A 571,450-nucleotide genomic window follows, 5' to 3' on the forward strand; every position below is an offset into this window, starting at 1 on the left:
ATTCCCCAGCCAGCCATGCTGGCTGGGGAATTCTGGGAGTTGAAGTCCACACATCTTCAAGTTGCCATGGTTGAGAAACACTGCTCTAGGCTGTTCGAAGGACCCCTTTCTCTTCAGGCATGGGTGAGAGCCTTTCTCCATTTGGGAGGAGAAATGGGGCTGTACTTGCACTTCAGCTCCTGCTTGAGGAGCAGGTGGTGGTGGTGGCCAAGAAGGCCTTTATCCCATGTGGTGGCTGTGCCCATTCCTGGATCAGGAGGGCCTCCAGACAGTCGCTCATGCCCCACTCACCTCCTGAGTAGACTATTGCAGCGTGCTCTTCACGGGGCTGCCTTTGAAGACCACTCGGAAGCCACAGCTGGTCCAGAATGCAGTGGTGTTGACAGTAATGGGCATGCCTACCCCTCTTGCAGTGTTTCCCAGTTGGCTTCCAGATGCCATTCAAGGTGTGGCTGTCACCTATAAATCCTTCATGGCACAGGGCCTGGTTGTTCGAGGAAACACCTATCTGAAATAGTTTCTGCCTGCTGAGTAAGACCAGGCAGACTGGATGTGCTCTGCATCCCATTAATTAAGCAGTATCATCTTGTGGGACCCAGAAGCACTCCTCTGTCTCAGGACCTGCCCTCTGAAACAACGTTCCCCCAGAAATCCATAGGGCTCCTACCTTGATAATTTTATGTATTTATTTGTATTTCAAATTTCCATCACCGCCCATCTCCCCCGAAAAAGGGAGATGCTCCAAAAGTCCTTGAAAAGTTGGCTGTTCTCCCACACCTTGGCTGAAGGTGGGTGTCAAGCCTCTTACAGGCCTTCATCAGTTTGAGGAATGGCCTTTTGCAAACTTACATGATTATTTTTACTGTTTTTATTATTTTTGTACACCGCCCAGGGTCTTACGGAATTAGATGGCCTTTTCAATCAAATAAATACCGATTCCCACTCTGGCAACAGGCTGGGACAACCAAGTCTAGACTTGGTACAAGTTGCGCAAGGTAATTCAAGTCACCGGGATCAGCGGGGAGGATAGAATCGGCCCGTAGGTAACTTTAAAGCTATACAGAAGTTGCAAGAGATTTACTGAATATCATCTTTCTTGGGGAAATTGTTTCATAAACAGAGAAGAAACGGCTAAATAACCTTTTGGGAGTGACTGGTGCAGTTATAATGCACCAAGCATTTTTCATGAATTTATTGTTGTGCTTTAGTAAAGTATTTCAGTTGTTAAACATTCCACCAACCGTGAAGATACCAGAGATGCAGCCTGCTTGTTATTACTGTTTATTACTGATGGCATTTCCATTGTTACACTGCGCTGGAGTAACAGATGGATTTCCAGGTTCAACCACAGCGTGGTCTTAGATATTACAAATAACATTCATGTCACATTCAACACCGGTAGGAACCATCTTTGCCAAATGGGCATTAATCAGCGCTCCAGTGGGACTGAGCCCCATGTAGCATCCTAGATCCCCTTTCTGTGCATCAAGACCCCTGTTTGTACTTTCTGATATTTCCAAAGAGAACTCTCAACCTACTCCTTACTTGCTGGTTTTTCTAAAACTCAGTCAGTGCTTTTAGAAAATAGCTTTGCCAGCAAAAGGGAAGTAAACGTTCTGGAGTATCAAAAATGTTCATGAAATAAACGTGTTTGCTTGTAGCACAGTGGAAGAAACCTGCTAAAGGACTGCAGTGTGCATTTGTGATCTTTTCAAGTGCATTAAAAAGATGTGTGCGGAGAGCCAGATTTTGTCGGGGGGGGAGGGGGAAGGGGGTGAGCAGGGCAAATATAAATGTACTTATCAGGGGTGAGAGCACGTTCCCTCAGTTAAAAAACTATTCAGATTAACAACGCTGGTGCTAAATTGGTGTTCTGCACAGCTTGGCCATGAACTGAGAAAGAGGACGCTTTCAGACAGAAGGTGTTATGGAAAAACGTAGTTGAAGATCTGATTAGGGGAGGTGACAGATGTTAACCGGAATGGATGCTGTCTCATGAGAGCAAACCAAAGGGATCTGGAAACCAGTTGCTGGGTTTCAATTTACCTTTCAGTCTCTGACCACCAGCTGTTCCAGGATCTGTTATGTTCTCTATGCTGCCTTGTGGAGCTTGCACGCAAGAGTGGGAGTGAGTAGGAGACCTTCTCAGTAGACACCCCAGGAAACTGGCCTCAAGCGATGCTCTAAGAAGTTGGGGGAAAGGGTGCCCTGCTGCTTCCCCTCCCCATCCCCCCATGCCAATTTTGATGTGCCAGTCTTTTTCCTCTGCTGCTACTGGTCAGATGGCCTGTACCTGGGACGTTGCTTCTGCCCATCAGAGAGCTGAATCACGAAACAACCTGCCCCAATTTTTAGATATTGCCTTCCTCACTAACCTAGCATTTCCCTTCTGGAGTTTGGAATGAGCTTCACACTCCTGTCCTGTCCTTTGGAGCATCTAGGATGAAACTGCAGCTTGGGGTGCTTAAGCCTCAGAGGAAAGCGGCTGTAAAGACCGTGATCCTGGGGTAGGGAAAATGTCTTCACTCAAGCAATGCCTTGCAGAGGCAGGATGTTCCATTAGGTCTGGATCCATCAGTGCCATAATTTAAAAAAAATATGTAACCATCGTTTCAGGTCTCTCCTAATTGGCTTTCGGCCTACTCCTAACACGTCCTGTACAGTTAAAAAGCAAAGTAAAAAATGCTGCTTTGAGGAAATGCTAGATTGATAAGACTTAATGATGCCAGGAATTCCACCTTTCGCTAGTCCTGATTAAAAGTTTAGGAAAAAGTATTTCCACCTTTAGACAACATCATGCCAACCTTTTTGCACTTTCAAAAAACCCACAATTCCTTTGCAACAGACAGTGGGGTGGTGCAGACATCTGAGGTTCAAGCATATTACAGGGGATGCCTTGGGGGAAAAGAAGGGGGGTCCCAACCCAGACCACTGTGCTAGGAAGTTCCAGGAGAACTCCAGCATGTGCCAAAAGGGGCATTACGCCCCAACAGATTTTCCAGGGAAGGGGACTGCTCTGCCACCTTCTGATACCCTGATTTTCTTTCCCTACGTTGCAAATTCAGACCTGACATCTACTCCAAGATGCTTGGCTGCCATTGGTAAGGAAGTAGCTGACTTTCCATGGACTGGCAGGAGGCAACCAAGTTAGGAAGTTGGACACGCTTAGGCAGCCAAACCTGTGACCTGCTTTTCAACCATGGGTTTGAGGCCAGAGCACGGAAGAGCCAAACAGGATGCTCGCAGAAAGATCAAGTTTTGCACACTGAAAGTCACGCTGGCCCAAATGTGGGCCTGGCCTGGTGTGTGTTGTCCCTTACTTTTCTGCTCGTGGGGGTTCTAGTAGCTCAGCAAGTCACAGGCTATGCTTGGTCTCAAGCACTTTACGACATGGAGCATGCAGAGTATCGGAGAGAGCAGCAGCAGAACAGCTGTTGCGGTTGGAGAGACTGAGCAAGCCGGTTGGACTATTGCTGTGATCTGGAGGAAAAATATTGGGGGTGGGTGGGAGAGCTGCTGGACTCTACAGAGGTAGTCTGATGCTTTGGGATCCTTTGAACTGACCCCCAGGTCCCTAGCCACAGAGAGGGTGGTTGCGGTGCATGGAAGCTTTGTCCTAGGAAAAACAAACTGCTTGAATCAGGATCAGGGCAGAAATGCTTAATGCACCTTTCCAACGATGATCAAAGAACCGTACCGTAGGATGAGAAGCATCACAGATTAAACGTCTTGACGGTTTAAGGCAGTGTTTTCCCAAACTCGGCAACTTTAAGATGTGTGGACTTCAACACATTGACTGGGGAATTCTGGGAGTTGCAGTCCAAGGTTGCCGAGTTTGAAAAACATGGTTTAAGGGAAGGGGAAACACTGCCCAGACAACAGAATCACAGCCCACAAAACAGCAGCCCATTCTGCAGTTAGGTCAGAGTTGATATGAAGGATGAGCTCCCTTAAATTCAAATGAAACTGCACCCCTTGTAGAACGCTTGTAAAGCGGGGCAGAACATCACCTCCACATATTTGCCTAAGACCGTGTTTCTCAACCTCAGGAACTTTAAGAGGTGTGGACTCCAACTTCCAGAATTCCCCAGCCAGCCGTGCTGGCTGGGGAATTCTGGGAGTTGGAGTCCACACCTCTTAAAGTTCCTGAGGTTGAGAAACACTGGCCTAAGCAATCTCCAGCCTTCCTAAAATTTTGCCTCTGAATGGGATTATAACTACAGTTTCTCAGCCCTGCCAGGGTCCCCAAGGGGATCACTTAGGAATGGCCGTGCAACCTGCCAGAAGTCCCACACAGCCAGAGGCCTCCAAACTACGGAAGGCGCCCTCCCACCCCAGATGCTTGGGCCAAGTGTCTCAAACAGCAAATGTGAGGGCAGTGCAGCACTGGCACAAAAGCCCCCCCCCCACCGGGCATCCCGAGCATCCCTCTCTGCTGCAAGGAGCTGCTTAGGTAGACCTCTGAGCCTGGCCCCCTTCCTCCAGCTGTGGGGGCTATGACAGCCCTCATCAAACAGCCATGATGGCTGAGGATAGGAACTGCAGCCTGAAACAGCTGAAGGAGTCGGCTATGGCAAAGATGCCTTCCTGTTAGGAAAAACACTTTTCCTCTGGCTTTCTGCATCCTGCTGGAGCACAATCTGGTCTGCAAGTTAGCAAACGTTCCTCTTACTAAAAAGACCATTCAGAGAAATGGGCAAGAGAAAGGGGGTGGGGCGTGTTCTTACACACAGATCCTTTTAAGGAGCTGGGAAATGCCTTTTGTCTTTTCAGCCCCCCTCCCCCCCCCATCAAATCCAGGTTTGCCATTCTGGCTACCAACTCGGTTTCTCTGCCAACATTCTCCCAAGATTTAAAAGGACAGGCCTAAGGCTTTTCTTCCTTTCTGGCTCCCCTGCCAAATCTCACAAAACAGGGGCTAGGGGAGGGAAGTTTAGCAAGGGAGGATAGAGAATTTGAGGTGGGGGGTTGTCTGGAGAAAAATTAAATAAAAATGGCCTCCTCTGGCACACAGCAACCAATACAACAAGTAAAACAAGGCAAGGGGTTAATTTTCCCTTTTACGAGCGTGGCCGGATCCCATCAGGACGCTCAGCCTCTGGAAAACCCATCACCAGCTTCTCCCAGAGGGGACGGAGCAAAGCCCTGGCATCAAGTCTGGGCACACACCAAGCCACCTGCTCTGCCTTCCTAGCAGAGAGGAAATTTTCAGAGTGCCTCCAAGTTGGCAACGAACGGAAGCCAACCGTTTCTCTCTCCAGTACTCGCATCCAGGAAGAAAAGGAAGTTCGCTTCCCGGTGCCAAGTTGCAAAGATCCTCCATTGCTTTAGCTTCCAAGCAGTGGGAGGGTCTGTCCGGCTTTGCTGTCAGATCAGTCTTGGGAGAAGAGGCCACACACCAACCTGCAGCTTCTCGACCGTCACGTGGCTGCTCCCACCACGTCCTCCTCCTGCTCGTAGTCCGAGAGGTCGGCTTCCATGCTCTGCTTTGCCAGGAGCTCCCGCCGGGCTTGCAGCCGTGCGCATTTGGGGCAAGGTCCTGACCGGAAGCAGCCCTTATGGTAGCAAGCTCTGCACTCTGCGCGGGAGGCGGAGAAAAGGAAGGGGTCAAGTTCCCAAGAGGAGCCAAGGACGATGTGGCCTGCATCGGTCTCCCAAGATCGGCATTTCCTAAGGGAACTAGGTGCCAGACCAGGGTGGTGGTGGTGGTGGAGTAATCTGCAGATCAGCCTAATTTTAGGTGGGGTGCCTGAGAAAGAGGGACCTGGGTTGATAGGTTTCCATCAGCTTTTCACTCTAACTCCTGCCATGATCAAATGCTGCTTGCTCCCCAAAACTAATGGCCCTTATAGGCTGCCTGGGCTTTAGAGCAGGGGCTCTCAAAATCCCTGATCGAGAGGGGTGGGGCTTCTGACTGTCAGCTGAAAAACCCCACCTTTCCTACTTAGGGTATAAAGGGGGAAAAACCCACAAGGACCACATGCACCAGCCAGAGTGCTTCTATCTTTTAGATACTCCATTCCAGCCACAAATGGCTGAGGAAAAAAAACCCTTGTGGGTTTTTAGTCCCTTTACTCCCTTGCAAGAAAGGTGTTTTCTCTTTAGCTCCACGGAACCCGTCTGAGTCCTCGCGGAACTATGGAACCCAGTTTGAAAAACCTGCTCGAAGCAGTGGGTGTTTGAAAGGACTGCAAAAGCTCCTGCAATGGAAGGGAGCCATCCCAGACACCAGCCGCTCACGACTGGGCCTGGCAGCCTGGAGGGGAAGCGAACTGTCTGGTTGAACCTGGCACGGGCTTCGACAAGCCGCCAGAGTCTCCAAGCAGGAATATGGGCTGAAGCAGCTTCACAGGTTTTTTTGCTCTTCCCCAGGGAATTCTAAGAGGAGCTGCTCTTGAGACAGGAAAGAGTCAAGTTCTTTCCCAAAACATTTTGGGGGAAAAATAGTTTACAATTCCTGGGATTCCCTGGGAAAAGCCACGACAGTTCAGAGGAGAGTAGGAGATTTGTGGCTGTTGGGCTTCGGGCAACCATGAGCGAATTGCCAGAAATTATCCAGAAAAGAGAGCTAGCTGGCACTGGTATGTTTAGAAACAGTACCGCACCGAAACATTGGAGAATGTGCTGAAGACAGCCAAGAGAAGCAGTGGATGCTTCTGGCTGGACGCGGCGGGAAACCATATTGCAGCGTGTGGACGTCTGGCCTTCCTTAGGCCACAAACGAAGGCTGGCTAAGCTCCCCTTAAGGGTGTCAGGGATGAGCTCTCCCGTTTGATCACTTACCTTCGCACGTCCTGCACTTGTTCAGCTCAAAGGGGAAGAGGATGTCGTCCTCATTCTGGCAGAATTCGCAAATGAAGCCCTTTGCCTGGCAGAGCTGGGGGAGAAAACAACGTGGAGTAACACAGCAATTCCACCTGGGTTGCGGTCAGCCGGTCTGAGTTTCTCTCTGCCCCATCTTATACTGCATAAAATTGAGGTGGGGTTCTTTAGGGACTTCTTTCTCACACTTTCCTCTTTCTCAACATTTCTGCCAGCCTCTCCTGAGTGGGCTTTTCCTGCCTTTCCCAAGATCATCTCTCACTTCCTTTGCAGTTCCACTTCTAAAGAGGGAAGCCTGCAATGCCGTCTCCCCTCCTTCCGGAAGCAGTTGCCCGCCAGCCATGTTGGGATTCAGCTCAGGCAATCAGCACGGAACAGCAGCAACGTATCTGGAAGGAGCCAGGCTATGGGGAAGACGGTTTGTATCTGTACAGTACTTGAACGGGGTTCCTGGATCACATGCCCCAGCCAGAGAGCACCCCTATCTTTTAGATATTCCATTCCAGCCACAAATGCTCGTGCACAGGAATCTCTTAACCAAAGTGCAGGAGCCCTCTGCAGGTAGGTCTCACGTAGTGCGGTTAATACACCCCTGGAAATGGTCACGTTGTTCCGATTTGCACCGTTTGAAGCAATAGTTCTACGGAACACGGGAGTTGGTTCCAGCTCAACAGAAATAGGCAATTATACCTTTCCAGCATAAATGTTTATATGTTTAGGGATATATGATCAGGGATTAATGTAAAAGAGGATGAACAACATATCCAAAGCATGCCTGCTATCTTCAGGATCCTGCTGTAGTTCTTCAAAATAAGCCTCTTTGTTTTTGAGCTTTCCTGGAACAGAATCTCCCTTTTCTCTATTTTGCCCAAACGACGATTAGCACCTAAAACCCCAGTGGCAGCTGCATGCGCTAGCCTCAACCGCTCGTGCACTAGCCCTGCACTGACTGAATTTTGGTTCGCATTAAACGTGATCTGATACCAATTTATAAATTGCACTAAATCAAATTTTGCACTATAGGTAGTCCTCAACTTACAACCATTCATTTAGCAACCATTCAGAGTTATGATGGTGCTGGAAAAAAGTGACTTACAACCGGTCCTCACACTTATGACTGCTGCAGCATCCCCGTGGTCACATGATCATGATTTGGGCGCTTGGCATCCATCGTGCATTTATGATGGTCGCAGCGTGCTGTGGTCACATGACCACGACTTTTGACCTTCCCAGCTGGCTTCCAACAAGCAAAGTCAATGGAGAAGCCAGGAAGGAATGTCTCAAATTGCTGTCACGTGATGCCTCGCTTAACAACCGCGGCAAAAAGGTTGTAAAATTGGGTGTGGTCACATGATGCCTCACTTAATGACCACACCACTTAATGACAATTTTTCCCTATTATGGTCATAAGTCGAGGACTACCTGTATTTGAACTCACACTAATTGTGATCTACCTGTAGTTTATCCACTGTTCATCATACTTCAGCTTAAGTAGACCCCAAACTTCTCAAGCACTAGGAAGGGCTACATCCAACTCAGTGGGAAAACAGAGAGACAACAGAAACGGAAGAGGGGAGAAAGGAATCAGGTCTGAGCACTTACCATGCATTTCTCAACATGCATTTCTCCCACCCGGAGGAGCTCTGTCAAGTGGGGAACAAGCTCCCCTCTCTTGGTGGCGCTCAGGTCGTTTAAGGAATAGAGGTGAAGGTCCTCTGTCAGGTGACCGGGCACGGCATCAAAGGCGTCCAGAAGCCTGGGGGGGAATAGCAGCCGTGTGTTCAGCAGCAGGACAACCATGTCTCTCCCATGCTGGCTGGGGAATCCTGGGAGCCGAAGGCCACACGTCTTAAACCGATCAAGGTTGAGAAACCCTGGCGTACATCTCGATCTCTCTGCTCTCCTGCTCCTGCTCCCTAACAACTGCTGTCTTTCAGCACCTTTGAATCGGTGTTGATTCCTGGTGTGTGCATGGACAAATCGGCGCGGTTTTCTAAGCCATGTTTTTGGAAGTGGCTTGCTCTCGCCTTCTTCCAAGGGCTGAGAGAGAGGGACAGGCCTAAAGTCACCCGGATGGCTTCTGGGCTAAAGGCCGGACTAGGACTCAGGATTTCCTTAGTCCAGTGCCTTAATCACTAGGCCAAACTGGCTCTCATGGAGAGGACCGGAGCCAAATCTGTATACTTAGATCTTCACACACCATGTGGCGGTCGGGGCAGGGAGGCTCTATAGCGGTGCTCCCTGGAACGTGGGATTTTCCAGCCTGTGCGGGCCTAGCAACAATCAGTTCTGAGTAATCTTCATGCAGGTTTTTTCATGCTCCCTTAGATCCAAGCTCAGGAACAGCCTGGAATGTGGTTTGTGCTCCACTGGGAAGGATGGAGGTATCCGATAAACCAAAAGGCTATGCTCTATCTAGCTGCAAGCACCTGCCCCAGAGCAGAGCTGGCAACGTGGTACCCTCTGGATACTTTACATTACATATCCCACCATCCCTGACCAAGGGTCCTTCTGGCTTGGGCTCACGGGACCAGTAGAAACCCTGAGCACTTTGAAGGGTGCTGACATTTAATGGATGATAAGCAAAGGGTCATCTCGGTCCAGCATTTTATTCCTCAGGGTGGCCACCGAGGTGCCTCTGGGATGCTCCCAAGCCCCTTTCCCACTGTTGTACTCCTGCGACTGGGGTTTTTGGAGGCAGGCTGCTCCATTCCAGTGATAACAAAGAGTCCTTGATAGATCTGCCCTCCCCGACTTTATCCAATCCCACCATGTCTTGTGGGAATGAACCCAACTGAGCCAAGAAATGCTTTGGTTTTTCCAAAATCTCCTCCCTATCAGTTTCATTGGCTCATCTCTGGTCCTCAGGTTTACAAAGGAGAGAAAAGCTTCTCCCTGTCTGTTTTCTTCAGCCATGCATGGTCTTCTCAAGCTCAATCATGTCCCCATAGCTGCTTTTTTCCAAACAAATGGATCCCCCATTCTAGCCCTTTTCTCATGGGGAAGGTTTGAGCCCCTGCTAATTTTGGCTACCCTTTTTCCGGTTCTGTTAACACCCTTTCAAATCAAGAAGAGTCTAGTAGCACCTTTTCTGACTAACAAATTTTATTCACAAGTATAAGCTTTTGTGAGTAGCAACTTATGTAAATGTGTAAATCAGAAAAGTCCTACCCAACTCCCGATTTTTGACTGCCAGAGACTAACCTGGTTTGTCTCCTACAATATCCTTTTCAAATGTTGCAACTAAAACTGTAGATGGATATATCATATCTGTGGTAGTATCATCCAGATGATAAATCTGCATAAGGACATTACAGTGTCAGCAGTTCTATTATTAGCCCCTTTCCTAAAGTTCCTGAGCATGGAATTTGCCTTTTCTCATAGCTGCCATGCACTCAGTCTACCTCTTCACTGTGCTATCCGCTGGGACACCAACTCCCTGCTGCTTCTAGCCTGCTCTCGCTCTACGATGATGATGGGACCTCTGGGATCCTTACCCTTTAGCTAGGCGACACGTCTTGAACATGTTCTTCATGTGGTACAGCTGGATTCTCAAAAGCTGGAAGAGAGCAAGAAGGCATGAATTCAGGGGAGAAAGTGGTTTCACACATGCTGATCATTTTAGAAGAATCAAGTGAGTGGTTCCCAGTCCCACCATTTCCATATCCCAGTAGAATGCATGGTTCCATAGGAAAGGAAAATCTGAACACATGTAGGCATGTTTAATATAAGATGTGATTCTGAAGAACATCAGACAGTTAAGGTGTGTACAGTCGGTCTAACTATGACCTGCATAAACCTGTGAGCTACATTCTGAACACATCTGAAGGACACCAGGCTAGGTAAAGCTGGTCTAGAAATGTCCTTCTTTTCCACCTCTTCCATTTGTCTCATGCACACTTTGAGCAAAACCACACTCTCCGTGAGCTGGCTGAGGGGACTTTCCCTCTTCTCAGGATTTTCTGGGAAGTTCTGGACTGAGAACACAGAGGAGGAACTTCAGCCCTCTCTGAATGGAATTTGGTGAGAACTTTGGACATGCCTTGGCCTCAAGCGAACGTACGTCCTAGGTGTCTCGGCAGCAGAGAATTGACTCAAAGGGTTGCCCCAAATTCCTGATGCCTTACCCTGACTTGATTGAGAAGCTTGACCTTACGGTAGAGGGCAGAGTTAATGTCCTGCACATTGAAGAGGGGATCATTCCAGATCTTGTACAGCAAGTCCTTGGAGAAGTTGCTGACGTAGTATTTGCTGAAGTCCCACTTGCGAAGGATGCGGCTTGGAATGACCACCTGCGCGTTCTCGTGACAGCACTGGCAGAAGTATTTGCCCAGGTACTCACAGTAGCGCATGCGTTTGATGTAATCTGACAGCCGAGGTGAAGGAAGAGAGAAAAAGGAAGATGTTTGAGAGAGCAGAGAGATGCAGATGGCGCATTTTGGCTCTGCCTGTCCATGAGCATTGCGGCTCATTACCAACTTCAGCGTGTTCTAGAACTAAGGGAGACTTTTGGGAAAAGGTCTGACACTAAGGGGTCTGTCTGTCTAGGTAGGGCTGCCCCGTCCACCCCAGTTCCCAGTTCCTCCAGAAGTTCTTCAGCTTTTGTTTTGTTTTTCTTGATTTCGGGAGCTGAAGTCTGAACATCTGGAAATTACAACGACGTTCTCCCTGAATCTGGGAAATCTTCGGCGTGGACACTGCCTAACCCTGGAGCAAATATTCCTGACCCCGGGTGTGAAGTTGCTTGCTTTCTACCTTCGCTGAATGGCATCTTTTTCACAGGGACCCTCATGCTGGCTGGGGAATTCTGGGAGTTGAAGTCCACACATCTTAAAGTTGCTAAGGTTGACAAGCACTGGCCTAGGCAAAAGTTGGGCCTTCAGAACTCACCCAAGTCAAGAACTCACCAAAATCTGTCCTGATCCCACAGCCAGCACAGCGATAGTTCTGCTTGGCTACTGCTGCCTTCCTCCTGCGAAACAGAAATTCAGGAAGTTACGGGGGGGAAAAAGCCCATCTCTCCAACTCACTTCTCAACCCTCGAGAGGTGAAGTTCTTCACCAATGGATGTTGTTAGCTTGATGAAGGAATGTTTGAGGGCATGTCCTCAGAAACAAAGTGGGTGGAAAACAAATTCCCCAGACGTCCCCAGTTTGGCCACTGGGATGATCTGCAAATGCATAACTAATTCCCTTCGTAAGAGTCCTACCGGTCATCCACCTCTGGGGAACTCAATGGGTCAATGAGTAAGTTTTCATGCAGTCCAACACCCTCTCCCTCTATCACCAAGTGGAATCTGGAAGACTAGAGATGTGCAAAACATTTTGAATTCAAGCTGAGATCTGAAACACCTCGTTTTTGAGTTTGAAATGCCCTGTTCTGAGTGTGAAATAGGCTTTCTTGTACATTTCAAAAACATTTTGAGTCCAAAGCATAATTTTGAGTTCTTATGGCCTCAAGACACTGGCAAAACAGCTCAAAACAAGTCAATTTGGAACAGGCTATTTTGTTGGAAACCACTTTTGGACTATTTGCTTATAACTGGAAAAAAAATGAAGTTTTGATTTTGGGTTTTGACAATTAACTGGTTTGTTTTGATAGAAATAATGTTAATAAAGGTTTAATTAAGAGTAAGAAATTCAGTTAGTTTAATAGTACTTATATCTGTATTGGAGAAGGTCGGAAGTCACCTTCTTTGTAATTTTCCTGCTATTCCTGCACTTTTTAATGTTTTTGTCTTTTTTCTTTAATTCTGTATCCTGACTTCTTTGTATTTTAATCTTTTCTGAAACTTTAATAAAGTTCTTATTAAAAAAAAAGAAATAGACTATTTTACACTCAAAACCGGATGTGTCAAATGTGAAACATTTTGCATGCTCCTATGGAAGAGCAGATAAACCTTGACTGAAACCATTTCAATCAATGCTCTCAAACTGCGGTTGAATGACTACTGGTGATACACCACAGGACCGCAGGTTGTCCTTGGTGTGGGCGTCTCCCTCTTTTTCACTCTCACTTGGGGGATCCCCAAACCAAGTTAAGATTTCAGCCTTCTCACTCAAAACCTTCCAGGATTCCGTAAGATTTGGGGGATGTCGTTCAGTCTGGGACATTTGCTATTTTTATTTAATGCTGGGGTTCATCCAGAGAGGTTAGGTATGCCACAGTGCCCACAAATGCCAAAATGCTGATCTCTGCCTTGTGGGGCAGTCTTTAAAAGCTTTTGATGATAGTCCACATAAGGGGAAAGGTCAGGACCCACTACTTTCGAGCTATTCCAGTCTTCATTGGGAATAACTGGAGGACTGGGCCCACTCTGGATAAGATAGCTTCTTATATTGCTTCCATTCTTCACTGTGCTTCCTAGAATTGGTTAACACTTTCTGTTGCTTTGAGCAGAACCTGGTCAGGACCCAAATGAGCCTCTTGGGGTGACACCCACACCCCGCAACATCACAGACCGCAAACAGTCCTCCTTACGTTGGTGCTGGGTGGATATTGAAGATTATCTGTGGGCGTGGGGGCGCCCACTCCAGGTTCCCCCGCACCCGGATGCGGAGCTTGTAAATATCTGCATGTTCTCCGTCATCCGGTGAGATGGGCACGGAATCAGGAATGGGCAATAGCTGTAACAAGAAAGCAAGTATGACGCCCACGATGAGAACCGCCACCGTTCTGTTTTGTAGTGGCCTTCCCCAACCTTCTGCCCTTCAGAGGCATTGCAGTTCCAAGGCCAGCATTTCTTTAATTAATTTAGTTATTCAAATTTATTGGCCGCCCAACTCCAGCGGACTCTAGCCAGTGTGATCTAACTGGGAATCTAACCCAACATTTTTCAAGGTTAGAGAATGCTGCTTGAAAGCAAGAATGGCTCAGAGCAGACTCATCCTTCCCCAACTCAAAAGGCACAATTTTCTCCTTGCCAGAACCTTAAAGAAGCCTTCGGATGAGATGCAGGTTTAATGAATCTGACGGTAACCCAAAGACTCCAAGTTTCTGCTGTTCATGGGAAGACTAAAACAGCCCAGCTGTTATTCTACATCCAACAGAAAATCATCAGCATGGGCTTATTCATGCTTACAATAGACTAACATGACAACCACATAATTTCTTATTTATTTTTGGAATGTTCAAGTAAGGCTAGGTAAACTCTCTTTAAAAACATATTTACATTTGGGGCAGATTTTTAGAATAGAAAAAGCCAAAAAATAACAGGGAGTGTCTGGAACTTTTTGACAAGTTTCCTTTGGAATTAAAGTTGTCGTAATAGCAGCTCCCTTACGAATAGGGTTTCTGTGAATTCTTTAATTCCGAGCTTTTTAAAAGGAAGAGGAAGGATGACATCCCAAAACGGAGAAAAGGAGCATTGTGGGAAAAAGCTGAAATGCAGAACTACCAGTCACAGCGAAGACGTATTTGCAAAGCTGATGCAGGATTGAATTGGAAACAGCTCAAGTTAAAACAGCTACGGCAAGGCAGGGGGGATCCTTGCCTACGACCACCCTGTCCAGATTCCACACTAGCGTTGTTAGTTGTTTTCAACAGTGTGAAATCCCCCCCCACTTTCCCCATGCAGAGCAACAGCTTTGGCTCAGCTTTTGCGATCCGTCAAGGTGTGTAAACAGGGCTGTTTGCTTTTCTAAAAGCTCCTCTCCCACTTCTAAGGGTCTCCCATGACTGCAGCGCTCCTAGAAGGCCACCACCTCTGACATCTTCAACGTGAAACAAAGCCTGCCACGTTCACAGTCCACTCTTAACTGGGTTACTAAATCCACCCGTTTTCTGGATTCAGACCAAACAGCGAGCCTCCAACTAATCAAGTGGCCTGGATTGACATAACATACTAAGACACACAGGCGCACACACACCCCTAAGTTAAAATTAGCAAAGTTTAGCATGCGGTGTGACTTCATTGTCCAGGAGCATGAGGTGTGCACACCGTCTATGCTGCACAGCTGCAGATACGTTAACTAGACCTTTGCTCCTGAGCTGCTGATCCATCACACCGCAAAAAGTTTTCAAATTGTATCTGAATTCTTACATGAGGGGTTTTGGTCCAGGGATGCAATCTGAGTGCGCATATTTGCAAAGCTCAGAGAGAGAGATGATTCGGCTGCTGGTTTCCCCTGCAAACGGCCCTGGTTACGTGCCTGATGCCCTCCTCTTCCGGGATGGAGCTGGTGCTACGCCCCACATCAAACCACACCAGGACTCCCAGCGCATCTCTCGTGCGCGCTTCAGAAAAGCTGTTAGAGCACACGGTCAGCACAAGGCCCGGGCAAACGCCCCCCTCGGGACATACCAGCAGTAGCTTTGCGGAAAGCCGTCTTTTCTTATACCACTTGGGGTGCTTAAAAAGCTTTTTAAGAAACTTTACTGGACCCTGAAAACCAACACAAAATATTCTATCATGGTGATTCCCCCCCAAAATCTTCTGAAGCTCGCGGGGAAGAGATCTGCTGTGGAAAGACTGCTGCTGGGATGACGCGCTGACCAGGCACAACTGAGGGAGCGACCTGCTCCTTATCGCACACAAGGGGGCATGGCCGAGTCTTGAAACCCCAGGCCTCAACTGCGCAGACCATAAGCCGCATGAAACCGAAGAGCGAAGGGCTGTGACACAATCTCCCCATTAGGAAAAGGGGCCCAGCGTTGCAGCTGATGCATCCTTTCCAGGCTAAGAGGAGGGAAGTAACAGAAGCAATTGACAATGAAGCAGTTAGCAGTTTTGGAATGGCCCCATCCAACAGAACGGTCGCAGGCACAAGGCTAATGACGAGGGGAGGCTGACTGTGTTCTTCAGCTGCTCCAGAATTCTCCAGCCAGGCAAAGAAGACTATGCCTTGCTTGGGGGGTTAAAGGCATGTAGAGCTGACCTTCGGGAAGGTGTGAGAGAGCCGTTAAGGGGGGACGTGGAAAAGAGCGAGCGTGGATAGGAAACATGAGGAAGAAACTCAGAACCGTAGTTTGGTTTAGCGTAAGATGGGACAGAGAGTAACTCAGGCAGCCTTTCCTGATTCTCTCAGAGGCAGTCCTCGGGTTAGTACCATTTGTTCAGCGACCATTCAAAGTTACGACGGTGCTGAATGAACGGTACTTACGACTGGTCCTTGGGGTTCTGGCTGTCCACGCAGTCCCTGCAGTCGTATGATCGTGATTTCCGATGTTCCCTGTTGGCTTCCCACGAGCAAAGTCAATGGGGAAGCCGGCAGGAAGTCGGAAGTCGGGATCGCATGAGATCCTCGCTTGATGACCCACACCCTCCTTGGGTTCCGATGGCAACTGGGACTGCCGGAATTGCTGTTGCTAGGCGATGCGGTCAGGTGACATCACACGTTATGACCGCATTGCTTAGTGGCAGAAATTCCGGTCCCAAGTGTCGCCGTAGCCCAAGGACTACCTGTGTAGGCTACAATGGTAGAGTAGCATTCCTGGAGCCCTGTCAGCCTTCTCAGGTGGACCAGATAGGAAACATAACCAGAGTTAATTCTACTTTATTGCAAAGCCACCTTAATAGAATCTTGCAAGTACAAATCTGAAAGTACAGTTCTCCCACTGCCTCCTTTACAGCCCGAGAAGCTAGGGAGGGTCCCTTCTGAGCCTCTTGCCCCATCCACTATCCAGCTGCAGGCTACTCTGTCTCTTATCTGGCCCTTCCCTCGGCAGCCTCTCTTCGCCCCGTCTCCCAAGGTCTTTCCCACAGACCATTACAAGTCCCTGCTTGACCTGTCCTACCTCACAGGGCTGAATCAAACAATTAGGATTTCCAAAACCACCGAGGGGAATCGCGCTTTAAGATATCCAGTAGCAACCAGACTAGGGTAAATTACGGAGGGGCACGACAGCTGACCTTCTGTCCAGAGAAGGGGATGTGACATCTGGCACGAACCTACCTTCTGTGGGGCATCATGCTCGGGCACGAGCCACTCCAGTTCTGAGGCTGCGGGCAGCTGCATCCCTTCAAACTGCTTCAGTAAGCCCATGGCTACGGCTTCTGCCGAGTTCGAGTGGAGGAAGGTGTGGTAGCCCCTGGGAGAAGCAGACGACAACCGGCGTGAAGCCACCAGAAAGAGCATCCCGAGACCAGGGTTTTGCAACCATGGCAACTTTACAATGGGTGGACTTCAACTCCCAGAATTCCCCAGCCAGCCAACCTTGACAAGCTTAAGATGGGTGGACTTCAACTCCCAGAATTCCCTGGCTGGGGAATTCAAGTCCACCCATCTTAAAGTTGCCATGGTTGCAAAACACTGTAAGGCACTTTCCCCTGACTTTCCCCTACAGCCAGGATTGGGAACTTACTTACTTTATTTGATCGACTGACTGACTGACTGATGTCTATAGCCACCCATCTCAACAAGTGACTCTCCTCCAACTTTCCTTTCCGGGGAAGCTATTGGCGGGGTGGAACCAGGCAAGATCTCCCCTTTCCTCTTTCTTCTCTCTCTCTCTTCCGCTCCTCCTCCCAGTCCAATCGGCTGCCAGGCCATTTCTCACCATGGGCCCAGTGCTGGAAGGTTTTCCCCCTGCCCTACCAATACGAAACACCCCCTCCCATGCATCTGACCACACTGGCTCCCCTCCGGTCTTAACTGCTGTTGCCACTCCTGCATGTTCCACTTTGGGGTCCCCCTGTGGGGCTTCGCTATTACTTCCTGCTGGGGACATCCTGTTGCAAGATGGAGGAGCAATTGGAGGCCCTCCGGTGAGCCTTGCCCTACTTCCACAAGTCACCTTTTAATTATTTTATTAAATTTATTAATTTTTTTAAAATTTAATTTAGTGAGAGCCAATCTGGTTTAGAGGTGAAGGCACCAGGCTAGAAACCAGGAGGCTGTGAGTTCTAATCCTACCTTAGGCATGAAGGCCGGCTGGGTGACCTTGGGCCAGTCACTCTCCCTCAGCCCAACCCACCTCACAGGGTTGTTGTTGTGGGGAAAATAGGAGGAGGAAGGAGTATTAGGGATGTTCCTCGCCTTGAGTTATTTCTTAGAAAAATAATAAAGGTGGGATAAAAAAATAATTTACCTCTAGCTAACTTGGATCCAGCCTCAGAATAATTCTGAACAGAACTTCTGCAGGCTGGCATCTAGGAACCTCCCCCGCCCACCCAACCCCCAAACTTCATACCCACCAGGAGTAGTCAAGACCCTTGTCATCCTTCTGACCTGATCCTTCCAGAACTAGCCACCAAATGGGGTTTTTTTCCTGACCCTTACAGGGAATTGGACTAATGATCCTCAGGGTCTTTTTCCATACTGTGATTCTGTGGGTAGTTCCCACCTATGTTTTGGCTCTCAACATCATGCAAGTTGGGCTGGACTGAGGGAGGAGAATGAAACCTCAGCAGCAGGCATACATACGTGGAGCCGGAGGAAATGAACGACTTTTTGCTTGGAGTTCTGTTCCTCTTGATGTCTGCATCTAAGTTGCAACAGAGTGGAGATGAAGAAAAGTTAGAGTTGATTTGATCTGATTTAATTTAATTTTCAAATTTTGCCACCACCTATGCCCCCCCCACAAGAGGGACTCTGGGCGGTTTACAATAAAGACAATTAAAACAATAACCATAAAATATAAATACAAATACATAAAATATAAATAAAATTATCAAATATAAATATAAAAACAAGAATTTTTATATTTGTATTTGATAATTGGGATCAGATTTGATAGATCCCTATTGATTTAGTGAGCTCCTAAACAGGTCCATCACTGACTGAAGATCTGATAACCCTACCAGGGGTGTTCTCAACTCAAGAGGGACACTTCCAGAGTCAAACCCTCAGGCAGGCAGGTCCTTGCTTTATGCTCACAGAGGACAAGGGTACCGACTTCCTTCTCCTCACCCTGGCAGATCCATGGACACCCATCTAGGAAAGGGTCATGTACGCACAGACTTTACCCAGTTCTGGACCAGGAGTTCTGCTCACATAATTCCAGGGGCAACAGAGCAGATGAACTCTGGATTTAGAGGGACCCTGACTTCATGCCAGCAAGGCAAATTTGTTATCCACACTTGAAAAGTCCCTCCGTCAGGATGGGCAACCTGCCAGGGCAAGGGTTAGAGATGTAGAAATGGGATTTGTAGTATCAGCAGTAGTAAGCAATGGGGCCTGAGAAAGAAAGGAGGCTGAGAGCTGAAAGGCACATCTGCAAGGTCAGCATGGCTGTCAGCACGCATTCGTCTGGAATGCGAGACGGAGGAAAAGAGGTGTCAGAAGGTGGGAATGGAAGGCAACCATCAGCTAGTTAAGCAAAAAGAGGAATTGTGGAGTTGGATGTTATGGGAGGCTGTAACGGCTGGGAGGGGGGAGAGCTGCACGATAGATTTAAATTTAGTGCGTTGCGCGCATTTTTTTTTAGCCTGAGCTTTGCGTTGGTTTGGTTACTTGTGCTAATAAAATAATTCTTTTATATCCTAAATGGCTTGTATGAAGAGCTTCTGAATTAGCGCTTAAGAATCAGAATCATTACTCCCTCGTGTAAAACGTTTTAGGGCGGCTGTGGGCACCGGACAATGCAAAACTTGATCCTAACCTACATTTGTAAAAGCAACAGCAGCAAGGGTCACCTCTATAGAACAAGACATACAATTTACACAGAGCTATGCAACTACAGGCCCGCAGCAGTCTTTCAACTGTCGGTGACCTACTTTAGCTTACACTGAAATCGTTCCGGCTCCGTGCAACCCAGTGGAGGCAGGTGCTGGGGATTCTGCCAAATGTGAACTCTAGAGGTAAGCATCAGGTCAGCCAACTCCCATCCCGGCCCCTTCCGCATACACGGGAGTTCCAGCCTTAAGACACCTGAAAGGTGCCGGGTGGGAGAAGACATCTCCTGGACCTTCCAGAAAGTGACCTGACCCGTTCTGCCTGGATGCCAAGGCCGATACGGACTTACCAGTGCTTCAGAAGGGTAAGGTTATTACCTGAAAACAGCGAGGCCATTGAGACGGACAGGTCGCTCTTGGACATGAGGATCAGGTTGGATCCTTCGCTTCCATCTGCATGACACGGGGGTGACAGAAGGGGTGTCTCAGCAGGAGGATAGAAGGACCAATTTTAATACGAGAGGGGCGACCAGAGGGCCTGGTGCCCAGCAGACTAGCACTTCCTCAACCATCTACTCCAGTGTTTCTCAGCCTCGGCCACTGGAAGAAGTACGGACTTCAGCTCCCAGAATTCCCCAGCCAGCATGTGTGGACTTCGACTCCCAGAATTCTGGGAGTTGGAAGTCCACACAGCTTAACGTTGCTGAGGTTGAGAAACACTGCTCTACACCACCCAACCACCGGGGGGAATTTTCAGGAGGCTTCCAAGAAGGCCTAGAATTCTACAGACTTATTTGAAAAATACAAAACAAGAAGGCTGAGCCCACCAACCTTGAGCCCTTAAGGCCATTTCCTGCTCACTTCTTGACTGACAGTATTCGGGAAATAACCTCAGACTCCCCTCTCTATTGCTCCTCTGGATGTTTAAATGTGACGTCTACCGAAAGCCCTGTACATCAAGTAATCATCAGATGCTAAATAGAGGCAGATCATTGACATCTGCTTCAGTGGCCCCTCTAGAATTAGAGAAGCTCAGTAGAATTGGAAGGGCAAGGGAGCATGAGAAAGAGCAGGCACACCTTACAGTTTTGTAAGGACCGAACCACTCCTTTTGCAGGGGAGGGATGGGGGGGGTCCTAAACAATAAAGTTGCCCAAATAAAGGTGGGGGGAGTGAATGGAAGTGCCTCCACGGTCTTTAAAAGAGGCATTTATGCTTGCTTTCAGAAATGTAAGAGATTGTCAACCATACCACTATGAGACAAGAAGAGTCAACCCTACAGTGGGCCTACCCACGTATCTCTAGTCATTTCTGCCCTACGTAATCTCCCATACCAGGAGACCAAGTACCTACCATTTTCAGGACTCATCAGGTACTTTCTCAAAAAACAAAACAAAAAAAACCCCCACCCCCATCTGTGATGTCTCTGGCTCAGGTGATGGACTGGGAAGAGCAACTGTCATTCTGAGTGGGCAATATTGTGCTAAATGGACCTCGATGGTCTCCTTACAAGGCTTCTGTTTCATCGCCCTGGGTAAGGCATAAAGGAAGGGTAGCACCATTCCAGGGATGTTGCCGTACCTTGGATCTCATACTCATCCACCTCTTCTGCAGAACCCGAGTCAGAGGGACAGGTTGACTCTTGGGAGCTGAAATACGATCCGCTGTCCGTTGCCTTCAGACCTGGAAGACCCATGGAAGAGTGGGAAAGCTCGCGCTACATGACCGTGAAGATTCTTCACGATCATCAACAGGACGTAACACGTAACTGGACGAGAGCGATAGAGCTATCAGTATATAGGCTTTTATCCCAGTTTCAAACTTTCCAGAGTCTGTGTAGATGCTGCTGCTCCTTAAAATGGGTTGGTAGATGTGCCCTTAAGTGACCTTTTGGCCACCTTTCCATCTGGCTATTGCAATTATTAGAGATGGGCCATTTGGTGCTTCCTGTCTCAGAAAAGGGTTTATTTGAGCTGGCCATAAAAAAACATCAGCTAAAGTGACGAGGGAGAATTGGGGGAAGAATTTATCATGGGAGCTGAGAATCATACGCTTCTGCTGTGTATGAGCTGAGTAGGGTCAACACAGGTAGTCCTCGACCTATGACCACAATTGGGACTGGAACCTGTGTCACTAAGTGAGGTGGTCGTTAAGTGAGCCATGCCCGATTTCACAACCTTTTTTGCCTGGCCGTTAGGTGAATCAAGTGGTTGTTAAGCAAATCTGGCTTCCCCCATTGACTTTGCTTGTCAGAAGCCAGCTGGGAAGATCACAAATGGTGATCATGTGACCCTAGGGTGCTGCAACCATCGTAAATACATGCTGGTTGCCAAGCGCCTGAATTTTGACCACGTGAGTGCAGGGACACTGCGACGGTCATAAGCGCGAGGAACAGTCGTAAGTCACTTTTTTCAGCACCATCATAACTTCGAACAGTCACTAAACGAATGGTCATTAAGTCGAGAACAACCTGTACGGGACTCCAGTCTTCAGGCTGACCCAGCCCCTCCAAGCTAATTACCAAAAAACGGGAATTTCAGGAGACAAGGGAAATTGGCCAACATTCATCCTAAGAAGGGAGGCTCTTTCATCTTAACTCCCTGTCCTGCGTCAAGGGGAGAAAGTCTGCCCTGAGCGTGGGAGAAAATACATTTTCACACCACACCTAGTTGAACGCTGGCATTTGCCCCCAGCAGTTGAGCTGTAGTAACAGCAGCCAATACGAATGGTTCGGAATGGAGACTGGATGGGTTTACGGAGGACCAGGCCATCAACAGCCGCTAACAGAGGCGGCTGTTTTCCAGCTCCTGAAGCACTGACAGCAGGACCTCAGAACTGCTGCTGGGAAGACTCACTAGAAGGGGACTTCTGCTCTCCTATCCAGCCTGGTGAGCTTCTCAAAGGTATTCAGTGACTCAGAAGACTGGGACAGATGAAGGAAGGACCTGAAAAAACCAGCTCCAGGCTTTTTCCTACATTTGTACGCAGAACCGGCCCACCGAGGAATAGTGAACCTCTCCAGGACGAGTCTCCGAAGCACTCGATGTTTCAGGAACGTGATCCCAAATCAGGTTTCAGAAACAGCCTGTGGTCTCTCTGATGGCCTCAGCCCCAGACAAGGCTTTCTGGTGGCGACTGAGCAACGTCCCAAAGGAAAGGAAGCACTCACTGTCAGAGCCCAAATCCTGGCACGCCGGGTGGAGGTAGCGGGTCCGGATCTGCTGCCGGCGGATGCGGATCTTCTGCTTGAGGTCTTGTATCACCTTGTCGCTTTCTTCCTCCTCCTCCTCTATCCGTCGGTTCATCATGTTGCACTTCATCAGCTCAATGGCAGCAATGAGCGATTCGGAGATGCTGAAGTGAGCATTTTCCTGGGGCAAAGGGAGAGAAGCCGTCGAACTGTCTACAAAGCAGACAGTTACATGTTTAAGGAGGAAGAAGGCAAGAAGTATGGGTGGAGGGGATGTTCAGCGCAGTCCAGTTTTCCTTGCTGATGCTTGGGCCGATCCTCTCCCTCCCAAACACATGTTATTCCAGGCATCTTCTGGAATCGGGGCTGCAGAATTTGGAAACGTGCAGAGTAAAAAGCAGCATGAAAATTCCACATGGCCTGTGAGTTTATGCAATGGCTTGTGGGAATGACCTTGGGAGACTGGGTGAAGAGTTGCTGCCAAAGCAATGGCCAGATGAGAGAGGGCAGAGCCCACAGCTGGAGAGTGGGCGGGGCAAGAGGCTCAGAAGGGACCCTCCCTAGCTTCTCGGGCTGTAAAGGAGATAGCGGGAGGACTGGACTTTCAGACTTGCAAGGTCCTGTTAATGTAGCTTTACAGTAACGTAGAATTAGCTCATCTGGCCATGTTTCCTGTCTGGTCTGCCTGGTAAGGCTGACAGTTTAAGACACATAAAAGTTGTATTTTTAGCTTATGACCAAGACCAGGACATCTTCCTACCCAGCTGCTCTACAAAAAAGCAAGTCTCTAATTTATATATTCCGCATGGTTTTTATTAGTTACTGAGGAAGATGGATTAAATTTAAGTTTATTGAAATACATAGCCAAAGACCAAAAAAAAGGAGAAAAGGTGGGGAAATGAATCAGAATAGAAATATCCAGTAAAAAATTATTCGTATCTATGATTAAGGATACCCAAAGCACAGTCAGATCCAGTAACTTCTTACACTCACTGCAATGGCGCAAAATTTGGCCACGATTCTGGAAACTTCCCACGCTTGGTCCTTTAGTCCAGCGTTTCTCAACCTCAGCAACTTTAAAATGGGTGGACCAAGTTCCAGAATTCCCCAGTCAGCCTGCCGGCTGGGGAATTCTGGGACTTGAAGTCCACCCGTTCTTAAAGTCACTGAAATTGAGAAACCCCGCGTTAGATAATAGTGCACAATTGGCATGGGAGAGCAATCTAAGTAATTTATGATAAGAAAGGAGATTTACTCTGCACTCCAAGGATGGCAAATAGGGCGTTGCAAAAGTACACACACTACTGTTTTGACTTTGGAGTCTCAGCAGATACATAAATGAGAATGCCATTAAATGTCCCTAACAGCGCCATTCTGGCAAGAGCATCCAAGTGTGCCGGCACGAAAGGCCTTCCATATGACAGAACAAGTAGGTGATACACAACTGTTTAGGTACAGGTAACCCTTGCTTAACAATCATTTAGTTAGTGACAGTTCAGACTTACAACGGTGCTGAAAAAAACTGACTTATGACCGGTCTTCACACTTACAGCTGTTGCAGAGTCCCTGCGGTCATGTGATCACAGTTTGGACGCTTGGCAACTGGTTCGCATTTATGACCGTTGCAGCGTCCCATGGCCATGTAATCGCGATTTTTGACCTTCCTGGCCAGTTTCTGGCAAGCAAAATCAATGGGGAACTGTGTGATTTGCTTAACAACCACATGGTTCACTTAATGCCTGCAGTGATTTGCTTAACTGCGAAAATGGTCATAAAATCGGGTCAGATTCACTTAATGACCGCTTCACTTAGCAACCAAAATTCTGGTCCCGATTGTGTCATTAAGCAAGGACTATCTGTATACTGAAGGGATTGTGGAAGATTGTTTGGCTGGTTCTCTCCATTTCTCACCTTGCTGTTTCCATATTAAATTTTAAAAAGGACTATATTCCTAAACTAAAGCCAGAAATCAGCTGCATCCATAAAAAATGATGACACCTGTTCAATGAATCATCATGCAAGTACCATTCAATTACACATTGGTGTCATGACCTCTGACACATGTATATTAAGTCATGCAATTTGCACAATGGCATCATCACGCATGTGTCATTATTGTCCCCTCCACCGCAGGTTCCTATGTAAGAAATTCTGAGAAGAAATCAGCAAGAACAGGTTTCTGTGACTCCTTTCTGTGGTTCCCACCAGTTTCCTGATCGACCTATTTGCCTCAGGATTCACTCGGGCCTACCTTCTCCAAGTCTGCGCAGCTGCCAAAATCTTGTTCTGACAGGTAACTGATCAGGGACTGGCCTTCCAAAGGCCTCCGGAACATGCCTTCCCCAGAGTGCAGGTACTGTCCGGTGTCTGGCATGGGAAGGAAAAAAAGGAAGTTGTTTTCAAAATCTTAGATGTTTCAAGAAGAGGAGGAGGAGGATGACGACGACAACTCAGGTCTGGGTTGTCGTTTATTCGTTCAGTCGCTTCCGACTCTTCGTGACTTCATGGACCAGCCCACGCCAGAGCTTCCTGTCGGTCGCCAACACCCCCAGCTCCCCCAGGGACGAGTCCGTCACCTCTAGAACATCTTCAGCAAAGGATCGTTACCTTGCCGTGGTGCTGGAGCTTGAGCACCTCAATGATGCCATGAGCTAAACCGTGAAGGGCCACCCAAGACGGGAAGGTCGTGACAGAGCGGTCAGACCAAATGCGATCCCTGGGGAAGGGAATGGCAACCCACCCCAGTATTCTTGCCGTGAAAACTAAATGGATCAGGTCTGGGGCGAGACGCCAAATCAATGAGAAAGTTTTGGGGGAAATGTTGATTTGACCTGTGTCAGCCACTCGCTCCAAAGGTTGGGAGAAGAATCATGGTTCTCTGTGCAGCGTGGAAGAATTCACCTCCCACAGCAGGACTGAAATCTGATGAAACAGGACTGAAAGAAGCCCCGCAGGATGCCGTTATGCCACATGTGGACAACAGGCCACACCAGCTGTGCTGAAAGTATAGGCTACCAGGCTTTCTTCTGGGAACCACGAAGCCCAGGTGGCAAAGGCCCTGTGTCTCCGCATTAAGGCCAGCAACACTTTGCAACGTCAATCCTCATTTCATTGCAAGAGCAGCGATATTCCCCCGTAAAGGCAAGGACCACCAATGAGAAGTATTATAGCCCTGGGCAACGTCTGGTGTGGCAGAATAATGTGGGTGGGGGAATAAGGCCTCTGCTTTATTCATTGATCTGCGTGAACTTCTCTCTTTGTGCACAGAAATATCTGTTCCTGTCTCCCTTCTCTCCGCAACCTGCATCCAAGATGTAGGTATAATCCTGCATCGGGCCCTCCTGTAAATAAGCCTTTCACATACATATAATTTTCCTCCTGTTGAAACTGAGCAGGGGTGAACTCCTGTATCTTGGCTTTGAGAATTTGGCCAATTCTGGACTTGGGGCAGCTGGTGGCAAGACTATACTGTAGGAACTTGTCCCACCTTTTGAACTGACTCCGAAGACAAAAGCTGGAAATTCAGCCAGGCTTACCGTATTCCACGTAGACCGATCCAGAAGTGCTTCCCTCTTTACTCTGCATCGAACAGGACATGTTGCCCTTGAATTGAGAAATGTCTCCATTGGACTCTAGGCACAATATGTAAAACAAAAGAGACCGTCAACTGCTGTGATCCACGTGGGGGGGAAGCCCACAGAACTGAGTGGGAGAAAGTGAGGAAAGATGGAACTATCGTATCAAACCAGAAGGAAAGAACACAAAGGTTGGGCCAACAGAGGCTCACAAGACGTAACAGCAGACACGTACAAGCTGTTGTGATGCACAATTTTTCAGAAAGGCGACTGGAAAGGTTCAAAAAGAGGTTGGTTGCTAATATGGGCCAGTTGCTCCAACGGATGACAGGCTTGGGTTCCAGAGAACCAACTTCAAGTCTCATTTTACGCTCAACACACAGCCAAGTTTTGCTCTGCACCTCGAGAGAGAAAATTCGAAGCACCTGCGCCCCAGAGGAACTGCATGGATTTCAGCATCAGCACAAGGCATCCATGCCCATCTGCTGGACCCTGCCGGACCTGAAGGAGAGGGCCAAGCCACTCTTTGGAGTCAACTCTCAAGGGAATGATATTTAAATGTGCCCAAAGCATCCTCACGCCTTCTCTGTTGCTGCTGCTGTCGGGCAAGACAACTAGAGCCCGCACAGTTGTGCACCCAAGAGAGCACATTTCCTAGGGCATGTGCCGAAGGGCTACTCATTGCAAGGCGGTTTATTCCTTTGCTTGCACACCGGCATGGAAATGAATCAGCGTGTTAAGCAATCAGCTAAACATGCGGAAGCATCCTTTGAAACGTGGGGGTTTCCTTCGCTATTGCCACCACCGAATGCAGGACTAGGGAAAACTGGGAACGTGCCTGAATATGGAAGACCTGCATACTGGGGTGGAAGGCACCCAGAATGCTTCTGCCCGCTGTATCGTTCTCTACGTTCAGAAATACCACAGTACGTAGCAGCACTTGCTGGCCTCAAATAGCAACGCTGGGTTTCGCTGGGATGGGAGAACACCAGAAGCCGCACGGGTGCTGGCTAGGTGGGGAAGCCAAAAGAACATCCCAGGAGACAGTGATGGTGCATGTCCATGAAGTCACCAGGAACTGAAGCCTACTTATCGTCACACTCTTTTTCCCTTGAAAGAGGGTTTAGGCAGGTAAGTCTGATGGACAGCAGGAACAACTGCAGAGAGAGACCTCGACTTATGACCATTCATTTAACAACGGTCCAAAGTTACAACGGCCTCAGAATGGGCGCTTTATGGCCTGTAAAGCACTTCTGAGCGTCGCAAAATGTCCCACCGCCACCCCCGCGGTCACACGATTGCATTTTGGGCGCTTGGCAACTGGCTCACATTTACGGCCAGTTGCAGCGTCCCACAGTCACGTGGTTGTGCTTTGCAACTTTTTTCGCCATTTTCCAGCAAAAAACGCCCATTGGGGAAGCCAGATTCGCTTAACGACCGCCGTAAAAAAGGTTGTCAAATCAGGTCTGGTCACATGGTGACCTGACTTGCGACCATAATGACTTATGATGGAAATTCTGGTCCCAACTGTGGTCGTAAGTCGAGGATTACCGGTACTGTAGGATTTTATGGCGTATATAGAGTACATGGTTTTAAATGGGGGTGGCGGGGGGCTGATAACTGGGTCACACCAGATGACGTCTTGCACAGCAAGAGGCACATTTTCTTCGGTGAACATCTTCCTTTAGAGACTCCCAGCTTGCCTTAAACATTGCTCAGAAACTACACTTACTACTGCGGGGGGTAGCAATTGCGCCAAATCCTTTGAAGGTGTCGCCAATCGTGTTTTACACCTAAAAAGTGCAAAGCACTGAGGGCCAACCTCCTCTAGTCAACCTGCTCCCCCACATCCCTATAGTTTATGAGGCTAAGAGCACCCGCCATTGTTCCCAACGGCCCTCTCTGCTTCCTTTCCTCGGAGCAGGGTGCAAAACCCGCAGCTCTCTGCCCGCCCGCCGCCTCCCAGGCCCCCTTCAGTCCCCTCAAAGCCCCCAGGGCTGAATTTTGGATACATGAACTACTGCAGCAGTTTGTGAATTACGGCAGTGCAACTTTTAAATGTTGTTTCCCCGGAGCATGAAACACTTTCCTGTTTTCTCATTCCAAAAACAAGAACAAAGAACACAAAATCCCAAAGGCCGCTGCAGCAAAGTCACCACCATGTCTCTTGTGGTGGTTGAAATAATCGTTGTCAAAAAGGTAGTCCTGATTTGCAAAAAGATGGGCCTCCTCTTGTCTTGGCAGCCCCCAGCCCTGACACTCTTAGGATGCCCAAGGCCGTTTTTCCCCCCCCCCCTGATCTGGCTTCTGACAAGCAATAGTTATCCTGATGCCAAAAAAAAAAAATACCTGGATACTTCAACGTTTCTTTTCATATAGCTGGGCCCAGGATCCACACGGCATGCGTACCTCCTCCCACACTGACCTCTTTCTGAAGCTTTTTTTGTGAGGCTTTTCCAGACACAAGCCTTCCCTAAGGTTCCCAAAATCTGTGCTGATCCCAGACGGCCGTAAGTCTGGAACCGGGCAGAGCTTGAGATCTTTCTTCCAAGGGAAAGGTTTACAAGCTTGAACTGAGCATGAGTTTAACCTCCATTCAGCCCAAGTGAGCTTTAGTTGGTGCTATTATTGGCATAAAAACAGGAATGGTGCATACAGTGAAGTGAAGGCGATGGAAGGAGAAACAGAGGAGAGCGCATGCTGGGAACAGCCTTTCCCAACACGGGGCCCTCCACCAATGCTGGACTACAGCTCCCATTAACAGCAGCCTGAATGATGTAAGCCAGCACAGGCTGAGAGCACCAGTTGGGAACTTACGCCATAGAAAATGCAATAATAAAAGGATAGAAGGGAATGAAGGCGAGGATGACACTGGTGTCAAGTCTGTGGGTTTAGAAGTTCAGTCCACACTTGGTACCATTTCATGGGACTGATCTCTCACCCGTGGTCAACTTGCAGCCCTTGATAGAGGAGTGTTCCATGTGCAAGCATGCAGAATATTCATGCAGGGAAGAAGTGGTCTTTTCTAAATTCCCAGTGGGCAGACATGCTTGCATCCATGATGTCATGGGACCCTATAACCTGAGTCTTCCTCATCCAGGAGAGACATCATATGAAAATGATCCTTTAGAACAGTTGTTTTGACAGGGCAGATCCTCTGGATGAATTAACATGGTTGGCTTCCCAAAAGTCTTGTTGAGAAGGGCTCCACAGGGGATTAATCTCTAGGGGGAAAAACCCCTGCTATGTGGGAAACGGAGCTCGCTCCAGGTCAAAATGCTGAGCTGTGGTGACTTTTTAGGGCTTTAATGACCAAACTCCAAAAGGCCCAAGACCTCCCCGCATCAGTCTTGTCTGTCATACCACCATCCAAGTAAGGAAGGCCTCTATTTCTTTGCCTGAGTGGCTGTATAACCCCCCCCACACCTCAATTCAGCCAGAAGAATCTCCCTGAAGGAGACAACTGGGCTACAAATGCCAGGCCAGGTGAGAATCCTCAAGGCGCCACTGGGCCATTTCTCGGAGGAGGAGGAGGATGGCTGACGGCAAAGATTTCGCAAAGGTTTTTGAACTCAGCACAAGGAAATACTGATGGGGAGATGGGGGGGCAGGAAGAGAAAGGAAGATGGTTGCAACATGCGGTTCCCAAACCTGCTACAGGGTCTTCTATTATAATGCTGATGTCCCTGTGCCCTCCTGAGGACACGCAGCGAAGCAGAGGACAATGTTAAGAGAAAAATAGAATAAAAGTAAAAAGGACAGTTACTTTCCAAGGCAGAACCCTATTTGGCTCACTTTGGGGAGCATAATTGTTACCTCACACAGATCCGGCCACTTCACATACCACGAAAGCCCTTTTTTTAAGATGAAGTTTCCCAGGTCACCACAATCGTGGTACTCTGCAGCCATCATCTCTGCCCGTCTCTCCGTCTTTTTTCAGTGACTGTCTAGAGCAGTCTCCCCAACCAGGATGCCCTCCAGGCGAGCAAACTTCAACACCCAGAGTCCTCGGGAACGGTCCTGTTCGCTGAGGAATGCTGGGATTTCAAGTCCACACCTTTAGAAAGCACATCGTGCAGGGTGGAGCAGTATTATCGAACTACGATTCCCATCAGCCCTTGCCAGAAAATTGACAGTGAGAATGGATGAGAACTCAAGTTCAGCACTATTTGAGGGAGGGGAATTTCCCTGCTTCTGACACAGATTATTTGGGAAATGTCTTGTAAAGAGGGAAGGGACACCCCCAGATTAGTTAAGGGGACGGTGGACTGAGTATTCCAAGGCAAACAAGTCTCAGACAGGCTTAAAATGCAGTACACTGCAACGTACTTAAACTGGCTACTGCATTAACCCATTTTCTGAGTCCACACAGTATGTTGTGCCATGAATAAGCCAAATGCATAAAGCCACAAAAACTTTAACCCAGATAACAAATGTATCTGTTGTGCAGTGCAGCTGCGGGGCCTTGAAGGAACCTGATTAAGCCTGTGGAATGGACCTGGTCTTCCTCTGTCTGTTTCATTTCCCTTCGGTTAGCTTTTTAAAGAGAGGCCTTTACAACCTGGAAGAGAGGCGTGCGACAATCTGCCACAACTGGAGACGCAGAGGTAGGAGGAACTTTTTGACCTGGAAGTGTGGCCGAGGGGGAGGGGGAGGATCTGATCGGCCCCCAGTCCAGCTCTGCTATTCAGAGACCACCTACACAAGCATCTAATGCAGTGTTTTTCAAACTTAGCCACTTTAAGGTGCATGCACTTCAGCTCCCAGAATTCCCCAGCCAGCATGCTTCAAGTGGCCAAACTGGAAAAACGCTGACCTAATGCGTGGCACGCAGAATGGCACTTGAGAGTAGCAGAGACGACGAGAGCGTCCTTCCCGTTTCCCCCCCTTACCGTGAGCTTTTGCAGAAGCCACGTTGGTGTCTGAATGGGAGCGCACATGGCTCCTTCGGGGCTTCCCTTGGAGGCTGGAGGTTTGTCCCTCGGAGAAGCTGGACCTGCGCGGGAAGGCGGCCTTCCGGCTGCCGCTGCCTCCCTGGTCCCCCCAGGAGGACACAGACTCCTGCTTCTGAGAGCTGCTGGATGAAAACAGGTTGGAAGTGCTGCTCCCAGCACTGTTCGAGGTGGCAGTGCCAGACTCATCGGGGGTGTCGCAGGCCCGGCTTTGCCGGCCGAGGTTCCCAATGGCTAGGTATTCTGGCCCGTCGGTCTCATCCTGGCTTCCAGGACAGGAGTCAGAGTTTGGGTGGGGCAAGATGCCAGCGCTCATCCCAGCAGCTGGGAAGCTGTCGTCTCTGGGGCCAGAGATGCCGAGGTGAGGAGGAGGAGGAGCCGGGTGTTGGGGGCACCTGCCTTCCAGATGCCTGTGAGCAGAGCCCCAGGGGGCATTTTCCTGAGCCTGGCAGGGGCTGCCGAATGCTGAAGGACTTGATAATCTCCTGTCTAGAAAGAGAAGCAGAAACAAAAAAGGAATCCGCCTTATTCTCGGGGAGGATGTGGCTACAAGAAAGTAATTGTTTGAGTAGGAGCATTCTGGAGCCTGCAGTGAGCCCAACAGCAGAAACTAACGAAGGATGGACGATCCACGCTTTGTGTATCACCCCCAGCACCCCATGTGCAACCCCCCAAGTGGGAAGCACCAATATTTTCAGATCCAGATTTTCCGGCTGGGAGGTTTCGAGGGCCATGGTGACTTAAGCCTGGCGGAAACATAAGGCACGTAGCGCATTCCTTAAACAACCCAGAAGGTCCCCTCTCCAGTGGGGGAAGACTGTTGTTTTGTATTGTTTTTGTGTTTTTCTATTGTTCTTTGATTTTAACTGTTTTTAGCAATTTGCAAACCACCCAGAGTCGCCAGGAGTCAGGCAGCATACAAATTTAATAGTACATCATCATCATCATCATCATCATCATTATTATTATTAAAAATGAGCACCTTAAGCTTTAACAAACTCCGCCTCCGATTCTCCCCCTTCCCTTCATGTGCAAAAATAGGAGCCAAAACTGTGGTGCAGTCCATTTCAATGCCTAAAACAAAGCCTGATTTCCAGTCTGTCAAAGTTCACAGCCCCTTAAAAAGCCTCCAAAACTACTGGCAACAGACATTTCATGCTAGAGAGGAGGCTGGGAGCAGCAGAGAAAATTCCCTGCCAGCAATTGCCTTACCACTATTATCCAAACCTGGCATTATCCAGATTAGAATATTACTGCCATCTACTATATACAGAGGGGGAGCCTACTTCTAAATTTCAGTTACTGTAACTTCAAGCACTTAGACCAGTGTTTCCCAACCTCAGCAACTTTAAGATGTGTGGACTTCAGCTCCCAGAATTCCCTAGCCAGCATGTGTGGATTGCAACTCCCAGAATCTCCCAGCCAGAATGCTGGCTGGGGAATTCCAGGAGTTGAAGTCCACACATTTTTAAGTTGCTGAGGTTAGGAAAAATTGAGTGAAACTGTTGATCGACTGAAGTCCCATGGAACACATCCCACTGGGTTTAGAACAGAATGGCCAACTTCCGGGGATTCCCAAATATCCCAAATAAACACCAGTTGTTGGTCTTTCAAACCCTCCAGACAAACAAAACAAACTACTAATCCAGGGTTTCTCAACTAGGTTCTGTGGCACCCTGGGGCTCCCCGAGAGGTCACTAGGGGTTCCCTGGGAGATCACAATTTATTTAAAATATTATTTCAAATTCAGACGACTTCACATTAAAGAGGTAAGCTTCATTCTTTATTTTCAGTTTAGGAACAGTGTTAGTGCATATCTACAGGCCTTCCCATGAAACGAATATCATAATTTAGTAACTTCTGGCCTATCTTTGAGCCTGAATGGGCAGGGGTTCCCTGAGTACTAAAAAGTATTTCAAGGGTTCCTCCAGGGTCAAAAGGTTGAGAAAGGCTGTTTAATCTATGTAAATATATGGTATCCAAGACCTTCTCTGCAGGCCCTTCTCCAATCACCTTCCTTGGAAGCCAGCCAGGGGTTGGGGGCCTCTCCCTTAGGGAAAATTTATTTTATTTTATTTATTTATTTTCTGTCCCGCCTTTATTATTTTTAGAAATAACTCAAGGTGGCGAACATACCTAATATTCCTTCCTCCTCCTGTTTTCCCCACAACAGCAACCCTGTGAGGTGGGCTGGCCTGAGCGAGAGGGACTGGCCCAAGGTCACCCAGCTGGCTTTCGTGCCTAAGGTGGGACTAGAACTCTCACACCACACCTGGTTGGCTCTTGGGCTGAGAGAGGGAGTGACTGGCCCAGGGTCACCCAGCCGGCTTTCGTGCCTAAGGCAGGACTAGAACTCACAGCCTCCTGGTTTCTAGCCCGGCGCCTTGACCACTAGGCCAAACTGGCTCTCAGAGAATTTATACTGCAACTAGGCCCAGAGATCCTACTCATCTGATGTCTGTAGTGAACAGTTTTAAGCAATAAATCAAGTAGTGCTTTCTCGCCCAGGTCCGTAGCAAACGGCAAACACTAATGCTGCTTTAAAAGTTTTACTCCAAAACTTCTGAAGTTTTGGAAGAGCCAGCTGAAACCCAAAAACACAGAAGAGGGCATGAAGGGGAGTGTCATCTTCCTTTGGCTTTTTCGTCATCCTGCTTCCCACAACTGATAGTCAGAGGCATCCAGACACCAAACCCGGCAACGTACACCAACCTCAGCCTGAACTCTGTCTGTGCCGCAGCAACCGAGTAGCAGAAAACAGACGGCTTTAAAAAAAACATTTCCCTAACACGCGAACGCTGATGGCTTATCTTCCTTACCTGGGATGTTGGCACAGGCAGAGGGGAGATGGGAGAAGGAGCCAAGGCACCGGTGGGCTGTGCTTGTGGCAGCAGGGGTGGAGAGGGACCCCAGAAATGCCGTGAGACTCTTTGTCCTGGGCTCGGAGGCCTCGCCTTTCCTGGCAAACTGAGAGAAGGGCCAAGGTCAGGCAGTAGCCACAGGGAGGCCTGGGGGAGGACAAGGGAGGGAAGCAGAGACACACCGCCTGCATCGTTTCACATTCAGGGAACGGCTCCTGCGCCGACTTAACAGGCTGGCCATGGGGGTCATGCGCCACAGGGCCTTCTGGCACACGTTCCAGGGCAGGGCTTCTCAACCTTGGCAGCTTTAAGGTGTGTGGACTTCAACACCCAGAATTCCCCCCCACCAGCTTAAAGTTGCCATCGTTGAGAAATGCTGACCTAGAGCATCAGGCAGGCCCTTCTATGCACTCTGGCTCTACCCAGAGGTATCTTCCTTTCTTTCTAAAAGAAGGTTTATTGTCCTACTTACCTACTGAAGAATTTTACTCACCCTAGGCGAGTAGGTAAGAGCAAAGGTGAGACAACTGAGGAAAGGTGCCTAGGTCCCACTCCTTGAGAAATATGGCTGCCTGCATCCAGCCCTGGCCAACCATGTTGGAGTGGCATTGCAACTGCCTTTTGACAATTGACTTGCAAGACCCGGCAGTGCAAGGCGCTCCTTCAGAAGACCTCTCCTGAATCCTGAACGAGATATTGTGTGAAGGAAGGCAGCAAAGGGAAGGAAGGCCCCAAAGCCAGGCCAAAGACCCAACCCAGGAAGAAATGAGAAAGTCCCTTCTCACTATAGATGCATCTATCTGAGCCAGCAGCCGGGGGTTGTTCTGCTCCACAGCCTCCAAGCACTGCAACATGACGGTGACGTGGGCGTCGCTCAGTAGAAAAGCTGAATCTGCAAAAGGAAGAAAGGAAAAAGGAGGGGGGAATCGTGCCTTTGGTCCTGCACTCACAGGATGTTGCCTGCAGGATTTTCATTCCCAGGGTCTCAGTCCTGTGCTTTGGAACAGATCCCTTGGGGAAGGGAAGAGCTATCCATCCCAGACTTCCAGGAGAGAGAGAGAGTGTCTCCACGGCTCACTGCTGCTATCTAAATTTGTGATGTGATCCAACAGGACCCAGCAGTGCATCGTCAAGAGAGAAGCAAGAAGATCCTCAGCAAAAACAGGAACACCCAAACAAGCATTAACCCAACACCCACCCACTCAAAGAAGACACCCAAGGTTGGACGGGTCTCCAGTCCAGAGATAGGAGCTGCAGAGAATGCTGGGTAGGGAATGTTTTCCGATGGAGGCCCACTTGGAAATCTGAGACTCACATACTGGCTGCCACTGCAGACCTTCCTCTTCACTATATGGCCACCCTGATGGCTAGAGTAAAATATTGCCCCCCCTCCCACCCCCCTCTGCTTTCTATGACACCAGCGAGACCTTGGTAGGGCACAGGCACGGAATGCAAGAGGGTCTTCTGCGCTACAAAAGCTACCCAGAGTCCATGGGAGTGGGTGGTTATGCGGCAATAAATTTAAATAAATTTTAAAAAGCTAACTAAAACCATCATCATCATCCAGCTTCCCATTTAACTGCATTTTTAAGAATACTTTTTAAAATGCAGTCTTTAAAAAAAAAGTCAGATGAGACAGAGAACTTGGTGGGTATCAAGGGAGATGTCTGGATGTGCGGGGCATGCTGTGGAACCAGGCTGCCGATTCCTGGGGTACAGCTGGCATTGGCCCTGATGAGGGCTGCGGTCCAACCCATTTGGAGGATGCCAAGTTGGGAAAAGAGGTGGCTAGTTTGAAGGAGTTTGGGCCAGGGCCCTGGCTCCTAGGTAGGCTAAGCACAATGCTGGTGGGCAGGGGTATTCTGGATTTATCTTTTTTTTTTTTAAGTGACCAGCTAAATGACAACACCTATGCAATCTTAGTTGATCTTGAAAAGCTAAGCAGGGTTGGACCTGATTAGTCCATGGATGGGAGGCCTACAGTTAAGCCCAGGACTAAAGACTAGACTGGGAAGTTGAGAAAACACCTCAGAAGCAGGGATGGCAAACTGCTCCCACACTGCGGCTGAGAAAACACCACGGAAGCGTCAAAGAGGACCAGGAGTCAAGTCCAACTCAGAGAATTACATTAAACAGGAGAAGGCCTAGAAAACCCTTGGGTGGGAGAACACCATGGCTAGGCACGAGATTGGGAATTCAAAAAACTGCTCCAGGAGCAGGTAACTTCCACTTCCATATTGCCACCAACACCTTCCACATAAAGCAGCAGATAGAGACAGGTGGCGGATTGGCAAAGAGCATCAAAGCCCAAGTATGGGATGTTTGCAAGCCCTGCTTCACCGGCAGCCTGCCAGGGTGTGATGAACAGATGGCAGCTTCTCACAGTTGGTTCCCCACCAGGAGAGAAAACGCCCAGCAAATTCTGCTGGGCAGGGAAGAGGAGCAGGAGACGGCAAGGATGGCCAGTTTTCTCTTACCAGTGTAAAATTTCCGGATGTACTGCTTGTTCCCCAGCAGAGGCTTCAGCTGAGCTGAAAGGCAGTGGAACTGCAGGCTGTGCTGCAGCCAGAGCTCTGCGACGGTGCGCTCTCCGGCCTTGTCAGAATCCTGAGGCCCGTTCCCATGCAGGTGGAGAAACTGGAAAAGAGGAGCCAGATTGCAAGACAACACAGGCCAAAGTCAGTGGGAACGCAGCATCCACGGTGGAATGGCCCTTTCTGGGTCTCCTGCCCCCTCAAAAGCCAGAGGGCGGCTCTTGTTTAAGGGGCCAGGAAAGAAGAGGCAGTGAGGACAAGAAAAGGCTGGCTACCAGCTCCAGTTCCTCACCTGCCAACTGGAAGGAGGGTTCACCTAAAAAGAGGCGTTTTCTGCTGGAAGAAAAGGTAAATCCCACTCGTCCTTGGCCCAGGACATCAGCTGGCCCCTAAGCTGGGCAGCAGGCTGTCCCTCCTAGAAACATCACCATCCTATCTCCCCATTTATTAGCCCCCTCCTTCAGCCCTAGCATCTAAGGTCAGGATTCGAGAGGCGACAAGGCCGGCTTGCCGTCGCTTTAGGAGAAGGAATTCAGTCGGAGACGTTCAGGGATCAACCGCTGCAAGAGATCCCCCACGCTTTCACGTTTGCCCGTGTGCAGCTGGGCAAGCCGTTCCCAGATGAGGGGCGGAGGGTGAGATCCAACGTACAGCATCTACCTCGCTCCCCTGAGGATTTTTTGGAGGAGCCCTGAGCCGGGGAATCCAGTGTTTCTCAACCTTGGCCACTTTAAGCTGCGTGGACTTCAACTCCCAGAATTCCCCAGCCAGCCATGCTGGCTGGGGAATTCTGGGAGTTGAAGTCCACGCAGCTTAAAGTGGCCAAGGTTGAGAAACACTGGTCTAATCTCTGCCTTTTACATTCCCAAGCCTCAGATCAGCACCTCTGCCAGGGAAGAGCGTCTTGTACACTTAGCCTTTCGAACAACCTTTGGAAAAGTTTCAAAAGCAACGACCTTCCCACTCACTAGAGGAGAACAGCAAAGCCTCTTCTCTGTGGCTTCAACCCAGCTCCTCCTGCACCCAATGGCCCAAATCCAAGCTTCCCTCCCCACATTCCCCAGGCGCTCACCTTCTCAACATGATGGGCCGCATGTGGGCTCAGCCGATGCACATCCTTCACAAACTGCCAGTAATCCGCCTGTCGGTGATGCACCTGCCAGGAAACAGAGGAAGATTCAGATTCCTCCAATGGCACCGGCTTAGAGAGCCAACGGCAACCTCGCACGGGCTGCCGAAACGCCACCGGGTGGAGAAAGAGGAAGGAAACGAACTGCTTTACAGCCGCTGAATATAAATGGCAACAGGAACGATTACTGCCAGCAGCAAAAGAAGGCAGCCCTCCAACTTGTACAGGTAGTCCTCGCTTAACAACCATAATTGAGCCTGGAATTTCGGTTGCTAAGCAAAGAGGTCATTAAACAAATCCGACCCAATTTTACCACCTTTTTTGCGGCGGCCATTAAGCAAATCACTGTGGTTGTTAAGCGAACCATGTGGCCATTAAGCAAATCACACAGTTCCCCATAGATTTTGCTTGCTAGAAACTGGCTGGGAAGGTTGAAAAAGGCAATCGCTTGACCATGGAATGCTGCAACGATCATAAATGTGAACTGGTTGCCAAGTGGCCAAATCGTGATCATGTGACTGTGGGGACGCTGAGACGGTCTTAAGTGTGAGCACCGGTTGTAAGTTGGTTTTTCCAGCACTGTCGTAAGTCTGAACCATCACTAAGCGAATGGTCATTAAGTGAGGACTACCTGTATCTTTTTCCTCCTGGCCGAAGATCAGTTTGTCCTTTAGGCAAATCCTAATGTAAGCAAGCAATTATTTGTTTATTGTGTTTGGATCCCACTTTCTCTCTGAGAACGTGAGGTAGCTTAAATGGGGTTCTCCTCTAATGTTATATCCCCACAACAACCCTGCAAGGTTGTTTAATCTGAGGGAGGGAAGGACTAGTCCAGATTCAACTCAAAAAGCTCTGTGGGGCACTGGAACGTGAAGCTGCATTTCCCTGGTCATCTCAGCCACTGCACCGGCTCCCACAGTGGGTTTATTTGGGTTTGGCTGGTAGAATTCATTACTGGACTGAATTTGCAACATTACGACAATCAGAAAACAGCCAGAAAAACCATGAAGTACGATGAGAACAGAAAATGGCAGGGCAGAATTGTTCTGCTTTGTTCCAAAAGCCAGAACAAGAAATAGTGAATCGAATTTGCAAGGAAGGAGATTTCGGTTGGACTTCAGAAAGAACCTCCTAATGGTAAGAGGTGTTCAACAAGGGAGGCGAAGGCCCCCCCTTCACGGAGTATTTCAACAGAGGCTGGATGGTCATCTGCCAGGGACACTGTGGTGGTGGATTCCTGCACTGGGCAGGGGTTGGACTGGGTGACCTCTAAGCCTCCTTCCAGCTCTTTACATGCTGATTCTTGACTATGAAGCAGGAGTCTTTGATTTTCCTTAAATGTGCATACTGGCCAAAATGTGCTTAAACTGGCTGGGAGTATCCTCACCATTAGCTGGGAATGCTGCACGTGGCACAGGTTTCCAAGGCTGGAAATCTAGTCGACACCTTCTTGCTGAAAAGCATTAGACTAAAGTCTTGGCTGGCCAAAGCCGGGACGGACGGCAGAGGTCAATGCCCAGGATCACCATTTGGTGTTCTTGTACTTTTAATTTCTGTGTCCTGCCTGATGCTGCTTACCCTGAAAGGAACTAGCATGAAGGCATGTGCTTCTACTCCGCAGGTTGCATGACGTGTTCTCCATTCAGACCTTCCATTCAACTGGAAGAGTACATTCAAACAATGCCCTGAATCTATCTCACTATTTCTCTCTGCGCACATCTATGGGTACAGCCACCTTCAAGCTGAGCAAAATTCCGATGGGTTAGATGAGCGGATTTGTGCAGGGTGCTTTGGTGTGAGGCCCAGCCTGGGCAAGCAAAGAGCTTGAGGTAGACTGGCTTGTTATCTTAATGTGTAAGTGTCAACCACTCTTCCCACCTTAACACAGGAAACACTCAGACCATTAAGCCATGTGGGCAAGAGAAAAAAGGATTAGAACTTTGTTTCTGCCATATATAGGCTTTGCCCCTTACCTTCGGCATGGCTAGATTTCTTCATTAACAAGTGCGATAATTGTTGCAATAACATTGGCTTATCAAGAGCTGTGACCCTGAATCACCACCTGCAAAGCTTCTCGTTCCAGTACTGGACAGAACTGACATACTGTACAGAAGTGACTGCCATGATTTTCTTCCAGAATGGATTTTGGCTTCCCAGTCTGGCCTTCAGGGATTCTTGACATGGTGGGAACAGTCTTCATTCAAACCCAAGTCAAAACTCACGTCCAAAGTTTGAGAAACCACTAACTGGTGACTTTATCTTGTTTTGGCTCCTAAACGCAAGCCTTTCAAACATTTATTTAATCTAAAAAACACTCTGCTGAGATGCCAAGTATATCCTTGGCATCGAAGTTTTCAAGAAGTGGCCTGTCCTCCTTATCTGCTTCTCTAATTCTATGGTAGGTTCCTTCACTCTTGGGGAAGGAGAGTCATGGCTCATCTAGACAACTGCATACTATCAGTGGTATGATTGAGAAATAATAGGCAAGATCACAGCTCACACAGCCATAAACGATCTCTCCTCATTACACAAAAACATTAAAAACACAGCATGCTAGAGGGTTTTAGGTCTCTGTCCTTTTTGATCCAGATGCCTTGTTCTCTGCTCACAACCTTACGCTATCATTCATACCTACTGTCTTTAAAACACAATCCCTAGGAGAGTTTTGGTTCATCTTTAAATCAAGAATGGGAAGCCCAAAGGCTAAGCCGCTCTCTCTGTGGCTTCTGAGGGCCCTCTTCACGCCCCTGAAGTATCGGAACAATGGAAATCAGCACAGTGTGTTCTATTTTTGAAAGGCTTAATAAGCTTTACCTTCTCTCCTCTCAAACTGAAAATAATGGTGGGCATGGAAAGCCACACTTCCACCTACTTTAATGACACTGGGGGCAACAATCACCGCCACCAATACTGGCAGAGAAAAAGTGCAGTTCCTTCCCCTGATTATTTCAATTTCTACAGCCACTCATCTCAAATCCATGGCTGGATGGCTAACAACTGTTAAAAACATCATAAAACACAAATACGACCGCCCAGAAGGGCAGCCATCAAAACTGTGCAAAAAAAAGTCGCCTACCTTGTCCAGGATGAGACCATGATATAGGATGCTATGCATATCCCTGCAGAGCCGCTCCAAGCCGCCATATTTAGACCAGACGTTGGGATTATTGATAGACACTAAGCCTTCCACAGTAGTCTTCAGATTACCCAACAGTTTCCAGTGTTCTTTCCTGAAAAGTACAAACAAGCATCAGCCAGCCATCAGTTCTATAGCCCAGATGGAATACCATCCCCTTAGTAAATCAACCCAATAAGCAGAACACAGCCTGACTTATTCGCTGTCAGCAGAACCCTAGCCGTGAATTCAACATACTCTCTTCTATGCCATGAGAGGCAGAACTTCAGCTTCTCTGCTGTAGTTTCATGTCAGGGGTGTAGAGCCCTGCACTGTTACTGAACCACAATTACCAGCATCATAAACCGGGACTTTTCAGCAACATCTAGAAGACCATGGCTTAGTCTTTTTTCCCTTCCGAGAGTGGTCTACTTAAATTTTCAAGAGTGATAGGCATCATTCATTCAATTAAAAAAAGCATATATTATCCCTAAATTCCAATGTTTCAGCTTCAGCTTTTTTTTTTTATCCCTTCAAGTCAGTTTTTGACTCCTGGCGACTGCCTGGACCAGTCCCTGCCGTTTTCTTGGCAAGACTTTCAGAAGTGGTTTGCCCTTGCCTCCTCCTTAGGGCTGAGAGAGAGTGACTGGCCCAAGGTCACCCAGGTGGCTTTGTGCCGAAGGCCAGACAACTGGCCTCACGGTCTCCCGGTTCCTAGCCCAGTGCCTTAACCACTGCACCAAACTGGCTCTCTTTCAGCTTTATCAGATTTTAAAACCCAAGATTAATAAAGATCTAAAGCATGGGCAGCAGCTCTCCCCCGCTTTGAGTTTGCCCAACCCTGCACTCACACAAGCTTTAAAGCATCCCAATGCCCTGATGGCATCTACCTCTGATTGCCAAAAATGACACTGATGCAAATTATTTTATCCATAGAAAACAATCCAAAGTGGTCAGTTGGCTCCACTGCACAGTATCTAGATTGTGTAGGTTATAATCAACCCAACTGTTTGTTTGTTTATTTATGCATTTATTCACTGCCCAACTCTGCCTCATGGGGGATTCCGGGCGGTTTACAATAAAACAAGGTTAAAATTTAAAACCATTCAATACAGCAATACAATAAATAAAAATGTAATAAAATCTAAGTGGCGAAAGGTCCGTGAGTGTAACAGGCCCCTCAAAGTCACTTAGGGCGCTAGCCATCCCCAGGTATAACTATTCCCCCTCCCATTCCCAGCCTGCTGACAAAACCAGGTCTTTAGTCTTTTTCGGAAGTCCAGGAGCGAGCGGGCCTGTCTCACCTCTGGGGGAAGGATGTTCCAGAGGGCGGGAGCTACAGCGGAGAAGCCACACTTCCAGGACCCTGCTAGATGGAATTCTTTTACGGATGGGGCCCGTAACATGCCCTCCCTGCGTGAGCGGGTGGGGCAGGTCAATGTAACAGGGATGAAACAGTTGGCTCCACCTTACAATATCTTGACTGTGCAGGCTGTAATCAACCCAACTGTTCCACAACGTTCATCTCCTCAAGGGATGGCTTGGCTGTATCTCTAAAAATAGAACTATATCACTCTCAAGAAAGTTGAGAGAGACTGTATCCACCCTTCCAGTTTATTCTTGTCCCTTAAGAAGACTGGGTCAAGAGAAAACTACTATTTTCTTCCTAGAAGGCAGAAGTAAACAGTGAAGGGAGGGACAGGAGGACGTCTTCCTTCATGAGCCGAGAAGAAGTCTCAAGCCCTGCGTTCTAGCTGGAAGAGACAGACATAATCCTTTCGTTTCTCTTTCCCATCAGGGCCATCTTTAATGACCAAGAATGCAGCTGATCTCACTGAGCCGGAAGAAATGCGTTGGGGGTGGGGGGGGAGACAGAGAGAATAGAAAGGGCAAAGCAGTTTAGAAGGGAGTTTGTTCTTATCCATGTCCCTGGTACTTCCTGAATAAAAGAAGCCAAAGAGATGGGTCTCTTCCCCAAGGAAGTTTAATTTGACAGGTAAAAATGGAAGAAGAATGGCATAAATTAAAGGGAATGCACCTCACCAGATTATCATCTATTCTTTAGCTTGCATTGCTCTTTTTTTAATCAGTAGCTTTTATCCTTGAATAGTCCTGTGTGGTAGAAGGGCAGCATTACCAAAGGAGCAGCAATGTATCCAGTGTTGGCTTTATTTAAACTGGGATGAAAAGTTAAGACAAGGATTAAAGAAATCTAAAAGGGGAGGGAGCAACTATGATGTTGTGGAAGCAAGGGAGAACAGACGGAGGTGTTTAAGGGGGCAAGGCAGGGTGGCCACCTGCAGATGGTAGAATTCACGATCAAGGGCTTTGTAAATCAAGAGATGAGTTCTGGCCAGTTGTGAGCATGGTCTATTGCAGGGTCTCTCAAACAGGGTTCCCTGAGAGGTCACGAGGGGTTCCCTGGGAGATCACGATTTATTTAAAAAAATATTTTAAATTCAGGCAACTTCACATTAAAGAGGTAAGTTTCATTCTTTATTTTCAGTTTAGGAGCATTGTTAATGCATCTAGACAGGCTTAGCCATGAGGCCAATATAGTAATTTTGTAACTTCTGGACTCTATTTGAGCCTGAATGTGCAGGGGTTCCCCGGGGCCCGAAAAAAAAGTTGAGAAAGGCTAGTCTATATCTAGAAGCATCCTCCAGTTCCTTGGGATAAGAACTGCTTTGGAAATTCAGAAGTAGACCCCCAGAGACCAAGGAAAGAAAGGGGGGGGGGAAAAGAGCCAGTTTGGCCAAGTGCAGTGTTTCTCAACCTCGGTGACTTTAAGATGTGTGGACTTCAACTTCCAGAATTCCCCAGTCAGAATGCTGGCTAGGGAATTCTAGGAGTTGAAGTCCACACTTCTTAAAGTCGCTGTCATGACCCCATTGCAAGGCACAAAAGAGCCTCACAACGTGGATCATGATCATCAGAAAAGAGAGGAAGAATATAATCAAATCAATGCTCAACTAATCACCCAAGCACCCACACCCATGAACTGATCTACAGCTTAATAGAAAGACATCACAAGGTAATTCAGATAAGCATCGATGACACAGGAGGATTCACGCCTTGTGCCCCGGAGGACGCATCTGCACCCACAGGACAAAGACGGCAGCCGGGAAAACGCCCAAACACCCATCAACATCTAAATCTCCCGTCAGGTCAGGGGAATGGGGACAATGGAGGGTGGAGGAGCACGGGGTCTGGCAAGAGGGTATAAACAGGACACCATGCCACCGCATCTCCATTCCCGTTTTTCTTTCTGTCACACACCGTTCCAATAAACCGGAAATCCTTAATCCCTATTGAGTGAGTCCGTGTCTTATTCGGAGCGAGGCTGACCCTGACAGTCGCCGAGGTTGAGAAACACTGGTCTAGTGGTTAAGGTGCTGGGCTAGAAACCTGGAGACCGAGAGTTCTAGTCCCGCCTTAGGCAGGAAAACCGGCTGGGTGACCTTGGGCCAGTCCCTCTTTCTCAGCCCAAGCCCCAAGCAGGGTTGTTGTTGTGGGGAAAACAGGAGGAGGAGGAGTATTAGGGATGTTCCCCACCTTGAGTTCTTAGAAAAATAATAAAGATGGGATAGAAAATCTAAAAAAAAAAAATGCTGTGGACAGACCAAGAAGAGCAGCTGTCTTAGCTGACTGTTTTTATATGTATTCAGAATGACAGAAGACCAACCAGGGGAGAAACCTCTTGTCCCTGCTGTTTTTTATATGCAGTAGGGACAGAGAAAGTGTGCACATTTCGTGTGCACACAAGTCAGTAAAAGTGTTATGTGTAGAGGCAGACTCCTCTACCTCCCTTTAATGGTTCTGAAAAGGCACCAAACCACTGAACAACAGATAAAGCATTCCTGCAACCTGCCACCTCCTTGGGAGGAGCAGCTTTACCAAAGAGCAGGACAGACCTTTTCTTCTCTGCACACCACATCAAATGCCATTGCAGCAGAGAGAAACTTAGACGTGAGGAACCCTACGGGGCAGCCTTTCTCAACCTCTGGACCCTGGAGGAACCCTTGAAATATTTTCCAGGCCTCAGGGAACCCCTGCACATTCAGGCGCAAAGATAGGCCAGAAGTTTCAAAATTATTATATCCGTTTCATGGGCAGGCCGATGTACATGCATTAACAGTGTTCCTAAACTAAAGAATGAAACTTACCTGTTTATTGTGACATTGCCCAAATTTGAAATGATTTTTTAAATAAACTGTGGTCTCCCAGGGAACCCCTAGTGACCTCTCTTGGAACTCAGGTTGAGAAATCCTGCTATGGAGACTGACTTCTAGCCGTGTGCCTACTTCTCTGCTACCTATTACTGCCTATAGGTAAACCCTAAAGTAGAACAGCTGTCACAGTGGAATACCCCTTTGCTTGTTTTAAAGCCAACACATTAACCAAAGAATTTATGTGAAAGTGATTTCTTCCCCACCACCACTTTTTAACCAAAAAAGGACATTCAGAGTTGCTTAATAAATATGTTTGGTTGGCATAAAGTATCTTTCCAGTTGTACTTAACTCCTGGTGGCTTCACCCACACCCCCATGTTGTTTTCTTGGCAACAGCAGGAAAGTGGGTGGCCACTTCCTTTTTTTCTAGGATGTTTTCCGAGGTCCCGATCCAGCTTACAACACTGGGGCTTTCTGACAGCCACCCATCCAGATTTTAAGCCAGTCTGACCTTGCTTAACTTTCGAGATCAGACAAGGCTCGGTTTACAAGCCAACAAAAGCATAATAAAGCAAATAGCAAAACCGCTCCCCAAACCCCAGATAATACCATAAAATATACATTCGAAGAAAGCAATTATCACCTGCTGGTCACATACATTCAAAGTTAAGTGGGTGCGCCTCTCCTGGGGCGGTGGAATTCTGCTGCACAATCAGAGTTCTGCTGATCAGAGGGCCCAGGTCACGAATCTGCATTTGCAGAATAGAAAAACATGGAACTAGGCCACTCCTGCAAGCTGAGCAGGCAATAGTGTGCATGGTCATGCGTGTTTCCTGGTTCCCAAACAGGTGGGTTTAATGACATGCACCTTTAAACTCAGGGTCGCCCTGTGAAGATACTCCTGCCAAGGGTCCAGAACTGCACACTGCAGAATGGACACGTTACGGGGGGGCTCTCTTTACCACCGTTACCTCCCCGAGACCCCAATCAGCTTCTGAGATGCCCTTCTGTTCTATTTGGATTAAGTTCCAGATCTGCTGCCTACAAATTAGCAGGTAACAGCACCTTTCGTTACCTGAAATAAGGCAACGGGAAACCACTCACTCAACAATGCTAGGACCACTGCATGCATTCGCTGCGAGCTGAGTTTGACTCAAAGAAGCCTGCATTTTTGCCCACGTGCAGTTCTCTGCTACTCTCAGACTGAGATGACAATGCTGCAGCCACGGCTAAAGGAACACAAGAGGTAGGCAGAAGCCACACCCAAATACTCCAAGCTGCATCCTCCAGCAGTTTCCTGCCAATGCTTCAGAGCACGGCAGGTGCTTGCAGGCCCTCCAAACCATCAGGGGTGTGAGAAGAAATTAAAAGATCTCTCCCTCCATTCTGTCTTCCTCAAATGCTACTCCCCCCCCCCAATTGCTTCCCCTTCTTGAGCAAGGTAAAAGGTTAAAAGTTACAAAATAGAATGGGTTCAGTGCAAAAGGGGAAGCAAGAGATGAAAATGTGTCAGATTCCTCTGGCCAAAGGGTTCGCAGAACCCCTTATCGGAGCGTCTTCCATCACTTCCTTATCAATGTCTTAGACTCTCTGTCACCGGATGGGAGGGGGTGTGAAGTTGGAGTGTGAATTGACAAAAGGTTCCCTTCCGAACTTAGCAGAGCCCATCCAGGGAGACCTTCTTCCCCAGCCAAGCAGATCTCTATAAGCGAATTACAAAAGGTCCCTTCCAAGGTGGACAGTCCAGGCTAGCAGACAAAGCCACAGCCCTGCAGGGAACCCAGACAGCCAGGACAGGAAACACCAACAGCAGGGGGCCTGGCCACAGAGCGCCTCCTCTCGGAACCCTGGTAAGCTGCACTTTCCTAGACTTCCTAGAGAGCGCCCCCTGCCAAGAAACCGGCCAAGTGCACCTTCTCAGAAGTTCCTAGAGGGCAGGAACACTTTTGCGTAAAGCCCACCTATATAAAGAGCTTGTGGGGGAAATACAAGGGTGGCCACCTCCGACGGCTGATTCCTCTGTACTTCAGGCTCTCGGACAACAACATTTATCTCTGTTCAAGCAATCGCCTAAGAACTTTCATTCCCGATTCGCAACGGACCTGGTAAGATTTTCTTCCAACAGGGGCATCAAACATCTGTCAACGTCTTCCAGGAAGAATCGAGGCAATGTAAAAGAGATACTGTACTGGGACACAGAGTTTGTGAGAAGGATTAAGAACGCAAAAATGGTCAGGCTGAATCAAAACAAGAACCAGCTATTCCCCAGGCTGGGGAATTCTGGGAGTTGAAGTCCACATAGCTTAAAGTTGCCAAGTTTGAAGAATGCTGATGTAAAATTTCTGGGCCACGGAGAGCCTCTCTTAAAGCTACTCAAATGGGCAGCCAGCACTGTGGCCAAGAATGCCGTTACGTAAGCACATGCCATCTAAAATATTCCAATTGATAGATTTTACATATATAGAACTTAAATACAAATATATTTCGTTTTCATAAATTTTATATGTAGCTTTCATACAGTATATTAGAAACCTCTGCACTTGTATTATGGCCCCGAAGCTGTCTTGTATTCCCGAGAAGAGTTTTGTTGGCTTCCTTACTCCTCCTTTCTCGCAGGCCTTGGTCGGTAGCTGTGCCCACAGAAACACGATAAGGGGCACATTCCGAGGACAGCTTCTCCAGAGGGAAGGCACAGTTTGAGATCGGGCAAGGTGCCCCGCAAGGCTGCAAGGAAGCCGCTTATGAGGAGTGACGAGAGAGTAACGGAAGGGAATTCCTCACATGGAATAAGGTTAAGGTGGATCGTGGGGAACTGAGCAAGGGGTGGTCTTCTGAAGGAGGAGTTGAATGGAAGGTACGTAATGTGCGGCAAGGAGGGGGTCCTGCGCAGCCGCCCACCTTACAGCTTGATGTTGTTGCTTTTGCTCTTGGGTGAAGCATAAAGAACTTAATTTCAAAGGAAATTTAAAAATAAGGAAATATTAAAAAATTCTAACACCTTCCATCTATCCTTAATCTCTGTGCTTCTCAGTTTCGAGGCACCCTCTGTTGCAATTCAGAGATGGACGCTTTGAAGAAACCACTTAAATTATCACTGCAAAACCTCAACAAAGCACAGTTAAAGCATGCACAACTCTCTAACCCAGGGGTGACCTTTAACTGGCACAGAAGTCTTCCCTAGTCTAAGGGGGAGTCTGTCCAAGCTCTGCCGCCCAGCATCTTCTCAGCCCAGCATCTTCTCAACCAGCGGCGCCAAGGACTGCAGCTGATTCCTCCTCCTTCCAAAACATTGCATCACTCCCAAACAACAGGTCTTTTCAAAATAAAGGCTGGGGGATGAATTGCAAGAGATTGCATGGGTCTTCCAACTGTTGTGACTCCCTGCTGTCAAGAGACAAGGCTGTGCCTCAACTTGCCAAAGGAGCAGCAATTAAACCTATGGCCTGGACTCCTGTCCTCTAGTCCCTTCTATGATGTACAAGAGGCTGGTAACCCTCTCTCCAGAGAAGGTAATGAATGCATCTAGAGCAGCGGGTCTCAGGACCTCTTTACATTCTTAAAAATGACTGAGGATGGCAAACAGCTTTGATTTGTGTGGGTTATATCTATAGATCAGACTTTCTCAACTTTTTGACCCTGGAGGAACCCTTGAAATATTTTTCAGGCCTCGGGGGAACCCCTGCCCATTCAGGCTCAAATCGAGGCCGGAAGTTACAAAATGATTCTATGCGTTTCACGGGTAGGCCTGTAAATATGCATTAGGGTGCTTAAACTAAAAACAAAGAATGAAACTTACCTCTTTCATGTGAAGTTGCCAGAATTTAAAATATTTTTTTAAATAAATTGTGATCTCCCAGGGAACCCCTGGTGACCTCTCATGGAAACCTAGGACTCCATGGAACCCTGGCTGAGAAACCCTGCTATAAATATTTACTGTATTAAAAATTAAGACGGAAAATTTTAAAATATTTATTTGACTTTGTGGACCCTGAAAGGGTCTTGGGGACCCTCAGGGATCTCCAGGCCACACTTTGAGAACTACTGATCTAGAGAAACCCAATACTCATCTACTCTGCTTAGCTGACCTCTCAGTCAGACGTTCTTTGCTGCCTTCTACAAAACCACATATTCCGGAAATGCTAACAAATCAAAATCTGGAAAAAAAAAACCCCGTTCCTAAGAAAGATAAACTGAGATAGACTGATTTTTCACACCTCTCTCCCAAGGTGAGAAAGATTAACTTTCTGAACATGTGGACATTTAACACTGATGCAGCTCATAGGTGATTTTAGGAGATGACTTGCAAGTTTTATGTCCCAGTATTACAGGTTTAGGCACATTTGATATAAAAGCCGCCAAGGCCATTCTTCTTCACAAGCATATTAAAGGTATAATGGCCTGCCAAAAACATTTCCGCTCTAAGAAATGCAGCGTTGCTTGGGACAAAGCAGATAAGAAAAGCACATTTCATGTGTTTGCTGCCAAAAGGATTTAATCTGTCAATCTTCCAGTAGTGGATGTCATGTTATTGTTTCTACATGCAAGTTACAAAATAGGCGCATAATAAATATACAGACATGCTACCATATAATTAATGCTCAAATCCAGCATCGAGCATAACAGAAGAGTCCACCACCAACATTCCTTCCTTCCATCACAAATGCTGCCATGTTGTAATTAAAGGCATAGTAGTAAAGCCAGGTGAGGAACTTTGGTGTGGATTTGGGAGGTTTGTGAGAACAAGCTGAAGCTCGGTTCACACCAGACATACATGCTGGTTAACAAAACACAGTTCCTTTGTTCACATAACCTGTGAGGCCCAAACAAATACACCATATGAAGGCTTCATGGGACGGCCTATTTCATTCCATATGCGTGAAGGTGGAATTCCAGCAAAATGTTGAATCGCCAACTATCCAATCCATTTTAGTCCAGCACAGGGCGCATGCCTACCACTGAATCATACATTATCCAGGCTAGGTTCATTCCAATACTGAGCCACAAACTAGCCACCCACATTTTAAGCCAAGCATGCGATGCAAAGCATTCAGATTCTACTGCCATGGGAGCTGCATTCCCCACCCTGAAAAACCAATCTGTTAACTTGGAGAGGCTTCTGTTCTCATAAAATTTGTCAGAACATTAGTGGCAGCAGTAGCCAAGATCACCTTTCATCCGTTTCAGGAAAAGCTGACGGTGCTTCCCTAGCAACTTCCAGAACAGGGATGGGGGAGGATGGCTTGGAAACCCCAACCGACAGGGAATGTGGCAGCTCACATCCTTGCCAGAGTCAGCTCGCCCCCCCCCCCCCCGATCTACGCCTCCGGATAGGAATGCAACTCCCAGGTGGCCGACCCGTCAAGACAGAGCCAACAAGCCAAGAGACAGCAGATGGAGTCCAGGATGCTGGAGGGGCTGAAAAGTTCAGCAAACCTCTAAGAGCCACGCAAGAATGTATCTGACAACAAGGAGGAGAAACCTGCAAGACACACGTAGACAGAAAGGACCTTCCAACCCTTCGTGGCTGTGAACCGTCCTCCATTCCATTCCATTCTTTATTTAACACTTAATTACTGCCAAATCTGCCAGGGACTCTGAGCAGTTTATAATTAACCATTAAAACACCCCCATGCTACAGAAATAAATACACACCTCCTGCTAAACCATCCGTAGTTAAGATAAAATTCAAATTAAACATAAGCCCTTCTTGTCCAATAAAACCGTAACAACAAAAACTGATGGCAAAACTGAATACCTTCTAGAAGAGCTGTATCTTTACATCTTCCCAAACAATTTTAAAGATCCTATATCTGATTCCTGAGCCATAACCCAGAAAGCCCACTAGCTGGCCTTCAGATCCCCAGCCATAATCTGATCTCGGCACTGAAATCCTGATTTCCTCACATTAATATGGTCATCAAGAGGAATATCGCAAATGGCAGAAAGGCTGGTTGGAAATTATGGGATTTGTATGGAGCACCTCCCGTTGGGGACGTTTGCTTTATTTATCTGTAGCATGAGAAGAATTATATTCTTCCCAGTTACTTAGTGATCCAGAATTTCTGCCAAGAATTCTGAAAGGGACGTTACGGTGTCTGCCTCTCAACTCGAGAAAGCCACCTACTGAGTTGTGATAAACACAGCCTGCTTTGAAAGCAAGTGCTTGGTTTCCTAGATGACAAGCCGAACTTGGTTTATGTCGTCAGATTCATTCTCACAACACTGACTTTCCTAGGAAAATGGAAGCTTAGCTGTATGGGAGAAAGGAATCTAATCTGACAAGGAGTTTTATCATTCTTTGTATGTTGCTGTTTTTACTGTTGTTGTTTTTGGAAATGTAAGCCACCCAGAGTCATTTGGAGTAGAGCGGCCTCTTGATTCCATAAGATAAATAAAATAAAATAAAATGCCACCCTGAACCAAGCAGGCAAAGGAAAGGCCCAGAAAGCTGAAACGATTAGCAGGGAGAAAACTGGCCTCCAACTCAGGACAATGTGGGCTGCCACCAGTCAAATAATCTACTTTCCATTTCTAGTCATGCTGTCAAATCAGCGATTTGTGTGTGTGTGTGTTTTTCTTATTAAGACAGCAGAAATGGACTCAGGGGATTAGTTCCTCATTCCAAAGAGGGCCATAAAAAAAAGTTCCCGAACAGGCCAAGGGTAGATCTCTCCCAGCTTCCTATTTTTCACAGTGGTTAATCCCTGGGAAGTCCATAGCAAGAGATGAGAAAAGCCCCCTTTTCTGGCTCAACTGCCATTTGGGTGCATTGCTATCCAACCTGGAGAATGCACACAGCTATGATTCACAGTTGCTGATGGGCCACACTTTTTAAAATGTTTGTTTGGAAAACAGTCATCAGCGTCAAGCGCTCTCCAACCCTTCCCAAAGGGCTTTAGTCTAATGGGCTTCCTCCTCTCCTTGACCTGCTAAATCTGCTCAGGCATCCGCGTGGAAGTACAGCGATAATAATTTATTAAACCCAAGCTGCTGGAAGTCCAAATTCAGGGGGTGCCAACAAATAAACAATGGGGTTTCACCCAGCTCCTCACAAATCTTTGATCCTGAATGCCATTTCTATCAATAAAACGTTAAAAAGTAGAGCAGGAAACATTGGCGCCATCTCTCAGTGCTTGTCAGCTTCTAAAACGTCCATACACCCTTACCGCCCCCCACCACCACCACCACCCTTGCCGTGCACGGGATTTCTTGTGTTTTGCACCGGGTGGATGGTTCCACCTTTTGCTACCGCAGGTATTCTTGAATGATCAGAGTAAATAATCACTGATTATCATCATATATGAGAGCCAGTTTGGTGAAGGGGGCAAGGTGCCGGTTCAGAAGCCGGGAGCTGGAGCCCTCCCCCGGGCACAGAGGCCAGCTGGGCGGCCGTGGGCCCCTCCCTCTCTTCAGCCCAACCCACCTCGCAGGGATGTTGTGGCCGGGAAAAGAGGGGCGGGAGCACTGTGGAGGCCGCCTGGGAATGCACTAAGCGAAGGGGGAGCATAAATCTAATCATTCTAGCTTATGCTGGCTATCTGAGGCTTTGCCCCGTGTTCCTTCCCCTCTGGAGGCTGTTGTAGGGAGAGGCTCCCAGGGGTAATCCATTCTGTCCTCAAGCCCCCCGTGAGTCTGCCCCACCCCCTGGCGTCAGCCCCCCAGGACTGTTACCCAGCCCCCAACGAGTCCCCCTCGCCTCAGCCCCCCAGCAGCCCCCACCCTTCGCCGCAGCCCCCCAGCCGAGCGCCCCCCCGGCGGCTCCCCTCCCCCGATCCCGCCAAGCCCGACCTGCTCTCCTCCTGCTCCCCGACCTCCATCCCTGGAGGGGGAGGCGTCACTCAGGGGCCCACGACCACGCTGCCCGCCCGAGCGGCACCCAGCCCGAGGCCTCCGCCCGCTGCCATCGCCGGGCCCCGGGCGGGAAGCATCTGCCCGGCGCCACCTCCCGCGCCGTGCCCCCGCCCCTCCGTCACCGCCAAGAACTACAGCTCCCGGCATGTCCTCGCAAGCTTCCGGTCTTCGCGCCCCTCCGGGCCACGCCCCCTTCCCCGCCCTCCGCCAATCCAGAGCGACGCACGGGTACGTGGCGAGGCCCGCGTTTGGAAGGGACTTCAACTCCCGAGAGGCCTTTGCGGCCCTTCCGGCCCGGTTTCTGCCCTTGGCTTTCCGATCCGCCGACGACCCGCGTAAACGGGGCTGGAACGCGCGGCTGTACGTTGTGTGAATTAGGGGAAAGGGGTTCTGCGCAGTACGTCCCATAGCAAAAATAACCTGCACATACCAAGTACCTGCAAAGCTATTAGAAGCACGTCTGATTATCGGATGGCTTGCAACATCCTGCAAACTGATAACAGGGTTAACGTTTCACAATGTTTACAAGGGCGGTAGGGAAATCTTGGTTAGCGGAGGAGTTGTGAATGTTTGTTTAGTTGGAGCTGTTCGTATTTTGTTTTTGATTGGTGATGCTTTGAGTGCTAGATGGGGAGAATGGCCAGCCTGTACCTTGAAGGTAATAAGTACTGTTGGAGGGAAAACTTGCCAAGGGTTCGTCCGGAGCCAGGAATGAAGAAACACGGGCAGTTGCTTGAGCAGAGGTAAAAGTTTATTGTCCGAGCGCATGTACAGTGTGTGCTGGTTGGAAGGTGGCCACACCCTCCAGCCCCTTATTTCGGAGAGCTTGGCTGTTGCTAGGCAAAGGTGTTCCCACCCCCTAGGAACTTGAGAAAAGTCCAGTTTACCAGATTTCGGAGAGGAGGTGCTCTGTGGTCAGGCCCCCTGCTGTTGTTTTTCCTGTCCTGATCTCCTGGGTTCCCTGCTAGGCCGTGGCTTGGTCTGGTCTTGTTCAGTCGTTGTGTCCAACTCTGACCCCGTGGACCATAGCACGCCAGGCCTTCCTCTCCTCCGCTGTCTCCCAGAGTTTACTCAAATTCATGTTCATTGCATTGGTGATGCTATCTAACCATCTCACCCTCTGCCGTCCCCTTCTCCTTTTGCCTTCAGTCTTTCCTAGCATCAGGGTCTTTTCAAGTGAGTCCTCTTCACATTAGGTGGCCAAAGTATTTGAGCTTCAGCTTCAGTACCTGTCCTCCCAATGAACAGTCAGGGTTGATTTCTGTAGGATTGACTGATTTGACCTCCTTGCAGTCCAAGGGACCCTCAAGAGTCTTCTCCAGCACCACAGTTCGAAAGCGTCAATTCTTCGGTGCTCTGCCTTCCTTACAGTCCAACTCTCACAGCCAAACATCACTACTGGGAAAACGATAGCTTTGATTATATGGACCTTTGTCCGCAAGGTGATATCTCTGCTTTTTAATATGCTGTCTAGGTTTGCCATAGCTTTCCTCCCAAGGAGCAGGCGCCTTTCAATTTCATGGCTGCAGTCACCGTCTGCAGTGATCTTGGAGCCCAAGAAAATAAAATCTGTCACTGCTTCCATTTCTTCCCCTTCTATTTGCTGGGAAGTGATGGGACCAGTGGCTTTGTCTACTAGCTTGGATTGTTCACCTTGGAAGGGATCTTTTGTGATTGGATTATGGAGATCTGTTTGGCTGGGAAAGAACAGTTTACCTGGATGGGCTCTGCTAAAGTCTGTGAATGAGCAACCTCTTGTGTTCCAAGGTTTCTGACTGAATCAGAAGGGAATCTTGTGTTTAAACAGTTGGGCTTCCTTCTACATTTTAATCTCTGGCATCCCCTTTTGAAACCCAGTCTATTCTGTGACTTTCAGCCTTTTATCTTGCTCAAGGGGAAGGTAACACTGCAGGAAGCCAGAGCTCTGGGGAGAGAAAACATAGAGGGCAGGGAGAGATCTTAATTTCTTCCAACAGTACATAAAACATATCTTTGAGCTACTCGGGCCTCATAAATCCAGCCAGCTGGGACTGACAGTGTTATGTAAGGTCAAAGTCCTTGGGAATAATTCCAGTAAACTACAGTAGATCCAAATAGAAGTGAGGATTTATTCAATTAAGGCATTTTTAATCTGCTCTTGGATCCCAGGGTGTCTCACACCCCCCCCCTAAGTATATAAGAATAGCCCTCTACCCATACCTTACAGTCTAAAATAGCACACAAGGAAGAAGTGATGGGAATGAAAGAGGAAAAACTGCAGTAGCAGGAACTGCTGCTAAAAGTTCAACAGTAGCTTTTCAGAAAGTGAAGAACAAGGAATTCAAAGAAAGCTGAAGCTGTCTTTCAGTACAACTAGTGAACTTGCGTTCTAGTCCTTCTTTCTCTCTCATGGTCTCATGAAGTAGCTAGAGCCCAGTGCTCTGGGCCTTTCGTTCAGCATTAAGTAGTTAGTTATTATAAATAATACTGCTAATTGAGCTTTGTAACTATTTATTTGTCAAACTTCAAGGCCAGCCAGGACTCCAGAATGACTCTGGGCACCTTCACAAGATTAAAAACACAGTATTATAGACCAAACAATTGCCTAATGTAATATAAAAGGCAACTGGTGTATCAGGGGAACCGCAAATCACCACCACCACCAGCAGCAGCTACCTCCATGTCACCCACAAGTTGAAGGGGGACTAACAAAACACCTTGCCCCAGGCCTTCACTGTGTAAACCCATAAAACTACAACAGTTGAGTAAACCATGATTCAATTCAGACAGGTGAAGTGAGTCGTGTAAACCTGTTTTTCTCAACTTTGGCAACTTTAAGATGCGTGGACTTCTTAGGATGCTGGCTGGGGAATTCTGGGAGTTGAAATTGAGAAACCCTGGTGTAAACCCAGCCAAAGTCAAAGCAGCTGCCTTATCAGGCTGGTCCCGGTAGGAGCGGCTGCGCAGAGTCCTCCACGCCTGCAGAGGGCGCCGTTCAACTCTTCCTCGCCGCCGAGCGCCGCTGTCCCCGCGCATGCGGAGGAGCCAGAGCAGCAAGCCGCCTCGTCCCCACTCGGCGGCTTCGCGCACGCGCCCGAGCAGTTGACTCCCTCCGCCGCGACCCGCAGGCGCCTGGCGCGACCGGCGCATGCGCCGAAGACGGAAAGGGACCCCCACCCCCTCCCCGTCGGCTGCTTTGCTTCGCGTCTTGTGTGGCGACGAGAGCAGCGGCGGCCATGAGCGGATTCGGCGCTGGGGCGGCCTCGCTCCCGAGCAGCGGCAGCGAAACGCTGGAGAAGATCGACATGTCTCTAGGTGAGGCGCGGCGCTCACCCTCGGCGCGGAGGGCGGTGGCGAGCGGACTTAGAAGCGGGGGGGGGTCGGGCCGAACCATGTGGACATGGGCGAGGGGCTCTCGGGCCGAACCATGTGGGCGCTGGCGGGGGGGTGCGAGAGGGGCTTCCGGGCCAGAGGAGGGCGTGGCCCGAAGGAGAGGGTGACGGGGAGAGGGAGAAAAAGCCTTTGAGTCCAGCCGTACCCTGGTCACTTCCTTGTTCGGGGTCAGCTGACTTTGCCGTCTGAGATTTCCTGGTGGTCTCCCATCCAGGTATCATCCAGGTCCAGCCTGCCTTGGTTTTCAGAGAGCAGCCAGGGCTTGCTTGCTGCTCTCTGCCCTTCGGTTTTACAATCCGTGCCTAGAACGGAAAAGACCGGGCTGGCCTTTGCGCTGTTAGGGTGCAGCCACCATCCGTTTGAGTCTTACCGTTCCTGGCAGCGTTGGGGCCGAAAGCCGCCGCCGAAAACGGCCTAGACCAGCTTTGGTATTTGAACCCTGCTTTTCTGTGCGTGGATACCCTAAATTTGGGCTTGTACGGCACCCCGAGCCTGTGTTCATGCTGAATGTTATGCTGGGACAGATAAACCGGCTTAATAATGTGGCATCCTTTCCTGAAGGGGTGTACTATAGATGGTGGTTGGGTTTTCTACAGCAACTTAAACCACCAACTGCCCAGCACATTTTAGCCCGAGCTAGCCGGTCATTCACAGGTAATGAGAGTGGTTTACGGTATGGAAGGCAATAAAGGCAAAACAAACCGTTATAAAATGCAAGACTGTAGCCGATAAACCCCCAGTGCAATGAAGATGGTCGAAAATCTGTTTATTTTAGAAATCTACAGGCAGGTAACTGGGTAGGTCAAACAACTGATGTAAGTGAAAGATTTGTTGAAATAAAGACTTTTCCAGTAAGAATCTAAAGAAAAAGAACCTGGCGGGTGTCTGCAGGATCAGGGGTAGGAATTGTCCCATATACTTATTAGATTTATGTTACTGTTGTTGTTATTATCCGATTTTTATCCTGCCTTCAGGAACTTGACAGCATGCACAGTACTCCCTCCTCCCATTTTCCCACAACCACAACCTTGTGAAGTAGGTTGGATTGAGAGAGTGACAGCCAGGGAGCTTCTGTGGCTGTGTGTAGAGAACCACTGAGATGGTTGGAGAAGGAATGCAGCAGGCAGCAAAATCTGAATTAAGCCCAGGAAAGGAAGAAGGTGTTAGAAAGAAACTGAAGATTTCCCTGCCTTGATTCTCTTTGGTATAAGAAGGAGGGAGCGGGAAATGCCCTCCGTTTTTCAATATATTTTACCATAGCCTAGCTCAGTGTTTCTCAACCTTGGCAACTTGAAGATGGGTAGACTTCAACTCCCAGAATTCCCCAGCCAGCCATGCTGGCTGGGGAATTCTGGGAGTTGAAGTCCACCCATCTTCAAGTTGCCAAGGTTGAGAAACACTGGCCTAGATAAATAAAGTAAGGTTCCTGTATTTTTTGTTTTGTGACCTGGCCTGTCTTGAAGGGCTGACGTTGAGGGGGAACTGGAACTAGGCCTTCCTACTCCTATTTAAACACCTTGAGCACTACTGCCCCCAAATTTCTTAGGGTAATCTCTGAATTGGCCCCACCATAGGTCAGTTCCTTCCTGAGTCTCACATAAAATGGGTCATTGGTGCTCCAGTGAAACTGACAGATGGTTATGATTTGGCTCCAAGCTCTCAAGGGCTTGCCTTGTAATATTTACATTTTAGGTTGAACATGGAAACAAATAGGCAGCTAGTGATTATGGAATAATACGTTCCAATTTCAGCTTCCCTGATGATAATCTGGAGTCGGCTTTCAGAGCCAGTTAAGATTTCAGGACTCTCCGCGCTGGAGGCAAGGGTGGGTTCTTCAGGACGGTGTTGAAATTCCTAGGCGATGGACCACAAACAGCTTAAAACCAAGAAAGTGCTTTTATTACGAACTGTTTATAGTACTGTATAACTTTTCTTGCTTATCTTAGCAATAGTGAGCAGGGTCCAGAATGATGAAATCAGTATTGTGGTGTTGTGCCACAGGCTCCACCCCACTGGGGCATGTGTCATGATGTGTGGAAATGGGGTGGGGCTTGTTTCATGATTCTGCTTTCATCAATTGACCCTCCTCCTTCCCACCACCTTGGAGGCAGAACTGGCAATAGTTGTAAATTATTGTATGCAGTGCTTTTCTTCTCCACATCCCTAAAGTGAAGCCACAAACTTCTTAACGTGGTTTCTAAGTGCTGAAGTGATTAATTCACCAAATTAACATTTTTTTCCCCTCCCTGTGCTGAGCTTGACTCATCTCTTCTACTTTTATTCCCTCTTGGAACAAGCAGCTTTGTCTGTTTTAGTGATGGAATGTGACCTTGGAAGATGGGGGGAAGAGATGCTGCCTAGGGAATGATCAGATAAGAGAGAAAGGAGCCCACAAAAGAGTAATGGCCAGAGGAAGAAACTTGGGAAGGACCCACCTAATTACTCAGGTGGTAAATAGGGAGGGCAAGAGATTTATACTTTCAGACTTGTTGTTGTTTATTCGTTTAGTCGCTTCCGACTCTTTGTGACTTCATGGACCAGCCCACGCCAGAGCTTCCTGTCGGTCGTCAACACCCCCGGCTCCCCCAGGGACGAGTCCGTCACCTCCAGAATATCATCCATCCACCTTGCCCTTGGTCGGCCCCTCTTCCTTTTGCCCTCCACTCTCCCCAGCATCAGCATCTTCTCCAGGGTGTCCTGTCTTCTCATTATGTGGCCAAAGTATTTCAGTTTTGCCTTTAATATCATTCCCTCAAGTGCACAGTCTGGCTTTATTTCCTGGAGGATGGACTGGTTTGATCTTCTTGCAGTCCAAGGCACTCTCAGAATTTTCCTCCAACACCACAGTTCAAAAGCATCGATCTTCCTTCGCTCAGCCTTCCTTATGGTCCAGCTCTCGCAGCCATATGTTACTACGGGGAACACCATTGCTTTAACTATGCGGACCTTTGTTGTCAGTGTGATGTCTCTGCCCTTAACTATTTTATCGAGATTGGTCATTGCTCTTCTCCCAAGGATTAAGCGTCTTCTGATTTCCTGACTGCAGTCAGCATCTGCAGTAATCTTTGCACCTAGGAATACAAAGTTTTTCACTGCTTCTACATTTTCTCCCTGTATTTGCCAGTTATCAATCAAGTTTCTGCCTGAGAAAGACTTTAAATTGCAGCTTGAGTGTTCTCTCACCACTTCCTTCCCCTGCCTTCATCTTCCTTTTGCTTTCCACTCTGATGCAGCTTATTCTGCTAGCAGGGAGAAAGAGGTGGGGATGGGAAATCAGGCAGTTTAGGATTTTTTGCTGCCGTTCTTCGATGTGCTGTGTTTGCTCCTTCCTTCCTGGCAGATCCTTCTTCCTCTGCATGACCCCAGCCCCCCACTTGTCCTGCCTTTTCTCCAGGGGCTCAGCATGCTCCACCATCATCCCAGGCCAACTTTTTTGAGCCGCAACTATAGTGGTTCTCAGCAATAACACACAGCAGGGGCAGGAGCCTTGAGAAACAGCAGCTGCCCTGAATTCTCCTGCGCATTGCCTTAAAACCCCTGCCTTCCTCATTTGTCACCCTTGTGGCTACATGCAGGACTGGACATCCACCTAAGCCAGCCTTTCTCAACCTTTTGACCCTGGAGGAACCCTTGAAATGTTTTTCAGGCCTCGGGGACCCCCTGCACATTCAGGCTCAAATCTAGGCCAGAAGTTACAAAATTATCATATTCCTTTCATTGATAGGCCTGTATAGATGCAGTAACAGTGTTCTTAAACTAAAAATAAAGAATGAAACTTACCTCTTTCATGTGAAGTTGCCTGAATTTGAAATAATTTTTTAAATCATGATCTCCCAGGGAACCCCTAGGGACCTCTCACGGAACCCGAGGGCTCCACGGAACCCTGGTTGAGAAGCCCTGGCCTAGGCAAAAGAGAAGACAGTTGCAGGATCAGCAATCACTGTGATGAAACAATCATGTGATTAAAAAAAACCCCACAGGCATTCTTATAAACTGGGCACCCTCTCCCATTCCAGAAAGGCAGGGCCATGAAGAAAGCGTTGCAGGAATCGCAGTGATAACAGGTCTGACTTCTCCGATCAGGGCTGTCCAGAAATCATCTTTGATGCTGGAAGAAGGAAGTGCTGGAACAAGTAGACCTGCCAGGCCCAGGCCAAGAATCAGTCCAGCCAAACTCCAGTTCTTTATTTGCTAACAGTGTACAGATAGAAGCTTGCCAGACTAAAGCAACTCTGCCTAACCTGAGGGGAAATAACCTGGGACAGCTCTAGGGCGGGTCTGTCTGAACCTCTTGGTTTTCCCACAACTGCCCTCTGGGCTGTGTTTCCTCTTATCTTGTCCCCCGTCTTGGAATGTGCTCCCTCCTTCCTGAGAACCAGCGGCACTGCCAAAACCCACCACAAGACCGTACAACCTGCTCCTTTAAAGACAGCACCTCCTTATTAAGAGCAGGATGCCTTTTTTCCCCTTGTCTCATGGCTGGATCTGGGATCATGACTTCCCCTCCGAGTTCAACTTGCTTGTTACCTGCAGGCGCGTGTAAGTTTTGCATCCAGCCTTGGCTGGATCCCATCATGGGAATCTTATCCTCTTGTATCCAAGAGACAGGCATTACATTTAGGGAAATAAAGAAGGCCTTGAACAGCTGAGCTTGGAAAGTTCTGGGTGGGTAGCTGCTAATTAGACTAAATCAATCTGGACTGGATGAGCGAGTGGTTGATTTTAGGCACTTTAGTAGGTTGGCGACTTAAAGAGTTAAAGATGTTTTGTTCTTGGAGACTTCTAGGATAATAGAAAAGAAGAGAGCAGTCAAGATTGGGGGGGTCCGCAAAGAATGGATTAGTTGTGTGATAGAGGCGCTATAACTTCTTGGGATTGAGGCATCAGGTCAGGTTTTCGGGGGCATTGCCTACCAGGATATATTGAACGTGAGCAAATGACCTTGCTCCTGCAGTCACATTCTCCCTCTCTCTTGCGCTGACATATGTGCCCGCATGACGAAACCTCTGTGCTGTCATGTCCCAAGCCAGAGTTCCTCAACCTCAGCAACTTTAAGATGTGTGGACTTCAACTCCCAGAATTCCCCAGCCAGCCATGCTGGCTGGGGAATTCTGGGAATTGAAGTCCACACATCTTAAAGTTGCTGAGGTTGAGGAACACTGCCCTAAGCAGTGCTCATCCTTCCCTCCAGGGTAGGGGGAGAATACTGCCACACGGTTGTTCTAATTGGTGTCTTTCAGCCACTTCCAGTGGTGGAGGGCACAGACAATCTGTGTCCGTGTGGCAAGTCACAATTTGTGGCAGCTACTCTGAGGTGGAAGTACGCTACAGTGGCATCTAGGTATGAGCACTGGATCCATTTTATACACAGTGGCGCTTAAATGTTTGGGAACCCTTTTGAATTTTCACATAGAATTTTTATTCAAACTTTTTTAAAAAGATAAGAACGAATATAGTAGAAACTAACATAAACTAAAGAAGAACAGAGAAAAAACAGAGAAAGCAAGAAATGCAAGCAAAGAAAAGGGGAACCCTTTTAAATTTTCAATATTTCTGCCTAAATATGATCTAGAATGGGATCACTGTTCCACAGAAGTCCTAAAACTAGATGAGGAGAACCCAATTAAACAAATGAGTCAAAAACATTATACTTGTTCGTTCGTTTATTGATGAAAATGACCCAAAGCCTTCGTTTGGGTGGGTGGGTTGGGCTGAGAAAGGCCCAAAGTCACCCAGCCAGCTTCCCTGCCTAAGGGAGGCCTAAGACTTTCGGTCTCGCGGCTTCTAGGCCGGCACCTTGACTGCTACACTAAACTTGCTCTCCCACTATCCTTCCTTCGGCGCTTACACCTTGTGGGTTCTTTTCTCCCTTGCAGGTTGGCTAAACTCATATCAATCAGCTGTCAGCTGTATCACCGGGTTCTGTGTAATACCAATTTGAGAATCCTCTTTATATCCAGGATCGTAATTTGCTTTTAATCAACCAGCTCCCTTTGAATTTTCGGCGTGGGGAAGAGAGGCATTGCATCACGCTTGAGGGCCACCAAGATGTGGCAGGAAGCACGACCAGATGAGCTAATTCTACTTTATTGTAAGGCTACATGAACAGAATCTTTCAAGTCCGAAAGGACAAATCTTCCATCGGCTTTTTTTTTTACAGCCAGCTCAATTAGGGTGGATCCTTCCTAAGTTTCTTCCTCTTCCCGTTAAGCTGCTATGGACTCCTCCCTCTCCTATCTGATCCTTCCCTAGGCAACATCTCTTCCCCCCATCCCTCAAGGTTATTCCCACATACCATTACAGTTCTTCTGCCCACACCTCCCATGCAGGCTTGTACACCAGACTATCCAGGACTCACCTGCTCCCTAACTGACGGTTGTTGTTATCTGTCTACCCATTTTTAAAAAATGATGATTCTCCCTTGGGATTACAGGATTTTTCAGTCCTGGTCAGCCCCCTGTACCTGGACTAAGAATACATCTAGCTGCTTCGATTTCTTCATACTCCAGCCAACGCTTTAACTCTGACGTGCTTACGGCCAGCCCTGTTTGCGGTATGAGATGTTGCTTCTGACATTAAACGTCACAGTCTTTTCCCCTGGGATAAGACTGCCTTTCAGATGGCCCAGCAGCCAGATTTACAGTTCTCTCTCTGGCTTGGCTGCAGCTTCTGTTTCTAAGACCTGCCATCTCCCAGCCACCCAACTTTGCCATTGCTGCAGCGATTTATATCAGTCTGCTGATTATTTCTTTTTCTTCTTCGGGCAGGGAGATTAGAGAGCTACTAATTATTTTAAATTTTGCTTTTGCCCTTTTGTCTTTCTCATCCTCCTATGCAATCCACCTTTCCACAGTTCTTCAATGTCTTCTGTGGGGACCCACCTAAACCCCTCCGTTCTGTTTTTATTGTAAGAAAAGAGCTGGGCTAGTTTATGGTGCAAAACATCAGGAGGAGCCTGGTAGGCTCCTTCAGATCTGTTTTGGGTGATTCTTGCTCCCTCTTCTGTCTCTCTCAGCTGTTAAGAACCATTTGTTCTACTTTTATTTTTGTTTTATTTTTGGCCTAGGATTGTGTGATTCGACTCGCTTCCTCTTACCATTCTTATATGCTGTCCCTTCCAGTTGAACAGATGTTTACCAAAAGCTGAACCTAAGCATTAGGCTAGCATTTCTCAACCTTGGCAACTTTAAGATGTGTGGACTACAACTCCCAGAATTCCCCAAGCCAGGAAGTGACACCCAGAGAGAGGTGCAGAACCGGTACACCTCCACCCCCAAGTGCTCCAGGAAGATACTTCACAGATAGCAAAAGCCAGCCGGAGATCCCAGAAAATCAAGAGGGTCGCACTTTCCCTGCTTCTGGTTTGCGATAGACCATCCCTCCCACCAGATATGTCGTGATATGGATGACCAGGACCGTCTCCCGGCCAGCTATGAATCTAATCTCAAATGGAGAGAAGCAGTCTCTTTCCTCTGAGCGCTCCGGGAGTTGCAGTGCCCCTTTTTCCCCACCAGCTTGGCTAAATTTGGAATATTGGTCACTGGTTGTTAGCTGTTAAAGCCAGATGATTTCAGAGACGGTTTCTTAGGTAACAGCCACACCACCTCCTTTAAGCCAGCAAAATAAGTCCGCTTGCACGAACGAAATACTAATAACCTGGATGACTTTGGAGGTGCAGAATCTTTAGAGGTCCTTACAAGGCAAGTCAGAGAGGGTTTGAACTTACAAGTAGTGATATGAATACAGGTAGTCCTTGACCCACGGCTACAATTGGGACCAGAACTTCTGTTGCTAAACAAGGCAGTCGTTAAGTGAGTCGTGCCAGATTTTTCAACCTTTTCTACCATGGCCGTTAAGCAAATCATGTGGTCATTAAGTGAATCCGGCTTCCCCCATTGACTTTGTTTGTCGGAAGCCAGCTGGGAAGGTTGGAAATCGCAATCATGTGACCCTGGGATGCTGCAGCAGTCATGAATTCACGCCAGTTGCCAAGCACCAGAATTTTGATCACATTACCGCAGGGTCGCCACAACGGTCATAAGTGTGAGGACCAGTTGCCAGTCACTTCCCAGCACCGTTGTGACTTCGAACAGTCGCTAAACGAATGGTCATAAGTCGAAGACTACCTGTCAATCCAATTACTTTATTCACTTTCTCAGTAGATGTTATTAGATTGTAGTAGATACTCTCAATATTGCTTAAGGCACCATCAAGTCTGCACAAATTTGAAAGATTTTGTCCACAAGAACCACCCAAACTGTTCACGGTGGAGTTCAGGTTGAACCTGGGCACCAGACTGAAATATACTGAAGACCAGGTCATCTGCCTGATAATCTGAACAGCTTGCTAGGACAGTTCTCTGTGGAGATAGTCAAGGATGGGGCCCAAGACCTCTTCTCTTTCCTGATTGCTGACAGATCTTACGATGATCCCTGCGTCATACTCATCCCTGAATCCACACCTTAGTTATTCAAGTCCTTTACTTTATGCTTTGTACCTCATGGAGTTGTGTGCAAAATGAGAAGGAAACCCTGTATTCTAAGCTTCACCAGGCTGCTAATAGGTTATTTGGTCAAATTAGAGGCAGGGGGAAAGACCCACAACTGCCTGGAATCCAGTAGGAGCAGAGGTTGGACTCAGTGGCCTAAGCCGTCCTGTTCAGCACAAGAATTCTGTTGCATGAGAGATGGAGAGAATCTGAAATGGACAGATCCATCCACCCTAGTTGAGAGTATGTAAAGCATTGTGTTGCCCAAAGGACTAATTCAGATTTGACCTGGTTGTGAATTTTCCAATTATCTTCCCGGAGACAGTTTTATCTCATTCATTTTCCAAAGTTGACAAATAGCTCCCTCCCTTGAGCGGCCTGAGATAAAATATATGGCTGTAGAAAAGATTGCGAAGATGAATTTGCTAAGTTTCCTCTGGCATCTCTTTCTAAATTTTAAGTTGAAACAAGGGCACCCTCAGAGATTTCCCTAGGAACGAAGAAGGGAGGCTTAGTGAATTACAATAGCTTTTGTCAGAGAAAATTGGGGCACTCAGAATTGCTGACAGAAGTGACTGTCTTAGTGTTGGCAAGTGTAATAAATTTTCAGTTCGGGGATCTTGAATTGGCTCTTGTTCTCTGTATTTAAATGTTAATTCTCCTGCTTATGCAGGAGGATTTATTTTAATTCTGCCCTTCGCTTTTCAGCGTTGTCAGAGCAATGGAGGAGTCAGAGAACCTTGAATGGAAGAAAGAAAAGGCCCCGTTTAGTACGCCTTGATGTGTCTATGTGTAAATTCTTCCTTGAACTCTATGAATACTGTAGTGGTATGGAAAAGTCTTATAAAATCAGTGTTTCTCAACCTTGGCCGCTTTAAGACGGGTGGACTTCAACTCCCAGAATTCCCCAGCCAGCTGTGCTGGCTGGGGAATTCTGGGAGTTGAAGTCCACCCGTCTTAAAGCGGCCAAGGTTGAGAAACACCGTATTAGATGCAGCTTGGTTTTTCTTGCCAGGGTTGTAGATGCTGATTTACCTGCAGCAACTTATTTAATTGTGTCGAAGATAATTTCTGGACTCCTATCTACTTGCTTTGTTCCGCAAAACTGGCCCTGCAGCTTTCCTGCCCTCTTTTTTTAAAAAGCGTTTGTGAAGAGCATGCTTTGGTAGAAAAATAGAGCTACTTTTCACTTCCAGCGCATGGAACCCCAAGGGTCTGTCAGGAAGCCTTGAGGTCTTCAGCCATCATCTTCCTTTGCTACTTGAGTGCCTTCAACTGAACTCTTCCAGCACCGCGTCTCTCTGGCCCACCTGGGCACGTGATGTCCATAAAAGCGCAGAATGAAAACCACGTTTTCAGGAGGCTGCCTTCTCCCTGGTTTTGGAAGGTTTTTGGAATGGATCACTTCAGCTCCTGGTCTGCTTCCGCCACTCTCTTCCAGCTGTTGTGGTCCGTGGTTTCTATCTTGAGAACTTACGGCCGAGGGCAAACCAGCAGAGTGAAAGGGTTAAAGTGGCAGAACCCTTCTGTGGTTGATCTCTTGGCGTAGCCCAGAATAAATAGATCCCCGGGGGTGGGGTGGGGGCACTGAAGAGGACAGAAGGCCGTAGGTCGCTGACTTCTGATTTATAGTCTGGGAAGGGCTGTGGACAATCTTAAGTGGTACCTTTGATGAGTGGTAATTCTAGCTGGAGAGTTCAAGGTTTAATTTGAATGGTCAGTATGGATTTCGGTGCCAGATTGGGGTTGCAAATGTTTACCGGTTCTGGGAACTGAATAAAAACTGCAGGATTTCGTGCACGTGGTGGAAGTATTTTGGCTTCTTTGACTGAGAGACATCTTCCGTGCCAAGCCACTTTATCTTTCACAGATGATATAATTAAGTTGAATAAGAAAGAAGAGAGGAAGCAGTATTCCCCCAAGATGAAGAGGGGAGTTCAACAGAACGGCACACGACAGTTCAGGATGAGGAGAATGAAGTGGGGGATTCAAGAATACCCAGGTAAGTTGAGTCTGGAACATGGTTTGTTTTCACAGAAATGAGCAGGAAACAATTTAAGGCCTCCCCTTTCTGGCAGATAATAGATAGATAACTCCTAATCTAATTGGTGAGTGACATATACCTCAAAAGTGGAATGTTGCGGGATAAATCAATGTTTCTCAACCTCAGCAACTTTAAGATTGTGTGGACTTCAACTCCCAGGATTCCCCAACTGGTGTCAGCCCTTCGAGGTAGCCCAGACTAGAAGCACCAGCCATGAGTACTAACACTACTTTTATGGTAAGGTTACAGTAACAGAATCTTGAAAGTCTGAAAGCCCTTCTGCCCTCCCTCCCTTTTACTTTCCAGAAAACTAGGGAGGGTCCCTTCTGAGGCGCTTCCCACGCCCCTCTCCCTTGGGAGACAGGGAGGCTGAAGCCTAGGCAACCCTCATGCAAAAGGTGTCTCAGCCCAGAGGCTTCGGCCTCCCGTCTCCCAAGGTCATTCTCACAGCCCACTACAGGAGCTTATACCTTCTGGGTTCATTCTGTCTCCCTCGCAGGTTTTGGCAAGAACCACTTAGGACGTCGAAAGCAGGTGTCGGGAAAGAGGCGCACCTACAGCACGAAGACGGGCTTGGCCGCGAGGAAAGCCATGGGAGCTCGCAAAGGCATCAGCCCCCTCAACAGATCACCTCTCAGCGAAAAGGTGCTGCCCAGGTTCAGTGCCGTTTGGGCAAGGCAGGAGAATTGCTTTGGCGTCCTTGCGTTGTTCGGTCGTGATGCCTCTCTGCACCAGGGGCATCCGGCCTACGTCCTTCCCAATCGCAATTGCACATGCTCCTTGATAGGTTCTTCCTGGCAGCTGGGTTTCGCACGAACAGTAGCTGCTAGATTATTGTCAGAGGGAGCCCTGAATAGAGCACATTGCAGAAATGCAAATGAAAGGTGGGACCACTGTGGCTTGGACAGGGGTAGGCGGCCTTTTTGGACCAGCAGATTGGAATGATTGGGACATGTGGAGGGCCCACTCAGAAAAGGGCCAGCGCAGGCGATTGTTATGTCCCTAAATCAGTGTTTCTCAACCTCGGCAACTTTAAGATGTGTGGACTTCAACTCCCAGGATTCCTGGGAGTTGAAGTCCACACATCTTAAAGTTGCCGAGGTTGAGAAACGTTGCCCTAAACGGTTGCCTGTCTCAAAAACCATTTACTTCAAACTAACTGCCTCCTCGGGTTGCTGTTTGTCGTCTTCCTAATGGTAGAGCAGTTTGGCAGGAGAGCTGGTAATCCAGAGAGTAGTGGTGTTCCTTCATTCAGAGGCTGGGCAGACCATCTGCTAGGGATGCTTGAACTTGGACTCCTGCACTGAGCAGGGGAGGGAGTCCATGGCCTCGAGGAACCCTTTAAGCCCAAGGATTGCATGACCCAGGGGGCTCAGTGTGTTGCCAAAGCGGTGCTGCAAATAACGGACAGGGCTAATGCTTTACAATGTGTCCTAACAGTCAGGAATCACCCTGAGGCGAGGAGTAGGTCTCTAGTGTTTATTACTGCTACATAAAACAGAATCCTAACAAACGGAAGAAGCGTGGGAAAAACCCAGACAGATAAACCCCAAAAGTTACGGCGGGCCTGATCTGTGTCTCTTTGAATGGCTGCTTAGTTCCTCAGTCCTACGCGTGCGTTTCCCCCCCTGGATCGAGGCCCCTTCCAGCTCGCCATCAGTACTCATGACACAATGTGTTGAATTCCTACTTACAGCAGAGTTTGATGGGTGTCGTGGGGAATGTCTGGGGCACCAGTTACCCATCCCTGGCTAGATTGTCTTTAGCTAGGGACAGTTGCAGCTGGTGTCTCAGCCAAAACTGGACCAGCTGGACCAACCATCAGGTTATGAACCCCCTTCTTCTGGGAAAGTCAGCCGTATCCAGGCGAAACTGCTCTCCAATTTCCTGGCCCTCAAACTGCTGATTTAGAGCTATGAGGTTTTATGGAAACTACTGATTTTAAGAAGCTTCCCTCCAAGTGAACGAACATAAAATGAGCGTCTTGCATTCCTAGGGTAGGACTCCTAGGGAAGGTTGCAATCAAAACTCCTAATCACAAAAACAAACATAAAATAAATGAGGACTCAGATGATGATAGAAGTGTGCAAACTAACCTGGCTGTGATGTAACCAGAAAGCCTCTCACTTACGCTCCCATCAGGGGACTGTGGTGGGAGGGGGTAGGTTTTTGAAAGCCTGGAGGATTGCCTCCAGGATGCCAAGCAGGGAATAAGCACATCCTTTTTAGGTTATAAGCAATACAGGATTAGTGCAGGTAGTCCCAAGAAGCGAATCAGCAACCGGATCGTGGTAGTGACCGCTGTGGAATTATCTGCAGATGTGGCCTTCAGATGTTTCACCAAAGCAGCTGGAGACATATTTAGGCTTGTGCATCGTACATCGTTGACTTTTTCTTTCCAACAGGTTTAAAACTGCATAATACGATCATAGAAGAGTGGGAAATTGTGGCGGTAAAAGTAGTTTAAATGGACGTACACAGATTAGCAGCAGATGATCAGTAGGGAGAAGTTCTAAAACCACTTTGCTAGCCAAAGGCTCATTAAAAAAAAAAAAGGCAGGCTAAGTGACTTTAGTCAACGGCTTTCTGCCTACACTGCAGCCATAAACATGCGTGGCGCAGAACAATGCATGGAGTTTCACAGATTGTATTGTTTCTTGTTTATGCGGAGGAACCAGTTCAAAATAAGGTGTGGCCTGGCCAGGGAGCAGATTCTAACCGATGGGCAATTTCAGTCCCTCCTCACAAGCTTAATGAAATGAATGCAAGAGGCCCGAAAAGCCCATTGGGGTTTGGGTCCCTGCTTTGCCTAATTAATAAAAAGGGCCAGTGTATGTATCATGTATGTGTGTGTGTGTGTGTATTAAATCATACAGTCCTGGTCTCTTTTTCCACTCGGTGGGATGACTCAGGGCTCCTTGCTCAAGGGAAGAAGGTCTAATCTTACCTAGGCTAAGTAGGGCATTGTACAGTGTCTGCTATATTGATGCTGCTATTTGGCACAGAGTGATTGCCCAGAGCACCCTTTCTCAACCTTTTGCCCCCCCGGGGAACCTCTGCACATTCAGGCTCAAAGATAGGCCGGAAGTTACCAAATTATCATCTTCGTTTCATGGGTAGGCCTGCATATATGCATTAACAGTGTTCTTAAACCAGGGTTCCTCAACCTTGGCAACTCTAAGCTGGCTGGGGAATTCTGGGAGTTGAAGTCCACACATCTTAAGAGTTACCAAGGTTGAGGAACCCTGTCTTAAAGTCAAAATAAAGAATGAAACTTACCTCTTTGATGTGAAGTTGCCCGAATTTGAAATAATCTTTTTAAATAAATCGTGATCTCCCAGGGAACCCCTAGGGACCTCTCGCAGAACCCTGGCCAAGAAACCCTGACCCAGAGCCTTGCACCAGGTATCTTCTGCCTCAAAAAGAGCTGCTTTCTAGCAGGTTTATGAAGGAATAATATTGAAATCCCACAGCAATAATGATGTGAAGGTCCTGATCAGGTTTAAAGAAAGAGCTCTGCATTTTCCTGCCTTATTGGCCCTCCATCTCTGCATTAGAAACATTTCTATTTAGAAACTCTCTTGATCCTCAAAGGCATTTCTCCTGCCTGATCTCCAGGGTGGGATGTTGCACTGGTCTCTACTCTGGAGCTCACGATCTGGTGCCCTGTTTTGTTAGGGCGTTTGATCTTTGGTTTCTCTGGAAACAATACGGGCCTGACTTTGCATATTTTCCTAAAGAACATGCAATGGAACTACTCGGTTTTGAAAAGGAGGACACCCGCCCAGAGGCAGTCCGAATTGCAGAGAAAACAAGGGGCTCGTCTCCGAAGGCCAGCCTTGTTAAATCGAAGGTAAGCGACCTTGTTGTTTCGGAGAAGCTTCCTGCGGCTTGACCTTGGGGGAAGCCCTCGGGCACCAGGGAAGGACTTGCTTTTTGGTAATCAGGCAGTCCCTGCGTAAGAGCCACAAACCTGATTTTCTGCAGTTTTGAACAGAATATCAGCACCATTTGGAAAAGTGAGTCAAATTACCATTCTCTTTCCCAGGCTACTAGAAGGCCCCATTATGCCCAATTTTAAAAAGCAGCCACTATTGAGTTTGGATCAGCCTCCTCACAGAGCTGTCGGGGAAAGGCAAGGAATGCTGGGCACGCTGCCTTGAGCTGCTGAACAAAAGGCAGGATGTAAATCTGACACAACATGTCCTTAAGCCTGGACACAACTGAAGAATGCATGTGGCCATCTTGGGCTTTTACATAAGACAAGGATATATAAGTGGGATCTTGAATGATAGGTTAGATTAGTGCATGCCGGGGGAGGAGAGATCCATTAAAACCATTATTGAATACTTGGGCAGAAGCTTAAACTAAAACATTAGTAAACCTTGGTTGGTTGTTTCTTTTTTTACTTCTAGTCAGCCTTCCTGCCTTAAATAGGTTACTTTAACATAAGCTTCATGAGGTAATAAGTCCCACTGAAGATACTAGGAATAGATTCAGAGTGGCATGCATAAGATTCAAGTAAATGCTCTCTTCCTTTACTTATATCCATTTAAGGCACTGATCTCTCAAGTGGATCTTGTTCCACCCCTTGGACTTTTGGCTTTGTGTCAAGGCAGCTCTGTTTAGGAACTCTTGAATGCGCAAATATTAACATGATACACCGTATGTTAACTAAAGCTGCAGGTAGAAATGTACTGTGCCTTCCTTTTTTGACACAGAGGAATGAAGACCTAGCATGGAACATTTTCTGCAAAAGGGATGGGCAGTATAATTCTATGGACATAGTAGCTGCGCAGGTTAGCTTCCTGCTCACCACTATGAGTATGAAACAGGGCTGTTCTTAGCTAGTTGTGGAAATGGGGGGTGTAAAGTCCACGTGAACTATTCCATTCTGCCTTCCTTGTAACTGTGGCGGGAGTTTGCCACTGTGGTGGGTGGGTGTCTTGTATCTGGTGGTAATTTCATCTTTCACACACACACGCCAAAAAAGGATAATACACCAGCCTATTAGAATGTATGGCATTGGTTTGATTGGTTCCATAGTTACCGTGCGTGGGCAGTGTTGTGACGGGAAGCATCTCAAAAGGTGTGTCGGCAAATTTGCTGGTAGTCAGCTTTGATCTGCCCTAACTTTATCTCTGTGGCTGACAAAACTTTAGATGGTGACCCCCTCAGGGCAGGGAACTCCCTTCTGTCATATTCTGTAGCAATATGATAATTAGTAAATGATACAAGGACAAATGGTTATTATTTTGCTATGTTTACAGGCCTAGCATACAGTCGCTGTCTGCCCGAATTGGGAATAAGTTATACCAGCAGAAAGATACACGCCAAGCAACGTTCCTCTTTCGGCGGGGCTTGAAGGTATTCCCCTCCCTGCGTTTCTTAATTGCAGTGTTTCTCAATCCTGGCAACTTTAAGATATGTGGACTTCAACGCCCAGAATCCCCCAGTTCAGCCACTTGCTTGTTTGCTATCCTTAGGTGGCTGAATTCCATTTTTTATTCCTCCCCCTCCCAGGTACATGCTGGCTGGGGAATTCTGGGAGTTGAAGTCCACACATCTTAAAGTTGCCGAGGTTGAGAAACACTGCTGTATTGGAAGGACTGGCCAATCTAGGGAAAGGCTCAACAAAACATGGGTATCTGTTCATTAAGCCAAGTTCTTCTAAAGATGCCACTGTTCTGCAGATCTTAAGATCTTGTCACCCAGAGGTTGGCCCCTGTTGGGGGCATTTTCCATGAATGTTTCCTGTTGCCTCATATTTGTCCTGTTCAAAAATGACTTTGTGCCAGAAAGCATACTTTGCCCATTGAGAGCTGGAGCACAGTTGGTGTCTACGGCTGGCAAAAGACCCAAGTGGGTCACAATTGGATTAAAGAAATGCATATAAAACACTGGATAATTCACTGGATTGGGGATATCCACAAGGTATGGTTTAAAAAAATGATGATGTCGGTTATGACAGTGCAGCTGAAGTGGAGCTTCGATTGCTCTGTCACAGCCCCCATCTTGACTTTTTTGACCTGTGGACACCCTTGACTGAATTATAAAGCTGATGAACTTTGAGGATTCCTGTCTGGGGGTTGTGCATCTTCGGGGCAATCTTGCCTTCCCCGCTCCAAACAAACTGGGAGGCGTGGTTAAATTTGAGCAGCTTTCACAAAAGCCCATAAGCATCTAGTAGATAGGGGGAATCGCTGCTCTGCTGCCTTTCCAGCTGACAGTCCCAGACCATTTTTCCCCTGCATGCTTCAGCTTGCTTGCCTGCTATCCTTGGGTGGCTGAATTCCCTTTTTTGTTCCTCCCCCTCCAGGTGCAAGCACAAGTACATCCAGAGGATGACCTCAGCAGCCAGGCAGCCAAGAGAACTCATCCGTAGGTGTTCCAGAGAAATTGGCTGAGCAATTACAGAAGTGTAACTCACTCTCTTTTGCGGGTAGACCTTAACACTGGGTTTTTCTAAGGGCTGGTGCGTCTCTGATTCTTGCGAACAAATCAGAGAATGCAGCCTGTGTCGGAAGGAGGAGATGGTGGCAGCTGGAGAAATGAGGTGTTAAAGGAGGGGACATCTTTGATCCCATACTCTTGATTGCTTTGTAGAATTGTATCCTTCCTTCTGGAAGTGAATATTTTGTTTGGTTTCTGTTAGGTGGTCATGGGGCTTTGCTAGCAGGGGAACCTTCTGTATAAGGTGGCCATTGTATGCTCTCTTACTTAAGAGCCCATTTAAACTACAGGGGACTCGCTTCTCAAACATGCCAAGGATCAGCCTGTAAGCAGCTCTTAAGTGGGGTTTTAAAACGCTGCAGGGAGCTTGATACAGTAGGTCCCCGTTTTAAGAATGAGTTCCCTTCCTAAGTCTGTCCTTAAGTCGAATTTGTATGTTAGTCGGAACAGTTATTTAGCATCAGTTAGTCAAATGTTTAGAAGAGCCTCGTGTGGCGCAGAGGGGTAGGCGGCAGTATTGCGACCGAAAACTCTCCCCGCGACCCGAGTTCGATCCCAGCGGAAGCTGGATTCTCTCTTGGGCACCCGGCTCAGGTTGACTCAGCCCTCCATACTTCCGAGGTCGGTGAAATGAGCACCCGGCTTGCTGGGAAGGGTGACGACTGGGGAAGGCAATGGCAAACCTCCCTGCTATAGTCTGCTAAGAAAACGTCGTGAAAGCGGCATCCCTCCAAAGGGTCAGACATGACTCGGTGCTGGCACAGGGGACCTTTCACCTTTTTTCAGTCAAATGTTTGTCTAAGTATATAGTATATATTTTACCTTTCCATGCATGTGAAACACATAGGAAACACTTCCAAATACACTAAAACATCTTAAACCTAATAATACACAAGGTAGTGTTGCGTATTTAACCCGAAACATTGTCCTTAACTCGATTTTTTAATGGAATAGTTGTCATGCGCTGCCTGCCTCTGAATAATGCTCAGACACTGGTTCGATGGATCAGGCTCTGGTTTATTCACAGCGCAGTTACAGCGTCGGAAGAAAAAAGCTGAGAGTGACAGGAGCGCGCCGGTGCGGGGTTTAAATACCCCGCGCCGGTCAGCGCCCCCTCACTCGCGGTCACGTCACCCCCCTTTGTCCAATACGTTGCCCTGCCGGTGGGTGAGGGGTTGCGAGGCCCCGCTGGCGTTCCGGGATCGCCCATCATCGGGTTTTCTATTCATCCGGTGATTGCTGTTAGCTGGGCGATCCCCGTTGTATTGGCGCTGATGGCTCGGGTGTGCTCCGTGATCCGTTTAGTTATTGTTTGTTGGCCGTTAGTCGTTGTGAGTTGATGGCTACTTATCTTGAGCCCCTTCTCCTGTTTCCTTGCTATTGTCATGTGTGCCATTGCGCTGATGACTTCAGCTCAACGGCACTCATGACAATAGTCTTTACAGCAGTCTGTTCTTAACTAGGAGTTGTCTGTAAACCGGGACGTCCTTAAACCGGGGACCTGCTGTAGTTTGTTCCAGAAAAGAGAAGTGCCTCACTTGACCCTGAGAAGTAAATTCTGTGCGTGTTTCACATGCCTGGTTTGTGTTTTTAGGAGGGAAGAAAAGTGTCCCTTTGGGAAACAGGTTACTCTTCAGCAAAATCAATCGAAGGAAAGCTAGACCAGAGAGCTGTATGTCGCTTAGTGTAAATGGGACTGGGTTTAGAAATTGACTCAATCTGTGCTTTGTCTTTGGTGGTCTGGTTAACAGGGAAGGGGTGCTGGTTCTCTTTAAAAAAAGGAACAAAAACAGAAAACCACCTCTCTAGTCCAGAACAGCTGTTATCCGATGTTCTGAAGAGGCACCATGCCATAAAAACAACCGTTTGGGCTTTGCTGTTCTTTAAAAAAGAAGTCCTTTGAGAAGAGTTCGGGCCCTAATGACTTCAGGGACATGTCCATGTGAATCTTCTCAGGGAAGTGGTTTGTCATGGTCTTCTTTGGGGGTGTTTTTCTACTTCTCTGACCAGCCTATAACCCCAGGATTTCTAGGTCATTCTCGGTCGTTGTAGATCCCTGCTGAGATAGGAAAGTAGAGTTAAGAAAGACAAATAGTGTGGTATAGTTAGTGGAAAGCAAGTAGTCTGGGAAAACCAGTCCTTTTAAACCAATTTCCAGCATCATAAGTGCTAACACATACAAACACAGACACAGATGTGAATGATGCTGTTTACCAGTGTCCTCTGTATTGTTATGAATTACAGCAAAAAGTATCAGCTAGTGAGATTTGTGTGACACGCAATGAATTTACTGTAAATTATTTTGAAATCAATGAGTTGTGCTTCCCAACCAGATGGCGAACGTCCACCAGAAATGGAGGAATTTTGACCATATCCATTGACAATCCCGGTGCTGTTCCCTCTCCAATGTGAGTAAAACAGCTTTATTTTCCATTAGAATATCCTGCAGAGGCTCGGTAGCAAGGATATTTGTGGCTTGATGAAAAGAAGTAGACGGATGATGAGCTACCATAACCATCACCTAAACCAGGCTTTCCCAACATGGTGCTCATGTATTGGATTTCCAACCCTGCAGTCCTCATCAGGCTCTTTGACAGATGCCCCAAACCAAACAGGATCCTCCAAGCACAATTCTCATAGAAGTTTAGCAAGAGTAATTGAGAAGAATGGGATGGGTCCCAAGAATTCCAGCAGATGAACTATTTTCCATTTTGATTATGTCCCATCAAGTTGGTGTCACCTCTTAGCAACCACAGCGATAGATTTTCTCCAGGAGGATCTGTCCCCAGCCTATCCTTCAGGTCCCCCAACGGTGAACCTTGCTGCTGGTCTTCCACGTCTTCTCCTTCCTTCCACCTTTCCCAGCATTATGGCCTCCTCCAGAGAGCTGGGTCTTTGCATAATGTATCCAAAGTATGATCATTTGAGCCTGGTCATTTGTACCTTGAGTGAGACCTCTGGGCTGATTTGTTTCATGATCCATTTGTTTGTTTTCCTGGCTGTCCACGGTCTTCTCAGGAGCCTTCTCCAACACCAAAGTTCAGAAGGGTCAAGACTCTTTCTATCCTGCCTCTTCAGAGTGTCATGGGGAAAACCACTGCTTGCACAATTCTGATCTTTGTAGATCTTTGTAAATTTCCCATTTAGGACTAGTTTATCCCCATGTACATTTGGGCAGAGACTTTGATTTTCTTCCTGACAGCCTTCCTGTGACCTGTCTGGGAGGTGGGTCTTTTCACTGACAGCGGAGAAGATGGCTGCTTACACAACTCAGTCCTGGAACCAACCAGTATATCTCCCATGTAGTGGGTCCATAGGGGCCCCAAGTTTGGGAAGGCTGATTTCAGCCCAGCATCACCAGTGGGGTCTTCTATTAAAATTCATTCTGCTTCCCTTTCATGGTTGGTTTAATAGTCAAATGTTGTCTCCTGTTTTTGTTTTTTGCTTACTTATGGTGAAACGGACGTTTTGTTGAAACTGTTCAGGGTGCGATCACAATCTATTTTCGTTCTACAGCTCTTTGAAGCCGAGACTAGCCAGCACCCCTATACCTCCCTTTCTCATGAAGAAGGAGCAGTCAGAAGAGAAGAAGATTCCCAAGGGCGTCCCTCTGCAGTTTGATATTAACAGTGTTGGAAAGCAGGTTTGTTGCTCCAAGCTGTCCTTCATCCAAAAATGGGCGTGCAGTGCGGTTAACCCATGATAAGCTTGGGTTTCTGCATTGTGTTTCGGATCTTGCTGCGGGGTTGCAGAGCCCGAGGTCTTCCTGCTTCAGCCATTCTCGGCAACTTCCACGTTTTAAAGGAAGCTGGAAGTCTGAGATAGCATTTCACAGCCAGGGTTTTGCTTTCTGCCAGTCTGCTGTTTTTATTGGATTTAGACCACACCTTCCATCCCAAACCCCAGCCACATTGGTTAAATATAACCAAGTAAAACAAAACGTAAAAATCAATTCATTAAAAATATATATAGTTAAGAATAAATTAATAGGTATTGTTATAGTTAATAATAATTTTCACCCTTATTTATATTTATTTGAGTAATTTTATATTTGTATATTCTATTTATATCGTATGGCTTTGTTTTAATTGATTATTGTAAACCGCCCAGAGTCCCCTGATGGGAGGAGATGGGTGGGGACTGACTGACTAAATAAATAAATAAATAACCCGTCCTCCTAATTTGTCTTCCCCCTCAACAGCTCATTCATTTCTTTTAAGGGAAATCGCCTCCTTCTCTGTCCTTTGTATTTGCTGGGCCTTTGTCTGTGCCTTGAAAGAGCCTCCTGTACTAAAATTTATCCGGGAAAGATTAATCTCCCCGACCCCCACCCGGTCAGGCTTACAGTCTCTCTCTTACTCTTAACCTCACAATTTCTCCTTAGTTGTCAATATGGTATTTTTCCTTCTTCCTTCTTCTTTCCAGCCGCATACTTGCAGATGAGAATCGGGGGGTTCTTGCCTTCCATTCTACGGAGGGTTGAGAAATGCTTTCCCTTTTTTAGCAGTGGCATGCATCTTCTCTCTTTGTTCATTCTCCCACCAAGTTTGTTGGAATGAAGGAAGCCAGGAGAGGCTTCTACTAAGATCTGGAGCAAGATTAGTGCTGCTTGCTCACCCTAAGGGCCTGTTTGATGAGAGGGAGGAGGGCATCCACGTCAAAGAGTCACATTCTTCCGACCTGGCCTGCTGAGCTGCTTCAGACAGTGAGTCAAAGATGGGAAATCGGCTACTTCCCTGTTCAAATTGCCTGGTAGTATGTCAGGATCTTCAGGATCTCCCCATAGTTACGGCATATAACCGGAAGCCAGTCATTTGGCTTTGACAGACCATCCCACAGCATCATAGAATTACAAAGTTGGATGGGATCACATGTCTAGTCCAACCCTCTGCAGTTCACAGGAAAACCAGCTAGCCATCTCTGAGAGGAGATCAGCCTTAAAAACCCGCAATGACGGCGAACCCACAAGCTCCGTAGGTTGCCTGTTCCACTGTTGGACTGTCAGCCCAACAAGACAGACCAGACCAGACTAAGAAGCCACTGCCCTATAGATCAAGACTACTATTGTTACAACAACCACGGTAACAGAATCTTGCAAGCCTGAATGTGCTTCTCCTGCCCTCGCTGTATCTTCGTGTGAACTAGGGAGGGGCTTGTCGGAGACGTTTTCTCACATTACTTCCTTGGCCCGGGCTCAGTCCCCTCTTATCTGACTGTTGCCTTGGTAGCAGTTCTTCCTGCTGTCCCTCAAGGCCGTTCCTGTGTCCCATCTTCTACATGGATGGGTCTTAACCACAAGGAGGGTTTCCCTTGGACTTAAATAAAATCTAGGTAGCTGCAATGTATACCTGTTAATTCTAGCCCTAGCTTCTGCAGTGGTGGAAATATTCTTGACCATGTTCCCTTTATAGGGCTGAAGATGGCTATCGCTTTTCCCCTTGGTCTTCTTTTCTCCAGACTGAACGTCCCTAGTTCCCAGCTTGTCCTTATAGGCACATCAAGTTCCTGGGTCATCTTTGCTGCCCTCCTCTGGACCCTCCCCAACCTGTCCGTATTCTTCTGTAAACGCACCCAGAATTGTCTGCAGGAGTTTTACATTGCTTCAGTGCGTATGCAGTATTAACATGCAGGAGAAAAAGCCATGAGTTGGTTACTTGTGCCCCTTCGGCCTGCCTGACTGAGTGGGGTGGAGTTTGTAATAATTATACTAATTTCCCTCTTTCCTGCTTTACAGACAAGCATGACCCTCAATGAGCGCTTTGGGATCCTGAAGGAACAAAGGACAGCTCTCGCTCAGAATAAGGGCAGCCGTTTTGTGACAGTGGCCTAGGAGGAGGCCCTATCTGAGAGGGGTCCTCTTTCTAAGGAGTGGACAGACTGTGGTCCGGAAGTCATGGGAGATGCTGGACTTCTATGTCGAGGTGCCGATGGAGCTGAATCCCTCCCTCCCTCATTTACCGCTCTTACTTTAAATAGTTAGAAGAGAACCCAACCCTCTTATGATATAACAAGAAAACGCTTGGTAAATAGAGTCACATTGCCTGGATGTGGGAAGATCCAATTAGCCCCAGCAAGAAGGGAGAAAGCATATTTACTTTTTATTGTTCTTGTGGTTGTTTTTGAAGCTACCAATAGGTGTTGATGCTCCACCCAGCACGGCAAAGTTGAAAAACTGTACAATTACCCTCCAGCCAGAGTTAGCTTTAGTCTTGGGCACAGACCTTCCAGGGGAGAGCAGCCCTTCCTCCCCTCTTGCAGCTTTTCAAGCTGTTTCCACTGGAAGGTCTCCGTGCGTCCCATTTTCCTCCAGCTCACCCAAAGGCTGGAAGCAAGAGTGACCTGGGGACTGTGGGGGTGGGATAACTGCCCCGCCCCGCCAAGATGGTGCGATGGCAATCGGGGATCAAAACCGAGGCCAGCCAGAACCCGGTCCGTACGCTCGCGAAACAAATGTGTGGGTGTCTACCTGGTAAAACGTTCAACCAACTTGAGTTAAATTTTGTACTTTGATAACAGAGCAAGCTGCTGGTTTGCTTCAGTTCGTCATCAGCCTAAATTAGTCTTGGATCATTTAACATTGCCCAATGAGTTTTGATGATTGTTGCTTTGTTGTGTAGTGAAAATGTGCACTTTGTGACTCCTATACTTAGCAGTAGTTCCAGCAAGTGAGCTTTGTGGGAATCAAGGGATTTTCCTGTTGTATCAAGGGATCAAAAGTTGTGGAGTCAACATCCCAGCATACACCCAACCTCTTTGCATGTTTGATTTTTACTTCAAATGAGGTAATACTTGGAACCCTGACATGAATAATGGAACTGCCTGCATAACATCCTGGGTTTCTGGACTTAAAATATTCACAAGAGGGTACTGATTGCTTGGCCTCGTCCCAGAAGCCTGATACGTGTAACTCTGTTTATGAAGTCTCCAGTTTGTTGTGGAGTCCAAAGCAAAGAACTTTTGGGCAGTCCTTAGACCAGTTTTTAAATAGTCATGTGCCCATGATGACTAATGTTCTTCTTCTTCTGATTTTTTTTGAGCTACCTTCTATATCATTACAATGGGAAAGGTTTGGGACATTTTTTTAAACTTCAGTGCTAAAAATTGTGTTGAAGTCTGTTAAAACTGAAGTAGACCAGCCTTCCTTTAACCTGGTGTCCTCCAGATGTGTTGGACAATGTCATGGACATTATAGGAGTCAAAGTCTAACCCATCTTGCGAGCCCCAGATTGGAGAAGACTGAAATAGACTGTATGCTGAGAATCATCCTGTGTTTGGTTTGTGCCGGGATGCCGTTAAAACAAACAAACCTTTTGCATCAACATGGATGCAAAACATTGATGCAATGCATCTCAAGGAAGCCAGTTTGTACTTAAGGAGAATATACTTTAAACTGTACCTTTGGGTATTTTTTTTGAGAAGTTAATACATTTGGATCTATTCTAAAGCTGTTGGACTTTTTAAAAATAAAGAAGTTACAAGTTTGCGGGTGTGCATAGTTGTTACTGTATTTGGCAATGGCCTATATTCCGCCCTGGGGGACTTAGGAAAAATTGCTCTTAAAACTTCTGTTGTGCTGTTTAACTCTCTGAATGGGGGAGTGGCCGTTTTGTGAAAATTTTCAACTCAGGCAGCTAGAATTGTTCATTTCGTTCTTTTAATTAGTGACATTTTGGCCCAGAGATGGGATTTCAGTGGAGAATGGAAATGCAAGATAGATCAGCTGAAGAAAATGCTTGGGCTGAGTGTTGATGTCCCATCTCCTTACTGGACTATTTATTTATTATAACACTAATTTGCAAATGGATCCTTTGCGGTGTACAATAAAGCCCCCAGAGTCTTTTGGAGTGGGGCAAATATAAAAAAATCTAATGAATAATAATAATAATAATAATCCAAAACAAAGATAGTAATAAAGAAACAATGCAAAAAACTTTAAAATTGTCAAAATGTATCATTAAATTACTGTAACCAAAAATAATTGGGATGCTGATGATAGGTCTCAAATCAATGCCCTTCTGGGCAGCTCCGTTTTTAAGGCTTTTCTACCGGCTGGTAGCAATGGAACCATCAGATAGCTGGTGGGAGGCTGCTCCATCATGTGGGTGCCAGTGATGAAAAACAGGAGTTTCTTGCTTTCCCCACATGTCCTCTGGGGGAGGAACTTCAATAATCTCTTCCCAAGAACTAGATCATCCTGAATGCCAAGCCTTGTAGGGCTTTAAAAGTCTAAAATCACGATGTTAATTGGACTGGGAAGCCTATTGACCACCACTGTAGTGCCCTCAGCACTGATGTTAAAGGTGAATAGCATCTGCCACCCACCAACAACTGGGCTGCTTCATTTTGGACCAACTGCAGCTTCCAAATACAGCCCTTCCCAAACAAGGCGATCATCACCTTCCTGATCCAGGTGATAACCTCGCAAGTGGGGGCCCTCCTAGAACTTGGCCCTCCTGTCCCTTGGAATCCACAGGATGAAAGAAAGCCCAAATAATCTTGCAAGACTCTAGCCCTGTTTTCTCCAAAAGTTTTGCCCGTGCATCCAAGTCTTGAGTAATCTGTTGGCAAAAAGTTGCCCCAGACTATCACAGCATCCTGTTCCACTGTTGCTTAATTTCCCAGAGCTCAGTAAACTGAGGAGCAAACAGGAAGAGGTTACTCAGGAAGAATCTCATCTAGGTTTCTAATCACTGCTGAATTCCAGAGTTTTTTTTAATTTTCTTTAAATTGTTTTTTTTTTTAATTTACCACTGAATTCCAGAGTTAAATCAGGTGCTTGGCAAAATTGCCTTCCATATTGGCTAGGGAAATTCACAAGCACTTCTTGGAATTCACCTTCAGATCCATAAGGCTCCTTGGGAAGACCAGTGTAATGGGTCCTCCAGGTGATCCAAGGGATGGGTGGAGTGTGGATCTAAGGAGGGACTGCCTATGTGTTGGGCCTGAAATTATCTGGACATGCTCACAGAGGCCACGAATTCCTGAACTACTCAAACCATACCCGAAAGCTCTTTGTAGAGAAGACTTCTATTTTTATATATTGTAATAGGTAGAAGGAATAACCTTGAGGAACAAGAAGAAGAGCTGCAAGGTTAGATAAAAGAAATCTGAGTCCAGGGCAGAAATGTAATTTGAGAAAGTGTCTCAGACGTGACCCTCCTTAGTTCTCATGAAGATAAAGGGGGAGGGGGGAAGTACATTCAGACTTGCAAGACTTACTATAACCTCATCATAAAAGTAGTAGCAGCAGCATTCAGAACTTTGGTGTCCTGGTCTGGTCTACCTTGACAGGCTGACACCTATTTACATCACTGTGGAGGATTAGAAACTTGATTTTTAAAACAGATTAGAAGCAAGAGATTCTTCACACCCACATGATAGGAAGCAAGCCACGCTAGTCTATGGGGGCAAAAAAAAATCAAGCCTCACTTAACATGACTCAAAGACACTAGTAGGACAGGCCAATTTCTTTAGCGCTAAGGGATTGTGAAACCAAGTTTTCTACTTAAATGTTTTGCCATTGTTGGGTATACATCACCTTTGTGGAGCTCAATAAGGATCGGGATGGAGTGGATGCAACCCTGGATTAACAGATGGGTGGAGTTTTGGGACCGAATCAATGGTTTGTTGCCTGAAGTGCAATGCTAGTCCGTCCAAGGGACACCTTGGAAAACTCAGTGGCCAGTTAAGAACCAAATGGTTTCGTTTTCTGTAAAAGTGCCTATTTTGGCTCTGCAGCTGGTATGAAAAAAATTGCAGGAGTTTCTGTGATTCCAGCAGTTTGCAGACCATTTGTTTTACAGACTGCAAATGGGGTGGGGGTGGGGGTGGGGGTGGGAGTCAGAAACTCTTAGCATGCTAGCAAAGGGAGCATGGGGTTTTGCTGATGCATTTGGTATTCTTTTGACCATACAGCTATTGAAAGCTTTTGTGTAAATCGGTGTTTCTCAATCTCAGCAACTTTAAGATGTATGGACTTCACCTGTCAAAATTCCCCAGTACGTACATCTTAGAATTGCGGAGATTGAGGACGCTGGTCTAAATGTTCAATATTCCATGGCTAAGAAAGCATAGCAGGACCGTATATGCTATATAGCGAATTCAATGCCAGCCCAACCAGCACATTGAGGGGAGGAGCGTTTCTGCTGCAGAATGGAAAAGGCGGCTCTGCATTTAAAAAAAATCCATACGCCAGGGTGGAAAGGTGAGAAAAGGACTAATTATACCTAACCCACTTCCTTTGTAAGAGCTGTTGGCACAGATCCACAGAAACACAGAAAGAACCCCGTGTCTGCCATAGTCTTCCCACGTTTGCTGCTATCATCTGGGTTTCTCCTTTATCGAACACTCAGTAAAATAACCTCTTTCCTGTTTTAGTTGCCAACAGAATGTAGGCAAGGAACAGGGAAGGAAGGCAGAGCCAGGTTAGAATGCCACTCTGAACCACAAAGTAATCAGCCACATTTTCAGCGAGTGTACTATGTGAACCCAGCTCGCGTGGTTTGATTGTGGTTCAGTGGGTTGGGCAAACCTAGGGAACTGGGCTGAGTAACCCATAATGAGTTAAGAAATGGGTTAAGTTAACCAGGGGTTACCGTGTGCAAATGTAGCTTTACAACTGATCTTCATGGTCCTTCTCAGCCGCCTCCTCCTCTTACCATGACTTTGGGAAGTAGTTGCAAAAAAGGGGACCTTCATTTGAATCAAGGTCCCTCTGCTTGGTGCGACGGTGCTGCCTGGGCCAGTTTGCTTTCTGCGACCTCAGTGACCTCCATCTGATGGGCATCACCATCTGGGCAAGCCTGGGGGGCTTCTTGGACAACAGTGGCCCTTTGGGCTGAAATGCTGGCGGAGGCTGTCTGGGGGCAGCAGGTTGAGTTATTCGCGTGCCCACTTGCACTCAGCCCGGCACAAAGGGGCACCATCACGATTTCTGCCGCCTCTTACCCCACCCAGCCCATGAACGGGACGGCAGACTTGCCCTACTTTTCTCCAGCCCTCTGGACCACAATTCCCAGAACCCTCGCGGCCCGTGGTGGTTGATCGGAAGCGCGGCACTCCCTCGCGCAGGCGCCCCTCCGCGCGGGAGGCCGCCTTCCGCCCTTCGCCGTCCACGCGGGCCCGCCCCCGGGCGGCCGCGGCGCAGGCGCAGAGCGGGGGGCGGGGAAATGGCGGCCGCGGTGCTGGCGGCGGCGGCGGCGGCGGCGGCGGAGGGCGGCTGCTCCGGTGGCGGCTCCGCGGCGCTGATGCCGGCGGCGAGCGGGATCCTGGCGGCGGGGGGCTGCGGCGCGGCGGGCCCGTCGTCGTGGACGCGCTCGCTGGAGCGGGCGCTGGAGGAGGCGGCGGCCAGCGGCGCCCTCAGCCTGAGCGGCAGGAAGCTGAGGGACTATCCGCGGGGCAGCGCGGCCGGCCACGACCTCAGCGACACCACGCAGGCCGGTGAGCGGGGCGGGCGCGCGGACTACACGCCCCATGGCTCCCAGCCGCCGGGGGAGCCGGGGGCGGCGTTCACGCGAGCCGCGGGCCGCCTCAGGCGCAGCTCCGCGACGTTGGTCGTTTCGGCGCGGCGGGGTGTCGTGGGAACCCCCCAGAGAGGGCGGATGCGGGCAGCAGGAGAAGCGCGTCGTGAGAACGCGGCCCGGGTCCTGCATATCCCGCCCCCGGAGGTCGCTCGATCCTGGGGCAGAGCGGAGGGCGGCTTTTGGGGCGCCGGGCCCAGACCGGGAAGCCTGTGATGGTCCCGGGTGCGGGGGAGGCATGCCCGACCCGGACCCGGACCCGGACCCGCCCGGAGCAGCGGGTGCATCTCCGCGGACCGAGGGTTTCATTTTGTGTGTTTGTTTATTTACGGCTCTCTCTAGCCACCCTCAAAAGAAGAGTCTCGCCATCAAAAGACCCGCCATCGTCTAACGTCGCAGAGTAACGTTGGAGTCTGAGCCCCCTCCGCCGGGGAATGACTGGATCCAGCGGGTTTTACTTCTGAGTAGAGGGACCGCCCCCTCCCCCCTTGCTTCTTGAGGCTTAAAGCACTGTTTCTCAACCTTGGCAGCTGGAAGATGTGTGGACTTCAACTCCCAGAATTCCCCAGCCAGCACATGCTGGCTGGGGAATTCTGGGAGTTGAAGTCCACACATCTTCCAGCTGCCAAGGTTGAGAAACACTGGCTTAAAGGGTTAAGGCTGCAGCCTTCCCCGGCCACAAACTTCCCCCGAAGTCAGTGGCTTTGATGTCTGCGTCTAACATGCTTAGACTCAGGCCCGGGACACGTGAATTCAGGAACCCGTTTAAAATCTGCGACCCAAGCTTTTGGTTCAGGACAGCATTTCTGCTTCAACTGCAGAAAAAGCAGCAGCAGGTTGTCAGCAAATGTGAGAGGGTTTTGTTTACGCAGGTCTTGAATATTTATAGGGGTGTGTGTATGAATAACTACTGTGCTCAGGAGTAGCTGTCTGTGCAGGTATCTGTGCAGAGCAAAAAAGCAAAAACAAAGCGCCTTGCATGATGGAATAAGCGGTGGAGAGAGAAAGCTTTTATGTCTTTGTAACATAAGAGTATTTCGACGCGTTTTTGTTGGAAAACTTTCCCAAGGGACCAAATGGCAGTGGTTATGTTTTATGTAATCAGGATCGCTCAGCTTGACCACACGTAAACAGAAAGGGAAGCAAAAGGAAGGCCAGCTGGCCGGAGGAACCTTGAAGTCTAAACTTGACCAAAGAGAAGAGGGCGTGGAGAAAAACTAACAACCAACCGGCGATTAATCTGGGCAACTGCAGTTAGTCATACATGCTAAAGTTTTGATTCATTTGATGGGCTGTAAGACGTTCAAGCTTTTCTGTTCCGTGGATGCACGTAAGACAAGGAATTAAAATGATGCACTTGCTGCGGATGAGTACACACTCCTATTTCAGGGAGAAGGGAGAGCAAAGCCCTTTTCTAATTTTGTAACTGCAGAAGTCAGGAGGGAATAGCCCCCTAGCTTTCTGCCGGCGCTTGCCCCCTCCCCAGTTGCAGGATTAGAAGGCAAGCTGGAGGATTGGAAAGATGTTCACCCCTCCTCTTTTCCACCACGGAGAGGCCGGAAGTGGTGGAGGGTGGAAGGGAGTCCTGTTCTGCTGCTGGATTATGGTCTCTCTGCTTCATGCATCAGCTAAATCCTGTACACATTCTGCCTCTTGTTCTCACCGGAAAGAAAAGTACTCAGCCACTGCTAAAACGAAAGTGCTGGAGGAGGTTCTGAGCCCTTTTCTTGAGCATCGGATTCAGAAAAATATCTCTATGTTTGGGGAGGGCAGAGACATCATTTTCTGGTAAAAATTGCAGACTCCTGGTAGTCCTATCAAACTTACGTTGCTGGAGATAAGAAGCTTCCATATACCAACTGCTTGAGAAAGAGACCATTTCTGTTCAGCAAGTACAGGTAGTCCTCGTTTAGAGGCCACAATTGGGATCCACAACTTGGTCATTAAGTGAAGCAGTTGCTAAGTGAAACTGACTGCGCTTATGATCTTACTTCAGCTTTCCTTTGCTTTACAGACCTGCAAAGGTCATAAATAGTGTTGGTCATAAAGTTACTTTTTCATTACTGTTGTAACTGCACACAGTTGCTAAACGAGGCAGTTGCTAAATGAGGACTACCTGTATTGTGGAATATAAGTCTGTCTGGATCTTTCTTCCACACCGATTTGGATATAGAGAATTACACAGACCTGTTGTCATGGTTCTGCTAGGAAGTTCTGCAGAATAGCTGGGGTGGCCAAAATTTTTATCAAGGTGGAGTACTTAAATGCACTTTAAACATAAAGGGAGAACTTGAGAACTAAATAGGACCTCTTATGTATTGAAAAAAATACATAAAGTTCTATCAGAAATGTTTAAGAAGTTCTGTGCTCTGCCATTGCACATTCTATTCTTAGTAAGGCTTGACTGCGTTAGTAACTGCCAATTTCACAGTATGTTTACAAAAGCAGAGAAAGGGGATTTGAATGTGGCAGCCAGTATTTAAGATGGACAAAACAATGCAAAGAGGATTGAGTGCTAGCAGGTGTGTCCAAATTAGAACAAGTTGTCAAAGCAGGATGAGCAGAAGAAAGAGGGGCCCTTTTGTATCAAAAGAGGAAGGAATATAATGTTAGAGATAATTAGTATGAAGCTTCTCAGTCTGTACTGTCAAATAGATCCCGTATTACGTATGGCTGCCAATTTTTGAAATGTATAAAAATACTGGGGGGAAATGGTCTGTTTCATAGCTTTAAAGCAACCCTAAGAAAAGTTCCAGTGAAGAGTGTCCAGATGTGATTGGGAAGGCTGATGTTTGCTTATAGATTTGCAGAGTGATTTATATTACATTAGCCAGAGGTGGTGAGTGTTGGTGAGGACAGGGTAGGCAAAGTGGGGAGGTTGCTTTGGAAAAAAAAATAATCTTGTCAACCAGATGTTCAGTTCAGTTACTTACAATTGCCGTTCAGGAGTTTGCTTGATCGTTTTCACTATTTATAGTTTCATTTTAAAAGAAACCAGAATGCCACAGAAGCTTCTATAGCAGATAATGTAAGAAACTTATTTCTAAGTGATTCCAAGCCATATACCCTTGACTAATCCAACATCGGTGGCTTTCCAGAAGCACTCGGTGCATATTATCTATTTATTTAGATAATCCTGAGAGTGTTAGTCTCCTTTTAGCAGATGGGCACCGAAGCTCATAGAGAATGTTGATTTGGGACTTTCCGTTTCATCAGGCAAGCTCAGAGCGGCTGCAGAAGTTTCTGAGTGTGCGTACAGCCCGGGTTCCAGAACTGAGAAAGCGGATGAAATGAGTCTTCAGCTATAACGTGCAGCATTTTACTTGACTATAAATTCGCTGGAGTCCACAATAAATTTAGGACAGAAAGGCAGATTCCAGTGATTATTCTGGGTTGGTAATACTGTGGCCTGCCCTTGGTTTAAACTTCGCTCTTGTCTGCGTTCATCTATTCAGAATCAATGGCTGGGTCTGTTTTCTCAGCCTCTGGTGATTTGGACAGAATATAATGTACTACCACTTCCTTATTTAAATCCCATCTGATGTAATTGGTGGGTCGTTGTATGCAGTGTGATTGGGTGTCCTGGAAGGTTTTTATGTGGCTCAACCCCCTCCCTGGTATGCTTTGCAGAATTTATAGCAAAGCATTAATCAGAATGAGGCATGTTGTGTTTTCATAGAGAACGGAGGTACAAAACAAAGTTCTGCAGGGAAAGAGAGCTGGCTGTTTGGCTGTTTTTTATATATGCTAGTCAGTCCAGAATAAAAATGCCAGCAATGATCTTGAAATCTGTAGTCATTTCGAGAAATATTTTTCCCAGAGCAGAATAGTAAAATACGTTTTTAAAAAGAGGTGTAAAATATAATGAATGTTGCCTTTGATACTACTACACCCCCTTCCCCTGTCTATTTCATCTCCTATTTGGAGAAAGTAATGAGGGATTTAAATAAATAGAGATATAAATAAATAGAAATAAAGAGAGCCAGTTTGGTGTAGAGGTTAAGACAGCAAGCTAGAACCGGGGGCCGGTCACTCCCTCTCAGCCCCAGGAAGCAGGCAATGGCCAACCGCTTCTGAAAAACCTGGCCAAGAAAACCGCAGGGACTTGTCCAGGCAGTCTCCGAAAATCGGACACGACCGAACGGATTAGAAAAAAAACTAGATAAATTAAGTCTGAATAAATAAAAGAAAGGAATATCAGTGCCATTTAGCTAAAACTTCTGTTAATTCTTTCCCATGCCTCTTATACATGCCTCCATGTATAAATTGATATGGAGTGGAACCATTGGGTGTTTCTATTGTTTTCTCATTGATTATGGGCCATCAAGTCATTTTTGACCCCTAGTGACCACATAGATTTTCTCCACGTACATAGATAGGTTTTTCTCATTAAGCCCAGTTTTTCTTGTTTAATTTTGAATTATAGTCTTCTGTAAAGCTACAAGCTATTGTGTGTGCGTTATCCAGTGGATGCTGAAGAAATACACAATAATAGAGATTAGTAGGGTGAATGAATGCTGAAAAAAGCTGAGGTAGATCACCTTTAATATGTAAGTATTTGTTTCATAATGCTGAAAACAATTCAGGGAGGTTTATATTGGGCTATAACTGGCAAAAATAAAGCCTTTAACTGTCACTTCTGCTAAGTAAGAATTGCCTTCGGGTCCCAGAAGTTTATAAAATTTGCTGTTTCTGTTAGTTTTTTATCTTTAAAACGTTTTTAATAAAATTTAAAGAGTGGCCCTGTTTCACAAAAGGATTGTGTGCATTGCTACATTTAATAAAATAATTAAATCTACATTTAATAAAAGTCATAATATTTATTGTTTGTTTATTTATTTTTCAAATTTCTATTACTGTATCTCTTCCAAAAGGAGGTCTCTGGGCAGTTTACAATAAAATCAAGAATTAAAAGCATATAAGTTACAATATAACAAACCAGTAGATAAAGATGAAATAGATACAAAATCCAAGAGGCGAAGATCTTATTCACTGGGGAGAGATCTACGGTACTAGCCACCCCCAGGTAGAACTGTTGCCCCTCCCACCCCTGTAAGCAGGATGCATGGTGGGGTGGCATTTGTGTGTGTGTGTGTGTTTCATTTATTATTTATTTTCTATCCCACCTTTATTATTTTTATAAATAACTCAAGGCGGTGAACATCCCTAATACTCCTTCCTCCTCAGAGGCAGTCATCCAAACTCTTCTGCTACCAAATTCACACGAAAAAAGGCCCTACTCAGAAAGATGCGTCTGGTCTTAAATGTAAACATATCCTCCTCACTGGGACATGAGGCCGAAGAGCCATAAAATGCTGTGAACATAGCCGTGAAATGCTTGTGTGCAACATAGCAAGTGACTATAAAATAAACTGAAATCACATTCCCTTTACCACACGGTTACCAGTAGTAACCACAACTGTTTGGATACATAAAGCAAGCTATCTTTCACAGTAGAAGTCATAACAATACTGCATGAGGTTAATAGATCTGCGATTAAATTGAGGATTTCTTCTTTATTTTCAGCTTCAGTTATATCGACCTAGCTCTGTTTTCTTATCTTAAACATCATTCAGTTGAAAACAAGATTAGTTAGGTTTTGGAGGAGATGAATTAGGACCTCATTATATCTCTTCCTTTTTTGGACATGCCCATTCTCCATCCCTATTAATCAGTACAACTCCATCCCATAAAAAGTTCCAGAGTCTAAAACTCTTCTATAAAATTTAGAATAAAGCATTCTCAGCATATGTAATTTGGTTTGTGGTGTATGTTTAGAAATGGAGTCTGTATAGGCATCAGTTGTTGATTACATTTATAGTCCAGCTTTTTCCAGTTAATGGTGGATATGTCTGACCAATTTGCATATTACAATAATCAGAATTCTCCTGAATTCTGGCATAATGGGATACAGGTAAAATAAACCTGCTGATTCTTGTTGCTTGATCACTCCCTCCCACCTCAGTGTAACTGTAAAGCTTGGCTGGTTACTTGTTTTGCATTATATTTGAATTGAAATCTGTAATATGTTCCTTTTTCAATACATATGTGAAGAAGTTATATGCCTTGTGATTACAGCTTGTCAGAATTGTCCAACTAACAAATTTTATTAAATGCATAAGTTTTTGTGGGCTGCAATGAGTTGGAAATGGTACTACCAGACTCCTTCTGATAGCTTGTCAAAATAAGAATAAGCCAGGGATTCTGGTTTAGTTATAGCTGCTAAAGTTTAAAAAAAAATCTAGTTATTCTTAGTTGTTCCTGCTCAATCAAGTGTGATCAGACTTACACTTCCTATCCTTGCTTGATTCTCACAAGCTGATAATTCAGAAGAATTCTCATTTATGATATTAAATAAACCACAATGGACTGGGTTCACACAGCACACTAAGTCACAAACAAGCCACATTGTGACTCAGCCTAATATCTCAAGCAGACTAGGGCTGCAGACTAAACTAAAGAGCTGTGCAAGGATCTAAGGGTTTTGAATTTATTCTAAAGCTGATTTATTTATCAAACAAAACCAATTTATTTGATGTAAACATTTTTCTTGAAACATTGTTCAGTCAAAATACTAACGTTGCCATGCGGTGGAAAGCTTGTAAGTAAATAGCGCAAAAGTAGTGTTGGAATGGATGATGAAGCTGTTAAACTTATCAGTGATACTCCATGTGTTCACTTTGGATGGTTTATTATACTTTTATGAGGAAACTCGTCACCCAGGCTCCCATTTATTGCAATTTTTCATTCAAAAGTTGATGTATCTTCTTAGAATCATTTGCCCTATGTATCCCACTACATATGTAGAACAAAAACTGCATTTGGAAGCTAGGCATATTTGTTCACTTAAAAAGTTAAAATATTTGCAGTCTTACCCTTGACTGAAACTAGTGACGGCACTTTGTTGACCTTGGCAGGTCTTTAAAAAATAAGCAGGATCAGATCTTGATATTCTTGGGTGGGAGACCACCAGAAAATCCCAAAGTTGACAGCTAGACTGGGAAGTTAAGGAGGCAAATGATAAACCCCATTTATAGGAGGAGACTTGAAGACATTGAAGACCTTCCCTTTTGGGTCTTCAGTGCACTTTATTCATAGAAATTAACCTGCGATCTATGCAACTTCAGAAACAAAACAAAACAAAAGAAAAAAGAAGGCAATGGTCATTGAAGGAAATATTGTGCTCTAACTATGATTTTTTTGAAGGTTGTGCAGGGAGATCTAGCCATTATTTTGTCCTTGGCGTTCTTTTTGCCTGTTGCAAAAGCTGCAGCTTCTGCCTCTTTCCAGCAACTGAATAGCAGCAATATCTGTTGTCCGGAGTCAGCCTCAGTCAATTTTATATTTTCTGGTTGCTGGATTTACTATACTTTGCCATACGTCAGGCTGCCCTTGAAAACTGCCATGCTAGTACCACTACTGTGGGAATGGCATTGAGTAATGGTGTGCTTCCGAGTGCAATTCAAGGCGCTGGTTGCTACCTGTAAAAACCCAGTACGGCTTGGGGATTAGATGTGGAAGAGGCCACCTTTCCCAGGTAAATTTTGCCCACCCATTCTGGGCCATTGGTGCCTACTAATGGTTCCTTCCTCTCTCAAGAGCGTGACGGAATAGAAGATGGCTCCTATTCTCCTGGCCTCCAGAATTGTCTAGGGAGTTATTTATTATAATGTATATTAATTCAGTTTTATTTATTTTACTAGGCCACTGGGCTGTTCCAGTCATCAAGTAACTCTGAGCATCTTACAATCCTCCCTTACGTAAACAAGATTAAAACAGCAGAAACAGCCAGCACTAACAATTGCATAATGAAATATTGTGTAAAATGTATTTTAGACTTATGTACCACCTAGAGTCCCTTGGGATTAAGATGGCCAAAACATTGTATAAACAAATACATTGGAAGGTTGCCTAGCTGGCCCAAGCTATCTCTTAGACATTGCAGAATGGTTAATCTTTTGTTTTCTCTTCTGGGCAATTAAAAGATAAATGCCTCTTCCCTATTTTTCCAGGTTGCAAAACCATCTTTTAAATTGGGACAGCCTGAGGCCCATAAATATATGCATTCCCTAAACCACACTTTTGTTGCCTGCAAAACCCAGCCCATCATAATTTGTAGCAATTAGTTGCATGGTTGATGTAGGAGAGACTTAGCACTGTGGTATACATGCTAAAGTGAGTGTGTAATAAAGCAAAGAAAATGTCAGTTTCTGCCTGGAAAATGTGGAAAATCTTGGTCCTGCCTATATGTTTGCAGGGTCTTCTCCAATTTGCAATCCCCACCCCACCCTGCTGCCTTGGCTGTTCTAAGAAAGCACGGTGCCCACCCACCTAAAGGTGCCCCAGTCCTGTTTGGGGTGGTTGTATTTATTAAAAACAAAACACAACACAACTTTCATATGCGTTTGTTCAACTTTCAGCGATGCAAGGAATAATACATTTTTGTCCCTTACTAATGGCTCTAAATGTAACAGCACCAATTCACTTCAGTTTTTTCTAAAATTTAATTTTTTAAAAAATTACTGATTAAAAATAACTTCTGCACTTTTGATTGATTATGTCGTAGCAAGTTGGTGTTGACTCCTAGCAATCAGATGTATTGATTTTCCTCCCGCTTCAGCACTCGTCCTGGTGAATTTATTTATTTATTCATTTATTAATCAAGTTTATCACCGCCCATCTCCCAAAAGGGACTCTGGGCGGTTTACAATAAATATGTGAATATTGGAACAATTAATAGAAAGGAGCACAGTCTGTCCTGAGTTTGCAAAGAGGTAGAGCTAAGTTGCCTGCATCAAGCGATTCATTATATTAATGTGTGAAAAGGCCTGTTACTTTCTTTGTGGGTATTCAAAGTACATCAGGGCTGAAAGAGGCCAGAATCTGAGCAAGTCAGAATCTTTCCCTCAGGACTAGATTGCCAGGTAAGAAAATGCAAAGAAACAAAGCCAAGATTATAAACCAGTGTAATCTAGGATAAAATTGATTCTCACCGCTAAATACAGTGATCTGTTAAAGTAACCTGAATGTGAAATAAAAACATACCCAGTAACCATGGAAGGAAATTTTCCTTGTAGTATGTGTTTGTCTAGTTCAATCACGTTGTACAGTTTTCCACATTGTTTTAATCCACAGTTTATTTTAATCATAGATTGCTGGATTCTAGTGTTGAACACAAAACTTAATTTCTGCCCTGTTGTTCAGTCACACACCACACAAAGCTGAAATCAAAGAAGCCTATCCTAATGCATAGCACTAGCTCCTATACGCTGCCTAGTTTTTCATTTGTTAAATTTACATTTGAGCTTTCTTCCGAGGAGCTCACAAGAGCCTGGAACAGTGGTTAGTGCTGAGAGATTTTAATTGCTTGATTCACCTTTATAGATGAGTGAGGATTCATAGGTGAGTGAAAATCTGATCTCTGAGCTTGCCAATCTTAGTTGTGGCTAATGCCCCAGGGAAGTTACTTGGCATTGAGAGAAACAAGAACAGGAGCAACAGACACTATCAACTCTGTAGTCCAGCTGCTTACAGTCCTTGAATTCTCCAGGCCCCAGGAGGACAATATTGTACAAAACTCCAGTAGTGCGATCTCTCCCTATCCTCAGTCTTCTTTGGCGAATGTCTTGAGGACGGGCAAGGTTCTCTTGTCCTGATGTGCTGGGCTTCAGAAAAGGTCAGTGATCTTGGAAGACCTGGGGAAAGAAGAGTGGAAGGTTCGTGGGAGGGAAGGGTTTCTAGAGGCCACAAATTATGACAAGGTATTCAGCCAAGCCAAAATCTGTGGCCTTCTGCCAAGATCCTGAAGTTAAGGCCCTTTCTGAACGTTCTCCAGGTCTTCTGAAACTGGTGAAATCATTTGTTTTTATGTACGTGCAAAATATGGGTAGATAAATTCTCTTTTTATGATGGAAAGCTGGGGTCCACTGGCTGCAGCAAATTTCACATTCTCCAGAACTCCTGCGTGTATGTGGGTTTCATGACGATGTCCTGTCCTGAGCCTGGCTTGGAGAACTGGTTGAAATCACAGTCTGCCTGTATAAGTGTAAACACAAGGCACCAATCAAAGAAGAACCTGTCCTCTTAAACCAACTCACGAGTTCTTATGTGACATATCTACAGCTGAACCTTGCTTTACATTTCATTTCTTTTATTGACTTAAAGTTTCTAACCCGCACCAATCCTAATATACTCAGGGCGGTGAACAACATGAGAAAAAAATTTAAAATATATGATTGATTGATTATGTGCCATCAAGTTGGTGTCATCTCCTAGTGATCACATGGATATTCTCCATGACAATCTGTGCCTAACCTTGTCCTTTGGGTCTTCCAATAGTATGCCAATTACCACTGTAACTGAGTCCATTCACCTTGCAAAAAAATATAATAAAGTATAAATAGATAAGACTGTTTAAATGTAAAATATTTAATATAAAACAGATAATTTAATTTCCTAGTATAGTGCTCCCTTAGTTCAAGCCAATACAGGTAACAAATACAGGTAGTCCTCATTTAGTGACTGCCTCAGACAGTGACCATTTGCCATTACGACAGGGATGAAAAAGTAACTTTGTGACCAATGTCCGCATTTACAACCTTTGCAGGTCTGTAAAGCAAAGGAAAGCTGAAGTAAGATTGTAAGTACAGTTTCACTTAGCAACTGCTTTGCTTAATGACCAAGTTGCTGGTCCCAATTGTGGCCGCTAAATGAGGACTACCTCGTTGCTGAACAGAAATGGTCTCTTTCTCAAGCAGCTGGTATTTGGAAGCTTCTTATCTCCAGCAACGTAAGTTTGATAGCCTTTGTCATCTTTTTCATTCATAAATTTCACTGCCATATCTTCTAGCAGTGACTTCTGTTATTTTGTTCTTACTGAAGTGCTTGGGAAGAAGTGTATTTCCATCACTGGAATACTGGGATTCTATTATATCTTTTCTATATCTACTTTCTAATACCATAAATCATGTTAGGCAGCTAGGCAGGATCACTAACTGCCGGAGGGCTGAAGAGACTGATCCCTGAGTGAATCCGTACTTATATATATATGGTAATATGGATTTCGCTATAAGTTCCCTTACAGGTATAAAGAAAATATACCCTAGAAGAAAGGCAGCATATAAATACATGAAATAAATGGTATTAAAAATCTTTTAATTAAATTTTAAAGACATTAAAGATTAAACACTGCCCAGAGTCGCTCTTTGAGGGAGATGAGCGGTGACTAGATTTGAAACGTAAATAAATAAATAAATAATCCTATTATTACCTTTAAAGTTGGATGTTGCTAGAAAATGCAGTATACTGCTGTTTACAGAGGCAAATTCGTAATGTGATTGTTTCACAGAATGCATTCATCTCTTTGAAATCAATAGGAAGTTAATTAGTCTAAAAATCTTGTAGAAGTAAAGGATGCTGAATAGAGTAATTGCCCGATGAGATTCGTGTCAGTATCATTTTTTACCCTTTCCAGGAGTGGCAGACATTGTTTTAGTACCACTAACTCTAGCTCAGAATTTGTAGTAATTGTGTGACTACTATATAAATAGGAAAGGTTAATTTTACAGCCTTGAAGGTTTAGCCTACCTATCTATGGCTATAATACATAAAATTCATGATGGACGGTTTGAACAAGAGACCCTGTGCAGTTTTGGGTAGCTCCCTTTAAATAAATGCAGAGCAGTAGTTTCACATTTGAAAGTAAGAAATGCAGAAACTAGTATTCGCCATTGTTCAAGATAGTGCAAAGTAGTCAAACTCCCATAATTTTCTAATTACCCCATCTTTTCCCTTGCAGTTACAGTAAAACCAGATTTCTCAAATGTTCTTTTTTTTTCCTCACCCTGCAGTTTCTTTGAGGTGTGTGTGTGCTCAGCTTTCCTGTTTCTTGCAATAATCTTTCTTTAGGTGTTGAGAGGAACATCTTGCTTCCTGCCTGCTGATGCAGTCACGGCTGGCTGGTATGTTAGATGGTCCGAGTTAGAAGTGCCTGCAGATTTTATTCTGCAACTGGGAGACTGTGAGTTCTAGTCCTGCCTTAGCCACAAAGCCAGCTGGGTGATCGTGGGCCAGTCATTCTCTCTCAGCCTTAGGAAGGAGGCAATGGCAAACCACTTCTGAAATTTTGCCAAGAAAACTGCAGGGACTTGTCCAGGGAGTCACCAGGAGTCACTGCTGATTTGAGAGAGCCAGTTTGGGGTAGTGGTTAAGGCAACAGGCAAGAAACTGGGAGATTGTGAGTTCTAGTCCTGCCTTAGGCACAAAGCCAGCCAGGTGACCTTGGGCCAGTCACACACACAGCCCTAGGAAGGAGACAGCGGCAAACCACTTCCAAAATCTTGCTGAGAAAACTGCAGGGACTAGTCCAGGCATGAAAATTCCCTTCTCACCCCGTGAGTGGTATGAGTCTTCCTCAACCTTGGATCTTCTACCAAGATTCAAGTGAATTGTTTTCTGTTCAGCAGATATTCCATAGTGCTGTTACGGTCTTTTTAAAGTTTCTTTTGTGCACGTTATGACAGGGAGAAGAGTGCGCCATATTTATATAGAGTTTTCAGTGTATCAACTGGAATTTTTTAGATGGTCTAGTTATGCCTTATTTTATAGGGCTGGTGAAGGGTTCTGGTTTGGGATTCTGGATTTACTGCACAGGTTTCATCAGTGACAGTAAACTGGCTTTTGCAGTGCATTGCTTCTGATTGCAGGTGTAGGCTTACACAATTCATCACTTCTCAGTCTCCGTTTGGATCCAGGTGTTCCCTTTACAGGTAGCCCTCACTTAACAACCGTTTAGTGATGGTTCAGACTTACAACGGTGCTGGGAAACCGACTTGCGGCTGGTCCTTACCCGACCGACACAGCATTCCCTGCAGTCACACAATCACAGTTTGGGCGCTTGGCAGCCGGTTTGCATTTATGACCATCACAGCATCCTGTGGTCACATGATCGCCATTTTTGACTTTCCTGGCCGGGAAGCAAGCAAAATCAGTGGGCAAACACACACGCACACACACACACACCATGATTCACTTAACAACTGTGTGGTTTGCTTAACGTCCGTGGCGATTCACTTAATGGCTGCTGCAAAAAGGTCGTAAAATCAGGTCGGATTCACTTAATGACTGCTTCGCTTAGCAACCGAAATTCCGGTCCCAATTGTTGTTAAGCAGGGACTACCTGTATCTCTTTTCCCTTGTTACTGCTATATATGTTTTCCAATTTGATGCAAGTCTGTTTCTTCCTGAGGTTAAAAGTTGAGTGTACTTAAAACATGCCTGATGCTTTAATGAAATCCTACTCTATTTCAGTGTAATCTAATATTTATACAGTACAAAGGAATCTGTTGTCTCTGTTTTTCAAAGAGTTGCTGATTATATCATTCTTGTTTTTCCTTTTAAATTTCATTCTTTCCCGAATCTTTTATGGAGTTAGTCTTCTCTGCAAAACCTGCCTGAACATCTTTTTAAAAAATGCAAAGCGTAACTAAGAACAATTTTTGTTAATGGCATCTCCTCTCATTCTGGGACATTGGGTATAGATGGCTGAGTTGGTAATCCAGGCTATCTGCGAACCTGAGACTGGAAAAGGCTGTAACATAACGTTGCTTTCTCTGCGTGTTTTCAGAAGAAGCTTCTCTTTTGAAACAGAGTTCCCAGATGACCTTGCGTTTACTCCTGTATATCTGTGTGGTGAGCCAGCTGGCAGTTTATTAGGAATAAAAGAAAACTTGTTCAAGCAATTTTACACGTGTCATGATAGTAATACTTTTTTTATGGGACTGGGGGCAATTTCCTTCCCATATTTTGAAGTTATGCATTTTTCTTACGCCATGCTGAAAGAATGTATGCAAAGTAGGAGAAGGTATATCATATCTCTGGCTGTTTTTTTCTTTCTTTTCTTGTTTTTTGCTGGTGTTATATATACATTTCTCAGAAACTTGGCATCCTGGTCTCGCTTGAGCGCCTGTCTACAGTAATGAAGCATCAGCTGGAGAGATTACAAGCCTTAAAATTCACTTGTGACAGTAGCATAAATCAGTCGGGTATCCTTGCATGGCTCGTAGATCATCTACGGTAGCCAAAGATCAGAATCGTGAGCTGCAGCTCCTGAAAGGGTATGCCTTTGAATAAGAGTAGTTAGGAAAGGTATTGCCAGACTCCTCCTGATTTTTTGCTATCCTTGCTTAGTTATGCCTTTTATTGTAAAGGTGAAAAAAAAAATCTTATCTCCTTCTGCATCGTATCTTCCTTAAATCTGTAATTATCTCACATTTTCCCTGTGCATGTTCTTGAGTGTGTTAGTACTCAGCCAGCAGAATTCTCTTCAAATGTAAGTAATGTCAGTGGCTGTCCAATGAATTTCATGGGGTTTATTTTTTTTTTAAGTTGGGGTTAGAAATGGAATAAAACACAGTACAGGTAGTCCTCGTTTAGCGACCATAATTGGGACTGGCAACTGTCATTAAGCGAAGTGGTCACTAAGTGAAACCACAACCGTGCTTACAATCTGATTTCAGCTTTCTTTTGCTTTACAGACTTGCAAAGGTTGTAAATGCGAAGATTGGTCACAAAGTTACTTTCTCATTCATTCATTCATTCATTCATTCATTCCAATTTATATCACTGCCCATTTCCCCCTAACAAGGGGGACTCTGGGTGGTTTACAAAAAAATAACCATTTAAAACTTGAACGTATAAAATTAACCATGTAAGCAACCAGGATAGTAAAATAATAAATATAAATATAAAATCCAAATGGGGGAGATTACATTCAGCAGGGAGGACTGTACACCACCAGCCACCCCCAGGAAGAGCTGTTGCCTTCCCATCCCAAGCGAGGTGACAGAACCAGGTCTTCAGGTCCTTCCGGAAGACCGGGAGCAAGGGGGCCCGCCTTAACTCCAGGGGCAGAATGTTCCAAAGGGCGGGCACCACTGCAGAGAAGGCTCGCCATCTGGACCCTGCCAGGTTGAATTCCCTTGCCGACGGGATCTGTAGCATGCCCTGACCGAGTGGGATGGGTCGATGTTATGGGGATGAGACAGTCCCTCAGGTAGCCTGGTCCCATGCCATGTAGGGTTTTAAAGGTCATAACCAACACATTACCATCATAACTGTGATTGGTCGCTAAACAAGGGCTACCTGTATAATGCCAGAAGCAGTTAAGCTAGGTCTTTCCCAAAGCACTGTGCTGTTCCCTGTAGAGGGAAAGAAATGCGGTAACTACCGTGTAGGTGTGAGTGTGTCTCTGAGTGGCCCAGGTGGGGGACAGCCCAGCAGTCCAGCCACCATTTTCTTGAAGTGCCTGACCGTAGTAAAAGCCTTCTGAGAACCCAGCTTCAAGAGAGGTCAACCCTCTGTCTAGCACCTAGTTGGCCAGAGGCCACCTAAGTGACTATGCAGCAGCGTGGGAGGACTGGCATCAAGACCCAGAAGGAAGCAGATACAGAAAGGAGTTAGATTGCAGTGGGATGAGGATGCAGACATTTAAAACTATAAAATAGAGAGTTCTGTATTGTAGATAATGTAGAATAGAAGATGGAAAAATAAGATTTAGAGAACAAAATAATCAAGAACATTTCTAGAAATAGGAAAAAAATGTATGTCTTTTGATTATAAGGAAATCTTGGGTATTATTTTTGTAACAAAAATCCTATTTATTTATTTATCATATTTCTTCACCACCCATCTCATGTAGCAACAACCCTGAGCAGTTTAAAAGAAACCATAACAAAGAAACTCTTTAAAAGAAACTTTCTTTCCCTGCCTCTGTTGGGTGCCATCACAGGACAAATGAATGGCATTCCCTGTTCCCCATTCTTGTGAAAGGCAAAGTGGGTATCCGGCACAGGAAATAGCAACTGTGTTTTTTTTTCCTGAATTGGCCCATAATTCACACAATAACCAGTGCATTATTCTGTGCATGAATATTTGCTTCTGGCTTTTGGTTTAAAGACGATAAACGGACAAGCTTCTTTATATAGTTAAAATTTTGAAATGCTTTTTTCTGTTAAAACGTTCAAAGAAACAAAGAGCAGAATGGGAGCCACACTTGTACATATAAGGCAGAAGAATAAATAATTTAAACTTCTAAAGTTTGAAGCAGTGAATAATTCTGTATAACTAAAGCTAAATTGAGATTCCTTGGGCATTGAGCCAGGATGTTCCATGAGCCATCACTGCGCTAATGTTTATGTGAAGTGAATTTTGATCCCTGCCCTATGGGGAGATGGAGGGGGTGTATGTGCACACTCTTCTGTGTCCCCACCTCCACTGCTAGTTTTTTTTTTTTAATTATTTGTATTTCTTTGTTGTTCTAAAAGTTTTTGGCTGCCCAGCATTTGGTTGCCCAGTAGGTAACCATATAAACTGAAATAAATAAATGAAATCATAGCAACAGTGGGTGAATAAAGTTAGAAAATTCTTAGAACGCTTAGAGTTGGTTAACTAGAGTTGGTTAGAATGATTAAGTCTTGCTTAAAACAACAGACTTGGATTTGTTCCTGGTTGCTGAGAGCGAAGGGAATTTTCTAGGCAAGGATAACACTCTTGCCACTGTCAGATTTCTCCTTGCAATGACACTGGGAGAAGAACCTTGGTGTATGGTTTAGACGTTGGGTGGGCTTGTATATAAGAGGACTGTCTTTAAAGGTTTAATTGCTTGTAATTGTTAGTTGCCACATATGATCATTGCAAAATGTGGAAATGAACTGTTTCTTACACTGCTTCAGTATACAGGAAAGGCTCCCAATTTGGAGCCTTTAAATCTTTTATGTGGAAATATTGGGAGGGCTTCATTTGTTGTTAATAACAGCTTATTATCAAAACAGACTTGCACAATCTATTGATCACAGCAAAGCCGTGATTTTACTTACAGCGTTTTAACAGTAAATGGAGTTTTAATCAATGCAAGATGCAGGTGATTATTTAACTGGCTGTAGTCTTTTAGTGATCCTTGAAGGTGACTGTTTCAATTTAAGTGTCTAAATTTAAACTTGAGTTAGTAGTGCTTATTTTACTTTCTCTGAATGATTGCTTGGGCATGATTTCCTGAAAGCTTGTCTGGTCTATTTAATTCATGTCACAATATTGATTTTTTTGTGTGCTGTAATAGTAAGTTGGCGCCATTCCATTTCTTTTCTAGGCGTCTGCTAATCGTCCTATTGAAGGCTGGGGGTGATGGGGGAGGGCAGGAGGAGCGTACTATAATGGAACCTATTTTATAAATGATTGTGTCAGCAAGAGGGATAGAGCCCTCCGAAGAAGATTAGACCTCCGGCCACTGACGCTTCTTCTCAATAGCTGCTATTCTTTTGAAGATATTACGTAGAGTCTACAGTAAAATAAGGCAATTTCGTGACCTTGCCAGGTCACCAAAGCTCACTGCATAGAGCCAGTGTCTAATGCTGGGGAATAAAATTCTGATATTGATCGCGGCCCTTCTGTTTCTTTGATATTTGTAGACAAACATTCATAGGAAGAAATCCTGGACTAAGAATTTCCTAAATTTTTATTATCTGGAATGCAGTTTTGAATTCACAACTGTCAGCGCATACTTAGTTATTTGTTTGCTAGATATATATCCTCCCTTTCAAATAGGAGCTCAGGATGGCTTACATAGTGTGTTCTTCCACCCCCCCACCCCCCAGCAAACCTGTGTGGTAGGTTGGGCTGAAAGCAAGTGGGGGACCTAAGGTTTCCTAGGAAGCTTCCACTGCTGAAGGTGTGGACACCTGGGTCTCTCCAGTGCCCGTCCAACCTTAACTACTCCATTACTCAGACCTTCATGCTGTGGGTAGCTGTCATCCTTTCAGCTGTGGGATAAAGCGGCTTAATATTGCTCTGTCTTTTCCAGTCACGTTGAGTTCGGGGATGTAGGAGTGCTGATGGATTCCCCCCCAGCTTAGCTGTATTGTGGGTTACCTTAGTGAATTTGGATGCCTCCGTACCCTTTCTTTTGGAATAAACTCAGTTCTAATATTGCGTGTGTGTGTGTGTGTGTGTGTGGTATGTCCTGCCTTCCTAATATGTATACATCAGGATCATTACCTGTGGTTGGAGGTGTAATAGGTAAATGCTGGGCCTTCCTTCTCTGCTCTGGATTCAGTGCCCTGGCGTCATCTCGGTAGCAATATCTTTCAAGACCCACGTGGGCTTCTTTTAAAATCCACAGGTGGGCTCTTTCACATAAGAATCATTGTTCGGGACAATACTTTTTTAAAACCACAGCCTGTGACTTGAAGTTGGTTAGTTTCATCAAATAATGGTTGAGATTAGCTGCAACTAAAGATTTGGGCAAAATTAAACTGCTGTTGACTGAAAACAGAAACAAGAGCTTTTGTTACTGTCCCCACAACCATCCTGGAGAAGAAAAGGGATATGCATATGGAAACCATGTTTTATCATAATATTTGAACAGGCTCAATATGATGTAATTGTTGTGACAGGTGCTCATGTTGGCTTCTTCGACCTGCGAACAGATTTAATCTGTTGATATTTAGTATACTGAAGAAACTCTTGTTCGGCAACTGTTCGTCAGGTGACTGTTCTAACACAACGGTGGTCTTTGTTAGATTCTCCAAACTTCTTTGACTTAATCTACTAAAACTCTTCTTTCTTTATCATGTATAATCCACATGTTTTTGGTAACACGCATGCATATTTAAACACTTATGCTTCATGGTAGACTTCACATGCATTATATTTGATATGCATCTGTGTAACTAAAGCAAAACTAGTCATATATGACTGTGGCTGATTGCAGCTACTGGGATATAGTACACCTTAAAGCCTCAAGAGACTTTATGAGTTGGAGATGATCTACTCCATGCTCTGATTCAGTGACATTGTTCTAAATGTTTGCTGGACGTCCTTTTGAAGTATTATTGGTACATTTATCTCCGTGACATCAGTTCCCATTAATTTTGTTTGCAACTTTATGTAAGCAGACTCACAAAAATCTTTTTAAAAAATTCCTTCCCAGAGATTACGCGCTTATGCGTGCACACACACAAACACTCACACAGACACTTTTCCTGCTATACAGAAAGGTTCTGGGCCTTGTTTTTCCAAATAGCCAAGAGATTTAGATATCTGTAGAATTCTTAGAAATAGCAGGGGCTGTCCTGTTCCTCTAAAATCTGGCATTTAGTCCTACCAAGTTTTGTAAGCCAGATGAGGCATACAGTTCACTTTTCTGCTGTATTGCAGCATTTATTTATTTAGTTCAGCTTATTTTAGCCATCTTGGCTCCATGCTTTTTCTTTTCCTGAAAAAGAAATTTGCTTAAACTCTTGGCTGGGAGCCTGAACTGAATGAAGGGTGATTTACTAGCTTAATAGAAGGTTTTGCTGGAATTCGTTAAGGAGCAGGAAAGATTATAAATCCTGAGAAGTGGGGAAAGGGCAGGAATTTGTAATTTACAGGATAAGAATGACTTTATAACATAGCATCCAGTTAGTGATGAAGTAGAATTTGGTATTAAATGCCTCCTAAGGCCCATGGGGGCCTTACAAGGTGGCAGCACCTAGCTCAATGCGATTCTAGAAAGCTGAGGGTTAACCCAGGTCAGTATTTGGGTGGGAAACCACCATAGAATCCCAGGGCTGAAGGCTAGACTGGGAAGTTGAAAAATGCCCCAGAAATGACAGAGGCAGGCCACATCTGAATTGCTGTAAAAAAAAAAAAAAAAGCCTACACATGTATGTCCTTGTACTTCATGAGTTCAGCGAAGACTGACCAAGAATCAAGCAGGTAATGAGGAAATTTTAACAAAAGCCCACCACAGTGGGCTTATCAACAGTAAAGAAATGAGTAGTCAAGAAATATGCTGCAGTCTAGCACTACTCAGATGCCACAATGTGTCTAGATATAGACCAGAATCATGTATTCCCTGTGATGCTCTATGGAAGCAAAAGTTGGACTTTGAAGAAGCAGGTTAGTGAAGAATATTGATAGTTTTGAACTCTGGCATCGGAGAAGGCTCTTGAGAGTACCACGGATAACCAAGGAAACAAACAGACAGATCATGAAACCAATCTATCCAGAGTTCTCACTTGAGGCGTAATTGGACACATTATATAAATCCCCAGATCCCTTGAGAAGTCTATAATGCTGGGAAAGATGGAAGGAAAGAGAAGAAAGGGACGACTAGCAGCAAGAGGGATGGACTCAATTTGTCAACCCTCCAGGGTAGACCAAACTTGGAAACCAAAGTCACGCATGCTGATACTACTTTTATTATAAGGTTGTAGTAACAGAACCTTGCAAGCCTGAATGCACTTCCCCCCTCCTTCCCTTTATCTTCATGAGAATGAGGGAGGGTCATGTTTGAGACACTTTCTCAAATTACATTTCTGCCCCGGACTCAAATTCCTTTTATCTGACTGTTGTCTTGGTTGCAGCTCTTCCTCCTGTTCCTCAAGGTTATTCCTGCTTCCCACTACAGTTATAGCAGCGATGGGTGCATCGTTGGAAGACATGAAGGATCAGGCTGGGGGCAGATCATCCTGGGGAAGATCTTTCTGTGTGGTTGCTAAGAGTTGACACCGACTTGATGGCACCTAATCAGTAAACACAGAACACAGAGTAAACTCCATTTCATCCCTGTAGTCCTGAATCCTGTGCTTAAATGAATTAAATATTTACTTTAAATTGGCATAGGGTCAGAATATTTTTCTTTTTTTTAATCATGGAGTTGGCAAACTGTTACGCTATAACAGCAGGAATGTAGAACAAATTCAAATTATAATTTGGCAGTTTAAAGAAAGAATTATTAGTTGCATGCTCAAAGCCTTGTACTTAAAATATGCATGAGAATAAATGGAACACTTAGCAAATGGTTCATTGTGGAGCAGGGAGTAAGACAGGAATACATAACTTAACAAACAGTGCCCTGCTGGATTGGACCTCTGCCCTATCTAATCCAGCAGTCTGTTCTCATTGTGGCCAACCAACTGCATAAGAGGCCCACTAGTCTCTCAGCAGATGGCCTTCAGAGATGGTCACACTGCCGTCAAGGCTAATAGCCGTTGATCCCCATAACTTCCATGAATTGGTCCAACCCTTTTTTGAAGCCATCCAAATGGTATCCAATACATCTTGCACGATTCCTCTTGGTTGTTTACTACATTTGTGGGAAAATGTATGAGGAATGTTTTGTGATGACATTAGAGGTGTTCTAGAGGGCGTAAGGAATGGGCTTGAAGGACAGAAGGAAGCCCCACTACCAAGGTAATGATCAGACAAGCATAGCTTGAGTCCATTCCAAGAAACTAATTTGAGGAAACGTCTCGGCCCTTCCCTAATTCACATGAAGATAAAATGAGGGAGGGGGGAAGCACATTCAAACTTGCAAGATTCTGTTACTATAGCTGTCCCAATAAAAGTAATATTAGACCTGTATGGCATTGCTTTCTTGGTCTGGTCTACCTTATAGGGTGGGCAGATGTGTTGATTGGAGCTGTGAATATCTGTGTATTTTTGTACACAGATGATGCTGATTGTGGGTTGAGATCCTGAATATTCAGTGCAGTGCAGTGAAGATTAGATGGGTTGTATGATGATATGGACCTGGAAATTAATGAATCAGACCAAAGATACTGTGCTTGATAGGGAAAATAAGTTATATATAAATGGTGAACAGTTAGAGAAAGTAGATGAATTTGTGTGTCTTGGTAGAATATTTACTGAAGGTGGAGAAATGGATTGAGAAATCTTTGATGTAAAATGCTGGAGAGGTAATGGGTAGCACGTTGTCCATTACAAGGAATGCATGTTGAAAGAAGCAAAAATGGCTGTGTATAAGAACATCTCTCTCTCTGCTTTGTTATATGGAAATGAGAGTTGAATATGTCAGGAGAAACATTCAGCTAAATTGAATATAGTGAGAATAAAATACTGAAGTGTGTTTTAAAACAAAAAGGGTAAGCAAGAACAAATGGGAGCTGAGTCAATGTGGATTGAATACACAAGTGAGTGATCGCCATGTCATAAGTGCATTGCAGTGGTGTGGTCGTAGAGAGAATGAATGTGGAATGAATTGCAAAACAAATATATGAAGAAAGAGTGAATGGGTCAAGAGGAAGTGAAAGACTGAGAAGGTAGTGGTTTGATAAAGTTGATCAAGTCAAAAAGAGAGAGAAAGATCATGGGCCCCGTCGAGTGGAAGGTTAAGGGTTTCCACCTCCCCTCCCAGACCTTTCCACCTCCCCTCCCAGACCTTGTGTGGAGCTGCTTGTACATTGGCCTACCTTCTTGCCTTGATGCAGCCCATTAGTAGTAATTGCTACCACCACCTCTCTGTTGGGGTGGGTGGGTATGCCTTTACCAGGCATCCTCCCCACCACCCAACTCTGGCATAAGGGACTGATAGGGGTCCCACAACCCAAGTGACTTAGTGGTAACAAGGAAACAACAACATAATCTGTACTCCCTCCTCCTCCTCCTCCTCCATAAGGATATGATCAGCCGCACAAAGGTTAAATGCTTACTGGGGAAAAAAAAGAAAAAGGAGAATACAGACATTCTTTTGGAACTTTCAGTAGTAAAGGACATAAAAATACAGAGCCTTTCCAGAGAATTTACACCCAGGGGGGGAAAAATAGGGGAAATTTAAAATTAGAAGATTCTGAGCAAAATATGAGATGGCATTTGCTAAATCAAGGAAAACTGTGTTGCCCAGAGTATGCAAACCTCACCCAAACACCAGGCTTGCGTGGAGAACATATCAGACCCCAATCAGAATGAATCAATTAAGGTACCTAGTCATTAAAGCAGACTCAAGAGCACACACGGTTGAATTAAAGCATAAAAGCTTTTTTTAGATTTCTGGCTAAAAATACCCATCCCCTAGGGACAGAATAGTTTTTGAAGGGAAAGATCCACCTTGATCCCCTGGACCTATCCGCTGTCTTGCAGGTTGTAGCCTTTTTTCAGAGATTCTTGTTCGTTGTTTCAGTCCCCTGGTTTTCTGAAGCTTGGATTTAAAACAGCCAGTTTTCCTCTCAAGAAAGAGGAAGAGCTGAGGGTTTTTCCATGGTCTGTGTGCAGGAAACATTAACTCTTCTGCTTGAGATGAAGGATGTTGGTTCTGGGTCTGGAAAGAGAGATGGGAGTCTGGAGTGTCGGTAAATGCAAGCTGTCTGGGCTGCCTTTAGGAAGTTTAAATAAAAGGCAGAGTTTGAATTGTTGTATGGATGTGTTGGAAGCAAAGCTATGGAGGGGGTATAGTGAATGGCATTGGCGTAAAGCATTTGAAATATCAGCCATATTCACGTTATCATATACTTTCTCTAAAACCAGGATATGTGCAAACACTCAGATTCTTGAAAGAGAGTGGGGTAAAATAATTCTAGCTGGAGTTTGGATGATCTCAGCTCTATGATTTTATGAAACTAGTATTAGCTGTATTTCCTTTTCTTTTTTCTTATGTCTAGCTTTTCATTTCTTTTGCTTAATACTTCTTAATCTTTTTCTACACTTCGCATAAAGTTGTTTATCCTGAAGCAGGAAAGTGTGGTGGGTGAGATTGATGCATACTTAATCTCTTTTCATCAGGATATAGGCCATGAGTTTGTATTCTGTTGTTAATGTTGTTTATTTGTTTAGTCGCTTCCGACTCTTCGTGACTTCATGGACCAGCCCACGCCAGAGCTTCCTGTCAGTCGTCAACACCCCCAGCTCCCCCAGGGACGAGTCCGTCACCTCTAGAATATCATCCATCCACCTTGCCCTTGGTCGGCCCCTCTTCCTTTTGCCTTCCACTCTCCCCAGCATCAGCATCTTCTCCAGGGTGTCCTGTCTTCTCATTATGTGGCCAAAGTATTTCAGTTTGGCCTTTAATATCGTTCCCTCAAGTGAGCAGTCTGGCTTTATTTCCTGGAGGATGGACTGGTTTGATCTTCTTGCAGTCCAAGGCACGCTCAGAATTTTCCTCCAACACCACAGTTCAAAAGCATCCATCTTCCTTCTCTCAGCCTTCCTTATGGTCCAGCTCTCGCAGCCATATGTTACTACAGGGAACACCATTGCTTTAACTATGCAGACTTTCTTGTCAGTGTGATGTCTCTGCTCTTAACTATTTTATCGAGATTTGTCGTGGCTCTTCTCCCAAGGGTGAAGCGTCTTCTGATTTCCTGACTGCACTCAGCATCTGCAGTAATCTTTGCACCTAGAAATACAAAGTCTTTCACTGCTTCTACATTTTCTCCCTCTATTTGCCAGTTATAAATCAAGCTGGTTGCCATAATCTTGGGTTTTTTTGAGGTTTAGCTGCAAGCCAGCTTTTGCACTTTCTTCTTTCACCTTCATCATAAGGCTCCTCAGTTCCTCTTCGCTTTCAGCCATCAAAGTGGTATCATCTGCATATCTGAGATTGTTAATGTTTCTTCCAGCGATTTTAACTCCAGCCTTCAATTCCTCAAGCCCAGCATGTTGCATGATGTGTTCTGCGTACAAGTTGAATAGGTAGGGTGAGAGTATACAGCCCTGCCGTACTCCTTTCCCAATCTTAAGCCAGTCCATTGTTCCGTGGTCTGTTCTTACTGTTGCTACTTGGTCGTTATACAGATTCTTCAGGAGGCAGACAAGATGACTTGGTATCCCCATACCACGAAGAACTTGCCACAATTTGTTATGGTCCACACAGTCAAAGGCTTTAGAATAGTCAATAAAACAGAAATAGATGTTTTTCTGAAACTCCCTGGCTTTTTCCATTATCCAGTGGATATTGGCAATTTGGTCTCTAGTTCCTCTGCCTTTTCTAAACCCAGCTTGTACATCTGGCAATTCTCGCTCCATGAATTGCTGAAGTCTACCTGTAGACTTAACAACAAGTCTGTTGTTAATACTTTTCATTTATTAATCTTTTGCATCCTTTAATATGAGAGTTGCCTTTGACCAGATACTGGGGCATCTGTTCAGGACTACTTTCTTAATCACAGCTTAGCAATAAGAAGCAGATCTTAGACTGTTTAATGCCTGCTTCCACTTCAGCAGGTCCAATCTGTAAAGGGCAGCTTACTGTCCACTCGGCTTTCATAATGGTTAAGGACAGGGAAAACTATCTCATAGACAGGGTGGGGAGTGATGTGCGCAAAGTGCTGTTTTTTTAAACAGTGAAGAACCACATTGATGTATAGAAGAAGTCGATGAATCCACAATAACTTTAAGAATTAAACCTGAAAATCAGCAGTACATTTAGGTTGTCATTAGCTTTGTTTGCACTTCGTAGCACGCATGTGGGATGCCGTTCTCGAGAATTCCTAATCAGCTTGAAAGGTAGTGGGACCTGATCCCTCAGTCCTTAGGTCAGGATTAAATTCAGATGTCACTGGAAGAAACGGGCCCCTTAATATGACCTCAGGTTCACAAGGTTTGACTGCACCCTCAACCATTCTAAGTCTCGCCTGCTCCTTTGATTGGAGTCAGAACAACAATGCTTTCCTGAAAGAGTTTCCTTGCACTTTTTCAGTTTTGACCTTTCTAATGTGTAGAACTAATATAGCTGGTCTGCCATATTTGTACCCCAAACCTTATACAAGAATGTATATTATCATTATCTTTTGTATTACCACCGTTACTGTTACTATTATTCAATGTATATCCCTCTTTGCTATTGTGATGAAAACCGAAGAACTTTGTTATTACCTTCCCCATCCCCAGATACGTGTACATGGTCCAGCTTCAAAAAGGATTTACAGAAGTTTCAAATGATATTTAAAACATGGCAGGCTTCTGTACTAAATTCCAGCGATAAGGTAGACAATATTTTCGTAAGAACATCTATATTTATGGCTAGGTCCTAACCCGAATTATTGTTGGTGCTACGTCACTACATTTTAGCTAATCGTGTTTTTACCTGTGAGAATTTTCCATGATGCAACAATATAAGGCACAGCACAGTTGAGTATTTAGCATTTCTCTGGATTAGCCTCGCAGCCAAAATGGGAAAACTCTTAACAAAACAGTGAACAAACCTGGGGGTTGGTCTAGAAGTCACTATTAGCCTGTTCATTTAATATCTGAATTAGAGCTAGGTTTTATTTATTTATTTGATTAAATTTATAGGCTGCCCCAAACTGTACAACTCTGGGCACCTTACCCAATGCAACAATAAAATACAGTAAAAACACAGTATCATCCAGAAGAAAGTCCAGAAGCAATCAGCAAGGAATGAAACAACCAGAACATCCCACAAGGGGGGTCTCCCACCCCTCTAACCCAGAGACAGAGGACAGAGCCAGGTTTTAGGGGCTCAATTATACAGGGCCAGAGTGGGGGCTGCATAAATCTTGGGCAGGATGGTGTTCTAGAGGGCAGGTGCCATGACAGGGAAGGAGCGCGTGGCGCTCTTCACTGCCGACACACATTTTTCTCAGGAACCAGCCATTTTGTCCTGGGAGACTGGCTCTAAAGTAGAAGACAGTTTTCCACTGAGACTACAGAGTTAATAAAATTGCCCACTTACAATGACATAATTTCCAGCACGTGCTGTGGCATTATAATGCAGTGTGCCACAACAGTATAGAATTTTTATATTGGTGAAAATAATTTGCTTTCTGTTATGAGTGAAACTCAAGGCAGGCTTGACTGGACCATTTCTCATCTGGGATGCATTTGTCCCGAGAAAACTGTCTGAATATGTCTTGCAGAAATGTGGCTTTTGCAGAAGCACTTAATGGCCTGTTAGCAAGTTTTGTGCTGGTCTTACAGTCCTGTTATAATTGAAGCCAGGAAATGCACATTTATTCTGATACTGTGTTCTTGAAATAGTTTGGTGCGTGTGTCTGCTTGACAGTTCTCGTTGAGGGTTGTGTTTCATAAAGCAAGAACATAACATAAAATATGGGATCCTACACATCTGCAGTATAAGCTATTTGCCGACAATGAAAATACGTTTTGATTTACAAGTAATCTCTGATTCTTACTCAGTTTTTGAGAAAGAAAAATTTGAGAGAGACCTTCCTAGATTCTCCTAGTAATTAACATTCAGGATAATATCTGTGACTGTATAGGTGCAATCTGAGAATAAAAGAGTTGGGCCAGAGAAATGCTTTTGCTTCAGAAGTGGATTTAAATTGTGTAGCTTTAAAATCATCCTAACATTCCTACCTTGAGCAATGAGAAGGAAGGTATGAGGTCATTCTACTCTTCTATTTCAGGAAGTCCTCCAAGCATGGGGCTAAGCAGTATTTATTGCAAGAGACTTTGTTTAAATCCTTGCGACACAAAAGAGGAAAATATTCAGGCAGATCAACTATTTCCCGATTTGATCCTGAGACTTGCTGAGTTCAGAATGGAATGATGGATATTTATCCCTCTGCCTCCTCTCCTGCTCAGGTCCTGTAAGCAGTGAAGCTAAGTCTGCAAAAGACAAGCATAGCAAAGGATGGAAAAAGAAAATAAGGATCAAATGAAGAACAAAGAAGTCAGGCCAACATTGTCTGGAATTCGGGTTAGAACGCTGAGCCCAGGAGTATGGGAGAGAGGAGTATTCAGACAGATGCCTATCTGTTTATTTGATATATTTATCCTGCCAGCCACTGAAGGCTGCAATAGCCCTCTTCCAGCTTCTAATGCTGCCGTTTAATGTGGGTGAGCGTGAAATGAGAAACGTGTTTTGTTTCAGGCTCAGAACAAAATAGCCTCATTTAAATTGTTCCACTGCAAGGTTCTGAGTTTGCTGTGTTCCAGTGGAAGAAAACATCAGTGTTTTGAACGTGTGGTCCATAAAACTCAATGGGAATTCAGAAAAAGCCCTTGCTGCCTTGTGTTCCAATCCGGAAGAATGGGTGGTACGACAGTCCAGGCTGACTTCTGTCACTGAACTTCCCTAAAACTTGACCAAAAGTATGATTTTAAGGCCAACTGAAAAGGCCTGTTGGCTTTGCTTCCTGACAAGGATAGGAGTTGCAGTCTAGCTTATCTGCAGGGTATCTTGTTGGGGAAGGCTGGTTTACAGTGAGCGAGGTTTTACTTTTAGGCTAGATTTGCCATATTGCCCTTAGCTATATGTAATGTGATTTATTTATTTTTGGAAGCCTCAGATTCCCTTGTTGCAGCCCATAGTCATTATGTTGACTATGACCAGTTAAAACTAAATTTCGTTGTGGAATGGAATTATTGTTGTTATTACTTCTTGATCGTTACGTGCTCACTCTCCCTTTGTTGGGTTTCATACTGTTCATTCCTTCTCTTTCAGATTTGTCACGGAATAGACTCTCAGAGTTGCCGTCAGAAGCTTGCCAGTTTGTTTCCCTCGAGAGCTTGAATTTGTACCAGAATTGCATTCGTTATGTTCCAGAAGCCATTCTGAACTTGCAGTCGTTGACATTTTTGAATATCAGGTAATCGTGTCCCACCCCCCCCCCCTTGGCTTCCCAGGTTGCAGCGGGCTGGGCCCAGCAGGACGCTCAGGTTGTGGGGCCTTGGAAGGAGAATGTTTCAGCGAACCACTGGACTCGTTTCTAAGCAGGATCGGCAGTTCTTAGGCTGAGCTGAGGGCTTGCCTGTAGGAGGTGGTCTGGCTGTCCAGGTCACATTTGCCTGGTGCCCACGTGGTGGGTGATGCTGGCAGAGTTCAGAAATTTTCCTTGAGATTAATTGAAGGGGATTTGGTAACACCAGATTCTCAGGTTTAATTGAAGGGGATTCGGTAACACCAGATTCTCAGGTTTAATTGAAGGGGATTCGGTAACACCAGATTCTCAGGTTTAATTGAAGGGGATTCGGTAACACCAGATTCTCAGGTTTAATTGAAGGGGATTCGGTAACACCAGATTCTCAGGTTTAATTGAAGGGGATTCGGTAACACCAGATTCTCAGGTTTAATTGAAGGGGATTCGGTAACACCAGATTCTCAGGTTTAATTGAAGGGGATTCGGTAACACCAGATTCTCAGGTTTAATTGAAGGGGATTCGGTAACACCAGATTCTCAGGTTTAATTGAAGGGGATTCGGTAACACCAGATTCTCAGGTTTAATTGAAGGGGATTCGGTAACACCAGATTCTCAGGTTTAATTGAAGGGGATTCGGTAACACCAGATTCTCAGGTTTAATTGAAGGGGATTCGGTAACACCAGATTCTCAGGTTTAATTGAAGGGGATTCGGTAACACCAGATTCTCAGGTTTAATTGAAGGGGATTCGGTAACACCAGATTCTCAGGTTTAATTGAAGGGGATTCGGTAACACCAGATTCTCAGGTTTAATTGAAGGGGATTCGGTAACACCAGATTCTCAGGTTTAATTGAAGGGGATTCGGTAACACCAGATTCTCAGGTTTAATTGAAGGGGATTCGGTAACACCAGATTCTCAGGTTTAATTGAAGGGGATTCGGTAACACCAGATTCTCAGGTTTAATTGAAGGGGATTCGGTAACACCAGATTCTCAGGTTTAATTGAAGGGGATTCGGTAACACCAGATTCTCAGGTTTAATTGAAGGGGATTCGGTAACACCAGATTCTCAGGTTTAATTGAAGGGGATTCGGTAACACCAGATTCTCAGGTTTAATTGAAGGGGATTCGGTAACACCAGATTCTCAGGTTTAATTGAAGGGGATTCGGTAACACCAGATTCTCAGGTTTAATTGAAGGGGATTCGGTAACACCAGATTCTCAGGTTTAATTGAAGGGGATTCGGTAACACCAGATTCTCAGGTTTAATTGAAGGGGATTCGGTAACACCAGATTCTCAGGTTTAATTGAAGGGGATTCGGTAACACCAGATTCTCAGGTTTAATTGAAGGGGATTCGGTAACACCAGATTCTCAGGTTTAATTGAAGGGGATTCGGTAACACCAGATTCTCAGGTTTAATTGAAGGGGATTCGGTAACACCAGATTCTCAGGTTTAATTGAAGGGGATTCGGTAACACCAGATTCTCAGGTTTAATTGAAGGGGATTCGGTAACACCAGATTCTCAGGTTTAATTGAAGGGGATTCGGTAACACCAGATTCTCAGGTTTAATTGAAGGGGATTCGGTAACACCAGATTCTCAGGTTTAATTGAAGGGGATTCGGTAACACCAGATTCTCAGGTTTAATTGAAGGGGATTCGGTAACACCAGATTCTCAGGTTTAATTGAAGGGGATTCGGTAACACCAGATTCTCAGGTTTAATTGAAGGGGATTCGGTAACACCAGATTCTCAGGTTTAATTGAAGGGGATTCGGTAACACCAGATTCTCAGGTTTAATTGAAGGGGATTCGGTAACACCAGATTCTCAGGTTTAATTGAAGGGGATTCGGTAACACCAGATTCTCAGGTTTAATTGAAGGGGATTCGGTAACACCAGATTCTCAGGTTTAATTGAAGGGGATTCGGTAACACCAGATTCTCAGGTTTAATTGAAGGGGATTCGGTAACACCAGATTCTCAGGTTTAATTGAAGGGGATTCGGTAACACCAGATTCTCAGGTTTAATTGAAGGGGATTCGGTAACACCAGATTCTCAGGTTTAATTGAAGGGGATTCGGTAACACCAGATTCTCAGGTTTAATTGAAGGGGATTGGGTAACACCAGATTCTCAGGTTTAATTGAAGGGGATTCGGTAACACCAGATTCTCAGGTTTAATTGAAGGGGATTCGGTAACACCAGATTCTCAGGTTTAATTGAAGGGGATTCGGTAACACCAGATTCTCAGGTTTAATTGAAGGGGATTCGGTAACACCAGATTCTCAGGTTTAATTGAAGGGGATTCGGTAACACCAGATTCTCAGGTTTAATTGAAGGGGATTCGGTAACACCAGATTCTCAGGTTTAATTGAAGGGGATTCGGTAACACCAGATTCTCAGGTTTAATTGAAGGGGATTCGGTAACACCAGATTCTCAGGTTTAATTGAAGGGGATTCGGTAACACCAGATTCTCAGGTTTAATTGAAGGGGATTCGGTAACACCAGATTCTCAGGTTTAATTGAAGGGGATTCGGTAACACCAGATTCTCAGGTTTAATTGAAGGGGATTCGGTAACACCAGATTCTCAGGTTTAATTGAAGGGGATTTGGTAACACCAGATTCTCAGGTTACTGCAAAATACAGACACTGTAGGATGAATGCCGTGTTAGTCTGTGATAGCAAAAAAGCTGGGGTCCAGCAGCACCTTTTCCGACTGACGAATTTCATTCAGAGGCATGAGCTTTTGTGAGCTCCTGTCGTAGGCAGCATCTGATGACATAAACCGGAGCTCACAAAAGCGTATGTGAGCACATTTATTCAAATGCGTTAGTTGGAAAACATGCTACCAGACTCTGCGGAATGCAGAAGTCACTTTTTTCCTGGTTCTGACTTCACACTCACGATAGCACTTCTGTATTAACTAAGCTGTTTCGAGTTGGTTTTGTGGTCATAATTCAAGGTGCTGCCCTTACTGCTCAAATCCTGAACAGTTTGGGCTAGGATATCTGAAACATTGCCTCTTCATTTTAACAAATATGCCTGAAGTGAAATACCTGTTTTGAAAGCCTTTCTGTGTAGGGTCCTGTGCAAAACAGCACCAACTGTTTCATGTTCAAAAAAGCCATTTTAAGTGACCTGGGTGTGAAATAAAACTCACGTGTTCCACAAGTTAGCTTTGAGGTTGGAACAAAACATGCTGCTTTCTTGTGCTTTGTCCCAGAACAAAACTTGCCTGTTTTGAGCAGTGGCATTTCAGATGTTCTAGTTGTGCAAAGCACTCTTAAAACAGGACATTCGAAATACGACGTGGGCCGTTTCAAGCATTCTGAGTGTGAAACAAAATGTGTGTGATTTGAGTGTTCTCTTGGTGGAATGTGGCTGGCCCAACTTGTCCAGCTGGCCTGAGTGGGTCTGTTTGGTGCCCTACCTGAAGCAAAACATACTTCTCCTGCTGGGCAGATTCCCGCTTCCAAGTGGAGCTTAGTGGTGGCTGTGCAGGATGCACTTTCTTCTGATGATTCCCCAGCTGTGGAGAGCATGTTAGACCTGTTCTTCATTTAGCTGTAGGCAGGCGGTTAAGAGTTTCGCTTCGTTTTGTTGTTTTCATGTGGTCATGTTAGGAATGCTCTCAACTTTTAAACTTTTCCTTTTTGTGGATTTAACGCCCTGTTTTCTGAAGCTTTAAATTGTAAGCTCTTGCGAGGGGTGTAGATAAGCAATTCTGGTTTTGCACTTAAGTTTTCATACCTCATTATCCTCCAGTGAACATTTGGGATCCCTGCTGACTTGATTGCCGGGTATTATATCTTATAGCACATGTGCTTTTTGATACCCTATGTTAGGTGTCCTGTATAGCTCAGCTAGTGACAGAATAAGGAATCAGAGTTTGGCTTAACTCGATCCTCTGGCAATTTATTTGTGCCTTACTTCCTTTGTCTTTTACGGCAAGTTTCCTCTTAAAAAAAAAGAAAAAGGATGTGAGTCAGAGGATGACTTCCGATTGTTGTTCACTTCAAAATGTTTGTTTTGTACTGCTAGTTGACCTTGGATAAACATGGAAGGTTAAGGAATCTTAACCTAAAGATTAATCTTAATAACGATTCCTTTTATTAAAAACAATACATTTCACACTGAAAGGATCCAATGGCATGGTGTGCTCCAGTTGCTGCTGGCGCATTTCCATTCCGAATGTTCCTCAAGGAGCCGTCCTTTAGTGATCCACTAAAAAAAGCTCTGAATTTCAAGCTCTGTGATTGGGCGTTTGGCTTTTCCAAAGGAACCAGCTGGGTTATCCTTCTGCATTTCCCCTGGCTGCAAAAACAGATCCTGGCATTTCCTGAGACGTGGGAGCGCACTGTAGAAGGAGGGGCTCTTGAACGCCTGATGCTAAGGCTGCCCTGTTGTCTTCAGCCTCCATTTTGCATTGCATAAAAGCTAGCAAATGAATGACACACAAAATGTTTGTGGATCAATAGCCCGCTTTGTCACATTCCTTTATTTTTATATTCATTTATCCAGTTTATTACCCACCATAATCTGCTAGGACAAATAGACGTTATATAAAACATCCATGGCAAATTTAAATAATGTATCACTAAATAACAGTCCCCCCAACCAAACATTCCCCCCAGCCAACAAAAGAGAGTTTGATTCTGGTTGGACAGTCTGGTCCTGGGGATATCTGGGTAGCAGGCCATATAAGGCTGTACAGTTCGAAGCCATCACGTTGCATTGTACCCAGAAGCCTATGGACGCCAGCGCAGGGCTCAAAGAGAGCCAGTTTGGTCTAGTGGTGATGGCACCGGGCTAGAAACCGGGAGACTGTGAGTTCTAGTCCCACCTGAGGCACAAAGCCAGCTGGGTGACTTTGGGCCAGTCACTCTCTCAGCCCTAGGAAGGAGGCAATGGCAAACCACTTCTGAAATCTTGCCAAGAAAACTGCAGGGACTTGTCCAGCAGTCTCCGAGAATTGGACACGATTGAACGGATATCTATCTATCTATCTATCTATCTATCTATCTATCTATCTATCTATCTATCCCTTCTCGCCCCATGGGTGGTGTGTGCCTTCCTCAACTTCTGGTCCCCTACCAAAGGCCTGGCAGTTTGAGGGTTCTGCGCAGGATCTCAGCTGCTCCTGGCACTGCACCCTTCTGGGCGGAGAGCTCTGAGGCTGCTCCTGGGATCTGTGGGAGCCCCTCTCCCAGCTTGGGGGTCACAGCCCCGAGTGCCCCTACCACCACTGGGACCACTTTGGCCTTCACTTTCCGCATCCTCTCTAGTTCCTCCTTCAGGCCTTGGTGCTTCTCCATATATATAGTATCTTGGTGGCTAATCAGTGGGCCACTGCATTTTGAGCCTTGAGTGTCATATCCTGCAACAGGAATAAATATATTTTATTTACAGGTAAGGATAGTAAAAGGAGAGCTCAGAAGAAAATAAAGCATAGAAGGTACAGATCATGGTAGTTACATTTAGATGAAAAAGTATATAGAAATTTTTCGGCAAGTGCTCAGCTGCCAGCTTTCAGCTGCATGAGTTTCCTCTTTATAAAACAAGTAGGAAATCCTTTTGCAATTGGAAGCCACAGGGCTACGGGAAACTCGGCGGGGCGGACCTGGAATTTTTAGCTACCAGGGTTTGTTTTTGTTTTAAAGTTTTTCTGGGTTTTAGTGAAATAATTGTGATTATCTTGTTAGATGCCTAAAATACCCCTTTCACTAGATTTTTTTTAAAATTTAAAACCTTACTTCCTTAATCGGGAGGTTTCAACAACCTTGTCCTGGGGCAGGGGCTACAAAGAGGAGCTTGAGGATACAAACAGGTTATGGCTCAGCGATTGCTCACCTGGTCACTCAAGGACAGACACAGAGTTAGGTTTGCAGGCTGAGTATTTAGGTGATCCATGCAAACTTGTGGAACTAATCCACAAAGGACTAGAAGTAAAAGAATAAAGATGAAGCAAATCCCTAGCCAATTTTTACTGATGTACATTTCAACAAGGTTGTACTCACAGATCACTTTCAGGGTTAAAGAATCATTGTCTTAATGGTTAATAAAACATGGCATACCTATCTTTTTATCAACGGATAGGGGGAAAAAAAGTGTAACAGCTGTTCCTCTGGGGCAGTTTTGCCCCAGCTGCTGCAAACTCAAAGTATGCAGACTTTAGGTCGGTGTTTCTCAACCTTGGCAACTTTTAAAATGTGTGGACTTCAACTCCCAGGATTCCTCAGCCGGCAATTCTGGGAGTTGAAGTCCCCACACATTTTAAAGTTGCCAAGGTTGAGAAACACTGTTTGAGATTCTTGAATTTTGAATTCCCTGATTTCTCGTCAAAAGCTAGTCAGCAAAAATGGGGCTGATTCGTGGTACAAAAATTGTGGACAGAGAGGAGATCCTGGGTCACAGTTGGAACCAGGAATTCCATTCAAGTGGTGCATCCTCGGGTTCCAGGTCACTCCCAAGCCTTTGTGTGCAGCGCTCCCTCTGCGAAGGCTTCTCTCCCGCACACAGCCAAGCTGACCTTGAGGAAGACCAACAGTGCTCTACCGTGTGACTTTGCACGGGGGGGGGGCTGCTTCCCAATGCTTGCATGGAGCACTCTTCAGGCAGGCGCATCATCTGAATAGGACTCTGATTATCTATTGAAACTAAATGCAAGAAGATTCGGGACTAACCAAAGAAAGGACAGAAGGTCAGACTGGAATCTGCTGCCATCAGGTGTGGTGGTAGCTGTGAAAAAAAAAATTGAATAAATTCATGGTGGGTTGAGCTAGGAATCTTGCTGTGGCTGCTTATGACCTCCTTTACCATGTGCCTGGCGATGACAGCGGAACAGGATGATTGTCTCCCTCTCCATGCTAATGACTTCCTGAATGCACAAGGTTGGCCCCGAATGAGACAGAAACACTGGATTGGATAGATCATTGACCTAATCTGTCTCTTAATCCACTGACAGAAGCTTGGGGCCATCTGTTTTTACCTAAGTTGTGTGGAATTGGAGATCTGTAATCTTTGGACTCTGTGTACATCAAAAAGGGAGAGCTGGGGGTCCATGGGCGTGGTTTTGGTATTGATTGTGTGGGTCGCTTTGCTTTATTGCCAAGTTTTGTAAGTTTGTGAGGTTCCTACAAAGTTACTGATGGATGGACCTTTACTTGGAATGACATCTCTTTTGGGAGATAAAGCAAGCAACTCTCTCTGAGTTTCTGAAGTGTAAAAAACCCCCAAACAAATTGTAGATGGCATGGCCTCTGCAGTCCTGTGAATCATAATTTTGAGGAGACAAGGAGAATGTTTACAGTATTACCCTTGTTTCTTTTTTAAACCACATAAATAAAATAAATAACTGCCCGTGAGTTCAGGAATTCAATTAAACTGGACAAAAATAAATAGTTGCTACTCTTCCTTTAGAAAAAAAAGGTGATTCACTTGTTGAATTCATGTGCCCAAAATGAGCTGGGGGCTTTGTATTCTGAAGTGGTGAATATGCATGTCCTCTTCTGACATCTTATTTCCTTTTTCTCCACTCCTGAAAAGTCGTAATCAGCTCTCAACGTTGCCGGCCCACTTGTGCAGCTTACCCTTAAAAGTTTTGATAGCAAGCAATAATAAACTGGTCTCCCTCCCAGAAGAAATTGGACAGCTCAGACATCTGATGGAGCTGGTAAGTGCCACAGTCTTTTACTAATTCAGCATTTGATTCTTTATTATGTGCTGCTTTAGGGATTTAGATTTTATAGGTGAATTATTTTTTTCACAAAAAATTGAGTTAATGGTAAATAAAGATCCTTAATATTTTAATGATTTACCAATAATGGACAGAGTTCGTCATGAATTAGCAGTATTTCATATGTTGGAGCAATTAGATTAAGTATTTCTATTTATAGCAGGGTTTTTCAACCTTGGCCACTTTAAGATGTGTGGACTTCAACTCCCAGAATGTGTGGACTTCAACTCCCAGAATTCCCCAGCCAGCATGGCTGGCTAGGGAATTCTGGGAGTTGAAGTCCACACATTTTAAATTGGCCAAGATTGAGAAACCCTGCTCTATAGATATCCTGATGTTCATTTAGGTTACCCACTCTGCATCCCAGAACTGTTGTTTACTGCCATTAATGTACCCTGATTCTAGTGGTGAAGGCACCAGGCTAGAAACCAGGAGACGGTGAGTTCTAGTCCCGCCTTAGGCATGCAAGCCGGCTGGGTGACCTTGGGCCGGTCACTCTTGCTCAGCCCAACTCACCTCACAGGGTTGTTGTTGTGGGGAAAACAGGAGGAGGAAGGAGTATTAGGTATGTTCGTTGCCTTGAGTTATTGATAAAAATAATAAAGGCAGAATAGAAAATAAATAAAATAAATGTGCTGCATCTCTGAGCTACTTAATAACGAGTAGGATATGTGCCAAATTCTTGTTTTTTAATTAGTTTTACAATAAGTTGCTAAAATAAGCATTGAGCTTGTTTAAACAGTGAGATGTTGATCCGTGAAAGAGAACTGCAGGTCAGTTTTAATCATACTTAAAGGTAGTCCTTGGGTAATGCTGGTAATCGGGACTGGATTTTCCGTCGCTAACTGATAAGATTGTAAAGTGTGACATCACTTGACTGCATTGCTTAGCGATGGCAATCCTGGCAGTCCCCATTGCTGTCGTTAAGCGAGGTTCGTAGGTTGTTAACCATGTACCTTCTTGCAACTTTCTGCCGGCTTCCAACAACCAAGGTCACTTGGTTGGGGAGGCTGACAGGAAGTTGCAGGTCCTAGGCAGCTCACAAACAGGCTAGCGGGCTGGGTGGGTGAGGGTCTGAGGGGTGGGTGTGGTGCCAGCGGGGTGGGGCTTGGGGTGTCTGCTCTCAGGTACTGATCGGTCTTGGTCTTGCTTTATTTCTGTTTCCTGAGCCATGCAGTCCAGCCACATTTTCCTCTTGATATTTCCAGCTTTGGTATTCCAGTCTCCAACCACAAGCAGCACATCCTGCTTCCACATTCTATCGTTTGTCTCGATGGCAGCGTGACTGCCTCCGAAGGCCACCCGCTGAGAGACTGGTGGGCTTCCCTGTGCAGTTGGTTGGCCCCGGTGAGAACAGACTGCTGGGCTTGATAGGCCAGGGCTCTGATCCACCAGGGCACTACTTATGTCCGCATGATTTCAGACTGGAGTTGACCATAACACTTGTCAACCTCCTCTTTTTCTGCATCAGTGGTCGAAGCCTAGAGTTGGAGGATCGTCCTATTAAAAGGCTGTCCATAAAGTCTGATTGCCAAAATTTGGTTGTTGACTGAATTGTACCAAGAACTGTCCTTGCTGTATCCTTCCTGGCTGCGAGAGCAATTTCATTTGTTTCTCGTGCCCTGAGCAGTAAAGAATTTGATCTTCAGGCTGAAAGCGTCCAACCCTAGTCCATCTCAGTTCACTGATGCCTAAGATGCCAATGTGTGGTCTGTTCATTCCATCTTTTTCCATGTCAAGCTTTCCCTTGTTGACCGTTCTTACATCCCAGGTTCCTGTGTTTTGTCTTTACCGCTTTGTAAATGTAAGCTACGCTTTCTTTTCCCGCGTGGCAGCATCAGCAACCAGGCATCACAAATCCAGCCACATCAGAAACATTAGCAGTGCTCCAAAAGACCCTCAGCTGTGACTCAGTAGCATGTTGAGTGCCATCTGACCTGAGGTGCCCGCCACCCAGCCCTGTACTGTTAATCACGGCATGTTGTCTGTCCGTGTGGTTTTCTTGTAAAGTAGGGGAGTGGTTTATAGTTGCCTTTTCCTGCGCAGTATGAAATGGTGCCTTTGCCGCTGTTGCTAAAGTTCCACCTCCAGCATCGTCTTGTATCGCCGTCGCCCAGTGTAGGTGCCTGCCTGCTTCGGCCGGGATGATCTTCACGCTTCGGGTGACCCGGCTGGGGATATATGCTCTTGGCGTGCACTCCCAGCACTTTTCGTTCATCCCTCCCAGGAATGTGCCCCCACCACAATGAGGCAGCGTAACATGGCGTGCTAATTGTTAATCTGGGGATTGCGGGGAGGCATAGCATGTTGTATAACCCAGGCTGTTTGGTCGGGTGAATGTTCTTTCTTCCTTTGTTTGTTTGTTTATACGGCCGCCCATCTTGCAAAACACAACCCTGGGTGGCTCATCACAAACGTAAAATCAAAAGCGGTCAAAACAAGGAAACCAAGAAAAACTAGGGGCCTAATCCATCTTCTCCATCCCTTCATCTGTGCTATCCCCAGACTACATTATGCAAATCCAGAAAATATTTAATTTAATAACAAGCTAAACTATGTTGTGTGAATACGATCAGTAGGTTTTCTATGCCACAATCAATTCTTCTGGTATTGAGTCCTGTATGGATATGTATTGCTGCTGTGTGTGTTCTCCTAATAAATCTAGATTTAGGCAGTTCCATTGCACACAAACCTTCATGTATGTTATTTTATGTTACATTATTTTATTTCCATGGTTAATAGGCTGCTCCATTCCTAAAGACGGAGTGGCTTACAACATAAACTTAAAATATAAAGGGTCAGTAACATACATAGCAAGGCCCTGATGAATACCATTCAAGCAGCTGAATTGTGTGTATCAGGGCCCTGCTATGTATGTAACTGACCCTTCAGAAAGGAATTTGGGGACATTTGACTTCAGGCAGCTGAATCTTCAAATCTTCCCAAATATCTTTCTGAAGAGCCAAATATATAGTACGGAGGGGTTGGTCCAAATATCTGGTGATACAGTGTTCCGGAGATGGGAGGCCATCGCTGAGAGAGGTCGGGAACAAAGTCCAGCATCTGACATTACCTCAAGCTTCTAGTAAGTTCACTGCAGACTTGAAGAAGGTGATGTCAGGATATCCCGATCCTGGGTCATGTAGATCTTCTGCCTCTAACTCAGTTAAAGAATAGGAAATGGGAATCTTAAAGATTGTAGAACTGGGTTAGGCTGGGATTTGTCCCCAAGAACTATATCCAAAAGGTGATGAGATAGATTTAAAGCTTGTGACTTTCTTTTTACAGAGAAAACTCTGAGCCTCTGAAGGGCTGTTTCCCACCATGAGAAAAAAGGTGAACATTATTGAATTGACTGCACCTCTGTTTTCCAGGATGTAAGCTGCAATGAAATACAAACAGTTCCGCCCCAGATTGGCAATCTAAGTTCCTTGCGGGATCTCAACATCAGGAGGAATCACTTGGTACATTTACCTGAAGGTAAAAACACATGCACACACAGGCAAGAAAGTTTTGTGTCTCTGCTCTTTTGCTGAATATTTGTTAAAATGTGCTTGTTTTTAGATGTGAATGCCTTATTTCTTCCATAACTAGCTGACCTATAACATTTTTTATTGTGTTGTCTGTGTATGTGTGTACACCTGCAGAGCTTGCTGAGCTACCTTTGATTCGGTTAGATTTCTCCTGCAATAAAATCACAACAATCCCAGTTTGTTACCGGAACCTCAGGCACTTACAGACAATCACCTTAGATAACAACCCCTTGCAGTCTCCCCCTGCCCAGGTAATGTACAATGAAGCATCAAAATCTACATTTTGACTGAAATGCGGTTTCTCTAAATCACAGTTTCTCGACCAGGGTTCTGTGGCACCCTCGGGTTCCGTGAGAGGTCCCTAGGGGTTCCCTGGGAGATCACGATTTATTTTAAAAATTATTTCAAATTTGGGCAACTTCACATTAAAGAAGTAAGTTTCATTCTTTATTTTCAGTCGAAGAACACTGTTCATGCATCTATACAGGCCTATCCATGAAACGAATATAATTCTGTAACTTCCAGCCTGTATTTGAGCCTGAATGGGCAGGGGTTCCCCAATGCCTGAAAAACATTTCAAGGGTTCCTCCAGGGTCAAAAGGCTGCTCTAAACCAATCACGTTATTTCACTGGAGAAAGCCTTGCTTTTAGCTTTAATGCAAACCTTCTGGGGTTTTTGCGCTGTAACATTATTGTTAAAGTGTGGCATTAGATGTATTCTTCGTTCATTAGATGCTTAAGATAGAACTCACTCTGGACAGGGGAAGATCTATGGAAATTCACCCTGCTGTTTAAATCTCAGAACCAAGAGGCTAAAAATGGCTGTACGTTCTGTTGTTTTGCTGTTGCTATGAGTTGTGGTAATTGATGCTCTCTGTGCAAGTGTATAATGGCTCTATTCAGAAATTTTGCTTAACTAGAATACAGTAGCATGCTTATGAGGCATGGAGCCACCCCCAGCAACTCTATATGTGCCAACCCAATTCTGTAAATCCCAAAACGGCTCTTGCAGGCTGCAGATTGTTAACCTCCACTTAATCAGTCAGAAGCCCTCAAGTATCATGCAGCGTGGCCCAGAAGAGTCAGCTGAATAACCAATTTAAAAAAATTATTAAATCACACGTGAGACTAATGGCATACGGGGGAATCAGATAAGCAGTTGGCAGTTTATGGGGAATGTAGCACAAAGGGTGTTTGAAGCTAATGCTGTTGGAGGCAAACTGGAGAATGTAGCACATTCAGTTCAGTGAGAGAAAGATGAAGCTGGAGAAGGAGGCAGAAGGGGAAGAAGAGGTCATCACAAAGAAATCCAGAATTTTGGAGGCTTCCACAGCAGGGAGGGAGAGGAAGGTACCAGATGTAGCCCCCCCCCCTCTCTCTCACACACACACACACACACACACACACATGCTGAAAGGAACCACCATTTGCACAGGTACCACTTTGCTAAGGAAAACCAGAGATAGCGGTTCTGGCTTGAAAAGAGAAAAGAAGGGAGTCATCTCTCCTTTGCAGGGCTGGGCTGCTGCTGCCCAAGTCCTGGCCCTTGCAGTCAGCGTCAGACGGACCCTCCGATAGTCAGAGGACAATGAGGGCCCCTGTGGATAGTGCCGGCCAGAGCGCGTTGGCTGGTCCACTCAGTGTCCTGGAGCCACGGTTCTCCTGGAGCCGGAGGCAAGGTCCAGTTCAAGGGTGGGTCATGGTCTGCTGCCCCGTGGCCTGATTCTGGGCCCAGCTGAGCAATTGTGACTGTAATTTATTTAAGAAATACTTTCCACAGTTTGTGGCAGTTTACAGCAGTGTTTCTCAACCGTGGCAACTTGAAGATATGTGGACTTCAAGTTGCCATGGCTGAGAAACCCTGGTTTACAGTAACATTAAGGAACAGAATAATGTCTCAGTGAATAAATGCAACACTCTTAAAATTGTATGACCACAATAATTACTGTATAGCATAGAGATGACCTAAAACTGTGAGTTTTGAATCCCGGGAGGGAAGTACCATCTCTCCACCAGGAAAATCCCATGCTTTGTACAGAAAAGGAAGAATATCTTCTAACCTCTTTCACAGTTTTGTTCTGCTTTTGTTAGCTCTCACAGTAAATGCAGCAGGCTTTAGTACTAGGATTGCGTTGAACCATGCCCTTTTATTTAGGAAAGGTTCTCCGGGTAAAGATGGTTTTAACCGCCTCCCGTCCTATATTAAACTGGATCAAATTTCTTCCCTTAAGAACCATGCCAGAGCATGGTGCTGTAATCTTCTGAAACACTACAAACTTTGTTGTTAAAACCAGGATTTAGATTTTCAGCGGTGGTTTTATATCTGAGTCCCCCTGAATCTGTGGGCCTGATATTTTTTAGTCACTCTGGGGAAGGAGGGAGTTGGATATTGGCTTTGCCTAACTTCATAAAAATAGGTTTAGGTTTAATATACACTGCCTTGCTTTCAAAATGCTTTGCTCTTTTTTCTTTCAGATATGTATAAAAGGAAAAGTACACATATTTAAGTACCTGAACATGGAAGCGTGCAAAGTAGTGCCGGACCTTCCAGATTACGATAGGCGACCAATGGGGTTTGGGTCCTGGTGAGCATCCCCACGTTCCAAATTCACATCGAACTTTTAGCCCTGATTCTCTGTTGAGGCATTTGTGCTATTTGGGGCGGGTTTGCTAGACAGCGTTGCTCTGGGTTCTTAACCTTTTGTGTGGAACCGCGTCGTTCTTCTGGCCGGATCACAGGTGTAAATGCTGGCTTCTGCCCCCGGCATCCAGCTGTGTTGTTCGTGGCAAGCCCTGTTTTGGCTCGGCCCAGCAACGGCATCTCTTGGGCAGTCACGTCGCGAGTTGCTGGATTGAGATGACGGGTGCTGGGAGGGCCGCTTGTGTTGGCCGGATGCACGCGAGGCAACTAGGGGAGGCGAGAAAAGAGAAGCAGCACCGACGCAGCGATCCTGCCAAGTCCTGCTAAAGGGCAGCGACTTCGGATGGGGCATTGAAGTCTGTGAAGGAGAACCGTGTCAGCCCCCAACCAAAGCACAGACACTCTTGCGGGTTTTTTCTGGGGGGCTGAAAAGGGGAACTTGAGTAACAGAAGATTTCAGGGTGAGGCCAGCAGGTGTGTTTTCTGGAGCTTGGAATTTTTTAGTCTTAGGTTGCTACTGTGTGTGTGCCTGTCAGCAGCAGAGAGAACGTAATGCTGCCACATCTTTTCTTGAGATGGTTGTCTACCTCCCTCCCTCCCTCCTCGCCTGTAGTTCCTGTGCTCCTCCCTCCCTAAGTCACAGCATAGGGCAACCAAGGGCCTTTCAGAGAAGGCTAGTTTGAACCGGTATCTCAGATGGCAGAATCGAATTTGGGCCTCTAATGAAGTTACAGGCAGTCCTCACTTAATGACCATTCATTTAGTGATGGTTCAGACTTACGACAGTGCTCACGCTTACAACTGTCACAGTGTCCCCACGCTCACATGATCACGATTGGGGCACTTGGCAACCGGTTCGCATTTATGACTGCTGCTACATCCCATGGTCACCATTTTCTACCTTTCCGGCCGGCTTCCAGCAAACAAAATCAATGGGGACCCGCATGATTTGCTTAATGACTACGTGGCTTGTTTAACAGCTGCGGTGGTTCGCTTAATGACTGCTGCAAAAAGATTGTGAAGGGTTGGATTCACTTAATGACCACTTCACTTAGCAACCAAAATTCAGGTCTTAATTGCGGTTGTTAAGTGAGGACTACCTTGAGGGAATGATATTAAAGGCAAAACTGAAATACTTTGGCCACATCATGAGAAGACAGGACACCCTGGAGAAGGTGCTGATGCTGGGGAGAGTGGAGGGCAAAAGGAAGAGGGGCCGACCAAGGGCAAGGTGGATGGATGATATTCTAGAGGTGACGGACTCGTCCCTGGGGGAGCTGGGGGTGTTGACGACCGACAGGAAGCTCTGGCGTGGGCTGGTCCATGAAGTCACGAAGAGTCGGAAGCGACTGAACGAATAAACAACCTGTATATCTAATTTTAGTCTTAATAAAGAATTGGCTACACACCTGGTCACACAGAGAAGGGCTCTTAGAAGTTTAAACTCAGCTGGTCCATGCAGCAGATGACTTGCTAAGTAGCTCTGAAGATTTTAACTGTGGCCATTTTGTGCCCGTTACTGCTGTGAGTTGCCAGTCGATGGGTGGTGTTTGTCACACTTCAGGCTTGCAAGAATATAGATCCCATTTGTTCAAATCATTGTATTAAGGCTTGAAATACTGTTTCTAGATCTTTGAAAGGCCTGGCTTGCTTGACGCTGATATTTTTATTTATTTATTTTTTAAATTTTAATCCCTCCTTTATTATTTTTACAAATAACTCAAGGTGGCGAACATACCTAATGCTCCTTCCTCCTCCTATTTTCCCCACAACAACAACCCTGTGAGGTGGGTTGGGCTGAGAGAGAGGGACTGACCCAAGGCCACCCAGCCGACTTTCGTGCCCCAGGCGTGACTAGAACTCACAGCCTCCTGGTTTCTAGCCCAGAGCCTTGACCACTGGACCAAACTGGCTCTCTAAATATTGGCAATTTTCCAAGAGTGGTAAAGTGTAAAGGAGCCTCTTGAAAATAGTATGACTTTAGCCCAAACGTAGAAACAGTGACGGTCTTGGCAGGGTGCGGCCTCAGCCTGTTTCCTGCTGCCTGGTCCCCTTACAGCCTCCAGGCACGGAGACAAGACTTCCAGGATGTCTTCAGTGGCAATGGGTAATTGAGCATCAACAGCAGACTGATAATACCTCACCCCAAACGCCAGAGACCCTCTCCCAGAAGCTTCATGGAAATGTTGAGGGACCCCCGTGACAGCCCACACAGGAGCATCCCTCCCCAGCCCCCCAGGGAACAGAACCTCTGTGAAACGGTGCCTCTGGTCTCTGGCCCCTGCAGGGTGTTCAGAAGAGCACTGTGGTTGAGGTTATGGAAGGCCACTGAGAGGCCCAAAGGTTCCAAGTGAGATGGTACCCCACACAGGTCCCAGTAGAGATCGTGAACTAGAGCAGCCAACAGGGTATCAGTCCCAGGCCTGGGTCTGAAACTGGACTGAAAGCAGTCCAGGTAATCTGTGTCCTCCAGGGTGCTTTGCAACCATCCCAAGAGGTGCACAATAGCCCTCCCTAAAAAGGCAAGACCAGGTGATGGATGATCTACGTGGGGATGGCTGCTATAGACCACCCCTCCCACACTTGGCCTGTTTTAGATTCTCCTGACACTTGGGCTTTTTTACTTTTTTACTCTTATTTATATTTATTTATTAGAGTAATTTTATATTTGTATATTTTATTTTTATTGTACGGTGGTTGTTTTAATCAATTATTGTAAACCACCCAGAGTCCCTCGCTGGGAGGAGATGGGCGGGGACAAATTAAATCAATCAATCAATCAGGGGCAGCATGTCATGAGTGCCGTTGAGCTAAAGTCATCAGCGCAATGGCACACATGACAATGACAAGGAAATAGGTGAAGGGGTACAAGATAAGTAGCCATCAACCCACAACGACTAACGGCTAACAAACAATAGCTAAACGGATCACGGAGCCACCCAAGCCATCAGCGGCAATACAACGGGGATCGCCCAGCTGAAAGCAATCAGCAGAGGAATGGGAAACCTGATGATGGGCGATCCCGGAAACCCTCACCCACCGGCAGGGCAACGTATTGGACAAAGGGGGGTGACGTGACCGTGAGCGAGGGGGCGCTGACCGGCGCGGGGTATTTAAACCCCGCACCGGCGCGCTCCTGTCACTCTCAGCTTTTTTCTACCAGCGCTGTACCTGCCCTGCAAATAAACCAGAGCCTGATCCGCAAACCAGTGTCTGAGTATTATTCAGAGGTAGGCAGCGCATGACATAAAGCTGAGAGTCATAAACTCAGCCTCGCCGAGCCCCACCGGACGACAACGAGCCGCGGGAGGAGTAGACGGCGAGAAGACCAGCAAGATGAGGCCGGAGCAGCGCGGGCAAGGAGGGCGAGCCGCGCGGCAAGAGACAGAGGAGGACCGACCAAGGCCAGAGGCACCGCGGACTCCCGGAGCCATGGACGCCCACCCCACCCGACCCGAGCCTCAGCTCCAACCCCAAGGGGAGATGGCGACGGAGGCAACCCGACTGCGGGAGGGAGCAGCACGACTTCCGAAACCAGCGGAGGACCCCGCGCCCCACATCGCACCCCAGCAACGGGCGTGGAGCGACAGCCCCACGGCGGTCAACACGGAGGAGGACGACGGAGACACCCATCAGACGGCGGAGGAAGCGGACCCGCGGCAGAGGGACGATGAACCCCGCCGGCAACCCACCCCCGAGGACGCGCCAACGGAACCGGCCCCAGCGGCGGCGCGGGCTGTGGACGAGGAGGCACGAGCGGAACTCGCGGCCATGCGGGCTCAACTGACGGAACTCCGGACCATGCTCCAGGCGCTTATGCCCCCTGCGCCACCCAACGACGTCCCCGCACAAGCCCACACCCCGAGCGAAGCACCGAACCCACACGGGCCAGCGGAGGGTCAGCAGACGGCACAGGCGGCCGACACCACACCCCGGGAAGCGAGAGGCGGGGCCGCACAAAACGCCCGGGCCCCAAAGGACTTCCCCATCTTCTTCGATGGGACCCCCACAAAACTCTCGTTTTTCGTGACCAACGCTAGGGAGTTCATGGGGAGGCACGGACACTCCTATGACTCCGAGGCCGACAAGATCGCCGCCGTGGCGATCAAACTCCAAGACAGGGCGGCGGACTGGTACGTCCAACTGTACGAGTCCAGCTCCCCCGCCCTCGCCACCTTCCCTGCTTTCATCAATGAGATGAAAAACTACTTCGAAGACCCCCTAGCCAAAGTAAGGGCGAAAAGCGCACTCCAAAGACTTAAACAGGGCACACGGACGGTCCCTGACTACGCCCTGGAGTTCAAAGCCCTCGCGGGGAAGGTCAGCGACTGGTCCGAGACCACCCTGCTGGAAATGTTCAAAAGGGGGCTCAACCGCGACGTCCTCCAATGGGCCCTCTACCGCGACGACCCAGAAACGTTACACGGGTGGATCCACCTCGCGGGGAAAGCCGAACATGCGCACCGCACCTTCCTCATGACAACCACGGAAGACACAAACTATGCCGGGAAAAAGGTACCCGCACCACACGGGGGGATGGCCGGCCCCATATACCCAAAAAAGAAGTTCAACCGGGAGCCCTGCGGGAGGTGTGGCAAATTAGGGCACAAGACGGCGGATTGCTTCGCCAACCGACCGCCGACCAGCGCGCCCAAACCCACTCCGAAAATTAGCCCCAAACCACCCAACCCGGGGCCGCCCCCTCACCGCCGAATGACCGTGGCCACAGCGACACCAGAAGAGGGCTGGGATGCTTACTGGGGGGAAGAGGACAATACAGACCCCGACCAGCCGGCGGGAAATGCTCCCCGCTTGCCCTGAGACGCGTGGCGAGGCAGGCGGTGGGACAGCAACGCGGACCACCTCAACGAAACGACGAAAGCCCCGTAATATTGGCAGCAATTCAACTCTCTGCCGGCAACGGAGCCACCACGGCCGCGGCACTAGTGGACTCTGGGTGCTCAAAAAACCTCATCCACCCCGACCTAGTCGCCAAACTCGACCTCCGCTGCTTCCCCCTCCCCACGCCGCTGGCATTCCACCAGCTGGACGGCTCTACAGCGGGAGGGAAACCAGCCACGCTACAAACCGAGCCGGTCACCCTGCAAATGGGCACTCACACCGAGCGCACATCGTTCGTAGTCACGCACATCGGACGGCCCATTGCAGTCCTGGGGATGCCATGGCTCGCGACAAACAACCCGCGGATCAACTGGGAGACCCGCACCTTCACATTCGGCGACGGCGAGTATCGAGCACCAGTTCCAGCGGGCAGAAGCAACCCCACGGTAGGACGAGCGGAGGCGACCACACAAGACAACGCCGCTACCACAGCAGACCTACCAGAACAATACGCCGACTTCTCCGAGGTCTTCGGAGAGGCAGAAGCTGACCAACTACCCCCCCACCGCAAGACGGATTGCCGGATCGACCTACTGCCCGACGTCCCCTTACCTAGACCAAAGATCTATTCGATGACCCCGAAGGAGATGGCAACCCTCTGGGAGTTCATCGATAAAAACCTAGACAGGGGATTCATAGAGCCAGCATGCTCACCGGTCGGAGCCCCCGTCTTATTCCGGGAGAAGAAAGACGGGACCCTACGGCTCTGCACCGACTACCGGGGCCTAAACGCGGCTTCCCTGTCCAACAAATACCCCTTACCCCTGGTGAAGGACATGCTCGCCCACCTGTCCACGGGCAAAGTCTTTTCCAAATTGGACCTTCGCGAGGCGTACTATCGCATCCGAATCAGGGAGGGGGACGAATGGAAGACGGCGTTTAACTGCCCCCTAGGCGCTTTCCAGTACAAGGTACTGCCCTTCGGACTCGCGGGGGCCCCTGGGGTGTTCATGCAGCTCATCAATGAGGTACTGCATGAACATCTGTTCAAAGGGGTCCTGGTCTACATCGACGACGTCCTTATTTACACAAAAACGCACGAGGAACATGTAACCCTAGTCAGGCAAGTCCTCGACAAGCTCAGAAGGGCGCAGCTCTATGCAAAGCCTACAAAGTGCGAGTTTCACAAAGAGCGCCTAGACTATCTGGGGTACCGAATCTCCGGGGACGGCATCGAAATGGACCCCGCAAAAGTCGAAGCGGTGCTAAACTGGGAGCGGCCCCGCAACAGACGGCAACTACAGAGCTTCCTCGGATTCGCGAATTTCTACAGGTCATTCGCCCGGGGGTTCGCTGAGATAGCCCTCCCCTTAACGGACCTCCTCAAAACCAAAGGGGTGGGGGACACCCGACGCGCCAAGAACCCAGGCACAGTGCTGAATTGGACTCCCGCGTGCCAGACCGCATTCGACAAGCTGAAAGCACTGTTCACTACGGAGCCAATCCTCGCGCACCCGGACCCAGAACGGCCGTTCGTGGTCCAAGCCGACGCCTCAGACTTCTCCCTGGGAGCCATCCTGCTACAGAAAGACCCCACGGGACTCCTGAAACCATGCGCCTACCTGTCAAGGAAGTTCTCCGAGACAGAGAGGCGATGGCACGTCTGGGAGAAAGAAGCCTTCGCGGTGAAATCGGCACTAGAGACATGGCGACACCTACTCGAGGGAGCCACCCAACCATTCGAGGTCTGGACTGACCACCGGAACCTCGAGGCCCTACGAACGCCTAGACGCCTTAGCCCAAAACAGGTCCGATGGGCCCAATTCTTCAGCCGCTTTGATTTCCAGCTGAAGTTCATGCCGGGCAAGAAGAACTTCCTGGCCGACGCCCTCTCCCGACTGCCCCAAGACGAAGAGCCCGCCCCAGACACCATTGGGACGGTCCTATCCGCCTCGCAACTGGGGATGGCCGTGACCACCCGAAGCGGCGCACGGAGGCAGCTCGACTCTACGGCGCAGCCGACGGCGGGACAACCGGCGACGGAAAGAAGCCAACCGCAACTACCAGGGGGAATGCACACGGACCTCGCCGCCGCCCTCAAAACCGACCCCTGGTTCCTGGCAAACCCCGACAAGGTAACGATGGCACAAGACCTGGCATGGGGGGAAGGCAGAATCTACGTCCCGGACTCGCAACGCCAGGCGATCTTGCATAGGTCACACGACGCCAAGCAAGCGGGACACTTTGGGTTCCTCAAGACCCTACACCTAACACGGCGCCAATTCTGGTGGCGAGACGTAAAAACCTACGTGGCGTCCTGCCCAACGTGCGCTAGGGCCAAACGGGCACCAGGCAAACCCGCGGGGCTATTGCAACGGGTGGCAGAACCCTCCCGCCCATGGGAGGAAATCTCTATGGATTTTATAGTGGACCTCCCACCCAGCCAGAAGAAAACGGCCATTTGGGTGGTGAAGGACTACTTCTCAAAGCAGGCCCACTTCATCCCCTGCACGTCGGTCCCATCCTCACAACAGCTAGCCAAACTCTTCCTCATCCACGTGTACAGGCTACACGGATGTCCCGCACGTGTGGTGACCGACAGGGGCACACAGTTCACCTCCAAATTCTGGCGGGCCTTCCTGAAGCTGACGGGGACCCAACAGGCCCTATCTACGGCTTGGCACCCTCAGACGGACGGAGCCACTGAGGTTCTTAATGCCACCTTAGAGCAATTTATACGATCATATACTAACTACCACCAAGACGACTGGGCTGAACTGCTCCCGTTCGCCGAAGTCGCATACAACAACGCCGTCCACACGAGCACGGGGAAAACTCCGTTCGAAGTAGTCTCGGGGCGCGACTTCGTCCCCATACCGGAGCTACCTCAACCCCCGGAACCCCAGGTGGACGCTAGCGACTGGGGACGGAAGATCGCGGAAGCATGGCCAGTAATCACGGCAGCGCTGAAGGATGCACAGGCTGCCTACAAAGAGCAGGCCGACAAGCACCGGCGCCAACAACCGACGTTCCAGGCGGGGGATATGGCCTATCTATCCACCAAGTTCCTAAAGTCAACCCAACCCTCGAAAAAACTGGGGCCTAAGTACATCGGGCCGTTCCGAGTCACGCAAATAGTGAACCCGGTTGCAATACGCTTGGACCTGCCACACAACCTCCGGAGACTTCACCCGGTGTTCCACACCAGCCTCCTGAAACCGGCAACCACCTCCCGATGGCACCCAAGCACGCCACAGCCCACACCGGTGATGATCGACGGGCAACACCACTTCGAGATAAGGGACATTCTCGACTCCCGCAAGCAACAAGGAACTCTACACTATCTGGTCAGGTGGAAACACTTCCCCCACCCGGAATGGGTGGCGGCGCACAACGTTAACGCGCCTGACCTGACCAGAGCATTTCACCGGGCATACCCCGACAAACCGCAACCAAGGTCAGCAAAACCAAACCCCCCCCCGCAGGCCCCCCCCGCCTCCCGTGCCCCAAGGGAAAGGGCCCCCCCAAGCCCGCGACTTGGGTGGACCTTCCCCCCCCCGGGACTCACTCCCCCCGCCCCGGGCCCACGGGGTGGTGACAAACGTTCGCCAGCACCCTCCCCCCGCCCCCCGGCCGCGGGGGAGTGGCAAGCAAGTCAACAGGGCAACCTGGGGGCAACGCCCAGGAGACACAACAAAGGCGACGCACTTTAAATAAGAAAAAGAAGGGCCCTACCTGGAGCTGAGAAGCACCCGACCAGCCACGCCTCTCTCCTCGCCGAACTGAGCCAAACAAACAGGGTGTGGCTGGAGCATGCGCACGCCAGGTCAGGACCCGAGCATGCGTACCATGGACACACCCTGGGAAGGCACGTGGTAGAGGGAGGAGCAAAGGGAGGGGCGACAACTACTCCGGCGGGAACTTTGAAAAAAAAAAAAAAAAAAATGTGGCGTTTTGACAGCTCCACGGGGAAAACCCAGAAAACCGGGGGAGAACACTATTCGAAAAGGGGGCAGTATGTCATGAGTGCCGTTGAGCTAAAGTCATCAGCGCAATGGCACACATGACAATGACAAGGAAATAGGTGAAGGGGTACAAGATAAGTAGCCATCAACCCACAACGACTAACGGCTAACAAACAATAGCTAAACGGATCACGGAGCCACCCAAGCCATCAGCGGCAATACAACGGGGATCGCCCAGCTGAAAGCAATCAGCAGAGGAATGGGAAACCTGATGATGGGCGATCCCGGAAACCCTCACCCACCGGCAGGGCAACGTATTGGACAAAGGGGGGTGACGTGACCGTGAGCGAGGGGGCGCTGACCGGCGCGGGGTATTTAAACCCCGCACCGGCGCGCTCCTGTCACTCTCAGCTTTTTTCTACCAACGCTGTACCTGCCCTGCAAATAAACCAGAGCCTGATCCGCGAACCAGTGTCTGAGTATTATTCAGAGGTAGGCAGCGCATGACATAGCAGGACCTAGAGAGGGCCTCTTAAGGGGAGAGTGCACCACACCCTCCTTCAAAGCTGTGGGCATAACCTCCTCCTGAAGTGAAGTGTTGAGGACTCCTGGATCTGGCTTGTCGCACCTCTACCTGCTCTCCCAGAGTACAACTCTCAGAATGCTGAGGCAGCATATGACCAGTGGCACTGGATGAGGAAGGCCACTAATTAACAGCCGCTGCACATTCTGCATCGTGGTCCTCGCCAGAAGAGCAGAGTTAGAATGGAACTGTGTAACTTTGGAAATGCAGACAGAGAGAAGCCTGCCTCTTTCACACATTTGGTGTCAGCTACTTGGAAGCGCACGAGGCCCACACTATGAATCTTTGCAGTGCATTTCAGGCCATTTATTTATTTATTTATTTATTATTCAAATTCACTTACCGCCCATCTCCCCCAAAAGAGGAGATCCCTTCCTGAGATCTCCTCTGCTTCAGACTGCAGTATTTTCAGAGACACGATGCAGTAGAAATTACCATTATCGCACATATTATTCCTCACACCAGTGATTCTTAAACCAAGGGACAACCAGCCAGGGAATTGTTAGCAAGGCCTGGGTGAAGACAACTTGTCTGCTTGCGGATTTCCCTAGGGCATCAGGGACCGTGGGACAGATGATGCTTTGTTAAATGTCCACTGGCAGTGCGTCGGATATGTCAGATATGCCCTTTGTTACACTGGTGCTGACTGAGGCTATTTCCAAAGAAGAGATCTCTAAAGTCATAGCATTGAGCTGCCTGGTCGCTGCACACAGGGGGAGAGGCTGGTCTGTTTCCTCTTGCTCAGTACTAACAGCCCTGTGTCCTGACTCTGCCTGGGGATGTAGCCATTTCATGGATAACAGCCACACAGTGGGCATGCCAGGAGCTCACTTGAGATGTGTTTGCAGCTTTTTGTGAATTATTGATGCATAATACTAAAGTGTTATGGCCAGATATTATTTGGTCTACTATTTTTTTTTAATATCTCAGGGCAAACTTGGTCTAGCTTTCTGAAGTCCACTTGACAGCTTGTGTTGACAGGCACTGCAGCAATTTAAACATACCCCAAGTTGGTTGACTAGCCTGTGCACTGCAAAAAAGGCTTAAGGCTTGCCATGCTGTTGTTGAATGTTTTATTCCTCCAAAAGTGCCAAGCGAAGGTGTGCACAATGTTCGGAAATCAAACCACCTGGAGTTTAAAATGGGTTGTTCTCACCTTGAAATGACACTGCTGTGAGTTTGGAACAACTCTGGGCCCTTTTGAGCTCACAGACCTTTGGGGACCTCTGACGCCAGAGGCTCTGCTGTTCCTCGACCTAAAGAATGTGCCCGGTGTTCAGGTTGGGTGGCCGTACGTGCTCTTTAAATATTAATTAACGACCGTTTAGATAGGCTGAGATGGAAGGGAGAAGGTGTAATGCGGCTTTTCATAGCCTTGTATCCATCACCAAGTCCAGGTTTTTGAGCTTCTAAGACCAAGGCTGTGCTGAACGGGAACTAGGAGTGGTAATTCAGCACTGTAGGAGGGTACCAAGTTGGGGACAGTTGGTGTGGTAAAAGGGAAGTATAGTGAAATGATGGCAATGTCTGGAAGATACCACTTGGCTGATACCTTGCACAGTTCAGCCATACTTGTACACTTAGCAGACCAAGGTAATAGAAATGCAGCAATAGTTGTATACCCGAAATGGGGGGGAAAAAACCTCGTTTGGAAGAATGAGGCCTCTCTTGTAGGATCATGTTCGGCATAGAAAGCACCCTGAAAGGGTCGAACGTGCCTTTTGTGTTTCTGTCTAATATCAGATGTTTCCCAAAGAATTTCTCCTTTCCTTCTGTCTTTGATAGTCATGAAGACCTGTATTCTAGTCGGCCATATGGAGCATTGGATTCAGGGTTCAACAGCGTAGACAGCGGAGATAAGAGATGGTCAGGAAATGAGGTAAGTGCACTTGGTTTGCTTTTGTCTGGCAGATAATTGTAGTATATAGGGAAGTGGGGAGGAAAAGGCGGGGTAGGTAGAGGAGCCACATTTCAGAGGCCTGTAATCTTGAAGCATCTTATTTTGCTTGTGCATAAGGCCAGCATGTCACTTCTCTATCCAAAATTGCAAGGAATGTGAGGCTCGGGCTGAGAAGCAATTAATAAGCAACATCATTTATGCCGCTTACCATAAGTTGAGCAGGCATGGAGCTAAAAATATTTGATTCAAATAAAACTGTTGTCAAAGGCAGTTACAAGGGGAAAAAAAATAAGGGCCATTTCACAGTTTTTGTGTAATTCATTGAAGTAATTCCCTTTCAGGAGAGGTTTTGCTGCTAATAGAACTTAAATTGAACGAAATGAAATTGTTACTCTAATGGTGTGAATTTGGAAGCAGTCAGTTGAGCTACTTGTTGATAGGAGCAAAATGCACGATCCATGTTGAGTTGCTGTTCAATCACACCCAAAGGAACAGTGTTCTTTGAAGTGGGTCCCAATTGTCCCTAGTCTGGAGGTGGACTTCTGCCACTTTTCTGACATCCAGTTTTATGTGTCCTAAGAAGTTCGCCGAACAGAGCTAAGAGATAAAACCTCTAATTCTAGAATTGAGTTTGACTAGTGGGGAAAAGCCCATGTGAATTCTCCAATGAATCCTGCACACACTGCTTAGTCTGTGTGTATTTTAAATCTCTCCAGTGACTTGAGGGTGCAGCTTTTTCCAGGAAAGTGCTGGAGTGGTAAAGATTCTGTCTCAAAAGTTTAATCAAAGCAAAAGGGTTTGACCGCTGGCTTTATTTTTAATGAAGCCTACAGATGAGTTTTCTGACCTTCCCTTGCGAGTAGCAGAGATCACGAAAGAACAGAGGCTGAGAAGAGAGAGTCACTACCAAGAACACAGAGGGAACGCACTGGTCGCAAATGGTGGAGGTAATAGCTCTCATTTGCTGGCTTCCTTTCAAATGCATGTTTTTAGGTGATTTGTGTCTGAGAATTGCATATACGCTTAACCAGACCACTGCTCCTATTTTTGAGATGAGAAATTCTGACAACTATGGCCTAGTGGTTAAGGCACCAGGCTAGAAACAAGGTGTCTGTGAGTTCTAGTCCTGCCGTAGGCATGAAGATGTGTGGCTGGTTGACCTTGGGCCAGTCACTCCCTCTCTCAGCCCAAGAGCCAATCAGGCGTGGTAGGAGAGTTCTAGTCCCGCCTTAGGCACAAAAGCCGGCTGGGTGACTTTGGGCCTGTCCCTCTCTCTCAGCCCAACCCACCTCACAGGGTTGTTGTTGTGGGGAAAATAGGAGGAGGAAGGGAAAATAGGAGGAGGAAGGAGTACTAGGTATGTTTGCTGCCTTGAGTTATTTATAAAAATAATAAAGGCAGGGTAAAAAATAAATAAATAATTGAAATATTTGAAATATTTTACCCTGCCTCAGGGTGCCTTGAAAATTAAAAAAAGCACATGAGACTTCAGACTGGGCTGCTTTTTTCAGCCACCCCCATATATGGGAAATAATCTGTTAAACGAATGGTCTGCTAATACCTTGAAAAAAATTGGATGATTTCAGCTGCTTTGTTATTTGCTTTGGGTTCCTTGATGTAGTGGTTTGGCTCTGGGGATAATCGTCGGCCCAGTCAACCACGAGATGAAATAGAACTGTGTTTTATTGGATCCCTCAGGCAGCTCTCCTTGCTGGCTTCAGCCTGGTTGCATCCTCACTTCTCGGCTGCTGTGCTTCCAACACTCCACTGAAACCCTAAAAAGAACAGCCCTGAAATCAGCAAAGCATCTACTAAATCCTGGTCTGGCTCCCATGAGTCCTTGGTTCCTACAGGAAACAATTTGTTGAAGAGAAAAAGCCCTATGGCTTTTGGACCTGGCCAATCCAGTAGAAAGAAACTTGCTTACCTCTTCTTTGCTTAGCACATTTTCATGTGTTTTTAACAATACCAGGAAACTTCTTTCTCCATTTTATGTAGTTTGTTTCTCATCCAATTAAAGGTGACTCTTAAAAGAATGGGAGTCCTCAATCTCTTTAAGTGTTGGGTGAAATACAGTACTTTTACCGTATAAGTTTTACCATGACATTAAAATGGGGAAACCTCGTAGGCTTTCAGGAACAATGCTGAATCAAAATGCCCAGTTCTCATAATGAAACAAGAACCATTGAGATATGACTTCTAATTCTATACGCTTAAGAATATGTTCCTCAACTTCTTCTCTTAACGATATTTTATAACCCTTGCTTGATGTTTCTTTGCCTCCATTTAATATATCGTATTTGAAAGTGATTATGTGCCATCAAGTCAGTATCAGCTCTTAGCAAGCTCTTAGATTTTTTCCATGACAGTGTGTCCCCAAGAATCTGAAGATTCTTCAGATCTTCCAGCAGTGCACAGGTGTTGGAAAGCAGCAAAGCAGAAAATAGAATTGCAAAGACCTTGATTGCACAGATAAAAGTTGGATGCTTGAATAAGCATTCTACAAACAATAGGCCATTTCCATTAGTTCTTTTGGTGATTCGGGTTGGCCAATCTGGGATCTTCGTGCCTGCTGGTTTCATATTCCTGAGTCTCCCATTAGTTTACAGAGTCACTTGCAGAGTTTTCTGAGCTCAGAGGTCCTGTAAAGCAGGGGTCCCCAACCCCCGGGCCGCAGACCGGTACCAGTCCGTGGCCTGTTAGGAACCGGGCCACACAGCAGGAGGTGAGCGGTGGGCGAGCGAGCGAATTTACAGCCTGAGTGTTTACAGCTGCTCCCCATCGCTCGCATTACCACCTGAGCTCCGCCTCCTGTCAGAGAAGGCGAGCCCATTGGCTGCTATCTCCAAACAGCGCAAAGAAAAAAGAATAAAAGGTCAGGAAAAAGAGGAACCGCTTGAATCATCCCGAAACTGTCCCACCCCCACGTCTGTGGAAAAATTGTCTTCCGCGAAACCGGTCCCTGGTGCCAAAAAGGTTGGGAACCGCTGCTGTAAAAGGTTGTTTAAAGCCCTTGATGATAAAAAGCTGGATCAGCCCACATTCTGCAAAACTTAATTTTAGAATTGCCCCCAAGTGATAATCCTGTTACTCCCAAATGATTGATAAATCAAGGTTTCTGTGCCAAAGCAAGGATTATTCCTCAACACCGACCCACCCCTGGGCTCTGCCTGCGAACTGCTGTAAAACATTCATTTCTGGTTACATTGGTAGCCATTAAACCCTCCAGCTTGGCAGGTTTTTCTTTATCCTCAGTGGATGAAGTTTATCTTTAACAGTGAAAGTTTCTGTTTTGGCAGCACTGCTGTTCATAGAGACCCAGATAAGGGTTTTGCAGTGTTTACAAAAGCTAGCCTGCAGCACAAGGTTTCTCAGCCTGATCCTGAATGAGCATCAAAACCTGGGGGTTCCTGTGCGAAAGTGATCCTTATGGAGACTTTGGCTGCCGCATGATCCCGCTTGGCTCTGCTGCCTGATCTCATGACTCTTTCCCTCCTGTGTGTCCAGTGGAGCAGGATCTGGATCAGATCGACTATATTGACAGCTGTGCCACTGAAGAAGAGGAGGAAGAGGTGAGGCAAGCCAAATGCACGGAGCCAGACAGCCTCAGCTCACAATTCATGGCCTATATTGAACAACGGCGAGTCTCCCATGAGGTGGTGCTTCCTTTAAATTGGTTGGTGTGTGTCCTTGCATGCAAGCCCCGCGAAAGGCCCTTTGCTGTCAACTGAATTAAGTTCTCTTGTCTGACGGTTTTAATGAGCAGATTTGGAACATTGCTGATTTTCTAACCGTCCTTTGAGCAACTCAAGTCCTACTGCGGGGTCAGTGGACTTGACGCATTGCTTCTCATGTGCTGCCTTTGACTGTAACCAGAGCTTTATGTGATTCTGCCTGATAGGCCATGCCCAATGTTGCCTAATCAGCCATCTCTCTGGGAACAACATCTGTAAAGTGGAGGTGGGGGCAGTTTTGAAAGATGCTCTGTGCCTGATAGTTACTTTTCCTGGCTAATCTCCCAACAGTGACTTTTTGGAGGAACAGGGGAGCCAAATGTTTAATACGGCAACCCTTCTAATTAATTGTTATGTGGCCTTTGGTTTGCACAGAATGGCTTGGATGTCATTGTAGTTCTAATCTTACAGCTGTTTGTTTGTTTGTTTATATTTCTAATTTAGTCCCCGCCCGTCTCACTCTGGGCGGTTTACAATAAAACAAGAATAAATAGTCGTTAATACACAATGTTGTCTTGGGCTTTAGCAGATAAGAACCCCTATTGCCTTCAGTCCTCAGCTGGGATACTATTTACAGTTCTATTTCAGATTCTTACCAAGAGCAAATGATGCTCAGCAGCCTCAATCATGGTCAAAGCCAGCAAAGAAAATAGATGCATACTTCAGGGAATACAACATCGTGCTGCTTCTTATGAAAGGGCTCTCGGAATGTGTACAGGCAAAATTGTCCACATGAACTATGGAGTGGGTGTGCTACTGTACATCTCAGTGACTTTAATGATGATGACTGTTGTTTTGCGTGTCAAATTACCTGTTACCTTAATAAGGTAGCGGTGAAGAAAACAAGAATGGTGAGGTATGCAGCCCAGCCTTTTCCAAGATGAGGCAGCTTCCGCATTGCCCGTTCTCAAATCCCAGAGTGAAATTAGTTTGCCACGAACTTAAAAAATAATGAAGAAAGAAGGTACCTTTTAAGGAGAGGCTGGGGTGCCTCTCTTCAGGTTCAAAAACATTTTAGAGAGGTGTGGGGTGGAGGATTCCTAGGTCACAAGCGTGCCCCACCCATGTGCTGTCACAGGAACTTCCGAAGCCCAAGGGAAGGCTGACGTGAAGATGTGCTTCTAAACTGCAGCTTTTCTTTCTGAGAAATAAAGTCATTCAGTCGGTTTGGGAGTTTATTCTTAGAATGCAAGCTTGAACAAAGGACTGTTGTGTCCATAACAGTTTTATTGGTTGATATTGGCCGTAGGGTATTTGAATGGAAAAGTTCCAGTGGCTCCAGTGTCCTCGCTCCTGATGCTCAGGCGCCTTTGCTGGTCCTACTGAAAGATGCATCCCTTTCCTAGAAATGGAAAAAAGATGGCCCTGTCTTGTGTGTTCATATAATTAAATGCAAACCTTGGCAGAAACAAACTAGAGCCAGATAAGAACAGTCTGGTTGTGTTGATGGCACTGCAGTACTTTAAATACTAGAAACATTTGCCAAAGTGAGCTTTTCAAAAGTCTCACAACGGACCAAGCTTTGGTCTTGCTGAGGGAGTTCAGCCATGCTGGAAAGGCTTATCTTTGATATATGGCGGCTTTCCATCTTGTTTTGAAGGGGGAACGGCTGCTCCAGGGCCTGCCCAGTTGGTCCTCCAGTGGGGAGAGGTCCTTGCCGGCGTGTGTTCTCAGCAGTAATCCTGGCTCCAGGTCAACAGGTTTTGGGATGAGTGTTTACAGCGACGCCTCTTGTGCACCTTTAAGTATATATCTGAGTAACTGTGGAGTGGGAATTGAGGAGCCAGATAGCAATTGTTAACACCTAGTAGAAAGCTCAGATTAATGGCCCCTGGATTTGACATTGAAGTCTGTTCGTTATTGCAGTTTTTAAAAACAGGCAAAAATATTCTTGCCTGTAACATATTCCCCCCTCCCGAATAGGAAAAGCCCATAAAAAAAGTATCTTTGGCTACGGTCCCGCTGTGTAAAGCCACTGAAGCAGACATGTATGTAATACTTTGCTTTTTCACAGATATAGTTAAGCTGGCATAGCCAAAGTTTTCACAGTGTTTTTGTGTGCCATCTGAGAGTCAGTTCGGTCTAGTGGTTAAGGCAACGGACTAGAAACCAGGAGGCTGTGAGTTCTAGTCCCGCCTTAGGCACGAAAGCCGGCTGGGTGACCTTGGGCCAGTCCCTCTCAGCCCAACCCACCTCACAGGGTGGTTGTTATGGGGAAAATAGGAGGAGGAAGGAGTACTGGGTATGTTCGCCACCTTGAGTTATTTATAAAACTAATAAAGGCAGGATAGAAAACAAACAAAATCTTTTGGTGCTAGCTTTTATATATAGTTTTCACAGAGAAAGGAGGGACACATAGATTGCTGTGTTTCCCAAGTGCGGACGCATAAGCTTTGTTTTAAAGTTTCTATAACTAATTATAAGGTGATTTTGCAGCTTTTGGAAGGGGATGAAATGATAGTATGCGATTCAATATTCACTTTTATTTCCTTGCCCTCTAAATTAATGGAGGAGACTCAGTGGTTTTGGCTTCTTAACGGTTCAGGCATATTGAGGGCAAAGTGTCCCCTGCTGTGAATGTCTGGATGGTAGGAGATGAAACAGCTCTTAATAAGCCTAAAATCAAATTTAGGAAATGTTAATGTAATGCATTTGCTCCTTCACGGCTCTAGTCTGCAACAAATACAGCAGGAGGCCTGGATCATCAGGCTGCAAGCTCTGCACGTGATAATCTTTTGCTCTGCTTTAGAGTCAGCATGTCCTGTGCCCAAATTTTTGTCTTTGTCATTGTCTAATACGGAGCTGGACTAACCAACTCCTTTGGGGCAACGTTTCTCTCCCCTGGTGACTCTTCCAGGGTCCCAGCGATATTTCGTTTTACATCCCATCCCTGCACCCAGGATCCAACCTAGCCTCCGTTATTCTCTTAATCTTAAGTAGTTGTGAGACTTGCTGTTCCTTAATTACCCGGATGATCTTTCAGTTGAGTGGGCCAGCCTTTCTCCTGAGTCTTTTGTTCACTGTGGGATAATATCACCATGTCTGTTGCCCAACTTAATTACTACTTGTTCAGAAGTTGGGGCTCAAAAGACCCTTTGTATTTCTTCTAATTTCCATCCTTGCAATTGCAGTAGCTCAGATTCCCCCTGACCATATATTACTTCTGCCAGCCCAGTAATGAGCCAAAAGGAAGACATCTCCGCTCAAGGCACCCTTCAGCAGCACACCCCGGGCTACTGAAACACAAGTTCCCTTTTTAAAAAATCAAACATGGTCAGCAAGAGAACACTAGTTCTTCATTAAACAATGAATGGAATCATTGCAAATGAGTCGGTCGGCTGTAGAGTTCAGTCTACTTGAAGAGAATACAGCGATGAAACCCCCATTTTTGAGTTTGGAGTGGTCCGTTTCTGGGCTTGGACCACTCCCGGAACACATGGAATCGCCCATTTCAATGGTGGAACAATCTATTGTGGAGTTGGAGCGTTCCAAGTTGGAATGTTTTGCACACCTCTAGCTCTCGTCGCACCGAAGCCTCTTAGAATAGAGACGTTTGCACGTGCTGATGTCCCGCTTGTGAAAAAATCAGAACGGGCTTATGGAGATCTGGTGAGAGGGCTCCTGCGGGAGGAATATAGCAACCAAAGGACACCATTTATTCAACAGGAACAGAGGCAGTAGAAAGAGAGGAGGAATTGCACTCTAGGTTGAAAATACAGATTGGTTTAATAAAAATAATAAATACGAATACGGTTTCTGATACCGTAGATAGCTTCTAGTTTAAAATAAGTCGAATGAATTATTGGGATCTACTACTGCCCACCCTACCAAGGAAAAGAGGTGGATGACGCCTTCCCAAAGGAAATTGGAGGTGCTCCGAAGAGACACTAGTAGTGATGGGAGACTTTGATTATCCCGGTATCCCTTGGAGAGAAACACTGCACAGTGTGACCTTCCGGAAAATTCCTGATTTGTTCATCTGACAGCTTTCTCCTTCAGAGCATGGAGAAAAGCACAAGAGGTTCAGGCTGTTTCGAGAGAAGTGTTGTTCCCCGGTCACAGGAAGTAATAGACTCACTCTCTTCTGACCTTGTCAGACCCCCATCTGAAGTGTCGTGCCAGTTCCAGGCACCCAGGTTTTAAGACGGATTTGGTCAGACTGGAATGCTCTCAGAGAACAGCAATCAGAATGAAGTTAAGTCATTTGACAAGACAGTGAATGAACTGAGAGGGCTGAAGGGAATATACACTGCGTGCACCATTATGAGGCAAGTCGTATTTTTGAGGAGGAATTTCATTATTGAACAACGACAGTGCTCTCGGTCAATCCAAAATGTTAATAAACCTCAAACCTGAATATTTAAGAAAGTAAAAGTGAGGTTTTGGCGTTCCTAGGAGCATATCTATGTGTGCACAATTATTGGGCGACTAAATGAAAAACGAAAATTCCCCCATCTTGTTTATTTTCATCTGTTAAAGTGAGAATAATAAACAAACAACTCAAAATTTACAAATAAACATTTCTGACATTTCAAACAGAAAATCAGTGACCAATATAGCCGCCCTTCTTTGCAAGAACAGTCATAAGCCTTCCATTCATGGAGTCTGTCAGTTTCTTGATCTGTTGGCGATCAACTTTTTGCGCAGCAGCAACCACAGCCTCCCAGACGCTGTTCAGAGAGGTGTACTGTTTTCCTTCACCGTGAATCTCCCGTTTGAGAAGGGCCCACAAGTTCTCAACAGGGTTTAGGTCAGGTGAGGAAGGGGGCCATGTCATTATTCTTCCATCTTTGAGGCCTTGAATGGCTAGCCACGCAGTGGAGTACTTCGATGCATGCGATGGAGCATTGTCCTGCATAAACATCATGGTCTTCTTGAAAGATGCAGACTTTTCCCTTACCACTGCTTGAAGAAAGCGTCTTCTACAAACTGGCAGTAGGTTTGGGAGTTGATTTTGAGTCCATCTTCAACCCGAAAAGGTCCAACTAGCTCATCTTTAATCATACCAGCCCATGTCAGTACCCCACCTCCACCTTGCTGGCGTCTGAGTCGAAGTGGAGCTCTGTGCCCATTACTGATCCAGCCACGGGCCCATCCATCTGGTCCGTCAAGAGTCACTCTCATCTCATCGGTCCATAAAACCTTTGAAAAATCTGTCTCCAGATATTTCTTGGCCCAGTCTTGCCGTTTCAACTTGTGTGACTTGTTCAGTGGTGGTTGAGTTCCAGCCTTCCTTACCCTGGCCATGTCTCTGAGCACTGAACACCTTGTACTTCTGGGCACTCCCGGTAGGTTGCAGTTCTGGAATATGACAGCACTGGAGGATAATGGGTTCCTGGCAGCTTCACGTTTGAGTCTTCTCAAATCTTTGGCAGTTAATTTGCGTCTTTTTTTCTCAACACGTTCCTTGCGACCCTGTTGACTATTTGCAACAAAACGTTTGATGGTTCTGTGGTCACGCCCCAATATCTTAGCAATTTCAAGAGTGCTGCATCCCTCTGAAGGACTTTTTACAATTTTTGGCTTTTTTGGCCCATTTTGCCTGAGGAAAAGAAGCTGCCTAATAATTATGCACACCTTGATATAGGGTGTGGATCTCCTTAGGCCACACCCTCCCTCATTACACAAATACATACCACCTGATACGCTTATATCCAATAAGCATGCAGGTTGATACCGCTCGGAGGTGGAAAATATGCATAAAAATGATGATATGGTCAAAATGCTCACTTGCCTAATAATTGTGCACACAGTGTAATTGTACTGGTCAAATAGCTAAAAGGATGTCACTCTTTTCTCTCATTCCTGAGAATATTCTGCAGAAAAGCAGATTTAAGTTTGTGGTTGTTGAGTTGTTCACTTGTTTCCATCACTTTGTGAACCAACGGGCATTATTTTGCCACTGTTGTGTGTCAGTAACGGTTTCTTCAAGTTCTTGTAAGTTCTCCCATCAATGATATTATCTAGCCACTGTTTCGGTTGACCTCTTTTTTGATTGGCTTTGATTTTTCCAAGCATCTGGGTCTTCTCCTTGCCTTTGCATGATGTACCCAAAATATTTGTATTTCAACTTCACTCCAGTGAAGTTTTTTTTCCAGTTTTACTTCATTTAGTATTGATTTTTTTCTTCTTCTTCTTGTGGCCCAAGGCATCCTCAACGTTTTTTTTTCGAGCGCCACAGCTCAAAGGCATCGATTTTATTTTTTCCACTCTTTCTGAGAATCCAGCTTTCACAGCTGTATGTGAAAGCTGAGAAAATTGTGGCCTTCCTTGTCAATGTGATGAAGTTACAGGGAGTTAGATCCCAGCTGAATGCTAAGAAAAATGTCCTAAAAGCAAGGGCAGTGTGACAGCGGAGCCAAGGATCCAAAGTGGTGGTCAACTTTCCGTTATTGGATGCGTTCCACAGAGGCTGGACAGTCATCAGTCAGGGACGCTTTAATTTGGACTCCTGTCCTGAGCAAAGGGTTGGACTCAGCAACCCAAATGACCCTTCCCAACTAACGATTCTCTGATCCGTCCTCTACCTCTCTAGGCGGGCACTGTGATGATGAAGGGCAGAGTTTTAGGCGAGGAGGCACCATTGTTCTGCGGAGGAGATGACGGGGACCCAGTGCACCGATCGCCGCCTCCTTCGCGGACCAGGCACTCGGTGCTCCCTGCCTCCCTGCACAGAATGGTTGTGGCAGAACAGCCATCCCGTGTTGGGAGAATGCCCAACTTAGCTGAAGCACTGCTCCCTTGGCAGCGTTCCAGCTAAAGCCATTCTGCCCAACCTCAGCCGCGATGTCTTTGGGGGACGTGTGGGCCAGTGAGATAAAGCTGTCTGGGCCAGCTGCCTTGTGGCTGCTGCTCTGGAAGGAGGCACAAGACGATCAAGCCAGAGACCCCTTGTTTATAGGCAGTTGTAGGTTCTGCCGCTTGCAAATCCAGCTCTATCGCTGAGAGGAATCCTGGCTTGTAGGAGCAGCTTCAGCAGAAGGGAAACTTTTTCTGGCAGGATACCTCAGCACTGCTGCAAAAATGTAAACAAACCCATTTTAGGACCATGTTACACAGCTTATTTTAATTCCGCCCGCGAACTGAAGATGGCAAGTGAGATATGAGCACCTACTGTACACACAGCAGTGCTGAACTTAGTGCAGCTGGCAGGTCAGTGGCACTAATTCGTACCTAACGTCAGTCAACTCAACTCTCCTCTTGCCTTGCCTTGCCATTCCTGAAAAATAGCGGACTCATTTCTCTAAGGGGAGGGACGTGGGAGAATGCTTTGCCAGTTTTGAAGAAGTAGATCTATGGAGTGAGAGCCAGGTTGGTGCAGTGGTTAAGGCACCAGGCTAGAAACCGGGAGACCGTGAGTTCTAGTCCCACCTTAGGCACAAAGCCAGCCGGGTGACCCTGGGCCAGTCCCTCCCTCTCAGCCCTAGGAAGGAGGCAATGGCAAACCGCTTCTGAAAAACCTTACCAAGAAAACTGCAGGGACTTGTCCAGGCAGTCTCCGAGAATCAGACACGAATGAATATATATATATCTATATTAATTAATTAATTAATTAATTCATTCATTCATTCAAATTTCTATCACTGCCCATCTCCCCCACAACAGAGGGACGCTGGGTGGTTTTAATCTATGGAGGTCTTGGTGTTCTCTGAGCTGCACACTGATGATGTTAGCTAGTTGGGTAATGAAATGTCTGCAAGCCAACAGCCAAGCTCAGAGAGCATCAAGGACTCCACAGTTCGACTCTGACTACAGAGATTACCTTCTGTTGGAAGTGTCTCTATGTCCAGAGTGCCTTTAATAATGTTCATAGTTGCGTCTCTATATTTACGTCCCCGCTTTAAGGCTGTAGACGAGAGTTGTTCATGAGCAGGGTAAGTGGCCATTTGTAAACTAACATACAGAAAGCAACTGTGCTGGACAATTTTTGTCCAGTCTCCCACCTCCCCTTTTTGGGGTAGGTGGTCAAGAAGGTGGTGGCGTTGCAACTCCAGAGGATTCTGGATGAAACGGATTATCTGGACCCCTTTCAGTCAGGTTTCAGGCCCGGTTATGGGACGGGAACAGCATTGGTTGCACTTATGGATGACCTCTGGCAGGAGTGGGATGGAGGCAGTGCATCCATCCTGGCTCTCCTTGACCCCTCAGCGGCTTTCGATACCATTGACCATGGTATCCTTTTGGGACGGCTCAGGGGGTTGGGGGTGGGCGGTGTAGTCTTACGCTGGTTCACCTCCTTCCTCCAGGGCCGATCCCAGTCAGTGTTGATAGGGGAGGAGAGATCGGCCCCGCGGCCCCTTCTTTGTGGGGTGCCACAGGGATCAGTACTCTCCCCTCTCCTTTTTAACATCTGCATGAAACCGCTGGGTGAGATCATCCGTCACCAGGGGATGAGCTATAATCAGTATGCTGATGATACCCAATTATACATCCCCATCCTGGGTGAAGTAAGTGATGCAGTGACTGCCCTTTCTCGGTGCCTGGGGGCTGTGGGGGCCTGGATGGGGGACAACAGGCTTCAGCTAAACCCTGGTAAGACGGAGTGGCTGTGGATTGATGGCTCCTCAGCTTCTGGGAAATTGTCATCTTTAATTCTGGATGGGGTTGCACTGCCCCAGACAGACTCAGTGCGTAATCTGGGGGTTCTCCTGGACTCACGGCTCCTGCTTGAAGAGCAGGTGGCAGCCATGGCCAGGAGGGCCTTTGTGCAACTTTGTGTTGTGCGCCAGTTACGCCCCTTCCTGGATCAGGAGGCCCTCCGAACAGTCACTCATGCCCTGGTCATCTCCCATATAGACTACTGCGCTTCTCCTGGTCCAGAATGCAGCTGCATGGGCCATTTTTGGTGCCCCTAGGTCAGCACATATAACACCTTTGCTACGCAAGCTGCACTGGGTGCCAGTTTGCTTCTGGGTCCAATTCAAGGTGTTGGTTATGACCTTTAAAGCCCTACCTGGCATGGGGCCAGGCTACCTGAGGGACCATCTCCTCCCCATCATATCAAACCGTCCCTCCTGGTCAGACAGAGAGGGCATGTTACGGACCCTGTCTGTAAGAGAATTTCATCTGGCAGGGTCCAGGAAACAGGCCTTCTCTGCAGTGCCCCCCGCCCTTTGGAACATCTTGCCTGGAGGTGAGGCAGGCCCCTTCACTCCTGACCTTCCGGAAGGCCCTGAAGACTTGGTTCTGCCGTCTCGCCTGGGGCGGGAAAGTGGGTAACCATTCTTGGGGATGGCTCGCACCCTAGAGGCCCTCCCACCAGCTTGGAATTTTATAGCCTCTTGGATTTTATATTTATTTATTGCATTTTATAATTGTTACGTGTTTGATTTTTATGAGATTTTAACGTTTATGGCCATAGTTTGATTTTATTGCAAACCGCCCAGAGTCCCTCTTTTGGGGGAGATGGGTGGTAATTAAATTTGAATAATAAACAAACAAACAAACAAACTTAAATTCATTATCTGCTTGCTGAAAAAGTTTCTTTTTTATTCAGATATTTTAAAGACTAGGTATTATCAGTTATTATCAGACGGGGGAGCTTTGCAAGTGTTCTAAAATGTTGATTTTAGTATTCTGTTTTTTCTTTTGTGAAGGGTTCACTGGTAAAACCTACAAACAACCGAGAGTTTCCTAGGTCAGAAGATGCAAGAAAATACTTCCATCAAAATAGGTGAGAACTTTTATTTTGTAAGAGACAGTTTAAACTTCATGTGTAACACAGGATTCCCAGCCTGCATTTTTAAGACCCAATCCCCAAATTAGTGTTACTCAGGAGCATCATGTTGTAGAGCTCCTAATTCATTGTGAAACTAATTGTGAAGTTCCTTCTACTCTGTGCATTGCATCTCTCTCTTTCTTACCTTTAGAAATACCACATCTAGCCTCTTTTATTGGTAGCTATGGGTCTGAAAGGAGATACGTGCTAAAGCAGGCTATTTATTTCAAATATTTGTCTTCTGTTTGTCATGCGCTAGGTCCCCTGGCAGCATGCACCATTATAAAAAAGTCAACTATAGTACAGCGCATAAATGCAAAGCAGCAGCCAGCACACTTCTTTCAGCAGCAGGATTCAGCAGCTGAGGTCAGGTGGACAAGCTGCCTTCTCCAACTCTGCCTATCTGACCACGGATAACAGCAGCCCTCCCTAGAGCTCAGATGGGTAACGAGGGAGGTGTCGTCCTGGCTAAACTGATGGCTTTTGGTCCAGGAACAGAGTCACTGCTATAGCAACTGGTAAATACACGCCTTGTCAGCCCAGGCACTCACTCCCGGAATAGCTGACAACTCTGTGAGCATTGCCAAGGGACTATGCCTGCCTCTCAGCACTGCAGCCCCTCCCAGACAGGCAGAGCATCTCCTTCCTGGATCCAGAAACCAGCTGTCCACGTGATTTCTGCCTACAGACCACAATTGGGACTGGAATTTCAGTTGCTAAGTGAAGTGGTCATTAAGCGAATCAAACCAGATTTTACGACCTTTTTTGTGGCAGTCATTAAGTGAATCATTGCAGGCTTAAGTGAACCATGTGGTCAGTAAGTGAATCACGCAGTTCCCCATTGACTTTGCTTGCCAGAAGCCGGCTGGGAAGGTCAAAAATGGCAATCACGTGACCATGGGACGCTGCAAGTCATAAAGGCAAATTGGTGGCAAAGCGCCCAAATCGTGATCACGTGACCGTGGGGACACTGCAACAGTCGCAAGTCGTAAGTGGGTTTTTTCAGCACTGCTGTAAGTCGGAACCGTCACTAAACAAATGGTTGTTAAGTGAGGACTCCCTGTATTATCCCCATCCCAGTTGATCATTTCATCCCAATACTACACCCAAACTAGCATAGCCTTGCCTGCTTAAAAGGTAGAGAAAAGAAGCATTTTAATTCAGGGCGTGTGCAAAACTGCCCCATCACATTTGAAAAGGCAGCTACCAAAGGAGGAGAGAAGGCGCATACATCGTGCGCGCGCCAGACTAAGCAGACTGGTTTGGTTGAAAGATGGGCAATGTTTTCTCTGCAACAGGTGCGACTGATATAACCTGACTACCTTACTGCCTTTTTTTGAGGCAGAAAAAGGAAATCATAGTCCAACAACAGAGATGCCTTCTGATTCACCATATATGGCAATGTTGCTTCCAGCTTTTTACAATGAGCAGGGCTGTATGAGGTTTCCCACGGGGACCTCCAGCACGCCTTAAGGCACCGGATGGGGGAGAGCTGGCCTTGCAAGCAGGGTTTCAGAAATGATTATTCAGCTTGCTGGAATAGAAAGGATGATTGAATACGTTATTCCCTGTGGAATGTTATGAAACGGAAGCCTTGAAAAGGGAGGATACTGCCCACCCCATACCTGATTTCAGATGTAACAAGAGTTTGCTAAGAGCAAATGAGGAAGTCAAGCTACGGTGGAAGAGTTTTTAATTACCTAACCAAAAATGGTAACAATGGTGCCAGTCCTGACCCAGGATCTGAGAAGCTTAAATTAGAACAAGCAAAAGTGTGGGATGCTGGTCTAAGATGGCCTTTTATTAACAATCTGTGTTGGGTATCAGTATAAAAATACACCAGGTCAACCAATGCAGGGTAAAACTTCCTTAATCCTTGATGTAATGCAAGTCAGATCTAGGTTTTACTGTATCTGGAAATAGTGGGAGGTGCAGCACCTGTCAGAACTGATGCAGAGACCAGCCATTCTTGTGGTGTGCTTGGTGAGAACTGGTTTTGCTCCATAAACTTTTAAATACTTTCTGGGGTGCTGGTCTGTCTCCTTTCTGCATGCTCAAATTGTTTATCTGTAAATAAGCAAAAACCATAAACGCATAGCTTCTGTGATGCCCACTCCTCATGAGAGGATTACGTGTAGAAACGCCTGCCCCATTCCCACAGTTTTTTAAATTGCAGTGAAAGGGGGAGCATGGGCCAGTTTAATTCAGTAGTGGTATGTCCAGCTGCCATACGAAGTTGAGGCATCTGCCAGCTTTGAAATCTGTGCTTCTCTGTTACCTTACTTTAATGGACAGGCTTACCAGGAAAACTAATTTTCTTAAGAGTAATACCAGGAGTGTATTTGGAATTTTGAAAGCGAGATAGCAAATGTTTTTAATATTTTGCAGGTTTTTTACTTCAAGTGCAAATACACTTTTAAAACTGATTTGATTTATTATGTGCCATCAAATCGGTGTCAGCTCTTAGCAATCACATAGATAGGTTTTCTCCAGGGCAACCTGGCCCAGTCTGATCCTTCAGATCTTCCAGTGGTGCACCCATTGCACTATTTAAAACAGTACTTAACACATTTTCTTTGTCAATATTCTCCATTCAGCTGGGTCCAGCTAGTGATGGGTAGCTCTCATGGATTACTTCAATGTGAAATCCGGTGTTTCCATAGAAATCCCATCATTGTTCGTCTTTAAAAATGCCATTTCCCACAGCAGCTGGTTTCGTATTGCTGCTCAGTTAAGATGCTGACTGAATCATAAGACATAAACTCTTTAAATCTGGTTCTCTTAACTTTGCTGAAAGGACTTGTCTTGAGTGGAAGAATGACCTTGAATCTAATGCTATACATTTATTTTTATTTGTAAGAGTTATATATCACTTCAGTCCAAATTACATCGAAATGTACATTGGCAGTAACACATGACCAATGTAAAGCAATAAAAACAGTACATACAATGTAGAAAGTCAGTCTCCAAAGGCCTTCCAGAACAGCCAGGTCTTAAGACCACGAGAGTGGGGACCATCCTCTCCCTGGTGGCCAAGGTATTCCAGAGGAAGGGAGCTTACATAGAGAACACCTGCTTGTGTGACCTCTCATGTTGAACCTCAAGATAGGTGGGGACCTTCTCTGTCCACTCAGATCTGAAGGTCTTGATCTGTTCGGGAAGGTGGCCTCTCAAACACCTTGGCCCTAAGCCATAAAGGGCTTTATTGGTAATTGGCCAGCACCTTAAATTCCACTCAGGAACATGTTGGTAGCCAGTGCAACTCACTTAGTAGCAAGGTTGCATGGTCGTAACAGGACACTCCCATAAGCAGATGGGCCGTTGCATTTTGTACCGGTTGAAGTTTCCAGGTTGACGTTTCTTCAAGGGCAGCCCCCACGTAAAGTGAACTTCAGTAATCCCAGTGAAAGAGGACAAGGCCTGAGTGACCATCCTCAGTATACCCTGTCCTAGCTAAGGCTACAACCAGCACACCAGCTGGATTTGGCAAAGGGCTTCTACCTGATCTTCCAGAAGGGGTCATGAATGCAGGAGGACCCCCAGTTGTGGGCCTGGGGAAGCACTGCCGCATCAGAAGCAAAGCTGGAACTAACCCAGGGTCAGTAGGCCTGTGTATGAATAGCTACCCTGCCCTCTTTCCTTTTCCCAGACCCTGATAGCCCCCACTCACTAAATGTTAGTCGCTAAGAAAAAATGGATGAAAAAGAAGTCACAAATGCTGTGAGAATGTTGAAAAATGGGGAGGCGCCCTGTGTGGATGGTACAATTGAAGGAGCATTGCCATCTAGACCTGACTTGTTTACGGAATGGTGTGTGACTCGTTTAATGCCTTTGTAAAGACTGCGACCGTGCACGCCAATTAGAAGAATGCTCCCTTACATAAAAGAGAAAGCGGCACACAGCGGGGGGGATAAATTTGTTAAGTGTGCCTGGGAATGTGTTAAACTGTAAGATCTGAAAAATTAATTGTCCAAGACTAAGACAGCTGTTTTTTACAAGGAAAGTGAAGTGATGATTGCAAGTTGTACATAAATGGTAAAAAAAAAAAAAAACTGGAGCGAGTAAATGAATTTGCGTATGTGGGTCTTGGTGGAGTATTTACTCTAGATGGGAAAATGGAGAAATTATATGTAAAATACCGGTAGAAAGGTCGTGGGGTGTTGTGCAGTCTGTCATAAAAGGTTTATTGAAAGAAGCAAAAACGGCTTTGACTCAGAGCGTGTGTCTGCCCACTTCGTTGCGGGGAAGTGAGAATTGGGTACCTTAGGAGCAACATCAGAGGTGAATGCAGTGGGAATGAGGTACCTTGAGAAGTGCGTGTGGTCCGACAAGAAGAGACGGGGTGAAGAACGAATGTGGATTGGGTACAAAGGTGAATGATCTCTAGTCAAGAGGTATGTTGAAGTGATTCAGTTATCTGGAGAGAACACATGAGGACTGGTTCTCAAAAGAAATATCTCAAGGAAGAGCGAGTGGCTGGAAAGGAAGGGGAAGATGGAGGAAGTCATGGTTGGAGGGAGATGACGAAGTTTTCGGAAAGAGAGAAGTTTGAAGAGCAAAAGACTGTGTGTAAAGCTGTGCGTAGACATGGTGGAAACAAGGATAGAAAAGGAGAGAGAGGTACAGTCAATGAGGTTAGTATAAACTAGGTTTTTTTTCCCTTATGTCAAACCTTCGATTTCTTTGGCTTTACAATTTGTTACTCCATTTCTGCACTCTTCCTAATGTTTACAGCAAAAGGGAGTAGCATAACAGATACGTGGTATCTTGCGAGCATGTTTTATCTACTCGCGTCGTAATACTCTTTCCATAGACTTATTTCTGTGGTATTTATGTGTTTGCAGAGATGCAGATGAATTAAAACGACCTGAAAGTCTGAGTTTAATGCACGACAGGGAGAGGCAGCAAGGATCAAGGAGCTGTTTAGATCGGTCAGAGAGGTAAGGATTTGAAGGGAAGAATACCCTTTGCTAAATAAAGCACGAGTCACCATTTTACAGTTTGTTTGTTTTTTTTAAATACTTTCAATAACTTTATCATCTGCCCAGAGTTTTGCTGTTGGGCAAATGACAGGCATAATGAATAAAGAAAACTTTGAATGCTAACAATTCATACAGTTTCTGTGCAGGGCTGTGTGATGTGTGGTAAGTCCTTTTTCCCAGGGAGTGCCCAAGCCTGTGGCTTAAATCACTGTGAGCATAATATAAATCAGTGTTTCTCGACCTGGGCAACTTTAAGACGTGTGGACTTCAACTCCCAGAGTTCCCCAGGCTGCCATGCTGCCTGGGGAACTCTGGGAGTTGAAGTCCACACGTCTTAAAGTTGCTAAGGTCGAGAAACACTGGTGTAAATGCTCCATTCTGTGGAACATCTGACATGGCTTAGAGTTGTAACACCCCGTGTTTCTCTTGCCTCCTATAAATTTCTTTCTTCCTCCAGAGGCTGCAGAGACTCGGCTTACTTTGTGTCGTTGTCCAGTACTCACAATCAGGTAACAGGCGTTTGGTGTGTCTCTTGTACATTTGGGAACATGCTGCCATCTGCTGAAGGATGCACCTTGTTGCTTTCGTTTCAGCGCATTGTCCCAAATGACTTTTCTCCCCCAGACTATTCTCATGGAGGCTGATCCACACAGAAGGCGTGAGCCCTTAGTGGAGTGGACTCGGAGGGAAGCCCAGCTGGCAGCGCTGCAGTATGAGGAGGAGAAGAGGAAAGCGAAACAGATTCAGAAGGAAGCTGTTCTTGATTTTGTCAAAGTAAGGACCTTCTGAAGCCACATCTGTTGGCTCAAGGGCCACACCAGGGCAAAAGTTGCAGGCCCAAAATGGGTGAGGCGATTTGAGGAGAAGGCTTAAGGCAGTGTTTCTCAACCTTGGCAGCTTGAAGATGTGTGGACTTCAACTCCCAGAATTCCCCAGCCAGCTCATGCTGGCTGGGGAATTCTGGGAGTTGAAGTCCACACATCTTCAAGCTGCCAAGGTTGGGAAACACTGCCTTAAGGAATTCTAAGGGCTGAACTAAATGCCCGAAGCTTCTGCAAGGCTGAAAGCACAATTGTGTCCCTTGAAACTCCAAGTAGATATACAAAAACATTCAAACTCAGGGGAGTGGGGGTGTCTGGTGGCCACCAAATGGATGTCGGCAGGCTATATGTGGCCACAGAGCCACTCTTTCTCCATCCTGTTCTTAAGAGGTAGATAAGATTGCAAGCCTGCTTTTTATACAGACTCTCTCGCTTGGCTGTTCAGGTTAATATCATTAAAAACCTGGCTAAAAACTGTAAAGCAGTAACTGTAAACGGCTTTTGTGTTAATGGATGCTGAGTTCTAGGGCCCAAGAAGTTCCCACGTGTTAGAGTTTTTCAATCCCTGCCTGCTTTTCTTGACCTCCAGCCTGTGGCTTGATAAGAGTCAGATACCTCTCATTTGACAACAAGGTTGCTGGGGATCACTGCTCTGGCCATGGTGCAGGTAGCAGAAATCTGTGCAGGTGCAACAGGGTTGATCCCTGGTCGGAGGGATTCTCTTCTGACAGACGGGCACCTTTGGAGATTTGGCTCCTGATCAGTGTTTTTTATGCAAAGACCCCCACCCCATTCGGAGTATAAGTCACGCCCCGATTTGTTACGTCTCCAAGAGCAGGCTGAACTCAACTGCCAACTGACAGAAGTGGGTTTTTTCCCTTATCTCTTAACCCCAATTGTGTTTCAAAAAGTGCTTAAGATAATTGCCCTAATAGGTCCTTCCCTTCGCTTGAGGTCTAGCATTTTACCATAAATTAGTTCACCAGTTGTCACCCTGTTCTTTGGAGCATTCTCCATCCCATGCTGCGTGATCCCTTCCAGGAGTGGCTTAAACCCTCCTGGGGCAGGAAAGGAACAACAAAAATGGTGGAATTGAGGAACGTGGGTTTCAGCTGAAACCTAGGAAACCATCTTACATTGAGTTGGAATATTGGCCTGTTACTGTCAATATTACCAACGGAAGAGAATCTCTGTAGCTCAGGGTTGAGCTGTGGAGTCCTTGGTGCTCTCTGACTGGTCGCTGGCTGGCAGATGTTACCCAACTAGGCAACATCAGGGCTAGAAGAGAGTGGGGTTAGCCCTCTGTCAATACTGGCCAGCAGAAAGCTTGCCAGCTTCAGGTAGAGATCTTTCTCTTTCCTACCAAGAGACGCTGAGGAACATCTCTATGCAAAGGTCACGCTCCACCATTCAGCTACTGTTTCTCCTGGTAATGGAAGCTGAAAATGGTGGGCAGGGGGGAATGACTGAACTCATTTAAGCCACAAATTCTGCACAACAATTAAAGCGATTTGTTTTGCTTGAAACAAGCCCTCTGTGAAATTTCCAGAAACGCCACCCGTTTTATCATTCCCACCACCCTCACCCTACTAACTCGACGCTGTCCTTAGTTCACCCTCCCTTTCAGCAGCTTCTTTTTATTGTCCCCAAAGCAGAAGGCATCCCAGAGCCCACGGAAGCCAGGCTGTCTGGAGAACGAGGTAAGCATGGGCAGGCATTCACTGCTGTTTTGTCTTTGCTACCGAACTCCTCACAGGCAGACATTAGCCCCTCAGGGCTGTGACGATAAGCCCACTTCCCGGGGAACGCCCTCCCTGGGATGTCAGCGGAACTGCCTGAAAAGCAGATGGGATTGGCGTGAAAGCGCAGCACGGGCTCTAACAGCAATGCCTTTGTTTGCTATCAAGCCCTCGTTCCCCTCCTCGCGCCTTTATTTTAGATTTTTTTCCTTGAAATGGTAGTTGGAGCAGACAGTCTACTGGAAGTACTCAAGAGAAGATGCCGGTCCTGTCCCAACTCTTTAGCCATTTCATTAATAATGAATGCTCCTTTTCTGATGAACGTCATGGTTGCTCCTGAGATCTAGGGCGGTTGGCCACTAACCACCAGGCTGTTCCATTTACGCTGCTTGACAGCCTCAAACAGCTCGGCTCTGTTTGCTGTACCTCCTCCTTCCCTGCACATGCACTTGCTTCAGAACACACCCTAATGGCTTCACAAGCATGTGCTCTTCTCTGAATTCACAAGCAACCACAGTATGCCTGAAACCTTGCAAGACCTCAAGGCTGACATTAGTTGAGTCTCAGCTCCAGTCTCTCCCTGCTGACATTTGCCTTTTCCCTGCAGTAAGCTTTTGTACACCCATCGGACAGATTTTTTTTTTCTTAATTTTACTAGTGGAAAATGGTTTTGACGTCACGGGGTGGCCGATCAAACATTTAGCCCAATACAACACAAATATATAGGAAAGGGTTTCCAGTAGTCTGCTCCCTATGACTCTGGCCTGATTTCAGTTGTCCTTTTTTTTTTTTTTTCCTTTCATGGTTGGTCCAGTTCCTCCCAAACTGTGTCTGTGTGTTTGTGTTCCTTCCTAAATATTGCCTTGTTCTTGGCTGGAAAGATTGGAATTTTCTGAATTGTGCTACATTTGGGGGGCAACCCCAGCTGCGGAATCAATTGCAGATGGGTTAAACGCTGAGACGTATTCAGGAGCAAATGGGGTTTCCCCCCCTCACAGTTTCGTTTATACTTGGCTGATTACTGCCATGTGCCTTCCGCATAGAAAGCCTTGTTAATTCCAGATGTCTGTGCTTGTCTGCATATTGTGTTGTGGTGTTCTCTGTTTCTGACATTGCCATCTCTCCCGCGTTCCCAGTGTCCCTTTCCATCCCGAAGGTCTCACCACACTGATGATAGTGCCTTGCTGGTGGTAAGAATGCTGCACGCAACAGCCTGTTTATCTGTCGGCGTCCTAGATCAGAATTAGCATGCCCTGTGGACTTTGTTCAGATTAGGCAGCGCATCGGTGCAACCCCAAATAGCATAAAACATGGCTGCCCTGTTTTTTTCCAAAGAACACCTTTCTGGTAAATCCTTATTTTAGAGCTGGCTGCAGCCGACATTCACAGCTACATTTTTGTGAGCTTTTCAATTCTGATTCGACCCTTGGAATCTGCAAGATCATTGCTAGGAATTTGTTTTGTCAATACGTCCTCCTGGAAACATAGCATACCAATCAGCTTCAGAAGAGCTAATGCTATAAGCTGCAACTTAAATTCCTATCCATCCCATGGACAGTTGGTGGATAGCCCGTTCAGTACAAGCGCTAGGGATGCACAGTTTTTTTTTCCAAGTGCAGAGCTTTTTGAGCTTGAAATGGGGTGTTCTGAGCATCCTTCAAGTGTTTTTTTTTTTTTTTTTTTTTTTGAGCTCAAAATACTTCTACACTGGTTGGAACCTCGCTGGGGTGCCCCTGCCAAGGTAGGCGCAGTTGCTTCAAATTTAAAACAGTGTTCTGGGCCCAAAGAGGGGTTTTTAAAAATCAAAAACATTTTGCATGTCACTAACAAGTGCCCAAGTGTCCAGTACATTCCAGCTGTTCTGCCCACCACCTACTTTTGGTATTGTGATATGGCAAGTTAGATTTGGAATGGCTGCCTTCCCTGTGCTTGAGTGCAATACTCTATATCAGTGTTTCTCAACCTTCGCAACTTTAAGACGCGTGGACTTCAACTCCCAGAATTCCCCAGCCAGCCATGCATGGCTGGCTGGGGAATTCTGGGAGTTGAAGTCCACGCGTCTTAAAGTTGCGAAGGTTGAGAAACACTGCTCTATATTTATCCAGGTCATCTTCTGAAGACGTGAAAAGACTTTCACTGTAGGTTTTCCATGCGTCCGTCCGTGCGTATGTGCGTGTAGAGTTCATTTCAATCACTGATGTTTATCACTAGTTTTGTTGATAGTCTGTCTAATGAAGATTAAAACACTTTGTTGCCTCACTGTTTAAATCAGTGGCGCGATCTCTCTTTCTAGCACAGGCCCCATTTTTAAGATTGTCAACATTTCACGTAACACTATTTCCATGTTTTATGCTATTTCCTTCCTCCATTGGGAACTTAAAAATAGCTACTGAAATCCAGTTTCTTTGCTGTAGAAAATAGCTCAGCTCTGCTTGTTCCTGCATGTTTTCGGCTTTGCATGCTTTCAGTGTTATTGCTGGGGTTTTTTTTGTCTTCTCTCTGGTTAAATGCTATCATATTGTCAGCTCAGGTGCTCTCAGCCCAATCCAGGAAAGGAAAGGAAAGGAAAGGAAAGGAGAGGAGAGGAGAGGAGAGGAGAGGAGAGGAGAGGAAGGAAGGAAGGAAGGAAGGAAGGAAGGAAGGAAGGAAGGAAGGAAGGAAGGAAGGAAGGAAGGAAGGAAGGAAGGAAAAACTTTCACCTTTGGCTAAGTTGCTACATTTCAGCAGTGCATTTCCTTGTGTGCACTGCAAGAATAGAAAGGCTAGAATGTGGTTCCAGATTTGAGTGAACAGAAAGCTGGTTTAGTCTTAGCCCTGATTAAGCTTGATAGCAACTTGCATGAACCCTCTGATACAAACTGCCCCCCCTTTCCTAAATATGGTTAAGGTTTACCATGTTCAGGAAAGCGGGGCCAGTTCGTTTCAGAAGGCTCACGGAATCCAGTATAGACTACTGAATTAAGAAACTAGTTGTATTACGGTTGCATTGCCTTTATTTATTTATTTCAACATTTATAAGGCTGCCCATCTCAGACAGTGTGACCCTGGGTGGCGTACAACATAAACACACAATAATCATAATAAAAATAACAACAAACAATGAATATATAAATGCATGCATGCCTTTGAGTCAGTCTTGACTCCTGGCGACTACCTGGACAAGTCCCTGCAGTTTTCTTGGCAACATTTTCGGAAGTCGTTTGCCGTTGCCTCCTTCCTGGGGCTGAGAGAATGTGACTGGCCCAAGGTCACCCAGCTAGCTTTGTGCCCAAGGCAGGACTACAACTCATGACCTCCCAGTTTCTAGCCCAGTGCCTTAACTGCTACACTGAACTGGCTCTGTCTTTATAAATACAAGAGCTAAAATGTAAAATGACAACCAAGCACTGAGCAAATCCAAATCTCGGAGGGGGACTTCTACCCAACCGACCCCAAATGCCTGGGGGAAGAGCCAGGACTTCAGGGCTTTCCTAAAGGCAGGGAGAGTTGCGGCCTGTCATATGTAAGGGGGAGATTGTTTCAGGGAGCGGGGTTAACCGCCAGACAGGCAGGCTTCCTAGGTCCCATAAGATGACAAGACTTGAAAGAAGGAACCTGGAGCATGCTCTCCCTGTGGGAGTGTGTGGGGTGGGCAGATGTTCGTGGGAGAAGGCGGTCCCTCAAGCAGCCTGGTCCTATGCTACGGAGGGCTTTAAGGTCACCAGCAGCACCTTGAATTGCACCCGGAAGCCTATCGGGAGCCGGTGCAGCTTGTGGTGTAGAGATATTGCTTGGGCAGAACGAGATGCCCCCGTAACTCACCCAAGTTGCTGCCCCTGCTGCATGAGCAGGGCCTCCTGGTCCAGGAATGGGCACAACTGGCGCACAAAACACAGTGGTGCAAAGGCTCCCTTGGCCAGAGCTGCCACCTGCTCTTTGAGCAGGAGCTGTGAGTCCAGGAGGACCCCCAGGTTGCGCACCAAGTCTGAACGGGGCAGTGCAACCCATCCAGAACCAAAGATGGAAACCGCCCCTCCCGGATCTGGGGGGCCTAAGACCCTTGGCCACTCAGTCTTAGCAGGGCTGAGCCACGTCCTGTTCCTCCCCATCCAGACCCTCACAGCCTGCAGGAACTGGGAACACACCTCAGCAACTGGGGATGTTTTGCACAGTCTCGCTCTCTGGATAGTCCTTAGAATGACAAAAATGGTGTTGGCAGGTCTCCACCTAAGCCATCCTCTGCTTCTGAACCAGCCTCGCTAATTCTGCTGGTAGCAGAAGAGTTAAATCTCCCCTCTGAATTCTAGTTTAGTGTCACTTTTTTAGGATTCTCCTGGGAAGCATGGTAGGCCGTGAGCCCATCTTTCTTCCCTGTTGCCCTGATTTTCATGTACTTTGTTGAAGAAGGATTTATGTGGACACAACTGTATTAGATTTGCTTGGTTGACTACCCTGAGATTTGCAGTTAGTGGTAATGTGGTCTTATTATCTCAGCCCGCTTATGCATATGTCCCGGTTGGTCTTTTTAAGGGACCATCCAGCCTTAACTTCTCTTTCGCAAATGCTTTTGCGATAGATGGGACTTGGGCACCACCAGCCATTTCCAGCACCAGGTTTCCAGATTTCTCTCGGCACTTTTGTGCTGGGGAGAGCATGGCAGGGCTCACCCAGCATAAGGGAGTATTGTCAGCGCTCCGAGGCTGACCTTTATTTTGCGCTTCCCTTTTTACATCACAGCGACTGGTCGGCCAAGACGTTTCTCCTGCCCTGAACAATGATCTTAGCTCTTGGGTAAGGAAGCCGCCTGAAACCCGATCTGGCAAGCCAGCAGTAGGGCGCTGCCCCCGGTCCTTGCAGCCAGCGTGACGTTCTGCCATTTGCACGCACAGAAATGGGGTTGCAGGCTTGGTGCCCCTCCCTCCACCCTTGAGGCCAACGGCAGGCTTCCTGGTTGCCCGTTGTTGCTGTGCCTAAATTAGCACTTTGGAAGCATTGTGTGCTTTTAGCTGCAATTAACCCCGTCCTTCCCCGGTTGTGCCAAACTGCATTGCCATCCTCCGTGCCTGCTCAGGACTAATGTTTGGGGGGTGCGTTTTTGCAAACGCATGAGGGTGAAGGAGGAAGCACTGGGGATGGATTTGAAGGAGGCACTGACTGGGGCTCCCCTGCCCCACCGCCAGTGCGTCCGCAGGCAGCACGGAAAGACTGCCAGAGAAGGGCCGATGCAGCACCACCCTGGCACTGCCGCTCCGGCTCAGACTGTGTTGCATAGGGCAGGCGGCTCCGGAAGGTCTTCTAAGGAGAACCTCTCAGGCAGGAGGGCGTTCCGTGCTGAAGGGATGAAAATTCGCCTTAATAAGACCTGCCTCTCACCGTTACCAGTTCAGCTTGGAAAGAAGCGTGGTGATATTTGAAACCACACTGGATTCAGGTTTCGCTTCATTATGGTTTCACCTTGATCCCTAAGAAGCAAAGAGGGCTGTGTTTCAGTCAGCGTGCATGTTCTCACAAGGAGAAGCAGCAGAAGCGGCTGATTTTATACCTTGCATTTCAGCTACAACAAAGGCAGCAGCAACAGAACGCAGGAAGCAAATGCCAGGCAGTGAAGTTCTGCATTTTTCAGGCTGGGCGTTGAAGATAACAGGGGTCAGGTCAAAAAGCTAGGGCTTGTGAAAAGATTTGAAAGGAACTGCCTTTCCTGGCTAATCTTCAGGCATACCTTTTCAAATCCTCATTGAAGGTACAGAATCTCACCCACCCCATTCCTTGCTGGATGAGTTTCCAGGTTTAGCCCTGCACCAGCCAGGTGGCTGTTAAAACATACCCTAGTAACGGAACAGCTGCTTGGTTCTGGCTTGCTCCTTCATCTCCAAGAGGTCTTTTCCTTCTTCCTGTCTTGAATTTCTAAACATTTGGTGCCTGGCTGGCTTGTCTTCTCTCATTTACTGTCCTTTCTGGCATGAAATATGTCTACCCTTGCATGCATGCAGATCCACGTACAATTGGTGCCTGCTGCAGTGCTGAATACCCGAGAGGGCACTGTTGGGTCGTGCAGTGACATCTCTCATTCCTGTGAGGAGGCCTTTGTCTGAAACATGTTCACGTGCTGCAGTTCTTCCTGGTTAGATAGACCCCCAGGAATTGAGCAGCAGAGGTTCTGGGGCCTCCGAAACATCTGTTGCTGCATGGAAGTTGCAAGGGGGGAGGGGACGGTTCCGATGCATCTCTTAACATAGGAGGCATCTCGTTTTCCTTTGTGGAGGCCAGTAAGAGCAGAGTGTTCTGTCCATACTGGCAGCAAGGGAGGTCACATTCCTGGGTGGAATTAAGAGCTGCATGGTGGAGAAAACCAAGACCATCCCTGCTTTATCCATGTTTGGTTGACTTCACTTGCGCTCCGCCTTCCTGATCTGCACAACTCAGATAGGACAGGCTAAAGTTGGGGACTGGCGTAAGGTCGTCCTGAGGTCTTCATGACTTAGTGGGGATTTGACCCTGGATCAGTCCTGGTCTACCTCTGAGTCCTACCTCTCCCTAGTAGCAGAACAGCCTTGTGGAGAAAGGGATCAGGGATTGTTTGAAGAAAAGCAGGAGCATGTTTGCAGTAATGCTGAATGTGAATAGTGAAAAGGTGCAACTCAAGGTGGAAAGCGGGGGTTGGATGGGAAGAGCCCTTCTCAGGGACGGAGATGTCCAGTGAAGTGTGTGGCTGGCCAGACTGGAAAAAATCCTCCCTGAGATTGTGAAGATTCGTTGTCCGAGGACTCAGGAGCTGCTTAGCTAGATTTGAGGCAGTGCAGGAGTAGCCTCCTGTTGTCCTCTGTCTTGCACCTTTGTCTTCCACAAGAGATTGCCTGCCTTCCTCCCTCTCTCTTCCTCCCTTTCTCTCTCCTCTGCCGTCCCTGACAGAGTGGAGCAGCCTTGAGCCTATCTTAGGCCTTGAAAGTGACAGTAACACCCACACCATTAAAAGGAGGCTGGGGACACTCAACCAGGTGAAGCGTGGAGTGTGTGCGTGTGCAGCCCTCAGGGCTGGGGTTTCCTGATGCTGAGGGCAGCTGTGGTCACAGCTCTTGCCCTGGCCTGGCCTGGCCTGGCCTGAGCAGTTTCAAAGGAAAGGCGTAGGAAGCTTTCAGGGTCCGTGTAAGGCAGGGCGAGCCACCTTTCTGCAGCTAGGAGCCACTTCTGAATGTTCATTTCGGTTTAAATAAATTATGAATGTATTAAAATGCTTTAAAAAAACACAAAATATAGAACATGGCATCAAAATTAGTGTCATTAAAACCAATCAGCAGATAAAAGCTTGGTGAAAGAGAGACGTTTTTGCCACTTTCCTGAACACTCATTCTTACTAGCTATTGAGGACCACAGAAGGTAGGGGGACAGGCTTTTTTCTTTTCTTTCAATATTTTGGGTGACGAAAAATTATTTTTTGTAGTTGCATGAAGCCTATTGGAGGCTGCTGGTGTTAATTCTCTTTCGCTTCCCGCCCCTATCTGAGAGGAGGTCGCCCTGTTACAGTGTGCTGGGATCTGCCTGAGCTTGGCCAGGGGATCTTGGGAGGCCCCTGTGGTCACTGGCCGTGAGTTGCCCACCCCTGACTCAAAGGAGTCCAGATCCTCTCCCACCTAGTCTGCGTTTCTATTCAGTGGTCTTTCCAAGTCTGCCTGCTGCCTCTGGAGGAGATCTGGAGGGGAGGCAGGTAAAGCTCAGTGCAGTTGGGAAGAGTGTGACCTCTTCCCTGTTGGATCAAGCCGGGGCCCAGCCTCTCCTTCCTGATAGGAGCCACCCAAAAGCCTCTGGGGAGCCCACTGGGGGATGGGGGAAGAAAAGCCCTCCCTCACTGCTCATTCATCAGGCTGTCGTGTGGCTGTGCAGGTCGGTTTAGCGCAATGCATCGAGCTGTGTTTGAATCAGTCCTCCACAAATCAGCCATTTGAATCAGTGGCTGCCATTACACAGAGTGATGCTTGTTCTTGTTTTCTTCAGTGGCACTTCTTTCTAGCCTTCCAGGAGAGGGAGAAATGGCGCTTCCTTGGCTTCTGCGTGATCGTATACATTTCAGTTCTACTCCCCATCTTCCTTCTCCCTAAACTGAAAAACCACACATGCTTTTGCTTTTCCCTGCGAGGGAGCGCCATAAGGAATAAGCTACTCAATCATCTTGGTTGGCCAAGGCACTCGGAAAGATCGCAGGACTTTGGTTTCTGTCTCCCCTTCAGTCTCAGAACCACCCCCGACACGCTTTTTGAATTTCCCTGCTTGCTGGAAACACGTCCCGCCTGTTCCAGAGCGAACATCTTCAGCAGATTTGTGGGCTGTGTTTATGACTGGTCCCTCCTTGGTGATGTTGTGTTTCTCATTAGGTTAGTTAGCAGAAGGTATGGATTCAGCTTTTCTAAAAAACTGGCCCCAAGTATAGAGTCAGGGATGGACGTTCTGTGACGAAGAAACATGCGTTGGTGGACCTGTACCATCCTTCTCCACCTTGGTATCTCGGATTTCCGCTCTCGTCCGCCCCAGCCAGGTCAACATTGGCTGGGGGTGATGGGAGTTGTAGTCCCACACACCTGGAGATTGTCAGGTTGAGGAAGGTTGGTATGTACGTTTGCTGTCTAACACTTCATTATTGTAAAATTACGTTCTGCTGTCAATGGAGCTTGAGTAGGAAGGTCAGCTGACGTCTTGTAACGATGGCTATTGACATATACATATACGGTGCAGCCTGTAATCAATAATTAGAAGTCTCTAAAAGAAATTGTGGAATTAATTTTGCAACCAGAACGGTCCCAAAGTGTTTTCTTTGTACTTCTCTGGCTTTGGTGAAGGTCTTGCATATAATCAACGTTGCTGCTTTATTTTTTCGCAGTAATTAGGACCTGCTTTTCTATGGCTGGCTTAGCAGAAGCTCTTTTCCGTTGTGGCTTTTGTTCCAATACATTCAAACTCAAGAGAGAGTGGGACGTTGCTCTCCATTATTAAATTACCAAAAGAGTTAGCTCCTTTTTTTAGAATGTCCTCTTAAGAGAATCAGCTGTCCCCAGCTGCACACCACTTTGCCTTTCCTTTTCCAAAATGATATTCTTGATGTGCTGCGGTCTTCATTTGTTTGCTGAATGTCTGGCAGCTTCATCTCTCTCCCTTCAATCCACAGAGTGATGACAGATCCAACATCTCACCGAATTCACCTACTTCTCAAACAGGTAAACAAGGAAGTGGCCAAGAGCAGATTCATAAGGAGGTCAGAGAAGGGCGGTTGTCAGGGTGCCGGATCCCATCCAGTGCCATTGCAGGCCCTGGGAGGGGGTTAAATTCCTACAGCAAACTTTGGAGTCGATATGAGACCTCCCAATGAATAAGGCCTGGCAGGGTGTGGAGACTTGTTTCTGGGCAGGCCAAATGCTGTGCTGACCTCCCATATCTTTCAGGGATGTCATTTAAGATAGTAGTTGCAACCCATCCGTTGCTGCCTGTCACTTGGAACGAGACTGGTCCCCAGCCCCCCAACATCGCTGTTCCCCAAATGCCTCTTTGCTCCATATTGACCAAAGACCTTCTTAAGCTCTGGGAGGCATTTGGCTGGAAGCTGTGCTTCCCAGGTACCTCCCCCGCCTCCTGCCAGAAAGAAGGAAAGGAGAAATCCCTTGTCCCTTCTTAGTACAGGGGGAAAATTCGGGGCAGCTGAGGAGAAGCAGATGGAATGGCAGGCGGAAGTGAGGAGAGTGGCACCGGGCGAGGTGGGAGGACGTAGCGTGCGGCCGGGAGCTGAGCAAAGAGGGCGGGGAAGCTGGCTTGATGTGGCGAGAAGAAGGTGGGAGATTGAGAGGCAGGTGGAGAAGACTCTACAGGGCCAGCACGAGGGGGTGCTAGAGATGAAGGGTGCGCCAGTTGCACGTGGATGTTGACTGAGTTCATTAGTATGGAAGAACCGGAGCTTCATTTGGCACAGCAGAATGCCGACTTCGTTGCATTAGCTTAGCAAATACACTAAAGCCAGGGGGGCTTTTCTCAGAGGGCTACAAAAAGACAGCCCAGGCTCTTCTGGAAGGAGCCAGTTTTGCCTCAGAACTTTTTCCTGTTTGGTTCTCATGGTTTATATTGTCACAGTAAGGATTTTGCTTTCCTCCTCCTCCTCCTCCTCCTCCTCCTCCCCCCCCCCCCATTGTTGCATGTCTGCATTTAGTTCACCTTTCTGCCCTGTATCCTGGCCCTGCTGCTGCTGCTTCCTACAGAGCAACTCCCCAGCGTCCGGAGAGCTTCCTTTTTCGAAATGCTGCCAGGGAGGAAGCAAACAGAGGTATGTTGGACAGCTGGACTGGTGTCAGCATTGTGGCTCAACAGCGGGGCCCAGCATGTGTCGCTTTAGGACGCTTGGTTCTAAAGTGGAAAACTAAAAATAGCTGGAAACGGTCAAATAAGAGCCATCTTGTGTGAATGGAGGGTGTGGATTTCAGCTGTTGTCTGAAAGGTGATTTCTGAAAGCTAAGACATTTCGGATACAAATTCCTATAGTGGTGCAAAGGATCTTAAAGGTTAATGTTGGTAAGAATCCAGAACATTTTTTACTGGGACTTATGGACAGTGAATTAGAAAAGATTCCTGGTGATTGATACTGTATAACAAGATTATCGTATGCACTATGATGGAAGAATAATGATACTCCCACAGTGGAGGAATGGATTGTGAAAATAGCAGCATTAGCAGAAATGGCAAAACTGACCTGTTTGGCCAGAGAACAAACAACAAAAGCCCTTTTGAAAGCCTGGAAACCTTATATGGACTTTTTGCTGAAAGAAGAAAAAAATGAATTGATGATTTATGGATTTGAAGATTAAGAAAGATGTGGGCTAAATGAGGGGGTGAGGGGATTTGTAAAATACTTGAGGAGGAGGAGGGACAATACCGATGTAATTATCTCTTGAAAAGAAGGTCAGAAGCATAATATTGCTTAACTTTAGTTTCCTTTTTCTTTTTTCTTGCATTTTTCTGTTCTTCTCATTTCTTTTGGTTTGCCTTTTATTATACGAAAAAATTTAATAAACATAAATTGAAAAAAAGGAAAATAATTTGCAAAATATTTGCTAAATCCATATAGGTAATCCCCAGTTTGGCTCTTGGTGCCGAAAAGGCCCATGCTTCACTAGCCACATACCTCACCTCAGAAGGCTGGGAAGTGCAAGGAGGACCTTTGAAATGGACCTTTGTTTCCTAGACTTTATCCCAGTTCTGAAATCATGGATGACTCTGAGAAACACACGTGTCTTAGGATATGTAGAAAGCAAGAACACCTCATGTTACAGTGGTTAGCAGCATCTGTGCACACTTGCCATCTGGTTCAGGACTGGGAGAATTGGTATTTCACAGGGATTGCTGTCTGAGGGCCTGGCTACACAAAATACTGCTGCTTCCGTGGCTGAGTTGTAAATACCAAGAGCAAACCCGGTTGCCAGGAGCATCTAATGCAGTGTTCTTCAAACTTGGCAACTGTAAGATGTGGGGACTTCAACCCAGAATTCCCCAGCCAGATGCTGAGGAATTCTGGGAGTTGAAGTCCCCACATCTTACAGTTGCCAAGTTTGAAGAACACTGATCTGGATCATTAGTGAAGATTTTCCAAGCTCCTTCACTGGGCATGAAAACAAAGCATATTGTTAAAGGAATGGTTTCCATTTGTCTTACGGTCTCTGCCCTATTATGGTGGGGATGGCAGGGATGATGGTGGTGATAATGATGATTCTTGACTTTTCTAGGCGTTACATCACTGCCTGCTTCTGCATCGACTCCAGCTAATCGCACGGAGGACGCCGGTGATCACCATAGCTCCACGTTGCAGGAAGAAGAGGTCTTGGTGATAGAGCAGCTGCGAAAAGTATGTAGCTTGATTGCGCTGTAGAGGCAGTTATTTTGCTTGAACAGACGGTTAATCGACAGTGTGGTGGCTTTTGTTTTTGGCTTGCTGTGATGTCCAAACCCGAGAGGGAAACAAAAGTGTTTGAGACACAACATATGTTTGCCCATCACACTAAACCAGTGTTTCTCAACCTCAGCACCTTTAAGATGCATGGACTTCAATTCCCAGAATTCCCCAGCCAGGAATTCTGGGAGTTGAAGTCCACGCATCTTAAAGGTGCTGAGGTTGAGAAACTCACCTAAACCAATACTGAATATAATATGTCAGCTCAGCTGGTTGCATATTGTAGTCCTCTCCGCACCAATGTCCTTCATGTGTGTTGGATCAGCTCCGGTGATCTCCTGGCAACATGGCTGAGGAAATAAGAGTTGAAGAGTAATTAATTTAGATCATGCTGGCTGGGGAATTCTGGGAGCTGAAGTCCACGCATATAAAGCTGCCAAGGTTGAGAAACACGGATCTAGAGAATCATCAGTTTAACAAAAGCGAGGGCTCTGTTCCTCAGGGACCATTTGGGAAGTTCACATGGAAGGCTGAAATAGCATCCTATCCCGCTGAGCGCAAGAACTGCCTGTTTGTGAAGCCCTGTGCGTCAAAATTTGTGGAAATGGGGAAAATGCTCCCTGTCCTAAGAAGATCAGGCTGAAAAGCTGGGTGGGAGGGTGGGTGGGACAGGGGAAGACACTTCATGCCATTTTGAATTATTTTGGGAGGAATACTGCAAACTGGGAGCAATGCAGTGGACTGAATCTTGGTACCCTTTGTGGGCCGCGCTGTACTGCAGGATGCATCCTGTCTATTTTGGGGTGGAGTGAACAGTTGTCTTTCAAGCTGGCCTTGGGGACTCAAGGGTAATATGGGAGAGCCCAGTTACCCTCTCTCCTTGTCAAGTTGCTCTGCATTCTCAGCATATCCCAGTTTGATTCATGGCACATCTGTCCTGGCATAATTGCTTTCTGGGGTCACGGTTAATTGAAGGGGAAAATTTTGGAGGGCTCTCCAGAACACAAGCCATAAAGCAGGATAGGACCTTTTCTGCCTGCCTGCAGGCAGAAAAGCAGGCTGCATGGGATGTCCTTTGGCACCCAGCGATGATGGTGATGATTGCTATTGTACGCTGAATATTCCCTGCCACAACCAGGGCAGCTGATGGACGCAGATGGGTGCAGCCCCATAGAGTTAAAAGCCAGTGGAAACCATTGCCGGGCCCACTTGCAAGGCCTGGCTGAAGGGGAAAATCCAGGTTCCTTCACTCCCAAGCATGAGCCTGGTACAGCTGATGGCTCAGGGCCTGATAGCTTTTGACTCTTCACTCTCTCAGCGACATAGTTCTGGTGGCGGAGGCAGCTCTGAATATCTCCCTTGTCCTGCCCTCTTTTTTCAGAACATTGAATCCCGGTTAAAAGTGTCTCTGCCCAGCGATCTCGGAGCAGCCCTGACGGACGGCGTGGTGCTTTGCCACTTAGCCAACCACGTGCGGCCTCGTTCCGTTCCTAGTATTCATGTGCCCTCACCAGCTGTTGTAAGTATCCAGTGGGTGGTATCGGGTTGGTTATTCCACTTCCTTTTTCCTTGGGATTTTTCTCAGCTCCTGTCTTGAAAGCCCCTCAGAGTGACGTAAGGAGATCATAGGTGTAGCTGAAAGTTAAAAACGGACAAAACAAGCAGAAAAAAAAAAGAACAAGCATCGCACGACATTTTTTATTTTATGTATTTATTTGTTATTCCAATTTCTATCACCGCCCATCTCCCCCTAACAAGGGGGACTCTGGGCGGTTTACAAGAAAATTAACCATTTAAAAACATGAACGTATAAAATTACAACATAAGCAACCAAGATAGTAAAATAATAAATATAAAATCCAAACGGGGGAGATTACATTCAGCAGGAAGGACTCTATGCCACCAGCCACCCCCAGGAAGAGCTACTGCCCTTCCCATCCCATCCCAGGCTAGGCGACAGAACCAGGTCCTCAGGTCGTAGCGTGCCCTCTCTGCATGACTGAATGGGATGGGTCGATGTTATGGGGATGAGACAGTTCCTCAGGTAGCCTGGCCCCATGCCATGTAGGGCTTTAAAGGTCATAACCGACACTTTGAATTGGACCCAGAAGCAGACTGGCACCCAGTGCAGCTCGTACAGCAGTGATGTCACATGTGCCAATCTTGGGGCACTCATAACTGCCTGCGCGGCTGCATTCTGGGCCAGCTGAAGTGCTGCTGAAGCAGGAATGGCTAGTTGGCAGTGCTGCAGGCTTCTCAAAGGATAGGAAGTTGGGGGGACAATGTATCTCTGAGAAGAAAAGCCTCTCTCTGGCTGTTCCCAGCTTACAGGTCATCCTTGCTTAATAGCCACAATTGGGACCGGAATTTTGGTTGCTAAGTGAAGCAGTCATTAAGCAAATCTGACCTGATTTTACAACCTTTTTTGTGGTAGCTGTTAAGTGAACCACGTGGTTCCCCATTGAGTTTGCTTGCCAGAAGCTGTCCAGGAAGGTTGAAAATGGCGCGACCACGTGACCACGGGATGCTAAGACGGTCATAAATGTGAACCATTTGCCAGGAGCCCAGATCGTGACCACGTGGACACTGCGACAGTCATAAGTGTAAAGACTGGTCGTAAGTCCAAACCATCGCTAAACAAATGGTTCTTAAGCGAGGACTGCCTGTAATTGTTGCTGACAAAGATGCCAAAATGGAATCGGTCAGGTCCCCACTCCAGACAGTTTCCAAGTATGCCAGTGTTTATCTCTCAACTATCTCTTAAAGTTGCAAGGAAACTATTATTTTAGAAGTTGTAACTGTAGGGAGAATAAGGAACAAACAAGGATTGAGTCCCCCATTGGGGGAGATGGGCGGTGACATAAATTTAATAAATAAAATAAATTATAGTGGAAAGGGCTAAAAAGAAGTTGGCAAGAAAGGGAGGGCTGAAGATCTATAGGAAAAGGTGTATTATAGATGCCCCTGGTTTCTACAGCTCTTTCTCTTCAAAGAGGCTGCAGTGAAGTTCAAGTCTTCCCCAGGGCAGTTGGCTCCTACTCTGTTTTCATCGAGAATTCTGACTAAGGGGTTGCTGCTGATGAAAAACATCAGGAATGATGTTGGCAATTTCCCCATCTAACAAATTTTATTAAAGGGCATAAGCTTTGGTGAGCTGCAGGTCACTTCATCTGATGCAGTGTTTCCTAAAGTGTGGTCCAAGGACCCCTGGGGGTCCCCCAAGACATTCTCAGGGGGCTGCAAAATCAGAATTATTTGCCAGACGTTGAAAATGTTTGCAAAAATTTTAAACAATGTCACTCTTCTCATTATTATTTTTTATTTGTTAAAAAATAATAGTTTTTTCATGAAAAATGTTTTATGTTAATATCTAATGGGTTTAATGTTGTTATTTCTACATGATTTAATAAATGAATGTTCCACAAATGCATCAATTTTACTTTTTTTAATAAGTAACTATCAATAAATATAACCATACCAACAACAGCTCTTTTGGGGGTCTTCCGTAATTTTTAAAAGCGGGCGGGATCCCGAGAGCAAAACAATTAAGAAACAGTGATCTGATGCATCTAATGGAAGTTTATGCCCTTTAATGAAACGTATTAGACTGAGGCTCTACTACGAGGCTCCCCCGATTTTTTTGCTGCCGTAGACTAACCATGCTGCTGCTGGTGAATACTGCGTTCCTCTTTCTCCCTTCTGCAGCCTAAACTAACCATGGCCAAGTGTCGACGGAACGTGGAAAATTTCCTGGAAGCCTGTCGAAAGATAGGGGTGCCTCAGGTATGAGGGGAAGCCTTCCAATTTATCTTGGTGCTGTGCAGATTTATTTCATAGGCCCAAGGTTTTTGCTAACCTCCCGAGAGCCCCACGGTTCACGGCACTAGCTTGGAATGGAAAACACCCCAAAACGACAGCTTGTGCATCAAAAACATTTGGTATGGGAGAGAAGGAGCACTGATGCTCCTGGCCTGTTCAGGTGCATCTACGCCACCTGGGAGGAACTTCTTACAGGTGCTAGTCACCTAGTGCATGCTAGATATCTTGGACTACTGCTCCCATTGTCCCCAGCGAGGAGAGTATTTGGCCATGCTGGCAGGGGGGATGGGAGTTGTAATCCAACACATCTGATGGGCAGCGAAACAAAGAAGGGCGTGCTAGGTTTTAGATCGAATTTCCATGCTGTCTTCTGGTTGACAGTAAAATACAGAGTAAAATTAGGTACGGTTGCCTCTCGCCAGCACGGGGATCTTGTTTCTAATCTGTTAATGTTTTGTTTCGCATCTTATGGTCCTTGTAAATGGAAGGTGACGCCCGTGACAAAAATTCCGGTGCATGGAAAACTTCTGCACTAACCTACTCCAATTTGGGGTGTTCTGAATTCCTTCTGGGCGCTCGGGCCTCTAGGAGTGTCAGCAGTTGGACAAAAGTGGGGGGTGGGAGGGCACTTGGAGCAATTCAGAATACTCTGCCTGAAGCTGCCCAAGCAAAATTTCTCTGCATTGCAAGTGCGTTGGTGTGAATGCCAGGGAGCCCTGAGTTCCAAATTCACAAATCCGGTGCATTTGTTCCATGGCATTGTCCAAATTCTGAAAAGACCTGAGCTAAACTTCTGCCGAAGGCTGAAATCTTAGAGATTATTTTGGTCAAGATCCTGTGGCATTTGGTCTGGTCTCTGACTGTAGACGTCCAGGGACAAAACCCTGCTTTGCAGCTGATTTGGGGACTGCCGTCCTCGTGTCCACTTGGGGGCTTCGTCCTCTGAATGGGCACTAGGGTGGGCTTCAGCTCAGAGCATCCAGGCAAGGCACCCCTTCCTGTCCCGTGGCTTCTGCGCTCTGCTTGCTGTCCTCTCGAGCAGCCCTGTTCATGCAAGAATTTGGCAAGGGTCCCTTTCAAAGTCTGCGTATTTTTCATGACTCCCAACAATTTTTGGTTGGATGGGAACACTTATTTTGGAAGCGCACTGCTCTGGCACTTGGTAGCTCTCCTCTTTTTGCACCTCAGACCATTACTTGCATCTTCACTGTTTTGGCAAGAAATCTCTGAGATTACCCTGAAGAGCCAAATGTACTGAACTACAAAAAGCACATTGCTTAAACTTTGCATAGGATTCCCATCATTTAGTTATGGGTGCTTAACGACCTGGCATCTGCTTGCACCCAATAAGCTAACTATAGTTTGTTTTCTCGTGGCTCAGTCTATGGGAATTTTTTGGAGGTGGCTGCTATTATATTTTGCTGCCTAGATTGATTAACCTTGTTTTATCGTACTAGCGGGTTTTATAGCTTTACTCATTTTTCATTATTGCAAGCCACCCCCTCCCCGCCCCTGCCATGCGATTGGGGTGGAATAGCGTCCTGCTCTCTCTGTTCCATGCAAATTGGGACCTCTGACCTTGCAGCCCAAACACCAGGCCCACATCTTGCCAGTCAGGAGGTACAAGCAGGGTCCTGGGACATTCAGGATGCACTCGCCCTGCAGCGCGCAGAGTTCCCGCAAGCGGTGTGATGAAAATCTTCCCTGTTTGCTTTATAGAGAGGGTTGGCCAGAAGAGAAAGCCGAATTGCTCCCCCCCTCGGGCTCCAGCACACCTCCCCCCCAGTAGCAGAGTGGGCTGGGGTCCCTCCGGTTGACAGGGACGTGTATCAGTTGAGATAGGGGGCCATGCTGAAGTACCTTTGGTGACATCAGACTGGCCATTTCCAGAGTGTGCTCGGTGGAGGCGTTCCTCGCCTGGAGCCACTTGTTTGCATCCCCGTTGTTTGCGACCAAGCCATCCTCGTGTCTTCTGCTTTGCCTGTTGTACCCCTCCTCTGCCAGCAGAAAGGGGGGGATGCCCAAGAAGTTGGCCTTAGCAAGGACAGCAGCAGAGTGCGGGAGGTGGGGTCCCTGCGCAGGATTCTGCAGTCAGAGACCAGCTTTGTGTGACAGAACAAAAATGGGCTGTAGTTCCTAGATCACCTGTTGATTCCAGTGGAGGCTCTTAAAACACCTAGCCATTTTCCTAGAAAAAGGGCCCATTACTACTCTTTTGAGAGCCAGTTTGGTGCAGTGCTGAAGGCACCAGGCTCAAAACTGGGAGACTGTGAGCTCTAGTCCTGCCTTAGGCACAAAGCCAGCTGGGTGACCCTGGGCCAGTCACTTTCTCTCAGCCCCAGGAAGGAGGCAATGGCAAACCACTTCCGAAAAACCTTGCCAAGAAAACTGCAGGGGCTTGTCCAGGCAGCCTCTGAGAATCGGACACGATTGAATGGATTTTAAAAAAAAAACTAGCCTTTTAAAGTACCTAGCACAGTATGTATACAGTACTGATGTATACACATAAGTAGTGGTTAAAAAATGGAACGTTGCAATGTGGCGAGTAGATTCCCTTGGGCGGCTTCACAAAATCTCGCATGGATACTGATCAAACTTCTGCTAACCTTTTTTTCTGTCTGTTTTCCCTTCCTGCTCACATCATGGACAGGACAGTCTGTGTTCCCCTTCTGACATTCTCCAGCTAAACCTCAGCATTAAAAGGACTGTCGAATCTCTTCTTTCCCTGGGGACAGATTCGGAAGAACCCAGTCTTGTCTTCCTTTCCACCCAGCTTTGTGCTTTTGCAGCATTTTACTGCACTCTGATGCTTATGGTCTGTGTGCTCTATCGCTGGGCCTTTTTCCTCTGAGAAAAGCTCAAGCTGGCCGTGAACATCCTGGGGTTCGGAGGAGGTACGCTCTTTCTGACCCACCAGCAAACCTGCTCTGTGAGAGTTGCTCCTCCGGCGGAGCAGGCCGTGCGCCAAGCACCCAGGACAGGGGTCGGCAAACCTTTCCTCTGGAGGGCCAGGTCCCGCCCTGCAGGTGCAGCTGGGAGGTCTGCCGGCCGACGAACAGGGCAGCCGCTGGGTGGTGCTGGCCCACCAGCCAGGACACCGCTGATAGGCCACCACCGTCCAGGATGCCCTGGCTTCTCCCCTCACTCCGGGAGCTCGGCTGAGGCTCAGGGCTGGCAATCTGTCCCCAGCCATCCATTTTTAGCCTGTGGGCTGTACAACACAGGGTGGGCCAGATTTGGCCAGCAGGCCGCAGTTTGCCGACCCCTGATCTAAAACATGGTATGGTCTTAAAAAATCTTGCTGCATTAGACTGGAATGCTTTGTGGAAAAGAGAAAGAAACCGGTACGCATGAATTTATTTTAACTACATGACTAGGTATTTTTGTAGAACGGGACGTTTACCCCGTTCGGTTCCTTGGAAGACAGGGTAGAGACACTAATGGTAATTTAGCTGTTGGAACTCATGGAATGTTGGAAAGGACCAGACACTTTGCTGGGAGAAGAAGGTGCTCTGCCATCTTCCTCATGTTCCACCCGGATCTTTTTTTATTTCTCAAGGCTTAAGCAACTACAGGCTTTTCTCCAAGGTCTGGGAACACCACCCCTTTAAAAGATAAAAAAGGCCCTTGCTCAGGGCTTTCAGAGGCCTCTGCATCAGAGTTCTTCTTTCCTGCTACACGTGACACCCTCCGGAAGCTGTTCAGAAATTTCCCTTGTGTCTCCGGATACCACAGCATTTGCGGCGCATGCTCTGTGAAGCAGCAGCAGATGCTCACAGCTTGGGCACAGGCCCCTCCAGCGGCTTTATCAGCACAGCGTTAGAAGAGGAAGCTCCTGAAAGGTGGTTTCTGTTCCAAATTTAGAGAGGCCTCTTCCTGAGCAGTGACCCTTGGATACCCCTTCCTTTTTCCCCTTGGCAAATGACCCCGGAGGGGAAATACTTCTCCGAAGAGAACAGCTTCTGTTGGCTTTGTGCCAGCTCTTGAGTGCTGCCTCGGCCCCCGGGGAGAACCCCCTGCCTCGCTTTTCCTCCGAACTGAACCCCTGCCTACCTGTGCACAGCTACGCCAGCCTCTTGGTCAATCTGAGTCAGCCACCAGGTTTACCCAAGAGGTACCTCGGATCACGGAGAAGTACGGGTGGCCTCGGAGCCCATCGTGTTCTTTTTCAAAGAGGGCGGCTTTTCCTGTAAGAGCTGTGCAGCTTCCCACTAAATGCTCCAGCTGCATCCTGTCTGAAATAGTGTTCATGCTATCCACAATCTGTTTATCTATACTGGTGTTTTTCAAACTCGGCCACTTTTAGATGTGTGGACTTCAACTCCCAAAATTCCCCAGCCAGCCATACTGGCTGGGGAATTCTGGGAGTTGAAGTCCACACTTCTTAAAGTGGCCGAGTTTGAAAAACATTGCTCTGTACTGGTGCTTTTATGTTTCTTGAACTGTTCAAATTGAGATCCAAACCAATATGTAAAGTGTATAGCAAGCAACGCTGCATTTTACATTCCCAGACCTGACTTCCTCTAGCGTTTTCCCTTTACAGGCAGTCCTCGGCTTACGACCACAATTGGGGCCGGAATTTCCATTGTAAGTCACTGTGATTGTAAGTTGAGTTACTTGCGTGACTGGGTCCGATTTTCCAACCATTAAGTGAAGGGAGGCAGTCATTAAGTGAATCCAGCTTCCCCAATGGGCGTTTTTTGCCAGAAAATGGCAAAAAAAATCACAAAACGTGATTGTGTGACTGTGGGACACTGCAACCGGTTGTAAACATGAGCTGGTTGCCAAGTGCCCAAAATGCAATCATGTGACCACAGGAGAGGTGCAACATTTTGCAATGCTCAGAACTGCTTTACACGCTGTAAAGCACCCATTCTGAGCCCGTCGTAACTTCAGACCATCATTAAACGGTTGTAAGCCGAGGACTACCTGTACAAGGAGGTTCTGGAGAATGAAACCAGGATTGGAGAAAATGAGTGACATCCCAGGTGCCCTATCAACTCTCCTCTTTCTTTATCTGAAAATAATCCCACAGGTGTTCAAATTATTCTCTGCTGTCCTAAAGGACAATAAGATTTACAGACCTATGCACAAACACACCATTGGGAACAGGGTTTTACGGTGCTGAATTCCTTTGATACCAAAGTCCAGGACTCTCTGCAGCCTCCCCAGAGCAGCCTGGCTGTGCTAGAGAATGACACAGCTGCTTTAATGAGTCGCAGAAAGACCTTGCATTCACCTTCCTGCATTGCTTCAGTCAAATCCGAAGCTTTGCACAGCCCCAGCAGACTCCACGCTTGCAGAGAATAGACACCCTGCTCGGAGGGGTGACAGCTGTGGTGGTCCGAAGGCTGCTTTGAGGGGCTTTTGAGCTAGCAAGTGCTCTCCCTGGTCTAAACACCAGCCTCTGCTTGGAGAAATGCTCCAGGGTTCATTCTTCGTTAGGCAGCCTTGCAGAAGAATCGCCGGGCTCCTCGCTCGGCCTCCGTAGCTCAGGTTACCCCCTGCCCCCGGCTGAACCTTTCTAGCCTCTTGTGCACTGTGCTCTTGTCTTTCTCAGGGATCCCTTTTCTCTCCCTGGGCAGGAATCTGAGGGCACAAGCCGTTGCCTTCTGCTCAGGCGAAAGGGCCAGGCTGTCCTGATTGGCCTGGCCAGGCGGGCTTCCATCGAGGCAGGCCTCTCCGGGCTTCCCTCCAGGCTCATCCGCGCTGTTTTGCTGGCAGTGATAAGCTCAGCCAAGCCAGGGCAGTGAGTCTGCTCTGCTCTCCCTCGTGCAGAAACGTGCACATTTAGGCCTTACAGCAAACTCACCATCAGCCCTGGAGTGAGCTGCTTGCACACGCAAGCGGGGTTGTTGAACGTCTGCAAACAGGCGCGTGGGAAGTGCAAGCCGCCTTCACTTAAACTCATTGCTTAGTTCCTGAACTGCGTCATCAGTGGACAGATGACTGTCTGGGATGCTTTACGGCCATTGATTCTTAAATGGGAAGCTTTATGACTAATGGATACCCTGCTTTGTTGGGCAGCCAACAGACTTTTCTGCACATCCAGTGAATTATAATTTTACCAATCAAAGTGAAAATTTGTAGCCCAGGGTTGAACTGTGGAGTCCTCGGTGCTCCCCGAGCCTTGTTGTTTTCTTGCAGACGTTTCATTGCCAGGCTGGATTCGCACTGAAGATGTTGCCTAGCCTGGCAGTGAAACGTCTGCAAGAAAACAAGGCGCCGAGGACTCCGCAATTGCAATTTGTCTCTGAGCTGGATCCTTGGCTCCCCGACACTTGATTTATTCCTGCTAGCCTTTGTGGGCTGAAGCAGGCAGCTTTACTTCTCTGGGACTAGCTGAGTTTTGGTTTTGTCCCATAAGTAGTACCATTCTATCAGTTTTCAATCCAGATTTAGGATATTAAGATATTTTCCGGAAGTTATATATTGTTGGACGTGAGGGCGGAGTTTCCTTCCTCGGCTTGGTGCCTGCTCTGTAATTCAGAAATTGCACAAGCGGGATCAGTGGGAGAAAGTCGCCTCTCGCAGTCAAGCCCGGGGGAACTGAGAGAGGGCTGCCTGGAGCGTCTCTGTGCTGCCACAGAGGACGAGACCTCTGCTCCAGCAAGGGCTGTCCGTTGCATCGCCGGAGGAGTGTGGGCAGAATTGTTCTGCCAGCTGTGGGGAAATGGAGGCAATGGATTATACAGGCCTTGAAGCCCTCCTCTCCTCGGGTGGGTCTTCCACAATCCCGCTCCTCCTGAGTTTTTAGCAGGGAGGGCTATCCTAACATTTCCACCACGGTCTCTTAACTGAAAGTCAGGTTTCGTAGGGAGCTGGGCCCCACACAATATTCCATCCCTCCACTTCTACGCAGCCACTGTTGGTTTCTTCTAGACCGCCCTTCTGCTTGCTGCCAGAGTGGCACCACCATGCTGCTGCTTTCACAGTCCCTTTGGCACCCAGTTCCCTCAAAAGCTTGTTTCGGGCCCTTCCTGGCCACTGAGGCCATTGCGTAGCAACTGTCCCCTCTATGCAGGGCCTTGGATACCAGCTCCTGAGATACCTCAACGGAAGGGTCCATTTCAGATCTTCAGGCAGCAGCTCTTGTCCCGCTTTCAAGTCCAGCTTCCTTCTGGCCCAGAGAGAGGGTTCTGAAAGGGGCCTCTGTCTCGCCCAGAGGATTCTGAGACCTTGCACTAAGCTAAGAACGAGAACCTCCCTCTGTGGCTTAGCGTGGGGTCATCCCAGCCCGGCTGATGGTGGGAATGTGTGGAAGAACCAGACTTCACAGGTCTCCAAAGAGCCTCTCGGCTTTTTTAGGATCAGCAAAGATTCAGGATTAAGCAAAGGGTGAGGTCAGCCTTGTACATGTTTGTACAGTTTGCCAGAACTGGTCCTAAGTTGGAGAAATCACTGTCTGTCTTGGGAAGAAGAAACCTTTCTAGATGGAGATGTTTTCAAAGGTGGTTTATAAGAAAGGGGTGCCTGTGTGAATCTTTGACTGTGCAGGGAAAGAAGACCCACACGCCTCCCGCTTCTCCACACTGATGAGTTACGCAAGAGAAAATGCTTCTCTGGCTTGTTGGCTTGATAGCTGATTCTCCATAAAACCCATTGCTCAGAAGAGTTTGGCTCTTCCTGAACGCTGGGCTTCCCCCTTCCTTCTCACCTCCTCTCTGTATACATGTGTTGCCAGTCTGGTGGGGCTCCTTTGCTTTTGGTGTATTGGTTCAATAAAGTTCTTCTCCCCAAATCTGGCTGGCTGGTCATTGTTCCCATAGCCCAGCTGAGTCCAAGGTGGACAGCGGTGTCTCCGGTCAGGAAGCGGCCTGAGCAGGAGAGCGTAATCTGGTCTGCGCAGAAGATGCCCCACTCGTGCACCCCTGCCACGCGCAGGGAAGGCCTGGGAGGCTTATGCTCAGGGGGGAACCTCCTCTGACTTAAAAGGAAAAAAGAAGAGGAATCAAAGCTTTGAGTTGGGAGGGGAGGCTCTAGTGCTGGTTAAGATTGTTACTGGTTTGTTGATTTCATTCATACCCTGCCTTCGGTTGGGAGCTCAAGACAATATACAGGTAGGCCTCTCTTAACCACAATAGGGACCGGGAAACTGGTTTTTAAGAGTTGCGGCCGTTAAGTGAGTCACCACGTGACTGGACCTGATCTCACCACCATTTTATGATGGTCATTAAGCAATCTCCAATGGACGTTTTTTGCTGGAAACTGGCAAAAAAGGTCGCAAATTGCAATCACATGACCATGGGGGTGGTGCGACATTTTGTGATGGTCGTGTGAATATAGATTGTAAAGCACATTTGCCAAGGCCCTCATAACTTCAGACCATCGTTAAATGAACAGTCGTTAAGTGAGGACTACCTGTACATAGTGCTCCCCCCTCCCATTTTCCCCACCCCAGGGCTAAGAGCACCCCTGACCCAAAGTCTCCCAGGGAGTTTCTGTGGCCAAGGGAGGGCCAGAGCCTGGTGGTCCCAAGACCCCCGGGGGTTGGAGAAGGTGGCTTGCTTTCCCCAGCATTCTCCGCAGGGATTCAGACCAGAGGGAAGCTTCTGGGGGGGGCAAGGGAGGCGTCTGTGTTCCGCATTAGAGGCACCCCCTACACCAGCATCCCATTCTTAGTTCACCCACGCCCTGTCTTAATTTAATTTGGCGTTCCTTTTTCCTATTTATTTTTCATTGTCATCCCTTTTCTTCCCCCCTTTGTGTCTGTGTTTGTTCCCCCCTCCCCTCTTGTAGGAGCGATTGTGTTTGCCTCTGCATATTTTGGAAGAGAGGGGGTTGACGCGGGTGGCAGAGACTGTGCAAGCCCTTCTGGAGTGGGCCCCCCCCAAGCAGCACCAGCAGCACCAGCAGCACCTGGGGGCTGCCTAAGGACCCCGAGCAGGCCTGCTCCTCTCTCCTGGGCCGAGCGGAAGGACCCGGGCGCCGGTGCGGCGTCTCCAAGCACAGACAGTGTGTTGTGTTCAAAGAGCGACAGCTGAACCCAGAATTCCTGGTGGGAATCGTTGGTCTTTATTTCTCCACTTTTTTGGAGGTCCCCGAGGTTTCCATTGAACCGTTAACACTTTGTAAAGGGGGTTTTGCTGGGGAGGAGGGAACGAGGGAGCTGTTGGCTTCGTATTTAAGTATCACCATTGGGAAATCTGGGCAGGGAGAGGAAGAGAATGACTTTTTATCCCACAAATATACATGTTAAGAGATTTGAGGTTCCTGGTAGGTTAAACACGGGGGGAAATGCTGTTTTGCACTTCTGCTCTGAACAATCCCGTAGAAAAGACCAGCCCCGGAAGGAACCAAGCGACGCTTCCTGGCCAGTCCCCCTGAAGCACCCTTCTCTTTAGCTCATTTTGTTCCTACCATCATCATTCCCATCGGGATGTTTTTTATAGGGATACTTTTTAAAAATGTGCATTCCTCTGGCACTCCGGGTCCCAAGACGTGTGAGAAATTCAGCAGGACGTCGTTCGACTCTGAATCAGCCATTTGGATTCCTGAATCTGAGAGCACCTGGTACGACTTTAATATCAGCCCTCAAACGCTTTTCCCTTTGGCAGCGGCGCCCTGGAGCAGTGCATCATGAACGATGCCTGTTAACCGAAGAAGGAAGGGTGGTGGTGCAGGGCAGAGCAAGACGCCCTTCTGCGTGCTTGAAAGAACAGATTTAGGTGTCCTTTTCTTCCACGCAGCCAACCCAATCCAGCTCTTCTTTTTCTTCCCTGCCCTTCTTCCCCTTGTTGGCCTTCCTTGTTTTTTTAATTAGCTTTTTTCAAAATGTACCAATGAGATTGCAGACCACACTAGCACTTAACTCAGGGCAGTTTGGAAGAACTCCCAAGGGAACTGGGCACGGCTTGGGTCCGTTGGAAAGGCGGCTGCAGTTCCTTGGATCTGCCTGTGGCGTGATTCTGGCCGGGTGGGAAAGTCAGGCCTGGATAAAGGTGGCAGCTTTTCTTGCTGTCTGCCTGCAGCAGGAAGAATGCCAAGCTTCTGCAGGCTGATGAGAGTTGCAGCTTTGTTTTTTCCAACGCTGCCTGGGGGATTCTGGGAATTGAAGTCCCCACATCTTAAAGACGCCAAGGCTGAGAAACACTGCCCTGTTCAAATAGACCCTTGTTCTTTCACGCAGCTTCCGTGCTAATCGGACAGTTCCAGGTAGAGCCGGTTCTTGTGCTGTGAGCGGAAGAGCGTCTGGATGGGTTTGTGACGGCGCTGTTGTACTGCAGGGGAAGCCGGTGTGATCTCTAAAGGAAGCTGGATGTTTAGGGTGCCAGGGAAGTTGTGTGCCGTTGAAGTAGTTTGCAGCCCATCGTTCCTGGCCAGGCAGCAGGAGGTGAAGTTTTGGTGGGCCGATTCAGCTGCCGGGGAATTAAGTCCCTGTTCTGGGCTGTGATGCTCGAGGATTTAAAATGCTTTGCAAGTGAATCCGGTGTGTTGCAGATGTGTATCTTGGAATAACAAGTGAAGCCAAAGTTAGTGGTGGTCTTTCATGACAGATGGGAAGCGGGGAGGAGGTAAGAAAAAGGATGGTTAGTTGGAACGGGTTTGGGAATTGATAAACAGGACTGTAACTTATTGTTTTCTACTCGGTTGCAGCCCCCCACCCCCACCCCCCGTCGCTTCGCTGCAACACTGCTTGTTTCAAGCTCCTGTTTGTTTCTCTGGACGACGAATTGGAAATGTTTCCAGGGCATCCCTCTTCCTTCCTTCCTTCCTTCCTTCCCCCCTTCCCCTTCCTTCCTCCACACCCATAACTATTTATTTTTATTTTAGTATCTTTCTTGGCATTGCCACGTTCCTGTATCAGTGTGATGCACTTAATATATATATTTTTTTTTTACGCTTGCCTCCCACCACTCCTTAAACGCAAAAAGAAAGTGTTCAGCAAAAGGAGAGCATCCGGTTGCAATGATGTCTTGTGTTGTGTTGTGTTGTGTTTGCTTTTGTTTTGTTTGGGCTGCTTTAGGCTTGCAGGTGCCTGAAATTCTGATCCAGGGCACAGGCTGCCTCCAGTGTTTTGCAGAAGTGGCTTTGTAAAGAAGAGGTCCTGAACAATGGCGTCAGGGGCTGTAGAAGCCCTGGAGGCCCCCGCCGTTCTCCTTTGGAGCTAGCAAAATAGCTAGTCCTGCTATTTGGGGGCCTTCAACTCTGACAGTGAAATACGGTTTTTGAAGGGGTATAATGCAGTGTTTCTGAGGTCTCATTCTGTAGGATTTAGATCCCTCTTGGGACGGTTGAAGTTGCACTCTGCTGTTCCTTCTCCCTGCTTTGCAAGTTCTCAACAGTTTGCTTACTAACCTGTGGTTTTCGTGTTACTTGCACAGAGCTAGGCCTACTCAGCATGAGCAACTGCAAATCCAGTAGATATTGGACTATTCATGAAGGTTCGCATTTTACTCCCACACTCCTGCACTTTATTTCACAGCAAACCGGTTTTGGAGCATTTGAAGTCATAACCTCTTTCCTTTGGGGTTTATTCGGGATGCGCAACATGTTTTGAGTCAGAAACAGCTTGTTTCAAGGGTCAACTGAGCTGTTTCAGGCCTCTGGGAAGGATTTTGAATTCAAGATAGCCCTGCTCTTGAGCGTGAAACACCATTCCAAGCCTGAAGCACTTCCAAGCTCTCAAAACAGACATTTGGAGCTGGTTTGGGTTGAACTCGGTTTGCCCCTGTCCGAGAGCTGCCCTTTGCCTGGGCAGCTTGGGTTGCGGGTCTTAGGCTTGCTTGGAAAAGAGTGTTCTTTGCAGCTCAGATGCGTAGATCTGCTTTGGCTGCAGCAAAGAGGGAATGACGGAAGGAAAGGACGCAAAACAGCCGTTGTCTGCATCGATGCGACCGAAGCCCCAGCTGGTGCTTGCCCGCTGGAGACATGGGCGAGGCCCAGAAAGGGGAGGTGATGCGGAGGAGGCAGAAGCCGGCCACAGGTGTGCAGGTGCCCTCCTGGCTCTGGTGCAGGAACAGTAGAAGGCATTCCTCAGGTGCAGCGCATGGGCTGCCTGAGCAGGATGCAATGGCCAGGCAGAAAAAGGCGCCATCCACCTCTCCCCCCCTCCCGCAGCGCCTGCGTGATGAGCGTCTGCTGCACCTGCTTCTCTGCTCAGGTTGGGGCCAGCTTTGCCTTCCCCAGCTATTAATGGCATGAAAGGAAACTTCTGTTCAAGCTACTTGACTGTGGTGTTGTTATACCAAAAAAGAAACCCTCAGAACAAAATCCCCAGCCCCCCTTTTTTCTTGCAAGTTTTAAATGGCTTGGGAATTTGTGTTTTGCTATGTTTATGTGCAATTTTTCTTATATTCGGTGAAAAAAGATTTTAAAGAAAGTGTATAGAAGTTGTCTGAAGCAGCAGCAACAGATGATTGTCCTGTTATGAAGAGTATGTCCCCCCCCCCATGTTTGCTGTTACATTACTTAAATGCTATGATTTTATCAAGGAACCGTGAATGCGGTGAATATTTGGAACTGACATGTAGGAGTCTGTCTCTGCCTGAACCTCGCTGGCTGAGGGCAGTTGCACCCAAGGGCTTCCCTGCTAATGCCCTTCAGCGCCCTTTCCTTTCTGAGTGTGAAAATACCTCCCTGCACACTTCACCCCTTCTCTCCGCCGGACGTCTGAAGAGCAACACAAGATACTTCCCATCCTGATAAATGCGTGACCACGTTACCCCACGTGACGAGGGACCGAGGCTGCCGGAAACAGCCACGTGCAGTGAGTGCTCGACAGGCGAGGTGAGTCAGCCCAGCATCTCCCACCTGCGAATGCTGCTTGTGTGTTGCTCAGTTGCTGCTCATCCAGGCAACCTCAATCCCCCCAAATCCCACCAGACAGCACGGGTCAAATGCCACGGAGCTGTGGGGAAAGCAGACCCACGTGTTCTCTTGGATCAGAGCTGGCGATACCTGCTAACAATCCCTGCCTGTCCTAGAGATGCTGGCAGACGTGACCGATGGAGCGAGTTGCTTTATTCCCCCAGAGTTGCCTCGGGGGGGAGAGTTTCGGCTTTTGCCACCGGCTAATCAGACCAGCTCAGAGCCTCCCAGGAGTGGGGAATCTGCCCCAGAGCACTCCTGAAGTTACAGGCGGCGATAGCCAGAAGGAACGTGTTTTGCAGAACGGCCTCTCGTCGGAGTGAGGTTCACGGCAGAGCAATTCCTCGCAAGGCGATGCTAGAATAGAATCTTCCCGCGTCCCTTCTGTCATAACTGGTGCTACCACATCTTGGGGAAATTAACGGCTTTCTTTTAAAACCCTGCAAAGTGTCCTTTGCAGAATTTTTGGATGTTGTGGCTTTCGGTGCCCTGCAACTTGCATTTTCTCTTGGGCTGGCCCTTGGCCAGAAGGTCAGGGCTTCACTCTTGTTGTTTCTACACTCTGAAGTGTAATTCAGCTTTCCCCAGCTAGTGCTGTGCAGATGAGCTGGGCCACAACGTTCTTAATTCCCGGGCAGTCGCTGGCTCAGAATTAAGGGGATTTGTGATCCATCACATCCGGAGGGCACCAAGTTGGGAAAAGCTGGTGTAAGTAGTAGCGTAGCCAAAGAATTTTTAAAGTATGTCCTATATTTGTATGTCTGTAAATACATTCCATAGGTTTCAAAGACTATCAAATACAAATGGCATAATATCATGGGTTTTATTTTAAATTGCCTGTATATGTTACCAGTCAATTTCTAGCACATGTGATATAATAAACTCCAAACCTGGGTGATTTGAAATAAAGGTTTAAGCTTTAAAACCTGCCTCTGCAAACAGAAGCATTTATTCTGAAGCAGGTTTATCTGGCCTCTCAGATGTCTTGGTTTCTGTCAGAACTTTAAATCGGTTTTGCTATTACTAAGGGCTCCAGAACGATTTTACAATAAAGCTGAAACCCCACACTCACCTTTTCAAGGGGACTGTCAAACAGACCTTGGTTTTACGCTAAAGACAGCTGTGTAACATGACTGGCGGCCTTTGGGGCAAATGCCCAGGTTGCTGACGCTTTGGGAAATGCAGCGATAATATCCAGTGGACGAACGGAAATGATCTGGTGGTGAATTTTCGTTCATGGTCTTCAGACAGGATCAGTGGTCACCTGCTGGAGATCCTCGGCGGACCCTCTGCTGAGGAACCTTTGAGGTTCCTTCCAGCTCTGTGGTTCTGTGGCTATTAGGATTGCACCTTCTGCCCTTTAATTGAAAAGATACTTCGGACAGAAATTCAATGAAATGTGTTCTGAGTGACATTTTTCTGTAGACATTTCCAAGATGGTGGAAATCAGAGACCATCGAGCTTCACGTACAGCAAGCTCCACTGGACTCTTTGAGAAAAGCAAAACACAGGATTTGCACCCTCTTTCAGAACCACCAATGCACAGTCTGGGCTCCCGCTCAAAGGCATTAGGTGTCTTCGTGTCCCCTTTCGCAGCAAGAAAAACAGCCCCCAGCTTCAGTGCCCCAGGATCAGCCCTCCCCAAACGAAAGACACAAGTGCCAAAGGAGATCATATTGCTAATTATTTCTAATCCTCTGGGCAAATACAGAGTTGCCCCCTTCCCCGACATGCACAAGCTGAACGTGAGGATGCTACCATAGATGGGCTCTCTTCCCATCACTTTTTCTTCTTGGGCCCGGGTTTCCCTTTGCCTTTCTTCCCTTTTTCTTTGCCCGTCGGCTCTTCTTCCAGGAATTTTTTGAGATTTCGGTAAGGGCCGAGGAATTTGCGGACCATCATGCCTCGCCACCATGCCTGCAGCTGAAAGACAGACGGGGATCAGCGGAAAAGGTTCCCTCCCCTCCCGCCCACCACAGCCGGCTTGGCGCAGTGGACTCCTTCGAAAAACAGCTGGGCAAAAGTCCAGCGCTCTGCCTGGCTGGCGCCCAGCACCCGCCCTATTAGCCACCTGCCTGCTGCAAGGCAGCCACCAGCTCAATGCCCACACTGATGCCCAGGCTGCCAGATCCAACCCATCTTTGCTCCTGCGATTGACCCATCCAAGGAGATCCTCTTGTGAGACCCACTTCTATGAGGGGAAGGGGGCCGGGGCCAAGGGGCACAGCTTTTCCGCTGGGGCACCCACGTTACAGGAAAGCCTTCCTCCAAAAATGAGGCTGGCCGTTTTGCCAGTGACCTTCCGGAAGCTTTTAGAAGCAGCTCTCCTGGAGGGCCTTTGGGAAACAATTACGGTTGTCAGTACCTGGGGGTCTTCTTTCTCCCCCCATTAGGTTTTACAACAACACTGTTGTTACGTGTTGTGCTTTTCCTGTTTTGTTAGGCTGTACAAGTTTTCCACTATATTTTTGTGCGCTGGAAGCTGCCCCAAGTCTAGAAGATTTGGCCGCACCCAAATTTCTTCAGCCATAAAGAAAGAAGAGCTAGGTGGGCTTCAGCTCGCTAAGTTTTCCATCATCGGGCAAATTCACAGCTCTTGTCAGAATTTCCCTCTCCTCGTTCCAATTTCTGCCACGCTGAGAACCGCTCTGCCTTGTTCTTTTGGGGGCAGCTGTGAAAACACCTTTTACTGACCTTTTCAGAAAAGTGACCGTTTCTGCTTTAGGAAAGAAGAGAGTACTTTGTACAGTGTTTCTCACCCTTAGCAACTTAGCATAGCTGCTTGGGGAATTCTGGGGATTGAAGTCCACGTGTCTTAAAGTTGCTAAGGCTGAGAAACACTGCTGTGCGAGGTTGGAAACATTCCCACAAAGGCTGTAAAGCAGATATGGGTCACTTGCAGCAATAGATAAAGGCCCAGAGGCCGCACTTACATGCCAGTATTAGGAGGGGTCAGTTCTTTGCAGCTTGGCTCGCACAGACTCGGCCCGTTCAGCTGGGGCCAGTTTATGGCGAGAGCCTAGCAAATGGCTCCTTTCACCGCCCGGGTTAAGTGGGTGCCTGTCCACCCTCGGGAGGGAGGGGCGGGCTTCCTTCCCCTTGCGGCCCCGAAGCCAGAAGCATCGTCTTACCTTCAAGAGGCTCTTCATCTCCAGCGCATCTTGTTCGACCTTCTTCCTCGTGTTCTCCTTTTCCTTCCGGTCCTCAATTATCGCCTGCTCGCAAGCAAGGCACTGCAAAAAGCAAATTTAGAGATGGGCTTTGGGTCTCCTCTTTGAGAACCTGAGGCCTCCTATCTCGACAGACGCTTCACTCTCCGTCTCTTGGTCCTTTGCTCTGCTTCCATGTCTCTAATGATGGGCTTGCATTGGTGTATTCTGAAAAGCCTTCATCGGGGTGGCCACAGGACACGGTCCCGAAAGTCAAGATGTTGGCCATGGCGGTGCAATGGAAGCTCCACCTCTTTTCTCCGTCACAAATGCCGCCCACATAAAAAGCGGGTCACGCCAGCGTGGCCACCATCCTGACTTTTTTTAACAGCGCTCTTCAGTTGCCCCGGGCCTCCTTTCACCCCGAGCCTGCTCTCCCCTCGTGTCCCGCCCTTCTCTGCAAGTGCCAGTCCTGCTGCTCTGGATCCGAGAAGGTGCTCCTCATCGCCCACCTTTAAAGGGGGGCAGGTTGCAGACAGGGACGGCGGACGTGTCCTCCCTACCTGCTTGGCCAGTTCCTGCAGAGCCGCCTGGTCCGCTGCTCTTGAGGACTTCAGGCTGTTGAGTGCCTGCTGTTTGGCCTCTGTGTCCTTCTCGTACCTGTCCATCCAGTACTCCAGCTTCTCTTCTATGCCCTGTGGGTGAGATGTGTGTGGTCACTGAGCACAGGGTTCCTCAACCTCAGCAGCTTTAAGGGGGTGTGGACTTCAACTCCCAGAATTCCCCAGCCAGCATGCTGGCTGGAGAATTCTGGGAGTTGAAGTCCACATGTCTTAAAGTTGCCTGGGTTGAAAAATGCTGAGTTAGCACTTACATTTCCCCCTCAGCATCCCAGGACGTGGCTCAGGCTATGTTACAGAGAAAGATACACCCTTTGGGGTTGCGAGAGCGGTAAGTAGCAGATCAACCATCCGGTTGGGGCAAAGGTGCAGGAACACAGATGCCTGCCTTCACTCTCCCTATCAGCTGCCCCCTCAAAAGCTTCCCTTTGACTTACACAGACACACACACACACACTGTCTCCATAGAACTTTGCTTTTTCTCACCTCCCACACTCAAAACTGCTAAGGAGCCAGCGCTGCGTTTTCTGCTGATGGCAGAAAAATGCATTTGTTCTCTCCACCTCCATCGCTGGCATCTCACCAGCTCCACTCCCCCTTCCCCACCATGTCATTTAATACCGGGACGGCCAATTCATCCTTGCGTTGCAGACTACGGACCCTCACCATCCAGGCTGCAGAACCACAGTAGCCCACCTGGCTTTCCCCAGCCTGGTCACCTGAAAGTCAGGTGGACTGACTCCCAGAATTCTGACCAATGGCCATACAAGGTCAGGAATTTTGGGAGCTGAAATCCACCCCTGGAAAGTGCCAGATTGGACAAGCTAGCCAAGACAGCAACCAGAGTTTGCTCCTCTGCCCAACAGGCAGCAGCTGCCTGGTTCAACTCGTGACTCCGCTAACGAAGTCCGCTCAGGTATGTTTCAACATGGCAGCATTTAACGGGGTGGGTATTTGTTAATGCTGTCATGATGGTGATGGTGAGCAGGAGGGGGCCCCTATCCAGGGGGGGAAATGCATGCATAGTAGAATTTGAGCAGCCATTCAAAGAGAGACAGAACAGACCCGCCTTGACTTTTGGGGTTTATCTGTCTGGGTTTTCCCAGGCTTCTTCAGTTTGGTAGGATTTTCTGTCTACTGTAGCAGTACTAAAACACTAGAGACCTATTCCTCGTCTCGGCGTGGTTCCAGCTTGTCAGGACGTGCCCTGTGGTTTATCTGCAAGAGTGATAGGAGGACATGTCTGAGGCCTGTGAAAAAGGAGCATTTGGTGGAACCTGGGGAAGCTTTGTAAATGTTAACTGTCTTTTAAAAGGGACTGAAATTTAAAGTAAGGCTCTGCAAAGATTTGTGTGCATTTCCAGCACACGCACAAAGAGCCACATTTGCAGGCTTCTCTGATCAAGATGGGTTGTGACAAGTGCAGTGGGGCCCCTGCTGCTCTTGAAGGAAGGAAGGTCTAAGTCAGTGTTCCTCCACTGTGTGTGGACTTCAACTCCCAGAATTCCGCAGCCAACATGGCTGGCTGGGGAATTCTGGGAGTTGAAGTCCACACATCTGAAAGTTGCCACAGTTGAGAAACTCCGGTCTAAACATATCCAGGTTTAATAAAGGTGAAAGAGGGAAGATAGGGCTGTCTGAGGGCTGCATCATGACCAACGAATCTGTACGAGAAAAAATCGCCTTTCTTGCAACCACTTGGAGAGGAATGATGTCAGAGTTGCAGTGATCACCAACCGTTTGCTGCTGCTTAAGGAACATCTCAATGTCCAGGTGGATTTTGATCTCTTGGTCCATTTCATTCCGCAGCTTCTGTAGTTGGGGGGGGGGGGAAAGAGTTGGCATCAAACTGGTGATCCTGGGCATCCCGTCCCGCTTGGTACGATACTGGAGGGTGGAGTATGGCAAAGGGTCAGGGTAGCTATAAAAATACTATCTGAGCACACCGTTGTTCAGCGAGGCCCTTAAAATGGCCTCAGGATATGGTCAAGGACTAGAAGAGGAGAAAAGGAAGAAAAGACCTCGAGTCCACCAAAAGGACGGTGGATGAACCCTTGGGGCAAGTGCCCTAGGTAAGTGAGCTGGAATGAACGAGAGCAGAAAAGTGCAGGATTCATTAGGGAGTCAAGAAAAAAACAGGAATCTTCATGATGATAAAGCAAGAACCCACCACGCTCAAGGAGCTGAGGGGGATTAGTTTATGTCAGGGTTCTTCTGCCAGCATCTCCCAGTACTGTGGGCTGCAACATGGGACCCGGCGAGGACTGGGTGACAACCACCCCTCGCCCCAGATTAAAACTTCTGGAAGCAGCGCTGGGCACAGGAGCACAGCTCCGGGGTAGAATACCAGCAGCGAGGGGAGGGTGTCCCTGATGTCGTCTCTGGTAAGTCTACTAAAAGGATTGAGTAGCAAGAAAGGGAGAGTCCCCGAGGGATAGCCTAGAAGTAAGCCAACTTGGGGCTTCATGGACGGACAGACAGACAGACTTGGTAGCTGCCAGGGTCCCTCCCTCAGCCAGCTCAAACTTGGGCTGAAGCTTCCCAAATGGTAGAGCTGGCAGCACCAACAACTAACCTTGATTTTGTTTTAATGTATTATTTCGTGAAACAAGGCCCTTAGTCAACTACAGCAGTACAGACATTTAATAAACAAACAACTGGGCACTACAGCTGAAGCGGACTGCCCTTGGACAGAACAACGTTGCGATGGCTTCTCTGCTCCCTTAGCGTAAACCCAGTCCCACCCTTCCCACAGCTTAATTGGAACCCTTCTTTGCACTTCTCATGCTTGGTGTGACGTGGCAGAAGACGACTGGCATTTTCAGCATCCCTGTCCTGGGAGTCCTAGCTCCCAATATAAAGAGCGCTCTGCGAGGAAGTCAGGTCAGCCCCGGCTTGCACTGCAAATTTAGAAGAACAAGACTCCATCCGAACAGAGTCTGGCCTCCGAGACTTTTTTTCCCCCAGCACAAGGCTGTCTGGTGCATTTCTAATCATTGGGTCCCTCTGGAACAGGAACTCAGCAGCTGGTTTCAGGCACTGCGGTAACTTGGTTTGGTTGGTCCTGCCTTAACTGGGGTGAAACCGGCTTTTGGGTGTCTAAGCCACGCTGTGAACCTACCCACCCTTCGTATTGCCTTAAAAAGCCTCTGCAAGGCACAAGAAGGCAGCCTCTGCCCTGCGTTCACCTGGAACAGGATCTGCAGCTTTGCTCTGGATCCAATTGGTTATGTGTGAAATCACTGCTTACGTTCAGCAATCAAAGAGTGCAGCCCAAGGCCAGGATACCGGCCTTGAAATTGTATCCATCCCATGGATTCAACTATAACCTAAATCACAGTTTGCTTGGATAGTGAAACTAAAGGTTTCAAGCAGTTGGTAAATTAAAACCACTGGACAATGGGAGAAGACAGCCCCTGGGTGATGAGAAATTAAGCAGCTTTTCACCTAGTTAGCCTTTGGCCGGGAGACCTCTTACAGGATAGATTTAAAAGTTTATTTAAAAAAGCCCAGAAATAGGCAATAAATTATTTGTTTTGCTGCCATGAAAACTACATGGAAGTGTCCATGAAGTCACCAGGAACTGGCTTCAGGGTGGACATGTTTTAATTATATAGGCTTGTTGGAATGATTAAGCACACATTAGCAATGATAGCTAATTGGAGACTCTTGTGTCCAAGGGCACGATGTGCCACTGCGTAACAAAAGCTAGGGACAAACAGAGGAGGTTTATGGGTGCCCGAACTCAGCTCAGGGCTGGGAAATCCCAGCTTCTTATAGCCAAGAGCAGGAATGCAGAGAATGTAAACAAGCAGCAGTCACCAGCGCCCACTATGGTTGAGACTCAAGAGGAAATCCTCAAGGACAGTGGGGCAAGAGAGCAGGAAGCATTGAGAACTGACTGTGGATAAATCCCGACTGACCACTGCTTAGAAACGCAACTATCTATCAAGGTTGCCATCAACTGGAACACGATAAAGTTTGTCCTTGTCTCTGTGGGAGCTTGCCAGTTGCCGCTTTCCCTGTCGTATCAAAATGGCTACCAACAGAAAGTCAGTGAGGGAAGAGCCAAACTCCCATGTGAAGGGAACCCCTGGGGGATGAGCATATAAGAGGAACGTGGATAAATCTGCTGAAGGTGAAGCTTCAGATTTCCTCAATCGGCTCAAACACCTCTTCCATTAGCCATCCTTTGCCAGCATCATGTTAGGCTTGGGTGTATGTCTCCCCCAAGAATGCCCTCCCCCTCTAGCAAGGAAACGCCTACCTCGATTTCATTTTGCAGATCGTTCTCTGTCTCAGAACACTTCTTCTGCGCTTGAGCTACCTGGAGCTCGGCATCCTTCTTGACATAGCGATTCTCCATGTCAGTTTTGGCCTTCATCTCCTGAAGCTGGTCTTTGAGGTAGGCAATCATCTCATTCCGGCTCTAGGACATAACCGGCGGGGAGAGCAGGGCAATGAAAGGGAAGGAAAATTAGACATGCTAGTCAGCTCCCTCGCCAGATGTGTCCATCCAGACTGGACTAGGGTCTGTTTGCTTTGCAAGAGGAATGCGTAAACTTCCACCTCAGTGTTCCCTGTTGGAAGTTTGGGTGTTACTTTAAGAAGAGGACAGCCTGAGTCAGGGCTGGGACACTTTCAGTGGGATGCCAAATTCTCCAATGTGCAAACAATTCTTTTATTTGATAAGGCAGTTTTATAGGAGGCATAATTTTCTTGGCTGGAAATTATTTAGGTCAGGTCTGGTTGCCCATTTCAGGACTGATAGCGCCTGGGAATAGGTTTTGAGTGACGCTATTCAGGGTGGGGAACATCAGACCTATTCAGCACTCTTAAGTTTTAAAAAAGGAAGCCGTCAAGATCAGCCATTATAACCTTTTGGCTTTTAAAGGCAACAGGACCCAGACTATGCAGTATAAGTGAATGACCCGTACGAATTTTAGGGAAGAACCGTAGTCCAACAGAGTAAAATAGTAACTGAGTGAACCACACCAGGCAAAGAAAAAAACTCTGGAGGGGAAAAAAGATGGCTTGCTTCTCCAACATATCTACAACACTGGCACACTGGTGAAGTCTGATCTGTTTGGTTTGTAACGCCACCTAAACGTCAGTTCTGTAACGAGTGAATGCATCCTGCTGCCTGGTTGCCTTTTGGGGAAGCTTCTAATACGCAAAGTGGACAAGGAAAAGCTATTGTCCCCTTCCCAAAATACTAGAGGTCAGCCAATGACATGGAATCTTGGAAGCATCAGGAGAGATGAAAGGCAGTGATTTTTAACACAACACATAATTCAGCTGCGGTGCCGACTGCCAGCTTGGCTGGATTCCCAAAAGGGCTGGAGCGCTTCGTGGAAGCCCTGGGGATCCGCGGCTCGTACCTATGATGGCGTAGGAGTGCCCCCGAAGGCCCCCTCCTGGGAGACCAGGGAGCTTCCTTGGGCAGTTGGTGGGCCAGTGGGAGAACAGGCTGCTGGCATAGATGAGCCAGGGGTCCCATCCAGCAGAGCCCTGCTTCTACTCTTAGAGACCATCATAAGGCTATGAGACCATCCCAACAGCCAGAAGGATGAGTCCTTTTACTTAATCAACAGGAAAAGAGACCCGTTTTCAGGCTTACCTGGACCTCATGATCCTTTTCCTTCTTGACCTCGCTGAGCTGTTTCTGGAGACTCTTTATCTTCCTCCTTCCCTTTTCCTCCCTGTAAATTGGGGGGGGGGGGTTGAGAAAGAGGGAAACCTTTTTTTTTAAAGCTTTTGGCAAGAAAGAGAACTTCCCAGGAGGTGGCTGAAGTTCAAGGAAGAAAAAGGCCACTTCTCTGCCCCCGTTAAATGTTAGGAGAGTTATCGTCCTGGGCTCCCGATGCTTCCCCAAGGGATGCATCGTCTGCCTTTATAGTACTGTCAATTTCCAGATATACCAACAGGGCATCAGTGAGCGAAGTACTCTAAAAATCCATTTTAGGGGAATGCCTTTACTAGGTGAAAAATAGAGACATGTTATGAGCCGGGATGGGGATTCTTCCATGCCTCTCCAATGAAAGGATCTTCTGTTCCATCCAAATCTGACCACAGGAGAAAGGGTGGTTTCAGCCCTTCTCCAGCCCTCCCAGGCGAGACAACCAAAGGTGCTCTGGATCTTCCTGTCCAGAGACCAGATCTGCAGAACCAAGCAGAACTTTGGCAATTCTGAAACGCAAAGGGTAACTGTGCAGTCTTGCGCCCAGGGAAGGTTTTCATGGGACGTTCCCTTATTAAACCAGCGAATCCACATCTCTCCATTTAAAACAGATATTTGGGGAAAAGAAATACAGGGAAAAGAAAGTGGCCATCTTCCAAACACAGTATGCCAAATAAATACGGTCATCCTAGCTAAATTACACTTATTATCTCCTTGAACAAGCTCTTGGATTCCAGCACAGGTTCAAAATCGATTGCAGAGAACATGCTTGGCAAGAAATCCCCTGGGGCTCCTGAGCGAATGTTGTTAGGAAGGCCTGCCTTGCCCCTTCCTTGTAAGCACCACTTTACAGCTTTAGAAAGTGCACAGGATAAGAGAAAAACAGCCAGTTCCTTTGGCCCATCAAGAAAAGTGCTCCATCTCTCCAGTCGTGCCAAGAAATCAGAAAATTACCCGGCAACTGAGCCCTTCTTCCTATCAACATGTGGCTGAATGATAAAGGGGCTCGCTGGCTTTAACTCCGTGTGCCATTCTATTAAAAGGATTGTGCACCAGAAGCTCTGGGGGAAATAAAAGGATTTCCATCCGCAGGCCTTTTAGAAGGGGGTCAATCAGGGAGCATCATTTTGCCCGATCAAAAATTAAGGTGCTTCTTATCTTCCGATCTCCTCATCAAAGAAACATCAAAAGAAGGCAAGGAAGGGTATGTGAGATAGGAGGGCTGCCTGGCCATTTAGCTGGAATGCAGGAAGAGCTGCAGGCCCTGATTCGGCTCCACCTGGTTCTGTGATGTTGCGGTTCTCTCCAGGACTGGCCCTGAAGCAGGAGGGGCTTGTTATGCCTTTTCTGAAAACAGAAAATCCAGAGGTACTTGAACCCATTTCCCCAGACAGCACTTTTATCCCACAAATAAAAAGTAGGAAACTCTCAACTTCCTATCACTTGTGGAAACCCGTTTCAGACCTCCACTGCTCCCCAAAGCAAATGCAGGAAAAGATAGCAAGCAACCCCAAGACTGAGGAACCCAGGCTGAGTGGGACTTATGTCCCGGCTATGTATTTATGGCAACTGCTGCATCGCATGCCACACGGCTCTGGGCTGAACCTCGCAGGGTTTGGTTTGACGGGAGAAGCAATGTGTTTTATCAAGGTGGTCAAAATGGTCCACGTGCTATCCATCTCAAGCCTGAAACAATATGGGTTGCAAAACTGTCCTGAGATCAGAACAAAAGCCACTGCTCTGAGTCCTGAAACAAGGCATTCCAACCTTAAAAGGGATCGTTTCAAGTATCCGCTGAATCTGAAACAAAAGTGACCTGAGAATTGGAATTAAACCCCAGAGCAGTGTTTCTTAATTTCGGCAGCCTGAAGATGTGTGGACTTAAAATTCCCCAGCCAGCCATGCTGTGAGTTGAAGTCCACCCATCTCCAACTTGCCAAGGTTGAGAAAAAAACTGCTCTGGAGCAACCCTGAACTTGTTCCAGTGGAATACAGCCAACTCAACCGATCCAATGGAAGGTTTTGAGCAGGACAATTTTGTTTCAAGCTCAAAGCAAAGCACATTTCCCCTTACACACACACACACACACACACACACACCCCTCCATGTTTTGACCTGTCCTTCAAATGAACTGCAGGTTGTGTCTCCAGGAGAGACCTCTACCAGAGAAGCAATGAGATTCAGGACAGCTCCTCCAAGATGGAAACAATGACCTGAGGATCAGGTTCTGAAGGTAATTCTTCTTCTCCTTTTCCAGATTCACGGCTAACTGCAAGGAGTGGAAGGTCCTCAGCATCAGCATTTCATCCATGGTGTCTTCAATCACAGTGCTCGAGTATTGCCTGTCAGGAGAAGTCAGGAACTGGTTAGCTCAATGGCCAAGCAGAAAGGGGGAGAGGGTCTTTCCAGACATCGGCAGGCCCACAGATCGCTCTGCAGGGGCCATGTCTTCAGCAAGGAAACCTCTGACGGCACCACAAGGATGATCCCAAAGGAGCACCCAGGCCTCCAGGCCTGCAGGGATGTTCCTGAGGTCCTTAGAGACCCCCACCACCCTTGATGGAAAGCACACTCTGGAGAAGAGCATCTTAGCAAAATGCTTTCACTGGGAGTTGCACTTTTCAAGCATAGCGTAAGCCCGCAAGCTCAGGCCAAAGGATTTGCACAACATACTACAGTACGTTGCAACAGGCTGCATAACTTGTGATTCAGGGTGCTATGGAAACCAGTCCCTGCCTTAACATGTGTGAACCAGGGCATCAAGTTAAGCTGTATATAATTTATCCATTTGGCCACAAGGTATTAAGGGAACACAGCGGCTGTTCCGTTAGCCCAATGTGAGTGGGATGAACACAGCCCGTGGGTGTTCCCCACCGGGGGAAGGTCGAATCTGCGGTTGACTTTATCCCTCTCTGTGGGCGTTCCAGCTGCATCTGGCTGCTGCTGTTGGAGAAAGGATGTCGGATTCTGTATCAGTCGGCTTGATCTGGCAAGCCTCTTTTTATGATGGTTCAGTATGAACCCTGCCATATCTGCTACAATCAAATATCTAAAGATCTCTGGGATGCAGACAAATCAGCTTATCCCGTGACAGCTTTCTTCGGAACACCTGAACTGGCCAGTACAGGAAACAGGATGCTGGACCTTTGGCCTGGTCCAGCAGAGGTGTCTTGTGTCCAGACCAGCTGCTCCAGCCTGGAACCTTCCAGGACAAACTCCCATCGTCATCCAGCAGGAAACCGCGGGAGGATCCAGGGGAAATTCCAGGATAGGAACCAGAATGAAAATAGCAACAACGGGGATGCAAAGGCAGCCACCCAAGATCCATTTGCAAACCAGGATTTATACTCAGCAGTAACCCTACCATAGGGCAATATAAAGCAATGAGAGCTCAGGAAAGGGGTCTGGGGCTGGCAGAGGAGGTGAGGGGGCAAGAGGACCCAACCCACCAGGAGGTTTCTGGAATCACGTATCCCACCTGTCAGCTTGAACCTTCTTGAGGACATCTGTGGACAAAATGCTCTGCTTTGTGGCCATGGTGAAAAGGTGGTTTGCCCTCTTCAGATCAGTGCTGGTCTCCATCAGCCGCCGCCGAAGTTCTGCTACTTTGCCGATCTCGGTGGGAACCTTGGCCTGGATCTCTGCTCTTGTGTCCATGAGGTTCTGGTACTTCACGCTCAGATCCTTCTGGTTCCCAAGAATGTCCTGGATCCCTTGTTGATCAAGCTAAAGAGGAGCCAAAGAGAGACAGGTGAAGAAGGACCCAAAGGGATTGGAGGAAAGCGCCCTGTGGAACGATACCCATACATAGGCAACCGGGAGCACATGGTCCCCTTTCTTTTTATTCCAGCTGTTGGAAGCAAACATCAATGGAAGGTCACTGCCTTTCTAGAAGCACTTGCTTAGCTGACATGGGATTAGGGGGATCCTTGATTTGGCTCTTATTTGGGTGCCAGCACAGATGTTTCTTCTTGAATGTCTCCTGCTGACTGTTGCTGCATTGCTTATGCCAGCCATAACATGGTGCTCAGGCTCATGCGGGTTTTCATTTAGCCAGGACCTAGGAAGCTGCATCTTCTATGAGTCAAATTGGGGATCCAGCTATCCCAGCATGGTCTACTATGGTTCTTCACAGCCTCAACAGATGGGTTGGCACCAGATGCCAGACTAAGCTAAAATAGGTTTACAGGTTTTGTGGTTCAGCATGTTGTGGGAAACCCAACCATTTTCTTAGTGTGTTCTGAGAAGCAGGACTTCATGTTGAGCCATAACGAGTATTTTTCATCAAGTTGCTCAGCAGAATCCTGGCCATCTCTGAAATTTTTCCCCACTATTCTTTCTTTTCACACTGGGCTCTGCCATCTTACTATTGATTCTAACTCCCTCCTGCTCCCACCAAGAGATGTGTGGACCCCCTTTATCCCCTTCTGCCTAGTCCAGTCTAGCAAGAGATGTGTGTCGACAGTTTTCCTGAACACTGAGAGTGAAGGACAAACACAACTTCCAAGGCTTTAAAGGTCAACACTGACCCCTTAAATCTTGCCCTTTAAGCAACTGGCTGTCAGCCTGGATCTTTCAGCCCAGGGATCACACAGTCCCTGTCCCTTGCATTAAACAGCCTAGTGGATAACATATGATTGGCAATACTCCAGATGTTGAAAAATGGTCCTCCAGCTCCACCTTCTGGACTTGGCCTGATAGGAAGCACCAGAACCCTGTAAAAAAGTGCCCCAAAGCCCAGTCCTGCCAGGTAGTCCGGAAGGTTACCATGACCGATGGTATCAAAAGCCACCGAGATATTCTGGAAGGAGCAGGACTCCATTCCTGACGTCTAGTTTCTAGTATACATAGGTCATCTGTGAGGGTGACCAAACCAGCTCCAATGTGTACTAGATTTCAGCCAAATGCCTGACGAAAATGGATCCAGAAAATTTATTTATTTCATTTTTATCCCATCTTTATTATTTTTATAAATAACTCAAAGCAGTGAACATACCTAGTACTCCTTCCTCCTCCTCTTTTCCCCACAACAACAACCCTGTGAGGTGGGCTGGGCTGAGAGGGAGTGACTGGCCCAAGGTCACCCAGCCGGCTTTCCTGCCCAAGGCGGGACTAGAACTCACAGCCTCCTGGTTTCTAGCCCGGCGCCTTAACCCCTGGACCAAACTGGCTCTCATTCTGAGGCAGCTGGAGCTGTGAGGGCACCAATATTTCAATCTCCTTTCCCAAAAATGGAACATTAGAGATGTTCTAATTCTAAGTTCTAAAATTAATTCATTAGTTAATGCTCTACTGTTAGAGAGAGATGATTGCACCAGTCTCCTGGTTTCCTCAATCGAGCTTTACGTCTATCTCTGTTAGATGGGGAGGGAGAGACACGACTCTCATAAGGCCCCAATCATCTCCTGTGGTCTGATTAATCAGCCAGGAGGACCAAAGGGTGACCCTCGCCTCTCCTTGAGATCCACGTCCCAAAGAGTCCAAAGTGAGAGCTTGCGTCCCTATGATCTGCCCCAGTTCTGAAAGTCAAGTCTTGGTGGATCCAACTGATTTTGTCTGGAAAGAATCACGAACATGACCCATAGCACATCACCAACTATTCTTGCTCCCTCCCTCTAATGTCTTGGTGGAGAAGATGCCATGCAACTTAGAGGAGGAACAGAGGCCAAAGCACAGCTGGGACAGATTCAAGGCGGTTACTGAGGACATGAAATCCTGACCCCCTGGCTGAAATTTCCCAGGGCAAGGGGCCTGAGTATTCGCCGCTGAGATCCCCATGGCTACTTCAGAAAGGGGGACCATTTGCAACAAGGTGGAGGGAACACTTATAGCGTCCCTCCCGTCCCGGCCACAGCTGCAAACAGTGAAAATTGGCAGACTGTTGGATGGAGCTTCTGGTCAGCGAGATGGAAGTCCTGTTGACCGCAGGGCCTTCCTCTCCCCCCTCTCCACTTCCCCGGCCTGCTGTGCCACAGAGGAACCTGGCACCCAAGGTTGGTAGGTGTTGTGCCCCCTTTCCCAGCCAGATCTCTATTAGACCTGCCAGGCCAGTGCCTTCATCCGGGATGAAATCCTGAATAACAGATGTTTCCTTCCAAACATCCGTCCGCCATCCTCTCACAATCCGGCACCCCACTTACGTTCATGACGTCTTTCCGTCCCTCGTAGGAAACAGGCATGATGTAGCCAAGGATGGCCAGCTGGTCAGAGCAGTCCTCAAGGAGAGCTGAAAGCCGAATGGTGTCCAGGGGGAGCAGCTTCTTTGAGGAGTTCTTGAGCCAGGACCATGACTCCCTAGCCCAAAGGAAGAGCAGGCATTGCTTAGGGAGCGGAGAAGATGGAAAGTGGGCACCCATCACCATTTTTTCCAGGTTTTTTTATCCTGCCTTTATTATTTTTTACAAATAACTCAAGGTAACAACATAAAGCAAAATAATAAGAACCACCACCACAACGCCAAAACCAGTCTAAACATCTGGCTGTGTGACCAATAATAATAATAATAATACTCCTGTGAGATGAAAGGTAAAATCTCCTTTGCGTCAAGCTGGACTCTGTATTTATTCATTCATCGGGCGGGGGTGGTGGTTATGCCACCTCAGTTGCTGCTAAGGAGCTTGGAAGCAACAACATGCAAACATGTAACAATGATCAGACCAACCATCAGAAATTATCACTGTTTCAAACGTAAGTGCAGACTATACTTACAAGGCTGTGCAGGTAGTCCTCAACTTACAACCACAATAGGGATCAGAAAAATCGTTAAGTGGTACGGTCATTAAGTGAGGCATTGTGGCCACACCTGATTTTACGACCTTTTTTGCCGCAGTTGTTAGGTAAGACATCGCGTGACTGACTTGAGACCTTCCCTGCTGGCTTCCGCATTGACTTTGCTTGTTGGAAGCCAGCTGGGAAGGGTGCAAGACGGGGTCATGTGACCCCAGGACGCTGCAACCATCGTAAATGTGCGATGGTTGCCAAACGCCCAAATCACTATCTTGTGACTACGGGGACATTGTGACGGTTGTAAGTGTGAGGACCGGTCATAAGACTTTTTCCAGCATCACCATAACTACGAACAGTCAATAAATGAATGGTCTTAAGTCAAGGACTATGTGTAATTCCAAAACAGGGCTCCATTATGCCATCAGACAAGGAAAACTGATCCCTCTCGCCCCAGCTTGCCATGTTTTCAAAAGCTCCTGGAATATTACAAAGGAGGAGGGGTGCCACAGGACGGGCACTCCTGCAGCAAATGCTGGCCTCTTGCGGCACCAAGTGCGATGTTTTCTGAGGCATAGTAAGGAAGCGGTTTGCCACAGACTTTTAAAAAAAAAATTCCCAGGGCCTCCTACAGCCCTAGGATCTCCTGGTGGTCTCCCATCTGAGGACAACCCAGGGCTGATCCTATGCTAGCTTTTTGAGATCAACCAAGAGCTGCCCCTTGGCCTAAAATGTCCATGTTGCACTGGCCGTGGCTGTTGATTTTGTACACTGCTTAGAGTAGCCTTGACTGAAGCAGTTTATAAATTCACAAATCAAATAACTAAAATAACTGAAGTTTTCCTTGGCAACACGGTGGAAGCGGTCTGCCACAGCCGCCTCCTGGGAAGTTAGCCTGGGGTCTCCTGGTGGTCTCCCATCCAAGGATCAACCCAGTCGGACCCTTCCTCGCCCAGAAAAGGTCGGCGACGGGCTGCCACCTAGCCTGGGCGAAAGGCCGCTCCCGACCTAGCGAGGGGCTCTGGGGGACGCCGAGGTCGCGCGCTGCTTCGGGAATTTGGGGGAACTCACTTGGAGGCCGGCCGCGGGGGGGAGGGGGTCGCCATGGTTACCCGAAAGCTTCCGAAGGGGCCCTGACTGAGAATTGGGCAACTAAGCAAACTCCTGTAATTTTTAGGACGGCCTTTTAAGTTCTCCTAGGGCGCAAATGTATCCCTGGGCGTGCGAGAGCAGGACAAAAAATGGCTTAAAAACAAGCGAACAAATAACAAGGCGAGGCGCCTCCGGAAAGCGCTATGGCCTGAGCAATTTCTGAGAGGCAAATGCGGCGGCCGCCTCATTAGGGACCGGCGGGGGGCCTTCTCGAGTCCCTATCCCAGCGTGCCCCACGCCCGCCTTCCCTTTCTTTCCCGCCGCCATTTTGGGCTGGTGCTGCGGAGGTGAGAGCCGGAGCGGCGGCCGGGAGGCGGCGTTGGCGGGGAAGGGCGAGGAGGAACGGCCGCGGGGAGCGGGCGGAAGGGCCGGCCGGTGGGAGCAGGCGGGTCCGGCGGCGGACAGAGGCAGGATGGCTCGGATGCCGGCTGGATGCCGGCTGAGGCCGTGCCTGGGCTGGAGCCGCAAGATCCGCTCTAGGAGTGTGGGATGACCCTCGCTGCCTCTGCCGTCCGAGCAGGGGCGGCCGGGCCGCGGGCCTCTCCTCGGGCCTGAGGTGGGCCGGGGTGAGTAGGTGGTCGGGAGGTCCCTTCCGTGTCTCGCAGCCTTGATAAGACGAGAGCCCCGCTCTGCTAATACCTTGTCCTCAAAGGTATACTGCCTCTGGACCGGGAGGCTCCATTTAGCCCCCAACTGAGTACAGCCTTTTAGTGATCTTCGTGGGCTCTTACCTGACGAAGACTCCTGCCTGGGGCTCGGGAAAGCTGTTGCTAGTTAAGAGTAGACGGTGCCACAAACGCTTGTAACAGGAAAAGAGGCAGCCCGGTGCACACGAATCACACCCCTCTGCGGATCAGACTCTGGTCCACGCAAGCGGATTCCGCGGCTACATTGGTGGCGGCTTTTTTTTTAAGTGTCACAAAAATATGCAAGGTGGAATTTCGCAGAACCCGGAGTTAATTTCTAGAATACGGCGTCTTCCTGCAACTTAATTTTTGTACAGAAACGGGATGGGGAACCAGTGGGAGATCCCGAGCAGTTCTTCCGAAGACGACTGGATTTGGGGAAGGCTGGCGGAGGCCGGGAGAGAAGCCCTTTTCGGGGATTCAGGTTCAGTGAACACGCAAAGAGGGCGCAAGGTTGGGCCTAGTGGCCCTCTGCTCCCGTGACAGGGCTGTGCACATGAGCTGGCTTGTTCATGGTGGAGGTTAAGGGCATGTGGGAGTGCGAACCCTGCATTTAGACAAGTGTTTCTCAACCGTGGGCACTTTTAAGATGCTGGGACTTCAACTCCCAGAATTCCCCAGCCACCCATGCTGGCTGGGGAATTCTGGGAGTTGAAGTCCACCCATCTTAAAGTTCCCAAGGTTGAGAAACAGTGATTTAGACTGTGAATAAGTCCTTTTCTAATAGGCTAAATTCAGCTGCCAATGCACCCTGAGAGAGAGATTTTGGGCAAATCAGTGCTTTTTATTACAGCTGGATTGCAATATCAGTCGTGCCCTTACCAAGTTTATTAAGCTGATCTCTGTGTATCTCCCTAATAGCTTCCTGTTTCTCCACCCTTGTGTAGGCCTGCTGGAGACAGGACTTCTGAGGCAACACCATGACAGGCAGGTAGGACATTGCCCAAGAATCGTGCACATTCCTCTGCTTTTTTCAGTCTGTTGCGACTTGCTTTATTTTACATCTCCCACCTCCATGCTAGTTGCATTTAGGTTGCTTTGAAGCAGCCTTTCTCAACCTCTTGACCCTGGAGGAGCCCTTGAAATACTCTTCAGGCCTCGGGGAACCCCTGCAGCTTCAGGCTCAAAGATAGGCCGGAAGCTATAAAATTACTATATTCATTTCATGGGTAGGCCTGAATATATGCACTAACAGTGTTCTTAAACTAAACATAAAGAATGAAACTTACCTCTTTAATATGAAGTTGCCAGATTTGTTCACTAGGGAACCTTGGTGACCTCTCGCAGAACCCTGGTTGAGAAACCCTGCTTTGGAGTGTCATCAAGCCCCCTCACTAGATTAATCAGAAACTTTAAAAAAAAAATGAAAGTTTTCTATTGGTTAAGTTTGCGCAGGGCCTTTAACCAGTCAACCAATGACCTAGTGGCTGCATTAGTACAACATACTAGTCTTGATTAGTATTTGGTGCTGTGCAAATCCACCCCACTTGTTCCTTTATTGGTTGGCGTATGGTGAGAATGGGTTTGTTTGGGAACAGTTAAGCTTGTTCACCAACACAGTTACCGTGTCTAAAATTCTGTTTTAATCTTCTTGTTCCCTGCAAACCGGGAATGAAATCAGCTTTAGACTGTGATGACAGTGGAACAAGAAACCAGGAGATAAATTTGCTTGTAATGGGAATTTTTCTGTTTAGTTTGGCCCCTCCACTGAGAGGATGGACTGTTACCTGTGCTGTTTTGTCATATTTAAAACACAGCTCATGTATCTCATATGGAATGGGTTCACACGTCATGCTAAGCCATTTTTTAAAAATTATGAATGCTGAATGAGCTGCGCTACGTATTAAGGCAAAATCTGGGCCCGCTGCTGCTTGGTGCAGTATGTGAGCCCAGCAGCCAGTAGCCGCCTGCTCCTCCGCATTGCGTTGTCCTGTGGGGGGCCGCGGTGGCTAGAGTGTCACTGTGTGGGTGCTTTGTTCCCTAGGTTGTGGTGCAAGGCTACTTTTGCTGGCTACAAGCGAGGCCTCCGGAACCAGAGGGAGCACACTGCTCTGCTGAAAGTTGAGGGGGTTTACTCCCGCAGTGAGACAGAATTCTACTTGGGCAAAAAATGTGCCTACGTGTACAAGGCAAAAAAGTGAGTGCCTGATGACAGTGCTTGTTTTATGCTCCCATCTTTTCTTCGTGCGATCTTCGTGATGAAATGCCTTGGTCTCATTACAGGCATGGACTTGGTGCTCAAAGAGGGGTCAGCAGTTCAGTGCGCAGTTCTGTTGTCATTAAGCACAGGGGGTGGTGGATGTGGGGATGAATGAAGCAGGTCCTGTGGGTTTATTTGTTATGTATGTGTGTTGTGTGTCACAAAGCAGTCAGGAGTTGGCTGTATGGATGATCACTAATACTCAGCTTAATGCATTTTCTAGTGGTGGGACAGAGGGTAAAATGCTTGCCTGCCGAAGGCTCAGCTGGGCATTTCCGTTGAACGGGGTGAACTGATGGGAGGAAGGGGCTGTCTGCCTCCGGGCCAGGGAAGAAGCAGCTGAGCGAGATGGGCGGTCATGGCCCTTGACGTTTTTCGTAAGGCGAAAGACGCAGAAGGCGTTTTGATTGTTCCTAAGGTTCTCCAGAAAGGAACAAGGTGATCTTCACGTGACATGCTAGACTTCATAGACCGGTGTTTCTCAACCTCGGCAACTTTTCAGACGTGTGGAATTCAACTCCCAGAATTCCCCAGCCAGCAACGCTGAAGTCCACATGTTTGAAAAGTTGCCGAGGTTGAGAAACACTATGTTAGACCAACTGCAACTTGAAAGGGAATCCTACTTTAGCACATTTCAGTGGTTTGGGGAAGGGGAGGCTGAACATGGGACTTTCCAGGAAGGCGTCTTTTTTATTGTGCAAATTCCCAGCGTGGCAAACACAGTCCGTCTTCTCTTGGACTTTCAGATCAGAGAGATACGGATGCCTTCAAGTTGCCACGGTTGGGAGACGCTGTAAGGCAGTGGGCATGTACCTGCTGCAGTCCGAGTGGAAGCTCCTGGTCTGAAGTTGGTGCTTTGGTTCTTTGCGGTCTGTTTTTTGATGCGTTTCTTGGTGCAGACTGCAATTGAGGCAGAGAGTTAACTTCTGTATCTCGCCCGCACAGTTCTAATAACCTTCAGAGTGGTTACTGCGTTTGGCAAGGTATCTTAATGCTTGCTCCTACAGAAGCCTCGTGGTGGTCGTGGTTTGGCAGAACTCCACAACCAGGGCTCAGCGAGGAAGAGGTGCTTTGAAAAACGCAGGAGCCCAATAGCTCCTTAAAGCAGCTGTGCGCTTCCTCAGGCTCCCCTGAGTCCCTGAAAAAAGACGTGGCTGCTTTGAGGAATCTCATTAAAGCTGAATTATCTGCATCTGTAATGTATACCCAATTGAAGAATGCTGTTTCAGATATTTGGTCCAATTGTAGGGATTGCCAGGGTTTAACAGAACGTCTCTTTATTTTGGTCAGCAACACGGTGACGCCTGGAGGCAAGCCCAATAGGACCAGAGTCATCTGGGGGAAGGTGACCCGTGCCCACGGAAACAGCGGCATGGTGCGGGCAAAGTTCCGCTCCAACCTGCCCGCCAAAGCCATTGGACACCGGATCAGAGTGGTGAGGATGGGAGCTGCGTTCTCCTTTCACCAGGGTTTCTCTGGGTTTTGGAACTCTGTTTTGAAGGTTTTTAAAAACAAATGCAAAGATTGTGTATCTGAACTGTTGTTTTTTAATTCAGTCCAAGGGAGCAGAGAGTTAGCTTTTCTGCATCATCTGTTTAGCAAATGCGTAATTCAACCTGTGAGAGCCAGTTTGGTGCAGGGGTTAAGGCACCAGGCTAATAACAGGGAGGCCATGAGTTCTAGTCCCACCTTAGGCACAAAACCAGTTGGGTGACCTTGGGCCAGCCACTCCCTCTCAGCCCTAGGAAGGAGGCAATGGCAAACCGCTTCTGAAAAACCTGGCCAAGAAAACTGCAGGGACTTGTCCAGGCAGTCTCTGAGAATCGGACACAACTGAATGGATTAAAAAAAAAAATTCAGGCTGCAGTTTCCCTTGGCTGCAGTGGGTGACACTTTGGGATGGGGGTGGGGTCGGGGCAGTAGTAGGAGAGGAGATGCAGAAAGTTTGTTACAGGAAGCTTCTGCTTCTGCCTACCTCTTGTAAGCATTTTTTTTTTCCTTTTCACAGATGCTGTACCCATCCCGAGTCTAAATACAGACTGCAAATAAAATTCAAAGTATATTTCACTTTTGTATACTTAATCTTGTCTTGCCTTTTACTTTCTGTCTGTGAAGCTCAGACACCGTAAGTAATTTGTCCTTTAAATGGGGCAGCAGAGGGTTGTTTATGGCTAACAGAAACGTTAAAATAAGGAGGTGTTCCCCAGTAGTTGCCTCTCTCTCCTAAAGAGTGGTTGTATGTCCACTCAAGCAGTGGTTACAGTTTTCCATAGTATGTGAGTAGAATAAGTTCTTCAGCTTATTTGTCTCATAAACTGCTCTCGGTTTATTGAGAACCAAAGAGCTGTAGGGTTGGAAAGGACCACAAGGACCATCTTGTTCAACCTGGCACCATGCGCAGAAAAAGAATTACGTTGTATGGATTAGAGATGACATGGCATAAATTCAAAATGGGCGCTGGCCTTTGCGACTCGTGCCCAATTCCTCTGTCATCTGGCAGTGAGAAATTTGCTGTTCCCTGGAGGCGTTTGCAGAATATCCCAGGGTCCGTTTGGTGCTCCACACAATTCGGCACCGGGAATGTAGCTTGGTGGCCCAGCGGAACCGTTCCGTCTTTGGTTTGCGCTGTCATGGATCAGGAGACACTAGAAGCCCCGAGCATCTCCTCTCGGCAGCCCCTCCGTGGCGTGTGATGGACGAGGCTTCCAAACGCTGCCACGTCCCCGAAGCAGGTCGAACCTTGCCTTAGACGTTGCGCTCCTGCTTCCTGGCTCCTTATTTGCACTGGGCTACTTTGGAACTTTAAAATACACAGCCCCCCCTGGAGAGCAGGCTCTGCAACTTTGCACGTCCACTGGAAAAAAAACCCAAAGGGAAAACGGCAACAGGAAGCGCTCACAGTTTCTCTGTTTGCTGTTGGCAAAAAATACCGAACCGCCATCCAGTTGCCTCAGAGCCGAGTGAGTGGGGGACTGGGGGTGTCTTTCAGCTCTGCGACCTGCAGGGGGGGCTGTTTCCATTGCTCCAGCTGCTGCTGCTCAGTGGTGAACCACAAAGTTTAACCTGGATTGCAAGAGCAACATTTGACTGTTAGCCTGCCCTTTGCTGCATCTGGCTGTGTCCTTCAGTGCGTTCAGAGGCGCTCTTGGTTTTCCTGGGGGTTCTGGCTGGGGAGGATGGGAGTTGCATCCAACCCAACGCGGGGTGTGAGCACGGGGGAAGATGGTGCAGGGCAATGCTGAAGCCCCACGGACCTGGCCAGGGGCCCCCATCTTTGCCCTCCAAAGCCAGGACAAAGGGGAGGGCCTGTGGCCAGAGCCTGCTGGCGTGGGGCTCAGACAGACGGCGGCCGAGCCCAGGGGGAGATGCGTCAGGGGAGTCTCACTGGAAGCCCTGCTGCCATCTCGGCTGTCGTCTTCTGACTTCCTAATCCGGTCTACAGTCCTGGGATCTTTGGGTGGTCTCCCATCCAAGTGTGAGCTTTAGTTGCCCCTTTGGTACCAACAGCCCCCTTTTTTTCTCTCTCTCTACTTACTCCTCGAATGTCTTGAGTGATCAAAGCCATCGGGAGGCTGGAGGCCTGTTGATCCACTTTGTTACTTAGCCATTCCTGCAAGATGCCCTTTTTAGATCTTTCAGGGTTCTGGGAGGATGATTGTGGTGTTATTCAGGAAGGTTTAAAACAGCTCGCAGCTTGGGCAGTCTCAAGGGATTGTCCCAATGCACGTCCATACGATCTGACACTAATAAGGGACATCATAATCCACGCAAAGCAGAAGAGCTTAGGGTAAGTTTTTTTATTAGTCAGTCTGCCCTTAATAGTTAAGTATTATGATTTGTATGGTTTACATCAGTGTTCCTCCACCATGGCAACTTTCAGATGTGTGGACTTCAACTCCCAGAGTTCCCCAGCCAGCATGGCTGGTTCAGGGATTCTGGGAGTTGAAGTCCACACATCTTGAAGTTGCCATGGCGGAGGAACACTGACTTAGACCTTCCTTCAAGAGCAGCAGGGGCCCCACTGCACTTGTCACAACCCATCTTGATTAGAGAAGCCTGCAAGCGTGGCTCTTCGTGCGTGTGCTGGCAACACACACAAATCTTTGCACTGAGCCTTACTTTAAATTTCAGTCTCTGAAAAGACAGTTAACATTTACAAAACTTCCTTAAGTGGCCAAGGTTGAGAAACACTGGTTTACATGGTCTATGTCTCTTACTGGGCACGCTGGAAACCAGCAAACTACTAGCACCCATTTCCTGTGCATGTACTAACCTGGTCAGACCACACTTTGCTTTCTAGCTAAGACGGGCCAGGCGCCGCCACCTCTCTGAAGGCAGTTGCAATTTCCAAACACATCCCGCGCGTTGCAATCTTCTAACCTTTGCATTGCTGAGGCTTGGATGCCGTTTTCATTGCTGCAGCCCTTGCTGCGTCAGACGCAGCGGCCAGCTTCAAGTGGCCGTTCCAATCCGGTCACTCTCCTTTGATCGGCAGCTGATTATGGGGCTGCAGATCTTTTGACATTTTGGTGTGCCCTCTGCCTTGGGATTTCGGAGGAATTCGTGTTTTATGTTACAGATTGTCTGCACTGTTCTGGGGTGTTTTTTTCAATTGGGTGCAGTTGTAGAATTTGATTTTAGTTGTAAATGTTGATTTTAGTGGGTTGGTGGTTAGGTTGGGAACTAATTTTATTAAGTGGCAAGCAACTGAGCTTCTGGGGAGTTAATCAGCAAAGAAAAGCAAACAGGTTTGGGGTGGACCTTGGTGTTTATGTTCGCCTTTCCCACCCAGCCAATTGGTTATCAGTATGTTGGAAGGAAAGGCGGTTGGTGTCAAGGCCCTGTGTTAATGTTTAAAAAGGGGGGTGGAGTTTCTAAGAGAACTCCCCCACTTGCCGTGTATCTGGGGGGTGGGGGACCAGGACAGTGACTTCTCCCATACTCCCTGGTAGCACCACCCTTTCTGCTCCTTTGGCCCCAGGTGCAGCGTAAAAACAGGCGGAGGTTTGATCGCAGCATTGCGGCAGCCCCCTTGACTTCCCTGCTCACACCTTGCAGATGCCCCTGGTTCACGTACCCTTTGCTGGAAGAGAGCAGGATGCAGCCCCAAGGTCCCGAGGAGCTAAAGCTTGGGAATACTTAGTGTTAAGTGATAAGGCATGCAATGTTATGAAATAAAATAATAGTGCTTGCAAAATTACAGGAATCAAGTCCATGCTTTGTTTTGGGCAGTGACCCAGCGGGACTGCAGAGTTTTCCTCTATTCCTTTGCAAAGCTGACCCAGGCTCCGGTAGGTCCGTGGCTGATGTGTGATGCTATTGCTCTGGATCCAGAGCAGGGCAGCAAAGGACCTTTTCCCAGCCCGGCCTCCCCTGGACATCGTTTACACAGACAGGCGGCCCACCCTGAACCCGGCCAGGCCAATGCCGGATTGCAGAAAGCACAGCTCCGTGCCCGCGATTCCAGGCTGATGCCGTCGGTTTCACTGGGATTTATTTGAAGGGCAACGTGGGTCAGGCTGCAGCCTTAATCCTCCCATTCTCTTTGGGCAGCAGAGACAAAGAGGGGCAGGTTAGATTTTTGGAACGGTGAAGGAAACCTTTCCAAGCTGGGCTATTTGAGAAGGAAGTGCTAAAGGTTGTGTTTGCTCAGGCAAACAGGCCAGCCTGGCTGCTCACGTTCCGTTGGGCGAGAGATCTGGGAAGCTCCAGGCAGGGGGTAGAAGAGGAAAAGAGGCTGTTTTCGGACAGCTTGCTAAGCCCCAAAGCCCAGCGAAGAAACAAACAGGTCCTCCATCTTACTCCTCTGTTGCACACCACTCCCTGACACCAGCTTCCGCCTTGTGTCTTCTGAACCCAGATCAGCTGCTCTTCTGGGTCACAGGGACCAGAATCAGAACTCGATGCTTACAAACTTCAGGTTCCTAAACCTCAAAGAGCAACTGTTTGGGACCTCTGCAGAGGAAATCCAAGTTTGACAGCAGGGCTGTGTGATGCGTGCGTCTGCACAGACTTCTTGCCTGGACTTTTCCTCTTCAGACACGGGGTGTAGCGTGGCGGGAGGGGGTGTGTGTGTGTGCTGAACCCTGGAGTGACATTACCCACAGAGCAGAAGGATCTCACAGCAGGGCTGGCTGGGTTCCCTGCGCACAGAAGTTTGGAAGGTTCAGGCATGCTTGGTGCCCGGACAGGAGACCACTAGGAAATCCCAGGGATCGACTGGGACATCTCAGAAGGGAATGCCTTGTTGCGTCCAGAGTGCTACCGAAAACGCTACACGTGGGTGTGAGTGTTCATTCACACGGCGTTCTCCATGGAGGGGCACCAGAGTGCGGCGGGGCAGCAGCCTCCTTTGGAAGCCAGGCAGACGGGACGCCCTCCCCAGCCCGCCGCTCTCCCAGCCCCGCTGCCTCAGGAGGACGGCCGGCCGCCGCCGCCGCCGCCGCCTCCAAGGGGCTCAAACGCGGCGGCGGCGACTCGTGCCCGGCCGGCCTTCCCCTGGAGGCGGGCCCTGCCGCGCGGCTAGAAAAGCGCCCGCCGGGGGGCGCAGGCGGCGGCCGGCCATGGAGCCGGAGGCGCTGCGGGCCTTCCGGGCCCTGGTGGAGCGCGTGGGCGGGCGGCAGCACCTGCTGCTGGTGGGCGAGGCGCGCGCCGGCGAGCTGGAGACCTTCGCCCGCGACCTCTTCGCCGAGCCGGCCAAGGACGAGCCGCCCGCCGCCCCGCCGCAGCCGCAGCCGCAGCCGCAGGAAGAGCCGGCGGCACCGGCGGCGCGCCGGGCGCGGGTGCGCGGCGGCGGCCGGCCGTGGCGGGGCTGCCCGCTGCTCTTCGCGCTCTTCCGGGCCGGCTCGCTGGGACAGCCGCGGGAGTGCCGCCGCCTGCGCGAGATCCTGCGCGACGTGCGCAGCCAGCTGCCCGTGGGCCCGCTGGCCGCCGTGGTCGGCGTGGTGCTGCTGCCGCCGCCGGCGTCCCCCTCGGAGCGCGGCGGCGGAGGCGGCGCGGAGGCGGCGGCGGCGGAGGCGGCGCGCCTGCGGCTGGAGGCGCTTCTGCGGCGGGTCTTCCGAGAGCGGCGCCACCCGCGCCCAGGGCTGCCCGACACCCTGCAGGCGGTCGCCTACCGGCCGGGGGACGCCCAAACGGCCGCCGCGGCCAGGGAAGCCGCCTGCCGAGCGCTGCGAGCCGCCCTCAAGCTGCGAGCAGGTGCGACCCGGCGGGGACGCGGCTTGCCCGCCGTCCGCGCCCCGCCGCGGAGGCGCGTCCGAATCGCGGCGGCCGGGTCTGCCCCCTCGGGTCCCCGGCAGAGCGCCCTCCGGGGAGGTCGCGAGGCGCCGGCCTTGCAGAGGGACCCGCCGGGGCGCCCCGAAAGCGGAGGCGGGAGCCGAGCGGGGGTCGGGGAGAAGCGCTTCCCCCCGAAGAGGCGCGTTCCCGGCCGGCGCGCAGAGGGAGGCGGCCGGCTGAAATTGAGAAGGGCGGTGGGGTAGACCTCCGGAGGGTTGCCCGACCAACGTTCAGGGCGCGGGTTTAAAACGTTTTTTTTAAAATGTTGCACTCAGGAAAGCAACTGTCTTAATTTTGGGTGGAGACGCTTAAACCTACCAGTCATTGGAGTCTTTCGAAAAATTAACCCATTGGCCGGATTCACGCAGGAGTATGTTGGCTCGTGCGAACCCAGCCAGTGGTGGTTTATTCAGTAAACCAAGGTTAAATAAGGCATTGTGCAAGAACACAGATGGTGGAAGCTTGTTGGAAACCTAGGGATGAGTTAGAAGAGGAAAACAAGAGACTCGGCGGACATTTTTTAAGTTGACTCTGAGATTCCTGTCCCTGCTAACAGAGCAGCTCCAACATGCTTAACGGGAGCAGGTAAATACCTCGTAAATGCATTTACACAACCTCCTAAGCTTAGCGAGCGATGGGCTTCGCTAGTTTAATGCCGTAGCAGGCGATGCCAGCCCAGGTCATTTGGTTAATTTTGAGAATATATATGGTGCAGACCCAGCAAATGGAACAATTCGGCTTAAGTAGGTTGTGTGAATACATCCAGGAACACGGACATACCTGCTAGGGCAGCTTGCTCCCTAATGCTTCACCTCCCTTGTTGCTCTGGTAGACTTTTTTGGAGGGAAGACCGAGGCTGCGCATGACTTACTGGAAGTGTTTCCATCCCAGCTGCTGGAATGATAGCTCAGCATGGCTTGTTACCCAGGCTGGTGACGGTGACCTCACATCCTGCAGTGACTCTTGCAGAGATACAGCAGGCAACCCCCTCTCCGGATGAGGATCCCATGACGGGATCCCATTATGCACTGCAGTCGGGGATGCCCACGGGGTGTGTGTGTGTGTCGGAATAAGACCGAGTAACTTCCTCACCAAATTTGGACTGAGCCAAATGCAGGATTCACACCTTACGCCAAAACAGAATGTAATTTCCATGATTCGGCTTCATGCAATTCCAGGGGTTGTATTTGTAAACACAGGCTGGATGCGTATAACGTGCCGAAATAGGTCAGTTAGACACTTAGCAGATGTATTCACACAATAGGATGAGCTTTATTAGTGCTAACCATGGTTTGATTTTCCGTGGCTTAACCTTTTGTGTGCAAACCCAGCCTATTCAAGGTATTGTGTGAACCTGGAAAATGACCCATGTTAGCAAACTCTGTATACGCATACATGGTGTTCTGTGATGCCAGCCGTGGCTTATGTACTAAAGAATGCGTGAATCCAGTAAATATATCTATTTACACCATTAACATATCTGACTGGTTTTACCTCTTTCATTTCACAGAATCCCAAAAGCAGAAACTCCCTGCCTTCTTGTGGTGCATCCCTTGGGGCAGAAGGGACGAGCATTTTCACACAGACGCAAAGTCAAATGAAGGTAAGGGGGCCTTGGGAACTCTTGGGTGCTGCAAAAGAACGCCGTATTTTGGCTGCATTCCCACAACATGCTTAACCTGGATACTGAATGAACCCATTTTCTGGAATCACAATACAATGGACAATAAACTGATTAAGCAAATCCCTAGGAAGGACGAAAAAAGCTAAGCACTGGAAGGTGAGTTCACACAAAGCCCTCAGCTGTAATTGGACTGTTTGGTTTATTTATTCATTTCACGATTTATAAAGCCGCCCAACTCAGTGTGACTCTGGGCAGCGTACAACATAAACATGCAATAAATCAAGAATTAAAAAAACATACAACAATAAACAGGCAATATATAAATACAAAATCTAAAAGCTGGTTGTGGCCTAGGGCAGGTTGTGACCTCAACCATTAAGATTTAGTGAGATATGGAACAGGCCATTATGGTTTGCCCAAACCAGGGTTAAGCCATGGTTTAGTGTGCTATTACCAGAAGTAGCCCTGGGTGGTCTGGAGCTCAATTAGAAGACATACTTTATCAGCAGAAATCCCCAAGTTCTTTCCACAGTGAGCTCTGAAGGCCTTTTCAGTCAATGTTTCTCAACCATATTCACTGTAAGATGTGTGGACTTCAACTCCCAGAATTCCCCAGCCAGGGAATTCTGGGAGTTGAAGTCCACACATCTTAAAATGGCCAAGGTTGAGAAACACGGTTCTAGATGATTAATGCATGTAACACTGGCCTTTATAATGCCATACCCTGAACCAATGCTCTTTTTTCTCAGCGTAGATGCCCTACAAGACATAGAAGAAGCCATCGCTTTGACCAACATTGCACCCAATGGGAACTGTGAAGAGGCCTCTGGGGGGTTGGACTCTTAAGAGCCCCCAGTTTGTTGCTGCTCGGGGGGGCTCTGTGTTCTTCCCATCATCTTTCGGGAAGTAAAAAGCTCAAGCCTGGGATCATCCTCACGGGCTCCGTGAAGGAAGCAGCTAGCGGCTCACCTGGTCTGTGATCGTATGCTCTGGAGCCGGTTTTGCAGAAAAGACGCTGCTTTGCGTCCTTTCTTCATCCTTGTTCCGTGGACAGCCAGATAAGCAGATCTTTCTATTCTGTTCTTAGGCCCACAAAGACGGGTGCTCTCTTGGCAGAAAGGATGCCACTGGGGTTCCCGAGTCTCACATTTGAAGAGGCACCTTCCACACGTTGTGATGGACACGGGACAACAGAAATGTCAGCATATCATTCTTGCCAGATCTGACTTGTCCGTCTTTTTTTTTTAAACTTGTCTGCTTTGTTCTGGAATCACTGTCTTTAGAAATCATCTGCAGGATCAGAAATCTTTAAGCTTGGAAGTAAAAGAGAAACAATTGATGGTGGTTTGGAAAACTTTCCCCTTTGTTCTGTCCCTGACTGTGGTTTCTGACCGTGGCAAAGAAATTCTGCTACGTTCTTAATGAAGATACACGTGGAACCGTATGCAGTTACTCACCCTTGTGGTTACTCTGGCCCTTGCTGTGTTTTGGAAAACTACCATACACATGGTCAAAGCTTGCAATATGTTCATCAGAACAAATGATTATGCATTTTTACAGACATGATTAAAGCCTGCAATACATTTTGCAACAAAATAAATTTGTCATTGTCCTCAAGAAAGGCTTCCTAGATGCTGTATTTAGTAGGCCCATTCTTTACTTTTATGATTTCTTTGAATCTTGGTGAGATAGTAAGGTCCTAAACTCCCATACCTTATAATACCCTGTGGCAGAAAGCAGACACACTGGGATAGGTATGTAATCTTTGAAAGAAAACAGCTTTCCATGTCTGATGGATGATTTATTCATTTGTTTACTCAAGGGACCATCATCTTCCAAAATGCTTCTTTTTGCTTATGACAGCAGCATTGGTTTTGGGGAGGTTTTTTGTTTTGTTTTTGGTCAGACCATATTGCTTCTGACTCATTTCTGAGGTATGGGTTCAAAGCAGATTTACTTAAAAGCATAGTATAGGGCAGTGTTTCTCAACCTTGGCAACTTTAAGACACGTGGACTTCAACTCCCAGAATTCCCCAGCCAGCCATGGGGAATTCTGGGAGTTGAAGTCCAAGCGTCTTAAAGTTGCCAAGGTTGAGAAACACTGGTATAGAGAGAGAGAAATGAAATACGCCGTTGAGGTCCTTGGGTTGCTTCCTATTGAGCCTGATTCAGGACAGTAAGATTGTAACCTGGTTTATCTGATAGACCCCAGTTTGGGAAAAAGATGTTTTTAAGAATAGTCACACAGAAGGACTGGAAGGAAAATTAAGAATCCAGTTCATTTAATAATTTTAATGTTTTCAAGCATCCCACTCACTGCTTCTCTCGCAGATACATTGGTGAAGTTTTAAAATGCTTATAACTTGTTTACTCACGATGAACTTAGCCACTGTTTACTCAACCCAGTTTTCTGAGTTTGCACAGATGGGCTTGCATAAGAAGCAAGCCAAAAATGTGGTTTCAATTTTTTGGGTTGTGCAAGTCCAGCTACTGAATTATAGCAAGAGAGGGGCAATGTTACAGAGAGATCCCATAATTTGTTCACCAATTTAAACTGTTTTTCAGGGACGATTATAGCAGATAGGTCCCTCAGCAATGGAATTTCTTTAATTGAAGCTGGTTCCTGATAAGTTTTGTAAATGTTTGACTGGATTCACCCATCGTATTTGAATTGGTTGTATTGAATATACTGTGGTGGTTGTGGTCACATAACACATAAGCCCTTTAAGCTTACAAATCAAAAGAGAATGGCTTCATATTTCACTGCAAGCTGTAAGGTGGTACATTTGAATTTGGCTGGTTATGTTCCATAAACAGAATATCCACCTTCTCCCTTTCTCTTAAGAGAACTTTGTGCCTTTGGGCAGAACTTTTTAACGCATTTTCATGGTGCACCTTTTGGATTTCTGTCTGATAAGCAGCCATTCATGGCATTGGATCCTTGCCAGTTCAATGGCTACTTAGAGCTAATCCTCTTTCAAAGAAAGACTAAACAGCAGATGGGAATCCTGGGTGTTGTAGCTGTTGCTAGTTTTCCAGAAGCATTTGTCCTTGCTTGTTAGACGGAGCTGCATGGCTAATGGCTTGGTATCTGAGGAACCACCTCTCCCCATATAAACCTTTCTGGCCATTAAAAACTATTGCAAGGCATGTGGACCGTTTTCCTGCAACACTCCTACCTAAGAACACGGTCCCCTCTCACTTAGCTATCCAACGGGGGCAAAATACACCTCTTGAACTGCTATGAACTGTGACTTCATTGACAAACTTTGTAAATTGAAGACCCAGTCCGGCTGGGTTCTGCAATTTTATTAGCAAGTACCCCTATCTCACAGGAAACAAATCCTGTGTTAAATGATAGCTATAAGCAAAGAGCATTTTCCTGTGTTCTCTAGAGAGCTTCTGAGGGAGCAACGGAAAACTCTAAGGGACTGATCTGTTTATCTCTGGCATATTTCACTTGCTTGCAAACTGCCACAAGGTGGCCTTATTTGGTGTACAAATATGACGAATAAACCTGTATATTTATAAATAAAAAGAGTAAAAAATAACAAAATAAACATATTGCAAAATACTAACCAGCCTCCAGTAACTTTCTTCTAAAGGAAAACAAACCCTAGAAAACAGTTTGCAAAGCTGGAGTAACAGGCTGTGTGCAACAGCGACAGAGATCACACATCTCAGTGGCTGGTTTGGTTTTCAGTATCATGGGAACTTGGCTAATTATGGCCTACAGGTAGTCCTCGATTTAGGACCACAATTAGGACCGGAATGTCCGTCGCTAAGCGGTGTGGTCGTTAGGTGAAACATCTTGTGACCACGTTGCTTAGCAATAGCAATCTGGACAGCCCCAGTTGCCATCATTTTAAGTGAATGTCCAGTCGTAGGTGAGGGAACTTCCTGCTGGCCTCCCACAATCATGTAAGTGGGGAAGCCAGCAGGAAGTTGCAAGTCTCAGGAGCTGCCAGATTGGGGAGGGAGTGAGAGGATGCAAGTGGCAGTCACATGATTGCAGGACACTTGGCAACCGGTCATATGTGTGAACCAATTGCCAAGGGCCCAGACCGTGATCGTGAGACCTCAGGGGTGGCGCAATGGCCGTAACTTCGGGCACGGGTTGTAAGGCCCTTTGTTCAGTGCCGTTGTAAGTTTGAATAGTCGCTGAACGAATGGTCGTGGATCAAGGACTACCTGTATTTAACAGTCCTTAGACCACAACTTAGCGTATGAGGAAATGCTACTTTGGAATTGGTTCAATAAATTACTGGTTTTTTCCTTCAAAATCATCTGGGACAATACAGGAAAACCTTAGAAAATTCTTCAACAGGCAGAAATAAAGAGTGATATATCCTTGATCAGAAGAAAGTCATGCCAGTCAATTAAAAAAAAAATCAGAACCAGGCAAGTACACGTATCATCGCCTGGACTGTCTGGATTCATTCTTGGAAGAGTGGAAAACTGCTTAGCTAGCATTGCCTTTTTTGCCTCTCCTTTTTTTTGGCTTCTCACCATTCTGACTTCATGGTTTTGGTCTCGCCCTGTGCCAAATCCAAACAAGGCAAACTGCATCAGTTGCACGTGTTATGTATTATTATTAAGTTGGCACCAGTGTTGCATTATGCTTTGCTGGTTTTAAACCTCTGGGTGCTGCCCAGAGAGACTACCGTGACATGCCTGGATAAAGGGTTTAAACAAATAAATAAATACATTCACACCGCCCACTCTGAGACTTGAAGGCTGAGGAGCTGCATTGATACAACAATCTAAGCTTGGTTTGGTCTGATTTTTAGCGTTAGTTTTAGTCCCAGAGCCACAAATTGTGAAAGGGGTGGCTTTACAAATCTTTTCAATAAATAACAAATATTGGTTAGTTTTTCTTGGGGTTTTGCCCTTTGTGTGAATCTAGCCTGTTTCACAACCTCAGCACCTTTAGGATGTGTGGACTTCAGCTCCCAGAATTCCCCAAAAAAGGGAATTCTGGGAGTTGACATCCACCCAGGGAATTCTGGGAATTTAGAAATCTTAAAATTTCCAAAGTTGGGAAACTCTGGTTTACTGTGTTCTCTGAACTCCCACTAAGTGAATTCAGATTAACACAGGCAGTTTTTACAGTACTAGAAAGCTGGCAAGTTTTATGAACGAGGTTAGTGGCCTCTGTTAATAAAACAGAACGAAAACGCAGAAATTCGCCTCCCAAGACCAAGCCAGCCAGTCTGGGAGCGCTCCTATGCGATTATCAGCCGTAGGGCAGGCAGAAACTCAACAGGGACAGCTTCACCGACCTGCTTTAGCAGCCTCAGCGTCGCCTTCCCCTAACACCCCCCTCGCCTCCGCCTCTTTTGGCTGCTTCTCTTTCATCTTCCCCGCCTCTCGAGCCCAAGGCCGTCCGCAGCTTTCCAAGCAGGCGTTTGCAAAGGGCGACCCCACTCCCCCGCCCTACGGTCGCTAAGAAACCGGGCCCTGAAATGGGCCTGTCGCCGTCGAGGCTGTAAAGCGTCACTTCCGGGTTTGCTCCGGAAGCGGCGAATGCGCTTGGTCACGGGCTGGAAGCGGCATCTTCTCGGAAGTCTCCCTCGCTGCGCCCCTTCTCCGCCCCGGGAGCGCCGAGCCGGCCGGGACCGCGACCTCACGGCGCCATGATCACCTCAGCCGGTGAGCGAGCGAGCGAGCGAGCGAGCGGGCGCCTGCCCACCCAGAGGGCGCCCCGGACCCTTTCCGCTGAGTCAGGCAGGGCCCGAAGCGACCCCCCGCCTTTCCGGGGCGCCCGGCCCGGCAGCCGCCCCCCGCGGTCGCTCCAGCGGTGGCGTCGAAAGCATAAGTGCGCCTGGCAGGCGGTGGGCGGTTTGGGGTTCCCAGCCCCGCGTGAACGCAAGGGGTGGGTCGCCCAGCGGGTTACCTTGGCTCTCGGATGACCCCACGCGTTGAGGCCGTGTTAGACTCCGGGCCGTAAACGGAGGGGGCGGCTGGGTTCACACGACATGCGTGACACGCCAAGGCAGGTGATCGTCTTTACCTGACCTGGTCACGTGGGTGGGGCGAATAGTTCATCAGCTTCGGGGGGTTGTCCTAGTCCGGGAAATGGGGTCAATGCATTAAACTGAGGCATAGTGAACTGTATCGCGTGAATGCAGCCCTTGCCCTGGTAGTATGTTAGCTATAGCGGGTACGGCTAGGATATATTCAGCTTCCTCTGATTACCCAGCCTGGTCCCTCTCTACTTGTTTTGGGAACAGTGGAGCCCAGAAGATCCAGACCAGCTGTTCCCAGTCTTGTGCCATTTCGATGTGTTGGAGCTCAATTCACATAATCTTTAGCTTGTGGGAAGACGGGAATCAAAGTCTTAGATGTCTGGGACGGCCCAGAGTGGGGAAGCCTGGCGCACCTGAGCATCTTTTTAAACCAAAGTAGACTTTCCCAACCTGGCACTGTGCTAGCTGAGAATTGTAGTCCCAGTGCATTGAGAAGGCACCAGGTTGGAAGCCAGAGGAGCAGAGAGGACTGGGTGCTAGGAGGAGAAATGTATTTATTACCCCGGACAATTTTTTTTTACAAATCTGCCGGATTTTCAAAAGCCTTGAGAAGTGATTTTCCTGTCTTGTTTTTGGAACCCTGCAGTTAGAACTGCCAAGTGAGTTGTTTAGATTTACAAACCTGTGCTTTTTACTTTTGGTGTTCCTAGAAAGCATTAACAACACTTCATAGCGTTCTTAGTTTTCACGAGGAGGAGCAGTTTCCAGCCCTTAGAAAGTGAGATGCCTTTAATCATAAAGGCTGCACATAAAAACAGGCCACATGTGATAACCTGGTGATAAATGAGTGGATGGGAATTAACAGAACTTGAAGTTAGCTCCCTTCTGATATCATTTTCTGTCTTGGGGCCATTGATTTGCAGTTAAAGGATACCTCTTATTTAAGACTCCACAACTTGCGTCCAAGTAAGCATGCTTAGAATTGTTGTCTAGGTCTTGTTCATTTCATTTTAGTTGATATTAGAATGTTGTTTTATGGTTGCTTTGACTGCAGTTTTCTTGGCAACATTTTTGGAAGTGGACTCCCATTGCCTTTTTCCTAGGGCCGAGAGGGAGGGACTGGCCCGAAGTCACTCACCCTAGGGCAGGACTGGAACTCAGAATCTCCCAGTTTCTAGCCTGATGCCTTTATCCACTACAGCAGCTGGCCCTTGGCTTGCCGGTAGCTTCTTCCTAAGGATGAGAGAGAGGGACTGGCCTGAAGTGACCCAGCACAGGGGACTGGCAGGACTAGAATTCAAGGTCCCCTGGCTTCTAATCCGGAGCCTTCACCACTAGACCAAACTGGCTCTGTAGAATCAGAATAGTTGGTGATAAAGTTTCTTTGCTATTAAAAGGTTGCACTAACTGTAATTATCAAAAATCAAGTTCTCATGTCTAATTTTGTAGATATTTAATCGCACTTATTCTCTTTACTGTAGCAATACTGAAATAACCCTGTTTATTTTAAAGTATAAATTCGATATGATGGTTAATACTTTTTTTTTTTTTTTTTTGCAGCTGGAATTATTTCCCTTCTGGATGAGGAAGAGCCAGAACTCAAGGTGGGCTTGTAAGCTTTTGGTCTGAGTTCAGAATAAAAGTACATCAGCATCTGAGGGTTGACTTACAATATTTTTAAAACTTAAGATTGTCCCGGGTGTTACTTTTTACTGGCTTAAGAACTCGAGATTGCTGTCTTCAAGTCTGTACATACTCCACTTTTAAACAGTGGGATTTTCATCATCAGCAATGTTGCCGCTATTCTTAAAACAATTGGATAGAGGATGTGAATGGAAACTGAAATACTTGATATTTGGATTAAGTTAATATAGTTCTCAAAATCATATGTTGGAAGTAGCCACAAGCGCTTTCATATCTGAGCTTAGTGCAATTAATTTAGGCTGTAGTGTCATCCTGTTGAACAACCAAAAGTCTTGATAAACCACTGATGCATTCTGGTATCTGGTGATAGCAGGATGGATTCAGAAGAGACAACTGTGGGCAAGAAACCAACAAATATTAAAGTCTCTGAAAGTAGCTGTAATAGTAACAGCCATTTTGAACAAGGTAGTCCTTTGCTTGTGGTGAGGAAGAGGTCTGAACGAAGAGGAGTGGGGGTATTCCCCAACTGCTGCACAGTTGGCCACACATGCTTACAGTTTTGTAGTATATTCAGCACACTTCTGGTTGAAAACATGAGGAAAAGTTGGAAGAAGTCATGCAATGTCTTTGCCACTATCTACAATCTTTAGTAGGACTCCTTTTTGAGAAAGATATATCTAGTCCAGCTTCCCCAAATCTCTGCTCTCTGCTGTGATAGGACCGTGACTCTCAGACTTTGCCCACCCAGCACGGTGGTCATAAGTAAAGGTAAAGGTTTCCCTTGACATTAAGTCCAGTCGCGTCCAACTCTAGGGGGCGGTGCTCATCTCCGTTTCAAAGCCGAAGAGCCGGCGTTCGTCTGTAGACACTTCCGTGGTCATGTGGCCGGCATGACTACACAGAACACCCGTTACCTGCCCGCTGAAGCGGTCTCTATTAATCGACCAGATTTGCATGTTTTCGAACTGCTAGGTTGGCAGGAGCTGGGACTAGCAACGGGAGCTCACCCCGTCACACGGATTCGAACCGCCGACCTTCCGATCGGCAAGCTCAGCAGCTCAGCGGTTTAACCTGCAGCGCCATCCGTAGGCTGATTCTCAGCAAGATGGTTCTCTTCCTGGGCAAATATTACCGAGAAATTTGATGGTGATAACTTTTTCACCCTCTTTGGCAAGTGCAAGGCCACATGTGCCAATATGGAATTTGTGCCAGAGATGGTCTTACCCTTTTGCCCTACCAGCCACTTGCTGGAGTTCTGTGTTCTTGCAAGTCTAAATGCGGTGGTTTTCATTCTTTTCACAGGAATTTGCTCTCCACAAACTGAACGCCGTTGTCAATGACTTCTGGGCTGAGATCTCTGAATCAGTGGATAAAATGTAAGAGAAAAAGGTTATGTCTCAGATTCAGAGCAGTCAGTTGAAAGCCTGGGGTAAAATGTATCTGTTGTTTCTCTGGGATGCTTCCTAGGTTGAAATGCTAAAGGAAACGATGTTCACAAAGGGCTGTACCAAACCCGTCCTTCCTTCCTTCCTTCCTTCCTTTACCCACAGTGAAATTCTGTATGAAGATGTTGGGTTTCGTAGTCGGGAGTTTGCTGCTTTGGTGGCCTCCAAAGTGTTCTATCACTTAGGAGCTTTTGAAGAATCCCTGAACTATGCCTTGGGAGCTGGCAACCTTTTCAACGTCAATGACAATTCTGAATACGTAGAGACCATTATCGGTAAGTCTGTGCGCTGCAGCTGGAAAGGGCTTTGCCCGGCTGTCCTAATTCAGCAGTCTGTACCAAAAGGTTCACAAAATACTCAAACGTGTCTCAGCCCCGTGGCTTTTATGAAAACGGGAAAGATGCTTCGTGTGTCATACTATTTTATGTTAGAGGATATTTAATACGTTTTAATGCACTTAAATGGAGATGCCAGCTAGGTCTTCCAAAGAATATTGAAATACATGGAAGCCTAGTGCTGAAAGAACAGGAGGTCACCCTTAACTTGGGTATTGACAGTTACGTTGGAAAAAAGCAGCCCTTTGTAATTGTTTTATGTATTGTTTTTAAAGCATGAAAGTTGAGATTGGCAGAAATGTTGAGTTCTGAACTCAGCATTAGAGGCACATATAATCATCCTCTTGCGTGATTGATTAATAGACCCAGTCCATAAGACTTTGTGTCATGTTCATCGTTTCAATGTTCTGTATACATCGTAACGTTTCGCATGTCACTTTTCTAACCCGTGTTTGCGGGTTGGAAATTTCCAGCCGTGCCGGGCTGTAATCTTCTTGCTGCAACTGTGGAATGTATGTTTGGGTTAGTGACTCGGTTCAAGGTTACTTTCTCAGGCCGATGTGGGTAATGGTTGCTAACACCTGGGAGGGGGTGGTTGCTAGGAGGGAGGAAGGGCGGGGCTGGTTTTGAAGCGAGGGTTTTTAGTTTGTATTTGGCGCGCTTTTGCTCATTCTCAGCTTTCTTTGTTTTGCATACTATTCTTTCAATAAATCAGTTTTCATAAAGAATCCCCTTGTGAGACTGAGTATGTCAGAATAGGCAACCATTACACTTTGGTTGTGTTTATAGATTCCCCTTCTTTTCAGATGACAGTAATCACAATATAGTACTGAGAAATGTTTTCATCAAACCTTTTGGAATACAAAGCTTTTTTCAAAACGTAACTTTCAGATTTTCCTCTAGGTTATCAGGCATGTTCGTAATTAGAACAGATCTGTAAACATTAGAGAATGTTAAAGAATTTTGCTCTTTTCCCAGCAAAATGCATTGACCATTACACCAAACAGTGTGTGGAAAATGCCGAACTGGCTGAGGGGGCCCAGAAAGCAGTCGATCCTCGCTTGGAAGGGATCGTAAACAAGATGTTTCAGCGCTGCTTAGACGATCACAAGTACAAACAGGCCATCGGCATTGCCTTGGAGACCCGCAGGCTGGATATCTTTGAGAAAACCATTTTGGAATCGGTAGGTGAAAGCGGGGTGATGTGAAGAGGTACTGTTTAGGATATTTATATCATTTTGAGGGCATTGCATGCTTAACTCTATTTAGTTAGGCAATTTATATGGCCGCCCATCTCAGGGCAGCATACAAAGGGAAAAACCACAATGTGAACACTGCAAATTATAACGTCTGAGGTCACAAACAACAGTTGCAACTGATAAGGAAACAGATTAACTGGCAGAGTCCCCGTAACCTCCCAGCCAAACGCCTGGGGGAAAGCCAGGGCTTTTAGTGCTTTACAAAAGGCTAGCAGAGTGGGGGCCATCCGGATCTCTGGTGGGATGCTGTTCCACAGGACAGGTGCTGCTACAGAGAGGATTGCTTGAAATGGGTGGTCCAAAACTCAACCATTGAGGTGGTTCTTGAGATCCCTTTGTGCTTTCGAAAGAGGTGGGTGCTTCAGCCAAGGAAGACAAGCCACTCTTGAAACCTTATATTAGGTTGCCTTGTTCGCTGTGGCAAATAGAGCAGGGCGCTGTACTAACATTGCTGCAGATGTCAGACATGTGGCTTCCTTTCACGTAAATAAACGACCTAAGTGTGGAGCTCTTGAAATGAGTCTTGTTGGTTATCCCGAGTCAAGTCGAAATCACGTGACTGATTAAATAATGTGACATCTTTTCTTAGAATCGTAGGCCATTGAGTCTTACCCCTGCTCAGCAAAGGAATGCCAGTCAAGGCATCCTTGACAGAGGGCTATCCAGCCTCTGCTTGAAGGCTTCCAACAAAGGGAGCCCACGGCCTTTCTGGGCCCACCGTCTAGCTGCTTTTACCGTTAGGAAGATTTCAGGTAGAAAATGAGCGTAATAACTATTGCATCGTGTTAGGTGATGTAAAGGTGGCAGACAGAATTGTGAAGCGCTATCTGTGTTGCAGATTAATGTGGGTGAAGTTAACAGGGCTTCACCTAAACCATCTAGTGACTATTGTGTGCTGTGTAACATGAACTGTAGACAGCTTGTGCACTTTGGAAATGAACACTGCGCCATACCTCAAAATGTTCCCCATCCTGCATTTAGAATGAGCTCTAAATCTACGTGATTTAGAGCATGTTGGTAATTTTGCTATAGGAATTATTACTGAAGCCGTTTTAGAGAGAGTTTCTTGATTTCTCTTGACCCAGTTCACCTTTTGTCACAGGAGATAAAAGTTCTAACCAAAGGATTGTTAGAACGTTGTTAAAAAAAACGTTGAAAATGGGAGAAAAATAATGTGACGTTTTTTGTTTTCGATAGAATGATGTTCCGGGAATGCTGGCCTACAGCTTAAAACTTTGCATGTCTTTGATGCAAAATAAACAGTTCCGCAATCAAGTGTTGAGAGTTTTGGTTAAAATTTACATGAACCTGGAAAAACCGGATTTCATCAATGTGTGTCAGGTAATACGGTGGGTCTTTATAGGTGCTTGTACATATGGCTGCAGTGGGGGGGTAGGCGGGGATGAGGTAGAAGTTGGCCAGATAATGTCATGGTTAATACTCAGATTGAGGGGTACAAGTAGAACGTCAAATACAGACTATATGGGAAAAAAAATGCACGCTCACTGATGAGTGTGCAGTGGTGAGAACTTCCTTCTAGCACAGATAACTCGGGGCCATTTTGCAGTAAGGGATAAGAAATCATTGCTGCAGCAGTCTTTTGAAGCCCAGCATGAGCTGGCCTCTGACTTGGTCTTTGGCCTCCCTCCTCTAGTGCCTCATTTTCTTGGATGACCCACAAGCCGTCAGCGACATCTTGGAGAAGCTGGTGAAGGAGGACAACCTTCTCATGGCTTACCAGATCTGTTTTGACTTGTACGAAAGTGCCAGTCAGCAGTTCCTCTCTTCGGTGATTCAGAACCTCCGCAGTGTTGGCACCCCCATTGCCTCCGTGCCTGGATCTACCAACACGGGGACGGTCCCTGGGTCCGAAAAAGAAGGGTAAGGCATGTATACTTACATACCCATCATGCTGTTCCCTTTAAGGATGAGCAGTGTTGTGCAAAGAGCAGAAAAGGGGAACAAAATCACATGTTTAACCGGGGCTGTTGGCGGTGTGATAATAAATTACAGATAACTTTTTCCATAAGACCCTGCAGCCACTGACATCTCAATCCAAGTGTCTTCCATTCCCTGTGAATGTAAAATGATGCTCCCTGTCTGAAGTGATTCTTTGGAGGGGAAATGTTTTCTCTTTATACTGGGCATACATTGGGTAAACATGGTACCCAATTCTTGGGATTATCCTGAAACTACACTGACCCTGCCCTGTGATTCACAGTTCTTAAATGAATGTATCCTTTGCATTTACACAAAGCCATAAGTCGATCCAAATGTAACACCTAAAACTTCCTTTAGCCCAGTAGTTTAAAGCTAGAGTTCCTTCTGGTAGATGGGCAGCTATGGATGGATGGATGGGTGGAGTTGTGCCCAAATTTACCCTAGATTTCTCAGAGTAAGTCATTGGGCAGTTCACCTGAACCTAAATTTTAGTGCTGTCTGCATCTGAAAGGGAGAGTTAATTTGAAGCTAGCCCTTTCTTCTGCCTCCAGACACAGGAAGAAGCAGTTCAATGCAGCCTGGCTGTGCTTTTCTTTCTGCCCAACAGATGAGGACAGTGAAACAGGGAATAGAAAAGGGCTTTCTCTGACTTTGATAGGACCACCATGGATTTTCCCCAAAAGTATAAGGAAAAAATATGGGGAAGTGGCAGCTGCCTTGGTGTCTGCCACCCACTCAAAGTGGTTCTTGATTTAATCTGGGTTGCTGAAGGTTTCTTTGCTCAGATGCTGTCAGGTCCCTGGGAAAACCATGTGGCCAGGAGTGACAGTAGCCCTAGCCGTTTGCATTGTGCAAATCGGGGCATTACCTCCTTTGAATCAACTAATCAGTCTTGTTTCCTGGCATTTTCGCCATGTGCTACTCTGGTGGTCGAGGTTATTACAGTCAGCAGAATCTCCTGGTTTAATAAGTCTGGATGCCATTGGGAGGTGCAGGGGTTAGTTCTCTTTTCCTTGGGTAGCATTCAGCTGTCTTGATACAAATTCCCTGTGGTAGGAAAACAGGATTCCCTTGTTCCTTCAGGGGAGGCTCATAGAAGGTTTAGGCCTGTATGACGAGCTTCGTACCTCCTGGATGGTTCTGAGAGGGCAACAGTGCAAATGTTTGTTTTCCAGAGAGGTGATGGAGACAGAGGAGAAGACAGGTAGCCCAGCTGCTACAGTGAAGTCAGCTCAAACAGTAAGTGTTGCTGCGCAAAACCTACTCACTGCATTGATGGCGGTCTCTGCGTGTTGCCACACAGTCCACACTCAACCCATCATGTTAAGCCATTGGGATCTGTTGAAGGACCACAGTTGGCTGGGTACAGACAACACGCTGAAGCTGTAGACTATAGTTGGTAAATTTAGTTCTCTGGGTTTCTTTGATGCCAAGTTCTTCCAATTGCCTTTGCTCATCCAGTAAGATCAGGCCCCTTTGGGTTCCTTCACTCAGGGAATGTCATCTTCAGGATCCTCTTCGCTCCCATCCCCCTCCCCCCAATGACCTCCCCACCCCAAATATGGGCTTCAGAAAAACCACTAAAACATGCTCTTTTCGCCAAGCCTTGGGGGCAGAGGTGTCATGAGGTGTTCCCTCTTAAAGTGTGGTGGTCTGTTTTTCATTTGAGTTTCTTTATTGTTCCTGGCATAGTTTTGTGAGTTGGTTGTTAGTCATTTGATCTAACCTTATTTTATGGAATAAGATAAAATACGGATATCAAAGCCACTCTGAGTCAGTGATGACTGGAGGAACATTTAAGCCCATCAAATGAATCAGATAAATAACAATGGTTTTGTGTATTACTTTCCATGCATGCATATGAAGAATTCAGGAACGAAGGACCAGATTCCCAAAATGATAAAGATTTTAAGTGGGGAAATGGCCATTGAATTACACCTGCAGTTCTTAATACGAAACAACAATACAGACCTCATGATTCTAAAAAACACGAAGGTAAGTTTGTGTGTGTGTGTGTGTGTGTGTGTGTGTCCTCATTTTGTGGCTTGCCCAGAAGTTGAATAACACACCTTGAAAGGCTTGCAAAAGGTTGAGGATTCTTTTCTTTCATACTTTTCTTCTTCCCAGTGGTATATTTCAAATATAGATAACAACAACTTCTTTTTAAATAATGCGAACTCGAAGAAGAAAGTCTGACGGGCAGTACTCAGGGTTGTTGCCGGGCACCTTGGTAGTCCACCCATCTCACTTGATGTCTGCAGCCACATTATCCTCCATGGACAGAATAAGATGAGTGATGGCAAAATTCCTGCTTTGGAGAAGATGTTAAGATCCTTTGAGAAGAGTCAGAAGAGATCTGAGTGACTTAGGTGGCCCAAAGTCATTTTCCCCCCCAGGACTAGATTTCCCCAGAAAACTCTGGAAAGGTTTTGGGCTGGTGCTCTTCACAACCCCACCTGGCATTTCCATAGCTTTGCTTAACATGAGAATCTGAGGCACTCAGAGGAAGCGAAGACTCAAATGCCACATGTGCATGAAATAGTCCTTGGTCTTTGCAATGAGGATACCCTCCAATTTCACTCAGTTTTAAATCAGTCTGGTTTAAAACCTTTCAGGGTTACCCATAGAAATAGCAGCTGTTCCCCTTTTTAACTATTTAGTCCAGTGTTTCTCAACCTTGGCAACTTTCAGATGTGTGGATTTCAACTCCCAGAATTCCCCAGCCAGCATCTGGGAGTTGAAGTCCACACTTCTGAAAGTTGCCAAGGTTGAGAAACACTGGTTTAGTCCATTTGCAAGTGGCTGGGATTATGGCTTAATTTCTCCGCATGGAATCTCTAAGTTTGATGGAAATTGTCCACCCCGTACAACATGAAAAGTAAGGCTCCTTTGTGTATCTTGATGCTCAATATGTCCAAATTCATCAATTTTTTCTTAGGAGAACCATTCCCTATTTTTTAATTGAACTGTTGTCCCAGACTGTCAGCCTTACCAGGTGAACCAGAGAGGAAACAGGACCAGATGAGCTAATTCCCCTTTATTGTAAAGCTACATTAACAGAATCTTGCAAGTCTGAAAGGACATTTCTCCCCCCAGCTCCTTTACAGTCCGAGAAACTAGGGAGGGTCCCTTCTGAGCCTCTTGCCCCACCCACTATGCAGCTGCGGGCCATGTTCCCTCTTATCTGACTGTTCCCCAGGCAGCATCCCTTTGCCCAGTCTCCCAAGGTCTTTCCCACAGACCAATCGACAAAACATTTTTAGCATTCTCTTCTAAAAGATTACGTTGTAAGGTAATTGTAACAGGTAATTATAGCAGACTACTCTAGAAAACATCGCAAAAGCGGCATCCCTCCAAAGGGTCAGACATGACTCGGTGCTTACGCAGGGGACCTTTCACCTTTCACCAGTCTTGGCCCAGTCACAGAAAAGTAGTACCATCCTGAATTTACAATTTTCAAAAAGAAGATGTCTCCAAAATTCCCACCATTTTCTCTTTTAAAATCCTTTGTTTAGCTTTTCAAGATTCAGGTAAGACGTAGGGACTCAAACACTGTGTAACAAATGATATTTTGCCACCGCTTTGTTGTGTCTTTTGCGTTGTTATGACCTTTGGCTCTCCTGTTTCTCCAGGATGCGGTGCGGAATTCTGTGTGTCACACCGCCACAGTTATCGCAAATTCCTTCATGCATTGTGGAACAACCAGTGATCAGTTCCTTAGGTAATAGCACGTAGCGGAGCAGGATAAGGATGCTTCAGAGGTGTGTTGGGCTGATGGAAAGTAGGCTGGAAGGGAAGGAAACCTGTCAGCACCTGCTCATTCGAGCATTCACACACACACAGTCAAGAAACTGGAGTTCTTTGAACTGTTTTACTGAAGCGTAATGAACGGTACAGGAGGCAAGCTGCGAATAAAGACTTCCCGCCAAAACCTACTTTAAACTACATTCCCTTCGCTAGTCCCCTTTCCCACGAAGCGTGTCGCTCCCCCTCCCATCCAGATGGTATCCCTGTCGTATCTCAACCTCACGTCCTTGATGTGCTCATAGCCAAAACAACCCCTTACATTCCAACTTCACACACCCCCTCCCATCTCCTTCCCATCCTGCAACCTGTGAGAATGACACGATGGGAGATGCCCTGATAAGGGTTTCTGTGAAACCCCTGATCAGGGAATCTGACAAAATGTACATTCGCATGTGAACCAGGAACAGACTTGCTGGGAATCGCTGCGTGGTGCCTGGGTCGGAGCAGTCTGTCCTTTCTAGCGGGTGTAAGGCATTGTGGGCAGGTTGGCGTGGAATGGAAGGGGGAGCAAGCGTAAAGAGCCAAGAGGCAGGAAACAGGACGTTGATTGGTAGCTCATCTCATAAATGGCAACTCCACCCAGGTGGCAAGAAACTGGGGAAGAAGTGTTTCAGAGTGTTCCAAAATCCGCTGTAATGAATGTACATTGGGTTAGAAATTCCTCTTGCCGTTGCCAAGATCTACCCCAGACTAGCATTAAAGACGTTTTAGAGCTGCCCGCGGGACTTGTTTCCTTGATCCTGTCCAGCTACATCGGTCTTCACAGTGGGATCAGTGATAATTTTATCTGTTTTTTTAAATTACTGTTTTTAGCATAATTCAGGGCAGTTTCTCTGCTCTTCTGCATGGATGCAGTTTAGTGCCTTGTTCCTGCAGATCTGACTGTTTTGAACGTTTGTGAAATTCGAAGAGGATCAAATGATGTCATGGAAGTGTCCTTTGCCCTGAAAAGAACTTGGCCCAGACGCCTGATTCAGCACTCAGACAAGACTCTTAGGCTCAAGCTTGGCTCCACATGCTCCAACATGATACAGCCAAATGACAATCTTGGCTGTGTCCTGGGATGGAGCCACTAGCAAGAGATCGGTTGCATTTGGGTTTGCGTTTTTCATCCTGTAGCACGACGTTTGTGTAGTTCAGAGCCAAAGACCAGTGAAGCCAGAGAGATAAAATGGGGCCTCTTTGGCCTCAGCTGCTAATATCTAAGCACTGCTAGGCTTTTCTGAACAACCCAGGTTAAATTTTCCATTTTTCTTTCTGCAGAGATAATTTGGAGTGGCTTGCCAGAGCTACTAACTGGGCCAAGTTTACTGCTACCGCCAGCCTTGGTGTCATTCATAAGGTAACAAGGCCAAGTTATTTGTTGCACTGGATTTGATTTTCAGCCTTTCTCAACTCCATGAACGGGTGAAGTCCCCCTGCGCAGGCTGCAGTTCTGACCCAGCTTTCAAACAAGGGTGATGTAACCGTTATGTACGCTGGAGAGCTTTCTCCCGTGGTACGTAATTAGAGTACTGTACACTTTGTGTTCATTGCACACCCCTTCATAATTTGGGAGCTTTACACATGTTTATTATCACGGGAAGAAGCTTTACAAGTGGAGTCCATTTATATTCATTGATACCTATATCCACATGTGAGTCCATTTATATCTATGTGATCCTGGGAAAAGGGGCGGAGGGAGCTTTTAATGTGTCACTTGTGGATGTTGAGAGGAAGTATATGGCTCTAAGGTGTAAGCAACTATCAGGCTTTACATTTTGAAGATATTTTATTTAGTTGAATATTCTATTTATATGCTACCCAACTCAAATACAGGGTAGCCCTCGCTTAACAACGCCCTGTTCAGTGACTGTTCAAAGTTACGTCAGTGCTGAAAAAGTGTCTTTATGATCAGTCCTCACACTTAACAACTATCGCAGTATCCCCATGGTCATGTGGGATTTGGGCACATCACAACTGGTGGGTGTTTATGACTCTCTCAGTGTCCCATGGTCACATGGTCGCCATTTGTACCCTTCATAGCCAGCTTCTGATAAGCAGGTTTGAAGGAGAAGCCAGCAGTAAAATTGCAAGTTGTGGTCATGTGATGTCTTACTTAATGACCGTGGTGGAGGTGAGGTCATAACTCTATCACAGTCACATGATGTCTCGCTTACCGATCGCTTTGCTCGGTGGTGGTTGCTGGTCCCAGTTGTGATCGTTAAGCGAGGACTGTCTGTAGGGTTTTCGGCAGTTGACAAGATATACAGGCTTTCAAAGTGAATATTTGTAGCTCAGGGTTGAACAGTGGAGTCCTGGGTACTCTCTGAGCCTTGCTGTTTTCTTGCAGATGTTTCACTACCAGACTAGGCAACATGTTCAGGCTGAAGATGTTGCCTAGTCTGGCAATGAAACGTCTGCAAAAAAACAACAAGTCTCAGAGAGCACCAAGGACTGTACAGGCTTTTACATCCTTTGAAAATTATAAATAAAAGTTCTATAGTCAGTTCAGTCGAACAATGCTGATGAACATTAATGGAAAGTAAAAAACTTTAGTACATTGTTCCCAACTCAGCAGTCAACACATTCAGACTGAAGGGTATCAGATAAGCTTATGTTGTATACTTACCCATTTTCTTTCTGAAAACATCTTGCTGGAATTAAAATTGCTAAATAGAGGAAAGGGAGGTCTTGTTAGATCCGCAATGAAAGTAGTGTTGCCAAAGTTAATGTGGTGGCTTCCAGCTTTTAAAAATGGTTCAACAAAATCCTCACAAAAGAAAGGTGCTGGCAATTAGCAGTAGAGTTTTTGTTTTTATCCTCTGCTTAAGAAGTACCTTTCTGGCCCTACTTCTGCCTAATAGAAACGATAACTTTAATACATTGCCTTTCCTCCCAAGAGTTCAGTTTAGCTAACAAAGTGAAGCAACAGGCCTCAACAGTATACATAAGTGAAAATAATGATTTCAACAATTGTAGACTATTTATTGACTTGCTTAATTCCTTACTGCATTTATAAGGTCGCCCAACTCAAAAGAGCGTGGCTCTGTTGAAAGCCACATCCAGCAAAGTAGCAATTTACAGGGCAGGTGCCTTTCTGAAAACGAAGATTTCTGGAAAGGAAGGAGGAGGAGAACGACCTTTCATAATCCTGTTCTTTTCTGCTGGATTTCTAGGGTCATGAGAAGGAAGCTCTTCAGCTGATGGCAACGTACCTCCCCAAAGACACGTCTCCGGGGTCAGCCTATCAGGAAGGGGGCGGCCTCTATGCCTTGGGGCTCATCCACGCCAACCACGGGGGCGATATCATAGACTACTTGCTGAACCAGCTGAAGAATGCCAGCAACGATGTACGTGCTGCCACCCCTGATGCAGGGAAGGCAGGACCTTAGGTCGGGCAGGGTGGTGTTCCTTGGTGCCATGTTCACTGTTTCAGTGTACAGTATAGATCGTAACGTTTCACATGCCATGGCGCTGAGGTGCGTTTCTGTTTGGGAGGGAGCTGCTGTGAAACCTTGTGCCAAGCTCTCTATCTGTGTTCGTTTCAATGGAACGTGTTTGGGTTATGTGCTCGGCTCAAGGACTTTTCCCGTGGACCATCAGGAGCCGTTAGGAGCACCTGGGATTGTGAGCCTGGGAAGATTCTACGGGGGGAGGGATCTTGTTTGCACCGAGGGTTTTTAGTTTGCGTTTGGCGCGCTTTTTCCATTCTCAGCTTTCTTTGTGATCCTGCATACTATTCTTTAATAAATCAGATATCTTTGTGATCCTGCCCATGAGTCCGATGGTGTTTTAGAATAGGCAACCCTTACACTTGGGCTGCTGGGACTTGGCTCAAAGCTCTGTTGCCTGTCCTGGAAATTAAAGGTGGAAAATAGAGTCCTTAAATCACAAAACCATTAAGAAGCACCCATACCCAGTTTCCTTTTCCAGCTTCTGGAAATGAGGTCGCAGTGAATGAAGAGGAACAGAAGGCTAGGAGGAAGGAGGGCAGGGTGGTGTAGCAGTGAAGGTGTTGGACCAGGGGCAGGGAGAGTCGGGTTCTTGTCTCCCCTCAGTCACAGAAGCTCCCGGGGGGGCGCTTTGGGCCAGACCCCCTCAGCTCAGGAACCAGTGTGGAGTAGTGGTGCAAGTGTTGAACTAGGAGCAGAGAGACCGAGATCGTAGCCCCTCACTCACAGAAGGGCTTGGGCCAGCCCAGCCTACCTCACAGGGTTGTTGTGAGTCAAAATGGCAGGGAATGTATGTCTGTCACCTTGAGCTCCTGAAGGAAAGGAGGATTTTAGGCTAACAAATTAAAAAAACAACCTGTGGTGCAGTGGTTAAGGTGTTGGATTAGAACTGGAGGGGCCCAGGTTCAAGTCCACACTCAGCCATGGAAACTCTTGGAATGACTTTGGACCAGTCACTCAAAGAGCGGTTTTTTCCTCCTCTTCTGGGAGTAAAATGAAAACGGATCCCTGTAGAAACACCTTGAGCTCCTTAGCACAGTGTTTCTCAACCTTGGCAACTTGAAGAGGTGTGGACTGCAACTCCCAGAATTCCCCAGCCAGCAAAGCTGGCTGGGGAATTCTGGGAGCTGCAGTCCACACCTCTTCAAGTTGCCAAGGTTGAGAAACACTGTGCTAAAGAAAAAGTAGACAGACATCTAACAAATCAAATAGCTAAAATATGCCCATTTCAGAGTTTCAGACCGTTGGCAAAGTGCTTGCATTCCAAAATATGAACGGTATTGAAAGTGAAACAAGGACGTGAAAAGTGGTTTCTCCAGCTGCAAGATTTGGTTGCATTCTTTCTGGGAGTTGGAAAACACAAATGTTCCCCTTGCTGTTTCTTGCAGATCGTTCGGCATGGGGGAAGCCTGGGGCTTGGCTTGGCTGCCATGGGGACAGCGCGCCAGGATGTCTATGACCTCCTGAAAACCAACTTGTATCAGGACGATGCGGTGACAGGTCAGTTCCTGCTTCTAAGACAACCATATTCCCAGGTGCGCATGGCCTTGTGTTCATGAAGGTGGTCGTCTTGTCCTTGTGATGCACCGTTCAGCCTATGTGAAGACTGTTATGATGGCAGTGGAATTTCTAGTGAGAGAAAGCTAGCATGCCTGGCAGAAGCCTAGGCTAGGCCCTTCTCTCTGCCATGCTACAGATCTGCTGTAGGGGATATTTAAGAAGATGCAGTCATACCTGCTGTCTGGACTTTTTAAAAAAAATTAAGAGTTTTTCCATACGCTAAAAGACAAATTGAAAGAAAAACAAAGAAAAGGAGAAAAAGGAAGTGCAAGAAACGAAAAAAGAAAAGAACTAAAGTTAAGAAATATAATTACAGGTGGTCCTTGCTTAACAACCATTCGTTTAGTGATGGTTTGGACTTACGACGGTGCTGGTAAAACTGAGATGACCAGTCCTCACACTTAGACCATTGCAGCATCCCTGTGGTCACATGATCACAATTTGGGTGCTTGGCAACCGGTTCGCATTTAGGACCGTTGCAGCATCCTGTGGTCACGTGATCTCCATTTTCTACCTTCCTGGCCAGCTTCTGGCAAGCAAAATCAGTGGGGGACTGCATGATTCTCTTAACAATATATGGTTTGTTTAACGACTGCGGTGATTCACTTAATGACTGCTGCAAAAAAGGTTGTAAAATCAGGTCGGATTTGCTTAATGATTGCTTTGCTTAGCGACCAGAATTCTGGTCCCAGTTGTGGTTGTTAAGCGAGGACTACGTGTATTAGAAGTTTATGATATTTCGTATCCAAGTGTTACTTGACATTTCAAAGTAGTGATGTCTAATAGTGTTTCTTAATGTGAATCCTCTTTCTTGTCTCTTTTCCCTTTGAAGACTGCTGCATTCTTACACAAAGGATGGATTCACACAACATGCTTACCCCAGGCTAATATAAATGCAGTTGCTGTCTTTGCTGAACTTGCTGTGCCCAAATGCATCCTAGTGTGGCTTAATTCCCAGTTTCTACGATGCACCATGACTGGGTTTCCACAACACACCCACACACTACCCAACTGCATTTTCGCCCATCTGAGAATGTTGTCTGAATCCCGCCAAAGCCTGCCATGTGAGGGGTTGCTTGCTGGGTCAGTCTGGTTCCTCCTCTGGTGCTCTACTGAATGCAGATTTAGTTTGGCAGCACGGCATTGCTGGAAGAATTCAGTTTTTAATTCAGAATCCAGACTGTTGGCTCATCTTTCCCAGAGGAGAGCCAGAGTGGTATGACGGGTGAGACGTTGGACTGGGGCAGATCCTAGTTCGGGTCTCTCCTCAACCACAGATGCTCACTGGGTAACTTTTGGACCAGTCTCTCTCTCTCTCTCAGCCCAGCCTACCTCACAGGGCTGTTGCTGTGGGAAAAAATGGAAAACTTCAACAGGTACAAAATGCAGTGATTTTCTGTAATTACAGGCATGGCCAAAAGTTTTGGTGCCCCTCCACTTTTCCCCGAAGAATCCCAGTTTGCAGCGAAACAAATTGAAACTGACACAAATAAATGGCACCCACCCTTCTGTATTCCATGGTCCATAGAGCAGTCGCTTTGCTTTTGATTATGATTTAGCATCAAAATGCTGGTTACTACTTACAGAGCCCCGTATGGTTTAGGGCCTGGAAGCCTGTGCCCGCCCAGTCCGTGCCAGCAGACAGTGCCTGCTCTGGCTCCCACCCTAACATTTATTTATTTTATTTATATAGCCGCCCATCTCAGACCAGTGACATGAGGGGGCACGAAGGCTGGCATTCTCTGGGGGAGGCTCTCCATTTCTGGAACTGCTTGCTACCTGAAGCAGGGGTAGCTCTCTCTCTCATGGCCTCATTCAGAAAGCTTCTGAAATTTGACTGTTTGGGAAGCGAATGATTAGATCCATGAAGGATGAGTATTGGTTTGTAATGGATTTACAATTGCATTGACCTTGTGTTGTTTTTGTGCACACCACTTAGAGTCTTTCAGGTCAAAGCGGTCCATAGATTTTTATTCTGCTTTATTCTTTCCCACCCAAAAGGTGAAGCGGCGGGTCTGGCCCTGGGCCTGGTGATGCTGGGATCTAAAAACGCTCAGGCCATTGAGGACATGGTGGGCTACGCCCAGGAAACCCAGCATGAGAAGATTTTGCGGGGCTTAGCGGTTGGCATTGCCCTGGTGATGTACGGCAGAATGGAGGAAGCTGATGCCCTCATAGAAAGCCTCTGCAGAGATAAGGTGATTGGGGCCCTTTCAGCGGCAGGACTCACTTGATGCTCCTGTTTAGAAGGAATGGTTAATGTTTGGCTTTTGCCACTGAGCATCCGTCCCCAAACAGGCGCCCTCTGGAGGACAAGAGCTGTGCTGGCTGGGATTCTGGGAACTGCAGCCACAGCAGTTTGGGTAGATTATGGAACATCATGCCCACCTTTCCTCCCTAGCAACTGGCCTCCAAAGCAGCTGTCAAAATAATAATAATAACAATAATAATAATGCCTCCTAGATTATGTTTACCTGACCTAATCAATTATGGTGTGTTTAGGCCTACAGCTGAGCAAGGCCGAACATTCTGGGAATGGATTGTTCTATAGAAGATTCTGTTGTTCTTCATGCCATACCAGCTGTTCCAAGGATGGCCTGGGGTTTTCTGGAAGCTGCTTTTCCAAGATTTAGTGGTGTTCCTACCCTGAAATGGGCTTGTTTCATCCAGAACACCATGAACTGGTTCCAGTTGAGAGTATTAATTTCCAGGAAATGGCTGAAACATGCCTTTAATTGCTAGATTGCGCCTTCCGAAGTTCTCCTGAGTATTCTGTCCCTGGAACATTTAAGTTTTGCACATACTTAGTTACACCTGTCATGGCAGTAATTTCTTTTTCCAGCCTCCAGATATATAGGTGGGGGTCAGGACATCTTAACTTTTCTTAAGACAAAAAAAAAAAGGATGCAAACAGAGGCTGGTCAGTCATTGTCCTGGGATGCTGGGTGCCTTGGTTCTGGTTGCTCTTGGAAAGAGAGTGGAGAAGAGGAACTAAGATGGTGGGGGGCTTGAAGGCTAAATCCTATGAAGAACAGTTAAAGGAACTGGGTATGTTTAACCTAAAGAAGAGAAGGTTGAAGAAAGACACAAGAGCTGTCTCCCAATACTTGAAGGGCCGTCCCAGGGCAGAAGAAGTGCGTTTATTCTCCAGAGCACCCAGGGGCTGGACAAGAACCAGCAGATGGAAGCTTTACAGAGGGAGATGCAAACTTGAAATAAGGAGGAATTTCCTGATTATGAGAGCTGTTAAGCAGTGGTCATGTTTCAAACAAAGATTGGATGGCTGTTTGTCCGAGATGGTCTGAGGATTCTTGCCCTGGTCAAGAAGACCTCCGGGATCTCTTCCAAGCCAATGATTCTATGCCTTAATTTGGATTTCTGTATATACTGGGGGATGAACTCCATGGCCTCAGTGGCTTGTCACCTCTCTAGAATTCTAGCCACCATTGGTGGGCAGCAATACTGGGCGAGATGGGAAACTTAGCTGCCCATGGTCTGAAATGTCAACTGGCATGGCACACATGGGCACCCATGGTTAGAGCCTGACTTGGCTTAGCTTGTTTTCACATGTACTCTGTTAAGGCCAGGCCTTAAAGCCATTGACTCCTTCTGGTGGGAGGAGATGGGCGGTGACAGATTTGATAAATAAATAAATGAGTTATCTGCGACCTTTACATAGGCTTCTGACGCAGATCTATATTAATCCTGCGTTGCAGGTGGCTGGAAGAATGTTCCTTGCTTAAGCTTCTCTAAGGGGTGGATTTTCACTTTAGCTGAAAATGTGTCAGCTCTGTTGCATATAGAGGTAATCTGCATGGCCGGAGTATTTGTTTATTTGTTTGGTAGGTTTATATAGCCACCCATCTCACATGCATGACTCTGGGTGGCTTACAAAGTTAAAAATATGAAAACAATACAAAATAAAAAAAACCCTAACAAATATTTAAAAAAAACAATAAAAACTATTAGAACCATAAAAATATAATTTGGAAGAAAGCCCCGTTAATTTCCCTAGTGCTGCAGCCACTTTGCCGGCTCCCTACCACCATTCCCAGATCTCCAGGCCAGATGACAAAGCCGGGTCTCCAGGCCCTTCCAGAAGGCCAACCAGGTCAGGGCCAGTCTGACCTCAGGGGGAAGGATATTCCAGAGGGCAGATGCCAAGGCAGAAAAGGCTCTCCTCCTGGGTCCCGTCAACATGCCCCTCCTGCCTGACCTGATGGGACAGGTAGATGTAATTGGGGAGAGGCGGTCCCTCAAATTCCCCAGTGCCATGTGATGTAGGGCTTTATAGGTCATTACCAGCACCTTGAATTGGACCTGGAAGCAAACTGGTACCTAGCGCAGCTCGCGGAGCAGAGATATAACGTGCCGATCTGGGTGTGCACATAACTCTGCACTGCCACATTTTGCACCAGCTGAAGCTTCTGGTTACTCTTCAAGGGCAGGTCCATGTAGAGCATGTTACAGTAATCCTTGTGGGGAGTGACCAGGGTGTGAGTGACTGAGCACAGGGCCTCCCAGTCCAGGAATGGGTGCCGCTGGCGCACAACCAAAAGTTGTGTAAAGGCCCTCCTGGCCACGACTGCTACCCACTCATCGAGGTGGAGGGGTGAGTCCAGAAGGACCCCCAGATTGCGCACCAGGTCTGTTTGGGACTAGGTGGAATGTAGTGCTGCATTTTAAAAATAAGTAATTTTGCAGCTTGGGAAATATGTGGTAAATAGAGTTGGAAAATGAACTTGCAGGGAAACTGACTTCCAATAAATCTGTTAGTCCGTCTTAGCTCAGTCATGTCTTCTCTGGCAGGGCTTTGGATAGGGCTCTTCCTAGGTTTTGCTGGAGAGTGATCTGTGGGCAAAACAGTTGCTGTGCCAATGAATTTTGCCCCCCTTTCCCCCCCAGTGAAGTTTAAATTGCTTTCCTTTTCCCAGGACCCTATTCTCCGTCGTTCGGGGATGTATACTGTCGCAATGGCTTACTGTGGCTCCGGAAACAACAAAGCGATCAGACGTCTGTTGCATGTTGCGGTGAGTGCTCCTTGCTCTGGAGCAGACCGTAGGAGACTTGGGATAGCAAATGGAACCCTTGTGTGAGTCTTTGTAGAGTGGGTTGATTCCAACATTATGCCAATCCCATTTTGAGCTTCTGGAAGGCAGAGAAATCTGCAAGCTAATTCTCTGTTAGTGGTAGTAATCTGAGTTTACTCTCCTTCCTGGGATATACCTACCTCATCCTGGAAGGCTGTGAAAGTGGTACTATTCCACTCAGAAGCATCCAGGCATTGAGGTCAATTGTATGGAGCCAGATGTTAGGATTGTTTCTGTTTTTGCCCACCTCTCAGCTGCCTGGAGTTTCATTCATTTATTTATTAAACATGTTTCTATGTCATTGCAATCAAAAAGACTCAGCAGCTTACACAGAAAAGGTACAAGTTAAAATATCCATAGTGAAAAAGAAAAGCCGTAATGCTAAAACAGTATAGAAGTAAAAACTGCTTAATATAAGATAAACATAAGATAAGATTAGAGCGACAATACTCACATCAGGGGAAGGTTCTTCAAAACAGCTTGGGCCTCAGCAGCAAAGAAGGAGTCAGCCTAATCTTCATGAGTTGTTAGGAGGAGCCAACTTAAAATTGTTGTAAATTAATAATTCTGCTGCAGAAGCAATATACCTAACGCTGCTGTGTCTTCCAAATATTGCACTAAACTATGGTTTGAAAACCCATGTTAGATTACAATTACTAATTTGGCAGCTAGTTGCTTTTTGCCAATTGGAAATTAATCAGAGGGATATTTCCTTATCACTGGTTTAGTGTGGTCACGGAAGCGAGACTCCGTGTTTTAATACTATTCATCATCAGTTTTCAGATTAGCACTGAAGTGACGCATTAAATAGGAAACAAAAATTACCTTTTGGAACCAGCCCATGGCAATCTTATTCCGGCTGAACATAATCGGAATGTTTCAAGTTCTGTTGATGAACGTGACTTGCTGTCCCCTTTAAAGCCAGATACCTAATAAATGCTCTACATGAACGATTTCCCTATGTTTAGTCTCCTCTAATTTCTGCTTTTTTTCTTTTTCATAGGTGAGCGATGTCAACGATGATGTCAGACGAGCAGCTGTTGAGTCTCTGGGCTTTATTTTGTTCAGGTATGATTGCTGTTTTCAACCAGCTGGTAGTATCCAGAAAGTTTTATCTGAAGTTCTAAGTATTTATTTTGTTTCGTACTATGTACAGTGATGTGGTTTTTGCTGATATGGGGGTTGGAAGCACTCTTCTCACATCCAGGGATGGTTTTCAAGTAGTTAGATGACTGTGCCTCGGTGCTCTGGCAGAACTTTGGTGCCCAAAGATACTGTTGCGTTCCCACTGCTCTTTCACTTCTCTAGGTAGTCACCAGAGAGGACGTTAGAAGGTCAGATGACACATTGATGACACTGACCTCTGTTTCATCATAAGCTCTGAGTCAGGAGAGGCTGTGCATGTTCTGAGCTAGGGCCTGGATGCAGTCATGGGCTGGATAAAGCTCTTGTCTGTCAATCTATTTATCTAGATAGCACATTTTTCTGCTGTCCTCCTCCTAATGACTCATGGTGGTTGAGACTTAATCCTGACCAGGTGGAGATTCCATGGTAAGGTCTCTCCCAGTTTTGGGAACTGAGAATTTCGCTTGTTCTAAACGGAGTTCAGTTCAATTAGAAGAAATAAGTATGCAGTTTGGAGGTGTTCCTAGAACTGTGGTCCTCCACAGAAGTCAAGGTGGCTTCCTTGGCCAGGAGTATCAAGCTCTGATTGGTATGGTAGCTGTGCCCTTTCCTGGATAGGATCGGCCACCGGTCACTATTGTTCACGCCCAGGTAGCTTCATGCTTAGCTTGCTGCAAAGTGCTCTAGGTAGGGCTGCCTTTGTACCTGGTCTGACAGCTGCAGCTGGTTGCAGAATGTGGCGACCGACTTGTTGAGTGAGCATCTGGCTGTGCGTCACCTGTGAAGCAGCTAGAATTGTGGATTGTCCGTCAGAGATCACTTGCAGACACGGTGTCTTGGGGGGGGGGGGTGCCTGCTCTTTGAAATGCTCTCCCCTGGTATTTGAGGAATGCCTGCTGTTACATCACTTCAGGCGTCCCTGAGAGCCAGTCCAGTGTAGTGGTTGAAGTGCTGGGCTAGAACCTGGGAGACCACGAGTTCCGGTTCTCCCGTAGGCACAAAAGCCGGCTGGGTGACTTTGGGCCAGTTGTGCTCTCACAGGGTTGTTGTGGTGGAGAAAATAGGACGCAGGAGCCTTATGGACACCACCTTGAGTTGTGCAAACAAAGGCAGGTATAAATCTGATAATAAATGCCAAGAGCCATCTTTGTGTTGTCTTTATAGACCTTGTTTGTGTGGACGGTAGAGACAGATTGGAAATTATTTCACCTGCAGTCCCATCCATTTGAATGCGTGTTTTCTAACTCTTGTTTTTGCATTGGCTTGTTGTTTTAAATTTTAATTGTAAACCGCTTTGAAACCTTAGCATTCCTATTTTTCTTAAGCGTTTATATTTTATGAGAATGGTATGTAACGTTTTAAACCGCAAATAATGCATGAAGTTGGTTTTCGTTTCACTCAAGGACTATGCGGCGTTTGTCAAATGTATAGGTCAGAAAGAAGCGCTCTTTGTCTCAGTTTTGTTCTTGGGAAGATTCTTTGTGTCAGGAAGAGGTAGACTTAAATCCCGTGAGATTAATTCCTTATGACCCCCCAAGTTCACAGGTTGGCCAGGCCACCTGGAAACATACTTCAAATGGAAGAACAAGGCATGTATGGGTTTAATGATGAATGCAGAACTGGGGAGGGTGGAGGCCAAGTGAATTCTGAAGAAGCTCCCGCATCTGAGACTTGCTGCTGCAACTTGAGAATGACTGTCACTGAAAATTCCTGCTGCCAGCACCGGATCTGAGTGCGTGAAAACATTTCATGAGGTTATAATGGATGCTGCAAATCAGATCAAGGTTGGCTAATATTAAGGTGGTGATGTGCAAAAAAATGTATTTTGACCAGGTTCTGCATGGAGAAAAGAAAAAGTATACAGGTAATCTTCGTTTAGCGACTGCAGTTGGGACTGGAAACTCGGTTGTTCAGCGAAGTGGTTGCCAAGTGAAAAATCACGTGACCGTGACCGCGCTTAGGATTTTACTCCGGCTTTCCTTTGCTTTACAGCTTCAGAGGGATATGACCCCAAACAGCCGGGTGGGCCCAAAAGGCAGGGAAGGTTTCTGGAATTCGACTCATGAGGAAGCCGAGGAAAAGGGCAAATCTTATCGGTCTTTTTCCCCGCTCTCCCCCCTCTGGAATGCTCACCCCCGTGCTGGGATAATTAGCAAGAAGGGAATTGATGTTTGTGTTTCCTTTCATTGGAGAGGAAGGAGTTACAAGAGAGGAAGCAGGCACACAATAGGATATCCACATTGATACAGATGCCCTAGCGCCAGCTGTTTGCCTAGCAGGCTCCAGTGCAGTGTTTCTCAAGCTGGCACCTTTAAGATGTGTGGACTTCAACTCCCAGAATCCCCTACAGCATGTTGCTGTAGACATTCAGAGTGAATTAAAAATGGATTAGTCTTAAGAGGTGCTACTGGATGCTCTCTGATCTTTGAATCCTCAAGTCTTAGCAGGAAAAGGAGAGTTCCAAGCATTCCCAAATTGCCTAAATGGGAAGATACATTTCTAAGCAATCAGTACATCATCTTCCTGCTAATTAGCTTAGTGTTCAGGGATATTAATACTTCTTAAAGTGCAACGTAACAGTCACGTATAGGATCAAGAGGGGACCCTAGCCATCTCCTTTGCAAATAGAAGGTTCCCAGGAATCTCTAGTTGAAAGAAGCATCAGGAAGCAAGTGAAACTGGACATCAACGTCCATCAGAGCCACTGGAGTTGAACTGGGTGAGTCCCCTCTTGGAGTTAGTGGGTAGGCTTTTACACAGCGCTGAGCCACGATCCACTTGATAGTCAAAGTCAGCTCAAGACTGCCTTTAGGATCCCAGCAAAGTGTGGTGAAAGCAGGTTCATCTGGCCAGGGATTGCCTAATTTCTCCTAAACTGACTTTGAGGATAAATGAAGGTTGCCACCATTCCAAAATGACAAAGTTCTTCTACTAAGGTTATCTCGTTAATTCTTCTGGTAGTGCAGCTTCTTAAGGCCTGGTGGGGCAAGTTACATATTTTCCATTTCTTTCATTCAGAACAGAAGTTGATGAATAGCTGAAACTTTATATAATAATAACACAAGTTGTTTCTGTTTAGAAGGGACATCAACAAAAACTCCATACTGGTTTACTTTGTCATAAGGATTACCAGCATTTCTCTTTTAGTTTCTTTCTTAATATACTGTACTTACTGTCTCATTTTCCTTTGCTTTTCCACTTTCCTCACACCTTGCCCTCCAAATTCTTTGCTTTCTGCCTTCTTCCCTGTAAAAAGTGTCCAGATAATCCCTTACTAGCTTTCCATACTGCCTGATTTCAAAGCTATTAAGCAAACAAGAGCTTGGTGTGATGTGTGAACTCAGCCAATAAAAGGGAATTGGACTTTCCACAATCCCATACCATCTGTTTCTCTGTGGCTTAGAGATCTTTGAGTCTGGTCCTTCCTTAATATTAATAACTCAATATATGTAGATGGGGACCTTTTTTTCTGAAAGAATGGAGGACTTGGTTGGCATCCCTGATTATTCTTTCTTGAAAAGAAAATTTATAATTTATCAATGAAATCATCTGGGCTGGCCACCCACTCCTTATGGTGATGTCTCAGGGAATTTTACAGTGAAATGAAAAGACCAAAATATAACATTAAAAATCTAAAGCAAACCAACTTGTGGTCCAGTCAGTCATTGGCTCCAGAGGAACTATCCCGTCTTCCCCAATCTTCTGCCCTCCAGAAGGAATGGGATCTGCTCCCTTGACTCCTATGCTGGCTGGTTATTGGGGGCATGGGGTGCTTTTATCTGTCTGACTGCTTTCTGGTGTATTGTTGTTGGTTTAATTGATAGCTCCTCTGGACTTCCTGTTGATTGAAGCCAGTTCTGGTCTGTGGTTATTTTTGAAGGATGGACACCATCAACTGTGAATTTGTTTGTTTTGGGGTTATAAATGCATCCTGCAAATTGTCCCTTTCCTTTCTCTCCAGTTTCAGAGAGCGTGTCTCATAACTGGTTTGGTCGTTTCTGTTATGCCCTGTATAGGCAGCAGAGGTCTCCTCAGAGCTGTTGTGTTAACCGTGTGGCATGGCTCAGCCATAAGTGACTGTTCGCAAAGGCAACCAATGGTATTTATGTGTGTGTGTGTGTGTGTCTGTGTGTATACACAGACACACACACACGCAGAAGGCACATTCCACGCACTCCTTCCATGTTTCCAGGCATTTTTTTCCAAATAGGTTGTGACAGAACATTTTTGTTCTGTGATCTCATAGAGCTTTTACCCTTTGGCCAAGAAGAAAATCTTATTTGGAAGTTGAGGACTTCCTGCCAGACATTGCTACTTTACATCTTCTGAACATGACCCTTTGGTTCTGTCTCTCCCCAGTCAATGACATACTTTCTATAGTTGGAAATTTTCATGCCCGGAAGCGTGTAACTAATTCACTGTAATTTTAATCATTGGTTCATGTTTAATTCCCCAATAATCCATAATAGGACAAAAAGTATTTAGCATCTATTCAGCACTTTCAACTATTCAAAGCACTTCTTGTACATTAGGAAAGATGGGGGAAATGTCTGTGGTAAACTGTGCCGCTTTTATATTTTATTTGTTTATTTAGCAAAACAAGCAGTAAATAACTAGTTTATTTAGCAGCCAACAAAAACATGGATATAAAAATACAATACTAAGGAAATCCATGAAACAACACCAACTACTTGACAGCATGAAAGGGGACATCTGTACTGGGTTCCACGAACATCCTAGTCCATGCGGGAGAGAAAAGCCAGGCCTTTAAATACACTTGTGTTCGTGCATGTGTGCGCATGAGTGCATATGCGCACACCTGTGTGTATGCGTGTACTCAGAATTCCATTCCATTCATTTGAATTTCTTAAAGGAATCCAGAATAATATGAGGCCAAGTCCTGCAAACTGCACTGCGATATTCAAAAAAATGCAGTGTTTGGTTGCAGAGCCAAGTTCCTGGAGCTGTGCACCAGCCGGGAAATGTAAAGCAGTTCGTTCTGTTTCCAGGTCTACAGCACTTGGATTCTTCCCCATCTCTAACTTTACCTTAGTAGTTTTTACCATAACCTTGGAAAGTCATTCAGTCAGAAGAAGTTACTGCTTTGAGAAGGAAGAGCAGATGTTTTCTGGAGAGGAGCAGAGACTTCACTTACTCTGCCTTCTTGGGAGGGACCAGCTACGAGGAGTTTGAAGTTTCAGAAAGTTTCACGTAACACAACCATTGCTAACGTGGTACCATCTAGATTACTGGACTGAGACTCCAGAATCCAGGGTGGTGTCTTGCCTCAAATTAAGCAGCCGGGTTCTAATATGCAAAGGAATTTTCATACCTTTTTAAACGCCAGCTGGTGTTCACTGTCCCGTAGGGATAGGCCTAGTGATTGCCGCTTGAAATATTTGGGAAGAATGAAGTCTAAATGCATACTTTCTCACCCGAACTGTAGCTGCAGCCTCTGTTTGCGATTTGAGGTTTTTATGGGGGTTGAAGACAACAATCCAAGCCCAAATTGGGAGTTGGCGAAATCTCCCCCTGCCCCTGGATAGAGTGGTAGGAAGCGGTGGGCCCTGTTGCAACGGCCTCGTATCAGAGCCAGAGCGGGAGTCACTCCTCCCTCCCCTCCTGTCCTTGCCTCCACCGGAGCCCCTGGTTGAAGCGGGCAAAGCAGCAAGCTGCTGGGCGGCTGGCAGCGAGGCATTCGGGTGACTGGCAACCGGGCGGGCTGGCGGCGAGCAACCGGGTGACTGGCAAGCAGCAAACCTGGGATGCTAGCCCGGCCTTGGCAGGGCGGCAGAACCGGGCGGTGCGGTGGACTCTGTTGGCCGGAAGAATCTGGCAGCGGTAGATCAACCAGCTGGCCAGGGGCGTTAGGACAGAAGGCAACGGACAATGAACAAGAGGCTGGAATTGAGAATCTGGCAGACTGGGGGGTTGAGGCACCGATGAACTGCAGCACGATAAAGCAAGCCGGGCAGTCTTGAGGACATCGAGATAGAGACTATAGCAAATTAACTGACCATCCCTCCCTAACCGTCCCAGGATATAATTAGGCTATTAGGGATCCCTAAATGGTGAATGGTGGGCCCCCTCAGGTTTGGATGGGTAGTGCGAGAACACTCCCCTTCTTGAGTGAGAGGCAAGAGGTGAGGAGTAGTGGTTGGGCAGCCCCCCTGCTGACTAGTGAGAGAAGCTGAGCGGGGGCACAGGGTGTGGGTGTGGGCGGTGGTTGGGCTCTACTAGTGCCGACAGCATGAGCTGGTGCACTGGGGGGCCCCCATCGCCCTGTGATTGAGTCGAAGTGCGGTTGTGTGAACGAGTGGAAGGGTCCCTATCCTTAACCAGTGATCTTAGGAGTCCAGGAATGGGGGCTAATGGACCTCGAGATCCCGGGGGTTGAAGGGCAGGGCAGGTGATTGAGGTGGTGACAGGTAGGGGTCCATATGATGGGAGCCAGAGGGCGGGTCATCATAGAGGAAGACGCCCCCGGTGCTTGTTACCTGTGGCGTGTTCCGGCCCTCTGTGCTTGAACCCGGGCCCTGGACAGCAGACTCGTGGTTGTCCTGACTTTCGGCTGCTGCTCTGTAATGCCAGGTCAATAAACAACAAGGCCCCCCTCATATGTGACTTGATCACAGAAGAGGGGGCAGACCTGGCGTGTGTTACTGAAACCTGGCTGGGTGTTGAAGGAGGCGTTGCTCTTTTGGAGATAATGCCCGGCTGGGTTTCGAGTCTGGCATCAGCCGCGACCTCAGGGCAGGGGGGGAGGGGTGGCTGTTGTCATCCGAGAATCCCTAGTGGCCGTCAGGGGCCCTGCTCCACAAGTGGCCGGGTGTGCGACCCTGTTCTTCAAGCTGGGTTCCCGAGAACAGTTGGGGGTGCTGCTGCTGTACCAGCCTCCCTGCTGCGTAGCGACCTCCCTGCCTGAGCTGCTGGAGGCCGTCTCAGGTTTGGCAGTGGAGTTCCCCAGGCTTATGGTGTTGGGGGACTTCAATCTGCCTTCCTTGGGGCGGGCCTCGGAAGCAGCCCGGGAGTTCATGGCAGCCATGGGCCTGTTCCAGATTATTCAGGACCCAACTAGAGACAGTGGCCTCACCCCGGACCTAGTTTTCTTGTCGGAGCAGCGGCAAGATGACCTGAGGGAAGAATTACAGCTTTCCCCTTTGTCATGGTCAGATGGCCCTGGTGGCCTTGAGATTCTCTTATGCCACCCCCCTCTGCAGGGAGGTAGGACCCATTCGATTGGTCCGCCCCCGGCGACTGATGGACCCAGCTGGGTTTCAGAGGGAGCTAGGGGCTATACCCGAGTCTCTCCTGCACAGTCCAGCGGAGGCCCTGGCTGCTGCCTGGAATAGGGAGGCAGCCAGAGCCTTGGACAGGATCGCGCCTGTGCGGCCTTTCTTGCCCACTCAAACCCGGCACTCCCCGTGGTTTACGGAGGAGCTCAGGGTTTTGAAGAGGGTTAAGAGATGCCTAGAGTGCCGCTGGAGGAAAACAAAAGCCAAACCCGACCAAACACAAGCTAGAGCCGCGATTAAGGCCTACCTTGTGGCGGTAAGAGCGGTGAAGCGCCAGTACTTCTCCGCTCTTATTGCATCCGCAGATTGCCGCCTGGCGGCCCTGTTTAAGATTACCCTATCCCTTTTAGGGAAAGGGGAGTCAGATTTCCATCTACAGGGCCATGCAGAGGAATTTTCGTGGCACCTGCAGGATAAAATAGCTCGGATCCGGACCAAGTTAGACTCCAAGCGTGAGACGGGGAGATACCCAGGGAACGTACTTAGCAGGCTATCTGGGGCCAGTTCGATCCTGTTGAACCCAAGGAAGTGGACAGGGTCCTTTGGACTATAAATGCTTGTTGTTTATTCATTCATTCGCTTCCGACTCTTCATGACTTCATGGACCAGCCCACGCCAGAGCTTCCTGTCGGTCATCAACACCCCCAGCTCCCCCAGGGACGAGTCCGTCACCTCTAGAATATCATCCATCCACCTTGCCCTTGGTCGGCCCCTCTTCCTTTTGCCCTCCACTCTCCCCAGCATCAGCATCTTCTCCAGGGTGTCCTGTCTTCTCATTATGTGGCCAAAGTATTTCAGTTTTGCCTTGAATATCATTCCCTCAAGTGAGCAGTCTGGCTTTATTTCCTGGAGGATGGACTGGTTTGATCTTCTTGCAGTCCAAGGCACTCTCAGAATTTTCCTCCAACACCACAGTTCAAAAGCATCGATCTTCCTTCGCTCAGCCTTCCTTATGGTCCAGCTCTCGCAGCCATATGTTACTACGGGGAACACCATTGCTTTAACTATGCGGACCTTTGTTGTCAGTGTGATGTCTCTGCTCTTAACTATTTTATCGAGATTGGTCATTGCTCTTCTCCCAAGGATTAAGCGTCTTCTGATTTCCTGACTGCAGTCAGCATCTGCAGTAATCTTTGCACCTAGGAATACAAAGTCTTTCACTGCTTCTACATTTTCTCCCTCTATTTGCCAGTTATCAGTCAGGCTGGTTGCCATAATCTTGGTTTTTTTGAGGTTTAGCTGCAAGCCAGCTTTTGCACTTTCTTCTTTCACCTTCATCATAAGGCTCCTCAGTTCCTCTTCGCTTTCAGCCATCAGAGTGGTATCATCTGCATATCTGAGATTGTTAATGTTTCTTCCAGCGATTTTAACTCCAGCCATGGACTCCTCAAGCCCAGCATGTCGCATGATGTGTTCTGCGTACAAGTTGAATAGGTAGGGTGAGAGTATACAGCCCTGCCGTACTCCTTTCCCAATCTTAAACCAGTCCGTTGTTCCATGGTCTGTTCTTACTGTTGCTACTTGGTCGTTATACAGATTCTTCAGGAGGCAGACAAGATGACTTGGTATCCCCATACCGCTAAGAACTTGCCACAATTTGTTATGGTCCACACAGTCAAAGGCTTTAGAATAGTCAAGAAAACAGAAATAGATGTTTTTCTGAAACTCCCTGGCTTTTTCCATTATCCAGCGGATATTGGCAATTTGGTCTCTAGTTCCTCTGCCTTTTCTAAACCCAGCTTGTACATCTGGCAATTCTCGCTCCATGAACTGCTGAAGTCTACCTTGCAGGATTTTGAGCATTACCTTACTGGCATGTGAAATGAGTGCCACTGTTCGATAGTTTGAACATTCTTTAGTGTTTCCCTTTTTTGGTATGGGGATATAAGTTGATTTTTTCCAGTCTGATGGCCATTCTTGTGTTTTCCAAATTTGCTGGCATATAGCATGCATTACCTTGACAGCATCATCTTGCAAGATTTTGAACAGTTCAGCTGGGATGCCGTCGTCTCCTGTTGCCTTGTTATTAGCAATGCTTCTTAAGGCCCACTCAACCTCACTCTTCAGGATGTCTGGCTCTAGCTCACTGACCATACCGTCAAAGCTATCCCCGATATTGTTATCCTTCCTATAGAGGTCTTCTGTATATTCTTGCCACCTTTTCTTGATCTCTTCTTCTTCTGTTAGGTCCTTGCCATCTTTGTTTTTGATCATACCCATTTTGGCCTGGAATTTACCTCCAATGTTTCTAATTTTCTGGAAGAGGTCTCTTGTCCTTCCTATTCTATTGTCTTCTTCCACTTCCGCGCATTGCTTGTTTAAAAATAATTCCTTATCTCTTCTGGCTAACCTCTGGAATTTTGCATTTAATTGGGCATACTCCCCCTATCACTGTTGCCTTTTGCTTTCCTTCTTTCTTGGGCTACTTCTAGTGTCTCAGCAGACAGCCATTTTGCCTTCTTGGTTTTCTCTTTCTTTGGGATGTATTTTGTTGCCGCCTCCTGAACAATGCTGCCAACTTCTGTCCAGAGTTCTTCCGGGACCCTATCTACTAAGTCCAGTCCCTTAAATCTATTCTTCACCTCCACTGCATATTCCTTAGGAATAGTGAGCTCATATCTAGCTGATCTGTGGGTCTTCCCTAATCTATTTAGTCTGATCCTAAATTGTGCCAGAAGAAGTTCGTGATCTGAACTACAGTCAGCTCCAGGTCTTGTTTTTACCGACTGTACAGATGTCCGCCACCTTTGGCTGCAAAGGATGTAGTCAATCTGATTTCAGTGTTGTCCATCTGGGGAAGTCCATGTATTAAGCCGTCTCTTAGGTTGCTGGAAGAGTGTTTGTTATGCACATTGAGTTGTCTTGGCAAAATTCTATCAGCCTGTGTCCTGCTTCGTTTTGTTCTCCCAGGCCATGCTTACCTGTAATTCCAGGTGTCATTTGACTGCCCACCTTAGCATTCCAGTCTCCCGTGATGAAAATAACATCTCTTTTAGGCGTGTTGTCCAGTAGGTGCTGCAGATCCTCATAGAACTGCTCTACTTCAGCTTCTTCAGCATTTGTGGTTGGGGCGTATATTTGGATCACTGTGATGTTAGATGGCTTGCCCTGAATTCGAATTGAGATCATTCTGTCGTTTTTTGGGTTGTATCCAAGCACTGCTTTAGCCACTTTACTATTAATTATGAAGGCTACTCCATTTCTTCTGTGGTCCTCTTGTCCGCAGTAGTAGATCTGGTGGTCATTTGATGTGAAGTGGCCCATTCCAGTCCATTTCAGTTCACTGACTCCCAGAATGTCTATCTTTAATCTTGACATCTCACCAATAACCACATCCAATTTGCCCTGGCTCATAGATCTTACATTCCAGGTTCCGATGGTGTGTTGATCCTTAGAACATCGGATTCACCGTTCACCACCAGCACCGTCGGCCGCTAGCCGTCCTTTCGGCTTTGAGCTAGCTGCGTCATCACGTCTGGGGCTAGTTGAGCTCATCCTCTGTTCCTCCCCAGTAGCATTTTGACCATCTTCCGACCTGGGGGTCTCATCTTCCGATGGTATACCGACATATCTCTGGTTGTACTGATCCATTTAGTTTTCACGGCAAGAATACTGAGGTGGGTTGCCATTACCTTCCCCAGGGATCGCATTTAGTCTGACCTCTCTGTCATGACCTTCCCGTCTTGGGTGGCCCTTCACGGTTTAGCTCATGGCATCATTGAGGTGCTCAAGCTCCAGCACCACGACAAGGTAACGATCCTTTGCTGAAGGTGTCGATCCTTAGAACATCGGATTCGCCGTTCACCACCAGCACCGTCGGCCGCTAGCCGTCCTTTCGGCTTTGAGCTAGCTGCGTCATCACGTTTGGGGCTAGTTGAACTCATCCTCTGTTCCTCCCCAGTAGCATTTTGACCATCTTCCGACCTGGGGGTCTCATCTTCCGATGGTATACCGACATATCTCTGGTTGTACTGATCCATTTAGTTTCACGGCAAGCATACTGGGGTGGGTTGCCATTACCTTCCCCAGGGATCGCATTTAGTCTGACCTCTCTGTCACGACCTTCCCATCTTGGGTGGCCCTTCACGGTTTAGCTCATGGCATCATTGAGGTGCTCAAGCTCCAGCACCACAGCAAGGTAACGATCCTTTGCTGAAGATAAATGCTACCACGTGCCAATTAGATCCATGCCCCTCCTGGCTGGTGAAAGCAGCACAGGAGGTGACATGTGGCTGGGTCCAGGCGATGGTAAACACATCCTTGAGAGAGGGGGTGTTCCCAGCAGCCTTTAAGGAAGCGCTGGTGTGCCCCCTCCTCAAGAAACTGTTGCTGGACCCTACTATACTGGACAATTTTCACCCAGTCTCCCACCTCCCCTTTTTGAGGAAGGTGGTTGAGAAAGTGGTGGCTTTGCAGCTCCAGAGGATTCTGGATGAAACGGATTATCTGGACCCCTTTCAGTCAGGTTTCAGGCCCGGTTATGGGACGGAAACGGCATTGGTTGTACTTATGGATGACCTCTGGCGGGAGCGAGATGGAGGCAGTGCATCCATCCTTGCTCTTCTTGACCTCTCAGCGGCTTTCGATACCATCGACCATGGTATCCTTCTGGACTGACTTCGGGAGTTGGGGGTGGGCAGCGTAGTTCTGTGCTGGTTCACCTCCTTCCTCCAGGGTTGGTCCCAGTCGGTGTTGATAGGGAGCGAGAGATCCAGCCTGCGGCCCCTCCTTTGTGGGGTGCCGCAGGGTTCGGTACTCTCTCCGCTCCTTTTTAACATCTACATGAAACCACTGGGTGGGATCATCCATCACTACGGGGTGAGGTATCCTCAATATGCAGATGATACCCAATTATACATCTCCATCCTGGGTGAAGTAAGTGATGCTGTGGGCACCCTTTCCGAGTGCCTGGGGGCCTGGATGGGGGACAACAGGTTGCAGCTGAACCCGGGGAAGATGGAGTGGCTGTGGATTAATGGCTCCTCGATTTCTGGGAAATTGTCATCTTTAATTCTGGATGGGGTTGCACTGCCCCAGACAGACCCGATGCATAACTTGGGGGTCCTCCTGGACTCACGGCTTCTGCTCGAAGAGCAGGTGGCAGCCGTGGCTAGCAGGGCCTTTGTGCAACTTTGTGTTGTGCGCCAGTTATGCCCCTTCCTGGAGCGAGAGTCCCTTTGAATGGCTACTCATGCCCTGGTTATCTCCCATATAGACTACTGCAGTGCGCTCTACATGGGGCTACCCTTGAAGAGTATCCGGAAGCTACAGCTGGTGCAAAATGCAGTTGCGCGGGCAATCTTGGGTTTCCCAAGATCAGCACACGTCACTCCTTTGCTCCGCGAGCTGCATTGGTTGCCAGTTTGCTTCCGGGTCCAATTCAAGGTGTTGGTTATCACCTTTAAAGCCCTGCATGGCATGGGACCAGGGTACCTGAGGGACCGTCTCCTCCCCGTCACATCAGCCCGTCCCACCCGGTCGTGTAGAGAGGGCAAGCTACGGACCCCGTCTGCAAGAGAATTCCATCTGGCGGGGTCCAGGAGGCAGGCCTTCTCTGCAGCAGCTCCCGCCCTTTGGAATATCCTTCCCCCGGAAGTGAGATTAGCTCCCTCCCTCCTGGACTTTGGGAAACAGCTGAAGACCCAGTTCTGCCTGCAAATCATAAAGAACTTTTAACCATCGAGGTTTTTATATTTATTCTCTCTGTATTATAGGGTTTTATAGTTCTATATTTTTATCTATCTTTTATTGTAAACCGCCCAGAGTCCCTTTTGGGAGATGGGCGGTGATAAATTTGATTAATAAATAAATAAATACTCCCCACCCCCCTTAGGCTGTACAGTAGGGATATGGGAATGCTGCTCCCAGAATGTTGTACTGTAATTCTTCTCCTGGAACTGGCTGATCGGAACATTCCACAAATGGTTTATATATTTCCGGAAATAGGTCTTCTGGGACTGGAAGTGGTTCATGGTCTGGCTAGAACCGGAAGTGTACCTTGCAGAACGGTATAAACCACCCTCGAAATGCTTGGATAGTCTGTTTGGGGGAGAAAACATTGGCTGAATGGGCTACTTATTTCGCACAGAACTACAGTGTAGCAATTCAGACCAAGCATCTTTGCTAGGTCTGCTTTGCACGTCACAACTAGCAAGCCATAGTAACCCCCAAAGGACCCCCTTAACCACCATTTTTTCTTCGGAGTTTGCGGTAGGCCTGTTCGCTTGGTATAATCCAGTGCTTCTCGACCTCAGCAACTTTAAGATGTGTGGACTTCAACTCCCAGGATTCTCTACCCAGCATGCAGGCTAGAGAATTCCACACATCTTAATGTCGCTGAGGTTGAGAAGCACCGGCATGATATTTTATTGAGGCAGTGTGGGAATTGGCCCTTCCTCTGATGGTCAGTTCCAAAACCGGTAAAATTGACCCCATGATAATCTCTGTGGAGGAAGTAATGATTAGTCTCATGGATTCCATCCAGTTGTGGAGGATTGAGTTTGAAACCTTGAAGGAGATGTCCTCAAGTCCTAAGAGCTTGTACTTCTGACTATTGGTGGAGTTGGGGGTGGTGGTGGGGAATGTTTGTTTATCGATTTATGTGATTGCCCACTCACCAATGTGATTCTGGCCAGCAATAAAAAAAAAAAGTCTGATTATATTGACGTGCCCAGATCCTCAGAAACTGCACAAACAAGTAGGAGAATCAGAACAGAAGATGGGAGGGCACTGTGGGAGGTGCTTCTGAGCACAGGGTTTATTTTTCAGCAGCTCTGTTTCCCCTCGCGCCTCCTGGACTACACAAATCTTCCTTGGCCGTTGCCGTTGATGTTGTGAGGTTCTGCTCAGCCGGCTTGGTCGATAAAATATTTATCGTTGTTGGAAAAACACCATTTCAGTGAGTTCAGAGATCTTGTGGGTGGAATCTTAAAAAGCACTGGGAAGGGGGAGAGTCCTCCATGCTCAGAGCCTGCGAAGGTTGGGCAGCTAGGCGAAGATTTTGCCTTCTGTCTTTTTCAGATTTTTTTTAAAGGAAAAGAATGGCAGCCATTCCCTGGGAATGGGATGGTCTGTTGCGATTTCAGCTCACCTGATGCTGCTCTCTTTGCAGTGTAGATGGAGAAATGGGGAGACATGGACATTCCAGCCTTCTGTCGCCAAAGTTTTCTCAAACATCTACAGCAGTGTTTCTCAACCTTGGCAACTTTAAGGTGTGTGGACTTCAACTCCCAGAATTTCCCAGGCTGGCAGGGGAATTCTGGGAGTTGAAGTCCACACACCTTAAAGTTGCCAAGCTTGAAGAACCCTGATCTACAGACTTCTTCTGTTTCGTATTAGAAAATCATCATTTAAGAAAGGGGAGAGCATTTAACCATCCAAGTCTTTCTCAACTTGGGTTCTGTGGAAGCTTAAGGTTCCCAGAGAGGTTGCTAGGGATTCTGCAAAAAAACCCACGTTATTTAACTTTGTGCCCCATGCAATGCTAGCACTAGCAGCGGGTGGAATTTTTATGTGCCATGACTCAGTTGCCGGCTTGCCACTTCGCCATTGTTGTGAAAATAAAACATGGATTGTGTAGGTTTGAAGTGAATTGTATTGTGATGTTTTTGTATTTTTGGCCTGAAAGGTATTTCAAGGGTTCCTTCCAGGTAGAAAGTTTGAGAAAGGCTGATCTAGAGTGGCAGATAAGCCTCGGCAAACTGGTCGATAAACAGGTCATTGGGATGAGCTCTCATTACAGAAAATTGGATTGGGATTATGGGAGTTGTAATCTTTAAGGAGTTGCCGAGAGGTGCGCAGTATGCACCCCTGCCCACTTGATTCACCATTCCCCCTTTGGATCCAGTTCTGTGCACACCTCTAATAAAGAGATCTTTGACCAGATCTATCAAGTTTCTTGCCGCCTTCTGTTAAAGAGAAACACATTGATTACATGAATTAAAATTATTTGTCAGAATTCAGAAGGAAAGCAGTGCAATGTTCAGTGTAGCCCTATCACTTCTCAAACTCCAGTGCATGCATTTGCTTTTCATGGATAAATTGAAGCATTTTTGTTGCAATATAAGCAAGGGGAAGGGGAATAATAAGACCAGGGTTTAGGAGAAGTTACATATATTCCCTTTCCTCTCTATCACTTTGCCCAGAAGAGAGCCAGTTTGGTCTAGTGGTTAAGGTGCTGGGCTAGAAACCAGGAGTCTGTGAGTTCTAGTCCCGCCTTAGGCACAAAAGCCGGCTGGGTGACCTCGGGCCAGTCCCTCCCTCTCAGCCCAAGAGCCAATCAGGCGTGGTATGAGAGTTCTAGTCCCGCCTTAGGCACAAAAGCCGGCTGGGTGACCTCGGGCCAGTCCCTCCCTCTCAGCCCAAGAGCCAATCACGTGTGGTAGGAGAGTTCTAGACCCGCCTTAGGCATGAAAGCCGGCTGGGTGACCTCGGGCCAGTCCCTCCCTCTCAGCCCAAGAGCCAATCAGGTGTGGTAGGAGAGTTCTAGACCCGCCTTAGGCATGAAAGCCGGCTGAGTGACCTCGGGCCAGTCCCTCCCTCTCAGCCCAAGAGCCAATCAGGTGTGGTAGGAGAGTTCTAGTCCCGCCTTAGGCATGAAAGCCAGCTGGGTGACCTCGGGCCAGTCCCTCCCTCTCAGCCCAAGAGCCAATCAGGTGTGGTAGGAGAATTCTAGTCCCGCCTCAGGCACGAAAGCCGGCTGGGTGACCTTGGGCCAGTCCCTCTCTCTCAGCCCAAGAGCCAATCAAGCGTGGTATGAGAGTTCTAGTCCTGCCTTGGTCATGAAAGCCGGCTGGGTGACCTTCGGCCAGTCACTGTCTCTCAGCCCAAGAGCCAGTCAGGCATGGTGTGAGAGTTCTAGTCCTGCCTTAAGCATGAAAGCTGGCTGGGTGACCTTGGGCCAGACCCTCTCTCTCAGCCCAGGAGCCAATCAGGTGTGGTGTGAGAGTTCTAGTCCCGCTTAGGCATGAAAGCCGGCTGGGTGACCTTGGGGAAGTTACTTTCTCTCAGCCCAACTCGGTGCAATGTAGACCAGCCTCCTTGTGGTGCACCCCGGGCAACGCAACTTGTCCTGGCTAAATAGTCTGCACATCTGGCTGCTGGACCTCACAAGGCTCTCCCAGCAAGAAAAGCAGCATGAACACCCAACAGCTATGCCATACGATTTAAAAAAAAAAAACTTTGCCCAGAGGAGGGAATGGTTGATCTCTTCTCTCCCGAACTTCAGCACCACCACCACCACAAAGGATTGCCGAGCTATGGAGCAGCAAGTACAGTTTCAGTTGTCTAAATTAACAGAAGTGGTCAGTTGGGTTCCATAAAGGTCCAGCCCAACTCACTTCTGCTCAGACAGGCTGACATGTTTTTCTTGGTTTGAAATTACTTGATAATACCTGGCCTCTTGACCCTTGGGACCTGAGACCAGTAAGAGGCTTGGACATCCAAGACTAAAACTAAGCCTGATTTAAAAGGACGCTTGTTTGTGATTGCTCCAGACCTATAAGCAGTTGGCACTCACGAATTAAGTCCTTGCCCAATTAGTGATATCATGTGCTGCGCTGCTGTTGATGGCTTGACTTATAAAAATATGTTCCCTTGCACACTTGTTAATCCGCAGCATAAAAACAAGAGTTTGCTTCGGTACCATAAAAGTTTTGTCTCCTAAAAGTGAAGCCGGTTAGGCAATGTAAAACAATCAACGACATAAAAATAAGAGAAAATGCAGTAAATTGTTGAAATCGAACTTAACGTGAGAAGCTCTTGCAGCACAGCAAAATACAGTGTGAAATAATATAAAGGCTGGCTCCACGCTCTCCTGTTCTAAGACTAAAGTGATCTAAATAGTTTAGTCTGGGATTAAAAAAAAAAAAAAAAGCTCCCTGTGACCAGGGCATCCACAATTGCCTTAAAAACTAACTGCCTTTTCTGGAATTTGTAGAAGGGTATTTCAGAAAGAGAATGGGACTGTTTTAACATAACTCAGTAGAGGTGGTGGCTCCAGCGTTATATCCGTGAAATGGTTTCTGATCAGAGTAGATGCCTATTCTCTAGGGAAGAACTCCTTTTGAGCTGGTGACATCACCACCCCAGTGGAGGACTTCCCCCCCCCAGACTTTCCATTAACAGTGAGTGTTGCAGAAGCATTAAGTACTGATGACCTCACAGGAAAAGGAAATCACATTTTGAGACTCTCAGTAACGAAATTAAAGTGACCCCATGAGTATTGACCCAGATGTTTTTGACAAGATAGTGCAGATTGAATTCAGGCAGACATTAGAGAAAACAGAAGCATGTTTCCAATATAGTCCCACAAACAAGGGATGGCAGAGCCAGGAAATTTGTGGTGCCTGCTGGATGCATTGTAGAATAGGATGTATGCAGAGTAAAGGATTTATATGCATACAGCTCAAACACTTGCTTGTTAGTTTTATTTCCAGCCTTGCTTGCAAGAGCTCACGGCTGCTTACATAGGATCTCCCTATATTTTTCTCCACGCAACAGAAACCCTGTGAGGTTGAGCTAAGAGAAAGTGATTCACCCCAAATCACTCTGTGACCTTCAGTGGTTACAGATGGACTTGAACCTGGACCTCCTAGGTCCTTCTCCTTCTCCACTACATCATATTGGTTGTAGAGCAGAATTCAAGGAATATTGTTAAAGACTCAGGAGCAGCCTCAGTTAAACTGAAGTCCTCTCTCTCTCCCCTTTTTCTGAAGGTGCTACAAATCTCTTCATGTCTGAACATTTAGTCTTTGTCCATTGATGACTGATTTTTTGAGTTATAGGCTACCACGCTGTACTAGCTCTGGCATGGTAAACTGGCAGCCATGCCAGGTCAATAGAGCACCAATGCAGATATAAGGTGCTGCCAGCCTTGAAAGGGTTATTTGTCACTGCATACAATGGGGGAGGCCAGTCCCTTCAGAAAAACACACCGTTCCGAAATGAGTAAATCCATTTAACTGTACGGCGTGCCACCCCCTTCTCCAACATGAAGTTGCGTTTTCAGAATTTCCAGCCACTATCAGTTCTGATTTTTTTCCTGAATGTTGTAAACTACTGGGGAAAGTGAGATGTTGATACTTCAAAAATTAAGAAGTCTGAAAGTTAGTCATCTGACTGTAATTCTGAATTGCAACCAGAAGTGCTTGGCTAGATTAGGGACCAGAATTTTCTAGATTTTTGAATGCACAGAGTGTCGTGTAAAGTGGCTTCTGACTACTTTCCCACTGATCAACCGAGCCATGGAAATTGAGGGTCGGTTTAGTCTTTCCTGCGTCTCTGCTCCATTGCACAGGGGACAGTTTGCATTGGAATGTGGGGGGGGGAGAAGGGAAGCCCCCATTCCCACAAACCTGATGAAAATCGTTTTCCTGGTTGCTCAGACCAGCTGGTGGGAAACAGGCAACCACAGTTGAAGGATGCAGTGTCCCCTTTCCCGATGCTCGGCGCTCTCCAGCTGAGCCACAATAAAAAGTCAGCTTCTCAATCGGAGAAAGAGAATGGAGCATTTTTGGAAGTGCAGACCGAGTCCTTAAGGCACTTCAGCAAGAGCTCCCCAGTAGACGGTTCAGCCTTCGAAATGTCCTCTGTTCTTGCTTGAGTAAGTAATGGAATCAGGAAATGTCTGGAAGAGGCTCTCGCTGACCGTAGGAACATTTAGTTAATTAAGCAGAGTCCTCCTCCTGCTTTTTTCCCCCAGGAGCTCCATCATCAGAGCCTCGGAGAGATAAATGAAGCCCCAAGCTCTGCCAAGGGAGGGGTGGCGTTCTTTCCTTTCCGTGTTGTTTTTAAATTAACACCTTCTCTCCCATCAGAACAAATGGGAGGGAATGAATCTGTTGTGGCTCCAGAGCTGGTACTGGTTAATAGTTGGCTTGGGGGTCCTCTGATGCTGAGGAGAGGTGGCCTGGGAGGGTCCTGGTGAAGGGGCTCTGGTCTCCCATTTAATTCTTTCACCTCCTCTTCCTTGGGGGAGGAAAAGTAGAACACCCTGAGTTTCCCATTCCTCCTACCCATCCTTTAGGGCTGCACTTTTTGAATTTAGACTCCTGTCAGGTTTGTAACAAAGATTAACTCTGCTTTCCTAGTGTAATTCATGCATCCGCGTGGGTCCATTTGAAATAAGACTCAACAATTTAAATGGGTAAACTCTGAGTTGGGTGCTACAGGATCACCTTTCCTTGGGTTGCCCTCTTCTCTGATTAGAGTGAGGAAGTATTTTTAAACTCATAATAAGGGAACACGTTTACTTTAAACCTCCCAGAGTCACTGGGAGCCGGGCAGCAAATACATTTAATAAATAACAACAACAACAGTTAACTAATAACATGAAATATATGTTATATAGGTAGTCCTCACTTAACAACTGCAATTGAGACCGGAATTTTGGTTGCTAAGCAAAGTGGTCATTAAGCAAATCTGACCTGATTTTGCAACCTTTTTTCTGATGGTTGTTAAGCAGATAACTGCAGGCATTTAGTAAACCATGTGGTCATTAAGTGAATCATGTGTTTTCCCATTGATTTTGCTTGTCAGAAGCCAGCCAGGAAGGTCAAAAATGGTGATCACATGACCACAGGACGCTGCAATGGTCATAAATGCGAACCAGTTGCCAAGCGCCCAAATCGTGATCACGTGACTGTGGGGACACTGTGATGGTCGTAAGTATGAGAATGGGTTGTAAGTCTGTTTTTCAGCACCGTCTTAAGTCTGAACCATCACTAAAGGAATGGTTGTTAAGTGAGGACTGCCTGTAAGGGCAAAGATCAAGGTAAGGATTCAGGAAGTCTACGTGGTAGAAGGTGGCATTTGATCTGGCAAAGAAGCAACTTCAGAATATTCTACTGCTTTCTATAGAGACAGACTAGGTTTTCATTTGGTTAAATTAATGTGGTCTAAACGGGGTGTGTGTGTGTGTGTGTGTGTGTGGAACATTCCAAACTCTATCTAGCAGTTGAGAATTCAGAGCAAAGCTAGAAAAAGCAAGGCCCCGAAGCCGTAAAATGTAATTGAATTGGAAATTCAGTAACATATTTGATCAGGGCGCTACCCTTGGGTGTTTATGACATTGCGCTCAAGGCAGGAGTTCCTTGACACTTGTGCTTAGCAGTTTTATAGTGATTTGATTGCAATAAAAGTGTTGTGGAAGAATTTATTTAATTGCGTGGCCCTTGAAGACTGAAGTGGTTTCCCATTCAAGGGAGTGCTTGGAATCTGGAGAGCGGCTGGTTGAAAAGAGGCAGACAGTTACTGTAATGAAGCTGTAGGCGCTCCTGAATGCTTAACCGCATTACTGGTAGCGGGTAATGTGTTCACGTCAACTGTTGAGAAAAAACATGGGTTGCTGGAGAAAGAAGCTTGTCATTTGCAGCGAGGACATAGCACAGAGCATTTGGGGCAAGAAATACAGTAAGTGCAGGTAGTCCTCGCTTAACTACCACAATTGGGACCGGAATTTCGGTTGCTAAGCAAAGCAGTCATTAAGCGAATCCAATCCGGTTTTACGACTTTTTTTGCCATGGTCATTAAGCAAATCACTGCAGTCATTAAGTGAACCATGTGGTCGTTAAACAAATCACATGGTTCCCCATTGATTTTGCTTGCCAGAAGCTGGCTGGGAAGGTAGAAAACGATGATCACATGACTGCAGGACACTGTGATGGTTGTAAATATGAACCGGTTGCCAAGTTCCCAAATTGCGATCAAATGACCATAGGGACGCTGTGGCTGTCGTTAAGTGTGAGGACCGGTCGTAAATTGGTCTTTCCAGCACTGCCATAAGTCCAAACCATCACTAAATGAATGGTCATTAAGCGAGGACTATCTGTAAGAGGGAGATCTCTCCCACCCTCTTGTACCATAACCAGAAATCATCTGTTCCTTTCTGTTTTTTGTTTGGTTGGGAGAATAGTTGCCTTGTTTTTGCTTTAGTAAACTTTGATGGCCATTGCTACATGACCCTGGCCTTTGGGGGGGGGGGCATTCCACTGCAAATACCAGGTACCATACTTGTCCCAAAGAAAGAAGATCCTAAATGTAAGATGCATTCCTTGTCCATCCTCACCAGGAAGTATATAGAAGAAAAAATTTATAAATGCAGACAAAACTAGGGTTGCCAACTCCAGCCGAAAACAGTCCTGGAGATTATCCCTCCCCAGGAAATGGGGGTACGCCTTGCCCTAGTCTTTACCTACATTTATGGGTGTGTCTATATCTGCCAGAAGGCCAGGAGAAAAGAAGGATTGGGCAAATAAGCACTGATTAAAATTTATTGACTGCAAATTAAGATACCATATCTATAATCTTACTTGACTCCTCATCTGCATGCAGCAGCCATTCTCTGCCCCATACACAAACCACACTTTCACCCACAAGGACATATACACTCATTCCCTCTCCCATTCCATTAGAAACAGCTCTCCACTCCCCCTCCCAGGCAGAAAAAGGGATGGGGAAAGGCCCAGGAGAAAATGATATCTGTACTAGGAAGGAAATGAATGACAAAGGGTCAGCTGGATGGGAAGGAGGTAAAATCAGTGAGGTCATTACAAAGTATTTTGCAGGTCTTAAAATAAGCACATCCTGGTTTAAAAAGCAAAGATAGCCTGTCCAACTCACTCCCACCAACCTGTGATATGGTCTTTGCTGTTTTGTGGTCCTCCGCCCCCCCTTAAATGCAAAAAGTTGTCCCCCCGCCCTTCTAGTGTGTTTGCATTGCTCAGGGAGAAAAGTGATTAAAACCATTGTGACCATTTTACAGAAAAACAAACAAGATTTGAAAAAACTGCAAAACAAATTAAAAGCAGGTCGGTTGTGTGTTCACGTAACATTTATGCTCCCCAAAGAATAAATGCCTTCCCAAAGAGGAGGTCTTTAACATTCAGTGAAAGTCAGTCTGGTGTTATATTGGCCTCATGAGGTAGGGAGTTTCCCTCTCTTAAATCCAGGCACTGAAAAAGCACTTGACTAATGCTGGCTGGGGACTTCTGAGAGTTGAAGTCCACACATCTTAAAGTGGCCAAGGTGGTGAACCACTGATCTAATGTGAGGGCCCTTGTCTGCCAGTTTCAATCTTGGTTGCAGGATGTGTTAGATTTTAACGCTGATGCCCAGACTGTTTATTTTTATTGTTCTTTTCTGTATTAAACAGACCAAAATGAGCAGGTGAATTATTACACCACAAAGCCTCTGCTCTTGTTTATGTAGCCTGGCTGGGGAATTCGGGGCGTTGAAGTCCACACACCTTGAAGTTGCCAAGGTTGAAAAACCCTGATCTGAAAAGACCTGAACAGAACTTCTTCTGTTTCGTATTAGAAAACTGTCCATCATTTAAGAAAGGGGAGAGCATTTAACCATTCAAGTCTTTCTCAACTTGGGTTCTGTGGAAGCTTAAGGTTCCCAGAGAGGTTGCTTAAAATTGAGAAACACTATTCCAGGGCCTAAAATCTTTAACTTTTCAACTCACCCAAATACTTACAAAGGCACTATTTATAGCAGAGCGATTCTCATCCTTCCAATAATGGCCAAGAACATTCATATTAGTGGTTGTCCAACACTGTCTTGATTCTGCTTGAGATTTTCTGCTAGGTGGGGTAATCAACCCATCTTGTTAACACGGGACATTTCCCCCTGCTTCGGTCAGAAAGAGCTTGAATATCAGACAGTTCCTTTGGATGAGAAATGGGTTTTAAGATAGTCATTTTACACTGAATCACCAAAATTAAAATGCCACGTTAAAAAAAAAGCCTTCTGGAATGATTCCATGTGACACAAGAGGTGCAGTTTGAAACAAAATTGGTGCATCGGCGCCTTCTGCCTGGACCTTTATGAGTCTCGTTGATTTATGTTCTGTTTGTGCTTAATAGCCCAAATGTTTGGAATTTGGAGCAACATTTTTTAATAGAGGGAGAAAAATACAGATCTCAGATGGCATCAGTTTATCTCACTGCATTCTAAAGTGGCTTTAAATTAAATAAAGCGTTGTGGAATCGGGCAGCGTTGAGCTTCAGGGGTAGTGACTGTGGTCTAGACAACAGATTCCCTTGTATTTCGCCAGCAACTGTGGCTGGCATCTTCAGAGGCAAGGTGGTCTGCTACAACAATGCCCTTGCACAAATGATGTAAAAGGATGCAAATGGTGTAATTTGTCATTTAACAGGCATTCGGGAGCAACGGACACCCTTTCCCTTCCAGTTGATCTGTTAATTTGAGCTTTCGTTGTCCTGAGACTGAGCTATGTAATTATACCCATGATGTGCCCTGCCTGGAACTGAAACTTCGTATGGGATAGAACATGGAACATTCCCTGTCAAGTTGTATTTTCACAAATCCCATATACTGGACAAGGACGGGCTGTGAAACGGCTGCTGGTCTTAACTAGTCTGGGTCTCCCATCTCACTAAACAGTAATGAACTTTTTTTGTTTTGGCACAGTGCACTGTGTGGCTAGCGAATCTCGGGTTCTAAATCATGCCATCCAGATAGACCAAAAGGTTTCTGCTGGCTGATTTGATTAACCCTATATTAAGCTGCTAGGAACCGTCCCGCCTTTAGATGACACACTGGACTGTGGATAGGTAGCTTGGAAGCCAGGCCCCTCTGGCTGCTTATGGGAGGAGTGCGTGTGGTGCATTGATAAGTGCATGTGGTGCATGTAAACACAGTCTCGTGTTTTGCATGTGCCAGATCATGGTTTGTTTTAGCCAGTTTTTTTTTTAATGAATTAAAAGTAGCTGGTTTTGCACAATGCACTACCCAAACTGCACTGTGGCTTTGCCTGTTGTGTGAAGCGGCCAACCTCTGCATATATTTGTTATTTATTTGTTAGATGCGTACCACAGCTTGTCATTCATACCTCTTTTCCCCCATAATAACAGCCCTGTGAGGTAGGTTGGGCAGAGAGAGAGAGAGGTCCAAGGTCTTCCAGGAGCTTCCACAGCTGAGGGTAGACTTCAGCCAGGTCTCCCTGCTCCTCGCCCAACATCCTCACCCCTCCGCCACACTTCTCACACTACATTAGAGTTCGAGGTGGACTGTGTAATGCTCCCTACTCCTATTTTCCCCACAATAACCCTTTGAGGCAGTCTGGGCTGAGAGAAAGGGACTGTCCCATAGTCACGAAGGGGGCTTCAGTGGTTCGAGTGGACTTGAACCTGGGTCTCGCCGGGCCCTTGTCTGATGCCGTAGCTATTACACCTGTCCTGGCTCTCTCACTGTAGCCACCAGATGCAGGGCGTCGGGGGCCAGGGGTCCTGGCAAGCACTGGCTTCCTGGAGCGTGCCCTGGGCATTTGCCAGTTTTGCTCAGTTCCAAACACTAGCCAGCTCTTCTAGCCAAGATGGCAGTTACTGTCCGGGCATGAAATAAAACCACAGGGTTGCATCAGGCGATCCCAGCCGTCCTTGAGTTCGTTTCTGCTCTGGTCCCACTTCTCTTGAAGAGGCTGGTTAAAGGGAGTTGACTGTAGAGAAGCAGACGGGCAGCCTCTGTTTAACCTTTAGATAAGGAATACCATAAAGTCACTCGGATGCCCTCTTACATGCGCAAAGGTCGTGGGAATTCCAGGCTTGTTTTGAGCAGGTGCGCTTCTGTGGCTTGAAAAGCACTCCAGGTGTCCCAGGGCTTCACAGGTGGTGGTTTGACTGAGAGTCGTTTGAGCCACACGTATGTTTGGAGGTGAGGAAGATTCCCACATCTTTCCAAAGCCTTTCTCCATTTTGTCCCTTCCCTCCCTGTAATCTGGATAAATCATATTACTGTTCAATAAATCCAGTTGACGCTGAAACCATTTTCCCCCCCTTGGCACTGAAAATAAGGTTGGGGCCGGCTCTGCTTCTGGCTAAAGGTAGAGAGTAAGGAAGATGACTTGGATGGAAATAGGCAAGAACTATTACCTAGGCAGAGGGGAGCTGGACGTTCTTTAAGTCCAGAGCAACGAGATAGCATTTGAAAGTAGCTCAGGCAGATATCTTTGAGGACTCGAAGGGGGAGGAGGCGCAACACGATCAGACCTGCAAGGTTCTGTTATCATAGCCTTTCTCAACAAATGCAGTTTTAGCCTTCCTGGGCAGTTGATTTCCTGGTCTGGTCTGCCCAGTGAAACTGACACTATTTTTTTTTCCCCTTGAGAGACATCTCTGCCACTAACCCTTAACTTAGTTGATGTAATTTTCACCAACTTTGCTTAGGAGGTTGTTTGATCCTATTATTTTTTAGTAGGTAAATGAGGGTGTTAAAAGCCTAAGTGTTCACAGAAATCATGCTATTTCCTTCTGAAAGTTTTTAAAGTTGCAGGGCCTCATTTATTCTCCCTGATAGATCTTTATGTGATGCTGTATAGGAAGGAACAGGGTTGGTAAGAGTGTGTGGTTATAGTTGTGTTTGCAACACAGTGCAACCACAGATGAAGAGGTCTGGGCCCCCACCCCACCCTGCTGTCATCTCAGGGGTACATAATTTTCTTTCTTTCTTTTAGGATTTCAAGAATAAACTGGTATCATAGACAGGAGGCAGAACAATACCCAAAATAAAAAGATAAAATATGCTTGTACAGGTAGTCCTCGCTTAACAACCACAATTGAGACCAGAATTTTGGTTGTTAAGCAAAGTGGTCATTAAGTGAATCCGTCCTGATTTTACAGCCTTTTTTGCGGCAGTCATTAAGCAAACCACATGGTTGTTAAGCGAATTGTGCGGTTCCATGTTGATTTTGCTTGCCAGAAACTGGCTGGGAAAATCGAAAATGGTAATGGTCATAAATGCGAATCGGTTGCCAAGCACCCAAACTGTGATCATGTGAGCATGGGGATGCTGTGACAGTCGTAAGTGTGAGCACCGGTTGTAAGTCAGTTTTTTCAACACTGTCGTAAGTCTGAACCATCATTAAATGAATGGTCATTAAGTGAGGACTACCTGTAAAACATGATGGCTGTGGTTTTCTGCAGTCCCTTGAGAGTTTGGATTGTGATCATAACAACCCCCTCCCACAATTTACTGTTGAGCAGTAATGGTTATTCTCTCCCAGAACCCTGAAGCACATCCAGATCTGCAGTTTTAATCCTTATGGCCAGCTTTCTCCACTCTGCTGCCCTCTTCTCGTCCTCCAGTCCACATTTGGAGGGCACCAAGTAGAGAAGGGTCCTAGCTCTACAATGCAAATAGACTGTCTGGCTCCTTTTAATGTGTCACCGTAGGGGGACTGTGTTCAGGCAAACATTGCTTGGGAAAGGTTTTTCAGAAGGTGGAGTGCATATGAAGCGGTCAGTTGTTTTTAGAATATGAAGAGTGTGTCATCAAGGTGAATTTGTGACCAAGGTGAATTCAGTAAATTTGATTTTAATGGCAAAGCTCTCGTTTTGTGGGAGAGATTCAGATTAAAGAGCATGCTAATAGAATTTTATTGTTCTGTTTGCATGTAAAGAGAGGCCAATTTTCTCCCCCAGTTGCTTACTGTATGGCTTTGCTGATCTCACAAAGCTTTTCAGCAACAGAAAAGTTGATGAAATCTCTTCTGTTATTTCAGGAAATGCGGAGTGTGATTAAACACTCATTAAATTTCCATTTTGTTTTTGCACAGTGCTGTGAAATAAACATTTATAATACATCAGTATGGAACGAAGCAAATTGCTGCTGTAATTTTGAAACGTGCATGTATTTCAGACCTGCTGAGGATAGGCACAGCTGGTTTGAATTAAATGTTCTGTTGCCTGGTCCTGCTCTCTATTCCTCAGGAAGAGTTGGGCCCAAGAAGCTATAGCACAAATGCAGAAAGTGTTTGACTTCCTCTAAATTTGTGGTCGACCAATCTCCATTGGTGTTGGTGGTCAATACCGAGCACTATCCAGATGTATTCTTGCTTTTCTAAATTTGTGACAAATCAATCTCTGGTAGTACTGAGTGCCATCCAGATGTGACTTTGCTCTTCTAAGTGTGTGGAAGACTGGTCTCAGTTGGTGTTGATGCCAATGTTGAGCGCCATCCAGATGTGTTGGATTACAGTTTCCATCTGCCTCGGCCAGTCTGTGCAGAAATCTAGTGTTCAGAGAGCTGGTTCGCTTGGGCAGTGCTAGAACTGAATCAACGCTTTTTCAGTTCTTCAGGAAGACAGATCCAAAGAACCATGAGCCCCAGACCCATTTCAAACATAGCCTTTTCTTCCTTTCTTTTCAACTCACCACCCTCTGCTCACTCTCAGATGCCACGTGTATTAAGGGAGGTCCAGAAGTAGTTTGTAACACATGCTGTCAGGGTCAAAAGAGGGAAAATAGAACCAAAAAGAACCATTATCCTAAGCTGGCAGAAAGTTCTTGTATGAAATAAAGCCCTGTTTTCAATTTCAGTCCTTTTATTGTTGCTGTTGTCATCATTAACTTTAGTCTATTCTTCAGTGGCCTTGAAATGTCTAGATAAAACTTCAAATATTTCCCAAGATACCTGGAATGTTTGTTCCTTTTGAAAAAGGTGATACCATCAGGAGAATTTAAATTGTATGGCAGTTTGATATCATCTCCACTTCGACCTGTCTTTAACTGTTCGGAGTCGTTTGGGGCAAATAACGCACTCTTACCAGATTATGAATAATGCCACTTTGATTTTCTATTCTACTTGAAGATGAAATATGCCCAGCATACTGTTAACTGTTCCTCTGATATTTAAGAGCGTACATTAATGAAAGTTCAATAATTACATGTAGCTGAATTTAATTAAAGGCTGTGCACTTCAGCGATGCAACATGCATACATTCTGATAAGCTCTGCAAAAATTATTTGCGGTTTTATTTTTCAGCATTCAGTGCACATTTCATTATTGCCCTAAACCATGGAATTTCACAATAACTTTGTGAATTTCACAATATCTTTGTGAAATATTTTCCGTGTTGGAATTATCTAATCCTCGTATGAAAAAAAAACACTTCAAACCAGTTAGCTTCAGTAGTTGACTCTGACTGGACTTCTTGGAAAATTTCTCTTTAAAGAAAAAAGCCAGCTCCCTCTATACCTATGAACCAATTCTGATTGGTCCATGTTATCGCAAATTACAGAGGTGATTATTATCTAATACGACTTCATTGTATGTTTTTACCTTACTATATTTATTGTATTTTATATTTTTAAAGACGTTTCTTCAGCCCTGCGTAAGTTACAGATACCAGTAATAAGTCACTAACGTATGTTAGGGTCTAAACTTCCCTGCCATTTTATTGGTCGCTCTAATTTAAAGCAGAACACCTTCACATAGGAATGCCTGTCCAGTTCCATTAACATACCCTTATCAGTTCAGTTTCCTTAGTAATTCCCAACCGTATGTTGCAGAATCAGAGTTTTTAAGACACCGGTGTAAAATATTTCTACTGAGGGGATAATTGTATTGGACAAAGTAGATCCCAGGAATCCTTGTTGCGGATGCTGGGGCTCCTTCAGTCACATTACAGGGCAGAGGTGAATTTTTCAAGCATTCTTAGCAAGAGAAAAAAAGCAGCTGACTAAATATAAGGGCCTTGTCTGAAGCATGGCCAGCCAGTAAAGAAAGGGAAGAGGGGCATCTTCCTTCTCTCGCTGTAAACACTCGGAACGTCAAACCAATTGCTGACTGAAACAGAATATAAGCTTGTGGCAAAGCTTATCTCTTCTTTTGATAAAACGAGTTCCTGGAAACTAGAACAGGCAAGGCTGATACTGAGGGGCTGGCGAACTGGGCATCAGTGGGAGCAAAGTATGCATTTTGACCAAAAAAAAAATATATATGCATAATTCAAATAGCAAAATTGAGATTTGGATTTTGGAGTCAGATCTGTGGACAAGGATAGCAGGGTTAGGGTGTGGGCTGTTGCATTTGGAAATAGCTGGCCCTTTCATATTCCCCTGTTCTTTGGGGAGCATACGCTAATGAATTCCTGAATGATCTCAAGATACGCACTTTATTCCAAAGCATAAGCATACTTCGGTAAAAGACTTGTTAAGTCCACAAAGCTGCATATGTTTGAAATTGCAGCCATTTGCCTCTTAGTAATGTGTGTATGTGTCTGTTTAAAGAGAGGAGATGAAGAATCCGAGACCCGAGAGTTGCATAGCCGTGTTTGTTTATTTAGGCCCCTCCGCTTATGAACCACAGTGCTCGAAGGCTTGCCATATCTATAACAAGATTTTGATCTTACACTGGAATGACTCGGAGGCGGTCTCGGGGCAAGAGGAGACAAACTGTTAAAACTATAATTAGGATTCATATAAATAACAGATGAAAACAATATATACATACTGGCGTTTCCCCACGGGCTTAGAGCACAGCGTGCTTTTTTTCATTGGGCTACACGTAGCTGACTTGTTCTTCTGTTTTATCAACTTCATTCTCTGTGAGTAGCAGCGCGTCCAGCAGAATGGCTGACGAAGACTGGATGGGTGAGCTACAAAGCCGGTGGCTTTGGTACGCGACTGGATTAATCCCGTTGCGCATCCCGTGGTGCATCATAAAAAGCTTGGAGTTCTCGGTCACAGAGTTTTTGAACAAGAGTGTAGTGGAGGATTTCCGGCAGACGTTCCCAGGAGCTGAAGTCTGGTAGTTGCACGTGATGTACCTGCCAAAGGCTTCCCTGAATGTCTTATTGAAAAGGGTGTAGACCAGTGGATTCACACCTGAGGAGACATATCCAATCCAGACAAATATCTCCATAAGCATTTGAATAAATTCCTCACTGCAGGATTTGCACAGGACGGATGTGATGTTGGTTATGAAGAACGGACACCACATCAGCAAAAAGAGAAAGAACACAATCCCCAAGACCTTGGAAGCCCGTTGTTCATTGGTGATCGATTGAACTGACTTTTTCCCCATTGTAGACATCCTGCGTATTGGCAGCTCTTTGTTCCCGTTTGACAAAGATTTGTCCTTCCTAGAGCCGTCTAACATGGCTATTTTTTCCGGTGAGGATCCAGGTGTCATATCCCGCTGGAAAACTGTGGATATGGTACTCCAGGTCAAGTGTTGAGGTGGTTTGTTGATCAAGTAAGCTTTCTTGTGCAGGACCCGGATTGTGAGAAAGTAACTGACTACCATGATGGCCAGTGGCACAAAGAAGGCAGCTATTGAACCATACAGGATGAAGTCTCCGAAACGATCAGGCTTTAGCACACAAGTGAAGTTTTGAAACTTTTCGCTATTTTCCTCTATCCCACGAATTGGGATTGGAATAGCAATGCCTGGAAAGGAAACAGAAATCCAGTAAACTTCAGTCTATCCATATGTGGAAGTGGGGACTTCTGAATATTTTGAGGAGAGACACTGTGACGTGGGAACATCTGCAGATAGGAGCCCAAATGGTCCTCTGGATGAACACCCCTTACCCTATGAGAAATGGCTGCATCTGTTTTCTTTGAGATGTGTCGTCATCCAGAGGCTCAAAGCAGAGTAGCTTGAACATCGGTCTCATGTGCCATTATCAGAGGAGGAGCGGCAGTGGGACGAGGTTCTGTGGCATAACCAGCTCTTACCATCTCTAACTCTGGGATTCTGGGCTATGATTCCGACAATACCAAATGGCCTCCAGCTCCATGACTGGGGCAACATTGAGAGCCAAAGACTTGAGAGAAACAGGTATCAGAATTCAGGGGAGAGCACCATGGAAATCATACTTTTTTCTGAGGAATTGGGAGCTTCTCCTGGGCAGACCTGTACTCTGGTTTAGAATCATGAGCCCCAGGAGTTGCATGGGGGTTAGGAAGCTTCTTCTATAAAAGCTTCTTTTTGAGACCAACCAGGTGCTAGCGCAGTGTTTCTCAACCTTGGCAACGTTAAGCTGTGTGGACTTCAACTCCCAGAATTCCCCAGCCAGCATGCACTGGCTCAGGAATTCTGAGAGTTGAAGTCCACACAGCTTAACGTTGCCAAGGTTGAGAAACACTGTGCTAGAGCAGCGTAAGGGTGTCCCCAGCTTACATCCTCTGTGCTGTATTGAAATCTACTGCAACAACTTTAGTTAACTGATAAGGGGTAAAGACTCCAAATGCAGAAATAATGGATTTAAAGCCTCATAATTTATTTTCAAAGGGACGCGGTGGCGCTGCGGGTTAAACCGCTGAGCTGCTGAGCTGGCCGATCGGAAGGTCGGCGGTTCGAATCCGCGTGACGGGGTGAGCTCCCGTTGCTAGTCCCAGCTCCTGCCAACCTAGCAGTTCGAAAACATGCCAATGTGAGTCAATCGATAGGTACCGCTTCGGCGGGAAGGTAACGGCGTTCCGAGTCGTCATGCAGGCCACATGACCACGGAAGTGTCTACGGACAAACGCCGGCTCTTCGGCTTTGAAACGGAGATGAGCACCGCCCCCTAGAGTCAGACACGACTGGACTTAATGTCAAGGGAAACCTAATTTATTATAGCAAGAGCATTTTCAAGTTGGTTTCTAATCATTAGAGCAAGGCATCAAATCACAATTACAGGGACTTTGCAAATCCACCATTAGACTGGAAAGGATAAATTAAGTAACCAGCTAGTGCCCCAAAATGTTACCCTGAAATAGCTCCAGTGAATTTTGGCATGCAGAACATAAGTTCCCCCAACACTGCCCACCTAAGTTTCTGGGGTAATTTGCAGATACCTAGCCAAGCTCCCCAGTTCTGAGACTGAGACATATCTAGAAAGAAAGTGAGAATGCCACCTTCTCAAAATTCCCAGACATGTGAGTCTCCCGTCTTCCTGCATTTTGATGGCCATTACTGAACATATTTGTGGTTTCTGCAGAGCTGACCCAGCTAGTAAGCAAACTGCATCTTGAGCCTCTCTAGCTCAGCAGGGATAGCCCCTGGCATTTTCACTGTAATGAGACCCGTTTGAGATGGTTTAGGGATTTATGGTATCTTGGACCCTTATTGAATGTCAAACCGTATCTGCTCTCAAAATTGGCAGTTGGATCATCTCTTTTGATCTCTTGCTTAATTGTTGGATGATCCTGGAGTTACTGTAATAATCAGAAAAGTCTTGTCAAAAGTCCTGAAATTTTGAGAAGTCACTCTTGTGAGACTGAGTGCATTAAATGATTGACAAGGAAATGGTGTGCATAGTATCACAATAGGCAGACATTAAAAGATTGATTCTAAGTGCCGTGCCTTATTGACTACTTCCTCTCGTTGACTTCAGAAGTTATCTATTGTTGAATTTACTTTCTCAGGAAGCAGTGGGGTTCTTTATCTTGGGTGAAGTGGTTGGCCAAGTGGGCAGTGTTGTTTTTCATCCTCCACTGTCAGCAGAATAACTGATCTGGAGGTCACTTTTACCGAGTTGGATATGATTTGCTGTAAATGAATCTTCTGCTATCTGCCTCTTGGGTTTTAGAGACATTGCCAGCCAGCAGCTTTGAATCATTAATTCAGATTCACTGATCTCTTCACTTTGGGAGTTGCAGCCTCCCAAACACTTCTACCGCCATCTTGTTGGGAGAGACTTTTTCCATCTTGGCAATAAATGTCACAGCCTTCATCAGAAAGAGAGAAGAAGCTGTCAGGGGCCATTCTGCTTCTCTGGTTTAGTCCTTTTAAGATTCAGAGTATGTCAGCAGTGACATCTTTCTCTGGAAGGACCTTCATGGGTAACGGCTGAGACTTCTGTGAATTGAACCAGAAGGGCACCTGGAAAGGCTGCATTAGAGCCTGTTTTCTGGCCTTGGATTAGTGTCTCCAAAAGAAGCCAATGTTTTGATTTCCCTGTGCTTAGCAGTGTGTGAATTCTGTTCCAGAAGCCCACCACATGTAGAAGGAAGATCTACAAGCAGCTTTGTATGATTCTGAGGGATTTTTTAATGTGTTATCCTGTTGCATTAAGCTCCAAATATTTTGGTCTGAGACCCATCTTAGTAAAGCTACACGAGGGCTCCCTACAGCTGTCAGGAGAAACAAGAAGACATGGTAACATCACTCTTTGAGACAGACAGGTAATATAAAACAACTATATTGAGCAGGCTGTTTCAAAACACTGAGGATGTGACTCTGTTTTTCCTGCTTTTGACTCCAGTTTCAATTCAGAGTCCCAGCATTGCTCTTAAGCATGGAGAGTGGGGACTTAATCTGAGCAAATAAGCAGAGACTGGCTCTCACTTCTGAGACTGGCCATTTCATTGTGCAGTGTTACGCTCCTTTTTCCCCATCCCACCTCCAGTGCTATTTCATAACTTCAAACTCTTTGTTAACCAGTTTTCCCTTCTGTGCTTGCACATACCTATTGAGATCAGCCACACCACTGTTATTTTGATAAGTGTTGTAGCCCGTGAGTTGTACTGGCTGGCCTGGATCGGCTTTTTTATGGCAACGTAACGGTCCAGTGAGATGGCGCAGAGGTGCATAATGGATGCCGTAGAAAAGAGGACGTCGAGGAACAGCCAGGCAGGGCAGAGGACCCGTGGAAGCGGCCAGGGCTTTTCTGAAACAGCACAGAGAAGGATCAGAATGTTTCGGGGGTGGGGAGGGAGGGTGGGAGCGAAACATCTTACTATAAAAGCCCTTTCGTAGGGAGCGCGTTTAGCCAATTACGTGCTGAACTTCATCAAGTCCTTCTAGTTTATCTGGCAGCGTTTTTAAACTTACTTTAACAAGCAACATACTCCCTTCCTCCATAGGAAGGGGACTCCTCTTCTGAGATCCGACGAGTACTCACACTGTCTAAAAATAGAACATTGTGTTTTTCTGCAGAACTCTGATCAAGTGCAGATTTCATATCCCTATTCAGCAGCTAAGATTTCTTGAATCATGTGTGGGCCTTCCCCTAAACCCCCATTTAATAGAGGCTCACCACACCGTCCGCCAAAAAAATCTGGAGGATTCTGGTGATGGCTTTTCTGACTAATACATGTCATTAGAAGGTCTGAGCTTTCGTGAGTGGCAGTTGGGTCTAAGCGGCGAAAGGTTAGCCCTGATGTGTCCTATGCGTTTGCAGTGCGTGTGTATGTATTTGAGCAACACTGCCCTGTTAATGCAATTCTTATAGAGGCTTTGCTGACTTTAAGAGTTGGTGAGAATGCGTTGTCTTGCTTCAACGCACGAACGGTTTTCCTTTTCAGTGTCTTCAGAGCCGAGCTCTGAATCTGTAAGGTTCAAGTTAGTCAGTTGCAGCAACACTTGAAGACTAAGCAAACCGTGATAGTATAAAAGTCCATGACCCATGGAAGCTGATGCCATAATAAACGTGCTTGTTATTTAAGGCACCACAAAATGGTTAGAATTCTTTATTGCCGCAACCCGCTCTTGAAGGATGTATTGTGATCCTCTCAGGTTGTTAGATTAAGGATCAAGAGCATCATCCCTACATTATCCAGCCCAATGCAGTTTTTACTACTTAGTGGGCCAGATTTGTGTTTTATTGTTTATCTGCTGAATTCGTTCATGCCTTTCCACCCAGACCTCAAGGCTTCAAATTATCTTCAGATTCTTACCTCAGAAATGAGTAAGATGAGCTGATGCCCATCAGTGGGAATCAGAGTGAGTTTGAGGACAGAAGGTATCAGAAAACTCTTAACTGAATCAATGCTTTGCATGATTCACGTGCAGGTCTTTGCTCAGGTACATACTAACCCAGGAAATGCACTTCTTCTCCCTTAAAACCTTTGTTGGATGATCAGAATCCGGTACTTACCAAACAATAGAGTAAGCAGGGCTATTGGCATCACAAAGAGTCCAACCAGCAAATCCGCCACAGCCAGAGACATGAGGAAGTAGTTGGTGGCATATTGTAACTTTTTCTCCAGAGATACAGCCAGTATGACAAGAATATTTCCTCCAATGGTGGGTATGATGACCATCAGGGTGAGCAGAGCGGCCCAGCGTAGTATATTCCACTCCCCAGAGTTGGGCTGCACAGATCCATTTCTGAGGTCAGTTGCGTTCAAAGGCAAGACCATTTTGGTGACCAGGAGAACGGACTTAGAGTTTGTACATTACTTAAGCATTTCACAGCTTCTAGGGACTTGGTCTTCCTACGCAGCCCGGTATGATCGTGGTGAAAGATCAGCATGATGTAAATGTCTCATCTGCTCCTGCACGAGGTCCTGCTCCAATCAGTGCTATCCCCGGTTTTCTGCCCTTGTCCTTCCTTAGATAGCCATGTAAATTTTAAAAATGAGGCAAATTTAAACATGTGCGCTGGCTAGCGTTGGCCCATTTGTGTTTATAGACCCTCGCAGTTGGGCTGATTGTGAAAAAGAACTCTTTAAAGATCAATAATTGTTGAAGAGGGGGTAGCAAGTAACTGCGTCTTTGCTTACGGCATCAGGATTCAGAAGTTGTATTGGAGATACCTCTGTAGGTAATAAAAACATTGTTTTTTAATTGAGGTGCTGGAATTATTACACAGAAATGTAAGTTTGGTTTTCGTTGAAATAACCTGTCTTATCTAAAGTTTGATCGTTATAATCTGATTTGTTGCAAAATAAATTGGTTTAGTTTTTCTCTCCTTTTCCTCAGTAGTTGACATGTGAAAATCCATTTTTTTTCTGTTGAATTTGTTTTTTGGGGGAAAAGGTTACAATCCACATTTTTTTTTTTTTTTGGTGGAAAAATAGGCCAGAGTACAAGTAACATTTCAGGAGAAGATTATTGACACTAAAACTATAATTCTATGCCTATTGGTTCATAAGTAATTCTTTTTTACATTCCATGGGGCTTACTCCAGGTAAGTGAATGTGGCTTTCCACCCTAAAACTATTGTTGTTGTTGTTAGTTGTTCATCTGGCTTGGAAAATAATAATTACTGGCCAGAGCTGGGTTGCGGATCCTTGAATGAAGTGTTAATCCTAGACTTAAGCCTTCTCCACAATGAATCTGCAGTGGACCCTGTTCCCACATTCTTTCCTGTAATGAACGTAAATTTCCCTTCAGACTTTCATCTTTGCCCATTATTTTGACAGGCTTTTCAGCACCCCAAGTTTGATCTGATTCTTATTCTGCATTCTCATAACAAGAATTACTACCAGTAGCTTGGAATAAGCAAAGTCTTACCTTGACTTTATTTTTCCTCTCTCTGGAGTTTAGAAGAATTCTCTTGGTACTTGGACTGTAGACATTTCTCCAAAGTGTTGTGTGTATCTGCGTGCTCCTGGTTTATAACACCCTGGATTTTTCAGAATGCCTTGAAATTGCCCTGCTTTCTTCAAAGCCACCCACTCACTCTTGCAACTGAAATTTCTAGTGCGGTCAGCTTCACTTTGTGACGAAGCTTCTGATTGCTTTCTGGTGTCAAGTAGAGGAGGAGGAGGAGAGCAGCCTGAATCAGAGCTTCCCTCCCCTTGTCCGGCTGTCATTTCTTTCAGTAATTCCTACGTACTTGATCAGTCCCTCAATGCTTCCCAGCCCTTCCTCGCATCTCGCGCGCCGCCCGGCTTTCTCTCTGTCCACTGGCTCAATTTACAGCCTGCCGGTATCATCTGGTGATTGAGACTCGTTCCATGGCTCCAGCTTCAGCGCTTAAAAGCAAAATAACAAACGACTCAGCAGAGGTTTCCGCCACCTCTTCCCTTTTGTGCCTCGTTTGGGGTGTTTTTTTGGCACCAGGGAAAGAGCGCACTGTACTTTTTTGTCCACATGTGCAGCCTTCAGCCCTTCTCTGCAGTTTCAGTGAGCTAGTGAACAACCATTTCTTTTGGCAGGGAATAAATTGCTGCTGCTTTTCAGAATGGGGCATTATACCTGCACCCAAACGCAAGCTAGTCCTTGGTTGCAGCAGAAGCAGTTCAAATGATGCCCTATACTTAAGAAAAATACCCTTTGGAATGGTAACCTGCTCAGCCTTGTGACTTGTACAACCCATGCCAGTGCCCACTCTGAGCAATGTTTGGTTGGTCCTTTACAGATGGGACACTGAGGCTGCAAGGTGGAAGGGTGCCCAACATCCTGGATGAAGTTTATGAAGATAATCCAGAAATATAGTATGCTTTTACCAGACATTGATCCTAAAGATACTGCTTAGAAGTCGGTGAATTGATTTCTCTGCAATTTCTGCCCAGCCGAATAGGAAGAAAAAGGAATGGGGGGGGGGGCGGAACCAAAAGTGTGGCATTTAACTTGAGGAAGTGCTTATTTTAGCTAATTGCCGCTCTGTGTGATAAGGAGCTTGGACAAAGCTCAAAAGCAAACCAGGTCTAAGCTCAGATTTAGGCTTTAAATATAAACCATGTTTAAAACAAGGCTTTGGTCATAAACCACCCTCAATCCATGGTTTCAAACTGGGGTTTGTCATCAAATATTTGTTTCCTAAATTATTTATTTTTAAAATACCTACTTTTCATCAGTACAGTTAAGTCCAAAGCAGATAACAATTAGAAAATAATGTATAGTAAATTAAAGAGAATTAAAACAATCGTTGAATAAAATGACTGAAACAATGGGGAACTTTCAGTTATGAACAGCTTGAAAACTATGATACAGGACAACGTCAGATGGGTGAGGAGGCACAGCTGAACTTTGGATGCGTAGCACCTTCAGTCTTAAGTTGATGCCAGCTTAGGAGGTCCAACATTAACTGTATCTAAACTGTGGTTTGCCATTCAGGATACGTTTTGATGTTTAAAGTAGTCCAATTTGGGCAAAACAATTCCTGATGTTGTGTTTTGTGTGAACTAGCCTAGATGTTAACCCCACTGTTAGAAGCAGTTTTGGCTGCTAGTTACAGAGAAACTCAAGGATTCCGTTGACTTTGACGAACCTATCTTGGAAGCTTCCGGTGGGGTTTAATGTCTGTGGCGCTGCGGGTTAAACCGCTGAGCTGTCGATCGGAAGGTCGGCGGTTCGAAACCGCGCGGCGGGGTGAGCTCCCGTTGCTCGTCCCAGCTCCTGCACACCAAGCAGTTCGAAAACATGCAAATGTGAGTAGATTAATTGGTACCACTTCGGCGGGAAGGTAACGGCGTTCCGTGAGTCATGCTGGCCACATGACCCGGAAGTGTCTATGACAACGCCGGCTCCAAGGCTTTGAAACGGAGATGAGCACCGCCCCCTAGAGTCGGACACGACTGGACTTTACGTCAAGGGAAACCTTTACCTTTACCTACTGTGAAATTAGAACCCTGAATTAGATTGATCTTATCGCAACACTTGATCGGCTTAGCAGAAGATGCTGCTGTAGCACAACCATCAGGATCTGTCGGGGGGTGGTTAAAACAGGTAAAATGACAGTTGTAGCATTGAAGTGGAAGCCTTGCCCCTATCGTGTGTGCGCACGGAGTAGGGCACTGCCATCTTGCCTGCTTGATACTCACCCACCTACCTCCCATGGATGCTGTGGAGCACAACTGGTCTGTGATTTGTGAAATTCCATAATAGGAAGATGTGACGACTGGCCACCAATGCTTTAAAAAGGAATAAGGCAGAGTCCAGGATTCTTGGTCTCTTGTTCGCTATTAGCCAGGTTTAGGTGCAGATGCGCCTGGGGAAACTTTTTGCTGGGAGACAAACTGCCAGAAAGGACCATTTCCTTCATGTGCTGCTGCTGAACTTTGTGGAGATTGTACATAAACCAGGACGCTCAGTCAGTTGGCCTTTTTCTTCTCCAGCTGGGCTCTTGCATTTAAAGAAGATAGGAATTCCAGAGATGTATTCTTGAAAGGGGCTGGGCAAATAACAGTGACCAGAATATTTGGGTGAAAGTTAAAGATATTGCAAGCTATTCTTCGAGGTGGGGTCTATGAGAGATCCCAATATGAGTAGGATTAACGTGAAGGGGGGGAAAAGCTTCATATAGGTAGCTTGGGAAGTTTAGGAGGTTGTTTTTTTTTTTTAACTTACATTGCGTTATCCAGACTTCTGGCTCGGTGCATTAGCGCTGTCTTTTTCTTCCATATCTGAAGAACTGTACAGCTGATGTTAGACTAAGAATTCAGCAGATCATTTTTTAACAGGGGAGAAAAGTGTGTCTTAAACTTTTTTTCCCCAAGAGGCAGAACTTTGTGTGTGACCCTCCAGAGGAAATGATTAGTGAAAACTAGACTAGACCAGATTGTACATACAGTTTTGCAGTGAAATAAAAATCCCTCTGATATAAACTTGTACACGCTGCTCTCTCGAGTAAAATATGCTAAATAAAAATGTAACCACAAGTTCTCCGTTGTTTTCATCCCCTACACATTTACCTAGCAATTGTCAATCCAGCTTTATTTAAACAGAAACCAGCTGTATAATTAGTAGCAAGTTAAAATATTCAGAACATTTCAAAGATTGTAAGTTGATTTGGAAATCAAGAGGTGAGAAGCTTAAAGAACAAATGGCAGTGTTCAAAGCATTGCAGGGATGTGGTAAAAGCAAGGATCGGAAGGTAAGGAGAGCAAATGGTGTCGGTGTTAACTAATTTTAGCTACGTTTCCTTTTCTTGCTATTTTATGTTATTAATTGAGCATGTCTGCAGGTAGGTAGCATGGTTTGGAAAACTGATCTGGAGGGTATGTTTCTTGCTCATGAAGACCACGTTTTGACAGGTGGAAAGTAGAACACATTCCGGAGTTCTCTGCAATGCAGACACTCTGGTTGCTCAGAGATCTGCAGGGATTAGAGTTCATCAATAAGCAAAACATGCAGTATGAGAAAGGTCTCCCTTAGTCTAGGAAGCTTGACATTGGGTCTGTCGTAGGCATGGAATTTGTAATAATAATTTAAAAGTACTCTTTTGTTTAAGGTATTAGTAATTGTTCTTTTTATAACTTGGAGGTCAATCCCTAAATCCCTAGGTAGCATAAGAAGACCACCTTAGCAAAGCCAGTCATTGTCACCCTCCGTCCCAACAAGTACAGTGTGGAGCATGACAACATGGACTTCCAAACCCCCACAAGTGGCTCTGTAATACACAGATGATAGTAGTCATACTTGAGCATCGTTCCTCAAAATTACCAGAGTATGATGCCAGCAAAGAAGTGAAGGCGGCCAATCAATAGATAAAGATCAACGTGCTGGAGAAGTAAAAAGGAAATTAATCCTAGGGAGGAAGGCAACGAGAACTTTAGATGACATCATGAAGGATTGTGACAGTTCAGTGGTGGAAGAAAAACAGAATGGTTAAAGCAGGGATCTTTCCTGTGATAATGCAGAGCTGTGAAAGCTGGACGTTAAGAAAGAAGATAGGAGACCTTAAATTATGTCTTTGGAGACAGTTACCAAGACTACTGTGTACCACAAGCATAACCAGCTTCAACCCTGCACCAAATAAAGACTGACTGTTCCTTTGAGAAAATGATCACACAGAAACTCATCTATGTGTAAACATGAGTGGATAAACTAGAAAAAATAACTAGCTTAGCAAATTTGAGAGAAGTAGAAGGACAGGAGAAAGCACAAGATGGATGGATGGGATCAAGGAGATTGCCGGCATGACCTTGAAAGAGCTGTACTAGTTATTAATGAGGACAGGCTAGTTTGTGTGTTAGAAGTTTGGGTGGTTCAGTGGTTCAGCCCAATTCACTGGCACCCAGTTAAAAGGGAGAATTCAAATAACCCTGGTAGCCCAGCCTTTCTCTTACTTGCTTCTTTACCTTCCACGTTGGGAAAGGCAAAGTTCTGTGGTCAAGAACCTTCTCTGCCCATGTGGGTCTTTCAGCAGTTTTGAATCCTGGAAAGTTGGGCTTCTAAGTTGCACGGTGACCTTCCGCAAATCAAAGACTCCATACTGTAGAGAAATGGAACTTCTCCGTAGAAGTTCCGTATCAACGAATGGAAACTGCCAGGAGTGAGGATGCCCCAGGAAAGGGCAGAGCTGATCTTCATTTCTCTCACAAGAGGGGCATAATAAAGACAGAGCACTGATTTGAGAGACGTAGGTCATATTTGCATTTCTAAAAAAGAGCCCCCTCTTTTGAAGCTCCACGTTGTCTCCCAGGCAAACACCATCAGACTATTATAAACCAGAAATACAGTGACACCAACGTAACTGTGGCAATAGGACAGTCGTCCTTTTTTAAATGTAAGGGCTTTGTATTTTATAGGCAGTGTCCAGTAAATTCATTCTGTTTTGTAAATTTCTATTCTGTGCCTCTGAAAAACAGCTACTTTAGGCAAATGCAGAAGACTGGAGCGCAAATTAAATCTTGTCACCATGCTCCGTGGTCTCTGTTAGTCCTCTACATTTTGGCATTAGCTCTTTGTCATCCGAGGGTATGAGGGTATTTTCACAGGGGAAAAGTGTGGTGTTTTGTCTTTTCTGAAGGGAAGAATTGAAAGAATGTGGCTTCACATTTGTCTTTATTGCATCTGATGAAGTAGATGCTGATCTAGGAGGAAGGGCTATAGCCCTAGTATATTGGCACCTTCTACCCCTGCTGAGATTGCAACTTCAAAATTTCCATCGAGGACGTCCAACAGTCATTTGGCCAGTTGGTACTGCCAAATCAGGTGGAGAACTTAATAAATAACAGCAATGGTTGCTTTGGGAAGCTCTGTAGGAGCATGGAAGTGGAATTTTGCCAGGCCCTGCAGTTTTGAACAGGGACAGTGGCCCGTGTCACCGCTTTTGGTCATAGAACGAAAATGTAGTTCCTTTAAAAATGCCATCACTTGGCCAAGCTGATGCTGAAGTCTTTATGGACTTGGTATCGCCTTCATTACATTGCAGAATACAGGTAGTCCTTGAGTTACAACGGTAACTGGGACCAGGATTTCCGTCACTAAGTAATGCGGTTGTTAGGCGAAACATCACGTGACCGCATTGCTTAGCAATGGCAGTCCTGGCAGTCCCCACTGTCGTTGTTAACTGAATCCCACTGGTGGTTAGGCGAGGACCCACCCCAATCCAAGCTATTCCCAGCTTGGTCTGTCCCGGCCCCGAGCCTCAGTAAGATAAGGGACTGCCTCCTCTGCCTCCTCTTCTACTCCCCACACCTTCTCTGCCCTTTTGGCTGCCCTGCACAGCAGCACTTCTCAGCAGTGGCACTGGGGCTGAAGTAGAGGCCTTCAGTAGTCTCAGCCACCTGTCACTGCCTCTGGGCCTCTCCTTCAATCCCAGCGCCACCACGGAAGAGTGCCATCTCCAGCACCACGGCCAGTTGCCACAGTGCAAAACCACCGCCCCATGCTCTGCAGACCCTGCTGCCCCCAGCTGACCTTCGCCGCCGTCTTCCTCCCACTGCTGACGTGGTGTGCCTGGCCAGGCCCTATACAAGGCAGCTGCTGGCTGTTCCAGGCCTTCTTCCCGAGGCTGCCTGCACCGTTCTCCAAATACCGTGTGCCATTCTCGCGATGCTTTGGAAAACTTTTGGAAAGCTTCTGTGGCCTTCCAAAGCATCACGAGAACGGCATGTGCAGCATCAGGAAGAAAGCCTAGTGTGGCCAGCAGCTGCCTCACATAGGGACGGGCCAGGCACACCTTGTCAACAGCGGGAGGAAGAAGACGGTGGAGGTCAGCTGGAGGTGGCAGAGAGCACGGCGGTGGGGGCAGCTGGGGCTTTGCGCTGTGGCGCTGGGATGGCTGGCTGTGGTGCTTGAGGCGGTACTCCACGGCAGAGCCAGCACTGGGGCTGAAGTAAAGGCCTGGTGGTGGCTAGCTGAGGCTGCTGAGCTTCAGCCCGTGTCACTGCCTTGGAGTGCCACCGGGCAGGGCGGCCAAAAGGACGGAGATGGGGGGAGACAGATGGGGTGGAGTTGAAGCACCCCTGCAGTCGCAAGTGCGGGTGGGCTGCTAAGCGCCCAAATTTTGATCACGTGACTGGGGGAGTGCTGCAACAGCCATAACTTTGGGGACCAGGTATAAATACCATTCATTCAGTGCCGCTGTAACTTCGAACGGTCACTGAACAAATGGTCATAACTTGAGGGCTACCTGTATGTAGGAGAAGATAGGTTGATAGAACAACTGGGGAAAAAAAGCAAAAACATATCTTCCTTAATTACAGTCCCAGGGGCTTGAGAAACAATAAAACCTTCAGCTCAGCTATAAAATATTTAGGGGGTCAAGAAATGTTGATTAAAACTGGGAGAAAATACTAGCAGGCAAGCATGGGCACTGGGAAGCAAGGATGATTTAACAGTAGCTCTCTAGGAAAAAAAAAACTGTGCTCTTGAAATACTGCCTCTTTGTTTCCCCAAACCCACCACTGTCTTTGTCGACCTGTCCTCAGTACCTCATAGTTCCACCCTAATTACTAAACACCTTACGTGTTGTTATTTCCAAATGCTGTGCTGGATCCAATCAAATTTATATACTAATGTACGTAACCGTCTATAGAGAGCTTGCATTTCCATCCTTCTTTAGCTTAGCCTCGCTGGTTCCGGTACCAACATTAAACAGTCTGTGCTGCAATTAAATTGTGTGCTGATCTCCAGTTTTAAAGAAACTGTTGAGGAAATTTGTGAGAGAAACTTCTCCTACGAAGAGGAGACAATAAAATTGTCTTTTTAAAAAGAAAAGTGCAGAGTTGAAAGAGGGTTGTGATCAGCCGATTGTTCGTGCGCTGAAACCACAATATGGAAAACTTCCAAAATACCAAGTTCCTTGCAACTTATGGCTGATGTGCTGAGGAAGTTGGGCTAGTTAGTATTTAACAAACTAGGCCAGTTCGATATTGATGCTTCTTCCCTCAGATTTTTTTCTCCTCTATTCTTTGTTTTACAGATGTTTTGCTTTACAGTCCATTTTCTCTTCCCTAAGCACTTTCATACTGATTTATTATAAAATTCAGCTGCTTCTATCATTGAAGTTGGAAACAAGCCTCAGACATAATTTTTCCCTTTAGTCATATTTGTGCTGTTTGGGACTTACATTAACACCTGAAGAATAACCCAACAATATAAAATATATATTGAAAGCATTTTGTTTCGAAAGCATTTTGTTCTAAAATCTTGTTCAGGAGTGAAATAAGTAATAATAACCTTTTGATTTTACACAAGCAGTTTTCTTCCAGTTGTTTTGATAAACTCAACTAAGCTTTCCTGAACTTCAGAGGAAGAAACAGCAAATGTAACATAATATTAAACCACGATTTTAATGGTTTGTTAAATAAGCTACAGAGGTATGAGTTGCATACATCGCCCTGTGCCAAAGGCACCATGTGTGGCCTAGCACCCTGTGAGAACCAGGCCGACAGTCCACTTAGACAAAATAATTACAAGCATGATGTGGAATGTGAGAAGGAAAAAGGAAAACTGGCTAAGATAGATAGGCAGACAGACAGACAATTCTCCTAGCTTCAACAGTTAAAATGTCCAGAATTCTTTATTTTTCTTTGTCTCTCTGTCCAGCCCTTTCAAGCGTCATACTGAACACAAATCAACAACCTACCACTCCAAATCAGATGGACAATAATTTTTTTTTCTTTTTAGCTACTCCGCATGTTGATGAATACAAGCAGATAATTGATTCTGATGAATGAGCTTGTCCTTAAGGAAAAAACAAAAACTCAGGATTGTTGATCTTTTCTAGGAATCTGCTGCTTGAATAAATAAATGCCCAGACCGTACCAATGTGTTGGCATGTGGGCCTTAAAAATGTGTTTGTCCTTTGACTTTTGGGTTCATTTATTCACGGCCTTGTCGTTTTGTATCTTTACAGCAGCTCGTTTTTTGCCAACTTTTGAGCTTTGTTTGAGAACAAGTTGACAAATCACTTTATATGTGGGAGAGTTTATAGTCCTCATACCTGTGCTGCCTTTAGTAAAAATCTGGTACAGCTTGTCTTAACTCTGGCCCTCTGTTCTCTTCACCTCCTTGTTTACATTACTAGTCAGAGTTCCTAGTCAAGGAGGCAGCAGAAAAATGCAAGCTCCTTTTCACTGAATTATACGCTTGTCCCTTCTTTTTGGTTGCAAGGTTTTTATTCAGCATTTTCAGCTTGTAGAGATAGTGTTCATTCCTGCTCTTCAGTAAAACCTCATTATTGTCTTCATTTCCCTGTTTAGGACTCCTGAACAATGTCCAAGTGTCGTTTCCTTGTTGTCAGAAAGTTATAACCCTCATGTCCGTTACGGAGCAGCCATGGCCTTGGGTATCTGCTGTGCTGGGACAGGAAACAAGGTAAGGGCAGATGTGCCCAGCTGCTATCCATTTTCCATTAAAGTCCAAGGGCTGGAGCACCTATATTTGGAAAAAGCCCTGGAGAAAGCAGACGGTCCAGTTAATGTACATAAAAAATGAGCCTCAGTCCAGGAGTTTTGGGCATTCTTATAGAATGCCTCCCTAAAAACATTGCTATATTTTTTGCGTTTTTGTTTTGGTGTGCCTTCAAGTCACTGTTGACTTCTGGCAACTGCCTGGACAAGTCCCTGCAGTTTTCTTGGCAAGATTTTGGAAGTGGTTTGCCATTGCTTGCTTCCCAGGGCTGAGAGAGAGTGATTGGCCTAAGGTTACCCAGCCGGCTTTGTGCCCAAGGCAGGACTAGAACTCAGGGACTCCCAGTTTCTAGCCTGATGCCTTAACCACTACACAAAACTGGCTCTCTGTATTGAAGATTAAAAAGGCAAAATGTAAAACCATCTTCTTGTTACTCAAGTTATACTCCTTGTTACTAAATCCTAACAATTTAATTTTCCAAAACAGAGAGGCATGATTGAAGCTCGAAATTAGGAATACTTAGAGCCATTGATTTGAGGTAGACTTGAACTGAGGAATCTTCATGGGACATTGTTTCCCTGTTAGAAAACAGACACCTCTGGTGGACCATCTCATTCTTTCACAGCACTTCCATCCTATGATTAATGACATTCCTTTCCCCTCTCTGCACATTTTTTCCTTCGGTTGCTAGAGTGAGTAACAGAGCACCTACCGCCTCCACCTTACAGATTTTTTTTTAAAAATCCTCACTTAAAAAAAAAATCCCTTCATGTCTCTGCTTTAGTCCATCATCTAAAGCAGTGTTTCTCAACCTCAGCAACTTTAAAGCGGTGTAGACTTCAACTCCCAGCATGCTGGCTGGGGAATTCTGGGAATTGTAGCCCGCACCGCTTGAAGTTGCTGAGGTTGGGAAACAGTGATCTAAAGTTTGCTCCGTAATTATTCTGCCCAGTCATTCTCTTGGATTATCTTCTGCAATTGATCTCTGCTTACGCAATCCACAATTTTTATTTCTCTATGAGACATATTCTTTGGCTCGACTGTTTCTTGAAAAAGCTTGAACTTCTGAACATTCAGATCCTCTTTTTGGCCAGAATCCCTCTGGAGACTGACATGGAATGAGAACCTGTGGAGTAAAGAGGGTAGAGAAACTCTACTTTGACCCATTCTCTCACTGACAATATGTCCCTTTACTGGACAAAAAATGGGCAATAATTTAACACAAGCGGTCCAAGTCTGTTTTATTTCTCTGTATCTTTGTCTAGTCAGAATAACAACCTGCCTGGCTATAGTTTTGCACTTTTATTGTTTATTTCTTAAAATAAAGGATCTTGGGCATTTGTTTATGTCAGTGTGTCTTCTGGCATCAACATATCTTGAAGGCCGAGTTAATACATTAGAACTTAAAAGATTGGAAATAAGATTAGGTCAGGACCCATAAGTGCACACAAATGCAACCCGGCTTATGAAAGGTAACTTTGCATAATTGGAATGAAGATGTTGGAAAGCTCAAGCAGAGAAAAGAGAGCCATAAAAGAATTTGATCCGTCCTTGGCATTTCTCTGCACTTCGTTTAACATCTGAGTTCACTGTGTGGACCTAGCCCATTCCCCAGCCCTGAGCGGGAAGGAACATGTTACCGAATAGATTTGGCTTTAATTTGGCACACGTAATATTCACATTTCTAACTGTCCTTGGAACTCACCTCAGTACAGACTCAGATGTATCCCAGGATTCCTCCTTAGCTTGTTCTGTGTCACCTGGTATTGTAAGAAAATCTTTGTGTCCTCAGTTTTAACACCTTAATGCAGTGTCTCTCAACCTCGGCAACTTTAAGATGTGTGGACTTCAACTCCCAGAATTCCATGCTGGCTGGGGAATTCTGGGAGTTGAAGTCCACACACCTTAAAGTTGCCGAGGTTGAGAGACACTGCCTTAATGTTAAAAAAAAAAAAAAAAAGAGTTGCTTTTCTATTTTACGTTATTTACTACAGTTTCCGTGCTACTCAATCTGACAACGCTCAAAGCCGCTTACCTCAACAACAGCAACAACAAAACCTGAATACAACATTAAAATAGAAACCATTATAAGCTGGAAAACAGATCAGCAGTGCCCCGAGGAACAGCAGCAACATCCAATCCGTAAAAGGAGTGTCCCCCTCTTCACTGATCTATTCCTAGGCTCTGTGGAAAAGCCAGTGTCAATGGCCTTCCCAAAAAGTAGTGGGGCGAGAGTCAACCTAATCTTGGGAGGTGTATTTTGCCAGCAGTCCACAAAGCTCATCTCCGTAGTTCCCAAAGATGACACTCCTTAAGAGAAGGGATCCAGAGGGAGCACGTACTCTCTCTGATCGTTGTTTTTAGCAACAGTTGGGGTTTCAAACGCCTTTTGAGTCCTCCCTTTGGAAGGGGCGCTGTGTAAATGGAGGATGTTTCTGGTGGCCCAGGTGCTTTGAATAGGGAGTCTTCAGCTATGTCGGCGGAGAATTAGGGGAGATCATGGATTTAGGGAGCACCCTATTGGGGAAGGGAGATGTCCGCGTTGATTGTTTTTCTCTTCTTGCCATCCCCTCACCCCAACTTCTTAAGAAGGTTTAATTTAGAGGACCCTTCAAGGAAAGAGAAAGCGAGGACAGGTGAGAGGAGGACTTTCTCAGAAGTAGGCTTGAGACCAGCAGCATTAAAAATAGAAGCCACAAAGCCTGGCAATATCTAAAGTAAGCATTGTCCTAACATGAGACCAGTTGCTTAGTTCACACTCCTTCCAGGCCTGTGTTCAAGAAATTGAAATGTTTGATCTTTGGAGTGCCTATTGAGCAAATGCCCTTTTTGGTGGCCAACATCTATCCATCTAATCAGCCTGCTCCATTCCGTGCCCTGCTTGAAGATCCTAATCTGATAATCCTGACGAAAGCCTGGTGTTTAAAGGTAATAAGGTTATTATTTTGCGTCCTTTTTCTCTCCCTCTCTCCCCAATAGGAAGCAATTAATTTGCTGGAGCCAATGACAAACGATCCTGTCAACTATGTGCGTCAAGGGGCTCTGATCGCATCTGCCCTTATCATGATCCAGCAGACAGAAATTCTCTGCCCAAAGGTGAGTGACGGATCTTCAGCCACGGAGGTATGGGAGAGGACCTGCCAAGGAAGATAAAGAAGGGGGGAGTTCTGAAGATGCTTTTGTTTTGGCAAGGCCTTTCACTGAGGTGTGCTTGTTTAATGAATGTTGAACACTTCATTTGAGTTCTGTCAGTTGCGAGGAAGAACGGTGTGTGGCTATCAGTCCATCAAGATTGCCCTGACGTCTGGCCTCATAAATTAGGGCTGGTCAATCTCACTTTTTCAGAAGGCAGGGAAGTTTATGTTCAAATGATCACTGCTTTTCAGCATTGTATGGAGTTAAGAGGCTAAACATTCTCGGAGTCCCTTTGGAGCACTTTAGAATATGGAGTGTAGACATCAGGAAGCTGAGGTCAGGGGCAACTGATTGGGGAGCAATTCTCAATGTCCTCTTTACTTTTTTGGAAGGAAGGAGTTCTACTGTTACATCACTGTGGGTTAGGTTATGTATTAGTCCAGATATATTCCATAATTCAGCTAAGAACCAAAAAGAAAATCAGTCGTACTGAGTAAAACCAGGATTCAGCTTTATTCTCCATGCATGTTAGCATTTTTAGAAATGTACTCAATTTTGTTTCCCTCTTGACTGTACATGAGGTTTCCTAGTTCAAGAAATGTTGTTACTCATTGCAAGGCTAAGTTTGAAATCTTCACCTCTATTTCACTCTCTAAAAGCTTAGCTTGTTAATGGTGGCTTTTTAGAGATCTCCTAGAGATTGCAGGTTGTAAGTTTATACAAGTCATCTCTTTTAAATAATGTGTTCTAATGTTGAATAATACATTCCAAGTTGGGTGTTTTTTTTCCCTTTGTTTGACAACCCGGGAGTTTATTGTTCAGGGTTCTTGGCCCAATAGATGCAGATATTGGCTGTGCTTGGCTAGATGTTGTAGCCAGACATAGGGACGGCACTGCTCACTCTCAGGAGGTCCTGAGCAGAATTTGTATCCTGCTAAACGCCTGGAAAGCTGGATTGCACATGAAAAAGTCGAGAGAAGCTGACCGATACAGGTCTGATTGAATCACTGAGAGAAAACATCTATGTATAAAGAATCAGAGTAGGAAGCAACCTGGTTGGTCATCCATCTCAAGTGCCTTCCATGAGGAGGGAATGGTCTTCACCGAGAGTTTACTTTTGGTAAAGTGCCTTCTATGTGGGGTCTTCTTGGAAGTTTTCAAAGCAGGGGGCTCCTAAGCTGACATTTCCCCTGTTGGATTGGTCTCTGTGTTTGCCTTGCCTTGCCTTGATTCCACCTGGTCAGTGCTCTGCATGCAGTGGGTGGAGTGAATAGGTTGTTCAATACCCGAACAGCAACACGTGTACAAAATTGGTTCTTGAGATGGGCATGGGTTATACAGTTACTAAAATGGCCACCTTTATGACTGGAGGAAACCTGCCTTTTTCTTCTGAGCTGAACAGTCACTGAAAAGACCCACAGCTCAGCAGTAAAACTTTGCGCTTGGGTGGATCAAGTTCACTTCCCAGTTTAAAAGCATCTTGGGGGAAGAAACGCTACCCGAGACCCTGGAGAGCAGCGGCAGGATTATGCTGGGATGTGTGGATGTACCGCCTGTCTCAGTACAACCTTGCAAATAAGACCAGAGGCTGCTGGCTGACAAAAAATGTTAGATATGGATGAATGTTAAACCCCCTTTTAAACCAGGAGCTGCATGAGGTAGGTGGGCTGTGTCCTCTCCACATTAGTGTCAGCCTTCATCGTGGACCAGATTAGGATGCCAGGTTTATGAACGCCAGTATTACTTTTATTATAAGGCTGCAGTAACAGAATCTTGCAAGTGCGAGGTGTCCGCTCAAATTACATCCCTGCCCCAGACTCAGATTTCGTTTATTGGACCATTGCCTTGGTTGCAGCAATTCCTCCTGTTCCTCAAGGTCATTCTCACTGCCCATTACAGTTAGAGGGAATGCAGGTCCAGATGGGGCAGATTAAGCATCCCTCACCTGGGCAGATGAACAGATCTTCCACAATACCTCCATTTTGCCTGGACTGAGTCCTCATCTGGCCAATGATTTTGACCATGGAGTGGTTCACAGCATCATCTCTTGAGATAAACCTGGGTGTTATTTGCACCAGCATTTGCTGGTGACACCTCAGCTCGTGTAGGTTTTAAATAGCATGGGGGAATAGAATGGAAGTTGTTGTAAGTCACACTTCCCCAGTTCTTTTTTCAGGAGAGACCGTTGCATGGGTTAATCCAGTGTTTCTCAACCTTGGCAACTTTAAGCTGTGTGGACTTCACCTCCCAGAATTCCCTAGCCAGCCATGCTGACTGGGGGATTCTGGGAGTTGAAGTCCACACAGCTTAAAGTTCCCAAGATTGAGAAACACTCCGATCCCATTTCAGTTACAGGACCAATCTGAAACTGACTTAGAAATGGATCCAGAAAATCAGTTTCATCCAAGTATGTTTGCAGCTATCCAGCAACTGCACCCTGAAGGACAAGATAATGGGATTTAATTTTGTGTGTGTGTTTGTGAGCTCTTTAGTTTTCTATTTTTAATTATATCATTATCAGTTCTGCTATTCTGGTCATTGTCTTGGGAACATGAATTTCTGTGGTAAATAAATGCAGGATGACTAAATTTTGAAAAGAAAGAAACAGATAATGATAGTCCAGGCCTAGTTTTATGAATCAAGTTCAGGCAAAGGAAGAGCTAAGCAAAAGAGCCAAGAACACTTTTGAAGACTAAGATCACATACAGTATAAACTGACCTTGTGCTGCATGATTATCTTACATTACTGGGCACTGACCAGTTTCTCAACTACGGAAACACGGGAGCTCTTTTACAATTTCACCCCAGAAAACTTCAGCTGCAGGTATTTTATTTATTTATTTATCTCTCTGTCTGTCTAATTTCGCCACCGCCCATCTCCCCCAGAAGAGATGGTGAGTCCAGTATTCGTCCATATTCAAATTAATTTTTGAATTTTGTACTAGAGGCGGGGAGGATAAATAACGGTGTTTTTAAAGGGAAGACCGATGCTGAGCATGTGCTCAAATTGGGATCCCTGAATCCTCCCTTAGTGGCCAGCTTCTGAAGAAGCAGTTGCTGACGCTAAGCTTGAGGATGCCCGAGGTGCCTTGGCCCCCATTTCTAGTTCTCACTTTTAGCTCTAACCACTTATCTCGGGATCCCTGCTTTGAACAGCTCATTTCTTTCCCAGTCGGTTGGTTGAAGGATGGCTACGTGCAAGCCCTCTCGGTCCACCCAATATTTTGGTTTGCACTGTACATCCTAAAATAGTATAAGTCTTTCTGTCTGTCAGTGTCTGGATGCTGACTCAATATGTTAATTGCTTCAACTTCTTGGAAGAGCAGCTGCTTATAGAATACCTTATAATGTCTGCTTATGCATTTGCATTTTTAAAATATTTGGATGATGAGGATCACGGTCACAGAGAGGGAAAGCTTGTGTTTGCAGCCATTGAAGTTTGTATGGGCACAGTATTCCTTCTTGTGCCTTCTGCATTTTCACACTTGTCTTCCTCAGGAAGTCTTACTTGGGTCCTGAAACAGGTTTGTGCTGTTGTCGCCAAAGAGAATTAACAACAACCTTTCTCCTGCACTCCTCCCATGGTTACTGGGCCCTTAGCAACTAAAGGTTGGATTTCCTGAGAAAAGCTTCTCGTTTTAAGTTGGTGCAGCAATATAAAAGGCAAAATTATTTCTCAAAGTAGCACTTAAGCCCTCGCAGTTGTTTAGGTCTAAAATAGTCCACCTGTAGCATGAGACATCTGAGAATTTCCAAATTTCTGAGTTTCATAATTTTTACAAAAGCGTTAAGCAAGAAGCTTAAAGTGAAACATCGTGGCAGGTGTTCCAGCTCTCTGGTGTATATAATGTCATTGGTTGATAGATTGGCTATAACAGCATCAATCTTCTCTTCCTTTGCAAGCTACACTTAGTTGAGAATTTGGAAGCCCCCCTTTATGAGAACAGAGCTTTCTCAGTTTCCTGTGGCTATTCCTATGTTATATTTTATGGCAGAACTATGCAACGTGTTGAACAAGATGTAGAAGCAACACACTGGCTTGAATGGACTGCAGATGGGCGGGAAAGGCATTTTGCTGGGAGGATGTGGGGTTTACTTGCAGCATTGTCTGGGGGTGAAGGGAATTGCATAATACAGGAAACAGAGATTGCATGCTTCGAGAAAGACTTTTTAAGGAGAAAGTCTTTTAAAAAATCAAATGTTATCTGTAAAGAAGCTTAGTCACATCATTAGTCAGGCATTTTTGACTATTTTGTGTAATTTATTGATAAGAAAAGCAAAGAGCAATAACAGGAATTGAAGCTTCGCCCCCTTTGGATGTGGCCTTTGGAAGGCCACATCCAACATCTCCTCTGGCTTCTGGCATTTCAGCAGACACTGCCCATAGAGTTTTAGACTTTCAAACAACAAACTACTTTTTTAAAAATGGTGGGGAGAGCCCTAAGTCTTAGGAAACTGAACATTTTTCTGGGTTCCTTATGATTTGGCAAATGTACTACTAATCTTGAAAGGATGGATTTTTGACTTGGTTTTATTCTCAAGAATCCACAAATGGTGTCAGCAGTTACCAGAGATTTAATTCAGGCAACCAGTCTGAAAAGTAGCTTGTATTACCAGAACTTTAACTGAACAGTCAAAAGGAGAAAAAGAGTCTTGTGACTGTTACGTGACTGCAAAAGCTTCTGATGAAATCGACCGTAATCCACAAAACATTATAGCATTCTCCTGATTTGGGAGTGAGTGCAGTTGTGCTAGGAAGTGGAATCCAACCTATTTTTTCCTGTCTGCAAAGGAAAGGCAGGTTACCTGTACTCAGATATGTATCGTAGGGTCTTGGATCTGATGGTCCTTGGTGGTTTGTCAGAATTTTAGGTGAAACATGCTTGTTTGTTTTTCCAGTTGGCTGTGCTACGTATGGAGAACCTAGTTATACAAAAATAATCCTGAAATTGGAACCTGATGTGGAATCTATCGGATTCAAACCACATTGACCTTTGCATGAATGAAAGTGAGTGGTCTTGGGCTACCAAGCCTAAGATTTTGATGGACCTTCTTCAGCTGCTGCTGCTGCAGCCTTTTCTTTGGCCCACAATCTTGTGGTTATGTTTATTTTTTTTCCTGTTTATTAATTTTCATCTTTTGCATACCATCTATTCTAGTCTTCTAGACAGTTTACAAAATTTAAAAAAGAACAAATTGAAAACGTTTTGGGGCAGTTTTGCCAGTGTGCCTATAGAAATAGAGAAGGAATAACGAAGCAGACACCGTACTTGTGATACCCCTTCTAAGAGAACATTGCAGCTCTTGGAAGACGTCCTCTGCTTCCATCCTTCCCCGTAAGAACAGAAGTCTCAGCCCCACCTGACCTCAGTACAGATAGCAGACGTTGTGCTGAAAAGAAACACCAAGCCTGAATTTTGTGGAATGGGAATGACAATGTTAGCAAAACAATAAGCAGAACATCACTTCTGATCCCCAAACAAGCCACGCCTGCATTTCAGCCACAGGAACATTTCATTCCCCTTTGGGGGTGATGAATTTAGGCTGAGCTCCTGTCTGAACGGTCAAGTTGAGAACGCTGGCCTTGAATCCGTTTTTGCTTCAGCTTGGCTCCGACCTGCAGTGGCAGAGCTTCCCTAGAGACTCTTCAGGATGGCTGGTTTTAAGCCGTTCTCAAGGCTGAGATGTGGGAAAGTGAGGCCATCGCAGATTCCCAAGCTTCTCAGCTTGTTTCATACTTTGTCCTGGTACTAGAATTATGCCATCTTCTTTTAAAGATCCTATTTGAGAGCCGCGGGATTGGAGGAATATTACAGAATTCTGCTTTTCAGAGATTTCTGTTAAATCAGTCTGTATTTTAGGTTTTAAAAAGTATCTGCATTCTTTGATAAAGCCATGCCATTCTGTCAGAAATTGAAGGATCCTGCCCATTTCTGTGAGATACTATAATTCAGCCAAGGTGTGCCAGGATTGTAATGCCCAGAATTTCCAGCTTTCAGCCACCCCAGATGGAAATCCAGCCCATCTAGAGGGACAAAGTTCAGTCAACAGACTCTAAGCTATTTTGGGCAGCGTGAGAGTGGGAAGCAGACATTTTTAAACTGTGGCCTAAGTTACCCCAACAGGTTAGTTCCTGGAATTTACTGCTACAAGATTGGGTGATAGCTTGGAAGGGCAGATCCCTGGAGAAGAATAAATCTGCCAGTGGCAACAAATCAGGGTGCCTGTGTGAGTCCTCCAGGTTGAAAACAGAGATGGCTGAATAGGGTCCAATAGCTATGCCGGTCAAAACCCTGTTGTTTTCCTTTCACATGGGATTATACTAGAGTTTCTACAGGGAATGTGGATTTTTTTTTTAAAAAGGCACAAGTTTAATTTATTATTATTATTCACACAGTGCACTGGATTAAGCTAAAACAAGGCTGGTTCATGTGTGATTCTAGACATCCATTGCCATGGCGTGCTCTGTGAACCAAGTCATCATACTAAGTGCTTGGAGGCTTGGTTTGAGCAATGCAGGTCATCTGAATACAGCCACTGAGCTTTGTTAAGCCAGACTTAAGAGGGAACATACTGGGCGAATCCAGCCAACTGGATACCTTAAGAAGTTCTCAAAGACTGGCCCAAGGTCTACATTCCCTTCTTTTCTGGGCCAGCTAGAAAGTGTGGCTTCTGCACATGTGAAATTCTGTATCTCACAAGGAACAGGAGCATGGAGGTCCACCACGTTACTTCTCCCCCTTCCCTCATTTTAGCACACCCATTTCCATGTTCACAGTGGAAGCTATGCTTTCTGGCAACCTAAGATATGCTGCCTTGCAGATTGCGAAGTAAGCTACTTTCCAGTCTAAACATTAGTCTAAAGAGCCTCTGCCAGCCAGGTGGCCCTCTCCCCCCACCCACCCAGCCAGGTGAATGGGATGCATGCCCAGTGGTGAATCTCATCACTCCAGAAAAACACATCGCAGACTCAGTGAAACTCAATAAGCTGCTTTATTGCAGGCAAGAATGACTTCTGTCATCTTTATGCAGAAGATCTGCTTATTGCAGAATGCAGAAGTCAGGCCCTCCCTCTGGGTCAGCCCAATCCTGAGCCGTTTGCTCCTACCATTTTGAGTCCCCATTTTTTTCCGGGCCTTGAAATGGGGAGGCGCCTGCTCCTCGTTTCCCAAAGGGCCTGAGCACTGATGGAACTTGCCTCGCCAGCTTCACCCCTTACGTTGAGTTAGGGGTTTGAACACAATTCCTGATCATTCCTGGGAGTGATCATTCAGTACCATCTGAAGTGTCATGGGGTGTCAGCCCCACTAGGTAGACCAGGCCAGGAAATCAACTGCACAGGAAGGCTAAAGCTGCTTTTACTGAGATAGGCAGCTCTGATTGTGCTGTACTGCCGCTGCCCCCCCCCCCAGGTACTTCAGTGGATCAGGGAAGCGTTTGTCTGAGCCCTTTCCAGACATTATCGAGTTTCCCGGGGCTTAAAAAATGCTTCAGCCCCTTTTGCCTAGGTAACAGTTCTTGCATATTTCCACCAAGGTTGTCTTCCTTACTCTCTACGGTGGGTCCCTGACCCTTATCGTGATGTGGATCATATGCCAGAAGCTCGTTTTTGGAATTGGACCCCCGGGTCTCTTCCAGCATCCACTGCTCAGAAGCCTCCTGCCTCCCACAGAGTTTTTCTGAGCCACGATGTTGCGTCGTTCCGTCGAGGTCTTGCTGCTTTCTGTTAGGCTCGAGGCTGATCTGTGCTGTGATGGTGGGTGTGAAATTGTGGCCTTAAACTCACACTGGGCAATTAAGACGTGAGGGGGCTGGTGCACCCCCAGAACCTTCTCTGCATTCTGAGCTTGCACAGCAGAAGGTTTGGGGTGGATTCTAGCATCTGGAACGAAGACAAGAGGCTTCTGAGTGATGTCACATAGGCCGAATGCCTGCTCATCGTGCCACAAAAAGCGGGGGGCGGAGGCGTGCTTTTCGAACTGATTGGGGGTTCTGGAAATCCTTCAGTTTTAGCTAACCAGTTCCACAGCCTGAAAAGGTTTGAAAACCCTTCTTTTAGCCCCTCTTTGGGATTGTGAGAACAATCCTTTCCAAGAGTTGGAGCTGTAAAGAAAGCTGCTGACTAGATTGGCATGAGGGAGGGAGGGAGACGGGCTTGGATGTGATTCTTTCTTCATGGTCTCTGTCAGGAGTTGGCAGTGCTGAATCTGGCCAGCGAGCCATAGCTATGCTGACTTTTACTGGGTGGCTCTGTTAATGGCTCTTGGTCCATTTCCTCTGGGAATTCCCTGAGAAAGGGGTGTTGACATGCTGCTGGGTGGAAGTTCTGTGCTGTCCATGTGGCAACAGACGCAGGTCCCCAAGTTGGTCTTGGCAGATGCTGGGAAGGCTCTCCCTTCCAGGAGCTGGACCCCCAATCCTTGTAAAGCATTTTGCTGAGTTTTGAAAACCGTGATGATCTTCCTGGAGGCTCACCCAAGTCCGCCAAGCTGTTGCCCACAGCAGAGCCCCCTTGCCTGGCGCAGCTCTGCTCCTTAGGACCCCTGACAGAGAGGAGCGTGTGAGTAGGCCAGCAGTTTCTGACCAGGCCGATGTCCCGGCCACCCCAGAACACACGTCTCGGTGATCTCTGAATTACCGCTTGATTTCACACTCTTTCTTCCAAATCAAACACAGTGTTTCTGATATTCAGCAGCTGCTCTGCACCGAATAACAGGGCCTGCCATCAGTTTATTTTTTAATGAACTATTTCCAGTGGTTATCTTTCAGCCGTAGCAGCTCCCAACTCAGCTTATGGTAAAAACACATGGACATCATTCAGCACTGAAGCCGCTCCGTTTTAAAATATTGCTCAAAAGCCAGCGGGCAGAACAGCTAATCAAGCTGCTGGACCAATAAGCCAAGCAGTTAAAAAATGGATTTTTGAGAAGTCTTCGCTCCGCTGTGATTAAGAAGAAGGTCTCAGTAGGACACCCCATTCATCATTTACTGGGACGTAGGGAAAAGCCATCAGCGTTGATTTTGGCTGCTTTGCTGCACAGTAGTACACAAATATTTACTTCTCCCATAATACTGAAGATTTCTCCTTTTCTTTCTGGAGGTGGCTTTGCATTTTAAAGTCAAATATTTTAGAGTCGTGCTTTAATATCATGATACTTCTGGACCTACTTTGGATTCACTGGAGGATTGGCTAAAAGTATCTGCTCTACCTTGAGGTTTCCACTCAAAAGAATCACTTAAGACGAAATCTAGGAAAGGCCAAACGAACCTGCTCCTTTGTCATCCTTCCCCTCTGGCCAACAGGATTCCCATCTAGAGGGACTTAGGAAGTGTGCATTTTCTGTAGCAACCCCTGCCCTGTGGAATACCCTTCCCTTGGGATCCGGCAGGCCCCCACCCTCTTAGCCTTTGGGAAAGCCACAAAGGGCTGGCTTTGCCCCCCAGGCTCCGGAATAGAAAGGTTGGAGCCCAGCAATTGTATAGGTGAACAGAGGGAGATGGTGGATCAGGCAGCTGTTTTTCCTTGGTTTTCTTGCTTTAACTATTTGTGGTTTTATTATTCTCGTGAGCTGCCCAGAGTTATGTTTTACGGGAAGGTTGGTTGTATAAATCTTTTCAAATAAATACTTCTCTGGAAGGTGTTAGATTGTGGAAAGGCTAGCATTGAAATAGTCTGTCTAAGTCTAAGGTCCCGTTTTTCAGATGAATGAGCCCCAGTTTTCATGCCCACCACTGTGTTCATCGTAGCATTCTGCAGTAAGCAATGTACCAGATAGCACAAGAATAGCGTAAGAAACAGTAGCATCTGCATACAAAAATACACATGTACTGCATCAGTAGTCTGGATAATGTATTTATCCAGGATCCTGTCAAGTCGTCTTTGAAACCCTTCCTGTTGACTGTCCTCACAACCGCCAGCGTCAGATTCCACTGCATGACCATGCAGTGTGTGAAAAAAGTATCACCTTCTATGGGTTATGCATCTCCCTGGTCATGACTCTGTGCCCTTCGCTTGCAAGAACCAGCTTAGGATTTTGGACAGTTGGGGCATTTCAGGACCATCGGGAGATGGTGGCATAGGTCTCCCTTCCCTCTCTGCCCACTCCTCCTGCTGTGACTGACATTTGCTACTGACATTGTTCTGATTGCAAGCCGCCTAGAATCCAGGGAGCGGGCAGCAGTCAAAGGCTTGTGTAAATGGGCAAGCTGCAGTCATAGTAAGGAAAATGGTGGCAAGGTGCTAGAGTAGTTGGCAAACACCAAGTGGCCAACTAGGATGCCAGATGAGTGTAAATTAACGTGTAATTGGGTTATTTAGGGTAGTTTTCTGTCCAAGGGTCCATATAGACCAGTGTTTTTCAAACTTGGCGACTTTAAGCTGTGTGGACTTCGACTCCCAGAATCCCCCAGCCAGCATGGCTGGCTAGGGAATTCTGGGAGTCGAAGTCCACACAGCTTAAAGTTGCCAAGGTTGAGAAACACTGGATTAACCCATGCAACGGTCTCTCCTGAAAAAGGAACTGGGTTTTTGAACTGAACCTGTGAGTTCAGAGCTCTTTGGTGTTTTTGCAAATTCAGGAGCTATAAACTTTCCAGATTTTCACTCACATTTCATGAATTGCTGTTAAAAGCAAGGGGTATTTTCCCCTCCACCAAAACTTGTCTAGGGCAGTAGATTGGAAGTTCCCTAGAGAACTTTTCTGTCTGGAAGGAGGGAGGGAGGGAGGATGGATGGATGGATGGATGGATGGATCTGGGAATTACAAGGAAATCTTTTGGGTTCTGCTTTGGGCATGATTGTCATCCCAGCCAGTAAAAAGTACAGCGACAGCCAAAATAGCTGTTATCTGGTTCGCAATTCCTGGAGGGCAGCAAGTCGGGGAAAGACTATTGATTTTCAGGCCTATGCCCTGTTCCAGATAAATATTTTGTCTTTTGTTGTATCTAGCAAATTGCAGAAAAGAAGACAGTTTTAGTATTCTGAAATAACAGTAGTCCTGGTTGATTATTTTAACATAGTTGGGTGTGGGGCCTTTTTTGTTCCTGTTTTGGCTTGTTATTAAGGAAAGATAAAGTCTCTTTTGAGTTGGGGTTGACTCCTAGAGACTTTGTATGTGGACATTCTGTTTTCTTGGCTATGGGGATCTGCCATTGCTGCTTCTTCCTTCTGGATTTTTTTTTTTTTTTTACTTATTTAATAAATTTATATGGCTGCCTATCTCATATACAGCCCTATCTCTGGGCAGCTTGCTTGCTTGCTTATTTATTTATTTAATTCTTATCCTGCCTTTATTAGTTTTAGAAATAACTCGAGGTGGCGAACATACCTAATACTCCTTCCTCCTCCTATTTTCCCCACAATGACAACCCTGTGAGGTGGGCTGGGCTGAGGGAGAGGGACTGGCCCAAGGTCACCCAGCCGGCTTTCGTGCCTAAGGCGGGACTAGAATTCACAGACTGCTGGTTTCTAGCCCAGAAGCTTAACCACTGGACAACAGTTAAAATAGGATAAAAACAAAATAAAAAAGGAAAACAGTCAAAATTAAAGACAGCATAAACAGAAACTTCCTTTCTAGCTTATAGTCCTCAGATTCTCTGGAGGTCTCCCATCCAAGAACTTACCAGGCTTAATTGTGCTTAGTTTCTGAGATGTGTGGAACAGCCAGAATGTGTGGAACTCAAGAGCTCATTTGTCTGGCCATTTTCATCTCTTATGATGCTAGAGAGGTATGAATGAAGCCAAATGAATCACTGCCCTGGTTTTTGTCTTGCCCTGGGGATCTCTCCATCAATCCTCTGGGCCTTTTCTGAGACTATGAAACCTCAAAGAGGCATGGAGTGCTTCCAAAGGGCACAGAGCCCTAGGTTGCATTCCTGCTCTAAAAATAATGTCAAGCTCTTTTTAGTCCAGATCTGCCCCACCTAAAAGTTGAGGGAATAGCACTTGCCCACAAAGGAAGGATGTCTGGAATCGGAGTTGGGAGAAACAGGTTGTCAGAGGGAGTGAATTTATTCATTATTGTCAGTTGTAGCTTGCCCTTCAAAATAAAAAAAATCTCAGACTAGACTTGTATTCTGTTGGTCTTATATTCTGCATTATGTGCCTTAATGATATCTTAAACAATTAATAATAAAAATGTTTTTTTTTAAAAAGGACACATTTGTAGGTAAGAGGCCCTGAAACCAGCCTGAAGTCTCTGCTAAGCTGTCCCGGTGGAATGACAGACATGCTTTGCCCCTGGCTTCTTCTGAGATGGTTTTGGACTGAATTCAGTCCTGGAATCCTCTTGTGGTGTCCCATCCAAATGCCAACTAGTCCTGAGCCGGCTTAGCTTGTTCAGGATCATCCAAGCCTGGCAAGGTGTTGCCACCTAAATGATAGGGAAAATGTGCAGCCCCTGCTCCGCCCTTGGCCTGCTCCTCTCCTTCACTGTTTACAGCCAGCAAGTAGATAACAGAGTAATTATTGACAGACAGGCTGTCTGACGAAAAAATGTCCCAGTTCATTTTTCACATCGAGATAGATATTTTTTCCCTAAAACTCTGGTTGCTCTCCATTAAAAAACAATTCAGAAAGCTATAAAAGACGTTAATGAGCTGAAATTGGACAGCAGTACTTCTACCCTGTTCCAATACACAGCAAAGCCAAAGCCCATAATATTTATTGCTGCTGTGATTTTTTTAAAGAATTGTTTTTTCCCTGAAATTGGAAAAAAAAAGTCCTGCCATTGTTACCTTACCTTTGCAAGATGGGAGCCGTGCATAGTTTGAAAATGCCTTGGAAGTAACGTTCTGGGTCTTGTACAAGCATAGTGATTGATTAAACCAGGTCCTCGTTTTCCAGGATTCTAAGTGTCCTAAAAATGCTGCTGCTTTGAAAGTCACTTTAAAGCATCATCCAGGTCCACTTTTCTCCTGTGTTTGATATTCTAAAGGCAGGCTTAGTCCCCCTCCTCCCTGTGTGATACCTCATCACCATCAGATGAGCTTTCTCGGCTCAATCATTCCAAGATGCTTGCCTTTGTGATATTAACAATGCCCTGTGAGAAATGCCCAGAGTAACTACCTGTTGAAAAACCACTTGCGGCCTTGGCTCTTTCTAATCTGGGAAGAGGTAGAAATTGAATGTGAGGCTTGACTGAGGGTTACTGGAATCTTAGCTTCCGAAGTTACCTTTGATGTGGACCAGCAATACAAAAGGCCATCCCTGCATCTCAGTTTGAGTGCTCTAGGGTTGCCTTTTTTTCAACCAGAAGTTGTAGGGATAATCATCCTGGTGCCTCCAGATATTTAGCTAGGAATGGATAGGAGCTGGCTTCCAAAATATCTGGAGGACACCAGATTGCCTTCTCCTCCATGCCTGCAGCTCCATGAAGGGCTTCTCTGAGATGGACAGTTCTTTCTCAAGCAGCTTCTAAAAGTTGATCCCTCTTCAGGGAAACTTAGAACTGTTTTATTTCAGATGGTAAGGGGGTTTACTCTCGTGTGCTTAATTGAGGGGAGGGCATCCCATGCTTCCCAGTAAAGGTGAGGCTGATGAGTCACTGAAGCATAAATGGTGACACTAAATAATGTCCATCCCTAACGGAGGCCCAGCCAGCTCTCTTTGCCCCATCGTACACAGAGGCCGTCTGCTGTCAGACTGCCGACGCCAGCGTGAACATTAGCAGAACTGCGGAATGTTTCCCAGCTTCATCCTTTATCTGTTTCTCTGAAGATTTGATTATTGTGTGAATACCAGATCCTGGCCCGTTTGGCTAACAGTTTTTTTCCTTAATTTTCCAAGTTTATAGAAACTGTCAAGGACTTATAAACAGCTTGAACCCACAAGTCCTCAGAACCACAGGAATGGGATGGCAGCACCCCCAGTTGTTAGCCAAGTGGTTTTCATATTTCATCAGACTGCTGCAGTGCTTCTTGATTTCTTACTTGTTGGAAATACTTGGCTGTGGATTTTTTTTTTGCTCTGCAGTGTGTCAAAAAAAAGTTTAAGCTAAACATTTCCTACTTTTTGAGAAGGTTCTTCACCTATAGGGCATCCACCCATCTTACATGAGCAAAGCAGGAACTTTCTACCAAGGATTTAGCTCCTGGACAACCCAAGGAATAGTTGTAATTCTCTCTTCATTAGGTTAGCATTCAATACTTGGGATTGACAGCTGCAATAACTTTAATTTGGGGGGGGCACGGGGAGGACTGTTCTCTGGTTTTAGTTTCTCTGTTAATGTTTAGGTAAAAAACTTCTGTAAAAACTTTTAACAAAGGGATATGACTCTTGTTTAAATGAGCACCTTAATGTAGTAAATCAACTGTGATCAAAAGACTTCCTCATTGGTGCCACGTAGTCCTGGTGGACTGCTCCCCTCCTGTGTGGCTGTTATCCCAGAAATCTTTGTGAAGTTTTAAAAATTAAAACATGCAATGTTGGCCTGATTGAGGTTAGAAGTTCAGCTCCCAGGATGCAGGAATGCGTCTTTGTTCCCCCCTCCAAAAACCCCCACACATTCATAGGAGCTAGAAGATCCAAGGGGCACAGCAAAGTTGCTGTTCTGCAGGAGCATCTCAGCTTTACCACATCCGCCTTGCCTCATTTCCTTAGAGCAGGAAACGGCTGCCTGGCAATAAACTTTGCCATTAACTGGGTTCCAATGGTATGTAGAACCATGATTGAAACAGGTAAACCAAGATTTGTCGTTAATTTTCTAGTCTCAATATGGATTGCCAAAGCATAATTTATTATGAAGAATTGATTCATTGTAACTTTCCATTGTTAGTCCTCAGTAAAGACCTTCCCTTATTTTGGGGAGATGCTGCAAATGCCTTCTTAACACTGGTGAGCCTTTACACAGAGCATTAGAGTTTTCCCAGGGCAGCCCCTTGTTCTGAGATCCCTGAAAGTGGAATACCTGAGCCCATAACTACTCATTGGATGCCAACATACATTGAATGATCTTGTTGGACAATTCGGGCCCATGGCTGGCAAATTATAGATTGTGTTGGACCCCAACTTCATCTGTCTGGCCAACGATCAAAACTGACATCATCTGGAGACTGCAGGTTCTCCGTCCCAATCAAGGCAGGGCTGTCTCAGGAGAGAATCCCCTATAGCAAAAGAAGTTAAGAGCTAATTGTGAATCTCTCCCCCCGCCGCCCACTTTTCTTCGCAGTATCTTAAAGCACAGGCATTTAGCTGGATGCACATTGACAAAGCAGGGCTCTCTGGAACCCTTGGAAGCTACTGGCTGTCACAGTAGATCAGCTTTCCTTGGTGTCCATGGGTGTGTTGTGACGGCAGCTATCAGACTGCTGATTCTGAGTTCTGGGAGTTATAGTGCATCTAGAGGAGGCTCCCCAGAATGGGGAAGCCTGGGATACACCCGTGGTTTTCAATCAGTAGGACTTGCACCATGGGTGAGCCTCAGAAGTCACCCTAGGTAGGATACAATTCATTTGAACTTAAAACTTGGTGTAATGGTTGGTTTTGAAATGGATAAGGATTCAGGAGGCAGTGTTATAAACAGCCGCCTGTAAGCTCCTTCGTTAAGAGCAAAAAAAAAATGCTACCATTTCACAGAAAAGTGGCAAAGGAAAACATCCAGTTGTTGGGATTCTTGTAACCTCATCGCTTTCTTTTTAATAAGTTCTTGCTATTGTGAGAATTGTGCTTGGAAAAGGGATTACTTTTGGTTGGAGCCTGACAAATAAAGTAAATGATAAATATAAAAACAGGATGCCTATTAAAAAAATATAGATAGATAGTTTTTTCTCTCCATTGTGGATCTTTGATAGAGCAATTGGTGGGACTTAAGCAGAAGTCGAAACCCATCAGTCTTGAGCTGGACAGGCAAGGGCCTGGTTCAGCCTGTGAGTCCTGTAGACTTTGGCACCTGTGTTTAGACCATGTCAGTTGACACCCTTCCAACTAGTAAGGCATCATTTCTTGCTTTTAGGAACTCCCCCCACCCCAGATGAGCACCGCCCCCTAGAGTCGGACACGACTGGACTTTACGTCGTCGTCCCCACCCCAAAAAGAAAAAAGATCCTCCTCTTTGCAGAAGACCCCAATGCAGATACCTTCTATGTGGTATTTTTCTCCTGGAAAATCTGTAGGCCTTAGCTCTGTAAGTTTATGCCAGAGAGACAGGGTAATTTGATGGATTTGATGATGAATAAATAAAAATAATTAGACTCTGAGTCATTAAGAGTCCTTGTCCTTTTCTCAAGGAAGATTTTTCTCAGCCATTCCATACTCCTTTGGCAAAACAAGCGCAGTGTGCGTGTAAGGCAGCTTCCTTGTTTCTTTCATGGTCGACTTTTATGGAAACATCGCTCTGTTCATTAACCTAAAGCAACCCTAAACATGCCGCAGAATTGGCTTAGGAAGGAATTGTATTAGTAGCTTCCATAATTCAGTTTGATTTATAAGGGGTATTGAGTAACGGAGGGAATTGCATCCTGCCATAGGAACGTGCTTGCTGTCTTTCTGTGGAAATGCCCGGCTGTCACTGACTTCAGCGCGAGGTTATTCTAGCAGGGAAGGCGGAGAGGAGCAGCAGCAGCCACTGCCTTTCATCAGCATGCCATATTAGTATTCATTGGCTCACTTCCTCGAGTGATTATTCCCAGCATTCAATATATGGAAAACTAAAAGGGCCAACAAGAAGCAAGCACTGTTTTCTCTTCTAAAATTTCTCTTCTAATTTTTTTTTTTTTGGCTTCTGAACCTTTTGTTTGCAACACCTTGCCGCATGCTCTAAGTTGGTTTTGAAAGTAACATGTGGTTTGTTTGTCTGATTTATACAGCCGCCCATCTCACTTTTATGTGACTCTAGACGGTACTTTTGTTTTTAAAAAAAATTACCATTCTCTTACAGGTCAGCCAGTTCAGACAACTTTATTCCAAAGTCATCAATGATAAGCATGATGATGTGATGGCTAAATTTGGAGCGATCCTGGCTCAGGGCATATTGGATGCAGGTAATTTTTGTTTTGGCACTGAACCTGTTGACGGTTGCTTCCTTTAAATCAAGAAAGCTCCTTTTCTCAACCTCTAGCCATATTGGGACCTTGAATTGCAGAGGTGCCAGCTTGGGGCAGCTTGGGTGAGAATTTGGGGGATGATAGTCCTGAGACACAGAAATTCCAAGATGGGAAGAACTGTTTGGCTTTATTTGTTGATCAGGAGCATTTGGTAAATCTACCTGAAAATACCAGCTTCGGCAAAGCCCCATGCAACATTTCTTTATCCAGACTCTTGACTTCCCACACAGTTTGGCTGCCATTTCTCTGTTTAGATTTGTTGTTTACCTATTACTGTTGTTTACCTATTACTGTGCATGCTTCTTTAGAATGGGGCAGGAAACACACCCTCAAAACACTACCATGTTATTAATCGCATTAACTAACTAACTAACTAACTAACTAACTAACTAACTAACTGGCATTAATTAATTAACTGGCTCCAATTATTGGAGCCAGTTTGGTGTAGTGGTTAAGGGGCTGGCCTAGAAATCAGGAGTTCTAGTCCTCCCTTAAGCATGAAAGCTGGCCTCTCTTTCAGCCTAACCCACCTCACAGAGTTGTTGTGGGGAAAATAGGAGGCAGGAGTATTAGATATGTTCACTGCCTTGAGTTGACCAAAATGTATATTAAAAAGGCAGGATAAAATATGATGATGGTGATGGTGATATCCTGCCTTTCCTCCAAGGACATCCTTTCATTTTACCCATTATCTCAACAACCTGTGCAGTAGGCTGGGCTGAGAGAGATGCAGAGTCCCTCAGGGAGCTTCTGGGGATGAGAGAGAACTAAAACCTGGGTTTCTGGGACCTTCACCACCATTGCCCCCTGGCTCTTGGGCTGAGAGGGGGGGAGAGTGCTCCAAAGGCACCCAGTGGGCTTCTGAGGCTGAGGGGTGTTGGGGCCTGGATCAGAATCTAGGACTCCTTGCTCCTGGCCCACCATCTTCATCCCCGCACCAACCTAGCTGTCTGCACCACCAGCCTATATGGACAATGGAAAGAGATGTATTCTCCTGCTTTAGATTGTAAGGATTCTGCCCCAAGGACCTTACAATCCAGAATTTCTAGTATCCAGTCCAAGCAAAGAAGCAAAGGGGCTTGAAGGCAGGAAGGAAAAGGAGGCGCCACATGCACTTGTTTTCAGGTGACACCAATAGCATTGGTGAAAGAGGGGGCTTGCGCCTTTGATTGCGTTGGAAAATGTGGGTTTTGAGGAGGGATTCACAGAAAGTAACGAAGGTTTCATGGGTGGAGGGTTCTGGCTGTCTGGTTCAAGCATATGGAATGCAAAGGAGAAAGGGTAGCGACCTTTGAGAGGACCTGCAGCCTTCAGAGGCAGATGGAGACATGCGGGAAGCAGATCAATAGATGGAGGCAGATGCTTGCAGCCACCCGGGCCAGACTTTAGATGCAGTGTAAACTGAAACTCTAAAGAGCCACTTCTGACAGTAGATACCCAAAGGATCTTCAGAGGGTTTGGTTGCTGCATCCCCTCCAAATGGGCATCCTGTAAGTGCTTATTCTCTTCTCTGCATGGATGGTGATGTTGGTTGTACATGTCTGATATATTTACATTTTTGTTCGTTATTGTAAAGTAATGTGTGGAGTGGTTATCTGCTGTTGTCTCCATTATCATCCATTTGTTCCCTGGCCAATGAGTTCAGCTGCCAAAAAACAGCTGCTGTCCTTTGCAAGAAAAAAATTCTGGGCTGCTGAAGCGCGATGTGAATTGGTGAATGTGGAGCCACATGTCATGCTTGCCCCTCAGCATTGTGTGCCAAAGTGAGCGCATCCTTGAAGGGGAAGAGCAGAAGCTTTAAGAGGCGCTGCTGGTGCCTGAAGCGTTTGCCAGAGTTGAGGGATTCATTTTGCCCCCTAACTTCCCACAGATCCCAAAAACTGGAAGACAAAATCTCTCAGGCCATCCTTTTTGCAGGCCTGCTCTACACTGAATTCCTGTGTTTGGTTTACTGCTGCAACCCATTGCAACTTTTTTTTTAAAAATCTGAACGAAATCCAGTGGATGCTGAGGGTCCACTTAGTACCAGAGCAAGGAAAGTGAGCCACTTTATACCATGCTGAGTGAATATTGTTCCCCTTTAGTTGGTCTATGACAGTTATAAAGATGGGTTTGAATTGAATTGTGTACATGAGCATCCATAAGGGTAGGAAGTGACATCACGCATGCTGTGACATCGTGACATACGGTCGTGGGAAAAAGTAAGTACACCCTCTTTGAGCTCTACGGCTTTACGTATCAGGACCTAATAAAAATCATCTGGTCCTTAGCAGGTCTTGAAATTAGATAAAGACATCCTCAGATGAACAACAACACCTGACACATTACACCGTGTCATTATTTATTTTTACAAAAATAAAGCCGACATGGAGAAGCCATGTGTGAAAAAGAACACCCTTATTGCTTCCATAGGTATTAAGAGGCTAAGTAGCAGCCAATCAAATGCCCTTGATTAATTGATCATCAGCAAGTGTGCCCACCTCTATAAAAGCTGAAGTTTTAGGGGTGTGCTGGTCTTGAGCATTCAGGTGTTGTTAACACAATGCCAAAGAGTAAAGGCATCAGCAGTGATCTTAGAGAAGCAGTTGTGCTGCCCATCAGTCTGGGAAGGGTTATAAGGCCATTTCCAAACAATTTAAAGTCCATCATTCTACAGTGAGGACACTTACTCACAAGTGGGAAACATTCAAGACAGCTGCCAATCTTCCCAGGAGTGGACGTCCCAGCGCATTCACCCCAAGGTCAGACCGTGCAATGCTCAGAGAAATTGCAAAAAATCCAGGAGTTACATCTCAGACTCCGCAGGCCTCCGTTAACACGTTAAATGTTAAAGTTCATGACTGTACAATTAGAAAAAGACTGTACAAGTATGGTTTGTTTGGAAGGGTTGCCAGGAGAAAGCCCCTTCTCTCTAAAAAGAACGTGGCAGAGTGGCTTAGGTTTGCAAAGTTGCGTCTGGACAAATTGCAAGACTTCTGGAACAATGTCCTTTGGACAGATGAGACCAAAGTGGAGATGTTTGGCCATAATGCACAGCACCACATTTGGTGAAAGCGCAGCTATCAGCACAAACATCCCATACCAACTGTCAAGCACGGTGGTGGAGCGGTGATGATTTGGGCTTGTTTTGCAGCCACAGGACCTGGGCACCTTGCAGTCACTGAGTCGACCATGAACTCCTCTGTATACCAAAGTATTCTAGAGTCAGATGTGAGGCCATCTGTCCAAAAGCTAAAGGTTGGCCAAAATTGGGTCATGCAACAGGACAAGGATCCCAAGCACACCAGCAAATCTACGACGGAATGGCTGAAGAAGAAAAGAATCAAGGTGTTGCAATGGCCCAGTCAAAGTCCAGACCTCAACCCAACTGAAATGCTGTGGCAGGACCCTAAGAGAGTTATGCATAAACAAATGCCCGCAAGCCTCAATGAACTGAAGCAATGTCGTAAAGAAGAGTGGGCCAACATTCCTCCACAACGATGTGAGAGACTGATAAAGTCATACAGAAAACAATTACTTCAAGTTATTGCTGCTAAAGGTGGTTCTACAAACTATTGAATCATAGGGTGTACTTACTTTTTCACACATGGCTTCTCCATTTCGGCTTTATTTTTTTGATTTATTTGATCAGCTCAGGTCTACAAAAGCTAAGCAAGCTTTTAGGTTCCCCAGAGAGCAGGGCATGGGAGAGATACCTGCATTTAGTTAGCGACTTTGCATGGAACGTGTTGGCAGATGGCAGTCTTCCGAGTAGGCTCTTTTGGCTACTGAGTTGACTTCCGGGCACACTGTGGTTTTCCCCAGGATTGCTGGAGAAAGTCATACGCAGTGGTCACTCCCCAATTTTGGAAAATATTAAGGATGATGCTATTGTTGCTGGTGCTAGAGATTGTAGGGCTGAGACCAGCTTGTCTAAGGCCATTGTGGGAATGCACAATTGCTTCCGACACTTAAACAGATCTGCGTGGAGGAGGAACATGTTGGTGGGAGAGCTTTAGTTTTTAAGAGACCGCTGTTTGAGAGTGGCATTCAGCTCCTGTGTTAATCATGGAATTGCTTCCACCCCACTTTGAATGTCTTTGTCACTATTAAGAACAGCTTATTTCATTGGCTTTGAGACGTTAGAAGCAATTGTGTGGCATCAGAAGTAGAGAAGATGTTTGTATTCTGTGCAGAGTTGAAGAGTGATTTTCAGGTCTTTAAATGATATAGTATATTCAGTTATCTCTAATCACCTATTGGAATATTGGAAAATTAGAATTTTAACACACATACATTCCTTGTTTATTCACCTGATTCTATTCCTCTCTTTTCCTTCTGTTTATATATATTTTTTCTCCCAAAATGTCCAATACAAATATTATTTTTATTGTATTAATAATATTATATTATTATATTTTATTAATTATAAAGAAGAAGAGGAGGAGGGAAAGATGGCTTGTTTCAGATTTTATTGCATGTGTGAATCACTGACACATTCAAAACTGAACCTGCCTGTGGTCAGAGATTCTCTGAATGAAATAGATTGACCTTCTTGAAAGAATGTTCTTGTTCTTTATTACCCCAGCCTAATCACAATTTATTTAAATATGTTTACTGAAACATTTCCATCCTGCTTTTCTACTAGAACATACCCAGAGCAAAATTATTTGCGGGTCTCTACTGACAAAAAAAGGTGATTCTGTCTTTGAATGATGGAACAATGCTAGCTTGGATCTTGGAGACTTTATTTGTTGGCATCTATAAAGAATCAGCAAGCCACAATGATTTCCTGTAACAGGCTAGCGAAAGGTATTTCAAAACGTTGTAGGAAAAGCAGCTAGAAATCTTTTAACAGCAAAGAAAGGATTGATATTTTGGGGTCTGGTTAAAATCTGTTGGTGGGGGAGTGCTTACTGTTGTAAATCATTTTTCAACTTTTTTGTAAACAACAAAACCAGCAGCTTGGCTACCGACAGTAGCTGTACAACATTTTCCTGGAAATTAGCTCAGGAATTTACTGCCCTGAATCATGGCAAAGCAGAGGTTCTGCAGGCATTATTTTAGCAACAGGGAGAAGGGCGAGATGGCAGATCCCACCAGGCAAGTAACAGGTGGGGAAATGAATAACAGTAGGAAGTTGAGTTTTAGGATCCATTACGGCAGGCCAGAAGGAAGATGGGAAGCAACCATCTTGACGCAGTTGATTAGGGAAGAGCCAACTACTCTGGCAACAGAGTGTGGAAAGGGTGTGTTGTGAGTGTCCTTTCTTTCAGTCTTTTGTTCTTCAGTATGAAAGAGCGGTCATAATTTAGGGATTTTCTGGATTCGGATTTTTTTTGTTTTTTCCTGTTTTTACATATACATGAGATAATGCGACTCTCTAGAGCAGTGTTTCTCAACCTTGGCAACTTGAAGATCTGTGGACTTCAACTCCCAGAGTTCCCCATGGCTGGCTGGGGAATTCTGGGAGTTGAAGTCCACAGATCTTCAAGTTGCCAAGGTTGAGAAACACTGCTCTAGAAGGTAGGGAGAGTATAAAGGAACAGAGTCACTTTTTTTTTAATGTTTGAACAGCAAATCGTATTAATGTTTATTCAGCAACTTGAAAAGTGTGAGAAGAGATTCCCTTAAGATTACAACTGAGATTAAATTCTTCAGAATGTTCTCTGGGAAGATGAATCTTCACATTTTTCATTCTAGGATGTATCTGTCACCTGCCAGTTTCTGCCTTCACGGCCATGAATATCTGTTTTTAGCCCTCTCACTCTGACGGCCAGAGGCTCAGACTCTAGGCTCCTGTTAGACCCCTCCTTCCACTCACCCAAGGGCATCTGGGTGGTGCAGATCAAAATCTTCAAGATGGTGGGCACCCATATATAAAAGGTGCAAGGCTTCAGTTCCCACACCACCCCTCCCCTTTTGCACCACCCCTCCCTAGTCGCTTCCCCTTCTGTTCCCATCCAACCAGAATTTAAAGTGGGATGAAGTACCCACTGTTACAAGTAGTCCTCGCTTAATGACCGCAATTGGGAGTGGAAATTGGTTGCTAAGCAAATCTGATCCAATTTTACAACCTTTTTTGCAGTGGTCATTAAGCGAATCACCGTGGTTGTTAAGCAACTCATGAGGCTCCCCATTGATTTTGCTTGCCAGAAGCCAGCTGGGAAGGTCAAAAATGGCGATCACATGACCACACAGCAATGGTCATAAATGCAAACTGGTTACCAAGCACCCAGATCGTGATCATGTGACTGCGGGGACACTGCAGCGGTCATGTGAGCACTGGTTGTGAGTTGTTTTTTCCAGCACCAACAGTCTGAACCATCACTAAAGGAATGGTCATTAAGTGAGGACTACCTGTACTGTTCTTTGAGTGACAGTACTATTGCCCAATCATCACGGGGAGCAGAAAAAGCCAACTTTTGAGAACAGCCCTGACACCTTTTCATCTTTGATGCTGGTGTTCTGTAAATATGCATCATTTTTGCTTAAAAAGAGGTACAATGCGGGTGTTAAGAGCTTAAAAAAAAAGTCTCTTCTTTCCAGCTGTTTTTAAACTAATTCTCAAGCCATCTCTCATCCTCGTCGGTCAGCTAGGAAAGGCGTTCTCTAGGAACAAGCACATAAAGGAAGGTCAGACATCTCTCTGCTCTGAGGCAACTCCGGAGAAAATGAATCGAGAGGGTGTAATGCAGTGGGAACGCAGCACTTCGGGGCGGGGGGAGATAAGTGCTTAAGAGAAGCCGGATTTTAGGTGGCCAGGCTGCAGTTTAAAAATAGAATTCCAGAGTTTCGTAGACCTAAGTTTTGAAGAGCTTAGCGTGGTTAGCATGTCATAAGGATGCTGTCTATAGACCCTTGATTGTGTGTGTGTGTGTGTGTGTGTGCGTACACACTTCTTTTTCAGGAGGGGTGTGTGACAACCTTACTGTTCTTCAGTGGTGCCATATTAGCTCTGTTCCTGAAAGGTGGGGGAAACCAACGGCAAAAAAAAAATAATTTGCTTTATTAAATTTAATATTGTGTATTAAATTACCATTACGCTAATGAAATGTGGCTAATATGATAGCTTCCTGTATGGGTTTTTTCCCTCTTTCCCCTACTTTAAAACTTTCAACCTCTGAGTGATGCTAGGAGGGTCACTCCCAAGGATTTGCACATTCTTGCGGAAGAATTTTTTTCTCACCAAGTATCCCTTACATACAAATAATGGGATACAATAATAATTTTCTAGACTCTTGGCCGGTCTGAACTGTGCTTCTCTGGGGCTCTAGTTTTCCCATATAAATGGTCTGAACTCAATTGCCTTTTAATCCCATTCAGGCCTCTGTCCCAAACTCACCCGGAGCAGTTGCTGGTGGCTCCTGCTGCCCCCCTTCAGCCCAATCTGCAAAGGGCTGAAAAATCAGATTAACACCTTCCTGCTCCCTCTGCGGGCCTGTCCTTTCTGTTCAGCTTCAACTGGACGGGCCTGCACTGCATCAGCCTGACAAGTTCCTGCCATCTCTGCTTTCTGAGATGAAATTATATGGATTGTTTATCTGGCAGGATTAATTCTGCTGCCATGGTGTATTACCCATAGGACGAAGGAAGCAGATCCAAAGGCTACTCCTGGGTGGAGAGCGGAGTGAATTCTCCCCCCCCCCCTCTATTGAGATGCTGGAAGAGCCGAGTTTGGGCGTGAGAGAGTGGAGGAAACTGGGCAGAGCAATCGGTTTGCTTCCGAGAAAGTGGATAAAGGTGGGGAAAAGACAGCGGGGCTCGTGCAATACACAGGGAACGCCAAGAATGTAGACATAGATGAGTGGTCTAGCATTCATTTCACCACGCATCTGCATGCTAGATAGAAACACATGTTTTGAATTATTACGTCTCCTTATATAGGGGGGAGGAGAGGAACTGTTGCAAGTATGCATTGCGTCTAGAGATTCCCCGAAGAATCTGAGTTAGCTGTTCATGGAAACAGACAGTTGGGCTCAGCTTTCCAGGTAGGGACGACTGGGACACATGTCTAGACCAGCGTTTCTCAACCTCGGCAACTTTAAGATGCATGGAGTCAGTTCCCAGAATGCTGGCTGGGGGATTCTGGGAGTTGAAGTCCACGCATCTTAAAGTTGCCAAGGTTGAGAAACGCTGGTCTAGACACAACTGCAGTTGACTTAACTGTAGATGCTTCCCCCCCTCCCTCTCCCCCCCATTCTGTTATCTGGTTGACTCCCTCCATCCCCATCTCACAAAAGCAGGATGTTAATCCCCCAACTGCAGCATACAACCAAAAGACCTTCGGTTTACACAGATCAGTCAGTTTCACTGCAAAGAAAAGGAGGTTAGGTTGTAGAATCTTGGACACTGGACACGCGTAGCTCCTTCATTAAGCCAGGGCCTTCTTGATGCCTTTCATCCTCTTTATAACTGTCTCCTGACTCATCAGAGAAGTCGCCTCCCACTTAGGAGATGGAAAAGGAATGTCTGTCTCTACAATAATTTGAAAAATCCATTCCCAGGTTCAAAGAATTCTGTTACGAAGAACCTCTCTTCACCGTTGTGATTCTTTCCAGCCCAGTTAAATCTCAGTCATCTCACATTCGGTATCTCTTGTGTGAACCCTATCCAGGTGGCCACAACGTCACAATTTCTCTGCAGTCAAGGACCGGTCACACACACATGCCATCGGTGGTCGGCGTCCTGGTCTTCACCCAGTTCTGGTTTTGGTTTCCTCTCTCTCACTTTTTGTCCTTGGCTTTCACTCCGACCTGCGTGATCGGCCTTAACAAGGACCTCAAGGTACGTGCTGCGGGAGTCAGAATGATCCTCTGGAGAGCAGAGCAGCCATCTGGCTGCTTGGTACCTTTTGCCTGCCCATCTGGCCAAGAAAGAAGTTGGGGCGCTTCTTGCGACAAGAAATATTTCAATAGGAAATAGTTTGGGAAATAATATTGACCTCACCCTTGACCTGGAGGTTGGATATGGTGACCTGGGTAACTGCCATGAAGGGACAGATACAAGGTTGTTGGCTGTGTGTTTGGCAGGCAGAAGGGGGCCACATTCAACTTCTGGTACCTCCAGTTTAAAAAAGGAGGAGAATCAGCAAGTCATACAAACTATATTATTTCTCTGCCCCCAGTCAACATCTGTTTTATAGATCAGTGTTTCTCAGCCTTGGCAACTTGAAGATGTGCGGACTTCAACTCCCAGAACTCCCCAGTCAGCATGCTGGCTGGGGAATTCTGGAAGCACATCATAAAGTTGCCACAGTTGAGAAACAGTGTTCTAGATGAACAGAGTCTCTGACCTGGCACAGGTTGCGGGACATAAGTTGAGGCATCATTTGCATACCGAAGGCCCCAGACTCCATTTGCACTGTCTCCTGGGACAGGACGCAGGTGGCCAGGTTGGAACACATCTTTTTCTGCCTCGGAGCAGCTGCTAGTCTGAGCAGACAGTCCTAAGCTGAAACATCCGTTGGCCTTGTGCAGAATAAGGCTCGTCCAGTTATCTGCATTCCAAAGAGATCAGGAGACACAGGATGAAGGGTCAGGAGATCAGGAAATCCAGATTGTCTCAGTAAAGTGGTTTGTTCATACATGTTCATGGAAAGCAAAGAAGAAATTACTCCAGGGTCTTTTTATATTTGCTAGTTGGTAACAATTTATTGGCGAGCCAGTTTGGTCTAGTGGTTAAGGCAACAGGCTAGAAACCAGGAGACAGTGAGTTCTAGTCCCGCCTTAGGCATGAAGGCCGGCTGGGTGCCCTTGGGCCAGCCACTCTCTCTCAGCCCTAGGAAGGAGGCAATGGCAAACCACTTCTGAAATCTTGCCAAGAAAACTGCAGGGACCTGGCCAGGCAGTCACCGAGGATTGGACATGATGAACGGCAAAAAAACCCCAAAAAACCAAAGCAATGTATTATTTACTTTAAGACCAAAAACATTTGTGTCCTGTCTTCTTTAAACAGTACAGAGCATTTGGCAACAAACATGCCCTAAAACTCCATGGGTGGGTACGACACAGTTCCCTTCACGTGATTCTGCAGTTCTGCCATCACAGTGTATCACCGGAAGATGCCAGGCTGGGCAAGGCTGGTCTACAGGCCCCTCTTTAGCTTAAACTGCTCGCTTCTCCCCTAATAAATCTATGGTAGAGTCCAACCGTATTGTTTCCCCTTCCAGTTGGCTCTCATTCAGTAGACGCGGACAAAGGCCAGCCCTGGGGAGAGCATCCCATCAGTTCCCAGGAAGGTTCATCAACCCCCTTCTTTGCTCCCTGCCGTGGCCTCCCTGGGTCAGTTCGAAGAAGAAAAGAGCTGTTTCTTGGCAATGTGAGGAAAGCAGTAGAAATCGGCATTTGTCAGGGCCTTAAGGTTCAGAATCATGGGTCCGTTTTGAAGTTGGCTTCTCTCCAGGAAAAAGGAGAGAGAGGGCTGCATTGAGATGGTCAGTGCTTTGCCACCTTCCTGAACACGAGGAGATTTTATTCAGGAGCCATTGAAGGAAAGTGGTGTGCCAAAAACACAGCAGAGATGATTTAATTCAGGGTGCAAAGACTGTCGATTGGCTTTGTTCTTTTAACACCGTCACCCAAAGATAGCCTTGGGCTTTTCACCATTTTCATGGGCAGAATCAGGGCCCAAAGGGTGCAGTTGCACAAGCAGCCTTCTCAGCCTCCTGAGAACCTGTCGGTTTCCAGTTTTCATGGCTGCAGTTACAAGTTTAAGGATGTGGTGCCAGGTTGAATCTGGAGCCCCCCAATAGCAGTGTGCATTGCCTGGAGTTGGTCTTGCTTAACTTGAATGACCTGGCCTGTGGTACAAATTTTGGATTGCTGGTCAGCCTTTGGAGCCTTAAGGCCCAGAACGGGTGCCATCATCTCACCCTCCCTTCCCTGGAGCCAAATCTGTGCTTCATCTAGCAGCGTCCTCTGCGACTGCCAGCTTGTCTCCTGCATCTCCTACAACTGGGGAAAAGGTCTCCTCCAACTCTGAGGGTGGAGAAGGCAGCTGGGACCTTCTGCCCACTGCGCCTCTGAGTGTGTCCCTGCCAAACAAATACAATTCCACACTGAATGGCATATGTACACCTCCTTTTTTGTGAGTCAGATCACAGCTCCGTCAGTCCAGCACCGTCAGCTTGGACGGGACTTTAGAGGGTTTGGTATCTTCAACCCTTTCCAACAGGCCACCCTAGCAGGGTGACACTTGGTTTGCTATACATCCCTGCCCCCCCCAGCAACCCCTCCGGCCCCAGATCCATCACAGCTCTTTTAACAGCCTCAACTGTGGGAATCTCAGCTTGTGACCTTGCATCAGGAGGCAGAGTCATTACTGCCAGGGGAGGACAGAATTGCCATGTGGAAGAAGCCAGCGAGGTATGAGATACATCATTCCTTGACTCAGCCATCAGGCACGGCCAACGGGCATCTCCTGAAACCCCTTCCGCGCTTGTAGATGGTCAGTGGAGCTGCGTCTCTGGCGCTCCTGGAAGAATGAAATAAAATTGAAGTGCTCTCTGCAAGTAACCCAGGTATTGAGGTGAAGGCAGACTGAACTGAGTAACAGTGACAAATGACGTACATTAAGCCCCCAGCTTGGACACACGCACTGGGCTCAACAACTGCCAGTCCCTGCTGACTCTTTGAGACTTTGTGATTCATCAGGCGTTGTTGTTCACAGGCGTTCAGGCGTATTTTTGATATTATATAGATTAGGAACTGACTGGGAGTGGGGACTGAAAATTGTGAGGCTTCACAAGGCGTCCAGTTCAAGGGGCAAGGACACACTCTGAGCTCCAGTCAGAGCCCAGCGTGCGCAGAGGCCTCTGCTGTCGTCCTCAGAAAATACCCTCCATTTGTGTTGCTTTATTTGAAGTGTACCCCCTCCCCCCAAAAGGAAGTCTTACCAGACAGCCACCCAGCTGTGCCAGGATTGAGTGATGAGCTTCCACACGGTGCGCTTACCTTTGAACTTTAAAAATCAAAGCGACGTAAAGCCCATTTTGTGCTCTCTGATGTCGGCTTACCTGACCAAAGTCTGATATGTGGAGTCCTTGGTGCTCTCTGAGCTTGGTTGTTGGCTTGCAGACCTGTCAGTGGTCAGTGAGATGCCTGCCAGCCAGCCTGCCAGCCAGCCAGCTCAGCACCAAGGACTCCACAGTTCAACCCCGAGCTCCAAAGAGTCTTTTCTAGTGAAAAGTCTGATATTAACTTAAGCCGCCTTACAGCAGTCACGGAACCCCAGGTTTGCCAGCAGCCCTCGCTAAGTATGCAATCCTTAGGGTAAGCTGGGAAGAGTAGCCAGAACCTGGTTAAGGTCCGTTCCATCCCAGCATCTCGCCACCAGCTAGAGAAACAGCCTAGAGGGACCTCTGGTGTCACGGCCCAGGACTCAGATGACCATCCAGGATGGTCCTTGGCAGTCCTCCCAGCTGGAGCCTCACCACCAGTGGTCACTGTCCAAGGACATGGCGCTGACAACAGGCCCCTCCACATCTTTACGCTCATCCCTGGCCAGCTGAAGTGCCACTGAGCTGATAACCTGCTCCTCCCTATCAGCCAGTTGAAGCTACACCACCCACAGGTCCAGTTATCTCCCATTTCCTTCCTGAAGATGCAGCGGGCGCCAGAAAAGCAAACTTCCCTAGCAAAGACTGCTGTGCGTGCCCTTGCAATTGCCCTCACTGTATCCCGGAAATTCCTTTGGGCGCATTCTTGAGTGGGATCAATCTTTGGGTCAGGGAGAGGAGGAATTATGCAACAGACACCCCAGCGTTTGCCGGTTATTTTATTCATTTGCTTACTTCCTGGTAATGATGGTGCCCATTTCAGCAACATGAGAAGAGAGAAAGGGATTTATTTATATACTTATTTGGTTTATGGGACACTTGTCTATTCTGGCAAGGCCCAAAGGCAGCGAACAAAATTTGAAAACAAAAGCAGAACAGGCAGCGTTCCAATAAATAAATAGCACGGTTGTCTGGCAGTTCAAAGCCTGGTGAAAGAGATGCCTTTGCAGAGGCTTCCTAAACAGGAAGAGAGTGGGGGTCTTTTTTGAGGAGCAGCTCAGAGGAAGGTCCTCATCCGCAGGCCAGGAGGAGAGGCATCTGCCAGAGGGCCTCCCCTGCAGAAATTAGCCAGGTAGGTTTCTGATGGGGGAGACAGGCAGGCCTAAATCCCTTTAAACCTTTAAAGGACAATGTCAAGTCCTTCAGTTGTGACCAGCAACAGTTGGCAACCAGCTCAGATCTTTCAGCGCAGGGATTTGGTGATCTCTCTTCCTCGCCCCCCTTCCCAATCAATCTACCAGCTGCAACTTCCAGACATTTTCCAAGGTAGCCCCACAAAGTGATATAAGGTAGGACGATCAGCCCACAGGTCCTTTGCAGAGGTGTGGCCTGTTGGCAAATGCCCAGGGTTTGGGTTTTGAATGCCAAACATGCCAGCAGGCTGAAAACCCTCACTCAAACTACCATCTGTTGGGACCCAGGAAGTATGCATTCTCTGTCACAGGGCCTGCCCTCTGATTTGTTTGTTTGCTTATGCAGTTTATATAGCTACCCATCTCAACAAGTGACTCTGGGCGGCAGACAGAATTAAAATAGAATAAAAACAATAGCAAACACCATAAAAGGTGAAATACAGGCAGCTGAGAAACAGCAACCCAAATCCCTAACACTACCAAGAAGCGGGTCCCTGCCCACCCTCAGGGGCCCAGGCACAGAGCCAGGTCTTTTGGGCCCAGTGAAAGGCCCCCAAGGTCGGGGCCATCCCAGTCTCCGGAGGGAGAACGTTCCATAAGGTGGGCACTATGGCGGAAAAGGCATGCTGGGGTCACAGCTAGATTAACTTTCCCAGTTAGGGCATAAATAATGCCCGGTGCTATGCAGAAGCTAGAGAAATGCTAACCAGGGTTTAGTGGCCTCCTAATATGGTGAAGTTTCAGTGGTACAAGCCCTATGGTTGGCTCAAAGGCTTCTGGAGAGAGAGAGCCGGAGCAGGAATTGGAAACTTAACATGAGGTGGGAGCACCTGTCTGCAAGCGCACCGTGCAAACCACTTCCTTTGCTCTCTGGATTTTGTCTCCAGGCTCTGAGATTGATTGATTGATTGAGATTTCTTTCTTTCTTTCTTTCTTTCTTTCTTTCTTTCTTTCTTTCTTTCTTTTTCTTTCTTTCTCGTTCAGATGCCAAAAGTGCAGTACCGGTCCAATGTCAAGCCCTCCACATTTGCCTACCCAGCACCCTTGGAAGTGCCAAAAGAGAAGGAGAAAGAAAAGGTGTGTCAAGCGCTCCATCAGTGGCCGCCACTGGGCCTCTGGGTTCCTGTGTATAAAGCCTCACCGGTGCAAGACGGCCTGGGAATGACTGCTCAGCAGGGTGGGCTCCGTAGAAAGGAATTTCCAGAAGGGAATATCCCCCTCATTGCTTTATTTTGGCAGGGCCAGAGATTCCTCGGCTTTGTGTTCGTAACCGCTATGCGCTGGTTTATGCTCAAGAGATTTTGCATAGAGCAGAAACACTCGCATAGCATAGAAAACAGAATGGCCGTTCCCTGCTTTGGAAACTGCAGAATGTTACTTTACCTTGGTGTCAGATTCATACCATGATTCTCTCACACAAACCAGGAATCAGAAGAGTCAAGCCAGTTTCTGAAGTTTGTTTGGCTGCTCCTTCCGGAAAGAGCAGCAAATGGGTGGTAGGGTCAAGCAGTGTACGTTGGCTTGCTCTCTTGTTCACAATAAGCTGGAATTCTTGAGTGTTGGGGCTTCCCATCACTTGTGAATGTGACATAGATCTAAAATAAGCCTGTGCAGAACGCAAGAGTCAGTCCAGCCTCGTTCATTCCAAATTTCCACTCAGCCCATTCACAGTTGAGATGTGTGTACACAAAACTGATTTTTTTTAAAAAAACATGTGATTTGATCCTGAAAGCTGCTCAAAATATCACGTGGTGCACAGAATTGGGCAGGCTGGTGATCTTCCCAAACACCTATCTATAGGGAGCACAATTGTTCTCTGTAGGTGAGCGTTTCAGCGGAGGGAGATTTTTAGGAATACATCTTACAGGTAGTCCTCAGGTTACAATGGCAATTGGGACTAGAATTCCATCACTAAGCAATGCAGTCATAAAGCACAACATCACGTGACTGCGTTGCTTGGCAATGGCAATTCCAGCAATCTTTGTTGCCATCGTTACGCAAGGACCACACAGGTTGTTAAATGAGGACCTCATGTGAATGCAACTTGCGACTCCCAGTTTCCCCACTGACTTTGCTTGTGGGAAGCTGGCAGGGAATGTCTGAAATCACGTGACTGCTGCTCATTGAGACATCATAATCGTGAGCCGCGCACCAAGGGCCTGGGTCACAATCACGTAACCGCAGGGACGCTGCAACAGCTGGAACTCTGAGGACTGGTCATAAGTACCATAAGTTAATGGTTGTAACCCGAGGACTACCTGCACTGCGTTTCTTTGCAAGTGCTTTTATGCTACTTCAATCAAAACAAATGTGGCTTACAAAAGTTATGCACCATAGATAATAATGCTTGCTTGCTTGCTTGCTTGCTTGATAGATTGCCCATGGTGACTTAGTGCTTCAGTCCTTCTGTGGCAAAGAAACCAAAACCAACAACTGCAGGTTTACTTCCTCTGCAAAATTGACCTTCCTGCTTTGTAAACACTTTTTTCAGCAGAAGAGCATCAGGGAAAGGGGATCTGAAAGGGGCCAACAAGGGACAGCGCAGAAAAGAAAGAAAGCAATGCCAGGGCCCAGCTCTTTCTGAGAGATCTTCATATCTCATTTCACTCCCAGACCCATTTTTCCCTTTTCCTTTTTCTGAGTGTTAAATAATCTGTTACAGTGAGGCCCACGGTGGATGTTTCAGTTTAATTCTTTTGGTTCTTAATACATGCCTACCTGTTAAAGTGCTCATAGCTGCAGCGAACTGAACACACTTCACCTTGAACATTGTTGGACTGCTTTTCTGGCCCCTCACCTTTTTTCCCTCCCCCGGTTGCAACGGTCAGGTTTCCACTGCTGTGTTGTCCATCACTGCAAAAGCCAAGAAAAAGGAGAAGGAAAAAGAAAAAGAGAAAAAAGAAGAGGAGAAAATGGAAGTGGTGAGTCTAATCCAGCCTTCCCCAGTCTGGTACGCTTGCATGGTAGGGAGTCCTGAGGGTCTTGAGTCTGGGGAAGGAGCTCTGATTTCTCAGTGTCAGAAAAACTTCCCAGAAATGTGGTGATGAGAAGTTGAGATAGGAAGATTCTGTGGACTCATCCAGATCTCCAAAATGAGAAATCTCTCTTCTCTCTCAACATATTTTCAGGCCTTCCATTCAGTATCAGTCAGTAGGCAGGGAAACGATGAAGCTGTTGTCCTAGCATGCAGGAAAGATGCTCAGGAATAATTGTATTGGCTCTGAAAACCAGGTTTTTATCTTCTCTCACATCCATTGGAAAAGAGGGATTATTGGCCAAACCTCCCCAGTTTGGGCTGAAAAAGATGGTACACAAGAATCTGAAGGAGTCTGATAGCATCTTTTCTGACTAATTTTATTCAACTGTTTGTGAGTTGCAGCTCGTTACATCTGATGGATTTGATGAAGTGAGCTGCAGGTCTTGAAAGTTTATGCCTTTGAATAAAAGTTGTTAGTCAGAAAAGGGGCTCCAGACTCCTCCAGATTTTTTGCCCCTGTAGTCTAACAGTTCTCCCCCTTCATGGAACAAGGAGAGTAGAAAGTGGGACTGTTCTCCCTCCGTCTTAGTGTTAATGTTGCAGTCTTCTGCAAAATTTGCAGATGGGCCATTTCAGAACTAAGAAACACAAGTCTTGCAAAAAAATTATTTGATGGACTTAAAAACCGCTAAGGCATAAGTTCACCTGTTTTAAACTTTTGAACATGTTGAAGCCCACTCCCACCCAGCTTCTTATGGACAGAATACAACACTGTCACTTCCCTCGCTCTGCACCTCACTCAGCAAAGCGAGTTACGTACAAAACCTAACAGTCCCTGCATGAATCAAGTCTGCATGGGTTCTCCCCCTTCCCAGCATGCCAGTGACTTGTGCAGCAGCCACAAGGTGGGATGTGATCAAACAGGCTTCTCCAAGGAACTGGTAAAGTGTAGGAAATGAGCTGCTTTGCAGACTGTGGTGTCTGGAATCAATCAGACATGAAGAGGGAGAGACAGACAGACAGAGACAGACACTGGCCAGGGGTGGGAGCTTTGCCCATCCCCACGGTCTGCCTCTGGCCCCACAGAAACCCCACAGCTCAGGTCCCCCAAACCAGAACAGGCTCAAGAGGGAGAAAGATGCAGTCATGGCAAGCAAGGCTGGGGTCATTTTAACACAGGGGGCAGGACTGTTGGATGGGATGGGGATCCGCAGTGAGGCCGATCGTAACCCAGAAAAAGGAGCAGCTGTGATGCTGCTTTAGTTGAAGGACTTGTTTTGGATACCCTCTGGCTGTTTGTTTGTTTGTTTAATTTTTATCCCGCCTTTATTATTTTTATAAACAACTCAAGGCGGCGAACATACCGAATATCTTTATTCATCAGGCGAGATTGGCCCAGGCGCTAATTTTTCCCGAGAGGTTGCAGTCGCACCAGAACCACCTAATTGCAGTGTTTGGAACGCACACACACATCCTCACGTTAGAATTCCTCACCTCCCTTTGTGGCATTTGGCTTGGATCACTTGCTTAAGCCCCTGTGGCTCTCCTCCCTCTTCTGGTCACTTGAGGGGAGGGATCGGCATGGACCCCTGCCCACTAGAGGCCCAGCGTTATCCCTTTCTGGGTAGAGCCAGGAGGAACCCCTTCCACTTTCAGAATTGGCCCCAGAGGGAGACAGTCATCAGGGGAACAGCTAGAAGGACTCCTTGTGTGGGGTCCCCAAAATGAGGAGGCGCTTGGTGGTGGGAACAGAGAGCATCAAGCTCTTGACTTGGGGGCCTGAGATTGGATTGGGCATGGAAAAGCAGAATAAAAGTCGGGCAAATAAGTACACACATTGGTGAAACGCTTAGGAGCTTTGCTGAAATATCCAACCTTCTGACCACCGACATGAGGGACGTTATTCTTCCTGTTCGCCTGCTGCGGATTGCTGCTGGTTACAGCCGAGGCAGACTCTCATTCCAGGACTTCCTGGCTCCCAGCTGCAGCCTGGAAGGAAACACCAGCTTTCTGAGCTCCTCCTGGGTTTAGGTCCCAGGCACCTGCTATTGTCCTGGCATTTTTTCTTCCCAGCCCCCTGGAAATTTAGAGCCATCTTCTTGGGTTGTCAGAACATGCAATGAGGCAGCATAGCTGAGTGGGAAGAGAATGACAGGAGAAGGGAGGCACTGACACACTCCCAGAGGTATTTCAGCCAGAGGGAAACAGGCTTCCTTCCAGGATCCTCCAGACACAGAGGGAGCAAAATGTACCTGAAAAAGCCTCCAGAAGGATGTTGGTCCCAGTTGAGTTCTCACTGTTACGATTTTAGCAGACAGCCTTATAACTCAGAAAAACAACACTGTTGAGCTTGGAATGTGGTGGAATTAAGATGTGGGGTTTTTTTTCCTTTTAAATTGAACAAGAGGGACAGACAGTCAAGCAGGCAGGGCCTCCATTCCTTGGGGTAGCACTGGCAGCTGGCACTATAATCCCGGGCATTGGGTCTGAACCCTTCTGCACCAGTGGGAAAACAAAGGCCGGACCTGGGATGCTGTGCAAGGCCCAGGGGAAGTAGGCCATCACTCATTCCTGAGATGGTGGCCAGTGAGACTGAAACTCTGTCGCAAGGTGACAGCAGACCTCCGCGATCTGGCCTAACCCGGACCTTGCAGGTCGTTCCCAGGCTTCCTGGCTGATGCTCTTCTTGCATCCCCACTTAGGACGAAGCGGAGAAGAAGGATGAGAAAGAGAAGAAGAAAGAGCCCGAACCATCCTTCCAGATCCTTGACAATCCGGCCCGGGTGATGCCAGCCCAGCTGAAGGTGCTCACCATGCCAGAGAGCTGCCGGTACCAGCCTTTTAAGCCTGTAAGTTGCCCTTGCGAGAGCGTCTGTTGATAGGCCCCATTCCAGAAAAGCTTTGTGGTCTGCACTGGGTTGATCTCTGGAAGCCAAGGGACCGTTTACTGCACTGTGCACAGAGGATGTGGGTCCTCCCACCCCTGTTTTCCCCCATGGACGTGGGGCCCAGTTCACTATGAAACTGACTCATGTGAACAGGAGCCAGGGTAGAGCGCCCTTTGTTTGGGGGCTGGCGGGGGAGAGGTGTGGAAAAGCAGCAATTTTTGGAATTTTCTGGCTGCCGCTTCATCTCTTCGTGGCTCAAGCAATTAAAACGTTCAGATGGTTTCCACCTCCCCAGGACGTATCACGAGTCAGACCTGCCTCTCAGCCTCTCACCGTTTAGGGCACCTCAGCTTTGCCTGCCAAGCTCCTGCATTGGCAGATAGCACTCCTGGTGCCCGATCCAGCAGTCTCCTGGAGAGACTGTTTGCTTTCCACCTCCTGCCACCTGTAGCTGACCTTCTGGCAAGTCACGGGTCAAAATGGAAGCTTTTTAATATATGGGTTAACTGACTTTTAGAATAGACAAATTTTACCTCCTTTCCCCCCACCCAAAGACACCGAATGATTTAACATACAGTTCAAGAACCGTGTAAGTCGCACAGTAAGATGAAAAGCTGAGAGACTCTTCTGGTTTGGATATCCCGTGAAATTGAAATATTTATTTATTTTATTTTATTTATTTTCTATCCCGCCTTTATTATTTTTATAAATAACTCAAGGCGGGGAACCTACCTAATGCTCCTTCCTCCTCCTGTTTTCCCCACAACAACAACCCTGTGAGGTGGGCTGGGCTGAGAGAGAGGGACTGGCCCAAGGTCACCCAGCCGGCTCTCATGCCTAAGGCGGGACTAGAACTCTCCTTCCACGCCTGATTGGCTCTTGGGCTGAGAGAGAGGGACTGGCCCAAGGTCACCCAGCCGGCTCTCATGCCTAAGGCGGGACTAGAACTCTCCTGCCACGCCTGATTGGCTCTTGGGCTGAGAGAGAGGGACTGGCCCAAGGTCACCCAGCCAGCTCTCATGCCTAAGGCGGGACTAGAACTCTCCTGCCACGCCTGATTGGCTCTTGGGCTGAGAGAGAGGGACTGGCCCAAGGTCACCCAGCCGGCTCTCATGCCTAAGGCGGGACTAGAACTCTCCTGCCACGCCTGATTGGCTCTTGGGCTGAGAGAGGGAGTGATTGGCCCATAGTCGCCCAACTGGCTTTCGTGCCTAAGGTGGAACTAGAACTCATAGCCCACTGGTTTCTAGCCCGTTGCCTTAACCACTAGACCAAACTGCACGGCAAAACCCAAATTTTGGCCTGGTGGCATGGCAAGACTAACTTTATTTCATTTATTTATTAAAGAGATGTATATGGCCGCCCAACTCACCCGGTGACTCCGCAGTGACTCCAGGTGGTTTACAAAAATAAAAGCCCAAATACAAACCCTGCTGCACCCCCACATCACAGTCAAGGGACGGCTGCTAGTTGGCACCGGCAGCAGGGAGCCCTCCGGGCAGGACAGGGCCAAGCTGCAGGGTCTGATTGCAGTCCGGGGCGATGCGGCCAGGCCTCCACCAGCCCCAGGACCCACCGGGCTCTCCCAGCGCAGGGGCTCCATTAGCCGTGCCTTCTGTTTCCCCAGCTGTCCATTGGGGGCATCATCGTCTTGCGGGACACCAGCGAGGACACAGAGGAGCTGGTGGAGCCGGTGGCCGCCCACGGGCCCAAGATCGAGGAGGAGGAGCAGGAGCCGGAGCCCCCCGAGCCATTCGAGTACATCGACGACTAGGGCGAGGCGGGTACGTTGGGCTTCTGGGCTGGATCGCCTCAGGGGACTTTGACCAGGCTGGAAAACGACCCCGGGTACGACAGAGGGTGCCCTTTCAGCTGGGCAGGGAATTGAGCGGCATGAACATTCCATGGTGCCTTTATCACCTTCTAGATCAGAGCATTGCAGAGTTGGAAGGACTGTAGAGGTCATCTAGTCTGATCCTCCTCCCAGTGCTCTTGCCGCCTGCCCAACGAGGGCCTTGAGGTCAACCTAAATCATTCCACGTAGTTTCAGCAGGCCCCCTCGGGGCCTTAATCAGGGCTAAGTGCAGGGCTTCTCAACCAGGGTTCCCTGAGCGGTCACTAGGGCTTCCCTGGGAGATCACGATGTATTTTAAAAATCATTTCGAATTCGGGCAAGTTCACATTAAATAGGTAAGCTTCATTCCTTATTTTTAATTTAAGAACACTGTTAATGCATATCTACAGGCCTATACAGTATGTGAAACGGATGTAATAATCTTGTAACTTCTGTCCTCTATTTGAGCCTGGATGGGCAGGGGTTTCTCGGGGCCTGAAAAATAGTTCAAGGGTTCCTCCAGGGGCCAAAAGAAAAAGGCTTGAGAAAGGCTGGCCAAGTGTGTTCACAGCAGCCCAGGAAGTTTGGAGGCCAGAGAAGGAAATGCACCCCCGCCCCTCTGTCCAGCTCTGGACTTTGGAGCCATTGCTGAGAACTCCTGGAGGGAGCAGGAGCCGCGTGTCTGCCCAGACTGGGCCTGCCACAGCTTCTCCCACAGAGCTGCTGCTTAAGCGAGAGAGAGGAAGCCGCCAACCTTTAATCTGAATACTGGGCCAAAGAGAAGAGGAATAACGCGCCAGCTGGTTTGCTTGATACGGCTGCCCATCTTCTGTACATGACTCTGGCAGCTAACAGTAAAGACAGAATAAAAACCACCAAAAATAGAAACAAAACAAATAATATAAAATAACAGCTGAGAACACCCATAACACTCAGAATAATCATGAAACAGGCCCACCCATCCTATCAGGGCCCCAGGCTTGATGGCAAAATCAGGTTTTTAGTGCCTTGCAAAAGGCCAGCAGAGTCAGAACAAGTCTAATCTCTGGGAGGGTGAGGTTCCAGAAGCTCCTAACTAAACAGGCCAGCAGGCATGAGGAACCTTGTTTTTCAATCATGGAAATTGACGTTCAGCCTTGCAAACACGGCCAGATGAGCTAATTCTACTTTACTATAAGGGTACATTGACAGAATCTTGCAAGTCTGAAAGGACATTTCTACCCCCAGCTCCTTTACAGCCCGGGAAACTAGGGAGGGTCCCTTCTCAGCCTCTTGCGCCACCCATTTTGCAGCTGCAGGCTCAGTTGCCTTTTATCTGGCTGTGTAATGGTTGCCTATTCTAAAACACCATCAGACTCATGAGCAGGATCACAAAGATATCTGATTTATTAAAGAATAGTATGCAGGGTCACAAAAGAAAGCTGAGAATGAAAAAAGCACGCCAAATGCAAACTAAAAACCCTCGGTGCAAATGAGATCCCTCCCCCCGTAGAATCTTCCCAGGCTCACAATCCCAGGTGCTCCTAACGGCTTCTGATGGTCCGCGGGAAAAGTCCTTGAGCCGAGCACATAAACCAAACACGTTCCATTGAAACGAACACAGATACAGAGCTTGGCACAAGGTTTCACAGCAGCTCCCTCCCAAACAGAAACGCACCTCAGCGCCATGGCATGTGAAACGTTACGATGTACAGTGCACATTGAAACAGTGAACATGACAGGCTGCATCTCTTTGCCCTGCCTCCCAAGGTCATTCCCACATACCATTACAATTATTTCTGTGAGCTGGTGAGCCGGTCTGAAGACCAGAATGGCTTGTTTAAGGGTTTCTGCTCAGATTAAACGGTCAGGCTGGCCACTAGCCCAGCTCTGAGAAGGATCAAATGCTTCTCCAGCTCAGGCTTTGCAGCCAAGCAGGGCCGGGCCTGGAAAGAGGAAGCAACATAAGCCTGGTTGGTGTCTTTGCCAGAACCTCACCCTGGTTCATTTCCTTTGTCCTTCCTCCTCCAGATGGGCAGTCCTCAGCGGAGTTTGGCACAACGTCTCGATGTCTGGAGCCCTGGGAGGAAGTTCCTGTGGCAAGCCACAGCTCAGCGCATGTCCCGACACTTCTCTGCTGGCAGTCCACATTTGACAGGCGACAGAGAAAAACTATGCCCTCTTTAGTGTACTCTTTCACAAGAAACCAGTTTTCAAATAAATCAATTAAAAACCCCAAGGGCAAAATTCTGGCGTTTCCTTTCTCTTGGTTTGGTTCAGAGGGAAGAATGAAGTGACCTAGTTCGGCTTGGGCAGGACTTTGAAGAAGCTGCACTTTGTTAGTAAATTCTGCACTTCCAGTCATGTTCTTGGCATCATTGAAAAGTTTTTGGCTTAGACCATTGTTTCTCAACCTCGGCAACTTTAAGAGGCGTGGACTTCAACTCCCAGAAATCCTCAGCCAACATGGCTGGCTGGGGAATTCTGGGAGTTGAAGTCCATGCCTCTTAAAGCTGCAGAGGTTGAGAAATGTTGGTCCAAGGAGTTAGTAAATCAGTTGTAGGCGGCCTGATTATTAATGATGAAGGCTGGGTATGCAGCAGGTGTATAACGAGCCTGATTTCTTGGTGCAGTGTAGGGCTGTGCAAAATACGTTGGATTTGAACCCCTTTGGAGTTGGAAATGGCCTGCTTTTAATGCTGAACCACTGGCTAGAATTCAGTTCAATAAGGTTGGGCTCAAAATACTTCCAAAATGGTCGAAACAGCCCATGATGGATTGAGGAACTGGGCCTGGATGAAGGAGGCCCTTTCTAGTTGAAGGAGATGCGCAGAGTGGAGCTGCTAGGAAAAATGCAGAGAGGAGACGAGACATTTTGAAGAACAGATTGCTAGCAGCATCCCTGTGGGGAGGGGGTCGCATTTTGAAGACCTTTATTATTTATTTCCAGGAGCTTGTATGCCGCTTCACTTCAGCGGATGTTGCTGTTTATGTTGTGGGGTTTTTTTTAATGTAGTAAGGTGTGATTTATGGGTGCTTTAACTGTTGGCTGCCTAGAGTCCCAGGAGCAGGCAGCATGTGGATTAGCATAATAAGCTTTATAAACAGTATTTGAAATGCACACCTCAACCAAAGCAGGAACATGTTAAGGAGATGCAAGGATGCAAGATGGCAAGGGAATCAAAGGAGTATTGTGATGATGGGAGGCAACCAGACCCCTGGGGGGGAAAACCCAGGTCTTTCTCACCCTCCGAGGTGGGAGGCTTGACCAACTTGGCTGGCTGGGGAACAGCTGGAGGATGGGCCTGGGTGAAAGTCCCCAAAATGTGTTTCATGTAATGAGGTTTTCTCTCCCTCCCCTGTTGTTTCTCCATTGCTTCTGAGCTGCAATTTATTTTGAAGTAAAGCTTCCAGAAGCTGGCTACGCCTTGAGGGCAAACATTGAATCCTAACGACATGTGTGCAAATAAAGACCTGCTCTGCCTACCGCTTCCTCTCTGTCTCTTTTCTGAACACCCAGCAGGCACTTCTGGTGGCAGCAATGAGATACTTGGAGAAGTCACGGTTGCCCCGGACCACCCCCAAACTGCACGGGGCTTGGCTCTTGCACGAAGAGGGCTCTATGGGCTTCATGTTGTGACCGGTGGACAAGAGCTGGGATGAAACCTCCTGTGCAGAGGGAGCCGTGGCTCTAGTCCTAAATCAGAGAATCATAACCTTGGAAGGGATCCTAAGGGTCATCTAGTCCAACCCTCTGTAACATGCAGGGAAAGCAATGCAACCTTCTTGGGGAGGTAGCTCTCTGGCCTCTTGGTCAAAGCCTTCAGAGATGGAGAACTCACAGCCACCCCACCACCCTCCCCCAGCAAAGGAAATACTGGGAAATGTTGACCTGACAACTGCCTTTCTCAGGCCGTGATCCTGCAGCCATAAACTCCAGAGGAGAAAGGGCGATGTGGGTGGGAACGCCATGACCGTCTGAAGAGAGGATGCTTTGTACTTTTCTATAAATAAAGCTTATGCTTTCTTTACTGCAGGTTGTTGCAACTTTTATGACCCAATGAGTTCCACAGCCCAGCTGGAGTTATTTTATCACCCAAATGCCAAGGCTGTTTGGGATGGATATGTCCTGCCTCTTTGCTGTTGGTGCAGTTATGGAAAGAAGATGCTTCCCTTCTGGATGGGTCCTCACCAAGCGTCCCTCTTCCAGAGATCGGCTGCTGTGTTCCTTGCTCAGGCCAAGCAATTCTCATCATTTGGGGGCACTGGCAGGATTTTCTTCTCTTTCCCCCCCCCCTCCTTCCCTTTGCAAGATGTTTTTCCAACTCCTTGATTTATTGTTGATAAAGTTAAATTTTAATAAAACAAAGCTGACTGTTCCTGGCACTGAGCTTTGGCAAGGCTCAGTGCCTGTTTTGAACGGAGAGCTGATCCTTGTTACATAAATACTGGCAGGCTGTCAGGTACGCTTCCTTGCAAGCAGGAAAGGTGTTTGGAGCTCAGCATTAGCATGTATCTCTTCTTTCTTGCAGTCCCCCAGCTCCTTTGGCACTCACCCAAATTGATCCACCTGGCCCCCAAGTGACAGCTGAGTTGGTACAGCCCCTAAGCGTCCTTACAGCAATTTGGACTGGCTCAGATAACAAGCTAATTGCAGAGGAAATTAGGAAATCCTCTCTTTGGCCTTTTTGATGAGGGGCTGTCCAAGTAGCTAATTATTTGCCTGGAATCTCCCAGCATCTGAAGCCATGTTGGATTCTAGCACTGTGTTCCCTTAGATCAGGGTTCCTCAACCTTGGCAACTCTAAGCTGTGCGGACTTCAACTCCCAGAATTCCCCAGCCAGCTTTGAAGTTGAAGCTGCAGTTGAAGTCCGCACAGCTTAAGAGTTGCCAAGGTTGAGGAACCCTGCTTTGGATGACTAGCCCCCTCCCCCTCCCCCTCCATGTTATTTAAGCAAGGCTGGGGAGAAAACTCTTCGCACCCTGTCTACATTCTGCATGCCCAACGTCCACCCATGTCTCCATGGTCCATCAGAAGCCATTTCTATCTTCTCTCTCCTCTAATTCTTGGAAACTTGGGCATGTCTCAAGTTTTGTTTGAAAGGAAAAAGATGATTTCAAGTTGGAATTTTTGTTCTTTCCTCATCCCTGTTTTTTTCATACCAGCTGGCCCGATGAGGACTTCATGTGAAAACCTTGCACACGCTCTCATGACCATTTGGTTGACTTGCTTGTGAAGATGTTGCCCAACCGAGAATATATACTTCATTCCATGACTATAAGCCTCTCTGTGCTTTGTTGCCAGGAACATGCATCTTCCTCAACTGCCTGCTTTTGTATTTAATTACTGATTAGCATAAAGAATTTAAGACGCTGTTTGGTGGGTCCATTGCAACAAAACCTAATTCTGATCCCACACCTTTGGAAGGAATCATTTTCCTTGCAAGAAGAATCCACGTGGCTGTATGAACAAGCCTATGTTGTCTTCTGAGGAACAAGAGAGAAGCAATTTCCCATTGCTTCAGGGGTGTCCACAGGGAGGGGTCAAAAAAGTCAAGATGGCCATGACGATGTGATTGAAGCTCAGCGTGTTTTTTAACGTGTGTCGCATGCAACACGCACACACACACACACGCAGGCAGAGCTTTGATTGCACCATTGCAGCTGCCAAGATCAGCTTAAAAAAAACAATAGATTCCAGCTGTTTATTTTGCTTGTGGTTTGGGCCCAGGGACTCCATAACGTCAAGTGTCCTAGAATATTCCAGGAGAAAGCCAGGTTTTCCCAAATTCTCAGCCACCCTCTTTGGGGAAAGGGAGGCGGTCGGCATGGAGAGCGGTCTGCTCTGCTCCTCATTCACAGCTGCTGTGTGTGTGAGTTGTGTGTGCACACATCAAGCAAGTGCCTGTTTACATATCTCCTCTGAGCACTGGCATGGAGCATTCCCCAAATGAACACCTCCAGGGTCTCTAATGTACCGCTTGGAGGGAACCAGGGGGAGCCGAGAGCCCGGCAGACAATAGGCGCACAGTGAACGCTGAGTTTACTTAGTCATCTTTCAAGGTGGATCCCGCTGGGCTGCCAATGAGGCGTGCAAGGAATAATTCCATCCTGTAACATTGCTGTGGTTTTTTTTCCATGGAAGGTATTGGCACACTGCTGGGCTGTGAAGAGAGCAGGAGAGGGGGGAAATAGCAACTCAGTCTCTCAGCATTTGCTTGCGAGTTGGATGAGCCAACTTCACCCAGCACATTGGAGCTGGCGATTGAACAGAGTCACACTCTGGATCAGTGTTTCTCAACTGTGGCCGCTTGAAGATGCCTGGACTTCAACTCCCAGAATTCCCCAGCCAGCATGCCCCATGCATGGCTGGCTGGGGAATTCTGGGAGGTGAAGTCCAGGCATCTTCAAGCGGCCAAGGTTGAGAAACACTGGTCTACGGTATTTGCACCTGATTGTCTCCATCTTCATATATTTTTGAAGGCAGCAGGGACCTTCTCAACAGAACCTGAGACTTGACTGGATTTTGAAAAACTGCCCAGACCAATCCAGGACTATTAGTAGATCTGTGGGAGGCTGTTATGGCTGGAGAAGAGCGAAGGATGGACGGTGAGGTGGGGAAGTGAAGAGGAGGCCAATCCTGGGGAGGAAGACAATGACAAACATGGGCTAGAACATGGGGGATGAAGAGATTTCAGGGACATGGATCTGAAGTGTTAAAGGAGTGGCGTTTTCACTTCATTTGAAGTCACGACCGTGCTGAAGTTACGACAGTGCTGAAAAAAAAGACACCTGACCCTGTGGCTGTCGCAGTGTCCCCGTGGTCACATGATCGTGATTTGGGCATTTGGCGACCATCCCTCATTTACAATGGTCCCAGGGTCACAGGATCACCATTAGTGACCTTCCCAGCCAGCTTCCCACAAGCAAAATCAATGGGGAAGCCGGCAGGAGGTCTCAAGTCACAGTCACATGACATCTCGCTTAATGACCACAACTGGAACGGCCAGAACTGTCATCGTAAGTCAGCGCAGTCATGTGATTTTCCACTTAGTGATGGAGTTATCCTCTGCTATCCACACCATAAAAATCCTCCAACCTTATTTAAACTGCTCTGCTTGAAACCTGCCATTTGAAAAACAAATGTAAATCACGTTAACAGCTTGGTGGTTGCTGCTGCCATCTCCCTGTACCAAATCTACATTTCCCCCCACCCTTTTTTCCATCAGCATCCTGCCTCTTTTATGACTTCCCATTCCTTCCTTGAGCCTGCCAGGAGAGAGGAAGAGTAGATAGAACTAATTCTCCCCGTTGGTAATTTCTGGTAGGCCTGAACATTCAATAAACACCAAGAATAGAACCCACACCATGTTTCAGCAGCATTTAAAAGAAAAAGACACCCTCCCACACACACACTTATAATAAATTAAGCACAATAAAAATAAAAATACATTTAAGGGGATTTTAATTGGCTGAAAAACCATGTGCCTGGTGCAAGGAGAATTTTGTTGCAGAAATATCATACGGAACCATCAGAGGAATAATTCCTTCAGTGGCGAAGTTATTTAGGACGTGATGGGCTCATGTAATTCTTTTTTCTCTCATTGCTGAAATCTCCCACTGACTCCCTGAAGCTGCTTTTCTTTGGCCCAGCAGAGATCCATCCCAAAGCGACCACCTTGTTGTGGGGCTGATTGTCAGGGTGCCGGCAGGTAAGACTGTCCAAGCAGAGCTTCCTTGTACAGAGGCAGTATACCCCAGCCAAACAGCTCTGTCTTCGTGGGGGGAAGAGTTTCTCCGGACATTGGTCTGTAGATGCCTCTGTGGGAAAAGGTCTCCGGGACATCGCTTCTCTGTAAAGCTTCAACCAACACCGTCAGGAGCAACATTCTGGGGCCAACAGCATCCAGAAAGCCAGATGGTTACGCAGATTGCAGTGTCTGCAAGGGAAACCAGCTGTTTCTGGAATAAACAAGGGGTGTGTCTGTCGAAGGGCAGCATCCACTTCGAATCTTCCTGGGCTGGCAGAGTGTCCTCTTTGTTCCTTGTGGATTAGCCAAGAGGAGAGAATCATATTGAATCAGACTTCCTAAATAATTTCAGAAGTACTGGAAAAATCCTCTCCATTTGCAAATAGGATGTTCCAAGTTCCCCAAATCTCTCAAATGAGGATTAGTGAAAAACGGAACGGCACGGATGAAGGGTGGACAAATCTGTCAATGTTGTGTTCTCTAAACTTCATACTTTGGCAAATCTGTCAAATCCCATTAGTCAAAAATTGGTGTTTTTAAAAGTTTGCATTAACATTTGGTTTAGTGTACCAGTTTGGTGTACAGATAGTCCTCGCTTAACGACCACAATTGGGACTGGAGTTTTTGTTGCTAAGTGAAACAGTCATTAAGCGAATCCAACCCGATTTTATGACTTCTTTTGCGGTGTGCATTAAATGAATCACTGTGGGGTTAAGCAAACCATGTGATGGTCAAGCAAGTCACGTGGTTCCCCATTGATTTTGCTTGCCAGAAGCCGGTGGTGAAGGTCAAAACTGGTGATCATGTGACCACAGGATGCTGTGCTGGTCATAAATGCAAACCGGTTGCCAAGTGGCCAAATTGTGATCATGTGACTGTGGGAACACTGACAGTTGTAAGTGTGAGGACAGGTTGCAAGTCATTTTTTCAGCACCAATGTAAGTCCAAACTGTCACTAAATGAAAGGTTGTTAAGCAAGGACTATCTGTAGTGGTTAAGGCACCAGGCTAGTAACAGGGAGGCTGTGAGTTCCAGTCCCGCCTTAGGCACAAAGCCAGCTGGTTGACCTTGGGCCAGTCACTCTTTCTCAGCCCTAGGAATGCTGGGAGTTGAAGTCCACACGCCTTCAAGTGGCCAAGGTTGAGAAACACTGGTTTAGGCTGTTGTAGGAACCCTTTGCTTCTAGGTCTTGTGTGAACCCATGCAATGGATTGTGTGGCTGCAGCTACGTGGCTACCAGCTTCCCCTTCCAGGAGTGGGGGACCAGGAATCCCATCCACGGGGGATAACGGGGTGCGCCCGTTGGGGAAGCGGATAGCTAGGAGACACCGTCTTTCCCTCCCGGCCCCCTGTTTGGCTGGCAGAGCCACCTGACCCGCCGGCTCGTCAGCATTGGCCTCGGGAAGCCACGTGGCCCTCGAGCCGTCTCGAAACTGACGGGAGCCGCCCAGGCGGCTGTTGCTAGGCGACGAGAGCGGGGGAGCGCGCGGCCTGCTTGGCGTCGTCCGTCGCGGCAGGTAAGGCTGGCGGGGCGGCCGGCGATGTCCCCGTCGCCGGGAGGACCCCCGGGAGGACCCCCGGCCGGTCGGGAGCGGGGAATTGGAAGCCGCCTCTCCACTGCCCTCATCCGGCTCTCCCACCGTTGGGCCGGACTACAGTTCCCATCCTCCACAGCCATCCCGGTGCGAGGGGCTGCTCGCCGTTGTAGTCTAACACCGGGTGATGGGGGCTACATGGGAGACAGCTGTGCTAATCGAGGTAGCGTCAACTCCCTGGAGCCCCAGCCATCGTGGCAGGGGAGCATGGAGGTTGTAGACCCATGCTTCTGAAGGGCCCAGCGGTGGGGGAGGCCGCTGTATCCCGAGATATGTGTCTTTGAGTGGCACTCTGTACATGCTTAGGGTAACTTCATAACGACATGTTCTTCGTGAGCCAAGAAGGTCGGATCTCTCCCCAGCATCTGTGCCTGGCAAAGCTTTACCTGCTGAATGTCTGCCTGACAGGGCCACATCAGCACTTTTCCAGAGCCTGGGGTTTAAAATTGAAGACCTTGGGTTTGGGATTGCAGTCCAGATCCCATTTGTAAGAAACCAGGAAAAAATTTAGTTTCTTGGCACAAAAATACACAAGAGTTTTAAAAATCAGTCCTCCTCCCAGATTTAAGCTATAGTTACAGTTATAGCTATAGTTAAAAAAAAATTAGTTTTTTTAAATTTAAAAATTACTTTTAAATTACTAGTTCTATACCACTAGTATTTATGATTACTTTTTCACAAATGAACAAAAATAATTAGCGTTTCCAAACTATTAAAGAATCTCTCCTGATTGTCCTTTTCTCAGAGTACTTGGATAATCAGAATCAGTTCAGATGGGCCATGCATTGCAGCATGCCGTCACTGGGCTTGCTTAATATACTAGACCATAGTTTACCTAATTATGATTTATTAAACTGCTGTTTTGGGCCGCACAGTATGCTAAAATGTTAAGCAGTTACATTTTAGCCAAATGTGCAGAATCAGGCATTATAGTCGGAAACTGTGGTTCATATCTTTACGTAATCTGTATGGGCGGCTCTCTAAAATTTACAAATAAATAAATAAACCATCCTGGCTGGCATGTTAAAAATAAGACTCAACGCAAAACATGGAGCCAACCAATTTCTCAGTTTCCTTTATTTGAGTTTGCCGTGGTATCTGAATGGATACTGGCCTGTATGATAATTTCCAACCCACCCATTTGGAAACCTGCTTAAAATATCTGATGTGTTTGTATGCTGACATGCTGAGCTACTGTCATAACTTTATGGGATGCTTGTGCTGCTATGTTTCTCAGTGTTGAAGCTGTTTTCCCGCGCTAGCACCATATGCACAGCCTTAGGTAAGCTTTCAAACTTGATTAAACGGCCACACCCAATTGGGTGAGTTTGCATGTGTAAGGCAGCAGCCTCATCAGCTTCTTGTTAGTGTGTCATGCAAGCACAGCCTTTTTTTGTTTCAAATTTTCATTTGGAGGTGTTGCTAGCCATTATTTTATGGGCCAAACAATCATGGGTCAATGCCAGTGAAAAAAGTAGGTGAGTGCTTGTGCAAGCAGGATATGGTCTAACACAGAAAACACCTACTCAAATTAAGTTGCAATGAGACTGTACTGGTTGGTGCACCTCCAATTATTTATGCAGTAAAATGGCAATTTGCAATGAATTTGTCCTTTGCACTATGATGAAAACAAGGTTTCTGCAAAAGATGGAAACTTTGCGCTAGCAGAAAGACCCTTTCACTATAACTCCAGATGAATGAAAAGGGCAGCAGGGATTTGGCATACTGTATACCTGATGGGGGAAGGAAAAGGGAGGGGAAAAACAACTGGGTGGCACATTCTGATCCTCTCAACTATGGTTGAAAAGATCAGATTTAAGGTACAGTTGAGCCCTTGTTAACACTTGTGACTAATGGGACTGTAGAATTTTATTTTATTGTTGTATAATTAAGGAACGGCGTCCTTGAGCTGAGCTTGATTCATGGTGACCCCTGGGCATATGCATGTATTTTTCTTGGCAACAAAGTAGAACTGCTTTGCTGTTGCCTTCATCTGAGTTTTTTTTTTTAACTCACTGTTCAGGTTATATGTGTGGTATTTTCTGGTGGTCTCCCATCCATACCCTTCCAAGATCTCTCCCTGCTTAGCTTACTTTGAGAAAGATTGATTACAGAATTATAGGGACCGAACCCTCATGTGGGCAAATAATGTATATGGTGTGTAGAGCTGTCTCTAGGACTCAGCCAGTGTACAATGTAATAAATAATAATGAATAACAATACATTTTTAATCCTCACTTGCAGAAGAATATGGTTTGAATTAGCACATTTCTCTCAATTTCCATCCTCTGTGGAAGTATTTGCAGCACATTATGAGTTAGAATCTTGAGAATAGGTGCTATACAAAAACTCATAAATCAATAAAAATATGGGGCAAATTAAAGCTAGTCCATTTGATGAGGCTTGAAGAGTACATTCATAGAATCTAAAAGCTTTAATACCTGGAGAAAAATACTATTACTGGAATGTTGAAAACAGTGGGATTCCTGATACAGGCTTCTCTGAAATGAAAGTGCTTCTTCCCTTTGTTCTCCTAGTTTTCAGTAAACAATTTGTATTCTTTCAGGACATTTCCTGCACTGAGGAAATGATATGCTTCTTCATCCTCATCCCGTTGTTGGCATATCCTGGAGGAGAGTACTTCCCCTTGGCAATTGTCTTCCCATCTTTGTTAATGATTTCTTCATAAAGGTGGCCATCAAGAGGCCAGGACTGAGAGAGGGCACATGCTCAGGGTACATGGCACATTGAAACAGCCTGGGAGTCCTTCCTGTCTGCTCCCTTCACAGCAGGAAGTCCTTCCTGTGGCTTGAGCATTCAGCCTGGCTAGAGGGAAGAACCAGGGGCTTGCCTTTTTTTATTTCCCTGCGCCTGCTTCAGCAGTTTTCTCCTTTTCTTTCCCAGTATAGGAACAATAAGGGAGAGCCATGCATTGTTTAGAACAGTGCTTCTCAACCTTGGCAGCTTTCAGATGTGTGGACTTCAACTCCCAGATTTCCCTAGCCAGCCATGTCCGCACATCTGAAAGCTGCCAAGGTTGAGAAGCACTGGTTTAGAATCATGACCTGAAAAGCAAACGTTTATCAATCATACAACTTTTAAACTACCAAACGTGCCTGAAGTGGAATATCTTGACCCCATTTGGATTTGTTTTTGTTTTGGCCCCATATCTCTGATTATGCATGAATTGCAGTTACACAATACCAGAAGGTATCAGAATCTGAGGTGCATCGTGCTTCTGGTATGCATGCATGAGAAAAAGGAACCATATAGTTGGCAATGGGGTTTTTTTTGTTCTTGGAAGGCAAGTAGTAAACTTTTGTCTGCCGCTCTGCCTATCCAGCCTGGCAAAGTGATGTTGGCAGCTCTTCTCCAATGTTTTGCTTTTTCTGAGCAGGCCCTTGCTAGTGAATTTCAAGCCAGTTCTTTTCTATCAGCCCAGCACTATCCTTCTCAAAGTGGGGTAACAGAAAAATAGCACAGCAGAAATTGATGGATGGAGGAGCATTTCCACCATAAACCTTATTAGCTGACTCCAAAAGGATGTTATCAGCGGGCATTCCATCTGCATATGTTTAAGTTACTATTGTGTTTTGTGGAGCTAACAGTTAGGAGATAATTGTTGGTTAATCCAATAACATTTAATTGCTACCAGCAAGATCATTTTAAAGTTGCTTTTCTAATCGAACAGGTATATTTTTACAGGGAGGAATTGTCGAGATCTGTTTCCATTGGCTAATGGTGACTGTATATCAAGATCTGTTTCTCAGGTTCAGCTTTACATTTGAAATAGAGGCATAATATCAATAAGACTTCTGTTAAGGGGTGAAATGACTTCTCTAGACCTGCCCATTGACTGTATTCATACTTAAAGTTGTCAGTACAACATTTTAAGCTTGGTTCGTTTTTCTCTGGTTTACTGTGTTGTGCGAACCTGCCTTTTTGGCTTATAGTCCCACGTACTGTGCAACACACACATCCCCCCGGGTTAATTCCACAATCAGGTTAAGCATTTTGTGTGAATTCAGCTGTTGTGTTAGAATATACCTCCTAGAAGCTGTTTGCTGTTACCTTTGCAATTTCTTGTTTGCTAATGAAAGTTTGTGCCTTTGTACTGCATGTGCTTGCTAGTTGGAAGGATGTGACAACTGTATGTTGGCTTGCAAGGTAGTCTCTAGATTATGCTTAGGGTAAAACTGGCCTTTGGTTGTGGTTGCAGCACACTGGTCGAAAAGAGTCCTTAGAATTGACATAGGTAACTAAAGCTTCTGCATTTGTGCCCTATTGAAAAGCATTATATGAAAGCCTCAGCTGACCAAAGGTGTGATGAGCAGTGGAGTTCATTATCCGCCGGTCCATCTGGTGACAACCACGGCATGTGGCAGATTGGAGTGTAAGAGGAGTAAACAGTAAAGAACAGAGATTAACAAACAGAATGTATGAAGGAGAAATAGTTCAGTTTTGTGTCTCTGAAACTAAGAGAAAGGATGTTATAGATCTGAATGAAAGTAGTCCGGTAGTTTGAAGTAAAAATGATGAACACATGTAGGGAAGTGACAGCGGTGGTGAAACGGCCGAGGTATCTATGGAAAAAGAGAGCCGTCTTAGTCTGTGGTGGCAAAAAATCTAATAACGCCTTTTCCAAATAAAACTTTTTATAAGAGGCTTAGCTTTTGTGAGCTTGCTTCATCAGAAGCATAAAGTGGCTAGACTGACTTAGGATTTAAATTTGGGATGAGGGGAAGATAGGCTGGTTATGGAGATGCAGGTTACATGTGAAACAGATTACAAATACGTTATCAATTAACAATTGAAATATATTAAAAACCAGCTGTGTTTGCTGAGACCTTCTAAGATTGCCTGAAACCTTTTGATGTATTTGAGCTCAACTGTTTCTCGCTCGGTGGTGCTGTTAACGCCCCGCTTTTCCAGAACGGGCACTTTGAGGTCAGTTACGGAGTGTCCTGGGAAGCTGAAACGCTCTGATGTTACCTGGTCCTCCTCTCGAGTCCTGTTGTCAAACCTGCGCCCGTTAACTCTTTTGTGCAAAGTTTGTCTTGGTCCTCCCATGCAAAATCCAGAGGGGCCTTGCTGGCAGATGGTGGCACAGATCACACTGGAGGAAGAGCGGGTGAAGGCGCCTCTCATCTTGTGCGTGTGTCCTTCTTGGGGCTTGTGATGGTGCTGCTGGTGAGATCTGGGGGCAAAACAGACATCTGAGTTTGTCGCAGGGTCTGTTCCCGTGTTGATATAATTGTCCTGTTGTTTCTTGTTGTTTGTGAGAATCTGCTTCAGGTTGGATGATTATCTGCATGCAAGTATGGGCCTGACATGAGGAAGTACAGTGTCACTGCCCACTATTACAGGCCTCTAGCCTATAATAATGTGTTTGAGTGGTTTGAGCTGTGCATTGGTATAATCTGATTGGCTGTGGGTACATATGAAAATAGGAATCCGTAGATTGCTGGTAGTTGCACTCAGGGAAAAGTTTAGGGGAAAATAAGGATTAAAATTCACTCTAGGGCAATCAGTGAAGCATTTTTAAAATGCCGTGGAAATTTTTATCAGACAATTGCTCCATTGGTTGATACCTTAAGAATTTTTTTATCTTTAGATAAATCAAAGGGCTTACAATGATTCTTAATGGTTTCATAAGTTTTATTGGCTTTATGTTTTCTGAATAATAAAGCAGAACTAAGACACCAAATGTGCATATGTGGCTTTTGTTTTGATACCCATAAAGCCTTTTTTTAAAAAATCTGTTCTATTATGTCTGATTCTCGGAGACTGCCTGGACAAGTCCCTGCAGTTTTCTTGGCAGAAGAAGGGGTTTTTCAGAAGGGGTTTGCCATTGCCTCCTTCCTAGGGCTGAGCAAGAGGGACTGGCCTATGGTCACCCAGCTGGCTTCATGCCTAAGGTGGGACTAGAACTCACAGTCTCCCAGTTTCTAGCCTGATGCCTTAACCACTGCACCAAACTGGCTCTCATAAAGCCTCGGACATGATTTAAAAAATTACAATTTCTGTATTAGAAAAATTGATATTCATAGTAAAGTGTCTGAGTTATGATCCAGTTGATGCATCATTATGACAGTGCATTTTGCCATTGTCATTTTCTAGGATGCTTTTCAACTTCCCGTTTTCTGCTGGTATCCCATTCCAGGATGAAGCAGGAAGAGTCCCTTTTCAGAGATGGGGGGTGATAAATTTGATTAATAAATGAATGAATGAATAAATAAATGACCTAGCTTAGCTTTTTAAATCTGCCAATACCGTCTTGGCTAAATGCTGCCACCTAGCTGGGCTTTAAAGAGGTAATTAGGAAGTATTACAAGAGAGGCAGGAAAATGAACAGTCCTGGAGTGGTTTCTAAAGTAAATCCAGAATAAAATAGATGTTTTCTAGCAATCGGACTAAGCAGTCACCGTGCAATCTTCTACTCCATGCCTAGTGAGAAATTTGTGAACAGTTTGAACAGGAATAGAATTCTTAGTGACGATACAACTTTGAGTTAATCTGGCATTCGGTCCAAAAGAGCTTTCAAGTCACCTCCAAGATGGGAAAACCTCTGGCATACCGTCTTACACTGATTTTAGAAACCTGCAGCTTTTCACAAGGGAGTCAAACTCACTTTTTAAAATGTGAGTTTGATCTACGAATTGAGGACAGTGGGCAGATGGTACTGTTAAGAATTTCAAATAGTGCGGAAAGGAAGAATTCCCAAGAGCAATAAATAAACAGTAGTTCAGGAAACATGAGCAGGGAAAAGAACTGTCATAAAAATCTCACCGGATAGAAAATTAGGGCAGGAGGCAAGTGAAAGGACAACGCCGAACCATCCCTCCCTTCTATGTCTGACAGGCTAAATTAGGACCACCATATTACAGGTTTTTTTTGAAAAAGAAGACAGTATTTTATTTATTTGATTTTAGCCTGCCACAATCAGTGGGTTGCAGTTAGTAATTTGTAACAGAGCACTCACAGTATCCACAGTTATAGATCAAATAATCCCAAGTTAAAATCACAAAATAGCATGAAAAATGCTAGATCTCACAAAAGCAAATGAAAATAACAAGAGATAAGTAACCCGATGGCTGTATTCAGACATTGAAAGCCTTCTTGAACGATTCTGTTCTTTTTTTATAAACTTTATTGAGGTTTCAAAATACAATTAAACTAGAAAGTACAGAAAAGCTTGAGTAAAGAACAAAAAGAAAAAAGAGAAACGAAAAAGTGCAAGAATAGCTAAGAAAAGATAGAAAGAAAGTGTCTTCCGACTTTCTTCAACACAGATATAAATGCATATTATGATACCTTAATCTCTTACTCTTAACTAAACCTTAACAAACATTTCTTTTATTTATTTATATATATATATATATATATATATATATATATATATATATATATCCATCCATCCATCCATCCATCCATCCATCCATCCATCCATCAAAACCCAAAATCAAAACATTTTTTCTGTTACAAGCAAATAGTCCAGAAGCAGTTTCCAGGTAGAAACAAATCCAGTCATAGTATTTTCTCGTATCAGTGCTGTCAGTTTAGCCACCTGCGCCAACTTCACTCATTTCACTATCCATTCTTCCATTGTGGGAGTCAGTGGATCTTTCCATCTTTGCACGTGCAGAAGTCTTGCTGCTGTTACCCTGTACAAGAACAAAGTCCCACATTTTCTTTCAAATTGTTGGTCCGTGAAGCCCAGAAGAAGTAGTTCTGGTTTCAGTTGTATATTCACTTTAAGGATCTTTCGAATTACAATGCATATTTGTTCCCAATATTTCTTGGCCTTTCCACAAGTCCACCAAAGGTGATAAAAAGTTCCTTCGCCCTGGGAGCATTTCCAACACACAACTGATACCCCGTTATACATCTTTGACAACCTGTCGGGTGTGAAATACCAATACATCATTTTGTAAAAGTTCTCTTTCAAATTATATGTCAGAGCAAATCTCAAACCTTTGTTCCACATATTCTCCCATTGATCACGCACTGAACAATTCTGTTCCTAATAATTTCCTAAGTAGTCCTAAAGTGAGGATTACTGAAGCTTCACAGAGGAGAGTGCTCCAAAGTGTGGGCAGCACCTGCAAACTTACATCGCCTTTTGTCACGTTCACTGTTTCAGTGTGCGCTGTACATCGTAACGTTTCACATGCCATGGCGCTGATGCGCGTTTCTGTTTGGGAGGGAGCTGCTGTGAAACCTTGTGCCAAGCTCTGTATCTGTGTTCGTTTCAATGGAACGTGTTTGGTTTATGTGCTCGGCTCAAGTGGCTAAACGTGGATCATCAGGAGCCGTTAGGAGCACCTGGGATTGTGAGCCTGGGAAGATTCTACGGGGGGAGGGATCTCATTTGCACCGAGGGTTTTTAGTTTGCATTTGGCGCGCTTTCATCATTCTCAGCTTTCTCTGTGACCCTGCATACTATTCTTTAATAAATCAGATATCTTTGTGATCCTGCCCATGAGTCTGATGGTGTTTTAGAATAGGCAACCATTACACCTTTTGCCTCATGTGCTTTGCCAAAGGTGGATTGAAATAGGGTGGAGAAGATGTCCCTGGAGACACCTCAGTGCAAAGTCATATAGGGCAGGCAAAACCAGCACATTGCACTGAATTCTTAGGTGATGTGCTATAAGTAGCTTAGTGTACATTTATTTACTTATATATTTATGCTTTTTCATCCCATGAGGCTACAAATGACTCATTAAGTCAGTTCGGTTTCCTTTGGTCACTCGCACTGGAGCTCCTTGGGCCTGAAGCAGTGTTTCCATGTTGGAAATCGGGTTTGGGCTATCAGACACATGTCTTGGCCACTAAACCTGCCTATGTAGTGTGAAATTGCAAATCTCTGCCAGTTTTGATGGCAGTACAGAAAATTCCATGTCGGCTGGTCGAAACACTCCATGTGTAGATTGCTGTGAAATTGATCGCCCTCTTAGCTGTTGCTTGCTTTATTTGGTTTTTTTGTTTTTTGGGTGGATTGAGAACCTGAAGTTGGCATCTTTTGCTTCAATGATGGGTTATTTCAATATCCTGGCTAAGGTGTTGCGTGAATGCAGCTGTCCAGTCCCACTTTTAAATCTCTGATTCAGAAATGAAGAATATTGGGATGACTTGAAAAACAGTTTTGAAATACGTATTGCAAAAGCAGGTATGCCTTATTTCAGAGGTATGTTCAATAATTCATACTCTAATTATATTGCAGGTTATTTTCGCTAGACATTTGATGATGGGTGATGTACTTGCTTATGAGGCAGAGCTACTTGGAATGGTGAAAGAGGTAGGTTTTATTTTCAGAAAGGGCTTTGACAGAGACATTTGTTTTCCTGTAATTACCTGGCAATTCACCCATTACAGTGGTGCTTAAAAGCTTGTGAACCCTTTTGAACTTTCAGTATTTCTACGTAAATACGACCTAATACGTGATCTGTCCACCCAAGTCTTAAAACTAGATAAAGAGAACTCAATTAAACCAACGAGTCAAAACGTTACACCCATTCATTTATTTATTGAGGAAAGTGATCCAAAGCGACATATTTGTATGTGGCAAAAGTACGTGATGCAAGCTCCATCATCCAGCCCCATGGCCAGGGCCACTTAGAGCGGTGTTTCTCAACCTTGGCCACTTTAAGAATTCTGGGAGTTGAAGTCCACACATCTTAAAGTGGCCAAGGTTGAGAAACACTGACTTAGAGACTGACCTTTCCTTCCTTCCCTTTGCTTTGTTTTGCTCTGTTCGTAAGCCAACAGACTCACTGACTGGAACTTGGATTTCAGCCATGCCGAGCGGTAGGACCCGCCTCCAGCCATGCAGTGGCAGGCACTTTCATCTCCCTACCCACCGTATTCCCCCAGGATGGCTCAACTGCTATAGTGGCTGCCGCTGTATTGCCAGTCACACGAGGTGTGCCTCTCTCCACTTTCAAAGGGCTTCTTGCGCTTTGGGGGAACCGCACAGCCAGGTGTTGAAGGGAATGGAAGCTGGTGCCCAGCCCTTTGCCACTGATTTATTTATAGATCAAGGGTATAGGCCACCTGACCTGTAATGTCTCTGGGTGCTCACAAGTTAAAAACACATCCCGTGCAATAAAAACAGAGAAGGTGATAACTTGGGGACTAGACACACGGACACACACAGGCACGGCCCAGCCAGGTCTTCAGGGCCTGTTTAAAGGATGGCAGCAACTGAATTCATCAGCTGTTCTGCCTGATGGTATCTCCCCCTGAGGCCCTGCAGCCTTTCTCACCCCAGAGAACCCCTGGAAAGGTTTTCGGTAACATTTCTTTGCTCATGTTTTTTAATGAGGGGAAACTTCCTACCGATTCTTCTTTGCCTTCTTGCCTTTGTAGTATTTGGACTTTGCAGAATTTGAAGAAACCGTGAAAACCTTTACAAAAGAATGTAAAATAAAAGGGAAGCCACTCCCCAAAACAGGAAGTAATTCTGCTAAAGACTCCAAGGCTCTAATCATCCAGGTAACGCTTCCTTTTTGGGTGTATGTGTTGGGGTATTGTTGTTTTTAAATGATACCAGGAAGCTGCGACGCTCACCTTTTTTTGCATGGCATTTAGCTATTCCTGATGTGCTTGCTTTGAACAGCATCATCAATTAAAGAACAATATTTGTTATAACTCCTGAACATCGTGCTAACATGTCTCTACAAATGTTATTTGATTTACAGATTAGTATTCCAATTTAAACCTGAAACTACTTTAGGCTGTTTGTGCTAATTTTTTGCATGCTGCACTTGATGTCCATCTCTCTTCACGCTTACTGTCAGTCCTTTATTTGGAACCACTGATTCGATGGGCCCACTAATTAGCCTTGTTAGCTAAACGAAAGCCTCCGTATTCTAGGCACGGTGTCTCTGAATGCATCTTCTTATGAAACAAACAGCAGGAGAAACTATTGCTCTGTACTGTGCTTCTGGATTTCCAAGAATTCTAGCAAATCCCTTTTGGGAACAAGATGCTGGGCGGTATAACCTTTGCTCTGATCTAGCCAGAGAACTGTAACATACTTAATGCAGAAGAGCTTGTGGGGGTCCAGGAATGAGTACCTCAGTGCTGGAAGTCGTTTCCTCAAAGAGGCAAGGTCAACCATTCAGACGCGGGTTCTCCTCTGGTGGTTGGGTCTCAGTCCCAATACACCACCGGGCACCAGACTGGGGAGGACTGATCTAGTAGCATGAATAACGGTGGAATAGCTGTTGCGGTTGTTTCTCCAATGGTAGCTTTAAATGGATGGTCTTAATGACTGTTGGCTCCAGTGAGCAGCGTTCCTGGCCAAAACTGAAAGTGGGTGTTCAGAAATGGAACACGTAAAATAAGACGTTTCTACTTAAGTAGGTTGCCAAAGAAGTAACAGCTATTTTTGTCTTTCTCTCTTTGGAAGGATCTGCTCATGTCCTTTACTGATGGAGACCAGGATGTCTTCTTTGAACTGTGGGAGGAACGTATCCCTTCCTCAGTCCGAGACCAGGAGGCTGTTGCTCAGAAATTGGAGTTCTACCTTCACATCCATTTTGCCATCTACCTGCTAAAGCACACCGTGGGAAAGCCTGTAAAATTTCTTCTCTAAGTCAGCTGCCCTAAACTCTTTTTAAATGAGTGGCTGTGAATTGGCCAATAGTTGATTCCCCATTTGATTCAACCCTTTTTCTAGTGTGCGTTTTATGCCCTGGTGTGGCTTTACTTAGTTCAGAGGGGACCAACCTTGGACAATCAGGGATTACGATTCAGCTTCCTGACCTTCTGGAAGGCCACAGGAGGGGCATCGCTGGGGCGGCATTGCTGGGGGGAGGGCTGTGGGTGGGAGTAGGAGCAGCAGGCTCCATCCCATTTCCATCTTTAACCTTCAAAAACACAGCCTGAAACTGCAGTCAGAATTCCATATCAGAACAGCAGGACCGCAGCAGCACAATTTGGAGCTGTATTGAGAAAATTGGGAAAGTAGTAGTGCCTATGAGTAGTAGTACCTTGTCTCTTAAAGGCCTCCTACTACCCTTCTTACTTAGGAAAGAAAGTAAAATTGCACCAGCAAAAGGATGGTATTTTTGCCACTGAATTTCGTCGCGTGAACATGGGATGCTGAAGAGCTGGAAATGAGGTGTTGCAGGCTACATGAGCAGCTACAAGTTGCTGCCCATTTCTTAGCTGGCTCTTACTAAGTTGGTCAGGCTACATCCAAATTACTACATGGAATTAACAGCTCCTTTGCACAAGAAATAACACGCAAACCCCTCCCTACGGAAAATTAAATGCTCGAAAAAGACCTTTACTGCCTTCTCCCTCAAGTGTTAGGATTCTAGCATGTAGGTCTGTTTATTTCATTTTAGAGCACCGTTCCATCTCTCTGGCCCAAAGGCCGCAACAGAGGCTTGCTTTGAGCACCGTTCCGTCATGGCACAGCCCAGAGGCTGGATTCCGTCGGTCCCCCTGTCTACAGTCCCCCCTGGGTGCACCATCCTCTGTGTGTCTTAGAGTAGGCAGTTGGAAACTTCTGTTTCTCTTGAGCAGCGTATCATTTTTTGCAATTAACGTCCATAGGTGGCAAAGTATAATCTGTTCAAACTGCTGCTTGCTGGCAAGCTCAGGATTCCAAACTACATGTTGATTTCAGTGTTGCCCGCTGACATCGTTTGGTGTGTTAGGGCTTTAATAAAAAAAAATTGTAGCTTGCTGTCAACAGAGGAAGTTTTGGATCTTGTCCGCCTCTTGTGTGTGGAGGAGAATGAGGGAGACCTGAGGCTCATCGGTGCTTGTTCTAACCCTCCCGATCAGCCTTCCCCAGCCTACTGCCTTCAGATGTGTTGCAACTACGCCTCTCAGGCTAAGGAGCAACTCTGGGACTGGTCCCAACATCTCTGGGGGGCAGGGGGACTGGCTGTGGCTTTACCACATCCACACTATGGCTTTATGGCACCCTCCTCAGTTTGCTTACTAGGGAATATACCGCACTGGAGGCAGGGGAACTTAATTCTGAAAAAGGCTGTCTAGAATTGCAGTAGGTCTCAGATGTGTCTTGTTTCTCTTTATGCAAAAGGCACGGGGGGGGGGGTTGAGCATCTCCCCCCGTCATTTGCTGCCAGTGAGATGTTTCGATTGAGGGGGAAACTGTGTCTGCCTTGAATGGCATTTTTTTTCTCACCACTGGCGGGCCATGGGAAAGTGTGATTTTTATCACAGGTCCAAGATTACACTGAAGGAAAGCAACAAAGGCTTTCAATGATGTTTGTGCAACTGGCACAGTGCCCACTCGAAGGTTGGGGCTGGCTAGTTCAGTGATCAAATGCCAGGATAGCTCAGTGGCTGCGCAGAGCTGTTTCCCTGGCACCATAAGCTCACCTGCAGGCTGCCTGCTTTATGGAAGAGGTGAGAATTGGTGCTATCTCAGAACGGGGGGTTCTCGCTGAGTCCCGCTGCGTGGCCCCATCTTTCCTCTTGGCTTGAGTCCCTGCTCAATTAGAACCGCTGGGCAAACGCTGACGTGCGCTTGGCCAGTCACCCCCCCCAAAGATGCAAGTATTTAGAGTGAGCCTCACAAAAGCCGCAGAACCAAGCGGCCCTCCCGTCAGATGTTACGGGAAGCCATCTTGCAAACCGAGATTTGTAGCTGAGCCCTGAGGGTAAACTGAATCATGGCAAAGCCCGGTTAAAAGCATGCCTTAGTTTGACGTGGGATCCCGGCCAATGCTGTTTCCAAGGCCACTTTGTGGCAGAGGTAAGATTTAAGCAAGGAACTTTGTAATCTGTGGCCAAGCAGCCACTGTTCCTACTTGCACTGTGTGCAAACGCTGTCGCTGCCTGGAGGTGTTTGAAATAGCATGGGTTCCGTGTCTGGGCCCTGGCGTCCTTTCCCAGGGCCGCCTTTTCGAGGGAAATAGAGTGGCGTGTGTGGAGGTTGGGTGTCTGGGGTGGAGTTCAAGGAGCGACTCCTTGTGGGACTCTGGCAGCAAATGCTGAACAAAACCCACGAGGCTGCAGTAATTGGCTGCACTCGGGCAGCTGCTGCTCTGCCCAAACCATAACGCTGCTCCGTGTTTCCTTGTTTTCTCAGGATAAAGCAGCTTTGGATGAAAGGATCTCATATTTTAAGACCTACCTGGAGACCAAAGGGGCAGCCCTGAGCCAGACAACGGAATTCCTTCCTTTCTATGCCTTGCCTTTTGTTCCCAACCCTATGATCCACCCGTCCTTCAAAGAACTTTTCCAGGTACATCCTTTGTTTGTTCAGGAGTGGAGGCTCCGCCCTTCTTGGTCGGGACTGACAGGTGCAGCATAATGCTTCGCCCAGGCAAGGCTGGGTATTGTCTTTCCCCGATGATGGGAAGTGGGCCTTTAATTTAATGGCTTGCAGGACGTGGCTGGTGGACTCCTCCTCCACCCCAGCCAGCTGACTGACATTTATGACCTTCAGCACATGATCGCAGATGACTCCATCAGTTGTTCCCAGTCCTCCCAGTGGCTGTGAGGTCGGCATTTACTTTTGTACTCTCTGTCCTCTCCTGCCGGAGGGGGGAAAACCTGCACAGGGTGTGATCAGGGTTTGCGCCTCCATTTTTGCCCCCTTTCAATACCTTTAGCCCCCAGTAAGTTCTGAGAGGGGATGAAAATGAAAACGGCCACAGACATGGAGTGCCTGCTTTGTACTGCCTCTCCCTGTGGGAACTCTGGCTGAGGGCATTCCAGAGTAGTTGAGGTTCCCAACTACATTTTAAAGGCAGCACCCCGTAAAGCGTGAAGCCACACCCCACCGGATCTTGAAGGGCTGTGCTCATTTCAGCCCTGTATCCTTTATTCCACTGGATTCTACCCACCATCGTCTGCATATGCTGTCACCTTCCTGCGGATCCATTAATTTTTATCGGCCTCATGCTGGAAGGCTTAGAGCGATTTGTGCCCCTGGAAGACCATCCTTCAGTGTTGATGTCCAGGCCTGCATTTGCAGTCTCCCCAGCAGAAGATCCCCCTTTAGGAACATTTACATGTGTTATAAATTGCATTTGGGAACACATTTCTGGCATGTTTTGTTGGCTCGTAAAAAAGTTAGGCTGTGTGGCAAGCGTGGATTGTAGAAGTGAGCACTACATGTTTGGTAACAATTCTCATCCGTGGGTGTGTCTATTTTTCAGGATTCTTGGGAGTCTGATCTAAAAACAAGGCTGGAAGAATTTCTGTCTGTGACACTAAAAGCCAGCGATACCCCAAGGCTTCTGACCTTATATGTATCCTTTACAGAATGTTCTAAGGGGAGTGCAGTTGAACCGACTGGGAAGGAACCCTTTTCAGACTGAAAAGTCAATAGGGGAATTCCATTTTGGATAATGGAATACTATCAGATTATATTTGTGTTTCTCAACCTTGGCAACTTTAAGATGGGTGGACTTCAACTCCCAGAGTTCCCCATGCTGACTGGGGAATTCTGGGAGTTGAAGTCCACCCATCTTAAAGTTGCCAAGGTTGTGAAACACTGCATTATATAGTCTGGAGAAAGCATTCTCTCCAGGGTGAGAAAGGTGGAAAGTCTCCAGCAGCATTGGTAAGGCCTTGTATTAGAGCACACACACACGCCCTCTGTTTAGTTCCCTGAGATACATTTTTTACTTGCTATTTTTTTAATCAACTGACTACTCGACTGATTGATTGAACATTGAAGGCCCATCATCAGATGGAGATTCCAAGTGGTGCTCTGTGTTCTGTCTTTAAGAACGTATCTTCCTGATCCTTAATCAAAAGATGGAGGCAAGAGGGCACAATTTGTAACAGGAAGCATTTGGGAAAAGAAATTTAACTTTTTCCCAATTGGCTGATCCCCCCCAAATTACAGATCTTTATCCCCCAAACTGTCATTGTCTTTTTATCATAAATGTAGATCTGTAATTTGGACTTGATGGTGGAGTGAATCTGATGGGGTGGGGGGAGTGGGACAAACTAAGTGGGGTTTCAGTGGAAAACTGGTGAGTAAAGGTATGATTGAGTAAATATTTGATTGAGTTTATTCCTCCTCAGCCTGGTTGCTCAAAATCTTGCTTAGCTGACCACAATGTGCACGGAAGAGGTGGCTGCTGGGTTTTCAGAATGCCACACAATCGTTCATGAGGTTCTACCCTCACGAACAACTTAAAACTGTCTGGATTGGATTCCAGTTATCCTTGGAAATATGTGTTGCATACTTATGTGCTGGTTTATATCAGATCCGCTTGGTGTAGAACTGAGTGTTTTATGCTCAAGACAGCCGTGAACCTTAAATTCCAGTCATTGCCTGGTGGAATTTTATGAAGAGATTTTACCAAGCTGCACTTTTATTCTTTACTTTTTCAAATGAGAAAGGTCTTGGTTGCTCTTGATTTCTCAACTCTTCATAGGTGGGTTGTCTGTCAAAAGTGTTGTAGCGGTTAAGAATCATGAGATTTAGCAAGGTTTTCTCAAGACGCGTCCGGGTGGTGGCTGACTCACTCTTAATCAAAAGCCCATTTTTCTTAGCCCTCACCCTCTCACAATGCAGAAAGAGAACACGCAATGCAGTCAAGGTAAATAAGTAGACTGTCTGAATATGATATATCCGCAGCTTCTAAGCTTGTAAGATGCTTGTATTCTGCTTCCTGGAATACACAGCTTCAATTTTTACGTTATGTACCGACAGCTGCTCAGAGACGATTGGAGCAAATTCAATTTGAGTGTTCTGCAGCTGCTCCTCTTGCTTTAGCAATCTTTGCAAGTGGCTCAGAGATGCTCTTAGAAAAGAGAGGAGAGGAGAACAGGCCCGATTTCTCTCTTAAAGCTAATGTTAGTGGAAGGCAGTATGTTTGCAGAGGAGAATCAGGAGATCTGATAAGAGGAGTGCTCAAGCATTCCTTTGTCCCCTGTAAATGCCCCATATTGTCATCTTTGAGAGAAAGAACTGGGTTTTGATCTGTGCCAAGCTTTGGGGAGTCCACAAAAATGGCTTTTGCTCAGTTGTGTTTATGGCTGAGGATATGCAATCGAGTGCTTTGTTAGAAGAATTGAAAAGTCAGTTGATGGAGGGAAGAAGGCGGCAAACGTCCTTTGGGAGTTTCTGCTCATCTGCTGAAGCTTTTGCTGAGACGGGGCGTTGAAGAAAGAGAAAACTATTTTGCCATTGATTCTCTCCTGCAGTTGCCCCCAGTAGCATCCTGAAAAACCGAGCTGGGCTTCAAACCAGAATTGAGCTATCCAGGAGAGCAGCAACAGGTTTGGGAGAGATTAAGCCCTTAATCTCTTCTTTTATAAGTGCAGCTTCTGCCTCTGCGACCCTACAGTCGCCACAGATATGATCCATTTGAATTCCTGTTCTTGAGAAAGATGTTGTCTTTGGGTTCTTTGCAAAGCAGAAGCAGCCTGAAGAAGGGAAGTGTCTGCAGAATCTGACACTTTTGTCAAAACAATAAAAGAGGTATTGCACCACCACAGTGCACCTACAAAAGGGCCAGAGCTTTCACGGTAGCACTGCTGTTAAAATTTGCCCTCCCTTGACCCCCCCTTCCCCTTCCCCTTCCCGGTGCCTCTGCAGAAGCGATTCTCACTTCCCAATATTTTCAGCTGAATATTTAGAACACGTGCAGTGCTGGGGTTTTACTTGCAGAGTGTCCATGGTTTTGCAGTTCAGCAGTTTGGAGATTCTGTGAAAAAGGAGAAGGGAGGTGAACTGAGTTTTGGATTCCCACTCAGAATAAAGCACTTTCCTGCGAGCCGGGACTTGCAGGCCCATTCCACCCTGTGATCTCCCTGACGGATGCCCTCAGGAGCCGTGTTTCTCCAGCACAGGAACTTTAATGTGCCCCGGCATGTTGGGAACAAGTACTCGCTCACATTTCGGGGGCACTTGCCTTTCTTCCCATGCTGATTTATATCATCGTTCCCTGTGCTTGCCATCCTCCGTCAGCCCCGAGGCAGTTGCTCCTCAGCTTCCCACGGGAGATGCTCATGGTCACCCCACAATCATAGCTTGGAGGAACATTCCCATGTGAAGCTCGTGCACCTGAAAGAGGGAGCATTAAGCGTAGGCATGTTGCATTTGCCATGCGTGTTCAGTCCAACTGTCTGTCCAGCCTGCTTTTTATGCCTGTGACCAGCCAAGCTAGAGGCACAAGCGATGATGGGAATCCGCGAATTCAGGAAGAGATGGCGGTCAGTAGATGTGGTGGCTTTTTTTAAGAGCCTGGAGTGCTGTTTCTAGGATAGCGTTTTATCGGTACCATAAGATGCCACAGCTAACCAGAGACTCCAGATACGAAGGCAGTATTTCTAGGAATACACGGCAATAGGAAGATGCCGCAACTGTTTCTTGCCATTGGGCGTCTTAAGGGCATCGGGCTGATTGCTTAGAAGCAGACGCTGGACTAGATTACGGACTTTTAGTCTAACTTAGCAGGGAAATTCTTCTCTTCTGGGATATAAAGATATGAAGCAGCTCTGACCAAACCTTTAAATTAAAAAAAATGTATAATCTGAGGCACCAAGGTCTTAGGTGATCTTTGAAGGCTTTGGGCGCAGTATCCTAAACTTCCAGAAGCAGTCACCAAGTTGTAACACTTAACGTGACAGAAGGGGGAAGCAATTACTGTAAATACACGATCAGAGAGCAATCTTACAAACATATCCTCCTTTACTTATTTCTTTCTTGGTGGTACTCATGACCTGCCCCAATCCCAGAGGACTCAGGTTGGCATTCAGCATCAACCAAAAGGAAACCAAAGAGATTGTAATAAATAAGTAAATCAGAAGACTGTTAAAACCAAACAAAAAAAGTCACAAAGAGCAAAGGAAAAATCTCAACTAAAACCCACAGGCCAGTCAGCTGGGACCATAAGCCTGTTGAAACCAAGCAATTTTAACCTGTTTCCAAAATTGCAGTAAAGTGCAAAGCTGCAGGTACTTCTGGAATGAGAGTATTCCACCAGGTGGGGCTGAGGCAGAAAAAGCTTATCTGTTAAAGGCATACAAACATTTATTCTGGCCCTACCTACTACTATTTAGCTTTCGTTGAGGGAGAAGTGGTTTATTTCTTGCTCTCCGCCCACAGAGGTGCCAAGTTCTTATCCGTAGCTGTTGTCATAAGAAGGGCTAAGCTGTCCTAATCTTGGAATGATATCACAAGGAAGTCCCTTTATTCTTTTACCTTATTTTGTTCTCTTTTGCTTGCTTCCCGTATGTGTAAATTCTAACTGGCAAGCTTATATGGTGGTTTTATTGCTCTTACTGTGTTTGAGCCTGCTTTTGTGTTGTTTTAGTGTTGTAACTCTCTCGCTGGTCATTGACTATAAATAAACACACTTTACTGCTTTTTAGAGGACAGCCCTTGGCCAAGATGCCGCCCCCCCTTTGAAATACGTTTGGGCACATGTGGCACACCTACCTTGAGTGTGCCCTTTAATAACCATAACAGAGTAGAGAGGGTTTGGCAGCCATTAGTTGTTATGGCTGTGCAGCACAGTGGATCTGATTTCCAAAAGGTAGTTTCTACTGTGCGGGAGGGTGAGCATGGCTCTGGTCTCCCACACTAAAACAGCATGACTTTTCTCCGGATCACATGCAGCTGCTTTAATTCCTACATGCTTCCAATCACCTTTTGGAGAATGAATCAGAAGCGCTGCACAGTCCTGTTAGTTATTTTCCGGTGATCTCTTGTTCCCCCTTCCCGTGTGGGATAGGTTACAGACTGGAGGGGCTCGCCCCTCTCAAAGGTTTCGGGTACAGCTGGTGCCTGAATGAATGAATGAATGAATGAAATATCCCTGCTAAGTTCTTGGCAGATGCTATTGCAAAGTCATTCAGACAAAATGCCTTGTTATTTTTCCTTTCATAACGTTGGCACAGAACTCTGCCTTCTTTCAGTGACACACCAAAATTAGAAGCGTTATATGGAGGCTTCAGGCAAGCTAAGGCAGGTTAATGAGACAAGGCTTTCGGAAATGACGGGCCCTGGGCAGAATGGATGGAGCTGTGGCTTCAGTTTGCTTATGAATTTGATCCCAATATAGGCTGTTTCTGAAAACACAGACATTTCTAACCATCTTCTGCAATGAGAAAGAACTTAAGCCTTTTTGTAAAACAAAAAGTGATCTGGGAATGGGTAGCATCTGCTGGCAGTCCAAGAATGTCATCGCAGATGTCCATGTTTCAGCAGACTTTGGTACTTCTCAGCTGTCTGATCTACCAGTCTCAAGATTATAAAGGCTATCATTTTTCTTCTTTCTTGAGTGAGCTCCTCTCCCAAAGTGGCCTGTAATTTCACCCTCAGAGTGCAAGGAGCTGATTCCTGCACTGACCTTGGGGAAAGTCCCCAGTGGTGACTTGTGCCCTCCCCCCAAGTCTTTAAACCCAACACACACACACACACACCATAGTCTCTCATGCTTGCAAGGCCTTTTTTCTCTGAAGTCAACATCTGTATTTTTCCTTCCGGTTGGAAGCAAATTATCCTAATTTATCAGAAAGATAAATTACTATCTGACTAGCCTTTGGGGTACTTCTCCCAGATTTTACAGTCACCATCTCCTGAATAAGCTGGGGGACCACACAAAGAAGCCTGAATCCCTTAATCCAAAGCAGGAGCGTTTTCGAGGAATTGTAGCACAATCGCCCATTGTTTTGTACTGATGCTATTACCAGAGAAGTATCTGCAGCTTCCCATTTTCACGTGATCTCAGTGGATTTCATGTCAGCTTTTGGCTTAGTCAGTAGCTCAGGTCTGTGGGAAAAGCTTCAGAAAATGAACAGTGATGACTGGCTTTTAAAGCTCTTGATTGCATTGCATTCCAGTATATCAGCTAGAGTGAGAATGGAATGTTAACAGGTCCTTATTAGCTTATTTTCTCATCAAGAAGCATTAAAGAGGGCTTCTGGCTGGTTGTAGTCTCAAAACTCTGAGGAGGCTGTGAGGGTCAGGATGGGAAGGAACTCGTTCTGACTCAACCCTAGCAAGATGGAGTGGTGTCATGCGCTGCCTACCTCCGAGTAACACACAGACACTGATTCCGTTGAAGCAGGCTCTGGTTTATTCGTAGTGTAGATACAGTAGTAGAAAAAAGCTGAGAGTGACAGGAGCGCGCCGGTGCGGGGTTTAAATACCCCGCGCCGGTCAGCGCCCCCTCACTCGCGGTTACGTCACCCCCCTTTGTCCAACATGCTGTCTTGCCGGTAGGTGAGGGGTTGCGAGGCCCCGCTGGCGCTCCGGGATCGCCCATCATCGGTTTCCCTATTCCTCCGGTGATTGCTGTCAGCTGGGCGATCTCCGTTGCGCTAGCGCTAACAGCTTGGGTGTGCCTCGCGATCCGCTTAGCCATTGTATCTTGGTCTTTAGTCTTTGTAAGTTGATGGCTACTTATCTTGAGCCCCTTCCCCTGTTTCCTTGTTATTGTCATGTGTGCCATTGCGCTGATGTCTTCAGCTCAACGGCACTCATGACAAGTGGCTTTGGGTTTTGCTACCCCCCAGGTCTGGTGATGTGTAATCTCTGGCTCTTGATGGGGTGGTACTTCCCTGGACAGAGCTGGTGCACAATTGGGGGGGTGGTCACCTGGAGTCATGGTTCATGTTCGAACAGGTGGCAGCCATTTAACTGGGGGGGGGTGTCTTTGTATAGGTTAAAATTATTAAATGTGGCAATTGTGCCCTTTCCTGGACTGGGAGGCCTTTCTCATGGGCGCTCATCCCTTAGTCACTGCCTACTGCAACACACTGTAGCTGGGGCTGCCCTTAAAGACTACCCAGAAGTTACAGCTGGTCCAGAATGTGGCAGTGCGAGCAGTGTTGGGTGCCTCCTGGTTTGCCCATATTACCCTGCTGTTGCACGAGCTGCACTGGCTCCCAGTCTCTTTCAGGGTGCAAGTCAAGGTGCTGGTTATCACCTTTAAAGCTCTGCATGGCACCAGGCCAGGTTATTTGCAGGACCGCCTCTTCTTCAGGTATCTTCCCATCTACCAGGTCAGATAGGTTCTACCAGGTCCCTTCCCTTAAATGCTGCCATCTGGTGGGACCTAAGAAGCATCCCTTTGTGGAACACCCTTCCCTCTGGGACCCCCAGACCCCCACCCTTTTAGCCTTCCGGAAGGCCATGAAGAGCTGGCTCTTCTCCCAAGCATTGGGACAAGGTGAGGTTGGAGCTCGGGGATGGTTTCGTTGGATGTATCAGAGAAGGATGGTTAAGGAGTCAGGTTTTGGTTTTATTGTTTTTTTTTTTCTTGTGACACACAAAGTTGTGTTTCTTAAGATGGGTGACAGTATAGGAAGGAAGGAAGGAAAGGAAGGAAGGAAGGAAGGAAAAGGGTGGTTGGTTTGTTGGTTGTGATTGGATCCTCAAAAAGAAAAAGGTGAAAATACAAAGGCAGTGTGTGAAGTGGTATATGAATGTGGAAGCAAGGACAGTTTGCAAGGATAAAAAGCTATGTGGAGATACGGCGAATGATTTTGGAGTAAACTAGATTTATCTGTATTTCCTTTTCATATGTCATGACCTTAAGTCCTTTGACTTACTGGTTCACACCCCCCTTCTTCACTTTGCATAACGTTGCTTACCCCAAAAGGGAATAATGTGATTTAGGGATACGTGCACGAGGCCGAGTGCATGGTTTGTTTACTGGCAGTCACGCTGCCTCAACCAGCTTCCAAATGCTGTCTTCATCCTCGTAGCTATCATACCTTTTGTGGCTTGTGTACCCCAGTGCCACTATGAGCTATATCATTGGGAGTGAACATTCTCAGCTCTTACAATGCGGTTGGATTAAAGCGGAAAGGAAGTCCACCTGCCAACACGGGCGGAGGCGAAACGGACACTCAGTGTTGCTCGTTTTTTGTAGTGACTATGGAAGATGACCTTGACGGAGCAAGTCTAGAACAATGAAAATTGAAATTCCTATCATAACAGCTTATTTCCTGTGGCCTCTAAAGACAGATTCTGTCAAGATTCTTTGCTGCTCTCTTTTTCCTTTTTAATCTAGTCCTTTTGTTCCCGTTCCCTTTTTCAGGCTTATCTGAGTGAAGTCCTTTTGGCAAAGGGCTGACATAAGAAACTCTGTAGCAAGATAATAGATCAGTATTCTCTTTTTTCCTGCATTCTTTGCCCCCAGCACCTGCTTTTGTGAAACTGTACTGTCCCCAGACCTGGAAGTTCCCTGGGAGACAACATTTCAGCCATCAGTCTTACATAGCATCTTCTACACTTTCTGGGCTTAAAACAAAAGAGTGATAAATTGCTGGGAGATTTTGGTAGTCAATGATAGACCAATAATAAGAAACATACCTTAGATTTTGTCTATTAAGTTTTATATCTGCTGTATAGAATAGCTATGGATATCTGCCACTGTGCTCAGCCATAATGTGGTTTGTTCTTGCATGTGTGACGGCAGTAAGCCTGGTTACAGTATTATGGTTAGTCAACAGAAGACAGAATACAACCATGAAGACAAGCCTCTATTGGTAGTCCAATTGTCCATAAATATATCTTAGTCGTCTCTTAATATTGTTTAAATTTGACATCATTATCTTGATTGATTGATCGTGTGTCATCAAGTGTGTAAGCACTGGCACATTCAGGCATTCATTCAATGACCGTCGGGAGACCAGGCTCTTTCTACTGTTTTAATGAAGCGAAATGACCAGTACAAGAAGAAACCTACATTTAAACCTGCATTCTCTAACTTGCCCTCTACCCCCCTTCCCATGCCAGGTGGCTCCTCTGAGGTTTCCTGCTTGCATGGCCTTGGGGTATCCGAGGCAATAAGCCCCGAGCCATAACAATTCAGTTCGCACTCCGATCTGGCACCCCCTCCCATCTGGCGACACGAAGTCTGTTCAGAGGAGGATGGAAGATGCTCCGATAAGGGGTTTTGTGAACCTTTGATCGGAGACTCTGACAAAGTGAGTGTTGATTCTTAGTGACCACGTGGATAGACTTCTCCAGAATGATCTGTCTCCAAGCTGACCTTTCAGGTCTTCTAATGGTGTAATGGAGTGCATCCCCCTTGTGGTCAGCCATCCTCTTCTTACTTTTCCTTCCAGCTTTCTCGGCGTTACGGAAAGGTCTTCACCACTGTCATACTTGGTGGCAATGAAAATCCCTATTTGGGTACCTACGTGTTGCACAAAGAAGAGGTTCCTTCTTTAAGAACAACCTGCAAGAAATTATACTGAATGCCCACATGAATATCCCCCTCCCCGTTTTTTTTCTTTAAAAAAAATGGAATTGGCAACATTTAGAGAAGCAGGCAAGGTATCTGGCAGCCCCTTCTTCAACTCCCTGGAGCATCTCTGGTCCTGATGTTGGAAAAGAAAGAAGGCAGGGGCTGCTGTGATCGCTGCACGTGGCCCTTGTGTTCCTTGTGCTGCTGCTACTCCTTTCAACCCAACAACGAGAAGCAGGGCTCTGGGTGAAGTTCCTGCAGCCGTAGCTGCGGCTGTCTTCATGGCCCGAGGAACGTTACAGTAGAAATAGCATAAATTCTGGGTGCATGGTGTATTGGCAGCAGTGTGTTTGGGTGTGTGTACTGAAAGGCACTTTGCCCAGACAGAGCTGGCATCAGTCCTGCAGAGGCATGAATGCATCCAGTGCAATGCATGGCTGACATCTGCCATAAAGAGACAACCTTCCCCCGGAAGGGCGGTTATCCCCCTCTCTTCTGGGCTTCAGAAGACAACTGAAAACCTGGTTTTGTCACCATGCATGGAGTGGGCAGAGGAAGAGCCATTCCTGGGGTGGGTGGGTTCCCTAGTCCTGCGGGGACCGGTTTTATCCCCTTACAGGTTGAGTTAGATCTGCCGTCACTTGGATTTTATTGTATTTCATCCTGGTATTTATTGCTTATTGATATTATTTATGCTTTTATTGAGTTGTGACTGTTTTTATGGTGAACCGCCCAGGGTTCCCCACGTGGCGGAGATGGGCGGTGATAAAAATATGATAAATAAATAAAAAAATAAAACCTGCTTTCTGTGCATTGAATAGTACAGAGCATCTGGACGGAAGCACAAAATCTGCTTCCAGGGGCCCAGTAATGGGTGTCCTTCTACTGTAGGCCTAAAGCAAATGATGGCTGAGACCGTTGGGGGTCTGCAAGTGCCTCTGTTGTAAGCGTCAAGCTTGGGATGCACAAGGGTGCGTCTTGGGAATGAACAGTGCTTCCAGTGACACTGAATGTGAGAAATGGGAGCACAAACGTTGCTTGAATACTCTTAGGTAAAAGATGTTTCTCGCGAGGCTCGGGGGTGTTTTGGTTTTGTCTTTGCTGGCAAGCGTCAGTGAAAATTGGCAGCAGCGTTGGCTAGACTGAGACAGCCTGCTCTTGCAGCACTGCTATTTATTCATTTGTCACCTTTCTTCACCGCCCATCTCGACAAACGACTCTGCTTATCCTGTCGAGTCCTCTTTTAGAGGCAGAAGGTCTGTTTTCCTTTGTTAGTGTAGAAAGGGTGGTCCAGAATTGACCCACTTTATCCTCTCTCTCCTGGCAAATGATTAACGGTAGTGATGCTGCTACCTGACAGCCACGTGCAGTGCTACGAAACCGAACGGTCCCCACTTTAGATCATCAGCCAATATGGATGCCAACAAAATTCCGTTGTTGCTAGGTTTATTTTTTATCCAACTTACCATGGAGAAAAAAGCACAACTGTGCTCAGCGGAGCAAAATGGGGTGGGGAATATTGTGCCATATCAGTTCTTACTACGTCAGTGCGATTATCCTTTTTTTGTTTGTTGGTTCCTTCCAATCCTCCACAGAAATGTTGCAGCAGCTTCACCAACAGCTGGTGGAGTCAGAACGTAAAACCATGACCTACCTCAAGCGGTTCAACAAAATCCAGGCCGATTATCACAACCTCATCGGTGTCACAGCTGAGCTGGTAGATTCCCTTGAGGCGACTGTGAATGGCAAAATGGTAAGGACAAACCTGGAGCAGGCACAGGGGTGTCAGGGGCGTCTTGATGTCAAAAAGGTCAAGAGGGCCACTATGACTGTGCAGTCAAAGCTCCGCCCCTTTTTTGCACATGTCGCATGTGCAATGTGGGTAAAAAAGGGACAGGGCTTCAGCTGCATGGTTTTGGCTCCCATCTTGATTATTTTTTTATACTTCTGCAGGTAGCTTTGGGCAACAGAGGCATATAACATTCATGCCAAGTGGTTTATTGTGTGTGTGTGTGTCACGGTAACCAAAACTCTGGTTCCTGTGGCCTTCTGCTACAATCTTCATTTTTATTCAACCTGTATTTTCAAAAAAGGAAAAAAATAGAGGGGGAGAAGGGAGAAAGATTGCAGCATGTGTCCCTTAAGTTAAAAATGCAACTGCCTCCCTTGATCTTCTTCCCCAAAGGTCATTGTCCTGGTGGGTATTAATCAACTTATGGGGGGGCCTACTTTAAGGCCAGAATGACATGTGAAAATGGGGTTTCCAATCAGGTTTTCCTTTTCAGGGCAGATTCTTGTATCTGGGAAGGTACTATCAGAGGAGACTTAGTGGATCCAAGGGCCAGCATAGAAACTAATTGATTAAAAAAAAACTCTGAAATTGCAGCCTGATCTTGGACTGGTCAAGTCCCCTTCCTTCCTTTCTTCCTCCCAAAGAGGATCTCCTGGTTCCCTCCATTCCTCACCAATGCGAGTAAATAGAGGCTTGGGAGCCCTTTTTTTTTGAGATGTTCCTAAGGACCATTATATGAGCATGATGCAGATCCAGGAAGTTGTTGACATTTTTTCTTCAGAGTCAATGTGGCACAGGGACAAACAGGCAGGATGCATCACTCCTTTTCTTACGTTGTGGTCCCGATTTAAATTACTAGGAAAGCTGCTAGTAACCCATGAGCACATTTTTTTTAATAGCTGATGAAATTAGCCCTCACTCCTACTCCGCTGCTTCAGTTAAAATTTGGAGACTTAACTGCTCCTTCAAAATAAAAGACTTGGATGCCCACCTTGGGGGATGAACTATTTGGGATGCTCCCCCAGATCTTACCAGGTGATGTCACTGTTGAGTTGAGTGTCAGTGTCACTCCAGCCAAGTTCAGAGAGGTTTGAAAATGAAATGTGGCATTTTACGGTCCTGGGTTTCACAGGTTGATAGAATCATAGTGCCAGGAAAGAAAACCGAAAAGTTTGGTCTTCCTTATCCTTTCTCAAAAGAAGCTTCACCAGCCCCTTCCGGTGACGCCGCTGAACTGGAATTGTGACACAACAGCCACTAGTGAAGAGCGAGGTTTAATAAAAATTCAGCATATCAGAGCAAAGAGTTCCAACCAATTAGGAATAGAACTACTATACCAATGAAATGGGAGGGAGAGACTTCTTTTAGACCCCAGATATGGTGTACATTCTGAATGAGTGTAAACTGAAACCTATTTGTTAAATTAGCCTTCTAAATCAAAATGTATTAGAAGCCAGAAGGATTATAGGATTTATCCAAATTATATTAAGACACCTTCAACATAGGGAAGGGGTTCTCTCTTGCCTTCTTTCAGGACAATTCTTTGATTTCATAGTCTAAAATTAATGGTATTTGAGATTTCAGAAGTAGAAACAATAATTAATCGGTGAACTCTCCAGAAATACGACACCTTAGTCTGGATCTGGCCTCATCTTGCTGTCCAAGGCTTTTTCCATGCAAAATGGGAACCAACCATTGAAATACAGTATAATAGCCTGGTCCGTGACCAAATAAAAATTGATTTGATAATGTAAGCTAGCATAGTTTACATCCTCGTAGTGTTTTACAAATTCTAGTATTACTTATGTCCTTTTATAGTTATGTGCCCTAGTTATTTACAGTATTTAGATTATTCACTGTAAAATTCATTGTAATTTTATAGGATTCCTTTGCTTTTTCATACCTGCACTCTGTAATTTTACCTTAATAATTTCATCTTTACCTTATTTTATGCTATCAATATGACTTTTTATTTTTACTTCTGTTTTAGCATAATTGTTACGTTATTAGTTGCTGGGCTCTGAGCGAAATAAAATTGATCGACAGCCACTTTACCCTAATAGCCGGATTTCAGGAAATAGCCCCCTACCCCCTGCTATTCCAAACAAATGGGTAACAGCTACTTCGAAGGTCTTTCACTGGTGTGACTTGAGCATCTCCAGCTTTGTTATTTTCCTCCCTTGTCAGTGGAAAGAGCTGGGGTTTGTTATTTCTGCAACCCCTCAAATCATGTTCATGGTTCCAGTCGTTTTTAAAGGGGAAAAGGGTCCAACTTCCCTCTGTTTCCATTTGTTCCTTTCCTGCAGATCACCCCGGAGGACCTGCAGAGTGTCTGCGTGCGTTTGTTCAGCAATCAGATGAAGCACAGCGTAGCACATAGCATAGACTTCACAAGGCCCGGAACTGTAAGTATAAGCCGGCATCCGTCGCAGGACCCCACCTGTGCTGCATTTCCATGCAGCGGTATGTGTAGGGTGCATTTTGGCAGGATGCTCCCCCCCACAGAGACATTTCTAATGGCTTCAGTGACGTCAAGCAAGGAACTTTTGAACATTTATCTCGCAGTAAACCCGCAGCTTCGTACGAAGTCCGAACACGCAGACTCTGGCTTTTATCTAGTTTCCTTACATCATACAGTGCAATAGGGGGGTTCGTTGTTCAGGGTCATTCTCTGAGTGAGCTGGGCGGGGAATAATTTTTATTTTTATTAATTAATTAATTACACTCAGAGATCAAGATTGCAAAGAGGTGACCTGGCCAAGGCCATCTATTTTAGGTTTATGACTCTTTTGTTTATCTGGTGGAAATAGAGGTGTATATATGTAAACGTGGAGAGGGCAGTGTCTTTTGTGATTTTGAGTAGCTCCAGAATTCCTAAGAATTTAATCAGTAATTTGGATTCAGTGTACCAGAAGTTTTATCTTAAATAACTCTGGGGCGGAAGGGACACCTGGTCGCCTGAGGGAGGCATAAAACGGAAGAGCTGAGTCCAGCCTTTGGCTTCTACAGCGGCTGTCTGAGGGGACACGGGCTTGGCAGTACCCTGTTGGTCGTGTTCCTCGGGCAGAGTTTCAGAGACAAAGCCGTCAAATGAAAAATGTTCAGGGCATGAATTGAAGACTAGAGATGTGCTGTAGCTTAAACGTCAAAGGTTTTTTAAAAAGCAGCTCAGGTTTTTTCAAAATAATTTTTTGCCCAACGTTTTTAAAATCTTTTCAGAAGTTCTGCTGGATGACAGAGTGGTTGGGTACGTGTATGCGCAGTTTAAGAGAGCAAATTATGAGCGAAGACGGCAAAATAATTTTTCCATCTTCTCCGACTGTTGGAGGCAGAATATTTATTTATTCATCAGGTTACTGCATTTTTTATGCGGCCATGTTTCCCAGCAACTTAGAATTAAGATCGGCATACTGTGTGTTACAACAACTCAGTAAATCGACACCGTGTATCAGCCAATAAACTCATATAATATATCAGTGATACGTTTAAACTAACGGGGCTAATATAAATAGGTATCTAATTACTTCTCGGAGAATGTTATTTTGAAAGTTTTCCTGAACTTAGGAGCGGAGGTCCCCTCGGTTTCTGGTAGGAGCTTGTTCCTAAGGGTGGGCACTGCCACAGGGAAACACTCCTCTCTTGCTCTCCCTGAATCCCGGGCAGGGAGGGAACTGCACCTGGGACAAACGCTATGGATGGAGAGGATCCATCTGAAATAGATGTTCTGCGGCATCTGAGCCCCAGGCAGCACGGTAGGTCAGTACCAGCACTAGGCATTGGACCTGGGAGTCTACTGGAAGGTGTTATAAGTGAGCCGTGGCTCTTACCCACTAACAGGTGGGCTGCCGCAATTTGTACCAACTGCAGCTTCCAGTGTACGGCGTATTGCAAAAGCCTCACAGTTACTCCTGCCTTACTCACCTTTCGACTGCAATGTGCATCATATGGGGCTGTCCCTGAAGCACATTTGGAAGCTACAGCTGGTCCCGAATGCAGCGGCCCAAGTAGTTACGGGCATCCCTCGTTGTATCCAGATACCACTGCTGCTTTGAGCGTTGCCCTGGTTACTGACTGACTTCCAGGTGTAATTCAAGGTGCTGATTACCATCCTGAAAGCCCGCATGGTTCAGGGCGTGGGTACCTGCAGGCGGTTTCTCCCAGTGGCTCTGCTCGCCCCAAAAGGTCCAATAAGAAAGGCTCTTTCTGCATCCCGTCACTCAGGGAGTGTTCCCCGTAGGGGCTGTGGAAGCATGCCTTCTCTGTCGCTGTCCCCCTCCTTTGGAACAGCATCCCCTCCAGATGTTCAAATGGCCCTTTGGCATTTAGAGAGTCTAAGGTCTTGGCTAGTTAAACAAGCCCTGAGAGGCTGAACGAGTTATTTGTCCCTCTGCTAATGGAAATGGTTTTAAGCGGGGTGGGGGGCATCCTAAAGAGAAGGACCCTGATGGAGAAAGGAGAGATCCATTACCAAAGGAACAAGAAGCAAAACACAGCGTAAACCCAAAACGAGAAGGGGTGCATAAATGTCTCAGACAGATCCCCCCCTTCACCTGAGTATAAGAAAGAGCGGAGATAAAACATAATCAGGCTCTGGTTCAGACCAGTGACAGACAAGATTCTGTTACTGTAGTCCATCTTCATAAAAGTAGCTTTAGACTTCTGTGGGGTTGTTTCTGGGTCTGGTCTATGTTCTGGGGCTGACTGGGGGAGGAGGGGAAGGATATCATGGCCAGTGTCATTGAATGCTGGTGGAAAAGGAGAAGCCCTTTCCCCATCCAGGGCCTGGCACAGGTCATCTAACAGCATGCCCAATGTGTTCTCGATCCCACAGTGACTGAAAAGGGTCCAGATAATCCACTTCCTCTGGAGGGCTTTGCAGCTGGAACTCAACCACTTTCCATGCAAGCTTCCCCAGAAAGGGAAAATTAGACACTGAACAACAACTATCTAACACAGCTGGATCAAGGGAGGGCCTCTTCCAGAGGGGGTGGGCCACCTTCTCTCCCAACGAGGCACTGACCACCTGCCTTACCCAGCCAGGCACCTACCTTGCCAGGCCCCCCCAAAAAGCCAAGCAGGACAAGGGTCTAGCTAAGTGTCTCTAGTGGAACGTGAGGGTGACCTTGGAAGATGGGGGGAGGCAGGAGATGCCGCTGAGGGAACGATCAGGTAAAAGAGAACGGAGTCCCCAGCAGAGTAGTGGCCAATGCAAGAAATTTAGGAAGGGCCTGCCCTAATTGCTCAGGCGGTAAATAAGGAAGGCGGGAGAACTGTACTTTCAGACCTGCAAGATTCTGTTAATGTAGCCTTACAATAAAGTAGACTTAGCTCCTCTCCTGGTGTTTCCTGTCTGGCCTACCTGGGAGGGCTGACAGTTTCTCATACTCGGCAACTTTTAAGATGTGGGGACTTCAACTCCCAGAATTCCCCAGCCAGTGCTGGCTGGGGAATTCTGGGAGTTGGAAGTCCACACATCTGAAAGTTGCTAAGGTTGAGAAACACTGATCTAGCTCATATGCCGCTCAACACCGTATCCAAGATCCCCAGGATGGAATGAATTTCAGATCAAATCACAAGATGTCCCGTCCATTATCTGCACAGACCCTGAACATGCAGAGTCAAGACTTGAGTGAATTTGGGCAGTTTTCTCACATCGCTCAAAACCCTCACAGCAGCCTATGGGAGATCTTGCCAAGCCCGAGTCCCAAAAAGGAAATAAGTCACTTGAACAGAGTGGCTGGGGCACAGCCTGTCAACACAGGAAGAGTGAAATAAGTGAAGTGCTTTTTATTGCCACAGTAGGCTCAGAGGTGTTCAGGCAAGTTCACTTCCATTCGTTGTCCACCATCGTTCTAGGCATCTGCTTCCCCTTCCCGAGGCCCTCAATAAATCAAGGGTCAGGATCTGCAAGCAATGGGAGGCTGCTTGAGAGCAACCTGGTCGGGTACTGTGGTCCAGATAGGAGGCAGATGCTTGGTAGAATTGTCTGTCAGATTGCTGGGAAATTTCCCAAGGGAATGCTGGCATCCATTTGGACTCATAAAGCATCTGGGGCAGAACACTTTAATAGGTCGCCTTGCCCTACGGAGTTCTGGATTGCAGTGAGCCACAGGCGCAGCAGGGAGTGGGCCGACCACAGCAGCCACTCCCTGTAACATCCTCCGTCTTCAAGTTCCACATGAAGATCTAGTTCTGGGGTGCGGCCACTTAAGTGTATGTGGGTCAAGTCAAAGAGACCATGAATTCCTGGGCTCTTCCAGAGCCCCGCCCCAAGGCCTAGAACTGTCTTTCTCAACCTTGGCAACTTGAAGAGGTGTGGACTTCAGCTCCCAGAATTCCCCAGCCAGCATGGCTGGCTGGGGAATTCTGGGAGCTGAAGTCCACACCTCTTCAAGTTGCCAAGGTTGAGAAACACTGGCCTAGAAGGTGAATCCCCCACGCTGCGAGCTGGGAAGAGTCCATCAGCAGCCCAGCAGTGAACTTCAGGGAGCCAGAAAATGACTCTGCCAGGCCGCCATGACTGATTTTCTTGCCTGAATTTTTAAGTATTCATTGTTATTAATACTGTGGCTTTTTGCATAAGCATGCCCTATATATCCGTGTGTGCATACGGTACGCAGAGATGTATTTGCAAAATGAAAAACAAAAACCAGAAAAAGACAGTGGTGGTGATGTTGTGATAAAGATCACACAGAATTAAAGATCAAGATAAAGCTTTAAAAAAATTTAAAAGAGGGAATAATGTACATGTAGACACATGCGTATGAATTGCGTGAAATATTTATATATGTGAGCTTGAGAAATGCAGACATTTAAACATCCATAGGTAATGTTTCTGTCCAAAGCAACAATTGTACAGGCATAGATAATCTGTCAGGAAAAGCATTATTGGTATAACCTATAAATTTGACTAAATGTTGCCATTCATTATAAGTAGGTCGTCCTGTTAATTGTTCACCCAGAGTAATTTCCCCCATTCTTAAATATATTTGATTCTACAAAAGTTGTACTTTCGTTTTTCCGTGTTTGGTTTGCCGGGTGGGTGGGTGGGTGGGTGGGTGCTGTGGTGTGAGTGACCCCTTAAAAATGCCGCCCCCTTTTCCAGGTTCCAGAGGAGCCATATGGTCCCAGGAAAACGCAGGTTGGCGTGGAGGAGGAGGCCGTGGGCCATTGACACATGGCTGCGCATTGTCTACTTCTGAACAAGTTAACCCTTGTTGTTAACTATCAGAAGAGCAATCAAATGTCCCAGTGTAAACTCAGCTCACATAGATGTTAAACTTGCAGAGATCCTCAACTTACCTTGAGTCTTTCCTTGATTTTAAGTGATAACCTCAAAGGCTTTGTTAGACTATGCCCTGTGTGTGTGTAAGTACATTTTTTCACACTCACTTGATCTGTAGTGCGCTTGTTGGTGTGGAAGAGTCTTCTGAAACATGGCCATGGTTGGGAAAGGCTGCTGTAGAGCCAGTGTCAACCAGCAGGAAAAAGTGGAGCAAGCAAGCACATTTTCTAATTCATGGGTCTGAAAGCAAGGAGGCCATGCTTGGTGGCAGTCTCAGAAAAGCAGGGTAAGCGTGCTCCCCCCTGGGGGGATAAGGAAACCTGCTGCTTTTTTTCCCCTGGCTTCTAAGGGTGTCTCTTACAAAGTTTTGCTTGTGTCTAGAAAGCTGCTGAAGCCTCTTTATATTCCAGGCTGCTCTTTTTAAAAGCAACCAGGCTTTTGGCTTTATCTCAGGATCTGGGCTTTTGGACTTTTATGAACTGGCCAGAAACAGAAACCTCCTTTGGCTAGGCCACGTCATTGTCTGGGGCTCAGACGCCGACACTTCAGCTTTGGATGCATCTGCCAGACGGCCCTTGACCGATTAGAACCGCAGGTTTGTCTGTCTCCTGGGATCGCTCATCTTGCAACACCGAGGTTAAGGTGTGGGACTAAGAACAGAGAAAGTTAGATTGGACTCCTCACCCAGCCATAAAAACCCGTGGGTGATCTTGGGCCACAAGGTTCCTGTGGGAGAAACTGGAGAAGGGTATCCTATGTACGTGCCTTGAGTCTGTATCAATAAACAAGGTAATGCAATGCTTCCCCCTTTAGTTATCTCAGCGGCTGTTAGAGCATCGTGGTCTAAAGTTCCTGGCCCATCCGTTCGTTCATGTATCATTAGGTGGTCCTTCCAGAAGTTACGAGCTAAGGTCTCTTGATGAGGGTAGGCCAGCATAAAATATTAAAAATAACTCTGTATCCAGATAACTTCTTGTCTCGGCTTTTTTGCAAAGCGGTCTAAGCATTCTCTTTCCAAGAGCACTTCGAGACCGTAATTCTGAGCAAGCATTTCCTGAACTCTTGACTCATCTTGAATTTTTAAATTTATTGTCATCTCATTAATTCGTGATCTGATCTGAAGCAGCCACTGACAGTAAAGTATGACATAAAGCATCTTAGATGAACAGAGCTGAGAATTTTTTTCTCCCCCTTTACTCAGCAGCTACTTGCCTTACTAGAACTCAGAAGTGTTTGAAGCTGTTTCGGCCTGCAGGGGTTGAATCCTTAGAATTTGAGCATAAACCCAGGATGAGTTTCTATGTTCTGCCACGGGTATCTGTGGCTAGTTCTGGCATGTCGCTGCAGTGATGCCGACTGTGACACCGATGAGTGTCGTTCACTTGCAGGAAATGGTGACTGGTTTTGGAGTTTATTGGTGGCTAGGTTGAGGAAATGCTCCTTGACGTTCACTAGGACTAGGACCTTGATGTTTTATAATGAAAAAGCCAATTCTGAAGCTTTGTGAAGCCGAAGAGGTGTCATGTAAGATAAAAGCATCATTGGTGTGGAAAAGGTGGCTAAGGTAAGTTGCTTTTTCTTTCTGCTTTTCATGCCAACTCATACAATCCACTGCTTTGCTGGATGGCCACAGGTGAGTGATGCAAAGCAAGAATCTCACACAGTCTGGCAGGAAGCTGATAGCTGCTTAACATGCTTTGCGCATGAAACTGTTATAGGAATGAACTCCCGATGAAATGCAGTCCCAACCATGTGTGCCAGTCAGCGGTAATGGGAAAGGGAGCTAGGTGGGGCTATTCACCTTGGCTTGTAACATTTTGGCAGAGTTCTTAATTAGCAGAGGCACTCAGTACGTGGTTGACTCTTGGCAGGCCCTTGTTGTCCCTTGGCCTACAAACCATCCTCAGTGAGGAGAAAACCAAGGCAGTGCATTTAACAGAGCAGATGCAGAGCGGCCTGATCCCACCGGCTGTGGCCCTAATCCTGATCCTGTCCCTGAAGATCCCAGCTCTGAACCAGGAAGAGTTCCATCCAAGAAGCCTACAGGAACACTGTCACCTTGGTGTACAGAGAGAGCTGGGGATAAAGTAGTGTGCAGCTCTACTGGGAAAGATTTGGCACACAGCTTTGGATAGCCTTGGATAGCTAGCTCAGGCTGGGGACTTCTGTATGAAAGGGTCCACTGAGTGCAGTGGAGTGTTGGAGTAACTTGGTGTGACAGCCTAACATTGTGTTATTTATACCTTCCTTTAAACTGTGAAGGCGGAAACTTTAATCCCAATAATACAAATTATCTTGCCTTTCAACCTTGGTTGCCAGGAGGAACATTGTGTAATTGAACTTGGACTGGAAAGAGACAGCAGCTCTGTTTTAAGAAGTCACTGGCAGTGCTGCCTTAGAGTCTTGACCTTCTTGCTACTTGACTCTAGTCTGAGTAGCCAGAAACAGTGAGAGGCAAAGTCTTAGTTCTAATCAGGTTTCAGTTTGAGATAAGCAATGTTCTGTTTAATTTATGATTAATGATTATGGTGCTGATGGTGGTAATGATCATGATGATCATGATGATTATGTTACCTAGTTGGGTAATAAAACATCTGCAAGCGAACAACCATGTTCAGAGAACACCAAGGACTCCATGTATTGTTTAATTGTTGGTCAAAGTTCAGTTGGCAAACCCAGTAGCATTATTGGGTCCAAGCAAATGTTATGTGTGCTGGTGTTCCAGCAACTGGAAGTTCTTAGGTAGAACACTTTATGTGGAAAGCTCCCCTCTTCCACCCAAACACCACTGGCGCTGGTCAGTTAATTAATGAAAAAAAAAACCCTCTGTGAGTGGATCTCCTGTGCTCATCTGAGGTCCAAAGCACTTCTTCCAAATCATTCTCCAAGCGTGTGTGTCCCTAGTACCCGGTGTGAGGATGCGGAACAATCTTGGAAGTCTGGGTGATTTCCTCGGAGGAAGGACAAGATGCAATGGCAATAACACCTGCTAAGGTTGCCCAAGCAGCAGTCCTGCCTTGCTGCGCCCTTTCAGATATTGTTTTGGTTCAGCGTACTTTGTTTTCACAGCTGAGGAAGCCCATATAACAGGTGCCATGATCTTGGCACTTCATTTTTTTTAATGGTAGATTTCTCATAAAGAGCAGTTTAATCTAAACACATCACTCTGAGCTGTCTTCCTCTCTATCTTAAATTTAATAGAAATGCATGCAGTGTCATTGCAGTGGGTTGCCAATTCCTAACTGAAGCTTAAATAGCAAGTTTCTTGCTTATTTCTAGTTGGTGGCTTCTTGTATCTGTTGTGGCACAACACTTTGCTGATTTGTTTAACAGTCTGCCCTTTGACCTTTAAGCATCCCACCGTGTTCCGTTCTGGTAGGCAGCGTATGCCTGGAGGTTGGCTGGTTTAAAGTCCCTGCCTTTCCCTCTGCATGTCCTTCACCAGTGGCCTTTGAGCATGTGCATAGTGGGAGGCTCTTAATGCATCAAAAGGCTGGGTCCCTGTTGTTTCAGTGTACCTTCTCCACCCCCCATCCCCTCCAGTCTTGCAGAAAAACAAGGCCACCGCGTGCATATGGTCTCTCTGCCCTCTGCAGCCATCCATTCATCCAGTCGTCGTACTGGTGCCAGCTGGGTATGGTCAGGCAATGGCGAGGCTGACCAAGTTAACAAAAGGGACCTGGGACCTTGAGCTGGAAAGCAAAGGGGTTTATGTTAGGTTCATGGATTGTAGCCAGACAACTAGCTGAGAAGTGTCTGTACCAAAAGCAAGAGAAAGGCAAAAGAGCTTTCTTCACGTTGGATCAGGCTTTGATAAACGGATGGCTGTCGATAAGAGCCTCTCTCCTTCCTTACCCTGTTTGGGGTGAAGGAGTGGGATGTTGACAGCTAGGCAAGCAGCCGTACTGCTTCAGACTTCGGCAGCAGCCTGTTCCTGAACATGGTCCTTGTTGCCTGTGGCGTGAAGGCCACATGTCACCAGCTGGCTGGGATGTAGTTGGGGCTGGGCCATGCGTGAGGAGGACAGGGGTGTCCTCCTTGATCACTCTGCAGGGCAGAGGAGAGGAGAGGTGTTAGAGAAGAAGTCTGGCCCCGATCTCTCCCTTCACGGGCAACAGCCCACCTGGGTGGACTCTCCTTGGACACGGGTAGATCGTCCCCATTTTGTAAAGGGCCTTAAGAAGGCTTTGCTGTCTCAAGTTTTCACAAGTTACTCTGCTCCCTCTGTTTCTTACTCTGGAAGAAAAAGGCTAGAAAATGGGCATTTGTCATCATTTGCATGTTTTGTTTGGTTTTTAAAAGAGGTGGTATGCGACTTTCCTAATGTATGCTTTTGGGAACCACAGCGACTCCTGAGAGGCACCTTTTTGCAGTGCAGCTACCTCTAATTGAGGCTTTTCTATATACAGCTGTTCCAGCGCTCTCACGCCCTGTGCAGACGGGAGAAGGGCATGAAGAAGACCAGCAAGCGCCATTTGCGGGTGTCTGTGCTGCAGCGGCATCCATTTTGACAGCTTGTGTCCTGGGTTTCTTTTGCAGCCCTGCCTTGGAGCTTGTCGGTTACCTATGGAAGCCTCCATGGACCTTTACCTTCTGGAAGTGCCCTGGGAAGGAGGTTGCCCTTTCTCCGTAATTTTCTCTGCAGTTTTGGCTTTATGTAGCCCATCTAGGCAACCTGCTTTGCTCTAGTGTATAATCCACTCCAATCAACATACTGGTGGTCGATGGTGATTAAGAGACATCCCCTCCTTTCCATCCCATAAAGATGACGGTTTAATGTCTGTTAAGTCACCTGTTTCTTATCAGTCACCCTTTTCTCCAACCCCACTTTATCAGTGCACAAGAAATAATTGCTAGAGTGCTTAAATATTTGAACTCTTTGTACATGGATCTTTTCAGTGTTGTTTTCTCTTCTTAACCAAGTTTTCATTTTTTAAAACATTATTTTGTATGTTATGTTTTATTTGTGGTTTTTCTCTTAACTTTTTTTTTCTCAATCTCTTTTATTGAATGTGTGCCTGTTTAAAGGAATATGGCTGTATGAGCCCCTGTGAGGATGAATATGTAAGTTCCCACATCTTTTTTTTTTATCTTTTCACATTTCCCTATGCAACCTCTCCTGTCTTCTGATCTGCTATGTTTGTGGTAGAGCATGTTTGTATGGCAAACTCGATTCATTCGAATGGTTGCATGGAAAAGTTTAATTAAATTAAAAACAAACAATAAACAATAAACAAGTACGAGTCAGATTAAGCTTCTGTATGGTACTTTATGTATTTATTTCTAAATATTTCCTGTGTTCTAACAGGAAAGTTTAACACAAAAGTCTCTTCTAGAGCATGACCTGTCACTCAGATGATTTTAGATACATATATTAGAATTATTTCGTCTATTCAGCTAACTGGGTAGGTTTTTTTCCTCATTGGAAAGATGTTTGTTTGTTTGCTGGAATTTTTATGTTGTTCCATTTCTGCATGCTCCAAGGGGTATAAAATCACCCAGAAAATTAAAACAATATACAACTGAACTGTATAATCTTAAAAACAATAACAACCCATTCATTAGGGGCAGGTGGGATCTCAGTACTCTCTCAAAGGCCCTTGTCTTTGTAGTTCTGTAAAAGCCTGGCAGGGTGGTGGTCCAGATGTATGAGGGTAGGCTGTTCCAGAGAAGCGGGGCCACTACAGAGATATGCTCCCCTAAACACCCAGGCAAAACAATCCTTGATGATGGCTGGGATATTTGGGATACCCCATAGGTAATGGCAGAAAAGGCAAATGGAAAACAAATCAGGAATTGGCTAAACGAGCCACAATTCTTTGCTGATCTTCAGGAATGAGTGGGTTGTTCCACAGATCATGATTTAAACTAATTTTAGCTTAGTTCTACGTGCAAAGGCTGCTGCTTTATACATTTTTGGTATTTGACTTACATTATTTCAATTGCTTCTGCTTCTCTAGGTTCAATAGAAGGATATATACTGTATTTGCCTATTCCATTCTTGTTAAGATTTCATGGAGGACCCACTACTGGGAATACATCAGGACTTCCCTGGGATAGTTTTATTTCCCAATCATATTTGAGTGCTTAGTGAGATTTACAGTATGTTCTCATTTCAATGAAAGTATGAATGCTTCTGTAGAGGGAACAGTTTCTCTCTTCCCCCAAATAAATACATGGTTAGAATGCCCTCGCAGACACAGCTTCCTCTCTGGCCCTTAAGATTGTGAGGTTCGGATTCCTAAAAAAGGATGGGAAATGGAAAAAATCAAAGCAACTGCATCCAGGATTAGCTGTAGGATGCAGATGAGCCACAAGCAGAATACTTAGCATGGTATTTTCTGGCAAACGGTCTATTATGTGAAAATAGTTAGCAGCAGAACTAATTAGAGATGTTAGGTGTTAATTCTGTGGCCTGATGTAAATGGATAAAAATAAGCAGCCCACAGGACCTGTACTTTGTTTGAGAAGAATAAGCTGGCTGGCCTCTCAGCGTGAGGTGGAAATTTCTTGATTGGGATGTGGGTGGTTCCTGGGTGATACCTCCCTTTCAGTTCAGAGGCTGCCATCAGTCATCACTACCCAGCCCAAGTGTGGTTTAAGTAGGATTTCAAAGCCTAAAGTCACCTTCTAGATGTGAAAGGACAGTTTGGAAATTGCACTCCCAAACTCCCATCCATTTGGAAGGCTCGAGGTTAGCAAAGGCTGGCTTGAATGGGTCACTGGTCCTGACGAAGCCTACGAATCATCAGTATCTCTGTTCCTGCCATAATGCATTCCCTTTCATTTCTTTCTCCGTTATATTTATAAGCCTGCTGGCACAGTCTGTCCTGACTTGTAAAATGTTTTCCAGCACTTTGTTCTAAGTTCTGTTAGAAAGAATGTGTGATCAGCTCTACCATTTTGCCAACACTAGCCAAAGGGATCTTTACCACCCAGGTTTGCCCACTGCTTCTCTGCAGTGAATCAAACTTTGGCCCTTCTGTATTGTTTTCCAACAAGTCTTCAGCAGGAATGACCGGTCAGCCTAGGCCTCAGGGTTATCGGTAGGATGTCAGAAAAGTCGAGATAGTGGCCACAACAGCGCAATCAGATTGCAATAAACATAAGACACAGGCAGAGCTTTGACTGCACCTTTGTGGCCGCCATCTCGCCTTTTTTGACCACATCCTGTGGGCCCCCCTGTTGAACCTGCATCTTCTCTGGCTCAGAGGGGTGGTGGTTGCACAACCTTGAATAATTTCATGCCAGATTCCCCATAACCACTGCATTCTTTAGTACGAGAGAATTTTTGTTGTTCATTCGTTTAGTCGCTTCCGACTCTTCGTGACTTCATGGACCAGCCCACGCCAGAGCTTCCTGTCGGTCGTCAACACCCCCAGCTCCCCCAGGGACGAGTCCATCACCTCTAGAATATCATCCATCCATCTTGCCCTTGGTCGGCCCCTCTTCCTTTTGCCTTCCACTCTCCCTAGCATCAGCATCTTCTCCAGGGTGTCCTGTCTTCTCATTATGTGGCCAAAGTATTTCAGTTTTGCCTTTAGTATCATTCCCTCAAGTGAGCAGTCTGGCTTTATTTCCTGGAGGATGGACTGGTTTGATCTTCTGGCAGTCCAAGGCACTCTCAGAATTTTCCTCCAACACCACAGTTCAAAAGCATCGATCTTCCTTCGCTCAGCCTTCCTTATGGTCCAGCTCTCGCAGCCATATGTTACTACAGGGAACACCATTGCTTTAACTATGCGGGCCTTTGTTGTCAGTGTGATGTCTCTGCTCTTGACTATTTTATCGAGATTTGTCATTGCTCTTCTCCCAAGGATTAAGCGTCTTCTGATTTCCTGACTGCAGTCAGCATCTGCAGTAATCTTTGCACCTAGGAATACAAAGTCTTTCACTGCTTCTACATTTTCTCCCTCTATTTGCCAGTTATCAATCAAGCTGGTTGCCATAATCTTGGTTTTTTTGAGGTTTAGCTGCAAGCCAGCTTTTGCACTTTCTTCTTTCACCTTCATCATAAGGCTCCTCAGTTCCTCTTCGCTTTCAGCCATCAAAGTGGTATCATCTGCATATCTGAGATTGTTAATGTTTCTTCCAGAGATTTTAACTCCAGCCTTGGATTCCTCAAGGCCAGCTTGTCGCATGATGTGTTCTGCATACAAGTTGAATAGGTAGGGTGAGAGGATACAGCCCTGCCGTACTCCTTTCCCAATCTTAAACCAGTCCGTTGTTCCGTGGTCTGTTCTTACTGTTGCTACTTGGTCGTTATACAGATTCTTCAGGAGGCATACAAGATGACTTGGTATCCCCATACCGCTAAGAACTTGCCACAATTTGTTATGGTCCACACAGTCAAAGGCTTTAGAATAGTCAATAAAACAGAAATAGATGTTTTTCTGAAACTCCCTGGCTTTTTCCATTATCCAGCGGATATTGGCAATTTGGTCTCTAGTTCCTCTGCCTTTTCTAAACCCAGCTTGTACATCTGGCAATTCTCGCTCCATGAATTGCTGAAGTCTACCTTGCAGGATCTTGAGCATTACCTTACTGGCATGTGAAATGAGTGCCACTGTTCGATAGTTTGAACATTCTTTAGTGTTTCCCTTTTTTGGTATGGGGATATAAGTTGATTTTTTCCAATCTGATGGCCATTCTTGTGTTTTCCAAATTTGCTGGCATATAGCATGCATTACCTTGAGAGAATTTTGGCTTGCTGCAATTGTGGCATAAACCGACAAGAAGGACGTCTCACCTTTTAAAAATATTGCCATCGTCTTCCTTCTTCCTTTGCAAAGTATACAGGTAATCCTCACTTAACAACCATTCATTTAGCAACAGTTTGGACTTACAATTGTGCTGGAAAAAAACAACTTATGACTGGTCCTCACACTTGTGACTGTTGCAGTGTTACCCCCCATCACGTGATCATGATTTGGCAACCAATTCACATTTATGACTGTAGCAGTGTCACGTGATCACCGTTTTTGACCTTCCTGGCTGGCTTCTGGCAAGCAAAATCAATGGGGAACCAGGTGATTTGTTTAATGACTACGTGGTTCACTTAACGCTGCAGTGATTCACTTAATGACTTCTGCAGGAAAGGTCGTAAAATTGGGTTGGATTCGCTTAATGACCACTTCCCTTCGCAACCGAAATTCCGGTCCCAGTTGTGGTCATTAAATGGGGACTACCTGTACCATAGCATGTGTCACTGAGTGCAGTGCAGAGTTTCTGGAGAATTTTGGAACACTGTTTTAAAAACCAGTAAGACCAACAAATTGATCTTACTTGAGCAGTGAAGTAGAACTGCATGGGGCTTTTTATTTTCTTCAGTTTTTTCCCTCTCCCTCCCTACTGGGTTGGTGAGTTCAGCTGTATTGCATGGTACAGAGGTCTGATCTCTGATGGAAGCGTGCATGTCTTCCACTTAGTGCATCAAGGAATCTAGCAAGAGCACAGGAAGTTGGCTTCTACAAGCTGTGCTACTCACCCCTCCATCCTGGAATCCTGCACACGATGTCCAAGACATCCCTTTCCCAGTAAACCCATAAGGAAGGGCCCTCTATCCTAGTTTCCTCCTTGGTTGTGAAGGAGGTCACCGCAATCGTTTGAGTGGCTCCTGTGAACTACATAGTTGGAACAGGGCTACTGAAAAATAAGTACCTAAAAAGGATGGTCAACGCCTTTGAAAAGGGACCCAGGGGGTAAGAAGGGTTGAAACGCATTCCGCAGGGCAGAACCAGGTTCTTTAACCATGATTTGTTCCCCAAGCCAAAATGACCTGTATTTCAGCACTAAGGGCAGGATTCGTATATTACATTACCTAGAAAGCAAGCAAAACCCCACCCCTTTATGGCTTAATTTTACGAGATGGTGCAAACAAGTGTTGTAAAGTCACGCTGGGTGTCTGTTGAATGAACAGGGTGAGGGTGCCTCCGTGAAATCAAGGGCTGCAGTTAGTGCAAAATACCCAGGGAAATGGATGAAAATGAGTGACAGATAAATGGATTTAGATAGAACACAATATATCTGGAATCCATTCCTTCCATGAATGGTAGGCATTGTGCCGCAGGGCTTTTAATTGGCTATTATGTATCATCATGTATTGATGGAAGCCTCCTATGAAATGGCTTTCTGTGCCAGTGTACACTTTTCCATTTGTGAGAAAGATGCTCTTGTGTTACATAGGATAGCTTTGTGAAGCCCCGGGTGTTTGGATGGTATGCGGAAGGGAGTAATGCAATCTTTCCTTTGACATTCCCTGCCTTTGTCCTCTCAGCCTTTCCCAGCCAAATGGCTCATAATGGGCACTGATTATAGAATCTCCATGAAAGGACCCGCCTGACAGGAGAAGGCAGTTGTGGACCAGAAAGGAGGTTTAAATCCTGGGAATTCAGTGGCCCCCACCAGCCTCTCTGAAGCGGGCCACGGGAAAACCTGCCTTGTGTCCTCCTTCAAGGAAGTTGGGGCAGAGTCTCGTCACTGAGATGGAGCAAAGATTGGAAGTGGGGAGTTTGTTAATGCTTTTGATGGTCTCCTAAATCGAGAGTGGAGAAAACTACACCCCACCAGGCAGAAGTGGCTTCAGGAATTTAACCACCCACTCTTCTAATAAAAAGGTTTTTAAGAAGGTGTCAGCCCTCCCATCACAGAAGGGGAGCAAGTATGGAAGGGTGGAGCCAGCGCTTGCTCACTTGGTGCAGGGATATGTGCATGGGCCTGTCCTCCTATCACTGTTGCGCGTGCGCACACACACACACACACACCGTGTGGCCCAGCCGGTGGACACTGTGTAAAACCCTTTACCCCAGCTCACTAGGTTTTCAAAAAAGACTCCATTAAAGTAAATAAATGGGAAGCTGGCATATTGCAAAAACCAGCTGCCCATTGGATTGTTTTGCTTAAAAGAATATATTTTAAAAAGAATATATATTTAATCCAGCCACCTCTGTTCACAAGACTGCATCTGGATCTCCCTTGGATCTCACAGGTAGTCTTAAAAATGAAATTTCTGGGTGACTCCAGCATTTAGAGAGCATTCTGGGAGTGTACAGTGAAAAGCAGGTGTTTATCGGTGGCAGCTCTCTCACTGCAGCCGTTTGATAGAAGCGAGCCCTTGTAAGATTTTTATGGTGCTCCCAGTTGGTTTTTCTGGATGCATATCATCTGTTTGTTTATCTTATTTTCTGAGTTTTTTTATTAGGAGAGCACCCAGAGTCATTTGGAGCCAGGCGTTCTTTAACTTTGTGTAAATTAATAAAAATTTTAAAATGCATGTGACGCACCGCAATTGTATATATGCTGTCAGCAATAAAAGATTTAACTGTCTGAAATTGGAAAGCATACAAGCAGATCAGTGGAATGGTATACCGAAATCAACACCTGGTCAAGGTCTGTCTCTTAAGAAATGCCCTTAACCTGTTTTTTTATCTATCTTTATTTTATTTTCAGTCTTGCATCTCCATCCAGTTTGTTACATTACTCCATTTGCCCCGAGTTCTCGCGCCCACTCTCAAAATTTGCACCTCATCCACAGCATCCGTACTGTGTTCTTCACCTAAAAACGCTGCCAAAATGGCTTGTGGAGGCTGAGTCTGCAGAGCATATTAGGCTGAAATGCCATTGGCTAAACTGAACCTCAGTGTGCTTGTGTAAACCCAGTTAATTGAATTAATTCAGTAAACCATGACTTAGCAGGTGGGATGAACCGCGTAGTGGAACTTCTTCCGTAGCTCTGAAAGGCCAGTCAGATTTCTAACCTCCTGGCCTTCAATATGTCAATTCAGTCCTTGAGGCTGCAACGTATTTGGAAGATGCCAATTTACCAGCCCAAAATTCTTCAAATTGAAGCCCAAGTATCTGGAGGGTGCCTGTGTTAGGAAGTGCCGTCCCATGCTAAGGAACGATCATTCTTAATAAATGTCTTAATCCTTTGCGGGGAAGAAAGTTGATACAGGCTAGGTAAAGTGGGCTTTCCTTAAATATACTGAATATTTCTCTCCTTCAAACAACAGGCTTCAACAATGTTAAGAGCGTCATTAGTCCCTGCGTAAGTTCTTGTATTTTCTATTTGTTGTTATTTGTCACATTTATAAAGGTGGGTAGTTTGTGAAGAGGTAAGCAACAGGCCAAAACAGATAGTGGAGTTGGGCTCATGGCTGGAATAAGAAGCTCTTGTTCAGTCTTCTTGCAAGTGAACCTACTTCATGAACGATGGCAAGTGGCCATGGGAGTGGCTGTGTATCTTAAGGAAGCATGCCCTGTCTTTCAGCCAAGTCATTCCTAAAAAGCCCCTTCCCAGATCTTGCACCATCTACACCACTCAGTTCCCCAAGGTGGTCTGATTGATGGGTGGGGACGGAGCAGGTTCTTCGGGTTCACTGCCTGTTCAAGAGTTGTGGTTTTGTCTGTCCAGGGATGGACTCCTGCCCCCTCCCTGGTCAAGGCATGGAGCTAGGCTGTCCGCTCCTTCCACAAAGCTTGGGTTCCCCCCAGACTCTAGGCTAGCGTAGAGTTCCAGTGGAGCCTGGACGGGTGCGGAATCCCTGAGCGTGACCGCAGAGGATCACGCAGGGCTACAGGCCTGATGCTTGCTGCTCCAGGCCCAGCTTTTCAATCCCGCCAGGCTCAGATTCTTCTTCTGTAAATGGCATCGCTTCGTAGGATTACAGGAGCCGGTTGCATTTTTCACGAGAGCTTTGTTGTGCAGGAAAGTGCAGGAAGTGCCGCTCTTGCCATCTTTGGATTATGAGAAGCTAAAGAAAGACCTGGTCGATGGGAGTGATCGCCTGAAAGCTTTCTTGCTCCAGGCCTTGCGCTGGGTAAGTGAGCTGAAGAGCCCCTTGAATGTGTGTCACGTGGGGTGTCCCCTCGCGCTAAACAAAGCGTGATTTGGAGATGACTTCAGTTCTCCCGCCCAACTGGTCTCTTCCAAATTCTCTTAATTCAACATTTTTCTCAGTTTTCTCAGTCTCTCTGGATTGCCTCATTCCTTTTGGCATGGCAGATTGAGGGGTAACTCCCTGTTAGGGAATCATGGAAGAGGTATGAATTCCATTGGGAAGGTCTTTGGGAAACTGAAAGGGAAGGCTGGTGGATTGGGAATTTGGAGTGGCTTTTCATGCCCAGGTGCTATTTTGAAAAGACGTTGAACTGAGAGCAGAGGTACATTATTGCTATGCTTGAGTAATGTATTGTCCTTCATTGGTTGGATTCACACATTGCATCATCAAGCCATGGTTTGCTTAACCAGGGCTTGCTAATTGTGCCACAATTGGTTGGGTTCATACATAAACCATGTTTTTGTGTACAGTGGTTGAATTCACCCAGCAGGCCCAACCACAACCAAGGAAACCACATTATCACGTAGGACAATGTGCAAATATAACCATGGTTTGTGCCAGGTGGGAAAGAATAGAGAAATCGAGTCAGCGGATGGGCTGTGCACTTTCGCAAAATGGTCCTAAGGCACAGACTGCATTTGAACAAGCCTCTCCTTTTGGGTGGGGGTGGAGAAATTGGACAGAAAGTTGTATTTCTCTGCTCGCATGCTGAGTTCAAAGGCCAGCTTCTGCACGCGTATGATATGAATTCAGGATGCAACCATTCTGACTGACAATTTGCTAGCTTCTGTGGGGACATCGTTAGTCCTTAGGTTCTTCCCAATAGTAAGGAATTATTATGCAGGATAGTATTTTAGCCAGGAAAGAGAGAAGAAATTTGTTTTGTTTATTTTTCAAATGTTATCACCACCCATCTCCCCCGAAAAATCATGTTAGCGTCTTGCTGTGGTTGGATCCAAGTTGCTTTGTGGTTTATAACTCAGCCCTTGTGGCATACGCAGCTGGCCATGGCTTCTTGTGCCTTAATGATTTAATTTTCAAAAACACGTCTCTCTCTTGCAGCGTTTAACAACATCTCACCCCGGTGAGCAGCGGGACACCGTTCTGCAGGCTTATATCAACAACGATCTGTTGGATTGCTACAGTAATGCCCAGGTTAGCAGTGGGAGATCTCTACCCAGATCAGAGGCTGAGCACACCATTTGGCTTCCTTGTTACAAGACTTCCAACAACAGGGTGGGAAGGAGCTAGGTTCAAGGCTTGCCATTTTAGTGACAGTTTGCAGTCAAGAGATGACATATTTGTGTAATACCTAATTGAGGTGGGTTTTTTTCTTCTCTTTTTTGTGGGTCCTCTGTCTTCCGTTTCGAGCACGTGCATGTGCTGATCTCAGGGCTCCGAAAGGGTCCCATCTGGGATCCAGCTGGTGTGCTTTATTCCTCCTGTTATTTTTGCAGGCGGAAAATACTTTTCGAGGGGAGCTGTAGTGTTTCCAGCTTTGTCCTCTTGCTCTGATTCTGCAGCCCGTGGGGATGCGCTGCGTCCCTACTTGGCTGCCCTCCCCAGCTGTTGGGCTCAGTCCTCCGTTCGCAAGACTGCCATCTCGCTTCTCCTCTACCCTGACAGAGATGTCCACGTCTTGCTCATAGAACATCCAGCATCCTTGTTCATGTGTGCATATTCTTTATCACCGATGTTCCACTGCTTCCCCAAGGGGATTAAACTTTTGTCCATGGAGCTTCCTGGGCCCAGGTATTCATAATTTATCTGAGTATCAGATACTGAATTTAACTTCCACGGAGGAGACGGGAACAGTCTCTTGGAAATCGTCTGTGAGATTAATCGTGCTACACTAAGGAACGGCAGTCGCGTGAGCTGCTTCCTCCCATCCAGGCCCTCACAGCCTCCAGGTCCTGGGACCATACCTCAGAAACATCACTTGGACAGCCAGGGGGTTGAAATGTACATCTAGAACTCATCAGCAAGGCCAGAAGCAGAGAGCTGAGGCCAGACAGGGGTGTCACCAGTACACCGGGCGGGGGCCCTCCCCATCTAAAGCCAGGAAACAAACAGCCAGAAGTTTGTTACCATGTCAGGACGGGATAAAGAGAAGTCAGATTAGGCCCTGATGTAGTGGGCTGATCTTTGTCATTATGGCCTATAAATAACACAGATGACCTATTGGAATGCTCTGCTTGACTCATGAATGGTGAGCTCCTGACTGCTGGTTGAGCTTGCAAAGAGAGCATTATTGCCGTGGTGGATGAAACTCTGACCCCATAAATCCAGCCAATTTCCCGGTTTTAGCCCAGTTGCAGGCTCATATCATTCCTGCCGATTGCCACTACCTTCAAGCCAGTTGCCTCTTCCCACCTGTGTTTTCGGAGCTGAGCTGTTCTATCAGCTGGGCCAGGCCAGCTGCACAGTGACTGGCCATCTGGGATCCATACTGAGATTCAGTGAATGCAACTGCCACTAGAATACCTTGGAGAAGAAGGCATGCTTCTCTGGGCCACGGTGGTGGTGGTGGTGGCGGCAGCTAGCAGGCTTAGGCAATTGCACAAGTGTGTCTTCCTGGCCCACAGACTCACTCCTATTGCCTGCCATCTACTTATATGCCATGATACATGTGCTCCTTCCTCTTCTATTCCCCCCTCCCCCTCCCAGTGCCATGTGCTTTGCCACAGCTGTTGCTGCCAGCCAAGTCTGCCATCCTCCCCTAAGAAGGCAGGCTCTCTTCTCCTCCATGCCCTAGAAAGCAACTGAAGCAGCAACAGTACAGAGAGAGAAAGAAAACCCAGCCAGTTGGGTCATAGGAGATCATTGGGGTAGTTTGCTCAAGAACATCATACCCAAAGTGCTCTGCCCCTTATTCCATCAACCCACGTGTCACATCCTCAGGGGCGGTGCTCACACTGCACGTTGAACCAGGCCAGGTAAATACTTGGGGTGTAAAGGAACTTCGAGGTGGCCTTGGGGATGATGTGAAAAAGCTGTTAAGGAGGGATTTGGGTGAGAGATTACACAGTCCAGAGATTGAAGGAAGTGTGAGAAAGAAACTCAGAATAACCCTCCCTTGATTTTCTTTGGTATAAGATGGGACAGAGAGAGACTTGCACAGGCTTTCAATGTCCCATCATTATACCCTACAAAAGTAAAATAGCATTCCTGCAACCCTCCCGTGTCTGTTTCTTGACCTGGCCTGCCTTCAAGGACTGATGCAGAGGTTGCATTTATCCAGCACACCAAGTGTCCAAGTTTTAACCTTGCTTTTTCTTTTTTCCTTTAATGGCTTAGCCTATTACCTGATTCCGGCCCATTCAACCAGTGTTTTGTTAATGTATTATACGTGAATCCAGAGTTCAGTCTTTCCAGAACCTGGGAAAGAGGAGAGCACCTTGGAAAACCCAGCAAGTTCCAAACATCTGCATTTTTCCTCCATTGTCCAGGAAACGGGCAGCCAGCTCCTATCTAGCAAATGTGGTTAGCAAGAAAGTGCTGTCAGAGCAACAGAGAGGAATCTGTTTCTAAAAACATCATTGACCTTTCTGAAACATAATTCCTTTTCTCTTTCAAGAAATCTGAGTAGAGAGGTCTTTGTGAGGATCTGGGTTAGTTCAGTAACCAGGTTAAGTTTGTCAGGCACTCAGATATGTATAACTACAGCTGTTACTTCATGTCAGTATTCCAGGATTAACTGCAACAGTTTCGATTTTGGGGGTCTCTTGCAGAGAAGCGTCTTAATGCTGATACAGTCCAAGTGTGAGGTGGTTCGTCAGTATACAGCCAGGCTCATCAATGCATTTGCCTCGCTGGCCGAAGGTAAGAGGTGGAGTATAAAGGTAGCTGCTTTTGTGCTTGGTGGCCTTTGCCAGATCATCTCAAGCGCTGGGGCCTTAACCTGGGAAATGCCCTCTGAAGCTCTCCTAGAGACCTTGGCCTTCCATCGAATCAGCTCATTGGTCCTTTTTGCTCAGCAACACCAGCATGTAAAGCTCAAAGGTAGGGACTGGCACAGACGAAAACCTGTGCTTCGAGCCCAAAACACTCACCCTGTTTTTCAGAAGTTCAGCAAAACCATGTTGGGTAGGCTGCAATTCAGGAGAACTGAAACTCTGAACTGTTTTTTTTTTTTGGTTCTCTGCTCCTGGTCCAGCACCTTTCCCACCACCCCACAGTGACTCTGAGTCCCCCAGGGAACTTCTGAGGCTGAGGGAGGACTTGAACCTGGGTCTCCCCGCTCCTAATCCAGCACCTTCCCCACCATGCCACCCTGGCTCTTGATCCGGTAGAGGAGATTGGGACTTCCACAGCCAAGTCCAGCACCTTCCCCAATACACTCCAGCTCGGTCCGTCATGATACGGACCTTACAGGTTGAGAATCTGTGCATGGGGCACCTGGCAGTCACCTGTTGGGGTATAAGGTACCCCCGGAGGTAAGACAGGCCCCCCCTCTCCCAGCCTTCCGGAAGGGGCTAAAGACGTGGTTAGATCACCTTGCTTGGAGTGGGGCAGGATAGCCATTCATGGGGGTGATTGGCACTGTGATGGTGCCAAGGATAAGATCTTATTGCCATCTTGAATTTTATATTTCATGTTTCATATTTTGTATTTTTATATTTTTATATTTTTATCTGTATTATCTGTATTTATATTTATGTTTATATTGTAGTGTTTTTAGTGATTCGTCATTTTACTATCTGTAAGCTGCCCAGCATATAAATAAATAACTGCACACATACGGTGTGGCCATTGCACACATGGACACCTTCAGTGCAGGAGAGCCTGTGTCATGAGTGCCGTTGAGCTGAAGTCATCAGCGCAATGGCACACATGACAATAGCAAGGAAACAGGAGAAGGGGCTCAAGATAAGTAGCCATCAACTCACAACGACTAACGGCCAATAAACAATAGCTAAACGGATCACGGAGCACACCCAAGCCATCAGCGCTAATACAACGGAGATCGCCCAGCTGACAGCAATCACCGGATGAATAGAAAACCCGATGATGGGCGATCCCGGAACGCCAGCGGGGCCGCGCAACCCTTCACCCACCGGCAGGGCAACGTATTGGACAAAGGGGGGTGACGTGACCGCGAGTGAGGGGGCGCTGACCGGCGCGGGGTATTTAAACCCCGCACCGGCGCGCTCCTGTCACTCTCAGCTTTTTTCCCGACGCTGTACCTGCGCTGTGAATAAACCAGAGCCTGTTCCACCGAACCAGTGTCTGAGCATTATTCAGAGGTAGGCAGCGCATGACAGCCTGTCCATGAAGGCTCAGCACTTTTCAGCAGCTTCCCCCTAGAACGGCGTTTCTCAACCTCAGCAACTTAAGATGTGTGGACTTCAGCTCCCAGAATTCCCCAGCCAGCATCGCCCCCCCAGTCCACACATCTTAAAATTGCTGAGGTTGAGAAACACGCCCTAGAGGTTCACACAGCCTCAACCCTACTCTCTTTTCAACCAGCCTCAAATACCCAGCTCTTTCCCCAGGCTTTGGGCTAGAGTAGATGTAGGGTCCCTTTGGGAAGGCTTTCATGCCTGTTCCTCTGGGATTTCTTAATTTGACATCATTCTAATTTCTTTGGTTCTCAATTTGTATGCTACTCAGAGTTGTTGAGAAGCTGGGTGGCTTTAGAAATGTGAATTATCCATAAATATAAAAAGACATATATACTATCTTGGTATGAGACTGGCATAGATTATAAGTAGGAGAGGGGGGGAAGCCAGTTTTGTATTTAATTACTCAAGCTTGGGAAATCAAGCTGTCAAATCATTCAGATTTTTTTTTTTAAAAATCAGATGCAGGGTTTCCAAGCAAAGCAAACAGAGAACCAGACTTTTCTGTTTGTTTATTTGTTAGGTTTATATCCCACCTTTCCTTCAGGAGCTCAAAGTGGCATCCTCCAATTCTTCCCCACAACAACCTTGTGAGGTAGATTGGGCTGAACAAGAAATGCTGGTTCAAAGTCCCTTTAGGGAGCTTCCAGGGTTGAGGATGGAGTAGAACCTGGGTCTCTCTTAGTCCAACACCTTAACTCAGTGTTTCTCAACCTTGGGAACTTTAAAATGCATGGGCTTCAACTCCCAGAATTCCCCAGCCAGCCAGCCATGCTGGCTGGGGAATTCTGGGAGTTGAAGCCCATGCATCTTAAAGTTCCCAAGGTTGAGAAACACTGCCTTAACCAATACTGGCTCCGTTTGCATGCTCAGGCTGCTGTTACGGCAAGTTTTTAAAATAGAACCTCAAGAGAGATTGTGTTTGTTCAGTGACAACTATTTTGGTCTGCCTTTTTGATGTATATTTATTTTAGCTTCTCTGCCGGCTGACTCAGGGGGACTCGCACGGTCTACATGTTGCAAAAGGGAGAAATTGGCGTGGGGGGAGAAAAGTAACCCAATCCGGGTCTTTGAGCTGTGGCCGCTGAACAAACCAACCACGGGGCAAAAAGCACTAGCAGCTGTTGGAGATCCCTGGGAGGTGTCTCTGGCTTGCCTCTCCTCCCAGGCGGAACAGCTGTGGGTGCAGTTTTCAAAGGGGAGGAGAGAAAAGGGTCCTGCCAAGCAGGTGTCCGCTTGCCATTTCATCTGCATTTCTGGGGGGGCAGAGGCCAAAAGGAACTTGTAGCTGGCTAGGCGGATGGGGAACCCTTGCTTCTCCCATGATGCAATCGTGTTTCATCCAGTTTCTGTTGCAAAAACAATAGCTGCTAAACACTATATGAAAAGACTCAAGGCCCGAGGGAGGGAAAATCAGGCAAAATTTGGAACGCATCTTTTAAGTGCTGCATGCCTTTCCCCATTGCCCTTTTTCTTCTTCCTGTTTGTCCCAGGCCGGCTCTACCTTTCCCAGAATCCCCGGTTGCTCCGCATGCTGGAAGGAAGGTTGAAAGCGGAAGATAAGTACTCCCTTACCCGAGAGAATGTCCTGGGAGCTCTGCAGAAACTCAGCCTCAGGTGATGGATGGGGTGGGGCTGCCAACAGTGGGGAGGACGGGCACCGGGTTGGGTTGGGTTGGCTTGCAGGCGGAAAGCAGGTGTTGGATTCCCAGCAGCTGCCACTGGGACCTTTCAGAGTTGATGACATAAGCTCTGCTTATGTCCTTGGTGGAGTTTGGTGGCCTTGAGGTGGGCCCTCAAACACGTTTGTATTTTTCGGACGCTTGTCCGTATCTCAGCTTTGACTGCATTAACTGGCATCGTACATTGACTTACATATTTCTTCCTGTGAACCTCCTAACAAACTCAGAGTGCTGAATGTGGCAACATTTTCAGGTGACCGAGAGCCTGAGATCTGCATAAACATGTTGAGGAATGACCCCCGGGGGCCTTGAAGGTGGCCCAAAGCAGAGATAACCCTTGTTTCTGTGAGGTGAAATGGCCTCTAAGGGTGTTGTATTTGGTGTGTTGACGGAAACATGCTGGGGGCATATCTGACCAAGAAGGGAAGAACTTTTACCCACACCTGCTTGAAAGAAAAGAGCTCTGTGAGGTGGGGATGTAGAAAAGGGTATTGCCCTAGAGCAGGGTTTCTCAACCTTGGCAGCTTGAAGATGTGTGGCCTTCAACTCCCAGAATTCCCCAGCCAGCATGTAATATTGAAAGCCCGCTGGAGTTCCTCTACTTCAACTTATACCTAACGCAATCAAGGCAGAGTTGCTTTGAGTTTCTTCCTCCCACTTTCTAATTTCCAAGGACTCAAATACCTTTTCTGCAATGGCTCATCATTCTCCTCCCCCTTCTCTGAGTCAGACCCCCATCCCACTGCGCCCGAAGGACAAATGTGTCATTTCTCCCAAATAGGCTTCACTATTCAAACAGGCCCCTGAGAGAGGTGTGACTGGAAAGGTGTGGAACGAGGAACTGGGGACCAGATGGGATCATTTTGGTGGGGCAAGGAGCAAACAGCAAGCCCTCCAATTACAACGGGAAGGCATGAGAAACAAGCTCAGGATTTAAACCTTGGAGCGTATAGATACATAGAACCAAAGTTTTAGCCTTTGTAGAAGCTTCTCTCTTACTGCAATTAAAGTTGCTTCAGCAGCATCCAGGGTGTGTGTGTATGTGTGTGTCAGACTCAACAAAGACAGTGGGTAGAGCACTGTCTTTAAATGAGTGTCCACGTGCTCTGTCTACCACGTTGCTGATCTGACATACCCCCACAGACACTTAAGAGCATCTTACCTACTCGGGCCAAGCCTTCTTGTGAGAATGCTGAGTTCCAGAGAAAAAAAATATTCCCTGCGTCTGGAGGCCACCAACCACTGACAGTCTGTACATCAGAGAGATAGGGAGTCAGCATCTCTACCAAAAGTGACAATAAACCTGGTGCAATGGGGTAGTTTGCTTGTAAAACTTGAAATAGAGTGAGGGGAGGTCAACGTTCCTCACTCTGGTATCCTTCAGACGACTGGGAGCCCACCTTCTAAAACTCCTGGCCAGCACGATCCACCGCCATTTGGCTCCTGGTAGTCCCAGGGCACCTGGAGGGTAGCAGATAAGGGAAGATTGTGCTGGGCTATTTTTCTCATGTTATTTCTGAAGGCAACTGTCCTAAAGAAATTAACTCTTTACCTAAATCATTCATTGAAATCATAAAACCAGATCCTCCGCTTCCCATGGATATACACTTCCTCTCTTGAGTAGGTTAAAAGGAATTCCTCTCTGAGAGCAGTAGAAATACCTGCCTTTGAAGTCGCCACCCAGATAGGGGCCAAAGCCTGAGAGCACATCAGTCGTGGTGAGAAAAATGGCCTAATCCTACCGCTTGCTGGAAAGGTTACTGGTGTATATCTGCTTCCTAAAACCAGCGCCTGCTGGGCTTGTCAACATGATGTAGAACAGATCTGAAGACCTTCCACCTTGGTTGGATTGCTAGGTAAAGACTCCCAAGGGTGGAAGGCACATGGCTGTGCTCCGACAAACGGCACTCAAATGCTTCTGCATTTCCTTCATTTGTAATGAAAATCATTGAGCCGTGCAATGACGAGCTCTGGAGCGTGATGGGAAGTGCCAGTTGATGGCATTTCATGTGAGGTGCATTTGGGTGAGTGAAGAGTTAAGCAGGCAAACTAGCAGCCATCTGAAGAACAGAACAGGTGAACTAGGCCATATCAACTGAGCTAATAAAAGTTTCTGGGAGCAATAAATGTGTCACTTTTTTCTCACTTTTTATGGCCCATAGCTTATTGCTTATTGGAAGAAAACAGCTGTGGTTGCATATAGAAAATATTCCTGTCTGCTCAGTGAAACATTAACTGCATCACTATCAGATGTATGACTCCATGAGCTAAGCACAAGAAAGTTATCTCTCCTTTCAAGGATTCTGGTTTCCTTCTTGAGCAGATAACTTAGGGTGATTTCCCTCAATCATTTTGTCTAAGTTGACCTTTTCCTGCCATTAGTGGCCTAAATGCTCTTGTGAAATGTTTCAGTGTGTCACAGGAACTTTGGCTGCGTGGACAGGACTTGTGCCTTGCAACTGTCATGAGAGATTGGGGGGGGGGGGCTTAAAGATAACAGGTTGGAGAGAAACCAGTATGTCCGAGAGAACATAACCAGCCAAAACACCTCCTCTCTAATTCTTGCATAGAGCTTTTGCTTCATACCATCATCTTTTGAATACTGTATTACATAGAACATCCATGTTTCAGTGGTGCCTTTCTCATGGTTAGTCACTGGAAATTTATTCCTGTTTCTTGGAATTCCCAGGCGGGCTTTGCAGTCGACTATGATTAAGGATGGGCTCATACCGTGGTTGGTGGAAGCTCTCAAGGATACGGACTCCATGTCTGATTACACCTTGGCCTACTCAGTTGCCTTGCTCATGAACCTCTGCCTGCGGAGTTCAGGTAATCTGCCATACTGCAGTTGGGATCGAAAACAGGCTCTGTAGAAAGCGTGAACCGGCAACTAATTCTGTACTTTCCGTACAATTTCTTATGTAGCGAAGGGAAAAAATAGTTATTTCTGAAGTTTTAATTTATCCCGATTCATTAAGTAGGGTTAACTGAAATCTTTGAAGTTTGAGTTGGGTTTGCTTGTCAATCAGAGTCTTCTGAACCTGCCGTGATATGGAGGGTGGAACTTGCTGTGCCTGTGGCTCTTTCAAAATATATTTAGTGGCTCTTCTAGATAAGCCTGAGGTCTTCCGGAAGGGTGGCTGTTTTGAGTTTACGCCTGACTCCTGTGTCTACTTTTGAACCTCTGCAGGGAAGAAGATGTGTGTGAAAATTGCAAACGAGATTCTCAAAGTTCTCTCAGATCTCCTCGGCCATGAGAACCATGAGGTACTTCCATAGTGAATATTTTCAAGGGTTGGTGAAGAAGACCAGTTTTTAGAAAACCAAACAGAGCGTGTCTTATTCATTCCAAATATGATCTTGGATGTTTTGATTCTGACTGATAATCTTCTGATTATCACATAATATCATCTGGACCCTCTAATGGCACTCTTCCTGCCTTCACCCCTGGCTGCCACTTAGCATTTCTCAAGTGATAATGACCAAAAGAATATTGGACAGCTTTGTTCTTCTAGTCAAGATCTGCATGCACCCCCCCACACCTTCAGATGATCTTTAAAAACTTGGTTGTGTCCCCAGGCCTGGGGACAGATGGCTTGGGCAGGTCCCCTTTGGATGGTGGGCGCAGTGGAGTGACGCTTGATCTTTTGGTGGCTTCCCTCCATATGCCAGATACGTTTTATCTATTGTGTTGTTAGTTTGTGAAGCTGCCCAGGGTCATCTGGGAGTTGGTTGGCCTAGAAATGTGATAGATGTGGAGCTCAGTTCATAGTTCATAGGGTCCTCTGAAGAAAAGCGCTTTGAATTTCAGTTGGGTGGCAGGACCTCACGCTCTGGCTGAAGGCTGTATATTTCTCAACCTTGGCCACTTGAAGATGTGTGGACTTCCAACTCCCAGAATTCCCCAGCCAGCCATGCTTAATAGTTATGCCATTTGGAGGAAAATAAAAACAGCAAGTGTCTGCAGCCCAGGGCTTTGCTTGGGAATGTTCCCACCTGGTCAGGGAAGAAAAGAAGATAGAATAAGCTATCTGTGATAGGAAGACAGACAGCGTAGGAAAAGCAGACATGATTCTTGATGCTCCAGGCATAGGTGAGGCTGGAGAGTGTTGTCTCTGTTGGTTAACGAGGCACTTTGTGCTACCTTTATCTCCTCTGTTACAGATCCATCCCTATGTGAATGGAGCCCTTTATAGTATCCTTGCTATTCCATCCATACGAGAGGAAGCTCGAGCAATGGTAAGAGGCCGAAAAGCTCTGGGATATTCAGATGGGCCAGACTAACAACAGCCCAGCATGGAAACCAGCTACGTAGAAACTCTTTTAAAATGTAAACCACCCTCCTGCTTATCTCCAGCAATCTAGAAACTGGTCTGGTGACTTCCTAAGGTGTTGAACTCCCATTATCCCCTGCAGCATATCTGAAATGATTTACTCCTCTGATTGGCAGGCTTCCACCTGGGTTTCGGTGTGAAACAGACTCTCTGCCTGGGTTCATACAAGCCTCCAAAGTCCGGCTAATGCACCACAATTGCTGTTTTCCCTTGTCATGCGATATCCAAATAAGTATATCACATGATGGCTAACAGTGGCCTGATTCATGTAACAGGCGAAGACAAGGCTGGCTTGCAACTCCATTTTGGCCTAGTCTAACGCATCGTGTGAACCCCATCCTGATACAGGATCACAGGGTGGCCTAAACTGCATCAGCTCCATCCCTGTCAGGAATTAGCTACGCTAAATAGGCACCACCATGACAGAATCGCAAGGCACGGAGAGGGGCGGTGGCTTCCGTTTGCTATTTTGGTCATGGTTCGTGATGAATGGCAGAGGTGATAAATCTCCGTCAAAGAAGTGCTGCTGGCTCTCTAGGAAAGATAAGTTTCTAACTAAATGGCAGACAAAAGCTGGAACCTGTTCTGATTTGTACAGAAGCTGATATCTGGTCTGATGGGTCCAGCTCTCACTTTCTCTGCTATTATGCAGAATCTGTTTCAGTGTTAAGCCTGATGGATGCATCGTGCGCTTCCCTGCGATACTTATCTTTCCTTGCCTGTTCTGAAAAGCTATCTCTGAAGACACAGGGTTTTTTAGCAGCTGGCTCAAATGACGTCTTTTTAAATTGCCAGTCATTGATATGATTTGAGGAAAGGGCTGCCATTTTGTCTAGAACAGAGAAACTGTGCAAGGGAAGCTCTGATTCGCCATTAATTTGAAGGGAATCTTAGTAGTAGTTAAGAGGGTAACGTGCAAGCAGGAACAAAATCCATTAGGAACAAAACTCCCAATGGGAGGATTGTCGTAATACCTTCATGAGGATAGCTACAATCACAAATTGCCATCCGTTCTTTTCCCTCCACTTTTCTTTTCTCTGCCTTTAATTCTGAGGAAGAGTTCTGTGAAATCCAAATGTTCACTTACTACTTATGACTTTTTTTTTTTAATCCGTTCAATCGTATCTAGTTCTCAGAGCTTGCCTGGGCAAGTCCCTGCAGTTTGCCTGGCAAGGTTTTTCGGAAGTGGTTTGCCATTGCCTTCTTCCCAGGGCTGAGAGAGAGGGACTGGCCCAGGGTCACCCGGCTGGCTTCGTGCCCAAGGCAGGACTAGAACTCACGGCCTCCTGGTTCCTAGCCCGGTGTCTTGACCGCTATACCAAATTGGCTCTCGCTTATGACTTTAAGGCTGTGTTAATGCAACGTGCATAACAAGGTTTGGATTTTTTATTTTGTGGCTTAAGGGGTGCAGATGCAGCCCATTTGGTCATTTCGTATCCCAGTGTATTGCTATTATGAATCCTAGAAAGGATATTTTGGTTCTGTTTTTGTTGAGATTGTGCATCTTAAGAAAGAGTTTGGGAGGCCTGCAGGGATCCGCTATGTATAGCTACAGTCTTTTGCTACTCTTAAGTCCAAGGGGTACAATTTACAGTATCTAGAATCCAGTGTGATCTCACAGAAAATAAACAGAATGTTAAATAGCCCTTCCAAAAATATAATTAATAATGTTACAGATTATATTCTGTCATATAATTATACAGAAATAGCAAGGGGTGGTAATTTCTATTGTGAGTTTATCTTTTTAATCAATTCTTGACTAGCATTAAACAGCATCTGTGTCTTCACCCATCTTAAAGTTGCCAAGGCTTTTCCCTATTGGAACCCTGCAATATCAGTGTTACCTTCATTCACTGATACTGTTTTATGGCTAGGAAGCTGAAACTCAGGAACCAGACTTGAAATACTGCTTGTTGACCTGCAGACAAGTTCCCAGGGTTTCAATCCAGGGAAGCTGGCTTTAAATCATCTTGTGATTGTTCTGCAGACAGAACAGCCTATCTTCTGCTGGGTGTGGCCGTCTTCCTGAACCTCTTCTTCATGAACGCAGGCGAGCAGGCCTGTGTGTGTCGCCGGCAAAATGACCTTGTGCTGGGTCACCCCTAGGATCAACTAACACAACTTTGTTTTGTAACCCATCCAGGAAATGGAAGACATTCTGCGATGCTACATTGCGGAAGGAAACGCCGATATGATCCAGCAGATTGAGTTTATTATCAAGCAGCTGCAATCAGGTGGGAGGAGGGCACACGTTATCTCAGCTTTAAAACAGAAGCTTCTAAAAAGCAGGTTACATGGTTTCATCATGCATGTTCCAGAACCTGTTCACGTAACCCCTTGCAGTAGGTGCTAGTTAGTCCTGTTAATTTAGAAATAAGTACCCTTAATTTTCATTTGGACAAAGTTCCCAAGTTACACTTGCAACTCGGCAGCTCTTTCCTAAACCTCTTTACTTAGAAACGAACACCTGCTCTATAGCATAATGCAGATAATTCCTGTGAGCCATCTAAAAATGACAGGCTGTTCATTTACAGTAGGTGTCCAGATGGCTCCAGCCTTAAGGCTGGGTGATTCCCCACTGCAGAGTTTCAGTGCCTCTGGATGCAGTTTGTTACTGTGAAGATGGCCTGCAGGTCAAGGTGTGGTACTTCACCAGTCCTTCCCTGTTTCACCCTCTCCAAATAACTTGGGGCTGGAAATGCCAGTTCGGTAACATGGATTTAACACATCCCAGTACAGGTAGTCCTTGCTTGATTTTATTTGTTTGTTTGTTTTCTCAAATTTATACTACCACCCATCTCCCCCCAAAGAGGGACTCTGAGCAGTTTACAATAAATTAGTTAAAAATTAAAAACAGTAATCATAATAAGACGTAATATAATACAATACAATATAAAATGAAAATAGAAGAGAAAAAACCAGATGGTTACAAAAGATCGTCAATACAGGGGGAACAGGTGCCAGCCATCCCCAAGAATTACTATCCCACTCCCCACCCCAGGCACAGCGGCACAGCCAGGTCTTCAGGGACTTCTGGAAGGTCAGGAGGGATGGAGCTAGCCTGATGTCTGGTGGCAGAATGTTCCAAAGTGTAATGGTTGCCTATCCTAAATTACATTCAGACTCACAAGCAAGAGCTTGAATCAAATCTGGTTTATTTAAGAATAGTCTGCAGGTACAAAGAAAGCTGAGAATGAGCAAAAGCGCACCAAATACAAACTAAAAACCCTCGATGCGAATGTAAGCCCCCCCCCCCGTACAGCCATTTCAAATTCCCCATCCCAGGTGCTCCTAACGAGTTCTGCTAATCAACGGGTAAAAAGACCTTGAACACACACGATAACCCAAACACATTCCATCCCCATGGAAACAGATAGACAGCCTGGTACAAGGTCTCCCAGCAGCTCCCTCCCAACCAGAACGCACATCAGCACCATGGCATGCAAAACGTTATGATGTACATCAAACATCGCAACGGCAAACATGACACAAAGGTTGGGCACCACTGCAGAGAAGGCCCGCTTCCTGGACCCCGTCAACCGGAGTTCTTTAACTGACGGGGTCCGTAACATGCCCTCTCTGCAAGACCAGGTGGGACGGGCCGATGTGATGGGGATGAGACGGTCCCTCAGGTAGCCTGGCCCCATGCCAGGTAGGGCTTTAAAGGTGATAACCAACACCTTGAATTGGACCCGGAAGCAGACTGGCAACCAATGCAGCTCACACAGTAAAGGTGTTACATGCACCGATCTTGGGGTGCCAAGCATTGCCTGCGCGGCCGCATTCAGGATCAGCTGTGGCTTCCGGATACTCTTCAAGGGTAGCCCCATGTAGAGCGCATTGCAATAGTCTATGTGGGAGATGACCCACATGAGTGACTGCTCAGAGGGCCACCCGATCCAGGAAGGGGCGTAACTGGTGCACAAAGGCCCTCCTGGCCACGGCTGCCACCTGCTGCACAAAGGCCCTCCTGGCCACGGCTGCCACCTGCTCTTTGAGCAGGAGCCGTGAGTCCAGGAGGACCCCCAAGTTACACACTGGGTCTGTCTGGGGCAGCGCGACCCCATCCAGAACCAGAGATGTTAATGTCCCAGGTACAGAAGAACCATTAACCCACAGCCACTCGGTCTTACCAGGGTTCAGCCACAACCTGTTGTCCCCCATCCAGGCCCCCACAGCCCCCAGATGCTCGGAGAGGATGTCACGGCATCACTTACCTCACCCGGGATAGAGATATACAATTGAGTATCGTCAGCATACTGACGATACCTCATCCCATGGTGACGGATGATCTCACCCAGTGGTTTCATGTAGATGTTAAATAGGAGAGGAGAGAAAACCGAACCCTGCACACCCCGCAAAGGAGGGGCCAAGGGTCAGACCTCACACTCCCTATCAACACCAATGTTAATGACCATTTAAGGACGGTCCAAAGTTACGATGGCCTCAGTAAAAGTGCTTTACAATCTGTACTCACGCTTATACTGTTGCAAACCATCACACCACCCCCGCAGTCACGTGATTGCCAGCTCGCATTTATGACCAGTTGCAACGTCCTGCAGTCACGTGATCGCGATTTGTGACCTTTTTTTGCCGGTTTTGGGCAAAAAACGTCCATTGGAGAAGCTGGATTTGCTTAACGACCTGTGATTCGCTTAATAATCATTGCAAAATGGTCATAAAATTGGGTCCAGTCACATGGTGACTCACTTAACGACCGCACCACTTAACCATTTTTCCAGTCGTTATTGTGGTCGTTAAGTAGGGACTACCTGTAAAGAAGTGTTGGAAATTTTGCAGGGGTCTGTGTAAATGCTACGGTCAGTCATCCCACAAAGGATATGATGTGAGTGGTTGTTTTGCCTCTGCATAGTAGGACATTGGATCCTTGAAAAATACTAATTTTGCCCTACTCTGGAATGCTTCACAGCTTTTCAGTGGGCCCCGACTTTTCAGAAACATTAGAAGTCTCTTGCTAAGTTATTTTGGGATTTGCAACCGAAAACCTCTGTTCTGGGTCAGGCCTGAGGTGGAGGATAAGGACAATAAAAGGAGAGTTAGCAGATTTTGGAAGTGCTTTTCAAGAGAAAAAAGAAAAACGATTATATTTCTAGAAGCCGGAGTCCAAAAACGAGTCCTTTGGCTGATCCTTGTATCTGTTCCCTTGTAGAAGAGCCCCTAGAAGACAGTGCCGAGTCTGACAATGAGGAGAAAGAAGACAATAATGAAGTAAGTGTGAGGGCCAAGCCCTTGGAAACCTAGATAAAGTCCCACGTCGCCACAGCACAGATGTGGCCTTTATCATCTCTGTTCAGAATCTCAGCAGGTTCTAGCTTTTGTCTCTCCCCCTTTCGCCCGTGTCCTTGCCAGAATCACGCATCCAAAATTGCCAGGATAATCTCTCCGGCCACGTATGGAGGGGGTCAAAATCTGCAAGATGGTGGGCGCAGGGGGATGATCAAAGCCACCCCCTGTCCCCGCTGTCTTGCGGATCTTGACGTGCACCCCCCGCAGGGGTTCCTGTGGCTTAATGCCGTACTGCTGAGACGGTTTGGGTTGAGCGGGAAGAACGGCCGTGTCTGTGTCTCGGCAATGAACTGAATGAATTCTGGGAGTTGACGTCCACACAGCTTAAAGTGGCCAAGGTTGAGAAACACCGGTTTAGAGGAAATAAATGGGATTAACAAGGTTTTCTAATCACCTTTCAGGGTTGTTTGAGAGGCCAAGGGTCAGTTGCCTAAGTCCGTTCAGTGGGGCCTCGTAGTTGAGCAGGATTTCATTCTGACGTCTTGCACCTGAAAAGCAAGCATTTTAAACGCAGTGTCCCACTCACTGTGTGTAATAATTCTTTCTAAGAGCTAATTGAGGACTTGTCTATACCCCAGTCCAGCCTGGTGTGTGTGATACTGTCTTACGCTAAAGACCTTTTAGAGTTAAGAAAACAAGCAATTTCTGCAAGCAGACTTTTTTTACTTGAGAACATTGCCCAGCATAACCATGTTCTCCTCAGGTTGCTGGTTTTGCTCAGTTCCTCTTCTCCTTTGTTTGAACTAGTCGCACCAAATATTCCACCCAAGCAGGAGTCATATATAAAATGGGATGACATAATTACGCTTTATGAGCTAAGGTCACAGATGTCAGTATGGTATCCGAACCTGACAAATTAGGGGACGTCACTGGAGACAATTGAATAAGGGCAGGAGGAACAATTCAAAAGAATATGTGAATGTATGTATTGCCATGTGTGTTGAATAATCATCTAAAAGAGGAGAGATTTTTTGCCAAAAAATGGCTTTTCATTGTTTTCATTAAACTAACATTTCTGCTTGTATTGTTGACAAGCCTGCACTTTTACTTAGGAGGCGGACCTGCACAGCAAGTTTCAGTTTTAAGCTTTTGAGTAACAAAAGCAAAAAAGAAAGAAAGAGTTGTATTTGCTTTATCTGCTCAGTTCCTGTTCTGCATTCCTTAATTTTGCATTGGTGCCCAAGATGGCTTGCAAAAGAATGTGATTGTACATTGCCTTCTCTGCAACCCATGTGTGGAAAGGCACAAAGTGCCTTACCTATGAATAGGCCTAGAAGATGCATCTCTGCAGATCTGTAGACCCAGACTAAGTAGTAGTTGTAGGGTCGGACTAGATGATCCCCATGGCCCCTTGTGATTCTGGCAAGGAGGGGAATAATGTAATGCTTTGGATTTGATTCTGAAATGGTACTTGAAAGCTCATGGAAACATGTACACAGTGCCTGTTGGTAACACTAAAGTAGCCATGCATGAGCCTGGAAGAGGATGCAGCTGCCTTAATGAGTGCCTGAAGGTGCTGTATTCACATTCCTGTGTGTTCCAAAGCATCTTTTCAGAACTGAATGTAAAATATTGCACTGACCTTGAAGATGCTCTGTGAAAATGAAGTGTCTCTTGGCTGATGGATGGGGCTGGACTGGGATGGTCTGTTCTGGTCCTTCCTTTGCAGTTAGCTTCTTCCTGGGAGGCAGGATTTGCAAGTTCTCAGCACCCTTTTTAATGGGAAAGCATCTCCCTCTGCCTCCCCATGTGCCCTCATTCTGTCCAGCCTCTCTGAGTAACAGGGAGTGTCTGGTGTATCTGCACCAACACAATAGCATGGATGGAAAATACTTGGAATAATGTTGGCAAATCTTTTTAAAAACCAATTTCTGGGTTGAAAATGTGGTCTGTGGAGATCAGGCATGGGAGTGGGGAGGGAGCAGATGAGAACTAATCATGAAATATCAACCTTTTGACCTGCAGACCCAGGAGTAGCCAGATAAATTTGGGCGCAAGAATACAGAGGAAGTCTCCTTTGCAGGCCTTGTTGTAATTAGGAAGACACATAGAGAACTACATTCCTGCACCCCTCTTGCATCACAGAGGGCCCTTCATCCACCAGAATAAAAAGGAAGCCCATTCTCACCTGTTAGACGTTCCAGGCATGTCTTACTGCCACCTGAAATAGACAGAAAGCTTTGAACACACGTGTTGTGCGTGCAGACACACACATTCACGCACACAAAGGAGAGCCTTGACAGCATAAAGATGATTGTCTTTTCAGATAGTTAAACTGTCAGTGATCTGCTGTATGGCAGGTTTTTTAACTTGACCAGTTCAAATTCCTGGAAAACCAGATTGTGCCATCTCAACAAAAGAATAACAGAAGCAGTGATGGGCACACTGTGGTATGCCCGTATGCCACCCCTGCTCCACAAGCTGCACTGGTTGCCAGTTGTTTTCCGGGTGCAGTTCAAGGCTCTGGTTAGTATCTATAAAGCTCTTCAGAGCATGGGGCCTGGTTATTGGAGGGACTGCCTACCCAAAATAGTTTCTGCTCACCCAGTAAGATCGGGCCGGGTGGGCACACTCCAGGTCATCAGTCAGGGCCTCAAAAAGGCACCTTGTCTTTCATGGTGCCTGCTGTCACCCGGATGACATTCCAAAAGTCTTTGAAAACCGGGCTGTTCTCCCAGACCTTGAGCAGGGTAGCCGTGGCCCATGGTTTTTTCTTTGAAGCACTGCATTTGCTTCCCCCCAAGAGGCACGGTCTTTTTCTTTCTATCTCGTTGTTCTCTACTTTTCAAACCGCAAGCCACCCGAAGTCATTTTTGAATTTAATTAACTAAAATAATAGTTAAATTGAAATTTAATTGACTAAATAACAGACCAAAAGGGGAAATGGAAGGAGGATTGGATGAGCTTTACTCTCATGTCACAGAGAGTTGCAGCAACCCAGGATCTCATTCCTTTATTCTGTACTCACCACATTGCAAGTTTCGGCTTCTGGGTTCAGCACCTCAGACTGCAGAACAGATTTCCTTCTTTTTAGGAGGAGAGAGAAGCGTTTCCTGTTGCTTCGGTTCATTCATGTTTTGAAGGGCAGTTAGATTTCACTCCTGCTTCCCATCAGGAAACATCTGATGCAGCCTCTCAGCTGGGATATTTCAGCCTCCTGATCTCTGAGCTGTTCCCCTGGATTTCCTTCTCAAGTCTTGTTCTCATGTTGCCTGAGAGAGATTAAGTTCTCGGGTTTAGGGTTAGGGATTTCAGTCAGAACCCAGTTTGGTGTCCAGTTCCACCTTCTGGACATTTTTTTAGCGCAAGGCCAGCCCTTGAGATGCGGTTGGCAAGGGAGTTCTGTTCGAAAAATGGATCAAGCTGGGCAAGAATGCGTGGTGGGTGAGGGCAGAAGGGAACTCAGAGGAAAAGCAATTTGCTTTCTTTCAGTGCTTTTAAACCAGCTCTTTAGTCCCATCTGCCATCTTGCCAACACATTAAGACAACACATACCTAGAACTGTTATTTCTTTTAAACATTCCGCCCACAAACTGCCAAGGTAGTTTCCAATTTATAAATTACGATACTTGATAATACATAAAATGCCATTAAATGCCATTTTATTCAGAATAAGCCGAACGGAGTCAAGAATAAATAGGTCATCAACTGTTTTCATTACTGGTGAAAGCAGTGCAGTTGAATAAATCGTGAGCCCTACGTCCAATAAGATCCTGGTTTCAGAGGAAGTTGTAGTAAACAAATAGAACTTCTGGGCTGCTTCAAGGGCCTGATAGACCTCCTCTAGAATATTTCTTGGCTGATTGTACGGCGCAAAGTAGAGCCAAGGAACTGCCATTAAACTGAGCCAAGTAGACAGCTGGGAGTAACAATTGCGGGATATTAGTAAATAAAACCTCCATGGTTAAATGCAGTCTACCACTAAATACTAGATCAATAAGGCGTTAAGACCATTGCTGCCATGCCCAGCTTAAGAGCTTCCAAAGGATGTGACTTGCTAAGGAGAAGCTGAAAAGAACGTAGAAGGGGGACTTAGCCAGCATCTGACTCCTGACGTTTCTGCTTCTAATTCCCCGGGGCTAATCCTTGCATTACAAAACTGATTTGTAGGCCATGCAGTTCTAAAGAGCACTGGGGCCACAGGATAATCCCTTGCAGATATGTGTGTGTTTTCTCTGCAAAGAGATAATACATTTATTGACGCACCTGGAGGGTTGAAAGCAAGTTTGGAATGTGAGAAAGTTGCACTTGAAAGGCGTAGTTGTGCAATAAAATGGCATGCTATGTTGTTGCGGTTTTAGGCTGCTGGAGGAAAAGGAAAGAGTAGCATCCCGAAACCATAAGCGTCTCCCCCTGCTTCCCATGCCGGGGGCGCTCAAGGAACATGTGACTTTCCGCCTGTGACCGTCCGGTGGTCTATTCCCCTCCCACCCAGTCAGTAACCAGTGGGGCGAGAGATGCTGTCCTCAACATTTTGTTTTTTAGAGTGCTGGAAACCGAAAACCACCTGCTCCCAAGCTTAGGGGTGCAGGCGTTCAGGTGGTGCTGCCTCAATGTGTGTCTCATCTCAGGAGGTGGGGCATTTGGCGCATGGAAAGGAAGAGGGTCAGTCCACGGACTGGGTCCCAAGAGAGAATGCTGCAAGAAAGACCATTGGTAGTCCAGCCACAAGGCACCTTTTACAAAAGGTGAAGTCCAGGGTGCCATTGCTCTAAGAAAAAGCCAGTCTGGTCTGGAAACCCCAACTAGGCCAAGGAAGGCCATTGGTCTGTCTTAGGAGATGGCATGGCAGGAGTGACATTACTGCTCAGGAGTCGCTGCTTGCTGCTGTGGACCACTGACCTGGGGCCTCGGAGCAGAGATCGAAACATTCCCTGACCATTAGCCCCGTCCAGCGCAGGCCCTGAATAGGCAGCAGACGTTGGGTTCCCCTCACTTGGCGATTCCCCCTTTCAGCTTCCTATTTAGGACTTGACCACAGTTGGGTGCGATGTTCAGGTCTGCAAAGCGGTTCGTGGTTGGCTTCCAAAGCAGTCTCAGAAACTAGAGTTTGAAGGATCTTCAAAACAGAATCAAGCCACGGCTTAGCATTCTGGAGAGTGCCGCTTGGAGCACTCGGGCAGGTTAAGGGAGTCACAAGCAGTGCCGCAAAGCCTGGCTTGGAAGCCAGGTGAAAGCAAAGAGAAGGAGACCTGCCCCCCATGGTTTGTCCAGGGACTTCCATGCCTCTCATATAACGGGTGATTCTTTTTCTTCTTTTTCTCCACTGATTCTGCCTTCACTACTCCTTTTGCTTCTTTCTTTCTCGCCTTTTACTTCGATCTTTTTCTTTCTTTAGAAGGTAAGCTACTCTGGGTAGGATCTGTTAATTTTGCTTATCTCTCCCTCAAAGTCTGTGTTTATTGTTTAATTTATTTCATTAAACGGGTCAGTTTAATTTCTCCCTCTCTCCTTTCCTGAGGCTCACACAGATCCTATGGGATGCAGCAAAACTAGGGAGCCTATATAATGTGTCCAGCGTAAAAGTTCTGTGCTCTCAGTAAACAGTGTAAAAGTGCCGATGATGAATGCTTGGGGTCAGTATCATTAGCTATTGGGAAGGCAGATTTCGTCAGGGCAGCCACAACCTTGAGCTTGCTGCAGTGGGAATTTGTGGGACTGGCTTCTGTGCTCTGCGTCTGCTTTTCGTATGCCCACCACGCTCAACTTCATACTTTACACTTTTTAAATCTGAAGGGCAGAAGCAAATGCTTATTTTTATTTAGATAAGAAGTTAATCCCCCCCCTGTAAATTATATAAAAGGGTTTATAAAGAAGATTTGTTGTTCGTTTCCTCCTGGCATTTCATCTGAGTCAGATCTTGGTCATCCATGTCAAATCAAGCCAAGCCGGACTAGTCATCCTGTCTTAACTGACTCACCTGAACGATAACTGTGAGGAACGGTTAATATGGGGAGGAAATCCATGTATGCGCAGGAGGTCCTGAGCTCTTCTGAGATGCATTGCCATGGGTATGCGACTCTCTGCTGCTTCCTCACGACAGGAGGATCATAACGGCATGGAGGCAGATCTGGACAAAGATGAAGTGTTACAGCCCCAGCAGGGTGAACTCTCAGGGGAAAAACTCCTGACCACTGAATATTTGGGAGTAAGTACAGCCGTCACAGGTGTCTGGATGTCTTCCTTTGATATTTGAGTGCGCGGGTAAGACTCCCCGGCCCTCAGGGCTTCGCTTGCCAGAATTAGGCTTCGGAGCAAGGTCAGTGGGATGTGGCTCGGTGAGCTTAAAAGCTCCCTGTCCCTGCCATAAATGCTAATCGCTCCTCACACATGCACGGACCGGTGCTTTCACAAAACCCAGTGTGTGGAGCGAGGCAAAGACTTCCGTGTTGACCCAGCGGCTTGTGTTTTTCGTTTGGAGCACCATTTGGTCATTGACTCTTAAGCAGCGCACAGCCCTGCTGACCTCCATGGCTTGCAGGACTGGCTGATAGCTCCTTTCTGCTGAAAACCAAGCTGTACTGTTCCAGTGGGCCTTCGGCTGTTTCGGGTACAATAGAGCGCCCCTGAGTGCCTGTATATCTAGGCCAAGTGTGTGTTCTCCTCTGAGCTCCTGAGACAGACTCGCACGTGCCTGTTCAGGGGAAGGGGCGCTTCAGCCATAAGATGCAAGCAGTCGTGGACTAACTGACGTTATTTGCTGGGCCCTGTTGTAACCGGAATGATGAAGTGCGGTGCTGACCTTGTAGCCCTTAATAACAGTGAATGTTTTTATTTGCCCTCTTAAGCCGCAGATGCACAGCACAAATCCTTCCTTGTTTCAGGTACTTGATAAGGAAGGCTTGTTAGCTGCCTGTGTGATAGGACTCTGCCCTTTCTTGTTACTCGACTCCATTTAGCTTAACTGGGCTCTCAGGCTCAACTTCAGCCGCAGTCTCTCTCAAGCCCTTGACGTGAGACAGCTCGAGAAGGAGATGGCAAGCTAGGCTTTAGCCATTCCAGAAGTTGGTAGCCATCTGTCAGCATCAGAATGCTGTTCTCCCTTATACCCAAATTTCTCTAACAGCGTAAAACAAAGCAGACACACGTTGGACTCTGCTAACATTCTGGCCCCAGTGGCTGGGGCAAAAGCCAGGCCTTCCAGGAGGCCCACAGGGTCAGGACCATTCAAAGCTCCTCCCATCAACAGATGAGAAGGCAGAGTTTTCAGCCAAGACTACAGGAAAATGAGTGGATGTCATCTTGTCTCCTGGTGGCGGTGGTAGTGGTGGTCTCCTCCTCCTCTTTTCAGCTGGCCTTTGAATGAACGTTAGCCTGGATAGGGGCCAACTTCCTCCTTTTTTCATGGCTCTTGAATTCCTACTTTCAAATAACTTCTCTCTCCCCCCGTCTCAGATCATGACCAACACGCCGAAAGCACGGAAAAGGTCAATGCCCAGTGTCCGTCACAGCGTGGACGAGCCTCTTCAGAGACCCGTGACCCCTGGCTATCATAGGGCACATTACCCAACGTAAGTCTGGGCAGACCAACCAAAACCTGGAGAAGTCTTCTCTTTTGAGTATGGTTCTACTTCAGAGAAATGTAACTCAACTATGGAAAGATACTGATGAAATAAAGTCAGCCACAACAGAGAGGACATGGTGCTCATTGTGTTTTTTAAAGAATGTTTCTGTAGAATAAAGGGTGCCAGAAAGAGAATGAGGTGACAGCAACCAACATGAAGGAGAACTAGGAGACCAATTTGTATCAGGCAAAGAAATGCTACAGAGTATTTTTATCTGAGGAGATGGCATTAAACCAGGAGTAAGCTAGACATTGATGGCAGGGCTGTGCATATGCTTTAATTTTTGTGGGAGCCAGCACATAATATTACTGGGGTTGGAGAGAAAGCTCGTTAGCTAAAAAGGTTTATCCGATTTCAAGGATTCTTGTCCTAACAGCCAGCAACCACGCTGAGACAAGGAATAGGTCTCTAGTGCTTTATTACTGCTACATTAGACAGAAAATCCTAAGAAACTGAAGAAGCGTGGGAAAAACCCAGACAGATAAACCCCAAAGGTTAAGGTGGGTCTGATCTGTGTCTCTCTGAATGGCTGCTTAATTCCTCAGTACTATGCATGCGTTTTCCCCCCTGGATAGGGGCCCCCTCCTGCTCGCCATCGGTACTCATGACAATTCTTAATTTCTAAAACAAATATTGATTCTTTCTTTTTCCTTTCCTTTTTTAAAAATTAAGTTCCTTTTCCATATTGTTTTGAAGACAGTGGTTGACTGGCTATGGACTTTGTTGTTTATTCGTTTAGTCGCTTCCGACTCTTCGTGACTTCATGGACCAGCCCACGCCAGACCTTCCTGTCGGTCGTCAACACCCCCAGCTCCCCCAGGGACGAGTCCGTCACCTCTAGAATATCACCCATCCATCTTGCCCTTGGTCGGCCCCTCTTCCTTTTGCCCTCCACTCTCCCCAGCATCAGCATCTTCTCCAGGGTGTCCTGTCTTCTCATTGTGTGGCCAAAGTATTTCAGTTTGGCCTTGAATATCATTCCCTCAAGGGAGCAGTCTGGCTTTATTTCCTGGAGGATGGACTGGTTTGATCTCCTTGCAGTCCAAGGCACTCTCAGGATTTTCCTCCAACACCACAGTTCCAAAGCATCGATCTTCCTTCTCTCAGCCTTCCTTATGGTCCAGCTCTCGCAGCCATATGTTACTACGGGGAACACCATTGCTTTAACTATGCGGACCTTTGTTGTCAGTGTGATGTCTCTGCTCTTGACTATTTTATCGAGATTTGTCATTGCTCTTCTCCCAAGGATTAAGCGTCTTCTGATTTCCTGGCTGCAGTCAGCATCTGCAGTGATCTTCGCACCTAGAAATACAAAGTCTTTCACTGCTTCTACATTTTCTCCCTCTATTTGCCAGTTATCAATCAAGCTGGTTGCCATAATCTTGGTTTTTTTGAGGTTTAGCTGCAAGCCAGCTTTTGCACTTTCTTCTTTCACCTTCATCATAAGGCTCCTCAGTTCCTCTTCACTTTCAGCCATCAAAGTGGTATCATCTGCATATCTGAGATTGTTAATGTTTCTTCCAGCGATTTTAACTCCAGCCTTGGATTCCTCAAGCCCAGCTTGTCGCATGATGTGTTCTGCGTACAAGTTGAATAGGTAGGGTGAGAGGATACAGCCCTGCCGTACTCCTTTCCCAATCTTAAACCAGTCCGTTGTTCCGTGGTCTGTTCTTACTGTTGCTACTTGGTCATTATACAGATTCTTCAGGAGGCAGACAAGATGACTTGGTATCCCCATACCGCTAAGAACTTGCCACAATTTGTTATGGTCCACACAGTCAAAGGCTTTAGAATAGTCAATCAAACAGAAATGGGTGTTTTTCTGAAACTCCCTGGCTTTTTCCATTGTCCAGCGGATATTGGCAATTTGGTCCCGAGTTCCTCTGCCTTTCCTAAAGCCAGCTTGTACATCTGGCAATTCTCGCTCCATGAACTGCTGAAGTCTACCTTGCAGGATCTTGAGCATTACCTTACTGGCATGTGAAATGAGTGCCACTGTTCGATAGTTTGAACATTCTTTAGTGTTTCCCTTTTTTGGTATGGGGATATAAATTGATTTTTTCCAATCTGATGGCCATTCTTGTGTTTTCCAAATTTGCTGGCATATAGCATACATTACCTTGACAGCATCATCTTGCAAGATTTTGAACAGTTCAGCTGGGATGCCGTTGTCTCCTGCTGCCTTCTTATTAGCAATGCTTCCTAAGGCCCACTCAATCTCACTCTTCAGGATGTCTGGCTCTAGCTCACTGACCACACCGTCAAAGCTATCCCCGATGTTGTTATCCTTCCTATACAGGTCTTCTGTATATTCTTGCCACCTTTTCTTGATCTCTTCTTCTTCTGTTAGGTCCTTGCCATCTTTATTTTTGATCATACCCATTTTGGCCTGGAATTTACCTCCGATGTTTCTAATTTTCTGGAAGAGGTCTCTTGTCCTTCCTATTCTATTGTCTTCTTCCATTTCCGCGCATTGCTTGTTTAAAAATAATTCCTTATCTCTTCTGGCTAACCTCTGGAATTTTGCATTTAATTGGGCATATCTCCCCCTATCACTGTTGCCTTTTGCTTTCCTTCTTTCTTGGGCTACTTCTCGTGTCTCAGCAGACAGCCATTTTGCCTTCTTGGTTTTCTCTTTCTTTGGGATGTATTTTGTTGCCACCTCCTGAACAATGTTGCGAACTTCTGTCCAGAGTTCTTCCGGGACCCTATCTACTAAGTCCAGTCCCTTAAATCTATTCTTCACCTCCACTGCATATTCCTTAGGAATAGTGAGCTCATATCTAGCTGATCTGTGGGTCTTCCCTAATCTATTTAGTCTGATCCTAAATTGTGCCAGAAGAAGTTCGTGATCTGAACTACAGTCAGCTCCAGGTCTTGTTTTTACCGACTGTATAGATGTCCGCCACCTTTGGCTGCAAAGGATGTAGTCAATCTGATTTCGGTGTTGTCCATCTGGGGAAGTCCATGTATAAAGCCGTCTCTTAGGTTGTTGGAAGAGAGTGTTTGTTATGCAGAGTGAGTTGTCTTGGCAAAATTCTATCAGCCTATGTCCTGCTTCGTTTTGTTCTCCCAGGCCATGCTTACCTGTAATTCCAGGTGTCATTTGACTGCCCACCTTAGCATTCCAGTCTCCCGTGATGAAAATAACATCTCTTTTAGGCGTGTTGTCCAGTAGGTGCTGCAGATCCTCATAGAACTGCTCTACTTCAGCTTCTTCAGCATCTGTGGTTGGGTCATATATTTGGATCACTGTGATGTTAGATGGCTTGCCCTGAATTCGAATTGAGATCATTCTATCGTTTTTTGGATTGTATCCAAGCACTGCTTTAGCCACTTTATTATTAATTATGAAGGCTACTCCATTTCTTCTGTGGTCCTCTTGTCCACAGTAGTAGATCTGGTGGTCATCTGATGTGAAGTGGCCCATTCCAGTCCATTTCAGTTCAGTGACGCCCAGAATGTCTATCTTTAATCTTGACATCTCACCAATAACCACATCCAATTTGCCCTGGGTCATAGATCTTACATTCCAGGTTCCAATGGTGTGTTGATCCTTAGAACGTCGGATTCGCCGTTCACCACCAGCACCGTCGGCTGCTACCCATCCTTTCGGCTTTGAGCTAGCTGCGTCATCACGTCTGGGGCTAGTTGAACTCATGCTCTGTTCCTCCCCAGTAGCATTTTGACCATCTCCCGACCTGGGGGTCTCATCTTCCGATGGTATACCGACATATCTCTGGTTGTACTGATCCATTTAGTTTTCACGGCAAGAATACTGGGGTGGGTTGCCATTACCTTCCCCAGGGATCGCATTTAGTCTGACCTCTCTGTCACGACCTTCCCGTCTTGGGTGGCCCTTCACGGTTTAGCTCATGGCATCATTGAGGTGCTCAAGCTCCAGCACCACAACAAGGTAACGATCCTTTGCTTAAGGGCTATGGGCTAGGGCTCAGAAATTTCCAAATCGGGACAGTATAACTTTTTACTTTTTTTTTACCTTTTTTTATTAATTAGTAATTGTTCAAGATATAATTGAGACTCATAATGCAGAATAGGGACAAAATAACTTTTTAGATCTGGGGTTTCATTATCTCCCTTCCCTCCCCCATATCTAGCAAACTGAATATGTGGAGCAAAATAGCACATCACATATGACCGACAGTATTTTGGGTTTGGATTGCCTAGACCAGTGTTTCTCAGCCTGGGCAACTGTAAGATATTTGGACTTCAGCTCCCAGAATTCCCCAGCCAGCCATGCTGCCAAGAAACACTGGCCTAGATTTTTAAAAAATGTAAATATGCCTAACAACGTTATGGGCCCTGTTGGTGAGATGGCATTTTTGCTACTGGTGGTCTCCCAGATCAGCTGTGCCCAGCAAGTACGGCAGAAGTCTATCCTGTGGCAGTTTGAAGAGACGCAGACATACTATCTGGGAAAAGCCAAAAACAGTATTTTCCCAGGATTGGGAGACTGTGATTAGTTGCTGTGACTGTTACTCCCTGGTGGATTTCTAGACTACAGACAGAATCATGCAAGTTCCTGCTATATTCCCTTGATTTTAGATTTATCATTGTTGCAAAGTAGGGGGATATTAATATTTGGCAAGGCAGCCCCAAGGGGCTCGCAGAACTCTGGGCATGAGACTTGTGTAGAGGGTTAATTTTGGGCAGCTGGCCGAGCTGCTGGCTGCCTACCCCGGTAAAATCAAATCAAATCTTTATTACGGTCCCAGACCAGCATAAGGAGGGTGGGGTACAGTCAATTAAAAAGCATAGAAAATACATCAGAGTCTAATAATAAAAAAAGCTAAATATATAAAACAGAATGAAAATAATATAAATATAAATATATATTCATTCCAGTCATTCAGTCATATACTAGATGCTAATTAGGTCATCTGACAGATTTTAAGTGCTGCCGCACAGAATCTGGCAACATATGTGGTGGCAGGGGTGGTATCTGACAGCAGCAGGGAGGCGTGGAATTGCCCTCTGCGCCCTGGGCGTTGATGCAGTAACGGTGCGATGAGGCTAGGACAAACGTCCCTGTGACACAGGCCCTGGAGAAGCACGGGCTCTGCCGTTTCTGTGTCTGGAGTCACAGGGGCACTGTCTCTCCAGGCGAGGAACCTTCCTGTGTTGGCTTTCAAGGACAGCTGAGGGGAGGGCAGGACATCGTGCCAGAGTGAACAGTCGGGACAGTATAACTTCTTACTTTTTTTTTTTTACCTTTTTTAATTAATTAGTAATTGTTCAAGATATAATTGAGACACATAATGCAGAATGCTTAGGTACTTTGGGTCTAGTTAAGTATGCCATGGGGAGGCAGAGTACCTGCTGGATTCATGGGCAATAAAGCTTGGGGTCCGGATAGGTCCAGCTGGCGCCCCGTGCCTGCTCCACGCTGTTTAACAAGTGCTTCGGCCTGACTGTATCCCGTGCTGAGTAGCAGACCTGGGGAGAAGCCCAGGGAGGAGATCTCAGTTGCCACTGCCTGCTTCCACGTGGACTGAAAATCCTCACTCGTAGTTAATGGGGCGAGGCCGAGGGGCAAAAGGAAAAAGGGATAATCCGCACTAATAGTTGAGCATGGTCACCCACCCGCTGGCCTGCACTTTCATGAGGCCCGTTTCTAGCATTAGAGACACATTTTGGGACTTGAAGGGCCAATCTTAGACATTTGGATTGCCCAAGTTCCAACGGTGCAAAATTGGAGAAGGGGCCAAGCCAGGCACCAGACAGGAGTTGTGCTATTGGCTTGGCTTTGAATCATTTGAGGGCTGCAGGTATATAGTGGCCACCTCTTGTCTTACGGAATTTAAAGATGGCGGATAAGCTCCTCTGTGCATTTTCAGCAACGTAGTCCCCATGGGCTTTCCTACTGCTGGCAGAATGGAGGACCACCCCCAGATATTTGAAAGGGGAGTCCTGCTCAATCTTGTGGCCATCTGTGTTCCCGGAGTGGCTCTTGGGCCTTTTGGCAAATGCCATGATCTTAGTTTTCTGATAATTGAGTCCTAGCTGGTCTTCCTTGCCATACTGCATTAGTGCTCTCAGTGCTCTTTTCAGGCCAGTAGGTGTTCTTGAAGGAATTGCTGCATCATCTGCATGGAGTAGAACAGAGATGTGTCTTCCAGGAAGTTCTGGGGAGTGGAAGTTTGCGTTGAGGAGATGGCCTGCCATGGAGTTGATATAGAAATAGAAAAAGAGTGTTTTCTTGTTCCAGTCAGTCCTGGAATTTCCGCTGTAGGTATCTCTAGAGTTCGCTAATTGTGTTGAGGAGGCAGATCAGTCTATAGTTAGCAGGATCATCCTTCTTCCCTTTTTCATATATAAGGACAATGATTGCAAGCCCCCAATCCTTGGGGACTTGGCCATAGGTGTCGATGCAGGTTAAGAGTGAGGCCAGAGTGGGGGCCCAGAAGTCCAAGTTGTTTTTAAAGGCCTCTGGAGGGATGAGGTCTTCTCCTGGGGCCTTCCCGTGTCTTAGCTGAGCAACAAGGTCCTTGATCCCTGTCACTGTCACTGGTGCCCACATTGACAGATTTTCTATAGTTTGGCTAGGGCATCCACTTTCAACAGACAGGCCCATGTAGAGTTCCTGAAAGTGTGCCTCCCAGGTCCCTGGGGGGATGCGACAGTCCACCATGGATGGACCACTGCTCTGGGAGCTTGATGTGATACGCCGGACTGAGGCTGCGCCACTGGACTTGACTGCCTGAATGAGCAAGTCCAGCTGTTTTTCGTGGCTCCCTTTTTCTTGTGTGCCAGCAGCTGTTTGTGGTACCTCTTCTGCTGGAGGAGGTCCTGTGCAGCTGTCGGTGTAGTACCGGATGCATAAGCCTGGTAAGTGGTAGCAAGAGCCTTTTTGGCATTAAGACAGTCCTTGTCGAACCATGGCTTGGAGTGGTGCTGTTGTGGCCTCAAGGGTGCACAGTAACTACAGGTCACCTCCGATACGAGATCTTTCCCTCTGTGTTTGTATTTATAGGAACAGAACAAGGTAAATGATACCCAGCCAAGATAAATGAATCAAGACAAATTAAAAAACAGGAGGGAGTAGGAACAGTTTAAACATTGAGGGAAGATAAGCCCTACCCTGCTTTTTGAAAGCTCGGGTGCTCATGAATCTGAGATTTATCCTGCATTTGAACTCTTAGTTCAAATATGCTACCAATATGTCTATATTTTGTTTTTTCAAGAAGCTAGTCTGTTCTGAAGACTTTGCTCCTTACTGGGTCCATTGTTGTCAAATCTCAGGAGCTCAAAAGCCAGGACAGGTTGGAAAAGCAAGCAGGACCCGGCTCTAGGGAGTTTGTGAAATGTTTTCTCCGGTCTCTTTGGGACAGTTCTAAGCATAATTTTATTTCGTTCCCACACACACAGTACGCGGGGAGTTCTTTTAAACCTGTGTATGCCTAAGGAGCAGCATTCAGGGAGTAAGGGTTGCTGCGGTCTGTGGCTAGCAGGTATGTCTTCCTCCGTTTTTTACGCCAGGAAGGCCAAGCAACCCATTGTGCTTGTCAGAGACCAGTCCTTTTCATTTTAGAAACAAATTCCATCAACAGCATAATCCTCAAAAGCCTTGTTTCGTGGCCCTTCCATGTTGCTTTTATCTCACGGCCGCATTTACAGGATCCACAGAGCCGTGTGGAAGGAGTAGCGGCAATACAACAAGCTCCTTCATACGCTGCGTTGGAGAGGAATGAGCTTGTGCTCTCTTATGCTCAGATTCTTCTCACAAGTCCCAAGATGGTGAAAACAAGGAGTACAGTGGTACCGACGCAGTGCAGGTGGTGGAGAACGTGGTGGATGTCACGTTTCTACCTTTGCAGTACGGAAAGTTGCCACTCTTGGACTGTCTAGGTTTGGGCAACGGATGTGGTTAAAGAAGTCAAGATGGTAGCCACAGTGGTGCAGTTGAAGCTCCGCCAGTTTTTTCCGTGGGATGCACATAAACAGCAGGCAGAGCTTTGATCGCACGGCCATATGCGCTAACTTTTCTGACCCTGCCCTGTGGAAGCCCACGGAGTTTTGGATCAGGTTCCTGCAGCCTTTTTTTTAACAGCTCGGCTTGGCCGGCCAGGAAGAGGGGTGTGGAATTCCTCTCCCAAAGGCCAGAACCAAACAGCTGAAAATTAGGACTTTTGCTGCTGAATTTTGGCAACTTGATCAGCAGGGCCTCTGGGAGCTGCCAGATGGGGCTTGGGTGGCTCCATGAGGGCCAGGGGTGGCCCTCTCCTGCAGCAGAAGGCTTTGCGCGTTCGGCTGAAGGAACAAGGAGAGGGAGGGGAAATGGAAGAAAGAAAGAACCCAGGAAGGAAGCGTGGTTGGGCCAAGAGTCACACGTTGAACTTGTGGAATATAGCCAAGCTATATGTGAGTGGGGCAATGGAGAACTGGGGGGGAGGGATGTATTTATTACAATTATTTCTGTGCTGTCCACTGGAGAACTCTTGAAGGCTTAAGCCCTATCCACTTCTTCATAATTAATTCTACCACATCTGCTTATTCAGATATCACCGTTAAATTTAATTTTGCTCAAACGCCAGCAGCAGCAAAGGATGGGACTGCTGCCTCAGAAGGCTGGTGTCTGTGTGTGTGCACGCGTGCACGCATGCATGCAGTTCTTCTCAGAGCACAGCTGTTGCACCCATGTTTTAAAGCACTGGCAACTCCCAGAATTCCCCAGCACCCAACAAGCTGGCTGGGGAATTCTGGGAGTTGAAGTCCACACATCTTAAAGTTGCCAAGTTTGAAAAACACTGATTTAAAGCCTCTGCAAATCTAGATGGTCTGTATAGCCTAAGTGGACAGTTGATCTGTCCTCTCCTGTAAAATAATTATAGATCTGGGAGACCCAATTACTTTTCGTTTTGTGGGATCTCCTCCTTGAGAAGGGTTTCCAGTTGAGGATTGCAGAAAGCAAAACAAATTTCCCAGCTGCTCAGGGAGATACTAAGGTGAATTCCCTTCACCCCAGCTGTAGGGGGAAAAAATTAAAAAGGAAGGCACCTTAGAAGAGAATCTCTGGAGCTCAGGGTTGAACGGTGGAGTCCTTGGTGCTCTCTGAGCTCGGTGGCTGGCTGGCAGACCTTTCATTACCTGATTAGGTACCATCATCAGTGCAAGAGGGAGTGGGCCTTGCCCTCTGTTTATATATAGTCGCTTGCCCTGCCAGTGTTGGTGGGGGTGGGGGTTTCTCCTTGGTTCCTTGATTAGACTGTTGTTTACTGCTTGATTGTTTGTCTGGTGTTAATCCTGGTGTTAATCTTTGCTTATCTGGGTGTTGATTGCTGGCAAGGAGGTGTTCTGGTCTTTCTGTCTCCTTTCTTAGCTTTTTTATTGTCTCTTTTGAATGGGAATGTTGTTTACCTGTGTGTCTATTGATGGCTGACTTGTCTGAATGCCAGGCTTCCAGGAATTCCCTAGCATTTTTGCGTTTAGCTTGGTCTAGGATGCTCACAGTCTCCCAGTTGAAAGTATGGTTGAGTCTGTCCATGTGTGGTGAGTTTAAGGAGTTTTCATCGGCTAGCTGAACACTTTGCCTAGTCAGGCAACGAAAGGTCTGCAAGCAAACTATCAAGCTCAGAGAGCACCAAGGACTCCACAGATTGTATTTTTGGGTTCCTAGCTCAGAAAAAAAATGCATTGATAAAACCCATGTCCAATATTCTAAATATGGAAGGAGCAACTTACTTATTCTTCAGTCTTGCATATTAAAAAAAAAATCAGAAATTTCCTTTAAAAGAATGTGGCCAAATGCCTTTATATGTACATGTATCCTTATATACAGTATTTGGAAGGCAACACTTACAAACTCACAACTTCAAATAAAACCCAATGACTTAATGTAATTTAGGTAATACATATGGGCAGCTTAAATAGAATCCTAAATTACTGAGCATATGCAGAGTTTTTTTTCCCCAGAGAAGCTCATCAGAGAGAGAAAGAGAAAAGTTTCAACTTTTGAATAATGCTACCAGAAAGATGTAGCCTTAAGACGAAGGCTTACATTTTAATGAGGATCTGCCATCAGTAAAAACTGACCCTCTCTGTGTTTTTCCCAAAGATAAGCTATATTTTTTGGCGGTCTGAGGCCTAGTTCATAAAACAAAAGAACATTTGGAACATGGCTGACTTACTTTACTTTGTGACATTTTCCAAACAAAGGGAAATTGCAATTTCCTTTTCAGCTGGATTTGCAAAATCCATTGCCCTGAGCTGGAGAGAGTATCTCTTTTAAATGGCATGCATTGTTCTATTTCTCCGTCACATTTCAAGAGCATGGGTTGGGAAGTGGAAGTATTCAGTTTTGGAGGCTCCATTCCTGTCTCCAGGGACCCCTACGCTAGTGAAGAGTTGAGAGCTCCATAGCATTTGCACTGGAGGTGGGTGAGGGTTCGGTTCTTTCTCCCCACTGCTTAATATCTACACGGAGTCACAGGGAGTGGTAATCCCAAGATTTGGTGTGCAACACAGATGATCCACAACTTTAGTTTTAATCTGAATCAGGAAAGGCTGCCCAATTGCTTAGAGCAGTGTTTCTCAACCATGGATGGGTAGACTTCATCTCCCAGAATTGAGAGATGCTGGCTGGGGAATTCTGGGGGATGAAGTCCACCCATCTTAAAGTTGCCACGGTTGAGAAACACTGGCTTAGAGACTGATGGTCTGAAGATGGGCTAAGAAACTGAAACCAGATAAGATGGGCAGATTGGAAAAGGAGTTCTTTGTTCTGGGAAATAGGATGGTGGGGCCTTCTAGATGAAGGAGCTCTTCCTCCCAAAAGGGTGATGTGTGGCTTGAGTCCAGGATACTACCAGAGGCACAGGGGCTTCACTGCAGAGAAGATGATGCCCAGTTGCAGGTGGTGTGCCAGGTACAGCCTTGTCTGGATGGGAATAACTGAGGCCCATGAACCCGTGCCTTAATAACCTCACAGTTGGATTGCATGCTGTCTGGAACTACCCCTGAAGATGCCCTGCATAATGCAACTGGTGCAGAATGCAGCTGATTGCTGAGTGGGGCATTAAGTAGGTTCATATAGCAGGAGTCCTGGAATTGTGGTGCTAATTGCTTGTTAACTAGGACCCATCTTGAATAGTGACATTAGTCTTTAAAGCACTCAGTGGCTTTGGATGAAGGAGGTAGAAGATTGTTCTCCCCAGCCTTCTGAGGGCTGAGCAACCCTACTTGTCATGCCTCCAATTTGCAGCAACAAAGCAAAGAGCTATAGAGTTTTCAATGCCATTTGGATGCCTTGAATCCATATTGGCCCCTCTCAGACTTCTCCCCCAGCTTTGGCCGAAATTCTTCCATGGTGGGCAATTTTCAGGATTGCCTGTAGCACACAACCAGACCACCCATGTGCAAGTCTTCTGGCGCACTTTGAGATGGCTCCATCCTGACCTCCTTCAGTGCGCACCGAAGGATTGCCCACTACCTTCTCTGGAGCCACCCAACCTGGAAAGCTGGTGAGCAGTGCAGAAGAGGTGGTCCGCCTTTGGTACGCAGTGCAAGTGATCCCACGTGGTTTGCCAACCTGGCCCCTTCCCATTCCTTAAGCTTGGTAAAAGAAACCTGAGAAGGGGTTCTGCTGTGGAGCAAGGCAAAATGACCAGTTGCTTTGGCCTCAGAAGCCAAGGGATCATGTTGCCTCATGAAGGGGCTTTGGAGAAGGGGCCTCACTCCAATCCTGGTCAAAGGGAAGCATTGAGGCTTCACACAGGCCTGATGCTAGAAAAACCCCTTATCCCCCTGTCACTAATTTGAAGAGCTGTTATCCTCATGGTAAGTCATCCCAGGCTTATGGACCAATGACTTGCTTCATGGTGGCTGGGTTCACAAGGCCGGGACTCAGACTGCTGAAAACCTAGCAGCTGCATTATGCTGTGCTAAGCTTGGTTAAATGTAACCCTTAGTTGGTTTGGTTTTGGTTTAGCACGACCAGGCACACCCAGCCCCTTTGGCTGTCGTATTGTTCGTGGTATTATGCAAACCCGGAAAATGAATTAATTCAGGAACGGGGCTAAGCCCGTTTTGATGAAACTGGACATAGAAAGTCCTTGATCTCCTGTTGACTAAGGAGAAAGATCTAAGCCAGCTAGCTCCTCTGCCAGCTCTGAAGCAAAAGGGGGAAATCAGCCTGGTAGTTTCCAGATGTATTGGACTCCTCTTCCCATCATCCCCAGCCAGCAGACTTAGTGGTCATAGAGGCCTGTATAACTTCTGATTCCACTTCGGGAAGGAGAGGCAGAACGGCAGAGAGCAAGGCTGTCATGAACCTGGCACTGATCTGCAGTACAAAATTGTTCTCTTCTCGATTACAGGAAATTAGGGAGGTAAGAATCCGTGTGGTGATAACGGTGTAACGCTACAGGCTTTCATCGCTCTGCCATCTTGTTTACTCCAGGCTGGAAAACGATGCCGTGCCTTCCAGCAGCAAAGAGAAAAGTGCTCAGCGTTGCCCAAACTCCCGACCTCCAACGCGCAGCGGGAAGAGGCCCAGCCTTTCGGAGCTTTATTTCTCTTCGGCGACATGTAAGGCTTTCGCTGGGGCCGGCAGCTCAGCGGCTGCATCCCTGAAGGGCCGGCTTTGGCCTGCCCGTTTTTAGGATCTCGGGTAGATGTGGCTTGAATTTTAGAATGTGCTCCAATGGCAGTCTTCTACTGTCGTCGGTCCAGTGGCTTCTTGGCAGTCTGTTCTGCGTCGGTCCAGAACCCAGGACCCGGCACGGTGAATTCCAAGTTGAAGAAGTGGATTCCGATTCAATGTCAGGGAAAAAAAACAGCCTGGTTGTAAGAGCGGTTCAGCAGGGAGGTAGTAAGCTCCCCTTCATGCAACGTGTCAGGCAGAGGCAAGACAGCCACAAGTTGGGGATGCCTGAATTGAATTCCTGCCTGAGCAGGGGGCTGGCCTCAGTGGCCTTATCCAACTGTAGGACCCCACGATTCTAAGCTGGGAAGAATCGGGAGGGTGAATCGGTTCCCCCCTCCTTCCAAACTTCTAAAGTGAATTTTAATTATTTATTTTTTATTGGTTTGGCAAATTTATATAGCCGCCCATCTCATAAAAAGTGACTTGGGGTGGCTTACAAGCAGAATAACAATTACAACCATCTCACAATCATAAAAAACATCAGGCAAATAACATAACAAAAATACAAAATACAAATACAAAGGAATAAAAACGGAGAAGAACCCCCAGACAGCAGAGGACAACCATCATTTAGCTTCATTCAGCCACTTTGCAAGCTCGCCATGGGCTAACAGAGATGGGGCTAACCTCACCTCAGGGGAAGTGATGTTCCAGAGGGCTACAGCAGATATAGTAGAGAATATTAGATATTAATATAGATATTAATTGCTTCATATCAGAGGAACATGGCGCTGCTCACACAGATTGAGTCTCATCCTTGACTTGTATCGACTCTTGACTTCTGGGCAACGTGAGTTCGTTGTTTTAATTGGAAAGCATCAAAATAATTAGATACATTTAAAACTCCATCATTGTCTTGCCAGCGTTGTAAAGTTTGACCGATCTGGGATGCTTTGTAATTCCATATAAATTAAGAAAGACAACATTTCAAGCCAATAATGGATAAGGGGATTTGGAAGGGTTTCAGACAGGAATAAAATGCTAAGAAGAAGAAGAAAAAGAAGAGATATTTAATTTCAGAGGGGCAGAGGATCTGAGGATGACACTGGAGGGGCTTTGGGTCAATTCTTGCCATGTTTTTAAGGCTGAGGACAGAGGGCAAACCACTTCCATCCCCAGCTTTAAAAAATCCCCCCCAAATCACCCTTGGGGCTGTTTTGAGAGTTTTTAAAAGTAGCGATATGAGTAGTTTGCATCCCAGAAGCTTCTGTTCCCACCTCCACCCTGAATTTTGACTAAAAAAGCAAAAGAATAACGCTGCTGAAATTTGGCTGATTGGCTCTTCGGTTTTGCTAGTGTGGTCCTCAGTTCCTGGAGGGCTGCTGTGGCTCATAGGTTCCACTCCTGGACTCAGGAGTGACAAGGGGCCTACATGGGGACAGCAGAAGAATTCTGGAGGGAGAGAAAGAAAGAAAGGGAGGAAGGGAGGCTGGGAGAAGAGAAATATGCAGATGCAACAGCTGAAATTATACAGATGTGAGCTGCCTAGGGTTTTGTGTGCGAGATGATGATCGTGATGATGATGATGAAAACTGGTATGCCACCTGACTCTCAATGACTCTGGGCAGCTATACCAATTGAACAAATAAATAAAAAGAAATAAATAATGTAATGCTTATGGCAGTGTTTTTCAACCTTAGCGACTTTAAGATATGTGGACTTCAACTCCCAGAATTCCCCAGCCAGCAACTCTGGCTGGGGAATTCTGGGAGTTGAAGTCCACATATCTTAAAGTTGCTACGGTTGAGAAACACTGGCTTATGGGAACCGGGGTTACTGGCTATTAAGATGCAGCAACATTTGTAGTTCCTTACTCCTGTTCCATTTAGCTTATAAGTCTTAGGATTAAAGCTCGGGGACGGGCATGAATATCTCTGCAAGAAAAATGCAAAGCACTCCTTGCATGTGTTGAAATGTCCACTTTTCCAAATGACAGTTGAAACAGAAGCTTCAGGGAGGCCTTCGGTGCACCTCAGAACTGGTCGGGATGTCCGGTCCGCTGCTGATGTTCTCGTTCTCCAGTCCCCCAGCCTTTCCCAGGACAGTGTCAATGGGATGCCAAACAGGTCTGTAAGTAGCACATGGTTTTCTAGAATATAAGGGAGCAGGTGATGACGGCTTGGAAATTATCTTGTGCTGCGTTTTACAAGTCCAGGTGTCTCTCGGCCTCAGCAAATATAAGTTGTATGGACTTGAACTCCAAGGATGTCCATCAAGAGAGACTTCCCTTAAGGGGCCATCCCATGTGAATCGAAGGGAGCCATGGGGCAGAAGGACACTATGGAGCACCCCATTCTTGGGGCTAATTCTGGCCCTTTCCTTTGGGAAGCTTTTGAAAAGCTTTTCAAGTGGCTAGTGGGGAGGAGGACAGCTATCTTTTAATGAGCATTAATGTTTAGATGGTAAGGCTGAGATGCTTGTAGGCCGCTCAGAATTGTAGTCTTGCGGTGTACAAAAATTATGTTGAATAAATAGTTGGTGAGAAATCACCTGGGCCTCTTGCTTGAATGTTGTTTGGCAGGTATTCAATTTAGCTTTTTTTGCTTTTTTTTTTCTTGAGCGAAGTCCTTTTTATAGAATATTGTATTGATTCATGTTTTTATTTAGAAAACGTATATGGCTGCCTAGCTTATGCATGATAAATAACCCTGGCCAGAATATGAAGGTAGCCTCCTTGTGCAGTTATTCTAAGCAAGGCTCCATCTTGGAAGTCCTGGATCTAGCCACATCATATTTATATTTATACAGCCGCCCATCTCACATATCAGTGACTCTGGGAGGCAGACAACACTTACAACTTTAAGAACTGTGGACTTCAACTGCCAGAATTCTGTGATTTGAGGTCCACCCATGCTGGCTGGGGAGTTCTGGGAGTTGAAGTCCGCCCATGCTGCTGAGGTTGAGAAACACTGGCCTTACGTAATGTATGAGCCTGGCTTGGGTGAACACTGTCTTGTAATCACAACTCTGATTATGCACCTTTGAGGAAGGAAACAGAGCAAAGTGATGGAAAATGTTTTGTTTAAGAACCAACCCTGATATGATAAGAATTTTTCCCACCAGCTCTGAAGGCCCTGATTGGTGTTAGCATGAGAGAAAGGGTTTAACTCCTTTCTCCTGCCTGTTTCCACAGACAAAATCTTCCCCACTCCACCTGCTGTTTAGTGACATTATTGTTGACCAGTGTTTCTCAACCTTGGCAGCTTGAAGATGTGTGGACTTCAACTCCCAGTTGAAGGGAGATGAAGTCCACAGATCTTCAAGCTGCCAAGGTTGAGAAACACTGTTGTAGACCCTCAGGAAAACTACGCAAGGGGAGTTCTCCTCTGACCTGGCTTCCCAATGACTCACCTCCTTGGGGAAGCTGCCATCCCTCCAGCTGGCATCTAGGACCAGTTCTACATCTCAGAGGTTTTGGGCTTTGGGCTTTATCGGAGAACAGAGTAGCTATGCGGAGAAACTGAATGAGAGGTGGGACCAAGCTGAGGAAGGCCAACTCCACAAGGATGTCCAGAATCTGGGATCTGAGATTTGCTAATTGCTAAGAATCTGTCTCACCTTTCCCTTGGTCTCCCACAAGAAGATGGTTTAGAGTAGGTTTCAGGCAAGGATGAAGATGGACTTCAGTTCCCATATCCCCAACCAACATGGCTTCCTGCAGTTGGGGTTTGACATGCCTGACCACAACTTTAATGTAAATAAGTCTTTCAGTCTGCATCCAGATGGACTTAATAACGTGAGTAGGGTTCCAGCAAGCTGTGACACAAGGGGGCTGAGCCAAGCTTGTTGGATCTGATGAGAGCAGAGGCCATCTGTTGAAAAATGTATGCAGCCTGTTGCAAACTATTTTGCTCAGGGAGTGATTAAAAAAACTGAGATTCCATCAGCAAGGTTCATGTTTGGCCAGAGCCTTCTTCCTGGACGGGAACAGTTGGCAAGATCTTCTGCAAAGATACAGAGGGGCTGTTAAAAGAAGGTGAGGAAACGGGCACTCAGAAGTCTGTGCAAACAAGTTTGCCTGATTAGTTCACTCTGCCCTTGCTGACAATGGGGAATTTGAACTTTGCTGGAGCCAAAACCACAAACAATGGGTGCAATTTGAGGAAACAGATGTGTAACTTTCAGGACATTCCCCTGGAAACCGAAGCTGCTGGTCACTCATTCCCTTCAGGTGGAAATAATGTCATTAATCCTTCTCAGCCTGGACAATTGCTGCTTTTGATGGCTTAACTGCATGGAGACTCTTTCAAGCTCCCATTTTAATTATTTCTGCAATATCCCTTCCTCTACCTTTCTGGCTATTAAGGCAGGAGGGGAACTGCTTAACCATATCATACTATAGCATGTTAGAAGATTAGTTGTGCACCAATCCTGGCTTTGTTTTAAAAAAGTATACAAGTGGGTGGAAAAACAGCTTAAACAGATCTGAAGGCAAGCCGCAGGCAGGTGTGTGTTGAGGGAAATGGACTCTGTCCATGCTCAGAGGCATACTTTTTGTCCCAAAAAAGAAAGAGAAGGCACCCCTGCCTTGAGAAGCTGATAGTTGATATAAGGGAGGGAGAAACGAAGGTGTTAAAGGCAAAAATGGGCATTTATTTCAATTCAACCTACCCATTTAAAGAACATGGACTTCAGTTAAACACTCCTTAGAAATCACTGAGTTTTGGGAGTTTCTATGTTCTTTGTCATTATGTTTGTTAAGATAAATAATTGGCAAAATGTGCAGCAAATGGTGCTTTTGACCTAGAATTCTGGCTAGAATCATCTCTCTGGCGTTGTTGAAAACCTGGTGGGCTTCTGCTCTGCTGTCTTCCTCCAAGTCCCCTAATGAAGTTGCTGCTCAGAAGGTTCACCCCTTCCTTCTGTCTTTGTTGCTTGCAGTGACTTCCTTCTGGGCTTTGCCAGCAAACCCCAGCTGCCCTGCTCCCCCGGCTTCCAGGACATCCGGCCTGGGAGAGGAAAGGTCCCAACTGTTGCCCCCGAGTTCTCCCAGTCTGGACCCCAACCAGCCCTCCGTCCCAACTCTTCGGGGCCAACAAGAGGCAAGCAAAGTAAGAACGAAAACTTCTTTGCCACGTCATCTGTATTCGTTCAAACACGCACTTCCAATTCCATTCTTCTTGAACCTTCTGCAAATTGGTGTCCTCCAGATGTGTTGGACTAATTCCTGACATTGTATCTGCTATTCATTTGGTCTTTGACCGATCGTCATAATTCATCCAAATGAATATCGCAGCCTAATTGCCTAGGTATCGACTCCAGTGATACAAATCTTAGCCAAGGACCTAAGAGTCATGGAGGAGCCGCTGAAGAACGCGTGCGGTTCCAAGCAGGCTCATCTTTTGCAAAATCAGTGGTGCCACCGCCAGCTGGTTAAGCATTTCTAAATATTTGATGAATCCTTCTGGCATTGCCTCAAGAGCTCCAGTTGGGATCATTTAGTAATTTATTTTTTTCCTCCATAATTTTTCAACCTCCATTGGTAAGGCACAGTATTTTGTTATTTTCTCCAGAATGTTGTTTTTGCTTATCCCCAGGTATTGCTACATCAGTGAACCACAACTCCTCCTCCTCTATTGCAATGATCTCTGGTGTATTATGTTCTAAGGGTCTCTCAGTTTGAATTTTGAAATCCTACAAAATGTCAGTGTCCTCCTTTTGCAAATTTGTTTCAGGCACATGGATCCAAGGTTTTTGCAAAACGTAAAGCTAAATTCTCCTCCTCCTCCTCCATTCAGCTTTATGGAAGTTGAAGTACAACCGGTCTGGAGATTCCCAAATTGAAGAAAGATTTATTTATTGGTTGCTTGGTTGGTTGGTTGGTTTATTGGTTGGTGAGATGTATGTCTGCCAGCTCTGCAACTCTGGAAAGCTTGCAACAAACCAAATGTTTTACGAACCGATCCACAATTCCATTAAAATAAAGACAAAGCTTGCAGTTGGGACCCTCCTCCAGGTGGGGACCCTGATCATCCCGGCCCCAGTGCCCAAGGCAAGTCGACTTGGTGGGTCGACTAAGTGTTTGAGGTGGCCCTGGGTGACGGGAGCATTCCTGTCCTCACGTTCATCACTGCCTTTGGGAAGCAGCCTGGCTGGCAATTTGGGGAGATGAATCCATCTCCCTCGGTGATGGCAGCAAGCTGCCAGGACAGAGGGATGAAAACAAGTAGCATGAAGTGATTTTCCTGATGGCTTGAGGGTGATTGTCACAGTTCAGATCAGGAATAAGGAACAGATTCCCAAAAGAGGGAATCAAGGATGGACGCATGTCTGGGGTCACCTTTTGCACAATCTTTGTCCTGGCCAGAGTTGCTTCTGGCCCCTCTTTTCTGTCTCCTGCCAAAGCCTCCCTCCGCTTGCTGCTGTGCTTCCCGCGACATGCTCTCTGGCCTGCCTGCATCAAGGGGACGGTTAGCAAACGCAGGGCCTTCCTGCTTCGCTGCTGCCATCCCTGAGAAGGAAGCACGGCTGAAATCCAGAAAGGGCCCCCATCGCAAGGCAAACTGTCCCCACACCTGCTTTCTGCTTTCCAGGGAAAGCGGCTCTGGACTTCTGAACATGTGCATGGACCAGAGCGTGGAGTCCCCTCGTGGCTCCCTTCTTCCAAATCGGGGGGACAGCTGGTTCTGCACAGCTGGTTCAGTGCCTTCTGCTTGCAAGCGGGCTAAAGAGCCATCGTCACTTCCCAGGTGGCCCTGCCCTCTTCTGAGTTCTGCTTTAACGGATGGCTTCCCCTCCCCTCCTTTCCTCCCCCTCTCCTGCAGGCGGCCAGCCTTCTAGGAGGTGAGGACAGGCCCTTTCCTCAAGAGCCACCCGTCTTGGTGCTTGAAGACAGCCACAGTCAGCTTTCTGTAACTGGAATCCTGGCACCTTCCTGGCATCCTGCTGGATGAAGCAGGAGATTAGCCTGAGAGCACCGGTACTCTACACCTCATGGCCGAGAGACCATCTGATAGAGTGCTGGTTTTTTGATACGTGGTCAAAAGAAAGGATCCTTCCTGGAACCAGAGACCCCCGGAATGCACAGCTTTCATGCACAGAGCACACACACCCCCGGCTGTACTGAGAAAAAAATCACAAAACCGTGCCTGCCCTCACACGATTGCAACATGCCAAGGAGAGCCCAGCCTGCATGTGACATAGAGAACGTTGCTGTGGGCATCTGCACGTCCACCTAATGGGCACGTTTCAAGGTCAGCAGAACCTTCTTGGGGTTCAGATTGGCAAGACAAGGATAAACTGGGTTTGCCTGCTGTTCAGAGAGTTTGGAGACAAGGGCCGATTTGAAGAGCTGGGACAGAGGTCTAGTCTACCCCTGCAATGGCCGCCCTGCCTTGGATCTTCTGCCAGTCCTCCTCCTTGAGGTACAGAGGAGCACGGAAATGACCTTGAGGAAGGTGCATGCGACTGGAGGGAAAACTTGAACTTACCCCAGGAAAACAGGAAGCCGTGAGAAAGAAGCTCAAGGTGGCCCCTTCTTGACTGCCTTTGGTGTACGTGGGAGGGAAGGGGGCACGCTGTCAGATCCTGCAATGGTGGCCTGTATCAATAAAGTAGAGTACCAGGGCTGCTTGTGTCTCTTTCCTGACCTGGCCAACCTCAAAGCTGACAACAGGGAATGATGGGTTGGCAGCTCCCCCATGTTAGAGCTGCTCTGCCATCTGATTCCAGCGCAGCTGCAGGCTCCAGCTGAATTCAAGGACGGACGCATGTCTGGCATGACGTGAATGGGGTCTCTCAGAAAACTCTGGACTGTTGTTGCTCTAAAACAACAGGTGGGATGTGTTCTCTAGAACAGGGTTCCTCAACCTCGGCAACTCTAAGCTGTGTGGACTTCACCTCCCAGAATTCCCCAGCCAGCAATGCTGGCTGGGGAATTCTGGGAGGTGAAGTCCACACAGCTTAGAGTTGCCGAGGTTGAGGAACCCTGCTCTAGAACCTCTAGAGAATGAGATGTCAGCATTCCTTGGGGGTGGGCTAATGGCTCTGCATCTCCAGCAACTGGCTGCACAGGCACAATTCATTAATTCATAATACAGTCTTCTGGGATGCAGAGTGTGGGTGCCACTAGAGACAGGGAAACATAGGGTTATGATTTGCTATGTAATTACTCAATATCCTTTTCAGCCCTCTGCTTATGTTCTGGAGCAGGTGTCTTCAGAAAGTTCACAAACCTAGATAAGGGAACAATAGCCCATACGCTCCCTAACAGCTGGTATTTCAGTTGTGCCGCCTGCAATCAAGGAGGGAATGTTTGTTTGTTTGTTTGTTTGTTTTTATCCCACCTTTATTGTTTTTATAAATAACTCAAGGCGAACATACTCAATACTCCTTCCGCCTCCTATTTTCCCCACAACAGCAACCCTGTGAGGTGGGTTGGGCTGAGAGAGAGGGACCGGCCCAAGGTCACCCAGCCGGCTTTCGTGCCTAAGGCGGGACTAGAACTCTCATACCACGCCTGATTGGCTCTTGGGCTGAGAGAGAGGGACTGGCCCAGAGTCGCCCAACTGGCTTTCGTGCCTAAGGCGGGACTAGAACTCTCATACCACACCTGATTGGCTCTTGGGCTGAGAGAGAGGGACTGGCCCAAGGTCACCCAGCCAGCTTTTGTGCCTAAGGTGGGACTAGAACTCACAGCCTCCTGGTTTCTAGCCCAGCACCTTAACCACTGGACCAAATGAGTTTGGGCCATTACTCACACGGTCTTCTATGAATTCCATCATTTTAGGGGAGTGGCCCCAGGAGGCTACACGGGGCCCCAGAAAGTCCTGCTGAGCCTTCCTGCAGTGGGTTGAAGAGCCACACATTTCACGCTGTAACCTTTTCGGACAAAGCACAGCCTTCAAGCATCCCCACCACCACCCCAATTTTATGTTTGTAATGTTTTCCCTGCGTTTAAAAGCCACCTGGTGGCTGCAACTCTCTTCCCATGAAGGGACTATCAGATTTTGCTCCATACAGGAAAAACCGCAGCAGCCGCCAGACATGACTGTGGTGACTCCTTGCCCCAGGCCTGCGCCCACTAGGGCTTTCATACATGTGAATGTGTGTCAAACGTGCCTCCTTGGGAAATCTTGGCCCGCTCTCAAAGCACAAGTGATTGTGCCTTCCCAAGGCTCATGGAAATGGAACCAGTGCGATTGCTTCCAGAATTCAAGCCAGCCCAGACTGGCTTTCCAAATGGACAATTTCTTGGTGTGCTGTTTTATAAATAATACATTCCCATTTTATTGTTAGAGCATAAAGGAAGGACACCTCTCAGATGTTCTGTCTCTACCTTCCTCAATCTGATGTGTGCACAGAATTCCTCAGCGGCATGGCTGGAATTCTGGGGGTTGCCATCCTGACCTTAGCAGGAGAGTCCTGGAAATGTGGTTTAAAAGGAAAATTCTGTTTCGGCCTCATAACTGACAAGACGTCAGGGCTGTATGAAAGATCAAGCTACCTAACTGTCGGATCTCCTGGTGGTCTGCCATCCAATACCAACCAGGATCAACCTGCTTGGTTTTCCACCCCAGCTAGAGCCTGTCACAGTGAGGTGTTGGGTCCTCAGATAGCCCGAAGTAGCTTTTAGATCAGAGACCCGTGACTTCCTTTTCTTCAAGATCAGCCAAAACAATACTTTTGGCCATGCCAGAAGATCCGGTGCAGTGCCAAGCCCATAAAGCCGACCGTGACTGGGGACCAGCAGGCTGACCAGCCTTGGCAGAGTCTGAGAGCTTCTGGACTCTGCTGTGTCATCCGTGCATCTTAATGTGCTTCCAGGGCATGGTGCAAGCTTCGATCCCATCGCCATCATGGCTTTTTGGACCATATCTGCAGACGCCCTTGGATGCTTCTCCCACAGCAGCAAGTTTAGCCAGCCCCGAGAAGATGCTGCTCGCTGCCAGATCTCTCATCTGGTGCCTGTTTGGTCTCCCCATCTCTCCTCCCGTCTCCCGCCCCAACGTTTTTCCTGCCTGTCTGCCTCTGCTTTTCTCCAGAATGTCGATGATGAAAAAGTTGGTCTGTTTCCAAGGAAATCATTCATTCCTGGAGAATCTGCTGAGTTTCGAAAGTAGTAAATCAACTGGCTTTTGGCTTTGACTAGCCTCTTCAATGAACAACACAGTAAGGGCTCAGCAAAATGACTGACTTTGGGGAATATGGGGAAACAGCTATTATTGAGTCTCCCAGGCTGGAGGAACACAACTCTGGTCTAGTTTCTGTGGCATAACATGATGAATGGCAATTTTATCACACCTGCCTATGAAATGGGAGCCCATGAGAGAGGCCCTTGGAAGCCAAACCATCAGGTGCTTTACTGCAACATCACAACATTTTTTCGGGCTACTGAATTAGCCCATTTCTCTGGGCTTAGGCAAGAATAGCTGCAGCAGTAACTTTATTCCATGCCTATAATTAGACTGATGACAAGATATATTACTGTTTGTGTTCTGTACTGTACGCAAAATAAAATCCAGTGCAGTCAATATACAACCAAAAGTAAAATATCCCTCAACACAACAATAGGATTAGAAGCTTAGTTCCATAAACTTGGGCCTAACTGGTAGCACAGTCAGCTAACAGCATGTAGTACATATGCAAATAGAAATCTATGATCAATCTACTGTATATTTGTGCCTATCTTAAGCAACCCAGGTTTTTTAATCCCAGTCTCCAAATAGGAAAACAACATGTGTGAACCTTCAGTCACCTCTCAGCTTTTTGATTTTCCTGATACACCCATGTTTGTTCCAGTCCTTTTTAGCTGGAGATCTCAGAAAATAAGTTGCTGCAGATGGCCCTACCAAAATGACCTTGTTTGATCTCAGAAAACTAAGCAGAACTGGGAGACTACCAGATAATCCCAGTTGGTTGTACTAACCAACCTTTGTGTATTGGGTGAGGACATCTGCTAGGTTAACATGTGTGAACCTTCAGTCACCTCTCAGCTTTTTGATTTTCCTGATACACCCATGTTTGTTCCAGTCCTTCTCCAGGTGCCAACTTCAATAATCCAACTTCTGAATGCCATTAAAGAAAGATCAAGAAAGCATTCTGGGCCGTTAACAAGCTGTCTGCATAACAAAAGGCTTGGTAAACCAGGCACTCAGACTATTCATCTGCTGGAATTCTCCAGAAATTTCACATGAATAACAAAGTTGGACTTTCATTTCAGGTCCCAAAAGTGGAAAAGAAAGTTCAAATGGCAAAGGGGGAAAAAAGTATGTTTTAGACTACAATTAAAAAAAAAATCCTTCCAGGACATGGGATTAATTCCCCAAATTCCGAAATAGTGACCACGCAAGAATGGAATTAGGAAAGTTGAAGTCCACACATCTTCAGGTTGCCATGGTTGAGAAACACTGGACCAGCTGTATGCAAGCCATGAAACAGGAAATGTCAACAATAAAAACAAAATACAAAAATCAGCCCAACTGTCATAATGACCAAAAAGAGAGAGACGTCCCCACTCATCCTGGGATCGCCCTTGGAAACAAAATGGTTTTAAGAAACAATCTGAATGAGAGAAGATTGAGGCCAGTTGGGTCTCATAATGTAGGGTTGGTGGTCTAAAGCTTTTGTCACTTCTTGTGGGGGTGGAGTCCTTAGCAGCCCTTCCTTTGATGTTCAGACAGAACAGGCAAGTGGGGTCATACCACAGAGCAGTGTTTCTCAACCATAGGCACTTTAGGAAGTGTGGACTTCAACTCCCAGAATTCCCCAGCCAGCATGCTTTAATGTGTAGACTTCAATGCTGGCTGGGGAATTCTGGGAGTTGAAGTCCACACTTCCTAAAGTGCCCAAGGTTGAGAAACACTGCCATAGAGGGCTTTATAAATGATATCCAGCACTTCGAATTGGCCTGGAAGTCAACGGGTGACATCAAGATGGACATTATTTTGCATTAGTGGATTTTCCCAGTTAGCAGTCAGGCCATGACATTTTGTACCAGGATGTCAGCCCCACTAGGTAAACCAGACCAGGAAATCAACTCTGCAGGAAGACTAAAACTACATTTATTGAGATAGGCTATAATAACAGAACCTTGCAGGTCTGTGTGGGTTGCGCCTCCTGCCCCTTCGTATACTCCAGTGAATCAGAAAGGTGTCTGTTTGATTTGCTTCCAAACCCTTTTTGGGCTTAAAAAATGCTTTAGCCCCTTTTGCCCAGGCAAGAGATCCTGCAGATCTCCGTCAAGGACATCCTCCTGACTCTCTACACAGTTGTAGCTTCTGAGTCATCTCCAAAGGCAGCCCCACAGAAAGCATGCTACAGTAGTCCAGTACTTCTGCAGACACCAGACTGGGGAAGCCCACACTAGGAGGCCATGGGAAAGGTTGGCGGTTGCAAGGCACCTCTCTCCTCCTTAGGCCTTCCTTGCGATGGTTGCTGACCAGCCCAGTCTCCATCTCCTATTTCCTGGGATGACGGAAGGTCCAGAAACAAGGTCACCCAAGTTGCCTCTTCTCTCACCATCAAGAAAAGCAGAAGACCATGCACATTGTGGGGAGATGTAACTGCTTTGGTTTATTTTGAAGTGGATTAAGGGTTGAAGAATGTTTATCTGGTTTGCTTTAAGGATTTGATTGATGCTATTTGCCTTTAAAGATTTGGATTTACTGTTTTGAATTCGCTTTGTTTTTTGGGTTTATTAAGATGAAAATAATTAAAACTGTTGTATCAGGGTTAAAGAATGTTTATTTGGTTTGCTTTAAGGATTTGATTGATGTTATTCCCTTTTAAAGATCAAGAATTACTGTTTTGAATTGTCTTTGTTTTTTGGGTTTATTAAGATTGGGATTATTAAGACTTGTACTATTTATGATACTATTTATAATAGCAGACAACTTACGTGCTTTTTGATTTGATTCTTATTATAGTTGACAGAAATGTATAGAATAATGGTAGGAAGGGAATAATTAAATATGTTTTATCTTTTGGAGGGGAGCAAGATGATTAGGAGGTTTATATGAACTTCTTAAAAATTTTAATCTAGGGGGAGGAGTAACTGTACTTAGTGATTTTTATTATGTGTTAAAGTGGAATGACGTATAGAAATAATGTGTTTTGGTTTAATATAGAGTGAGAGATTGATTGTGGAAATTTTTGTATATCCTTGCTGTTAAAAGTCAGAAGCCACATCTTTTTGTAAATTTGAAATTTTTTTCTCTTGTGTTTCTGCGCTTTTTTAGTTTAATTAACTATAAAAAAAAAGAAGAAAAGCAGAAGACCAGGAGTGGCATTAAATCTGCCACTCTGAACCAACGTTTGGTAAAAACCTGCTTTTTCTGCCTTGTGCTTTCTTTGTTCTGCAGATGATGGTGCTTGATGAGGTCCAGCATGGTGCATCATGCAGGCACGGTGTTCTGAACAATCTTGTTCCCCTTACTTTGCCCCAGCAGGTCCTGGAATTAAACCAGCTCTGGAGTAGATAAGATTTTTTTTAAAACTTCCTGATAAAGACACCTCCAAAGCGTTATCTCCCCACTTTATGGCTAGTTAATCTGTCTGCAGAGTTCTGGATGTGGAAGTAGTTCTCTCCTCCCCCGCCCCCACTATGATTCCCCAGGTACAGTAGCCCTAACTCAGGTGGACTGTTGTTCTACTGAAAATATTGACCGATCTTGAAAAGCTAAGTGTGGTTGGACAGGGACAGTACTTGGATGGGAGCCCAGCAGGAAATCCTGGAGCATAGGCTAGCCTGGGAGATTGAAGAAGACACCCCAGAAAATCCAGTCTCAAGCACTTCTGTGCTGTTGCCAAGAGAATCGCATGGATGCGGCCACAAAGTTGTGAGGAGTCGAGTTTAACTCAAGGGAGTCTGACCTTGACCTGCTGTGAATTTTTAAAGGAATTTTTTAGGCTAGAAAAATGGAGGACAAATATGTTAAACAAATAAAGATGCACAGTAAATACGTGTCCTGGACTCTTAAATTATTTGTAGCGTCCTAGTTTTCTTTTAAAGAAAATGTCCTGAACCAACCCAGTTGTTTGTCTTTATCACACACACACACACACACCCCATTTATATAACATATCAGGTAAAGGTGCAATTTGAAGCAGAAATTCAAACTAAGAAAGAAGGGTGTCTCTAAATAGTTTTACATCTGGCATTCCCCCCCCTCATGAGATGGAAAAAATATCTGTTGGTTCTCTTCCTTCTGAAAGAAATTGTGTTCTTTCTTTTTCAGATTTCTTTCCAATGGGTTCTTTGGAACTCTGCTTTGAAATTTTTCTTTCTTTCTTATTTTCCAGAGCTTTATAATGCATTTCCTTGTTGATGCAAGTTGTTAAGATGACGATGTATTTTGGGTATCCATTTGCGGAAGGCCTTGAAATTTTCCCAGTGTTGAGATGTTGCAGAAGCGTTAGCTCGGTGGTATCGCTTGCCAGCATCTGGCCTCTGATCACAGACTAACAGAACTGTTATCTTATCCAGGGTTTAGATTGTCTATTTTCCTGGCTCTCGGCGGATGAAACAGGTTTTGGAAAGCGTCCAGTTCACAGAAGATCTTTCGTGCCATGTTTTTGTTCTGTGGTTATTTCCAACGGCCGGGTGCGACCCGTCCATCCAGACTACCTAAATTGGCAGTCCAACTTTTAAAATATCTCCCTTAACATATTTAAATACCTTTTTCTCTGGAGTCCACTTTTTGTGGGCGAGAGAGAGATTTGTGCTTGAGACGTGAACCAAGCAATCCGTCCTAATAAAGCTGCTTGCCTTCTTTCTAGTTCTGAAATCCAATTTCTTGGCTTTTTTTAATTGTCAGCTTCACTCCTCCGAACTGATCGGGAGCAAAGCCTTTGACAATGAGAAGCTGAGCTGGCCTCTTTGTCTGCTGGCAGCGGATCAGTTTTTCCTTTTCCTCTGTCTTTCGGCTTGAACTTTGCAAAGCTTTGCAATGATGGCAAAGGGCTTTCCGCTGGCTTTCCTTTGAAGACTGAGCTCCTGCCTTTGAATTAAGCCTGCAGAATTCGCAGAGTTTCCTTCTCCATCCACCCGGGCTGCATCAGGATATATGTTTTTAGATTTTTTATCCCGCCTTTATTATTTTTATAAATAACTCAAGGTGGGGAACATACCTAATGCTCCTTCCTCCTCCTGTTTTCCCACAACAACCTGTGAGGTGGGTTGGGCTGAGGGAGAGGGACTGGCCCAAGGTCACCCAGCTGGCTTCGTGCCCAAGGTGGGACTAGAACTTCTAGCCGGGAGCCCTCACCACTAGACCAAACTGGCTCCTTTCTGAAGCTGGCAGGTGTGGGACTGGCCTGGGGATTTGGGCCCCAAATCCCTCAATCTACCTCTCAGGGTTGTTGTTATCAGGAAAAATGGGACGGAGCACTGTGATTGCCACCTTGAGCTTCTGAAGAGAAGGTGAAGGCAGAGAAGGAGAAGGAGAAGGAGAAGGAGAAATGATAGTGGAAGAGAAGGAGGAGGACTGTGGGGTTAATTCCAGATTCAGGTCCCCCCATCAGCAGTCATGGAAACTCACAGAGTGACTTTGGGCCCATGACCCTCAGCCCAGCCTACATCACAAGGTCGTTGTGGAGAAGATTTGGGAAGAACAATATATAAATCTAGATAAATATAGGTAAGCTAACTTAGTTACCTTGGAAAATCAGAGTGGGGTAGTGGTCTAGGATGGGAAAGCAGGAAAAAAGTGGCTCACCCCAAGGTACGGGGCCAGGCACCGCCATGCAAAGAGTTTGGGGTGGGGGGCTTAGCAGGCGATCAGGAGGTGGGGGAGGGCAGGAGTCCCGGAGCAGTTCCAGGACGGAGAACGGCACGCGTCAGCTGAGTCCTGCCTCTTGCTCAGATGTGGAATTTTCTCAGCAGTTGGCTGCCCATTCGGTGCCACTGGCAAATGTATGTATTTATTTATTGTTCAAATTGTGTTACCACCCATCTCCCCCAAAAGAGGGACTCTGGGTGGTAACAAAATGCCAGTTCCTTGGAAGCAGGGAAGGAAAGGGAAGGAAATTCCAGACATGGCCCAAGTGGGTCGACCTGTGGCAATCCAGGGGGCCGAAAGCTTCAGCTGCTGCAAGGAGGCTGCTTTCGGCCAGATGCAGTTGGATTCCCTTGGTGGCTTCCGAGGCCCTTGTAGAGGTGACGCTCCAGCTTTGGTACCCGCCCCCAGGAGTAAAGCCCCCACCACCATACCTGTTGCCTTTCCTTTGTAGGGGAAAAAGTGAATATCTTTATTACGGTCTTTGACCAGCCTTTACAATAGAAGAAAATAGTTTAATCCAACAATTTGTTGTCAGGAAAAAGGAAAACAATAAATCAGTGAGACAATATATCTAATTAAAAGTTTTGTGCAATTGTATAGCTTGATAAAATTATTTGGCCACCTTGTGTGTGAGTGTGGAGTCGGCATCCCTTAAAAAGAAATAAACATAAAATCTGTTAGTGTGACCCACAAATTTAGAAATAATTGGGGAAATCAGAGCACGTCTTGGGGCATCAAAGAAAGGACACCGGATGAAGATGTGGGGAAGAGTTCCTGCCTCCTGGGATCCACAAGGGCAAAGTCTCTGTCAATAAGGAGTCCCATGAAGTCTTCCTGCCAGTGGTGCCGAAGGGAGGGCATCAAAGCGGGCTCTGGAGAAGGCCCGTCTGTATTTGCTTAGGGTTAGATTGTACAGGTGAAAGGGACGTGGTGGCGCTGCGGGTTAAACCGCTGAGCTGCTGAGCTTGCCGATCGGAAGGTCGGCAGTTCGAATCCGCGTGACGGGGTGAGCTCCCGTTGCTAGTCCCAGCTCCTGCCAACCTAGCAGTTCGAAAACATGCCAATGTGAGTAGATTAATAGGTACCGCTTCGGCGGGCAGGTAACGGCGTTCCATGTAGTCATGCTGGCCACATGACCATGGAAGTGTCTACGGACAAACACTGGCTCTTCGGCTTTGAAACGGAGATGAGCACCACCCCCTAGAGTCGGACACGACTGGACTTAATGTCAAGGGAAACCTTTACCTTTTTAGATTGTACAGGTACCCTGCAGTAGAGGGTTTGTGGCTATCTAGAATTAGATGATAGAATTCAGGAGGGCTGGTGATATCATTTTGGCAATCAGTGTCCCCAATTCTTTCTTTTACTTCTGATCTGGCCTCTTAGTAGGGGAGAGAAGAAAATGGGGGGGGGGGCCTTTCCAGCAGGTATTGGCTTGGCTGAATGGTTTTAGAACCTCGTGGCTTGCCCAAAATGTAATAATGGGGGGGAAGGGAGATTAAGGTAAAAAAAAAAAAGCTTTTTTGGGGGGTGGAAACCCCCTGCCTCTCCTCTTTCGGAGGAGGCTGCCCTGCATCAAAGGGAGGGGCGGGCAGGAGTCCTCCCTCCTAGGGGAGGGGGCAGCGAAGAGCCCAGAGTCGTCCCCCAAGCCCCCTTCCCCATCTGCCTGGCTGGGGAAAAGGTCCCTGTGTTAGCAGCCCAGCTGCTTGAAAGGACGCTCTGTGCTCCCCGCCGGCCTCCGGCCAGATGCTGAACCAGCTGCAGAGGCCGCCCTGGGGAAGGGGATTAAAATTAATAGATTCTAATTAAAATATAGACCAAATGCTAAAATGGATTGTTTCTGCTTCAGTGGGTGGTGGGAATCTGGTCGTTGTCGTAAGCATTTTTTAAAAAAATTTTAGTTTCGCCTGTAGGCTTATGGTTAAAACATTGAAATACAAAGAAAGTAGAAAACAGCAAGACTACTACATCTGAATTTTAAAAAAAATGAAAGGAAATTAAGCCTTTTGTGTGTACCAAGCCAACACACCAAACCACAATCTGATTTATTCCTTTGGGTGCGGTGTGAGATGTGGACAGAGCAATTCTGTTTGGTTAGCTCAGACCTAGGCTGGGAACTCAGCCCATCAGTTGCTGTCGCACTTCAGCCCTCAAATGCAAACACACTCCAGGTTGCCATCTCCGGCTAAAGCAAACATCAGATCCAGTTCATTGCACAAATGTGCGTGCAAGGAATAATTGGGGGTCCTTTCAGGATCTACTGATTCTTTTTCTTTTAAAAAGGACCGTTCTAGAGAATTGGATTTCCATGCCCAAAGCAGCCATTCTATGGCCACTGGTAAAGTCAGGGAACCAATGGAAGAAGATAAACAGCTGCACCACTTCTTTTTGCAAGGATTGACTGCATTCACACAGTGGAGGAGGAGACCTGGGTTGGTCTGTGGTGGGCAAAAATCAGGAGTCCAGTGGTGCCTTTTCCGACTGAAATCGGAAGAAGCTGAAGCTTTCATGAGCAGCACCATCTATCCTGTCCAATCATCAAAACCATAATTTACGAAAGCTTCTGCCTTTGAAATAAAAAATTTCAACCGGAAAAGGTGCTGCTGGAGTCCTGATTTTTTGCATTCGTGCGAGATGCCCAACTGATTTCACCAAACAAACCAAAACAGTTGCCTGGCATCTAGCCACGACCAAGCCACTAAAAGAAAATGCAGGATAAAATTTAGCCTGGCTTCACCCTAACCGTGCTTTGCAGGTTGCGTGACTGCCTCTGGCAGGAGGCAGAAAGTGCACATGTCGCTCAGTCTGAATTCCTACATTTGGGGCTTGGGAGAGTGACATCTCCTCCGCCACAAATCTATTCCTCTTGCGAGGGCCTCAAGGCTTTGCTGCTTGCAATAAGCAGTTTACACAGTGATGGGCTGCATTCCAATAAAGATTCTTGGGGGTCTTGAGTAGATGCCAGCTTGATCTCCTTCTCCCCTAAGGTCAGGGGAAGGGCACTTCCAGTTGACTTCCTCAGAAGGTTCATCCCCATGCCTCTCCTTCAGGCAGAATTCTTTCAACTACAGTGGAATTTCCCATTATTCCCTCTTCGATTCGCTTTCCTCCTGGGTCCCTAGAGAATTAGTTGTGGAAGAAATTCTGCAGGAAGAGTTGACTCATTCGCCAATAACTTGCTCAGTCATGGAGATGTGGTCATGCTTAGCCAGAGTTTGCAGAACATGCATAACCTGGTTTGTTGAATGAACCCATGGGTTTTTTTACATAATATATTTGTCATACACACACAAACACACACACACACACTATATATATATATATATATATATATATATATATATGATTTTTTTAAAGGAAGATAAAAACTAATACAAACTACAGTAATATACATTAATATAAAGAAAGAGAAAGAAAAGGAAAAAAATCTAAGAGAAAGGTAAAGGTGCAAGAAAAGAAAAAGTAAAAAAAATAGGAAAAGAAAAAAGATACAAGGAAGAAGCTTCCAATCTTCTTTACAACAGTTATAAGTCCAATTAGAAATTTACCTCTTACTCTATGGTTACAACATGACTCTCTTCTTTCTATAATCTATCCCAGACTTTCTCAACTTTCTGACCTTGGAGGAGCCCTTGAAATATTCTTCAGCCCCCGGGGAACCCCTGCCCATTCAGGCTCAAATACAGGCCAGAAGTTACCAAATTATTATATTTGTTTCATGGGTAGGCCTGTATATATGCGTTATCAGTGTTCTTAAACTAAAAATAAAGAATGAAACTTCCATCTTTAATGTGAAGTTGCCCAAGTTTGAAATAATTTTTAAAATAAATCGTGATCTCCCAGGGAACCCCTGGTGACCTTTCACGGAACCCTGGTTGTGAAACCCTGATCAATCTTGTCTAATCATCAAAACCATAAACCGTAAGTTCATTTCTTTCCCCTGTTTCATGCAAAGGGTCCATAAGGGGTTTCCAGTCAGCAGTAAACGTAGATACTGTCTTTTCTCTGATCAAAGAAGTCAATTTAGCCATCTCAGCAAGTTCCACCACCACCACCACCACCACCATCATCATCATTTCACACAATATATTTCATACAGTGTTATATTTGTATATATTAGGTATTTCACACAATACCTGAACCTTTAACTATGCAAACCCACTGAGTTGCATGCAGAGGGTGCTACATAAGCCCATGAGATGAAGGGGTCACCAGGAGCGCCCATGTCCCTGGAGGATTCCTGCAGGTCCTCTCCAGGCTGAAGGCCAGAAGAGAAGATCTCAGGGGCAAAATGGTCAGTCACAAGGCAAGCAGCTACTTCTGGCTGTTGTGATGTGATGGCCATCCCACTTCGCTCTCTGCTCATCTTCCAGGGAAAACCCACATAGGGAGAAACCTTCTGAAGGTAAGAGTGGGTGAGCTGGACGCTACTGGGGATGGACTGGATGACCTCTAAGGTTCCTCCCAACCTTTACATTCTGGGATACAGCTGGAATCCTGGCTTTCAGCACCCCAAGGGCAAGGGGCCTGACCTCACCTGAATGCTTCTGCTCCCCTACAAGGTCAGGAGGAGACCGTTCCATTGATCAAGGACAAAGAGATGCCTTGCTAGATTTCAGGGGCGAGACCAGGAGCATTCCTTTCAAACACAGCACTTCCCTGGAGCACGTTTTGGTGTCCACCTCTAACCCCGATTGCTACCAGCAACCATTAAGGGGGCACAGAGAGAGATACAATCAGATCAACACGAAAGCCTGAAATCCCACCTTTCTTTTCTGCCCAGCATAAAACCAAGTTCTCTATGCTCCTGGGTGCAAAACTGTTTGGATTTTTAAGAGGCAGGGGCTGCCTTCACCCAGCAGGATGAATCTGACTCCTGAATTGACTCATGTTCTGAGTCCATGCAATACACTGTGGTAACCATAAATGGCTGGGTTCAGACAACATCCATGCAATATGCTGTGGTAACCCATCAGGCTGGGTTCAGACGTCTTAGGCCGCAAGGAACTAATTAAGGCTAAAGTTAGCCAAACTTAATGTGAGTCACAAGATGCTGGTGTTGGAAAATCCAAAGGGTGCTGTTTCTCAACCTCAGCAACTTTGAGATGTGCGGACTTCAACTCCCAGAATTCCCTAGCCAGCTATGGGGAATTCTGGGAGTTGAAGTCCGCACATCTCAAAGTCACCAACGTTGAGAAACACTGCTCCAATAGATCCTGCACTCAGTGGGTGGGGGATGGACTGGATGACCTCTAAAGACTTTTCCAATTCTAGGATTCTGTGAAAGGTTGGACAATCTCAGGGCAGTTTGTACCCAGCTATGCTGGCTGGAGGATTCTGGGAGTTGAAGTCCACCCATCTTCAAACAGCCCAGGCGGAGAAACACGGCTCTGAGGACTTCTCTAAACCACTACATTTGAGCTTCTGCAGGTCACAGAATTTGCACGCCCTAATTCTGAGTGTGATTTCAGTGGTTAATGAAGAGTCAAGAAGTCATGCCATTCAGTGACAACCATCTAAGAAGTAAATTTTGATAATTAAGAGGATTGAAAGCACAGGGGGCTGGTCTGAGTTTTCTCGGGGGGTGGGCGAGCTCCTGGCTTCCCCAAATGCTGAGGTAGCCAGGACTCAGGAGCCCGGAAACAACACACAATGGAAATAATGTGTGGGCCTTTGCATTGTCACTTTAACTGCAGTAGGAAGTGATATGAATCTTCGCTGGCACCAAGGCTCACTGGTCTTTGGGTGGTTCGGTTCCCAGGCACCCGGATTTGCAAAATTTTGCAACATTTGCCCCTACCCTATCAAGAATGGCTGCTTTCTAAGAGCAGTACTTCAAACTTCTGCCATTAAAAAAATGCACTAACACAGCAAGGTGTGTTTTGGGGCATATTTAAATGTCGCTCAGCAGGCTAGGATTTCCACCTCTGAGAACACCCCACTTGTGGCATTTTTACCTGTGGTGTTGCTATTAAAGCCACAGTAGCCCTGCCAGGGAACAAATTTGCACTTAAATCTGTTCCCAGCTCAGCTGGGCAAACACTTTGCGAGTTGCTAAAGAATGTATTACAAACACGAGACCTGCAGAGATAGAATCTATGGCAGATAAAATAGCACATGCCCTCGCATTCTTCGCAGGATTAAACGGATCAGATTTCTGGTGTGATAAAGAACATTTAAGTCCTTGCAGTCAAAATCTCTTCTACGCTGATGGGTTGCTGAACCAAGTTCGAATTTCTTGGGCTGTTGAGATGACTGTTTTTTTATAAAGTGGAGCAACAATTCAGGGTGTGGGATGGTTTTGCTATCTTCCCCCATAATACTAGAGACCATGTGCATCTATTAGGAATATAAAACAAAAGGATAAAACTGGCCAGTTTGGGGGTGTGTGAAAAGACCAAGGGGGCACCCATAACTGTATTCAAAGCCTTTTTACATGCATGACACATTAAAAAGGAGGGGGAGGGCTTTGATTGCACAGTCATGGACACCATTTTGACTTTTTTGACCTCCAGTGTTTCTTAACCTTGGGAACTTTAAGATGTGTAGAATTCTGGGAGTTGAAGTCCACACATCTTAAAGTTCCCAAGGTTGAGGAACACTGAACTAGGCTAACCTTCTGTTTCTGGTACATGAACGTGACCTAACCCAGACAGTCCCCATAAATTGCTTACCACGATAGATAAAAATTTCATTTACAGCTCTGGTTGCTGCCAACGGTCTTCCTGGAGATGCAAGATGTAAGTGACTGTCCATTAAAAATTCAATATTGCAAGGACAGCATTTCTGTTTTTCTCAGCTTGAAAAGGGCATATCCTTGACTTAAACCACTGCTGGGCTACTGTAAGAAAGGAAAATGGAAAGATTTCCTTCTCAGATTCAAAGGCTCCTTGTGGCACTAAATGCCTGCTAATCTTAAATCCACATTGTTTTCTTGGCAGCAGTTAGAAAGTGACCCCCCACCCCCCACCCCCGTCATTTTCCAGGACGTTCTTTTGACTTCCCTCTCTAGCCTGCAGTCCTGAGATTTCCTAGTGGTCTCCCATCCAATCCAACAACCTAAGAGACGGCTTTATACAGGGACTTCCCCAGATGGACAACACCGAAACCAGATTGACTACATCCTTTGCAGCCAAAGGTGGCGGACATCTATACAGTCGGTAAAAACAAGACCTGGAGCTGACTGTAGTTCAGATCACGAACTTCTTCTTGCACAGTTTAGGATCAGACTAAAGAGATTAGGGAAGACCCACAGATCAGCTAGATATGAGCTCACTAATATTCCTCAGGAATATGCAGTGGAGGTGAAGAATCGATTTAAGGCACTGGACTTAGTAGATAGGGTCCCGGAAGAACTCTGGACAGAAGTCCGCAACGTTGTTCAGGAGGCGGCAACAAAATACATCCCAAAGAAAGAAAAAACCAAGAAGGCAAAATGGCTGTCCCCCCGCCGCCCCTAGCCCGCCACGCTGGCCGGGGGGAGCTCCGGGCCCTGCCCGTCGTGGACGCGCCGAAACTCCCGTCCCGGCACTGCTTTCCCGGGCGGGAGAGCCTCGTTAGGAAGGGGACGCCTCCGCGGGCCCCGCTTTGTTCTCGGAAAGGCGCTCGCCCCGAGGATCCCCGAGGCGCACCCTCCCTCCCTCTTCCTTCCTTCCTTCCTTCCTTCCTTCCTTCCTTCCTTCCTTCCTTCCTTCCTTCCGTGTTGCAGCGAGCGGGGAAAAGCCGGGTGGCCAGGGGTGAGGTTTGAGATGCTGACCCCTTTTGCCCTAACCTTGTTAATCGTTTGTCCTGAGAAAAGGGAGGCTGCCGGCAAGGCAAGGCAAGGCAAGGCAAGGCAAGGCAAGGCAAGAGAAGGTGCTGCTTGGCTGGGTTCTCCCCCCACCATCAGTTTAATCCCTCCTCTGTGTTTGCAAAAGACACGAGCGAGGGATGAGTTAACCAGATGGGCTGATTTGCACACCCTGTTAAGCTCAAGTGAAATAAAACTCATCGTGGTTAACCCAGAGGAAGCTCAGGGGGTTGCGTGAATGGAACAATTTTTCTTTTGTTTAACGGACCCGGTGAAGCCCGTTGTGTGAACACAGCCAAAACTGAAGCTTTGGTTTGGTCCTTAGCAGAACACCTATTTAATTCAGTGGCCTTATTCCCAACTTCTAAAGACCTTGGTGCATAATACAGCCCTAAATTGGGTAACTTTGGTTCAGATTACTGATTCATTGGAAAATTAAGCAAATGGCTGCATTCAGGCCTCACTCTAAGCCATGGCTTGGTTTACACATGAACAAACCACACACATGACACTAACCCAGAAAGAGGGTTTTAATGCCACAAAGCCCAGATTCACACATATCAGGAAACAAGCCACAATACTCCTTAATGACATGCTTCAACTTTCTCATTCTCTTTACAGTATCTAACCATTTTCATGGCGTCAGTTAGTCTTTAAGTGATCCCTGCAACAAAAAATACGATTTGGTGCAAGCCCCTCTTGGTGAAACCATCTCTGGATGTGAGAGAGAAACGCAGGCAAGGAAAGTAATTCAGAATGTGTATCTTTGGACTTCTTTAGAAATATGGGTCCCAAGGGTAACTTAATGCAAGTGGTGCTGACGCTGCTTTAGGGCAAGGCTTTTTGAGTTAGTCTGAGGACCTTTGGAAGACATTGTGTTTGAAAAATTGTGTGGCCGCTGTTTTCCCCTTAAACCACACACTTAAGTTTCGTTTCATTCTGCACATCTGCCCATCTGCTTATTTCCACGTAATGGGTGGTTGCACCTCTTGGAACCGTTTTAATAGATGGAGTGTTAGTTGTGATAACTGAAATTAAAGCATGTTCTTGTGTGGTTTAGTTAGCTTGATGCTTCTTAGCTACTAGATCTTTGTGGGTTTTGGTTGTTTGGATACCTGGTATAATTTCCCAGGTATGATGGTATTTATTTATTTCTGCAGGGGAAGGTGGTCTTTTATCTGTAGTTTTTAGAAAACTTCTCAACCCATTGTTTGATTTCATTCAATAATTGGAGGGGGGTATTAAGTTTTATATGTGCACTGATAAAATGGGTGGGACAGCAACAACTCCCATCCAAGCATGAACCAGGCCTCACTCTTCACCTCTGATCCCAAAGGAGGAGACCCTGGTCCTTGCCCTCATAAGTTTTCAGACTTTAAGACTGTTTGGGGCAGACCAGCACAAAGGGATTCAGAGAGTGAGTGACAGACAACTGGAAATGGAAAAAAGATTCTGTTTTTTCTTCTGATTGAGAACTAAAACTTGCATAAACTTCAGCGATCCATTGCTAATGCTTGATGGCTGGGTCCATTTGGGATGTTTGACCCGGTCTAAAGGTAAAGTTTTAAGAGCTGCAAACTCTTTGGGTAAATTTTAACTTTGGTTTGGTTTGAGTGACTTATGATTTGTTTGATGCATTTATGAGTCAGTTTTCTGGGCAGAAACACCCCCAATTAGTTAATTGAGTGAAAAAACAGGTTAAAAATTGGTCCATGAAGTCGCATCTCCACAATGGGGGGTTGCGTGATGGCCTAGTTCACACATGATGCTAATTCAGCCGCTTGGGATCTAGGTATCTTCAAGACTGGAGGCTGGATAGTCATCTATTGGGGATGGTGCAGTGAATCCTGCAGTGTGCAGGGGTTGGACTTGATGATCTCTGAGGTCCCTCCCAACTTTGATTCTAATACTGCTTATTCCAGATGAAATCTGCTTGCCTGCGGCTGCACCAGAAACACTGTATTGGAGCTTGATTTTTATGGTATTATTAAGTTGCATTTATTATTTTCTATAGTTTTAGGTATTGCATATATTGTCGTCCATATACCCCTGACAGGAAATCAGACTGAAGTGCCATAAAAGTATTTATCACTAAATAAATCAAGAAGTAACTCATGTGGAATGTTCTTTGTTCAGCATGTGGAATGAATCAGCTCCAAGCCAATCAAATGGCATTAGGGCTTGGCTTATGAGCAAACTGGGCAATCATGGCTTGTTCAGTCCTGGTTTAGTATTATGCATGAATGCAATGCTTTGCTCAGCAATGGCTTTTCTGTTTCTCTCTCTCCTCTTGTATGGCTGAGCTGCAAAATTCAGGACAACCGTTAGATGGCTGGAATGCAATGCAAAAAAAGATGTTTTTGCTCCCATCTAGTGGCAACTTGGATATTTGCAGCCTTGATAACATTGATCTATATTGGTTTAAATAGAAGTTATTGGGGGATATAATAGCTGTATTGAGGTTTGAGTGGTGTTGCAGGAACCCAGCCCCTGTGACTTGTAAACCATAGTTTATGGTGTAGCCCATTGGGCAACACCCACTAATTATGTTTCATTAAATAGACCATGTTAAACAGACCATGTTGGAGGACAAAAGGCATATACAGACTCAGCTTTGGGGGTTGGCCTCTGAGTGAGCCTATGTAAGATTGCGATCTTCAGTCAATTTTGAGACTTGTCAGCTAAAAAGGTAAAAGTATTGTTCCAGATGGCAACATTGGGTGATCGATTGATTATGTGCCATCAAGTCAATATTGACTCTTAGAGACTACATTGATAGAGAGAGCCATGCTGAGTTTTCTTGATGCTGAATTAGCTACAAAAAAGTGTATCAAACATGTTTTATGTCTATATCTAAGTGAATCCTGACCCCCCCACCCCCAAAAAAGCACAATAAATGTTGGAAATGTTGCAATGGAATCTAAGATGAAGAATTTGAGGTCAACTGTTTAATTCCCTTGGGGGAAATATATTTCAGAGACATATCCTGCTTTTCACTGCATCACAGAGCTTATCTGTAAGGATTTGTATCCTGGAATGAGTTTGCATTTGTGGTGAGAACCAATTAAGCCTTACTCTTGGCTTTAAGCCTTTAAAATAGTCTCCGATCAATAAAGCTGAGTGATTGCTTTAGTATGCTTGATTTTGTTCTTCCTTTATAAAGATAAACGTTACGCAGTACCTCGCTCCAAGGTTCAAGAACAGCCTGACAACTTCAAATGCTCAAGAGATTTATCTACTTAGCATGGGAACAGGGAATTACCTGGTAATTGTACTTCTCTTTTAAATAATATTTGCACTTTTTGCCTTTTGGCAAAATATTTTTGCACTTTTTGCCTTTTTGAGACACTAGAAGTAGCCCAAGAAAGAAGGAAAGCAAAAGGCAACAGTGATAGGGGGAGATATGCCCAATTAAATGCAAAATTCCAGAGGTTAGCCAGAAGAGATAAGGAATTATTTTAAACAAGCAATGCATGGAAGTGGAAGAAGACAATGGAATAGGAAGGACAAGAGACCTCTTCCAGAAAATTAGAAACATCGGAGGTAAATTCCAGGCAAAAATGGGTATGATCAAAAACAAAGCTGGCAAGGACCTGACAGAAGAAGAAGAGATCAAGAAAAGGTGGCAAGAATATACAGAAGACCTGTATAGGAAGGATAACAATATTGGGGATAGCTTTGACGGTGTGGTCAGTGAGCTAGAGCCAGACATCCTGGAGAGTGAGGTTGAGGGGGCCTTAAGAAGCATTGCTAATAACAAGGCAGCAGGAGACGACGGCATCCCGGCTGAACTGTTCAAAATCTTGCAAGATGATGCTGTCAAGGTAATGCATGCTATATGCCAGCAAATTTGGAAAACACAAGAATGGCCATCAGACTGGAAAAAAATCAACTTATATCCCCATACCAAAAAAGGGAAACACTAAAGAATGTTCAAACTATCGAACAGTGGCACTCATTTCACATGCCAGTAAGGTAATGCTCAAGATCCTGCAAGGTAGACTTCAGCAGTTCATGGAGCGAGAATTGCCAGATGTACAAGCTGGCTTTAGGAAAGGCAGAGGAACAAGGGACCAAATTGCCAATATCCGCTGGACAATGGAAAAAGCCAGGGAGTTTCAGAAAAACATCTATTTCTGTTTTCTTGACTATTCTAAAGCCTTTGACTGTGTGGACCATAACAAATTGTGGCAAGTTCTTAGTGGTATGGGGATACCAAGTCATCTTGTCTGCCTCCTGAAGAATCTGTATAACGACCAAGTAGCAACAGTAAGAACAGACCACGGAACAACGGACTGGTTTCAGATTGGGAAAGGAGTACGGCAGGGCTGTATCCTCTCACCCTACCTATTCAACTTGTACGCAGAACACATCATGCAACATGCTGGGCTTGAGGAATCCAAGCCTGGGGTTAAAATCGCTGGAAGAAACATTAACGATCTCAGATATGCAGATGATACTACTTTGATGGCTGAAAGCGAAGAGGAACTGAGGAGCCTTATGATGAAGGTGAAAGAAGAAAGTGCAAAAGCTGGCTTACAGCTAAACTTCAAAAAAACCAAGATTATGGCAACCAGCTTGATTGATAACTGGCAAATAGAGGGAGAAAATGTAGAAGCAGTGAAAGACTTTGTATTTCTAGGGGCGAAGATTACTGCAGATGCTGACTGCAGTCAGGAAATCAGAAGACGCTTAATCCTTGGGAGAAGAGCAATGACAAATCTCGATAAAATAGTTAAAAGCAGAGACATCACACTGACAACAAAGGTCCGCATAGTTAAAGCAATGGTGTTCCCCGTAGTAACATATGGCTGCGAGAGCTGGACCATAAGGAAGGCTGAGCGAAGGAAGATGGAAGCTTTTGAACTGTGGTGTTGGAGGAGAATCCTGAGAGTGCCTTGGACTGCAAGAAGATCAAACCAGTCCATACTCCAGGAAATAAAGCCAGACTGCTCACTTGAGGGAATGATACTAAAGGCAAAACTGAAATACTTTGGCCACATAATGAGAAGACAGGACAGCCTGGAGAAGATGCTGATGCTGGGGAGAGTGGAGGGCAAAAGGAAGAGGGGCCGACCAAGGGCAAGGTGGATGGATGATATTCTAGAGGTGACAGACTTGTCCCTGGGGGAGCTGGGGGTGTTGATGACTGACAGGAAGCTCTGGCGTGGGCTGGTCCGTGAAGTCACGAAGAGTCGGAAGCGACTGGATGAATAAACAACAACAATTACTTTTCAAAAGCTGGTGTGTTTGAGAGTGACTGATGCCAAGAAAGGCCACACAATAAATGCACTAATCCTTTGCCAGTCATGCTGGTTCTTGAAACTCCTTGCAGGTAGTTGGTAAATTGAAAACCTGCAGGCAAAGAAGCGTTAAGGAAACTGAAACCCAAATCAATCTATTAAAATTTCTGAAGCTCTTTTTCTGCTTATTTTTTATCTACACTAAGAGCTCTACAGTTCTCAGTGCATCAGTCCCCAGTTTAAGAACAAGTTGAATTTGTATGTAAGCTGGAACGGTATTATTGTATAATACTGTATAAGTAGTATTGTGTAATTAACTCAAATCATTGTGTATTTAGCTCAAATTTTGCTACAATGGGCTCTGTTCTTAACTATCGGTTGTCTGTAAACCAGGCGTTCTTAACCTTGGGACTACCTGGCATTGTACTCTATAACCCATGAAGAAGCTGAATGAATGAAGTCACAGACCAGTCTTAAAGCTTTTCCAGAGTCAACAAACACTGCATAGACGCATCTTCTAAAGTTGGACAATTTCTTAGGTCAAGAGGATGGAAGCTTTAAAACCAACCTTCGTTGTCCTTTGTTGGCCAATGATTTCAACAGAAACTTTGAAATCTTTTAGTATAAAGTATCGTACCAACTTTCAACCATTATGACCTGTTGATGGCATCTCTCTCACCATCTTAAGTTTGCTGGTACCTACACTGCCGTAGCTTCATTTATAATTATCTCAGATAATTGACATTTTCTCCTGGTGTTGATCCTCCATCCAAGCTCCATCTTGTTTACATTCAGGTCACAAGCCAGGGGTGGGTCCGTAAGGGACACAGTGGTTCTGCTTTTATACCGTTTTTTCTTAATTGTTGGAATAATTGATAATTTGAACTGAATTTTTTTGGTTTAGATTTTGGAAAGAATGGATATTGTATGTAACTTTATCAAATGGGTAAAATGGATATATATGTCACAAACAGCACAAATATTAGTTAATGGTGAACTGACTAACCCTTGTGAGATACAAAAAGGGACAAGACAAGGTCGCCCACATTCACCACTGTTTATTTTGGCTTTGCAAGTTCTTACTAGAGGTATAAGACAAGATGAGAGAATAACTGGGGGGAAGGTGAAAAAGAAGATAATATGAATTAAGGGCATTTGCAGATGATTTGGTTTTAATCGTTGAAAATCCCTTGGAGGGAATAGACACACTAATGGAAAAATTGAAAGAATTCGGCAAATTAGCTGGATTTAAAATTAATAAAGAGAACACTAAAGTGTTAACAAAAATATGAGGATGGAAGATCAAAATGAATTGGAAAGATTGGTTTTCAAACTGAGAAAAAGGTGTTACTATGTCCAACATGAATTGTATGTTATTTCAGAATATTTATATTAAGGTATGGAATTAAATTAAGAAATATTTATTAAGATGGGAAAGGTTGCAATTATCATTGTTTGGAAGAATCTCTGTGATAAAAATGAATGTATTACCTAGAATGATGTTTTTATTTCAAACAATACCAGTTTTGAAAAATGATTCACCCTTTAAACAACGGCAAAAAGATTTATCTGGATTTTTGTGGCAGGGCAAGAAACCAAGGGTTAAATATAAAATTCCACAGGAGGGTTAGGACTCCCTGATTTTAAGATGTATTTTGCATAACTTCGATGAAAGAATGGGTTTTGCTGAGAAACAATAGAATGTTAGAATTGGAAGATCATAACCTGAAGTTTGGTTGGCATGGGGTTTTATGTTACAATAAAGTTAAAGTTAATGTGGATTTTATAGATCAGTATGTGACAAGTGCCATATTGAGAATATGGAATAAATACAAATGCAGGCTGTGCCCAAAGACAGCTTTATTGACTTCAGTCCAGGAAGCATTCAATAGAAGAGAAACAGCAGATACAAATGGTTAACATATCAAGACTTATTAACACAGGATAAAGGAGAAATTTTACAGAACAATTGACTGCAGAAGGACATAGTTTTAAATCTGCACAGTTAAAAGCAGGTTTTAATATGGATAAAGAGACAATTGGAATTAAAAAATACAAAATGGAATTTGAAATTGAACTTTGTACAAATGATGAACATGTAATAGCAAAAATGAATAAACTTTTGTTAAGATTCAAAACAAGATGAACAGGCGAAAGGTTGCATGACAAAATTGGCTACTAATTTTGGATATAATATAGAGACAGACACTTGGGAGAGAATGTGGGTAACTGGTATTAAATTTATACCGTGTCATAATTTAAGAGAAAAATTTTATAAAATGATGTATTGTTGGTATATGACACCAGGGAAACTATCAAAAATGTATAAAGATATTTCAAAGAGGTGCTGGAAATGTGAAAAGCATGAAGGGACATTTTATCATACACGGTGGAAAAGCCAAGAGACTTTGGATACAAATTCATATAATGATGCAAAGGATCTTAAAGATTAATGTTGCTAAGAAAGCAGAACTCTTTTTTGATTGGGACTCACGGATAGTGAATTAGAAAAGACTCAGGGTAGATTGATTTTGTGTATGGTAACTGCAGCAAGATTATTGTATGCACAACAATGGAAGAATAATGAAATTCCCACAGTGGAGGAATGGATTGTGAAAATAGCAGCATTAGCAGAAATGGCAAAACTTACCTGCTTGGTCAGAGAACAAACAACATTTTGTTTTAAAGACTGGAAAGCTTATATGGACTTTTTGCTGAAAGAAGAAAAAAAAAGATGATTTATGGATTTGGAGATACAGAAAGATGCGGATTAAATGAGGGAGTGGGGGGATTTGCAAAATATTTAAGAGGGAAGAAGGACAATAAGATTGTAATTATCTGTTGAACTTTAAAATGCAGCTGGGGGGATGCATTGTAGGAGGAAAGCCATTGTAGGAGAGCCAGTTTGGTCTAGTGGTCAAGGCTCCAGGCTAGAAACCAGGAGGCTGTGAGTTCTAGTCCCGCCTTAGGCACGAAAGCCGGCTGGGTGACCTTGGGCCAGTCCCTCTCTCTCAGCCCAACCCACCTCACAGGGCTGTTATTGTGGGTAATATAGGAGGAGGAAGGAGTATTTGGTATGTTCGTCGCCTTGAGTTCTTTATAAAAATAATAAAGGCAGGATAGAAAATAAACAAACAAACAAACAAATAAATAAATAGATGTCTGTCTGTGGCGGCTACAATCGGGAATCTGGTAGCGCTTTTTCTGAGAAACAGATTTTATTAAAAGGCAGCAGCTTTCGTGAGGCAGAGCGCCCTTCCTTAGGTGCACAGAGAGCCTAGCCCGGGGTCTGGGGGGGAAGAAACCGGGAAATACGTTAAATTTTCTCTGCATTGGTCTCTTTCCTTCTCCCTGTTCAAGGTTGCGTTATGCGTGAGCCCATGCTTCATTTGTGCTTGACGAGAGTTTATATGCTTTGAGCATTTCCTGCGAGAGCTGCATGCAAAGCGAATGGTGGCAAACAGCTATAAAGGGCATGTTTTGGGGTTTTACCCTCGGAGCTCCTGGCTCAGGGGGGTTCCGCCTGAGCTGTTATGTATGGCAGTTGCCCCACTGCGCTTGGTGCCTGAGTGAGGGCCTTGCCCCATTCCGAGTTTGCTGTCAGAGGAGACCACAAGGGCTGCCAGTGATAAGCAGCAGGAGGATTGCTTTAGCGTCCCTTTTCCTGGAAAAGCAACAGCAAAAAAGGCTGGTTTGGGCTGACAGGGTGACATGCATTAAACAGACAAAGTTTTTGCTCATGGCCACCCTCTTGACTTTTTAAAATCATGCCCTGCATGCACCCCTGCGGGGAACATGGTGGGGGCTGCTAGGGAGGGTGAAAAGGCACGATGCTCCTGACATTTACAATTCTAAAGCAGGGAGCTATGCCCGAGGCATTTGTCAGGCAACCTCATTTAAAAAACAATCCACTTTTAACATCTGGAGGAGTGTTTTGCATAATTCTTCTGAGGTTATAACTTCCACACAGTAGTGATTCCCCTGCTCTATTCTATTCATAGGACATACTGTCTTAGTTAAACGGGAGAAACTTGTTGGTTCTACAGGGCGTGAAATCAGTATGTTATTAATAACACAGGTTTGGTTTTTTTAAAGCTTTGCTATCAATCTGACATTTGTAAAATCGCTGCTCAGAAGTCACAGCCGAGAAGTCTGTGCAGCTTCCTTGTATGCCTGCAGTTTGGTATTGCACGCAGCATTCCTTCTGGGTTCCTTATCTGAATTGCAAGTTTCTAGCCCTTAAGACACATTTGATACCTTTGGGAAGAACGCTAAACCTCAGGGCAGAAGTGATAGCCAATTTCTCAGCACAGTTTGTTTTCCAGCAGTAACTTCATACCTGCTCTTGCAAAAAAATAAATAAATTGTGAGTCACCATCTTACATAACACACACACACACACACACACACACACACGCATAAAAAATCCACAAACTCCTGGATTTCCACTCCCGAACGTATTTCCTGCACTCACCCCTTCCTGCAGCATCAATAGTCTGCAGCATCTCTAGCCACCCGCTGAGAAAGTTACCCGGTATCTTTCTCCATCTATGTATTGATTGCAAAACTCTGCATTTTCCTCAGTCACAAGATCCCAAGTGGCTCACCAGGAGAGCCTGGGCGATCCCCGTTTTTTCGTCCATTCAAGACAGGCAGAGCTTCCCCAAATCTTTCTCTCCCGAGGCTGTTTTCAGAGCTGCGTCTTCCCCAACCAGGAAGCCTTTCCAATAAAGACTCGGGGCAAAACCACCCAGCCACCGGGTCCCCCCAGCCAGGTGGCTTTAACGCTGCTCTCTGGAGTTGGGCGAACGCAGCTGCTGCGGGGCATAAACCGGGGGGCCAGCTTAGCCCAGCTGACGCAGGTGGACGCCGCACAACCTGGCTGACCGTGTAAGTCCGGGCGGGTGGCGCTGCCAGCCCGCCTTCCCTGCGGGCTGCGCGACCCAGGTGGCTTCATCTCCTCCCTGGTAGAAAAACCTGTCAGGGCAGCCGGTTCGCGCAACCCCCTCAAGCAAGTCGCGGGCGTGGGCGCAACCTGCGCCCCAACACGGTCGCGGCCCCCGGGAGCGCCCGCGGCTGAGCGGAGCCGTGCAAGAGGGTCGCTCCGGCTTCACCGCGACCCCGCGCTGCCCCGCCAGCCCCCCGACTGGCGCCTAGGAAACAGCCGCGGGGACGGGGCGCGCCTCCTCCGCTGCCCCCGGCGCCCCTGCGCGCCGCCCGCGGTCGGGGAAGCGGGGCCGGGCCGGGGCGCGGAAAGCGGGGGGAAGCCGCCCCCCGCGCAGAGCGCGCCCCCCCCCCCCCGCACGGCAGGGGGCGGCCCGGGCGCCTCCGGGTGCCCGGAGGGGGGGCAACGGAGCGAAGGCCCAGAGGCGCCCGCGGGCGCCCGGTCCCCTGGCCCCGCGCCTCCGAGCAGCCGCGTCCGAAGGGTTAAGCGGGGCGGGGGCCGAGGCGGCGGGGCCGGGCCGGCTCCGCCTTCCCCGGCCAGGGGAGGAGACCAGGCAGCCGCCCGCCCTGCAGTGGCGGCCAGAGCAGCGGCGGCGGCGCGCCAGAAGCCCCCGCCGGCCCGCCGAGCAGCAGCTGCGCCCCGCTCCGCCAGCCAGCATGTTCCCCGGGTAAGTGGCTCGGCGTCCTCCCCCGCCGCCTCGCCGGGAACCCGGGCCGCCCTGGAGGGGCCGCGCGGGACTCTCCCCCCGTCGCCCCCGCCCGCCGCGGGCGCGCCGAAACTCCCGTCCCGGCGCCGCTTTCCCGGGCGGGAGAGCCTCGTTAGGAAGGGGACACCTCCGCGGGCCCCGCTTCGTTCTCGGAAAGGCGCTCGCCCCGAGGATCCCCGAGGCGCGCCCTCCCTCCCTCTTCCTTCCTTCCTCCCTTCCTTCCTTCCTTCCTTCGGTGTTGCAGCGAGCGGGGAAAAGCCGGGTGGCCAGGGGTGAGGTTTGAGATGCTGACCCCTTTTGCCCTAACCTTGTTAATCGTTTGTCCTGGGAAAAGGGAGGCTGCCGGCAAGGCAAGGCAAGGCAAGGCAAGAGAAGGTGCTGCTTGGCTGGGTTCTCCCCCCACCATCAGTTTAATCCCTCCTCTGTGTTTGCAAAAGACACGAGCGAGGGATGAGTTAACCAGATGGGCTGATTTGCACACCCTGTTAAGCTCAAGTGAAATAAAACTCATCGTGGTTAACCCAGAGGAAGCTCAGGGGGTTGCGTGAATGGAACAATTTTTCTTTTGTTTAACGGACCCGGTGAAGCCCGTTGTGTGAACACAGCCAAAACTGAAGCTTTGGTTTGGTCCTTAGCAGAACACCTATTTAATTCAGTGGCCTTATTCCCAACTTCTAAAGACCTTGGTGCATAATACAGCCCTAAATTGGGTAACTTTGGTTCAGATTACTGATTCATTTAGTAACATATGGCTGCGAGAGCTGGACCATAAGGAAGGCTGAGCGAAGGAAGATCGATGCTTTTGAACTGTGGTGTTGGAGGAAAATTCTGAGAGTGCCTTGGACTGCCAGAAGATCAAACCAGTCCGTCCTCCAGGAAATAAAGCCAGACTGCTCACTTGAGGGAATGATATTAAAGGCAAAACTGAAATACTTTGGCCACACAATGAGAAGACAGGACACCCTGGAGAAGATGCTGATGCTAGGGAGAGTGGAAGGCAAAAGGAAGAGGGGCCGACCAAGGGCAAGATGGATGGATGATATTCTAGAGGTGACGGACTCGTCCCTGGGGGAGCTGGGGGTGTTGACGACCGACAGGAAGCTCTGGCATGGGCTGGTCCATGAAGTCACGAAGAGTCGGAAGTGACTAAACGAATAAACAACAACAACTGATTCATTGGAAAATTAAGCAAATGGCTGCATTCAGGCCTCACTCTAAGCCATGGCTTGGTTTACACATGAACAAACCACACACATGACACTAACCCAGAAAGAGGGTTTTAATGCCACAAAGCCCAGATTCACACATATCAGGAAACAAGCCACAATACTCCTTAATGACATGCTTCAACTTTCTCATTCTCTTTACAGTATCTAACCATTTTCATGGCGTCAGTTAGTCTTTAAGTGATCCCTGCAACAAAAAATACGATTTGGTGCAAGCCCCTCTTGGTGAAACCATCTCTGGATGTGACAGAGAAACGCAGGCAAGGAAAGTAATTCAGAATGTGTATCTTTGGACTGCTTTAGAAATATGGGTCCCAAGGGTAACTTAATGCAAGTGGTGCTGACGCTGCTTTAGGGCAAGGCTTTTTGAGTTAGTCTGAGGACCTTTGGAAGACATTGTGTTTGAAAAATTGTGTGGCCGCTGTTTTCCCCTTAAACCACACACTTAAGTTTCGTTTCATTCTGCACATCTGCCCATCTGCTTATTTCCACGTAATGGGTGGTTGCACCTCTTGGAACCGTTTTAATAGATGGAGTGTTAGTTGTGATAACTGAAATTAAAGAATGTTCTTGTGTGGTTTAGTTAGCTTGATGCTTCTTAGCTACTAGATCTTTGTGGGTTTGGGTTGTTTGGATACCTGGTATAATTTCCCAGGTATGATGGTATTTATTTATTTCTGCAGGGGAAGGTGGTCTTTTATCTGTAGTTTTTAGAAAACTTCTCAACCCATTGTTTGATTTCATTCAATAATTGGAGGGGGGTATTAAGTTTTATATGTACACTGATAAAAAGGGTGGGATGTGGCCACAGGTAGTTTTAAATCTTAAAAGAACGTCGAGTTTCTTATTCTTGATTATAGATTAGAACGCTGAATTTGAGCCAAGCTTGCTGAGTTGCGGCTTTTCAGAAGATGCCAACTTGGAGAAATTTGTAGCTGGTTGTGCAAAGTTGGGCATGCCTCTGGCCATGGGCAGAGTAGATTTTCCTCCCCACTTTGCATGGCCTTGCACGGCATGTACAGAAGTTTCCGGGATAAATTTGTTGCTTAGAAACTAATAATTGTGAGTCAGCAGATCACCCTTTGAAGGCCAGGGTGATTTCCAGAATAGGTTGTTGCAGCGCAATCCTGGTATCTGTTAACCACAATCCAGCCTGGTGGCTTCACAAAGAGTTCTCTTTGCCTTCTTCTAGAATATGGGACTGCTGGTCTCCCTTGCAAGGGTGTGGTAGATACAGTGCTGAGTCATACGTAGACACAGTGCTGTGATTTAACATTCCGTACAGTCAACATCCTGTTTGAATCCAGTTGTGATTTGTAGTTGTGGTTTGGTCTCTGCTAATAGATGTGGGTCAGCAGAAACGAAGCGCCGCCTCTCTTCCGTTGGGTCTGGATGTACTCCTACTTAGAGTAGATGCTTTGAAGCCAACAGGGCTTTACCTGGCCCTTGCTAAAGCTTCTTTGATATCACCGAGGTCGGCTCTGGGTTTAATGTACTGCAATCGTCGTGCTGAATTTTGACGGCACATCAAAATCCAGGTCTCTGCTAGGGCTCCAACGTTCCCCTCATTTTTATTTTCCGTCGCTTTTATTTTCTAGCACGGTTTTTGAAACGTTGGCCCAAGCCACACCTTTACGCGCCTCCTGTGTGGAGGGACTTCGGTGCACAAGTGTGACTCTGTTTGAGTCTTTCTCCAGAGCGCGATGAAGCACATACCAACCGAGGTTAGCGGTTATTTTATGGGGAAAGACCGGAGTCATAGGAAGAGGGCTGTGTTGGATTTGGCCAGAGGGAAATGTGGGCCAGCGTCTGCTTCCCACAGCGGCCAAGTAGAGGTGGACTTGGGGGCGTTCTCCAGCCGTTGGAGATCAAAGGCAAACTGTGCCTTTATCCCTGAACGCAACAAGGGTTGCCTTCTCCCCTCTGAATTTCTTTGGCTTGTTTTAAAAGGCAGCTAAGTTGCTGCTGAGCAACGGCCGTTGATTTTTCAAACTCCCAACTACAAAACGCTACCAATCTGTTGTCCATGGCTTGCTTTTAGAGCAGTGTTTCTCAACCTCAGCCCCTTCAAGATGTGTGGACTTCAGCTCCCAGAATTCCCCAGCCAGCAAAGCTGGGGAATTCTGGGAGTTGAAGTCCACACATCTTGAGGTGGCTGAGGTTGAGCAATGCTGTTTTAGAAGTTGAAAGAGAAGGCAGAAGTCTGCTTAGTTAACTTGCAGAAGTCAAATGCTTGCGTTTTTTGAAAAGTGCTTTAATGATGTGCCAAGTCCTACTGCATGATGCATCTGTGCCTTCCTTCTGCAGCTGCTTGTGTGTCAATGGCCAGTTTCTTCCCCAAGGTACAATTGAAGCAGTGGTAAAACTACAACCCAGCAAATACATGTTTTTCACTTGGAGGGGGAAAAAAAAACAATAAATTGTGACTATTGTTGGGATCCCCAGGGAGGGTGATTAAGGCTGGAGCCATAAACTCCCTGGAGGGTGTCCTAAGGCCGTGTGACTTTCCCTTTTTGGCTCTCTCCCTCCCGAGGCAGGGAGGAAGCTCTGAGATCATCAAGCCTGCTTGGTGAAAAACTCAGATTTAGAGAGCACAGAAAGGAAGGTTTCTGCAAATGGCCCTCTCCCTACAGAGCCAGGAAGTCTTCCTGTGCTAATGAAACAGAAGGAATTGAGCCATGTCATGATGGTTTCCATAGGAATTGATGAGATGGCGAAGGAACAAATAAGATGGCTAAATAAATGGAAAAAATGTAGTGTTTGCAACCTTCCATTATGCCAGCGGGAGCTGATAGGCCCCATCCCTCGTCCTGCCCCTTTCCAGATGTGGAAGTTGCATCCTCTGGAGGGTTCAAAAAACCCTAGGAGAATGTGGATCCTCTGCCTTTTCTTCCCTTGGCTCTCCCCACATCTGTTGGTCCATTGGCTTTCATGCTGGGCTGAGGAGGGGAGGCCAAGACCTGGGGACCAGGTAGAATTGACCCCTCCACCACCCATCATTCCCATCCATTTGTGATCCAGCATGGCTTGCAAGCCCAGGACAGGTGTGTGGGATGAGAGCAGGGCTGTTTGGTAGGGTTCATACAGGTAGTCCTTGCTTAATGACCGCAATTGGGACCAGAATTTCAGTTGCTAAGCAAAGTGGTTATTAAGCAAATCTGACCTGATGTTGCAATCTTTTTTGCGGTGGTCATTAAGCAAATCACTGCGGTCATTAAGCGAACTACGTGGTGGTTAAGCGAATCTCACAGTTCCCCATTGATTTTACTTGCTGGAAGCTGGCTTGGAAGGTCGAAAATGGCGATCATGTGATTGCAGGATGCTGCAATGGCCGTAAATGTGAACTGGTTGCCAAGAGCCCAAATCATAATCATGTGACTGCAGGGATGCTGTGACGGTCCTAAGTGCGAGGACTGGTCATAAATCGTTTTTTTCAGCACCATCTTGTCCAAACCATCACTAAACAAATGGTCATTAAGTGAGGACTGCCTGTACAACTTGTTAGGGTTCATATGACTCACTTCACCAGGTCAGGAGAAAGACTTAGTATAACACACTAAACTTGGTGAACTTGGTCTAGTGTTTTTCTTGGGTTTCGCATGTTGTGCAAACCCAGCCCATGTTGTTCTTTATGGTTCTGGCTACTGTATGAAAGCATTTTGAGAGCTGGTCTAGTTTGCATTTCAGGATATTGTTGGAAAGCCTGGGGTAAAAAAAAATCCATCCAGGGCCTTAAAAAAAATTCTAAAGAAATTTGGGAATTTTGGTGGAGGGGTTTAGAAGATTGGAATCCCTAAAACAGCTAAAGATTTTCGGCCCAAGGACTGTGAGGAACCAAATGGTTGCATTCAGACAGTGCTTGCAATCTGGTTACAGTACTGTATTAAACTATTTTGAGAACTGGGTTAGTTTGGAGTTTAGGCTTGTGCAAAGCCTGAAAAAGTGATCCAACCAAGGTTAGCGCTATCTAAACCTTGCATGGGGTACAAGTTCTTGCCTGAGCTAGTTAACTGTGTTATGAGCTGTCGCACTGATTAGAAGCGATCATATTTCTAATCAATCCAACATACTGTGATACTGTACAATTCCAGCTGTAAGTTGTGAAAATACAGGAAAGCAGAAGGGGGAGCTCTGAATAATGGGGCAACTCACTGTGAAGAGCGGCTGGCCTATACCAGACCTGACTTGTTACTCTTGGCAAACCTGGATTGTAGGCGCCCCAATACCCATCTCTGTTATTGCTAGCTGATTTCTAGACTTGCAGGGATCCTGAGACAGGAGCTCTGCCTGATGAAATGGGAGTTATGCAAATGCCATAAAAACGCACTCATCATTTTTATTGATGTGTTTAATTGGATGTTGATTTCACCCTTCTTGTTATACAGTTTTAATGGGTAATTACTGTGTAGGAAATATTATTGCATATACTGTACATAAAGAAGGGTATATTAAAGCATGTTTGACTAAACCTGCATTAACATAATGATGGCATCCAGATTATGGGAGGCAGGAGTTAATTGTACTCTGCCCTGGTTTGACCATACTTGGGGTACGGTGTCCAGTTCTGGCACTGCCGTTTAAGGGGGACGGGGAGAAGCCGAAACAGCCTTGGAAAATGCTTGCACAGATAGTCATGAATCTGGATATCAGGCACTGTGAAGAACACTGAAAGGAACTGGGCATTTTTAGCTTGCAAAGGAGAAAACTGGGTTAGGACCTGATAGTGGACTACAAATATCTGAACGGCTATCACATTTAAGACCTGTGCACCGCTGAAGCTCAGATGCTGGCTGGGGAATTCTGGGAGTTGAAGTCTACGCATCTTAAAACGGTTGAGGTTGAGAAACACTGGCTTAAGGGATTCCTGCCCTGAGCAAGGGGTTGGACTAGATGACCTCTGAGGTCCCCTTCAACTCAAGCTTGACTTGCCAGAATGCAGTTCCTGTAGAGTTGGAGAGTCAGTGCCTCCCTGATGTGGCTGGATTATAACTGCCATCATTCCTGCCTTCAGGCAAACATTTGCTCTCAAATGTTCAGATTATACTGGTTCCCCAAACCAGGCAAGGTATTTAGAGCTGAAGTCATGTTAAGCTCCTTGGGGTTAGAAAAAAGAAGACTGAGGTGGGCCATGGAGACAACTTGGAAAATCAGGAGCACCATGACAAGATGAGCGTCCATCCCTCTTTTCCATAATACCCAGATTTTTTTTTGCTTGGAGGGGGAGCTTGAATGTGTGGCCTGATATAGGTGGCAGGTAAAGAAATATTTTGTGCAGCTTCTATTAACACCTGGAATTCATAGGAGCAGCCTGGTGGCATCCGCTAACCTGAAACAGCTTTATAAATTCCTAGCTCCGTCCAATGTATCTTCAGCCATCGGCGACTAATTCCCCTGCTAGCAAAATAGCAATGACCTCCATGTACAGGAGCAGTATACCTGACTACCGAGTGCTGAGGGAAATAGGGGATGAGTGTGTGATCTTGCTGTGCTTTTTGGGAGCGGCAGGGGGCTGTTTAGTCAGGATGCTCAAAACAGAATCCACCTTGGTTTGATCTTGCAGGACAATCCTAGTTCAAACCACAGGAAAAAGGGGGTCTCCCCTTTGAATGAATGGTGGCTGCTTAGTGGGGGTGAGGATCTGGGAGCCCCCTTTGAGGGGAAACGCTTTCTGCCCGGTTTGCAGACTTGCACTGCTGATCTTTTTTGCACATTCTGGGCTGAGCCTGTGAAAACCCCTTTCCCTGTTTCTTTCCTGCTGGGGGTGGCGAGGGGGGCTGCCAGCTAGGAGACAGTCGCTCTTCTATTTGGGGAAAGGCCCCAGTCCGCAAACAGAAACCCGACTGTCTTTTTGCCGGTTTGAAACTGATGGCAGAGCTAGCTGGAATCTGGGCGGAAATCGGACACGGCTCGGGTCAGGTGCCAGCTTCGCAGAGGGAATAAATCTCAGCACCGAAGACAGTTGCTGCCACGGCTGAGTGTCTCGCAAGGCAAGAACGTTCCCAGTCGAGTGTGGGGTGGCTGGTCTGTTGGCAAAATAAGACGTTACAGTCACAGCCTCCCTCGCAGTTTCTCCAGCCATGCTTTGCTTAATTTATCGGAGTTTGCCTGCGGAGGGCAAGCCCAGATTCTGGCTCTCGGAGGCCCGAGTGATGGCACCATCTTTGGTGGGAAGGTAGTGAATGTCCCTCCCTTTTAAAGCCAGGGTGAAAGGCCTGCGCACCGCTTGGATGCCCTTGGTGTGACTTTTACAAATATTTATCCGTTTTGCAGCTTAAACTCTTCTACCTCCCTGGGAAACAACTAAAAAGGGACTGAAAAATCTCACCAAACTGGGAAAGGGGGTTCTATGTTCCGCATCATCTGGACTCTGTCACGTTTTTCTGTCAAGTAATAAATAACATTTGGGTTGATGTTTCCCTTGATTCTCTTCTCTCTCTCTTTCTCATGCCAGGAAGAAGACTGTGTACAAAAGCTTGCTCCTGTCCTTTGCGCTGGTAGTAACAGTGACGGTGTTGCAGAAGGCCACTGTTCCCGGCCAGCTCTTTTCAACCTGGCCACACAAATTGCTTTTCTCCCAAGAGTCTCTAAAGGCCCAGAAGAGAGATGAGGTGATGTACCTCGCCAGCAATTTCTGGAAAAAGGAGATTGCGGTTCCCCAGGCAGTTGAAGAATCAGAGGAAGGGGTGACTTCGTGGGATGTCACGACCATCAACTGCACAGCCAACCTCAACTTCACCAAGGAGGAGTGGTTCAGGAACCTGGAGCCCAATTTCCAGGAGTTTCTCCTTTACCGCCACTGCCGATACTTCCCCATGATCATCAACCACCCGGAGAAGTGTGCGGGCGAGATCTACCTGCTGATCGTGGTGAAGTCCATCATAACTCAGCACGATCGCCGAGAAGCCATTCGTAGGACGTGGGGGCAAGAGAAGGAGTTGGGTGGCAAAAAAATCAGGACCCTCTTCCTCTTGGGCGTGGCCTCCAAAAAAGAGGAAAGGTCCAACTACCAAAAACTGCTGGAGTATGAGGATCGTATCTACGGAGACGTCTTGCAGTGGGACTTCTTGGATAGCTTTTTCAACCTCACCCTTAAAGAAGTCCATTTCCTCAAGTGGTTCAACATCTACTGTGATAAGGTCCAATACATCTTCAAAGGGGACGACGATGTCTTTGTGAGCCCTGAGAACATCCTGGAGTTCCTGGAGGATCAGAAGGAGGGGGACCTCTTTGTGGGAGATGTCCTGGTCAAAGCGAGGCCCATTCGCAAGAAGGAGAACAAATACTATATTCCCAACGCTTTGTACAACAAGAACCATTATCCACCCTACGCCGGTGGGGGTGGGTTTGTCATGGATGGCCTGCTGGCCAAGCAGCTCCACAAGGTCTCTGAAAACCTGGAGCTGTACCCCATCGACGACGTGTTCTTGGGGATGTGCCTCGAAGTCCTAAAGGTGACACCTGTGGCTCACACCGGCTTCAAAACGTTTGGCATTGTGAGAAACAAGAACAGCAAAATGAACAGAGAACCCTGTTTCTTCCAAAACATGTTGGTGGTCCATAAACTTCTTCCGACCGAGCTGATCGACATGTGGAACTTGGTCCATAACAATTTGTCCTGCTCCCAAAAAGTCAACCTCCTTTAGCTCTCCCGAGTTTGGTCCAAGAGGAAGGCGCTGGGCCCCAAAGGATTTGGGGAAATTCTCAGACTTTTCCCTTCTAATGAAGTTGAAGGAAAACAGCCAATGGGACGGGGGGGGGGGGGGTAGAGGTCTGTTGAAAAAAAGTTGGAAAACGGGGGTCTTTTTCTCATATTTTATTTGTTCCCCTGTGGGGCTTTTGAAGGATACAGAAAAAGACTTGACAAGATGGGCAGAAAATGGCAATAGAAGAAACTGAATATTCCTGGGCAGATGAAGGATTATCACCCCACATTGGGCAGTCGGACATGTCACATCTTCCTTTTTTCGTGCCCTTTTGTGGTGTGCTTTTCAGCTGAAGGCTGGTCCTAAAGCTAAGACATTTATTTCTAGCTGTGAGTGTGTGTAAGAGAGAGAGAGACAGAGAGAGAATGGGTGTGTTTCCAGAACTGAATTTGCTGTTTGGGGAAGAAGGAGATAACTAAGATGCCAAAGTGCATTTTGGGCTCATCCCTGGATAGTGGGTGTTAGTATCTGCTTCTTTGTGCAGTGACCATTTTCTGCGGGGCAGAAACCACCTCGCCACTCCCCCCTCCCCAGCAGAGAAACAGTAACCTGAATCTCTGCAGACTGGGGAAAACTTAACTATATTGGGTTTTTTTTTTTAATTTTAAAAAGAAAGAAATGTCACCACGCAGAGCTCCCTGTATGCTTTTCTGCATTTATTTTGATGATAAAAAGGTACAGTCACTAAGTCTCTTTCGATGGGAAAACATCTAGATTCCCTTGCTCTGCTTGTAGGCCCGGGTTTTCCCATCTGGCATGTCTTTCTGAGAACCAGTTATGGTCAAAGAATTAGCAGATTTCTCCGTCTTGGGCTGGGGTTTCCCAGAGAAATAGATGTCCATGAATTTGGCAGAAGCTTGAATGCTGTTGAAATGAGAGCCATTGCAGATGGGTCCCCAAGATGGGTCCCCTTCTCCAAACGAAGATAAATCTCAAAATGTGAGTTTGGGTTTGGCCGTGTGTGTGACATGCAAGGCCTCTCATTGCTTCAGGCACACGGAGCTGAGAAGCCCCTTGTGAAGAGGATAAACCTTGCTTCCTTGTAGCAACAGAGATGCTTCTGTCACCATCAGAAGGTGAGGGATGGTTGGTTGGCTGAGGAGGTAAACATGGTCAGGTCCTTCCTGGCCAAGCTGTGGTGCAGGCACACTCATCTCAGGATGTGCAGAGGCTGTTCATGCCCGTGTTGTGCATAGTTCGATCAAGGATGGGAGGCCTCCAGATGCTGAGCTGCTGATTCCCAGTAGTCCTCACTGTGGGCCAACATCTGGAGAACCGCAGGTTGCACAGATCGCTTCCTCCCCCAGTCTGCCTTCCAGCCAGGCAAATTCTTCCCGTGAATGGAGAGAAGAAAGTCCTTTGGGCAGCTTAATCAAGTGGACAGATCCTCCAGTCTCTCTGCCGAGTGCTTCCTGCTTTCCATGCTCTAAAAAAGTTCTCCCATTGAATCTCCATGATGGTTGGGGAAGCAGAGTCTGGAAACAGGTCTGTGTGTGCATACCTCTGGATATGAATGTGGGGAGAATGGCTCTGGGAGACCGTTGATGCTCCTTTGGCCTTGATGTCCTCCAATGGGGAGGAGCCCATGGCCAAGCCCTCCTGCTCTTGCGCTTCCAGGCCTTGCAAGAGGCAAGAAGAGACCCCAGCCCCCCACAGTGTGAGATTTTTCTGGGGCACAGCTGCATTTTGTACTTTACATTTCATAGCATCTTGTGGGAGTGGGCTCATAGCCCACCGTGGTTGACCAACAGGGCCTCCTGGGGTTTCCAGCTAGGCCAGATTCTGACTGGCTGCATTTGCAGCTGAATTAAACCCTGTGCTCTGCATGTAGACTGCCTCTCAGAGGGGCCCTGATCCCTGCTTGCACCTGAATGAAGTGGTAGAGGCCTGCATGCACAGAAAGGGCTGTCCCACTTCAAGACAAGCAGTTTGGGCTGTTCTGTCCTCTTCCACAAACACGCCTGCTGCAAATAGACGCTGGCGCGCGAAAGGCGACAGGACAGTGGGCTCAAGCTGGTAAATGTTTCCTTGACTAATACTGTGAATGGGGCCATGCTTGCTGAACGAAAACACAGGCACAAGAGGAACATTATTGCCAGGTTACAAAGTGGAGCTTCATAGCTGAGGTGGGTCAGAAATTCTGGGCATTTCCTCGTCTTGCGAAAGGAGCTTATGAACGCAGCAGCTGCCGTGACAGCTTCTTGCAAGGACGTTGGTCTGGGGTCAGAGGAGTGACCTGGATGGCATTGCAAAAATGGGTGGTGGGCTGCCTGCAAGCACCGGGCAACAGCCTCCCCTCCTCCCCAGAGCATTTGGGGTCCTGCTGTTGGAAACTGGCAGCAAAATGCCTGAAGTTCAGGGCTGAGATTGGGGGTTTTGAGGCAGGGAATGGGGGGGGGGGTAACTCTAGGCAAGCTCTTCTCCCCATCCCAACCTTGAATCTTCCTCCAGGACCATCAAGGGCTCCCCGTGAAGAGGCCGCCCTTTCTGGTGATGTCAGTCGTCACCGTACAGTCCCTTCTGACCTGCTGCAAGTTTGGGAGATGAGCCATGGCCTGTTCTGTCAGACCATGCCGCCCTCTGAACTCAGGGATGGGGCAAACTTTGTACATGCTTGAGACACATCTATTAGCCATGGATTTCTGCACTGGCCAGCGGTTGAACAGCATGATCTCTAATGCCCCTTGTGATTGTATTATTAAATTGGCTTGTGTCCTTTGATGGCACCTTGCACACAGTTTCAGCATCTGGCTAGATTCAGGAGAGGATTCATAATCCCATGATCCTGACCCTGCAGGGAACTCCTGGCTAGCCACCGTACAAGTTTAGTGGTTATCCAGAACTGAGCCAGTGGCCATGTTTGGATTTGCAGAAATGGGAAACTGGCTTACTGTAGGCTTCGCATTTTTCAAAACCCTGGTCTGCATGGCAGGCAATGGGGTGGGGGGCGTGAGACATGCAGTCGTGGTTTATTGCTCCCTTCCTGGGTTAAGCGGCAAGGAAGTTCTGCAGGGTGGCAAATTAGACATGGCTTTGACGCAGCTTGCATTCAGTGAAAATCTGGCTTTGGAAGAAGAGCCTGTCGATCTACAGGGATGATTGCTGGAAAGCCAAGGTGCAGAATGTGTAACCTTTAGCTGGCATGAGCCTGGTGGCTGTGAAATCCGGAAAAACAAGTGGGCTGAGGGTGGGTGGAGGGGAAAGCCTTGGGCTCTTCATGCGCATTGGCGAAAGCATTTTGCCCACAGAAATGTTCTTTAGGCAGAACATGGTTAAATCCAGATGGAGAGAGAGGGAACAGCTACAGAAAGGCTGAGATCTGTAGCTTTCACGTTCCTTAGAAGTTCATCTGTCTCCCTAAGGTGCAGGGCGCAATGAGTAGATTCCTCCGAAATAGGGTTTGCCTGCAATGCGAAACTGCAGGAAACTGCTGGACCAGTAAAGGGAAGCCTCTTTTCAGGCGTGCTGAGAAAAAGGTAGAGATGCCTATGAGAAGCTGCTTTCACAGGGAAGCAAACATCTGAATCCAGCAGGGCCCGTCCTTAAGACCAGTGTTTCCCAACTGCAGCAACTTTAAGATGTGTGGACTTCGACTCCCAGAATTCCCCAGCCAGCTGCTAGCTGGGATATCTGGGAACTGAAGTCCACACTTCCTAAAATGTCCAAGTTTGAAAAACCCTGTTTTAGCCCATCAGGTTGGCATGCGGAGATGTCTCACCCTTTGGAGGCAGTCCCTGTAAACCAGGACTTGCCAATATAGATGTGATTTACGCATCCAGTGAAGAAATATTGGCAGGAGGAAAACTTAAGCAAAAACCTATCCATCTTGCCGAAGAACTCCACAACTTTTATTTCCCCCAATTGTGTTTTTAGGCAGAAGGGGAGCAGAAGTAGAAGCAGGGCAGGTTTGAATAATTTTTTGAGAAGTGTTATAAATAAGTGAAGTATTCCTTGGGATAAAAATTGGGGTCACCCATCCCATTAAGCCACAAAAAAAAAAAAAAACTAATTAAGGCTAAGCCTTACCAAGCTTGTCTGGTGGGTGATTAGATCTGCTGACCTGGTTCAGCATGTGGTGTGAGTACAACCCACATGAAGAACAACACATTTTGTTTGTACTTGGCTTTCACAGCCGATCCTTTTTAAACTCATTTTACTTATTTCCAGTATTTTACTGCCCCTTAGCCATTCTTCCACAATGAAATTACACAATTTGCAATTAAATGCTACCTCTTATTTTGTTAAATCAACACTTGCACAGTCCATTCCTGCTTAAATCAAGGTGACCTGGAAGTAAGTTGTGTTTCCTGGATTTTGTTTCCTGAAAGTCGGTTCAACGTTGACAGGCTGGCTATGAATGACAACTTTAGAGTATTCAGCCAGATACTGGACGGCCTTGAGTTTAAAGTGTTCTGCAAAGCTGATCTTTGCATTTCAGACCTCCCCAAATGCTGCTTATTTTTGAAGTGGAAGATTGGATGAGCGAAAGTGTGTTGACACACCACCTCTCAGCAAAACGAAAGAATCTGGGACCAGCTGCGAGGGAGCCAACCCTTATGGATGTGAACGCAGCGCAAAGGGTATTAAGCTCTTAGTGTCTTGGGTGCTGATACAGTTGTGTGCAAAAACTGTTATCGCACCACTTTGTTTTTAATATCAGGTCTCAATATTGGACTGTATAATGCTTCTTCGCTGACTATACCAATTTTTCAAGCTACCCAACAACAGGGCTGGCTTTCAAGAAACAGAAGATGTCCTTCTGCTTTGGATAAACACATGCACAACTGTGAAATTTTAATTTATGATCCCCCCCCCCCCGAGGAAGTGGGAGAAGCTCATTCCCTTCACTCAGAAGTAACCTAAAAATTCTGCCCAATTTCATTTCTGGTGGGGATGGGAGAGACACTACCTTGACCAGGGCAGAGCCCGATGTCCATTGCTTGTGGTGGAGCTCTTCAAAGATCTCTATTTATGAGAAAGTTCACGTGCTGTATTCTTTCCTTTTTAATTTATATGTATCTGAATTTATATGTATCTGCAGCATACAAGAATGTTATTTATGGCAGGTACCGTTGAACGCTCAGTGTGTATGTGTCAAGATCTGTTTTGCTTTGATGTAGTGAAGCTGCATATATAAATACAACTGGGTTTATGAATATTTTGGTTTCTTAATAAATGTTTATGTTTAAAAAAAATCTTAATGTAGTGATTTAATGTGGTGTGGAATGCCGAGGAGTCCTTCATTGTTCCGCCAGGCAGTTACGATCGGCAAGACTTCAGCTTGGGAATTAAAAGCTTAAAATTAAGATTTGTTTTTAATTTTAAGCTTCAGGACCACATGAGTTGTGTTCTCCAGCACTGAAGGACCATGATGATTGTCTAATCCAGTGTTTCTCAACCTCAGCAACTTTAAGGTGTGTGGACTTCAGCTCCCTGAAGCAAAGCTGGCTGGGGAATTCTGGGAGCTGAAGTCCACACATCTTAAAGTTGCTGAGGTTGAGAAACACTGGTCTAGTCAAATGTCTATCCTGTTATCTGGAGTAGAGGTGAAATTTGTAGGTCACAATTTGTAGGACAAATATCCCAGCCTCAACAAAGAAAGAGATGGAGGAATTACAAACCACCCTGACATCAAGATTGCAGAGCAGATCATAAAGAGGACTGTAAGCCTTTCCAAAATGGCTCTGTAATTATCAGATGCCAGTGTGGATTCGTCAGGAATGAGCCTTGCCAGGTTAACTTCCTCCAATGTTCTGGACAACTTTATTAGTAGATTGTGGGAATTCTGGGAAGGTAATATTCCTTGATTTCCACAAAGCATTTGACAACTCCAGACACTCTGATTAGCAAGCTAGGTAAATTTGGGCTGTTTCCTTTAGTTTAAAGAAAGCAGTTGCTTTCAATGCACCTTCCAAAGGCGAAGAGAATACTAACATCATGGCAGGAGCATTCCTGCATTTTCTAGCTGTATTCACAGTCATGCTTGACGCTGCTGGGTGACGTGTGTGTGGTGGTTTCCTAGCTGGGATTAGCATCTTTGGATAGTTGATGATTCAATGTGTTGTGCAAAGCAAGAAAAAGTATCGCAAAGGGCAAGGGTGCGGTGTCGGCCCTGGCATTTAGTGATGTGGTGGGTGCATCTTATTGTTCCTTATCATTTTATAATACTACCCAGCCCCTGTGACTGTGGGGAGTTTCCAATTCAGAAAAGACAGAAATGCGTCATTTCAAACTGGAAGTATAAATAATAATAAAAACATAGTAGCCCATCCATAACGTAGAGTCCCTCTCTTTGGGGGAGATGGGCGGTGGTGAAATTTGATGAATAAATAATGTATAATATCAGTCCATCCACCATCCAGAGTCCAGTTCAATAGTACAGTCTTCACTGCCTTTGAAACGTCAGCAGGAAGTATTCGTAGTGAGGCAGAGGGAGGCCACAAGGAGAAGGACTGTAGATGGTCGTCTGGCTTTTAGAGGAATCTCTCCAGGGATCTGCTGCCTCTCTGGTTTCCCACCCTTTGTTCAGTCAACCCCAGAAAAAAAACTGGGAGAGCGTCATTTCCCACCCCCGTCTAGGATTTTTTCGGCCTGGGATGAGTGGGAGTCTCAGGGGGACTTCGGAGTGATGGAGAAATGCATCCCCCAAACCAGTAACATCAGTAGGAGGATCTTCCGCTACTTTCCAACTGTCCACCGACTCAAAAATACTCCCAAGATAAATCCAAAAGAATAAGGAAGAAAAGAAGCCTTTTATGTAAAAGAAGAATGCAGAGATTTGCAAGGTAGATTTTGCAACACTTCAGTCACAGCACGTTTTTGGCAGTAATGTGTAGAAGCCCAAAGCACTAGATTAAACTGGGAAGTCAAAAAACATGAGCAACTGACATTTTTGGAGGGAGCTCTGGAGTTTGGGGTTGCCAGATTTTTTTTGGGGGGGGGTTGCTCTTAGTAGACTATTTGTTGATGAGTCCAGCTCCTCTGGATGGGTCCGCCCGGGTGGCCAAGGTGTTAGCCGGATGCAATGGAAGATTGCATTGATCTGCCCTTATTTGGTGCATTGATCTGCCCTTATTTGGATTGTATTGTATTTTATATTGTATTTTATATTTATTGAAATATTATTATTTATAATTTTATTGAATTTTAAATTGTTTTTACTGTGAACCTCCCAGGGTCCCCCATGTGGGGGAGATGGGCAGTGATAAAAATATGATAGATAGATAGATAGATAGATAGATAGATAGATAGATAGATGATAGATAAATTACAGCCAGTCCAGAATACAGTGGCACAAGCAGTGATGGGTGGGCCACCCTATGCCCATGGAACATCCATGCTCTGTGATTTGCACTGGCTGTCAATTACCTTGCGCTGGTTATAAACCGTATGAAGGGTCCTGCATGGTACAGGGCCCGGCTATTTGAGGGGCAGCTATCCCCTGTGGGGGTCTGCCCATCCTGTTCACTCTGACAGTTGCATCAATTAAACAAGGCCATCTAGCAGGGACTTCTCTGTCGTCAAACCTGCCTTTGAAACAGCATCTCCCTGGAGATCCATATGGCCCCCACCTTGCCTGTCTTCAAGAAGTTTCTAAAGGCCTGTTTCCCACCCCACCCCCAGGCTTTGAGTTAGGATGTTTCTGGCCCCTTTAGCTGGGGTTGGTAGGGGTGGATATACAACTCCACTGTCCCTTCAGACCATTGCTGTGCTCCTCTATACCATTGTGCATTCTTTTTCTATATAAAATGTCGGGCTTTTAATCTTTTGAAGCTGTCCAGAGTCCATTTGGAGCCAGGCAGCCTAGACGTCGGGCAAAGGAATCTCATGGATCCTGGGAATTTTGCAGGCCTACCGATCGAGTGCTCAAGAAATGAAGGACAGGCTGCCGGGTAGAAGAAGCATTTCATGTGCTCTAGGATCACTGACCAGAGTTCAAGCATGTGACTCACTTTGCGGCGGGCAGACAAACTGAGTCGAGTCGGAACACACACACCGCAGCTCAGGGCCCTTGTTTCCTCAGTGCTGTGCTGCCACCTCGTGAGGAGCAGGAAGCATTTTTCTCCAGCGTCTACACAACACTGCCTTTCCCCTAAAACAGCCTCTTGCCTGCTTGAGTCAGCTGTCTCGAACTACAGCTCCCATGATTCCCAGCCAGTAGCTGGGGGAACTGGAGGCACCCACCTCTGGAGAAAAGACACAGGGAAGAAAGCAGATTTTGGATTTCTCGTTTCCTTTCACAGCCATCTTTTTATATTGGCTGTGTTCCCAAGACTGGCCAAACTGGGTAGAATTGATCTTGATTAGTCTCCTCCCCCACCACTTAGTTTAGGATGTTGTCTGAACCCAACCGATTTGGGGCATTGGTTTTAAATTTTTTAATCATGAGACGTAACACAAACGCACAGTGTCAATCATGTGAGGTAACACAAACTTATGGTGCAAATCCTGAACGTGGGTTAATCTGGGTAATATGCATTGTGTGAATAAGTTGAACGGTAAACTCATGAGCTTGGAAAGGTTTCCAGACGGAACCATCCAAAGAAACCTACGGAAAATTAAAACTAAGTTTTGTTAAGTTGAAAATGGAGCTATTGGAAAGCTAGGCCCCACCCAAGAAAGAAAGGTGTTTCATCAGTGTTTCTCAACCTTAGCCACTTTAAGGGGCTTGGATTTCAACTCCCAGAATTCCCCAGCCAGCCATGCTGGCTGGGGAATTCTGGGAGTTGAAGTCCACACCCCTTAAAGTGGCTAAGGTCGAGAAATACTGGCCTAGGTAAATGTTTTAGAGCAATGACAACAGTCCAGTATTTATCAAAATCCTTAGATTTCTTCTCATCTTTGTTGAAGTCAGGCTCGGCTCTTCCCTTTGGAGAGCACCTGAACGTAGGTCAGCCATTCAGGGCTACCCAAAGACCATCTTCAAATATCATCCCTTCCATAAGGAATAGCAAACTGGAGTGTTCTTAGAAGGAACCCTCCCCGCCGCCCCCAGCCACAACCGATATTCAGTACGTGGCCACGATCAACAGTCCCAACTCAACCACCCGTCTTGCTTTGGCAAAGGAATGAGAACCCCCGCCCCTGCCTCTAGGTTAGAATGCCAGGACGCCTTCTGCCGATTTCCCTGCAAAGCTGAAAAGCGAAATCAAACTGGCACACGGGGAAAAAGATTTAAGATTCCTCCCCGCCCAGGATGCTTCTGGATAGGAAGTTTTGACCTTCCCTGTTTCAACCCTGGCTGGATGCTGAGAAAACACCTCTCTCGTCCACTGGGCTCAGCCACTGCAATGGGATGCTGGCCCAAAGTTTTCCATCCCTTTCCAGTCGAGGTCCTCGAAACAGGAGCCTTGATGACATCACTGAAACGGACCCTCCACCTTTTGAGGGAGAGTTGAAAGCAGCCACTCATTGTCTAGAATGAACGGCTCCAGGGAAATGCAGAACTGCAGAACAGGGCTCAGGATGGCAGTGGAGGTTCTTAAGATTGCCACTGTGTTCTTCAGGGGACTTCCCAGACATGTCCATGGTGCTTTCTTGGCATCTACAATCCAGCGAATGTGTGTTTCTTTGGGAGAAAAGGAGTTGGCTAGGAATCTCACATGCTTTGCTTTGATCTAGAAGGGCTAGCCCTGGTAATGGTTTGGACAGGGGTCCTGCCTGAAATACTGGGGGTGGGGGTTGGGGTGGGGGTGGAAAAGCTTGGGGGGTAAAAAAAAAAAAAAGCATCTGGTAGAAGGCAATGGCCGGCCACCTCTGTACTGTCAGGACAAAAAGGCCTGGCTGCAGCCATAAAATCAACTCAAATTGGAGGAAGAGCATTTAAAAAAAAGCTTTGCCTTAGACACCTGTTACGGAGCATTACATAGCAAGGACCTTTAGTCTAGTGAACCTATACCTGACCGACTTCAAAAAATGCTATCCTATTAGCACCTTTAAGACCCAGGAAAGCATGCATCTTATCTACTTCCCTCCATTAAGGTTTTTCACTTGAAGTACAGCACACCCCCTGAACAAGTCAAGATGCAGGCAGGAAAGAGCAGTGACTGATTTTGGATGCCCAACAGCAAAAACCCAGTCACGCTCAGCTATTCACCCCCCCCCCTTTCCAAATTCTCTTAAAGCACCAAGTGATCTGTGGCACACAACTGGATTACACACAGGCCACCCTGTGTCATGTTCCCCATTTCAATGTTCTGTTAACATTGTAACGTTTCACATGTCAAGCTCTTTCCCGTGTTCATTCGCTCGTTCAGGGTTTTTCCGTTCCTCTGCCCTCCGTTGTTTTGGAGCCTTGGAATGTGTGTTTGGGTTTGCGATCCTGTTCAAGGTTACTTTCCCAGGCGTGTGTAATGGTTCCTAGCACCTGGGAGGGGGTGCGCACTGACGGGTGCTTGGGGCGGGACTAGCTTGCAGGCAAAGCTTTTTAAGTTTGTATTTGGCGCGCTTTTGCTCATTCTCAGCTTTCTCTGTATTTGCATACTATTCCTTTAATAAATCAGTTATCTTTAAGCCCGAGCTTGTGAGACTGAGTATTTGGGATTAGGCAACCATTACATAAAGCTGAGAATCATTTAATTACTTTCCGCTAGCCCCATCCAAAGTTGGGTAGAGAGGAGCGCTAGCGATGATCGAACCTCCGCTTCGCGAGAGTGAAGGAAGCGAAGAAGAGCCGGACTCGACGAAGACTCTGCTAGCTCCAACTTCGAGAGTGCAAAGAGCCGCACGTCGGGAGAGGCGAGATGCTCAACTGGATGAGCTATTGTCAGCGGTGCAGGGTGCCACGGGGGGTGTGCTCCAACCCCAGCCCGAAGTGGGAGCAGCACAGGGGGGGGGGGGATCTCCACAGCCGTCCTGGGAACCCGAAATCCCCTTATCCCCAAGGGTGGTGGTAACCAACAGACCCCTTGAAGAGCCGGTCACTCCTGCCCGCATGAAAGCCATAGAGGACAAGATGGAAATGATAGTGACCTTCATCAAAGATGCCACTAAGAGTTCGGGGTCCCTACAGGAAGACTGGGAAGAGGAACCCTCTCAGCTGTTACCCCCCCCCCCCCCGATGGAGTTCCCTGTCATTCAGGGGAAGAAGCAAGCTGCGAACTCCCCGGACCGTGGGGGTGAGAGAGCCAAGGGCGTCCCGAGATCGGCCACCACTGGTGGCTCGACGCCCGCTGTTGTTCGCGGAGACACCCCAGCCGGTGGAGCCGGTAAGAACCTTCCCACCTTTTGGGGTAAAGTTTGATGGGGATCCTACGACCCTTTCCTTTTTCATTACCAATGCTAGGCATTATATGGAGGATTGGGGCCGAAATTTCCGCTCTGAACAAGGCAAGATTAATTTCATTGCCAATAAGCTGAAGGGGAGGGCAGCTGACTGGTACGTAACATTGTGCCAAGCTGAAGCCACCGAATTAGAGGACTTTGATGAGTTTTTGTGGGCGCTGAAGCAGCACTTTGAAGACCCCTTAGCCCAGGAGAGAGCGAAAAACGCCCTGAGGAAACTCTACCAAGGGACCCTCTCTGTTGCAGACTACGCTTTAGAATTTAAAGCCCTGGCGGGGAAGGTGGAAGACTGGTCCCAGTCGACTTTGGTGGAGATGTTCAAACAAGGGCTGGAGACGGAAATCTTCCGTTGGGCTTTGGGCAGGGACGATCCCAAAACACTGTATGGCTGGATACAATTGGCAGGCAGTGCGGAAAGCACTCTACAACTGTATGCCCAGAGTAAGGAGATGAGACAGACCCGAGCCGTGAAGGGGGCTCGTGCCGCTGGATTTTCGAGTTGCCCTAAGCCAAAAACTTGGGAAGAAGAGAGGGAACGACGATTGGCGAAAGGGCAGTGCTTAAGATGCGGAAAAGAGGGACATCGCGCTACTTCGTGCCCGAGGCGCCGACCAGAAGAGCAGCCTGGGAAAGCACCAGGAAAATCGCCGTCCCTGCCGTGCAAGCTGAAAGCTGCCTGTGCTGAGCTCGACCCTCCGGACCTCCCATTCGGGGATGAGGACGAGGAATTACAATTCGACAAGCCGGCGGGAAACGCCTTCCACCTGTCCTGAAGGGCGCCCTGGGACAGGTGGAGGAAACCGGGCACGACCATGATTCAGTGAGTGGGAACTTCCCTACAATGACTGTCAAAGTGAAATTGGGCTCTAGAACTAAAACTGTCGAAGTCTGGGCCATGCTGGACTCGGGTTGTTCTCGTTCGCTGATGCATCCTGACATCGTAGCTGCCCTAGAGCTGCCCACGTTCCCTCTGCCACGGCCCATGGTCTTCACGCAATTGGATGGGACCATGGCAGGGGGGGAGGCAGTCACACACTCTACTGGACTGGTGGCTTTACAAATGGGCACCTATTGGGAAAAATTGCCATTTGTCGTAGCTCCAGTAGGGGGCCCTTTGGTGATTTTGGGAATGCCTTGGTTTGTGCAACAAAACCCTTTTATCAATTGGTTGCATAGAACGGTAAGGTTTGCTGATGGATTTTATAAAGTACCTGAAAAGGACTTGTTAGAGGACATGGAGGGAGGTCGGGTGGCTAGCACTACAGTACGAACTCTTTCACCACTAGAGGGCTTGCCCAGTCAATATCAGGATCTAGCTGATGTGTTTGGGGAAAAAGAAGCAGATCGCTTGCCACCTCACCGAAAAACAGACTGTGCCATTGAGTTCTTACCTAATGTAAAGTTACCTCACCCAAAAATCTACCCCATGTCTCCCAAAGAGCTGGCTACGCTAAGGGAGTTCATTGACAAAAACCTGGCTAGGGGTTTCATTGAGCCTGCTAACTCCCCGGTAGGGGCTCCTGTCCTCTTTAGACCAAAAAAGGATGGCTCATTGAGGCTTTGTACCGATTTTCGTGGGCTCAATGCGGTCTCAATATTAAATAAATATCCTTTGCCCCTGATCAAAGATATGTTATCACATCTGGCCAGAGGCAAAATCTTCTCAAAACTGGATTTAAGAGAAGCCTATTTTCGCATTCGCATAAGGGAAGGGGACGAGTGGAAAACAGCATTTAACTGTCCTCTCGGGGCTTTTCAATATGAAGTCTTACCCTTTGGTTTGTCGGGGGCGCCTGGGGTTTTTATGCAACTTATCAATGAGGTCTTGCATGACCACCTATTTAAGGGAGTACTGGTGTATTTGGATGATGTATTGATTTATACTGAAACCATGTCAGAACATATTCACTTGGTGCGTCAGGTGCTGGCTAAATTGAAAAAAGCAGAGTTGTATGCTAAACTGTCTAAATGTGCCTTCCATCAATCACAAATTGATTATCTAGGATATAGAATTTCCGCTAAGGGCATTGAAATGGACCCTGCTAAAGTGGAAGCTATTGTGGCATGGGAACCTCCACGTACCAGGAGACAATTACAAAGTTTCCTTGGATTCGCCAATTTCTATCGGGCATTTGCCCAAAATTTTGCTGAAATCGCCCTCCCCCTTACTGAACTGTTGAAAACTAAAGCGCAGGGGGATACGCGGCGTTCAAAAAACCCAGCAGCGCTCCTTAAATGGACTCCGACCTGTCAACAGGCGTTCGAAGCGCTCAAACAAATCTTCACTACCGAACCTATTTTACAGCATCCAGACCCTGCCAAACCATTCATTGTACAAGTGGATGCTTCTGATTTCTCAGTCGGAGCACTGCTGCTTCAATCGGACCACTCTGGCGCCTTAAAACCCTGTGCTTACCTCTCGCGCAAATTCACCGAAACAGAGAGACGGTGGCATGTTTGGGAAAAAGAGGCTTTTGCTGTAAAAACCGCTTTAGAGACTTGGCGGCACTTATTGGAAGGGACTTCAAACCCTTTTGAAGTCTGGACTGACCATAAGAACCTGGAGGCACTAAGCACCAGTCGTAAACTCAGCCCCAAACAGCTTCGATGGGCTGAGTTTTTCAGCCGTTTTGACTTCACCCTTAAATTCATACCAGGCAAGAAAAACTTTTTAGCTGATGCGCTCTCCCGCCGACCCCAAGATGCTGGCCCAGGGCCAACGGTCCAAGGTACAGTCTGGACCGAAAAGCAATTGAGTTTGGCTGCGGTGATGCGCAGTCAGGCGCGGGCGCATCAAACGCAAACTCCAGCCACCCCGCCTCCCAGCCGCTCGCCGCGCTTGCCAATTCCATCGGATTTGCAACAACAGTTGCTCCTCCACCTTAAAGATGACACTTGGTTACAAACAAATCAAAACATTGTAACTTTCACCGACGGTTTTGCCTGGTGCAATGATCGTCTCTATGTGCCTGATGCTTTGCGAAAGACAATCCTCCAGTGCTGCCATGATGACAAGCTGGCTGGGCATTTCGGGTATTTAAAAACACTCCACCTCGTTCGGCGGCAGTTCTGGTGGCCAACGTTGCTTAAGGACCTTAAAGCCTATGTCGCAGCATGCCCTGTTTGTGCAGCTACAAAGCGCAAAACAGGCAAACCTCAAGGTCTCCTTCAACCCGTTGCCACCCCATCCGTCCCCTGGCAGGACATCTCCATGGACTTTATCGTTGATCTACCCCCCAGTCAACGAAAAACCGTCATTTGCGTGGTCAAAGATTTTTTCTCAAAACAAGCCCACTTCATTCCACGCGCTTCTATCCCCACCGCGCAACAGCTGGCACGCCTCTTCCTCGTTCACGTGTACTGCCTTCACGGTATCCCCGCCCGTTTGGTGAGTGACAGAGGCACACAATTTACCTCACAATTTTGGCGGGCATTTTTAAAACTACTAGGCACCAAGCAAGCCCTCTCCACTGCGTGGCATCCGGAGACGGACGGCTCTACAGAGGCGGTTAATTCTACTCTTGAACAATATCTGCGAGCGTTTGTCAATTACCAACAGGACAACTGGGTCGACTTACTCCCTTTTGCAGAAGTCGCTTATAACAACGCCGTACATCAGAGCACTGGCCAAGTTCCCTTTAAGACTGTTTTCGGTCGGGACTTCGTTCCTATTCCTGAACTTCCCCATCCACAACCCCTACCAGCCTCACTCACTGACTGGGCTGACTCTCTCAAAGACTCATGGCTCAACATTTAGCAAGCTCTGCTCCATGCCCAAACCACTTACAAACGCCATGCTGATGCAAAGCGCTCACCTGAACCTGCCTTTGCTGTAGGGGATAAAGTCTATTTATCAACCAAATTCATCAAGTCACCACAACCTTCCAAGAAACTTGGTCCTAAGTTTGTGGGTCCTTTTCCTATTGTGGCACAAATTAACCCTGTTACTTTTAAACTCGATTTGCCCCACAACCTCAAACGTTTACATCCTGTTTTCCATTGCAGTTTGCTCAAGCCCTACCTGCCGTCGGACCGCTGGCATCCCCAACCGGTTCCACCACCTCCTCTCATGATTGATAACCAGCAACACTTCGAGGTAGCAGAGGTCCTAGACTCTCGTTGCCAGCGTTCCACTTTGCAGTACCTCGTTCGTTGGAAACATTTCCCTCATCCTGAATGGGTGGCTGCCCCTGATGTCCACTCGCCTCGACTAGTGGCACACTTTCACTCTGCCTACCCCGACAAGCCCGCTCCATAGCATTGTTTTTTTGGGGGGGGGCGATATGTCATGTTCCCCATTTCAATGTTCTGTTAACATTGTAACGTTTCACATGTCAAGCTCTTTCCCGTGTTCATTCGCTCGTTCAGGGTTTTTCCGTTCCTCCGCCCTCCGTTGTTTTGGAGCCTTGGAATGTGTGTTTGGGTTTGCGATCCTGTTCAAGGTTACTTTCCCAGGCGTGTGTAACGGTTCCTAGCACCTGGGAGGGGGTGCGCACTGACGGGTGCTTGGGGCGGGACTAGCTTGCAGGCAAAGCTTTTTAAGTTTGTATTTGGCGCGCTTTTGCTCATTCTCAGCTTTCTCTGTATTTGCATACTATTCAATAAATCAGTTATCTTTAAGCCCGAGCTTGTGAGACTGAGTATTTGGGATTAGGCAACCATTACACCCTGCTTACACCCAAGGTGTGTGTGGTATGGTAACAAGATTCAAAACATGAAGCCAAGGAAAGCTGTTTTTGAATTCCAGTTCCTGTTAACATTTTGAGTTTTAGGAAAAAAAAATGCATTAAAGGTGGGAGAGAAGGAAAGGAGGTAATAAAGCTAAAGGCACGTAGGATTCACAGTAGGGGTAAACTTCCTGCCTCTTAATATTAGAAGCTGGTGGAAGATTCAGGATACACTTAACATAGATTAATCCACATGGCACAAAACATGACTTAAAAGCAGGGACTCGTCTGTGTTATCGCTGGGAGTCAAGACTATCTCAAAGGCACAAAAAGTAAATTAACTGAAAGGACGGAGGCATTACAAGGTACTACCAATTTCTTACCTGCTTTTCTCTGGCTATATGCAACTAGAAAAGATAAAACCAAGTGTTTGCCTGAGTAAATCTGCTATCTCTCTGCCGTGATTGCACCACACCAGTTCGTTTGAAAAGCCGTCTGACTTCGCTCAAGATGCTGAGCTGAAATTGTACAAGCACGGGGCACCCATGCCCCAACTCAACTGCTTCCCAGCATCAGGAACCGGAGAAACACGAGAATCCATTTAGGCCCTTTAATCTGTCCTAGACAGTTTGCTGAGACACAAATGATAAAACATTTTGCATTTTTACAGCAAGAAAAAAACAAAGAAAAAGCCTACAGAAATGTGTAAGGAAGTTAATTTTGTACATGGGTAAAACATTATAAATTCAGGGAAATACATGGACACAGCTCAACTCCCGCATTTCTTGTGGCCTTTAAAAAGTTCTTAGGATGCGTGGCCAGGCAATCCATCAGCTGTTTCTTCGGTGAAGGGAGGCTTCTGAGAAGCTCCTCGGGGACTGCAATGTGTCTGGAATGTCCTCAGAAGGCTCCGTCATTTCGAGGTGACAGAATTAAAACCCCAGAGTCCTTTCGGGCACAAGGAAAGCAGGCCACTCAGTCGTCAAACTTTATCTTCTTTCCTTGCGGTTTGTGGTCACCGCCACCACCTCGGCCACCCCGGAAGCCGCCGCCGCCGCCTCTGCCTGGAACGAGGAAGGGAGTGTGGAAGAGGGCGTTAGAGAGGGGCAATCCCCAAAGCTGCTGGGCACACACGACTCAGCCAGGCGCAGGAACACTCACCTCCGAACCCTCTGCCTCCGCCCCGGCCACCGAAGCCGCCCCGGCCGCCACGCCCGCCTCTGCCGCCCCGGCCAAAGCCTCCGCCGCCGCCCCCACGAGGCATGCCGCCTTTGGGCTTGGCAAAGTCAAGGGTCACTTTGTTGCCGTCAATCTCTCCGTCCTCCATGGCTTCTTTGGCTGCCTTGGCGTCTTCCGGGGAACTGAAGTCCACAAAGCCGAATCTGAAAGAGCGCCTGCGGTTACGGCAGGAAAGAGATTCCACGGAGAGGCGAGAGACAAGGTGCTCCTCTCGCCCTGCTCAAGTGTGGCACGCTTGCTTCAAAAGGCCGGGACCACAAAGGCAAACCAGGCAAACCGACTGGCACTGTGAAGAACACGTTTCCTCTGGAACGCAGGGTGGGAGCAGGGACACAAAACCACCCTCTCCCCAGTTTGGCATCGCTGTAAAAGCGATTGGCGAGGGCTCCGGCAGGGAGGGCTGGAGCCGAACCCAAGGGGAGGTGGGCCCCGTCCTCCTCTCCCGCTCAGGAATTCTTGGCTCGCTCCGGCAGGAGACCCACATCCTCCAGAGTCCCTTGGAAATCTGGCTCAGGGGCACAGTTAGCCAGCAGAGGACTGCAAGCTGCCCACCCAGAGAAGACCCCAGGCAATACCGGGAACTGCTCCCCCGCCTTAAGGGTCGGCCAGCCAAGGCAGCAGCCGATGGCCGACCCTTTGCGGCCCTGCAGACGGCCCGCCTGAGCTCAACTATCGCCACATCTGTCTCTGGGAATTCCTGGCAAGCTAGGATTTGCGAGAGGCCGTGTGCAAAGCTGTCCCACAGCAAAGACAGTTACTCGTCCAAAGGTGCTGGAGGCACTCAGGATCAGTGCTGTAGGTTTGCTCTTCTTCTCGTGCGAATCCGTGGCCTGCCACTGAACGTACAGCAGGGAGGAGCTCATTGAGAAGGCAAGAGACTTCTGCTTTATACTAGAAACGGCTGAATTTTTTACGCTAAATTTTATATAAATCACACACACAGACAACATTCTTCATACTGAAAATGCCTTTTGCCTGAGCTCAAGTAGTTACGCTTGCGGCACCTCCACCGGCAGGCCTAGCACCTCCCGTGGCACCTACCCTTTGGAGGAGCCGGTGTCCCTGTCAGTCACTATCCGTGCCCCGATGCAGCTTTCAAACGACTCCCTCAACGTCTCTTCGGTCGTTTCCTCCGACAGCCCCTTGACAAACAGGGTTTTGCTTTGCTCTGAATGACAACAGAAAACGCCAGGGCTCAGCGCTGGCAGAGGGGGCAGTCCAGGACCCTCGCCAACGCCCCGGCCAGGGCGCCCATCTCTACTCACGACTGAAGCCTCCTTTAGCGCTTGTGTTCCTGTTCTGTCCCCCCGAGGTGCTGAATTCTAGTCTGATTGTGCGGCCTTCGATCTCGGTGTTGTTGCAGGAGTTCATGGCTTCCTTTGCATCCTCAGCTGTGGGGAAGTCGATGAACGCGTAACTGTCCAGAGAGAAGCAGGGATCACCAGAGGAACGCCGGGACGTGCCAGCCGCTGCCAGGCTCTGCCCTCTGCCCCATCCCGGCCCCACTCACCCTTTGGGCCTCCCCTGGTTGTTCTGTGGAATCCTGATGGCCGACGCTTTCTCGAAAACTTCCTGGAGGGTTTCTTCCGTTGCATCGTAAGAGAGGTTGTTCACAACAAGCGTCTTTGATTCTCCGCCTGTGCAAAGACCCACACTTTCAATTGAGAGCGGTCCGTTGCTGAGAGACGGCCTTCAAGAATACAGGTAATCTTCCTGCAGTGACCACAATGGGGACCGGCCAGTCGTTAAGCCAAGTGGTCGCTAAGTGAAACAAGCTGTGCTTATGATCTGACTTTGGCTTCCCTTTGCTTTACAGACCTGCGAAGGTTGTAAATGCGAGGACTGCTCACAAAGTCAACTTCTCATCGCTGCTGTAACTGTGAACAGTTGCTAAAGGAGGACTACCCGTACGGTGAATCAGCAGTGGGAGAGGGCTTCTTGAGCCAAGAGGTTTCACTGCGCAAATGAAAACTAAAGTGCTCCCTTGCCTGGTTAGTTTTGGAGCTCTCTGCGGCAAAGGCAGCTTTCGTCATACCAAGCCGATTCACCCCGGCTTCTTACCGGCCTGTGCTCCCTTGATAGGTTTCCTGCCGTCCTGCTGGCTCTTTTCACCTATGTAGTCGAGCACGATGGGGCGGCCGTCTATCTCCATTCCTTGCTTTTCCAAAGCTTTCTCTGCGTCTGCCTCAGTCTTAAACTCAATGTAGGCAATCCTGGGATAAAAGGAAGGGAACAGCATTACAGCTTTTATCAAAGGTTTCTTTGGGAAGCCACGTAACAAGCTGATTAATGTATCACCTCCCTGGCTAGGTTCACAGAGAAGCAGTAAGCCATGCAGATCCTTTGGTTCTGGCTTCCGTTAAGCTAATTCAACCAGTAGAGTAATTTTTAGGGTTTTTCCCCCGTTTGACCTTTTTGGGGTTCATTTTTGGTACAATTTCATAAATAATTAATTTGTCAGATAGCATTATTCCTCTATTGGTTTTTGTACACTGTTCTTTCTATATTACTCTTTAAAAATTGCAATAAAATTATTTCAAAAATGCAAGCCCAACTAATATAATTTGCAAACCATGATTTATGCTTTGTGCTGATGCATGAATAGCCTCTATGGCTTGCTTAATCCCCCCCAGTTTAGCAGAACACGTGGGCCCATCCAACACCAACCCTTTCCAACTAAGAAGAATCCAGAGGATTCTTAAGGCACATCAGAACTAAGCAGGTTGCAAAATTAATCTTTAGCAGGATGGGCATAGGAGTTCCAAAAATAATTACACCCATATGGAGATTTAATACCAAAGACTTCTGCTGTTAAACAGAAGTGATTGCAATGAGAGAAAGCCAAAGCCTGTAAACTATTTAGAAAGGAAAGCAGCAGAAATGTATTGCAAATAAATAAAAACACACTGGCCTTCTTAGAGTAACATACCCTTTACTATTCCCGTCCTTGGACACCAGCCTGACCTCCAGGGCATCATCAAATGCTGCGTGCAGTTCATCTTGGGTAACGCTGTAAGCAAGGTTCTTCACAAAAATGGTTCTTGCTTCTCTCTCTGGAAGAAAAGCCACGCATTACAATATTAGGCCATTTCATTTCCACTTTGCTGGGCAATCAAAACCACAACAGATTGGGGGGAAAAAGTGGTCATTAAGAATAATTGTCACATGCATGTACAGCCCCAGTGGAAAAAAACTCTAATCATGTACAGTAAGGATTGCTTTCATAAATGCGTTGCTGGAATAAGGACGTTTGCTTCTTGACTAGTTTTACACGGTCTGTGTGTGTGTACACGCACACGCCTTCCAGTCAGTTCTTGACTCCTAGACAAGTCCCTGCAGTTCCTTGGCAAGGTTTTTCGGAAGCGGCTTGCCCTTGCCTCCTTCCTGGGACTGAGGGAGTGGCTGGCCCAAGGCCACCCGGCTGGCTTCATGCCTAAGGCGGGTCTAGAATTCATGGTCTCCCAGTTTCTAGTCTCATGCCTTGACCACTACACCAAACGTACGTTATATAAACTAAGTGCTGTTGAACACAATATGCAAATTATACCATTACTCACCTTTTTTGTTCTCCCGAAGGCTCTCTTTACTCTTTGCTTTTTCTAGTTTTGTTTCCAAGCCCATCAATTTTTTCCCATTTAATTTGAGTGCTTTATCCAGCTCAGCTTCAGAGGAGAAATCTACATAACCAAACTTCCTGCATAACAGAGGAAGAATTTTCAGCATTTAACTATCTCTAAAAATAAGCATTAAAGACACGCACACACAATTGCTTTCTCAGCTCCAACTGCCATTCAAGAGATAGCTGGGCCCCTACTGGGAGGGCTCACCCCCCCCCCTGGTATTTGGTTGCACTGCTCTTGCCATTTGGAATGTCCTGGTACTCGGAGTGCTAAAGGGACAGATAAACAGCAGCAAACAGGCCAGAACCACATGCTCAAATATCCCTTTTCAGCCAAACGCACCCACAGTGCACACGAGTATACACAGAGCATACACACGCACTGAATCTTAGCAGACCTCTTGCGCTTCTAAATGCACCCCACAATCCCCACAAAGGGGCACAAGAGAATGTGCAGAATGCAACAATGAACAGCCCAAAACTAAGCAAGCAGATCAACTGGAGTTACCCTCTTTACCTTTTTAAATGCACCCAGAGAGAAATACTCCTGAAGAGCCAAACAAACCAAGGCAAGCCATTGGCACAGAGATTTTGCAAAAAAGGGCTTGTGCTTGTTAAGCCAAAAGGTCGATGTGCACTCTGTGCATGGTCTTTCATTCTGCTTACAGGGAAGCCTTCCGAGTGCTATTGTTAATGGAGACTCACAGCATTTAAAACCACAATCCTGAATCTGAACGTTGGCAGGACCCAAGAGAACATGAGGTGCACACACCAATTCCTACACCCAGTAGGACGATCAAACCAAGACTGTACTAGCAGTTTCTGCAGCAACATTCATCTACGTTTATTCTGTTCTACACACGCAGTGGGGCAACAGCCCTATCCAGGATGGCCCCCTCGCTTGGCCACCCATTCCTTCAGTGCCTGCTGCTTCGCTCAGAACTCCATTCCCAGATCATCCCATCCACTCTAGGCCAGTTTCAAATGGGGCATAATCTCTGCACAAACTCGAGAGAGAAAATGCAGAACGTTCCAATTATAAGGGATGATTTGTAATGGGGGCCCAGAACTATGCACAGTGCACAGAATGAGTCTGACCCACTGCAGAAGATAACTGAACTATTAGTTCCCATGACTTGGAAGCTGCTTTTTATGGATACAGCCTAAACTGCATTAGCTTTTTTAGCAGCCATGTTGTACTACTGACTCATGTTCAGTCTGCAACCAACTAGAACTCCGAGTCCATTTTCACACCTAACCCCACCCAACACATTTCTCTTTTCTATCAGTCAAATTTCATTCTGCCAGGTTCTGCACTCTTTGATAAGTGCCAAGATTATTTTCAGGCTTGTTTTCTAATGAATTAGCTGCCTCCAGCATCTTTGTGGCAACTGAATGTATACAAATTCCAAGCTACGACAGCTATCACCACACCCCTAGGATCCACCAGGTTGGGGAAGGCAGCTCTAAAGTGAAATTCTTACGTTTTTTTAAAAAAAAAATCTTTGTTGTTTTTTCCCCAATACTTGGTTAAGTTCTTACTTTGAGTTGCCAATTCTGATTTCTTGGACTTGAAGATCCTTTTTGCCAAAGAAATCTCTGATGGCAGCCTTCAGTTCTTCAAAGTTCTTGTTTGCATTGAGATTACTCATGAAGAGAGAGAAGGCAGACTCTACAAAGGGAAGGTAAGAAATCGTGTAAATAACCCTCAGGAAAGACTGTATTAGCTGGAAGCCCTTATGGAAGGATATTAGTGTCTTTCAGTTTCACAGCCCCTTTCTATTTTGGCCTTTCTTCTCCCTCTTGATGGTGTATTTGTACATTCAGGGAGGATAGCAATGCAGAACTATTATCCTCCAAGGGACAATAATTCACATACTGGGGGCAGAATAGCAAGGACCTAATGGTTGGGACTAGGCTTCACCCCTTATCTCTGAACCTAGAATATCCTGTCACACGTTTTGAAAGTTTGAGGGATGTCAAGAATTGGAGGACTGAAAGAAACATTTGAAGCAAAGTTAATGGATCTGGAGAGAGACGTAATTATTAACAGTTTCACTGTGGGTCTTGCACAGGCTGTTCACCTTCTGTTTTCTTCTTCTTGGCATCTGGGGCTCCTTTTTGCTTGGCTAATTCCTTCTTTCGTTTTCCAGGCACATCTTGCACAGTTTCTGGGGAGTAAATGGCAAACATGTGCAAAAAACCATCAGAGAGAGAGAGGGAGAGATGGGGGGGGGGGGCACAGGAGACAGAGTGCCAAAAGGGAGTGCTGGATCAGGACTTGACTATCTTTAGAAGGGTTCATGTGTGATTTGGACCACATCAGTTCAGCGAGAAATCATCATTTCCAGCTTTAGGGCCAACGGTGAAAGGCACCGGCTGATCCTGTACACAACACAGAAGCAGCTGAACAGGTCAACTCACCCTCGTCGTCGTCCTCCTCCTCCTCCTCTTCATCCCCTTCCTCTTCCTCGTCGTCCTCCTCCTCCTCCTCAGAGTCTTCAGCTTCTTCCTCAGAGTCTTCCTTTGCCGCTTTTGCTGGGGCCACCTTTGCTAGCACCACTTTCTTCCCCTTGGCTGGAGTGGTTTCCATGGGTTCGTCTTCCGACTCTGAAGCCAAAGCAGAAGAGCCTTTCTGAGAAACCCCTACAATCCGCAGGTGCTGAGCCAAGACAGACCCCCAAGAACGATTTCCTCTTCATCACTCTGGCATCTTTTGCATGAGCCAACACCCCTCTCCTCCCAGGGACGCCCCACCGGTCCTGGTCAGCGTAGAGAGAGGGGCAGAACAACGCAGCGTCATCTGCTGGCATCACACAAGTGGGCTCAGCCCGGACCACTTAAAGAAACGCCAAGAGCCGCTCTTCTGCAATCTGACTTAGTCAACACATCAGTTCGTATCGGAGACATCACAAGGTCAGTATTAAGTCCCAAAACTCATCAGCTGTGTTGGCATTTCCCCGTGCCACTTTCCCTTTGCACAGTAATGCCCCCCCAACCTCTCTCAGCTTAACTGCTCTCCCCACTGTCAGGCCCAATTCAGCTATGCCTGAGGTCGCTGCAGAGGGAAGGAGCAAAGGCTTCTTTGCCCCTGCAGAGCCCACTGTGCCTCTTCTGGCTAGCACTTCTTGGCAAGGTTCAGGCTCGGGGAGCTGCACTTCTCTTTATGAGACCTACCGTCGTCCTCGCTATCCTCCTCTTCCTCCTCAGACTCCTGCTTGGCAACTGTCAGGGCTACCGGCTTCTTCTGAGGTGCCTGGACTCCTCGTTTCTTCACGGGCACAGCAGGCTCCTCCTCAGATTCATCTGCAGCAAGCAGTTTACTGAGCTTAGCTCTTAGTCAACCAAGACTGAAAATCCTACATTTAATAAATCGATCCCCCTTCTGAAAAAAGAAGGATTAAGGAAAAATAGGCGATCCCCACAAAGACCAACTATTATTATAGTGGGGAAAACCTTTTCCAGGAGATGTAGCTCGTAGTTTTGGCTGCCAAATGTAAGGAATACTGGCATTATCATATATTTAGATAAAATTATTGGCCGCCCAACTCCAGTGGGCTCTGGATATGGCAGAACACCGAAACATTTACAGCAGGACTCTTCTGTTCACCCCACCCAATTCACCTTCCTCACTATCGTCTTCATCGTCCTCCTCCTCTTCATCCTCCTCCTCTTCTTCCTCCTCGCTTTCCTCCTTCTTGGCGTTCTTGCCATTCTTTGCTCCTTTGGCAGAGATGGGGGTCTTCTTCAATGGAGGAGCAGCTGCCTTCTTCGCTGGAGTGGCCACGGTCTTCTTCGCAGGAGTCGCCGTCTTTTTGTTGGGAGTAACTGCAGCTCCTTTTGCTGGGGTGGCTGCTTTCTTAGGAGCAATCATCTGCAGGAAGAAACACGTTAAAATAGGCAGTGCTATCTGGCAGCCCCCAATGTGGGCAAAGCAGGGACTAAAACTCACCCGTGAAATACTTTCAGTAATTATTTTATGTCAAAAAGGTGAGTACGACCCAGCAGGGCCACCACCACAGGAAAAAGGCAGTGGGCAGCAAACATTCCACGTGGGAAATGGCTGCTGCCCACATAAATCGAATGCTTTCATTTGCACCTCTATCAGATTTTGCGAGTGCAGCTGAGCGTATTCAGGCTGCCGGGGGTGAGGCACAAGGAAGCAGGGACGGCTCTTTATTCCAATGGCAACCGTGCCGAGAACGTGACATGAAGCGGGCCTCAGGCCAAGCTCAAGGCTGTCTGCAGAGCACCCCCTCTTATTCTGAGTCACAACAACAACAACAGCCCGCCTTGTCCAGAAGGTTGAGCGGAGAGACAACAAGCAGCTCAAAGTCTCTCCATTAACTCCATGGCTGAGGCTGGACTAGAACCTGGACCTCCCTGCTCCTGGTCCAGCACCTTCACCGCCACACGACATTGGGTCTCACCTCTTCCTCACTGCTCTCCTCCTCTTCTGATGAATCTTCTTCATCACTGTCATCAATCTCCTTTGGAGGAAGGGTAGTCATTTTCTTCTGTTTAGGCTGATTTTTAACATTCTGAAAAACAAAAGCCATTTGAGGACTTCATTTTCCTCACCATCTAGAATATTTACAGCTTGATGACTATTACAGGTAGTCCTCACTTACCGACCACAATGGGACTGGCAACTCCATTGCCAAGCAATGCGGACGTTAAGTGAAACGCCACATGTCTGTGCCAACATAGCTGCCAGTTCCTGCTGCGGCCATTAAGTGAACCACCCATGGCTGTCAAGCGCAACACACAAATGCGATTTTGCAGCTTCCCCATTGACTCTGCTTGTCAGAAGCCGGCTATGAGGTTGCAAATCGTGATCATGTGACCGCAGAATGTTGCAATGGTGACAATTTTGGGGACTAGCCATAAATCTCCTTTTTCAGCACTGTCTTAACTTTGAACAGTCACCAAATCAGCAGCCAGTAAGCAAGGACTGCCTGTATATGCGCTGCACTTTCATATATTATTTGTAAATATTAGAAACTGGAAATGAATTTAATTGGTAAATGAGCCTGCCACCAAAATTTCACTCTGCAACGATCACGTAGTTTTCAAAAGCAGGGGTGTCTTATTTCTCATACCATCTTCAAGGATACTTCAAGATTTGAAGTTGCTGGGTTATCTCATCCTTGAAATCTAAAGCACTCATACTCCTTCCTGCTTTCAATCACATTAAGTGCTTCGTAGCATTAGTGACAAATGGCTGTGTTATCTATCTTGCAGAAATTGTATCAACCGGCTAAGGTAGAAAGATTAGAAAGAACTAGATTGTGAATTCTGGTTGTGAACAAAAATGCTGCATTGCAGAAGTGTGAAAAAGAGTTTAATTTCAAAACCGTTTCAGAATGAAACTTCAGGAGATATTCCATTTCGAAGTATAAATCCAAAATGCTCAAAACATATTTCTCATGCTAGAAATAGGATTTTTGCATGGTTTCACACCTGAAATGGTTCAAAATGAAATGTTCTGCACATTCTTACTGTATTTCACTTTCCTTGGGGACAAACAAAACTAATTTCACCAGTGGCCAGTCCTATGTTTCCAGTCTCTTAACGTTTTTTCTTTTTAAAAGGAACCTTCTGAAAAGAATACTTATTGAAACAACCACATTCAGCCACCCTCTTTCAGGACCACACTGCAAAGAGATGGGCATTCAAATATTAAGCACCCCACACCTGCTTCTGTTTGTTCTTGCACCTATCTAAAAAAAATATATAATCTGAAGCATACACTTAGCTCTTCTAGTAAGGTCAATAGAGCTTTCAATTGGTTTACAGTTCATCTGTATTTAAACAAATCCGTTTCTCTGTGTCTCATTTTGCTATCCAGACATGCTGAAATCTCCAAGTCCCAGACTTGGATGGTGCACAGTGATGCAAATTTTGAAAAGCACACATACCAATATAAAGAAAGAAAATGTCATTCAAGTGAACAGAACTCTGCTAAGGACACACGAGGTAGCTTCTGTCAAGCAAAAGTCGAATCTATGTCATATTTATTTATTTATTTATCTAATCTGTCCCTGCCCATCTCCTCCCATCGGGGGACTCTGGGCGGTTTACAACAATTGATTAAAAACCACCACCATAAAATAGACAGTATAAAAATACAATAATAAATAATATAAATAAAGGTTAAAAAAGAAAAGAATCCGGGTGGTGAAGAATCTAAAACAGTCCAAGTGTGGGAGGAGTGGTCTACAGCAACCATCCCCATGTAGATCTATTCCCCTATGTAGATCCCCATGTAGATATGGGGGTTGCTAAGGAATAACCGCCCCGGGAGCGGTCTCCTTTCAACCCCCCTGCCCCCAGTTTGTGGCAGAGCACATGCTTTGCACGCAGAAAGCCCTGCCCAACCCCCAGAAAAGCCATTTCGGATCAGGGCTATGAAAAAGCCCCTTCCCAGTTCCAGACCAGGCAGCGGTCAGGGAATCCTGGGCAAGCCCAGGCATCCATCCATGCCCTCTTTGAGCTTACTTAGGGCTAGGGCAAGCGTGTGTGCCCGCTGGGCAGCCCGTCTTGGACACCCAGCAGGCGGGAGAACGTGGGGTCACGCTGGGCCCGGCGAACCTCCCTCTCTCGGCCTCGTGGCCAGCAGTCCGAGGCTGCCAGGAAGCACCGCAAGCGAGCAGAGCAAGGGCAGGCCGGGGGCCCCGACGCCGATCCGGCGCCGCGGTGGCGATCCGAGCCTGGCAAGGCAGCGAGGCCCGGCGCGAGGCACCACGTGGAGCCCCGGAGGAAACGCGGCGCGCGGCTCCCGCTTCCTCCCCTTTCACGTGGTCCCCCGCACGGTCGGAAGGAGGGGGTGTCACGTGGTGGGAGCGGCGCGCGCGAGCGAGCGAAAAAAACTCGCGCCCAGGAAGGGCGCCTTCTGCGCGCGCGCAAAGGCGCGACGTCGGGCGCCGTGAGGCAGGCTGGGCGCCTAGAAACTCTCCTCAACGCGCGCGCGCGCGCTCTCTCCCCCTCAACCCCACTCCGGTGACGGAGGGGCGGCTAGAAACCGCCGAACGTTCCACCGCCGAGCGCGTGTGGGCGCCCGAGAAGCGCTTCCAACCGCGAGGAAAGGACCAGGGGGAAGAGGGAGAAGGGGGGACTTAAAACCGCTTTTAATTATCGTCCTCTCCGCTGCTTTCTTCACGGATTACCTGCGGGAGGCCTAGAAACCGCCACGCACGCAAAGCCGCCGGAGCTGCCCCCCCGTCCCCCCTCACTAGCCTGGTTTTGAAGCCGCCGCCGCCATCCTCCCAGCCTAGGCCGCTGGTCTCACCTTAGCGAGCTTCACCATAATGGCGGCGGAATTGTCCGGATGTTGAGCTGCTGAGAAGAACCACTGCACGCTCCTAACGCCTGGCTCGAGTCTCCGCCTAAACCGAAAAGAGGGAGGCTGAGGGATCGCTTCGCTCTTTCCCCCGCCCCGCGCGGTGCCTGTGGCCAATCGGGGCCCGCGCGCTCGTACGCCCCGCCCACTCTCCATGATGGACGGCCGCTGTTCGAGCTCTCCCGAACAGGACACATCTAGCGAATGACCGCCGTCCCCGCCTCATCCTATCAGGAACCGCGCCTCTTTCAGGGGCGGGTGGAGGAGACGTAGCCAATGGAAAGGCCGAGTTGGAGAGCCTGGGCTCTGTGATAGGTGTGCTCTCCAGGGCGGAAGTGGGGTGTGTGTGAAGGAAGTTGGGCTGCACGTGGCGCTGGGTTGAGCCGTGTCGCACGCGCAGCTGCTCTTCGCCGAAACGTGGTGGGCTGAGTTGGGGTCCGTGAGAACGCGGTCCGCGTCCGAAGGCAATTCGGTTCGAGAGTCGTCCAATTCTTGGTGTGAAGGAGAGACCGGAAAGTTTGGCTTCCCGACTGAGGATCTTTATGTCCTGAAATGATCAGATGAGACATTTCCTCTGTTGTTGCTGTGTCTGGCTCTGGCTTCCCTGGCAGGGTAATCGGATTAGGGAAGCCTTGTGGTTATTAAATAATAAACTCTGCCATCTCGCCTGGGGCGGGAAGGGGGGTAGTCAATCCTGGGGTGGTCAGCGCCCTGAAGTGGCTCCCGCATACTTACGAATTTAAATAAAACTTTCAATATTGCCATCCTGCATTCTATTTTTTCTTTATATTTAAGGTTTGTTGTTTTTATTATATTTCAATCTCTTCTTAGCTTTGCTCTAAACTGCCCAGAGTCCCTCTTTTGAGAGAGATGGGTGGTGACGAGTTTCGATAAATAAACAAGTGTCTTCTGTCAGTAAGCTGTCTCCTGGGAGGATGCCTTTGCCTTTCTGTGCGGATTTCGGTATTTGGTTGGCGTAGGACAGGAAAAGGGGCATAGATCCTTAGGCTGTGTGCACAACCTGCTTAACTGGGCTTACTCCACATAAAACAGTATAACCCTGGAACTTTTTTAACCTGCGCCTTTTTTGGGGGAGTAAACAGTAAAACAGTGGGAGCAATCAGCTTGCTTGGTTTTGCATCTTTCAGGGGCTCTTGGGATGTGTGGCCTAACCCCCAGGGGCCACAAGCAAATTATTATTCAACATAATAAACCTAAATGATTTACAATGCTGAAAGATGGCAAATCACCGGAAGGTGTCTTTTTGGTGGGTATGTGTGTTCTACGACCGATAGTACTGTGACCGAGCAGCTGTTTTCCCCCACCTATTGGGTAAATAGCACCGGTGATCCATGGCAGCTTGCCCACGGCATGCAGTTTAGGAATCCTGGACGGCTGTTGGATGCTGTATTCCAGTATAGTGGAAGCTGCTGGGGGAAGGGGGGCAGGTTATTTTAACTCTGCACAGTTTTTACTAAAAAAGGCATTTAACTTTGCCTCCCAAAGCTTAAAATTATTATTTGGGGTAAAAAAGGTCCACCATTGGTCTTTTTTTCTCTTGAGCGTGTGCCTGCCTGGATTTGATGGGAGACTGGAGGAACTGACATCATCACACTTGATTGCTGTGTGATTTTTTTGTATTCTTTTAATGTGAATGTTGTATTGCATTTCTATTGCATGTGAACTATTGAGGGTCTTTTTGATTTCCGCAAAGCATAAATCTAATAGATAAATAAATAAACCGACATCCTGCTTATCTGGAAAGGGTGGGAGCATGTGCCCCTATAATTTGCTCAAGAAGAGTTCAACACACAGCTTGAGGATTATTATTATTATTATTATTATTTAAACGCCGCCTGACTCCCAATGAATCTGGACAAATAAAAACATTAAAAGAAGAATAAAATATGGTAGACAAAAATGAAGAGTAAAGATGGCAAGAACAACAAACAACTGGACAGGAACAAAAGGAAAGAAAAACATCAGCTGGGTCTTCAAAGCCCGTTGAAACCCCAAAACGAGGCTGTCCAGTTGTCAGCGGGAACTTCATTAAACCATAACATAACCAAACAGTTGGGTTGTGCAGAATGGTATTTCCCCCCACACCCAAAAACCCCACAGTTGTGTTCAGGGTTGGATCACTTCTTAAGTGACAGGAGTCATTGTATAGGAGATGGGCGGCAGAGAAATTTGGTAAATAAGTGTGTTGTGTGGAGCCAGAGTATTGTAAGCAAAGGTTTCCAATTTTGGTCCCCTTTATCTCCTAGTATTGAGAGAAACTCCATCTTCTCTGAAGACCTTCAGATTTTGTAAGTCAGTGCATGCAATCTTCAGTAAGGTAAACCAGCTATTAGACTTGGTATAGAACAGCACGTCTGCCTTCCTTCACAATCCTGGGGAAAGGTGATATATTTAAGAGAACCTTTGAAGTACTGCTGAGTGAATCATTCTGTAGGATCAAGGCTAAAGAGAAATGGAGGTGGATTGTTATTTCAGCCAGTTCCTTCTTGGTCCCTGTGGCATCTATGGGTCTTTGGATATGAACTGAGATAGCTACTGAGGGAGTATGTTGCAAATTCCCAGCAGAAAGTGAGCATATTTGCTTTTGCATCGTAAATGCCAGATAGGAAATGAGCAGAAATCCCCAAATGAGCAATTGTAAAGGTACTGCCCCCCTTTTCAGACAAATTGGAGGTTTTCCCCCACCCACATGTTTCACAGAGGGAAGTTAGTGCGCAAATTTTTTAAAACAGTTTGAGGTTCTTGATATTTATTATGGTCTTCATGCACCCTAATGTCCTGGAAAATAAAATCACGAGGAGCCTGGTAGCACCTTTTCCGACGCACAAATTTTTATTCAAACGCAGAAGGTTTCTACCAGGAGTTGTATGACTGAGGAAACTTCAGTCCCTCTTTGTGGCAGTTCCAGGAAACTCATGAGAATGGAGTGTCTGCCAGCTGCTGAGTTAGTCCCCTGGATCGGTATGTATGGTAAGAGCAGCCTCCCTGATCCGGTGGTCTGCAGATGTGTTGGACTACAGCTGGCATAACAGCACTGGTGTGGGCAGTGATGGGCATGCCTCAGTATGCCCACGTAACGCCTCTGCTTTGCAAGCTGCACAGGTTGCCAGTTTGCTTCTAGGTGCAATTCAGGGTGCTGGCTGCTATCTATAAATCCCGACGTGGCATAGGCTTGGTTACTTGAGTGACCGCCTATCTTCTACAGTATCTGCCTGGCCGATTTGGTCCTGCAGGGTTGGCTTGCTCTGGGTTCCATCAGTTAAGCAATGCCCCCTATCGGGACCCTGGAAGTACAGCTCTAGCAGCATCTGCCCTCTGGAGTGAGGGTCCCCCTGAGATCCAGGTGGCCCCCCCTCCGCTGGTGTTTAGAAGATGTGGCTCTTCGCCCAGGCCTTTGGCGAGGGTGATTGACACCCCTTCTCTTCTTTGTTCCCATCCAGGTTGGTTCTCTCTATCTTCTCTGTTTCTTTTGTGTTGTTTTTGTGTTTTTTGTTTTCCTTTGTTTTAAAATATTTTTAACAATTTTTGTAAACCACCTAGAGTTGCTGGGAGTTGGGCAGCATATAAATTTATTATTATTATTATTATTATTATTATTTGCATGAATGGCTGGGGATGATGGAAAATATTGTCTGAGAAGTCCAGAAAATATTGGTGGTTGAGTGACAGGGATACACGGTCCTGGTTTTCCAGTTTGAAAGAACTGAGATCTGGATTCAGTTCCTGGTTTAGCCATAAAGCTGACCTAGTGCAAGGTTCACAAGGTAGTCTCCTTGCTTATTGGAGGACCTTCACACGATTCTCGGGTTGCACAATCAGACACATCCATAGAAAACTGATTATAAGGAGCAATACCAAAATAAGTTGCTTTCAGCTTGACGTCACTACGTACAATTTGATGTGAAAAGTTCTGCTTCTAGAGCTGGGGTTTTTCAACCTGGTTTCGGGGAGGCCCTAAAATACCTTTCAGGGATGTTGAGGATGCCGTGTGTGTTGTGGGAATGCTTTGTCTCACGGAGACCTTGCTTTTCATTCGTACTTATGAAAGCACCCAGTGAGTCCCCTCCCATTGAATGAAATTTTTTGATGGAGCAATTAGAGAGTGATGCTCTCTCTCAAGTTCCCACCTAGGTTCCAGAGGCAGCATAAGGGATTTGAAAAGCCAAAGGGTGAGCTGAAATGACGTAGGAAAATAAATTCCCCAATAACTGATGATTAATGAAAATTCTCTCCTCCAAATCTGAAAGTGGGTATTCTGAAAATTGGCCCCATCAATCATCAATGCAGTTTTTTCTATTATGTCCCTCGTTTATTTTCTAATATATATTAACCTTTTCCCCACCTCTGTCATTATCTGGATTTCATTAAATCATCCTGTCAGTGAAATTTGTCAGCTTTCATCTTTTGTGACATCAATTGATGCTCTCCTGCCAATCTGGGTGTTGTTCAGCCTAGAGCTTTGATGAAGCTTTGGACCCCAAGAATGCTACACCAGGGTTCCCCAATCTGCCATCCAGCAGATGTGCTGGGAGACTAGAACTCCCACAATTCCCAGCTGCATTTCCAACACATCTGGAGGGTTGCCAGGCTGTAGTAGACTGAAGATTGCACTATATTGTCTGTATTTTGCTGTATTCCCACTGTATAGCTTGGAGATTCAGTGAGGTGAACATTTAAATTGAACCAGATTTTAAAAAAACAACAACGATGGCATGAAACGGATCCTAATGTAGGGAAAACAGTCCTCTTTTTGAAGCACCAAAGTGGGCAGCAGACGTACACATTTCTGTTTAACTTAAGTTTGCATGCAGATACTGTACATACATTAGTCCATTCACATTTTAAACAAAATGAACTTTTTAAAGATGATGCTGATGCTGATGCTGATGCTGATGCATCTGTGGCCACCTAGAATCATGTTCTTTCCTTTTACCCACCACCACCAGCATCACCACCACCTGTTTTACCTTAAAGAGGTGCTACAAAGTTACCCAGCTTTCTCTGCAGAATTGGGACTAGCCTAAAGTTTGCCCAGGTGGAACCCTTCTCGTGCGGATGTATCTTCTGCTCCCTGCAGGGGGGTTGCTACCAAAGGGGCAACCTGAAAGGAGTGACGTCTTTGGAAGCCCCTACCTGATGGCTCACCCTGTCTGCCTTGGTGTCCAAGGAGTGGGGGAGAGCTGGGCCATCATGGATGGAGATACTGTGCTCACGAGGGATTCTGGAAGCGTAAAATCAGTTTTCCTGGAGGGCATCAATTGGGCAAAAGCTGGCTTAGAAAATGTCCCTGGTTGAACAGGCTCCTAGGCAACAATTTTATCCTTTGTCTTCTTTTACAGTCAGTGATGGAGAATCCTTAATCCCATCCCCAAGCAGCTCAGAGCAACCTACTGGCGAGAGGGCAAAAGGTTTTTCTGCACACCCATCTTTCAAAGAGCTTATTTACGCCTATGAAGATGGTTCTTCCTTCTACCCATGGCATAAACAGGTCCTGGCAAGATTTCTGCCGCGTCCACTTCATCTCAACTTTTGCCTGTGCATGGCACATTGGCAAGATTTTGGAAGTGGTTTACCTGTGAATCCTGCTTCCTAGGGCTGAGAGGGAGGGACTGGCCCAAGGTCACCCAGTTGGGTTTTGGACCTAAGCTTTCCCTGCTTCTGGCCCAGCCCCTTAACTCCTAGATCAAACTGGCTCTCTAGTCCAGCCTTTCTCAACCTCTTGACCCTGGAGGAACCCTTGAAATATTTTCAGGACTTGGGAACCCCTGCACATTCAGGCTCCAATAGAGGCCGGAAGTTACAAAATTATTATATCCGTTTCATGGGTAGGCCTGTATATATGCATTGACAGTGCTCCTAGACTGAGAGTAAAGAATGGCATTGATCTCGTTCTTATGAAGTTGCCTGAATTTGAAATGATTTTTTAAATAAATCGTGATCTCCCAGGGAACCCGCAGTGACTCTAGCAGAACCCAAGGGTGCCACAGAACCCTGGTGGAGAAACCCTGCTCTAGTCCTTTGCTCCATCTGAGTAGTAAAGGTGTCCTTGTCTTCTGACACCAAGGGAATTCTCAAGAAGTGCAAAATCATTTAGGGCTTGCCACCCATGATTCTGGGGGGGAATCAGTGGGCTGTGGTGGCTGGGAGTGATAAAGGCGTGATAAAGGCAGGATGGGGATGGGCAGCTAGGACACCAAATCACAGGCTGGTTTATTGGTGACTGGAAACCTCTTATGGACTTTTTGCATAAATATGAAAAAAAAAACGAATGTGATTTATGGCTTTGCTGATTAGACAGCTGAGATTAGAGCAGTGTTTCTCAACATTGGCATCTTTAAGATGTGTGGATTTCGACTCCCAGAATTCCCCAGCCAACATGGCTGGCTGGGGAATTCTGGGAGTCGAAGCCCACACATCTTAAAGTTGCTAAGGTTGCGAAACACTGGATTAGAGAAAGAAGAGAGCTATGGTGTGACTTTAGAGAGAGAGGTTAACATATAATTGTACTTATAACGGCTGGAAAGAATATTGGAAGCCACGGCTTTGCATCTTTTTTTTTTTCCTTTCTACTTTTCTTTAACTTTTCTTGCACTTTCAACTTTCTGTTTGCTTTTTTGCTTTATCTCTTTTCTTCTTTACTTTATATTAGTTTGCATTAGTTTTTATCCTCTCTTTCTATATATATATTATAAAATTATATATAGAGGATAAAATCATATATAGAGGATAAAATTATATCATATATATATATATATATATATATAAAATTATATACAGTGTGCGTGTGTGTATGTTGTTGTTTATTCGTTCAGTCGCTTCCGACTCTTCGTGACTTCATGGACCAGCCCACGCCAGAGCTTCCTGTCGGTTGTCAACACCCCCAGCTCCCCCAGGGACAAGTCCATCACCTCTAGAATATCATCCATCCACCTTGCCCTTGGTCGGCCCCTCTTCCTTTTGCCCTCCACTCTCCCCAGCATCAGCATCTTCTCCAGGGTGTCCTGTCTTCTCATTATGTGGCCAAAGTATTTCAGTTTTGCCTTGAATATCATTCCCCCAAGTGAGCAGTCTGGCTTTATTTCCTGGAGGATGGACTGGTTTGATCTTCTTGCAGTCCAAGGCATGCTCAGGATTTTCCTCCAGCACCACAGTTCAAAAGCATCGATCTTCCTTCGCTCAGCCTTCCTTATGGTCCAGCTCTCGCAGCCATATGTTGCTACGGGGAACACCATTGCTTTAACTATGCGGGCCTTTGTTGTCAGTGTGATGTCTCTGCTCTTAACTATTTTATCGAGATTTGTCATTGCTCTTCTTCCAAGGATTAAGCGTCTTCTGATTTCCTGACTGCAGTCAGCATCTGCAGTAATCTTTGCACCTAGAAATACAAAGTCTTTCACTGCTTCTACATTTTCTCCCTCTATTTGCCAGTTATCAGTCAGGCTGGTTGCCATAATCTTGGTTTTTTTGAGGTTTAGCTGCAAGCCAGCTTTTGCACTTTCTTCTTTCACCTTCATCATAAGGCTCCTCGGTTCCTCTTCGCTTTCAGCCATCAAAGTGGTATCATCTGCATATCTGAGATTGTTAATGTTTCTTCCAGAGATTTTAACTCCAGCCTTGGATTCCTCAAGCCCAGCTTGTCGCATGATGTGTTCTGCATACAAGTTGAATAGGTAGGGTGAGAGTATACAGCCCTGCCGTACTCCTTTCCCAATCTTAAACCAGTCTGTTGTTCCGTGGTCTGTTCTTACCGTTGCTACTTGGTCATTATACAGATTCCTCAGGAGGCAGACGAGATGACTTGGTATCCCCATACCGCTAAGAACTTGCCACAATTTGTTATGGTCCACACAGTCAAAGGCTTTAGAATAGTCAATAAAACAGAAATAGATGTTTTTCTGAAACTCCCTGGCTTTTTCCATTATCCAGCGGATATTGGCAATTTGGTCTCTAGTTCCTCTGCCTTTTCTAAACCCAGCTTGTACATCTGGCAATTCTTGCTCCATGAATTGCTGAAGTCTACCTTGCAGGATCTTGAGCATTACCTTACTGGCATGTGAAATGAGTGCCACTGTTCGATAGTTTGAACATTCTTTAGTGTTTCCCTTTTTTGGTATGGGGATATAAGTTGATTTTTTCCAGTCTGATGGCCATTCTTGTGTTTTCCAAATTTGCTGGCATATAGCATGCATTACCTTGACAGCATCATCTTGCAAGATTTTGAACAGTTCAGCTGGGATGCCGTCGTCTCCTGCTGCCTTGTTATTAGCAATGCTTCTTAAGGCCCACTCAACCTCACTCTTCAGGATGTCTGGCTCTAGCTCACTGACCACACCGTCAAAGCTATCCCCGATGTTGTTATCCTTCCTATACAGGTCTTCTGTATATTCTTGCCACCTTTTCTTGATCTCTTCTTCTTCTGTTAGGTCCTTGCCATCTTTGTTTTTGATCATACTCATTTTGGCCTGGAATTTACCTCCAATGTTTCTAATTTTCTGGAAGAGGTCTCTTGTCCTTCCTATTCTATTGTCTTCTTCCATTTCCGCGCATTGCTTGTTTAAAAATAATTCCTTATCTCTTCTGGCTAACCTCTGGAATTTTGGTGTGTGTGTATACTTATATATAAAAACAAATCACAGGCTGGTGTAGTTGCCCACCAGCTCAAGGCTGGATGGAAGCCCCTGTAATTCAGCAGTGGGGAAAGGCCCCAAGTCAAACCCTGTGGCCCTTCCATGGTGCAGCGGTCAGCAAGCAATTTTTCTTCTCTGTCCTGGATGCTGGGCTCAGTCAGTTGCATCAAACTGAGGCCTGAGTGAGAAAAGGTTAGAGTGGCACAAGGAAATAGAGGATGCAATGCCTTGTGCATGTAGTCCTTGCTTAACAACCATTTGTTTAGTGATGGTTCAGACATACGACGGTGCTGGAAAAACTGACTTACAGCCGGTCCTCATACTTATGACGATTGCCACATCCCCGCGGTCACATGATCATGATTTGGGCACTTGGCAGCTGGTTTGCCTTTATGACTGTTGCAGCATCCTGTGGTCACATAGCTGCCATTTTCAACCTACCCAGCTGGCTTCTGGCAAGCAAAATCAGTGGGGAACCACGTGATTCACTTAACAACCACGTGTTTCACTTAATGCCCATGGTGATTCACTTAATGACCACCGCAAAAAAGGTCATAAAATCAGGTTGGATTTGCTTAATGACCGCTTTGCTTAGCCACTGAAATTCTGGTCCCAGTTGTGGACATTAAGTGAGGACTACCTGTAGTTCTTCATATTTAAAGCAATGTCTTTGGTTTCTTTCTTGCAAAGCTACAGCAGGTCTTCTCCAACCTGGTCCCCTCCAGATGAGGTGGAAACCTAAGGCACAGAAGTCCTAGGCTGGAAGATTTGGGGAGTTGCAAACACCACACACCAGCAAGATGCCACCGAGTGGGTCTGAGCCTTGGATGATGTTTGCACCACACAAGTAAGAAAGTGGTAGCGTAGTGCTCCCCAAACCTGGGTAAATTACCCAAAATTGGGTAAAAGTGGTTTTTCTTTGGTTAATGGGTTTGTGTGTCGTTACCTGATCACAACGAGGACATTTAAATTGACTTAAAGTGTTTTACCTGCATTGGGTAAAAAGAACTTTTTGATACGTGGTTTTGGGCAATGAAGGAAAAGGCTTGGGGAGGCCTGCTCCAGCAGCACCTGAAGCACAAAGCTGGTTCCGATTAGCCTTGTTCAGATCTTTTTCTCTCTTAGCCGGTTGTGCAGAGCCTTCCCCTGGCAGGGAGGGGAGGAATGGGGCAGCACCGGCCTCTGTAGGCGCCTGAGCGGTGCGTTTTGCGCATGGCTCCCACTAAGGGGCAGCAGAAAGCTACTTTTATTTTTCTTCCTTTCTTTACTCAAAGATTCGGTAGAAGGTGAGGATGAAAAGCGGGCTGTCAAAGAATAGGTTCTTTAGTTTTTATCCATGCTCTGTGTGTGTGTGTGTATAGAGAGAGAGAGAGAGCGTGCAGTGTTTTTAAATAAGGCAACAAAAATGAATTGAATCGGCTTAAACGCTATCTATTTTTTTTAACGGCACAACAGGCAGGCGGCCTGGAGCGTGTGGTGCAGAATAATGGAATAAATATCCTCTCACCCCTGTTGGGTATACCTGTCCAAGGCATTGCAAGAGGGGAAGAATTTGCATTTCCTTGGCAGAAGAAGAGGAAATCCCAAATGATTCTGTTTTTAAGGCAAAATCATCAAGAGTGAGAACGATTCAGGCTTAGCCACCCAAGGCGCTTCCGTGGGTAAGAGGGGATTGGGGTTCAGAATAATGGACGTAGCAAGTGTCCTGATATAGGTGCCATATTAACACGTTGCAGCATTTAAAATGATTTGAGGGAGGGTTAGTGGTTGGGGGGGGTTGGATTCTCATCTGGCCTGATGTTTTCTTTGGGTTTCAATGCTTATAACCTCTGGCCTGCTCAGGGACATCCACAGGGGGTCAAAAAAGTCAAGATGGTGACCATGGTTATGTGGTTAAAGCCTTGCCCCTTTTAATGGGCATCATCAGTGGAAGCTATTGTTGTCTGGCAATTTCCAGGATGTGTGGGTGGGTGCAAAAAGCAAAGATGCTCGGGACAAAGTAAAATAGATAAATGTGATTTCTTGCAAGATGACCCCAGGTCATGGCTTAATGCAGTAGTGCAAAATAAATGCCCACACCCCATTTATTTTATTAGCAAGACATATATCCTTTTTTTCCCTTCAGGAGCCCAGCATAAGTTGTGCTCCCTTCTCTAGTATAGGTAGTCTTCGCTTAATGACCACAATTGGGACCAGAATTTCAGTTGCTAAGCGAAGCGGTCATTAAGTGAATCCGACCCAATTTTACAACCTTTTTGCGGTGGTCATTAAGTGAAACACTGCGGGTGTTAAGTGAACCACATGGTCGTTAAGTGAATCACTCAGTTCCCCGTTGATTTTGCTTTGGGAGCTGAAGTCCACACATCTTCATCCTGCCAACATTGGGAAACGCTAATCTATTCTGTAAGCAGATGGTACCTTGAAACTGTGGCTCCCGGTCCCAGACTGAGTGGCAGCTTTTAAACATATCCCAAACTTTTCCTTCAACTTGGTCACAGTGTTGTGATTTAGGCCTTCCTAGAATAAGCAAAAAGACTAAAGACCAGGCAATTTAATTAGCACCCAAACTTTCAAGGATCATGTGCAATTCATGAAAATAAAAATAAAAATTTGTAATGTGACACACCCACTCCCCCACCAAAGCACAGTCCAATCCCAGTCAAAATTAACAAGTAAAAATGAGCAGCAATGAAAATTACACAAAAGCATTAAGATGAATATACCTCATAATATGCTTATAATGCATCCTCTAACTATGAAATCCTAAGCATAAAAACCTGATACCCCAGCTGTGTAAATAAAGATTTACCCTAACTGTATTAAAAGTTAACTGTGTTAACTGTATTAACTGCTGTTTTCAACAGCTGCTCACAGCTGCTCCTGCCCGTCCGTCCGCTTTATTCAAATAGTAACTTTTCCAATCTTTCTCGAATGCATCCCAAAAGCATTGAAGTTGGTGGGAGAAGAGAGAATCCCACAACGGGGGACCCAGATCTTGAACCAGGCTGCAGGGAAGAAGAAATGAATTTTTCAATTGCAATAATTTCCCAACAAATCTTTATTTATTTATCTGCAGACTACAGTGATTGTAGATTTGAAGGGGCTGGATTGAAGCGGATTGCCAGAATGAATAAATCAATTAAACCATGTAAATCTAGGCTGTTGAGTCTCCTGACGGACGAGGGAAAGACAGAAGTAGACAATTTGCCAGGTCACAGTGTATGAAAGTTTCAAGGATTCCAAAACCCAGATACGGGCTTCTGGGGGTGGGTGCGGAGACTTCTTCTAAACTGGGTGAACAGGCTTCAAAATGACAAAGGAAGATTAGTGTAAACAAGGGTGAAGCGATGCACGTTGGCACCAAAGGTCCAAACTGGGTGCCTATGCTTTGCAGGACCTGAGTTGGCCGTCGCTGATCTGGGGAGGGTTCTTGAGGTCCCCATGGATGGCTAAATGGAAGTTTCTACCCAGTGGAGAGCTGCTGTAAAAAAATAGTCAGGTTCCATGCAGGGCTGTCCATGGGGGAATCAAAACCTGGAAGAAGGTGGGAATTTCTTGGCATAGCCTGAACCCTTGGACATGTGAATGCAAAAAAAAAAAAAAGTATCCGGAGTCTTAATCTGTACACAAATGACTCCTTTTCCCCTTTCATTTCATTGAAAGAGCACCTAATGCGAAGGTGTGAACCTTTTTCTGCCTTTAGCATCTGTGTGCCAAAAGGTACTGGCTGGGCCAAGCCCAAACATCAGTTTGATTCAATTCCACTTCCATTAAATGTAATTGCAGGTGATTCCTCTCTAGTTGAGTATTTAACTGTTTCCCCCCCATTCTGTCATGTAATAATTACAACTCAGCAACGGCTTCAGGAGGTCTTTGGAAGCTTCGGGCTGCACACCTCTGGCAGGCTCCCAAGAAATACGTACGGGGGATGTAAAGAGAGAAAGAGGCTTGCCAGCAATTTGAAGTTGTGAAGGTGGATAGTGGCGCAACTCTGCAGATACCACTCCTTGACCTTTCATGCTATTGGCTCCTGGGTGCATTAGAAGTGATTGCAGGAGCCCTTCTGAGAGGACATGCTCCTGAGCAGAAGCAGAGTGCAGAAAGGATACTGAGTAAGTAAGTAACAGGCAGTCCCATTATACACCCTCCTTCCCTCTCCAAAATATAAAAAACAGCAGAGCTTCGATTGCACTGTCGTGGCCACCATCTTTGGCTTTTTTGACCACACCCTGCAGATACCCCTGGGAAGTTCCCTATTGTGTCTTGAGCACAGAGACTTACTTGACTAACAATGATTGATTGATTATGTGCCATCAAGTCCTTTTTGACTGCTAGTGACCACAGAGATAGATCTTCTCTGTGATGATTTCTCCCTACCTGGTCCTTCAGGTCTTCCAATGGCTTACCCATCACAGCTGTCACTGAGTCCCTCCACCTTGCTGCTGGTCATCCTCTTCTTCCCTTTCCACCTTTCCCAGCATCATGGGCTTCTCAAGGGAGCTGGGTCCTTCAGATCTTCCAACAGTGCCCCCATCGCCAATTCATTCCATCCCCTTGCTGCCAGCCACCCTCTTCTTCTTTCCTTCCACCCTTCCCAGCATCAGAGCCTTCTCCAGAGAGCTGGGTCTTGGCATAATGTGTCTGAAGTAGGATAACTTGAGCCTGGTCACTTCTGCCTGGAGTGAGAACTCTGGGTTGCTGTGTTAGATTATCCATTTGCTTGTTTTCTTGGCTGTCCATGATAGTCTCAGGAGTCTTCTCCAACACCCAAGTTCTAAGGTGTGACTAACAATAAGTGGGGTGAGAAACAGGTACAGGGGCACCCTGTGAACACCCTCCCTTCCTCTTGCTCCCTCTTTTCAACCTCCCCTCCTGCTACCAGCTCCTGGATGCAAAGAGATGTCGCAATCTCCAGCAACAGGAAGCCGAGAGACCCTCTCTTGATATTCCTTGTCAAATTTCCCTGACCAATATTGTATGTAGAAGGAGAGCTGTGCTGGTCTATGGCAGGGGTTTTCAAACTTTTTCAGGCTGTGGAACTGGTTAGTTAAAAAAAAAGATCCTGATCAAGAGGCAAAGCTCTCATAACAGAAAAGGGGCTGCATTTTTTCCCTCTTTAGTGTCTCATGGGACCCCATCACCTTCTTGTAAAATCTTAGGTTTCCATGGAACATGGTTTGAAAAATCGAGGTTTATGATAGCCCCAAATCAGAAGCAGTCAGGTAGTGCTTTCTCTGACTAAGAAATTATATTCAAGGGTAGAAACTTTCTTGAGTTCCAGCTCACTTCACTGGACGCATAGAGTGGATTAACCAGTATCTCTCAACTGTGGCAACTTCAAGATGTGTGGACTTCAACTCCCAGAATTCCTATGCTGAGGAATTCTGGGAGTTGAAGTCCACACATCTTTTTTTTTTAAATAAATTTTATTAAGTTTCAAGAGAAGAATAAAAACTACAAAAAACCAAAAAACTTCAAAGAAAGAAAAAAGAACCCAAAAGGTGCAAAAACACAAGAGAAAAAAAATGCTGAAGGTTCAGATCAGCCAATTCAATGTGTAGGAAAATGCTAATATCTTCAGATTTAAGACAAAAATAGTAACAGGAAGACAATTGTTTACTCTCAGGATTGAAGTCCTCACATCTTAAAGTTGCCACGGTCGAGAAACACTGGGATAAACTGAGGTAGGATTCAAACTGGGGTGAGGGGTGGTGGTGGAAAGGTTGGTTTTGCAGGTTACATGTGAGACCTTATCAACTGATGGTTGTAATGTGACAAAAACCCATTGTGTTTGTGGAGACCTCCTGAGATGGCCTGAAACCTTTTGATGCATGTGAATTTAGCCATCTCTTGCTCAACTGTGCTGTTAAAGTTTGGCTTGCATAATGTGTTTGAAGTGGGACAATTTCAGCCTAATCATTTCTGCCTCGAGTGAGAACTCTGGGTTGATACAGGTAGTCCTCACTTAATGACCATTTGTTTACTGACAGTTCAGACTTATGACAGTGCTGAAAAAAACGACTTACAGCCGGTGCTCACACTTATGACTGTTGCAACATCCTTGTGGTCATGTGGTCACAATTTGTCTGCTTGGCAACCAGTTCACATTTATGACTGTTGCAGCAACCTGTGGTCATGTGATTGCCATGTTTGACCTGCCCAGCTGGCTTCTGACAAACAAAATCAGTGGGGAACGGTATGATTCTCTTAACGACCACATGGCTTGCTTAATGACCACAGTGATTCGCTTAATGATCACCACAAAAAGGTTGTAAAATTGGGTTGGATTTGCTTAATGACCGCTTTGCTTAGCAACCAAAATGCCAGTCTCAATTATGGTCGTTAATTGAGGACTACCTGTATGGGGTTAATATTATTATTGGTTGATTAAGCATGCTTGTGATCTTGCATTCTTGAGCTGCCTACAGTATTATGGTGTTGTGATTCTTGCCAACGCACCAGAGTTAATTCTTTCAGAGTTTCCGTAACAAAGGAAAAACCTGACTGATAATATTAGATTATTGGTGGATATTCTATCAGCTGAGGCTGAGAACTGATAGCTTCGTTGGATGCAGAAAAGCCTTTGGTACGGTATGGGTTAAATATTGGGAACACACAATGGTAAAAAAATGGATTTCCTTTCATTTTTATTTCTTGGATTAAAATATATTATTTATTTATTTATCTATCTATCTAATTTATCCCCGCCCATCTCCTCCCGTCGGAGGCCTCTGGGCGGTTTACAACAAGTGATTAAAACCATCAGAATAATAAAATACAGTAAAAATACTATAAATAGAAATAAAAATAAAGAATAACAATCCAAGCGATGAAAGATCTAAAACAGTCCAAGTGTGGGAGGAGTGGTCTATAACATCCACCCCCATGTAACTCTATTCCCCTCTCCACCCCATTCTCTTGAACGATAGCAATTATTATTGATCCACCAATTAAAATGCATCAAGGAATTCATCAAGGATATCTATGATTTTTTTTTCTGATATTTAATCTGGTGTTGGAACCTTTGGCTTTTCTTGCTAGACAATTTAGGGATATTCAAGGTGGCCAGTATTAAACACGAGTTTATTTTGGATCCTTTTACAGTATTCAAACATTTTACCTCATATTCATGCTGGTGGTATTTACATCAATATGGTAAATTTTCCGGATTTACAATAAAATGGAACAAATCCTACACGTTGCCCAAGTAATAAAGTTTCTATGGAACATTTAAAAAATGTGGTTTTGTTTACTACTTGGATTCTCTAAAATATCCTGGATAATTATGCCCATAAAATATCTTTGTTAATAGATGTGAGCATTTTAAATGGTACGGCATTACTAGATAGCTGAAAATATCCAGAAGTCTATAGGGAGAAAATAAATGTTGAAAAAAGAAAAAAAACTCCATGACTGTTATTTATTTTAAGAGAGATATTTATATTAATTCCATTAGAGATTTGAAACTAATTGACAAGTTAATGATTATATTTTGATGGTGTGGTTTTCTCTCCTTCTGTTGTGAACATCGGGGACTGGGTTTTCCTGCTTTTCAATTGCACCATTGGGCATACGTATTAACTTCTGTTTTCAGTTGGAATGAAAACAAAATTGAAAATGTACCACTGTGGGCACTGTCAGAGAGTTATTAGCTGGAACCTTTGAAACCCTGTCAAGCAAGCACTTGATTCAACTATAGTCAGAATTTTATTGAATTCACAGCATTAAAAGCAGGTAGGCATATTTAGATGTAATTGGGAAAGATAGTAAATTTTTATTCTTATTCCCATGCAAAATTGACTCTTTGAAATAACTCTTATTTCAAAATGGCAGGTAAAAGTTTTTTCTGGAAAACTTGGGCCAAGAATATATTTTGCTTTATTTACCACCTACAGTTTAATGGTAATAGTATGATGATTTTAATCATACCACGGATATTATAGTGGCTGCTGTCAAACTTCAGGAATCCTTTCATTGTTCTGGCAGCAGACAAAAGCAATAAATAAATACATAAACTAGAATTACTTTAGAGATGCCAGGGAGACATCGATGACCAGAAGAAAGCAGAGATGAGCATAAAACTTGGTGAAAAATCTGTGTGAATCATTTGCCCAGGACAAGAGCTAGATTTAGTTTATTTAAGGAATAACAGACATGTAACCAAAATGAGGAAATCCCTGGAGGGACTGTATGAGAAAAAGTCTTTTGTTTCTAAAGTAGATCTTGTTATGATACTCGGTAATAAAAGGGTAAGAGAAGGACGTGTTTGCTAATTCAGTGCTAGAAATAATACACCAGCTAAAAGTTCAAGGAGTGAATTGAAGACCTAAAGCAACTGAATTGAATTAATGTTAAACAACCTCCCCAAGTGCTTGGGAAGAGTTATGAATGCCTCTAGAACTCAGAACAAGTGCAGACTTGTGATAATAAACTGATGGGAAGATTTTAATATCTGTTGAGATGCAGAGAACAAATCCAAAAGGGAGAACGAAATTGTGTCTCATGCTAGGACAGTGTTTCTCAACCACTATGGGGAATTCTGGGAGTTGAAGTCCGCCCATCTTAAAGTTGCCACGGTTGAGAAACACTGCACTAGAAGATTGCTGAGAATACCTTGGATTGCAAGAAGAACAAATCATTCAACCCTAGATGAAGGAAGACCAGAGTGCTCATTGAAAGCACAAAGAAGGAGGCAAATATGTTGGACACGTAATGTGAAGGCAACAGTTTTTGGAGAAGACCCTAAAGCTTCAAGGAGCTGAGAAAAAGGCCAACAGAAGATGGCTAGATGCTACCATCAAGGACCAAGCAGGAATCTGCAGCAGCGTGAAATAAGGTCCATGCCATGAAGAACTCATTTTCATGTGGTGGACTTGGGGAAAAGCTAAGAAATTCTGGACCCAAATATGTAGTACTATCCAAAAGATTCTTAAAGTGGACTTACAATTGAAACCGGAGCTGTTGCTCTTGGGTTTGATGGACCAACAGCTTGAAAAGCAACATGGAACTCTGTTCTTATAGATGATAACAGCAGCAAGACCCTTATATGCTCCAAGATGGAAGGGTGCACAAATTCCCTCAATGGAGGATTGGATGATTAAGTTAATGGAACTGGTGCAAATGGCTAAAGTGACAGTGTGTAATGGTTGCCTATCCTAAATTAATCTCAGACTTACAAGCGTGAGCTTGAATCAAATCTGGTTTATTTAAGAATAGTATGCAAGTACAAAGAAAGCTGAGAATGAGCAAAAGTGCGCCAAATACAAACTAAAAACCCTCGGCTTGAATAAAATCCCTCCCCCTTGTTCAACTGTTTCAAATTCCCCATCCCAGGTGCTCCTAACACATTCTGCTAATCAACGGGCAAAAGGACCTTGAACACACACGATAACCCAAACACATTCCATCCCCATGAATAGAGATAGAAAGCCTGGTACAAGGTCTCCCAGCAGCTCCCTCCCAACCGGAACACGCGTCAGCACCATGGCATGTGAAACGTTACATGAAACATTGGAACGATGAACATGACATACTGCCCCCCCAAAAATGACAAAGTAAAACATGATAGACATCCCCCCCAAAAGGACACAGTAAAATACAGGCAATCATGAAAGAACAGTTAAGCAGCAGGCTTGAAAGGATAAGCTGAGTGGAAGTGTCGAATTAGATCAGGAGCGTTGACGTGGCGAGCAGGCACCCACTCAGGGTGGGGGAAATGTTTCCAACAGACAAGGTAGTGTAGGGTGTTGCGAAGTTTGCGGGAGTCAACAATCTCTTTGATTTCAAAGTGTTGCTGGCCATCAGTCATGATCGGCGCAGGAGGAGGAGGTTGGGGGTGCCAGTGGGTGGAGTGGTGGACAGGCTTGAGTAAGCTGCAATGGAAAACAGGGTGTAAACGTTTGAGATTGTGGGGCAAGTCGAGCTTGACAGTAACAGGATTGATAATAGCAACAACAGGGAAAGGGCCAATGAATTTAGGGGCAAGTTTCTTTGAAGGCTGAGGGGACTTCATGAATTTAGTAGAAAGATAAACCTGATCCCCGATTTTAAAAGGGTGTTGCAGGGAACGGTGTTTGTCAGCATGGAGCTTGTAGGTGGCTTGAGCATTGCCCAGAGCTTGCTTAATCACCCGCCAAGAATCAGCAAGTTGAGCAGCCCAATCGTGAGCCAAACAGGATGTAGAGGGGGGCTGCGGCAATTCAGGGATGGGAACGAGATCTTGGCTGGAGACGACCCAAAAAGGGGTTTGTCCAGTACTTTGGTGGACAGCGTTGTTATACGCCACTTCAGCAAAAGGCAACAATTCGACCCAATTGTCCTGATGGTAGTTTGTGTAGGAACAAAGAAATTGTTCCAGGGTAGAATTAAGAATCTCAGTAGATCCATCCGTCTGTGGATGCGAGGCCGTGGACAATGCCTGTTCGGTGCCAATCAATTTTAAAAAAGACCGCCAAAATTGGGAGGTAAATTGTGTACCGCGGTCGGTCACCAAACGGGAGGGGCATCCGTGTAAATGGTAGATGTGGAATAGAAATAGGCGAGCTAGCTGCTGGGCAGAAGGCACAGAAGCGCACGGAATGAAATGGGCTTGTTTTGAAAAGAAATCTTTTACAACCCAAATGACAGTCTTCTTCTGGCTGGGTGGGAGGTCAACTATAAAGTCCATAGAGATCTCAGCCCAAGGACAAGATGGGCTGGCCACAGGCTGGAGAAGCCCTTGCGGTTTCCCCCCTTTTTGTTTTGACATGGCACAGACAGGACATGAGGCAACATAGTCTTTGACATCTCTCCACAGCGAGGGCCACCAGAATTGGCGGCGGACCAAATGCAGGGTTTTCACGAAACCAAAATGCCCTGCCACCTTGTCATCATGGGAGCATTGCAACACTGAAACTCGCAAGGTTTCAGGTACATAAAGGCAGCTCCCCACCCATGCGAGATCATCCTTAAAGGAAACTTTGTCTTTATTAGCTAGTAACCAAGTGTCAGTTTTTTCCGCCTGGAGAAAGTCTGTTTGAAACTGACAAGGAACAGGCGCCCTGCGTTTCGGGGGAGGGGCAGTGCCCTGAGTCGGTTGATCATGCGTCTGGCTTCGGGTGACCGCAGCCAAACCCAATTGTGGCACCGTGAGCACAGTCCCAACCACTTGAGGGCAGTGGTCAAAGTCCTGAGGCAAGCAGGACAAAGCGTCAGCAAGAAAGTTCTTTTTGCCGGGTATGAACTTCAATTGGAAGTTAAAACGACTGAAAAATTGAGCCCATCGAATTTGTTTAGGGCTAAGGTGTCGGGGGGTGCGAAGGGCCTCTAAATTTCTGTGGTCCATCCATACTTCGAATAGACAGGTAGCCCCCTCAAGGAGGTGGCGCCAAGTCTCTAAAGCGGCTTTTACAGCAAAAGCCTCCTTTTCCCAAACGTGCCACTGTCGCTCAGTCTCAGAAAACTTTCTGGAGAGATAAGCGCAGGGTTTGAGGATGTTGTTGGAGTCAGTTTGCAACAGTATAGCCCCAGTGGAAAAATCAGAAGCGTCTACTTGTACCATGAAGGGTCAGTCAGGATCTGGGTGTCTCAAAATGGGCTCAGCAATAAAGAAAGTCTTTAATTTCTCGAATGCAGCCTGGCATTCGGGCGTCCAATTCAAAACCGCTCCAGGATTTTTAATCTTGCGAGTTTCCCCCAACCCCTTTGTGCATAGCAAGTCAGTGAGGGGCAAGGCAATCTCAGTGAACCCCTGGATGAATTGGCAGTAATAGTTGCTGAATCCCAGAAAACTCTGCAGCTGCCCATGGGTACGAGGTCGTTCCCAATTCTTGATGGCCTTAACCTTTTCAGGGTCCATCTCGATTCCTTTATCGGAAACCCGGTAGCCTAAGTAGTCTAGTTGGGTTTTGTGGAATTCACATTTGGAAAGTTTGGCATATAGTTTGGCCCTCCTAAGTTTTTGTAACACCTGCTTAAGAAGATGTTCATGTTCTTCCTCATTCTCAGAGTAAATGAGAACATCATCCAAACAGACCAAAACCCCCTTGAATAAGTGATCATGTAACACTTCATTTATCAATTGCATGAACGCTCCAGGCACCCCTGCTAAGCCAAACGGGAGGACCTTGTATTGGAATGAGCCTAACGGGCAATTGAAAGTGGTTTTCCATTCATCCCCAGCTCGTATGCGGATGCGAAAGTAGGCTTCGCGAAGGTCGAGCTTGGAGAAAATTTTCCCCTTTGATAGGTGGGCTAACATGTCTTTCATGAGAGGCAGAGGATATTTGTTACATAGGGAGACTGAATTTAACCCTCAATAGTCTGTACAAGGTCTGAGTGTCCCATCTTTCTTTTCTCAGAAAAGTACAGGAGCTCCAACAGCGGAATTGGCAGTCTCAATGAATCCTCGTGCCAGGTTTTTGTCAATGAACTCGCGTAAAGCCTCGAGTTCTTTTTTAGACATTGGGTAGATTTTCGGTTTGGGCAGTTGCGCGTTGGGGAGCAACTCAATTGCACAGTCAGTTTTGCGATGAGGTGGTAGTTGGTCTGCCTGCATTTCCCCACAAACATCTGCAAAGTCTTGATAACAGTCCGGCAGCCCTTCTAAGTGGGGTAAGCTGGGGCACAGTGCGGCAATCACAGCCCTCTCTCCCCCCACAGTCAAGGGACGCCCCAGTGTAGGAGCTTGGTAAAAGCCATCCCTAAATGTAAGGGTCTGGTGCTCCCAGTTTATATAAGGGCTACGCCAGGTTAACCAGGGGATTCCCAGAATTACCATGGGATCACCTACAGGCGCAACAATAAATTTTAAAACCTCCTTGTGGCTGCCCATTTGCATTGCTACCTGCCCAGTGAAGTGTGTTGCCGGACCCCCCCCCCCCCCGCCATTGACCCGTCTAGCTGGGTGAAGATCAAGGGCTGCCGGAGGGGAAAACTAGGCAGGTCTAAGGCAGCAACTAGATCGGGGTGGATGAGGCTCCTCGAACACCCAGAGTCAACTAGTGCCCAAACTTCCGTGGTTTTAGTGCGGGAGCCCAGCTTCACTTTCACTGCTAGAGTGGGGCAATCAGCACTCACTATAGCGTCCTCACGCCCATCCTCTTCCACCTGCCCCAGGGCACAATTTAGGGCAGGTGGCTGGTGTTTCCCGCCGGTTCTTTTGCGGAATCTTCGACCTCTGTGAAGAGATATATGTCTTCTTTGACGTTGGCAGCTCCCTTGGCCATGGTCATTCGACGCGATGCCGGGGGCGACTTGGCCGGAACTTTCATCGCTCAATCTCCGGTCTTGACCTTGGGGCAATCTGCGGCCCAATGGCCTCCCTTTCCACAGCAGGGACATTGCCCACATGCATAGCGGCGGTCCTTCTCCTCGTCTCCGGGTCAGTAGCCTAGTGTGGCAGCTGTCGCGCCGCTCCGGGGTCCCCGCAGCGGGGTTGTTGTTTTCACAGTGTGCCGGGTCTGCAGGTAGGTGCGCTGGGCATGTTCAGCTTTACCGGCCAAGCAGATCCACTTGTACAGCGTTTCTGGGTCATCTCTGCCTAGTGCCCATCTGAGGACGCCCGGGTTAAGTCCTTCCTTAAATCACTCGATAAGCGTTGACTGGGACCAGTCGGAGACCTTGCCTGCCAGAGCTTTGAACTCCAGGGCATAGTCGGCAACTGACCTGGGTCCCTGGGTAAGTTCCTTGAGGGCTTCCTTAGCCCATGCCTTGGCCAGGGGGTCCTAAAAAAAGAGCTGCAAGGCGAACATGAAGTCGTTGAACGATCCAAGTTCAGGAGTGTCAGCCTCCGTCAGTTGTACATACCAGTCCGCTGCTCTGCCTTTCAGCTTAGGGGTAATGGCCGAAATCTTAGCCTCTTCTGACGTGAAACACGACCCGAATTGTTTCATGTAGGTCTTCGCGTTTGTTAGGAAGAAGGACAGCTTGGTGGGGTCCCCATCGAATTTGACCACAAAGTGGAACCGGTACTTCCAGGAGGTACGCTGCTTCTTCTTTGGGTTCCCCCTCATTGCTAGATCCCCCCAGTTCGGGGCTTGAACTGGATCCCCTTGGGTAGAACGAAAGGTCAGGGGGAAGGGGGCTCCGCGGTGCTGGATCAGCTTGTGGCTCCCGCACCCGGACGTTGGTTTCAGCTCTGCCATCGCTAACTCTTTTCCTCACAAGAATTGCACTTGGTAGGAGTTAACGGGTGTTATAAAAAGGATTCTCAGCTTTATGTTGCCTATCCTAAATTAATCTCAGACTTACAAGCGTGAGCTTGAATCAAATCTGGTTTATTTAAGAATAGTATGCAAGTACAAAGAAAGCTGAGAAATGAGCAAAAGCGCACCAAATACAAACTAAAAACCCTTGGCTTGAATAAAATCCCTCCCCCTCGTTCAACTGTTTCAAATTCTGCATCCCAGGTGCTCCTAACACATTCTGCTAATCAACGGGCAAAAGGACCTTGAACACAAACGATAACCCAAACACATTCCATCCCAATGAATAGAGATAGAAGCCTGGTACAAGGTCCCCCAGCAGCTCCCTCCCAACCGGAACACGCATCAGCACCATGGCATGCGAAACGTTACGATGTACATGAAACATTGGAATGATGAACATGACACAGTGTTGATAAGAGAAAATCCCGTAACTGGATTTGTTTTTATTTGGAAGCCTCTTTTGGGCTATTTGCTTGTAATGCAAAAAAAAAAAATGAGGTTTTGATTTTGGGTTTTGATGATTAAATGGTTTGATTTTAGAGCAACAGTGTTACTAAATGTTTAATTAATAGCACGAGATTAACTTTTATGTACTTTTATATCTGTGTTGGAGAAGGTCAGAAGCCACATGTCTTACATGTTTTTCTGTCTATTCCTGCCCTGTTTCAGTTTCTCTTGTTTCTTTTTTAGACTTGTATTCTATCTGTTCTGTATTCTGTGTTTTGTGTTTTACTTTCGTCTTGAAAATTAATAAAGCTCTATAAAAAAAAAGAACTCATCTTCATGGAAGCTCGAAGCCATTGAACAGAGAGAGAAGATATTCCTTCTGCAGTCGTCCTAAAGATATGCAAAGCGAATGCCCCTCCAGATAGAGAAATACTGGTGAGAAACAAGCCGTCCTCCAGATAATGACTCATAAAGCACAATTGCCAGAGATTCCAGCAGCCAAGCCATAAACCAGGCAGCCAGAAACTTTATGCCTTTGACACAAGACTTTTTAGAGCTAATTCAGAAATGCTTTATGAAGGGATCTGCGTCTTACCCTGGTGCGGTCAGTAATTTAATTATAGAAAAAGAGGGATTCACTGAAGTGCAACATTTCTATTTATCCCAGCAGATGGAAGGCAAAGTCATGCCAAAGAAAAGGAACAGCGAGATTGCATTGTAAAGCGGAGGGTGGTGGGTGGGGGAGAGGGGAGAGGAACAATGGAGCTGATGACTAAAAATGGTTTATAATCTCTGACGCTAGTAAGTATTCAGGGAAATCTGCCATGGATGAGGCTATGAAGTAAAACTGAAAATTGTCATGGATGAGATGAGCTCCCTGTGCAATAGATCCTTAGGAAAGTGGCTGGTTTGAAGGGGCTGGTGTGAAGGAAACATCCCAAACCAACACCCCAGATTCAGGGTTGCTTAAATCTGTGGCCCTGAAACTTGACTGCAGCATTGCAGCTTGAGAATGCTGATTAAACCAAGAGGCAGGTGACGTGGGATTTAAAGGTCCCTCTGGCGTAAAGGCAGAGCAAACAGGACCATTTTCGTTTTTCAGCATTAGAGAAAGGCAGCACTCTGTACCTGCCTGAGATGATTCATAGCAATATCTGTGGGTGAAAACCAGCACCCAGCAGAGGACAGTCATTTCTTAATGAGTCCTCCTGACAGGCTTTCACCTCTCTGTTTAGTCAGAAAAGTCAAATTCTGGGAAATGGAAAGAGCGTGTTGTGGGAGTTAGCAATGCATTTAGGAGAGATGCTCCTAATCTGTGTTCTGGCCACAGAGGCAGGCAGAAAGGGAAGGGGGTGGCAAGATGGGGGGGGTCGACATCTGAAGACCATCCCCGGTGCTCTTGAGAAGAATGGAGGGGCAGAGAGGGCGGATCGTTCTCTGATGGAGATTTTTTTTTCCAAAAAGGCATTTATTGTTCTCAGATCGAAATGACAAAATAGATGTGGGGGCTAACGGGCCAGTTTGCCGAGAAGTTGGCATGGTGGTCAATTTATGTGCAGCACAGATCACCAACCAAGGTCGGAACAAACACCATATGGTCCCTCTCCGAGCGTTAGGATCCAAGACATAAGTACACATTCCAAATGTAAAAAGGCTACAAATGTTAAGAAAGGGTGTCTGTTAGATCATAGAATGATAGAATCAGAGAATCCTAGGGTTGGAAGGGACCTTAGGGATCTTCTAGTTGTGCCCAGGCAAATGGCTGTCCAACCTCTATTTGAAACCCTCAGGTGATGGAGACCTCGTGGCTCCAAAAGGCAGGCAGTTCCACCGCTTAAGAGCTCTCATGGCCAAGAAATTGCTCCTTGTTTCAAGTTTGGGTCTCCATCTGGAAAACTTCTCCCTCTGGTTCTTGTCCTACCCTTGGGCACTACAGAGAAGAAATCCACCCCCTCTTCCCTGTGGCACCCTTCAAGTATTGGAAGACTGCTGTCATGACGCCCCTTGTCTTTCCCTTCTTTAGGTTAAACAGACCCAATTTTTAAGCCCAAGCTGAATTTTCAAGCCCAGGCTGAAAAGGATGCAGAACTCTGGATGATACCATAGAACCAATCAAAGTGTTCAATGTGGTGTTCTTTGATGAGAAGGAAAGCAAAGTGGAGCAATGAGAGGAAGGAACAAAGCTGCATTAATCAAGGGAAGACTTAATTGTAAACCTGGTCAGGCAGAGACCCTGAGTGAGAAGGCAGAATAGTTGAGGTGAGGCACTCAGCAAGACTCAGCAAGGGAGCTGCACTCCAGAGATTCTTTCGTTGCAGAGGCAGAAGAGACACCAAAGCCTTCCACATGGCAAGGTCCAGAAGGAAATGCTAGTTGGTGAAAGTTGCAAATGCAACAAGGGAATAGATGCAATCTCTATATTAGAGTTTGCTAACACTGGGGCTTGCAGAACTTAGGAAAGAAGGCCTGGTGTGCTAGCTACAAAAGAGCTTTTATGGCCTCAGACAAGCAGCAAGAACATGGTATGAGAAGGTGCACCAGATGCTTTTCAAGAAGGGTTCACACGATGGAAATCTGACCCCCAAACCTGTACTCAAGATGCAGAAGTGACCATTGTGAAGCCTTTAGTGGGCAGCTAGGACCACAGAACGGAGCAGAGTTTAACACAGTGGAGGAGCTGTGCACAGAAAAAGAATATTGTTTTAAATAGCTTAAATGAGCACATCAGAGAAACATAGGTTATTGATCTTACACACTCAGCCCTCCCAAGCATAAAGAATTACATGCTTAGACACAGTAGGTTCAAAGTAAAAAAAAAAAATCATACTGATTTTATTCTTGGCCCAGTTACATTTCCATTCAGAAAGGATGAAATCTTTGTTCTTCGGTTGTCCCTAAATTTAATTCACCCGTAGCCCTATAGCTACTAAGAGCTGTGTGGAGAAAAGGGGAATTCCAGGCGCACTGCATGGCGCCCAGAGATGGAGCAGCACACAGCCATGTGCTTCTCTCCCGGTGAAGAAGGAGGAAGAGAAGAGAGAGAGAGGAAGTGGGAGTGGCAACAAACAGCTTCCTCAGAAGCATGAAGAGTTTGCATCCTAGAACAACCATCCATATACTAATGAGGCATGCTGGATTTGCCAGGACCTCCAGCACGATGGACATTGCCTCCTGTAGGGGATTTGATGATATGCTATCTGGGGAAGGAAGCTTGTCGTAAACTGGCAAAGCACCTAAATGGAGAAAGGAGACAGAATGTGAAAGGGATGGAAGCTATCTTATCAATCAGAAGTAATATGGAATATTCAGGATTAACAGAAACCAAGGAAGCTAGTAGACAAATAGAGGAAAATTTCCTAAAACAGGATGAAAATGGTGAGTTTTTAACCTATAATGTGGCAGATGAAAAAGGCATTGTTGTAGCTTGTGGGGATTTTAAGCAGAAAAATGAGTATACCAATGAAGAATGAATGGATTGCAGTGCAATGACCAAGGAGATACCTAAAGGATACAGTACATTTGAAGTTCAAACTGCCAGCAAGTAGGAATTCCAGACTGATTTTACTTATTTTTTATGTAATTTAGATGCTGCCTGATTCTATACAACTCTGTGTGGCTTATACTTAAAAAAAAAAAAAAAACCAAGAACAGCAAAAAATAAAGAAACAGATCAGAGGTGTCCAGAAGGCAAACTCTGTAACAAAGAAGACATCCTGCAGGGACTCATCCGTCACCCTGCCCCAAGTCCTAGGAGAACTGATGTGATAAACGGGTGCAGACTGGGCTGAAGACAGAGCAGGCCGTATGTTTTTTGATGGAGGGGAACAGTTGCTTGGGCCAGCTGGTAGCAGTCAACAGTTGCCCCAGCAGTCAACAGAAGCAGAATATGTACCAGTGGCCCATGCATGCCAGGAACTTGTTTGGTTACACAGACTGTTACTAGCAGTTGGAACTGTTGAACCAAAGCCAACTGAGATATCTGAAGACCACAAAGGACAGATTCAGCTCTCACAGATAAAGAAGATTAAATTTTGAATGAAACTCATCAATATGAAGTAGTGATCGGGGACTAATTGCTTTGACATCTGTTGGGAGACAAACTTTGCCAAGCATGGTCCTTTCAGGAAATTCCTAGATTGGGTAGCGGCCAACAACTTGCTCTTTCAGAGACCGGAGGAAGGCACAAGAGGATTGGCTACCCTTGACTTGGTCCTAACCAGATAGGGAAAACTTAATTGAGATAGTGGAATAGCAGGATCTTGGCAACTGGAACAAAGCTGAAAGATGAATATCAACAGGAACAAAGTTCTGTGTTTGGGTAGGAAAGATTAAGCATATGAGTATAGGATGGGGAAGATCATACTGGGCAGTGGTAAGGTAAAGGTAAAGGTTTCCCTTGACGTAAAGTCCAGTCGAATCCGACTCTAGGGGGCGGTGCTCATCTCCGTTTCTAAGCCTTGGAGCCGGCGTTGTCATAGACACTTCCGGGTCATGTGGCCAGCATGACGACTCGGAACGCCGTTACCTTCCCGCCGAAGCGGTACCTATTGATCTACTCACATTTGCATGTTTTCGAACTGCTAGGTGAGCAGGAGCTGGGATTAACAACGGGAGCTCACCCCGCCGCGCGGTTTCGAACCGCCGACCTTCCGATCGACAGCTCAGCGGTTTAACCCGCAGCGCCACCGCGTCCCTTCAGTGGTACATATATAAAATATCTGAGGGGTCTTGATGGATCACACGCTAAGCATAAGCCAGCTGTGTGATGCAGCTGCAACTAACTAACTATGCAATCCATGGTTATATCAGCAGAAGTATAGTATCAACATAAAGAGAAGTCAAAGAAAAAGCTAAAATGCAAGAAAGAAAGTAAAAAAAAAATAGAAAAGGAAGAAAAAAGATAGGAAGAAGTGGCTTCTGATCTTCTTTACCACAGTTACAAGTACAATTAGACATTTACCTCTTTCTCTAAAGTTACGACATGGCTCTCTTCTTTCTATATCTATCCTGTCTAGTCATCAAAACCATAAATCATAAATTCATTTTTTTCTGTTTATGCAAAAAGTCCATAAGGGGTTTCCAGTCAGCAATAAACACAGACATGGTCTTTTCTCTGAAGAAAGAAGTCAATCTGGCCATCTCAACAAGTTCCATCATCTTCACCACCAGTCGCTTATGTAGTGAGATGGGCCGTGTATAAAATTGATTAAATAAATAAACAAACCCCTCCATTGTAGTTATTGTCAAATCTTTCCATCTTTGTGCATACAATAATCTTGCTGCAGTTATTGTATATAAAAACAAAGTTCCATGACTTTTTTCAACTGTTCGTCCATCAATCCCAAGAGGAAGACTTCTGGGCTCAATTGTATATTAATTTTTAAAATCCTCTGAATCAGTGTATATATTTGAATCCAGAATTTTCTAGCTTTTTTACACATCCACAAGCATGATAAAATGACCCTTCTTGTTGTTCACATTTCCAACATAAATTTGAAGTACCTTTATACATCCTAGTCAATTTCTCTGGTGTCATATACCAACGGTACATCATTTTATAAAAATTCTCTGTAAGATTATAACACAATGTAAATTTCAGTCCTTTCAACCATATATTTTCCCATTGTTCAGTCTGTATGTTATAACCAAAACTTTTCACCTACTTTATCATACATTTTTTTTACTTCTTTTTCAAATTTCAGTAGAAGTTAATATATTTTAGCAATTACATGTTCATCATTTGTACACAATTCTATTTCAGACTCAGTCTTACAATGTTGAAAACCATACTCTTTTGTCTACTTTAAATCTTTCTAATAACTGTAAATAAGAAAACCAGTGGCAGTGGTTCCTCTGCCACCAATTCTTCTCTTGATTTTATGTTCCCCTAGGCAAAATTCTAGTATCTCACAATAAGTTATTTTCTATTTTTCTTTTCCTTCCTTCCTTCCTTCCTTCCTTCCTTCCTTCCTTCCTTCCTTCCTTCCTTCCTTTCTTCCTCTTTTAGTTTTCTTTTATTTCTCTTTCTTTCTCTTTTAGCTTGCTTGCTTTCTCTTTCTTTCTTTCTTTTCCTAGTTTGTATTAGTTTTTAATCTTCATTTTAAAAACTTTTAATAAAATTATTTAAAAAAAGAAAGAGAAGTCATTGTTCCTCTTGATTCTGAATTGGTCAGACCATATCTAAAATGCGGCATCTAATTTTGGACACTGCATTTTAGGAAGGATATTGACAAATGGAGTCTCCCAAGGACAGCAACCAAGATGATAAGGGTCTTGGAAGGAAAAATTCATAAGGAACAGTTTAAGGTGCTGGGTGTTGGAAAAGAGGAGACTGTCAGGAAACGGGATGGCCATCTTGAAACATCTGAAGGGCTGTCACATAGAAAACAGCAAAATTGTTTAGAGGTGTTCCAGAAGAGAAACAGTGGGCTTAAATTAAGGGAAGAAAATTTGGGTTGGACTTCAGGAAGAATTGCCTAGTGGTAAGGGCTGTTTAACAACATCCCTTGGGAGGTGGTGGACCCTCCTACATTGGAGGTGTTTGAAGAGAGGCTGATGGGCATCCGTCGAGGATGCTGTTTTTCATGGGTTCCTGCCCTGGAAGGGTAATGTCAAGATCCTCTCCAGCTCTTCCATTATCTTTTGTGATTCAACAGAGGCAAGATAGGGGTTGGCAATCAGGATGGCAAACTTCATACTGGGATTGTTTTCTGATGCCTCCAGGATGGGCAAAGTTCACAATAATTTGGTAGCCGAGCAAAGTCCTTAATTTTTCCCCTTCTGACCACTTCCTACAGGGTGAATAAAGAACACCCTTCTTTTTTCCCCTCCAGGAGAATGAAAATCTGAGGAATATAAGCTTTCTCTCAGAATTCCGCATGCCATTTCCTTAATAATTGTTCTTTTGGACTTGATGCCCTTAATGGGTTTGGGTATATTCACACCTGTACATTCTGGTCTAAAGAGTTTCCATGAGTGAAGCAGAGGATTTCAAGCAGAGCTATCTTAATACTTTTCTCTGCAAATGGCTCCAAATCCTTGAGATTGCTCAGCCCCAGCTCCCATCATCCCAGCCAGCATGACTGTGGTTGCGTCTCTTCTCATGCTTATTTAATCTGTTTTTCTTCCTGCGATAAGGATGAGTAAGTAGAAATGTGGGCCGTTGTCCTGAAAGGTAACGTGCGGGTATTTCTTCTTCTCCCGCCAAACAGTCTCATTCAGTCGGGTGGGGAAAAAGAACTGATTTTTGTTTTCATTATTTTACAGGGAAGGAAACGGTTGGTGTTGCCCTGTTGGAAATGCAATGAGACCAAGGCGAAAAAAATCAGCGAAACAGAGATTTTTTGGAAATTTAAAGGCAGAATCCGGCAAAGCAGAAGAAGCCTGTTAGTCGATCTGAATTATTCACAGGATCACAACGCTGGCCCATTGCCAAAGGCAGAATCCATCCTCCAGACATCCTGCTGGGAATTTTGCCTATGACTGGTTGCCTTAAGGCAGTGTTTCTCAAGCTTGGCAACTTTAAGCTGTGTGGACTTCAACTTCCAGAATTCCCCAGGCTGGGGAATTCTGGGAGTTGAAGTCCACACAGCTTAAAGTTGCCAAGCTTGAGAAACACTGCCTTAAGGGCTCGAATGTTGCACTTAAAAATACAGCAAAAACATATGTGGTGGGAAGGAATGTAGGCTGCTGCCTTTGGGAATACGCTTGAAGCTGCTATGAAAAACTTACATATGTCCTGCAGGCCTGTCCTTAACTGAACTTCCAAAGGTGCATCATGTTTATTTATGGAGCTTCAAGATTTCAAACTTTATTTTAACCCCACGAACACCATTACGAACCATACCTAAGCTTGCTCCACCGTTCCATTTGAGCTACCTTTATTTAAAAAAGCCTTCTTATATATATACATTCCCGATTCCTCTGTAGAAATATCCACAGAACAGAAGAAAAAGACTGGTAAAGCATGATCCCCTTTTTGCCTTTCGGTATGTTGTTCCTGTGAGGGTACTGCGTAGCTGAGCATTTTCTTAACCGTATCATTCACTACAGAGAAGGCAGGTTTTTAAAGTAGATCAAAACTACCCGTTCCTCCTGCCAGATCAACTTTCTAATTATATATGTTAATTGAATTTGATTTTTGTTTCAGCCGGTCTACATTTCTGGCGGAGTCTTCATCAGGATCCGTGGAATTCTTCTTTCAAATGCAAATTGATATTTTGAGACAATCCATATTCCGTGGAGCTGCTTGGCGTTTCCTCTTCTTTTACCCCTCCTGCTGATCTAATTTGTTTTCAAGTGAGTGCCTCCCAGACATTCAGAAAGCTAATTGATATTCATGTTGGTTGGACAATCTTAGAAGAGTGGCTGGGGGAGATAGCGAAGGATTTTTTGCCAGTGAAATCCGCCCAGCCTTCTACTCAAGGATTCTAGCTGGTGTATCTGAAGAATATCTGCGGTTTGGCACACATGTGGCAGCAGGATCGCCCTGCCTGATGCCAGTGGTGTAACTATTGTCCAAACATCTTGGGGTTTTTTTAAGAAGGACCGAAGAAATTCACAGTGGCTGGGAGCAATAGTTATATGACAGTTGCATCAGAAAAATGGAGAATTGCCCACCACGCTTACTCTCATACACACTTAAAAAGTTAAGGTGGCCTTCAGTTGAGCTTGGCAATGTCAAGGAATTGGAGAGAGGACCTTGGGGAAGGTATGAGAGGGCTATTAAGGAGAGACTTGGGCAAGAGGTTACTCAGTCCAGAGACAGAAGGAAGGGTGAGAAAGTCTGCAGAATCCTTGTTACCCAACCGGGTAACATCATCCGTGCTAGTGAGGGGAGGGCGGGGTTATTCCTGGTTTCCATGCAGTAGCTTGCCCTGCCCATGCTGGTGGGGCTGGGTCTCCTCCCTGATAGTTCCTTGATTAGGGTATTTATTTATTTAGCACATTTTCCCACCGCCCATCTCAAACACGACTCTTGTATTGTTTTCTGCTTGACTGTTTGTCTGGTGTTAAGCCCTGCTTATCTGGGTGTGGGCTGTGGGAGAGGATGTGCTCTGGTCTTTTTGTTTCCTTCTTAGCTTTTTTCTTGTCTCTTTGGAATGGTGTGTAAATGTGGTTTATCTCTCTGTGTCTATTGATGGCTGATTTGGCTGAATGCCAGCTTCCAGGAATGCCCTCATGTTTTTGCTATATAAACCCATATATAAACAGGGAGCAAGCCCCACCCTCCCTCGCACTGAAGATGCTACCTAGTCAGGTGATGAAAGGTCTGCCAGCCATCCACCCAGCTCAGAGAGCACCAAGGACTCCACCGTTCAACCCTGAGCTACAGATATTTTCTTCTATTGTGAAAAACTTCATGGCAATAATTAGAAATTAAAAACAACAGGTGTTTGAAAAGGGCAAAGCTTCCATTGTGCCATCGTAGCTGCCATTTTGACTTTTCTGACCACCCACAGATGCCCCTGTGTATCATGGTGCATCTTCTGCTCATTACAGCCTCGCTGTATGTTAATTGTATATTTTATGTGTTTTTGCAGTGGGCAAATTGACCTGAAACTGCTCCTTTGGTTTGTGAATGCATTAGTTGCAAATGAATATTTAGTTCTGTCTTTAGCAGTTCCAGGGTGTGATTAGTGTCTCTCCTGGGCTGTCTTAATAACATGGAACTTTTGCTAACTTCTCCCTAATTGGACCTTGCTCTGAAGCAGAACCGACAGCCAACGGGAGGTGCGGTGAACTTTGGACCTCGCCTTTTGATGCTGCAACCTTAGTGAGGCATGGCTGACAAATTGGTCTTCATTAAGAGGGCCAGATACCGGGCAAATGCACACTTTGGCATCCATTCAGCCCTGTATATGCTCCACATAGCCAGTAATTTTCCAAGAAGCTCACACTGTATTTAGATTCTGCCATCAGCACTGCTGTGCTCAAAAAAGAACTGAAGAGTGTCTTCAGAACAGGTACAGCTACCTAGATTTTGTTTAAATTTAAGGAAAAGCTTTCTGATCCAAGTCTACCTACAGAGGGTAAAGGTACTCCATCTGGGTGGGGTGGGGGTTAAGAAGAGGCTGGAAGAGCCACCTCTCGGGCATTGATTGGTTTTCCTGTCTATTGCAGAAGGTTGGACTAGATCGGTGTTCCTCAACCTTGGGAACTTTAAGATGTGTGGACTTCCATTCCCAGAATTCCTCAGCCAGCATTTGCTGGCTGGGGAATTCTGGGAGTTGAAGTCCACACATCTTAAAGCTCCCAAGGTTGAGAAACACTGGATTAGATGATCCTTCCAAGTCCGCATTTCTATGATTCTTTGGGTGGCTAGCCCCAAGAGCAGAAAGGCTCATATTCCTCATATTTTTATCAGTGTGAAGAGTGGTTGACAAAAGGGGGGGGTCCTCTCGAAGGCCAGTCAATCCAGGTCTAAACTGATCTAACTCAGGGATCTCCAAGTTTTTCAGACCAGCAGGCACATCTGGAATACAGTATTTGAGAACATGTCTGTGCTCTAAACAAAGTGGCTACGAGGGTTGAGGGTCTTATTTACAAAAGGGCTACCACGTGGGATGTGGGCTACAGGGAGGATGGTCCAAAAAGTCAAGATGGCAGCCACCACCATGCGATTGAAGCTGCACCCTTTTTTACTTGTATTATGCATGTAAAAAAGGGTGCAGCTTCAACTGCATAGTGGTGGCCACCATCTTGACTTTTTGGACCACCCTGTGGACATCCCTGCTGGGCAGGGGGCACATTTCCACACAAAGCAATGGGCTGCCCTCCCTCCTGCCCATTTTCATTTTTTGAGAAAGATGATCTTTTGTTTACAAGTAGTCCTCGCTTAACAACCATTCATTTAGTGATGGTTCAGACTTACGACAGTGCTGGGAAAACCTACTTATGCCCAGTCCTTGTGTTTAGGGCTGTTGCAGCATCACCATGGTCATGTTGTGAGAAAGGGGGGATAGCGGTGTTGTTTTTGCAGGTGGGGGACTTGCTTTCTCAGTAACTTGCTAACTGAAGCTTGCTTTCTAGTAGCTAGATTTGCTTGACCGTCTATTAAGGATGTGGAATATGTGGTCAGGGGAACAGAAGATAATATCTCTATGCTGACAGGTGTTAAGGAAAGAAGCTGCCTAACCAATGCTGAAAACATGCTCAACACCAGTGCTAGTGAACTTTGTGGTCAGACACAACCCCGACCTACTTACTCCAAGGGGGCTAGCTGCCTTATAAGGAAAAGAATAAATAAGGGACTGGGGGAGGTAAAAAGTGAGGAATGGGAGATATAAACAAAGGCGGGACTTCCTGCAAAATCTAAGGTGTCTCAGATAGGCTGTGCACTCCCAAGTACCTATCCAATGGGGAACAGGAGGAGGGATTTCACCGGCCGGGGGTAGGGAGTAAAACTGCATCCTTTGTGTGAAGGGGCGTGCCTATTTTGGCTGGGCACCCGTCCTTGCAAGAACGTTAATAAAATCTCTTTGCTGCTTCTCAAGACTTCGTCAAATTTATTCCGTGAGTGCGATTCTCACAATGTGATCATAATTTGGGAGCTTGGCAACCAGTTTGCATTTATGACCATCGCAGCATCCCGTGGACATGCGATCGCCATTTTCAATCTTCTGGGCTGGGTTCTGGCAAGCAAAATCAATGGGGAACTGCATGATTTGCTTAACCACCACGTGGTTTGCTTAATGCCCATGATGATTCATTTAACGACTGCCGCACAAAAGGTTGTAAAATCGGTTTGGACTCGCTTAATGATGACTTTGCTTAGCAGCCAAAATTCCGGTCCCAGTTGTGGTCATTAAGCAAGGACTACCTGTAGTTTTATAGGAGCTGGGTTCCTCTTCTTGGCACTAATACTCCCTTTATTTCATGGCTAAAGTCCTCATCCCTGTGATCTTATGAAGTTAAAGTCTCTTCCTGTTTCAGCTTTTCCTCCACCTATTTTCACCAGTTTGGCATTTCCCGTTGCCATCATCTTGGTTTTGTAAATACAGACCAGTTTGGGGTTGTTGTTTTTTTTGTTCCTCCTTCAACAAGACTTCCGAGCTGCTCCCGTCTAGCATCAGCAGCAGGTCTGAGGTTGCTGGAGTTCCCCCCCTCCCCCAATTTTAATTCCATCTTCAATTTCTTCTAGCCCAGCATATCTCATGGTTTTTCCTCCTCCTGGATGCACATCACTGGCTCTTTAATTTTATTGTTCTGGCTTTTTACAGTACAAAGCACCCAGAGTCGTTGGGAGTCGGGCGTTCTTTAAATCCGTGCAAACCAACAATAATAATTAGAAGAAATTATATATTCTGAATATAAAGCAAGGTGACGTGGAGCCAGGAAATGGTTCGGAATTGGGAAAAGAATAGGACAAGCTTGTATACTGTGATTTATTTAAAGCATATGCAGCATTTGCCTAGTCTGCCTAAGTTAAATAAATAAGATGAAAGTATATACAGTAAACTTGTTGCCCTCCTTTCCCAAATCCGAACCATTTCTTTGCTCCATCTTTTGTTCTAATGTGGAAGAGACGCTGCCGTCTAAGTATGTCACTGCTTGTACCCTTGTACCCTATTAAGGCACACTGCTTGAACAGCAAGCTGTACATCCTTCAGACTCGACGCTTCCTTCTTTAAGCTGCGTACCCTGCATTATATCGCCTAGTTCGGCCTAGACAGGACAGAGGTGGGCAGCCTTTTCTACTGAGGTATGAAAAATGCCTTCTTCCTTGGGGACCAGACACGTCAAGGAAAATTGAGACAGCTTGAAGACCCTTATCATAAAGGTGCCTGAAGAAGACAGAAGAACACGCACAAATTAACTCTCTGTAATGTCTTCACTCTTAAAGATTTAAGGCCTCATCAGAAATTTATTATTTTCACCTTCAGTTCCATGGAACTGTCTATCTCAGTGTTTCTCACTAAAGTTTCTTTGGCAACTTTAAGACGTGCAGACTTCAACTCCCAGAATTCCCTAGCCAGCTCTGTGTGTGTGTGTGTGTGTGTCTGTCTGTCTGTCTATGTATCTACAGGTAGTCCTTGCTTAACAACCAGCAAGGCTGGCTGGGGAGTTCTGGGAGTTGAAGTCCACACATCTTCAAGTGGCCAAGGTTCAGAAACACTGGTCTAGTAGTTTCTTTGGGACTGTGGTCACCTACCCCAAAAAAGTGAAAAGTAAACTTGGTTGTTAGGAAGCATCCAGGGGAAACTAGAGGAGACAGCAGGGAAGAATCTCCATAGTTTGCCTTCTGATCTGTGGGTGCTTGAAGACAGTCCCTGCCACCCCTGTGACAGCATCCATGCCAAGTTCTCAAAAGGCTACAAAAGGTGGCCTCCTCTTACTTAAGGAACGCTGTCTCTGAAGGTGGAGATGTTACTCTCCTACATTTGGGCAGGGACCCTCCGTCCATGAACTTGTCCAAGCCTTTCTCGCTCTTCTCAACCACCGTTTCTTTGGAGAGGAATGTCCTGCAGAGTCAGTGGTTTCCAGCTCTACCCATCATTTGTGCAGTTCTCCGATCCCTAAGGTGTTGTCCTCCCGCCTGAAGCAGTCGTCCAAACCCTCCTCACTGCCTGTTTCAAGCCCCCTTCAGTCAAAACTGTCTCTATGGTCTTGCTATGGATTGACATCTCCTGCATTTTAAGATGCCACCAACATTTCCTTTTGCTTCACTGACTCAGGAAGGAGACATATATTTATTTTCTCTGGGAGTTTTTGGGCAGCGCCTTCAGATGATAATTCTCATCCCCAAGATCCTCATCCTCTCAGGTGTCTGCAAGGTATGGAAATGAAAGTCAAGATGGTGGGCACAGTCTGATTGAAGCCCCACCTGATCGTTATGTGCATCCATCTTGACTTCTGTGGCCGCACTCTATGGACGCCACTGGACAGAGTAATCCATTTTTCAGAAGATTCTCTGCTTCAAAAACTGGGTCTGCTTGTGTGAGTAACCTGGCTCCCCCATTTTCCATTAAACGCACAACATATTCCAGATGTCCTACTTGACCAAAACAAGGCCATACGGTCTGAACATGGAACGTCTCTCTATTTGCTTGCAAAGTAGACATTTCTATCGTCCAAACTGTGACACCAGATCCAGACCCTTTGCCTTGCTAGAAACTTTGTAGTACTTTTCTTTTTTTTATGCCAATAGACATGGCTTTGACCAAATGAATAAATCAGAGTAAATCATGTTCCTACTTCAGAATTATTCCTTTCAACCTTTTTCTAAAGTGTCTGTAGGTGAGCGTGAGTACAGCACAACTGAAATTGAAAAAAGTGCTTCTGGTCACCATCAAGCAGGGACCTCAGGGGAGCCCAAAAGGACCAAAGTCCTGCCCTAAAGGATTGCAGCTGCCATCTTGGCTTTTTTGACCCACCCCAGCAGACACCCCAGCCATCAAAGCGGGCGGGTTCCCAGCATTTCATTGACACGAAAGCTCTTGGCCCCATTGACGCAAAACATTTCCATCTGCTGTGTGTGCCACAACTTTGCCCAAGGACACAGTTTGGCTGTGATTGTGTAAAATGGAAAGCTGTCGTCAAGACAGATTACCAAGATGATAACGTATGACATATGTTAGAAGGAAGTATGAGCTACCTTTAAGTTCTTTTGCTAGGGCAGTGTTTCTCAACCTTGACAATTTTAAGATGTGAGGACTACAACTCCCAGAATTCCCCAGCCAGAATTCTGGGAAGTGAAGTCCACACATCTTAAAGCCAGCTGGGGAATTCTGGGAGCTGAAGTCCACACATCCTAAAGTTGCCAAGGTTGGGCTAGAGAGGAAAAAAGAAATGTGGAATGATGAAAATAGAAATGTAGAATTTAATTCTTTCCAGAGGGATACCTTGTCAGTCTTTTGCAGCAAAACCAATTCAAAGTCACATCCTCACTTACACATACATGCACATACCTGGCAAACTTTTATTCCCACCATGCCCCCATGATGTGGCTTTCTTCTCATCCACAGGACAGGACCGGCTTAAGTCATCCTTAGCTGTACCAGGTTAAAATTACATTTCTCCTGCTAATTCTGACATCATCAAAGCATGTGGAACCCATTCTACTTTCTCGTTGTGGATGGAAATTGAGGGACTGCAGTGACTGAGAAGAGGCAGTAAAGATAGGACAGGAATCCTCCACAGATGTCCTGCTTGTTTAGTTTTCTGCCAATGCCAGGATGGGTGGAAATAGTACTGAAGACGTTGCCTAGTCTGGCAATGAAATGTCTGAAAGAAAACAACAAGGCTCAGAGAGCACCAAGGACTCCATAGTACTTCCCCTCAGCAGTGGGAAAAGGTCCTTTGTGGCACTTTTAAAGATAAATTAATGTTTTGCTGATATCGGCACACATTTTTGGAGACTCGTTCCCCCTCCTTAGCTGGAGGTAGTCTTGAAACCAGAGGAGAACCGTCCCTGGACATCTCCTCTGTGTCCTTCCAGGTATCCATTTCATGAATGCTGAAAGATGGAAAACACTTTTGGAAGCCCGTGGACTTTGCAGTTTTCATTGTTCTACAGCGTCTCCTTGTCCTTGGGAGCAGCTGTGTTTGAGGCAGGGGTGGAGGAGTTAAAAATGTTCAAGGTGCAGAGAGCTTTTCACCAGTAGAAAAGGATGACCAGCAGCAAGGGGATGGACTCGGTTAGGGTGGCATTGACTCCACCGTTGGGAGCCCTGAAGGGCCAGGTTGGGGACAGGCCACCATGGAGAAAATCTAAAATCAACACCAATGTGATGGCACATAATTAATCAATCAAATTAATTTTTCCCCTTTTGTTATGCACACAGTGCTATGAATATGAGGTAGAACTTCTTGGCGGATCCTTCTCATGAGTCCGGCCCGCTTATTTCTTTCTCTGCCGTCCTTAAAGATGCTTGAGATCTGTTCCCTGGTGCCTGATGGAAGGAACTGGGCCCTGTTACCGGTGGATTTCAAAGACACCCAAGTTCCCCGGCACAAATTTTGCACCCTCCGGTCCATGACACTGTCTTCATTCGGCTTCCTCTTCAGGCCAATTTCACGCTCCTGTCCTCAGTCCCAAGATTATTGCAGGAGTTTGAGGCCTGGGATAAAGAAGGCAGCAGAGGAAAAAATCTGGGCTGTGAGGCGAAACTGGCTTATCATAATTGAAAGCTGGCAAGTAGAGCAAGGAAGTGTGCACGCGCATGCACACATGCACATTCCTTGACGTTTTGCCTTTTTTAAAGGTCTTTTTTTCTCAAGGCTCACTTAAGGGAGTTGGGAGTCACATGCGGGCCATGGAATTCCTTGACGCACCTTAATCAGTGACAACGATCCCAGATTATCTTAATAATGGCCGCAGCAGCAGAAAGGGCAAAGCTAATTAATTAATTAAGGACTAATCCAGTAATTGATTAATGACTAATTAAGCTGACCAACATACTGCTCTGAAGCCTGGAGCTGACATGGGGGGGGGACTGCCTCCCTCCGATGGTGCTCCCCCAAGGGGTCAGAGACAGGCACCCCTCAGCCCCAGCCCTCTTGGCTCATGGCTCCCTTTTGCTGGGCCTAGAGTGGCTGAGCAGGACCATAACAATAACCAGGTCTGGTATCTGGCCTGGTTCTCTGTTGTGGTTATGGCCTCAGTTTGTGCTGTTTTACACCACAGCAGTGTTTCTCAACCTTGGCAACTTTAAGATGTGCGGACTACAACTCCCAGAATTCCCCAGCCAGCATGGCTGGCTGGGGAATTCTGGGAGTTGAAGTCCACACATCTTAAAGTTGCCAAGGTTGAGAAACACTGCACTATGGTGTGATGGTTCTTCCATGATGCCTGTTGACCTTGCTTTATTTGAAATTGCCAACATTAGCCAGCCTGAGTTGCCTTTTGTGAGTTGGGTGGCCATATGAACCTGCTCCCAAGATGCAGGGGCATCTGCAGGGCGTGGTAAAAAAAAGTCAAGATGGTGGCTGCAATGGTGCAATCAAAGCTCTCCCTGTTTTTATGCACAGGCAGAGCTTCAGTCTCCCCTTTGGGCCTCCATCTTGACTTTCTTTTTCCCATACCTAGCGGGCACCTCTGCCTTCCACTCATACGCTGTCAGCCTTGTGAGGTAGACCAGACAGGAAGCACACCCAGATGAACTAATTCTACTTCACTGTAAGTTTACATTAACAGAATCTGGCAAGTCTGAAAGGACAGTTCTCCCCTGTCCCCTTTACGGCCTAAGAAGCCAGGGACGGTCCCTTCTGAGCCTCTTTCTCCACCCATTATGCAGCTGTGGGCTAAGCTGCCCTTTATCTGACCGTTCCCTTTGCTGAGTCTCTTTGCTTTGCCTCCCATGGTCTCTTTTGCACCCTCTGTTTTAGTGCACACACTCCCCCCCTCCATCCCCCCTATTTATTACCTTCCTTTGCCTTTGTCTTTTAGAACCTGCTGGGAAATAATTTATGGGGGTGGGAAAATTCCCCGGCAGGGACAGTAAGGGCTGGAAAAAAACGGGTGGGGTGGGGGGAGTCAAGATACCATGGGGCCAAGAAGAAGTGAGTTGGGGTGCTGTCTCAGCAGTGGGTAGCAAATGAAATCGAAATGGGCCCCAAAGGGCCTGTTCCCTGTTTTATCTAAGCCCTGAACTCCGCAGGGTCATGAAACGTTGATTTTTTTTATTCCTATTATTTATGGACCAGATTTATAGCCCTGCGAATGGAAGCATGCCTGCAAATAACATACAAGGGTTATTGGGGCTTAAAGAAAGTGATTTATTAGCACCTGTGAGCAGGGCCACGCCGCAGCCAAGCACTCTCTTCCTGCGCGCCTGCGGTTCTGTTGCAGAGATATTTATGTCCGCAGCTGGATATACCCATTTTGCGAGCATTCATGTTGTAGGTACAGATGTCAGGCTGTAACTACTGTCCTTCGCCCACCGCCGGTTTGTCTTCTCAGGGAAGCCATCTAAATTTATTTATTTTTTATTATTATTCAAATTTAATTACCGCCCATCTCCCCCAAAAGAGGGCCTCTGGGCAGTTTGCAATAAAATATTTACTGGCACGTGAAACCCAAAGCTGGCTCACAGATGCACAGTGTGCCCTGTCTAATAATTGCTAAAAGTTTGCAGCCACAGATTTGGTTTGGTAATTCAAAGCAATATGTGGAATTTAGCTCTTTTGCAAGCTTTCTGGGCCTGGCTGTAGTCCCACTGCCTGCGGGCCCGATCCATGCATTATGAAGAACGGAGTGGTGGAAGGTTGTTGTTGTTTTCCTTTTGGCTCTGACGAATTTGGGTTCATTTGTGGGTGTCGTATTTTCAGTGTTCCTTCTTGTAAAATGTCCATGCGTGGAGCAGAAAGAAGAGTTATACGTCAACATGTGGGTTAACCGTAAAGTCTGTGGGTTAACAAAGTACAGTGCAGATGGGATAGAATCATACAGTTGGAAGGGAACCTGGAGGTCATCTAGTCCAACTCCATGCTCAGGGCAGGATCCATTAGAACAATATTTCTCAACCTTGATGACTTCAAGATGTGTGGACTTAGGATAAATAAATTAGGAACAGAGAGACTGAGTTCCCAGAGAGGAAACAGATGCAGCAAAATTGGAAAAAAGAAATGCAGTGTGCAGGTTTGTGCTCAGGGTGCATCTGTTTCCTCATAACTCATGAATTTTAGCAGGTACCCAGACAACATCTTATTGTCTAATGCAGTGTTTCTCAACCTTGGCAGCTTGAAGAGGTGTGGACTTCAACTCCCAGAATTCCCCAGCCAGCCATGCTGGCTGGGGAATTCTGGGAGCTGAAATCCACACCTCTTCAAGTTGCCAAGGTTGAGAAACACTGGTCTAATGTGTTCTGTGAAGCAGGCTGCCACATGAAGCCACAACACGCATTAGTAGGGTTGGGCCTGCCAACACAGCAACTGCATTTTGTTAACCAGGTTTCAGGCTTGGCATGGTGTACAGATTCTCTACATGCTCCCCACGGCTTGTAGACCTCATGGGGCATTTTTGCAGATTTCTGCTGAAGAGAGAACCTTCTCCCACCAGCCAGAGCAGTAGTAAGTGTATTTTTGTTCCCATCACATGTGCTTGTTAATGCTTAAATCCCAAGTATGCTGGGCAAAGAAGGCAGAGCCCAAATCCCTCCACGGAGGTTTTGAACCAGCAGAAAGAGCCAAGTTGGACAGAGAAATTATTAGCAAGAGACTTCCTGGGATGAGCAAACGTGGCTGCCAATAATGTATGGGAAGCGTTTGGAATTATCTGTCTCTTGCATATTTACTGGCATGTGAAACCCAGAGCTGGCTCACAGATGCACAGTGTGCCCTGTTTAATAATTGCTAAAAGTTTACAGCCACAGATTTGGTTTGGTAATTCAAAGCAATATGTGGAATTTAGCTCTTTTGCAAGCTTTCTGGGCCTGGCTGTAGTCCCACTGCCTGCGGGCCCGATCCATGCATTATGAAGAACGGAGTGGTGGAAGGTTGTTGTTGTTTTCCTTTTGGCTCTGACGAATTTGGGTTCATTTGTGGGTGTCGTATTTTCAGTGTTCCTTCTTGTAAAATGTCCATGCGTGGAGCAGAAAGAAGAGTTATACGTCAACATGTGGGTTAACCGTAAAGTCTGTGGGTTAACAAAGTACAGTGCAGATGGGATAGAATCATACAGTTGGAAGGGAACCTGGAGGTCATCTAGTCCAACTCCATGCTCAGGGCAGGATCCATTAGAACAATATTTCTCAACCTTGACGACTTCCAGATGTGTGGACTTCAACTCCCAGAATTCCCCAGCCAGCCTTGCTGGCTGGGGAATTCTGGGAATTGAAGTCCACACATCTTGAAGTTGCCAAGGTTGAGAAACACTGCATTAGAGCACCTCTGCCATATGACCATCAAATCAGATGATCATCACAACTTCACATGGTAGTTTGTACAATCTGAAAGTTCATCCTGATGTCTAGTCTGAACCTCCTTCCATGTAGTTTTAACCCCTTGGTTCTGATCCTGCTGTTTGGGGCAATAAGGAATAAGTCTTCAGACAAGACGCTTAATCATATTAGGTCAAAACTTAGTATTTATACGTCTTGCTAAGCCTGCTCTATTTTATCCTTGTTTTTTTGGTTGAACGGGTTACGTGTATCCTGTCTGTTTGGTTCCTTGCTAAAGATTAACCCTTGTTGGGTTGTGTGAACATGACACAGACGTTAGTACAAAGTCACCATGTTCCACACCCTTAAGAATCTCCTTGAAATTCTCCTCTGCTGTGAACGAAATTCCCAAAGGCAGATCCTCTTTCATCAGATGGATTTGAGAACAAGAGGAAATAAAATGCAGGAGACATTTTTGGGGTGGTGCTTATTCAGATGGAAGACTGGGAGGAGTATGAAGCTTAAGATGTGTGCTACAGAAGCACAGCATTTTTTGGAGCCTCCATAAAATGGATGTAATTAAAAGCCTAATAGCACATTAAAAAGTCTGTCTGGAAAGTGACAGTGGCTGCTTTCACACAACAAGTTTGACCTGAATTAATCCATTTTCTGGATTCACATAATACCCTAACTATAAGCAAGCTAGACGGGTGTTTATATGAAACATATATGACATTTTAAACCACATAAAAAACTAACAGATCAATAAAGGACAATTTGCTAGTGCAGGGCATTTAGTAGATTTGTGAATGCACCCACTGGAGCCATGTTTCTCAACCTTAGCAACTTTAAGATGCGTGGATTTCAACCAAGAATTCCCCCCAGCATGGCTGGGGAATTCTGGGAGTTGAAGTCCATACATCTTATCTATCTATCTATCTATCTATCTATCTATCTATCTATCTATCTATCTATCTATCTATCTATCTATCTATCTATCTACCTACCTACCTACCTACCTACCTACCTACCAACCTATCTAATTTGTCCCTGCCTATCTCCTCCCATCTTAAAGTTGTTAAGGTTGAGAAACACTGCACTAGAGCTTTTCCTGAGCCTGGTTAAATGGGTCGTGTGAATACAGCCATGGTGTTCATTGTACACAACCTGTCACAGCCTCTGGAATTTCTCTTCACAGATGGAATGAAAAATATAATACGGCATGACAATTTATCTAAACAAATCTCGCTGCATGGGGAAAAAGAAACTGGAATGTTCCAGAGAGAGAAGATGCCTGTTTTGGCCCAGTTTTGCATTCATGTCATCCTTGGACTGAAATACAGAAGATAATGCAGTGCGTGGCTCTCCAGCAAAAATTAAGATGAAATATCACTTTGCACCCAGCAGGTCGAAGAGCCCTACAAGGATGGAGAAGCTCCCCGCACCCCCTGAATGGATGGCGTTTTAATCTGGTTGGAAAAAATTGCCCTAGAGTGTCAAGTTGAGGTTTCCAGCCTTGACGAGGACTGGGGAACGTCCAGCAGGGTTGGGGAGAGCGACAGAAGAAGATGGAAACAGCTGCCTCTTCGCCAAGAAGATTCCTTTGTGAGAGGACTTATGAGATGGATTACCATCTACAAACCCCCAGCCAGAAAACCATCCTCAGTTCTGGGGTCCGGTTCAACAAAACAGGGACCGTTGTTTTTCCACGTTGCCCCAAGATGTGCATTTGCATTGCAGCTTCTTCAGAAAGACTTACTACCCTGGGGGCTGAGTGTAACGTGCTCTTTGCCCATCCTTGAATCCTCCCAAAACAGTGCCCATGGGGGGGGGGAAATTAAAAATGAGACACAGGGGCTGGAATTACAATGAAGCAGATTTTAGTTGGCCATCAGGGTTCCTGCACTGGGCAGGGGATGGGCTAAATCAGTGTTTTCCAAACTTGGCAACTTTAAGAAGTGTGGACTTTGACTCCCAGAATTCCCCAGCCAGCATGGCTGGATGGGGAATTCTGGGAGTTGAAGTCCTCACCTCTTCAAGTTGCCTAGTTTGGAAAGCACTGGGCAAAATGATTTCTGAGGTCTCTTCCAAGCCTTATCGTCTATCTTTCGGTAAGAGAAGATCCCAAGAGATGTGATGGCTGCCTTCGAGGGGCAGAATTGTTCCGAAGCATTCCAGAATACAGGATGAGGGATGCTCCGTTGGGCATCCGTTCCAGTTCACCCTGCTGTGGGTGCCTGAAGGTGATGGAATGGCCTTTTTCTCAGACTGCCTGTCCTCTGAGGTTGGCTTGGCTCTGGCCCTGCTGGCGTTTCATAAAGTCTAAAAACATGGCTGTCTTCCCAGGCAAGAAAATGGGGTGTTTAATTGGGCCTGGGAGATTGATGTGCCAGTTGCAAATAATGGTTGTCATCCTCAGTTGCTATTATGAATATTTATTACTGTTTAGTTGCATCTGAGTTTTTCAATCCCAAATGAGCCACCCAGACTTGCCGGGGTGAGGTGAGAGGCTGCATAAATGGATTAAATAAATGAAAGGAAGAGAGAAAGAGATCAAGGAGAACAGTACAGGTAGTCCTTGCTTAACAACCACAATTGGGACCAGAATTTCAGTTGCTAAGCGAAGTGGTCATTAAGCAAATCCAATCAGATTTTATGACCTTTTTTGTGGCAGGTGTTAAGCAAATCACTGGGGGCATTAAGTAAACCACATGGTCGTTAAGTGACTCACGCAGTTCCCCATTGATTTTGCTTGTCAGAAGCCGGCCAGGAGGTAAAAAATGATGATCACGTGACCACTGGATGTTGCGATGGTCATAAATGCGAACTGATTGCCAAGCGCCCAAATTGTGATCACGTAACTGCGGGGATGCTGCAACGGTCATAAGAATGAGGACCAGTCATAAGTCGATTTTTTTCAACACTGTTGTAAGTCTGAACCATCATTAAATGAATGGTTGCTAAGTGAGGACTACCTGTAAGAGCTGTTCAGCAAGGGGACAGGATGTCCTTGAGGAGCAGTGGCCTCTGCTCTGCTGGAAGCATTGAAACAGAATCTGGGTGACATAGAAGTGTATTCTTGCACTGGGCAGGGGGTTGGACTAGATGACCTCTTAGGTACCTCCCAACCATTCCATTATATGTGTCATGAGTACTGATGGCGAGCAGGGGGCCCCCATCCAGGGGGGAAAACGCATGCGTAGCACTGAGGAATTAAGCAGCCATTCAAAGAGACACAGATCAGGCCCGCCTTAGCCTTTGGGGTTTATCTGTCTGGGTTTTTCCCACGCTTCTTCCGTTTGTTAGGATTCTGTTTTATGTAGCAGTAATAAACATCAGAGACCTACTCCTCGTCTCAGCGTGTGTCTCACTGTTAGGACAATATGATTCTCAAAAGTGCTGCCTCCTGGCCCATCCCTCTCTTGCCTCTCTTGCATTTGCCCCAAGATAGTGCTCATTTAGGCTGTCCTGACTGGAGAGTGTGCCCCCCCCCCCGCCATTATAGGGAAGGGATTGGCTCCCCCAGTCTGCATGTTGCCAGCTAGGCTGGAAAAAAATCCACCCTCAGGACAAGGCATCTGAAACGGGGCACTTGGGGCAGCAAGCCTCCGCTCGGCCCTCCGAAGCTGGTTTGCTTGTTCAGCCTTCCGCCTTCCATCGGAGCATCTCCCATGTTAAAATCGTGAGAAAAAAACAAAACATTCAGAAGACCGCCAAGAAGACAGAGGCAGGCCATGCCAGGACCGTGCTGCCGGTTCTTCTTTGGAGCTGGAGAAGTGAAACTGACCATGCACTGGGCAACTGGGCCTCTTCATTTCTGGGAAGGTGGCTGGGAAGTGATTGAAACTGACTAATACAGGGAAACTGGCAAAGACGCCCCAAAAGTCCAGCGCCCCTTCCCCTTTTAGATACTGGACCCCACAGTGAGCAAAAGCAGAGCTGCTGCCCCTAAAGGCAGGGATACATTTGTGCGTCTGCTAGAACGGAAGAGCGGCAGCTTGCCTCTTCTTCTTGCTCAAGAGGAAGAGCCCCCGCCTTGCGGGTGTCAGGAATTGGGGAATTTGACGGGGTTGAAAGGAGCTCAGAAAACTGCCAACAGGCAGCACCAAGGCTGGAAGTGGCCAAGAGGGAGGCTGTCGGGATCAGAAGACAGGGGTCATGTGTGCACCTGTCAGCCTTGCGAGGTAGTCCAGACAGGAAGCCCACCCAGATGGACTAATTCTACTTTATTGTTAGGTTACATTAACAGAATCTGGCAAGTCTTGAAATGCATCTCTCCCCCTTCACTTTTACAGCCCAAGAAACGAGGGAGGGTCCCTTCTGAGACGTTTGCCACACCCCATTCCTGCTGTGGGCTCAGCTGCCTCTTATCTGACTGTTCCTTCCGTCTCCCAAGGTCATTCCCATTACATCTCCTCCCCCCATGCCCAAAGGACGCCTCCAGTTAGGCTCATGGCAGCTCCCCCAAATTCCTCTTTAAGCAAAGGATGATGGATTTTGCACACCTTGAGGCTGCACTAGGGGTGGGGGGCATAATTGGAAAAAAAACCCTTATAGCTGCAGACAACTTAAGCCTTAAATCCAACTTGTGAGTCGGGGAGGCAATAAAGGGAGAGGCAATGATTATTTATTTTATTATTTATTTTTATCCCGCCAACTCAGCGGAGCTTCCTTCAGATTAAGCCTCTTCTAAAGTCAGCCATCCTGTGATGAGGAGAGCAGTCCTATAGATCTCAGAACCTATGGACATTAGTGAGCTTGTGCCCTGGCTGGTTTCAGTGTAAAGGAACTTTATTGTACAAAAGACGCATGTTTGCTTAGATCGGTGTTTCTCAAACTTTTTGCTCTCAGCACCCCTTCCCATTTTTAAAAGTTATGGAGGACCCCAAAAGAACTTTTGTTTGTATGGGTTATATTTATTGTTATTTACCGTATTAAAAATTAAACTTGACGCAGTCATGAATATTTATTGAATCATGTAAAAATAACAATATTAAACCCATTAGATCAATGTTTCTCGACCCTGGCGACTTGAAGTTGTGTGGACTTCAACTTCCAGAATTCTCCAGCCAGCCTTGCTGGCTGGGGAATTCTGGGAGTTGAAGTCCACACATCTTCAAGTCACCAAGGTCGAGAAACACTGCATTAGATATTAACGTAAATAAAATATTTTTCATGAAAAAGCTCTATATTTTTTTATAAATAAAAATAATAATGAGAAGAGTGACATTGTTTTAAATGTTTGCAAATATCTTCAGTGTCTGGTAAATAATTTTGATATCGTAGACCCCTGAGAGGGTCTTGGGGGACCCCCAAGGGTCTTTGGACCGCACTTGAAGAAACACTTAAAGGCGTTGTATGCAGTGGGAATTACTTTCAGATAAGCGTGCAGAGGAATGTCTCTTAGCAGCTAATTAAGCTGGGTTCCCACAACTTGCCTAACCAGGTTAGGTAAAGATCTAGCGGCTTCATTCACACAACATGCTTTGTTTGGTTAGTACCAATCTTGATTAGTTTTATGCGGCTAAGCATGTTGTGTGAATCCAGCCATTTGACAGGTCAGTGTATTTTGCAACCCCCAAAAGTGAGTTAATTCAATAAGCAGATTATGCATATTTTGTGAATATAACCACTGCAGGAGCTGTATTCAATACCATTAAACATTTGATTGCATGTGTATGATTGTGTATGAATATAAACCATTATTCTTTGGAGGAAAAAAATGTGTTTTTACAATAGTACCTCCCTGTTATTTTAGGTTTATTTATTTGTTTGTTTGTTTATTTATTTATATTTCAAATTTCTATCACCGCCCATCTCTCCCAAAAAGGGGACTCTGGATTGGTTCCCATCCAAAGAAAAGTTTTCATTTAAAACCTGCTGCTTGCTAACTGAAAGCATTAAAAAAAACTAGTTAGATTACAAGACTTAAAATTGACTTGAAAGTTTTGCATTCCTGCAATAAGATGCAAGCTTGGTGGCAAAGCCAGGAAATCTTGGGACAAAAAATTCCAAATGTTTTGGAATTCTCCATCCGTTTATCACAATCCAGAGTCCCTTGGTAACTGCAGAATTCTGTCCTGATTTTTCGGGAATGAAGGACACCCAGGAGGCTGCAGCCTACAGGAGAGATGGGTGTACAATGACCAACCAAATATTCACACCCACAGCCTTAAATACCTTGTCATTAAATCAGCACAAGAATCCCACACTCCCCCTGGCTAATTTCATCAGAATTCTCTTCTCTTTTAGAACAAGCTTTAAAAGCAAATTCTCTTTTGTCAGAAGGAATGAGAAGGGGTGGGGCAGGGAATGCAGGAACATTTTCTGTACGGCATTAACATCTTGACATCTTTGGGGAGGTTGTTCAAGGGATGTTATTCATAAATAAAGCACTATAAGCTTTGAAAACAGATTCACCCAGAGAGATCACGACAGATGCACAGAGATAAGACGATGTGCTTACATTACTAAAAAGTTGGCTCCGGGGAACTGTATTAGGATTAGTGACGGCAAAGCTATATTCACCTCACTGCCAGAATCCATTGGGCGTTGAGATTTTTTCCCCACTTGCGTCTTTTTAAGGAATCCTCTCCTGGTTTGTAATGTTGGCAGTTGTGCATTGATGGTGCTGCACGCCTGCACATTAACACATCCCCTCCTGGAAATTGTAGTCCAAGGGAATGATGATCTGAGACTGAGGATATATTAACACTGTGTGAATCCCAAGGATCTCTTAATTTAGGCCTATCATAGCTCGGCTGGAAAAACCATCCAGGTGCCCTTGAGATGCCAGCAAAGAGATTCAAAGACTGCTTGGTGACCTCTGGAGTTTTGCAGCCCAGATGGGGCACCCTATTTAATTCCTTGCTCTGGGGTCAAAGAGGACTGTTGCTTTAAACTGCACAGCCGCTTCCACTCTCTGACGGTGGAAATAAATGCGATTATTTGCACCTCACAGCCCTGCTTTGTCAGTTACATGCCACTTTAAAATCATCCTTGCGCTGCTACCGTAGAGCTTTGAATCAGAGGGAGTTAAGCATGTGCCTTTGAATAAAATTTGTGAGTTGGAAAAAGTGCTCCAAAACTCCTCCTGATTTTTGGCTGTAAACACTAATGTGTGTCTCCTTCTACGACGTCCATGAGGTTTCGAATGCCTTGATCTCCTGAGTCATAGAGAACGCCACAGCCAATTTGTAATACAATTTCAAGTTGAGCAAACTGATTAAAATGAAATTCAGGGGCATCTCTAATTGAGACTCAGGCTTATTAGCAGGGTAGGAAGGAAATACCCTGCTTCCAGCTATTGTTCTTGGTGAAATGAACACAATGGAAATGTGAGGTTTATTTGTTTTTTTCTGATTCACACTCCTGAAAAAAAAAGCTGTGGTAACGAATGGAAATATGAGACTTCGGAACGAAATGCAAAGCAAGAGGATTGCTGTAAACTTCTGGGTATTGATTTACATGTGTGTCCCAGGCAGGGCCAGGCTTTATCCAGTTTCCTGGAAAATGGATGTTGGAAACTGACGTTTTTGTTAGAAATATACACTAGCTGAGCGTAAGATGAGAAATGAAGAATTAGCATCCCATGAATTCCTTATTTCCCATATTTCTCTGGAGAAATCCACAAGATCGACTGATTTCTTGCAGAGACTCCCATTGGGGGAGATGGGCGGTGATATAAATTTAAATAACTAACAAATAAATAAATAAATAAATAAATAAATAAATAAATAAATATCCTTTTTCCTTTTCTCATTCTGACTTCCTGCTTTTCCACATACTTCACCCTTAGGGAAAGCTACCATATCTCAGGCTGCAATAATCCAGAAGGCCTATAGATGGCATTTTCCTCTATCTCTTTGCTGCCATCTAGTGGTCCTAAGCAATACTACAACATAAAACTAGTACAGGTAGTCCTCACTTAATGAGCAGAATTGGGACCAGAATTTCAGTTGCTAAGCGAAGTAGTTGTTGAGGTTTTCCTACTAATAGATTAAGCTGCTGTTGTACCTAGTCATTTTGGCCGGGTGAAGAGGTTGCAATTGATTGTCTCCTCTCATGTGCTTCATGCAAATCACCTGGGGGGGGGAGGAAACCTGCCCGGACTTGTTTCTGACTTCCCTTTTTTCTCTGCCGGCAATGTAGCCAAGCAAGGCTTGCTCCAAAGGGAGCTAAGTCCTTTAAATGTTTTGCTTTTGTTTTGCTTTCTGTAAATAATTTTTATAGAAATGCTTGGTGTGTGACTTTTTTGACCTCTCCTGGGCTAAAGGCTTTCCCAGCATCTGCCAACAGTAGTCATTAAGCAAATTTGACCCAATTTGACTACCTTTTTTGCAGTGGCCATTAAGCAAATCACCATGTACGTTAAGCGAACCATGTGGTCGTTAAGTGTATCATGCAGTTCCCCATTGATTTTGTTTGCCAGAAGCTGGCTGGGAAGATAAAAAATGGTGATCATGTGACCATGGGACACTGTGATGGCCATAAATGTGAACTGGTTGCCAAGCGCCGAAATCGTGATCACGTGACTGCAGGGCGCTGTGATAGTTGTAAGTGTGAGGACCGGTCACAAGTAGGTTTTTTCAGCATCGTTAAAAGTCCAAACTGTCACTAAACGAATAGTTGTTAAGCAAGGATTTCCTGTAGACAGACCTCAGCTGATAGGACAAGAGGATGAAGATCTTCCATCCAGGGACATAATAGACTGGATTTGTATGATTTAACCAAACCACAGGGAGGTGGGTTTTGGAAGAGACCTCTCCAAACATTCTGGATCTCTTTGCTGAAAAGTTGATCTGATCCATCTGCAAATTCCAGTTTATTATATTGATCTGCTTTAGAGACCAGTAGCTTGGTGAGACTGGCTTAGTACCATTTTGTGTTTTATCTTGGAGGCATTTCAAATGTGCTGACCCTTTTCACCATGAAGAAGCACCATAAAGAGCATGTCAGGAAATTTTTTTAAAAATTCCCTTTGGACGTGCCAAGTCACTGCATCACAATTAATCCAGGATATAGCTTTTTGGCTGTTGCACAGTGTAATTCACAGCCTATTTTAATCTTCATTCATATATATAACATCAGCCACCTCCTCTACATGGATGACATCAAGCTGTATGCTGAGAGTGAACGAGACATCGACTCACTGATCCTCCTGACACGGATCTACAGTGAGGACATTGGGATGTCATTCAGACTGGAGAAGTGTGGCCAGGTGGCAGTAAAGAGAGGGAAGGTAGTTAAGACTGACGGGGCGGAACTGCCTGCAGGCCACATAGCAGATATATAGACCAGCTACAAGTACCTTGGAATCCCACAGACACATGGGAACCACGATGAGGAGGCAAGGAAGACAGCAACATCCAAGTACCACCAAAGGATAAGAAAGTTCCTGAAGAGCCAGTGTCATGACCTCGTTGCAAGGCACAAAGAGCCTCACAAAGTAGATCATGATCATTAAGAAATAGAGGAAGGAGATAATCAAACCAGGGATTAACACAAGCACCTAAAAGCACCCACACCCATGGACCCACAGGCAGCTGAAAAGAGGAAGAAGGAGGAATGGAGATAAGCTGCACCTGGTGCCCTGGAGGACACAACCGACGCCGGGAGACAAAGGAAGACACCGGGAAAACGCCCAGGCAGCCATCAAGGGTCCCATCAAGAGGGATCGGGACAATGCAGGGTGGGGGAGCCCGGGGCAATACAAGAGGGTATAAAAGGGGCACCTCCGCACCACCACCCCCGTTCCCGTTTTTCGTTCTGTCAGCTATCATTCCAATAAACCAGAAATCCTTAATACCCATTAAGTGAGTCTGTGTCTTATTGCAAAGCGAGACTGACCCTGACAGCCAGCTCAATGGGAAGAACAAGATCCACGCCATCAACATATATGCTCTGCCAGTCATCAGATGCCCTGCCGGTATAGTGAGCTGGCCAAAGAAGGACATCTAATGTGAAGACCCAGAAGCTCCTCACAATGTATGGAGGCTTGCACCCCAAGCCCAACACCTAGTGACTGTACACCAGGCAGAAAGAGGGAGGGCGGGGTCTGGTGAGTGTCCAAGCCACTGTCCTGGATGAGACCCAGAGCATCCAGGAGGACATCAGTAAGATGGCCCCTAAAGATGAGCTGCTGAGAGAAGGCCTGAGGCAGCAGCAGACATGGAAGGAAGATCAAGCAGAGGAAGTGCCATGGCAAGACAAGACCCTGCAGGGGATGTACCATTGACAGATAGCTGAGGTGGCTGGCCTTGGGAAATCCTACCAGTGGCTGGAAAGGGCTGGACTAAATGACAGCACTGCGGCACTGACCATAGCAGCACAAGAACAGGCACTAAGCACCAGATCCACAGAAGCAGGGGTCTACCACACTAGACCGGACCCGAGGTGCCGACTGTGCAGAGAGGCCTCAGAGACAGCCCAACACACAGTGGCAGGGTGTAAGATGCAGGCAGGGACAGCACACACTGAACGGCGCAACCAAGTAGCTGGCATTGTGTACGGGAACATCTGCACAGCGCATGGGCCAGGCCCTCCCAAGTCCAGATGGGAGATTCCACAGAAGGTTGTGGAGAATGACAGGGCTAAGGTTCTGTGGGACTTCCAGATCCAGACAGACAGGCAGGTCCTGGCCAATCAGCCAGACATCATGGTGGTAGACACAGACCAGAAGACAGCGGTGGTGATAGATGTAGCGGGGCCGAGTGACGGCAACGTCAAGAAGAAGGAGCATGAGAAGCTGGAGAAGTCCCAGGGCCTGAGGAAGGAACTGGAGAGGACGCAGAAAGTGAAGGCCAAAGTGGTCCCAGGGGTGGTGGGAGCACTCGGGGCTGTGACCCCCAAGCTGGGAGAGGGGCTCCCACAGACCCCAGGAGCAACCTCAGAGCTCTCCGCCCAGAACGGTGCAGTGCCAGGAGCAGCTGAGATCCTGCGCAGAACCCTCAAACTCCCAGGCCTCTGGTGGGGGACCCTGATGGAGTTTTTAAAGGTTAATAAAATAACTCCAAGCAGCTAACAGCAATCTTGCAGAGTAGAAGCGTGGACCAAAAAAAAAAAAAAGAGAACTTGCACATCAAGCTTAATTACGTTCAGAAATAAATTCAGTCTTCACACAGCAGTTAGATGAAGAAAAGTTGAGGTAGCTTACTTTTATTCAGTAATTCTGGATACAGGTAGGTTCATAGTAGAAAAGGCACTTCATCACTGGTTCTTTGTGGACATTTTCTATGTGGAGTAGAAAGCCTGTGTGCAAGCGAGATGTTAGAGGACGAGGCCTGCATTACGCAGCCCTCCTGCCTGCCTGCCTGCCTGCCTGCCCATGAGGTAAAGATGGAGACTGTGAATCTCCCAGACCAAGAAGAAGAAGGAAGAGGAAATCAGGTGACCCAGGTGACTTCTCACCAGCACAATAGAGACACGCCTACCAGACAAACCCTCTTATTATGCTTGTGAGACAATGCTGAGTTGACCCCTGATAATTCCAACAGACCTGAGGTTGAGGAAGACACAGCACACCCATGGGGTGAGGAGGGAATTTTTATATCTATATCTACATATCTATATCTATTTCTATATCTACTGTATATCTATCTATCTATCTATCTATCTCTATCTATCTCTATATCTAATCTATATTTTGGATGGTTACAAGAGCATTTCTCAGTGATTTCATAACCACACTTTAAAGTAAATATGTAATTATCCTAAAAAAAGAAGAGCAAAGATTGTGGGCCATCTTAAAGGGTGCCCTAACTAACTGTATTATTTTTGAAATGGTGGTTACCCAAATGGATGAGAGGTGTTTTTTTTTAGTGGCTGTTGTTATGGCATCATTGCAATTAATTGCAAATGGGAATGTGGGCTCTTTAAGCCATCACAAGATTCTCCTTCTGCAACAAGTACATTGCTTTGTACATTGGTTTCGGTCTACCGGTGCCCAACTGACATTTTTCCTTGCTAGAGAGGAATTTAGCTCTTACGTACCAGCACTACCCTTGACGTGCATTATTGGGAAGATTGTGAGGGCACCACGCTGTCCCATTAGCACTGGTGATGCTTTTTGTTCACATGATGCTTCCTGTGCAGAAAGAATTTTGTGGAAGAATATTAATCAACGCAACTGAGTAGAATATCTCCGGCCGAGATGGAGATCCATTACATTGGCTCAGTTGTGGCCTTTTATGAAAGAACATTAAGAAGGTAATCTATCCCATCACACTTAAATAAAACTCAGTCTCCTCTAGGTTGAGCTCCAGGAAAATTTGCATGTCACAGCACTGCTGAAGGTCTGTGTAAGGAGACCCTGACCGAGGAGCTGTAAAATACCCCCACTTAATAAAGCTGTGACATTTCCTGCTTCTCTGAAACCTGAATCCATAGGCAGGGACCAGCTGTCGTATGAAAACTCCCTTAAATATTCAGAATGGCTCTAAACTCAGGCAGTGAATATGATTTATCAGCACGCCAGATGACTTTTTATCTTTTTATTCCATGGTTCTGTTTGCTGTGGGTGTTTGCAGGATGGAGTTCACATAAAGATTGGGTGGAACTTTGATTGCATCCTCATGCTACCATCTTGACTTTTTTGACCACCTCCTGGTTTGGTGGATTCTGACTTCTGCCAATGTTCACATCTGGAAAAGCAAAATAGTTGAATAGGCTGAACATCTTTCTGGCCTGGACTACACCGGGGAAGGGCTTTGCTCTTATGGCCAAAAAGGTTTGCCTGAGGGCTGTGAAATCGTTGGAACAGTTGGATCTCAGAGAAGTTAAGACTTCCTTCTGAGCAGAAACCATCACCAGACAGAGAATGATTGATGGGAAGAAGCAAACAGAAGCCTCTTCTGTTTTATCTCTTCATTGATATGTAGGCATTGCGATGGATTTGAGGTCTCTATTACTCCTTTTCTGAGGAGCTCCAAAACCCGTTTTCCTCCAGAGAACTGTTTTGATTTGGCAGGCTTCCTTAGGGGAAAAAAAATTAACCATTCTTTTAAAAGGAGCAAAAACATTCATAAATTTCTTGGCTGCATGATCCAAACTAAATAGAGAATATAAATTATTCTCATATTATACCATGGGAGATATCACATGAGTGTCTGCAAGAGAGAAGTGACATCATTGGCATCATGATATAACCTGTGTCATTTGTGCGTTGAGGTCACAAGTGTCATGCAAATGAGGCAAATTATATAAGTTGTGGCTTGCATCAGATGCCTGTGGTCACATCAGCAGGCAGGCTATAGTGATGAAAGTACTAGGTAGAATCATAGAGTCCTAGAGTCCTAGAGTTATAGAGTCATAGCCATAGAGTCCTAGAGTCAATCAGAATCATAGAATCCTAGAATCCTAGGGTTGGAAGGGACCTTGGAGGTCTTCTAGTCCAACCCCACCTAAGCCCCAGGCAGGAATCCTCAGACCATCTCGGTCAAATGGTTGCCAATCTTTTCTTGAAAACCTCCAGTGATGCTCTGGGAGGCAGAAGTGTCCACCAGGGGCGGGGGTGGGGGTAAAAATAGTCAAAATGGGGTTTGCAACTGTGTGGTTTACATTTGACGCACGTAAAAAAGGGGTGGGGCTTCGACCAGGGGTTTGCAGACACCATCTTGACTTTTTTGACACCCCTGCCTGAGAGTCCAAAATGTTTGTCAGTCCTGCCTGCCCCGTGCCCATTGAGGAGCTGCCTCCCCTCCAACGTCCTCTTCTAAATCTAGGACAGTAAACTGCCGACGTTCACAACTCAGTGCCTTGAACTCAGACGATTTGAGAAGTCTGTGATCAGTCGCAGGAGGATGCGACTGATGCCTCTCCTTCTCGCCTGTCAGCCATTTTGATTATTTATTGAGCTGTCAGGTTGTTTGCTTCCAAACTGAACCTCCATTCTTGGGAGTTGATGTAACTCCAAACCAGAGAATGTCATCTTGACGGCCAGTCTGAAATCCTCCATGGGATCACCCCAGTCTCCTCGGGCAACACGGAGAATGCCTTTATTCCACAAATCCATTCATTCCTTTATATCCCTTTGGATCCGTGTAGTACCATCCCACCAACAATGTGGCCGTGGAAGAGGTGTCCAAAATAGAAAATTCAAACAATCACTTGACAGCCTTCCCTGCAAAAGCTGTCGGTCAATACCCACTTCGACGTTCTTGGGTTCAATGCTAACTTGTTACACAATGAGAAGTAGATTAAGAAAGAAAGATGGGTAGCTCTGGTGCTTATTATGAAAAGCCTCCCAAACCTACTGTTGAGCAACTTCTTTATTTAATGAGTTGACCAACCTCTCCGTGGGTGGAACCCAGAGACAACAGGTTAACTTTTTTGGGGGGGTGGGGTGTCGAAGGACCACAATAGATGAAATCATAATGCAGTGGTTGTGGAGTCAGATCATGTTAACATGTGGGACTCCGATATTCTCAGGTATATTCTAGAGCCGTGTTTCTCAACCTTGGCAACTTTAAGATGGGTGGACTTCAACTCCATCAACTCAACATCAATTCTGGGAGTTGAAGTCCACACATACTGACTAGGGATTTCTGGGAGTTGGAGTCCACCCAGGGCGGCAACTAGCACCTGTGTCACATGCAAACATGGATTCCGCGCCTGTTTTGGCGCTCCCCCAGCACTCATTTTGGCACCCCACCAGCGCAGCACCCGGGGCACATGCCCCGGTTTCCCCCCCTAGTTGCGGCCCTGAGTTCACCCATCTTAAAATTGCCATGGTTGAGAAACACTGCTTTAGGGGTGATGGGAGGAATATAATGGAGCGGGAAGGTGGGTGGTCATTCTTGGGGGTGGCTCATGCCTTAGTGCCCCTCCCACTGGATTGGAATTTGTATAGCCACTTGGATTCTATATTTATTGTTGTATTTTATATTTGTAACTTGTTTGTACTTTTTAGGGGATTTTAATGGTTATTGTTATAGTATTAACTTTATTGTAAACCGCCCAGAGTCACTCTTTTGGGGGAGATGGGCGGTAACAAAATTTGAATAATAAAATTAAATAAACAAATAAATAAATAACTGTGGATTCTTTCTTTTCTTTTTACCTATGTTAAAGCTATTTTCGAGTTTATATTGTTTGTTTGTTCTCTGCCTGAACATGTCAGGGAACAGCACCACTGATTTTTAACAATTGCTGTTTGGGGAGCATGAGTCCTGCAAATCGCACATTCATACAGAAAAAAGGCCCCAAGACAAGCGAAATTCTCTTGCTTGAGCTGAGTAATTCAAAATATCACAAAGACAAAAGCCAACTTTTTGTCAAGCGGGCGGTTACTCAAAGCGAGAAGTGGAGAATGTCAAACAGGATCCTTGAGAAAATCAAGGAAACCCGACAGATTCCAGTAAGTTGTCCTTAAAATATCAAGGGGGCGGGTTTAATCTGGGAGTAATATTTTCTCCCTTCCCCTCATCAGTTTCTGGGGTGCTGGAAGATCCATGCCTCTATGCTTCATCAGTTTTCAGAGTGGAGATTGGAGATGAAACAAAATACAGCACCACAGTATTATAATACCCTTATTCACATTGTCTTTTTCCTGCAATAAGGCAGCCTGAAGTTGTCTCTGAAAGACTTGTAGGGTGTCTTTTGAAACTGTATAGACTGAAGATTGTTCAGGTGCAAAATTCTGCTTTCCATTGTCCACATACCACTGGGCTCTTGATGGTCTCGGAGCTTCGTTCTTTTCCTGTGGACCTCCCCCAGTTGCTGACCATCCCCAGGCTCCTCCGCCTTGCAAATCAGAAATCCCCAGTTTGCATGGGGGCTTTCTCCATTGTCCAAATGAAGCCAATACTCTCTTGCTGGGTCCCTTTGATCCGGCTTCAGTCTGTCTCAGTGACAAAGTGGCCCCTGAGATGGAGGTTCTGTTGTGAGGACTTGGCCTTCAAAATGGTTAGCAGGCCACCTTGGTGTTGGGGAAAGGAGGGTGTATGGTTGAGGCCAAAGATGGCACAACATGGGTGAAGTCATTGTAGCAGGTGTGTCCACAGTGGGCAGGTCAAAATCTGGAAGAAGGTAGACATGGTATCATGACCCAAACGTGGGGCATCACAATCCAATGGTAGGGCATCACAACAAGGGCCACCCTTGGATTGTGATGCCATGCCCCCCATCTTCTACATTTTGACACACCCCGGCAAACGCCACTGCATCCCACATCCACCTTTCCCCTTTGCACATTCTCTATATCTCTAGGATTACAACTATCACAGTTCATTCCTTCCTGAATGACATGTCCTACAGGTTTCAGAGAAATAAGATGCTGAGATGATTAGAATTCCTCAATCGATGTCAGCTCTGCTTTTATCCCCAAAGCCTGCCAAAATCAAGCAATCTGGAAATCCCTAAAAATGACTGAAAATGTGAACTGAGTCAGTTTCAGTTTCAAAACGCCCAACTCAGAAGTGCAAGAGCTGCCCCTGACATTGAACAGCTCACCCAAAAGTCTGAATGGGGACATGGGAAAATTCAAAGCATTTCAAACCTGCCTATTTTACTGGTGTTTCTGGCCTTGCCAGGTCTCGATAGTATTGTTCAATCTATTTTGCATTCCGTTTCCCTTATGAGGTCTGGGATTAAAAATCATCTGGTGGCTTTTTCTAGCATTTGCTATGGTTTTTCTCCTATTTAATGGGAAAACAGGAGCATTTTTCCTAATGAAGTTTAAATTTGTTTTCTAGCATGATAGTTCTTTGAACAGGCCTTAAAGGTGTACGACAGTGTTTCTCAACCTTAGCAACTTTAAGAGGTATGGACTTCAACTCCCAGAATTCCCCAGGCAACATGCTGGCTGGGGAATTTTGGGAGTTGGTCCACACCTCTTAAAGTTGTCAAGGTTGAGAAATACTGGTATTGGGGATAAAACATCTCCCACATTGAGAAAACTTGCAATCATACCATATCCTTTGCTGATGCCATTTGAACTTTGAAATTCCACTTCAGCCTGGCATTCAGTGTTGCAGAAATGCAACATATTACTGCTTTGAGTTTGAAAGATTGATGTGGGCCCCCTTTGGGGCAAATTCTTGCCTCGTTCTGCCTCCTCCTCACAGCAACAGGCTGGCATGCTTAGGAAGATATGCCTGGATGCAGAATTAGTGATATCTTACAAAACTACAACAGGCTAAAATGCAACGGAGGTGTCCCACCTTGCTGATGGAGAAGCTTTGGAGGATATTCAGTCTATTTATATGCATTTTGAAACCCTCAGCAACCTGATTGCACAAATAAAGGCTGTGTTCACATGACACATCTAACCAACTAAGGGGTGCATTGACACATGCTAAACACAGTTCACGTTAATTTTGGATGAGGCATTCAATAAATTAGTCTGTCATGCAAACTCATGTATGTTTAGGGCAGGATTTCTGAACCTTAGCAACTTTAAGATGTGTGGACTTCAACTCCCAGATGAGTCTTGGCTCATCACTGCTTGCATCATCAAGATGATGGGTGGCAAGCAGCACCAGCATCTTTCTTCCAGCTTTTTCAGGAAGACCTCCAAATGATGAAGGACGTTGGCTTCTGTTGGAAGTTCTGGCAAATCCAGCATGCCTCATTAGCATGTGAATTAGCATGTAAATTGAGTTGTCCCACAATGCAACTCTGAGGAAGCGGTTTGTTGCCACTCCCGCTGCCTCTTTCTCCCTTCCTTCTTCTCCACCAGGAGCCAGCACAGGGATGTATGCTGCTCTCCTCCACTCTGGGCACCAGGTGGTGGGCCTGGAATTCCCCTTTCTTCCACTCAGCTCTTGGCAGCTGTAGGGCTGAGAGTTTAGGGCAAAACAAGGATTTAGAAAGGGAAGAAGAACAAAGGAACCTCATCTTTTCCACCAAGATGGATGTAACAAAAGCAACAATAAAGTCAGTAAGATTCTTTTTACTTATCTTAACCTAATATATCTAAGCATGTGATTCTTTATGCTTGGGAGGGCTGAGTGTGTAAGATCCATAACCTGTGTTTCTCTGGCATGCTCATTGAAGCTATCTACGATAATTTTCTTTTTCTGTGCCAGCTTCTCAGCTGTGTTATAAGCTCTGCTCCATTTCAGTGGTTCTAGCAGGCCACCGAATTGCCTTCAGCTTTGACATTCACCCCCAGAGTGTAAGAGAAATGGATTTCCTCCAGCAGTGGGTTTTCCTCCAGATATCTCTCCATGCTTCCATGCTCAGCTGCTGAGAGAAAGGAGAAGATGGGCCATCTGGTTGTCCTCTTGGCCTGTGTGTTTCTCCTCATTCACCGCTTGCTCTTTCCTCAGCAGAAATATCCATTTTTCCAACAAGGAGCACAACTGCTTCTCCAATCTCCCTGTTCCAGAAGAAGTTGGTGGAAGGGCAATCGGTGGGATAAATAAATGCGTTGGTTTGCCAAGCAAGCCTTGTGAGAGGCCTGTGCGTGATCTGGGCTCCCTGGCAGGAGACCTGAAGAGGTTCAGTTTAGCACAAAGCTGTTTGTCTCTGTTGGAAAATGACTGTGAGTGATTTCCAGTTTGGTTTGCCCCCAACACCCTCCCCAGATCCAGATCGGAAGGAGCCCAGACATGGCTCAGTGTCGCTAGCAAAAAAATAGAGCTTGATGATTGTTTATCAATAAATAAACAGAGTTCAGCAAACCTCAGAACAGTTAATTGGCAAAAAGGGAAAACAGGGACAGAGAAAGAGATGAACAACAGGCAAGAGATAAAATGATAGAGAACTTAATATCAACAATCCACATTATCTGTATCTATGTGCCCAAAACACGGAACTTTCCAGAACCTCTGAAAACCATCCTGTAAGTAGTTATTTGGGATAGTCCCCAAGCCTTTGTTTTTTTCAGCTTTAACCCTTTTATGTACATCACAGCTGCAGAATAGAGATGGAAAGTAGGACACCAGGTGATCCTCTTTTCTGCACCATGAAAGAAACAATGCAGTGGGCCGGGATGATGTATCCAACAACCTTCCATCATCTTCACACGGGCCATTTGTTCCGCCTTGCTTCACATTGCTTCAAACTTCAAAGCAGTGGCTTTTTCAGCGCCTCCAGACCAAGAAGGAATCTATCTGAAGGAATGCAAAAGTATAGAATTTATACAAATCGATAATGCACAAGAGACACCAAGGGGCAAGATAAGGTTATTCATAAATAGTAATCTGTTCAGGATGCAACACAGGTGAGCACAGAGTGATGTGTGTTTGGACCATATGTGCCAGCAGTGCTCCTTTGCAGAGAAACTAGACCCGTCCACAGGGCTGCTTTTCTTGGTCATCTCTCAATCAGACGATGGCAATGAGCATCGTGTTGGACTGCCCTGGGTGGAAATTTGGAACCTACAGTTGGCATAATACGTGACAACCAGCTGTATTGCTTCTTGGTATCTGTTTTTCAGTGTACTAGTTCTCCAGCATCACAATTTTAAGACAGCAATTTTTCTTTGTGTAGCCTTTCAGGTTGTCTAGTTTTTATAGCCCCAGGAAGTGACAGGTGGGGGGTGTCAAGGAGGAGCAGAAGGATGAAAACCCTGTTGCCCCTTTGTCATGCAAGACCTGTCACCATTCTGTAGCTACAACTAAGAAAACCCTTTGAAAAAGACAAATCTTTGTCGGCAATGTGACATTTCTGCACTAATATTTTGATTATGTGTCATTGTTTGGGTGGGTGGAATTAATTTCTCAAGGGCATGTTGGAGCACATGCCATGTATTCTGTGAGTGAGGAGGGTGACACAGATGGTCCGTATAGATGAGCCTCAGATTATCTGGGCACCACCTACTGCAACCTCAGAGGCTAACTGTTGGTGGGCACCTTCTAGAGCTGGGCTTTTCCAAACTGCGTTCCATGGAAACCTGGGATTCCATGGGAATTTGATGGGGCCTATGAAGGACTAAGGTCTAAGGGGAAAAAAGTTCACTTAATTGAAGCCAAGTTTCTATCATCAGAGCTTTGCTTCTAGATCAGGGTTCTGAGAATTCTTTTCTTTTTTTAAACTAAAGGTTCCATGGCCTGAAAAAGTTTGAAAACCCCTGTTCTAGAGTCCTGCTTTCCATTCTTACAGTTCTAGGTCTCTGCTGTGATGTCAGCCCCACTAAATGGACCAGACCAAGAAATCAACTCCACAGGAAGGGAAGGCTAAATCTACTTTTATGGAGATTGGCTATAAGGACAGAATCTCGTGAATCTAACTGTGCGGCCTCGTCTCCCTTCTCATATTCCAGTGAAATAGGGTGGTGTCTGCCTGAGTCACTTCCCAATGTTATCTCGTTGCTCTGGACTTAAAAAATGTTGCAGCCCTCATTGCCCTGGCAATGGAGTCTCTGCATCTCTGTCAAGGTCTGACTGGTAAAAGCGGGGAAAGAGCAGGGGACGGCATTGCGGTAGTGATGGGCATGGGGAGATACGGTGGGAAACGGGCAAGCCGCTCTCGGGGAAGGTGGCCTCAGTGTTTGACCGATACTGCGTTCTGGCCCCTGCGTCAGCCCCGGGACCTGGTTTCCAGAGCTTCGGGGGCGCTGCACTCCAGCTGCTGCCACTGAATTCCCAGTCAGCTTATAATAATGTCCCCCTCATCCATGACCTGATGGTGGTTGAGAGAGCTGACCTGGCCTGCATCACTGAAACTTGGCTGGGCACTGGGGTGGGGGTGGGGGGGCAATTCTTTGGCGATACTATTATTTTGCCCTGTCAGGGAAAAGGCACCATCTCCAATGTCCCGGATTTAGCTAGCAAATCAGAAATATCTAGGGTCTGGCCCTAACGTGTTGACCTTTGGTGAAACATTCATCAGTTGTGGCCTGTATAAAAAGAATTAAACGGGAGGGGTGTCTTTGGAAACCAAAGATGGATTCTGCCTATTTGGGTGTCTCAACATGGAGGCAACTCACCCAGTGGCACAGTGGTATCATACCAAAAAATAGGAGGTTGCAGTGAACATTGTCGTTCTCTGTTCCACTAATCTATGGTGGGTCCTGAAAAGAGGTGGGTAGTTGTGGGCTCAGCCAGGCCGTGGGAGTGTCATTTTTCACTCTTCTCCCAATCCCTCCATAAGAGAGAAAGTAGATTCTTCAGAAGACAAATGCCCAGTGCTGCTAACTTATTCTTTAGCCCCAAATGTAAACTGGAGGGTTTTAGGCTCTGGAAGAAGATGGTGGTAGAAGCTGGCATAGGTCATGTGGGTCTGCTTGAGATGAACAGTTGCAAACTTTGTCCTACAGATGTGAAGGCCTGACTGAAAAATTGCTTATCTCATCTCCCCCCAAGCAATGTAATAGTCGAGTTGTGAGGCACTAAGCCTCTTGGTAATTAAGGATATTACATAAGAACTAGCTGGGAATTGAGCATATTAAACAAATCAGATAATAGATACTAATAGGAACATACCAAGTCTGTTTATAATGGATTCCGGATACTGATACTTGAAAAACTACAGTCTGCTTTGGAGAATACGGAGTGCACCCAAGCACAAAATTAAAAAGGATGATTTGATGGATGAGGAATTAGAGAGCTGCACAGTTCGAAGTCATTTGCTGTGATCCCCCGAGACACTTAGCTCTTCAAGTTAAAAACTAACGGCTCCATTTGTACAGCATGCTAAGCTTGGTTAACATTAACCTTGTTTGGGTTTTTTGGGGGCGCAGGGGGGGCTTCATCTGTTCTCTACAGTGGGGAACCATATAGAAGTGTACGGGCCTATGTGTGTGTGTGTGTGTGTGTGAGCTTATAACATTGACAAAACGTATCTTCAGAGGAGTGTTGTTCATATTATCCTCAGGACCAATGGAAATGGAATCTGTAACAGGATTTGGGGGGGAAAAGGGCTTGCACTGGACCCGAGGCTAGATGAGAGTCGCTACTGGGCTCTGGCAGTTAAAAAGGCAAATATTCCAAGGAGCCAGCTTGACTATTTTGACCACACCCTGCAGACACCCCTGTGTTTTGTCAGATTCAGATCCCACCGTGAGGTCGAGTTCCAGTTCTGGGCTCCACATTTTTAGGGAAATCGAAACAGGATACGGAGGACCCTGTTAAATGGATTCCAGAGCACACACAAGAACAGGATTCAGGACCAGACAGGCAGATTCTGACTGAATGTTAGGAAAAACAGCTTCCCACCAGTAAGAAGTATGTGACAGTGGAACTCTCTGTCACTGGACATAGTCAGGCAGAGGCTGGATAGCTGTCTATTGGAGGTCTTTAATTTGGATTCCTCTACTAAACTAGGGGTTGACTAGATGGCCTTAAGGAGCCCTTCGAATTTTAGGACTGATGATTCTAACTAGTAGCCAGAGACTTCCTAAATACTCTAACTATAATTCAAGCTCCAAGAATTATAACTAAAATATAGCCTGGAAAGAAAGGGAAGATGGCGAGGTAAAGATGTTGCAGCTGCATTGATGCTGCTAACCCTGGTTAATGTTAAACTTCATTAGAAATGTTGTGCCTTAGCCTGATGTGCTAATCCAGCTTGTTTGGTAAATTTCTGATTCAATATATTAGGAGGTATTCAAGGGTGGCAGACTGTACCTCAAATCCTAAGCAGGGTCCATCCTGGTTGGTGTTTGGATGGGAGACCACCAGAAGATCTCAGGCCTATAGCTTGGACTGGAAAGTTGAGGAAACATTCTTTAAGGAGGCACTGGCAACAGATTAATTCAGTCACCAGTTTAAGCATCATACGTGAATGCAGCCTGCTAACCACTATTGACTATATGGACCAAGAGGTCAACTCAGTTAAAAACACCATCAGGTGCTCCTATGATCATGTGGCTGATTTAGGATTCAGGGACACAATCTTTTTCTATGACAATTGTTCCTTAGCTGCCCCGGTTTAATGAACAGAACACCATTTTTATTGTATTTTTAATGTTTAGTTATTTATTGGCAGGGCTTACAGGCCCCTCCAATCAGCAGACTGAGAACAGGGTACAAATGCCCGATTTGGGTCTAAAAGCAATTACAGATCATTAAAAACTCATATCATTGTATATAAAACCAGGAATCCCATTCCATACAATAAAAACCAAGCTCTCATCTGGAGAGAGAGCTATAACAACCCAGCCCCCATGGCTGGGTGAAATAATCACATTTTCACCACTTTTCCAAAAAGCCAGGAGGGATGTCTAACTCAATCTGTCATCCCTTGGTGGCCAAAATCTGGAGAATCACTAGATAGCAAAAAAAAAAAAAAAGTGCTTTTTCTGAAGCTCTTCCCTCAAAACTAGCCATTGCTGGGAATTTTGTAGCCCAGCTGTGGGTGACTATTTTATGGCTCAGTGGATTGTGTGAACCTGGAAAATGGGTTGATTCAGCAGCCAGGTGAGGAGGTGATGGGAAGGTCTGTTCCTGTTGGTACAAACAGGGTTAATGCTGGATTCCTAAAGTTCCCAAATAATTAGCTTTCATTTGCAAAAAACAGGCAAAACTGAATTGAAGGTTCTGCCCACTGCAATTAATCTATACTGGTGTTTCTCAACCTTGGCAACTTCAAGAGGTGTGGACTTCAACTCCCAGAATTCCCCAGCCAGCCATCTATACCTAAACTCTAGGTGAAAACAGCCATTTGGGAATGGTGAGCTGAAGCTGCTAGAAATTTTTTTCTGCATTTCTCCCCCCCCCCATGTGTACAACAGCTGGAAATTCTCTCAGGGTGACCAAGAACCTCTCATGGCCAGTGAAGGCTCTGCTTGAAATTATTGCCTTTCTTGGAGATTTTCTGCAGCTTCTTGCTTCTCCACTGATGAGATTTTACAGGGCATTGCTCACCCACTTCCAGCCATGGTTTTTAGAACGTTAAAAATATAACTTGCTTCTCTGCCTTCCAGATAACAGCTGGAACTTACCCAGCATTCAAATCTTAAGCTTTCACAAGCCATTATCAAAAAGTGGAAGATGAAAACCTTGCTATTCCCTTAGCATTTTAGCAATAACCGAGTTGCCACTCACCCCATAGATCAGGCTTACTTCCTGATCAGTATTTGGGGGTTCGGGATAAAATTGCTAGTTTTAAAAAATGATCTTGAACAGAGGAAGACATCAGGTTTGGGTGGAATTTTCAAAAGCTTTTTTTTTTAAAAAAAGAGGCAGAGCGTCAAAATGTCAGATGCAGTTTCCACTTGGTCGGTCCAACTACACAACACAATACACTTGTATTGTCTTTCTGGTTTTCTCTTTCCCGTTTTTCTTTCATTTAATTCAGGATGGGCCTAAAGTCAAGTTCTATCTTTGCCCTGAAATAAAGCACTTTGCAATCCATATAGTCACAATGACGTATATCGTCAGGTAGGTTTAGGGCATAATTTTTATCTGATCAAGAATCAGATCATTTTCTTGGCTTTGCATTTTTTAGAACAGCTTTTTTCAAACTTGGCAACGTTCAGAGGTGTGGGCTTCAACTCCCAGAATTCCCCAGCCAAGCCAAGCTGGGGAATTCTGGGAGTTGAAGCCTACACCTCTTAACGTTGCCAAGTTTGAAAAATACTGTTTCAGAGGCTGGACCTTTTTTGTTGCTTTTGCTTCTAAATCTTAGACAATAATTGTTGGAAAAGTCACAGAATATACCAGCTTAGGGTTGAACTGTTGGGTTCCTGCTGTTCTGAGTATGATTGTTTTTGTGCAGACATTTTGATACCCAGGCTGGGTAACATCCTCAGTCTAGAGGGGAGGGGAGTTTGCTGGCTCTCAGGACAAGCTGCTATATAGAAACAGCCGGATGTTACCTAATCTGTTGTACAGGCAGTCCTCACTTAACGACCACAATTGGGACTGGAATTTCCATTGCTAAGTGAAGCAGTCATTAAGTGAATCTGACCCAATGTTATGACCTTTTTTGCAGCAATTGTTAAGCGAATCACCATGGGCATTAAGCGAACCATGTGGTTGTTAAGCCAATCACACATTTCCCCATTGATTTTGCTTGCCAGAAGCTGGCTGGGAAGGTCAAAAATGGAGATCATGTGACCACGGGATGCTGTGATGGTCACAAATGTGAATTGGTTGCAAGCACTCGAATTGTGCTCATGTGACCATGGGGATGCTGCGAGGGTCATAAATGTGAGGACAGTTTGTAAGTCAGATTTTTCAGCACCGTCGTAAGTCCGAACCATCACTAAATGAATGGTTGTTAAATGAGGACTACCTGCAAAAGTCTAGGCAGGGTTTACTTCAATCACTTTTCATCTCTAGGGGAGATTTTGTGGGGGTGGTCACAGTAGAATACGTTACTGGTATTTCTTTTTGTATTTGGATGTTCTGTTTCCTTTACTCTGGGAATGTGTCGCTCTTGACTTATCAGCGATTTGCAGTGGGTACAAAAATAGGGGAGCTACTTGTGGTCGGAGCCCCGGAGTGGCAGAACCACAGAATCAAACCCCTCACTCGAGCGCACGAATCTACACCGAAGCATCTTCAGCCAAAGTCCTCTGGCTTCTAGCATCCGCGATACCACTTAGGACAAAATTGCTAGTTTGAAAAAAAGGGTCCTGAACCAATGAATCCAGCAAAGGGGAGGCCACTGTTGGCCAGAGGGTGTGAGGTGTTCTTCAGGCTGAGAAAGATTCCTAGAGATTGCAGGAGAATCTCTAAGAACAGAGTTTTGAGCCGAAGTTTAAATCAAACGCTAAATTGCAACACATCCAGGCAGCAATGAGCAGAAAACGAACTTAGCTGGGGCTCCACTGCTCTCCTACAACTGGGTTCCCGCAAAGCAAATTGCAACTTTATGAATTTTAAACAATGTGCCATTCTGCAAGTAGATTCCTCAACTCTGTCAGATTGAAAGTGAAAATAACATCTCTTTGAAGAGGAGCTTGGCAATAGCAGGGAAGGGGTGTGCCATTGCTGCCTTCTAGATTTTTTTTTAATTTTCCTGACTAGCTTACTGCTCTGGGATCCCTTAGTGGTCTCCCATCTGAGAATTGATCAGGTCGAACCCTGCTTAGCTTCTCAGGATCACACAATGAACGTTGAGTAAAACATGGAAAATCTCATCAACATCCCCCCACTCAAAAAAAAAGATAAGGTAGGGCAAAAAAGTCAGTTTTGCCCACTGATTGTCATGGAGAAGGCCTGTGATCGCTAAGAGTCAACACCAACTGGATGGCACATAATCAATTGTTCCATGTTTAATTAAAGCTACAGGTAGTCCTTGCTTAAGAACACAACTGAGACCAGAATTTCAGCTGCTAAGTGAAGCGGTCATTAAGCAAATCCAATCCGATTTAACAACCCTTTTTGCAGCTGTCATTAAGCAAATCACCGCAAGAGTTAAGCAAACCACGTGGTCATTAAGTGAATCATATGGTTCCCCATTGATTTTGCTAGCCAGAAGCCAGCCAGGAAGGTCAAAAATGGTGATCACGTGACTATGGGATACTGTGACGGTCATAAATGTGAACTGGTTGTCAAGCGCCCAAATTGTGATCATATGACACATGTTGCAGGGACACTGCAACAATCACAAGCTTGAGGACCAATAGTAAGTTGTTTTTTCCAGCACCGTCATAAGTCCGAACCATCACTAAACAAGTGGTTGTTAAGTGAGGACTACCTGTATAATTAAATGAAGCTACATAGATGTACTGCTAATCTTGAGATATTTTATTTGGACCTCTCCCTACCATTGGGAGACTTGAAAAAGCAGGTTAGGGATAGATCATCATGGAGAAAATCTCTCTCTCTGGTCTCTAGGAGTCGAAAGTGACTTGATGGCACATCATCAATCAATCAATCTATTGCCTATCCTGTTGACAGGGTTACCCTAAGCCTGACTGCAAAGCGGACCTCTGTTTCTTCAAACCACCTGTTGTGGCTTGACAAGGTGGTGGGGCTTCATGTAGCAGTTAAAATAACTGCTCCATTGATTGATTGCTAAAACATATATTCACTGTGCAGAGTGTGGCAGGTGGGCAAGATGCAGATCTAGCCCATTGCAAATACATCACCAGGAGCAACTTCTGTTTATTGGCTGGGGAATTAAGCAGAGCAGAAAGAAACTGCTGTTGGATCTAATTAAAGAGCAGGAAGTTCAGAAATAAGGTGGTCCGTGTGAGGAGAATAAGCACAGGTTTTCATTTATCCTGGAACGAATGCTAATCAGGACTGATGTATAACCTGGGTAAGAATGGGTAGGAGTCTTTAGTCTGTCATGTCTTCCGATCAAGGGCGTAAGGAAGAAGAACAAAGATCGGGAAGTCATCCTCCCTTAGCAGCAGAGGTGGGAGAAGACATCTCATCTGAATGTGGCATCATTATTTTGTATTTTCAAACCATAATGCAAAGCTTAATTACTACTCAAAATCTGCTGATCTCCGAATCTTGCACTCTGCAATTTTTTTTAAAAAAAGGGAATTAGAGAAAAGTCTATACAAAATGTCCACATTCATGACAAACAGATGCAAAAATTATTCCATTCAAGGAAATCATTTGCAAAAATTGAGTTTCTTAATTGCCAAAAAATTGTCCATTTATGTTTGGAAAAATACCCGTTGTTAGACAGAACTTGAAAATAAAGTTTGATGGATCAAACTTAACAGGTCAGAAGAAATGAAAAACTGAGAAAAACTGAAATTGACTTGATGATTTCCCTGATCAATATTTACCATCTAGATCAGTGTTTCTCCACCGTGGCAACTTGAAGATGTGTGGACTTCAACATGCTGGCTGGGGAATTCTGGGAGTTGAAGTCCACACATCTTCAAGTTGCCACGGTGGAGAAACACTGATCTAGAGGCCATGATTTGGATGGGAAGGAACAGACCTGGGTTCAACCCTAGCAAGACTGAGCTGCAGTGGCTATTTGGGGCCCCCAATCCCATAGATTTCCTGGCCTTAGTCCTGGATGGGTTGCACTGACCCCTTCAGGACTGGTGTACCATCTGGCGATCCCCTTGGATTCTCAGCTCCTGCTTGAAGAGCAGGTGGCATCTTTGAGGAGCGGGTGGCCTTTGCACAAATCCTTCTTGTGCACTCAGGGCATTCATTCTTGGATTTGGAGGCTCACCATCGTTCATGCCCTGGCCACCTCTGTCTGGACTGCTGCAGGATGTTCTGCATGGGGCTGCCCTGGACACCATCTGGAAGCATAGCTGGTCCAGAATGCAGCAGTGTGGGTAGATACGGGCACACCACGGCTTTGTGAGCTGGACCAGCTCCCAGTAGACCTCCAGGTGCCATTCAAGGTGTTGGTTACCACCTATAAAGCCCCTTGTGGTACGAAGCATCAATTACACAGCATCACCTCTTGGGGTCCAGGAAGTAGGTCTTGCCTGCCACAACGTCTCCCCTCTCGAATTGCAGCCTGCCCAAGATCTGTATGGCCCCTCTCCTGACCTTGTTTCAAAGGCCTTTTAAAACACGGCTTTTGCTCCAGGCCTTGGGCGAGGAGGGTGGTGAGCATACATGCATCCTTTCTGTCTCTTCCAGATGTGCATTATTTTTTTTCCTGATTAGATTGTATTGTGCTGTTTTTAGATTATATGCCTGGAGTCATTACAGAATCAGGCAGCCTTATACAACTGATACATATACAAATCAGATGATGAGAGAGGGAGAGGGGGAGATCCCAGCTTTGCTTGAACGCTTCCCAAAGCTCACAAACCCACCCTCCCCTTTTAAAAGAAACTAGTAAAAAGCTTTATACTTTTCTAGGATTCCTTCTTCTGAGGAGGGGCAGGACCAGACAATATTTAAACCATATTACAGGCTTCTCCAAAAGGAACTACAGTAGATAGCTCCATAGAGGAAAAACCTACCAGCACTGTGGATTCAGAGCCTTTAAAGACCAGACCCCGGGGGTGGGTGACAGACGTCCTCCCCTTCATGCTGGTGAGTTTTGCAGATGTATCTGGTTAATCAGGAGGATCACAGTGCTGGGCTACCACTGGCACAAGGCTCTTCTATTCTGGTCTTAATGTATTCCCATCATTCTCCCATCCTTTTTTTTTTCTACTGAAAATCCATTAAGGAGTGGGAAGGCAGAAGAGAATTGCAATCTCTTTTTTGATGAGGAAATGAAAGCGCACTACAGACTGGCAGGATGTACAATACCCCTTTTTTCTTTCTGCTGTGTGTGGGCAGCTGCTAGGGTATTAGCTGCCTTGTGAATGCAAGCGATGTCTGATCTATAATCTTGTTACCTTAAAAAAAAACTTGGCTGAAGTTGTCTCTAGTCCTGCCCATCTGTCAACACTCAGTTTGAAAGCAACTGTTTAATCTCTTTTGCAATTGAGCTGCTTCAAAAAACAGGAACAAGCCCCAGGCTCATGTTTCGAGGAGGCTGCTGATAACAGTGCTGAGAACCACCTTTTAAAAATATCAGAACAAGAGTGGGTGGGGCAACCTGGTAATGCTGAGGCATGTGGCTGGGGCATTCAGCCCCTGCTTTTGGAGACAGATCCATCTCACAAGGTATAAACAATATCAAACTTCATTTTTTTTTAAAAAAGGCAAAGAGAATGGGTAGCAAACCCTTTTAACTATCAGCAGTCACGTGCAAAGCATTTAATGGCGAAGATAAAAATATAGCGCTGTTGAAATTACAGACAGCATCTTCAAAGATCTCCAGTAGAAAAAAATACAGGAAAAGATTAAGTTCTGGCAGACCACAAGACAATGCTGGTTTGCAACTCTAAGTATAGGGGTTCCAAGTTATACTTCCACAAAGGCATGTTCAGCCCACAGTGTGGGGAAAAAAGAATTATAGCATAAAGAAGAAAACGCTTATGCTGGCTTAGACCAAAGTTTTGTCCAAAAGGCTGAGGAGGGCTCACAGGACATGCGCTGGGCGGGAGATTTCTTCTTCCACTCAAAAGCTGGAATTCCCTCCAATGGTAGTGATTCCCAGTCAGCCATCTTGGCTCATAGCCACCAATCTTTCCCCCAATTTCCCTAATTCTTCCTTCAAAAACCACCTGAGCTGGTGGCCATTCCACTTTTAATCTATGTGCAACCTGAACCTCCCCTCATTGTAACTCAGTTGGCCTTCTGGTTCTTCAATAGCTCTATGCTTCCCAAACGCCACTGAAAAAGTCAATATTCTCTTTTCTTGAGCCGAGGGTGGCCGCCCATCACAGTCGGTTTTGAAAAGGTGTTCATACCTACTTCCCTGTATGATTCCAGTTTCAAGGATTAAGATAGGCCCTTTTCGTTCTTGTTCAAAAGGCCACCCTTGCACAAGTGTGCAAAACAAGGTGTGCTGTGGAGAAAGGAGAGGGAGAAAGAGGTATGTGCTATCACCTCTCCATTAGGAGCCCTCTATCCAGCAATGGCACTGTCCATACAACACGCGTACCCAGGTCAGTGAGAGGCCTTGAGGCTTCATGGATCTAACGAGCTAAGCTTGGTTGGTTTTATGGCTCCGGATGTTAAAAGAGAGAGACAGTCTGGCATTTAAGACACTGAGCTAGAAACCGGGAGACCGGGAGTTCTAGTCCTGCCTTAGTCACGAAACCAGCTGGGTGACCTTGGGCCAGCCACTCTCTCTCAGCCCTAGGAAGGAGGCAATGGCAAACCACTTCTGAAAAACCTTGCCAAGAAAACTGCAGGGATTTGTCCAGGTAGTCATCAGCAGCCAAGACTGACTTGAAAAAGTTATAAGACCTCATCCCAGTGGGTTCATTAATTCTGTAACTAGGTTGTTGTATGAACTCAGCTAGTGATACCTTTTCTCCAGTGTTTAAGACAGTGTTTCCCAACCTTGGCCCCTTTAAGATGTGTGGACTTCAACTCCCAGAAGAGCGACCCCCACTGGAGTTGTACATTTTGCACATCCTTTTCAGGGTGGCTGGAGGGGCTGGGCGGTAGGGTGGGGTGGGGGGCAGCCTGGAGCTCAAACAAGCGAGCAAGTAGAAAAGGGTGATCATCAGCTCCCCAGCCAGAGTCAAGCCAGTGGTGGGGACCTGCCAGAGGCCGGGACACACAATGCTTGTGGGAAAACTTGCCTCTTGCGTGCAAAAAGTTGGCAATTCCTGGTATCTCCAGGAAGAAGGATCAGGTCATAAGGAGAGTTCAGCAACGGGATCAAAAGTTCCCCAAGGCACACTGAGCTCCTCCAATAAAAACAATTTTGTGGGACGCCCAAATCCTGCAGCATCTCTCCTGCCAAACTGTGCAAGACCATGCTGAGAACCTGGGACACGTGGGTTGTCTCCCGTGAGAACTGGCTGAGCTGGCCAGGGATGGAGGGAGTTGAAATCCAAGATGGCGGCTGCATCAGCACCAGATGCATGAACTGCCGAAGTCCAGATTCCACCCTACTCTTCCAATTAAGCGGCTGTGAGGAAGCAAGGCTTGGAAAATTGGGACGTGGTGCATGGATTCTATCAGGCTGCATTCACACAATACCTTTACTCTAATCAACCTGAATGAACACATTTTCTGGATTCGTAGGGTAACTAACAAGGGGCTGGCTAGGCACAAGGCACAGAATCGTCAAAAACTAGCCAAGGCTAATGCTCACCAAGCTTAGCATGTTGCATGACTCATCTGCATGTGCTCCCACCCTTACACCAGGTGGGAAAAGACCAGGGTAATCCATTGCATCAATGGGGGACAGTCAGAAGTCAAAATGGTGGCCGCAACTGTGCAATTGAAGCCCCGCCCCTTTTATGTACATCACAGTGTTTCTCAACCTTGGCAACTTCAAGCTGTGTGGACTTCAACTCCCAGAATTCCCCAGCCAGCATGGCTGGCTGGGGAATCCTGGGAACTGAAGTCCACACAGCTTGAAGTTGCCAAGGTTGAGGAACACTGGTCCATCACATGTAAAAAGGGGGAGGATCTTCAATACAGTGATTGTTATCCCTCATTGTATCTCCATTGGCCTTCTAGCTCTTTAAACAGTTCTCTGCTTCAACTCAACTTCCCAAACACCTCTGAAAAAGTCAATATTCTTGAGCTGAAGTTGGCTGCCCATTGCAGTTGGTTTTTAAAAAGTGACCTTTCCAGATAGAAATGCTTGTTAGTTTTCTTTTTTTAAAAAAGGTTATTTATAAATCTCTCTCGGCAAGGAGCGAAAAGGTGATGGGAGGCCTTGCATCAAGATCCAGGAACGGCAAGTCTTCCCCTTTTGTGTATTTAAATGACATTGGAAAATTAAATAAAAGATTGCAGCTGATCCTTTAAAAAAGATGAAAGCCCCGGTAAAAACTTGTAGCTTCACACATCCGCCACTGTTTTCGATGGGGCTACAAGGATAAATGCCAAACTGTATTCTTAACTACGCATCAGGGTTTGAAAGGGAGAATAAGATTGCTTCCTGAGGGAGGGTGGCTTTGAAGAACGCATTTTAATTTGAACAAAGCGCTTAATCCTGCAACTGCTTTGAACCTGCCCAGATTTCTTCCAAGAATAGAACAAGGAAAGGCAAGCAGGCAATAAAAACTGAAGAGGGAAAAAATATGGGTGTCTGTGAAATCCCAAGTGCTAATAAAGAGAACCTGTCTTTATTAAGGTGAATTCCTTGTTGATTGGTTGGAACCTACTGCACTGAAATCACCTTGGCCCTGTCCGAAACACATCAGGTTTAACTAGTAAAATGTTCTTTATTACCTTATTGATTGCCCAATCAACCAGCCCAAGGTGAAGGAGGGCTAAGAAAAATCTTTGGTTGAAAGGCTGGGGCGGCCCCAGAGAATCTGCCACTTCCAGTGGCTGTAACCTGGCAAATCTTTTAACTCTGCACTATAAGCAGGGGTGTCCATTTAAGGGAGGGCAAAAAAGTCAAGATGGCATCGTTCCACGTAAAAAGGGGGCAGGGCTTCACTTGAATGGCTTCAGCCACCATTTTGACTTTTTTGACCCCTCAGTGGGCAGCCTTGGAGGTGGTGCATGGTGAGAAGGGGGCAATACTGCAGTGTCTCTAGAAATTACCGTACACTCCTTGGTCATCCCACAGATGTCATTAGTTTGAATGCAGGCAGCCATTCTGAAAGATGCCCCAGAAGGATTCACAGAATGCAGGGAGAAAATTCTCGTCTAACCTGAGGGAGGCTGGGAAAGAAGCTTCCTTTTGTTTTTTCCCAGGCCCCTTTTCCAAAGTGCGCCTCTTGGTTCATGAGACCATCACCCTCCGGCAAGTTCCTGAAGGCGAGGCGTACACCAGAGATAGGACACAATCAAATAAATGAGGGATAAAACAATGTTCACATTAACTGTAATTTATTCTTTATGCGATGATAGCCATCTTCTCTGACCCTAGTATCATAAGCAAAAGCACCAGGATTCTGTCCCCAAAGTGCTTACAGTCCCTTAAGTGTTCATGTATCGCCTTTAATTCAGTTAAGGATCTGATGGTTGCATTCACAGAGTCTGCTGTGTTTGGTTAGATGAAACCTTGGTTGCAGCTGTTACTGGCTTAGCTGTTGTGTGAACTTGGCTCACGTGAGGATGGTTCAATACATTGGGCAAACCCATAAAATGGATTGATTTGGTCACCAGATTCAGCATCCTGCATGAATGCAACCAGTGAGACTGATCAGTTGGGAATGCCCTCAGAGACACAGGCTTCCTTGTTCCTCCATGTTGTCTCCCGCAGGATCCCCCTCATAATCCTCCATGTCGGACATGGGCTGCCCACGGTTTCCTGGGATGTGCTCCAAAACGGTGCTGCGCACGGTGGTGCGTATGCTGCTGGGCGAGCGCTTGTGGGACCCCAGTTTCTGGAAGTGTCTGTGGCACATCACATCCTTAAACATCTCACGGAAGCGGGTGGACATCAGGTTGTAGAGGATGGGGTTAGCAGCCGAGCTCAAGTAGAAGAACACCCCCGAGATGATGTGGATGTACTGGAACATGT

The 571,450-nt window shown here is 46.4% G+C and overlaps 12 protein-coding genes across 21 annotated transcripts in view; 7 read left to right on the forward strand and 5 right to left on the reverse strand.

Annotated features, from left to right (window-relative positions):
- Positions 1 to 1,268: 1,268 nt before the first annotated feature.
- On the reverse strand, positions 1,269 to 53,216 carry RUBCN (rubicon autophagy regulator). Of its 4 annotated transcripts, none has more exons than XM_063306266.1 (21): positions 53,192 to 53,216; positions 40,693 to 40,846; positions 37,560 to 37,643; positions 36,431 to 36,590; positions 34,739 to 34,845; positions 33,912 to 34,059; positions 31,033 to 31,581; positions 26,102 to 26,197; positions 24,817 to 24,932; positions 22,545 to 22,746; positions 20,957 to 21,058; positions 19,754 to 19,828; positions 18,186 to 18,246; positions 16,716 to 16,851; positions 13,303 to 13,448; positions 11,730 to 11,794; positions 10,950 to 11,188; positions 10,320 to 10,381; positions 8,425 to 8,578; positions 6,784 to 6,877; positions 1,269 to 5,578 (listed from the first exon to the last, which is right to left on the reverse strand). In XM_063306266.1, the coding sequence occupies exons 2-21, from the start codon at positions 40,729 to 40,731 to the stop codon at positions 5,421 to 5,423; spliced, it is 2,793 nt and encodes a 930-aa protein (XP_063162336.1). In that variant the 5' UTR covers positions 40,732 to 40,846; positions 53,192 to 53,216; the 3' UTR covers positions 1,269 to 5,420. The 4 variants fall into 4 exon arrangements, with proteins under 4 accessions (XP_063162336.1, XP_063162335.1, XP_063162337.1 ...); XM_063306265.1 differs by lacking the exon at positions 53,192 to 53,216 and adding an exon at positions 52,692 to 52,846; XM_063306267.1 differs by lacking the exons at positions 40,693 to 40,846; positions 53,192 to 53,216 and adding an exon at positions 39,590 to 39,835.
- A 2,656-nt stretch (positions 53,217 to 55,872) lies between these two features.
- On the forward strand, positions 55,873 to 80,592 carry FYTTD1 (forty-two-three domain containing 1). The gene is made up of 9 exons (XM_063306269.1): positions 55,873 to 56,048; positions 66,485 to 66,616; positions 67,158 to 67,303; positions 70,399 to 70,511; positions 71,929 to 72,025; positions 72,978 to 73,039; positions 75,445 to 75,519; positions 76,628 to 76,754; positions 78,846 to 80,592. The coding sequence occupies exons 1-9, from the start codon at positions 55,970 to 55,972 to the stop codon at positions 78,939 to 78,941; spliced, it is 927 nt and encodes a 308-aa protein (XP_063162339.1). The 5' UTR covers positions 55,873 to 55,969; the 3' UTR covers positions 78,942 to 80,592.
- A 3,709-nt stretch (positions 80,593 to 84,301) lies between these two features.
- On the forward strand, positions 84,302 to 188,673 carry LRCH3 (leucine rich repeats and calponin homology domain containing 3). 7 transcript variants are annotated; one of them, XM_063306274.1, is made up of 21 exons: positions 84,302 to 84,550; positions 112,832 to 112,976; positions 120,575 to 120,701; positions 124,139 to 124,244; positions 124,412 to 124,548; positions 126,773 to 126,882; positions 138,114 to 138,207; positions 139,055 to 139,175; positions 141,736 to 141,884; positions 151,559 to 151,635; positions 156,525 to 156,620; positions 157,120 to 157,171; positions 157,287 to 157,436; positions 159,136 to 159,183; positions 160,359 to 160,412; positions 168,356 to 168,404; positions 169,385 to 169,498; positions 170,952 to 171,070; positions 172,497 to 172,634; positions 174,821 to 174,898; positions 183,674 to 188,673. In XM_063306274.1, exons 1-21 carry the CDS (start codon positions 84,358 to 84,360, stop codon positions 183,806 to 183,808), a joined length of 2,292 nt encoding a protein of 763 aa, XP_063162344.1. In that variant the 5' UTR covers positions 84,302 to 84,357; the 3' UTR covers positions 183,809 to 188,673. The 7 variants fall into 7 exon arrangements, with proteins under 7 accessions (XP_063162344.1, XP_063162346.1, XP_063162340.1 ...); XM_063306276.1 differs by having other exon boundaries at positions 141,736 to 141,800; XM_063306270.1 differs by lacking the exon at positions 183,674 to 188,673 and adding an exon at positions 177,585 to 177,926.
- A 735-nt stretch (positions 188,674 to 189,408) lies between these two features.
- Positions 189,409 to 205,023, reverse strand: IQCG (IQ motif containing G). The gene is made up of 10 exons (XM_063306703.1): positions 204,989 to 205,023; positions 203,335 to 203,488; positions 200,673 to 200,920; positions 199,408 to 199,536; positions 197,134 to 197,215; positions 195,781 to 195,942; positions 193,251 to 193,325; positions 191,457 to 191,588; positions 190,876 to 190,977; positions 189,409 to 189,667 (listed from the first exon to the last, which is right to left on the reverse strand). The coding sequence occupies exons 1-10, from the start codon at positions 205,021 to 205,023 to the stop codon at positions 189,524 to 189,526; spliced, it is 1,263 nt and encodes a 420-aa protein (XP_063162773.1). The 3' UTR covers positions 189,409 to 189,523.
- Positions 205,024 to 205,307: 284 nt separating this feature from the next.
- RPL35A (ribosomal protein L35a) lies at positions 205,308 to 210,037 on the forward strand. Its single transcript, XM_063306281.1, has 5 exons — positions 205,308 to 205,356; positions 206,643 to 206,686; positions 207,740 to 207,892; positions 209,246 to 209,390; positions 209,964 to 210,037. The coding sequence occupies exons 2-5, from the start codon at positions 206,676 to 206,678 to the stop codon at positions 209,985 to 209,987; spliced, it is 333 nt and encodes a 110-aa protein (XP_063162351.1). The 5' UTR covers positions 205,308 to 205,356; positions 206,643 to 206,675; the 3' UTR covers positions 209,988 to 210,037.
- Positions 210,038 to 214,518: 4,481 nt separating this feature from the next.
- On the forward strand, positions 214,519 to 218,417 carry C6H2orf72 (chromosome 6 C2orf72 homolog). The gene is made up of 3 exons (XM_063306283.1): positions 214,519 to 215,152; positions 216,741 to 216,833; positions 217,609 to 218,417. Exons 1-3 carry the CDS (start codon positions 214,519 to 214,521, stop codon positions 217,698 to 217,700), a joined length of 819 nt encoding a protein of 272 aa, XP_063162353.1. The 3' UTR covers positions 217,701 to 218,417.
- Positions 218,418 to 222,373: 3,956 nt separating this feature from the next.
- Positions 222,374 to 333,003, forward strand: PSMD1 (proteasome 26S subunit, non-ATPase 1). Its single transcript, XM_063306298.1, has 25 exons — positions 222,374 to 222,506; positions 224,384 to 224,427; positions 225,770 to 225,843; positions 226,018 to 226,187; positions 227,226 to 227,431; positions 228,704 to 228,847; positions 229,161 to 229,387; positions 230,623 to 230,686; positions 231,314 to 231,442; positions 233,080 to 233,168; positions 234,518 to 234,596; positions 236,413 to 236,586; positions 238,077 to 238,188; positions 240,250 to 240,446; positions 243,183 to 243,278; positions 244,342 to 244,406; positions 289,597 to 289,711; positions 292,727 to 292,843; positions 309,757 to 309,859; positions 318,519 to 318,688; positions 324,077 to 324,169; positions 325,921 to 326,013; positions 328,772 to 328,918; positions 330,585 to 330,741; positions 332,802 to 333,003. The coding sequence occupies exons 1-24, from the start codon at positions 222,491 to 222,493 to the stop codon at positions 330,729 to 330,731; spliced, it is 2,871 nt and encodes a 956-aa protein (XP_063162368.1). The 5' UTR covers positions 222,374 to 222,490; the 3' UTR covers positions 330,732 to 330,741; positions 332,802 to 333,003.
- HTR2B (5-hydroxytryptamine receptor 2B) lies at positions 273,547 to 280,038 on the reverse strand. Its single transcript, XM_063306285.1, has 3 exons — positions 279,369 to 280,038; positions 277,959 to 278,159; positions 273,547 to 274,950 (listed from the first exon to the last, which is right to left on the reverse strand). The coding sequence occupies exons 1-3, from the start codon at positions 279,631 to 279,633 to the stop codon at positions 274,061 to 274,063; spliced, it is 1,356 nt and encodes a 451-aa protein (XP_063162355.1). The 5' UTR covers positions 279,634 to 280,038; the 3' UTR covers positions 273,547 to 274,060.
- A 6,972-nt stretch (positions 333,004 to 339,975) lies between the features above and the next one.
- On the forward strand, positions 339,976 to 430,657 carry ARMC9 (armadillo repeat containing 9). Its single transcript, XM_063306302.1, has 26 exons — positions 339,976 to 340,039; positions 349,344 to 349,418; positions 350,489 to 350,614; positions 351,534 to 351,701; positions 354,198 to 354,353; positions 355,273 to 355,365; positions 356,646 to 356,670; positions 365,877 to 366,034; positions 368,380 to 368,478; positions 378,387 to 378,422; positions 385,370 to 385,404; positions 386,065 to 386,176; positions 387,260 to 387,352; positions 389,929 to 390,019; positions 393,033 to 393,156; positions 395,911 to 396,050; positions 396,412 to 396,488; positions 397,386 to 397,460; positions 399,699 to 399,789; positions 402,726 to 402,784; positions 408,906 to 409,010; positions 410,258 to 410,373; positions 422,846 to 422,973; positions 425,028 to 425,157; positions 427,973 to 428,142; positions 429,856 to 430,657. The coding sequence occupies exons 2-26, from the start codon at positions 349,365 to 349,367 to the stop codon at positions 429,876 to 429,878; spliced, it is 2,484 nt and encodes an 827-aa protein (XP_063162372.1). The 5' UTR covers positions 339,976 to 340,039; positions 349,344 to 349,364; the 3' UTR covers positions 429,879 to 430,657.
- Positions 430,658 to 457,443: 26,786 nt separating this feature from the next.
- On the forward strand, positions 457,444 to 466,811 carry B3GNT7 (UDP-GlcNAc:betaGal beta-1,3-N-acetylglucosaminyltransferase 7). The gene is made up of 2 exons (XM_063306288.1): positions 457,444 to 457,454; positions 465,171 to 466,811. The coding sequence occupies exons 1-2, from the start codon at positions 457,444 to 457,446 to the stop codon at positions 466,360 to 466,362; spliced, it is 1,203 nt and encodes a 400-aa protein (XP_063162358.1). The 3' UTR covers positions 466,363 to 466,811.
- Positions 466,812 to 482,972: 16,161 nt separating this feature from the next.
- On the reverse strand, positions 482,973 to 494,728 carry NCL (nucleolin). The gene is made up of 15 exons (XM_063306299.1): positions 494,522 to 494,728; positions 491,661 to 491,771; positions 490,855 to 491,104; positions 490,408 to 490,536; positions 489,655 to 489,840; positions 489,315 to 489,401; positions 488,773 to 488,902; positions 487,169 to 487,305; positions 486,541 to 486,664; positions 485,673 to 485,824; positions 485,122 to 485,248; positions 484,877 to 485,028; positions 484,653 to 484,779; positions 483,534 to 483,754; positions 482,973 to 483,436 (listed from the first exon to the last, which is right to left on the reverse strand). Exons 1-15 carry the CDS (start codon positions 494,726 to 494,728, stop codon positions 483,348 to 483,350), a joined length of 2,229 nt encoding a protein of 742 aa, XP_063162369.1. The 3' UTR covers positions 482,973 to 483,347.
- Positions 494,729 to 570,914: 76,186 nt separating this feature from the next.
- Positions 570,915 to 571,450, reverse strand: part of NMUR1 (neuromedin U receptor 1) — a 7,738-nt gene continuing 7,202 nt past the window's right edge. The window contains exon 2 of the mRNA XM_063306290.1: positions 570,915 to 571,450. This exon is cut by the window's right edge and continues 96 nt beyond it. Within this exon, the coding sequence (XP_063162360.1) occupies positions 571,146 to 571,450 (305 nt within the window). The 3' untranslated portion in view covers positions 570,915 to 571,145.

This window comes from Candoia aspera, chromosome 6, assembly GCF_035149785.1.
Source record: "Candoia aspera isolate rCanAsp1 chromosome 6, rCanAsp1.hap2, whole genome shotgun sequence".
NCBI classification, from domain to species: domain Eukaryota; kingdom Metazoa; phylum Chordata; class Lepidosauria; order Squamata; family Boidae; genus Candoia; species Candoia aspera.

Excerpts from the sequence above, each read along its gene's own strand:
- RUBCN (XM_063306265.1), bottom strand. The coding sequence starts at position 52,720 with ATGGAGGTCGGGGAGCAGGAGGAGAGCAG. Across the intron at positions 24,933-26,101 it reads ATCGGTCTACGTGGAATACG|ACACCGGACAGTACCTGCAC; the intron begins GTAAGCCTGGCT and ends TTCCCATGCCAG. Across the intron at positions 6,878-8,424 it reads TGCATGTTGAGAAATGCATG|CTCTGCCAGGCAAAGGGCTT; the intron begins GTAAGTGCTCAG and ends TTTCTCCCCCAG.
- FYTTD1 (XM_063306269.1), top strand. The coding sequence starts at position 55,970 with ATGAGCGGATTCGGCGCTGGGGCGGCCTCGCTCCCGAGCAGCGGCAGC. Across the intron at positions 66,617-67,157 it reads GGGGATTCAAGAATACCCAG|GTTTTGGCAAGAACCACTTA; the intron begins GTAAGTTGAGTC and ends TCTCCCTCGCAG. Across the intron at positions 67,304-70,398 it reads GATCACCTCTCAGCGAAAAG|AACATGCAATGGAACTACTC; the intron begins GTGCTGCCCAGG and ends ATTTTCCTAAAG.
- LRCH3 (XM_063306270.1), top strand. The coding sequence starts at position 84,358 with ATGCCGGCGGCGAGCGGGATCCTGGCGGCGGGGGGCTGCGGCGCGGCG. Across the intron at positions 138,208-139,054 it reads AGAGATGGTCAGGAAATGAG|CCTACAGATGAGTTTTCTGA; the intron begins GTAAGTGCACTT and ends TTTTTAATGAAG. Across the intron at positions 172,635-174,820 it reads ATGTGCCCTCACCAGCTGTT|CCTAAACTAACCATGGCCAA; the intron begins GTAAGTATCCAG and ends TCCCTTCTGCAG.
- IQCG (XM_063306703.1), bottom strand. The coding sequence starts at position 205,023 with ATGGCGACCCCCTCCCCCCCGCGGCCGGCCTCCAA. Across the intron at positions 200,921-203,334 it reads GACGGAAAGACGTCATGAAC|CTTGATCAACAAGGGATCCA; the intron begins GTAAGTGGGGTG and ends GCTCCTCTTTAG. Across the intron at positions 193,326-195,780 it reads ATCTGCAAAATGAAATCGAG|AAGCTGCGGAATGAAATGGA; the intron begins GTAGGCGTTTCC and ends CCCCAACTACAG.
- RPL35A (XM_063306281.1), top strand. Across the intron at positions 207,893-209,245 it reads TACGTGTACAAGGCAAAAAA|CAACACGGTGACGCCTGGAG; the intron begins GTGAGTGCCTGA and ends TATTTTGGTCAG. Across the intron at positions 209,391-209,963 it reads TTGGACACCGGATCAGAGTG|ATGCTGTACCCATCCCGAGT; the intron begins GTGAGGATGGGA and ends TCCTTTTCACAG.
- C6H2orf72 (XM_063306283.1), top strand. The coding sequence starts at position 214,519 with ATGGAGCCGGAGGCGCTGCGGGCCTTCCGGGCCCTGGTGGAGCGCGTG. Across the intron at positions 215,153-216,740 it reads CGCCCTCAAGCTGCGAGCAG|AATCCCAAAAGCAGAAACTC; the intron begins GTGCGACCCGGC and ends TTCATTTCACAG. Across the intron at positions 216,834-217,608 it reads AGACGCAAAGTCAAATGAAG|ATGCCCTACAAGACATAGAA; the intron begins GTAAGGGGGCCT and ends TTCTCAGCGTAG.
- PSMD1 (XM_063306298.1), top strand. Across the intron at positions 231,443-233,079 it reads TGATTCTAAAAAACACGAAG|GATGCGGTGCGGAATTCTGT; the intron begins GTAAGTTTGTGT and ends CTGTTTCTCCAG. Across the intron at positions 324,170-325,920 it reads AAGAGAAGGAGAAAGAAAAG|GTTTCCACTGCTGTGTTGTC; the intron begins GTGTGTCAAGCG and ends TGCAACGGTCAG.
- HTR2B (XM_063306285.1), bottom strand. The coding sequence starts at position 279,633 with ATGGTCTTGCCTTTGAACGCAACTGACCTCAGAAATGGATCTGTGCAG. Across the intron at positions 278,160-279,368 it reads CCTGCTTACTCTATTGTTTG|AAAAGCCCTGGCCGCTTCCA; the intron begins GTAAGTACCGGA and ends GTGCTGTTTCAG. Across the intron at positions 274,951-277,958 it reads GGTGTGGCTGATCTCAATAG|GCATTGCTATTCCAATCCCA; the intron begins GTATGTGCAAGC and ends TTTCCTTTCCAG.
- ARMC9 (XM_063306302.1), top strand. The coding sequence starts at position 349,365 with ATGATGGGTGATGTACTTGCTTATGAGGCAGAGCTACTTGGAATGGTG. Across the intron at positions 368,479-378,386 it reads ACTTCACAAGGCCCGGAACT|GAATATGGCTGTATGAGCCC; the intron begins GTAAGTATAAGC and ends GCCTGTTTAAAG. Across the intron at positions 399,790-402,725 it reads TATCAAGCAGCTGCAATCAG|AAGAGCCCCTAGAAGACAGT; the intron begins GTGGGAGGAGGG and ends GTTCCCTTGTAG.
- NCL (XM_063306299.1), bottom strand. The coding sequence starts at position 494,728 with ATGGAGAGTGGGCGGGGCGTACGAGCGCGCGGGCCCCGATTGGCCACA. Across the intron at positions 486,665-487,168 it reads CCTTCGGGAGAACAAAAAAG|AGAGAGAAGCAAGAACCATT; the intron begins GTGAGTAATGGT and ends CTTTTCTTCCAG. Across the intron at positions 485,249-485,672 it reads TATCAAGGGAGCACAGGCCG|GCGGAGAATCAAAGACGCTT; the intron begins GTAAGAAGCCGG and ends GTCTTTGCACAG.